A 502,917-nucleotide genomic window follows, 5' to 3' on the forward strand; every position below is an offset into this window, starting at 1 on the left:
TTGATATTGGGAAAACCTTCTGACAGTAATTCCAAGGATCAGAAGAGAAGCATGAATCCTCTGTGTTTATCAATAAGTGAGTTTCAACAGAAGCTGACACATTTTTTATGCAAACATGTCAATGCACAATTTGATGTGTCCAGATGCAATGGCAGTTTGCCACAACCAAAGACAGATTTCAAACAGAATCCAAAAGCAGTACAGTGACCAGGACATGGATTAAATTTGCAGCCTTAAGACAAGCTTGAAACGTGGATTTAGATTACCTACAAATGTCTACTGTCTGTGACAGGCAACTTGAGCCCTCCTAGGAAGGACTGTCTGCTATCTTGTCTCCTCATACCACTGCAAGGGCAGATAAGCACGTAGCCTACCAGGCACAGTTCAGCAGAACACATCCCGCTGAAGGAAGGTGAGATGTATGTATAGTCTCCCTCCCTTCCCACACATTGCCTTAAAAACAATCCCCAAGGAACTCCTGCAGCAAAATGATGGAAACAGAAGGTTTTGCCTTGAATTTGCCACTAAAACTGACCTAAAAGAGAGTGCAGAGGTGATGTTTCACTCCAGGGTCTTTGGCTTTAATCCCAGGGCTTCATCTGGGACTCAGAAGCAGTTTACAATGCCAAGACTTCCAGGCCTTTTGCAATGGAGCCAGAAGCCTTGTGTGCTTGTGAGCTATGGAATTTAAGTTATAGACATTCAAACCTATAGTTACAGCTACAGTGCTGCTGGTGCCAGGGCTGCACCTGGGTGTACACCCTGTGCACTAAGGCATTAGTTCCCTGGGTGGTTCCAGAGCTCTCAGCTAATCTTTGCAGAGGTGAGAGAGGGGACTGATCAGGCAAAGTGATTGCCTGAGTTTCCAGACACCCTCCCAGCAAGGACTTTGTCTAACTCCTTCAGGAGGAATTAGGTGGGAGTCCACGTGGGAATTTTTTGACAGGCCCAGAGATTCTCCCACGCAGTTCCTGCTTTACTTAGATCATTTTATAGACACTATTTGATGTGTCAATATGTTAGCATATAAGATGACAAATCTGCCCATGCTGAGGACTCCGCTAAGAAGTAACGGCTGCAGAACTGACAGACTTACACATTGATGAGCTGCTTCTAAATACTCAGTAGAAATTGTTCCTGAAGTTTCAGAAATGGTCATGCAGAACAGCCTTCTGTACATAGTAAGGACAGATAGGGGATGTTTTGCTCATGGTTTAAGATAATCTGTAGCAGGTCATGTAGGACCCCAACTCAAATGGACTACAGGAACTAAGGAGGATGCTGGTTCAGGAAGTCTCTGATCTGTCAGAAGACACTGTTGCAGGGACCTTCACAATAGCCACTCCATTTGCCATGCGGATAGTGAGCCAAACATCACATCCAAGAGACGTGATTTCCCACGCGAGCATTACCCTAAGCCAAGACCCCAATAAGTTAGGGATTTTCTTAAGGAAATAAACACTCTCCATGAGACAACAGATGTTTCACATTTGTTGTGCAGATGTGCAAGGCTTGAAGCCTTAGAGCTCTACAATTATCCCCATCTAGACCTTCTTGTCCATCACTGCACCAGAGGTTGTGGGAGCCCCGCAAATGTCAGGGAGGGATGAACGCTCAGAGCTGCCAGACTGTCTGCAGAAGGGCACTCAGAAGTCTGTAAGTCTTGGGTCTTTTGGGGCTGGGGATGTCTGGTGTTACAAACCCTGGTGAACATTTGCAGCTATTCAGATCTATGACTGTTCACACTGATTTTGCAACTGCTGCCAACAGTAGGGCAAGAGAGTTTCCTGGCAGTAAATGGAATTGGAATACAGCATTGCATGAACAAAATGTAAAAAAAATATATAAATAAAATAATCCTGTCACCAAACAATGCTAGTTTTCAGTAAGAGGTAGCTGCTACCCTCAGATAGGGCAGGGGAGAGCTGTGAAAGACTATCAGGAGCCCCATATTACATTGCTGATCAACAAGTGGATCTTCATTCTGCAGCACGTGGTGCATTTCCCCATGCAAGACCTTCTCCAGATCTGTGCTCCATGACTCAAACTCCAGTGCCCTGGATTGGTGCTACTGATCACTATGTAAGCTCTTTCATGAGGCTAGAGTTGTTTTTCCAGACTGCTCCCAGCTCTGCTAGTTGTAGTTCCCTGCATTTATTCTATCCCAGCCTTGAAACAACATTAAAGAGTCTGGATAAAAAAACCAAACTCATTCCCACAGGCTCAAAACAGCACTATCTTTAGGAATTTTGTGTTCCCTGGCCAAGCGCACACTCCAATTATACAAGTTTATCACTGTTATCATGAACGCATTTTTACTCTTATATTAAATGTTCATCAATCGTGCTTTTATTGTTGTGTTTTAATAGTGGATTGCTACCCAGAAAAAAAAAGACAAGCACTGCTGTAGGCAACTGGGAAGCAGTCCAGAGCTACCCTCCTGTGTGTTCTTGGTGCTCTATTTCAGAGGCTCACGCTTATTTGTCTCAGTTCAAATCTAGTGAGAAAGTTATTCTGCATTTGCATTAGCACGAAGAAACACATTCTGCTAAACTCACCCCCTTCTCCCTCCTGTGTTTCTTCTCATTATGTGTGGTAGAACCAGCTTCCCAGAGGAAGTGTACTTGGCTAAATAACTGTGGTGACTATCCCACCAGTTGTTAAATACATTATGCAATTTCTATTACTACTCTCATTTTAACAAACTATTTATAATTTATACTATATAAATACTAAATGAAACACCAATACTTCAAAAACCACCCAGCCTTTGAAACTATTTTTCCATTGTGTTTCACACAGTCTAACTAATATTACCTACCAAAAGACCAAAATTCTTATAAAAAGATGCAAAAAATTCACTTTCACGATAATACTAGTTTTAAAAAGGATTCAGTCTATTCCACCCTGACAGAAAATTAGTCAGCATGTTCCATATTAAATATGATTTTTAATTCTTGATTAGATATTAGTTCTGGGTTAGATATTAGTTCTGGGTTAGATATACAAGAATAGATCTGGTTAGTATGTTACCTGTATCAGTGATGTATCAGAAAGCTCCAACACCAAGAGCTTTACATCTAGGTACGCTTTTTGGGCAGAAGCAGTGAGAGCAGTGGCAGCAGTGAGAGGTACATAGAATGGATAGGGTAAGGTAGGTTAGGGGAGGGTAGGGCAGCCTGTGTCCTTATCACATAACTAAGAGTGTGCACAGGATGGAAAAGCTAATGGGGATGTGGTTTGGCAGTACAGGGTGGTGAGGAAGAGATAACATCTAGAGGCCCCTGCATCCTCTGTGACTTCCTCAACTTTTAATTTTACCCTGAATATTGAGAAATGTCATTTTGAGCTCATATCATAATTTCCATTAAAGAAAATGAAAGTACTTTAAAAAGAAATCTGGTATTTTTTTATCTATTAGCAGATAGGGAACTAGAACACAAAATAAGGATTTGTCCATGGCCATGCAGTTCCACACTGGCTTCCAGAGCTTGCAGGCCAGAGCTAATACATGAAAAACATTGACATAAGTCTTTATGTTCACAACCAAAAAACAAATAAAAAAATTTGCTTAAGGAATCTTTCAGGCAGATGGGCAAAGGGCTCAAACATCTGTCCAAGAATGCATTGTGCAACAGGTGGGATTAATAAAGGATGCTTTAATGTCACAGAACCCATCTCACTTAGATTTCAGTGTCAAATACCTTCACAGTTTCTCAAAATGAAATTTAAATCAACTTTGTCTATGATTTGTAAATACAGTGGTTTTACTTCCAATAGAAATATTTGATTTAATGAAGAACTTTGGTCCATTTTACAATCTTAGCAGTGAATGTATCTATTGTGTGTACAGGATCTGCTCCTGTCCTGCCTCACACAACTTCCCTGCCTTGCTTTGGTCTGACCTTACTTTTCTTTCAGGAGATTGCTGCTCATGGAACACTAACTCAGACTGATTACACTAAAATAAGAACACACTTTCAATGTTTCCCTCCTAGACCTGCCTTATAATTTGATCTGGGCAAAGAAGCACATTGTCATTAATTCCCTGAATGTGATGGTTCCCATCTTAATTAACTGTAAGGACTTTGTGTCTTACTTTTAGAGCACAAGAGAAACATCCAAGAATCAAAAATAGTGAGGCTGATTCTCATTTCTCTGAGATCTGTTTTTTCCATTGCCCTCCCTGGACTTCCACCTGATTTACAATGCTGTGAGAACTAGCACAGATATTGTGTGAAGCAAGAGATAGAACTAAGTTGTTGCAGAGCTCAAAAGCGAAGCAAACAAAAAAAATGGCAATGGCACATACACATGCAAAATAATATAACAGTATTATAGAGGACCTGGAGGTGAGCACTATTATTTCTATCATTCCAGCGATACTTCTGTACTCCTCTCTTATTCCTTGGTGGAGCAGGCTTTCTGTACATCACAAGGCATTTCTTGGGAAATCCACTACTTCCCCTCTGATGAGGTCCTGCCCTGCCAAGGAAGGGAGCAAGATCCCAACTGCTGGTTTGCAGCTCACTGCACATTCACAGTGCAGAGCCTGGAGGGGCTGACTAACCTCTCTGCCTTCTCTTGTGATGACAATGAGAAAGCAAGGTGCTTCTGGAGAACACACAACTGGGACATCTCTCCTGCCTGGAGAATCAAGTTGCTGCTCCCATGAGGGCAGGCAGGTAGGGGAGCCTTGCTAAGGTCCTGGAGGAGTCCTAGAGAGCCTTTCTCCTTCGGTAACCAGCAGGACCATGCTGCTTGCCTCCCTTGGGCTGGGGGATGCTCTTGGGAGACCAAATTGTGCTGAAGTCATAGCATGAGCTCAGCATCGTCTCTGCAGGACCATTCTTGGAGAATAGCCTGTTTCCAAATTGCAAACTCCTCTCTTCATTTCCTTTCTGTCCGAGCTCTGTCCGAGCAATCCATTGCTGTTTCTCACCACTGTAACAGGTTGATTTATGGCCCTGGGAATTGCATGGAAAGGGGGAAAATGACCTTAGTTCACCTGTGACAGGGTACAGCTGGAGCTCTAGGCTACAGAAGGAGCAAACTAGCTTTTCTAGCTGAACTACTTTGCACAAAGGAAACAAACACTTCTGGCACCTGCAGAGCAGCCAGCCTCTCTCCTTCTGTTGGCAGCAGGCTGCAGGAACAGATGTCTGGGGACACACGAGCAGTAAATACCACAGGAGACCCCAGAGAAGGAAAAGTCCAAAGACCTTGTGGACAGTGTGTTTCACAGGCACCATGGTAGTAGCGGAGTGGAAGGCAGGACACCTCCAAGTAAGACTTGCAGGAATGCACAAGATTTGACAGGTTGAGAACAAGGGCATGAAGTCTTGCCATGACCCTGTGGGGTCAGGACCACATGGTTGTAATGCACAACATATCTCACCCCTACAACATTAAAAAATCATAGCTTAAGACCAAGAAAGAACAAGATAGTAAAAAATGCTTTTGTTGCTTTGACACCCAAACAGATTAACCTGCTTCTGATGAAAATGAAAAGCAGAGCTGAAACATGTTGGATGATATCTGGGGTTCCACCACCTTTTTCAGTATTTATTATATGTTCAAGAATTGCTGCAATGCAAACCTCTCATCTTGGCATTTAAAACATCTTGGGCTTAGCTTAGGGAGTGGGGGGAGATCGGTATGCAAGAGATAAAAAACCAATTCAAGAAACTGCAGGATCAAAGTTACTTGGAATGAAAAAGTTAAGAAAGTAGTGCACTGAGACAGATCTGCAAAGCAAAAGCAGGATACCAAAACAGGACAAACTCTAGTGTCAACACTATTATATGAACCTTAATTTTCAGAATCTTTTTTAGTTCTTTCATAAAATTGCTTGAAGCCAAGGCAAAACTTTCCAGAGTTTGATCTTGTCTTTCTTTAACTGTATCAGGAAACAGCCCCAGATCTGAGCGCACAAGAAACCTGAACGCTGCCTGACACTCGCTTCTGCATTCACTTGTGCCAGAGCTGTATTTGCAGAAGGGAGATGTTCGTTTGCAGCCTGGCCCATAACTCCCTGGCTGTGGGAACATTTTCTCAGTTTGCCTTGTTAACATGTGACTCAGGTAGGTGCACATACAGATTTCACACAGATACTTCTTTCATGTGCACACAAGTAGGTTCCTGCTTTGAAAAACTGAATGCATAAAGCATTTGCTGGCAAGCAGCTATGCATTCATTTTATTTCTAAATACCATGATGTGTGGAAAAACCTGGATAGCTTCAAACCAGGAAAAGAAAAACAATGCTTTTGTAATTTGGAAAATAAGCCATAATGCAACCTCCAGGTTATGAAGATCTTGGCATTCTTGACATCTTCATAACCCCACCAGCACCAATGAGCAGTGATTGCTGAATGCTGACTTTAAAGCCAACAGGCTCCCTTAACACTGAGGAAGGGTGGATAGCTCATGAGGATTAGGTGGGCTGCCTGCCCTCCACCAGCAATGCCTTTTGGAAGGCATGACCCTGGCCAAGTGAGAAGTCCCCCCCACTGTGCAACAGGGACATCTGCATCAGGGCTGGAGCTTGCCCTGAGGCATCCCATCCTGCATAGACACAGGAGGGGCTACCATGGGGGAATGAATAGTTCAGGCATGTTCCTCAGAAAGGAACTTAAACTTGGCTGCTGAACAGCGTTTGGGATCACTGGAGGAACTGGACTCCTTTCCAGCTCTCTCATTTTTTGTCGGGTTTCCAGCACTGGCCTTCTGACACTGGACTTCCTTCCTGTCTAGATCCGTCTGCTGAGCTGGTCGGTGTCAGGGTAACAAGATGGGAACATCATTATCCAGGCCTGATTTCTTCCAACCTCCATCATCTGAAACATGTTCAAGGATCACAACCCTGTTGTTTCCAATTTAAAGGAATTTCAGCTGAGCTGGCTTTGAGCTATTGTTGTAACACTGATAATGCAAAAAGAAAGAAAAAAAAGACACTAGAAGGGTTTTAACATGTCCCAAAAGCCCTTCAAAAATTACATCTCTGCTACAGAAAAGCACAGACAGTCATAAAGAAGCCACGGCTATAGAAGGGCTCTCTTTTGTCCTTACCTTCTCTGCCTGTGAGGGGAGTGGGAGCTGTGTTCCCTGTGCCACTGCCTGAGTGGTGAGCTTGCATATGTAGCCTTGCAATGATTTTGCTATCAGGAATACAGTTTATTTATATAAGATGTGAACACTGACCTCTTTGCCTGAAAACAGGGGGAAAAACCCCATGAACAGGCAGTGTCCTCATTCTGTCTCCAGTAACCTCTCCAGTAAAGCTGGTTTCTGCATGGTTCTCCTTGTATTTCTGTTCTTGCACGCACGCACAGACCCCAGATCCCTTCACCTTGCTTGGACACCTCAGACATCACTGCTGCCCTTTATGACCTGGACATGTCTCAGTGCTCCTTGTCCCAGGAAGCCATTTCTGTGTTTTCCAATGCAAACTGACTTCTTCCAGGCCACTGAATTGCTTCTTCCATTTAGCCCCTTGACTGTAGCTGAACCCACAGGCCCCTCCAGGTCAACAGCAGCTATTAGCATTATCTTGCCTAACAATTTGTTTATACAATAGACCCTTTCAGAAGGGCAACTGACAGAGAGAGAGACATTTGCTAAGCTTTGTGCTGAAAGTCTTTCTGGTGACTAGAGACTGGAGCTCTAGTACTTCTGATGGAAGTACTGAGTGCTTTGCCAATCCCACCACACATCCCAGCTTCTTTGCAAAGAGTCTCACTGAACACTGCAATTGTAGTGTGAACATTTACAGATAATGTCAGAAACATCATCAGGAAAAGCCTACACCTGAAATTAGGAGATTGCACTCTGCTATGCCTTGGAAACTATTAGGGACCAGCAGCTGACTTTGGAGTAACAGTTTTATTTGTTGCAAACCTGAGCATCCAATAGCTGCAAATCCAATTAAACACCTGTTTTCATCTTCTGTTTCTGCTCCTGCTGGATGAACCTGAATTTCAGAAACTACCCCTGCAGGTGTGACTGGCAGACCTGAGGCAGGGTTGAGGACAGTAATGTTGCCAGGGGTACCAGCAGAGAAGTCTCAAGGCACCTTTTCTTTCTCACCCATAGTTCAGCAGCCAGAAGTTGCTCTTGGGGTACACAAAGACTCAGGGTACACAAACACAATTAAGAGCCTGCACTCCTAGGACAGAGAAGCACAGACATCAGGTATCAATCGCACTGTCTCCAGGAGGGGAGATGATCTGGGACACTGTTTGCCTTGGACCTGTGCCTTAGCATCTCTTATACTATCTTCTTTCTACTTTTATTTTCAAGATTAAAACATCACCTCTCTTTTCTTATAGCTCCAAGGTGGGCAGGAAGAGGGAACAGGAAGCAATGCAGACAGCTATAAAGCCTTTTTTGTACCAGGGACCCATATATCAGGTGCTGGCCTTAGGAAACTTTATTATTTACCTCTGCTGGAACGGGAAAGGAAAATAGCTGGAACAAGCACAGCTCTCGAATACATGCAGTGCAATTGTCTATACAAGGCAGTTCCATGGGAACCCACTGGAGAACCAGACACACTCAGTAAACACGGCCCAAATGCACAGTGTGTGGAAGAAGTGTGAGGCATTAAACATTAACTTTCCTTTCTCTATTACCTTTTCACAACAGGATAGAAACACCTGAATATCTTTTCCTTATGAATTTTCTGCAACTATGTTAAAAAGATACATTCCCATTAGCAGCAGCACTGATTCTTAACTAATTCATAAAGAAGAAACACGAAATAATTGGTAAGAGCCAATTTACCAAACAGAGGTACCTGATATTATAACTTGGCCTGGTCACTTGAGCTTGCAGCTGCACAGAAACGTGAGTGCTACGACAACTGGCGTCGTAACATTCAATTTTTGCAAGCCTGTCCTTTCCCTCCCATCCTTCTCTCACCTACCTGAAGCTGCTGCAACTGAACAAACACATTCATTAGCTATGTTTGGCACCTGGAAACGGTATCTAAAAAAAAAAAAAGCCACCAACCCAAACATCCAGAGTGTTATACATGAGCTACCTAAATCAGCTAGTGAGGAATTAGCTAGAGAAAAGGATGTGTTGCATCTTTCTCCTATGAAGGGATTAGGTGCCTTGTTCAGGTTTAACGGGACATGCTTCTTTTCACTTTGGATTCACAGCCCTGAAAACTTAATTATAGCTTTTCACCTTGCATTAATTAACATGAGAAATGAAGAGACCTCTCTCCAGACTGCTTTTTCTCCACCCACCCATTATCCTTGAATAACCCACTGCCTGTGGATTCCCGCTCTCCCTAGGTGCAGAGTTGCATTCCTTCTGGGAGGAGGGACCTGTGCGCAGCCTGGGCAAGGAGGATTGGGGCCTCCTTCTGCTGTCCTTTGGAAGGAAGGGAACGTGTTCTGTGTAGCTCAGTGTCAGCAGTGTGGTCTGAGAGACTCTACTAAACAAAGGCAAGTTTTTCTGGGGACAATCCCGCATGTAGGTCCAACCCCATGCTGAGGAGGTGAGTACCGAGTTGCCCAGCCCACATTAAGTGGGACATGTGTGAGCACCTGGAAGCAAAACCTTGGCATCAGAAATGAATGGCACCACTTCAGAGAGGAGCAAGATGTTGCATTTAGGGACCCACATGACTCACATGGCCAAAATGATCAGGACTAATAACTTCATGGGCTATCCCAACCTTCCCAAAATGTTGTTCCTATGGTTCAGAACTGCCGGAGTTTTCATTCCAGTTTAGGAAGGAGCCAGAGCTGCTCTGCAAGGAGCAGAAACAAAGGCAGTCCAGAAGGTGCTTCGTGTCTGTCGAGTCACATTGCTATGGGGCAGCACCTCCAGGCCTGCTGAGCACATCTCTAAATAGGCAGTGTGAAAGCTTTGTCCTCTGTGGTGCCTGAGCTGGATCTTTGAGTCCCTTGTCAGGAAAAGCTGCAAAATGAGAAATGTGGACTCCACGGTCCTTTAAAATTCATAATCAAAGGGCATAGAAAACAGCTTCAAAACCTGCAAAAGTATCTGTCACAAGCACTTAACACCTCCATCCCACAAAACCGTGACACAACTTGAATTCTACTTCCATACAGTTGATATTTAACTACCTTTGGGCTACCTATTAGTTTTAATCCACTTTATAGAAAAAAAAATCCCTGAGAATAAAAAAAAAAAGTTGGGTTTCCTTATCTCTTCCCTGCCGCTGGTTTCCTTCAGCTCCTCTCTACACCCCACTGCAGACGGCAGCTGCCGGCTCTCCGGCGGGGCCCTTCCAGCGCTGAGTGCCATCACACCCGCGGCTCAACCCAGGGTGTCCCACGACGCGACCCCGCGGGAGGGGCGGGTCACCCTCGCCCGGCACACCCACCCACCCAGCCACCCACCCAGCCCGCGGGCGGTGCCGGCAGGTGCGCCCGCCCCGGCGCGGCCCCGGGGGGGCGGCCGCGGCTCCTCGCCCCTCCCCGCCGCGGCGGGAGCTCGCCGCCCCCCGGTTGAAGTCCGGGTCCGCCGCGCTGCTCCGCGCCGGGGGTGCCGTCACTCGGCGCTTCCAGCATGCTCCTAAGATGGCGGTAGCGGCGGCGGGCGGCGGCGGGGGCGGCCGGGCGCAGCGCAGCGGCTGGCTGGAAGTTTTGGTGCGGGAGCGCTGGCACAAAGTGCTGGCCAACTTGGGCGGCGAGGCGCTGGTGCTGAGCGGCGAGGAGCGCCCCGACGGCGCGGCCCACAACGGGCTGGGCGGCGATGGGACGGCGTGCCGCGGGGCCGAGGGCGGCGGGGGGGCGGCCGCGGTGCGCACCGCCTTCACGGACCCCCCCGAGCAGGTGCCCGAGGCCGTCTCCAACAAGAAGCGGTGCGTGAAGGTGCTGAAGCAGGAGATGGGCGGGCTGGGCATCAGCATCAAGGGGGGCAAGGAGAACAAGATGCCCATCCTCATCAGCAAGATCTTCAAGGGACTGGCGGCCGACCAGACCCAGGCCCTCTACGTGGGCGATGCCATCCTGGCCGTCAACGGCACGGACCTGCGGGATGCCACTCACGACGAGGCGGTGCAGGCGCTCAAACGGGCCGGCAAGGAGGTGCTGCTGGAAGGTAGGGGAGCGGGGACGGGCCGGCTCAGTGCGCCGCAGAGCGGGAGGCTGTGGGGCGGGTCGGCTCGGCTGCCGAAGGGGCGTCGGAGTCCAGCCGGGGGTTAGGGGGCAATGCCGCGCATCTGCTGCTGCTCCTCCGGGCGTCTTTCCAGCCGGGAGAGCTCACACCCTCTACCCCGCGCCGCGCCGGGACCCCCGACGGCAGGAGTTATGGATGCAGCCCCTCGGGAAGGGGCGAGCGAGGTGCTGGGGAGCCGCACTTGAACTTTCCGCCCTCGTATCCTCCAGCGCAGCCCCCCCAGCCCCGTCCGGGCGCGCCCCGTGGAGCCTCCGCAGTCATGTCTCGTCGCGGCGGCGGGTCGGCTCCCGGGCTCTGAGCTCCTGGTGGGAGCCTACCCGACCTCTGAGCTCCTGGTGGGAGCCTACCCGACCTCCCACTCCCGCCAGGGTGAGGGATCTTCGGGATCTGCCGTCTGGACGTTTTCGCATCTTTCAGCCCGAGAAAGGTGGGGGGAGTTGGGTACCGTGAGAGGAGGGGTTAAAGAAGTAGAAGCCCCCGCTCTCCCCGGCGCTAAGGGAAGGGCTTGAGCGACTTTTCCGTAGTCACCTCGAAACGCCCGACACCTCCCTTTTCTCCAGTTTCGCCTTCCACCACTCCACTCCCGACTAGGAAAATCGGGGCTACAGAGCGGCTTAAATGAAGCTAGTGGTGCCTCACGGACACATCAGCCATCCCTGCAAAGCAGTGCCTTTTCCTTTCGCAAGGGTGACTGAAACAGTTTTGTAAGAAGTAGCCTTAGAAACCGAGCCCAAAGAAAGGCGCAAACGCTGGTGTGCGTGGAGGAGACGTGAAGCGAGTGTGTCCCCCTAGAGCGGGACGGAGCTGGGGAGGGAGTAAGAAAAAGCAGAGCCAGGTTCCCAAGACCGCGAGTTCGTGAGGAGAGAGGCGTGCACAGGCGTTTGATCCCCGTCTCCTCACAAGGACTAATTTACTTGCTCCACCTGAGAGAACGAACAGCTTCAGAAATGCCCTTGGCGCGTGTTTGATAAAGTGATTACATATTTGCCCAGAAGTTCATTTAACCGGAGGTCAATGGCATTTGAAGCATGCTGCTGTGCTGCCTTCCCCTGTGCCATCGCTTTCCTCCTAACCACGGGCACTCCCACCTTACTGTGCCTGTAGTCCTTTCGGTACCGCACCTTTTTTCACGTCTGTCTTTTTGGTGGTTATTCCGAGAAGCGAAGGAGGTGCTGCTGGCGGCTGGGAGGTGCAGCTGAGGATCAGCCCTGAGCAACCAACTATGGCATAAAGTTACAGGAAAAGTTTGAAGGGGAGGGAAGGTGAGAAGATGCATTCTTCAGTAGTGTGTACTGAGAAACTGTTTGGTTGTCCGCGTGATAGTGAAAACTGCCGAGGAGTTAGTGCCCCGTGAGGATTTAGGAAGGCGAGGGCAGTGTCTTCTCTCCCTGTGAGCCCCGCGCTCCCCACGGGACCAAAGCGCATCTCATCCTCCCGCACTGCAGCTGCATCGTTTGCAAAGATACCTGTGAAGTCTTAACACGAACTTCTCTGCGGGGTCTGAATTGAGGCTGTTGCATCTAAATTTTGTCACTGGTTTGTTTATGCAGTTTAAGGGGCTTCCTGGGGTGGAAGCCAGGTAATGTTTGAGCTTTGCTGTGATCTAATGAGTAATGTATATAGTGCTTGCAAGTCTCCCTCCCTCTGTGTAGTGCCTGCAGTAACAGCACCTGAGCACACTGCTGCTGTACGAGTCTTTAAAACACATCAGTTTTCGTCCTGATTAGGAGTGAAGATGAAGCCGTGTCAGTGTGTACTCTTAGCACCCTCCTTCATTCCTTTTGGCATCGTAGCTGTCTCGCATTTCTTTGCTCTGTGAAGGCTAATGTGCCTCAGTAGTTGTTTCCACGATTGATTTTGTAATTTGTAAATCGAGAGCATATTTCAGTAGTCATCCTTATGTAGAATTAAAATATTCTGACACTGAACTCGGTATTTTGTCTTGCCTTTGTCTTGCTATTTCAAACGCTGAGTTGGCTCTGGCATTGTCCTGGGAGGGCTTCTCTCTTCAGCAGGGACCTTACTCTACGTGAAAGTCTTGTGTAAACAGGCAGTTTAAAACAATTCTCTGTGATTTTATTGCCCAATTTGTAGCTCATTCCTAAGTAGCACAATCTAAAATGGTATTTTTATTACTAAAGGAAGGGAAATCCAAAAGTTTTTTTTACCCTTTAAAATACAAGAGGGCAGGACTTCATTGTCCTTTCCTTCCAGTCAATAGGAATTTGCTATTTCCTGACTTCTTAGAGAGTTATATATGGCAAAAAGCAGTCTGCACTGGGGCAGGGCAAGACCTGTGTGCAGCTCCTCTCTAGACTCTTTCTTCAATTTACAGAGCAAAGCCAGCACGTATTTCCAGGGTCAAAATGCAACATTTACATATTTAGGGAGATTCTGAGATTTGCGTGTGACTTTCAGCGCAGGAAAGCCAAATTTACAAAGGCATGGCAAGGTGTGAAGCACAAGAGGCATATTTCCCAGATAGCAGGGCTCTGAGTATTGCCCAATGCATTGTACATTCCTGGAAAGGGTCTTATGGTTGAAGATTTCCTAGAAGTTATTGCAGGGAAGATGTGGTCAGTGTGGCTCAATACCCCCAACATCAGAGTGCCAGAGTCTGCCTGTTATATAGTGTCCTGCCTAAAATCGCTTGCTCAGTGAAATGAGGCATTTACCAGCTCAGCACTAAACTGTAGTCTCTCCTACATTCCTGTGCAGGGAGGAAGGGAGCGGAAAATCCCTCCCCAGACCTATGCACCCTGTATAGGGAGGCAGGGCTGGCATCAGGATGTGTGGTGGGAGGAGGAAGGTCTGCCAAGAGAAGGGATGAGGGAATGCTTAGTTTTAACACCTGCCCCTTTTGCTGCATTGATCTCTGTCTCTGAGCTGGTGGAAACAGATTTGCTGAGGGGTTAGGGCTGGTGTAGCTTCAGTATCGGTGCTGGTGGAGGAGGGGGGGCAGCACAGCTGTAAAGCCCAGTAGGAGAGGTCCTTCTCTAACAAATTTAATAACTGTACTGGGTTGTTCTGACTTCTCATTTTCTATCCCTGAAGGACATCAGTCTGTTGCAGTCTTCACTTGTATAGTCCACCTATTAAGCTGAAGTTCCTTCATATAGGTGTGGTCCGTGGGGTTGGCCAGGAAGGGAAATAACAGGCAATACTGCCATAAGAGGAGCTGTAAGGCAGAAGGGTCAAGAGGAGAGGGAGGTGATGTTGAGGAAGGACTTGAGCCCTTAGAAATGCTACTGTCTCCTTATCTGCAGGGATGGACTGCTTCTGCCTGCAGGTTTAATTTCCTGTGAGCTTTCTGTCACAGCTTGGGCATGGGTGTGGGGGAGCAAAGCAGGCAGAGCGAGCAGGGACTGGTGTTGAGTTTGTCAGCCCTGGGTGGCTTCTCAGGTGTTCAGTACAGCAGGATGGAGCTTCTCACGAGCATTCAGGAGCAGAAAGAATTTCCTGACGTGAGAGACGAGGCAGCCTCCTTGTTAGAGTGCGTATTTGCAGGTGTGGAAGGAAGCTAAAATTACCATGACAGCTATTGTTTGTACATGTAATTTCCCTATGGTTCTGTTAAATTTGGGCTTCTTAAATAAGCACTTTGGAAAATGAAGCAACCCCTCTTGTGCTGTGTAAAGCACATTACATTCAAGTGACTCTCAAGGCACAAAAGGTGTTTGTTTTTATCAAAGCATCCTAGATGAGAGCAGTCCCTTGGCATGCTCTCTAACCAAGCTGGTTGTGCTTTACTTGTATTCTCTATGTGTTTGGTGAAAAAATGAAAAATTGAAGTAGTCTGTGCTGATGTCAGACAGGACCCCTCTGCATGATGCTGTATTGAAATGTGAAGAAAAAACCCACATTAGTGATATTTGTTATCTGTCTGCAGGGTATTTTTTCTTAACTTGTTTAATGTGTGTGGACGAGCTAGTGATGTTCACAGTGGAAGGTATGTAGTGGGAAAAGGAGCATCTTTGTAGAGTTGCTAGAGTTTTTATTGGTTTTCAATGCTTCCCCATTAATGCAATTGCAAGGTCCCTGGAGAAGTGGCTTTGGCAACCTTTTTGGATTCATATAAATTTCCCACAGGGAGGCTACCCCCTGCATAGTGAATTTTAGCATATGGACAGTAGACTATAGTCATCTTCTGTAATCTCTTGGGAGTAATACACAGTTTTAAAGCAATGTAAGAATATGCATGATGCAGTTTGTACTGTGGTAACATGTCTTATTTTCCAGACAATATTTCTGTAAGAATTGTAAGGATTCTCCCCTTCCCACCCTTTTAATTTTTTTTTTTGTTTTTGTTAAACAAAGCAATTCTACCTGTGTGAATTACACATCAAAATAGTATAAAATAGGCATGGGCTGCTTGTTGGCTTTAGTTTTCTGTCTTATCTGTGTTTTTGTGTTTCTTTCAATAGGGACAGCTGGAGATTTCTGAGGGTTAACAAAATACAATATTAATCCAAAAACTGTGTCTCTTGCAAGTACAGAGGAAAAATGAGGCACGGGGCACTTAAAAAATGCCTGTGTGATGTAACTACTTACTACAGTCAGGTCAAGGCTGTAAATCTCAGTGATTGCAAATTGTATCTGTAGTTATTCTTTATACCTTTATACTTTGAGTATAAAGAATGGAGAAAACAGGTTGTTGGTTTTTTTTGTTTGTTTTTAGTGTGTGTTTGGTTTTGTTTGTTTGGGTTTTTATGTGTTTGTTTTGGTTTTTTTTGTTTTTGTTTTTTTTGTGCAGCAAATATGCAGTTAGGTAAATGCTTTGTATTTAGAGGTGATACCACATTTCATAGCCTGTGTGGTTGCTCTTGGCACACATCAGTTTAAAAGTGAAATTGAAAGGGAAAGGAACAGGTAATCTTATTCTCAAGAGTTCCAGGTCTAAGCAATTCCTGAGAATCTCAGTTTTGATTGTTTCAGCTGCTTGCAGCTGATGGGGAAGCTTGAGTGGCAACACTTGATGTGTATTTCATTGATTAGATTAGATTACAGGCTAATTTAGCAGTCCAGACAGCCTGTATCACCTTTCACAGACAAAAATCAGTACATCCTCTTTGCAGTAATTCTCATATGACTCCTCTTTTTCAGTTACTGTAAAGAAAATAAGGCAGTTATGGGCAGCACAATTCCTGGATTTATTTGGACCAAGTGCAGGGTGCCCCATCAACTCACCCACCTTGGAAATCATATACTAAGCCCTAGAGAAGTAACTTACTGCCACCTCCTCAAGGATGCTTAGAAGATTAAATGTCTAGAGATCCGGAATTGAATTGCACATACAGATTATACATGTTAAGTATGATTAGAAAAGAAAAAAACATGCTTTAAAATCCCAGCAGTAATTCCTTTGTGGAAAATTGAATTGAAATCTTGATATAACTCTTTGAAGAATCTTTAAACTGTTAGAGTAAAATGGAAAGCTGAAGGCTTTTGCTATGGTTAATGAAACAGTGTTTGTGGCTTCATTTTGCCATGGCAGGTGCCTTCTCTTTGGAGACAAGTTCTACTCTCCTGAGGAGGCATTTTCACACAGGTGATTGCCAGAGGCACTGGGCTCTCCCCATCACTGCACACTGGGTTTGGGTCAAAAATGATCACTGCATGTCTGTCCCAAGGGAGCTGATGAGGAGTGTCTATAATTCAGTTTGGGTTTGGGACAGATGCTGATCCAAATAGTTTGATAGTTTCTGGTGTAAGCTAGGAAGAATTTTATTTTTACTCTCTTGATCTCACCTTTTTCATAATACGTAATAACTTCTCCTGTTAGTAATGTATCTGTAAATTTGGCTTTAAGTATAGCATCTGCTTTTGTTCATTCAGAGTTTGTAAGTGTTGGAGAGTTTATCACATCTATTTGTAACCTTTTCCAGTAGGCCCTCTAATTCCAGGTTTTAAGAACACATTATTTCCATTCCATTTTTCTAATTTAGATGTCTGATTGTAGGATTATTTTGTAGTTTATTCTGCAAAATTATGTTGCCATGGCTACTTGTTAGAATTGGTACAGCTACTTCAATAGAAGGGAAATTGGAGGAAACAGTAGTTCAAGAGAGCAATAGCATCAGTGAACAAAATGTGATGGGAAAAAAGCTGTACCAGTACTGCATGCGAGACTGGCTTTCCAAGTCTGAAACAATTTTTCAAGCATTTCAGAAAAACAGTTAGTGGAGAAGGGATTGTAGTGGTATTTCTAGAACATGCAAAAAGTCTTTTAACTACTTACTGTGTAGAGTTTGTGAGTAGCCCATAGAACACAGCTTTGCTGGCCTTGACATGGTGGGTGGAGGGGAGATTCTACTCTGTTACCCCCATTGGTGTCACTGCAGTAACTGTAGCTGGTGTGAAGAATGCTTCACTTGGCTCAGCTGTGTCACCTCTCCAGACCCTACGCTATGCTGAGCAGAGAAAAGTACTTATGCTGTCAGCATAAGGTGTTTCTGCTCTGAGGGTCTTTGCCAGGACATCTGTTCTTAGAGCAATCAGGGAGAGCATCGTACTGTTAGGGTGGATTGGGAAAGAGCTAGGACTTGGAATAGGAGGAATAGTCTTGTTTGGGCAGGGACACAAAGCTTGTTGTAGAGATGGGAAGGAACATCAGGGGAGTGGCAGCATTTGGTATGTGCCTTGAGGAGTGTCTCTGCAAGCAGAGAGGGAGTTTAAAGATGTTCAAGGTGAGACATGGCTGATTTGGGCTAGAGAAGTCTGTGAGAAGCTGCAAGATACATAGAAAGTGTAGAGTGCTACTTACCACTCATGCTATGTGTTGGAAGGTGTGTTGTGAGCCTCCTTCGTGCTCTTTAATAAATACCTGTTGGCTATTATTTAACAGGACCAGGCAAGCTGCTCTATGAGACCATGTCTCTGTGCTTTAAAAGATGATTAATGACCTAGCCTTGTGCTCCTGGGAGAGAGAGGATTCATTGAAATTATGGCACCCAACATCTTACAACATCTGAGAGTCCAGCAACACTGAGTAATGAACTAGGATGTCAAAGTTTTTATCTAACTTTGCTTGCAGGAGAAGTTGGGAAAAGACAGAATTGGTTTGTTCACCATCTGCTTAGCTATCAAAACATACTTTTCTTGAGAACGTAAGTTAACAAAGTTGCTTACAAAAGATTTAATCAACTGTGACTAGTTCTTCAGATTGCTTCAACACTAGATAGGGCCTTGCTGTTAGGTTAAGTTTGTTCCTTTGCATAAATTCAATTAAGGGGCATAATTTCCACATAACTCTTTGGCAGACATGAATTTCCGACTGCTGCTACTGCACAAACTTCTCTTACAGTCTGGCTTTAATTTTGTCTGTCTAGAACTTGAACTACTGAACTGGTTATGGATTTCGTTGTGCATATGCTGAGGGCACAACAGAGTCACTGTCAAAGCAGCACATCTGTATTGTAGCTGTTGGGTAAAATTGAATTTTTAATTGTAAGGAAATGAGCCAGAAAAGTAGACGTGGAGAAACTGTCTCTGATTAGAAATGATTAACATACAGCACACTCCTCCTAAAAATGATGTGCAGCTTTTTCACAAACTGTTGGAAGTTGTGCTTGTTGGCACAGTTCTAGAAGTCATCAAAACAAAAGCTGTGGTTATGTTTATTCCTCACTGCTCTGGGATGCTTTCTTCTACAGATGACCTGTATTTGAGCAGTGAGGCTGCTTCAAGGCAGCACACAGGTGAGTAACTTCTGTGTGTGTGCTTCTGTGTAAACAGCTTCTGTTCACTTTAATGGCAGGCTAAAAATGGTAAACTCCTGGTATGGTGTAAGTACCTGAGAAACAGGATCCTTTTTTCAAGTATGAGAAAGTTAGAAATACATCATAACATAAATATAAAATGTAAAAAAATGTTCTTTTTAAAAAGCTGGTAGCAGAATATAAATTCCTTTCTGACAAAGGAGGTACAATTCACCTGATTTGATCCAACACATAACATGACCTCTTGGGAATATTTGTCAGCCTCAGTGCCCTTTCGGGGAAATAGGACCATTAGTTAAGCTTTATGTTCTGTTTGTCATAGGTATATACAGCTGGTGCAGTACCTGTTTGGCTTTTAACATAATCAAGTCGTTATGAGCATGGCAAGCTATACCATGGAAATAATGTATCTCCACTTTTGCCTGAGTTATTTCAATAACTGCTATTTCTGGGATGATTTACCATCCTAACGTGTTTTAACTGCTACTGGCTCTGATTCTGCGAGGAGAGCAAGAGGCAGCTGTGTGAAGATGAAGATACTGGAGAGGTTTAGTGTTATCCAGCATGTGTCTTATGAGGTTGCTTTAAGCTAGTAGTTTTAACTCAGACAGTGAAAGTTTAATCTGTTTATGTGGACTTTAAGCTTTTAGTCCCTGCAAAATAACCTGGAAGGACAGAGCCGGTAGCAGGGCTGGCAGGATGTACTGGCAGATGTGATTTCCCTCATAGCAGGCAGCTTCCCATTGGTCTTACTCTTCCCAGGTAGTAGCCAGAAGGATCTTTCTCTTGCTGATGTGAAACCAAATGAGGTATTTAATTACTGGATGTTCAGAAGTATTTTACAGGAATAAAGTGAGCAGGATTTGACTTCAGTACTTGCTACTTGAATTCTTTTTGAGGTTTTTTTGTTTGATTTATTATTTTGGGAGGGGGTTTGTTTGGTTAGTTTTGGGATTCTTTTTTGAGTTTTTTCTGTTGAGGATGCTGTGGACAGAAAAAAAGACTTCCAAATTACAATTGTTTTCCAAAGAACACGTTACACTTGGTAACTACCTGCACTTTTTAACTTCTTTGTCCTGTCTCATGTGGTGCCAGACTCCTTCATCAGAGATGTGTGGCTGGGATGGAGGAATTCCTACCACATAAGTACTTTGGGCATGGAGACACACACCGGAAGATGTATTTGTATACATACTTCTCTAATTAACAGTCACATCAACAGGCATTTCTTGTTTGGTGCTTGACCTTTATACCTGCTTAGGGCCAACATGGTTGTACCAAATGCTGGGCCTTTGCCAGGTCTGGAGAGGCTGAGCTGATGCCTGTGTTACCCATTGGGTCTCTCTGCTGTGAGGGTGGCATGGTGGGCTGTCCTAGCTCAAGACTGCGTGGAGAGGTTGTGGAGTCTCCCTCACTGGAGATATTCAGGAGCCTTCTGTGGATGCAGTCCTGTGCAGTGTGCTCTAGGAAGACACTGTTTGAGCAGGGAGGTTGGACCAGATGACCCTACTGGTGGTCCTGTCTGACCTTCCCATTCTGGGATTCTGTCATCCTGATTCTGTTCTTCATCCTGGGAAACCTTTTCCAGAGCTGAGGATGTGGCTGGTTGTGAGCTCTGTAATATGAAGTCGGGAAGATGTGCTTACTGCAAGAGAAGGAGAGCAAGCTTCAAGCTGGAATGACTTGGATGATGACAGCAGGCCTTTCATTAAGAGCTCCAAGTGTTATTACTGTGCTCTGTCTAAATTAAACTCATCTAGATTTTAGAAGCTCAGGTAAATGGCCAGTCAGATGGTTAACATAGCCCAAATTCTAGAAGTCCTGAGCACAATGGTGAGGAGAAACACAAGCAACACATAAACCTGCTGACAGGCCTCAAGATCCTGCAAATGCCACAGCTAATATGCTTGAAGGCACTGTTGCTCTCCTGGCTTTTGTTCGGTTTCCTTTGAAGGAGTAGTCAGGTTGGGTTGGGTGGGGTTGCAGGCCGATGCTCTTGTGATGTCTGTAAGACACAGCTCTCATCTGGCTCTGGGGAGGAAATCTGTATTCCTGACTTAAAAAAGGGAAAAAAAAGCCTCTCACAGTAACTTCAGTCTTCTTCAGGTTTGTGGAATACTGGACAAGTGTCAGGCCAAAAAGGCAATGAAAGAAAACCACATTTTAATTCAGGAAGAATGCAAGTGAGAGCAACGAGTTTTAAGAAGTTCCCGGTCCATTCAGTGAATGTGTGTCTGTATAAATAAGTCAGACCTAGGTGATATATGAGAGTAGGTTGGTCATGAAGAAAGCACTGCAGTAACAAACCAGTGGAATTTCCACTTAACTCATTAAAATCAACCCTGAAAGGCTCCATTAAGGAAAGTCATAAATTGAAGTTCTAAGAGATGGCATATAAAACTACCCTGAAACTAAAAATGATCCTCTGTCGGTTTTATGTTTCCCTTTCACTCTGTTATATCTCCTTTAATAAACACGTGGGATAGACTATCAAAAGAGCACCCCTTTGTCCGTGAAGCCTTGAAGAAATAAATAGTGAGTCTGGGCATATTATAAATTACACCCAATAAAAATAAACTGAAATTGATTCTGGACTTTGCCTGTGTGAGGGCTGCATTGCTAGGATCATTCTGTGTTGATCTTGTTTTATATATATTGAACTTTTCTGCTAGGCATACCTTGAAATGTTAGTATTTAATGCTTGATTTTTCGTTCAACTACTGCCAGAGCTTTTCTGTCTGTGTGCATATATAGTATTAAGACCTTAGAGAGGTTTCAAGGTTCACTCTCTTGACAAAACACTGAGGAACAAACATCCTTTGATTTTGGAGGGAAGAGCTGACTTGAAAATACGCAAGTTTCCGTGGGAATCTTTGTGATGTTTTAATTTGAAATAGCATTTTGTATCTAAGAATAAAGAAATTTGCTTTCAAAAGACTGATTTGAACTTGCATTGAAAACCTTTACTAAGTAGAATTTTCTATGTGAAATAGCAGAGAATTACCCAATGTACCATCTCCTCATAGAAAATCTTTGTAATTGCACCACATTAATCGTAGGAAATTTTCATAACCAAAAAGTTTTGAGCAACTCAATGTAGTACTTTTCTCCCTTTTTGTTGAAATACGTATTTAGCTTCAATAAGTGGAGTTTTTTTACAGTTCTTTGGAAACTTTAGATATGATGTTCTCCTTAATCCCTTTGTTCTGTTACTTTTCTATCAATATGCACATTGTATGAAGTGGATAAGGATGTATATTTACTATGAGCCAAGATAGATGTGCTTCCAGTGGAGAAGTCACAAGTGAAATATTATATGAATTCCTGTAAGACATTTACATTTGATCTTTTCAGTTAGTCATAGTTCTGAGGCTATTCTTCCTTGTTTCTGTGAAACTCACAGTGGAAACCTTGAATTCAGAAGGAAATGAGGAAGAAATGTCTCAGGTCTCTAAAATTTGTATAAAATAGCTCTTCTAGGTGTAATTTTAGTATCTCCTCAATGCAGCTGTAAATTAAGTTGTCCCATTACTTTTTTAGCTTTTACTGTATTAAAGACTTTGTATAGAACTCTATGTATGAGGGAATCAAGCGTTCATGAAACCATAAAGGGTAGAAAATCATTTATGTGGGGCAATGTGCAATTTGTTATTTAATTTCTTTATTTTCTCTATTGCATTGACTGATGTTGGTTTAGGAATGCCTTAAAATGTAGCTATTCAATTCCAGAGCTGACCTAGCCCTAGTGTGGGCACCGCTATAAATGCCTATCAGCAGTATTGTGTGGGCACACACATACAGCTTGCGTGCATGTTGTACGTGCATTTGCTCATATCTAAGACAGAAATTGGTTGTTGTTAGTGCTCTGTGGATTAAGTTAATTGTCCTTTGAAAATGGAAAGGTCTTGATTATGGCTGTACTGGAGGAGTCTCTGGGTTGATTCATTTACTGGAATGCTTCACAGGAAGCTGCACCTGCAATTTTTTTGGTTTTTCTCGGGGTCTGGGTGGAGAACACAGCCCGTGGCGTCTGTGTCCACTTGTCTGGGTGTAGCATTGTCAATGTGTAGACGATTCTTCAGCACAAATTTGAGTTTGCTAATACCTTCCTGCCATTACAGTGTGTAATGCCAGACTGACAGTCATCAGAGATACTCTGGGTTTGCAGAGTACACCAAACCCAGAGTCTCTGCCCTGAGCCGACAACACAGTGCTCCTCTTCCCATTGGATTTTTCTGGATATCATTTGCCTCCTTTCTGGCTTCTGACTACATCATTTAGGATTTGAGGCAACACCAGAAAAGGTTTGATGTTTATCAGCCTGATTATGCAGGAAAACCTGCAGTTGTAGCTGAGCAAGTAATTGCATAATCAGAAGGTTGGCTTGCTGACTTTATGCCGGCTGGCTGATTTGTGTATCTGAACACAGGCAAGATCCTTGCTGGGGATGAACAGAGCTTCCGGGCAGGCTCCATCAGCTGCTGATGGCTACCTGGCTAACAGCCAAACCTGATGTTTTTTTTTCCTTATCTCTAAAGAGGTGCAAAGTTGTGACCACAGTTTAAGAGTGATTGAAAAGTGACAAAATGGTATCATCACAAGGAGGTACATAAACTGCAAGTCTGCTGTATTTTGTGTCTGAGTTCTTGGGTGAATTTGGGTTAGCTCAGGAGCCCTGAGGTTTCCAGGCCTGGAATGCAACCAGTTACCTTACGGGATTTTTTTTTTTTTCTTTTAAATATAGGCATCATTAGAAAATATAGTGAGTTGAAACTAAGCTGTAATGTTAAACCTGTAATCACAGCTTTGGAAGAGTGTTGCAATGAAAGCTTTTTCAGTATTACGTAGAGTACCCAGTTAAAGCATAATAACTGATTCTGAAAAGTCAGGAGAGATACAGCTCTGCAGTAATAACTCAATGCCTTTGAACATTATTTCCTTTATAAATGCTAGGATGAAAAAAAAGTGAGTCTGATTCAACAGCGCTTCAGCTGCAGTGCCCCTGGCGTTGACTTGTCTGGGGTTCAGTTCTGGCTAAAGGACCTGTGTGGTGCAGCTTCAGCCCTCTGAACACTCCTGCTTCTGAAGGACACTTGTGTATGAGCCATGGTGGCCAATGAGGCTGGAGAAAAGAGGGCCTGTTAGGTTCAGCTTGCTCTGGAGCAGGATGGGCTTATAGAATTACAGAATTGTGCAGATTGGAAAAGACCCTTAAGATCATTAAGTCCAACTGTTAACCCAGTGCTGCCAAGTCCACCACTAAACCATGTCCCTAAGTGCCATAGCCACACGTCTCCAAGTACCTTCAGGGTCAGTGACTCCACCACTTGCATGGGTAATCTGTTCCAATGCTTGATAACCCTTTCTGTGAAGAAATTTTTCCTAATATCCAGTCTAAACCTCTCCTGGCACAACCCTGTCCTGCTTTGTGTGGTGTGTGTAGACTGAGGTTTAGTGTGTACAGGCTTCTCTGTCTATACCCTCATCCTGTAACTACGTAGGTGAGGATGACCTCTGCATACATAAGCCTTTCACATTGATTTCATTGAAGCTAAGTTTGGGTAAGGCTATGCAAGATGAAGAGCCATGATTTTGTTTTCTTTCTCCTGTGGGCTGCCCGTGCTGACTGTACTATATAAAGCTGCTTGCAGTTGAGTCTGTCCCCGGTCAAGGTAAGGAGAAAGAGTGTTCATGTTTTTATTATCATTTCACCCTCCCTGCCTATTCTGCAACAAAACAAATAAGCAAATGGTAGTGATTACCGAGGAGAGATTACCGAGGAGAGAAGCAGTGTTTTGTAGATCTTAGTTTTTTCTACTGGGAAAAACGTAGCCACGTTTATTTTTTAAGAGTGACGATGTTGAATATACAAATTAAACTCCAATTTACACAGTTGAGATTTCCATGAGCACTTCACACAAGTATTCTCAAAGTGCAATGTTTTTAAATAATGACATTTGCTAAGAACAGTCTTTGGGGAAGTGGGACAACCCTTCTGTTTTTACCCTTCCCCCTTTGACGCCAGCCTGTGTCAGCCAGTGCTGGGAGCCAGGCTGGAGGGCTGTGGCCAGCTCTGAACAGATCAGCCTTTGTGTCCCTAGCACAAACATCCCTCTTCTTTCCGAGGGAATGGGCAAAATGGGTTCTGACCCAGCACGACCAGCTGTTTGTGGCTTGTCGGTCTGCAGGAGAGAGACAAGTGGCTCCTCTGTGTCCCCATTAAAATGCTGCTACAGAGCAAACTGTCAAGCAGGCAGTTAAACAGTTCAAATCTTTACAAGCCAAAGTTTAGTATCAGCCATAAGGTACTTCAGCTGTGTCACAAGACTGCCCAAGTTGCTCTGCAGAGGTTTTCTGCTCTGGTTAGAGGCTTGGAGCTGTGCAGAAGTGCATTGGTGCCCACAGAGGTTGTTTATTTTCTTGGCAACTTAAATCTTCAAGTGTTTAGTGGGAATACCTCATGTGGGAACAACTTAAAAATTACAAAAACCAGTAATAACCTCTGCCATTGTTACTTTGGAAGGTGTACCCTTGTGATATTTAGGAAGAAATCTGGAATGATGTAAAGAGTCTAATTCTGCCCTTTTCATTTGTATGATGTCTTACACTGATACTATTCAAGTGCTTGGTATTTTTACTATTTCTAAGTAAACTCAGACTTAAATTACTTCCCAGGGCCCAAAACCTACTCACCATTTTTCCTGAGCATGGCATAGCTTGCAGCCCCTTTTACCTTTATCAGCAAAGAGGTGGGATGTCTGGGACTGTAGTTTCAGGCTTTGCCAGTGTCACTGGCATGGCTCCTTTGGATTTATCTCAGTAATGAACAGATGAGGAGGAGAAGAGGAAGATGCTTAAAAAGCATCGCTATCCAGAGTGCTGCTCAGCTGCTGCATCAGGAGGGATATCTGCTGCCTGCCCTTGTACCTCAGCCTGGCACGTTGTAAGCTGCTGAGGTTAATCGGGCTCAACCTATCTGTAACAAAATGTGAAGTATTTGCATCACCAGGGCCAATGCTTTTCACACCCTAAGTGCTGTGTAGGGAAAGTGGTCTCATTTCTGTGTTCACTGGTTGTGCTCCAGATCTTTCTGCCTCAGTTAATAGAGCCAGGCTTGGAATGTGAGCAACCGTGAAGCTGAAGCCTACAAAAAAAAATGTGTATATCACCTCCAAATGTCTGTCTTTTTATTTGCAGCAGTGGTGATGGACTGTGAGAAGTGGGCCCAGCTGCTGCCTGCCGGGATAAGGCAGTATTATTAATGTCCAGTAACACTGATTAAACATCAAGTGCTGAAGAAGATTTGTGCTGGAGTCAAAGTCCATTCTTTGTTCCTCTGTCTCCCTTGTTAGAGACTGAACCTTCTCTGCTTCTCTGTGGTTGTGGGCTGGGCTGGGCTTCAGCAAATAAAGCCGAGTGAAAGCTGTCTTTTTAGGCCTGGTTTGGCATGTTCACTTCTGGGTCATGTTTTTTGCTGTAGAGGTAATAACAAAGGGGAAATGGAATGATGATGCCTTGGCCTGTGGGATCCTGGCATGGTCTTCCCTCTGGGGTGGAGGATCTCTGAGCCAGCACAGTGTGAGACTGGATTGTAGCTTGTGTGCTATCATCACCCACTGATGTTTATTATATCCTATGGGGCAGGAGGGAAGATACCCCACTGTACTACAATTGCCAGAGAAGTCTGTCTCCTCAATACTTTCTGACCTTTCTGGGCAGTCAGACTGCAGCCCAGGATTCTAGGTAGACTTTAATTTGGTATCAAGAACTATCATATTAATGGCTTAATTTCTTTTAACAGAGCTTTGAAGGCAATGTCATTCTTTTAGCACTCACAGAGTACAGAAAAGAGCCCTTTACCTCCTAAATTTTTGATGTTCTTGAGTAATTGTGAGATATGCTAACAGGGAATGTGTTTTAATAAGGATGCAGAGCTAGAGACCACGTGAAATGAAATTTTAATTAAGGCTCCCGTCAAGCTGTAAAAAAGCATTTGACTGTTTTGAGGGGTAATATATAGGATACAGTCTTTGCTTTTAAAGAAACATTATCTAATTGCTTTGGGCTTTTGGTTGAAAGGATAAATCATTCTCCCTTTTCCTCCTTTTGTTTATAAAATGGGCTTGCTTGTATCTTTGAATGCTTCCTTTTGCTGTCTTTATACTGTGCTTTTCTACTGATTGGGTAGCGACCTTTGCCACCCCCAAAACCTTAATTTTTAATTCTGAGCAGTAGAGGTAATAGACTGAGAAAGCTGTTTGTGATTTTGGTTTTGTTCTCCCCTTTCTCAGGTGTGTTCAGACCTTTAGAGAGGGTTCCTCTTACATTAGGCATTGAGGCTATGCTGAGCATCCCTGCTCTCAGCATGGGCAGCAGAGAAAGAAACAACCTGAGTGTTCTTGGGCAATGCCATTCTGCTTTCTCACCTACTACAGGGATACTAGCTTGGCTTCCACTTACACCTCTTAGGTGATTAAAGCTATGTGATATAGATTCCCTTATAGTGTTTTTCTAGCTTTTTCAAAGAGTAGAAAGTGCTACATACTTTTGTTGTAAGTAATATTAAAAAAAGTATACTGTTTGAAAATATTACTATGTAAGTGTGTTGTATGTTGGCCTTGGTGAGAGTCTTCAACGAGAAAAGCCCATCCCTTGTGCTGCAGTGCACCTCTTTGTGGTTGCACTGTCTTAACTGCGTGCGATGTCATGCCAGAGGCAGATGATTTTTGACTTACATGGGCTAAATGTATGCCCCAGAAAAGATGTCATCTCAAGTGCTTACCTTTTTCCGTGATGGAATTTACAGAGCAGACTGGAAAGCAGTTGTGTCAGCAGAAGGACTCCAGCACAAGGCAGAAGTGCTGAGGTTGGAGGAAGAACCCAGCAAGATGGTTTTGTCACTGAAGCCAACATGTTGTGAAACTGCAACCTGAGATGATCGGGACTTTCCTGCCCTCCTCCTGGCCTTGGCACCTCATTCCTGAGCTCCTCCACCTGAGCTCTGACAACTGCTCCCGTGTGGCCATGCTGTGTGTTGTGTGTTCTAGGTCTCCAAGTCGGCTCTCTGGGTGGCAGCAAGGTCATGGGAAGCTTGAGTGAGTCATGGGGGGTCCCTTTTGCAGGACAGCTCACATTTAAGACCTGTATAAAGCCACTGTGAAACTGCACCCATCGTGCTGAGGCTTGTCTTGTTATTGTCAACATGCAATGGCCCCAGTGAAACCAACTTCAAACACTCAGTGATGGAACAGGGCCAGGATCTCTCTGAGTGTTGCAAACTGTGCCGCAGTTGAGAAAAAAGCCGCCTTTTTTTTTTGAAGCACTAGACTTCTGAGTGACAACCTTGAATTTTCAGTGTTAGTTGTGTCACCTACAAGTTAAAGTGTGCTTCTTACCTGCTTTGTATTCTGCATATCCCAGCTTTTATATAACCTTGTGTCGCTGTACAAAGGATGGATATAAATCTTTCATACACACTGTCTCCTGGATTGTGTGTGGGAGTGGGAAATTCTGCACAAGTTAAAAGTACCTGTCCTGAACAAAGACTGGGTTGATTTGATAGCAAGAGCAATGATCTTACAGCTGAAGTGAGGAGCAAGAGCTAGAAAATTAGACACCACCCACTCCCTCCGATGGGTGAGAAGGGGGACAGCCGAGTCTTGTGGTGCCCAGGAGCAAAGCACAGACTGAATTGAACCTCTTGAGCTGGGCATATTTAAGTGCTGATTTGCATCAACACAGGAATGGAGACTGAAGTCCAGCAGTTTTACTTGTATATACCTTGCTTAGGAAACAAATGCATCGTATTCATTAATTGGGTTAATGTACCAGTAGTTTCGTGCTGTCACTAGCTATACATATCTTAAAAGCTTCAAATTCAGTATATTCCTGGGCATGCTAAATTTGGTCCACACTGTGCAGCTGGTCACACTTTAAGTGTATGAATCCTGTGGGGTTTTTTGTGTTTTCTTGGAATCTCAGATCTGGATGACTTGTCCTGTGCTATGCCCAGCCAAGCTGTATTTACTGTGCCTTGAGGCCATTTAAATACATTGACTCTCCTACCCATTTCATAGTTGTTTGAGCTGCTTTTTGAGGTCTACAGCCTTTCCAAATGCTCTAGTTTATTTATGTAAATGCTCTAGTTTATTTATGTCAGATTTTTTTACAATACTGTTTCCTTCTGTATTCAGTCCTTGTCCTATTAGTAACAAATTTGATTTTTTTAAACTTGTTGTTTATCACTTCTGTTGTTTATGCCTTCTTACTTTTGAGTCTTGGTGACTCCAGCCTAAGTGTGCTGGTTCTTCTCACCTCCACCAGTATTTTTCTCCATTGCATGCTCTTCCAACATAGCAATTAATCTGGCAATGCTACCCAGAATACCAGGTGTTTGAATGCTTAAAGACTTCCTTTCTTGAAAAAAATATATAAAAAAAAAAAATCAGAAACACCCCCAGAACTGTAAGAAGCTTACCTTCATTAGCTAAGTTAGAAAATTATATAGAGTTCCAAAGATATGAGAAAAAAAGCCACAAAGCACAACAAAAAGAAACCCAGAAAAAAAATGAGATAGCAGGCTTGGAAAGCTCTGAAAGGCTCTTGGGAATTTGACTCACTACTTGGATTGTGCAGGGGGGTAGTGACCATTAGATTTGGTTGCAAGACTGAATGCCTCATGCCCACAGGATGGCTTTTCATGTTCTTATTCAGGAGTTAAAACATATTTCTTAGCATGAGGCTGCTTTACAGGTACAAGCTCTTCCAGGACATTGAGCACTGCAGTGTGGGAAATTGCATTTTTCCATGATCTAAAGACTTCAGTGTGTTGATCTGGGCTTAGTTAATGCACGGTGGAGAACTTGGGGTGTGCTTGCATTGCACTTAAAACTTTTCAAATGGTTGCTGCCATGGCACTGACCTGCTTCCCTCCTCAACTGTGTGTTTCTGACTCTTTGCAAGGCTCAGTTCTTCGTCGGAGTTTCTAGGGGTCTGGTTCAGAGAATTAAACCAGCAGTAAATTGGGGCTGTTGCACTGGCCATGCAGCCCTGAACTGTCCCTTATATGGATACTGATGTTTTTGCAATCAGTTAGGGAGTTGGTTTACCCAGCTGAACATGAGGAGTGTTCCTGTTGTTTCATCAACAGGGTGAGAAAGATTCCCTGCCTGAACATCTCTTCTTATGCCTTTGCTGACTCTGGCCCTGGTACAGTTTCTCCCCCAGTGTATTGCCCACAGCACAGCGGATGGGGTGGCAAACAGTGATTCATGGGTAGGACTGAGAATTTGGTGTGGCACTTCTTAAACCTGTTAGAGAAATCAGGATTACCTGTTTCAGCAGGAGAGCATGTTTTGTGAGCAGCCACTAAACGCAGTGCTTTTGCACACAGCAGCTTTTTTCACATACTTACACATTCTTCTGATTTGGTGTTTTATTTCTTTCCCCTTAACTGATATGTTTTACAATAACGTCAGTTTATCTGAAACTTTCAGATTCTGGGAAAGCACGAGAAACAGTGATTAACTCTTTTTTTGGGAGGTTTTTTGAATTAATAGACATGACTGAAAAGCATTAGCATGGGAAGCTCATGGAAACGCTTTGCTGCCAATAACCCAGATGGCATCTCTCCAAACTCACGGTGTGGGCTGACAGACTGCAATACCTCACATGTCCCTTTCCATGATGTTTTATCGTGGTTTTTGAGGAATGTGCATAAAAGCTTCCCCTCTGGGAGAGGACTGATCTGCATCAGCCCTTTTCTGAGGTTTTGTGTGAAGACACAGCCAACAGTGAGGGCAACAAGCCTGGAGATCAGCCCAGCTACAAGAGTTCCTGGGTTCAGGTTACCTTTCAAACATCCCCACACAGTGTTAGGTCTAGTGCCCATAACAAAGTATGCAGTGGAGGCAGTCAGAAAACCATCAGGGAGCATGAGGTGTAGAGCAGATAAATAGTGGCATTGTGTTGGTTTATCTTAACAGTCAGTACAGTAAAATCACCTTGGTTTTCCCTCCTCTCTCCTTTTCCCAGTCCCCAGTGTCTGGTGTGAGCTGCCAGGGTCCCTTTTGTTTGGAAATGCTGTGGGTTGGTGCCAGTGGCACACGGCACAGGGCGAATGTAGAGGACCAGACTATGTAGTTGTGCTTGATTTTATTTCTGTCATTTTCTTCTATATATGATCATCAAATCTTTCATACTGCATCTCTGCATGTATCCCTACAGTTGTTCTTGCTCTTCCAAGCTCTTTTACATGGCTCTGCAGGCTAATTTCTCTAGACTCTCAAGGTTTGTCTGTCATCTCTCCTTCTCTCTTTAATTTTGCCTTTTTTTTTTCCCTTTAAGCTACCTCTAAGGTGCCTAAGCAGAAATTTTCAATGAAAATCTTTGTCTTTGCTTTCATGAAGTTGCACCCTCCCTGTGACCTGGGCTGACAGAGGTCTGTGCCCTTTCCTGGAGGGGGGCAGACCCAGGTCTCAGCTTTAGTGGAGGCAAAGCCAGGTCTAGGTGCACCTTTCTCAGCTCCTTGAAGAGAATAAAGCTATTGAAAGCTCAGCATTTCAAAACCTATCAGTTTTGGACAAGACAGAGAAGGTGGAAGGATGTGGCATCTTTCTTGCAACAACAAAGGCAGCAAGAGGTACAAAATGTGAACTTGTCTCAAACGTTTTTTTTACTTTATCTTGAAATTAAGCAGGCTGAATCTGGAAAGGAAATAAGACGTTCATCTGCCTTAAGTTATTTTGGCAAAAGGGTGAGCCTTCTTTTTACCAGTAATGTTCCTTGAGGGACAGCATGGACCTCAGAAGCCATGATTGTATATGCCATAGCAATTTGTTGAGCACACTTACCAGATATGCTAATAAATATGTCCAGTATTGAAATCTTTGTAAGTACTGATGTTTACTGCTGTTGATAAAGCTACAAATCTCCTGAAATGGAGATGCAAGTGGAGAGGTGGTAAATGTATGCTTTATACAGAGAAGCATTTCTGAGAAAGTAAAAAACACATCTCCAAATCCAATAAAAATTAGAGATGAGGAGTCATCTGTCACCTAATCCCAGGGACCTGCCAGAGCACAGCAGTGAAGCTAGCAGCCCTCACTTCAGTTCAGGATTTCTGATGATTTAGCTTGAAAATACCGTTCTTAATTTCCGTGACAGAAGAATACTGTTTTACAAATGTTTTCAATTCACACATGAAAATAGATAAATGGAAATTTTTACCATCTATTAAAGCTTCAAAGGAAGTAGTTATGTTTAGTTAATTAGTTTTGCTGTTTAAATATCTACAATCCATCCTTTACTGGCATATAGATTTAGTAAAGAATCCATTACGGAAACGATAGCCTGGGGGTAGTGTGTCTGTCCTGTAAACCCTTTTAGCTGATGGGTATTATGAATGTATGTGAAATGTCAGCTTTGTTCAAATGCAGGAATAAAGAATGCTTTTGTTATGTGCATTCTCTTAATCTGGTGCTTGATCAGAGGTTTTGGCTTCACAAACCAAAGTGGTAGAGAGAGTGAAGAAGTGTGGAAAACAAAAAGGAGCCAAAACATGTTCCTTGCAAAATATTTGAGGCTGATGCCTGTGGAGTTTTGTGGGAAGGACATAAGGTCAGACCAGCACAGCATTGTCTTCATGTGGTCTGTCTGCATCTGTGAAGTATTCTATGAAGTGAGCCTCCATCCATGTCAGTGAGGACCCCACCAATTCTCTGTTTGCCTTTTCTGTCTACTTTTGTGTCTTCTGGGTCACCATTACTTGGATGTTTTTATTCTGGTTCCCTCTCCTTCGTGTCACCCGGTGCAGCGTCATTGCACAAGCTGTCATTGCCTCATCCTCACTCAGACATGATTAAGCATCTGCTGGACTTTGGGCAAGCTGCTTGCACAAATGGGGCTGTTGGCTATGGCTTTATACTCAGAATTTGAACTGCTTAAAACACCTGTTACTTTGGCCCTAAGTGCAATTTGTAGACTCAGTCCATGTTAAAGGACTGGGTCTGTTACAGGCTGGCTGTCCTCTTATTCAGAGCAATGGTATTTTCTGCTGGATTTTTTCCCCTCGAGTGTCTCAGTTGCTGAAAAAAATGGGGAGAATGCCTTCAGCAAAGCAACATATTACAAAGTCGGTATTAACTGAAGGCTCAATTTGTGCATACAGGTGTTTGTGCATTTCTCTGCAAAAGTTTAATGTCTTCAAAGCTGAGCAACAGAAATGTGCTCAGTTTTAAAATCAGCAGTCACTTTCAAAGATGTTGATTTTAATGGGACTAAAGCACATTGGGGGAAAACCAATGATGGAAAATGAAAGCAAGAAATACGGTCTTCAGAAGTTGTTCTGGCAAAGCCTTGCATCGACTCTGTTTTTAGTAATGAAATTAATCTTTCCTAAATGGCAAGGAAAGAAATATTATGGTTCATTTCAATGGGATCTTTAAATATGGTTAGTGTTAATGTACTTAATTTGCTCTAAGAATGATTTTTTTATTACATCATTAGCAGAAGATCAGTTAGATTCCTTTGAATGCACTATGTCTGTAGGAGGTTAAAAATTAAAGAGAGTATATGTGTTTCCTTGAGTCAATCATATATTGTAACCTGATTCAAAGCCTTCTTAAAGTGTTAAGTAGAAAGGAGTCTTTTCATTGACTTCAAGTTTCTTTGGTGAGTCTTCAGAAGAAAAAATAACTTTGACAATTTCATTCTTGTTACAAATATGCAAATTTAATTAATATATGGAATTGGATTTGTGCCTACACATTTTTAAACATTTTGGTTGTTGTTTGGATGGTTAGGAGACAAAGGGTACGTTTAGGTTAGATATTAGAAAAAGGTTCTTTACCCAGAGGGTGCTAGAACGCCAGGGAAAGTGATCACAGGACCAAGCCTGACAGAACTCAAAAAGTGTTTATATGATACTCTCAGGCACGTGATGTGCAGGGCTAGAGGCTGGACTCAATGATCCTTGTGGGTGCCTTCCAACTCAGCATAGTCTGTGATTCTGTGAAATAAGGTTTTACTTGTGTGAAAACATTTGTGTTCCTCAGGTAGGTACCTTTGCTGGTGAACAGGATTTTGTCCACTTTTTTCTTGTGGCTTCCTAATAGACTGTTGGTAGTGGGGCTCCCCATATCCTTGGCAGCTTCAGTGCTCTGAACTTATAACGGAAAGACGTTATAAGACTTTTCCCTTACTTGTGCAGCTCTTAAACTGAAGCAAGTTTTGAACAGTTCCAAGCTTCCTCTATTTACTCAAGAAAAGTTTTTGTGGAAGTAGCCCATTTTATGTGGGACTACTAAGGGTATTGGTATTTCAATCACCATTATGGTGGCTAGGAGAACACTAATGTCAGGGCCAATTTGATTGATTTTGTCAGTACTTTTTCACTACTTGAAGTAACAGAGGCTTATTTAGAGCTGTAGGGGGACTAAGAGAAAAATGTCCTGCCTTGCAATAGTTTTTGATGCTTCTGGGAGATGCGAAGTGTTTTGTTGACCCAGCCCAGCAGACAGACCAGAGATGTATTTCGTCTTGATCTTGTTATTGTGAAGGTACGAGATTACCTCTGAGAGGAGGAGAGCTAGAAAGAAAATTGGTCTTGGGGCTTACTCAGCCAGTCCATCTCCAGCTGAGTCATTTATATTTGTCAGTACAGTGTTGCCTTGGGGATTTTTTTGCACTTGTTAAAAATAAAGACAAACCTCAGGGGGGTGGGGAGTCTGGACAGCATCGCATCAGGGTATGGGAACAGCGTAGGCATTTGGCCTCCTTGCAACATCCTGTTTCCCCAAGTTATCACAGCAAGTCTTTGCTCTTTTTCCAGCCAGGCTTCCTGAGTCCCTACTCTCACCATGCCCTCCCACCTTTAACTCTTTTTCTTCCTACCTTGGCTGGGAAGGAGGAGGACTTGCCTGCTGTGTGTAAGGCTTCTTTTGCGGCTGTTCTGGAGGTGGAGGATGGAGATTGAGGAGCTTGCCTGATGTGAATCCAGAAAATGGTGGCTGGGTCAGGCCACTACCAAAGCATAGGTCCTTGGGGGAAGGGAGATCTGCAACTTTGCTGACTGTTGGCATCACATCTTTCTGGGGACACAGCAGTTGGTGAGCACCCCTGGAGTGCATCAGTGAGGGAAGGCTTCATCTGTGGCCTGGGATGGGTGGTGAGCACACCTCCTGCCACTGGATGCTCTCTGAAGGATTTGTATTGGCAATATGTAGGAAGCACACAGGGCTCCTGCTCAAGAGCAAGCTGCTTTCCAAAGCTGTGGCGAAGATGTCCTTGTCCTGCAGGTCCCCCTGGGCTGGGGCTACCCTTAGATAAACCATATTGTAGGTTTGATTCTGGACATAAACATCCGTAGGAGTATGGCTGGATGCCTGTCACCCCCGGATTCTCTCTTATACTGGCCAGTAAGGTGGTGTTTAGGGGGTGTCATGGTTTAATCACAGCCAGCAACTCGGCCCCACACTGTGCTCACTCACTTATCCCCGTGGGACTGGGTAGGGAACTGGAAAAGTGAGTAAACTCATGGGTTGAGGTGAAGACAGTTGAATAGGTAAAGGAAAAGCCACACATGCAAACAAAGCAAATCAAACCAAGGAATTCATTCACCACTTTCCATGGACAGGCAAGTGTTTGTCCATCCCAAGGAAAGCAGGTCTCCATCATGATTAACGGTGATGTGGGAAGGCAAATGCTAGCATTCCAAACGTCTTACCCTTCCTCCTTCTTCCCCACAGCTTTATATACTGAGGGTGATGCTGTATGGTATGGAATGTCCCTTGGGTCAGTTAGGATCAGCTGTCCCAGCTGTGTCCCCTCACAGCCTCCTCACTGGTGTGGTGGGGCAAGGGCTAGAAAAGACCTTGATGCCGTGTGAACACTGCTCAGCGGTAAAAAACCACCCTTGTGTCATCATCACTGTTTTCAGCACAAATCCAAAACACAGCCCCCACAGCTCCTATGGAGAAAATGAACTCTATTCCAACCAAAACCTCCATGGAGGGGGAAGGTATAAAAATCTGCATGAGGGTGAGGTGCTGCTCCTTCCCTTTGTATCCCCTTCTTCCTCCCTTTGGGCCATTGGCAGCTCGGGACTGCTGGAGCCAGGCATTGTACCCCCCAGCCACTGCATGTCATAGCCACCACCAACCTAACCCCCACGGATTTGTCTGAAGTCTTTTTTTTAAGCTTTGCAATACCCAAAGCTATGCCTTCAATATCTTACAGCAAGCACATGTATTACGTGGGAAAAATACTCTTTTAAGTTGTCTAGATGATAATTTCACAGTATGCTCATTAGTTCTCTAGTAGGAAAAAATAGTGAATGCTTGTTTTCTCTGTCATTTCTGTTATCAAACACTTTTTTTTAACGTGTCCTGGTATATTCAGTCTACTGATATGTCTGGAAGGTGGCACACACTTACAGGCATCCTTTTAATTTTCAATACCTTTTCTTATTTTTCTAAATCCTTGAGATGGGGTGACCAAGAGTGAGTGCTGTGTTGGAGATGTGAGTGTATTGTCAATGTATTTCTATTTTTTGCAGTCCTTGGTTCTGATGTTCTCTGAGCCTTTTCCACTGTCACCTTTAGATTTCTTCACTGAGTTGTAAGAGCTGATGTTAATCTCATCTGTAATCCCTTATGGGAGTATCTTGATGACTGTCCAGATTGGTTTAAAATAACCTTGAAAGACTTTTTGTCTGGCATAGGACTGGGAGACAGATAGCATCTCCATGAAGAACGGAAACACCAGAGTCCCTGGCAGAGGGAAAGCAGGGGGATTAAGAGTTGATGAGTGAATTTAACTGTCTTGTGAAGAGCTACAGCCAAGTCTGTGTGATAGACATGCTAGAAATAATAAACTTTTTTCAGTTCACCCCTGGAATAACTTCAGTGGCCATGGCATAAGGCATATGGGGAGGTTTTATTAGTTCTCTGTGACCCCCTGATGTACTTCTGTCAGTGATTCCCCAGCTCAGCCCTTCTGTCTCTGACCAGATCCTTAAACCCTGATACAGACCCTTTCCCTGGTGATGTAGCAGTGCATTTCTCCTTTTGCTGTATTTGAGCATCTAAATTACACCAAGAGGAAACTTCTCTTGAATTCATTGAGTTGCATGGCACAGTTTCATCCTCTGTGTCTGAATGTCATAAGGGACAAAGATGGAGCTGGAGGGATCTGAGATGAGGTGAAGTCCTTCAGCAGACAAATAGAAACCCTCTGAGTTGGAGGCTAGGTCATGAGGGCTGTTTGCTTTTAAGCCTCCTATAATTTAAGTTTTTTTAATTAATCTACTAATCCAACTGGAGGGAGGAGGAGGAGGAGATATTGGCTGGGAGTTTAAGGGGAGGAGCAGGACAACCTCTATGGGGGCCCAGGTGAAACTGCTCTTTGTTTAATTGGAACAGGATTTTTTCGTATTTTGTCTCTGGATCTTCAATGTCATCCAAGCCAAGAGTGACAGAAATAATGAATTTTGGTAATTAGAATATTTGTGCTGTATCTGTTTATCTTCTTACAAAGAGAAATGTACCAAATGTAATGTCACAGTATATAACTGCATGTTGATATATTTTGATAATTCAGTGTGTACTGTTAGGTAACTTTCTTTGAGAAAGAAAGCAAACTCTAAATTGAAGATTTAACTCTGTAAAACAATGCAGAATAGGATAGAAATATGATGTTCATTAAAATCAAGGCTTCTCACTGCATTAATTGCACTAACCAACCTCTTCCCATCATCTCAGACATTTGAGTGTACTAATCTTTAAGCTTGTGAACAAACTGCACTACTTATTTATTTGCAAGCTCTTACTGGCCTGTAGTGGTTTGTTTCTGTTGTTTGGTAACATCTCTTAACTAATGAGTAAACTCCTTGGAGAGACTCACCAGCTTATCTGTTGACAAACATCTGACCCTGTTTGACAGCATGGCCTGCCCTGGTTGGGTCATGGCATCTGGTGAAGGTTGGGTTGTCGGCACCCAAATACAGGGAGGTGTCTCTTCTTCAAAGTGCCCATAGTCTAAACAAACAATACAGTGAGGGAGAGGAGTAAGGGGAAGTTAAACAGTATGTGCCAACATACTGTGTTTTAGCTCCACAACTTTAGTTTTGTTTTTTTTTAAATCCTCATTTAAAGTAACAGACTTCAGGAGCCCACGTAGCAGCCAGCACTACAGCTGCAGCTTTTAGGGGAGCAGGCAAGGCCATAGGTGATGCAGTGCCCAAAAGCTGGGAGGCAGTCACCCTTCTGCTTCTCTTTGGGCCTCTGCAAGGGCACATCTCTGCCTGCAGTGCCTGGGACGTTGTAGAAGAACCAGATGCTTCCTTTTCTGTTTGAGGTATGTGGGCTTATTACTGGGCAGACCAAATACCAGTGCTGGAATTATCTCTGGCTTGGTTTTTCCTCCTGCTTTTTCCCTTTTTAGTGATTTCAGAGTAATGGTTTGAAAATTGCATCACCTGAAAACAGCCATTTTCCTTGGAAAAATACTGTTGAGAAAAACTTGAAAATAAGCACTCAAATCCCTGCTCCCAGTCTTTCTGCAATTGCAGCAGGTAAATATACTCTTCAGATACATTTTAGGCACTGCGTAAGGTAAAACTCACAGCTCCATTCCACTTACATTTCTGTCTATACCAATCTTTTACTCACAACTGGCAATTAGCATTTTCTTCATGGGAGTTCTGCTGTGCTGGTAACCATGGCTCTTTTGGGAAGGTCTGTCAAAATAAAGATATTTGGGTTCTGAGGATAGTGCATTGCCCCCAGCCTCATTTCCAGAAGGCTTCTTGAGGGTGCATGCAAAGCCCCGTTGAGCAGAAAACTTGGACTCAAAGGTTCTTGAGTGTCTGTACTGGCAAACGGTGCTAATTTGGCTGTCCTAGAAGATGACAACTTTCATCCCAAGAAACTTTCACCCTGTACTGTTATGGTACAGTCTCTAGATTTTTCCCTTTAGCATACTGCAGACTTCCTGTCCCCTAACCTGGGATGTATCCCTGCTCAGTTCTTGGTGTGCCAGCAACCTTGACAAAATTTGGTGGTTTAATAATGAAATTGAGAATACAAAAATAAGGCCTTCCACTTGTGTTTGAAATTCAGTTCATATCAGTAGTGAGTGAATCCTTTTATCTGGCGGTTGTTCCATGACCTTTGCAAATTAATAGCTTCTTTGCTTTCCTTGTAGTTCTCAGCAGATACTTAAGTTACAAGGGATGCTTACTTATGATACTTTTCTGATTTGTCTCAGGATGCTGGCGTGTGTGTTTGGGTTTTCTTTCTTCTCCCTGAAGGATTTCACCTCTTTTGCACTTCTAGATAGAAATTATCATGGAATCTAGTTTTGGGAATGGCTTATCTATACAAGCTGAGCCATAGCGAGGGCTTGCTGAAGTGCTGGTTACATTAGTGGAGAGATACGGTTATTTATTAAAGATTTAAAAGCTAATAAAAAATATCCTGCTGAGTGCAGGAGGGCTGTGGGACAGTACCAAAACCCAGGTCCTAGACTAAGAAGAGCTTAAAGTTATGGTAGAATATGCTGTGCTGATTTAGAGGCAGTTGTGGACTCTGTCAGAGAGGTTTTTTTTTTTTTTTTTTTTTTGGAGGTCCAACAGGACCCCCAGGACCTGTCCAGGGCCACACTGCATTTGAGTCTCTTGCCCTTTTTCCTTCCAGTTGCAGATGTGCAGCTTTTTTCCTGTCTTTTTGAATCCAGATGTTCAGTTCCTCTTCCAGTCCTGTTTGCAGCCTGTCTGCTGCCTATACCAGCTCCTGGCTCCCAGACTGCTCACTGCATTATTTAAAGCAGAGAAAAGCCCTGTTGTCGAAGTATAACAGGTTATGTAAGTGTTTTGAAAATACACCCTCTAGCACTTTAAGTCTTTCAAGTGTTTTTTTAAAAAAAATAAAAATTACAGGCTTGCTGGGTCTTCCTGCCTGGGCTTTTTCTGTATGAAAAGGTAGGTTCCTTGGTTAACATTATGTTCTGGCCTCCCAGAAGGTAAGTGGCTGAGCTCTTTCTGCTGCATTCATATAAAAATATTCATATTCTGCTGCATTTATATAAAAAACCAGGGATCAGATGCTGGCTAACTTGGAAATGAACTACTTAAAACTGGAGTGGATTGACAGATCATAGGCTTTTTAGCATTTTCTTTTTGAAACAAAACTGGAAATATGAAAATTAATAAGAACTAAGTATTCTTTTCTTTTGCCCGTAAAGTTTTGTAGGAAGTTTTTTCCTGGGTGTGGAATTCAAAGTGTAGTTTAATTCAGCCTTGTGGCACAAGAAATGCGTGTTGTATTTCCAACTGAGAGACCTAAGTTTAGGAGCAGACAGACTACTTTAGTACCACCTGCTAATAATAATAATAATAATAATAATAATAATAATAGCCCTTCAAAACTTCTTTAGTCATTTGATTACCTGCTGTGTATTTAATGTTTTATTCATTTCTTATGCACAGTCTTCCTGTCTCAAGTAGATGATTCTACTCATGACTTGGCTGCAGATTAAACTGAGTTGTATTAGGGGATCTTCATCGCTATTTCGTATATAGTCCTAAGGGTTTTCTGTGAGCTGATAATAATAAGCATCAAGCTATCTGTTGAAATGGTCCAATTGCTGCTTGCTGCATTACAGGCATCGTTTTGTTAGCAGTGTGGGGCCAGAATGGCATGATGAACAGTTAATTGCAAAGTCAAAGTGTCTGTGGTAGCCATAGGTTTTCAAAATCCCAGCAAATTTGTAGGTCATAGTGGATGATGAAATGCAGTTGTTAATGTGAGTGAGGGACAAAGAAATCCAGGAGTCATGTGTTGCATGGAGGTCGTGTTTTGCCTGAATCAGCTGGGCACGCTTGTTTCCCCCAGTTTCCTGCTATTCTGCTCAAGCTAATGAGATGTAGGTTCAGAGAAGAACCGTATTTGAATAGATTCATTGCATATTCCGGAAATCTAATGCTGTTAAAATTTCACTTTTACCATATTGCCACCTAATGGTTTTCTACACCTACCATAACCTTTTGTACCTTGAGTACCTCAATAATCTCATATCCCAGGCTGAATTTTTTGTAAGGATTAGTACAGCACGTCCTTGATCCATGGTTCCTGTTCCCTAACAATCTCTACCTCAAATGATTCAGTTGTCCTCCTTGTTCAACTGTCTTGAGGTGAAGATTCATCAAGATGACTGTAATGAAGTTTGATATCGTGAAGAATAAACCAAGAGGTCTCAAGAATTAAAAAGCCAACATTTTACATGTTCTTTATCCTAAAGATGTGGTTTGCTGTTCATATTTGCCTTATATCAAAAGCCTGAGAAGTTTTCTGGAAGACTTTCATGTCTTGGCTGTAAAAGTTTCAAGGAAGGTATTCACTGTGTCTGTTTATTCTGCACATTCTTCTGTATTTCAGTTTTGTCTGAGGGTTGCACTCTCTGACTTGTCAGCATTTAAAATCACATTTCTTTACAGACACAGCTTAAGCAGAGTAAGAATCTAGACTTAGACAGTGATACCTTTGCAGGCCAAAACCAGCTTGGTACTGTTGTGCTGGTATTGTTGGAGCCTCCTGATGAAACAAATGGCAGGGTGTGCAAAAACCAGCAAGTGACTTTCCTGTGGAAGAGGAAACATCCCTATGCTGTTATGAAAAGGAGATTGTGGCCACTACTGACCTGAGTAAGAACTGGATAGGCAGTTTTTGGGTTTTATTTTTTGTTTTGTAGGTGGATGTAGTTGTCATTTTTGCTTCAATGAGCAAATAGTATGACTTGAGCTGATTGATCTATTTAAAGTTTATTCTAAAAATGACTCTCTGGTCTGTTGATCTCTAACAGAGACAACTGAAAGGAAAAAAAAATAAGATCCTGTCACATGCAACCTAAATTTCGTGTGATTCACGACTTGTATTAGATTTTCCTGATGGAAATGAGGTAAAGGACATACTGTCTGCACCTGATTTATACAAACTGATATATACAGTTTATACATTTGACATTCTTCCTGCTTTGGGAGATAGCTTCTAATATTGTCTTTTAATGTTGTTGTCTTGGCAAAATCTTCCAATTTTTTTAAAGAAATAGAATTCTTAACTGATGCTGTCTTGAGATGAAAATACACTGGCATATTTTACTTGGGTCAGTATTATATTAGAAATTACTGTCAAACTGTAGACCTGATACCTTCTGATATACAGGCTTACAGCCTGTATAATTCAACAAAACTTTTGAAAATGTTCAGACCAACTCAAACATTTGTTCTGTCTGTTGTGTTGTTGACCAGAGTTTATTTGGTTTCTTTTGAAGTTTGACTTTTTTTAAAAAGAAATAGTTCTGCAGTTGGAAAGAGAAACATCAGGGACAAATTTAATGGTGCAAGCAATTCAGAAGCATTTCCTGAGCTGTTTTATTGCATCTGGTAATTCTTTGCGTAATCTTCTCTTCAGAAATCTTATCTAACCAATTGTATCCAGGCAACATATTTTAAGCCTTTAATCTTCAAAATCCACAGTGTGTGAAACTTAAAAATTTCCTAAAGAGTTCATTAGTGGTAGAGCTGGATACAAATGCAGACAAAACAGAGGCTCCTCACAGTACTGACCCAGGCTCCAGGTTGGAGCCACGGTCAAAAGCTCCCTGGGCCCTTGGCCAAAATACACAGATCAGCTCTGGTAACAGTGGGAGTGACCATGTGTGTCTGTCTCTACTACTTAACTTAGTTGATGTAGACTTTTTTTCTTCCCCAGTTCTCCTTTCCTGTCTGCGTGCCGAGGAGTTGGGATTTGCCAACACTTGCAGTTCTTAAGGCTTCAAATAGCCGTAGTTGATATTTTTTAATTTTGCAAGTTGAAACAAGGGAAATTCCAGTTCAATATAAGGCAGAAAATCTTCAGAATGTAAGGTCAAACACTGGGACAAGTTGCCCTGTGAGTCTGTTATCGTCGTCCCTGGAGGAATTCAGAACTTGCCTGGGCAAGGCCCTGAGCAGCCGGCTCTTGACTGAGATTGGTCCTACTATGAGCAGGGACTGCACCAGGCATCCTACAGAGGTCCCTTCCAACCTCTACAGCTTTGCAACTTCTGTTCAGCAATTAATGAAATTCTTCTGAAGGCTGGCGAAATGAGCCCAAGATAAGGAAGGTAGATGTAGATTCTTTGTATTCATTTATCATTACTTTCATCAAAAATTGAGCATCTTACTGCCAGTTAAAGAAGGTGTTTTCAAAGAAATATGCATGAAACATAAAGAAGGCAGAAATTGGTAGAAAGCAAAGTTTTTCGTTTGATAATTTGCTGGTAATCACAGAGTACTATTGCAAATATTGAAAAGCTGGGGGAAAAGACTACTTATCTTCCTAGAGGAACCTGTATTTGCTGGCTTTATTCAGCCTTTCCTTGGGATTGTCAGTGTTTCTGTAATTAGGTTCTGTATATCCAGATTATTCTTTATGTCTCTGATTTTGGTAAGCCTGCCCACTGTATGTGCTAGCAAAGCCTGTATCAAGAGGATATTCAAAGTCTTTAATCTTGTAAAGAAGTAGCTTACAAACACATGCCCAAGAATTCCTGCATGCAACAGCAGCATTTCCCTGAAGGCTTCTTTGTTGGTGGCAGCTAAGCTGAGTTCTCCGTTCAACTCTGGCTGTGACAAGATTCTTCATAGAGAAAATTATTTGGTATTTTGTGACCTTCTCTGGGATTAGTGTTTTCTTTCTCTCTGTGTACACAATTTTCACATTATTGTGTTTCAGAATCACAGAATTATCAAGGTCGGAAGAGACTTCAAGATCATCTACTCCAACCACCCATCCAGCACCACCATAATCACCCCTAAACCATATCCCCAAGTGCCACATTCAGATGCCTCTTTAACACAGAGATGGCCACTCCACCATGTCCCTGGGCAACTTTGCTTGTACTATTTGCTGGATTAAAAACTGGCTGAATGGCCAGACCTAGAGCGTGGTGGTGGCTGATGAAGGGTCTAGAAAGTGAGTCCTAAGAGAAGCGTCTGAGGGAGCTTAGAGAAAAAGAGGCTCAGGGAAGGCCTAATCTCTCTCTACAACTATCTAAAAGGAGGTTGTGTCAAGGTGAGTCAGCCTCTTCTCCAGGCAGCTAGCAACAGGACAAGATGAAATGGCCTCAGGTTGTACCAAGGGAAGTTCACGTTGGACTGGAAGAATTTCAGGAAGAATTTCTTCACAAAGAGTGGGTAAGCACTGGAATGGGCTGCCCAGGGAGATGGTGGAGTCACCATCCCTGCATGTCTTCAAGAAATGACTGGACGAGGCACTTAGTGCCGTGGTTTAGTTGGTAGGGTGATATTTGGCCAAAGCTTGGACTCAATGGTCTTGGAGATGTTTTCCAACTTCAGTGATTTGCATCTGTGAGCAAAAAGGCTAAGTGAAACAGAGAGGTTGAATTAATTTTGGTTGAACCTCAGCAGCCCTAATGCATCCTCATAACTAAATCTTGGTCAGCTCTGCTGTTGTCAGCAGGGTTTTCGGAGAGAGCACCAGGAAGGGGTGTGTGTTGTGGTTTAGCCAAGGCATGTAGCTCTCTGTAGGAGATTAACTGTGATCTTGTTTCTATTGTAACCAAGAGACTGTCTCAATAGAGGGTCTGTCTGGGTGCAGAGAGGATTTGCTTCATTGTTGGAACAACTTTTGGCCCCCGAGTGTCTCCCCTGCAGTTACTAAATAAATTCCTTGGAGCTCTGCATTTCTGACCATTATTTTTTTCATCCATCCTTGACTGAGATTCTGGCAGAGAGTTCAGTGCCCTGTTTTTATTGACAGGAAATAAAACAGGTTTTCTATGCAAACTAAAATATATTTCTTCATGCTCTGGTCAGCTTAGACCTCTATATGATTTTGGGTATAGAGTTGGAAAATTTTGGATTATCTTTCGGTTTTATTTATACCTTGCCTGTTTTGAGATTGATTTCCTGTGTATTTTTTTCCCATAGCTTTCAGGAGACTGAGGGGAGACCTCTTTGCAGTCTACAACTTTCTTATGAGGGGAAGGAGGAGGGGCAGGCACTGATCTCTTCTCTGTGGTGACCAGTGACAGGACCTGAGGGAATGGCCTGAAACTGTGTCAGGGGAGGTTTAGAAAAAGATTCTTCATTCAGAGGCTGGTTGGACACTGAACAGGCTCCCCAGGGAAGTGGTCACAGCACCAAGCCTAGCAGAGTTCAAGAAGCATTTGGATGATACTCTCAGGCACATGGTGTGACTCTTGAGGATGGTCCTGTGCAGGACTAGGGCCTGGACTCAATTATCCTTGTGGGTCCCTTCCAACTCAGCATATTCTGTGAATTTCTTACTTGTTAAACACTACATTTGAAAAGTCAAGTTCTGTACTCTCTCCTTCTACATACACTTTTTAGTATTTGGAAATGAAGATCCCAAAGGTAACTATTGCTCAACAGTCCATATTAATGTGCCTTACCTGCAGAAAACAAGTATTGAGAGACCTCAACATATAGCTTTAACTTTTAACTTGCACCTTGAAATTGTGCATATTAGACTGGAAAACATGCAGCCGTGTGAGCCCAGAGAATTAATGTGATGAAGACCTTGGGCACAGTGCCAGTTTTCTTAAGTGGCTGTCCAGAACAAAGGACTCATGTGGACACTGGAGTTTTTCACAGGTTGAGCGAGTTGATTGTGCTTTGGGGGTAGTAGTCGTTATGCTTGAATACCAATTCAGACTAAATGCTGCAATAATGGTGTTCCAGACTAGTGCTTACATTAGAGAAAATTAAGTTATAATAGCTGATATATTTTTGAATATGGAGTAGGTTGGTTCCGTTTCTCCTGTCCAGCTAAGACTAATTACTGTAATTTTACCATAAAAAATGGAATAAGCTGGTAGCTGATTCAGTGATGGAGGTGGGTTTGGAATACAGTTCAGATTTCAGTTGTATAAGTAAAATCTCTTTATTCTTCTAAACAGAAGAAAACATCAAATAGAACACAGGCAATATATTATCTGATTCCTGCAAACTTTTTTTCCTTTATTTTGGTAGTATTAGATTCTGAGTTTAATTCTTCCCTACAGACAATCCTCACAGTTCAGTGCAAACACACGAGTTCATTGGCTTCAGCAGTAAATATCTTCACAGTAATATTGGTGTTAATGGTAAGGCAAGTTAACAGTTGAATTTGCAGGGCTGTGTGTGACTACTCTATGTTTTGACAACTTGGCCTTTAGCATTAGGTCTTGTTCGTTTCCTCGGGAAGCATCACTGGGCAGAGCAGTGGAGTGAAGGCAGTCAGAGGCTGAAAATCTGATACCCACTCATGGGCTGGGGAGACTGCCCAGCGGTTGGGGTTTGCCTGTTCAGCCCTTAGGTTATCAGCTGTAAATAATATATTGCCGGGGCAGCACTTACCATCTTTGATTTGTGAAGACAAAAAAGCAGGACATTTGAAAATCCTTAGGCTCCCATGAGAGATTTCCAAGGAAAAGAAGGCATCTCTGTAGGGGCTGTATGTGACAGGGTGGTTCCTGATCTGTTGAGATGCATATTGAATTGTGTAGTATATTGATTGGTGACAGGGATGTGTAGTTGTGTAAATCTGTATGAAAAAGGATTTATAGTTTATCTTTTGATGGTCAAAACTATTTTAAGTTAATATTTATATTTAGTTTTGTCTCACAGGGATAATTACTTTAAAAGTTTATTCAATTTCACACCTGCTGAGAAAAGTCTTTTTTTAATCATCCATCCCTCACTGTCTGTGCAAGATGCAATCAAAATAAACCTACCCAGAAGAATTCCTGAATGTCTCTGTCCTATCTCTGCATTTCCAAGCTTTGTGTTGGAAACAGGGTAATCCATACCTTTGATTTGGAATAGGTTTGGGAAGGAATGGGGAAAGGAGGGATGGATGGGTTTGAGCTACATCTTTTTTTGAGATCCATTAGTTGGGACTTGCGAAACATAACGAACTTCCTTGCCATCTCTGATTGTAGTTTGCAGTTAAAAGAATAATGTATATGCATGTGATTTGGGTATGGTAATGTAATCAAAAAAACCTTATGGAAACTCCAGAGCACTTAATTTACTCTTATTTTCCTGTCTCCCAAGTCTTTGCAGTACCACTTCAGCATTTAAAAATTATAATTGAATGATATGACCTTGGATTTAAAATACTGGATTTGATACAAAATCAAATAGAGGTTGATCAAGTGAAGTCTCTTGGTCTTCTGTGTAAAGTTCATCCCTCTGAACTTTAGCTAACTGTTTGACAGCTAGCTAAAACGAGATACTTACTCTTCCTGGTTGTTAACAGAGAAAAAGAGGAAACTTGGCAGCTCCAAAAGCTGATTTCTTCCCACTTTACAATAACTGCTACATGAATTGCCCTCTTGAGAGAACTATTTATCTCTGTGAACTATAGAGATTGCCAGTTTCTAACATAGTAATTTTAACTCACTGGATGCCTCCCGTTACGCCCACATTGTTGGCTGTTTTCATTTTGGATTTTAAGTTGTATTAGATCACATTAAAGGCCTTCTCCCCCCAGATTTCTCATTTTTAGTCATTTGATTTTGCTAACTTGATCACCAAGGGAATAGCAGCAGCATGTGTCTACCAAAAGCTAACTGTGCCAAAGCAGCAGAGACAATTAAATCATCTCCTGAAGTCTTGGGAGCTCAGCCAATGCCTGGTTTCTGCTCTACAAGATTTCCTTGTATTTTTCATCTTAAAAGACCAATGTCACCATGCTTGGTTAAGCATGGGGATTGATGATGTTGGTGACTCGAATCCTGAACAGGGCCAGCTGCTGCACGGGATGCTTGTGGTGCCCAGCTAGTGCCATGCCTCTGAACTGAAGGGCACTTCTAGAAAGAAGAGGGTTTATGGTTCAAGCCTCAGTTCTCTACTCAGCTTCCATCCAGGGCTCCATCTGGCCCAATCTGGAGCATTGGGAAGTGGGGATGACTCTTTGTTTATGGGTACTTCTGGCAAGGACTTGATACAAGCTGAAGGCAGCTGTATGTCTTATACCAGGCAGTTTCTTCCCATTGCAAGGGAACAGATTCCTACTCAGAAAAATTGTTATCTGGGGCTTGGACTCTCTCTGTTAATTCTTTGAGGAATCCAATGTTCTGTGCTTTTTGCTGTGTGTGTAATTGGACTTCCTGGTTATTTGCAAAAAACCTGAAGTCTGACAGCCCCAGAATTAATGGAGCCTGGTTTTCAGTGAATCCTGTTTCATGGTTGATTTACTTCTTAATCTAATTAATCAGCTAGAAATATTATAAGACTGTGTGGTGGGAACTATGTCTTGTAAACATTAGAGTCCAGTGGCAAGAGTGACAGTTGTAATATCTTAACAGATGAGAAGTTTTGCTGAACTTTTATCTCTTTACCAAAGAATCTGCAAGGAAAGAAAATATTTCATACCGTTTTCATTCTGTAGCTCTTGTGGTGCCTAAGAAGGGTTTGCCTCTGGTTATTTCCTTTAGCAGGCCACTGATAAAGTCTGTCTGCTCTGCTGTGTTTGATCGCTGTTTCCAAGGAGGTACAATTTATTGTCCAAGGTTTGAGGTGTGTTTTCCTTCCTCGTGCCTCTCCAACTTTCAGAGGGATTGCTTGGACGTCTGTAGTGGTAGCAACCCAAAAGCAAGACAGACTTTTTTTTGTCCTAGGAAACATCAGGATCATATCCCTGCAATGCTGGGCAATGCGGAAGGGAACCTGAGGGGACAGTGCTTTGATTGAAGAGATCAGCATTTAAAGATAATGAGAATTCAGGAGAAGTAAAACAACAACAGAAACCCTTGTGCAATTAAGATGAGAATAAAACAGAGTTTAAAGGTGAGAATAATAGTGAAAGAGGATGAGCAATTGCATAGACTTAGTTTTGTGGAATTACTCAGCCCTGACCTACCTAATTGATTGTAGGGAACAAATTAGACAGTAAAATAGAGCTGATCTCTGTTCTTCTCCTTAGTGGTTACCAGTTGGGGAAGTCCTGTAGGTTTTGTGTCAGACACAGAATACATGCACAAAGGGGTATCCTTAAAAATTAATATAGTGAGGACATCGAAAGCAGAGGATGGTAGGAAAAGGTCGTTAAATTCAATGCCTGTTTGAGGCTGCTGAAGCAAATAGTATATTGTATTGGAGAATATGTAAGGGAAAAAAAATCACTGTATGTGTCTCTGTTTCTGCACTGGTATTTCTGTATCTGAAAGATGACAGGAACAGGCAGCACTGTGTGAGCAGCTGGGGCTTTGCTCTGTGTGTGCTCAGGGCAGTGATCAGGATGGCCTGTGAGCGGGGGCTGCCTCTGCACACACTGCCTTTCCTCCTGCTGGAAGAGCAACTGTGGAATTTAAAGAAAAACAATGGTTCTTTAAAAGTGATAATCCATGCAAAGGAGTCTGCTTTTCATCACAACTTACGCTTGACTTCAGACAGCTGTAGCTACAGCAGAGGTCTGCTCCAGCACAGGGGTGAGGAGGAATGGAGACAGCAGTAAGGGCAACCTGGTCTCTGAGTGCTTGGACCTGCCTTCCTCCCCTCTCCCCTGTGGGTGAAGAGACCCTAGTGCTACAAGAACACTTTAGGAGATTTGTTTACTAAGAAGTGTGGGACCCTTTTTTCACTCAACCATGTTGTTTAAGAGATTCTCCTCTACCACAAAAACTCTGGTCACAAATTTTGAGGTAAATATACACCTGCTCATTCTTGAGTCTCACAGGCAAGTGTTGGCCACACACTCCTGAGCATGTATTTTAAAAACCAATTACTTCTGTTCCCAAGCAAGAAATAGCAGGATCGGGGTGCCACAGGAGTGGGGGATGCATGTCTGGGAGAGGAGCTGTTAATGGCCCTTTGGGTTAGCCTTGCTGGAAAGCGAAACATGACTTAATTGCAGAAGGGTTTCTGTTGTTGTTTTACTTCTCCTGAAGAACTTCTTGAGCTTTCCATCTCCTGAGCACAGCAGGCATCTGCACGATTACTGCGGCATGATGCAAAGAGAAGGGGGGAGAAACTGTTGACTGGGGGATCCTGACAAACATTATTTAAACCGTTTGAGAAGTGCAGCAGATTGACTCCCCAGCCGTCACTGCTGATAATGATGCTCGTAGAGCTTGTCAGCGTTCCAGCTTCACATTTTTATAACCATTTAATTACTGCCTGTATTGAATATAACTGGAATTCACCATTGCAGCTAATGCTCTGGAAGTGCACTGTAGACTGTAGGAAAGTGGAGAATTTCAAGGAGGGTAATGTAATGAGTTTGCTCATCCTGTTAGGTAACATCTCAGTAACAGCCCAAATAACCGTTCTGTTTGTTTTGCATTTGGGTGTTTTTGTTGTTTTTTTTGTTGGGGTTTTTTGAGGATATGCTGTCCTTGATTTGATGAAATTTTCTTTTCCATTAAAATCACAATCCCCTTCTCAAAACTTGGTTTGACTTTATATTACTAAATATGTTTTATCTTCAACTTTCTTCTAGCTCCCCATGCCTGACAGGGGGTGGTGGTGGGCTGTGCCGTGGTCTAACACGGACATCTCATTCCTGTGTTATCCATGGCTTCCCCTCGTGTAGAGCAGTCTGAAAATACTGATGCGTAGAGAATGCTCTGAATATTGTAAAGATATTTTGTCAGGGAGGCAATACTTCTCTGTAATGGTAGATAGGATTCCTGACATGAGCAAGTTGGCATCATTCACCACAGTACAACACGTGGCTCATGGGATGTTTCTGCCCTTGCTGCTGTGCTCTGCCATGGAGACAGAAGCTGCACAGCACAGGGGGTTCTCGCAGCACCTGCCCCAGCACCGGAGACTGCTGGGGTCAGAGGGGCGTTGCAGTCTGGCATCAGCTGCTGCTCCCTGTGTACGCCCTGTGCACAGAGCAAAGGGGGACAGGGCAAGGACAGCCCGGCCTGGCAGCACTGGTTATCTCTGCCTCCTCTTTTCCCTCCTTCCCTTCTTTGCAGAAGAGTTTAGAGGCTGCTGCTGTGAGAGGGAAAGGGTAAAAGGGAAGGTGAGATATTTGGGCAGGAAGGGAGAAGATTGGTACTCCTTGGGATGAGTGAGAGGGGTGTACAGTATGTGCCCGTGGGAGGGAGGCAGGGAAGGGGCTAGTGGATGCTGGCTGAAGGGGAGACTGCTGCTACCAACCAGTTCCTGGCAGAGGAACACATGCAGATTTGGTCCCAGGGGTTGAGGGGTAGGACCACCGTGACCAGGTAACAGCTTCTGGAAAAATGGGGAGCCAGAAATCTCTAGCTGTCTAACAGCACCCAAGCATATGGCTTATGCTGACGAGATGTGTGTATATCTGCAAATATTTGAAATGTCTGTGCATTCCTATATTGGCTTGCATATATAGTTGTTCTGTTGTATATTTGTTGCTGCTGAATTATCGTGTTAACACTTTTGTTGAAGAGGTCTTTCTGGTCATTGATCATTAATGTCACTGGATGCTAAACATAAACCCTATAAACCTCAAAGTGTGAGCCAGGTCTAGTGTTTGTAAGCTAAACCGAGGTGCAGGGATTGTGCTGTCAATCTGGAAAAATCCCATGAGTCTTCTAGTCCTGCCTCTGAAGGTGATGATGATTTGTTCCTTCAGTGGGCTGAAACAAGACGTTGCAATATAAATAGTGTGAAAAACAGTCTTGAGGAAGCTGAAGTGACCTAGAAACACTATTTACTGGCACATACTTCAGAACTGGTCTGCCTTCTTTGCAGTTAATAGGCTTGTACACTCTCTAATCTATCAAGCATTTAATAAGAAAGTTACAGAATAACCTTTGGTTAAACAAAGAGTGTATAAAGCACTCCAGTATTCTCAGCTCCTAACTTGGGATATGTAGTGGGCCATTATTTACTCACCGGAATAAGTTTCTAACACTTCCTGTGGTGGAAGAGGTGTAAATACCACAGGCATAAATTTGTCATCAGCTAGCTTAACATCCTCTCCTAAGTCCTCCTCTTTTTTTCTTATATCCAATAACCAACCAGGCAGATTGGTCTTACGTTCCTCAAAGGTTTTGCTTTAGGCTCTCAATCACCAACTTTATTTCAGCTTCTTACAGCTTCTGGAAGGGGGGAAATTGGAAAAGTGGTCTTTTAAGAGTTGGAGATGAGCCTGGTGTAAATATTGAATGGTTTATCAGTTTCTGACATTTGCTGAAATCTGGGGTTTCAGACCTGTTTTTTTTAAAGGTTAAAAACTGGAGCACAAACCTAGAAAGGCAGTAAGCCCAAAGGTCAGCTTAGTTGAGTGAGTGATCTTTTTAGAAATATCTGTCCATAATATTCTGATGGCCTTTGGTGTACATGATGAGAGAAGAGTCACCCTGACTGTAGGGACACAGATAGGCTGGTGTTTGTGATCTACACTGAGTGAGGCATGGTGTAAGGCTGAAGTCAAAGCTCTTTTCCAGTCATTCCATTTGGGATGTCTCTTGTTGAACTGGAGTTCAACAGCTACTCATGCAGCTACTTGCCAGGGTTAGTTTTCCTCTCACTGCCCATTCTTTCCTTCATAGACTATTCACATCTTCATCTTTGACCCTTGGACCTGACCTCATTCCCACTGAAGATGAATCCAGTGACTTTGGCAGAAGTTATAAGTGGCCTTGAGATCAGAAGCTCTTTAGGGGAGAAACTGCACTTGATACATTTTTTTTTCCCCTCTGTGCCCATCAGTGCTGCTGTTAAAAAGAAAAAAAAAAAGAAAAAAGAAAAAAAAAAAAGAAAAGAAAGCAGCAGCATTGATATAATCTGATTGAGCTCTCTGCAAGTAGCAAGAGAGACCTGCCCTTGAGCTAAATAAAGCAAACAAGCCTCAAACAGATAGTTATCCCTGTTGTGTATCCCCAAGCCTCTGTAAAAGCATAGATGATCTGGATGGGAAAGCTGTGCTTTCAACTCCTCATTTCAAAGGTACTCCCACACTGGAGCATAAAGAAAACCAGTTATGCTAATAGAAGCATACACTTCTTATCCTTTGCTTTCAGTCTGCCTTAGCCTTGGAAGCTTGTTTACTTTTGCAACAGGATTATTCCCAGGTTTTACAGGACATTCATACAAGCAATGTTTTGTTTTGGTTTTTTTTTCCCTTTTGTGGGAATTGACCTGAACATGTGAGGCCAAGACAGAGATTGTGAGGTTTAGCAGAGCTGCAGTTAATCTGTACATGTATTGAGGACTTTCCATTGTATGTGCATCAAGGCACATACAATGCTGGGCGTCCTTGTCTGGCTAGCTGCTCCTAGTTGCTTGAGCTGTCCTCGCTTCAGACAAATGCTTTTGTATCTATATCTGTATCTATATCTAACAGCAGAATTCAAGCAACAACTCCAGTGCGAAAACCTTTTATGCCTGAGGTGGTGCTGAAAGTTGATCTTGATGGATCCCTGCTTGGGAAGCAGCAGTGATAACCACACAGGGAAAAATCTGGCTACTATTAATTGCAAATGCATCCTAGCAACTGTATCACCCTACTCGGATTTCCTTTTCTTCCCCATGTTTTTCCAGTGTTTTTACAAACGGCACCTGCTACTGCTTTCTGCCTTAGAGGGAACACAATACAACTGTAACAACACTGGGAGATACATGCATGATTTTTACCGTGGGCTCTTCTGCCTGCTTATTTCCTTGTCATGTCTCTATTGTCTCTTGTATTTGATTTCTAAGATCTTTGGGAGGGGAACAGCTTTTTTGTTCTGTGTTTGCATAGCATCTGAGGCTGTCATGCCCCGGTTTGTCACTAATCCTGGTAAGTGCTCCAGTAGTACAAATGGCAAATAAATTTGAGATACAAACAAATTAGCATTCTTCTCACCGATTAAACAAATGGTTTTCTCTGTGATGATTTGAACCAGGGTTGCATTTCAATACAGCCCTTTGAAGCTCAGCTTGAAATTGCTAGTTTCTTTTCCAGCCTCTCTTATCAGCTTTCTGTACTAGTTGACCAAAAAGTACTTGGCAGGCAGTTTGCAGACTCTGAAAAACAATAGGTTGTATTGTTTTAACCTGGCTTTGACCTAACCTGGAACAGCCAAATTGGCATTTAGCGTAGTGAGCAAACGCGTTTTGATGTGCCGAGTCAACTGTACTTGCTGAGAGCAGCTGCTGAGAGCAACCTGTGCCTGTCTTGCCCTACAGAGAGGAGGGGGGACCATGCCGGCCCCAGCATCGGCACAGTACCAGGACCGTCTCAGTAATTCTTTGTAATAGGGCTTGAATGAAGCAGGGAATTACTTTACCCTTAAATTGAAGATTAATGTGATTTTTTTCTAGGACAGAAAACATTGCTTGTTTTCTGGAAGGATAAAGTGTCCACTGAAACGGGATTATATTTACATTATTATTGCAGGGTGATCTGTGAAATAGGCTTTCTGTTCCTCAGTAAAGAGCCATGACCCCTCACAGAGTTATCTTTTAAGCTGCATGCTAAACCCACAGGGGCTTATGGCTCAAAGCTAATGGGGATTTAACTTCTCACTGAAAGGAATTTGAAGCCTAACCCTATTTGGATGCTCTTTGCTCTCATTGATTAAATGCCCAGTCCACTGCAAGAAACCTAATAGAATCATAACTGTATAAATTTTCCATCTGAGAAAATGGATGCTGGGAAACTCTATGCAATATTTATTAGAAAAGGAATTTGATCTTAAAAAGACATTTTAAATCAAAATGTCAATTCACGGTTCTATTTTGTTTGTAGAGAAAAAAGAATTTGAATGAAGATGTATTTTTCAGAGCACCTCACAAAATCATTTCATGGAAAAAATCAGGATCTGATTTCAGTATTTTTAGGAGGATTTTTACTGCTTCCCTTGTTCCCTGCGTTCACTAATTCATTTTTTGAGATCCTGTCTGCAGAATAGTTTTAGATTATGCTGTTTAAAGGTACTAAACCTACCCCTCTCCCTAAGTATTTCCTTTCCCCTCAAACTGTGTTATGCGCTTAAGTTCCAGGAGGGAACTTAAGATTCCATCAGGGATCACTGGCATTTTTTAAGATACAGTAACTGTAGCTCCTTGGGGATGAGAATAGAAGAGCTGTCATCTTGGTAAGAACTTTTCACCTCAAAGAGCAGAATATGATGCCATCCATGGTCCTGTGGCAGCACAGTTGGGTTTCAGTCTCAGTCTCTTTGTGTGCTTCAGTTCCGAGAATTTCCTGTGCTCAAAGTGTAGGTGCTTTCTGAATAACTTTTAACTAGTGCTAATGACTAGTGTGCTTGTTCTTTAATTGTTGTAGTTTGTTGTTAGTTTTTTGGTGGCTTATTCCTAGAGAAAACCGTAATCCCTGGGAGGAAAGAGCTCCATTCAAATGGAAGCCAAAGAACTGAGGCACAAGGATGTGGTTAAATGTTTCATTGTCAGTCTCTTTTCATCACCCTTGCTGGATATGCAGTCCTGCTTCCTTCATTCCTTGAAATACAGGGGGTGGTGTCATGTGAGTTCTGTCTCCCTTCTGTGCCTCTGTCTGCTTCAGGTAGTTTTGTCCCATTGATAAGTGTAGAGCCAAACCTCCTTCCAGGTCTGCCACTCTCCTAATGGGTCATCTTGGAAATTACTGTAGGTGGAGCAGAGGGAGTGTGAGACTGTGCTTGGACTTCAGAACCAGGCAAAGGTGGTCTTAAGCGATCGTTATGCCACAAAATTAAATGAAAATAAGAGTTGCTACATTATGCCCACCTCTGATCAGAAACACTCATCCCAGTTCCCCATGATTAGTTTACGGACCTCCTTGGATTTGTGTTTCTTCATCATTGAACTTCAGTAGTGTTCATATTCTTGCCTTCCTGCCTACCTTCTTTCTATACCTCTATGGATTAAAGTATTTATAATCTCTGGCCCATGAATGTTGTGGATATGGCCATTGGTCTGTCCTTTTGGTAAGGGTACAAACTAAATGATTCCAAAAAACAAGGACTTGCATGGTGATCTGATGCCTTTTGGTGCCCAGCCTCAGGAGATACAGCAGGTTCTTCACTGAATGTGTGCCCTGAGTTTGTTCGTCTCAAAACTCTTGGTATTGTCTAGTGAAGAACAGAAAGGATGAACTGAAATTTTGCAAGTGATTGCAGCCCTGGGCTTCAGAGGAAATCCTTGGAATCTTAGGAGGTCTTCCGGGTTTTCCAACAGGGAGAAGACCAGGGGCATTGTGAACCCAGTTTTCACTGACACTGGGATCTCTTCGAGTTGTTCAAAAAGCAAAAGTCATGAAGGGGTAGAAATTAAGTTTAATGCTGAGAACTCTGTCACTGACTTACTGCATGACTTTGAGGAAGGCATTTTAACTTGCCTGTGTCAGTTTAGCCATCTGTAAAACAGGTACAATCATACACAGCATAATAATTTCCCTCTCAGTGAGTGCCATTTTCAGTCTATCCTGTACTACTTAATGATTTGTGTGACTGCTGAAATAACAGCATCCTCTAAAACCATAATATCCTTACGTATTTTTCACATAATCACTAGCGATTGAAATATTTGTTCTGACACTTGAGATTACTCATGTAAATAGAAAAATTATAGCATGCTGGCAATGCCAGACACCTTGAATTCCATCTGAGCATGTGGGTGATTGGAGAGGGATCTATAAATACTAACAGAGGCAGGGAAAGAAGCATGAGCAGCACACAAGAAATTCTGAAACAAGTTATTCCTGAGATGTATGTAAAAGATTTTAAAGTATAATGTAAATTTCGGGTAGGAGATGGCCCTTAGAAATCTAAGTACTAGTTCCACTGAAGGAATGTATTTCACTCCATCTCCCTGCTTTGCATGAAGTCACATTTTTCTGTTGTATTTGAGTAGGGTTACAAGGAGTATGATGACCTACTCCTAATATCGATTGACTAAAACCACTTTGCTTTTTCTCAAAATGTGACTGCTAATTTCCATGTTCAGCTCCCAAAATTGCCAGTTTCAGGTGTTTTCCACTGCCATTATGAATGATCTGCATAGTTCTAATGGTAGAGTTTATGGTGTCATGTAACAGCGTAGCAAATGGACTGTGTAATATTTTACATAAAACTGTAAGTTGGATGGCTACAGCTTGCAGGTTTAGACAGTAGTCCTTTTCTATTTGTAGTTTATTTGATAAGGGACACTTGTGCAGTGTCGCTGCTTCCTGAGTAGTGTTTCTTTTGAGAACAAGCCCCTCAAGATAGCATCAGTGTCTTCTTCTAGATCAAACTGCAAATGTCTCCCTTTTAACCAAATATTGCACTTCCGGGATTTACAGATATGTACAAGCTAAAATTTGTTTTTCACGTTATGAAGAGAGCGATATACCTGCTTTTATTTCAGGGAAGTACATAAAGTTTTTGAAAGATAGATGAATAGCTATGGGACTTTGTCACTAGAATTGATGTACTTATCATTAGTTACGTATCAAACCTCAAAACTGAATACATCCAATTAATTGAAAGAGAAACTTTGAAATTTAAAATAAACTAAATTACTTGAAGGAAACTGTAACACATTCAGTGTGGTAGGTATGTAATGGAGCCCTTATAATGGAAACTATAGAGAAACACCAACTGGAAAGAGTCTACCTTTAATTTAATAGTACTTTACCACTCTGAAATTTTTGTGTACCAGATTACTGACAGCTTGTGACTGCTTTTGATCACTCTATCAGCTCAAGTGCTGATGTCACATATTTAGAGCTTTGATCCAGCCTCCGGTTTCATTGTGATTCTGTCTGACACAAGTTTGTGTCTGTTTAGTTTTCTGTTAATCTGTGTTGAACAGAAATACAAAAAAAATCTCACCAAAGCACTGAAACTCGTCCTGCTTCCTTGAGCATGTGTGCTGTTAACTTGGAATGTGGACTTTATTATGAGACCATGGAAGTGTAACTCAGGAGGGAGCTGAAAGGGGATGGTTAGCAGTGACCAGCTCCAAGTGACCTCAGGAAGAAGTGGGTGGGAAGTGCTGACTGGAGGTGAAGTTTTCAGGCTGTCTGGTATAGGCTGGAGGGGAGTAAGTTGTGTGCTTTACTCATGCTGTGGAGTATAAAACTGTGGCTTTGTTGGAGGAAGGAAAATGGATTAATACTTAGAGGCTTTGCAGTTAACAAAATTGATACGCTGCATAAGATAAGATGATGTATAAAGCCTTCCCTCCCTAGAAAACATTTGTATGCTAAGGAAAGTTGGAAAGGGTTGAAGAAGTGTTTGCTAAAGGGCCTAGGAAATTGGTGGCTGAATCAGCCCACATCATAGGCAAAGTCTCAGGAAAGGAAACGGAGGAAAAGTAGCTGTAGAATTGCTGGTGTTGTACAGAAGCATGGGATGGCCTGGGAATGTAATCTCCAGCTCTACAAGTGCTGGAATGAGAGCAGAAAAGGGAGGTCCCTGGTGCAGGTGGGAAGGAGAAAGCATACGTAGGGGCTGCCCATGGCTCTAATCTGGACTCACACTGAGTTTCCCCCTGCAATTTCTTGACTTCTTAGACATTTTTGATGGTGAATTATGTTTTTTGAAACCTGGTACAGATAACACAGAGTAGCTGGTCACTGTGACCTATTCAGTTATCAAAACCATGAGGTTCCACAAACTGCACCATTGCATGGCTTCCTGAGAGCAGCCCATTTTGCCCCATTTTCTCCTGTTTGATGGGGCAAAAAGCTCAAACTTGAAACCTGATTGCTTACCAGCCACCTTTTGGCACCAATTGCTAAGGTTTTCCTTTCAGGTAAACCTTGTCTTAAATACGTGTTTGTCTCCTGCATCTTTCTGAAATTATTGTTTCAAAACAGTAATTTGTGTTTTCCATATAAAAAGCATAAGTGCAAACACTGAATGTTTTTTAAAAAGGATTTAAGAACAGCCTCTTCCTTACAATTTAGGTCCAAGCTGTCTCTTTAAGAGATGAATACAGAATATACTGAATTCAGTGGAATTACTTTAAAGACAGCAGAAGATGGGAAATTGAGCATAGTCTCACTACAGCATGTGAAATGTCCAAAGCATAAAGGGGATTTGTGTTCTCTTAAGGTGTTTATTTTAACTAATTTGTATTATCTCCCAGAGGTGGAGATCTGATTGTTTGGCAGATCAAGAGGTTTACTATTTCAAATCCCTTTCAGCATGGGAGAAAGGAGATGATGTTAATGGACGTTACTTGTCTGAATGTAACAGCGGATGTTTCTGTAGGAAATGTAGTGGAAACATTCACAAGCAGGATTGTTGGCTGCTTTTTGGTTTATGCCCACATTAAAGCTACTGAAAGGGTCATGTGACATATCTTCATGGATGATCTGATTCATAAACTCTTTTCTTCCAGTATTTGGGTCTTAGTTTTGATGATGGCACTAGCAGCTTGTCTCAATTTTATATCCCATTTTTATACATGTCTTCACTATAGTTGGCTTGGGTTTAGTGGAAATTTGATCTCTTACATAACACCTAGCAGGCAAATGCTGGTGTGGTGGTAGAAGACACTCTGTGCTTTTCCCCTGCAAAGGGGAATTCCTTGATCAACTGTCTTCAAGCAGATTCAGTGATGTTATTCCTTTTATTTTCGTACTGTAAACCTACACATCCTGTCCTCATTCCTCGAGTAACAAAAGAGCTTTCCTCCGGCTTGCTGGCTTCTCTTCAGTGATCTTTGTCTTCCCTCCTAGGAAACAGTTTGAATGTGTCAGAAGAGTCCCAGTTCCTCAGAAAGGCGTCTGGCCAAGAACCTGACCAAGTTGGTCTGTAGTGTTTCTCTCATTAAAAGCTTTCTACTTCCCCCCTCAAAAAAATCATCTGTGAACAGTAACAAAGGATTAATTGTGGAGTCTTGGGACTTGGCAGAAGTGCATATAAATGAAGTGCTTTTTTGGAAGCTACATTGCCTGTCTTGCAGATCAAAAAATATATCCAGAATATTTCAGTGTGTATCAGTGGATTAATTCATTTGATTGCCACTTCCCTTCCTCTTCTCTTTGTGGGGAGGGGCACTCCGGAGATTGGAATTTTAATTGCTTGACCGCAGTTTCATATTAGTGGTGCACCAAAAGGGTATGGATCATTAATTAGGCCTAAATATAAGGATCTCTGATGTTGAGCTATAGCATCAAACAAATGAGTTTAGACAACTCTTGACTAAAATTGCAGTCTATCAGTAAATTGAGTTATAATAATGAAACCATTAAATTTTTCTTCTGAGTTGCTGCATGTTGGTTTCTGTGTTTGCAGAGTACATTCTGGTGGTCTTACAGATATTGGTGGTTCTATATAAATATATACTTAATATTTGTATATATAGCAGGCATATGTATTCTGAAGGCATATACGTATATACATACTTAATCTAGTTATACATAATTCAGAGTTGTTATACAATGGCATGCCTTATTTAATTTTATTAAATGTTTTGGGGTTTAATCCATTAGATAGTTTCATTGGCAATATATAAAAACAGTTTTCTTGATAATTGCTTTCTTTTTCAGTCAGTACCTAAATTTGTGCTGCTATATCCCAAGGACAATCTAGTTTTTGAGTGTAGTAGTCTGAAAACAGAATATTATCCACATTATTACTTTAATGTCCAATAGTGCGTATCATATTTTTTCTGGTTTTAAAACTTGATGATGGAAGTGAATTATAAAACTTCAGTTACACTTTAACTTTGCTGTATCCATGATTCTTGGTGCAGTGTGGAATAGGATTGGTATAAACTTGCTTTTTTCTGTGGATTAAGAAATGGTTAGTGGACAGACAGCAAAATGTAACATGTATAGGGTCACCCTAAATTGCTGTGTATGTAGTAGGGTTACATTGTGATAGGGTGCATTGCTATGAGCAACATGTTCTGCAGTATTTGCATCCAGAATTTAGAAGAAAATAGGAAATAATTGCTCATAAAACTTGTGAGTCATCTGAACAGTGTGTGCCTTATTTCAGCTAAATTCATAAACTGAACTTTGGTTATGGACATGTAATTATGCATGTTGATGAAGCAAATGGAAAACAGTGGCTCTGAAATTTAAATAATAACAAAAAAATTTATAAATGGATCAAGTACTGCCACCTGTTCCACTCCCATATTACATTTGTGCTTTTATGTGTATCCATTCGGGGGCTTTTAAAATATGAAACACATTTCAGTATGCAACAGCCATAAAGTCTGGGCTGTAAAACCCAGCAGAATTCAGCCATGAATCTAGAACTGTGCTTATATTTAGTAGGACATAATTAGTAGGAACTCCATTTTTTTTTTTTTTGACCGAAAACCTATATTCACTTCATTTTGTCATTCTCCTGTAGAATTTCACAGAAAGATGGTGTTTGCAGTTTATCAATATATTAATGGGTCTTTATTCTTGTAGTTTTCTTGGGGCTGAGTAACCATCTCCTGTTGAGAGGTAGTAGAAACTGGATGTCTGGTAGTTCAGAAGCTGAAAGGAATTTTCATAGCATGTTTTTCCTCCAAGTGGTTTTCTTGGCTTTTGCTGTGTTTGAGACTCAGTTTCTGGAAAGAGGGTTGTGCTTCTGCTCTCTCTGCCTGATCCTGCTTCCTCTTTCATGGGGGTTTCTGAAACATTTCAGCTGCCTGCCATGAATTCACTGGTGCGTTGCATGGAAACTTGGCTTCTTGGCACCTGGAAGGGACGGCTCTTTTCTTCTGTCCCATCTCTGGGGAATTAAATTCACATTTTGTGTTCCTGCTTAGGTTTACAGCCAGATTTTTTACTTCAGCTTCCTTCCTCCCCCTGCCCCTCTCTCTTTTCCTTAATTAAAATATGCTAAGGTTGAATGCATATAGCTGCAACTGAAAAAGGATGAAAATAGCACAGATGAAACAGCTACACTATTGAGACCTGCACCTTTATTTAGCACTACATTTGCTGGCATGTCACTGTAACAGGGTTCAAAAACTGACAGGATTACTTTTTTGCAACAGATTAATTGTTAATCTCTAGTTTTAAGGAGAACAAAATTTTGTTTCCAGTCAAACGTGATTTTTACAGCTTCAGCTGTTCCTCCTGTCTGAGTTAATGGCAAAGTCATATTAATTCAGTGTACACAGGAATAGATTCACTACATCTGTGTGTGTTCAGTTTCTCTGCTTAAGAGTACATACATGGGTCTGTGAGTACATCCAAACTGAGATGCCAAGTGCTGAAACCATCTCTCTGACACTGGCTAAAACTGCTTCTTTTCAACACCTTTGAAAATCATGTAATTTATGGATTACCCAAGGATGAGCACTGGTTTTGGGAGTTAAGTGACACAGGTTTGGGTATGTGTCTACAACAAGATTAAAAAAAATCAGTCACAACACTTCTCGTTTTAAATATTTTCTGGAAGCCTCGTGCCAGTTTTTTCCTGAGTAGGGAACAGATTAATTAAAAAAAAATACTCAGAATAGGATGGGACAAAGAAATCAAAACACTAGTGTTGGGTAGGACAGCTTTTCTGATAAATCACAAATGATCCTTCTCACAGAGGAATATTGTGTAACATACCTAAACACAGAAGTCCTTGTAATTGAAGTTAACAAATTTTTTAAAAGGGAGAGAGCAAGCAATGGCAAGATGTGTCCTAAGGTGTTTTAGAGAAAAGATGGCAATAGATGTTAGCAGAGCCTGGGCTCTGGTTTTGCACTAATTTCTCTCTTGGTAAAACTGTTATGAAGTACCTTAAAAATAGTGATACGGACATTATCTCTGGCTTTGACAGAAAATCCTTTGTTGTTCTTGTCCATTCTTCTGAATACTTTTCTTGCTTTCTTTTTGAACTTCAAAACTTCTTCCCTTATTAAACTTCCTTTACCACAATGCCCCTTTGTAATTTACCCTCCTTTTCGTTACTCAGTCCTTCACAGCTTCTTCAGCTGAGCTGACATGGTGATCTGCACCATTTCCTTGAAATGTTCTCTCACAGCGTTTTAGTAACTTCCCCAGATAATTTCACAGTGCTCCTGCTCTTTCAGTTCATGCCACTGCTGTTGAGTCCTGAGTGCAATCAAGTGGCTACAGCCAGTTAGGCAGCCACAGCTGTTTGCAGTGGGGATAGAGACTTAACCAGGGCGCAGAAATGTGAGGTTTTTTCTTGTGAAGGAGAAGGAGACTGTGACTGGCAGATTTGCCAAGCATATGAAAAGCAAACGTAATCTTGAACTATCAAAAGAATTAAAAAACAGAGAAAAATGTTGCAATATTTGCCTGCATAAAGAGAGGAATATGAAGTATATGTGTAAAAGTATGAAGTATATGTGTAAAAGAGGTATTGATTTTTGAATACATTAAGATCGTTTCAGAATCCTACATTCTGTTTTCCTATCCATACTGGAAGAAAGCCTGGAAGAGGCTGAGAAGAGATCTAATCTGACACCTCCACCCTCACAAAAGGCTCAAACTCAATTTTATTTCCCCAAGAGAAGTCTTAAGTGAATTGGTTTTTGTTTACTCCATATATATATATGTACAAGTAGATTAGCTAAAACTGCTTCCCAGCAAGCAGAAGTAGCTGTTGAGATCAGTGGTGTGACACTGACAAGCGTGAACCAGAAGCAAGATGTGAGTTGGCAGCACTGGAAGTATTGCTGGAACATTTTAGATAGGGGAATAATAGGTTCACTGTCACTTGCTTGAATGTCTTTCTTAAAAACTTCCACGTACCTCAGGCAGCTCATGGCTTCTGTACGTAGGAATTGCTTCATGACTATTTACAGGTTGTCTATAGAGATGGGATGGCTCTCCTGGCCTTACACCAGCGGCATGTTCTATTTTGCCTATTCTGTTCTTCCTCCTTATTGCACCACACTGAGACAGGCAGCAGTCAGATCTCCATCTCCTGTATTTGCACAGCTTCCAGTGCTGGCATGCTGGGCGAGCAGAAATCATGAACAGCACTGGGGGTTAACACCAGCTCAGAGAACTCACACGAGGATGCAACTCCTGAATATCCATTTATTTATTGCTTTCCTTTTTTTTTTTTTTTCCATAGTGAAATACATGAGAGAAGCAACCCCCTATGTGAAGAAAGGCTCCCCTGTGTCGGAGATCGGGTGGGAGACGCCGCCCCCCGAGTCCCCCCGCTTGGGCTGTGCCTCTGCTGACCCAATGTCGCAGCTTTCGCTCTCCATCCACAGAGACAAGAAGACAATACCACTCAAGATGTGCTACGTGACACGCAACATGACAGTGTCAGACCCCGAGAACAGGTGAGCTGGGGATTTGCCTGGGGTTGGGATTTTACCTTCGCATTGAGTTGCTGTTGACCTTTACAGCTCTGGGATGGGTGAGCAGGGGCTGGGCAAGGGAAGCAAGCACCGGTTTAGGAAGGGTGGGTGGCGGTGTCTAAGACACGTGGTGCTGGGTTCAGCTTTTGGGTTTGCTAAAGAAACTCTTCAATGTGGTAATCCAACATTTTTATTAGAAATGGAATATCAGGAGTTCATTTTCATCCTGATTAAGTGTCTGCTTTTGAAGGAAAAGACACTGTACACACTAATTGGTTACATCCTCCAGGCTGGCTAGATCTGATTTCACTAAATTGCATTTTCTGTCCTTTTTCTAATGAATATTATTTTAAGAATGGTCTGTTTTGTCCATTCCATTCTGGACATTAAATTCAAGAAGAAGAGAAGAGTTCCACTTAGAAGGCATTAATAGGGAATTTTTGTGACTTCTTGGCTTTTTTTTTTTTTTTTCCTCATAATGTTAAAAATAGGATGAGCTTTTACCAGCCCTTATTTATAACATATGTGGAACAGCTGCACAACACCAGCACACTCCCTGATCCCTGCTCTAACAGCTGCTAATAAAAAAGGGACCAGTCAAGTCAGGGATGCAGACTGACTCTCCATCCAAATAATGGCCTTTTTGTGTGCTGCCTTGCCCAGAAGCTGGGTGTAATGTCTTTGATTCTCAGTACTTATGTATGGGCATAAACAAAAGCTACATTTTCATTTAAGGAGGGGAGCAGAGAACAGAAAGGCATTTGGGAAGAGTGGGTTCCTCTGTAGTCTCCTGCACTGCAATTTCAGAAACTTTATTAATATCTGTGTAATTTTCCATCTTTCTTTTTCATATTTGTCTGACCTTTTAGTTTTTGCCCTCCATGCTTTATTGTTTAGTATTTCTTTACTGTCCTTCTACCCTTCATCTCACCAAGTGGTTACCACCGTAGTCAGTGATAACTGACCACTACAGAAGTGCAATTGTAAAGCAGAAATAACCCTGGCAGTCTCTCTCAGTTTAAATCAAGATGTTTATTGATATTGACCACTTTTTTTCCACATATATCTGTATAGTTTAAGATGTTGAGGTTTGACAGCTGTATCACTTACTTGTCTGAGAGTTTGTCGTTCTCTCTGCCATGGAATGTAGTTTAAAAATACCTGTACAGGTCACACTGTTGGAATCGATACAGTGTAATGATACTTTACACGTGTTGGCTTCATTTTGTCATAATTTTTCCCCTTTTCTTTGTACCATATTGTAGTTTTCAGCTTCTGTCACTCTCCTGGTTCTCAGTTAGGTTTGAGGGCCAGGAGGGCTGACTCAGAGGGACACACACTCATTGCTCATGATACTTCTGCAGTGGAGCTAACTTTTTTGAAGCATGCTAAAAATGTGTGTTCTTAGGTGTTACTAGGAAGTAATGTGTGGGAGAGTCATTTTGCTTGTTATCATGGTTTTCATTTTGTGTTGCTGTCATTTCCTGTGGAAAGATTGACTTCTGGTTGTTACTGTGGTCCAGCACAGTGCGGTCTAAGCTGGATTTTTCCATCAAAGCCCACAGTACCTCGCCATTGTGGCAGTTGTAGTGTAGTAGCAGCACCCCATCGATTACCATCCTCACCAGTTTCAGGGTTTTTTAACAATTCTGAGTACTGGAACTTGTATTTCCCAGGAGAAATGCTATTACAATGCAGCAATCCTTTCCCACTGGAATGCATCCCAAGACAGTAGTCTGATTCCACAAAAATAGTTTTATCTTCATTCACAGCAGAGCGCAAACCATGTCCTTATGTGCTTACAACACTTCTGTTTCATAACCTAGTGACCTGACACACATAGATTTTATAACTGATGGTGTCACTTTGCTGGATGACTTTAGGAGAGCACTGCTGGCAGACTGCCAAAGAATATGCTGGCCATAGAAGGGCTCCTTTGAACTATGACTGAGCTAATTTTCATCTAAGAATAAGCATGGGCATGGAAAGCCTGAGTTTTCCAGTGCAGGTGGAGGATAATGTCATAGCAACGTTGTGGAACCAGCCTGGACTGGTTGGACGTTCAGCATGAGGAGATACCTATGTTAAAAGACCTAAAAGGAAATACTTGCTTGTTGGCAGGGAATTATCTCCAGTTCTTAGAAAGCTGCAGTGAAATGTGGGTTTAATGGGCATGGAGGAGAATGGTTTTTCCCATTAGAGCTGGTGGCCCTGCATAGGATTTCTTCTCTTGGAAGACTCACCCCAGTTAAGAGATTCTTAAGTCTATGTCTAATCTCAGCTGATTTGGTGAGCTTGTTATTTTGGAGCAGGAGTGAAGTTTGGTGGTTCTAGAGCCAGAGGTTCTCAGATGTCTCCTTCAGCTACCCTGCCTGTGGGTTCACTCTGGAGGAAGTAGGGAATTGTCTTTTGTGTCACCTGATTAAAAAAGCTGTAGGGTAACAAGGAGAAGATCCTTAATACAAACTAATGCCATACTTAGTGTGTAGGAATTTTTTATAATAATATAAACATGGCAACAGGAGAAAAGATTCAGAGCTTCTTAGTGTCATTCTCCTCCAAATGCAGGGCCCATTGGAAAAAAATGCTTAAAATAATTGCTACCAAAATCACTTGTTTGCCTGTGTTTTCACTGATAAATGATCTTGGTGGCAGCAGTAAAGTTTAATGTCAGGCCTCACAGAGGAGCATTCCCTCCCAGTGAAGGGACGTGGGAATGGTCATGGATAGTAATACCAATAAGCAGTAAGTCTTACTGAGGTGTAGAAAGCTTTTCATCAATTTCTGGTGATGATATTAAGGAATAGGAGAAAAAAAAATAGGTCTCTGAGGTGAAAGTTTTTCTGTTGGTGCGTTGGGACGTAATACAATACTTCTGTACATGGCATGGGAGACATGACATTCCCTGGAGGAATGAGACCATACTTTGTGGACTAAAAAGATTTTCTGGTCTGCTTTTGAAGTCACCCTGAAATCCTGCTTACACTTTTTTTCAGCCAAACCCAGGATGTGTGGGCCTGATCCTGTCAGCACTTAATGTGCACACATCATGTTTTTCCAGTGTCACGAGTCCAGAGCCGTGTGATCCTTACAGGGAACTTCACCAGGGTCCAGTCTTAGTGATTGAGTTACTCATTGGCCGGATTTGGCCGTCCGATGGGAAAGGTTTGCTTTGGTCTGGAAGCAGGGAAAAATGGGCCAAGACAGATTCCCAGCAGTGTGGTGCCAGCTGTCAGCTGCACACAGTAGCAGCACTGTAGCAAGTACGGCTGCAGCTCACAGACTTCACACCAAGAACACGTGGAGAAACGGATAAGGAACTTTCCTTATCTTTTGTTCATTTCAGGGTTGGACTGGGAATTACAAGAAGGAGGTAAAACTGAGCAGGTGTGTTCTACAAGTGTGTTGAGTTTGCATGGTCAGGTTCTGGTAGCTGGGCAGCTACAGGGGTGGCTTGTGTGAGAAGCTGCTGGAAGCTTCCCCCTTGTCTGACAGAGCCAATGACAGACAACTCCAGGATGGACCCATCGCTGGCCAAAGCCGAGCCAGTCGGGAGTGACAGTAACACCTCTGTCATAACATATTGAAGAAGGGGGGGGAAAGTTACTGCACAGATGTAATTGCAGTCAGAGAGGAGCTGAGTGAGAATCTGAGAAAAACAACTCTGCAGGCACCAAGGTCAGTGAGGAAGGTAGGGCAGGAGGTGCTCCAGGTGCCAGAGCTGAGATTCCCCTGCAGCCCGTTGAGAAGACCATGCTGAGGCAGCAGTGCCCCTGCTGCCCGTAGAGGTCCATGGGAGTACAGACATCCACTTGCAGCCCATGGAGGAACCCACACCAGAGTAGGTGGATGCCTGAGAGATCTGTGAACCCATGGAAACCCATGCTGGAGCAGGAGCCTCCTGGCAGGGACCTGTGGATCTATGGAGAGAGAAGTCCACTCTGGCGCAGGTTTCCTGGTAGGACTTGTGACCCTGTGGGAGCAGCCTGTGCCTGAAGGACTGCATTCCATGGAAGCGTGATCAGCAGTTCACGGAGAACTGTTGCCCATTGGAGAAGTTCATGGAAAACTGTGGAAAGGGAGCAGGGAAAGGTCTCTCTCTGAGCAGCAGTGGAAACAACATGTGGTGACCTGGCCATAACCACCATTCCCCATCTCCCTGCATTGCTGAGGGAAAGGAGGTAGAGCTCAGGAAGAAGGGACTGATGGCAGGAAGGTATTTTTAAGATTTATTTTACTTTTCATTATCCTGCTCTGATTTTGTTTGTAATAAATTCAATTAATATCCCCAAGTTCAAGTCTGTTTTGTCCATGACAGTATTCGGAGAGTGCTCTCTTCTGGTCCTTATCTCGGCTCATGAACCCTTCATTATATTTTCTCTCTGTCCACTGGTGGAAGGGAGTGATAGAGCAGCTTTGGTGGGTGCCTGGTGTTCAGCCAGGGACAGCCCACTACAAGGTGGCTGAGGAACTGGCTGGGATCCATTTGTCCTGGGCTCTGCACACTGAGCTGTGTTTGGGTATTGCATGAGCTTCCCAAGACAACAGGGAGGTGCAGGACAGGACAGACTGTTTGCTCCAAAGGCAACAATAGAGTTAAGCTGCTTCATTATTTTATTTTTTGTTTTTACATTGGCAAATACTGATTCACTGAAAGAAGCAGTTGCAAGATTTATTGCAAAGCTGTCGCTCCCCAAAGTGGTTCCTTTTGGACACATTCTTTTATAAAAAATTTTTTTACATTATTTAATAACATGTCAGTAACAGGGTCAGTGAGATTTAACATTTTGAAATGTAATTGGCATATAAGCATGTAATTTATGCATAGCCCTGTGTGATTCTGAAATGGCATTTCAAAATCTTAAGTAGAAAACAAATTCTGGTAAATTTGCATGTATTAACTTTTGTTACAATAAGACATGAAAACAAAAGTTAAGCTTCTTTTTTAAGGCAAAAACTGAGTTTCAGACAGATTTAATATGACATAGTAGAAACAAGTCCTTCCATCAAAAAACTTAAGTCGTGAATGCTGACAACAAATGTAAGAAGTTTGCCGATGCAACAGAAAGAAAACATCTTGAAGTAAAAGTCAAAAATCTGGGATGCTAGTTTAGGACAGCACTGTTCAAAAATTGACTTCTCAGTCTTTTCTAATGCATTTTTATCTGTGAGTCTGATTATGTGGTTGTAGAGGTGATGTCTGGAGTACTGGTAGAAAGTCTGTGCCTTTTCAGTAAAATTCTACAAAACATGACCACACATAGTTCAGGACCTGCCAACACTCCCAGTTTAGCTGCTGAGACAAAGTACAGCTAATTTTCTGTAAAAGGATTACAAGGCTGGACATGTTCAGACTGGACATTAGGAATCATTTCTGTACTGAGAGGGTGGCCAAACCTCAGAACAGGCTTCCTAGAGATGATGGATGCCCCAAGCCTGTCAGTGTTTAAGAGGCATTTAGACAGTGCTCTTAACAACAGGCTTTAACTTTTGGTCAGCCCTGAACTGGTCAGGCAACTGGACTGGGTGATCACTGTAGGTCCCTTGCAGCTGAACTATTCTGTTCTGTTCTGATTCTTTTCTATTCTGTGAGGGGATGAAAGACCGAGGAGCTCCTGTGTCTCTTCACATTCACACCTATATAACTTAAGGGCAGCTGAGGGAGCAGGGAGGCAAGTAGAAAAGATTCTAGATGTCTTAGTGAAAACATGGTCTGGCTTATGCCTCCACCCTGTTTCCTGCTTGGTAAACAGGACCATACGTTGATGCTGTCAGGTATGAGCAGCTGCTGGTGCACAAAGCAAATGCCGGATCCTCCTCAAAGAGCAGTGTGGTTTAGGTGTGCAGTTTTACAGCCTGGGTTTTTAATTTGCTATTGGGGAAATGGTTTCTATAAGTCATACGCATATGGGGCTTGCAGAGGGCAGAGCACTGCCACAGAGTGACCATAGTACCAGAATGATTTACAGCTGCTCTTGGAGAGCATAGATCACGTTGATCTTGTGTTCTGCCTCTTAAGAGGTAGTTTGATAACACCGGGCACGGTCAATGATACCGGTAGTAGCAAACACAGATGGGGTTAGGTGCTGGGCAAAGGCTGAGACCTGGACCCAGGACTGAGGAGGTGATGGACTGTTTCCATCACTGTGCCGGCACTGCTGCAGCATGCTGAAGCTGTGTCAGTCCTGGGTGGACAGCAGCAGCTCTGTAGGGCTTCCTGGGAAGGTAGAAATTTCCTTTTCCTAGTGGACAGTACAGATTTAGCAGGATTGGGCTCTGGTTTGGGAAACTTGGGTATTTTTTCTGTTACTGTATGTTGTATATGGGCAAGGAAAGATAAAGGACTTAGGAATGCGTGGGGTAGAGCAAAGGTAAAGATATGTAATGGGTACCTTACTAGTATTTAAAAATCCCCGTCCACACCTCCTCAAGGAATTGCTCCTTGTGTTGTTATTGAGCTGCTCTCTGCTCTGAGCTGCTCTCTGGTAGACAAAACCTCTGTGAAGTGGAGAGACCGTACTTAATTCACAGTGGTGTTGTGAGCTACAGCTTGAGATCCTTGAATGAAAGGCACTTAATTATCATTATTGGTACAGACATGTTTTACTATTTGAATATCAATAAGTCCTTTGAAGGAGTTATTGAGCCTGCTACAGTCAAAGTCCTGATTTATATCAGGAATTTTTTTTACTTTTTCTTTTCCTCCTGGTGGGCTGTGTTTATTATCTATTTAGATTACTGTATCAGCAATCCAACAGTAAAGTAAAGCAACTTGAAAGAGTGTAATTCAAATCCAGAAAAGAACAAAAATTACAATAATCAGGATGAAGCTCTGTTTGACTCACCCCTCATCATTAAACCACCCTGTTCTGTGCTGTCGCAGTGTGCACAGTCTGTTTGAGAAGGACATTGTGTTATGTTTTACATCCTTGCCCACAAAGGGTTGTGAATTTAAGGTCAAGATGAACATGGGTTTTTAACCTTAGCTCCCAAATATTTTACTGTATTGGATCCAAATCCACCCTTTGTGTGAAGTTGGATGTCTCTGCTCACAAAATCTACTCTTTATTGGAAGGGATGAACAAGTAGGTGGCATTTGAAATTTATCTACTGTTCTCTCTTAGAAGCTGAGAGACATTAGGTAGTTTGGCTAAAAAGGCATTTGCTGTTTCCCCATGTCCCCTTTAATACCCTGAGGGTAGGAGAGGGAAGAAGTTGGGGTGTGAGGAACAGGAGTGGAGCTGTGGGATAGGCCATGGGGAAGGCATCCTCTTCCTCCTTGATATGTTTCATGGCTGTGGGACCCTCCTTGGTAGCCAGAGTCAATGCATTCAGGGTTAGGGTTGTCAGATGAGAGACCTGTAAGATTTTATTTTCTCTCTTATAACAGAATTTTGGGGCAAATCATTTACTACTGGAATTAATAATTAATGGTTCAATAATTGGGTGTCTGACAGTCCTCTGTCATCTACATTAGCTGCTTTTTGGGCAGCTCTGGATCATACTTGTTTTTGTCTATTTTGTCTGTTTTTTAGAAAGGCCACTGAGATCAGACACCTCTGTAGGATTATACCTTTCATTGAGAGGAATGTTTTTGCCTCTTCTGAGTTCAAATCACCAGCTAAGCTTTTTGGAAGAAGGAAAAAAATCCAGCAGGCAATTTTCTGCAGAACAACCTCCAGGGTATCCAGAGTATACACAAATACATTAACAAACTAGGTTGAACTTTGGATGTTCATTACTTTTTTTTTTACTTTGGGTGTTATCCTTGTTCTGTTAAATCATATTAAAATACCTATATAATGTCCTAAAGATTGCTGTAGTCTCTGGGCAATGGTTTGAGAAGTGTATTGCTGGGGGAATGTGCCAGTATTTGGGGACGCAGTGGAAACCGCTGAGTTTTCCTGAAGGGTGTTTGGTGTACCAGTGTAGAATTGGATAGTTCAGCATGTTGTGACTGATCGCCAATTTGTGCAGGTCCTGGTGAATCTGAGATTAGTTTTGTCTCATTTTCTTGAAGGGGGGGAAAAAAAAAGTCCCATCTTTTCCCCTGACATAATGACAGGGGGCTTTCTGCCTTCCCCAAGAGCAGTGTGAGTGCTGCAGGGCAGGACAGAAGAGAACAAATAGTTCATCATGTTTTTATGTGTGTCTGTATGTAAAGCTATGTAAGTGCTGACATCCAGGTTGCTGCTAAATAATGTTGAAGAGCAGTTTTAAGACCCCTGAGATCTTCCAAACAAAGTAAGTTGATATGCAAGAGTTTCAGTTTCCTGCCATGCTCCCAGTCCCCACAGCCTTTGTATTGACTTGGAGATAGTGACAACCTCAAGACCCTTTATCCTGCCTGGCTGTTGTCCTATGCTCAGTGCTGGGCTTTCCCTTGCTTCTCAGCGGGTCTGCAAATTGGATTTCAGTCTTACAGCTTTGATCTGGCCTGACCTGCCATTAATTAAGAAGCAGGATTTTCAGGTGGTGTATTTAGCGCTGCTCCCTCCTTCACGTTGTGTAGTCACTGGTATGGCAGCAAATTACATCCTCAGCGTGAGCCTTGGGTGGTGGGTTGCCACCATAGGTGCCCCACCTCAGTGTTGGTAGATGCTGACGTTGATCTTTAGTGCTTAGGCTGTGGATACACTGCCATTTTAGTACCCTGCAGTCTCTTCTAGCTTTCTTGCACACCCATTTCTGCTGATGGAAATTCCAGTTTTACTGTAGTAGGAGTTATGGTGAAGTTGTTACTTCTTCTCATCACTTATATACAGCTTTTCCATCAATCCCTGAGTCTGTTCAATGGGAAGATGAGTTCACTGCCGGTAGTGGAAGTCCCTAAGGAATCTGCCAGTATGTTCAGGAGACTGGCTCTCAGGTGGTGCTGCTTCCCACAGCACTCAGAGGCCAGTAATTGATCCAGAGTGAATTTGTGGCTTTGCTGTCTTGGTCGTCTGGCTTCTGTTTTGCTTCACTTGGCAACTAAGCAGTGATCCCTGGGATTCTTGATCATGGAAGCCAAAAAGTAGGTATTTAAAATAATGAGACATGGAGACATGTCCTGCTAGATAAGGTAGACATGCTCTTTCTCTCTTCTAGCAGGACTTTCTCCTGTGACAATTCATCCACAAGGCAGAGTTGACCTATCAGCAGCTCAACTCATTTTTCCTGTTTCCATATCAGTTTTCACCCAGGCTTGTGGATCATGTCCTCTTCTTTGCCCTGGGTCCTACTACAGCACTGCCTAACAGCAACAGTGGCATTCCTTCTCAGAAGACATGTAATTCTTCTCCAAGACCATGATCTCTTACTCATGCAGCAGCATGAGACCCTCCTCATCTCAATTTGAAGGGGTCATTTACCACTATTACCAGCTGCTGTCAGTAGCTCTTTGCTTAGCCCAGATGCAGTTCCAGCTGCAGAAGGTTTGCTTTGCTGCAGATGCTTTGAGATGGCAGAAGATGCTTTGAGATTGGCTTTGCTTCAGGGAAAACATCTGCTTCAGGAAGCTGTGGTCAGTGAGTTGGCCACACCAATCACAACATCTTCTGGCCTTAAAGTTTCCATCTTCCAAAGGTTAAATCAAAGTCCTGCCATGCCTATGAAATAATGCTCTTGTGGTTTTTTGTTTTTTTTTTTTTTTCTCAAATAACTGACCCCAGCTGCACCTTGAAACAGCACTTTTACCATTGTTTGGTACTGAATCCACTGTGAAGAGGACTGGACTGTGTATTCCCGGGTTACCAATACTCAGCACTATTACAAACAGACTATAAAAGAAAAAATCAAGAAAGTAAAAGATAAGAGGTCTTTTGGGCAATGTGGGCTAAGAGTCCTGCTCCTTAACATCCATATACATTTAAAAACTATTCAATTCCTTTTGTACTTGTTTTGGGTGGAGAAGGCAGTGTGCGATGAGCTCTGCAGATCGGTCGGCATCAGCACACAGTGGTGTGAGCAAGTCCATTACAGAAACGAATCCTTTCTTTACTTGCATGTGGCACAACTCCGCTGATGTCCCTTTTAATAAAACCCAGCTGGTGGCAAATAGAAATGAAATCAACTGTGACAGCTTATTACTGATATGTACACCCTCTGGTTGGACATCCCTCTAGTCCGGCTCTCAAGGAACAAATATGTACATCACTCTTAGCACTGTAAGTTGAAAGTCATCAAGTAACTGTGGCAGTGAGGGGACCAAGGGACTTTCACACAGAAAAACTCCATTTGATTACCAGATAACACTCACTTGGTAAAATTGTTTTCAACTCCATTTAGGTTTATCATAGGAATATGCTTCTTCAGAGTATGCCAGGGAATTCATTGTGAGCCTAACAGCCTCTCTGGAATATTTTCCTTGCAGACTAAACCCAAAGTTTTCATTCCTTAATTTTAATGTGTTTTGTTCCTGGTTCATCACCTGATGCTGCATGTGGAATTCTAAAGAACATTAACAGTTTTTAAAAAATTATTTAATAACAAAACCTACAACTATTTAAATATAAATCAGATTGTGTTCCTCTAAGTATCTCCTTTTCCTGGAAAGGTTCCTATTGTTGTACACTCAAAATTAAACAAAATTATTTACCATGGTTTCATGTACCATGAAACAATGATGCAGGAGATGGAGTGAGCAGTTTGGCCTTTGATTAATTTTTAAGTTTGCAGAGTCACTGACAGACTGTTTTATTCCTGGCTATGCCGGTGAAAAATCAAAGTAGCATTGGTGATGGACTCAAATAACTCTGGCTCCAGCTTATCATTAACTTCAAGGGACTTACTCCACACTTTAATCAGTCACTGAATGCATAATCTGACCCAGGAAGAGGTATGAAGTGTAACTCAGTGCCTGATTTGGTGCTGAGCCAATGCTGGTGGGAGAAATGCTTTCAAGAGTTATTTCAAGTTATTTCTTAGATAATGAACACTCCTACAGAAAGAGGCCTTATCAAATGGGGAATGAGTATGGCCTATCAAACGTTCACTTTCAGCTTCTTATGATCCTCTGTAAAGTAAAAAATCTGGATGATGAAGCGAGGGATAGAGTTTTCCTCTTATGTGCCAGGTTAGAGCATTTGGAGACACTGGGTTTTGTGTCACCTCCCTGTTCTGCAGGTGGAGAAGGGGATGCTGGAAACACTCCTTGGCTCAGTGAGACTCTTTGAGAAGGAGAGAGAAAATTACTCTTTTATTATAAGGTTTGCCAAATGATCTCTGAGAAAATGTGATATCATTCATATGCATTGCCAAGCTGGAGAGATGCCGCACATCTTGGCAGTCATCTAGAGCTAACATATAATTCCTTTGGGTTGGTATGGGCTTTATCAGAAACAGCTCCATATGCAGTATTTACATAACTGTGGTGGAGTGTGAGAATAAACACAGCTGTGGCATTGCCCTAAATATTTCAATTCAGTGGGGAATTAAGGGAACTTTATCACTGAACTGCAGATAAACAGAAGTCAGTAAGCAGTGGTCAGTTTAGCCAGGGAACAAATCAGAACTACAATGGCTGGACTGCTGGAAATGTTTTAAGTGCTTCAGTCTTGGAGTTTACTAAGGCCACTGGTATATTTTTGCTTTTCAAAAAGTATGGAAATGCCATCAGTCAGCTGCTATATAGAAAGCATCATCCAAATGGTCTGGTGAATCAAAGCAGCGTAGGCTGAAAGGCAGAAAAGGGAAGAGTTTATAGGGACACAGCACTTTCAGCATCTGATTGCTGTCAGAGCCCATGGGTTTCTGGGAAGATTTTAAGTTTCTTTTAGTATCTCCGTTCCAGTTGACTGTGGAGACAGGAGTCCTGGGTCTTCAGTGGAAATCTGCAAGCTTGGTTTGCCAAAGTTTTCTAGTGTCCTGCTCAGGCAGTTGAGGATTTAGACTGTCATCCTTAAGGTGCGTAAATGAAAGGTGCCCTACCTAGCAGCTTGCACAGGAGCGATGCTTGCAGACATATTTCTGGGGTTGGGAAAGTGCCATGAATAAAAAGATGCAGTTTCAGAGCTGTCAAAGCAGCATTTATTCCTGTTTTGAACTAACTTTTGAGAAGTGTAACATGTATTGTCCAGTCATCCTGTTACTCAGCTCAGGGAACAAGGTAGACTTTCCACGGTTGTTAGTGTATCACCATCAAACTTTGATGACTGACAACCATTCCTCAAAACAGCTCCATTAGAAGTCACCAAGGGTTGGTATTTTAAGAGTTTTTCTTCAAGCATGTCTCGGTATGTGTGTATGCGTATGTATACTAGAATATATACTTTGATATCCCATTTGAACGTGTAGGTATTAGAATATGCATGGTTTGGAACCCTGAAACAGAATTGTTAACAGCTGTCTAAATGTTCATTGTTGTAGGGGACATAACTCTTGTACAAATACTTAAATAGTCACCATGAAAGGAAATACACTTCGATGAAGCAAAATAGTTGTTTGTATGTTAATCCACTTACTTTAAGGAAGAATTTTCAAATTGGAGGTAAGCAAGTTGCCATTTGGAAGCTCTTTCAGATATAGATAATTTATATTTAAACCAAATCCTGCTACAACTCTAACTTGTAAAGAAATCACACAAGTTTGCTGCTGCTCCTTTGCAACTGAAAAAGCAGCACGTTCTTCTCAGTTTTTATAGTCCGTGTTCAGCACTTTGTTTACTGCTTGATGTGCCGTGACTTTGTAGGTGGCAGTTCCCATATAGCAACCACGGGCTGTGTAAAGAGCATTGCTTCGCACCATGCATATGGTGCATTAACATTTTTCAAAACCAGCACATCTGCTGGTTCAAATAATGTTCAAATAATTTTTGTTTTTAAAAGAAGTATTAAAATGGGAGACAGAGTGCTGAAAATCCTGATTGCTACTCCTGGCCTTTTCTGGGTTTTTCACTCTTCCTCTTTTTTTGGTGGTGAAATGGGGATGCTGTCACTGACCTGATCTGTAAAATGCTGTAATATCTCCTGCCAAAAAGTACTCTGTAGATAATAAACAATATTTCACTGATTACCACAGTGTACTTTGAAAATCCAAGCCTGCATAGTTTGTTTTCATTGATGGCTGCCTACAAGAACAAGCTCAAACTCCAGTTCAGATGGCAGTGAGAGAGCAGTATTTCTAATGGAAAGACAGACCAAGTTGCGATAGCTGTGCATGACCATAATAATCAGTGAATACAAATGGCTAAATCATAACCATCAGGGAGATGGTTTTTCTCCCAGTTCAGAAAAAGTGAGAGTGTGATTGGGAACATGCCTGTCTATAAACATAGTTTTCTTATTCACGAGACCAGCATCATCTGACAAGGAATTTTACTTTTGGTACCTAAGTTGAATGTTTGGAGCATCCTGGAGCAACTAAATAAGAACCTTTATCTTCAGACAGTGCTGAGCTGCAGCAGCTTTACTGAGGAATCATGCATTACTGTGCTGGCTTAGCACTTTCTGAAAAATCAGCCCACATTTTAAGCTATCCAGTGATTTAGGACCCTGAACAGTTCAGCTGCTGAGTTTGGAAAATCATGACCTTTTCTATCTTTAGAACAGTGTCTACATGGAGACCTCCCCTTCCCAAAATGGACAAACATGAAACCATGTTTGTCTGAGTCCCAGAGAGCTGTGCAGATAGAGTCACCCTCTGTTCTGGATTCTGCTCTGGTTTAACCAATTAATTAAAACCTCTTAATTGTTAGTTAAGCTCCAAATTGCAGGACTTCGTAATTGCATAACAAATATTTGCATTACAGTACTGTTTTGAACCTCAACCTGAATAAATTCCACTGAACTAATTAATGTTCTGCTGCAGAAAGGAGTCATTGTGTGTCCCAGAGATTGGGCAGCCATACTCAGGACAGAAGTATGTGCTTAGGCTCAGATCCCAGGTCGAATTTGTGAGAGTAACATTCAGGGGAAGTCACTGTACCTTTATAATGAAAAAACCACAAATGTGATACAGAATTGAGTGATGGGCAATGACCAGAGCTTGGTTTTATAATTGCCACATAAAGATAAACAAGACTATTACTTTGTGGGTTATTTAACAAATGTTCAAGTAAAAATGACCCACAAAGCTATAAAGAGCACACAAAGCCCTACTAAATAACTAATAACTTCACTGAGAACAAAGCTGAAATAGCTGTAGCTGCCTGTCAAAGCACTTTTGTTGTTGTTGTTAGCAAAGGTGTTGGCACATGTCCCATAACCACAATGAACAGGATTCGTTTTCCTGAAAACTGTGTTCGTTTGTGCCTTTCAAACCACAGTGGTGGGATAGAAACCCACAGGATGGTCTAGTAGGCATAGTTTTTTTGGAAAAAAAAATCATCTCCTTCCACAGGAAAATCTGTAAAAGATGCCTGCCAGCAGCAGTCATATGATTGTGGTTAGCACTTTCTTGCTGCCACTGTTAGCAGGATCTAAATGGAGCATTGAGCATGCGGTAACTCCTGGAGAAGGCCAGTTGCAGTAGCCTCTGGCTAATGCATAGTGGTGTCACTGAAATCACAGTGCAGTCCTAAGAGAATGTCTCTGTTTGGGATGAGGAGTGGTTTTCATTTATCTCTGGAGGTGTAAAGTAAACACAGTGAAAAAGTCTGATTGTGCCATGATGCCCAGCTAAAGAAGGCAGCCACTTATCCCTGGCTTCTCAGTCACCTGCCATGTGTTTCTGGGTGGCTGCCATGGGAGTGAATGGTGCTGTTGCCTTCATATTTGAAACTCCTATTGATCTGCTGTATATGGGGTTGCATCAGCATTGGCAAATCCCCTTCTCAAGGATTTTATCATAATGCCAGTAGAGACCTGGCTTTAGTTCAGGATCCTACTATATCCAGGTGTTGTAAAGGTAAGTTTTTAGTGCTAGTATCATTCTTTTTAACTCACTGATATCACTAAGAGAGGTAATAAATTTAGCTGCCTAACAGTGTATGAATGAACATAATGTTTCCCCCCCCCCATTTTTCTAGAATTATTGAAGTTCATTCACCTGATGCCAAGCACACCGTGGTGCTCAGGAGTAAGGATTCGGCGACAGCCCAGGCCTGGTTCAATGCCATCCACTCCAGTGTCAATGAGCTCATCCCCAGGGTGATTGCAGAGGTCAGAGACCAGCTGGGTAAAACAGGGATTGCTGGAAGTCGAGAGATTAGGCATCTAGGCTGGCTTGCAGAAAAGGTAATGAAAACTATTCTTATTTTCTTTTCTAAACTCACTATGTCTTGAACTCTGTTCCTGAATTCAGACTTGTCTGGAAGTGGAGAGACTAAATGAGATTCTGGGATTTGATTTAGCTTTCCTTGAAGACCTTTCTTTTCTTAACATGTCAGTTTTTGTGCTTTAAAAACCCCAAACAATTAGAAAACTAGAAGGTCCCTGTAGTCTTTGCTTCTGTATGCCAGTTAGCAAAGACTTTCCTAGGAGAGCGAAAAAAGTGTCATGTCAAGTTCAGGTATGGGACATGAGTCACAAAAACTGACCAGCCCCGAGCTCCCCTGCTCTTATGAGTCACCTCCCTGCTCCCAGCTTGGGAAGTACCCACTTACTTGGTCCATGGTGTACCCCTGTGCTGTGCGTGGCCACGGGAACTGGGTGTGGTCTGGAGTATGAGGTGGCATCCCCATTAAGCCTAGGAGCTTGTTCTTTAATTGTAATCCTGCATTTGAACTGAGCATTGTAGAAGGCTGAGCTTGCAATGGCAACTCTTGTCCATCTTGCAAAGTTTTGAGTATCAAAATGTTTTACACCACAGGGGGAACCTGGTGTTTAGTTCAAAAGTAGTTTGGGATCTGTTGACCTGTGGGAAGACCACCCAATGAATGCAGCAGTATGAAATGATCTGGTTTTAAATCAGTAGTCTCAAAATTTGTTTTAGGCACTGTACCAACTGATAAGTGTGGATTTACTTCAGTAACAGTGTTAGAATTGTGCCTAGAAATAATTCCCATCCAGCTACTGCCTGGGCAGCTGTTCAGAGCATCTGTGCCTCTCCAACTGGAGTGTGTGGAAAAATGGCCCCTATGTACACACTGCCCTTTCAACCCATGCATCCAGGACAGATGTGGAAAACTGACTGCAATTGCCCTGAAAAAAGTTATTGTATGTTTTAACTCAGTTTTGGATTTTGTAGATGAAAAGACTGGAGCCACAGGCACAGGTGCCATATTTCTACCTATTGTCCTTTAAGAAGGCACACCATTAATTGTTAGCAAAACACGGGTCAGTCCACACAACTTGCAGTGACACAAAGATTACAAAACTTTTCAGGCAGATTTTGTATGTTTTCCTGTCCTTCCCTCCAAGCTTGCCAAGTGGGGCTGACAGCACAATTCTGTGGCTTTGTGCTGTAAAAGATGTAAAAATTTTGGGAAATAATTTGGTGTTACAACACCAAAGAATTGGTAAGTAAATTTTAACAGTATTAAACTGTACAATCATGAAATCTTTAATCTTGTTTTCCCTTTTGTTTTTCTATAAACTTATGAAAAGCTGAATGTAAGAGGCTTTTTCTGTTGCAAAATCCTCTCCTCTGAAAGGTTAACTGCTCTGTAGCAGATCATATAGATCTTATAAGTATAATAGTAACAGATCATCTTAAATGGACACATGGCATGCTTCTGGTTTATGAGTTTTCTCTTCTTACTGTTAATACACAATATCCCATTCACATGCTTTTTTCTCCTTTCTTTTTTTTTTTCCTTTATTGACTGAAATCTTATTTCATGTTACTTATTATAGACCATTTCAAGGTCTTGATGAAATTTAATGGTGAAACTTGGTTTGCCTTTATTGGGGTCATGCTGTGGCTCTGTGTATGTTCCAGTGTATTTACAGTGGCTGTCACCAAGAATTAGCCTTGAGAGATTTGCAGTGACACTGTTACTAAAAATCCAGCATGTTTTTCTCACTAAAAGCCCTCCAGAACTGTTCAGTAGTAATGGAATGAGGTCAGAAGTTCCCACCTTCCTCTAATGTTGGAGACCTGTTGAAAAGTAGAGAAAATTCCTACATATGGTAAAAAGCAATGTGACATTTCTTTTCTTTTGTTACTGGACTGTGGGCTGTAAAGCCTGGATTGAAAGAGTGATAGCCTGCAGGGTGGGAGAAGAAGGTGCATATACTGTATATATGAAAACTCTTTATAACTGTTTCAGAGGAGGTGTTCAAGGCAGCTAGAGGAGGTGCTGACCACAGATGCTCCTTGTGTGAAACCTGGGTTTGTCAGCAGGGAGGGATTAAATTCTGCAGGGATTTATGGGAGCACACCATAAATACCAGTGTGGTTGGTTGACCCTGGTGGGACACCAGGAGCCCACCAAAGCTGCTCTACCATTCCCTCTCTTCAGCTGAGTAGGAGAGAGAAAATAAAAGAAAGGCTCGTGAGTTGAAATAAGGTCAGGGAGAAGTCACTCACTGATTGCCATCATGGGCAAAACAGACTCAACTTGGGGAAAAATTAATCTAATTTATTACCAAACAAGCCAGAAAAGGGTAATGAGAAAATAAACCCCAAACTTAAAAATACACCTTCCCCTGCCCAGGGGGGAAGGTGTTTGCCAGACTCAACTGCACATGCGATTTTCTCTACCTTTCTTCCCTCCCTGTGGCACTGGGGCATGGGAATGGGGGTTGTGGTCCTTTCATCTCCTTCCTCCTCAGGGGCAGGACTCCTCACACTCCTCCTCTGCTCTAGCATGGGGTCACAGAATCACAGAATATGCTGAGTTGGAAGGAACCCTCAAGGATCATTGAGTCCAGCTCTTGGCCCTGCACAGGACCATCCCTAAGTCACACCACGTGCCTGAGAGTATCATCTAGGCACTTCTTTAACTCTGTCAGGCTTGGTGCTGGGACCACTTACCTGGGGAGCCTGTTCTAGAACCCAACCACCCTCTGGGTGAAGAACCTCTTTCTAATATCCAACCTAAACTTCTCCTGACACAACTTCAGGCCATTCCCTCTGGTGCTGTCACTGGTCACCACAGAGAAGAGATCAGTGCCTGCCCCTCCTCTTCCCCTCATGAGGAAGTTGTAACTGCAGTGAGGTCTCCCCTCAGTTTCCTCTTCTCCAGGCTGAACAGACCAAGTGACCTCTGCCACTCCTCCCTCTCCAAGGAGACAGTCCTCCATGATCTTCTCCAACATGAGTCCTTCCCATGGGCTGCAGCTCTTCACAAACTGCTCCAGTGTGGATCCCCTGCAGGGTCTCAAATCCTGCCAGCAAATCTGCCCCAGGGTGGGCTCCTCTCTCCATGGGTCCACTGGTCCTGCCACGAGCCTGCTCCAGCATGGGCCTCCCACAGAGTCAAAAAAGCATCTTAGACTGCAACTTTTAAGACAGCTATTATGGCATCATATTATGTTACTGACATAGCATATCCTTACAGTGAATTCTCGGCAAAATGGAATGACTGTTCCTCTGCTTGTTTGGGGAATGCAAAATGTAATCCCATAGATATTTCACTGTAATTTGCTGTGATTACTCTCTGCTTTCATTAAGCTATTTCCTGGTTTGACATTTTTTATATGACTCTGCTCTAAACTTAGCTCTAAACTTCAACCTTCATGATACTACAAAAATAGATTCATTAGGGAGCCTCCCTCAGTGGGTAACGCTGAAATAAGTAGTAGGTTATCTAAGGTACTAAGCAACTGCACGCTAATGGGATTCTACCACCTTAACTGAACTTCCCTGTGAAGACAGCCCTAAATTTGTGGTCTTCAGCCTGAAACATTCATTGTGCAGATCCCTTTCAGGTCCCTGGCTGTGCCCTGGGGTGGGCAGCGAGAGTCCGTCTGCAGGTAAAGCAGAGAGCTCTGCATCACTTTAAGAAAGTAAATGCTCACTGTGGCCTTCTTATAGATAGGAGAAAACAGCCAGAAGCAATCATTAGAGATTCCATATTCCCTCTTTTTATTAAGGAAATAACCTTGTCCTGACCTTGACTTTATGAGGAGGGTTTCTAAAGCTGACCAAGGATTAGGGAGTTGTATTAGTCACCAGCATCCTCAATCTTCTCTGTAACTAAAAGAAATATCACGTACTGGTTTGTAATGAAGTGTGTGCACTCCTCATCACCTTGTATTTCCTGTAGTTGTCTTTTCATTTCAGCAAGACCTGTGCAATAAACAATCATGCAAAGCATGAGGGAACAGTTACGTGTGGATTTTATTATTTCCAGGTCCTGGATTTTTTTTACTGCTCTCTATAAAGATACTTTTAGCACCTAAATATAAAAAAACAAGTTAGTAATGTCATCCAAACTGAGGAGCATTTCCATGTGTGTGTTAATTGTTCCTCTTCTTTCCAGAAATGCTTTCAGTCCTTGTAGAAATGTCTTCTTCAGCTTTCTTTCCCCCAATTTTTTAATACTTCTGTACATCTCATGACTTAATAGAGGAGCTGAAACAGGAATTGCTGCCCTTCTCCTTATGCTTATCAACGTACCACTGAGTACCTTCAGGAGAGTTCGTTGAGGAGCGAATTCTGAGGAGAGCTAAAACACTGAGGAAATGGTAGTTTATTTTATCACTCTCTAACGTCTGCTCCAGTAGACCAAGATATCATTGGCAAAAGCTTTATCTAAATTTTTACCTCTTTAATGCAAACACAAAAAGGTGTTCTGGCAAAAGGGGTTTTGCAAAGGTAGCTTTTGCCAATTCAGCAGTCAGCCACGCAAGCAAAAGCATTCAGGGGCAGCTGAAGCTGTAGCCAGGCGCCAGCTTCAAGCTGGGTCAGTGAAAAAAAAACCCCAAAATAAATGAAACACTGAGCTGTACATCTCTCCCTGTCCTCTCTGCACCAGTGACACTTCAAATGTAGGTTTGGAAGAAGAAGAAAGCACTTCTGCAGCCAGAGACTGTTTTCTTCTCTGGATGTCAAATGTCTTACAGGCAGTGGACTTTTTAAAATTATCTCAAAGCTCCTTTGAGAAACTTAAAAAGAGGAGATGCTGCAAGTTGTCTTTTAGAATGTTAATTTTTGAAGCTACAGAAAAAAAGGCTCTTACGGGCTTTTCTCATTAGATCTTAACCCCAGCACTTGGTTTCTGTTCATGTTGCTCTGCCTGGACAGGGCAAGTGTGTTGCTGCTTCCTCAAATCTGGTGTGGGTTTCAGAGGTAAGAAAAGACCTGATATTGGAGGGGAAATAACCAAAGCAGCACGGTGAACTGGAGTTGTTTTTCAGCTCCTGACACTATCTCCAAAATGAAAAGTGTGTTAATATATTGCAGGCTGTTCCATCTCCTCAAACCTTAGATAACCATATCATTGTGTTCACGCTGAAGTGCGAGGCAATCACAGCAGAGTGATCTTCTCCAGTATCGAGCTGTATGTTGCAGTATTATATTTATCTTCCTGCTCTCACTCTAATTCAGAGGAGTTAGTGATAACAGAAATATTGTGAGACGTGCAAGCTGTCCAAACAAGATTTAGGCAAATGACATGGAAGTGTATTTGAGGTTGTTTTTTCTCCCCAGTGTGAAATGAAAATGTTTCTGTTTTACCATTTCCTTTGAAAGCATGTTCACTGGTTAGCAAAATAAGTAGACAGCAACAGAGCTGCATTGTTATTCTCATCACAGACAAATGAATTTTCAAAGTGAAGATCTTCAGTTTTAAAGTTTTATATAATTTCCAAATTGTAAAAGTGAGCTTAAAATGCCTTTGCATGAGAAACCCACCAGCCCATACATCACATGGTTAAAATATTTTACCATTATTTAACATTATGAATCTGATTTTTTCTGATTTTATTTATATCTATTTATACCTTCCCTTGAAGCACAGCATCTGCTAGGCAGCATTTTAAAAAAGATGGCACAGCCATGTCTGTGGTTGTAGCTGGTTCCCCTTAGCACTGCTAGCTCTTCCATCATGGTGGTGGCAGTGCTGGTAGAAAACTCCTTACTTTTGGAGGTTCACCATTAGCTTTCTGCAGGTTTTATGACAAAGGCAGATCCCAGTGCAAGACAAGTAGTGAGAACGTGTGGCCAGGAGGAGGGGGTCAGGAAGCTGCTGCTTCAGTTAGGCAGCGTGTAACTCCTCCTCTGGGGTGGCTGCCTCGTCAGGCTGCACAGTCTGAACCAGCGGCATTTTCAGGAATAAAATCTAAGTTATACTAATCCCCAGGTCTTTTTTCTGGGCCTGGAAAATACCTGTGCATGTTTAGGCTGAGATTGCAGCGAGCTTTGGGTTGTACTGTTCTCAACCCAGTACAAATCAGTGTATTATTTAACCAGATAAATAACCTGCTAGAAACATGGATATGTGGTGAAAAACTTACTACTGAAGTGCCTAACTTATTTGCAAGTAAATTACACATTCCTATAGTGTGGTCTTCTATGAAATATTTAGTCTCTACAGGGATTTTTTTCCCCTCTCTTCTGTAAATCCCTCTTTTCTTTACTAATGATCTAGGCAGGTTTGGAAATATTACCCAACTATAATGCCCAGGAAGAAGAGCAAGGCAATTTGGCCCTGGCCTTCTGTTAGAAGTTAGAGAGGGATGCAATTTCTCATATTGATAATTTATATCTGGTCATAATCTTAAAATTAATCTGACCGTTTGGAGATGATATATACTTCAAATTGGAAAACCTTGTGTCCTAAATTAGAAATTGCACTTTTAAATAGCAGCTAATGACTTGCTGTGGAGCACCTACATCCAAGTGAAGAATCCTGCTTTTTTCCCATGTCACTTAACCTTGCAGCCTATTAATACCAGAACATATTTGTTTGCTTTGTAAAACACCAGAACAGAGCTCTTAATTACATTAACAGTCTCATTATCTGGGATAACGATCAGCCTGTTCTTAGGAAAGACGTAAACCTGAAATAGCATGAAGAGTAATTTCCTCTTCCAGCTTCAGCAGGGTTTCTCCACAGGCTACTTTTATCAGCAGTGACATCGTTCTCTTCTTGCTTTAGGTGTGTTCGGTAAATGGCTACATTAAGGAAAACTCAGGCTGAAAACAACCTTTTCATTCACTGTACTGTTCTAAAGGCTTTGCCAGTCTTTATCCATAATACACATGCTATTTTTTTGCCATACCAGTGAGTGACAAAGAAATCATAAAATTGAGTCAGGTAAACGTGCTGCAAGGGGTTGGAAAGAACAATAAGTAAATAATGAAGAATTGTAGGAAAATGGTGGTAAATGCATGAAGGACCTAAACTCGAAAGTTTGTATTTCTGCACTACTGTTGACTGTTATAGTGAAGGAAAACCCCTCTATTAGATAATTATGGAGCACAGTTATATAGCAAATGAGCACCCTTGTGCCTTCAGGTGTGAGATTATTCCTGCAAAATTGAGCTGCATTTTAAACTAGGCCCTATCCTCTTGCCCTTCCAATGAGGGCTGCATTAGTTCTGGTTGGATCCCAGCAGAGGTAGTCACACCTTTCCCAAATTCCCTCTGCCTCAGTTGTGATCTAACCATTCTTATAGCTGACTTAAACTTTTTCCATAAAAAACAGTGTATTGTTATCACTGTTCCTGTGAACCCCAGGAATGATGAGAAAGTTCCCTTTTATAGTGATCTCGCCCTGAAGCTTTATTTAACTTCTCCCTTCCTCTGTCAGGAGGAATTCTGAGCCCAAAGATGTGGCTCCTGCTCTGGCAGCTGTGCCTGTGCAGGCAGGGGGACATGAACCACAGGTGGGACCTGTGGTGGCCCATGGCTGTGCTGTGAGAGGGACCTCTGCAGACGTCTGGTCAGCAAACCCAGGGCAGGGTTTGAGAGGGGAAATGATAACGCTGTAGCTTGGATGGAGGAGCGGATGCCAGAAGGAAATGGGGAGTTCAGGGCCTCTTTGGGGTGTGGGAGCTGTTTGCCTTGGTTTCTCCAGCATGATAAGGTGGTGGGACCACGTCCCAGTGTGGTCCAGAGCACATCCTGGTGTGTCCCTGAGCACTGGCTGTTTTAACAGTGTGGCTGCCATGGCATGAATACTTAGCTCTTTCTTCTAGATAACCCAAACTGGAGCTGCTGTCTGGCTGGGTTGGATTTTGCTGGATAAGGTGCTTTCCAGATTTTGGTAGATGAGGAATTTTATTCCTAGATCTTGCTAAATTTTCAGGATGTTGGGTCAGCTCACCTTTTGTGGCTTCACAGGTTTGAAAGTCTGTTTGAACATATTTGCAGTAAAGTTCAGTTGGGAAAAAAAGCAGCAAAGATATAGGTATGATGTGAAGGAAGGCTTTGATCCCCTTCCTTCAGAGCCAGGAAAAGGCTTCCTTTTTTCTCTCAGCCTCTGACAGAAAATATTGCAAGAAAGACAGTGAAGAAATCAGAGACAGTGATGCTCCTTGGTTTTCAAATGTGATTTAAATGCAACATGATCCCCTTAATAAAACATGTGTTGCATAAGGAAGCAGAGACCTCTACTTAACCCAAATCGAGCCCTGCTGTCAGTGGGGAGTAGAGCGTGCCCTTCCAAATTATTTTAAGCACTTAAGTACCAGAACAACTGGTCTACTTCTGCCCCAGTGTGTTTCTGTCTCCTCTCTCTGATGCAAGTGGAGTGTCAGCAGTGGTGGGTCAGGAAAGGGGAGTGCCAGTTCTTGCCCAGCTGTGGGATGCAGGGTGGGAGAAAGCATGAGGTTGAGGAAGGTGTGGAGCTCATCCTGGGCATTTGGAGATGCTGTGGAGTGGTTGTCCAGGGTGAGGAGGCTTCTGTAAGGGCCATGCTTTGGGGGCAAACTCAGCTGAAACAAAGAGCAAGGCAAATGCAGTCTGAGCAAGAGGAAAGCCCTGAGCCTTGACCCCACTGACTGCACTGACCCGAGCAGCCCTGTGGACACCCTTCGGCCCCTACATCCCATGTCACTTGTATGAAACAAGCAGAGTTACTCTTACATCTCCAGGGCTGATGTGCCCTGAGCACATATTGGTGCAATGTGAGGGGTGCTGGGAAACAGTTTTGCAAGAGCTGTGCCCTTGCACTCTGTTTGCTTGTTTGTCTGCATTTCTGTGATTACAGGCTGCATGTAAGAAGCTTGAAAGGAAAGGGATTGTCTATCTTAGAAAATCCTACATTTCCCAAACATTAAGTTCCCATCAAGCTGCATTTTCTCTGTTCAAAGTTACCTTGTTCTCATTTGCTGGTTTTTGTCTCCTGAAGTTAAAAATCATGTTCAGGGGAATGGAGGGGCCCGTTAGGGGTGTGTTGACCTTCAGGCTTTGCCCAATATGAATTCCTCTCACCCCAGTCATCGTTTTGTTTTTTTTCTAGCACAACAATACTCCCATTTCAGCTTTTTGATTAATGGCATGAATAAATAGATCAGAAAGCAGCAGAATAGGCCATAAAAAAAGCCTCTTCTCTCTGCTCTGCAGCCATTCTTTCCCCAGGTCCCTCAGCTGTTCCTCAGGGAAAACTTCTGCCAAAAATGGAGCTATTCTTAGTAAAAATATTCTAATTTAGAAGGAAACATTTGGGGTTTTCCCCTGTCTTTTTGCATAGTATTGCCCCATCCTGCTCACCCACTCAATCAGGTGTGCTGTCTCTACCCACAAGTGCTTTTAGGACAGATGAGCTGGTTAATGTTTGAGGAGTGTTGCAGAAGAGCAGACTGTCACTGCTGGTACAAGTAGAAGAAGTATATGCTGTTTTGCTAAACAACTGTTAACAGAGAAAAATAAACAGATTTTCCAAATATATCTTGAGGAGAAGTCACATTTTCTGTTGGAAAGAAGGATTGACCTTTGGAAGAATAAGAGAGCTTAAAAAAATAGTGAAGAAGGAAAAGTTATATGCATTATAATTTTCAACATGGCAAGACATTCACTCAATGCAAACTCTACAATTCCAGTTCAATTTTTATGCTCAACCTCTGTTTATGTAATAAGTTCCTAGGGCTATTAATACCAACACTTTACCTTATTATCAAATCCTGTAAAAATAAAATTATACCCATAATACCACAACATCCCTTACAAAAATGTGTGATTAGACAATTATATTGCAACACAGCAACTCTGTAGACTGCAGGGAGGTGTTTCTCTTGCAGTCTAATTGTTGTATCAATAGCATTTTCAACACCCTTGGTTACTGGGGAAGAAAGAACATGCTGATACCATATGTAAAATAGCATATTTTGAAGTTCTGATTTCAGGGCCTGACTGTGGCAGAAGTACCTGAGTTATGAGTAAAATCCGTGTAATAACTGTACTTGAAACAAATCCGCAATTGAAAAGGTTTCATGTATCATTCCTCTCCTCTCTCCCACTCTTAAACTAATGATTGTTTTATTTTAGTTATTTTAAGATGGGAAATGTTTTGACAATGGAGTTTTAACTAAAAGAAATAATAGTGCTGATTAAAAACAAAAAATCCATTTATTTCCTTCTCCCAGATTCTTCAGTTCTGAAGATTTATTTCTGCCTGCAGAATTATTCCCTCTGCTTAAATGGACAGTAATTGATAGTGCACATCATGATAATTAGTCTAATGAGTCTCCTAAACCCCAAACCCCACAGCTACCTCCAAGCTCCACATTGTCTTTACTGTAACGTAAATAAAAGCTTTAGGAAAGGACTGAAAAAAAAAATTGATAGTGAGGGAGCCTCCTTACCCTCTCCAAGGGATTTCCTCTACTCATTTTTAATGAGGCCCGTATTAGTTGTCATTTGTACCTTCCCTGATGAATAGTTTGGAAGAAAAGCTTTCTCTGTTCACAGCGAAATTTGTGCCAAGTTGCTGACCTTTGCTTTTGGTGAGACCTCATTTGAGTCTTAGTCCCAAGCCCAAACATATTGTTGGATCAATCGTGTTGATTTTTGGCTCAGATAGCAATGCGCGGGTAATGAGTTGTACTGTGTACACATTAACCTCAGACCTGGCAGAGCTTGTGCCAGGCACAGAGCAAAGATGTGCTGGGGCTGCAGGAAAGACATACAGTGCTGGCATCTTAATAGAAGGAGACAATTAAAAACAGTAGAACAGTATCACAGGTTCATTGCTTGTGGGATGTAGGATTTAATCAACGCTAGAAAAACAAACTGCCTTCTCTCTGTTTGGAAAAAAAAACACCCTCAACACCATAAAAGTGCTTTATGAACTGTGAAATAGAGAGGAAAGCCTGAATGTTTAAACAGTAAGACAATGATTCTACTACCTAAAGGGAACCTACTTCAGGGAACACCTTTGAATGACTTTAGATTTAACCTTGTCAGAGCTTATGATCTATTGACTTTCATGGCATTGCGAGGAATTTGGGAGCATTGATTTTTTTTTTTTTTTAAATTAGTAGATACCTTATTTAGCAATACTTTAGAAAAATTCTCCTTTCTTCACAAGTAAAACTCCTAAGACCAATTGTTGAATTACCACAAACAGCCAGCATCGCTGTTTCTGAGAATTTCAAAAAGTAACATTTCTCTTGAAGGACCAGATTTTTGACCTCATTTTATAATTGTAAATCTAGGGAGAGACAGAATTTTGCTAATGATCCTCATGGAGAGATAGACCACAGTCCCACCGTGCACAATATCCTTCTCCTGACTGTTTTCCTCACTTAAAGTATTAGGAAAGAAAGAAGAGTTGGTCAATTACTACATAAGAAAACATTTTCAGTTTTAGGGTAAGCCCTAAGCAACCAGTTGCAGGGGACAGAGAAATAGAGACAGAATAAATTTGATTTCTACAGATCACACACAATTTTGTGTCCTCCTCTTTGTGCAATGAAAACTGATCAATAAGGCTGAAAGACCGTTACTGCTTCAAATATAAAATCCAGTGAAATCAAATGGAAAAAAACCCAAAGTGCAGAGAGATGCAATCTTTGGTGTTCACATTAGACTTGGATGAAAGATAGGAAACAGATGAAAGGGACAGGGTGGGAAGGGGGATCAGGGAGTAGGAACATCCAAACCAGAATCTTCTAGAAGAGCAAAGTTCTTTAGAGGTATGAGAACCTGCCCCATCCTTGCACTGTTCCTGGTAGAGCTCCCCAAAGATGAAACATTTCTCTGATCTGGAGAGGGTGGTCATGAAAGTAGTGAAGTGGCCTCACACTCACATGAGGCATTGAGAACTTACTCTGTCAGACATACAAGGAATCAGAGAAATTAGGTCACACCTGACCTCATGGAGAAGAGCCTGTTGGAATTATAGTGGATTTTTTCCAACACTAGCATGGCACACAGAAGTCATGAAATTTCAACAGATGTATGGTACACCATCCTTAGTCTTAACCACTCAGTAGTATCCGTGGAAGTCTCTGCAGCTGATTTTAGAGCTGTGCTTGCTGAAATGTTCCATGAAATCACTTTTTTTTCTTTTTTTCTTTTTGGTCTAATAGAGTTACAAAGTATTTTTTTCTTCTAACAGCTTTTTTTCAGAAAAGTCAGACAAGAGCAGTGGAGTCACAGGTGTAACAAGCAATAGAAGTTAAACTTTTTGGTGATGGGAATCAGAAGAGTCATTGCTAAAAGAGGTAGTTCTTAGATGTCAGTCACACTGTTACAAACCGGGAGCCGTTTTGTCAGCAGCTCCAGCAACTTCAGCAAAAGCACAGCCATTCTCACCAGCTCCAACTGCAGGATTGTTGAGGACCGTCTTGGAGACCTAGGAGGATACCCTGGAACACTTTCTTAACTACAGGGATTTCTGCTCCCTCCTTTAGAAGGGCATATTGACTTGTACAGAGTGCCTGTTCAACAGTCAGGGTACAAATAAGGGGTCTGAAGCCAAAGTGCTGTTTCTTTTGGTGTATGTCTGAAGGACTGTGTGGGGGTTTGGGCCTTCTGCTCCCAATGTTGGGAGCTGCTGTTGAAGACAAATGGACCTACCAAAGGTTTTCCTGGGATGTTATTTGGATTCCCTGCGTTTCAGGTGCTCTTACAGTAACAGTAACCCTTCTGGAAGGAAGCACCTGGGTTTTAATCACTGACGACTGTTAACCCACAGAGAAGATTCCCAAACTGTGTGAACACATTGTGTTATTGTTGGAGTTCCTTTTGTTTATACATTTCTACTGAGCAAATGCTGCTGTGCAAACATTCATTTGTTGATCTTGTGCTGAAAATAGTTGCAGACATTGGCCAGAGTAGCTGCCGATGTGTAGTGTGGCTATAGCTGCTTTTTTGTACTTCATGCTGGAAATACCAGTGATGTTTATGGAAATGGCTCTAAAAGGTTCACTTTGAGGAGAAGCCTGCTATGGGAATAGAAGCATACCTATTTGTTTGTAAAATAAAAACTTGTACATTATTATGAAAAGAAGTGTTTTATGGTGTTGTCTCTGGCTTCTTTCACCTTGGGAGATTTACCACCAGTCTCTTCAGGTTGGAGAATGTGTTAAAACTTCATGTTTGAACACACAATACGCATGTATTCATTCCACTTAAAAAATACTTATTATTGATATGTTCTTTGGATCTCTGAATCATAGGATTAAAGAATACATTAACATTCTATCACCTAAAAATTCAAAACAGGGGTTTAAATCTGCTTTGCCAAAACTGCAGGCAGGTATTTACAAGGCAAGGGGAATTGGAAGAAATGGAAGAAGCTGGAAGTATTGCAAAGAGAAGTGTGGAGAGAGGTTGCACAGCTGCATGGGGTAGTGTGAGAACCTTTTACGTGATAGTTTTCTCTGGATGCTCCCTGTTTTTGTGTGTTTTGGGAGAGCTGGCTATTGAGGATAAGCTGACTTGCTGTTGGATTCTTTGCTGTTGCAAGAGTTTGAAACAAGGAAGGGAGCAGCACTGATTGCAGGGTTGAATGTTGTGGTTAATAACATAATAATTACGTTAGTATAAGAGTGCCTAGGTAATAGCCAAACCTGGAATGCCATGGTGTGAGATTACAGCATAAACAGTACCAATAGACTCTGCTCCAAACTATAAACATCTGAGTAGGCAAGGAGAGGAAAGAGGAAACATGGAACCACAAATCAGATGATGTGTCTCTGCTGTGATTTTTGTTCTTGTGGGACATAAGCCAAATGGATGAGTGCAGAAAGATGAATTAGAGCTTGAGAGAAAGGAAGTGTGGGACAGTAACTTTCATAACTCTGTAAGATTAATTCTTCACAGCTGCAAGGAGATCTCAAAGAGAGGAACTTCAGCTTCTCTGTCTTCTTGGCCTTCAGATTGGATAGAGCGGCTGTTTGCACTCATCAAAGGTCACGAATATCATCAGTTGCCATTAGCCTGGACATACCAAATAAGACTTCATTTTCTAGCCCCTTCAAATGGCTTAAAACAGCTGCTTGGATATTTGCAAACACAAGCAGAAGGAATGGGATCACATCCAAGTGAGTGAACAATTCTGAAAAACAGTGACAAGGAGACAAACACTAACTGATAGTGGTTACACACCTGTAGCCCTGTGTGGACATGAAAAGTGGTTCACAGTTTTGGGAACAATAGCATTACAGACCGCTCTGCTAAGAAATGCAGTGTAAGAATACCAATCTCAGAAGTAACACAGACTGCTTTTCTACCAGGGAAGCAAATAACCACCATGTTGCCTTGTGTGAGCCCCAGACGTTATCAGCCTAGTGCCCAGGATTCAGCAGCAGTGAAGGTTAAGTGCATGAGCAGACAGCAACAAATGAACTTTGCTTCTTTCTCTACTCCTTCTATCACTCTGCAGCTCTGCCTCAGCATTCCTCATCACTTGACTGCCCCTTCCTCTGATGTTAGCTGGGTTATCCGAGCATCCCTGCTGTCTGAGGATGTGCTTTTGAGTAAACGGTGCTTTTAAAAGGATGCTAGTTGTATGCATGGAAATGTGGTAATAGCTAGCCTGATTTCCATCTGGCATAATTTAGGAGTAAATCTATTGACGTCAGTAGAATTGAAAGGATATAAATATAATTGAAGTCAGATCCTGTATTTCTAAGGTTAAGCCTAAAAAATGCTGTAACTTACTCTCTCCCCTCTCCACCTTCTTTTCTTTTCTCTTCTCTTTCAATATCTGCCACAAATTTAAATGTCGTAATTGGGATTTCGTCTATTTCTGCCCAGTTTAATCAAGGATCTGTCAGTAGGGAATTTTAGGAGATGCAGAGGTGAAGCCTTGCTGACCCCCTGCCTATCTTTAGAAAACCCCGCTGGCTGCTGGTTCCGAAAAACTGCGGCAGCAGTTGTTCTCTCTTGCCTTGGTCAGTCGTGTCAAGCCGTGTATCTGTAGCTATGTTTAGTTCAGAGCACAGACATGAGGCAGGAATGGAAGCTTTTTGGCAAGCAAAGAACGTGATTTTCAACCCATTCACACGGAATGGTGTTAATTATTAGATTGTTTTCTGACAAATAGTTAATTGTGCCTGACTGTTTTCCATATGGCTAAGAGATAAAAAAGCCTATGAGGACATGTTATTTAAAAATCCAGAAATTTTGGTATGAAACTGCTGGTATGATATCCAATGCAATCCCATTTGCTATACTTCTAAAATGGGTTATGTGAATATTAACATATGACCATGTGATGAAATACAGTTTCTAATTTTCTTTTTGCAGTGTTACTCAACTGGATTACTTAAATTTTTTTATACCAGTATATGTAAGATGTTTAGGCCAGTACAACCTACAGAAGAGATCTCAATTGAAAAGACAAACATTTATCTCTACCTTAGGAATAAAACTGAGAGAAATAATTTGTAAAATTTCCCAGAGACTTCAAGGCAAGTACATTTCTAACACCAAGGGTAGAATTAGGTGTAGTCACTTGGTAATATTCACACGTATTTGTCTTCTTGCAGTTTCCACCTTCTTGTAGGTGCAGAAGTAATAGCAGCTTTGTGATGTTCGTGTTATCCTCAGCCAGTTCATCCTGTAAATGCCTGGCACTTGCTGGCTGGGATGATTTATTAGCCCACAGCAGGAAAGAAACTTCCATTGATCAAATCAGTTGGTTCATGAGATTGTATGTCTGCTGTGCCAAAAATACTTTGGATATGTGATATGTTTGTTAAGAGATCTAAAAAGTCTATTTGCTGTTACCAGGAAGTTCTTAATTTTATTAAATTATGTATTCCAGGTATAGTTCTTAAATCTGAAATCTTAGTTTCCCATTCTAGCCCCAGGTAGATAACCTGTAGCATGCAATCTGGTTATACTAACTTTGGAAATTAACTTTATTTCTCAAAAGTTTTTGTTCTAGAAGAATGTTCATTTCTCAGTAGAATTTTCTGTGAGTAGTTAAATGCTGTAATTACTTAAAAAATATGAAACACTGAGAGTTAGAACCAGATAAAGAGTATTAGCTTTCAGAATTGCATAGCTTATAGCATGTAATTTGCAGATATTTGTAGGGTTTGGGTGTGTAGATTGATGTCCCTAATTGTGTGGGTTTTAGTAATCTGAATAACATGGCACAGCACAAAATCCATTTGTCCCATGTGGCTAATTTAAAGCTCAGCAGAGGTAACTGCCAAGTAGAAGATTCTTTATTTAGATTCCTTGTATGGCTCTGTTAAGTATTCATAGTTTCTATTAACACATGTCCTTCAATATTTGCTATTTTTTTTTGTCATAGATATAGATTAATTGAAGGAGTTGTTGCCATAAGTCCCTGGGCTGTGATCTTGTCAGGTCTTGTAATATAAACGGTATCAGATCTGGGAAAGTGATGCCTCTTGAGAAGTGTCAGCTCACATCCTGACCGTAGGTGCAAACCGTATAGCTTGAATGCTTTTATTTTAGGGATATTTCTTCTACTGCATCTTCTGAAATAAAGAGGCTTTATGAAAGCTGAGCTCTCATTTTTATTGTATGTTCCTAGCCACAGAGAAAAGCTTGAAACTGTGGCATGTCAGCAAAGCAAAAAGGCTTGATGTATCAGCAAGAATTAAAAATGTATTTTAAATACCAAGCAAACCTCAGACGGATTTTCAAGCCCCACTTGACATCCCCAAGGGAGCTTTGGCCGGCTAGAGTTGGTAATGGTGGTTTCCTATTAAAGCTGCCTTGTCAGTTATTTTTGCAACATTAGGTATGTGTGTGTGTTTCTTCATGTACCAGATAGTTAGTGATGACAGCTGTCCAGCAAATCACAGACCAGTGAACTTTCTCTCCTGCATTTTTCCCACTTGCATGTTTCCTCTGTGACCATTGCTCTCCTGAAATTACTTTGGCAGGGTTAGACTAATGACCATCTTAAAACTACATTTAGCTAAAAAAACAGATTTCAGTTTTCTATTAGTCTCCCAAAGCATGTAATGATACCTGAACTCACAGCATCCCCAGGACCACAGTGGCATGTGCTCCAGTAAGGGCAACAATTTCCTAATGGTGAATCTGGTCAAGGACTATGATAGAGTAGCTGGGGATTTCTGTCAGGGAAGGTGTTACAGAACAGTCTAGGCAAATCTTGGGAATGTCCGTCCTCTCCTGAGCAGAGTTAATCTTTCAAGTCATCTAGGAAGTTCCTGGAGTTGTGTGGAAGATAACATCCCGACACAGCTGTTGATGGAGCCAACTTGGGAAGGCACCTCACAGACCTTTTGTTTGGGAACTGGTCGGTGGTGTGATGGCTGGAGGCTGTCCTGGGCACAGCGATCTTGAAATGAGTTTTTGATTTTTGGAGAAGGAGGGGAGTCAGCAGAACTGACACCTTGGGCTTCCAGGGGTGTAGACTTTTGCCTTTCTGGGAGACTGGTTCTTAGAGTCCCACAGGACTGAAGGGCAGAGGGGTCCAGGAAGGCTGGACAGTGTTCCAGGAGCAGCTGTCGCCATGTGCCAAAAGGGATGAAGACCAGCCTGGCTGAATGGGAAGCTTTGTCTGGAACTCAGGAAAAACTGGAGAATTTACGGCCTTTGGGAGAAGTGGCAGTCAACTCAGGAGGACTACCAGCATGTTTTGAGGTTATGCAGGGAGAAAATTGCAAGGGCCAAACCCACGTAGATCTTAATCTGGGTACTGTTGTAAAAGACTGTTGGGGAGCCCAGCTGGTTCTGGGCTCTCAGGAAGCTGAAATCCTGAAGATGGAACTTCTTACACCTGGCAGAGGGTTAACCAGGGACAGTAGGACTGTTAACACAGAGTGGGTTTCCTGTTAGGAATGTCAGCCTATTGTGTTAGGACATGTGGCTGTGTGTCCAATCATGAGTTGTTATGAAGTGCTAAACCAATGCTGTGTGTACATGTGTCACCCCAGAACTGTATAAAGGTAGATGCACTGTTGCAATAAAAAAGCTGGTATCCTGAAACCCATGTCACATCCTGTCTTGACCGCGACAAAAGACAATAAAAAACGTTCCTATAAATACATCAGCAAAAAAAGAAGGGCTAAGGAGAATCTCCAACCTTTATTGGATGTGGGAGGAAGCATAGTGACAAAGGATGACGAAATGGCTCTTTGTCTCATAAGGCCTTTGGTACTTTTGGGTACTGACCTCCTGAATTGAGTTAATGGTTGGAATCAATGATCTTAGAGTTCTTTTCCAACTAAAACAATTCTGTGGTTCCATGATTCTGTCTTCAGCCCTCTTTCTGTAGGCATTTATATTTCTGAACCAGTGATTGGCTTAAGCCTTCTTGGAAGGCAGAAGAGCAATATTCTCAGCTTTTCAGTGGGGCAGGTGGCACTTCTGGTTGGATACGATTTGTCTTCTTTACAGAACCCTTAGAAAAACAACAGATCCTAAATCGAACAGAACTCTCAGAAAAGGCAAAGATTTTAAATTCAGTTTTGTCTTGGTTAAGTAATGAAAGAGAATGAATTGGACATTACATGGAATAGCTGTTCATTTCCTACCTTTACTGGCACCCTAAGATCCACTAATGCATAGATCCACCATGAAGACCTCCTGGATGGTGTCCCAGCTCTCCGTGCTTGTTGCCAAGGTGTAGCAAACCTGTTTGGTGAGCAGAGGTCTCTTGGAGCTCAACTGGGTTTCTGGGGGGGAAAAAAATCATCCTGCCCATCAGAAAATTTTGAATTTGAGAAATTAAAATGGAAATTATGTGTTTAAGTTCCAAGCCCCCTGCCCAGTGCCCCCAAAAGCAGGTATGTTGCTTGAGTATCTTAGATAGCTTGTGGAGGTCTGTTGTGCTGGTGAAGATACAGACTTTCTAGTCATTTTTAAAAAAGGTAATAAAAAAGGTCTCAAATAATTGAATGGCTTTGAAAATGACAACCGGGTAAATAAATAAATAAATAGAAAGACTAATATAGGATTTTTTTGTGATAATTATTTACTTAAGCATCTAAATAAGTAGATTTGGATTTCAAATTGTAACTAATTTTCACCAAATTTTTCAGACATACATGGCTGTTCCACTTTTTTTTTCAAAATTAAACAAAATTATTAAGAATTCTAATTAAATATTTGCTTTTTCAATAAGGCTTTCAAATGTTTCTCAGCAAGTTCAGAATTACAGTTGATGAAGCACAGTGTACAGATTTTAACAGCGTTTTTTGAATATAATACGTTTTTGTGCCAGGCACGTAGTGAATTCGCTCATTTGCTTGAGGTCATTAGTTGTATTTAAGTCTATCAGTATTGCTGAATATTGACGCATGACACACAGACTGAAACAGTATTCTGGAATGTTCTTCAGGCAGCATAATAGCAATGAGAACGAAACATCTTGTTCTCTCTGCATTGCTCCTCTACTGTTTTTCTTCTACCGCTTGTAATTTATTATGACCCTTGAGTAAAGAAGTCAGATCTGTCAGTCTTCAAAAGGTACCGGTCATGCTGGACCATTATATCTGTGGTGGAATATTAGGAAAGACAATTTGATAGAGAAAGGCACAGAACATCTCCTGGGACAGATTTCCGTCACTGTAGTTTTAACGTAGACATTGATGATTACCTGTCCTTCACCAAACAGACACTGTAATAATTTCAAATTGCATTTTTCATGTTTCAGCCATTAAAAACTGCAAACTGCTTTCAAATCAAAAGTCCACCTCCAGCATTCATATTTGATTGGAAGCTGTTGAAAAGTGGGTTTGAGATGATGTTCTGAAATCCACACAGTTTTACTGAAATGAAAGATGACATGTGTATATCTTTTGAGGCAATGGGTATTATTACTCATTTTTCCTATTGTGGTATCCATTTGATCAGCAGAGGTCAGACTCAGTTGTAAATTATAGTCTCTTCCGAGACACCGAGTTGAAACTATGGTGTTTGTACATGGATTCTGCTGCTGTACAATTACTGTTACACCCCAGTGATAGTTATGAGCTCCCTCTAAAAATGCTTCACCTTGGCCTGAACAGAAAACTCTGCTCCCAGCAGAACTCCAGCATATAGTGTATGCCTGAGCACGTATAGCATATAAATAGCATAGTATGTGCATAGCGTATATATGACCTGCAGGTCATAGCAGTGATTAGTGATTGTTCTTGCTATCCTCTGTCTTCCCCACCACAGAGTAACAATATCCATTCTTGAGCAGTTGCACAGGAGATGTGGTACAGCTTCCAAAGCCCCCCATCTGTTGTCGTGCCTCCTACACTCACAGGTATGACCCCTCTTCTTCTGTGGCTGACCCTGATGTGCAAAACAGCTCCACGGACTGAAGTAGAAGATACACAACCATGCTGCTCTCCTTCTTAGGTTTTCTCATGTCAAGTCTGGCTTACTGGAGGAAGGGGACTGTTCCATTTTGAAGGGAAGTACGATGTTTTCCCCACAGTACTAGGTTTACTGTGCTTTGGGGTATAGTGATTATTTTGGAGACAGCACAGCTGCTCAGCTCTCCCAGAATTAAGCTGCATCTTAGAGGTACAGTTTCTCCCACGTTTTAACTTCGCAATTTTTATTTTAAATATACCAGCTTTTTGTTGGTATATTCATGAGACATGTTTCGAAAAGGAAGTTTACAGCCATTCTCACGTACAGCCTGAAGAGCCCAGACACCTCATAAATAAGCTATGCATGAACACACAACAGATTCAAAGGTGTCTGCTAATAGCAGCTTCACTTTTATCCTGACTGTGTGGTGTGAGCATGCTGGAAGAGAGATTGTTGTGTGAAACACAGGTGCTGGAAGGTCTAACAGTTGTTGGCAGGCCATGGAGGTAGGGAGTTGTGATTGCCTCTGCTTTTACAGAGGTTTCTTTCCTTTTGTAGAGCGGTTTTGTGCTCACCTCCACTCTTCAGCCTTTCCGTTCATTTGTTCAATCAGTATAACTGATTAGAAAATCCTGAGGTTAATGGTCTTTCCTTTCCTTTTGTCCTCCTTCCCCTGTGCCTCTTTTGTAAGCAGTACTAAAACTGTGACCTCTTCCTGAACAGGTTTGTTCCCAGTCAAGCTTTCTTTGAAGGTCAGCTGAACTTTAGCTGTCCACTATCTCTTGATGAGCCTCGGCGGTCAGTGAAGCTGGGCTGTGCTGACCTTCCTCTGTGTCTGACTCGCCTTCTGTTTCTGTCCTGGTGAATTACAGGTTGGGCAGGTCTTCCTTGCCACAGCCCGTGAGTGATGAAATGTCCTCTTCCCTTTCCTGCTCTCCCTGGCAATTTCTGAGAAGCAGTAAAAATGGGGGGTGGAGGGGGGGGTGGGGAAGAGAGAGAGAGAAGAAAAAAGCACCATATGGGTTTTTCTACAGAAGTCTTTAAGTTCAACCCTGGATCTTTTCAGGAGTAGACCTTTGCTATTTGCAAAGCCTTGTTATCAAGAAGTACCGTGACTCTAATTTCAGACAGTGCTCTCTTGGTCTGAAGATTCTGCTATAGAAGAAAATGTGTTTTACCTGGGAAGCACCAGCATACTTCCTAAAACACAATAGTCACCTTCTCTAGGATGAAAAGCAATCAGCACCTTAACAAATGGTGTGGAGCTTTTGCCATCTCCTGTGCATACTGCTTGTTTGTTCTTCCCTGGAAAGACTCCTAACATTATCAGACAGTTAGAGTCTCCTGTCTCACTGCAAAATAGCTCATACTTATGGACCTTCAAATCCCAACTTCATGCATAGCAAAAGGATCATGGGTCATGGTAGAGATTTCTAAAATAGATGTATTACCATTTTGTCCGTTTTTGAGTCCCCTGGAATTGGATTTCTGTGTTTTTAGTTAACCAGTTTCTGTGGATTTAAAAATTTTCTCATGTTGTTGCATAATATATTTTTACGTAAAGTGAATAAAGTTTATATGATGCTGGGTTTTTCACTCCCATATATTCCTTATCTTTGGCAAAGGAAATGCAGTGTGCTAGTATCAAGTCAGAAGGATCAAGGGTGTACATCTTAGACAGCTCTAGAGGATTTAAGGTTCAAGGTAACTACAAATCATCCTGCAAACCCTCAAGCACAATAAGTATTTTATATGACTACTGCATTCATACTGACTCAACATCCATGCATGAAAAACTGCATGTGTACAGAATAATTAGACAACCAACTTCAACTCAGGGCCAGCATAAATGATGACACTCTGATCCAAATCTGGACTTCTTCCACTTTTTCTGTTGTTTTGTAGACTCACTTAGAATAATATCGGTTGAAAGGAGTACTTGGGCTTCAACCTCCCTGCTCTAAGCAGAGCCAACCAGACCAGGTTGCTTAGGGCTTTGCCTGGTCATGTGAGCATCTCAAGGGGTGGCTATTTCACAGTCTGTCCCAGTATTCGACCACCAGGACACACTGAAAAAGTTTCTCTGAATATCAAATCAAACTTCCCCTTGCTTCAATTTGTGTATAATGAACATCATCCTGTCACTCTGCACCTCCGAGAAGAATTCTCTGTAGCATGGGAGACATGCAGCCCTCCAGGCTTGTTTTCCAAGGGCCTAGTCTAAATCAAAAGAGTTACTAGAAAAGATGGAGAAAAGACAAGGCAGAAAGAATTGCGTCTCGTCATTATCACCTGGGGAGTCTTTCTGCTGTGCCTTCTGCAACCAGACTTGTCTATCTCGCATTGGCCTTTTTAGCCATCAGCGCGCTTGTAGCAAGCATGGGTAGAGCCCTTCTCAACTCTTCGTTTGCAAAGCCTAGCCATGATGACTAGAAAAGCTCCAGCTGACTTCACCAAACTCTGGAACAAACTTTTACTGCAAAACTGGGATCAGGCATTCTTATGGCTACAGGAAAGGTCTCAGATCGCCTGCCATTCCTGCTTGGGTGAGTCCAGAGTATTCAGGTGCTTCTCTTGCATTTATAGGTATTTGGATGTGAGCCAGAGCTCTTTGAAAATCCCATTAGTCTGGAGAGTCAGGACACTGACTTGAAAATATTGCTGTGTTGATGTGGTTGACTGTGTTAAGTTTGAGAAAAGTTGGCTTGTGTCCTGTCATTCTGAAGGGTATTCAGAAGGAGTTCAGACTTGAACAGACTTGTCTTGAGGAATGGCTATCTTGTCCATGTTCAGCAGTGCTCGTAACTGAGGCTGTCAGTGCATCCCTGGGCTCTGCTCAGGATCGCACAAGGATTGGATCTGCGTGGTCCCTGCTGTGGTTCCCACTGGATCTGTGTGGCTCTGGCTGCTTGCATAGCAGTGGTACTGTGGCCAAGCGTGTGCATCACTCACTTGCTGCTCACTGCTTACAGGAGGCAAATATTGTACCCTTTGGGGGATTTTCATGTGTGCATTGACTCTGATCCCTATCTGATAATGGCACAAGCCACCTTTGAGCCATCATTGAGGTCAGAGAGAGAGGAAAACAAAACCAGACACATTTTCATTAGCTTTTTTTTTTTCTTTTTCCCTAAACACTGTGAATATTATTTCCTGTTTAAAACTACAAAGTTTAGCAGCAAAACACATCTCATCTGCATGTGGTGTGGGAGATGTTGATATCCCCTGCCTACGGCTGTCACTTACACCCACTCCTGCATTGCAAATTGCCTCCCATCAAATGAGCTCACAGAAATACCAGTGTTGTGGCATATGCTGGGGTTTGCAGGATGTATTTCTGCATCCCTGCTGTTCATCTTGCAAAAATCCTTTTCAGTCCCAGCTGTTATTTTCAGGAACTGCCAAGTAGCTTTCTGTAAATTAATCAAATTTATTCTGAACATGGATGTAACCCTTCATCAAAAGACAATGAAAAGGCAAGAAATACATAGCAGAACATATCCCAGCCTGTGTCAAAGCTGGCTTGTCAGCACAGAGAGATTTTAAATAAAGGAGGAGGGAAAGTAGCAAAAAAATTCTCTCTTGGTTGCTCTTCCTGTGCTCTGTGTAAGGGGATAGTGTAGGTCTGGAATTTGGGAGGAGGTGATGGAAAAGGGGGTTAAACAAACCACTCACTAAAAACATAAACTTGCTACCTTTACAGTGTCTCTGAAAAGACACATTTTGGACACTTGCTGCAGTGGAGTCTGCTGGCAGTTTATAATTTGTTTACTAAACAAGGAATGTAATTGAAATGTCCCTTTTGAGGTAATGAAAATATAAAACAGCTTTTCAGAGCAGACCAAGGCCTCTAATTTAATTATCTGTGAGCCTCATAGATTCTTTCATCCATGCCTGGCAGCCTGAAGTAGATGAATAACTGAAATTTAGAGAAAAACCTTTTGAAAAGGAGACCTGGCAGATGAAAGAGCAGAGGGCCAAACAGTTTGTAAAAGGATTTAACTCCACTGAGATGCCCATTGTCTTTATGGCAACAAATTATATGTAAAAACTGTTAAATGTTTGGAATTGTGATCCTCATTGAAGGGGACAAGGGTCCCCATCGCTGCAGGCAAAGCAAACCGGCTTCTCTGAAATACTGTTTGCTGTGTATCAGAGGAGTTATTCTTTATAGGGGTACATTGTGAGCAGTGGCCTTAAGCACGTGAGCAGTTACCAGAAAACAAGCAGGAGCAGTCCTACAGGTGGCACTGAGCTTGTGTCATCGTGTGCAGTCAGTCCTTCACACACAGATCTGGCCCTAAAGCAAAGCCTGGAGCAAAGCTGCCCCACCTCTGCAAAGGCTTCCAGAGGCAGCCACAGCTGCTCTGCTCGGTGGGGCCTGGTGTGTCCTAACCCTGCGTGAGCCGCCCGCTCTCTGCATCGGAGCACGTTTGCTCCTGTGTCAGCCAAAGGCCGAGGGCCAGGTCTCCATGTAGCTGTTTGAAATACAGCAGCTGTTCTTGCACACTTTTTGTCCGCCTCCACATCTACATCTGTTCCTGCCGTGCGTGTTACAGCAGCACTTGACACCCCAGCAGAGATGGCAGTGTCCATATGGAAACACACAACATTTAGACTGACTTTGCAGAGGAAATGTGTGGCTGAGCAAGTTGTGGACACAGGTCTCCTCTGGAGTCATTCCAGGCCCAGCCATCATGTTGTTACACACCAAAAAATTAGATTTCATTTCTGCCATACGTGGAATATTTTCTGAATTTGGAAAGGTAAATCAGAAGTGCATATGGGAAAAAGTGACGTTTCCACTTAATGGGGTGAGTAAATGAGGAGCAAAGAGGTTTGGAGTAGCAAAAAGGATTCTTCGTTGCACTTGGGTTTTTTCTTAGAATATGTTCTCCCTTTGCAGGTTGGTGCTTGAAGACTTTGATCTAGAGGCACAGTGTGTCTAGGAAAGAAAGAAAACAAGTTTGCTTCTGGTATAAACATTTACAGCTTCATTGACTTGAAGTGGAATTTCTTCTGGGAATATAAGCAGTGACCTCAGTGACACAGGGAGAGGGAACACTGGTACTTGTTGCTTAGAGGTACTTGAAGAGTGCCCGGAACACCAGCAAAATATTTGCTGATTCATTTTTTTTTGGAGAACTGATTTTTCTTTTCTGTAGTTCATCTAGATTTGACCTAACAATTTTGACTTTGAAAAAGAGTTGAGTCTGAAAAGATTTTTAGAGTGGATGGTGATTTTATTTGTCTGCAACACAGATGAATGCACTTTGAATTGTACATGTGCAAATGGGAACTGGGACAAAGAAACTGTAGTGTAAGTTCCAGAATTCTGCAAAATTCTGGCAAAGAAGCTGCCCCTAATCATTATCTAAAACAATGTCTCTAATATGCATCTCAGATGATACTTAAATTTATTCTTACAGAAGTATTTCACATTATCTTTATGGTATGTCAGATTTTAAAACCTTTAACACTTGAACAAATCCTTCACTTAGCTGCCCATAAGCAGTATGTGTCTTTGCTTTTGTTTTGTAATTTGCTATTATACTAATGCTTGGTATGACACTTGCTTGATCTGGATTAATTTCCCATGCTGATTTGTGCTGAATGTGCCCTGTAGGCTAATGGTATATTTGCAGCCTCTCTTCTTCTTTTGTAAATTCTGCTATTACCATTTACGGGACAGCGTGTTCTCTTTGACACCTCCCCGAAGTGCCAACTGCCTGTTGAACAGCACAGCATCAGCTGTTACAGCCTGATCCAAACCCCATCAAAATAAGGGAACAATAATGCAATTCAAGGTTTTTTAAGGAAAGGCAGTATCTTTTATTAGATCAGCTGTTACAGTTGGAAAAAAAACAGACAGGCTTTCAGGCACACAAATCCTTCTTCAGGTCTGAAATAGCAGCAGTATTGCTTACACCAGCATTCCTCATCAGTGAGGCAGCTATGGTCCCAGCAAGGTTTAAAAAATGTGTTTAAAAGTGTGTGTGTATTGCGTGGCCCTTCTCATTGGGGAGGGCTTCATAGCAGGGCACAGGCAAACAGAATTCTCCTCCTCTCCCCTTCCCACTACACACCCTACAAACACGGGATACATATTAGAAGGAGAAGTAATGTAAGGTCACTTATTCTTGAGAAAGAAATCTTCAATACCTTATGCCCAAGCCACATTTTCTCCACAATCACCCTGCTGTGGGGAAGAACTGGAGCAAAGCTGTGGGATTCACTGTGCAGGTGGTAACCTCAGGATACACACTGAAAATTCTGTCTCCTAATGTTTACAGCTGTCCAGCAAATAGTTGTGGGACCAGCTGAAAAAAGGAGTTTTGGGCTCTTTCTTGTGGTTGCATTACAGGGAACAGTGTTTGCCAAAGTTTCTGCAGTCATAGTTGACTGACCAGCCGCTTGATAGCAAAGCTTGTGATTGAAAATACTACATAGGCAGGGTGGTTCTGCAGAAAAACTGTGAGCAGCTTCCCATAGTCTTTGGACTATGGGAGTGTTATGTTAACTGTAACACTCATTTCTGTATTCCCGTGGTAGGAACTAGGGTGTTAACTGTAGTTAATAGCTGTGGCATTAGGAAACTGAGGATGCTTTTTGCTCATGTGAATATTTCCATAGTACATGGGTTCTGAGAACTCTGGATTTTGCATTCTTTCTGGAGTGTCTTAATAGGTGTGTAAATTATTTGGCTTCTCTATTCAACCCTATTTGAAAATGAAAGTTTGTGTTTTAAGAAACTGTCACCACAAGAAAATTGTAAATAAGTATTGAGGTTTCTGAAGGAATTGAAGAGATTTGAATTTCAATTATGTTGATGACTTTAAGTTGATTCCTGACCAGACAATGGGCAAGTAATGCTGCAAACAGGAATATGATTATTGGAAAAGCATCATTCAGAGGGAAAAATACATCTTGAAAATGTCTTAGTTTAAGATCTGCTTTGGGCATTGGTGTTCTGGTATGAAGTTACCTTATATCAATCTTGAAAGCCCTTAAAAGTTTAAAAATTTATGGGACCCTGTCTTTGTATAAAATACACGTTTCAAATGTGGTTCTCAATCTGAATCCGTCACGTAAAGCACATCGTACTTAAGGATCTGAATTACCATTCCTGGCTGTGCCAGTCCCAGTCTGCCCAAACTTTGATCCCTTTTGTATGTTTCTCCACCCAATGTGCTCAGTGACACGTGCCCATGGCAAGTAGGCTGGCATAAACCATGAGCCCACACAGACAACTGCTTCTGTATCTCAGGGAGGGTGTAAACGGAGGAGTCGTGTAGACAACCAGATTCTCTGGTGAATCTCAGAATTTGTTTCATTCCCTTTAGTACCCAGCCGAGATGTTTGAGTTTGAAAGCATGGCTGTGTTACTGTGGACTGGGGCTTCTTTTTCTTTATGTTTACCAAATGGAAAATGATTAATGTGTCTGTGAAAGAGCTTCGTTCTTACTTGAAACTAAGACCCTTTCATATTCTCATCTATTTTAAGACTCTTCTATGCTGCCAGGGCAGAATAAGTAGAAACCAAGATCCAAACTTGGTTCCCATAGCAGTAATTGTGCAGCCATGTGGACTATCACACATCTAACCTGCAAAATATAATTCCACATCTGGATTCTGCAGCGAGTAAAGGGCTCTGATGTCTCAGTCTTTAGACATCTTCGATGGACAGGTTTGAAATGCGGAGCAGATCCATCACTGAGTCAATGCTTGAGATCATCCCCATGTTTAGGTTGGATCTCTTTAGTGCTAGGTACTTGTAAAATTGGAAGAATGGTATGAAAGGAGAAGCAATGCAAACATGAACTGCTGAGGAAAAAAGATCTTCTCCCAAACTACTGGTTTTTACTACCTGTCACTCTTTAATAGTGATGATTTTGCAGCTTTTTTCCACTCATGAAAATACAAACAGCAGCAGCAATGTCCAACATTCAGATTAATGTACCAGCTACACATGAATGGTGAACATTATAAATATACATTTAACATCCTTTCTTGCATACCACAGCTAAATAACAGCCAGCTCCACCTCAGTGTTCTTCCACTACTGCATGGAGTAACCCATAGTAAGTGAAGGCTGGAAATGGCAGTGCTAATGGGAGCAGCAGATGACATTGCACTTTACTCCATCTGTGCTGCATCTGGTTATAAATCCAAGTGGAAGATGTCAAAAAGCCAAAGAAATCAAACTCTCTTTTGTTCATTTTCTCACCCAGGACTCATCATGTTCCTTTGGTCAGGCTTTGCATGCTTTGTTTCTTGTTCTTTCACAGAGGCTTTTCTCTTTTTCAGGTGCCAGGAGACAACGAGAAGCGCTGGAAACCGGTGTTAGTGGTTTTGACAGAGAAAGACCTCTTAATATATGAGAGCATGCCCCGGATGAAGGAAGCTTGGTTCAGCCCTCTGCACACCTACCCCCTGCTAGCCACCAGGTACCTGTGCCTTTTTATTATGACCACTTCAAGAGCAGTGGGAACAGCTGAGCCAGCCAGGAACAGATAGAGCTGGTGCACAGCTGTATTTCCCACTTGAAATGTTGTGGTTTGAGAAGCGGGTTCTTCAGTGGGCCCATGTGCTGAGCTTAACTCCTCTCTTCTCCTCCATTTCAAGTTCTGGCCGAGGCTGATTGCCAGAAGTACATCAGGATTATGGATGTGACCACTTGGCCTGGATATGGAGGCAGGAGTGCTGAAAAAGCTGAGAGCTTGATCTCCTGAGATTTCTGTCTCGGTGTGCAGACCTTAGGGCTTGGCAGAAGCACTTTGATTTCAAGCTGTTCCTCCAGACTGAACGAGTGAAATTGGCCCTAAGTTGAACGTGCTGGTGTGGCAGTTCTGCACCAGCGGTATGGGGTTTTTCAGGGTTGCTCATGTAATGGAGACACTTTAGCACAACTTCTCTTCCTGTTCTAACAGGTTAATTCCTGGCTTTTTTTAGCTTAAAATGGTATGCTTTGAAGACACATTCTTGAATTGAGGTTGGAAGTAACTATTTGCATTATTTCAAAGGTATCCATCAACACTAATTCAGAGGGAGCTTTCCTGTGGTCATCTTTATGCAGTGGAAACTATCTGTGCTTCTTGATGTGAATCTTAATCACGTTTCTCTGCCAGTATAGTCAAAGGGCTTGAGAAAGAGCTCTTGTTCCATTGTTTTGGCCTTGCTACAGGCCTCTATTATACCATTTTCAATGAGTTCTCATTCAGAAGGGCTGGTTGCACATGGCCAAAAGCAGAGAGTCTCTCACTGCACTCTCATTAGTTAATTTTTGTTCTCTGTCTCTTAGTTGTCTCCTCAGATGAACTGAGGCTTTGCTACTTAGTCATCATATTAAAAAAATAAAATGGAACTCAGTGAGTTACAGTGATGGTTGTTTATCCCAGTCTACCTACCCATGATGGAGTTTCCAGACTTCCTGGGAATCCAGCTTCTGACTCACTCTTTGTTACTGTAACATGAGGCAAGAGACACAAGCTTTGCAGCTTGCAGCCTACTGCACGGTGTGGTGATGAATGTTGACAACTCCAGGTGACAAGTCCCAGTGAAAACTGGGTAGTGTTGGAGCTAGAGGCTGTGTCCAGGTGTATCACTAAGCCTTACAATTTGAGAAGCAAGAGTACCCCAGCAGAAGATGATGCATTTCCTCCCCACTGTTTCGGGGTTTCATTTGTATATGGACTCAAGTCCTCCTTAAAGTGTCTGGAGATCCTGTAGTACATCCTGTCCCTTCCTGCCCAACTCTTTGGTGCGTACTGCCAGCCCTCATCATCAGTGACCTCCAGTTTACTGCATCCAGCAATCTAAGTCCTTGTCTTGGAGGGCCTGTTAGTTGATTATTTTTCCTCAAGAGGTCACATTTGATAACAGACCGGATTGCCTTGGGTGGGGATAGTCATCTCCCTGCACAATGGGATACCTGCCTGAGTGGAGAAACCTGATTTTTGGGATGGAGAGGAATGAGAACTTGTACAGCACATGTGTCAGGCTGATGAAGGGTCTTTGCAGGCTGGGGAAATTGTGTGTAAGAAAACCAGGATGTGGTTCAGAAAGGAAAAGTGTAAGGTTCAGTGCTGGGGAATAATCAGCTGCACCATTGTGGGGTGGAATATGAGTGACAAAGTAGTTGCTCTACCAGGAAGCACCTGGACAGTGTGGCAGAACTGCTTAAATCTAAGGTATTATGTTTTTGAGAGGGGATAATAAAGACAATTATCTTGGGTTATAGTAGAAGTGTTGCATGTTGGGCAGATGTAATAATCATATCCAACTAGAGACCATGAGTAAAGCCTCTGGTGACACAGCACCTTTATGTGAGGCACTGCACTTCCAAATGGTGTCAGTTAACTGTGGAAGGTCTAGGAGAAATCATTGCAACTATATAAAAACACTTTCAGTAGGGGAATTCTTAAGAAATCTTAGTTGTTTAATCTAGAGAAGTCCATGGAAAACAAGTCGATAGTTTTCAGGCATGAGGATGAGACACAAGTAGGACAGGGGAACATCTTCTCTACATCCCTCCTGGATACAACAGGACATCGTTGACTGCATTTGTGGCAGGGGAGGTTCAGAGCAGGTCCTGGGGAAAAACTTGGTGTGCAGGTGATGTACTGGATTAGATTCCCTAAGAAAGGTGTACAGTCCTCATCACTGGGGACTTTGAAGGATGGGTGACACGGGAGCGTGTCAGTACAGTTAGCCCTGCTCTGTGAAGGGGGATTTGCTGGGTGACCTCCCGAGAACCATTCCAGCCTCATTTCTGTGATTTCTTACTAATGTCACTGTGAATTCAACACTCAGGTAAAAAGACAGCAGCTGTACAGAAGCTGGCATTCAGAATGGTGTCACAGTGTGATAAATACATACAAATACATGAATCCTCAAGGTGAGCAGATTACATAAATGGACAGACTACCTAAATTATTACACCTACTGTTTTGGATGATCCTGATTAAAACCCTGCAGGGTCCTGCTTTTTATGACTTGTCACACTGAGTGCAGTTATACCAGAAAAATAGGGAGGGTTTGCTGTTGGTATTGACTGCTGTGTTCGTTCTCGGCCAGTGATTACCATCCTCGTGACAAGGCTTTTAATCCCCTCTGTGCATTGATCAGTGCAATTTAGAACTTTTCACCTGGAAAGTTTGCAGAGTCCATGTTGTAATCTTGGCTGCTCCCATCTTTCAGATTTTTATGAGTCCTTGGAAAAACATTTTTGCTTAGCTAATGCATATTTGAAAAGCTGCTGAAACTGGAAAACTTCAGTGCCAGATACTGTACAGAGTCATGCTTAATCTACCCAAGACATAATGAGCAGAGAAAATTGGAAAGTGGTAGAAGGATTACAATCTTCTTACAGTCCTTTAACAGCGGAATTTCAACATGCCCTTTTTGTTTGTTGATAAGTTTGCCTTCAACCTCTGGATGCTATTAAGACCTAAAAATATTTTCCAGTCAGTCTTTTCCAGCTTTGTGTGGAATATAAGTAATAGCTCAAATAAAACTGAGATCAGATTTAAGTTGTTCCTTTAAATCTCTGCACCAGGAGGCACAGAAGCTGGCACACGGCCCTGACTCCAAGGACCTTTTTGTCATAATCTCTGTTTCAGTGTTTCCTTACGCCTGAATAACAGTGCCTCCCTCTAGCATGGGAATGGGGCTTAAGTAATTACATCTTATATGTTTGCAATCAAATTCCGTTATCTATCATAGCCAGATATGAAATGAAAGGGAAAAAAGTGCAGTCCATTTTGGGCTCTGATTAAAGATCAGGTAAATCGCTTTTGTGTGCAGCTGAGGTCTGTAACCAGAAATTATTAAAGCAGTTTGATAGCTAATGACATGAAAAGTTGGGGAAGGAGTTTGGGCACTGATTAGTTATCTGGCCAAGCAGGCAAAGGGACAGGCAGAGAGCATTGGGTTTCCTGAGAACCCTGAGGTGTATGAGGTGTCCTGCAAATTCTCTGTTTGTCTTCCTGAGTCAGTGAGGGTGGTTGTGGCTCCCTCCATGCAGATGAATTGAGAGCATGTGCATAGGTTTCCAAAGAGCACAGCCATTCCAGAGCAGGTTTCAAATGCTAAGTCAGGGTGACATAAGAAAGATCAGTGATAGTAATCTTTCTGTCACTATCACAGCAGAGCCGCATGAGTGTCAATGCACTTGTAGCATGGTCATGCAGCTGAAGGCTTCCTTTGAATGTCAGTGCTGGTTTCACTGTCCTTTCTGAAGAGGCCTCTAGAATTGGCTGTTGCACTACACTGTTGAAGCTCTTTCCATAGCATTAGGAGGAGAAGCAGGTCCCAGTGCATCTCACCCTGCACCAGCACTTCATGTTGGACCCTACCCATTGTGCTATCACATATTTGCAACAAATAATGCTGAAAAAGGCCCCCAGAACGTAGAGAGACAAGGGAGAAATGAGAGAATATTAGAAGGAGAAATGAGAGAAGATTAGAAGTGTCTCCCGGGCTCCCTGGAGCGTGCCAGGAGTGGCATTCACAGCCGCTCCAGTTCCTGGCTCTGTGCGGAGATTCGGTCTCCGCAGCCTTCTCCTGCCCTCTCGCGGCTCTCGCTGTGCCGGGAGGAGCGATCAGTGCTCAGTGATGGGAGGCAGGGGCGAGGGGAAGCCTTCTGTGAGGTTTCTGAGGATATTTTTTGCCTTTAAAGGTATTTTTGTGGTCTTTAGGATAAAATATCTTCTCTGTAAACGAAACTTCTCACACGAATGAAACTTTATTAAAGCTTGGGAATCCTTTGATCTGTGCCCAAATACATCAGTACTGACACCTGGTACATAAATGCTGTCGAATTTTACCCTGCGTGTTTGTCTAGTTCATGTTTAAGTGAATGACTTTCCAAAGCACTCTGTGTAGGGGTTTTTAAATACTGAGACTCAATTGAGAGGGGATAGTAAGAGAAGGCAGACAAGAATAAATGTTCATGTTGGTTGTGTCCACATACTTTAATTTCTAAAGTACATCTTCATTCTGTCCATGTGCTGTAAAACCTACAATGCCAGTGGTATGGATAAAGCATGAAGGTACGGGGGTGGTTTTTAGAGGAAATAAACCATTGGTATCACCTGTTTGTCTTGCATTCAGTGTTGTAATATGAGGAAACAATTTTTAGCACAGCTAAAGTGCTACATCCAAGAGAAGGAATGGCCCAGGGAAAAGCTGGAATAGTTTTATTTGTACTGACAAATGTGATGTGATTTTCCAGGCTTCTTTCCCACAGCCCGACAGCAGAAGGCAGCATGAAAGTGGTGGCCATGCCTGTGACTGGGTGACTGGCTGGGGACAGGCAGCAAGCAGATGTCACTAGAGATTTCAATTCCTTGGCTCCTGCCTGAATTATCAAGATGCAGCTTCTGCTCAGAGCTTGCACCCTCTCATGCCAGATGAACAGGAATTCGAGTTATTGGGTTGTTTGCTTGCGACTCACTCGGCAATTACAAAATCTGCCCAGAGTGCACTTAGGAGGTCCTGAGTATCAAAGCTGAGTGGGGCATTAACTCAGCCCTTCCAGAGGGCAAACAGCCCTGCTAGCCTGCCCAGACAGAGGGCAGGGCAGCTCTTACCAGGATACTCTGCATTTTGCTTCCCAGGAGTTCCTGGGACCATAAAATCAGGGGGGATGCTCAAAATCCAAAGAAAGAACCTGAGCATGAAAAAATCTTGCAAAGCCTCCAGCAGGGTATGAAAAAGGGACACATCTGTTCGGCACCGTGTGCATCCCAAATGCCAGCACAGACCGTCAGGGAACTGGGGAGAATTCCAGATACCCTGTGATTAGTGTTTCAGCAACTGAAAAGCTAAAGTTGTGCTTTGCTTGTTCTTTCTTTTCTGTTTTTTTTCCTATTAAAACATCCCTGTTTGATATGTAGGCATACTCCTACAGTGTCAGATAACAGGCAGCTATTCTTGTAGGTGGAAAACAGTAATTTGAGGGTAAATTATCATTCAGTAGATGATTAGTATAATCTAATGTTTTATCCTTCAGCACAAGTGTTCAACTACCATGTTACTTTATAGTGTCATAGGAAGTGTATTGTTTGCCTATAGAAAGGAAAACAGGAGACACAAGACAGAAAAAAGCTTTTTAGGAGAATTTAATTTTGTGATTGCCTCAGAGGGTTAGTCTCTGAATCTCAAAGAGTGATGAGCTCCTCTGGTTTATTCTTTTCAGAAGAATCAGTGTTGTGTGTCTGAGTGAATTCTATATTGACTGTCTACACTTCTGCAGGAAATAAAAACACAACACAAAAGGGCAGTCTTACAGAAAAATTAATAATTATGAAGTATTGATTTTCTTCCTCAAAACTATTCTGTGTGATTTGTGTTTGCCCAGATGAACAAACCTTTCCTGGTCACAGGAGATCAGCCGGGCAAAAAAATGTTAATTGCAGACAAATGTAAGAGAATTTCCGATTTTAAGTAGCTGCAACGTTTTGCATTTTACAGGTTTCTTATGGGAAAAGTAAGTACAAGACAGTACTTGGCATCTGCATATTTTACATATGCATATACGTACACATATTTTATTCAACAGTATTTATCATTGAATTTGTCTGCGTATGTTTAAGGTTTAGGGCAAATGTTGCTTCACAGTGAAAGATTTATTCAGCTGCCTCCTCTGAGTGAGCACTTGTATCTGTGGACCAAACTCAATCATGACAGACCAGTCTGTGATTTCTCTCTGTTTCTCACCCAAAGGGGTGTTTTGTACAATTCATAAGAAAATTTTGGGACTCCGTGTCATCACCTGCGTGTCCACGTGCTTCTGTGCTCACTGCCTTGGACCTTCACTTTTCTGAGTGAATACAGAGGAGATGTGAGTTCCCATGCTCCCAACCATGTGCATTTAGGAATGTGCAGAGCAGAGCTGTGCACAGGTGGGGATTTTGGGATTTTTGGCTCTGTGTCATTGGTAGAATTCCCTGATGTGTATGAAATCCAATTGCAGGTTGGTTCATTCTGGCCCAGGAAAAGGCTCACCACAGTCAGGGATGGATTTGTCGTTTGCAACCCGTACCGGCACAAGGCAAGGGATTGAAACCCACCTGTTCAGGACGGAGACCAGTCGGGACCTGTCGCTGTGGACGAGGAGTGTGGTGCAGGGCTGCCACAATTCCGCGGAGCTCATCACGGAAATCACCACATGTGAGTAACACCCGCAGTGCTGTCCCCACACCCTGCCCGTGACACTCCTGGCAGTTGGGGCTCCTCCTGCTTGATGTGAGTTGTTTAAAATTGGGCACGTTTAGGGTTCTTTGTGTTTAAAATACTGTCCCCTTGGTTTCTGAGCCAGTCCCAGCTGGTGTGGTACCTGTGGTACCTGTGGCCAGTCACTGTGGTGCTGACTTCTGGTTTTGTTTTCAGCATGCTGTTTTAGACAAAAATCTGTAAGTCAGCCTTGTAGGCCTTCATGTCACAGAGGAGTGATGGTCAGAGGTTTGTTTAGAAACCACAAAAACCAGCATTTTTCTGAGATTCAGGAGACTCCTGCAAGCCAGGCAGGAGTTTCTCCTGCAGAGGGAGGAGGCAGAGGAGGACTGGTACATTCACAAGCATGAATTGGTCATTTCTTCACCCAGCTCTGCACACTTGAGTTAAAAAAAAAAAAGAAAACAACCAAAAAACCACCAAAACCAAAAACAAAACCCAACCAACCAACCAAAAAACAAAACCAACAAACCAGCCCAATAGCTACATTTTGATGGGTAGTCATTTCCCTCCCTGAACATTCCCTGTCATTTCTCAGCACTTCTGTACATACAGAATCGACTGGAATAAAAGTAATCAGCTGCAGATGCTCTGGAGCGATGCCCTGTCTGGCCAGGTATCTGCTGGCCTGGGGTGGCTCTGTGGTTTTGAGGCTGTGCCTTTTTCCTGAGTGCCCCCAGGATCTGCAGTCCTTTCCCCGCTCACTCTACAGCTGGCAGGGCTGTTAATGTTGAACATTATCTCCACTCGTTTCCTAAAAATGTGAGAGCAGGAGCCAAAGCACAAATCCACCCTCAACAGGGAGCAGTTCTGATTTCTTGAAGCATCAAGAAGCATCTTGAAGCAGCCACGTGCTGCTGAGCACAGGGATACCTGCCCGTAGGCCCCAACCCTGTCCTCCCAGGGAGCTCAGGCTGCTCTGGGAGTGCCCCTGACATGGAAACCAACCAGAGTGCTCAGGGGGACACGTCCATCTCCTCAGCACAGTGACATGGATGCCGTTCTTTCCAAAAGCAGAAGGAGACCATCAGCCCTTTCTTCTATCACGGTGCTTTTATCTCAGTGCCAATGACCTTTCTTGGCAGAATTGTTCACAGGAAAGTGATAGAATGGAGAACTCGGGATGTGAACACCAAAACTCTTCCTTGTTTTATTTGGATCATGGCCTCTGTGTCTGAGCTGAGAGGAAGATGCAGACTTTCTGCTGCAGTAGCTGTTATATACAATCATTTGGGCCCTTTTTCAATTACCATGACACTAATGAGGACTCAGGAGTGCCTTCATCTTTGCCAAAATACTTCAGGGAAACCCTTTACAGCCTTTAATTTCCTCATGGATTGTGCACCACATTTATTGATTTTGGCTGTGTCTGTCAGGCACAAGAAGAAGGGTAGCTGTGACTTTGTCAAGGTTTGGAGGGAGGAAACACCAGTCTAAGCCTTCTTAAATTTCAGTGCATTGGTTTTTTTGTCAGCAGGTAGGTATTTTCTGCAACATGAAGAATGAAGCAAGTAACTGAAAGGATGACATCAGTCCTGCTACTGCTGAGCACTGTTTCAGTCTGTGGTGTTTACACCATAACTTTGCTTGGACCTTGCACAGCAGGATTTCTGTTGTTTTTCCAAGTCTGCAGGTTGATAGTTAGAGGTTGACAGACCATGATTAGCCCAGTTTCAGGAAAGGTTAGTTTTCCACAAGATAGTGTTGAGATCAAATGCCAAATGCAGGTAATCTGCAGCCAGATGGAATGTGCTGCTTTTATGAAGGTTCCAGACTAAAATTTTGATTTCTTCTGCAGCTTGCACATACAAAAGCCAGGAGTGCCGCCTGACCATCCATTACGAACATGGATTCTCTCTTACAACTGAACCACAAGATGGTGCCTTCTCCAAGAAAATTGCACAGTATCCCTACGAAAAACTGAAAATGTCATCAGATGATGGGATAAGGATGCTTTATTTAGACTTTGGAGGAAAAGATGGAGAAATTGTAAGTACTACATTCAGAAAAGGGATGCATGTTACCATCTCTTTGGTGGTCCTAAAGGCTCTAGGGGTGGAAAAGCACTAACGAAAGTTGGACTAGATGATCACTGTAGGTCCCTTCCAACTGAAATACTTCATTCTGTTCTGTTCTATTCTAACAGTTGGCCAGTGCCAGGTTCCAGTACCAGTATTTAGATGCTGTGCTTTCTAGTACAGCATGACAATCTGGTTATAGAAGGAGATGAACTAAAGACAGTTAAAATCATAAAACCATGCAAAGAGGGATGGAAGATTTGTCACATTCAAGAACAAGTTGTACGTCTAAATAGCCAGATACTAGAATTTTTGTATGTATCCACTTCACTTTTTAAATCATCAAGGGTGAAAGAACTTGAGAATGAGATCTTATTAATTCTAATGTACACTCAGGGACTTCATGTTATGACAACAAGCTGTGTTTTAGACATTTTTGAACATGTAGTTTCTGAAAAAAATTATTAAGGCTACAGATATTGTGCAAAATTGTCTGCTTAGGCCTCTAAGCTGTCACAGTGCCTAAATGCAAGGCACATATTCCAGTTAGCAGTTTAAATATCATAATTTGTAAACGTGGTCTTCCCTCACAAATTTTTCCAGCAGTTCCTGAGCACGTTGGGCGCTTAATTCTTCACTTAATTTTCGTTAACATACAACTTTGCAAACTGCTTATTGTCCGGCTTTCAGAAGGGAGTTTGTTACGAGCTCTCAGTAAAGTTGATACATGGCAGGTGGAAAGGCAAATTTGTTTTCCTTTGATGTGACCTGTTGTTGAACCTGCTGTCCACACTGACAAGCCTGTCATGCTTAGCAAGAGTGTGGTGAGATCATCTGAACCATGACCGGGGGAAAAAAAAGACTCAGTACAGTGTCGCTGCTGGCTGTGAGAACAGAGTAGCAACTCTGCAGCCCCAGCTGAAGGTGCTTCAGCTGTGAACAACAGCAGATGCCCTGGGTATGAGACAGTGCAGTCCCACCACCATCACTGGTCAGAAACAGAGCCTGAAAAGATGGGAGGGGTTGAGCCTCTTGGAAAACTGCTTGCAGCATCTGACTCAGTTTTCTGCTGCTCACCCAGGTGGATGCAAGGCCAGAGGCATCAGGATCTCATCTGCTCTCAAGATGCTTATTACTTACTTTTAATAACCTACATATTTGCAGCTGTATGCAGAAGCAAAGCAGTATGTTGTAGAGAAGGGTTGTTATTAATAGAAACCTGTTCAAAATACCAGACAGCAGTTCATCAAGTACCTCATAAATGATTCCTTCTTGGAGCTATAATCTAATTTAATAATTCTCAATTTGCTTTTTTTTCTGTACTTTCAGCAACTGGACCTCCATTCCTGTCCAAAACCAATTGTTTTCATCATTCATTCCTTCCTGTCAGCAAAGATCACGAGACTGGGCTTGGTGGCATAAGTGGGATCCATCTGTTTCTTCAAAGAGAGATGGAGCAACCATGCTCATCTGAAGTACAGTCAACAGCAGGAACCCGTCCCAGCTAGCAGCAGACACCAGCCTGGGGTTCAGGACTGGGCCTTGGTCATTTCTGCAGTCTTCCAAGGCCCAGGTTTCATTTTGCTCAGCTAAAGAGATGGCATGACAAGGAAAATGGGGGATTTCATTGTAAATAATGAGATTTTAAAATCCCATATGAGACCATGAAAGTGTGTACTACCATACGTGTAAATGTTTCAGAATCATAAATTGTGCCTATTTCAATGTATTTGTTTATATAGAATAAGTAAAGGGCTAAGCAGACAAGAGCATGTTGGCTGTAATGCAAGCTCAGGATTGGCTGAGGAGAAGTTCTCCAAACAAGATTGTCCCACCACCCAAAAGTAAAAGATTCTTTTGGTTGTAACCTGTGCACCACTTACAGAAGATTTTTCTTTTGGAGCTCTGTCAGAACCTGTGCATTCAAATACTCACCTTTGGTTGGACTCTCTGAAGCAATACAGCTGTGGTCAGGGAACTGGAGGGCCCCTGCCAAAGGGAATTTCAGATTAAACAATAAAGACGTGCCACATGTACATTCCCTAGCAATGGAGCCAAAAAGACCAGCTCTAGGATGTATCGAGAGCCAGCTGTCAGTGGGCACAGGTAGGACTGTCCTGTGTTAATGAACATTAGGGATGCATGTTTATAGTGACTTCCCAGAATAGCTTAATGAGTTTGTTATATGTGATCCCCAGCCCAGGTAAAAGGTACCTGAATCCATGCTGAAGCGTGATGATGGAAGCTTCTGCCAGTGTATTTCCATGGCAGTTTTCCAAAACTGGCCATGCTAAGCTTCCTGTCCTATGTCTACTGTGTCACCCCCTCTGCTCAGACGAGGCTGGTGGTGTGGTCTTCATAGAAGAACAAATGCAGTGAAGGAGGAGGACTTGATTGTATGAGAGTTTTCAGAAAAGTTACTGAAGCAGCTCCACACCAGTGAGGAAGAACGCACCGAGGGAGGGAACATGAGCTGTGCTTCTTAACATGGAGCTGCTCCTACGGGCACGACTTGGCAAGTCCAGATTTCTTGCTGGTGAAATGTAAGACATTCACCTCCATGTCCCTGACTTACTAGTTCCTGTTTTGCACCCCAACTTACTGCTTCAAGTCAAAGCATGCAATTCACTGAGTTTGAGCCTTGTTCAGTTACCTTGAGCAGCACAAAGCAGGCAGGAAGGCTGACCTTCCTCATCAGAGATAATGCACACACATCTTGCACCTGGGAGTAACAGAAATAGGAAGAAGCGGAACAGGGATGGCACTTATGTTGCTCTTCCTTTGTAAACAGAACTGCTTCACACAGGGGTGGGGTTTTGTCTGCTTTTAGAGTTTTGCCCTAAATTCACACTTTGAAGGACATGTACAGGAAGTAATAAATCCAAAGTTTGCAGGCGTTCGGTTGTCATGTTACAGCATTTCCTTTATTCCTGAGAAAGCACATAAATACCAACTTAGCATCACTTGGCTGGCAAAGAGGAAAATTAAAAACACAGTTTGGCTCCATGTTGTTTTTAAGCTGAGTTTGAGAGTTAAGTGTAAGTCATGCTGTTTATTCACAGCATAAGAATTAGTTTCATTGTGGTTTCCATAGGTATCTTAATCATCAAAACTAATTAAAAAATTAGGATGATAGGCTGAATTCATAAATGCAGAAAACAGTCATTGAAGAACAGCTAAATGCCCCTTTGGAAGAGTAGCCCCTCTGCCAGCACCTCTCACCACTCACCACCACACCTGGGAGGGGATTCACCTCGCTACGAACTTTGTTTTTACTGTCACGGTACTTGCACCTAAAAATTAATTCCTCATGTAAATTCACAAGGTAGGAGGTAATGTTACATAACCTATCAGTAATTTCCAGATGGACATTTCTCATTCATTGACCACTGCCATTCACACAACTTTCTGTGGGCAGTTACTTGTCCTCCTTTGGCTCGGAGGCTTCTGGAAGAGCACCTGAGAAGCTGAGAGCGGTCGGTACGTGCGGGGACGGGCCCTTGGGTAGGAACTCGCGTCGTGATCAAATGAACTGGTACCAAGTTATGTCGATTTTGAAACAGGGATGGTTTAAAAAAGCGATTCAGAACATTTTGATCACTGTTCCAAAGTATGACTTAAAAATTTGGACGTGGGCTCCTATAAAAATTCCAGAGGTTAAAGTGAAAACTTGCATTCTGTGGGGTAGGTTAAACACATCTGTAAACTATACTGCACTATTTCCTTACTCCTTTAACAATTAAAAATCACTGGAATGTTATCCTTAACACGTATGTGCATTGTAAATATTACAAATTCCTGTATTAGTACCAACAATTAAATGACACAAAATGATGTAATCTAAGGTGCTCAGTACTATATGAAGTCTAAGTGAATAACTAAGCAGTTTGCAAAGAAGATTCATATATATTTATAGAAAAAATAAATGATAATTACAGATGCTATTTCTTCATTTTCAGATTTTGAACTGATTCATATTTGGATGGGATAGACAAATTAAATATGGACCTACTCCACATTTATAAGAGTATAGTGAATATTTATATTTTAGAGGAAAAGAATATATTTAATAAAGTCATTTATTGGATTTTTGTGAGGTGAGCTTACTTTGTACCCAGACAAACTATTTGAAAGGCTGTTCTTTGGTTTTGGGATGGGGAAAAATACATTTAAACTTCAGTTCTTTTGTTTAGTTCCATTACTTGATAGAACTGTTCATTGCATTGATGGAACAACTTTTAAAAACTTAAACCCTGAAAGCTCACAGGGATATTCCAGGGCAGGTCATTCAGACTCCTGTGCTGAAGTTGCAGTGCTTTCTCTGTTGTTTATACTGCACTAGGCAGTTACAGAAGTCATAATAAAAAAATTTCTGCTGAAGCTTCTGCATTCAAAGACTGAGATCAACATGTGCCTTGTTTCTCTTATGAACAGTTTATAGAAAAAAAGATGGTTTCCTTCCCTTTAATTCTTAATTTAGTTTCCCAAATAGAAAACCTAATGGAAAATTTAGGCCTGTTCTTTCAGTCTGATCTGAGGTATAACAGACCAGCCTCATGGAAATCCAAAGAAGGAATATTCCAGAGCCTCACTCTTTTCACAAAATACTGACTGTAAATTGAACAGTCAGATCAGAAAGGTTGTATAGCAGTTTCACCATTAGAAAGATCTGGATATGTATTGGAACATCAATGTCATTGGAAAAATGTGATATAAAGTGTTTGTTAAAAACAAACAAAAAAAGGAAAATAAAGCTGATCTGATTGTGTTCAGGGAAGCATACGGGTGTTTCCTAACAGTTCTGCTCTTCAAATGGAACGAGCATCTCACTTAAGGTATTTATAAATCAGAACACAGCTCTTCATGTGCTACCAGGTAAATCACTACCATGAACATCATTCGAATTGGTCTTTTGCAAATAACAAAACAAGTGTTTTCTCTCTGCAGAATATCAGTATTCCTTCTTCCCACAGGACATGGGAGCACACTCCATCCAGCTCTTTGCATTTGGAAGCACAGCTGCTCAACCTCAGCCTCAGTAGAGGTTGATCTGATTCCATCTAGAAGAGTTCTCAGTGTCCTGTTACCCCTATTTAAAAGTTAATTGGGAGTTTCTTTTTCTTCAGTGGAAGCAAAATCAGAGCCTAAACAAATGATGTGCTCCAGATCATTAGACTATCACTGATTTCTAAATTTATCTTACTTTCCATAGAAGTCAAACTGGCAGGTTTATAACTTGATGTTTACTGAGGCTATTTACTAGATAGAAAGATCATTAATACAGTGTGTGTGTATATATATATAAAATATTCCATAATAATATAATAATAAATAACGGCCAGTCTTCGCGAGCGAAGATCCGGGGAAGGTCTTTACACCTTCCAGCCTGCGCATTGGAATTTTTAGGTGAGACACAGTGTGCGCGGAACTGAGCCCACCCTTTAATCCTAAGGTTCATCTGCCGGGGCCAAGCGAGCTTGGACGGTGGCAGCGAGGTCCTCAGGACGTAGGTGGGTTGCCTTTAAGGGCTAACGAGCCCCACCTGCCCGGGAGTGGCCCTGACCGGGAATCGAACCCGGGTCTCGGCGGTGACAGCGCCGCACCTTTACCACTAGACCACCAGGGGCTCCGCATAATAATATAGACACACTATTATTGTGTATAGTATTACTATAAAGTAATTGAGAATTGTATCTAAAATGGACACTTTTGAATTCAGTGATGATTTTGATTTTAAAGAGCAGATATTAATAATATGCTAGCAAACTTGTGAGAAACTGAGCCTGCTTGATATAAATGGACCCCTCGATTAACCAGGCCAAAAGTTTAATTTAAAACATGAGGGGGAAAACATTTTAACACAGGTGATGACCTTTTTCCCCACATGGGATTAACTTTTTTTCCTTCATCAGAATTTCTGTGCTTATGTAAATAATGGGAAGCATTAGAAAACAAATTTAGAAGACAAATCTCAAGGGAGAACTGTGAATTTGGAAAAGGAAGTTTGTGAATTTGAACAAGCATTTGTACCCAAGCTGAGTTCTGTGGGAGCCCAGTGATATTTATCAATATATATAGCAAATGCTATAATACTACAAGCATTTTTATCACCAAGGAATTGCAACCACACCAGTGTTGTCTTACCCCAGTCCTGTGGGTAATACAAGCACATAAAATGGATGGATTATGTGCTTATAATACATAATGTTATTATATTATGCTATGTTATGTTATGTGCTTATTCTATAGTATGGATAGATTATGGGTAAACTATAAATGTGTAGTAGTGATTATGACTTACATCCTGATTTGCAGAAACATGAAAGCAAGCACCCAGAGGATTCATAGGGCAAACTGGATTTTGGGTTCAGCAGCCCCAAACAAGAAAATAATCTGAAGTTCAGAGGCAAAAGGTGATGTTCTGTTCTGCATCACCTAATTTGCAACACATCAGCTGAGTGGGAACTCTTGGTGTGGGGTTTCTGAACTACAGCAGAGGTAACATCATTTGGTGTAGTGTTGTTACAGAAGGCCAGGCCAAATTATTTTGCATGGTTTTTATAGGTTAAGTGCTTGGACAAGGGCAATTACACAGTTCAGATGGGGCCCAGTAATAAACCAGCAACCACTTACCCTAAGAAACCACCAAGATAAAGAGCAAATGAGACACAAGCAGCAGTGTATTAGTTCAGGACTGGGAATCATGCAAACAAACAATACATCAAAATGCTTATGTCTCCCTAACTGCTTTCCTGCTTATTATTTCAGGCCAGCCTTTGAGTCTGCAGAATTAATTAAAACAATAACCGTCAGGCTCTACTTGAAGTAGAATAAAACTAGTTCAGGACTATTAATTACTTTTCTGAAAGGTGTTTTCTTTGCTTATGGCAGCTAGCCTCAAGGATTTTATGAAATGTAGTTCCTGTACTTTTGCTTATCGACTTAGGCATAATTTATTAACTACAAAGTTTTTGTAATTACACATATATAAACCTCTCAAAATTAAGTAGAAAATACAACTTTCAGTGGCTTGCTTTAGTATTCAGACAAAAGTATTGGCATTCAGGCTGAAGAGATAAGGCTATAATTTAACAGCTTTTCTCTCTCTGTTTGGAATTAGAGACTTCCTTTATTCACTAAAAGATGTTAAGATGAATGTCTTGTTTGATTCTTGTTTTCTGTGCTGAATGCAAAGAAATGTGAGCCATACACAGTAATCATTACACTGGAGCAATTTCAGGCATGCACTTATCAAATCATTATTTAAGTATCTCTCTTCATTGCATTTCTATTTCACCAGGATTTTGGGGATGTGTGGCATTCTGCAGACAAATGAAATAAGTAGTTATGTTTGTCCTGGGCTAAGATGCACATGGTACTCACTAGAGCCCTCTGTCATAGCAGGACAACTACAGAGCTCTCCTATTGCAGCTCAGAGTGTAGTTAAACCAAGTACACACTCCCTAGAAAAGGTCTTGTAGAGTTCAGGAGAACACTAAACAGAGAGACAAAGGAACAGAAGAGTTAAACACAAGATCTTGTTAGACACAAAAAACCTCCTGAGGGCTCAGCTTTACATGAAATAGAATTAAGCAAAGAATAATGCCACAAAATCAGGAAGGCTTTTTAGAGAATGCATAGATTTTACAGTATTAAGTCTAACCTCCACATGGTTTATTCATTTACTTTTTCATAACATTAGATTTCATTTATATTTGTATTGCTTAATCCATTTTCGTGCCAGGGGAATATAGCAAACAATAGCACTGCTTCTCTATCAATCATGTTAGTTTATATGATGAATAGGAAATCCTTATACTGAAAGCTGTAAAATCTGTTTGTTTTGGTAGGAACTCCTCATCTCAATACTAACTTGAATAATTACATTAGGACAAGCCAGGTACACGCCTGAGACTTCAGCAAACTGAGGCTGAATTTAGTCTTTTACTGTACTTGCAACACATGCAACAGGTAAAAATTCTTTCCATCACATTTCAGCACAGCTTGCCAGCTCCTTCCCAGCTCTCACCATCATCATTACTGCTTTCACTTTGATTTTCTTCTCCTCCAGGACATGAAATCTCAGACCTCTCTTAAGATTTTTTTCTAAGGAGTTTTAGAAAGAACATGCTGGAAATTATACCAGAAATTCAGCTTGTAAAGTGATCCTTCCTTTAATGGGACCTTGCATCAAGTTTCAAAAGACATTCTTTTTTTCTTTATACTACAACACAGAGATAATTGTGACTTGAATTCTGATTACGTTTGCTTTCACCTGCAGAGTAGAAACTGCTCTTAATTAGTGTACAAAATGTTAATGGCCAGTGCTGTAAACAGCTGTTTATACAACAGTGAGCTGTAATAAATAGAGTGGAGGTCTTCACACAGAAAGGTAAAACAAAGAAGCTCTTATCAAAATTAAATCTGTTGGGGTTTTTATTCACATAAAAAACATACATACTGGTTGAAAAACATACAAAGCTTTATCAAACCAAGTTAAGCTATATTCCTTTAAACAAACATAATAAATATGCATATAAAATAAAACCTTTTTTTAATTTGAATAAAAAAAAATAATTAAAACTTCCAGTATAAAAAGTTTCAAATCTTGCTACTGTGCTTGAAGAACGAGTCTATATAATTACACTGAGCAGCGGTGTGCAGATCTGTGTGTGTGCCTTAGGCAGTACAACGCTGTCCTTACAGTCAGAAGTGCTCTGTCCCCGCAGTTCCTGGGAAGGTGTGAATTGGATCCACACAGTACCTCTATTTGCCAGTCTTCTCCAAAACCCATTCAATCACCTGGGCAAATAAATGAGAAAGCAAACAATTTTCGTAACTCCAGGTCTTGAAAGTAACTTAATAATATCTCACACATTTTATCAATTCTTTATCACCACCTTTATCATCATCTGTGTGGTATTTACTAGACAGTAGAAGAAAGAATAAAAGATACTTTGTGCACTGCTGTATTAACCACCTTTGTTACTGCTGCTTTCCAAGCAGGGTAGATGTTCAGACCACTGATTAGTCCTTGGCAATTATAGTTTACATAAGGAAATTTCAAAATATTCTCCAATACAGGGAGCAGTGAGCAGCTTAGGAGAACACCAATTTTAATGCCTCTTTAGCAAATAGCAAACATACACAAAACTACCTGTTTTTTCCCCAGGCAAAGATGGTGGTGAGCAGCAGTGTATCAGCACAATAGCCCAGTTCAACACTGAACGTCACAACCTTTGTAGTTTTTGAGTTCACAAGGGAGCAAGTACAGAACACAGCAAATACTGCTCTCATAGAATAAATTCTGCAGGGATCTAGCAGTTTTCCTGGAGACTTTTGGTTTTATTACTTAACTATGCCAGTTCAAATTCCTCCATTTAATTTTTGATTTTGAAAAATGTACTGTAATTATGTATGACACTTTTTTTTTTCATTCATGGAGTCACTTCAGTGTATTTTTCAGAATCTTAATTTACTTAATTTCTTACTTAATTTCTGGAGGGGTATTTACTTCTATGATTTACTCTGTTCTGCTGTTCACATAAGTCCCACTTTACACACAAATAAACTCATCTGATATCCCTTGTGCTTAGTTATTCCCAAGCTTAAAATTACTAATTTTCATTGCTTCTTTTAAGAAGTTTATTTCCTTTTATAGATCCCTCTTATTACTTCCTAACCTTTGAAAAGAAATGTTATTTACTTCAACACAAGAAAAGAACAATTCCCTAATGATCCAGGCTTCCCTCTAATGAAGAAAAATCTCGTCTCTCATTTTTTTGTTTCAGTGATGTAGAAACATTTCTTGTCTTCATTTCCATTTCTCACTGTGGCACATCATATAGGGAGCTATAACTAGAATACCATCCAAATCCTGAATATATGCAACTGGAAATTCTGCCACGGGACTGCTGATTGAGGAGAAGTTTCTGTGAAATCAGAATGAAACAAGACCCACAGCCAAGGGAGAGTGTTCTTCACTGAAGTATTCTCTTTGTCTCTCAAAGCTGTGGACTAAACCATCCTACAACCAAGTTTCCACAGCAACATTTAGCCTTGGCTGGTTACAGAAACAAACAAATGGCCTTACCTGTTTAGCATTGCTATTTGCTGTTTTCTTCATTTCATCAAGAAGTCCTCTAGAAGTTTTAAGATCCTAAATATGAAACAAAAAGCCACAGGAATCAGCACACTCATATAGTGGCTCTAAGTTGTGTTACATAACCCCAATGATCAGGGTGGTGTTACACTTTCATCACCTTGTTCTGAGCAACAGAAGAATTATTTGACTTTGGTTTTTTTTAATGGTAAAAGGAAGTAATTTACATTTATTCCAGTGGGTTGCAGCTTTCCTTACAGTAGTCCAACCCTAATACTCAAGTGTGTGATTGAGCCTTCCTAACGTTCTGCCCTTCTCCAGAATTTTTTTTTCCTAAATGATATCCAATATTCTGACAGTTTTGATTGAAATCTCATTTCTATATAAACATGAAAATCAGCTGTGAGCTTACACTGCAGTGCAGAGTTCTGGCAAAGAACAGAGATGAGGACATTTGAAAAGAAAATCAGTGCAAGAAAGGAAAAACCTAGAATGGCTGGTCTGTTTTGCAGTCCAATTAATTAGTCCAACCTCATCTACTCTTTTAAACAAAGCAAGAACAAAACTTCTGCTAAAGAGGAAGAAAATTAATTTACTACTTGTCTCCCAAGGAAAACAATAGCCATGATATGAAATATGCAGCATGCAAAAGGATTCAAAGAAAGGTCTCCCACAGACTTGGGGTTGCAACACAATTCAGGAGAACAAAATCCTGTGACATCTCTCTAGATCAGCTTTCCAAATGACAGGATCACTGCAGGATTCCTCCTTTTGCTCTTCTACTTGGAATGGAACCATGAACCCATCTGATCTGCCCTACTCACTCATCCCTACATGCAGCCCTTCTGAGTTTGGATTAGGAGATCTTCCATCTTCCATATTTCAGTGAGATCCTGGGAGCACTTACAGAATGACTGTGTTCCAGGTTGTGAAATGTGTTCCAATTACTTAGGAAGTTGGTGCTTATCAGCAAGATGTTCCGATTGTCCATGTAAGCAATCAGCCCTGTTCAAATGCAACTTCATTTAGCTTAAACCACCTTTACTAAACTCAGTTCACCTGTAGATGTAGGCTAAACACATGCAAATGAGCAGGAACAGCAGCTCAGCTTGTGAGCAATAGCTACTGTAATTTAACTTGATTTTGTGCCCAGACCAAGTAACATGGCTTAAGCATTGACTCACAAAGTCTTAGATATTGTGGAAAGAATTCTCATCTCCTTCTAAAAATTAGGTTGATGCAATTCTACAGGGTGCTGCCAAGCCAGTATGTGTTAGATAGCTGTGCACATTTACAATGACTTCTGTGAGCATCTCAGGGAACTAGAATTTCTGAGTCAATTCTGTAAGCTGCTTACTGAGCCAACAGCCTCAGAACAAGGGAGAAGCCGAGCTGTCACAGCCACAGCTGTGAGATAGCTACAACAGCTAAGGAAGCAATGAAGTATGACCTGACTGAACAGATCCATACTTTAAGGTGTTATCTCACATAAAAGAGAACTGCTTTGTAAGGTTTAAAAACAAATAAGACACCACCAAAATATATAGTAAAACTATGTTCTGCATTGGACAACAAGTCTAAAGGTTTATCCACATATTCTACACAGTACTAACCCATTGGGAAATATTGTCTTAATCAAGTCTGAAAATCCTGCAGTCTATCTTGAGTTTTATTCAGGAACAGACTTAACTAAGAACAAAGAACTGTAAGAGCGTGTCTTCTAGTTACCTTTAGGTAGAACTTTGATATCTCAAACAGACGCTGGCTGCATGATGCAAAGCACTTGTGATCCTCTGCAATTCCATGTTTCTGAAGAGTCTTAGCAACCACCTCCTTCAGCATCTTGGAAACAGTAGAAACACACTCAAAAGTTCATCTCAATTACTGACAAGAAAAATTGTCCAATGGGAGTAAAAAAACTCCCAGAATAGAAAACTTGATCTTTTTCTTGCCTCTTTCCTCAATCCATTGCCCCAACGCCATCAACCCACTGACCAAATCTGAGCAGAGTTATTTAACAATCTATTTCCATTCCCTTAATCTAAAAAAATTAATTAAATGCTTACATGTCAAAGCAATGTAAAGGATCATCAAATATTCACATGGAGCTTGGAAGACAGAAATCAATACTGGCTTGGGTTTTTTTCCTCCAAAATAATATATATAACCAGATAACTTTTTGTTATACTGATATTTTCTTTTTTGATGCATCCATATTAAACAAAAAAAAAATTCTAATTCAGGCACCAAAGTCACATTGGAAAATTTCCTCTGACATTTTTTGTATCAGAGATGTTTAAACTTTACTGTAGGTCTGAATGAGTCACACCAACTTATGCTTACTTGGGCAACCCCAACTTGCCACTGACAGTACATCAGCATTCTTGCTGTGTCCTCTGTGCCCTGGGATTAATTTACAGTCAGTATCATGCCAGAAACAGTTTTGTGTACTGTATTTTAAAAATGGCATTCCTGATATATATAGCTATTAAGTAAACATTATTGCACAAAAATATTTATTAATGGACATGTAAAATTATTGGAGTATCTTTTTATTCTCAGAACAGTCTGTTCTTCCACAATTGCTTGGACCCTTCCAGCACAGGTATTTCTTTGGTGCCTTTAGGTTTTATAGTAATCTTCTACATTTCATAACTCCACTGATATTCATTCCCACCTTTTTTATTCCTAGTTGTTATCTCTCTCAGCCTGAATTCCCTAGGCATGATAAAATACTTCTTTAAGTACTTTTTCATGCCTTGCTTCTGCAGCACTCTCCTCAGTGCCTTCACGATTCACTTATACAAATGAACAGAATGAAACACAATGAAATAACAAAGAGAAATGAAGACAGTTCACTTTGAGTTAAAAAATGTAAAAAATCAAGTCTCATGGAAAGAAGTTAAGCAACATGCTTCTTCACTAAGCAAACAACTTAGACCTTTACCCTTGTATGCTTCTGGGATCTCGATTCCTTCGCTGGCTTTGAGGTCTCAGGTTGGGTAGCATTTGCACGACTGGCTGAGCCAGCCTTAGTGGTCACCTGGGGGGGTTGGCCTGGCTGTCTCAGGGGCATCACAGCTACAGCAGCTGATCTTTCAGAGCACCTCCTCGTTACTGCACTACTTCCACTGGCCTGAGAGAGGAGGGAATCTGTACTCTCAGATTTGGTTAGCCTAGAAGGAAGTAAAACAAAGAGATAAAGAACTTTCAGATTTTTTACTGACTCTTTTGGTGCCACTGTTTCTACTGGAGGGGCTGCTGCTTTAAAGAAAGAAGTGTGCATTCTTGCAAACAGCATCTGAAAAGAGCAGACAAGAACAGAGGATTCTATTATGTAACATTTTTTGTATTAGAAGAACACTCTACTGACTGGATTGGTCTCTGATACACAGACCCATTACACCTCTGATTAAAAAACTCCAGAAACAAACTGAAGAAACAAAGAAAATAAAACTCTTTGGAAGAAGGGGTAGTTTTGCATATGGACTCTTCATCTGGACAGCCAGGAAGAACAGTGTTTGCTGGCCTCCAGTCTTAGGATAAGAAAACTTCTTGAAACCACCTCATTTCTTTTGGTCCTACAGGAATGTCAGAACTCATCTTTAACAATGGGAAGTTGGGCATTATAGTTCTCTGGGAACGTTGTAATCCTTGATCATTCAACTGTAAGAGTGCTAGTTATTCCAAAACTAATTCATGAAATGTTAGATACAACCACATCTTCTTTTCTAACTATTCAGAGTAAGTTGCAAAAGATACGAATTATTCCTAAAATCATACCTCTGTTAAAGGCTTGGTGTGATTAGACTGCAAAGGGTATCAGACTGGAAGGAAGGAAGAAGTGGAGTGTTACAGTAAAATGGGCGTTCAGAAATAGTGTTACATAGCAGTTATTTTTCATCGACACAAAGACTTTGCATCTTCAGAGTGAGGACAAGGTACAAAGGAAAATCTTTAAAACCAAACTTCCAGAAAAGACTTTAATAAACAAGGCTGACAATAAGATTGAATTTTGGTAGGTCATCTTATGCCAGCAGTCCTTTGGATTAGCAATTCAATTATTCTGTTTGTACAGTACTTGGCTTTCTAAACCTCTGGTTGTTTATTTGTACTGCAGCAGCACTGACAGTTTCAGTCCTAGATGAGGCTATCTGTCATCTTTTCAAAGGCACTTGAGACTCTGCAAGATACAACCCCAGATCTCTTAAATAAAAGGTGCCTGTGCCACATGGTTTTTGATTAATCTAATGCTATCAATGAGAGGTCACACCTGAGAAAAAAAATGAACCCACAGAAGAGGATTAAACAACTAGAACATTTGTCTAGATAGCTTCACTGAAACATTTCGAGATGAAAGAAAAGATGCAGTTCACAAGAGACAGCTAAAATATTTCATGCTAAAGATTCATTTTATTCAGTGCATTACCTTTTCTTGGGATAAAAGCAATCCAAGTCTTTTGATCTGCGTTTTAGCCTTGATGTTTCTGTTTTGAATTCGCTTTGTAAAGACTCTCCATCAGGGACACTTCCAGGCTCTGACAAGACTGCGGGAGATGGGAGAGGACTCAAGACAACTGGCACAGGGCAGCACTCCTTGGTGCAGGTAGTCTGAGTTTCATAGCGAATGAGACGAGTTTGAAGTTCAGCGTATCCCACATCTCTCTCTAAGGCTCTTCTGTTGTCTAGACAATATCTGAAATTGAAATTGGTGAGAAACCGGTGAGAGGAAGTGTCTTCTTTATTACAATCAGAAAAACTTACTTTTGACAATCATGTGAACTGCAAAACTTTGTTTTTCATTTGAACTGGTGTATTGTTCTGAAAGATACCTTATAACAGCCCAGTAAATTAACACATGCCTTATGGATTTAGCTGTATTTAAGTCCAACTCCAACAAAGAAGCTGAATCACATATTCTTTGCAAGTCTTTACCCCGTGGTCTTACAAATAAAGATGTCCATAGACATTAGCAGAATTTTTTCCTTGAACAAAAACTGTTTGCTAACTGCACCTTTGAAATGAAACCTTTAGCTTTGTCCCAGATAAACACTGCTGTATGAGAGATTCACATTTTTAAATGCCAAAAATACAAAAAAGTGCTACTGAAAAAGCACAAGTTTCCTATAGACTACAATGAATAAGCAGTTTAATCAATGAAATCAACAGAACAAATTGCATTGAATACAGTGGAGTTGAAAGATACCAATGAGGACTTTTAACTCTAACTCAGTGAAACCTTCCTAAGAGATTAGAACAATACAAAACCCATCTTTAACTTTTCTCTGGTGTAAATGATTTCCAAGATTCCTTGGAAGAGCCTAGTGTTTCATCACCCAGAAACTTACATTACCTCTGCTGGGGAAAGGTAACAGTATTGTCCAGTATCATTTCATCCTTTTTGTTATAAAGCATTCTGACCAGTGTGAGCTCAGCCCACCCTCCAAACTGCTCAGCAATGTTTCCCACTCTTAGGAACTCTAGACACATTCTTTACTTTTGTCTCTTAACATGAAGTCATGTTAAATTGCTAGATCTGATTTTTCTACTTTCTTCAGAGTATCTTCATATTCAGGGAAAAATTCACTTTTCAATAATAACTCACAGTTGAGTCCATTTCTACAGCTGAGTAAGACTTTCCACTAGAAATAAATTCATTATCTGATAAGAGAGTAAGTTTTCTTAACTTAAAAATTTCCAGGTATTTAATTTTCCTTATTATATTCTCAGTCCCCTGAGTAGTCACATCCCCTATAAAGATAGAAGATCTATTTAACTTTGCAATTTTAAATTGCCATTTTACTCACTGCTTTAATGGCAATTACTTTTTCTTTGCAACACAGGATTCAAGTGTCTGGCACATGTTCATTACACCAGAAATTTGACTTAATCATCAATAGGAACAGCCTCACAGGTCCTGGTCTGCATGGGGGACTTCAACCACCCCAATACCTGTTGGAGGGACAACACAGCAGGGCACAGGCAGTCTGGGAGGTTCCTGGAATGAGCTGGTAACTTCCTTCTCTGAGGGAGGTGAGGTGCTCTGCTGGACCTTGTTCCCTCCCACCAAACAAGAAGGAGCTGGTGGGGAACATGAAGCTCAAGGGCAGCCTTGGCTACAGTGACCATTAAATAGTGGAGTTTTAGACCCTCAGGGCAGCAAGGAGGGCACACAGCAAGCTCACTACCCTGGACTCCAGGAAATCAGACTTTGGCCTCTTCACAGATCTCCTTGGTAGAGTATCATGGGATAAAGTCTCCAGATGAAGAGGAGCCCAAGAGAAATGGTGAATATTCAAGGAGCACCTTCTCCAAGCTCAGGAGTGACTTATTTATTCTAGCATTTCTGTATGTCTTCCCTCTTCTCCTCAGTGTCAATATTTGTATTTTTCTAAACTATTTTTAGATAGTGACAGTATATGACAAAGCTCTGACAAGTAACTATTTCTGGCTGGCTGGGACTAAACACAGTTGTAATCATATTGATCCTTCTGAACATTCTTACCACTACCACTTTCCTGCTGGAGTTGTTCTCAGGTTCCCTGAACACACAGGTAGTGTCACAGCAGGTCTCATAAACCTTGTGACTGTTCTAGAAGTGTCTACAAGTAGATATTAAAGTAGGAGCTATGTATGTACTTCACTCATGTGCTGCCCCAGGAATTTGATATCTCCTAATGAACTCTATTTCCCTTGACACTTTTAGTTCTGAATTAAAATTTTCAGAGACACTGAGAATAGCTACAACAGCACAGCTTAGAAAAAAAAACTTAAACGTTTTTACATTACCATCAGGGCAGGAGTGTTGCAATTTAAACCAGTGACTAAAATAAAGGTAAGAAAGTGAGAGCTGGCACATGCAAAGTTGTTCCAGCAAAGGAAAAGGATACATGAAATTTTCCATAATTAACACACATGTTGCTTGAAACATTTCCAATTATACCTAGACTGGAAACTAAAAAATAACTCTGGGGAAAGAAGCCAGGAAACTTACTCAAGTCCATGATAATGGCATCCAGCTGCTTTTTCAAAAGGCAAACCTCTGAGTTTCCGAGGACTAAGCTCTGGTGTCAAAATAAATGCGTTTTCACTGAAAAAAAGACAAATACAGATCTGTTTTAACAAGCTACATTCAGGATAAATTACACTTCCAAAAATCAGAAACAAATGACACGGTATAGGAAGACTAAATCAGCATGTCGGCTTTGGCAAAGCCTCTGAGGTAAAGCATCAATGGAAAATTAAATCTTTATTTAAGTGAGAATGTAAATCAACTCACTAATTCTTACTGAGCTATTAGTATTACAGAAGCTCTTGGACATTTCAACCAGTTAAGGTCACAGCTCCAAATAGTTTATCAATAAACCCAGGTAAATACCATTCCATTTCACAAAGGGACACCTGAGTAGTAGAATGGACTGAAAGGAACTGGGAACTGACCTCCCATTTCTCAATCCAGCACTACTGGCAGTGAATTCCTTCCCTTTAGCTTCAAGTTGTTGTCTCACCTAACAGTCACCCTTCCCAGACTTCATAACTAACCACTTGTCTCCTGTGATATTTCAATTCCAGCTAGAAACTCTCGACAACTAAATCAAATGAATGCATTTGTTTGAAAGTATTTCAACAGAATAAGCCATAGCAAGACAGACAAAAAGCATTTGCTGCCAGATCCCAGCTTACCCTGTCACATCCCATTTATCTGTAAAAAAGGCAAGAGATGAAAGCAAGATGTAGGAGTATCTGAAACTTACACATTGCTTCAAACTTTATTCACACAGACTGTCTCTGCACCATTTACCACTGTAAAAATTATCTGGGAAAAACATCTAGGAAAGATGTGATACTGAATCTAGCAGGATGGTAATTTAGAAAGTCTGTCAGCCAAAACTGTAATCTATCAAACGTCTATTTAAACTCAAAGATGTAAAACAAGTGAGCATCCCTTTAATTCATCAGTCTCTCTCAAAATCTCTTAATTCCTTCTGTTGGTCTAACTAACAACTCCGTAGAAGATTCTCAATCTTCATTGGATATTTTCTAACTTGCTTGAATTCTCTGCTCAGAACATCTTTAGGCTAGTTTCAAAACTCCTGTAAGTATTTTACCCACGTCTCAAAAATCCTACAGAAAATCCAAAATATTACAGAACCTTTCCCTCTCAGAAGCACTCTTATTACATATAATGAAGTCTGAAAAGAGATCGAGGGCTGTATCAAATAAGTCCACTATAGATTCTATTATTCAACATTAAAAAGGTCAACAAACATAACTCTAGTGACTGCAAAGATTGTCTTGCCTTACCTAGAAGTCTGTAACACACTGCACAAATAATACAGGCAAACACTATCTGACTCTTACACAGTTTGGCCTTAACTCTTACAGATGTTCAGATCCAGAAAATTACTCCATTAACTCCATGTATCAACCTTCCTGCTGCAAAAGCACTGGTGGATGCACTAATACTTACCAGCAGACACACTAAGGATGAACACTTGTGAAACCACCAGAGTAAATAAGCTTCCTTTAAGGAGCACTTCATCACATAAAAATATAGATAGGAATTCTGGGCCAGTATGACAGGAGATGAGCACAGTAAAACAGGCTCAGCTATTGCTTTTCTACACTTCAGTTTTCTTCCCACCTAGACTCCCCTCCACTGAAAGAAATCATACCAATAAAATTAAAGTTCTGCCACAGTATTTCTGCTTGGATAGGAATACTGTTTTGGAAAGGGACACATTTCAGCAGCTTGACAGGAGTCCACCAGCACACTCTTGCACCTCAGGTGATTATTTTGTTATTTAAATGCATAGGACCAACATCATAATCTCCAGCCATTTCAGATCCTGGAAGAATTAAATAGTAAGACTGGCAGGTATGTGATGCAAGGATGTTGCAAGTTATAAACTCATATCCAGGTAGACCATTCTGTGACTCTCATTCAGTCCTTATTTATACTCCCCTCCATCAGCTCTGAGTATGATCTGCTTTAATATGCTGGATTCTTACCGCTTGGGAATTTGTAGAGGCTGAAGATCACCAACTGGTAGCCCTTCTGGTGTGAAATACTTCAGTAATTCTTTAGCATCGAGCAGTGTCAGTGACTCCCGCTGGCTGTCCTTATGCCCCAGCAACTGCTCAGATGAATGTGCAAACAGAGAAACTCTGAAAAAAGGGAAAAACAAAAAAAAGACCAATCTAAGATTTTTTTTTTCTTTTCTTTAGTAATCTTATGGTATTAAAAAAAAAATTAAATAACTGATAGTCTGGAGCAACTGAACTATTGCCAAAGTAAACCGAACAAGCTTGCTCCTTGAGAACATTCACACAAATGTTCATGATAAAGTATATTTGATGCAAATTCTCTACCATCCTACTAAATAAAGTAATTTCTTCAAGAATTTAGAACCCTAAAGTCACTACTGCATGCAAACTTCCACTCTTTACTGTCTTCAATCAAGTTTAGCACAGTTCTCTCTCTTCTAGTGTTAAGCAATATGCTGTATACTGATAGAGGATAAGAAAGATAATAATTCAGAATACAATCAAATAAACATTGACTATGAAACAGAAAGGTCCTTCAGGAAGGTTTTCAGAAGCTAATTAGAAGGAAGAACTGTACCTGTCTGAGAAAGAAAAGCCATTAACAACAATAAAAACCACAAAAAAGCAGAGATCTAATGTGAGAATTCCTCACATGCAGAACTCCAATCTAAGCCATGGCCAACTATGGTATTTTAAAGAGAGAAATGGGATGGCAGTGATTAAGAAAAAAGACAGTTGGACAACTGGCTCTAAAGGTCTGTCAGCAACAACAGTAAGACCAGCAAAGACCATGAAGTCTTATATAAAGTGAGAACTAAACTTAAATCAATAGGCTGTATTAAGTGACAAAAACATCTACAGGTTTCACTTGAACAGCGCTGAAGGAAAAAGATAACTAAATATAAATTTCAAACACAAAACCAATAGGATCTTCAACTTTAAAATTACTTGAGACATGACTTAAGTACTGATTATCTCGGAAATATGAGGAGATTAGGAAGACATTGTACATGCTGACAAAAACTGCTAAATTATCTCTATTATTTAGGGCATGCTGGGAGAAAGAAAAGCTTCTATGTGTTCTTCTGCCTTGGCTACTATTTTCTAGAAGTGCCATTTGGGTAATTTCGTTTTGGAACTATACTATTTTAAGCTAAATTTCACTTGCATTTAGTCAATAAAAATCAAAACAATACTACTTTAAATACTCAGAAAATACACCTTTGGAAATTGAGACAGAAAATTAGTTTTAGCCTTAAGCAATATTTTCTTTGAAAGATTATCCATATATTTGAAAACAGTTTACACAATGGTTATCAAAATTTGAAGTTCCCCTACAGTAATGTTCAATGGCCTCTATGAAGAAAATCTCTAGTATTTCATTATTACCTCGTTTTTTGTTTGTTTTTCTCAAAGTTTTCCAAATTCTGCAGAACATGCCTTTCTGGCCATTCCAATGGATTTGTCTCCACTAGATCAGGCTCTGCAAGAAATATATGGTAGATAACCCTTAATAAGTAATCTTATTGTTTAAAGAAATATATATGTATAAACCCATATATATGTATATTAAAAATATATATATATATATATATATATGGGTTTATACATATATGTTTATATTTTTATATATTTTTTTGTATATATAAAATATATATACACACACACACATTCCTTTATATATAGATATTCCTTAATGCATATATATAAATTATGTAAATAAAAGGAAAATCTGTCTGATGATGTCATCAGAAACGTTTTCTGCACAAATTTTGAGAAGGAGAAGAAAGGAAATAGGTAAGGCAAAGGTCATTTCAGTGTGCAAAAAAAACCCTAGAAAGCTACTTTACTTTTCCTTCCATGTTTTCCTCTTTTGGTAAAAAGACTTTACTTCTTTTAGTAACAAATTGACGACCAGTAGGAAGAAACATCAAAAGAGTTAAGTAAGCAGGGTATTTGCTAAATAACAATACTCACCACAAGTCACAGTGCATGACATAGTTTTATTGGAAACCTTCTGTAGATCAGGGTTAGGAAGATTAGAGTTGCACAGGTCCAAAAAACATTCTCTTGTAAGTTTTAATAAAATTTTGAACTCATCGGCAGAAATAACTGGAGGCTTCTTGGTCAATTCCTTTCTCTCTATAAAAGGAAAAAGAAAAGGTGCTGCACCTGCGAAATAACAAAGAACAACTGGACCCTGCTAAAACCTAACTAAACAAGAAAATCTCCACCCAAAACCAATAACACAAGTAAGTTACCTTGACACTTATTATTGTACCCTTTAGCAAGACATGGGTGGTTTATTCCACAGACAAGTGAAAAAACCTCACAGTGAGAACACCTGAAGTCACATATGAATCCCATTTTTACAGTCCTTTAATTTCTGTATCAATGCATTTCTGAGTAAATCCATGTTTGGATTCCCCAGAGACAAACATCTGGACTCGTGGAGCCTAAATGTGAAAGCTGCAGTCTGCAGGGCCTCCCACCCACCTATTTTTGCTGCTGTTGCAGGAGTGTGGCCTCAGTGTAACTGAGAGCCTGTTCTGGTCTCTTTGGTCAGAATATCAAGGGCCAGGTGATTGTGGTATGATTAAGGATGATCAGGCACTCCCAACTGCTCCTATTCAGTCTTCATCCTAATGGAAATGGATGATCCACTCAAAACTAAAACCCAAGCTCTAAAGCAGCCCCAAGCTCAGGGCTGAAGCTGGAATCTGAGAATGACTGCAAGCTAGCAGGGGGCAGGGGGTGGAAGACAAGACTATTAGCAAGAATCTTATTTTCTTTAAGCTGCTATTCTGTTAATGATACTTAAATTATCTTCACAGAATGCCATTTTCTATAAGCCAGCCAATCTCTCAGAAGCATTTTTGGTTTTAATTGAGTCTCTTAGAGCAATGGACTTGGATGGAAAAAATTAGGACATTCAAATGTACTTCTCTACAAAGTCATGAAAATCTTTATGCTTCATGATAAGTCTAACAAATATCCAATGCATGTTTTTACTCTGCTGTTGAAGACTTTTGCAATAAAGAATAACATTTTTAAAACTCTGAAAAAATCAAAACCAGAATTCTTATTTTTACAGAAGGCATGTCCAGCAGTAAAGGTTTTTGGGAAATCATCACAGAATTACCACAGAATTATTCCAAAACTATGCTCAAACATTCAGAGTATTAGTGTAACAAGCAGCCACCAACCTTAATTCAGTGTTCTCTTTTTCATTATCTAACACACAATCATGGACATACTACAAAGTTTCTTTTTAAACCTTCACTACTTCTTCACAAAGTGATCAACTCACTTCAGTTTTGTTAGGTGAGCCATCACATTCAGTTTGACATACAAGGCTTTTAAATACTTTTAATGAGAATTACCAGTGCTTTCCCCATTACTTACTGAGATATTCCTTCAAGGCACACACTTGGAGATGAGACAGTTTAGTTTCTCTCTGTACAATCTGCTCTCCACAGAAGCGTGGCAGTGACTGGATAAAGTCAGCAATACAAAAGCCTGTACCGATTATAAGTTTTTATTAAGAATCTCTCTTAGGACTTTGGAGTAATTACATCTTCATAAAAACATAAACATAGCACACATAGAAATTTCATATTAAAAGGAAACAACCAGACTTTCATATATGGCTAATCATTAAAAAAAACCCAAACAAACCAATTACAATTGAACACCAGGATAACTTGGAAGAGGTGCCTGACTAGTATTTTTGAATTTCTGTATTAAACCAATATGACAACAGAGTAACTTGACTAACACTTAAAGAACGTAAAAAGATCCTAAGTTTGATACCAAGAAAGGAAAGTTTTCTCCCAACATATGGTCAAGGACTTTCAGTTCTCTGACACTGTACTAATGGGATTTTAATTAGGATAAATGGCAAGTAGTTAGTCATATCACACACTGATTTATTTCAATAATAAGGAATTAAGCAGATAAGATGCAGGTCACTGTGCTCTTTGTCAGTGTTATTGAAACAAATACAGGAATTAGTAGAGTTAACTAGTATGTGTAGTTGTACCAGGACAACTATTATAAGATAAATGCCTACATACACACTCTGGAGCAGCTATGATACAAGAGCTAGCTCATACCCTGACCGCTCTGCAGTAACGTGGACATTGCAAAGTAACTGAAGGTGATCATGAAACTCAACTTGACTGCTGGAGCTGCAGTTTTTATTGTAAATCATCAGTGAAATAGGATTTTCAACAGATACTTAGCTAGTTTTCTGGCATGAGATGGTCAGTCTTAACACCAACAATACATACTTTTTAAACTTTAAGTTTTCATGAATTTGATTTGCACTAATACTACCTGGATGTCCCTGGACAATAAACAATTTTCAACTACTCTCAATTATGAGAAATATTTGATTTAAAGACAGTCTTGATTTAAAAATATGGTAGCTCCTATTATATATTTTATGAATTTGACAAAATATTGCTAATAGACACATTCATACAAAAAGTAATATTTTTCCTTGTTTTCTCCATTTTAATGCTGACTGGAATGAATAAAAGGAACATATGAAAATGAGCAGCATTTGTCTGCATTCAGATATTCTTAAATAAACAAGCAATTACTCTTACTTGACTCTGTTTCTTCTGCTCTTGTCTTTAGCCTTCCATTTACTGCAGCAAGAGTGGCCATACCATTGATCTGGCCAGCTGAATGAATCAGGGTTGCTTTACATCCTCCAGAGCCGTTGCCTTGTAGCAGGAAATAATATCGGCAAGATTCTCCTTTCAGTTCAACTTCTGGAACTTTACAAACATCAGGATATAACTGTGAAACACCCTCAGGAAAGCAGCTTTAAAACAAGCTATAAGTCACCATCAAAATGCTTTCACTTGCTCTCTCCTGTTCTGTGAGAAATCTCACATCTTTTGAGCAGGAACTGTAACTACAGGTGATATTTACCCCCTGTAAAGCTACAAACTGAAGAGCATGCAAAATAAATGAACTGCAGCAGCAAAGCTGAGCTGGACTACACTGCTGGCTTAAAGCCAGCACATTATCAACACCCAACTCCTGTGACCGTCAGGAGGGCCAGCTTCCTAATGCAGACTACAAAGTACACCTGGAAACTCCAACCACCACCCGGAGAAGTTCTTTAACCAGCAAAGTTACATTTCCACCATGAAACAATGAAGAGAAGCTTCTGTTCTGCTAGGTAAAAAAAAGGCCTTTTTGCATATATGCATTGAAATAATGTAAGTGTTCACTGGAAGAACATACAACTGTAGAAGAAAAGGAAATGCTGTACACTCTTCCCAAGGACACTGCATTATTCATTAATAGAAGCTTTATTCCTTACTTTACCCTTGAGCATTGCTTGGGTGAGAGATAAAGATGTTCTGTATTTTAACACTGGCATGTAGTCTGCAGTTTTGAAAGTAAATTAATGTGGGACTTGACAGAAAAAGTGAAAGGATGGGTTTGCTATCTTTTTAGACAGAAAACATTTTACAGCACCTTGGTAGATGGAGCAATTGAGAGAATGAATACTTCTTGATGTACTAAGTTTTAAAAGTCAAATAATTTTATACTTGCAATAGTGTCTCAATAATTAATGTAACAGAAGCTTAATATTTATTAGCATTATGCATTTTTGTTAGTAACAAATATAAAATATTCCAGTGTTTCTTGAAAATTTTAAGTTGGAAGCAGAAGAAAAGAGAAGGGCAAACCCTGCTACCTTAATATATAAATCCAGAGAAAGAAAATAAAACAATAAAGTGAAAAAGATTCCAGAAACATTTTCACTAGTGTCCCATTCCCCCAGTAATTTGAAATATTTTCCTTTTCTGTTTTATCTTGGCATCTCAAAGCTGATTCCTCACAGGTAAGCTTTTATTTTTCACTTGAATCTTAGCATTTGAGAACTACCAATTTCAAGAATTACACTTTCCCAGAGATGAAAGAGATTAAGGATTCACAAATGCTTAGTACAGTCAGATTAGTAGTAGCCACTAAAAAATCAACAGTTTTCAACTAAACAAGCAAATGTGTTTAAACGGTCATGTTTCTTCTCCTACTCTAAATTTTATTCAAGAGGCCTAACAAGAACCTATTGTGTGTTACTGATCATATTATACTTAATACTTGTACAAAACCCTTCCACTGGAGCACAGGACAAAGATACTGCAGACACTGGGGATCTCACACTCTTTGACTGCATCAGTAGTATCTCTCCAATAAATATCAATGCTGCTGCAATATATGTATATATGATCTATCTCACAACCTCTCTACCACTTCCAAACATGCAGAGATAATTTTAAATCTATATACTTCCAGCATCCATTCCATAATTAAAGCTTCTTGCCCTGTTATACAGCTCTTCCTCATTCCTCTCAGGTTTTTCCTACCCCTAGAGCTGAAAGAACATCAGTCTGCCAGCCACCCTCACCTGCATACTTGTTGACAAAAGCTATCTTCAGCTGGCAGCAAAAACAGTCAGTCTTAAACGAGAAGGAAAGTACCTCACTGAAGCATTCTGGAATTCCATCTGCAGAAGCAAACCTCTATGCCCACGGATTTTACAATCACCTTACAAAGTTGTGTGAAAGCTGGATCTCAGCTGACAGACAGGACACAAAAGTGTTTTAAAGGAGATGCATTGTTTCGCCAAAGTTTGTCACAATGTTATTATCCATTTTTTCCTATATTATCCATTTTTTCCTCTAAGTTTGCATAGCTGAACTTGCATTCACCACAGCCTTTTGTGTCAATGAATACGACAATCACTGACCTAATTTCACTGAAGATAAAACGAGAATCCCAAATGGAAAGAAAAAACTCCCCACATACATATATAGATACAGCCACAACAAAATATACCTACCAGTAATGACCTTGGGTTTCCTGGCCATATATTCCTTCCATTTCTTGGTACTCAGCTGGGCAGGAGATGGGATCACTACACTGCTTACATTACATGGCAGTGTAAATAAAGCTCCCACCTAAATAAAGAGAGCAAGTACAACCCATGCAATATTACTGAAACCTGCTTTACATTTCATTCTTGAGCTACTGATTTGGCATTATTTCAAATGTACTTCACTTGATGAAAAACATCTTAAAACATCTGTAATTCACATCAATCAAAATGGAATTTTGAAAAATTATGTCTGCATTTGACACAGAAGCTGGAAAAATTCTATTTACTTCTTGGTCCGGTTGAGAGATCATTAACTGCTGAATTTCTATTTTATAGATAAAAAGGTATTTATTACCTCTTACAAGTCTTTCAGTATTCTGGCTACAAACACTACTGTAGAGTAGTATCCAGAATGAGAAGAGAATTCAAAGATATTAGTTGGCAGCAGCAACTCTGCATTCCTTTGAAAAAAAATTTTGTTGTTTTTTTTTTTTTTTCTCCTTTGTACATATTACCCTTTTCCATTAATCAGATTCTGGACTATGTTTATGTCTCTATATAGATTCCAGGCCAATTAGCACAGAAAAAATGCACGTGTATTAGAATACTCAAGCAATAAAGCAATGCTATTACAGCTATCAGAAAAGCCTACAAATGTGCAATATTTCCAGTAGCAGACTGAAAAAAAATCCCTATGAGAAATTTTTATCTTCAAAATACATTCAATTCAACATGTACAGACTCTAAAAAGAAACCTGACAATCTGTTTTGACTGTTCTGGCTTCTTCTTAAAAAAAAACTATTAGAAAAGCAAGCTCTTAGATTGTAAAAGATGTTTGACCAAATGTTCAGTATCCTTAAGTAAAATGAAAATCACCTGGGATTTTTACCAATATAAAACCATTCTAGAAGATATTTTTGGTACAGCACTAGAAAAAGGATTTTTTCCTTTTCTGGCTAAGCATAATGGAGAACGGAGAGGCAGGGCAGAAAAAAAGTCACTAAACACCCAAATAATAAACTGAAATGAAACATACAGCTTGATAATGAGATACCATCTCCACAGCAAATAAAGAACATAAGTTATTAAGAATAACTCTACCAGCATTTTAACATTGCAGGTTTTGTTTTGATTGGCATAGATTTATTTTATAAACATTAAAAACTTTCCTAAACAAACATGTATCACCTTTTATGTAAAGGTGATATGCAGGAAAAACATCTTCAGACCAATACTGTGGCTATGAATAATCACACTATCATTCCAAGGCAAAGCAGGGAGGGGGAAAATAGGATTATAAATGTTTCATGAACTTTTTTTATCCAAAATCAGAATGTAAAAGCGGAATATGCACACGTAAAATAAAAAAGCTTACCACTTCAGAGTACCTAGATACATTTTGTAGGCTGCCTACATGCCTTTTTAGCCTTTTGCTAAAAAAAACAATAGTTCAACTATGATAGCACAGAAATTATGTCAGAACATGATTAAAAGCTGCAAAATGTTTTAGCAGATTAAAACTTAGCTAAGGTAAGGAGAAAAACACCTTTAAAAGCTCTATTTGCTTTAGAGCTAAATATTGAAGAGGCTTACACAGAGACTAGGTTTAATAATATTATCCCTGTATCTTTTATATAGGCAATATACATACTTCCATTTTTCTGTTATATGTAAATAAAAACAAGTTTTTACCTTCCCAGAGAGAAAAGAAATCTGGTCCAAAAGCAGCATAGATGTTTCCTTCTTTCTTGACAGGCTCCTGAACGGAACAGTTTAAGGAATCTCATCTTCACAAAGAACTCTGCATCTTGATTTTGCAAATCAAGTTCAAAGGCCTGCGAGTGTTTCATTCTTGATACAACAGTATCACAAAACATACAAACTCACCACAAATACTGACATATTCAGAATCCTGGCAGACTTACACATCCTAACCTACTATTGTTACACCAAGACTAGTACCAAAAGTACATACATTTAAAACCAATAGTAATACACCTTGAGATCTCGGCAGCAAACACACGAGAGAAAACTGCTCTGCTACATCTTGCCACAGATTTTGCCCCTGCACAATAAAACCATGATTTGTGGGCAAGCGTTCCTACCTTGGGAAGCATGCTACATTCATTAATTAGTAAGGCCTGAGGGTTTTTAAACTTACACAGAAAAAAACATTTCTCTATTCTTTTCCCACAAATCCCATGCACATCAACAGACAAATGATAGGTGTGATATTACCAAGACTATCTGGTTACTGTTAGGATAATTTAAATTTCAAAATTAAAAAATCCAGTTATGAAGAATCACTGACTATTTTGGCAGGCTAGAATGAAACGAGCCCTTGCAATCCCCATCTCTCTGTTGCTTGCACAGGTAGATTCCGATTGTTTTTTTTCTGCTATAGACAATTATCAGTAGAAGTGTAGATCCTTAAAAAAAAGGATACAGCTCAAATTCCAGATCTGATATAAAAATGGAAGGTAGATCAGAGAGCACCACCATCTGTAAAAATTCCAGGGCAGGACCATAGTAATGAAAAACCTGAAAAGACAGCAAATCAAAAAACCTGTAACACAATGTATGATGTTGCCTCAGTACAACTTTCTCAAGTGTTCTGCTGGTGGCATTTGCCTTGCAGATAATGTCTGTAAGAGGTATAAAAGATATAAAGGAATAGAAAATCAATTCACAATATTATACTAAACATAATTATATAAAAACCAAGGCAGGTATTTAATTTTGTTTAATAAAGCTTACTTCCTAGAATGTGCATGAAATGAGTTCTAACTCTTATCCAAAGAAAAATAAGATCTGCCAGGAACAGACAAATGCAATCCAAAATGTACATATTTTAACAACGAAACAGCAAATTCATAATTGATACCAATTTTTATAAACACTCATTTTTGTGTTCATCAACAGATATGATCATGGAGTTCCTGTCAACTATCTACTTCCAGTAGAAAACATGAAAAAGCAACAGTGTAAAAAAAAACCCCAACCCCCCAAACTTTTAAAATTAAGTGGAAAAGGTTAAATAAATTGATACAGAATTCATAATTTAGATATTTTGAGTATTAAGACTGAATAAAGCCACAATTTCTACTTGAAAAAAATCTTGGTATTGTATTCCTAAGAAAAACAAATGTAATTTTGAGAACTCACATGAACAAAAGAAGCATTCCTCATTCTTATCCAATCATCACTTTTGTGTTTAACTTTCAGTTCTGACTAGAGTTTCCCCAGTTACTAATTTTCTCAGAAAAGTAAAACAGATGAATTCTAGAATTCACAGAAAAATCAAGAATAATACTTGCTTCTGGCAAAGCATCAGTATTCCTCGATTGCTGCTCTTTTTTACCGGCAAGGCAAGAACTTAAATGTGCAGTGCTGAATGTCTTTGCTGAAGTGCTTTTTATACAAAACTCTGGGAAGTCAACTCCTGATCCAAACTGGGGGGAAAAAAAGACAATAAATGTGTCAAAAAAAAGAGATAAAAATTATTTCTCTTCAGTCACTTAGATGTGTTATTATTTTTAACAATTAGTATTATATTTGTTTCCATCGGATCTGTTTTCAGTCCGCTGAAACGTGAGATGTGCACTTGGAACAATGACTTACGGTTATATGATAATGATTTGTGATAGATACAAAACAATAATTTTGAACAATAAGTTCTACAACAAATATTTCAGAGGAGAGCATCTGGATTTCAAGTTCAAATTTTGATGCATTAATCTCATTTATCCTTTCATCATGCTAAAAAAGCAAGTTATTCCACCACCCTCCCAGATACACTGCACATTAGTTCTCTGAATTACATTGTCAAACCCAAATTTGGCTTAAAGCATAAAATGCACTGTACAATACACATTCTAAATGAGAACCATAGATGCTTTAAAAATTACCACAGCTGAAGAAAGTTATTTTACCTTTCTTTCCCATATCTGAATCTTTCCTCTCCAGAGTTCTTTTGTATCAATAATATTCATGATATCATCTGAAGACACAAAGTCTGCTGATAGATAGTCTGCAATCTTTTGCCAGCTACTGCAAAAATATGGAATTAATCTTACTGACTTTAGTATTACAAACTACCATGAAGAAATCAAATAAGATTGGCCACGGCAAGCTGCAGGCAGACCATAGTAAGGGTGGGGGCTGGAAAGCTGCAGCAAAGGCAGGTAGCCATCACTGGGGCTATCACTGGTCCCTCTACATGGTTTGTAGTTAACCCTCTAAGCAGAGTAAATATGACTGCGGCACAAGCATTACCCAAATTCAACAAGAGAGAGAACAGTCAGTATCTGTGGGTTCTAGGGGCACTCTGTCTTCTAAGTGAAATCAGCACCATCAGCAGAACAGGAAGAATAAGTGAGGTGGCTTTCACCAGAGATGCTCTGTGCCTAAATGGCCTCGTTTTACATAAAAGGTAGCAGAAGCATTTATTCAGGCAAAAGCTGATTCCACAGGATGATACCAATGAGCACTGAGATCAAGTGCTCCTGGAAGTCACTGCAGGAAGTTTATCATCCTCCACATACCTCAGAATACTATGGGTAATAAAGACCAAACATTCAACTTTTAAATTTTCAACAGTTTTAGTAATTTTGGATTAAGCTTCTATGAAGCTTACTTGAATCTTCACATTCTATGATGCAAACAAATTCTATGAAGCCAACTTGAATCTTTTGGGCATGGAGGGGAGGGGAAGTGGAGGTAACTTTGCCAAGTTATTCAGTATCCACACAATCATTCACTGTGTCGGGGAAAAAAGCCCAAACCACTGTGATTTATCTTGGGTTTTTTATGTCAATTAGAGGAGGACAGTAAGGAAACTACTAGACTTCATTTCATCTTGAATTAATAGCCTTGGTGTCTCTTCAGAAGCATACAGGAAGTAATTGAGCATTTATAATCCTTTTTCAGAAGGGACAAATCAGACACTCTATTTTTCCTCCCTGAAATGTAATATCAAAGGTAATTAAGGTAATGTAAAATTTTAAGTAAAATCAGCAGGGGTATGGATTAATTTAAAAACCTGGAAAACTACAATCAACATACAGGTTATTATGCAGCATAGGACAACAACGTGAAAACACTGTATGCACACTAAAGCCAATAGGGAAGAGAAAATATTTTACCTTTTCCTCCCAGAGAAAACAAGAAGTTCAGAGGACTTGCTTTTTTGCCTGCTCCTGTTTAGGGCATGTATTTACAATAAATCAGCACGAGTAATTCCTGCCCTCATACAGTAATAAACTAATCTATGTATTTTCAAAGTAACCATGTAGAATACTCAAGACGCTGTTTTTATTTTAAACCACTGACCTATGCTATCACAAAACAGGAGTGACCTTGTTTACAGCCCTGAAATAAATGCCATACCCTCTAGCATCATTTGCTGCAATAGTGATCTGTGCAGAGTGCCATTCTCTCAGGTGTTTCAAGGCACCAATAGCAGGTAAGCAGTCTTTCAACTTGGGTCCATCTCGTTCAACAGCCTGTAGTATTACATCAACCATTGCTCTGCCTATAAAAACAGTTATAGATGACTCAAAGTACCATGACTCAGTAAATTATTCAATCATTTAAAGATAGAAAAGTTCTGATTATCACTGATTGCATCAAAATGGGCTAAAATATCAGCTTCAAGTAACTTTGGTAAGATCTTAAACACTTTCCACGCATTTTTAGCTCATCTCTTGCTGCTCCTCTTAGAATCATAGAAATAACTGGGTTGGAAGAGACCTTCGAGATCATCAAGTCCAATCCTTGATCCAACCCCACTGTGATTACTAGATCATTAGATGAACACAAAACATTTTGCCATTCCCTCAGTGACAGTGGTTCTATACCTTTCTCATTTCCCTCCTTTTAGCACTCTAATCTGCTATTTCTCATAGCACTGAGAGGCCACACCTCAAATCCTGTGTCCAGCTGGGCCCCTCAGTTCAGGAAGGACATTGAGGTGCTGGAGCGAGTCCAGAGACGGGCAATGAAGCTGTTGAAGAGCCTGGAGCACAAGTCCTACAAGGAGCAGCTGAGGGAGCTGGGGTTCTTTAGCCTAGAGGAGGCTCAGAGGAGACTTGCTCACTGTCTGCAACTACCTGAAAGGAGGTTGTAGCCAGGGGGCACTTGGCACTAGGCAACTTCTCCCAGGCAACTACTGACAGGACAAGAGGACGTAGTCTTAAGCTGTAGCAGGGAAGGTTTAAGTTGGACATTGGGAAGAATTTCTTCACAGAGAAGGTGATTAGATATTGGAATGGACTGTCCATGGAGGTGGTAAAGTCACCATCCCTGGAGGTGTTTAAGGAAAGACTGGACATGGCTCTTAGTGACATGGTCTAGTTGACAAGGTGGTGTTTACTCAAAGGTTAGACTCGATGATCTCAGAGGTCTTTTCCAACCTTAATGATTCTATGATTCTCATTCTTCCTACATTCCTTTGCTATCCCAAATCAACCACTGCAACATCATGTAACCCCAACCTGCAAGGTGATACTTATCTCCAGTTTGCAAAGTCTAAATCCAACAGTTCTGATATATTTTCCTTCTCAGTTTCTTGACTCCCTCCCACAAGCAGTCAGCTGGCAACTCAGATGTAAGCCTGAAAACAACATCTTCCTTCATTTTCATAAAAAACTTCCTGATGAGTTTTATGTTGCTTACTGTCTATTACTACTTTGATGTCATTTCAGGTGGAAAAAATAATTATATAAATATCCACCTTAAGCTCTACTGAAAGAGAGCCCTCCAAAGAAACAAGCAGCAAACTAGTCCATAAGCTGATTTGCAATGCCAACCATGCTCAAGTACTTTAACTACCTACAAGAGCTTAATTCAGCTAACAAACTAACATCCTCTGAACTTTTTGACTGTGATTTTACCACATGAGTTTTTAGAGTAATAACTAAAAAGATAATCTCCAGTGAGATCGCTTTTTTAAAGAGAGATTACCTGGGGCAGGCAGTTTATCAGCTAACTGATGCAGACTTTCAGCAGCTTCATCATAGATACTGAAAATGAAGAGCAACATGGTTAGAAACAAAATATAAACAAAGTCATTTAGAAACGAAAAGGTACAACAAATGAGGACTACCTGATGTAAGTATCTTACATCTTTAAAACTCTGCACAAACATATACCTAGGCAATGAGAAATACTTATCTCTTCTTCTACTGAAGCAGAAGTAAGCTTAATGACATCAAAATAATCTGCAGTAAAACTGGAAGTAGGATTCAAGATGGATTAGCAAGTAATTTCTTTTGGTATATACAGATGTCAGCTGTTAGGAAACTGTTCAGTTATCCTATAAAAATCATTTGTAACTAAAAATATTAAAGCTATGTTAAACAAAATAGAATTATTTTCAGTAGTAAGGGATTACTAGTTAACAGAGTTAACTGTTACTTTGGTAGTTACTTTCACTTGTTAAATTTTCTTGATTCCCTTGGGTTATTACTGTTGAATGTCAGATCACTACACTTGCAATAAAAATATTAATATGAGTACTCAGTCAGAGACAGCGACTCCTGACTGTTATTGTCATCTTCTTCAAAGTTTTGTATGGCTCCCAGGTATTCATCAATGCTTGTTTGGAGAGAGTCTTCAATTTTCTGTGTGTCAACATTTATCTCCTCCCAGTCAGAACTGCAATACTAACCAAACAAAAAGACTTCATTAGGCAAAAAGAATTTTGAACCTCACAGTTTTAACTTGCTCTACACACAGGCAGACAGTTAGGGAACTTATATTCTGAAAAAAAAGTGTATCTTACCTGATAATAACCACATATAATATGACTTGCAAAATACCATTTCTTTGCCCCTGGAATACCAGCCACTGAACATGCTGCAAAGAGATAAAACAATTATTTAAAATAATAGATCCACTACAATCTATTCTTCCTGCTATAATGAACATCTCTGTTGAAAGACTTTCTGTAAGTCATTTAATGTGCCACAATGACTTGAGTTCTACTTTCCTTTGGCATTGTAATTAAGTTCTAAACATATTAAGATGTAGGTAAGTGTTTTGGCAAGTGTCTAACTATTACCAACCTCCTCACTGTTAATAAGGGAGAAGATCTTTTACCTTTTCTCTCTTCTGGGTTATATTGCTTTCTATTGGCAGGATTTGCAACATATCTGAACTAAATCACACCTTTCATAAATATGGTTCACAGAGTTCACAAAACGAGATACTCTCTCAACATTTCTACACAATAAAAAGCACAGAAGTTGAAAACAGCTCAACATTCACATCTTCATAAATTTTAAGAGCTTATAGCGGTTTCCCCACACAAATCCCAATAATACAACATCTGTGACAAGATAAGCTTTTAAAAGCTCAACACCAGACATCCAAAACAAGTGAAGAGCTAAGAAAGCATTTATCTAACAACACAAACCAAAACCACAAACACCTGACCCCTAAAAGTACTAAAGCAGATCTTCAGAAATCTACTTTAAGATTATAAAATTACTTAATAAATACTCATGGATTAAGGTTCTGAATTGTTACCCAACAGACAAATATTTCTCATGTCCAATCTATCTAATCTCCTAACACCTTAGCTGCTGAATTGTCATCAATTCTCCACAGAAAAAGGAGCAGCAGGAGCAGTCCCACACCACTGCATTTGGGTTTAGTTTCATTTCTGACTTGTTTCCCCTCGATCATAAGACGTGCCAAGGTCAATTCCTAGTGATGTTTACCTTACTGTCCATTGCTATATTTACCTGGGAATGCGCTCAAATCTGTGTTTATAGATGCATTACAGCTTTCTTTCAGGAACTGATACATGTCTGCAGCAGTCCCAGCTGGGAAAAAAAAAAGTTTTTTTTAAAAAATTACTGAATCGTGGAAGTTAAAATTTACATTCCTGGAGATACAGCATAAAGTTCATTGTAATATTAGAAGTTCTTGTTTGATTTTTTTTAAAATTTATTTATGAAAGAGAACTATCAAGCAGATTTACAGGAGTTTTAAAAAGGCAAATTTTGCAAAATTCTCATTTAAGTCCTGGTCCTGAACCGCACCGCGGAGTTACATGGCAGTGTCGAAGCTTCTGCAGGTTAAGGTTACTGTGAAACTAAAGTGGGGTTCAAGGAAGCAGGATCCAGGAGGGTTTAAGGAAGCAGGATGCAGGAGGGTTTAAGGAGGCAGGATCCAGGAGGGTTTAAGGAGGGGGGCCGCCCGGCCGAGCCCCCGCTCAGCGCGCCCGGCCGAGCCCCGCGGCCCCATCCCCGACCCCGCGGCCGTACCTGGTCCGGGCCCGCCCGCGGCCCTGCGCTCTGCCCAGCTCAGCAGCAGCACGTAGCGGTCCATGGCCGGGCCGGCCGGGCCGGGGCCGCTCCGAAGGTCCCGCGCTGCCGCCCGGGCACCGCCCCTCACAGGCAGCGCTTCCGCTTCCCGCGGGCGCGGCGGGCCCGGCGCTCCCGGCCCTGGCGCGGGGGGATGGCGAGTTACACCAAGGCCGCCCAGGTGAGCCGGGGCGTTCGGAACCCGGGGCCCTGAGGGAGCGGGTCAGCGGGCCCCGGTGTGGGTGCTGAGGGCTCCCCTGGCAGGAGCCGCCGTGTAGAGGGACAGGGATCCCCGCAGCGGCCCGAGAGCTGCCTGGGGGAGCTGTGCCCTTCACCGGGAGGGAAGGGGACGCTGGGCATTGAATATCCTGCAGCGATGTTACACTTCGAGTAGCGATAATGGGGGCTTCCAGCAGGAGATCTGCATTTTTGAAACAAAACCGTCAGGGCCTGTGACCTTTCAGTGGTGTTACACATGTGCATCGCTCTGTATCGTGGTGCGCCGTCCCTTTAAAGGTTATTTGAAGGGGGTGTCGCTGGATTTAAATTTCTTCCAGTGTTTCTGAGTGTAAAAGGAGTGTTGATCTAATTAAAGAAGCTAGGTTATGGTAGTGTGAGCTTTTGCTGTGTTAAGTACTGCCTCTTTCTCTTCAGCAATGGGCCACTTTTGCCAAAGCCTGGTACCTCCTCGATGCGACGATGCAGCCCCCAGGAAAAATAGCAGCTGCGACTGTACTCAGACTTGAAGGCAGACATAAACCTATTTATCATGCACTAAGTGAGTGTTGCAGTGGTTGGAAGCAAATTCGCTTTCTTTCACTTGTATGTTTATTCCAATTTCAGTTTTAAAATCCAGCCTGATATAAAAGGTTAAATTTTTCAATTGTTTGTAAATTATAAATTAATTAGTTTTCTTTCTCATCTTTTTCCATCGTGCCCCTCTACAATTTTATGTTGTTTCTTTACCAATGCATATCAAGCATGTTATGCATTTATAATTTATTTTAAGTAGCTGAATTACAGTGGGTTGTGCTTTCATTTTTTAAAAAATCTCAAAACGTTTAATTGCAGTGATTTTAGAAGTAGAGGTTTAATTCACAGTGCGTTTAATGAAACACTGATGTGATTCTTCATTAGATTTTCTCAGTGCTACCATCTCAGTACACACAGCACCACAGTCTTGGAGTGCTTCTTCATTCTGAATAAGGTGTAGAGAAGTTCTGTCTTCATGAGGCAGTGGGCACAAACTGAAACACAGAAGGTTCCCTCTGAACATCAGGAAACATACTTTAATATGAGAGAGATTGGAAGTGGTTGCCCAAGAGGTTGTGGAGTCTCCGTCCTTGGAGATTTTCAAAAAATCCCCTGCTTTGAGCAGGTAAATCAGATGTCATGACCTTCAGAGGTCCCTTCCTGCCTCAGACGCTCTGTGATGATCAGGCTGAAACCTTTCAACAATAATTATGGGAGACGTAATCATTGTTGAAAGATACCTTCTTAATACCTACCGTAAATAAAACAAGCATTTTGCTTTTCCAGAGGTTAGAAGATTCAGCAGTAACAATGTGTCTGTGATATTGTTCGTTACTTAGAGTACCGTGGTGCCTGTCTCTCAGGGATAAGCACTTTGTAAATCGTAAAAGGTTGATCCGTCATTCTGCTGGTACAGCATTTCCTTTAACACCGTGCAGATTTTTCAAGAGGCATTACCAAAACATAAAGGAAATCTTGAAGTTTGCTCGTACATGTGAAATGTACATATTAAAATTATACTCTGTTTCATTATAGAACGTAGGATTTGTAATGGTCTAAAGAGGTTTTAAACACTGGAGTTCTGCTGCTGCAAATCTTGTGGTATCCACAAGGTGTCGCTGGAGACTTAAGGCTGTCTGAAAAACAAAGCAGATGCTGAGAGGAAGCTTTTGGTTTTCCTGTGGGAAAAGATCTTTGACACTTCTGTGTCCATGAAGTTATAAAGTTCTGGAAAGTCATTTCACGGATAACTGTATTTGGCTTGAAGTATTGTATAAATCAGTACTAAATGCACTACACATGAGACTGACATTGAGAGGTAACTACTACTGAGACATTTGATATTCCCTTGGAGAGGAAAGTATGCAAAGATTTGTGGTTGATGTACTTAACACTTTTTTTTTTTTTTTCTGAACTAACAGATCTTTTAGTGTTTTTGAGGTAACAATTGCTTAGACAGAATAAAATTGTGGGGATGTTTTGGTTGCTTTGTTTTTAATTTGGTGTCCATGTTGTTAATTCGGTGTTCATGCAAGTGGAAAACTGTTGGCAAAAATTTCTTTAGATGAGCTTATTCTGTCATCTTCCCATCAAAGAAAACCCAAAAAGGCACAAAGTCCAGTGTCCATTTCCTGATATTTATGTAGACACACAGTATTTTTAGAGCTCAACTGTCAGTGAAGATGTTTAAATTGCTTTAAAAGAACACAAGAATAAAAAATTGTAAAAAACTTGAATAAGGTGTGAAGCTTGCATTAATTAATTATGTGCTCCTGTAAAAAATGCATGCTCAATTTAAGCCCTGCTTTGTACAGCTGCTTTGTTACCTACTCAAAAATGTTTTAATCAAGTGAGTCTCTTCAAATCCTTGTGTTCTAATATGGTGATGCAAGTGAGAGTGACCTCTGGACACATAGTGTTCCAACTGATTGAACGTGTGGTTATAGCTTATACAGCTGTTCAAGATCAGTACTTCTGAAATGAAAAACTACATCTTTTCTCATATCTTTATGTTATTTTTGAGATAGTTTGGGTTTTATTAGCACTTTATTCGTATGGAAGATCTAGTAAAATAACTGTTTCTGGCAGGGTGATAGATTATAGACTTTGCATTTAAAAAACTTCTGATATTAAACTTGCTGATATAACTCTAAACATGTGTATGTGCTGTAACATTCACTTCTGCTTGATTGATGAAAATGTGGGGTTTTTCCCAACAGAGCTATTGGGGGTTTTTTATGGCTTTTCTCCCTCATCCCTCCCCCTTCTCTGAACCCAATATTTTTGTTTCTTGTACATATTTAGCCCTAGAGTGTAATTATTTAATAGAATTATTTTATTTACGCAAAATGTTCAGTCCTTCAGTAAACCTAATAACTGTTTTTTGAAATAAAACAAATATTTAGGATCATTTGGAACTAACCTTTTTTTTCCCTGTTTTTTTTTTATAGGTGCATATGCAGCATAATGTGTTAAACAGAATAATACACTTGCCTCTAAGCCAGATTTCCAGATCTTAGCTGAATAATTGCAGTGACTTAATTATGAAGTCTGGTGGTATTTTACTTCTCACCTGCCTTCTAACCTGACAGTACTAATAAATACCGTAATTAAGTTGGTATTTAAGTGTTGATTTGTATGGTGTGACTCAAAAAGCTCAGATCTTTAAATTTCAGCTTTATAAAATGCGTATTTATGTGCTACTACAGATGTATCACACACATAATAGTTGTTATTTTGGTTAATTTTCCCAGTGGTTCTCTTTAATGTTTTCCACTTATTTCTGAACCTTGTAGATGACTGTGGAGATCATGTTGTCATAATAAATACAAGACATATTGCCTTCTCTGGTAACAAATGGGAGCAGAAAGTATATTCTTCACATACTGGGTAAGATTTATAGTAAATAATCAAATGAGCTTGTGATAAATTTGGTGTCATATTTTCTTGATAACAAAAGTCTTTTTATAGCATATTGGTTCAAAAGGGAATTCCTGTGTATGATTTTGGTGGTTTTTTGTTTTTGTTTGCATGTGTTACAATCTTTAAAATGATGCCAGCCTTTTTCTTCTTTTTTTTTTTTTTTAATCCACAATGTATAGTTGTTAGGGAAATAATTTAACTCAAAAGGAGTTAGAACACTTGAATAACTAAACAGATTTGTTGAACCAGGTTGTGTCTTATATGAACCTCTGGACCCAGTGATCTGGACTATTCCATTTACTGCGTAATAAGATATTTCTATTGACACTACATTTTTATTTAATATATAAATATAAATAAAATTCATCAGAGGATGAAAAAAATTGGAAAAACTAGTAAAAAATGAAATGTTCTTATGGTATACTGATGTACACTACATTGCTGCATACACTAGTGTACAATATATTATTCTGGCAGACGTAACTTGTTTACAGATGGGAGTGAAATAATCAACTACAGACAGGGTGGCAATGATCCCTTCAGTGCTCCTACTTTATACAATGACAGTACTGTTGGTAATAAACTCTAAGTGTCAAAATATATCCAGTTGGGAGATGTATAACTCATATTGAAAAAGGTTATTTTGCTGGTGCTAATGTTGCAGTCCTGAAATTTCTTTGCTGAATTGCTGAGAAATTCTTGTTCAGAGTTGATGGAAATTAATGTGTGATTTTTTTTCCTCTACTCCCCCTATGACTTCTTAAAATTTTCACTAAAACTTATATGTAAGTTGAAGCACTTGCATAAGAATGGTAGAGTTAAAACTACCACTTAATTCCATGCAGCCCTGTGGACATCTTAGTGATACTGAGCTTATTTTCATTTCACTTAGGCTGATATCTAATAATGTAGTTAAATCAAAATGAAACCCAGCTTTACCTGAATTCCATGTAATTTCTTACTCCACTCTATCATTCATTTAAAGCTTATGCATAAATCTGAATTAGTGCAGTTTCAACATATCCCATGGACTTTAGGCAAATGGATCCATTGCAATAAAAGTGAAATTTTATTACTGTAGATATGCCAAGTCTTGCTAGGTTTATTTAAAATAGTAAGAAAATAATAAACACTATTCAGTATGGGTGTTTCATATGTCATCCACAGACTGCTTCTGAGTCTTGATCATCTGGAAATATTTCCGAGTTTTGCATATCTTACTCCCATTATAACTGTTATTGTGTACTTAATAAGCAGTCTTAAAGACATCTATGTGCTTGTGAAGCACAGCCTTTTAATACTCAAGTGAATAAATAAGAAAGTACAAATGGTGTTAAACTTGGATAGTTGACAGGATGGAATCTTTCAAATAAAATACAGTTTGGTTTTTTTTTGAGGGCTTATAATACCATTACACTGTTGTTCAAGATGTAGTGATGCTTGTGTTAATGTTGTGCTTGAGCATGTAGAACTCAGCTTGTATGTTTGTTCTGTTTTTCTAGTTATCCTGGTGGTTTCAAACAAGTGACAGCAACTCAGCTCCATTTGAAGGATCCAACTGCTGTAAGTGTTTACCCTTCTTCCCTTCCATTTGTGAAGCTGGTTTGTTTTCAGTTAATTAATTCCCCTAAACAAATGGGATCAGTTACCTGCATCTCTAAAGCTGAATTACAAACATTTGGCTGGTCATTCTTAAAAGCTTGACTTGTGACAGCCATTTTTGTAAACAACATGTTTTTGGGGTTAGATTGTAATTTGTATTTTCATCCTTCTTCCATGTTGTCCAAAGGAGCAAATCAAGCTCATTTGCTTCACTAATTTTCCACTTACCCACTTGCTTTTAGTTTCAAAGGCCTGACCTTTCTCACAAGTGAACTGCCTCAAATTTGACTTTGTTAAGCTTCAGCTTAACAACTCTACTGCTTTTTTAAAACCCAGCAGGAATAATGCTAATCTTAAAAATGTTAGAAAGAGCACCTGCCTGTTCTTCCCAGTAAAATTCAACTGTAGGTTTTGTTAATTGATGATGTCTTTTTAAATCTTTTCTGCAATGCTGTATGTTCGTGGTCTGTGAAAGAACTGGAAATGGTGATTACACTGAATGTAAACTTCTTTACTAACTGTCTGTGTTGGACTGTTATAAATCCTGAATATCAGTGTCATGTGTTTGTACTGATTAAAAAAGTGAGGAAGATATGAACAGTTTGGAACATTGACTTACACAGTTATGAAATTACTTTTCCTAAGGTGTTTAATGGTCAGCATGGGAGTACTGGATAAGTACTAATGTTTCAGAACATGATTTGAGGCCCACAAAGATTAATAGATGTTTATGTTTAATTTTGACTTTGAAATGCTTTCATTTGAGTCACCTTTATAAAATATGAAGGGGATTCTTCCTTTTCCTAGAGAAATTTTATCTGCAAAATTTTTGGGTTTTGTCAGTTGTTTTTTATCAATGATTTAGAAATCCTGGTTTGTCCCAAGACTGTCTTATTCAAGATATTGTGAAAGTACTCAGTAAAAAAGTAATTCACCATATGAATTTGCCTGGTTTTTGTTTTTACTGCTTTAGTTTCTGTATCCTACAGTTCAATATTATGTTCTGTACAGAATTTTTTTCAAAACAACTTAAATGCTTTTGTGAACAGCCTCTAAGATAGTTGTAATTCCTTTGGGAATTACTGGTAGTTCCATGTCTAAAATGGATTCTTCAACCCATTTAATTTGAGCTTCAGGCAGATGCTGTGCACTGGGAGGCAGTGTAACACAACTTGTTTGTTAGGGCATGAGGACTAGAGGTTCTATAAATTACCTTCTGGCATTCGTTCTGAAATAGCTCTTTTCTTGCCAGACTCATAGATGAATTTCTCTGCAAACAGGAGGATTAGATGCATTGCCAAAAACTAAGGCATGTTGGACAGAGGCTCAGCAAATGGTGATGTGGCTCAAGTCTTGGTCTAATTTAGTGAGAGACGCTATTTTTTTAACAGAATTGTGGAGAGTCCTCAGCAGTTAACTCTATCGTTCTATTTAAGATGAAGCATTCAGATGTCCCTCTCATAAAGATATCTCAGATGTGTTTTTGTCATAATTAGTAGCAGTGAATAGTAATTTGGCAAGATATGCTCTGTATGTGTAGCTGTTGTAGGTCTTGACTTGCAAGAGATTTTATGGCTAGAAACATTTATTTACTAGTTGAATTGTTTTGGTGTGAAATACATTGGGATATGAGAAAGATGGAAATTGTGATGGTATTCTATTAACATGTTTTATTTTTGGAACTAACTTTTAAAACCTGAAAATGTACTGCTGCAAAGAGAACAATGCCTAGCCTATGTAAGATATAGATCTTGAAATCATGATGCATAGTTAATGTGGAGGTTTCTCTAAATCACTGTATTTCACTTCTTTTCTCTTTTAATCATTTTACTCATGTTAAATTCAATTCCTGGGAAGCCAATGGAATTGGATAGGTCGTAGGAAGCAGACTGTATCTTCCTGTGGCATCAAAGTCTGCATTCTGTAAAGTGTTACAGGCTACTGCTTTTTCTTTGCGTTTGGACTTAATGACTCCTGCTCGTCCTGGTAGTGCTTCATTAGATGAGTCAACATTGGTTTTGAAATAGTGCTCTTACAGAAATTAAGGCAGTAAATTAATGGAGGAGACTACTTCCAACGAAAAGGATGTTGTAAACTTGCTACATAGAGATTTTGCAATGGATATGCCTTATTTTCAGTTTATATGAGTCTCCAAGAGTGTGTGTATATAGTAGGACTGTAATACTGCTTAGCATTGTCTTCACTTACGTTTATCTGCATTCAAACATACAAATCCCCAAGATAAATATTTTTCTATTACAGTTTTGTTTCTAGTATACAGAGAGACTGTTTTTAGGAAAAGCTGGTTCACAGCTAATAGCTAATTAAAAAGATTATAATGAGTAATTTGATGCAAAATGCTGTAGTTTATGCTCACATGGGGGGCTGAAAAGTCATAAGTATAGTTGTCAGAATTTAGGCAAGCTTACTGTAGTATCATCCTTGATCATTTCTGATTTCTTCATAAGGTACCAACATGGGATGATGATCTGATATTTTCACTTAATGGAAGTTGACCTCATTATATCTATCCTACTGACTTTGAAGTTTTATAGTCCTTGCAGGTGGTAGGTAGTGTTTCAAAAGGATTTGTGCTGAATTTGAATGATACATGTGCTTTTTTTCATAGGGACATAGGATGTTTCAAATTGAAGAGAACACCAGGAAATCTCTAGTCCAATCTCCTACTCAAAGCAGTGCCAGCTATTAGGTCACATAACACTGCTGGAGATTTATCCAGACAGGTCTTGAAAGCCTTCCATTTGTAATCCATGATATTTCTTCTTTGTTGAAAAGAATAAAAAACCCAATCTGTCCAGTCATAAACGTTTAATCTCAAATGTATAATTTTGTCTCTGAGATTGGCAAAATATTACTTTTTTTTCCAGTGCTAAGTTTCTTTTATGTTAATATGGGGCAGTGAATACAAAAAGAGGTCTGCATAGTTCAAGTTTTGTATGGAGCTTAAAGTTCTGTGTTCACTGTGCCAAGTTCTTCAGCACTTCAGAAAAATTTGGTTTTATGGAAGGGTAAAAATTAGTGTGTTGACAAAAAAGATATGAAAAGTAAATAGTCTAACACATTTTTACCTTTAATACCTGTGAGTTAAATTGGGAGGCATGAAAAAGGGAGTATCTGTGAATCTGTTTAAAATTTCTAGTATTTTCACTTGTCTGCTCTTCCGGAGAATAGCAGAGCATAGCTGTGGTCTGTTGGAGTTGGCTGGGCTACTTTAGGAAGTGCTTATTGAAAAAAAAAAACAAACTTCTTCACATTTCAGCCTTTTATTTCTCTGACTTAGTTTTAGTGTAAACTCTTGGACCACTCATTTGCAAGAGTATTAAATATGTTCTTTAGGTGCACCCTAACTGTTGGCTGTAGTTTGAAACAGCCACTCTGTTCTTCAGTTAATTTAATACTAATATTCTGTATGGTAGGAATAACCCCTTAGAAGGTTATTAGGAAGCATTAGTTTCCATTGGAGGTTGCTAAGAAAAATCTGATTGAAAGATATGGTGCATTTTCTTTGGCAATAGTCTCTTGAAAATAAAGGAAACATATAAACCCTTTGATGTGAGATGCAGCAGTTTGGAAATCACAGAAGTTTGGGGTTTTCTTGTTTGTTTTTGATAAAACTAGCAGAAGTTTTGTTTAGCTGGAAAACCACTGATAGGCATAGGACCAGCATTTTCAAAATTAGGCTACTAAGTACTTGATACAGAAAGACTAAAAGATGTACTTCTAAATCTCAGATTTGAGGGGGAACAAAGATTACTTGAAAAAAACTTTCTGGGAAAATATTACAGCTCTTCATTAAAATGCCTGCAACATATGTTGACAGATGTAATCTGTAGAACCAGCTAGTAAATCTGTCAAAACAAAGTTTTCAAGCAGGTTTTGTTCTAATTCTGATTTGAAAGGTAAGCAAGATTTGGCTTAATTTTTTTCTTTCCTTCTTTCCCCCCTCGCCCCCCGCATCAGAAACTCATCCCCAAAAAAAAGAAAAAGAAGAAATTACCTTTGTCTAAGACCAAGTGTTTAGTGAGAGGATTGACCTTTGCAGTATTCAGAGGCTGTATCGCCTCTGACAGAGAAACAATGGGCATTCATTGTTCAGAATGAATGTTACCTGATAGGGAAGATTATTAAGTGAAGCAGCAGAGCTCTGTGGAAATGTGCTGGGAGGGAGCCTCCGGGGGTGTCAGGGTTCTAGTTTGTTCAGCTGCTGGCACTGATTGGAAGGGGCTTAAAATGTTCTAATTCTCCTTTTGAATGCCTTTTAGCAACTGCTTGCACGTATAGACTTGCCATTGTATCTGTGTAATAATGGTCTTTTGAAGAAAAGCTCAGACAGAAAACACAGTTAAATCTTGCTGTTGGTATTTGAGAACGTATTTTCTTTGCATCAGTAAAGGACAGTCGATGCAATAATAACCTACATGCTAAAAGCCAGTTACTGAAACATTAGATGTAGTAGGGTTTTCTTTTATTGCTGTGGAGTAATGTTTTTTAATTAAGCAGAGCAAAATTTCAAAGTCTGGCTTAGCATGCCTGCAGAAGTTAGTTTGGCATGGGGAAGAGAATATTGTTATGGAAAATGTTATTTTGAAACCTCTAGGTGATCTGAATAAGTCTTAGAGCTGACTTGGTCTTTTGCTTCACAGTACACAAAAATAAATACTTCTATTAAAAAAGTCTTAATCTGTTCCTTGTTTGAATATGAGAGTTAGTATATTAATTTAAAGAAAACATTAAACTTCTATGTTTTTAAGTGCTGAACGGTAGTGGAAGCCAAATTGCATACAGTGAAAGTTTAATTTGTCTGTGACCAAATGATTCTTATGGCAGCTTTGAGTGCATTCACTGTTGCTGTACTACTTGTACAACTGTCAGAGCTAGAAAGGTGAAGTTCTTTATATGGTTTTATAACATGTGGTGAAAAGAACAATATTGTATACAGAACAGAAAACCACAGACTGGTAGAAGGAAGATGCAGTATCAAATTGTACCTTTGAGAAACTGGTGTATCTCCTGAAGTTCTTCTAGGCTTTTTTTGGTATGCCTTGTAATTAATCACTTTGTTTTCTCTGGAGCACTGTGTCTTTCCCATGTTCTAGAGTTGCTTCCTGTTGATTATTGGACTTAATTCAGCTCTTACGGTAGACTTTCTCCTGGAAATTCAGCCAATTATTTTGTGCTTCTGAGTACCAGGAGTGGTACTGCTCTGTTGATTTTCATCTTTAAAGTATGTTTTATCTGGCAAAGAATCTTTCTCAGAACTTGTTCTCCATCAGCCATAGTCTGCAAGTTGCACGTAAACCAAAGCTTGTTGCAAAAATTGAAATGTTTAAGGCTTGCAGTGTTTCAAATAAATACATTTTAATTTATTTATACTCATAAAATGTAGTAACATGCAGTAAGGGACTGAAAGGGCAAGAGTTTTAATAGAGCTGCCTTCAGATTCCTTTCCTTCAAATTAGCCCTTTATATTGGAAACTAAAAGCATAATGTCATGTAACTTATTAAGAGCATGTCTATGCTGTGAGTATATAAATTAGCAAACTTGGGAAGAAGGGTATTGCAATATTCAAGATGACAACTGTAATTAGAGCCAATAGGAATTTTGTAACTCAAAGGAAAGTGGGGCAGACAGCATTCCAGTAGTATAAAAATCTCCAAATAATAATGCAGTGGTGTCTGTATACACCTGAAGGTAGATGTCTTTACCTGATGGAGAAAGTATGGTCTTTAGGAGTGACTATTTATGAGCATGTGGAATTTTACACATTACTAGTACTAAAGATACAGGACTGGGGAAGGAGGCAGTAGGAATCCATACACAACTATAAAATAAAATGTTTAACTGTGCTAGTTAGTTTTAAACTGAGATCAAGGTTGCATTGAACCTGTGGGTAGGCAGACCTCTTTGCCAGTCTGAAATCCCACAAAAATCACTGGGTTTTATAACTTTCATATAAAATTAAACTCTAGTTACTTTAATAGTTCAAAGTAAAAATAATCACATAGAGAACAATAATACTTGTCTTTTATTAGAAGTATATTACAAGCATATAGAAAGATCTGTTGTTGTTATTGTTAATTCCTGAAAGAAACAACACATTCTGATGTGTGTTTTCAGGGAGCACTGAATCTGGGTTTGAGGTTTGCATGAGTTCAGTAGCAGACTTTTTCTTGTAATTCCATACTTTTTTATTTAGGGTTGGTGTATTTTTAATAAAATTTGAGCATGTTCACGTAACATGAGAGCCCTTGCTTACCTAACACCCTGAAAGTATTGCTGGTTTTGTCTGGCTTTTCTGTGACACAACCTTACTCTAGGTGCAAAAGCAGTTTGTACAACCTCAGTTAGGCCTGTGCTTTAGTGGCTTCTTTGACTTGTCATCACACCAGTCAGAGAGAGGTTCTGGCTGTAGGCAGAATTTTGGGCAAGGACTTGGATGTAAACTTGGTCTTTCCAGGAGTTGGGTTTGAATTTGTCTTGGCTCATAGAAGAGTCTTTGAGGCAGAAGTTACAGTGAAGGAAGTCAGTAGTTTTTCATCAGTAGTTTTCCATCACTGCCTTCTGTGTCCTGGCTCCCTGTATGGTCCTCTGTTCCGTGGCAGGACTAACGACCTTGCAGTAAATCAAAGTCCTGGCTGCATCCAAAGCAGCGTGGCCATCAGGGTGAAGGAGGTCATTCTCCCCCTCTACTCTGCCCTTGTGAGACCCCACCTGGAGGCCTGTGTCCAGCTCTGGGGCACCCAGCACAGGAAAGACATGGACCTGTTGGAGCAGGTCCAGAGGAGGGCCACAGGGATAAGAGGGATGTAACACCTCTCCTATGAGGAAAGGCTGAGAGAGTTGGAGTTGTTCAACCTAGAGAAGGGAGGACTCTGGGGAGACTTTATTGTGACCTTTCAGTATGTAACAGCACCTATAAGAAAGATGGGGACAGATTTTTTATCAAGGCCTGTAGTGACAGAACAAGGAGTGATGTTTTTAAACTGAAAGAAATTTAAATTTATATTCGACATATAGAAGAAATTTTTTAGTGTAAGAGTGGTGAGAAAGTGAAACAGCTGTCCCAGAGAAGTTGTGAGTGCCCCATCCCTGGAAGTGTTCAAGGTCAGGTTGGATGGGGCTTTTACCAACCTGGTCTAGTGGAAGATTTCCCTGCTTGATTGCAGGTATTGGGCTAATTGACCTTCAGAACCTTCCAAACCAACCCGTTCTATGGCTCCATGATTTGCCTGGCAGTCAAAAATGGTTTGTGCTTCATGTGAGCATGATTTTTCTGTGCAAGGTCTTGTGGTTATGAACTTCTTGCATGTGTAAGAGGGCAGGGAAAGGCAAACAAGTTCCTGAACAGCAGGGAGATTGGCAGATGTACCACAGCATGCTTTGGATCATGCTTACTGCATTTAGCATACTTACCTACAGAAACCATTATTGAGTGTATGATTATCTGTGATCATTCATTATCCATTAGCATTCTTCAAACCCTGTTTTGATGTAAGTCTGTCACAACCTGAGGTTGTCAGTGCTGCAGTGACTGTACACAATATATTTCTGCATTGTTAAAACTTGAGCATATAAAATCAGTCATTGTTTACAGAGTGGATTTTTTTTTAATAGGCACATTTTTACTACTGAACTGTTCTCTTTGTAATGTGGCTAGAAAAATCAGAACATATCCACCAGTCAGAAGTATTTTCAACCAGAACAGACCAGCTGTTCTACCAGCAGGTTCGTTTCAACAGGTGTCTGTGCCACATGCTGCAGAGAAGGATCAAAAACCAGACATGAACTTAATGTTCATTAAAGTGTTTTTAAGTCTCTTTTCGTTGGGCTGAAATAATGAAATAACCAGCTCTGTGTATCTGTAGGTCAAAGGACCATGTATGTACAGTTTAGTCTAAGAAGTTAGCACTGGTTCTATCAGAGTTTGAAGTTAAAAGTAATTTTTTAGGTAAAAAAATTCCCACAGTTAGGCAATGTGTTGTGATGTGTCTGGGTTTGTTGGTTTAGATCTTACATATTTTGATCTTTCATTTGCTATAGGGAAAAATGCTGGATAGAAAGGAAAATAAGTGTACAAAATGAAAATTACTATTGGTAAGAGGGCTTTTAACGTCTGTGTATTTTTTTGTATTGTTATCGTGTTTCACTTGATTGTCAGCATTCAGTGAAGTAAAACAGGGAAGGTTCATTTTCTGTCTTCATCCTGTCTTTGTCTAAGCCCATGGTGTATACTGACCTAAATAAACTGCAGTTTGCTCTACAAGCATGAATAGTTTTATCCCTAAAAAGCATTAGTTTTCATCTTTGGTTTTTAATAGATGCATATTAATTTTTATTAAAGAAGGTATCAACACTATGGATTATTCTGCCTGACCTATTTCTTCTGTCATCTTGATTTATTGTATTTGTCCATGGATCTGTGGTACTGGCTGCATAACACCTGAAAATCTGTCTTAACTATGTGGTTGCAGCTGGGAACTCAGTGATTGTCTCTAAAATTTCAATTGAGTTCCTTTACTTAATTTTATAAAAAGAAGTAACTTTGTTCGATACACTTTCCAAAACGTGCAGATGCTTGGGAGGTTGGTTTGTGCTTTGTGCCCTACACTTCAGTGTGTCTTATTGACATGAGCTTAACCTTTCACTAAGTGTGCCTGGGTAGTTTCTGATTTAGAGATAGTTTATGTCCAGGTGGCTTGGAGCACACATTTTACTTACAGAATTTCACGTAGGTCTACCCCTAAATGCCTTGCTGTCCTTTGTAAAGCTCTTTGTGTCTCCTGCAGTTGTGTGCCTTGTTTTACGTGTACAAATGTTCCCCTTCTGGGTGAATTCCATAACAATGTGTTTTGTATTTAAATTAGAGGCATCTGTACTAGAGTCCAAGAGAAAATCTTGTTGAACTTTGTTTACTTTTCACTGAGCATCATTTAGTGTAGATGTACAAATACTATTCATTCCTGATGCTCAGAAGTGAGATTGTTCATCTGGAACTAATCAATTATAAATATACATATATATAGTATGTTCATAATGGAGTGTGTTGATATGTCAGCTTTGCTTAAGATACAAAACATTAATTATAAAGCAGTTTCAAACACAGCAAATTACACTGTTTAACTAGTTGCCAGGAACACTTGGAAAATGTGTTAGAGCCTATTTTATTTTTTTCCTTAGTAATGTGTGTATATATATGTGCAATGCAGTATGGAGTTACCACAAGCTTCTCAGTTCTTTTTGAAGTTGAATGATCATATGCAATCAGCCACAATGCTAAATATAGCTCTTAACTTTCTAAGCTGAAGTTTTCTAGATGGCTGTTAGAGTAACTGTTTATATGATGGGGAGTAAGTATTTCTTTTTTTAACATTAAGTCTAGAGTACCTGCTGAATGTGGTGCCAGAGTTCTTCAGCATGGAAGAGGATGACTGGAAAAAGGTTCAGTGCCTAATGAAAAGGACAAGAGGGAAACACAGCTTACCTTTTTCATGTTATCTGTAACCTGTCTGATTATTTGTTACCATGTTATCTTTCCACAGATTGTTAAACTGACTGTTTATAGAATGCTTCCAAAAAACCTTCTGAGAAGAACTCTGATGCAGAGGCTACACCTGTTCGCAGAGGATGTGAGTAGTCTTGCAGTTACATTTTCATTCATGTGGGATTTGGAGGTGAAGAGGGAGTGTTAGTAATAGCACTTGTGTCATAAGCAGGTAAATGAAAATGATTCAAGCTGATTTTTTTAATATATCTATATGTAGTTGAAATGTTGATGCTTTTTTCTTTATTATTTCACAAAACTGTGAGATCCATGATATGTGTGAGATTGTCGTCCATATTTAGTTCAAACACTTAGTATGAAGAATGCAGTAGTGTTGACAAATTTTGGTCTGTTTTTGGGGGGAGTGGTGTTGGTTTTTAAACAATCAGATAGTTAAGAGTGTTCTCACCTGCCTCAGGTTATTCCAGAAGATATACAGAAGAACCTTCTACAAGAGATTCCTCAGCCACGTGCAGTCCCCAAGAGGTTAGATGAATATACACCAGAAGAAATTGCTGCCTTTCCAAGGGTTTGGACTCCGTAAGTATCTTAGATTTTTTTTTTTTTCAAGGACACTTTGAGTGAATATGTGTTATATAGCCTCTCACATTATTAGTAAGAAAAAAAAGCAATGATTTTTCTGTTTATGTCATCTCTTTTTGGAAAGAGGACATCATTAAAACAAGGAACAGTGGTTGCTAAGTTTTTTGTATTTCTGGCCTTTGTTTTAATGAGAAAAGCTTTACTTGAAATCATGTTTTCAACTTTTTACTTCATCAAAATGAGTTGAGTAAAAAACTTCATGACCCGATTTGAGCTGTATGTGCTCTATAATGCATAACTCTGGCTTTCAAAAGCTTATTAAAATCAGTTGTTCTTAGGCTTCTCATTCTGTATGAAACTAAAACAAAGTCTGTGTGTCAGTTGTGTGTAATCAAGGCACTGTGTTACAGTCTGTGTTGAAGGGAAGAAAATCCAGTAAATGCTTTAAATCCTCTTCAAGGCTGAAACAGGGTCATTGGGTTTGACATTTTCTAACCTGTGTCAGTTATACAAATTGTTAAGTTTGCTTTATCCTCACTACTGGATGGAGTTGAAGGTGCTGATATGTCCTGGTTCCTATGAGATTTCAGTGAATTAGCCCTGAAGAAATTTAGACTCTGCACCAATGACCAGAATTGTCCAGTACATTAGAGTAAGGCTGATAAGCCTCTCCTGTCATATGGCACGTTATAGTTTTGTATAACTGTTTTTAATACTAAAACTTATAAAGACTCTCTCATGATAATTTAGCACTGAATGGGGAGCTGGCACGTAGCTTAGGTAACTGATTGGGAGTATTTGTATTGTCCAAGGAAATGGTGTTACGTTGCCAGAGCTTTTGAAATGCACTTCTTTGTCCCCCTGCACTGCCATAGTCTTGGTTGAGTTCATGTCCTTAGCACTGGGACACCTTAATTGTGTTGACTCGTAGGTGTGTGTGGCAGAGGACAAGTAAACTTGATGCCATCTAATTTAGTTATTGCTGTCAAACTAAGTTCCCTAATATCTTCATCTTAGCATTGAGAAGGCTACTTCAGCATGTTGATCCTTGAGGAAAATCAGCAGACAAACACTACTGAAGCTAGAATTCCCCTCCTGTCATTTCTTGGAACCATTCCCTCTGGAGGGATTCAAAGCACAGGGGAAATAATCATTCCCTTTTTTTTTATTTCTCTCCTGTACAGTCTCATCCAGACTGATTGCTGGTAACTGCTATCTGTACACAATCTTTTTACTCTGTGCCAATTGTGGAGGTTGGGGAATGCTGCTGCCTTAGAAACTCTGCAGCTGCAGCAGATTTGGAGGCTTTCAGCTCAGGGGATCATAGTGCTTCTCCTGTGGGAGGGCTGGGGAGCTCAAGTGGGTAATCTGATGAGAAGAACCAGAGGAATAGGCACACCTGAGAGGAGAGGAATGAAATAGTGGGTCTAAAATGAGTGTGAGAGAATGCCAGAGAGAGTTAGTGGGGTCTAGGTCGGGTAGAGAAAAACAGAGGGGAATTTGGGAGAATTTTAATGCTCTTGAGTGGAGAGACTGGGCCAGAATTTTCCCTTCAGTCAGCTATTCCATCTAGAGCCACTTCTAAAGGCAGGAAGGCATATCTAACACTGCTGCCATACCTTTGTTGCACTGGACTTTAGTCCTACCTTCTTTTCTGTGCTCAGGAACTGGTAAGACCTGGCAGAGAGGTAAGAGTGAAGATGGTTATCTACTGTCTCTCCCCCAGCCGCAGGGCTCATCACTGTTGTAATTTCAGGTTTCTTGTTCTGGCCTGCAGTCACACCATTGTGAATCTCAGATACTAGTGTCAGATAGCTACATTTTAATTTAGCCTTCAACTCACTTTTTTTAGCAGTTTTGATGTTGGGAAGAGTTTCCAATTTGAAATAATGAGAAAAATAACAATGCTTTTCCTGTCTGAGGGAGTAAGTGTATTGTGATTCTCTAGCATTCAGAGTACTATGTGGGGGAATTGTAGCTGTCAGTGTTGCCAGCAGGAGTGTCTAAGAATAGACAGCTTTGCACCAAACTCACTAGAAGAAAGGCTGTATGAGTGTCTAGCTGTAACAGACTCTGTGTTCTGAACTTTTTGACTGTGTGAACCCATGGAACAAGTAGTTTTTACATTATTCCTTTGAAAGACTGTAGAAGTGACAAAGATTGAAGTATTTACATATTCTTTTTAGGGGCATATAACAAAAACATTCTTCTAAAAACGAGTCAAAAAAGAAGACATATTTGTTCAACAAACCAAAGAGTTAAAATATCATTGTATAAATCTGATAATTTGAGATGTACCAAAAAAACAACTACCTGACATTACTTCAGAAGAGAAAATGTGAAGGGAACATGAGTTATTTTTTGGAAATCCAAGTATTGCAGAAACACACGTGTATCTCAGAATGAAAAACTGACTCTCTGTTTGGGTTCCTCATCATTTTATTCTTTCCAGCTGACAGGATGCCCAGAGAGGTTTTAGAATCTCCAGCCATGGAGATGTTTTGAACTCACTGCGCGGTTCCTGAGCAACCTGATGTAATGTTGAAGTTAGTCCCGCTTTGAGTGTGGTCCTTTCAGATGCAGATTTTTCTATGGTTCTTTATGTATGATGAAAGTAAACAAACACAGATAGCAAAATAGATTAGTATTTTAATAAATTGTGTTAAAAAACCCCAGTGCACAGGTTGCTAGTAGTGTTGGTCCTGTTTGGCTTTTCCTTGGGCTATTGTTTGTTATTCTGTTCTAGGATCTTAGTTCCCTGTGTGAGAACAAACACATGGTGCTAAAATGAGTAGCCTGTTCATGTCCTCTGTGTCCTGCATTCTGCATTTGGGATGTAAAAAGCCTTGTAGACTTGGGTATGTGAGCTTCTGCAGAACCCATAGATAGCTTTCAAGCAGTAAGAGTAATCTTTGCAATAAACCAGAAAATGAAGGATGAAGAAAAGCTATACTCATTTTTTTTCTTTAGATGATTTTAATAATTCTTCTTGCCTTATGTGACTTTTGTTTTTAATTATTACTTATCTTCCATGAAGTTCTGAGCCTGGTGACCACCTTGTTTAACAAAGGGTAGAGGTTCAAAAAGGAGCTAAATACCTCTGAGAGTGATTTAAAAAAGGAGGAATTATAAGGTAACAGTGTTTATGGTTCATCTTCTTTCTACAGAAAAAAATAGTTGATATTAGCCTTTTAAAATAACTATGCTTTAATGAAAAAGTTCAGTTGAAAAGCATAGCTTGCTTAAAGGTATGTAAGGCTATAAATATAGGTAAACACAATTATAACTAGAAATTAATCTTTAAGGTTTTACATTAAAACTTACACCCAAGAAATGTACCTCACCATATGTAAAACAGCCATAAGATAGATAATAGGGAATTAATGTAAATAACAGAATTTATATGAGAAATTACTAGTACTAGGAGGAAAATACATTTTTCTCTTTCATGTGAAATAATAATGTGAATCATTTTCATTTGGAATGTGAAGACAAGATGGTCAATGCTGCTAACACTCTCATTGGACTTTTAACCTATATTTTATATCTAAATGTCTTGCTGTAGATATGTTTTTAAAGGCTGTTTTGCTGGTAATTGGAGACTGACCCACCACAGAGAAATATGCAATATCCATGTGGAACTCTAAAACAGAGAAAGTTTTTAAGGAAAGCACAGGTCTGGTGTGGAAACCCAGCAAATCATTTGGTGTCCAGAGTGGAGAGCATTCCCATCGCCCCTCCTTCCACCACAGCAGAGTTCATAATGGGGCATCAAGGGGGATCCTGTTCCATGAAAGTGGAGACTTAAATGTCAGAATATTTCTAGTCAGAGAGACTTTCTTTGAGCATTCTTTCCTTTTACCCATAATGGGAACCAACCGACTTTCCAACTTGTGCAGAGGTTCCTACTTAGATCCTCCATGGAGAGGTCTGAAGTTTAGTGTGGTGGAAAATCATGTAGATACACGAAAGTTAAATTATGTCTTTTCCAGACATACTTCGAGGGGGAAAAGATCAGAAACTGGTTTCTCTGACAAAGTTTGATTTTGTACTATGAATGAAACCTTTATTTCAAGAGTGTTTGAAGTTTCAGATTGTATGGCTTTTAAATGAGTTTTAAATAGAAATCATCACAGAATTTACCAGTCACATATGACTAAGCAAACAATTCTGTTCCGTAAAAGCAAGGGCACATCAGATTCATGGGGGAATTTTCCTGTTACATACCATTTTAAAGTTGTTTTACTGTCTGGGTATATATATATGTTTTGAGACAGTTTTAAAGTCAGGAAATTGTTTTTCAAGAAGTATTTAAATAAGAATGTTACCAGATATATGGAACAGCAGCTCTGTGTTGGTCCAGTGAGGTGGATGCATTCCTGAGAGTTTCCCTTAAGAAAGCAGAGCCATCTGATTTGAAGGAGCGTGCTCAGGGTGGTGCTGCCGAATACTGAGCTCCTGTTCCACTGCCAGCCCTCCTGGGAACTCCCCTCGGGCCAGACAGCCCCTCCCTTGGCCTTTCAAGGGGCGGGGGGAAGTTCTTGAACGCTTTTGATGGTTTTAAAATTTGATGTATTGTAAACTCTGAAATCTGGTTCAAGAAAACCAAACACCTTTTTAGTGTTTATTTTTCTGAGCAACTTGCCTGATTTCCACCCCCGTCTGTACACCCTGTTTTGGGGCAGCGCTTGCAGAACCTGGTCTGAAGCTGTAATTTTGTTTCAGCCGAGCAGCATGGGCTGGGCAGGGTCCCAAAACTGACACTGCATGTCATCCCCACGCCATGGCACACAGATTGCTGGTGATTCATCAGCAACACTCCATGGCTTTGAAAGCAGAGAATCAGAAGGAAGGAAAGTTTGTAGGTGATGAAACACAAGCATGTTGGATGCCTGTGAACTGCAGATGGCTCTGATAATGCTTGTGCACATTCTGTGCTAAAGGTAACTTTTACTTCCAGTTCCACCCTGCTTTTGTGTCCTTAAAACCAGCCTTGCCAGACTCAGCCGAACAGAAGCCAACTGTCATGCTCCCAGCAAACAAATTTGTGGGCCTTGGTAAACAGAAGGGCTTTTGGATTTAGAGATCCTCTCAGACACAGCTGCCCTTTGTGTTTGTTTTCTTACAAGAGCTGCAGGAATAGTTGTCTTGCACAATTCTACAATTTCTAGTGTAAATTCCTATTTTTAGTTACCCGCATTACTTCTGGGAAGGAGTAGCAGAGCTGAAGAAGCCAGGGATATGCTGGTTATGTGGCTGAAATGGTGTTATAAACAGTACTTTTTATATATGCAAGATGCTGACAGGGTTTTTTATGAGTTTTTTTTACCTGTTAATGTTTTCAGATAACTTCACAAGGAGCCAACACCAAAAGACACCTCACATTATACTGCATAAAGAAATTATATTTCTTTATATTACAGGATATTTCCAGTGATATACTGTGTTTACAAATTATAACTTGCAGTTATTACTAAGTTTATAAAATGCTTTTTTTCCTACAATGAATTATAAAATAAATAAAGGGAAACTTGTGGGATTGGTTACTCTAGTTATATGGAGAAGTGCAGAGGGAAAGCCATAAAGATCTCCTCCAAAGATTGGAAGGTCTCGAGCTATATTTATAAGGACCACCTTGAGTCTATTTATTAGCCTTTAAAAAATCGGTACTAAAGTAGGTATTTCTCCAGTCTTTTTCTTAATTCCTGCTTAGTTGTAGAATGTGTCTGCAGCTTTTTGGGGTTTGAATTCCATGTGCCTCGCATGGTAATATTTGGTTCTTATTTTGGGCTGGAGAACAAGTAGTACCCAGAACTTGGGTGCTCATCTTCTCTCATAAAGCAGGGCTGGCATGTATGAGTGCTGAGAGAAGAGGTGGCCAACACAAACTTCTGTAAAAGACTGGAGCCAGTCTTACTTTTTCCTAAAAACAAACTATAAACCAAGAGGAAACCCTCCTGCCAGTACAGCCCAGTTCTGTTCCAATGTACTCTTCGAGGAATCCCTCTGGAAGTTCATTTTTTGTGGCTTTTTTGGTTCTCATTAGGAATTATATTTGCTAACTGGATATCATTAACCCCCAGTAAAATCTAGGAACTATCACTGGTGACTTTTTTTAATAGTAAGGGCATAAAAACATCCTGGGATTTTGTGTAGCATTTTGTTTAACAGGAGATTTGAAGGTAACCAAGTCTCACACTTCAGACTACCAGAGCTGGATCTAAATTCCTGTGGACAAAAAGCCACACAGATACTTAAGAAGCAAATTTCTCTGGCCTACATGAGGTTTTAACTGCAGGCAGCAACTGGACACTAATTGAGAAGGGTCAGGAGCTCAATCATCTTAACAATCCAACAAATTCCTGTTTAGACTGTTTAGCCGATTGAAATTAATTCCTGGCTTTTCTCTGGCATACCTGAAACACGTCAGTGCTGCTGATTCCCATACCCTTTACCTGGGGGCAGCTGACATTCTATCTAAAACCAGAATTGAAGGTCAGAGATAATAAATGGGTAACTGGGGCCTTTACTTGAGCTGTCTGAAGAGGTTCCCAAAAACAAAATTCTAAAGCTGCTTTTCCCTTCCCTTAAAATCTGTTGTTGGATCTCGTATCTGAGAGTAGAACCTAAATTAATGGGAATTTGACAAGCAGTAGGAAAATGGTTGTAAATGATACTGTTGAACTACTTGCCCAGATGAAATTAGAGTTAGATTATTTTTTAATTGCTCTTTTATAAATGTCTAGATTTCCTTTTTTTCATTTGTGGTGCTGACAGCAAGTCTGGAAAATATTTCACCATTTCTTCACCCAGTTCTCTGTTTATTTGAAGAATAACGTAATGCTTTCTCCAAAGCCAAGTGTGCAATGCTGTTCTTTCTACAGTCTTACAGTTTTTAGCAGAATATATCACTTAAAAAGAAATCTTTCATTTGCAGAAAGCATCATCATACCAAGATGAAATTTACATGTGCTTTGCGTTGATTTAATTTAAATCATTTTCCAGACAGAAATCATGTAATGCAGGTCAAAATCTGGGAATTACAGTAATTTTCAAACATCTTAGATCAGTTTTGCATAATTTGTTTTTACAGAAACTGGGTTGTAACCACTTTATTTTAAATTCTAATAAGCCATTCTTAATTTCACTAAGAGTACCTAAATGCACATAGCATTGGTTTAGGTAACTTGACTTAAGGACACTTCTTAAAAGTTTAAGCAAGTGCTAGTTTTATGTAGAAAAAAAAAACAAAAAAAAAACAAAACCAAAATAAGCTGCAGCTGAGGACCACAAAAGATAAATCTGAAGTGTTTGTGCAGCAGAGGGTTAGTCAGAGGGTTAGTAGCTGTCCTGTCATAGCAGTATCATCTTTTCTTACTCTATTTTGTTACAAAATGGAGCTTCTGTAACTGTGGTTTATTTTCCAAGGAAAATTAGTTACACTTGTAGAAATGTTTTATAGCCAAGATAATAGCCTGCATGAGAACTACACCAACATGGAAAAGGCTCTTGTGCCCCAAGCAGAGCAGATTCATGGTTTAGGATAGGCCACGGTGTTTACTGGAAATTTAATGATAGTTTAAATCTCGTTAGCTGTTTCACTGATTATTTTACCAGAGGCACAGAGCTACCCTGGGGTTGTAGGTACACCTTGAATAGAAAAACGATTCTTCTCCCCCCCAGCTCCAAACTGTTGATATTTGAGTACAACCACATAATTTGGTTTTACAGAGAATGACAACCATGTCTAATCCTTGGTTTTTGATTTACTAGTGTGGTTAGTGAAAAAGATGAAATGTATTCAGAAATGCCCTTTAGCTATAGTGCACTTATCTAATACCTATTGACTTTGGCTCAGCTTGCGAAGTGTACCTAAAAAATATATTTATTTCTTTTGTGTCAGAGTTTACAGTAAATTTTGGCTCTATGTTGAAGTTTGTCCATAAGAAGGAGTCTTAAGATAACTCAAAATTTCATAGTTTATTCATAAATTAACCCTAAAATGTGTGCCAGATGGACCACAAATTTCATGCTGTGTGTACTGTGCATGAGTTTTATACAAAAACTAATTATTTGGAACCCTTTATTATGAGAAAAGCTAAAACCCACCTACTGCCCTTAATAAGGGGATATGAAGGATAAGTGATAGAACAATCCTGTGTAAGCAAATGACTGTCATCAGTTAGCAATAATTCCACATTCGGGTGATTGTGATTTCCATAATTACGAAGAAGAGCATTGCAGTAATACAGATCCAGCGTGCCTCCTACCTCAGAGTAATTGGATCAAACAGTGACTGAGGGCTAAATACTAAGTGGCATGATCAGTCCACAAAATCTTTTCACTATTTGGTCTTCCATTTCTGTTATCTCTTTGAAACTCTCTTAAATAAGACATTTATGAGCCAGGATATCACTGGTTAACTACTTTAAAAAATTAGGAGTAGTTTAGAAGTACTTTAACACCAATTAAACTATATTTTTTGTGTGTTTTAGTTTTTCAGCCAAGGTTGGAAAGATTTTATCCTTGTTTCTTAAAATTGTGGAAATTTGTGTAAGAAAATCACAGAGAACTTCTGTAAAACTACACTGAAGACTCCTTCAGTTGTTTGGGGAACTCTCACTGTTCAGCAGGAAACAGGGGGGGGAAAGTGAAAGAAAAAAAAAATGGAAAAAAAGCTATCATAGCAGCCAGGGACCTAAAACCCTCTGGCATGAGTTACTCTTAAAACATTTTGATAACTGCGAGTTAAGACTGATACTTTTTTGGGTTTGTTTTTGATGGATAACCCTTGCAAATGAGAAGCCTACCAGACAAAAACTTTTCAGGTAACAGCATTGTGCAGGCTGTGAATGGAAGGGATGGATGTGCCTTTCATACAGGATGTTTATTAATTTTTAGGGGGGTTTAATGCATCTGGAGTGGTTTCTGTCATTCATGGAAGCAGTAATATCTTAACAGAATTCTGTCCTTTTCAACTTTTGCTCTTGTACCACTGCTCTCATGTCTATCAGTTTATTAGCGTGGGGCATTACTTAGCCCTAAGGCACTGACCCTTTGCAGTGCTGAAGCACAAGGGTAGATCTTTTCTGAACATTCTTTGTCAAGGCTGGTGAGATTGCAGAAAGTCCAGGGAACCCCAGCTCTCTGGGTCACGTTCTCCAATGGTGAGATAATTGCCCACAGGTGAAGAGAAAAATGCAATTTGAGATCTTCAAAGCTTCTACCCCAGGTGTGCATTGCCGAGTCAAGAGCAGGTATTGACAGGTCATTCACTCCTGCAGCACTGACAGTCCTATTCCTCAGCAGAGGCAGCTTTGAAAACATCAGTTAGCAGTCATCAATGCAGGCTTGTAACCACACAAATGGCTGCAGTTAACTCCGTGAAATTTGACTTTATACAACTTGTTTTGAAGAGTATTGGACAATACAACATAACAACACAGCAGTGTGGGTAGGGATTGTTTATGACTGTCCAGGGGGCTTGAGTTTGAAAGAAGGTAGGGTCATGTTATCAAGTGCTATTTATCAGCAGCATGTGGTTGAAGAAACTAGGCAGCTGTGTAACTTCTTTTGGAAGAAGAAGGAAGGACAAGGTCTACCATAAATTATATGGTAGAAGATATATAGCTAATCCCAGTGCATTTAGAAGCTCTAAAAAACAGAGTAATTTGGGTTAAGATATGGAGCTTTGAAGAGGTATTCTGAGTTCTTAAAAATTAAGAGAAAATATTTTTAAAGGATTGTCTGGATAGTAAGATAACTGCTTTACATATAAAATAGACACTGTCATATATTACTCTAAAGCCTTAAGCTTATCATTTCTTTGAGGTAAGTAATGCTATTTTTCACCTGTCCGCTGTAAGGACTGTATTATAAGGTGTTCTCTTGCTTACCTAGAAATAAGATGGTGAAGTTGTCCTGTATATTTTTGAAATCAGGTTAGTTGCAGTGTAACACAGACTGTTGATCCCTCAGATTTGGCATTCACAGAGTAACACACGCACATATACACCCCTTATTTTATTTTTTCTGAGGCTGTTTTACCTCCACAAAACATTGCTAGGCAAAGGGAAACATCATTGCTGGAATGTGCTGACAAGAATTTAATAAAGATGGAGCTGTGCAGCAAGTCTGTTCAGAGTTGATGGAAATAAATATTCACTCCAGGAGTTGAAAGTTGAGCATATCTAACTATTGGAAAAGGTCTCTGTCCTGTCCACTTTGATAGGAAAAATACCCTTGGAAGAGGACATTTCACATCACACTGAAAAGAATATTGAATGTTCTGTGGAGTGGGGGGTCCCATTGTAGTTGCAATTATACAAGTAGGTCTTTCTGTGCTGTTTCTGTTTGCCCTCTGAGATATTCAAAGGCTGAGGTCATAGCTTCACAAGCATTTTTTCCAGCAAAAAGGCTGAGTTTTAAATATCATCCATCACTTTTCCCGCCTTTCCATTCTGCTTGTGTGGCAACAGAATGAAGGATCAAGGAACTGACCTAGATTAAAGATCAGCTTGTTTTATGCAAATCCTTCTTGGCCACAAGGGCACACTGCTGGTTTATGGACAGCTTGTTTTCCACCGGCACCCCAGTAACTTTGGGGACCACTAAGACTTTTGTTTTCCATGGCAAAAATGGATCCTATGAACTGGTCATATGTGCAGGTTTATCTCTTATAAAATTCAGTGACTGTGGATTGTCAGGATTTTACATCACCTGTATTTGTCTTCTGATAGCTGTGAGTATGGGTAAAAGTTGGGAGAATTTACAGAATCACAGAGTTGTTACGGTTGGAGATCATCCAGTCCAACCCCCTTGCCAAGGCAGGGTCACCCAAAGCAGGGGACACAGGAACACATCCAGGTGGGTTTTGAATGTCTCCAGAGAGGGAGACTCCATGACCTCCCTGGGCAGCATTAAGGGATTTCAAAGCTGTAATCAGAGCACAGGACCAGCTCTTTGGTTCCTTTTACTTAGTGGTAACATTTGTTAAGAGAGAAGCACTGACAGGCCTGGTGTAATGAACAGGATGTTAATTTAATTTTCTGAGTATTTTACCTAGAATTCGCTGAACTGTGTCTTAATGCTCTTTATGTGGGGTATAAAAATGTAAGTGGGATATTTTTACGTTTTGGTGGCAGACATCTGCTGCAGAGACTAATGTTGCATATTTTCAGTGAACCCATAATACTTTGCCTTTCAGCACAGATTTCACATTCGCTGCCTATTTCCCCTTGCCCTGGAGTCTGCTGTCAATATACAGCAAAGTGGGTTTTTTTCCCCCAAGAATGTTACTCTAAAAAAATAAAAAAGAGAGAGAAGCAGCTCTGTGAAGTCTTGCCTTTGGGTGAATTTCTGAACTGTCTCTTCTAGAAGATAGCATTTCCTTTGTTCCAAATGCATAAACTCAGGGCTTTGTTGAGGAAGGGCAGAAGCACTGCCATCGAAGAACACTCTTGCATGGATTTATGTAATTTATCAATGAGCAGTTTATCCATTGGTGTTCACAAGTAGTTTATAATTCTCTCTGAGTAGACAAGGTTTTTGTGGGTTCATACTCTTTGTCTGACAAAGTGCCTATAACACTTTTGCCAAAGACAGAGTTTTTCAAGGCTTAGCTTTCCTAGTGCCAAGGACTCTTCAAAAGCAGTCCAAAAGCCAAGTACCAGTGCGCATAAAAGCCTACTGTGGCAATAGAAAGGGCTTTAAAAACTTTTGTATTTGTTCACACAAGTGTTTCAGTGCAGAAAATCCTGCCTTTAAGCTTCATTAACTTTGTAAGACTACAAACTAAGAGTCCAGTGTTTCATGCATTTAACTTTTAAGACAATGGACACTAAAGTTGAAATGCAGATTACAAGCACGAAAGAAAAAAATGGATTTTCACCCCAGAACAAAGTACTGTGGGACCCATAGTTCTGCAGCACTCAGGCATAATCCTAGAGTGAAGTTTTAAGTGAGCTATTCATAGAAAAATGCAAAATCGTTTGAGCAACACACAAGAGGATGAATTGGCCTATGAAAAACCAGATGATAACTGTAAATTGGAAGACAAGGATGTCTTTGCCATACTGCGTTGCCTAAAATCTTTCAGCACTGCCCAGCCATCTAGGATGGATGCAGTGATAAAACTTTTAAGTGATTGCTGATAGTTTTTCAAGATCCTGCACTCTTACTACTCCACCAACAGTCTGATACAATGAAATACCTATTCTGGTGTGCGTGGGTGAGATCTAAGTAACAAAATGTGGAAGGGCTGAGGATTGAACTAAATGATCTTTAAGATTCCTTCCAACCCAAACCATTCTGTGATTCTATGAATATGTGCAAGTAGTGAAATCCTGGATTCTATGAAGTGTTTCTTGACCTTCCTGTGTGTACCAGCCATCAAGCACTGAGTATATTCACATCTAACATTAAGTACCTAAACAACATATACGGTGCTTTCAGCAGTTCTGTCTTGCACAAATGCTACAAGTTCAAGTGTTAAGACAGAATAGGGCATTTAAATGGGAAACAAAGAAGCTTTGTGATTCATCACAGCATGAACACTAACTCTTCTTTATGTTGTTCTGTGAAATTCATACAATCATCAAATTTTATACGATACACTTGAAATAGCACAGACTGAATTCCAGAGTTGCTTTCACATAAGAACCTACAGGCTCATACAAGAATTGTGTGAATGACTTTGAAATTTGCTTGAGAAATTCTAGAACAGCAACACATGACTAATTAAGTATTGGATTTCTGTATGGCATCCCTACAGCCATGTAAACTCTTAGTCTCCAGTAAGCCCCTGCTTCCATAGCTGTCTGCCTTTCATTTCTATTGATGAACAAAATTAATGATTAAATTTACCACCTTTGTAAATTTAACTTGGTTACTGTTGTGGCTTGCAGATTTTCCTGTATTCCAGAATTTTTCATTCAATTTCACAGCAAATCCTCTGGCCCTGTGTCCCTTTCCATGTCTACAAAACCTTTTTTATTACCTCCCTTGTTCAGTCCTAGTGAGACACAGTCACCCTGCCTGCTCAGATTAATGGATGAGGGAAGCAGTGAGGAGGGTGGGTGCTGTATTTACACCAGGCTGTGGGGATGTGGGTGTGGTGCTGCGAGGAGCAGCCTGTCCGTGCTGTGGACACACTGTGTGTCCTGGGCACCTCAGAGACCATCAGCCTGCACTGGGGGGTTTTCGGAAGCCACTGGGCAGAGCCCAGGACGTGCAGCTTCTTTCCAGGATGTGTTAGGGATGTAGATGTCCATCTAGCCTTCAAACTCAGCGTCCTAAACAACATGAGTTGGTCTGAGTCATGTAGGTTCAGGAAGAATGTGGTTCCTACAGCCAGTGGATGTGTGGCACGCAGGGCAGTGACATGTGCCTGAGTAGGAGGCATTACAAACAGCAGTATGCTGTTTTTCACATTTGTTTGTCATCCAAGCAAAGGGGATTGCAGAACCTTTAAGATTCAAAGTAGGGTTGTTTTTTTAAATCATTGGTTTTAACTGTCCCAGGAGCGTGTTGGTGGACTGTGTTCTTAACTTAAAACTTGCCATCTTATGCGGAGATTGTTCAGTTTTTAAAAGTGAAGACAAATTAGTACCAGTGTTTAAAACACTGTGAGATTGCACTCAGTTCAAGATGCTTTTTGTTTTGCTTAGGAAAGTAGGAGTGGCTCGTAAGAAACAGCTTGACCAGCTAGTCCTGATGTCTGTAAATTCTGAGAGGTCTTACGAAATTTCTTTAATTTGTTCTTTTTTGTTTAATCCAGAAAATATTCTTTGTCAAAGATCTTCAAGCACCAGAATAAGGAAATAAAATTAGACCTGGCTGCTACTGCAGCCTTGAAACAAAGTCACTGTAGTGCCCACACATTTCTTAAAACACTTTTTATTTTTTTTTTCCAGACCTAAAGATTTTCGATGGAAGTAATAGCAATAAATGGAGAAGAAGTGCCATCAGGACTGTCTCTCCTCCATGAAAGAAAAGTCTTCTAACTTGGAAGCATCTGTGCATCTCAGTCAACTCTTCTATACTGAATGTTTCTGACGGCTGTTAGCAAACTTGATTTGGCAAGATTATGAAAATTACTGTATTTGAAACAGATAAAAATAGGTATTACCTTGTTAATATCACCTGTACTGCATTGTATGATCTGGTATTTAGTTACATTTGGTTTGGTACTATTATTAAAGAATTTATACCTTTTTAATGAATATTTGCATCTCACAGAAACAGTACATTGATTACTAAAATGAAGTATCTCACTTGGAAAATTGCAAAACTTGAATTCCGTGCAGCAAGAACATAATTTTGGTCACCAGCCATGGTTTTTCATCCTCAAGCTTTGACCCGGCATAGTGATGATTTCACTAAAGAGCTTGTTGAAATAACAGGCACTAAAGGCGGAGTACAGGGAGATACTCCTCCTTTTCATCCCCCCTTAAGCACAAATCTGATTTTGATTCAAGTCACAGGAACAGGCCTTACTTCTTTAAACAACGTGTTACAGAACAAAGCAGCAACATTTTATTATGAAGACCAAGTGAGGAAACTGAAGTGTTGAATGATGCAAAAAAGTCTTAAAAATTACTTTGCTTTTGCATGCTACTTCCCTGAAATTCCTTACTGCTTTTCTGCATGGAAGACCCTCAAGCCAAATCTGTTATGTAAATAAGTGAAGCACCTGTTGTTTTCGGTGTTGTGGAAGACGCTGATACGTTAACCTACAAGATTTGACCACCTTTGGGGAGGAGAATTTGAGTTTTCTACATTTGCTTTATACAAGCATCATATGGGAAGGAAAATGTTGGTTTATTTATAATCATATTTCATTATTCCATCATATCGTGGAATAATGGTTTGGTATCAGGCATTTCCTTGGCATTCAGGTGGGCTTATGCCAGGAAACGTTCCTACCCAGTGAATATGCAGCCTGCATTTCCAAGTCAGTAACATTTTGTTAACAAGTGAATGTATTTTTAAAAGCACTAGGTTGCAGTAAATGCTCTTTTCTGTCTAAGGACACAGTACAGAGGGTTTACTGGTAAGATCTGGGTTGGCATCAGCTGTTCGTCATGTGCTGAATACTCCAGTCAGCAACTTCAATTTCTCAGGTGGTGTGGAAAATATACAAGATACTCTTGATTCTTCAGAGACTGGAATTTGGAGGAAATCTTAATTGTCTGTTACTTTTTTTGGCACACATACAAATCCCGAAAAATATTTTTATAATTTGGTAGTGCCCACTTAGTTAGTTACTTTTTAGTGAGTTACTTAGGTAGGTAGTTAGTTACTTTTTATTACCAAGGTATGCCCAGCAAGTGACTGTATGACCAGTGATACCAGAAGCATTCTGGTCAGTGGGGTGCCAGTAAATGGCATTTTAGATATAAATTAACAGGAGGCTCAAAGTCTTTCTGAGACAACACAGGCAGAATTGGCCTGAAGGCTGATTTTCCATCAGTGACTTCCTCAGTCACTTCCACAGGACCTGCAGGTCACCACGTCTTGGGGAACACTCCAGACGGTGTCAGTACAACACATGGGTGGGAGTGTGCCAGCCAGGGAGGGCACAGGGAGTTCACATTTGGGGTAAATTAATGTGTGTGTTCACAGCCAAGTGCCAGCAGGGCAATTAATCCTGTGGCACAGGCATTACCTGTATTTAGTTGTAATAATATCTTTCTGAATGTTTGCTGTGTGTGCCAGGCTCTCCCTGCTCGCGTGCACAGAGAGCTGTGCTCACTTGGGGCCTCCGTGCTCTGTAAACCAAGACTGAGCTGCTGAAGGATAAAGTCCATCAACTGCATGATAGTTTTCTACCACATTCTACTTTAAATGCAAGTGCACATAAGGAAATGACATTGAGCTCACATTCCATCACCTCTTATCACCATTCTCCAAGAAAGTAGTGGGAAGTTAGGGATGAAAGAAATTATGGGAAAACAGAAGCACAGCCTACAAAGGTATCCACCCCCAGCCAGAGCTTTCCCATGGTTAGTCACGGTACAAATGGTGTGTGTTACTAATGAGGTTGAATTCTAGGTGAGATAATTGGAGATTACACAGTAAGTACCTGTTGATCTTGCTCCTGGTGAACTAAGGGAGCTGCCGGTGGTGACCAGAGGTGAAATCTGACAGGTTTTTCTTAATTGAGAACTGACAGACCTCCCCAGGCAGGGATGAGCAGGAAGACAGCCTTGGGATGCACAGACCAGTCTCTCCATCTCTGTATAAGCCTGAATTAGAAGCGTCCCACACCTATGCTTTCAACTTAAATGGACATTTTGAGCTAAATCTTGCTTTGATGCTTAGTCTCCAGTGCTGCTCAAAGCTGTTTATTGAGTCACTTCATAGCTTATCTTGTTTATTTGTAGATAAAGAATTGCTCTGTGCTCAGGTGATTGGGTTGGCATTTTTCCTTCCTCTCCTCATTAGCTGATCCAAGTTGCCATCCCAGCTACACCTGCCAGTCTTTTGACTTTGGCATGTCAATATGTGAATCTCACCTCCACAGATGGTACAACCAGCTCATCTCACAGTTACTCTCTACATTTGTCCATATATAATTTTAAAAATAAGGCTAAACAATGTTTATACTAAGTGCCTACACCCTTTAAAATAAAACTGTTGCCCAAAAGTGTTGAAAAAGGGGAATGTATTTCCTTCTCATTGCAATCTGTCCCCTAATCTAATGCAGCTGTTCAGAGTTAAAAATCAAATGAATACAGAATTACCGTACAAAAGCCTGCCACTTTTATTTGCATACAAAACAGAAATGAAAGAGGTTCACAATAAATTATCAGTGTGCTCCCACAGAACATTCTTGTGTATTTATATCATGTGAGTTAAAAAAACCCCAGTCTGTTAATGTATGAATTCTTTGCAAAAGGGTTAATATGCTGGCTTCAAGGAAACCTGATTATGATTGTTTTCCAGTGATTTTAGTCGGGTTACTCTGCTAGTAAAGCAATTAATCCAAAACCAACAGAACATAATCAACTAGGAAAAAACTGATAACAAAACATTAACTTTTCTGGATGGTTCTACGTATCCCAACTCGCTGGACGCATGTTTTTATACAGTTTGAATAGTGAACGGAACAGTACTCCAAAGAAAGATCTACAAGTGACCTTTCATCATCATCTAGCACCAACCAACTAACAACTAAGCTTCTGGCATGCAAGATAATTACCATTATTTGTTGTGTCAACCAGTCATGTACACTTTTTTCTCCTTTAACATAAGAGCCTGTAAACATCTTCCATGACAGGTGAGGCACCTGGACAAAAGGCCAAACAGATGCACATCAAATGTTTCCCTTTTTCAGACAGTTCACTGAGAGGGTTTTTTTCCATTTGCCTTTGTGCGTGCTGGAGTCTTGGCGCTCCTTTTGGCTATCCTCCTTGCGAAGTGACTGATTCCTGGGGATCTCAGTTCAACGGCTTCCATCTCTTCTTGGACAGGAGTAAATTCTGGTTGAGCAAGATGAGGTGATGGATAGGACTGGGAGTATGGGGATGGTAAGGGGTAGGACCCGTGAACTATGTACGGCTGTTGCTCACCATCATAAAGGTCCTCAGGGTCATAGATTTGGTAGGAGTTATGTGGCAACTGCACTACTGGGATGTCTTGATCAGTTGGTTCACCGTATCCACCTTAACCCACCACCACCAAGAGTATTCATACGGTTAACACAGGAGAAGGGGAGTAGAAAATTAAAGCATTCATTAGGAAATTGACATTTTATATATAGATATATTTCTGTATCATGTGTGAGTATATATATATAATCTTTAAATACACATCTTTTATTCACATAAAGGAACAATGAAAACATTTAACAAAATTAATAAGCTGGAGCAATTGGAAACCCACCAACAGACAGCCAAGTTAGTTGGAAACCACCACCAGAATTTGTCAAATGTCCAGTTGTAATACTGTGCTCATTATACACTGCACACTCTCCCTGCTTTAGCTTATTCCAATTGTGGGCTAGAATACATGATTAATAGGCAAAAATGGGTCAGCCAATAATTTTTAGCAGTGCCAGGAAGCCAAGTGCATGTACAGCAGCTGTAAGTTCATTAGTGGTAGTCAATATCGTTGCTGGAAAGCACAGAGCAGTTCAGCATCCATCTCTGACCTTCAGCCCAATGAGACCTGAACCAGAATGAGCCTTTCACCTTCTGGATTGGTAGCCATTGTAAGGGATTGGGCCTTAAAACAGGAAATGAACAACGGGGAGGGGAAGTGAGGAGAAAAGGATAGGAAGAGACGACAACAAAAACATTCAGGTAAGTAAAACATACAAATCAGCTCAAGGCAGATTAAACTGTAAACATCAGACAAATATGCTTTATGTGTAACATCTGTAGGGACTAGTGCTTTACTAATAAATTTCAGTTTTAGGTTGGGTGGCATAATTGTTGGTAACTGTGTTAACTTCCTCCCATGGCCTCTCCGTCCTATAACGAGAGGGGGAAGTAGGATACAGAGAAGATGTAGAAAGAATAATTTTTCCAGATGGCTTCACTGGTTAATGATGGACACGTGCATCCTTGTGCCAGGTTACACTATTATGGTTTTAGTAAGGGTCATGCTCTCATGCCACTCAGATGCACACGGAAGGGGAAGGTTCAGCAACACAACTGAGAAACTACAAATGTAAAAACTCTGCTGTCACAAACATTACATGATGGGGTTCAACACACAGACCGCTGAGATGGAGCAGGCTCGTACAACTACATAAACACGTACAGGACAAAACCCACTAGGCAGGATGTGTTTTACGGGCCGGGATCAGATGGTGGACTTCCTTTGGTCACTGTGCTGGGGTCACCTTCTCTTTGTGCTGCAGTCCCACAAAGTACAGCCACACTGGACATGCAGGTTTTTAGGGAGCTGCCACATTTTAGCACAGGGTTCACCGGTAGCCTCCATCTTACTTTGGCTGTTAAAAAATGCCACCCTCGCCTGTGCAGACGGCAGCTGCCCCAGCTCCTGACTACTCACCTCCCATGCCATAACCAGCGCAGGAGGACGGATCACAGTACCCAGGGGGACCAGAAGGGCCCTGTGAGCCTGGGGGTCCCATGTGACCGGCAGGACCTCGTGGGCCTGGTGATCCTGGTGGTCCCGGGCTGCCAGTTCGACTTTCTCCTGGAGGTCCTGCATGGAAAGCGGGAGATGAAACATCTGAGTAGTGTCTTTCATGAAAGCAGGGATTTGAGGCCACTTTCCTTGGCCTGGAAAACATGGCACTGAGTGTGCTACAAACACTTCCAGGAGACAGCCTGAGGAGAGCAGTTGGGCATCCTGGCTCTGACTCCCCTGGGCAAGCTGAGGGAAAGACTGCAGCCTCTGGCAAGGAAGGCAAAGCAGCAGCCCAAGAGGAGACCCGCTCCCGATGAGCTTCCTTCTCTGGCCGCTGCTTCACCTTCCTTGCCAGACACAGCTTTTAGCCAGAAATTTATACTAAAGTAAATGTTTCACCAAGCATCAAACTTCCAGAAAGGCAGTTTCATGGGGGAGGGACAGCCCTGGATGCTTGCACAACTCTTGATTTCCCCCACTCCCTTTCCATATAGTTTCTGGGTAATGCTGTGCCTTGATACCAGTGCTCTCATGGCCAGAATATCCTAATTAAGTCAATGCAATTTTACTCCTGTAAACAGGACCTGGATATCACTCCTCAGCTTTTTCAGGAGCTAAATATAAATCCCTGTGATTAATGTGTTTAATTACTATACATTTCTATGTCAACTCACACTTAGCTATGACCTTGAGTCAATGAGAAAACAAATGCAATTAGTCCAGACTACTTTCTTCCCCTTCCAGAACCCATATCTAAAGAAAATACTTTAAAAAAATTAAAAAGTTGGGTTTGGAGACGCAGTTTATTATAGGGAAAAGGAAACCACTCGTGTGACTGACGGCACCATCATGTGGCACATCACATCATATTACATAATAAGAAGATTATTGACAGTTAAGGTGCCTGAACTGCTGACTCTTCTGCTGCTTAAGCCTTAGAAGTGAAAGACGGGGCCAATCTGAGCTGCTTTGCAGTTGGGTCAGAGTGGTCTAATCCAGATGCTTCAAATATAACTTTACCTATAGATCCTGGTGGGCCTCGGGGTCCTTGTGTTCCAACACCTGGATTGCCTTTCTCTCCTTTCTCACCTGGTAAACCTAAGGAAATAGTATTTGGTCACACTTTGATCAGAAGTGCGGGCAGTGTTTATTACTTAACCAGGATTATAGTTCCATATGTTATTTTTCATCTAAAACCAGATGGCAGAGAAGGAAGGAGGTGAAAATTAAAAATTATTTGCTTCTTTTTCCATCCCTTCCCTGACAACCTCTCAAGGGAAACGTCATTCCTGGGGTCTTAAACATTCCTGCTGCCATGGTGGTTTCATCGAGGTGGTATGCAGAGGCATCGGCCAGTTTCCAGGCTGCACTTCCCGCTGGAAAGCTGCCTCTGGTCTGTAGCAAGGTACAACAACTGTTAAGTCAGAAGGATCCTGAAAGCCTCAAAGCTGTTTATAAATTACTGTGTGGCCCCAAAAAGTCAAATTTTTAATGCTACAGCCAATTTTTCTTCAAACATTCACCCACTAAAGAGTGGTTCAGCAAAAGATGGTTCTAAACACACATGGTGAGTGGGTTATGGTAGAACCTTGCTGAAACACAAGGAAAGGAGTTTCATCAAAGTCTGTCCCCCACAAATAAAGCCCAATCTAAGTGTTCCCCAGTCATGAAACTCTGATGTTCCAACATGCACAGCCAGTGAGTTGTGTTCCTGCACTTGCTCACGGCACTTAATTTCTATCCTTGGGTCCAATCCATGGAGATCACAAATCTAGCAATTCAGAGAAGGCACTGCCTTCTTCCAGTTTTCCATCTCCTTCTGTGCTACCACTGTGGCATTCTACAAAAACACTTTCTATATGCAGCCATCACAATAAGCGGTGTCAAACTATAGTAGGTGTCAAAACCATAAATTCCAGACCCTGAGTTTCCACTGATGACTTGGAAACTCTCATAAAGTCTGTGTTTGATTTGGATAGTTCAAAGACACCAAATCCAGGCTGGTTTGTGGGACTTCCCCCCATTTTCCAGACCTCCCTCACAGCACTGGTAATTGCTCTCCCTGCTTCACAGCTTCACCAGTTTCAGAGTCAAAGCCAATGCAGGGCACCTTCATCAACACAAACCAGAGAGAAAACAGCTACTGCCCTGAAAGGAGCAGTATCTATAATTTCAGCTGATTCCTTCTTTCCCCTCTGCTCAGGTAACTGCTACCCTGTAGGGCAAAGCAGCTGGAGAATACCTCATTTTTGCAAGGAGTCATAGAAGAGGTTTTTTATCTTCATGAGCTAATTTCTGATGGAAACAACTAAGTAAATACAAAGTCTAAGTGGGGAAAAAACCGCAATTAAAACCCATCACATGGCACAGAATTGCTCACATTAAGTTTATCAAATAAGAGTCTGCTGAACTGCAGGGGATTCAGTGTTTGCTGAGGAGTTCTGGGTCTTCTATGGAACAGGAGGGCAACATACCGTGTGACCCAGCCAGGTGGAAACCACAGGCCACTCCTCTGCGAACAGTAACTCCAAAATGAGCACAAAATTTTCAACCAAATCATGATGAGTTCTTTGTCTTACCTCTACAAGGCTCTCTGCCACTGTCCTAGCACTGTTAAGGTATTTCTTGTTTGCCTTTTATGCCTTTTATTTCCTTCAATTGTAGAATTTTTGGGGGAGGGGTGTTTTTTTCCAGATACCTAAAATTTGTTTAGCCCTGGCTTGCTTTAAACATCTGTTGCAATGATCTCCTTGTGCTGCAGGCCTTGTAACAAGGTGAATGTATCCAAATTATCTCTGACTACACAAGACCTGTAAGGAATGGCTTGCCATTTGCAGAAGGCAGAGTCTGTATGTGTGAATTGCCTTTTTTTTTTTTTTAATAAGACTGGCCCATGACAACCCTCTGGAATCTACATAGATGTTCATTACAAGGACCACTGCTTATCCTACTGTATGATAACATTACTTGGTCACATCAAAGACAATGGCCACAATGATTTCAAATCACAGCCTTCCATGCACTCAGTTACAGTTCTTAACACACACAAAACCACATACCCACACGTGATGTTCACAGAATAAAATGGCAGTAAGAAATGCTAAACAAGGAACAAATCTACTCAGGCTAAGAATAAAATGTTCCTTCTGGAACAAGTGATGAAGCTCTTGGGCAGGACAAACCTTCTTTGAAATCACATAGATATCAAGATAAGCACATACTGAAGGTCAAGATAAAAGTCTATCTTAGGTTTCTTTAATTTTCAATAGAGTTTACCCAAGTTAAAGAGAACATAAACACTGAAGCAAGAATATCCTATTCCTAAGGCAAAATGCTCAAGAGTTAAAACTCAAGAACTCTATGGGCTTCCCTAATGGACTTAACAGACTCACAGACCTCTTGGCTTGCTCCTAATAAATGACAGAACATTCAAAATTCACCAAAGTCACCTTTGCTGTCACTAGAACATGGCTTACAGAAAGCCAACCAGACAAACCATCACTCCCCATATGTGTTTACTGCAATGATTAATCACCCTCAGGGATGAAAGCAGGTATCAAAGCTTGTCATTGAGCCTTCAGATCCCACAAACTGCTTTTTAATTTGTGCACTGGACATATTTCAGCAATACCTTCAAATTGTCTCTCCCCCTTCCCATTAAACACATTTTCATGTCTCTCGTCCAAAATAAGCAATGTCTTTGGTTTAGCCCCGTGGAGATCACAAGCAACTGAAATCAATTATTTCCAACGCTCCTCTAAAGATAATTCTGATAGCATCAGTTATGAAAAACACAGCCAAGCTCATGAACACATTCTCTAGCAAAGAAAATTAAATTTCCATGGTTTCTGCACCAAAAGGAAATCTCAGGTATTGCTTATCTGATTTTGTCTTTAAGAGAATACTGGCCTGTAAGGAGAACTGCAATCCTCCTGAGAGAAGAATATTTCAATTAAGAAAAATTAAGCTGCTAACAAAAATATCCACTTTTAAAGATGTTCAGCTGTGACCATAGTGTATAATAACAGAGAGTTGTGATTTTTTTTCTTTTTTAATCCAGATGAAGCTAAAATGGGAAATAAAAATATTTAATTGACTCAACTGGCAAAAGTTCCATTTAATTCCACTGGAATTTTGCCATCACAGCTGTAAACATGTGTCTTTTGATAAGACACGTTTAACTGCCTCTTTCATATGAAGCCAGGAAGTAAATACAGATCAAACTGTGCTTGAGAACAGTGACTTTCCCAGTGACAGCCTAGGTATTTATTGTACTTTAATCATAGTGGGATGGGGTGAGTAGCCATAAGTTTTATGCGTCACTTCAGGGCACATAAGAGCCAAAGTCCACCCAGCAGTAAAAGAACTGCACTTTCACAGCCTCTGAAAGCTAAAAGGACCTCAGAATAATTTTTACTAGGGCTTTTCCATTTTGCTGAATCTTTGGGGCTTTTATATTATTTTGCAGTTTCAATTAGTTCCTGGGCACTCAAAAGCCAGACACTAGCTGTTTAAGTCCCAGTTCATGAACATAAAATCAAAACAAAAGATATCTGAACCAGCTGAAATGAAACTAGAAACCAGTGCTGTGAACTAGTTAAAACAGAGATTAAAATAGAAATTAAAATAGAGATGAGTTGATGGGAATAATTAGTGTTCGGGTTTGGGGTTTTATGTATTTATGCAAATAAGTAAGAGAGCAAAATTCTGGTAGTTTATCTGGGAGTATGTACTGTAGGGGCCTGGTAATACAATGTGGCCTCTCAGCTGGCAACAGACACTGAGAACTGAATCTGTCAGGAGAAATGACTTGTCCTTTCTCCCTGAGGTGGTCTTTCTTGGAAGGACCAGCTCGGTGCTTTATTAGTGAGAGAACACATCCAAGAATGGACATCCTGAACCTAGAAGTTCAAGTGGAGGTTTCAAACAGAGCTCCAAAACACTCTCTCAATCCCAGTCTCTTTCCAAAACATCTGATTAATGCTTGGCAGACTGACAAAGTAAACAAGGAAGAAGCAGCTATTGGCCACACAAGTTAGCAGGGAAGTTCACTGGTGTCTCTCACAGCTGACATTTTCCAGTAAAGTTCTCTCTGGAAAGCAGCTTGTGGGACTGGTCAGAAATCGTGCACCAAAGTGCCCCTTTCTTACAGGCTGGGATTGAACAGGTGGTAGCAGGAGAGGTGAGCAGGAAGAAACATCTATCCTCCTGTCCCACCTTTTCTCTTCCCACTCTACCAACACCTTGCCACTCAGCTCAGAGCAGTAACACATTCTTGCAGCAATCCCAATAATCTGAGGGGAAAAAAAGCAACACTACTAAAGAAGCAGGTGTTATTTTCTTCTAATGCCTATGACTTCTCAGAGTACTCTGCAGGAGTGCATTTTCTGAACTTAAAGGTGGAGCCTGACTTTCAGAGTTGCTGATCTGGCACTGGTCTTGAACATTAAATTGACTTCATATACAACCAAAATGCTGATGACATCAGTGAAAAGAAACACATTGTTCATAAAGAATTCCAAATGGCTGGCTGGAGATCTTCAGGACAGGACTATACATTGTGTTTGCCAAACAAGTTAAATGCTTCAGAACACACCAAGGGACTCCACTTACTCTCTTTAGTTATGGGAAATTTTAAAACCCTTCCATCCAGAAGCAGAGTAATTTTAGTCTGCTCCTCCCCTGTATGGTATGTAATTAGGAATCAAGTGATAATTGAGAATGCACGAAAAACTTCCAGTCATTCTCCACAAGTATGAATCTGGTTACAATAATTTTTAATTTTCATTTTTGCATTTTGGGGTTAGCTTAAAGAAATTCCTTAGAAACAGATTCTGAAATATCCCAAAGTTCTGTAGCAAAAGGTATCTTCCTGTTAAATGAAGTGCTGCTATATCAAGCACACATCAGAATAAAGATTCTGTTGCTTCTGAAGAAATGAAATCCCCAAGGACTAATAAATTATGCTATACTTTTGCCTACTTTCTGAAGGAGCTCCTTCCTCTTTCTTCCAGATTCTGGTTAAGGCTCCAGTTACATGAACATCCTAAAATCCCATTTTCACTCCAAATAAACCAGTCAATTATTTTGTCTCTTAAGTTTACACATGTATTCTTGATTCTTGAAACAATCTCATTTTAAGCTCTAAGTATTGTAAAACACTCCCAACATCTGGCATCACATTTCACGAAAATCTGCAGAGCTCTGGCTGGCTGGTTGTAATTCTGAAGAATGCTTGAACAGAACTTTCTTTCTAATTATGAAACTCCCCACAAGCACCACCTGCCAAAATCAGTCCCTTCTAACATCACTTATTTATATAGAGAAGAAAAGAGTAATAAATACTCTTTTCAATGTGTTTTACCTTTTCTGTACTCACTCTATTGCCAATGCTGCTTCTCAGACATTATCAGCAATGGGTTAACCCACACATCCTGTTTCATTTAAATGACTGTATCTAATCACTCTGTGATTTCATAGTAGTACAACATTTGTGTCTGGGCCTCAGCACAACAAATACAATAGAAAATCCTGGGCAGGTATCCTTTTTTGTAGTCTGGTATTGTGGGTCTTCCATTCCCAAAGTCCTAGCTTAAACAATCTATTCCCAAGAAGCCATTTGATATATGCTAGTATTGGTGTAGAAGTAAGTACCCTGAAATCTGCATTCAGTCTCTCCAGGTCACCCTTTTTAAAGTCAGTTCCTCACTTGCTTTCTTTTCCAATCTTCTTTTCTACTTGTCTCATTCCTCCTTCTTCCTGGACAGTGTCTGGATTTTGCTCATCTGGAGCAGGCAGGCATGACTGAGGGGCCAATACCTGAAACCTTGACTCTTTTTTTTTTTTTTTTCCAAAAAATAATTGGAATTACAGTCTTGAGGGCAAGACTCACAAGTTTACTCAAAGACTTTCTTTTCAAAATAATGTTTTAACTGTGAGCATCACGGCTCCTGTGAACTGGAACTATTAAGCTCCTGAACTGAACTGTTCCTAAAGTGCACAGTCTTCATAGCAATTAATTTTTAAATTTAATTTTAGATCTAATTAATTAATTTAAATTATTTTTAGATCTACTCAGTATTACCTCTGTGACATTAGTGTTACTCTGGGACACCAAGATTGCCAGGGTTGCACAGAGAGAGAGTAAATCAAACATGGAGCTTGTTTCTTTATTAGACAATCCTGGTGGAGGAAAGGAGAAGGGGATCTAGCCTACACATAATACAGAAGAGAATTCTTATAAATGTTAAGTGTATTACTTCTCTCTGACCTCACAATTTCCTCTTTTTGATCTTCTCAACCCCACATAAACCAGGAATTTTCTTCTTTTTCTTATCAACCTTGCTCCATTCAGACAACTGTGAGCCAGAAATTTCTAGACTGACACATTTCACGTTATCAGAAAAGCTCGATCTTTCCCCAGCATGCACCTGTCAGTTTTGCATTTGACCTTCTTCAGTAGCTCCTTTGCTGATACATTTAGAGATTCAGCTCACTTCAGAGTCCTGCTAACATGAAAGCATGATGTGATGGGATGTGCACGATTAGGTCCCACCAATCTTCAGCAGTTTAAACATTAAACCTCTGTCTGATCCTGCCAAATCACACTCAGCAAAGCCTCCATGACCTTCATGACAGAGAGTCTACAAAGCTTTTCATTATGGTCTGCATTAAACTCACTGACCAACCTCGTGAGAAAACTGCTGCTTTCAGATTTAGACAGGAGACAAAAGCCATCAGAATGTCTCAGGAAAGGGAGGTATAATTTTGTATGTGTGAAGTATGAAGCCCACCTCTTTCTCCTGGTCTTCCAGGTTGACCAGGGCTTCCTGGAAACCCTTGCATGCCCGGTGATCCTTGTTCACCCTGTGGCCCTGGAGCTCCTGGCCGACCTGGCTCACCAGGAGGTCCTGCGATGGTTCGTGTTGAGACAGACTGGCTCGGAATCTGGTTCAGAATTGAGTTATATCTTGCCATATGACCTGTCAGGAAAAAAAAAGTTGCAATTTTCAAGTTGCAGTGGAAAATCTGGTTCAGCAAAGCTTGAACAGAGCATTGGCAGGTTCTCAAGGCTGTGGTCTGTCATGCTTTGATATTATGTGCATGAAGTTGTGTGCTTGTTGGTGGAGAAATAGTGGTTTAGGAAGTACACAGAAAATGGGAAAACTATTGTGTGGAATTTTATTTCTTTACTTTGGTAAGGGTTTGGGATTTTTTTGCATTTTATGTCTATAAAAATTTAAAAATGTTACAGCAGAAGCTTCTGTATACTATAATAGATTGGAGACTTCTGGTTTTTCTTAGATGGCTGATGCTAATCAGCTCCACTTGGCCATAAATCCAGTTGAACATAAATCTAATTGGAACATAAATCCTGACTGTCTAGCCTAAAACAAACAGATCCCCTTAGATACTTCGAAAAGCATCGCATTTTTAAGTAATGGTGGCAGGAAAAGATCCATTCTGGAGATAGAAACATGTGAACTATGGAGGTACTTGCCCTGGATGAGCTGTTCACACACTTGACGAGCAACAGCACGAACCATTGCTTGGGATTGGAGGTCACCCTGGATAACAACAACAGCGGTGTCATAAAACAATTTGTTGCATCAGTTCTGTGTTGAAAGCTCTTAGAGCAATGAAAGACATTTATCATTGCTGAGAGATATATCCTCACATATGAGGGAAAAAGGCCAAAGAAACATTGGGATTTTGCTGGTTCCCATTACTGTTTTTAGCCAGTAAGCCAAGGTCTGAGAAGATAACCCTAATGAGAGATTTGGAGACATGCTCGATGCCTCATACTTCTCACCTTCAAAATATGAATGTAGCTATATATAAGACCAAGTCTGGAAAAGAAGGAAAGTTTTCTTGATGCAAAGAGAAAACTATTGTGCCTGTAAACACAGAGAAACATAAACTGCTGGAAAAAGCTTTTCATGAGAGAAGGCAGACAGGAAAAAGCATGTCTAATGTGAACATGGACTTACCCGCTCACCCCTTTCACCCTTAGCTCCAGGAGGACCCTATGAAAAGATTCAATACCAAAACTTAGTTCTCATTTTGCTCTGCTCAAAATTTTCAACACCTAAACATGGTCTTTCTTGCAGATTCCCAGTAAAGGGAGAAAAAAATAAATGATAAACAGTTTCAGTAATGTAACATTAACGAATACACTTCCATTTCAATACTCAACAAAATGTTCACCTCTGGTTATTACATGGGAACAGTTACTTTCTGATGTGTTTGTCACACAGTGAATTCACTTGTTTAAAATGGCAGCAAGGGCAGACATGCATTTCACATGGCTGAAATTGGTCTAATTACGACAAAATAGGATTTGTGGCATTTACTGCACTGAGACTCTTCATCCACTATGAACAGCATCAGCAAAGGGGTTAAACTGCACAGAAAATTAAGAATGACATTAAAGATAATATAATACTGTAATGATGGCAAGGACTACTATGCATTGGAACAAGTTGATTAGTGCATTTATAACTTCACTAATGGCAGTTTTTTAGGGTAGCAAGGATTACATGAAGAAACTGTGCAGAACTGGGCATTAGGTTATTATCTTTGCTTATATATTATCAGTCAATTTAATTTCATTTCCACTTAACCAAATAAAAATGCTTGCATTGGCCTAAATCTCCAAACCAAACTGGATTTTGAAAAAAAAAAATTCTAGTCTACAAATAGAATCAGAAATACATACTGTCCCATTCTCATGTCTTTAAAAATTAAATAGAACATTTACTGTGATATATGGAAAAAAATTGAGCAGGTTTTCTAATTAACCAAGTAGTCAAATATGTAGTTTAAATATGAATACATAATATTACCTGAACTACTAGAGAGAAAAAAAGAGGTCCACTATAAATATTGTCTTTTATATAATTTACACACTCATTTCATAGTTGTATTTCTTTCTTCCAGTCAAACTGTTTTGTTCTGGGTTGTTTTGGTAATAATAAAAAATAATATCTTAAAGACAAATTTAATATTGGAGTTTCCTAATACTAATTTTAAGTCTAGAAAATGTAATTTTCCACTCAAAGAAACTGATATTTATAATATTTATAATAATAATTTTATAATAATTTATAATAATAATCTAGAAAAAGCCCTGGTCATTAGTCATTTGTTCTGATGCAAACAGAGAGTAACCACAAAAGCCAGGGGTTTTTTTCATGCAATATTTTCACAGTTTGAAAATCAGAATAATATTTTGGAAAAAAATCAGATTAATAAAAATGGCATACTTGAATTTCCTGAGAGTTGCTAGAAGTGTAAATGAAAGAAAGGAGAAAGTAACCACATAAAGACGACAAATTCACATCGTTATGTTTTTAAGTTCTGTGTTTTGTGTTTTGACTCTATAATCCCTATATTCCAAACACTGTATGTAAGATCAACAAATAAATTTAGTTAGAAAGAATGAACAAAGAAAGACCCATATGATGTTTCATTTAGCCATTAACTGCAAACAGATCATGAGCTATAAATATTGAGGAGTTCTGTCAAACAGTGAAGCCAAGATCAGAAACCAGCTAATACACAACAGCACATAAAGAAATATTGACTAATTTTACTCACAGGAGCTCCGACATCACCTTGTGGTCCCTGGCTTCCTGGAACACCTGGAACACCTGGAGCACCAGGTATGCCCTACATGGAAAAAGAGAAAGAAAACAGTGGTGATGACAGTCAATATCCGTGAATCCCGGAGAGAAAAAGTGCACAAAGCAGCCAGCACACAATCAGTTCCATCAGTCAAAGACTGGAGATGCCGAGAGAGAGGACTGAGAGGTACATGCTGCAGGAAAAAAGCACCAAAAGCACAGCTCTGAGAAAAGCACTTGAGAAAAATAACTTGGGTTGCTTTCTGGAACAGGAAGGAATTGCTGAACCACTAAATCCTGTGATGTTAAAACTGTGTTCAAGGGGCATGACTTGGAATGTTCTTTGTAAAAACCACAGGATGGCTTGGAGAATACTCAATACCATCAGCAGCTTCACCTAACATTTTACAACTATCCAGAAGGCATTAACTTTGCCCAGCTGCCCTAGCTGGGAAGGCTGACACTGATTCTGAAGGCAACATACACCTTGCTTTGAAGGCTGAATGTGGACTCTGCTGTCTTCCGTGATTACTCTATCAGAGCACCTGCACTCATCTCCAGCCTCCAGACCAAGCAAAATGTAGCATTTCCCTTCAACTAACAGTCTTAACTGGAATTTTTTACAAAAAGAAAGTCTTGTTTGAAATGTTAAGAACCTTCATTCCCTCTATATAGTGCAGCTACTTGCCTAAGAACAAGCTATCAATCTATTGACAGAATAACCGGCTCTCCTTCCCATGGGAGACGTTTTTTCTGGAGCTAAGTAAGAGTGGAAAGAAATGACACTGGACAAGCAGCTATCTGCCAACTCTGTGCGTCATGAGAAAATTAACTTCCCTTGGCCTTGGTCTATCCACTGTAGTCTAGATAACAGTGTGACCTATAATCCCCCCAAATCCTGCTGACTTTTACAGTAACGAATTCCATGGGCAATTCTCACCATTGGGCCAGGAGGTCCTTGTGGGCCTGTGGGTCCATCTTTGCCAGGAAGGCCCTATAAAAGAGAAATAAAGGCAATTTTGTCAGCTTCTTATATGTACTTCATGAATCTGTTCTGTTTCATCTAAATTATATTATTTACTTTTTGTTCTTGGGTTTTGTTTTGCTTGGTTCGTTTGGTTTTTGTTTGGAGAGGTTTTTGTTGGGTTTGTTTATTTTTGATTAATAAATGGTGGTAGTGGTTTCTTAGAAAAAAATTTCCCTTATTTGCCCTGGGGAGGGTTTATTTCTGAAAAGAAATATAGTGTCAGCAATATTAAAAAAAAAAAAATCCAGCTAGTCTCACAATACTTTTGAAATAAGAAGTAATGCAAAATTCTTCATACTGGCCATTTTCACCTCTGAGTGAATTTCACTTAGAGCGCTTCTGTGGTGAGATAAATGAGAGATAGATTTGCTGTCAATCCTCTCTACCACAAGGTCACGTTTCTACATCTGTTCTCACTGGTTGCAACTCTTCACAGTCCCACTGATGAAGTGCTGAAAGATGGCAACCGAGAGTCGATCTCTCTGCCCAGCAATACTGTACATATGCACTAACTATCACTGAGGTCCTGATTCAGGAAGCACCGGGAATGCTCATGTGGTTTACATTATGAACATGCCTCAGAGCTTCCAGAAATGGGAGCCAAAAACTAAAGATAACTTGGAAACTGGAAAGCAAGTAAATCAGGAAAAAAAAAAAAGACTGACCAGATGTAGAGGAAAATACACTATTAATAAAGTATTCTTGCAAATTAACCAATATGCACACTTTGTATCCCTACACCATAAAGCGTGGGTTTCAGACCAGCCTGGTGATAAGGCAATTCTTTAATTACTACAGCACCTAAAAATGAAAACTACGGTCTTGTCTCTGGTTCAAGACCACTTTGAAAGGCAGTTTAAGCTGGAAAGTGTTTGGTTTCTTGCTGAAAGGTTTGAAAGTGTTTATGCTGACACATACAGTAAAGAACAGTCCTCAGTATCTCAAAGAGCTTTTCTGGTTTGTACTTTTTCTGAATCTTTATTTCTGACACAGTTTTAGTAATGACTCCAGCATGAACTACTAGTTTTATGCTTTTCATAATTCAGAAACTATTATTCAAATCTGCAATCATATGGCATAAAAAACTGGCTGGGGAATATTATCTGCCATGTACCTGGAAAGGTTTTTTAAAATTCCACCAGAAGGGTGTTTTGATGATAAAATAAGCCACATAGTCAATTCACATTATGTCATCTATGCATCCTTAGACTTGATAAGGAAATACTTTCCCATTTCACAGTGTAGCCAGATGGTTCCTGAAGCTGCAAGGACCGAAGCAGCTCCCCTATCACAGTAAGAACCAAAGCAACTATTAAGAGCTAAGTGGCATTGAAATAAAGACAGTAGTAGTATCTCTATTACAGAAGTTTTAAGACATATACAGAAAAAGGTTGCAAGCCTAGCTCAAATACGTTTGCAAAGGAAAGTGTGTTCAGACTCCAAAACTGGTATTCCTAAAGGAAACAGAGAATGGTACAAGGAAGGAACTTTGAAATGCATTGAAAAATATAAAATAGGGTTTCTAATATTCTCTGGCAGAAGCATTTAGTTATGAACAATGTTTTGAAACATTCAATGATAGGTATTCATATTTTTACAATAACATGTAAGTCCCTAAAGGTAATGCAAGCTAGGCTTCTTTTTCTAACAATAAAACCTTCAGGAAGACTGATACCTTCATATTTACAAGCATGTTTGACTTTTTAAAGCAAAGATGTAAAATCTGCATTTATTTTTGACCAGTTCTAAAGCAGGATAAAAACTGGTTGAACTCTTTTAAGGGCTTAATTTATCTATGAGTAGGGAAATATAGAGCTTTCCACTGACTTCCAGGATCTAGAGTGGATTCCCACAAACTTCTAAAGAAAAATAATGCTGTAGGTCCCTCCCTTCCCCCATCCGAGTCAAAGAGTAGAATTAACAGTATGATCAAAATTACATTTTCTTGGAATATATTTCACAATGTCTTTATCCTGAGCAGTGTTTTTACTGTTGGCTGCTCAAGAATCACTTCCTGTCCATTCTCCTAAGGTTTATTTCTCTTGGCATTGTGTCTTGTATTGCCCACAGAAGATCACCTTCTACTGTATTTGCTAGATGTGAAAACTGCTATATATAAATGAAGTCAAAGTGAAGCCTGATTCAAGAAGGAGGATGGCAACACTTATTCTCTCATGCAGGTAAAGACTAAAGATACTTGTTTGTGTTGCCAGCAGGGTTTGAAGATGATGTTACTCAGACCATCTCATGGCCAGAATGGATCTGACACTCATTCTGAACTTGTGAGTAGTGCACAGAGATTAGTGAGTACCAGGAAATTGGCAGGGAGACTGGGAATGTATTTCTTCTGGCTCTTTCTCTCATTATTTTTGGTGTGTGTAATGTAGAAGAAAACAGAGCACTGTGAGAATTCACAAAGATGTATTCTGAGTACTGAAGCCTTAAAGATATTATTTAATCTCCCAGTTATTGAATTCTCCTCCTTGCTTAACCATCTCTATTCCAAGGGGAATGACTAGAGGAATTACATAGCACAACAGCACTTTCTCTTGGATAGAAATGACTCTGTACAGAGTCACTGAATCTCCCCCATGTAGCTGCATGTCCAAGACCAGGATGGCACAGATTTTCATGTGTGACCTAGGATGTAGATCCTAAAATCAAGATGTATATTATTTTGGAAAGTTAGCTCAGATCAAGACATACTTTGCTAATGGTATGAAAAAAAAAGTTATGGAGAAACAGTTTAACTCAGACAGGATTTTTATAAGGGATTTTATTCACCAACATACAAATGGCATCATATAAAATCTCAAGTCTACTGAAGTCAGAACTGCTGCTGACACCATTATAAACTCCTGAGCTTTCAGTAGCCTGGGATTTGTTGGTGGACTGGTGGAGAGGTGAGTTTTCCAGGACTAGATACTGGCAAAAACTTAACTGAAGCTACTGAGCCCAAGATTGAAAGAGTTTCCTGTACAGCCTTTTAAAAAAACCTTGCAGCCTGGGACCATGACTGCCTGACCCAGAAAAAGCAGAATGTGTCCCATGTGCAGTTCAAGCTCTGTCTTTCAACATGAAATGCTTGGGAGTGTTTGTGGAGAAACACGATCTGTTCTTTTTAGTAAAACCTCTCTATACGGGTAGCTTTGGGGCAGTAAGAGAGGACACCAAAGAACCACAGCTCCAGCTACATAATAAAAATAAGTAATTTTCAATTTTTTAAAATTGTTTATGACACTCTTTTATATATTATGGAAGCGGATAAGAGGGGAGGGGACTGTTCCTCATGTGGAGTCTGAGATGTAGATTTAAACCAGTTACCAGACAGGAATAAAATATTATCATGTATATTCAGAATGTTTGCCTTATTATCAGAAAATGCATTTTTTTACTCTGATTCAAGCTTCACAGAGTACTTTTATTACATCCCACTTTTCTTCAAAGAGGGTATGTCATTATGAGAGTGATCATTGTATGAATTCACAAAACTTACAGGGAAGATGTTCTATTTCTTGATGAGGTACTAAAATGCAAGAAAAAGCAAATAAACCAGGGACTAAAAAAGCAGAAGTCCAGAAATACAAAAAGAAACTTTACAGACCAAGTGTTCAATTACAATATTAAGAAAGGAAAAAACAAACCCTTTTCTCGACTGATTTCAAAAATAAAACCATAAAGTATGAACACTAGAAATCAAAATCAAAAAAGGAAGGAAAAAGAACTGTAAAAGTGAAGTGATTCCAACTACCAGCAACTGGAAGGAAAAATCTTAATTCCAGGATTTCATGAGTCTAATACCACATTATACCCAGTTCAGCAAAGTTCTCAGAGATCTCCTAATAAATACCACTCCCATGCATATCTCCCATTAAAATCACTGTGATTTAGCCATCTGTTTAAGGACTTCACAGCAGTGGTATCACTAAAATATTTAAATGATCAATAAATACTAAAGAGGAAGTGATAGCTAAGCTAAGAATAAGATAGGAAATCTCATTCTAGTAGTGTAATAGTTGCAAAACAGCTTGGCATCTTGGCTAACAGGAGGAAGCCCAACAAAAGAAACATTATACAAAAAGGCAATTTACTTCTCAGGAATTTTCCAGTTCCCCTTTGCTGCTGCAGTTATGCCCTTCAAAACTGTGCCTTCCTCAAGCACTGGGTCTTCAAAGAGACTGCGGTGAAATAATTGGTTTGAATCTTCACCCATTAAAAGCAATTTTATGTTGCCATAACTCCACAGGAATCAAATGAGTTACAACACCATAAAATTAGTATAACATAATTATTTGTTGCCATAGAAATAATTACTGCCGGACAACATTGCAGAAGGATCGCACAGAGACAACAACAGACCTAATTTTATGAGCTCTAGGCTGTTCATCCAGCTCCTGTGATTAACAGCAGAAGAAAGGGAACACACATGAACAAAGCATTATTACCATATCTATAAAAACCAGCAATTTATGTAATTGCCCTACCTTTTTATAGACAACACTGGGGTATTCTACAGAATAAGCACCACATGACCTTCCCAGGCTGTATCAAAAGCCGTTGTTGCATTAGCCCTCCTCGGTTTTTCTCTGGAATACCATCTCTCTGCAACAACATGCTGACTCCCACATGGAGGAAAACCAGACCACTTCTGAACTGCTGACTGACATCAAGGCCTGTCTGAGGGCATCCACTGCTAAATATAAAGTCAGCTGCAGAATAACATAAAACCAAGTTTCCCTGAACTGCAAACCCCTCGACGTCCCTCATGATCAGGAAGGTAGAGGGAGGAGGCACATACAATTCACATGTATAGCATTTAGCACCAGGTCACCTCAACCTGTCCATGACCAAAATCAGACAGAACATGGCAAAAATCCAAATGTTCATCAGGCTCCAGGTCTTTATTAACCTGGAGATGAACAGGTGACACCAAGCTTGGGGAATTTAGGGGGAAATATGCCAACACAGCCAAAAAGAAGACATTAAAAACATGCAAAAACAGAAGAAGACATCACAGTATTATAAAGTAGAAAAAAAGAATTTATATACCTTCATATTTCACCACAACTTAATTGAAAATTAGAAGGCTATTCATCCAATTAGTTTATTCATCTGATGATAATGTGTAAACCTTTATCTTAAGAAAATTATTTTCTTGATTTTTAGAGAAAAAAGTTTATCTATGTATCATCCAAATTCTGCAGTAACTGTAGTGGATTTACTTCTAGGCATAAAGATATGCCAATGTTTAAATTCATAATAGTGAGTTCTAATACATGTTTTGCTAAAGTGGTGGGGTTTTTTACAACAAGGTCTCAAGCTAATGCCAGAAAATCAAAGAAGGTCCAGATTTCTCTGAAGTTCAAGTTACACTAACATACCCAAAGAAAAGGATCATGAATATGTAAATCTTGTTCAAATGAAACTGGAAAGTCATATTTAATAATGAACTTCTGCTGTAGACAGAAACTTAGTACTATGCTAACAATAACTTTCCTGTGTCTGACTAATAATGAAACAGAAGTCTCTGTAAGGAGACAAGGAGAAGGACGTTTATATTTAACTGCACAAATGAATATGAATTGGTTTTTTATTGGTTCCTAGATAGACTGTAAGGATCTTCAGTTGAATAAGGCTGAGTAAATTCTGGTATTGTTCTTCACCTTCACCTTTTCCTCCTGTCAACAGTTTCTACAGGTATTGTTCTAAATTCTAATATTGAATTTCCTCGTAGTTGTCTCTGTTACCCATTAATTAGCTAGAAAGCTAACTTATATCATTGCATTGAATTGCATACTAATTATGTGCCATTTAACAACCACCTAATTTTAAACATATAAGCAAAGAGACTAATTAGCAGTGCTGAACAGAAGAGGCATCTACTTCTATGAAATGCGTTAAGCACAGCCATCGTGGATGGTTCCCATCACTAGTCTAGTATTTCTCAACCCTCATCTAGAAGATGGAAGAATATCCACCCTGCCTCTGCCTGCTGTGCTGACTGGCACAGAAATATGGTCTCCAGAAATTATAAAGGTGACATAAATTATGATGTATCAAGCACATAATGGAAAACATACCCATTGTAGAACAGAAATAAACCACATGTAAAACATATTAATTTTACCTTACCCTTTGACCTTGAGCTCCATCTCTTCCGGGTGAACCTGATGCTCCCGGGACACCCTAAGAGTGATCAAGGGAGAGCAAGTTGAGTTCCAATTAACAGAATCCCACTAAATCATTTTCCAGTGAAACTGTGTGACGTGCTTTTGGATAAGTGTTTTGGATAAATGGAACTAGGTTCAATAATGGGTGAGGCGATGAAAGATTCAATAAAGAAGGTATTTCTGTGAAATGAGATGGGTAAACAGACATTGTTAAAATGCACAGGCTCTGAGTCTACAGAGACCTGATTTCAGTGTTAAACAAGAAAATAACTAATTCCTCAAGCCCCAGATGAACTGGTCACTGCACACCAGCATACCCTGGATTCCTTCACTTTCTAAAGGTCTGTTCAATTCACCCCAACACAACATTTCTCAGTGGTTTGGAATATGTGCCCTCAACTCGCAGTGATGTCAATTCAACACTCAAACTTAGTAAGAGGCAGGTTAGACAATAACTTAGGAAATACCTGCAGGCCAGGAAAACCGAGATCTCCCTTCTCTCCCTTTTCACCTGGTGGCCCCTGCAAATTAAGAATCACACACAGTAAACCAAATATATGGTTACTTTTCTATTTTTAATAGTTCTTTTCATTTTCTTCTGAAAAAAAAATAACCAAGCAACCAATAAAAAACCCGACTATTTTTCCTAGTGAAAGCACACACACAGACTCTTGTTTACAAAACTGCAAATGACAAATTTTAAAATATAGAAAAAAAAAAGAACACCCAAAACCAAACAAACAAACAAACAAAGGTAGCTATTTTCTTTTCTCTTCACAAGAATCTGTTTCACTTCAGGCCTCAGAAGAATTTCCTACAATGATGAAACCTAAGGGTTTTCTACAGAAAATAGACATGTTTCTACATTACCTATGCATGACAAAAAATATATTTTTCTCGATAATTAACTTTAATTAAATTTTATACAGAAACAATTTCTCTAAGAAATAATTATTCTTATAATTAAAGTATTCTGTATTATTCTCTGATGACAGCATCATCAAGAATATACAGTTTTGGTAAATCATTATATTGTACAGCAGTACCATACAGTACCATATAGTACCATAAAAAGAAGAAAGTGTATTAAAAATAGTGAATTTGAAAAAATCTAGCAGAAAAAGATGTGCATCTACTACATTTCAAGGCTTGTGTGTACCCATCTACAGATGTACCTGTGTTCATCTGTATGAACTGATTACTGAGTACATGAAACAAGGTAAGTGCTACCAATGTTTCTACCAATGTTTCTTTATGATGAAATTCTGTGACTTATTTCACAACAGCATTGCAATCTCCAGGCCTAATCACCTCCTCTGATGACAGATTTTGTAACGTAATGAACATTATTAGTTAATTTGGGCAGAGAATATGGTGTTCTTGCTTGGGTATACCTTCAAGTTAGAACTGATCTGCAATGAGCAATACCCCAACCAGAAAAAGATAAAATATTAACACTTCAGTTTGGTGCCATGTTACAACCCCTACTGCAATTTTTTTTCACTTGTCTCCAGGCTTGGATGCTAATATCGAGGTCATATTGAACCTGTGATCAAATACTTTCAGCTAAAAGTTCAGATTCAAATAAAAACAATCAGAAATGAACCCATGTTCAGTACAGGTCAAACGTCTGTGATTTCACCTCAAATATTGAAATTCAGATTCTGATCACAACAACAAAAGCTATTCCAGTCTAATCTAAGATATTTGCTGTTTAAAACATCACAGGAAAGAAGCCTATTGATTTTTTAAGTCTCACTGGAAGCCCTTGAATAGAAAGTCCACTGGGTCCTTGTGGTCCTGGAGGTCCTTGTGGTCCAGGAACACCAATTTCACCTCGAGGTCCATCTGGTCCCTAAAGTAGCACAGGACATAAGTTAAACTCTTATCATATGGACAAAGGCAGCTTCTGTTTGAAGAATTAAATACCAATAGACTCAGAAACATCTGAAATATGAATTAATATGTGGCTGAGCAGTTAGGGTTCAATTTAAAATTGTCTGGGTCCTTTATAAATACTAAAAAAAAAAAAGATTATTTATGCTGCAAAAGCTGAATTCTGAATTTTATATTTTATCAAGGAACAAACAGGACAGGCAAGTGTTATGAAAAGAGCCACACCAAACTCCAGTGGCATTTCACTATGCTTTTTCCTCAACAACACCAGAGACAATCTGGAATTAATTTCAAGGCTTACATGCAACAGAGATGAAGCAAGACCCTGTACATCTATCAAATGTAGAGTGCTGTACAAAGTACCTTTGGACCTGGATCACCACGATGACCTTTGGCACCTCTGACACCTGGACCACCCTGTGAAGCAAAAAGCACAGCACTCAATGAAAACCAAAACTCTCAAAAATGAAATCCAGAGAAGCCCAAGCAGTTTTTTCCTGTTCCTGAATCAGCATTCAAGAATCAGTAAATATCCTGTTGCTATCCCTCCACTGGGGTAATTAAACTGAGAACATACTTAAGTATGGCCATACACAGAAACAGATTTAAACACAGATGTGACTGCTTTCTAGAGCCAAGAATGCACACCACGTAAGCATCAAAATAACACTGAAAGCTACAATACGGATGGAAATGTGGCCACGGGTTCCCTTCCAGTTGCTGAAACCTCCTGCACATATGTCTGTTCTCACCAAAATGAGTTTCCAGGAGGCCAAGAGCATTCTAGCTTGCATCAGAAACAGTGTGGCCGGCAGGACGAGGGCAGTGATCATCCCCCTGTATTTGGCACTGATGAGGCTGCACCTCAAATCCTGTGTTCAGTTCTGGGCCCCTCACTACAAGGTCATTGAGGGACTGAAGTGGGTCCAGAAAAGGGCAATGGAGCTGGTGGAGGGTCTGGAGCACAAGCCTTATGAGGAGCAGCTGAGGGAGCTGGGGTTGTTTAGCCTGGAGAAAAGGAGGCTCAGGGGGCACCTTATCACTCTCTGCCTGAAAGGAGGTTGTAGCCAGGTGAGGGTCAGTCCCAGGTAACCAGTGACAGAGCAAGAGGAAATGGCCTCAAGTTGCACCAGGGGAGGTTTAGACTGGATATCAGGAAAAATTTCTTCATGGAAAGGGTTGTGAAGAATTGGAACAGACTGTCCAAGGAAGTGCTGGAGTCACCACCCCTGGGGGTACTGTAAAGATGTGTAGATGTGGCACTTGGGGAAGTGGTTTAGTGGTGGACTTGGCAGTGCTGGGTTAATGGCTGGACTCCCACATATTAAGGGTCTTTTCCAACCTAAACAGTTCTAAAATTTTTTTATTCTAATGGCTTGGAAATATTGTTCAGCAAGGACAACGCCAGAATCTACTAGATCTACCATGGTTTAATTTAGAGCTACTCTTAGGTAAAATGCTCTTTTGGCCATTTTTCTCTTTTTTGCTTTCTTCAGTAATGCTTACATCTGTTCATAATTTATTAACCAACTGTTGCCTTTTTTATTAGTATCATCTGAGACACTGGAGTAGCATATATCTATGGATGGCTGCCATGAACGTGTTTTGAGAAATATGTTGCATGTGCTTTCTGTTCTAGGACAGCATAAATGTTTTTTTCACTTTTTTTCATATTAATCTCCCTCTTCTCCCACCTGAGCATATTGCTTAACCTACTGGAATATGAGCTCTACAGATATTCTGCCCTTCTTTGTACTCAAAAAGGATCTTGTACAACTACACACCATAACTGAATAGCATTCTATAGAGGCTACAATGAGTACTTCACAAAAAGAAGAGCAGTTAAAGACACAAAAATATGTAGTATCTATGAGACTTTAAACAGGAATGCAAATAACAGAAATGTCTGGAAATATTAGAGCACTCTTGCTTTTCAATAAAGGTATCATGACATGGTCTTCGTATGTGTGATCACAGAGCAGTTTCCCACTGCCCCTTTCAGCTTCCTCAAGTCTTACTGCTTTTATCCCACAGGTCTATGGTCACAACCCATTCCACCATAGCCAGCTCCCACTCTTAAAATCTCATCCCATGCTCTCCCTGGAACCACATCTCAATTGCCAGTTCCAAAATTCCAGACACTTGTATTTCTACATTCCAGCCGAGTAGCTTCCTCTGTCCTTTCTCTTGCCTCTGCCTTTCTCCTGAGAATACTCTCCAAGATTAAACATTCCTCAGCACAATAACCACAACTTTTTAACATAAACAAAACCACAGAGTTGTCTCCCATTTTGTTCTCAGAAACCAACTGCATTTTTACTAAGAATATATAGTTAAAACCAGCCTGATGCTGAGACATTAAATCATACGCTTTCAGATCCCTGCTGAAGTTGATACATTTATCCATGTGCCGAACCCAGCAACCTCTGCTTGGTAAAAGTACAAGTTCCAGAAGAGCATTTATTTAAGATGAAAACATCAGAATAGCCCCCTTCAGTTTTCTCATCAACTTATTTTGGTAGTTATTTCCCAGCACTACTAAGCTTGTGTGACTAATTTCAAATTTTTCGTTTCTTCTGCCACTTCTTCTAGCCAAAAATTCCTGTTATGCCTTTTTCCCTTATTTTGAATAACTTCTTAATAGCCAGTGCTTTCCCCCAGAAACAGCCTTAATCAACTGTTATCAAGACAACTCCTTATTCCTTTTTAATAGTCAAAGCCTGTAAAGCACTGAAAGCTATTTCTTGTAATTAAACTTTTGAAATCCTCCAATATTTTTGTTTATTCCACCTTCTTCGGTTCTGCAGCACTCCTTAGAAATGCAGGCATGGGTTTTGTGCAATATCTTATTTTTACTTTGTGTCGGGAATTTCAGACAGCAGGATCAAATTCTGGCAAAGATGAAGCCATAAAAACAGTGTCCCATCATGAAAACTGCCAGTTAACATTAACTCTAAACAACACTTTGTCTTACCCAAAATGACCTGCTTCCTAAAAGCCTAGAAAATCTTCCCAGGGTTACTATCCCAAACAAATGGAAGCCTTTTCTTTGGAGTCTCTTTAGCCTAATGTCTAAAACTGGCTACATGGTAGAATCCTGATCTCTTAAACAGAAAACTCCTTGGCTTAGAGAAAAGTCACATGATGTTTTAACAACTTGGAGCACTATTGACCAGACATAGCACATGTGACTTTCTGACTTTTGGTTGGCACAGAGATGAATGCTGACTTTATTCTTTTGCTCTGCTTTTTCTTAGGCCTCGTACTACTTTTTTTTTCCCAGAGCTATGCCATCTAACTGTCTGGCAAAAAAGCATCACTTCAACAGACTGAGTTCCAAAATCACACACTTGCCTGCCTTGGCAGTGATTTTTCTGCTTGATTTTAAGCCTCCTCTTGCATGGCACTATGCTATTCTAAATATTGTTAATCTTAAATGTAATATATAGAAGTACATTATTTTACTGCTGTGTTAAATCTTAGCAATTCCTGATTCATTTATCTTTTGAACTATAGCAGTACACATCCTTCCAGTCAAATAATTTTAAGTTTTCATTTTACTGTGAAATGTAGTCCAACTACTCAATTTCAGTGGCATTTTTATGTGAATTATCTGTCTTTGTCAAAGAACACAAATTGGATGCTAAGATACAAAAATTAAAACTTTAATCCACACTTGATTTATAACCTATATTTAAATAGGGGAACAGAACAATTTCTCCTTGTTCAAGACACACATTTTCAGTGAATTTTTCTCCTGAGTTCCTTCTCAGGTTTTTGTTAACAGAGCTTGAAGAACCCTTCTTGCAGAAAGACTAACCTCTGAGTTGTTAGCAGGAAAAATGCCTGCTAGGATCAACAATATGAACGTCCTGTGTGCAATTTAATTTTGCTGTTAAACATGTATCTCATGTAATTAGTGTACTTTAACATTTTCAGAAACATTTTCCTTTGCATTCTTCACATGCTCTTTCATTTCAAAACATGCTCTTGAAGGACACAGGACTCAGTATGAGCAGAGAAACACACAGTTCAAACTTTTCACAAGAGAGCCTCATCTCAAACTAACTTAGCAGGCAGCCCTAAGATGCCAATCAGAGTTAACAACCTAGCTGTAAAGAAAGAAACCACATGATCATTCTATCCCAGTTAGGATTCTTGTTAGACCAAACCACTGTAAACAGAGGCTGCAACTTTTCTAAATTGATAAAAATCGGGGATGTGAGATTGAGTTCTCAAAATTTAGTGACATGTATCGCCATGTCTTATACACTGAGTTTCCACAAGTTTCCAAGAAAGGAGATTTATTCCATATTTCAAAAATACTACACTGAGATGGAAGGAAAGTGAAATAACTGGCTTCTAGAAGAGACTATCTAGTTCCACTGGTTATGCAAGGAATATATACACACTTAACATTTACACAGTAAACACTTAATGACTGCTATTAAAAGAACATCAGAAAGTAAAGGCAAAAGTTGTGCCAGTATGCATTTCATCATTCACTGGAAAGCTGGAAAAAATTTTAATTGAGCTTTCACCAAAAGCAGATCATTTCATCCTCTCTTCCCTTCAGGGCTTTTGGGTACCTCTCTGCCTCTAGGAGGTCTCAGAAGAACCTACACTTTCAGTTGTGCTTTCCAATCAACGATGTACTTAGGTAGGGCTTTTAAGACAGAAAAGTCTTCTTTCATCACATACCATACAAGTGGCATTGTCATACCCTATGTCTTTAATTCATAAGAATGCTGTAAACTAAGCATTTCAAAAGGTAAACTCCAAACTACATTGAATACACATATATTACAGGAGACATAAAGCAGGTAATTATGAAAATAAATGGTACTAACTACGACATATTTACTAATGCTACAGACAGGCAATAGGGTTCAAGGTCTGAAGAATACCACAACTGCTTCAGGTCGTGATTAAATCATTAAAAATTTTTGACTGACTGACTGACTGTGTAGAAGGTTTTTTACAGCCTAATACTTGGCATCTTTGCTATAAATTGAATGTAATTCTGTCTCTTCACCAACACTTAAAATCCTAATTTAATCTTATTAGTTTTATAATGGCACTATATTCACATGTTTTGGAATAAAGGTGGCCAGTGGAATATTTAGTACAGTTTACTAAAAACCCGAATAAAACCTTACCGGTGGTCCAGGAGGTCCAAGAGGACCCTTATTGGCTTCTGAACAGGAACAAGCATGAGGAAGGGCAGGGCAGTTTTCCTCATCTCTCTAGGGAAAAATCAAAATAGGAGAAGAATGATATCAAAAACTTCAGAAGTTAGGGATTTTATGAATCTAAGACAAAGTACTGTGTGGATGCCTCAAAAGCACCTACTTGATTTAGAAACATATATGTCATTGACTTTCAGTAGGCCAGATAATCCAAGCAGACTTGGGCTTGTTTTGAAAACACTTAGCCATGCATTTCAATTAAAACATTTACTCAATAAAGGGGAAAGTAAAAGGTGAATTCTACAGTTATTGAAAGAGGTTTCTTACCAAGCCAGGAAGTTCACAGCATTTGTCTCGATTGGCCCATGAGGTAGCACAAACAATGTCAAACATCTGTAACTGCAGCTGTTTTAAAACAAGGGTGATGTACAAAATGACTGTTAGGTGTAAGAGCAGTGCAGAACGGAACTATCAGCAAGCAAAGCTACCTTGATTTAAGCACTCAAATTAGACAGAGGAGAGGCTACTGACTTTGAGCAGCAAGCCACAAATACCTCACTTAAGTGGCAAATCCACTGCTTTTACCAAATGTGTGTTCTAACCAAGTCATCTGAACTACCAGACATTACGTGAATTGAGCTAACTGTTCAAGGTTAATTGCTGCACTCGTTGGATTAGCCCCCACTCCTTGATTAAATTTCTGATTTTGCACACTGTTGCCTCCCAATACTTTTTATATAGCAAAGGAGGCATCAAGAGTCAAGCAAAAGAGAGATCAGCTTCTCAAAACTGAGTAATTCCTCTTAACTCACTGGTCTGCTGATCTGATTTTATCTGGGACAAGGTCTCCTATAGCCTATTACTTACACTGGAGCTGAGCCACAGATAATATTTATATTTTTCTCCAGTTTAATTTTACTTTAGAATATGCCCTCTCCTATCCTTATTATCCCCAGGCCAACAATAGTTTAATGATGGTGAAAACCTTGTTCAACACATGACTAACACTGGGCAGAAAATTCCCATCACAGGTCTGGGAATATGGTTTAGACAAGATTTTAATCTACAAGAACACACACATTTGCTAAAAATAGTGGCTGCTAGATACTCAGAAACAATATACTAAATAGGGCTCAATGGTAAAACCAATTGTCTCCTTTACAGCCTTGACTGAATAAAGTGGTCTAGAGAGATGAAGCTTCTGTTACTATTTCTATTCTTTTTCCATGCCTTGTTTATGTGCATATTGAATAGAGAGAGGAATGGAACAGAACATCCCATTAAATTAACCCCACATGCTAAAAAATTGGAGGAGCTGCTAGAGATAGAACTCTATTTGGTTTTGCTCCCATTATTATTTTCAGTGGCATTATTTTAAGACCAGAAGAGAGGAATGAATTTAAAGATTTCTTAAAACCGTATTGCTTTTAAATCTGTTTAAATGAACTACATATGTGCACCTCTGGTTTTGTCTCATTCTTTTTCTTATATAGGTCAATTACTGTATTTTGAATAAAGGCACACTTTCACATAAAGAGACATTCTCCTCACCTTACAGCAGATTAGGTGGTTTGCAGATTTGCTGTACTACTGATGCAGACCCACACCAGCTGGCTCCATGCTGAACACCTCAGACAGCTGAAGTGCAGTATGAAGGCAGCTTTTGGACCCTTGGTTTGGGTTCACAGAGATCCACCCTGAGTCCAGCCAGTCTGTGCCCCTGCCTGGGTCAAATGCAAGCTGGCTTCGTGTGGAGCCACTTGAGATGCCTCCCTCTTTGCTGTACATCCCTAAGCTACCCACTCCAGGAGGACTCCTTAGCCTGTGACCATGCATGAACACACTGCTCTGGGGTTCAGAATGACCCTGGGCATTCTGCATGATACTGCACTTAAGCAAAGAAGACATCCCAGAAAAGGGTGCAGCGACACCTGAGCTGGCTGTGCAGAAAGCAGCCTGGGTTCAGAAGTTTCCATCCCAAGCTATTCTGTTCTCCTGAACAATGGAAGGCTGACAGTACTGGCTCAAATTATACAGTCCCACACAAGCGTGTATATGCATTCATTTTCTCTGGACTAGACAATCCAGAGATCCATAGAGATAAAATATGTTGTTGTAAATTAAAGAGCAAACAGACGTTTCCTGAATTGCTCTATTCACTAACCAAATGTTGAATGACACAGTATTCTTATTTTAAAGTATTATGTGGGTTGTTCTGACTAAAGCTAAATAATAAAACAAAGCTTGCTTTGCTACTGTTAAACATTTATTTATAATTCCCTGTATTCATAGTGATTTTGCTTTCTAAATATCCAGCCCTCCAGGCAGAATCAGTAATATGAGATGGAAAAGTCTACCTGTCATCATCTAACAAAGCTACAGCTCTGCAAAGATTTTTCAACAGCAGACCACATTAGGCATTACTTTTTTAACAATATAGATACATGGAAGCAAAAAAGATAAATTTAAAAGAGGAGGAAATATCAATAAAGTTTGGGAAATGCAAATAAACAATCTTTTAAAGCTGGACTTTTCATTAAATCTCACTGAAGGAATAAAAAGCATCACTTGCTGCATGTCAGTCAGGTTTCATTGCTCTGGATAGCTGGAATGTTTAATCCAGAAAATCCTCACTATTCAAGGATGTTAGAAGAGTTAGGCACCTTTAGTCTAATGCTCTTTTTGCCTTATCTATTTCTGCCTGTTCATTTTACTGCTGCACACCATATGCATAATTGGGAAGAAAACTGGTACAATTACATTCCTTCAAAATTGGAATGTTTGGCAACATTCAGGTGATTGCACTATATTGATTCGATTAAAAAATACACTGAAAACATTCTGGCAATGCTAAACATGTGAATACAGTTAGAACAAAACATCCACAATCTTATTCCAAAATAACTGCCTGCATGTTTTTGTTTTATGTAATAAGCATCTCTAAAACTGAGAAGTCTACTTGTTGTGAGAAGAACCTCTATCCTACCTCCTACTAGAGTCCTTTGATGTCCTTCAATTTTTGGAGTAGGAAACCAACTCATTTGTGCCTTAAAAGTGACTATTCACACAAGTCCTACTCAACATGAATAAATTGTGCAGAATGGAGACTTTAAAAATGGTATTTGGGTGCTTTCTTGATCAGCTTGTAATTTGGTATATGTGGTAATACCCAAAGACAGCTGAACACCACTATAAAGAATTTTTATCCTCAGCTACATATTTTTAGTTTTACATGAGTTTTACAGTTCATTTGAACAAAATCAAATTTTTCAGTGAGTGGGCAGTCTGACTTTTCTTTTATAGATTCTTAGGTTCTAACAAAAGACACCATTTCTTTCCACTTCTTTACAAAGCCTTCTCTAATTCCAAGATTTCCTAAGTCTGCCCTTTTCTGTTTCTATTGGAATGTGACTACAAGGGTTTCTCTATGTAATTGTCTTTACAGGCTTCACATAATAATTATCCATAAGTTTGAAGGTTAAAAGCACTTTTTTTTTTTTTTCCAGAGATATACTCTGAAGGCTTATTTTTTACTAAACAAGAGTATTTTCATATTAATATATGACAAGCAAATACATTTTTGAAACCTCATTCCTATTCAAATCAAGCCTTGAGTTCAAGGTTCATATGCTCTGCTAACCTCCTTCTAGGGTCAGGAAAGTTCAAAGAAAATTAGCGAACAGTATCACACAACAAAAAAGTCAAAAAACCCCAAACAAATCTTCTTTAAGACATACTGAAACAAAATGGAAAGACTCCCATTGGTTGTCATGTGAACAGAATAATCAACTACTGCTTCTAGGAGAACAATTTCAGAGGAATGAACGAGTACTTAACCTTTGGGGGGAGATCTTTCACATTAAAATTTTTTTATATTATAAAACAGCTAGATATGCTAAGATGAGAGCTTTTGTTTTTAGGGACCGTCTGTGCCAAACCAGTTCAGTTATTTAATTGAACAGACACTGAGCTAGGGGACAGAGCTCAGAGGACAGAGAGTATAAGGGGATAAGAGACATGAGGAATAGTTGTCACTCAAAACAAAGTTTAAATGATTCCAGGCAAAGCAGTTATATGTTGTATTACTCTATGTAATGAAATCTGGAACACAAGTCATATCTGAATGTATCAACTGTGTTCACATATAACATTTGAACAACGATGATTCTTGTGATTTCATTTATTAAAACAATCAAAAATTGATTTTGCCCAACGTGATAACCATTGCAGACTTCTGCAGAATTTCTGAAATGCTGGAACTTTACTATTTAAAATATGAGTTCACTTGGCTTCAAATTAAAACTAACTGCAAATATCCCAAGCAGTTTTCTTTAGGATATTTTAAATGTTTTAAAGAATTATTATTGTTCTACTCACTGGTGCAGAGTTGTCTCTTGGTCCTCTGGATCTCACCATTCTCCCCAGCACTTCTATGCCATCAGAACTAATATTTCCTGCTGCATTAATGGTCTTCTCACTCACTTGCTTGCAGTCAATAATTATCTTGGCTGTAGTTTTGCTGATAACCACATGCAGCTAAGCAAAAGAAAAGATGCTTTAACATACAAAGGAGCATGTGGGATATATGTGTTCCTTCCTGGGAAAAGGGGAGCCTTTTTTGAAATGAGCTCCTAACTCCATGTTTGATAATGAAACTCATACAATCATCCATACCAAATAACCTACATGACCTCTAGAGGTCCCTTCCAACCTGAATTATTAGTCTTTGATTCTAATATGTTTAAGGAATTTAGTTAATTTTTCTGCTTATGGAATATCTGCATACAAATTGTCAATTTACAGAATTGATTCAGTAAGAAAATCATTTATCCCCAACAAAAGATCTACACAATGTTCATATACAACTCATATCCCATAGAAGTTTTGATTTATGTGGTCAGTAATAATTCCTGGATCTTGTATGATCCTGCTCTCAAGCACTAGATTTCACCAATGCATCCTTTATAGCCAGCCACTTGCATGAGCCAAAACTAAGCAGTAAAATTGAGTTTGTAAATTTTACATTAACCATGCAGCAGAACCTGTCCTAGTGAGGTTTTTACACTGAAAAAATCAAATCACACCAAGTGCAGTACAGAAAAGCAGAACTACAGTGACCAAGTTCCTTCCTTCTGCCTTGATCACACCCAGTGGTCCCTTTTGAGGAGCAAAGCCACTCCCAGCAGAGAGAAGTTGTTACAGTTGTCATGTCATGAGCAATCTCTCAGTTAAACAAAGGAAAAAACAATCTGGGGATGGGTTAGGGTAGGAGGAGACCAGATGAATTGCTGGTAGAAATGTAGTATCTTCCCTATACTAGTACATTACAATGAGATAGAAGTCCAAGGTGAATGACATGAAGGAGTCCTGCTGTGCTCCAGGCTCAGCTGTAACTAAATAACTGAAAAGTTACTATAAATCTGCCTTGCTTGCGCCTTTCAAATGTGTTTGCAAAAATCATCATTCAAACATCAGAAAAATGCTTAAGAGGAGAATTTCCTAGAGCCTCATATATTCCTCCAAACCACCAATTAAAAGAGTCAGAATTGTACACCAGCTCTTATCTACCTTCCCTTTCTTGCTCCATTGACTGAAAAGGAAGCACAGAAAAGCTAAGCTCTGTAAATACTATCCCTTAATTGTTTTGGAAAGATACAAACATCAGGAATAAAAGCGAACAACAAAAGCACCTTCACAACAAATATGTGCTACAATCCCAACAAAACCTGCTTTCAGAAAGAACATTACAAGTCTTCTAACAGCCAAGAAAAGTTAAGTATGGCATAGCCCTTAATATATGTTCAAAAATTATAACTGATGAAAAAAGGATAATTTTTTTTCTAAATTTTTTTATTTTGAATGACCCTGAGAAACCAAATATTAAAAGCCAATGCCAATTTATTTCTAAATTACTTTTCAAGGCAAACTCTAAAATACAGGCACAAGGCATGAGATGAAAACTGAACACATCATCTTCATGATAAAAACTATGATTTGCTTAATGCTAATCCAATATTGCAAAGAGACTTATGATAGCAAGGTACAGGATGCAAAATACACTTCTTTTGGCACCAGTTGACCTCATGAAAGATGATTTCAAAACATGAAAAACTCCCAAAACTTTATTCAGAGCGGGGTTTTTTCCCTATTACAATTACTAACCTTATGAAAACTCCCATAAAACATCTTCCTTATTTCAGGACCTTCAAAAGTCACAGTCTGAAAATCTCCTTTGTAGTCATAGTTAAAGAAAGTCAGAGTTTTACCACCATCTGTGTGAGACAGAAGTTAAGGGCTCTGTGTTAAAGAAAAGGCCTGATACAAGATTTGGAAGAGTCAATTTTGTGTCTAATGAAGCAGACCAAAGATGGCAGCTCAAATGACAATAAAACAGAATCATAAGCGATAAACTGACCTGGAAGTAACAAGTTTTATCAGAGCAATGCTCTCTCCTGGTTTGACAGGAAGGACTGGCCAGTAGTTGTTTGTCTATCTCACCCATGTCTACCTGGTCCTACTCTCCCACTAATTTTCTGTGGCACTTGCATAAGAAAAACACATCCTCAAGCCAGCTAAATGCTTAATTCCCACCATACTGGCAGCTAAGAAGAACAGCTATCAGAGTATCTTCATCTTTTCAACAGTAAATATGGAAACCCTGCAAATTATAAACTCTGGTTTACAATTGTGGAAGTCAAATCAAGCAGAAATGATGAGCCATCAAGAGTTCATGACTGTACGTCTGCTATCCACCAGACTGGACACTGCCTCTGTGTGTACCGTTCTTCGGGTACCACTGCCATATATCAAGATAGATTCAAGTAGAATCAGAGTCAGAACACTGGAAATTTTAAAAGCAAATCAGTACCTCACATCAAGTTACATCTAGTACAGCACTTTGGATTTCAGTATCGTTCGCCCCAGTTTAAAGCAGTTAACTCAAAATTTGACTCTAACTCCAAATTAAACTCAGTTAAAATAAGTCTAAAACTCAAGAACTAGAGACTACCACCTTCCAGGTTCAGGTAGTTTTTCTTGCAGCAGATTGAAACATTGACAATAATAAATCTAGACACAGAATGAATCATTTGTACAGTTAAAGTCATTAATAAAACACAAAATACGTACTATCTAAAATAACTCCAACCAGGGGTTCATATCCTTCATTTAAAATCTCCCAAAGAGCAAAGGGCTCCTGAGGTGTGTCAGGGAGTATACGAAAGAGAAACGTGATGGTGTAATCAGAAGGGAGACCTTCAGGATGCAAATACCTGTAAGAGAAATAACGTCCTTTAAACCAAAATAACATTAAATCTGGAGATTTACTCATCAGATGTTCACTTGACATGCTTTTTATTACTCTATATATTTCTTCAGAAATCAAGACTGAGAAGTGATATGAATAAGTGTTTACAAAATCTACTCAACTTGACAACTACTAAAAGAATACTTATGACGAAAGAAGTTATCGTTTCCCTTAAAATTTACAAAATTGTCCTTAATTATTAACATTTTTTTAATTTGAAGATGAAATCAGAGGTCAGTTGGAAATAAAGATAAAATAAATAATATTAAAAGCTTTTAAAAAACAGTAGCCACTCTCAAGACCTTTGCACTTGTCTGATTCAACAGACAATGAAAACAGAAATTGCTTGGAAGACCGATCTGAATAGACATGTCCTTTGTCATTAAACCATTACAAATGGATTAAAATTAGGAGTGACAGACTGTTATAGGAAGCGTTACAAAATACAGGGAACAGAGTTTATAAATTTCAAAGCCAATACATAAGAAAGTGAAGTCAAACCAGATCACATACAGAAATACAATCTGGTTTCCTAGAATATTTGCAGAAGAGAGAAGAAATTTATGTTATAACAGAAGTATGTTATTTTATGTCATTTCCAAAAATTTGTTATTTAGTACTTCCAAATTAATTTAATCTTTTCTTGTCAAATCCCAAAGTGGAACATTTGGACAAGTTTCTGAAACAACTGACTGTATTTTAAAATGTTAATTAGTCTGATTCCTTAAAATCATAGTAAAGTGATCTGAAGAAAGCCTGAAGAAGTTATTTAATTAATTTCTTTTCTCTAAATATATCCCATTCCTTCTAAAGTGCTTCTGGCACATATAAGATATGTAGATACAATTCATGCTGAAAAGGAGTCAAATTGATATATAATCAATATATTCTGCACAGTGTCAGCAGATGATCAAATGTGATATTACACTGCCCACTTTGCATAGAGAAAGAGAGAGAAGTCAAAAGGTAAAAGAAAAAAACCCTTACAGTGTGTCCATTGTACAAGAATGAAAGACAATTCAGTAAGCAGGGTGGGTCAAACACAAGGTTTGGGGATTCAGAGCTCAAAAAGGAGAGTAACATTAATGACATTCAGTGCATAAATGAGACGACAAAGGCAAGTGGTATTATTCAGACGTACCTGTAGATCATCAAGAGAAAGGTGTTCTCTGAACCATGAAAAGGAGTGAAAGCCTATGAAGCAGTAAAACTGGGCTGGGGTGGCAGCTAGAGAATAGCATATAAATGCAGCAGATCCAATTAGAAAGAAGCAGAAAGGGAAAAAGAAGTGAGAAATGCTAATCCCTTGTCATCTCAGTCCATCCAGGCCCAGGGGGAAACAAAACACGAAGAATATGAAACAGCCCCAAGAGCTCCAACTGGGACACAACAGGATAATCACGTAAACAGACTGATATGATATCTAATATAAACCTTCATTGAAATTTCCCACCGTTTTTCTTTCTGATTTATCTAAGCTAAAGAACACTTGTTAGACCTTCCCATGTGTAATCCATCAGAGCCACTGCTTTTCTCTGGTGCCACATAATACGAAGTGGGCGACTGGACTGAGAGGAACGAAACACAACATACACACTGTTCACAGAAACAACAAAGAGTTTCCATCACTTCCTCTTTGATCAATTACTGTAAAAGTTCAATGGGAGGATTCCTCATTGCCTCCTCCATAACTCTCCCATGATACAGTCCTTGTGACTGAAATATGTCCCTCCTCCCAGGAAGGTACTGGATGGAGTTCACACAGACTCACTTCAGCAAAAGGGGATAATCTTCCTTTGTAACCAATGAATGGACATAATACACTGTAATAAAAGTGACCAAGAACAGCTAAAGCAGGTTCTCATCCTGACCCCACTTCAAAGACATTCTGAACTCCATGAGACTTCAGCCTGCATTCCAGAGGCATCTTTCACAAAGTACTACACACTGGAATCTGCCTAGACCTACGCCTGCATGAAAATGGTGGGTGCTACACTGGCACAAGCCTGAAACTGGCTCATGTGGAAAATCCAGAATAGCCAGTGGGCTTACCTACTGTTACCTACAATCGCTGTTTTTGAATGAAACTGATTGAGGGCTCAGGACACCAAACATTCTTCCTATTCATCAGTATAACAGAGATGTACACTAGTGCCTCTGCTCTTCTGACTTAAAAATACTAGTCCCTGAAATGAATAACTGTGATTATATGTTAATACATACTTGGTAGGCTGTGACACCAGGGCATCCTTGTGCAGTCTGTAGCATGGGTAAACGTTAAATGTACCAGGTTCCATTGAAACCCCTTCCACAGCGGCAAACTCCTTTTCAACCAAACCAAACATTTCCATCATTTTAAATCCTGGAAGGTATCAAAACATGTATTTTAATAATTTAAATTAATACTGCATTACAGTAAACAAAAAAAGACAAAGCCAAGTGTATCACAGAGTTTCATTCACCAACTGTTTAATACCTGTTAGCATGAGGGGAAATTTATTGCCTCATATTGTGAAAATCACATAATGAAAATGATTCCATAAATCAGAAACAAAAATTAACACAAAAATACTGTACCTGCAAAATTATTGCCATCTTTAACTACCAATGGGCAGGCTGGAAAAGAAGAAAAGATACATATAAGGATACAAGAGATGTCCTGCTGTGTCAGAACAATGATTCACTCAGCCCAATACCAAGCACTCCATCCCCAACAGCAGCAAAAGGAGATGTTTAGGAAGGGCATGCAAACATGGCCACCTGGCCACTCCATTCACTTGACCTCCTCAGGGTCCACAAGAATTCTAGCAAAGATATTAAGAAGTACATTCCTATGTGTTCCATATAATACCCTATTATGGATTTCTCATCCATTAATTTGTCTAATCCTTCTAAGAAATTGCCTTCACAACCTCTTCAAAAAAGTCAAATTTGTTGGAAAAAGGTAACAAATTCACTGCCTGCTGCATAGAAAAAGAAAGTATGTCTTATGTCGGGTTTTAACCAACTGTTTCCTAATTCTCCTTTTGTGAGCTTCACCAGCCTAATCCCATCTCAGGTTCAATTATTAGAGCTGACACTCTCTGTACCTTTTCTAACTCCATAGTAGCTTTCATGAGCAAGAGAGACCAGAATTGCACCCAGTCCTTAAGATGTGTACACACATTTTAAATAGTTGTAAGTCTGATTTATATTTTTCTTTTGCCAGGGAAGAGCACACACTAATCTCCTTCAGAAAAGGTGCCCTGGAAAATCAATAAGCCTCGAAGCACCATGTCAACCAAATACAGCACCTCAGGATACTTGTATTTAAAAATCACTTTTAGAATACAAGCACAAGTGACTAATAAATGCTACTGTTGAGTATTCTCATGTTCACTATTCTCTCTATGGTCAAAATCTCAGAATTGATGGTTCACAAGCAACACTTTTTGTGCTTACTAGCTCTGATAATTCAGTCGCATGATAATTCACAGCCCTGTGTACAAGACCTCCTCACAATCACAAATTAACAGCTGTACACTGCCTGGTTTATACACAAGGAAATATATTGTGGGCACACAACTAAAAGCATATGAATTATTGACCCCTAACCATTAGGTGCTGATCTAGAATGTATTTCTGTTAATTTTCATAAAGATATTGAAATGGCTTTTATGCAGATTTCAGACTCTGGGTGTGTTTTATGCTTTTCCTTAGGGTACAACTCAGCTACCTTCTCTTATAATACAAACGTGAACAACTGGCTCTCCATTGATAAATTAACCATGTGACTTGAGTAATAATGAATGTAGCTAACTCTTACAGAGAGTTAAAGTAGCCTAAAAAAACAAAATATAAAAATAAAAAAATTAAAATATAATATAAAAAAACCACCTTAACTGTGTTTGACATCTGAAGTAAATTTTGATAACCAATGGCTGCATTCTGGATTTACAGCAAACAACCATTAATTAATTTGAAGTCCCAACACCTTCATTTCCTTAATCGTTTATGGAAATAACATTAGAATTATAACATCAGCAGTAAATGATATTAAAAATATCAAGAATATCTCATAACAGAAAATTATCAGTTATAACCCCCCCAGTATTTAGCAGTTATTTTAGAAGCAAACAGAAATCAAAGTGGCTAACTTGCTGATGCAGTTTCACAAACAAAAGTGATCAGCTCATCTTCAATCTTTGTGAAGGCATCAAAGTCATCCACAAAGAAGACATGTCTTTCACTGGGCTTGCTGCCAATATTCACTAACTCTGAATAGTCGGCATCAGCTACTCCAATAGCAAAAAAGCTGAAACCTGTAAAACAGAAAAGAACACTCGTGTGAGACATTCATTTAGAGAGTGGAAATACAATATGAACACAACTGTATTTGCACTGGGTCCTTTCCTGATTAAATACAAAAGTGGACATTTTATTATTATCCTATAGCACAAGAAAATTCACTTATGTAATCTAAATTAAAGCTAATACATTCTCTGTGAAATATTTCTTCTGGCTATTTATGCTTAATTAGTTAAATAAAGTTAAACCTTAAGCATTTGCTTATGACTATTCAGCAGTTTAAAGTTTTAGCATATGTTTAAACGCTTTCCTACACAAAAATATCCATGTATCAAGTATATGATAAATACAAAGCAGAGAAATTAATTTCCTGTAGGTCCTCTGTAGATTTTTTTCTGTCCCATACATTAATACATATAATATTTCAAGCCACTGCTGCCTCAGGAGTGAACACTGAAATAAATGCATTCTCATTTCATCAGCAACTTAACTGCATTGGTTGAATCTGTTCTATATATTCAGCATGAATATATTTCGAAATTTGAGCCTGACTTCAAAGATTTAAATGAAATGGAAATTGTATCCTATATGTTTCAGGAGCAGCAAAATAGCTAAAAGTTTTTCAACATTTTCCTTTCAATAAAAGGTGAAGGAAAAAAAAAACCTCTCTACATCGGGCTGAATCTATTTAATGGACATACTGTTCTCATATGGCTCAGTCCCAAATTTACTCCAGTCAAGCAATATTATCTTTAAGTTTGACTGAAGCCTAGGGGCATTCATCACCTTCTGCAGAGCTTTTAGCATAACAAAACTTTGACCTAATAAATTACAACAATATCTTCATGTCTCATCCAAGATCAGCACCTCTTCATGCCAGTCACTCTCAAATACACAAGTCAGTACCTGCTCCAACCTATCTGCAGCCTCCCAAGAGGAAAATGGAGAGGGCAACTCATCTGCCAAGGTGACACATCCCACTCAGCACCTGAACCCTCACAATACACCACCTCCTCTCAATGTTGTTGCCAGTCTAATAATTAATATAAGCAACTGCAAGACTTACCTGAGAGCTGAACTATTTTTGTTCAGCTTAGACATGACTCCCATTTATTCACAAATACAGGGTTTTCTTGGCTGCTACTTAAAACAAGTTGTGCAAACTCTACTATTTTATAATATGCTTTATTTATGAAGGCACTACACTCAGCATCTAGCAACACAACAAGTAGGCAGCCAAGCTGGACGATCACACTGGGTTTCAGGAATCAGTGATATACACTGGGAACTTCACAGCTCTCAAAGTTAAAAGCAAATAAAAAGCACAACTGTAATTTCGTCTTAGGTTGCTTCACATTAATAGGCAGATTGGTTTTTCTTCCAACCTTTAGTTTTGTTCCATGTGGCACACCGTGGCCTTTGGGTTTTGACACAAATCTCTCCAGCAATTAAATACTTAGACCCACAACACGGTGTGTTGTGAGCTGCTTAAAGCTCTAAAATAGGTACTTTGAAAAAAATTCCTAAACTTAATTAGTGTAACAGTAAAAGAACACATGAAAATTTTAAAGGACCTCTTGTATAGAAAACAAAATAGTTCAGTTTGCTTGTAACCACAAGACTACATTTTATAGATGAGAATCCAGATTCTCAGGATCATATTCCCCAAATTCTTCACCCTGGGATCAATTCCATTGACTATCACGTGATTTTAGCACTGCTGCCAAAATTAAAAATAATGCCATTAATCACCAAATATATCCAGAATCTAACCATATCCTAGCGTTATTCTGTCTTTCTCAGGAACTGCTGTTTTCTTTAAATTTGAAAATCTTCCTGGAGGAAAAGTTAATGTTTATCTCATGCCCACACACAGATTCAATTAAAGAGGAAAAAAAAAGGACATGTGAGTAGTTCTTAAAAATGCACATTTTACCATCTAGTTGCATTTCTCTGGAGACTTTGTTCACGTCATCCTGCGATCGCCCATCAGTAATGACAACCAAAACCTTTGGAATGCCCCTTCTCATGCCTGCCTCTCCAGTAAACAAGACTTCTCTTGCATGTTTAATGGCTTTGCCTGAAACACAAAAATTGACAACATACTTACACTGAATATAAATACAATTTCTAATGGTTTCTCATAACTATCTTCTCGTATCTTCTCAGATTTATGTTAGACATAAATAAAAAGAAAAATCTGCTGGGCCCTGGGTAGTCTGTCAATTAGTGCATTCTGTAGTTATTAAAGTCAAGATTTAGAAAAGTTTAATTTTGACTCTAACCTTTGAAAATTTGATGGCTTCAGCCATCCATTTTTCAATCCAGAAGGTGAAGATCAAGAATATGAAATGTGTGGGTGTCCTGGTGTCAGCTGGGATAAAGTTATATTTTTTCTTAGTCAGTGGTACAGTGCTGTGTTTTGGATTCAGTGTAAGGACAATGTTGATAACACAAGGATGTATTGCTTGTGGCTGAGCAGTGCTTACCCTGAGTCAAAGCCTTTTCAGTGAGGCCTCTATCAGTGAGGAGCTGCACCAGAAGACTGGGGGAGAGCATGTCCAGGGCAGCTGACCTGAACTGGCCAAAAGGATATTCCACACCATAAAACATCATGCCCAGTATATAAACTGGGGGAGTTGGCCAGGAGGGGACAATCACTGCTCAGATGGGCTGGCCATCAGCCAGTGGTTGGTGAGCAACTGTACTGGGCATCACTTGGTTTTCTTGGGTTTCTTTTCTCTCTCTCTTTTTATCTCCCTTTTCATTACTATTATCATTATATTTTACCTTATTTCAATTATTAAACTGTTCCACAGGTTTTAACCTCTTCTGATTCTGCCCCCATCCCACCAGGGAGAAGGGTGGGGAGTGGGTGAGCACTGTGTGGTGTTCAGCTGCTGGCTGGGTTAGAGATAACAAAACCTTCCTTTTCTGGATTGTAGGGCACAGTCCACGTAACAACTGAGAGTGCCATTGTAGTACATGAAAAACGTGTTATTTTGATAATACTGAGACTGGATGCAATGCAACAGCTGCAAGAAATTTCTGTGCAGCCTGAGAATACTAAAGCGTATGGTTTCCAACTAAAACAAATTTTAACCCTTTCAGCACTCATCTTCAATTTCTGCACATCAGAAAGCTATCCTAAGGGATTAATTAAAATGCAACCTCATTCAGTTAACAGACATTTTCCCCCAACCCAGTCTTAAACATCCCACTGAGGCTTAACCGTCCTGGCTTATAACCAGGCCCTCCAGTCTGTCCAGTTTTCGACACGCTCTGTGAGCTCCCTCCCACTTTTCTATCCATTTACCAAGTTGACTTTGTATTACTCCCCATTACACCTTCCACTGTCCCCAAAGTCATTTTCTTTTGCCCAGCTGCCTCTCTCTCTGCCTCCCTGATCCTTGCCATCACTGTTGGTCAGTGGGGTGAACATGCAGCAGGGTGAAGGGGCTGAAGGGTGTAAACTACAGATTGCAAAGACTTTTCTAATTTCAATGCCCAACCTTTCATCTCCAGTGAAGACATACCATGTTCTCACTATTTTTGCAGTGGTTAATTAAACCACTTAGCTAATGGGAAAGAAATACCACACAGAGAGCAGCAGGGAGAAAATCTGCCTCACAGTCATGACTTTTCTCACCTGTTTTTGTATTTCCTCCTTTGTAGGCTATTCGCTGAATAGCTTCAAGAAGAGTCTCTTTTGTTTTGTATGCATTCAATTTAAATTCTGTCCTGGGATCATCACTAAACTGAATTATTGCCACCTGTGCACACAGAAGATGTTCATTACAAAACCACCACCCAGTGCATAAGCAAAAAGTGAATCTGAGCATTTAAAACAAGGATTTATCTTGTAACTTTGCTTCATCCTTCAACTGAAGCCAGATTTTTTTTTTCTCTTTAAGAAAGCTTTCACTAAATAAAGTTTGATTTTACTCCCTGAAACCTTGGCAACCGTCTAACACTTTCTGGTTTCATTTTGCAGCAAACAGGATGAGAAAAGTAATACCCGCTTTGGCAAAGCACTCTCAATCAAGCCCCAAAGCAAAATCCTGGTTACAGCTGCTCACACATGTACAGTTATTCATACACAGAACTGCAGGGACTTTATCCAGTCTCCACAAATCAATAGCTGCACTTCAGTAACTCAAGCTAGGGAGCAAGACTGAGGCAAGTAATAGAAAGAACAATTCAAGAACATATTCTGAAATATTGCCTCTCTCAAATACAATGCTACGTGAGTTCAGATTCTGTGTTTCAATGCTACACACTAAACCCCTACAACTCACAAAGCATACACTGAATTTCATGTTCTATAAATGGTGCTTCTGATTTAAAAGGAGCTACTACGCTTAAGCTTGTGCCTAAGTTTCTGAAGCACCGTGAACTATATTCTTGGAAAATAACTGTATAGGAAACAGTAAAAACTAAGTATTCTTCAGGGTTTGGAAAAGTTAAAATTAATTTTCCAATGCAATCCCAAACCACGTATTATACAGGTAACACAACAGTAATATATTTGACAATAATTTGTTCTGGAGCAGATTCAAACATCTCTCTGAACAAATACATAAATAGAACAATCATTGTAAACACTATGGTTTATTTCAAGCACTGTAGACTCTGTAGAGCATGTGATTTTAAATAAAAGAATCTTTACTTTTCCCTATTAGTGCCATTTTTAGCTTATTTAGAAATCAACTCCATAGTGAGTACCAATATCAAAAGCATTAACACAGCATAATTGTCATTGGAATGATTTAGAGGAGACTGAAATTATACCTAGCCTTCATGCTCCCAAAATTAATATCACAAAATTTATCATATGCTGTGCATAAAAAGATATTGAAAAAAATATACTGTCCTTAAACAGTTTATACTTTCACAAGATTTGTGAAATTATATCAGTTACTTTTTGATTCACTTCACTTCTAGTGTTTTTCTAAAATAACCTGCCAAGTCCATTCACCCTCCCATCTCTCTACATTTGATTACCTGTGTTCCATCAGGACCAATCTTATCCAAAGCTCCAACAGTGCTATATAAAAAGCTTATTATTTTATTGAAATTGTCATCTCCAATACTCCATGACCCATCCACCAGGAATGCCAGGTCAGCTTTGGCTGCTTTGCACACTGAGAAAGAAAAGCAAGAATTTTTGAATTAGAGCAATGCCTCAACTCCTCAAAAAATCTCATAAATCACTTAAGAAAATGCAATTGTCATGAAAAGCCCATGTTTAATGTTAGTTAATAATGCTTTAGCAAACAGACCTGCTGGCATTGACTGCAGTGCAGGTGTAGAACCAGCTGAGCTCTGCAAGGGGTGAATTGTCTGCACTGACAGATCCTATCACAGAATACACTTCAAGGCCATGGTGGTTCTTTAGAGTCTGGCTAGCCATTTTTATTTTTATTTAGCTTTTTAAGTAAACTCACACATGAACTTATACTGTGCCACACTCCTACTGTGAGACAGAAAGCAAGATTAGAGAATCTTGACTATGGAAGTTCGCAGAGAGACACTAATGCATTCAAAAAGTTACCCTAAATTCTGTAGTATCTAATGCACTTCAACTGCACTATGTAGGAGCAATGCAGGTTTCACTCAGCTCAGTGTTGTTGTAGCAAATGCATTTTTAAGATCCGCTCCCCACAGGTCTAAAATACTGTCAGAAGCAGAAAAACATTGCACTGACACCTTAAAATTGCTATAAATTCACACATGCAGCACTTACCCTCTTTCGCAGGCGGGATTGTAGGTGGGGGAGGTGGTGTTGAAGGTGTTGTTGGTGGTTGAGTTGGAAATGGTACTGGAGAATAAAAAGAAGGAATATTCAAGCATGCTTAAAAGCCCAATATGTTCTATCTATAATAAACCTAGCATTTTCTACTCATCTCCACATTTAAAATTCATTTTCTCTACTCCACTGGTTATGCAATTGGAGATAAATATAGGTGAGTGTGTGCAAGTAATGTCCTCCTCTTCTGACCACCCAAGAAAGGATACTACTACTACAAAACAATTAATGACTGCATTTCAATGTGAATGAAACAATGATACAGCTGAACTATTACTGGAACTGCCCCTTTTTAATGAAGTGTCTCCAGTGTAGCAGACCATGTGACAGCCCTATTTTTGACCTAGAATGCATAATTCATTTTTTAAAATATCAGCGTCCTTTCCTTTTCTGATCACAACCAGTCCTCAGTAACAGAAGATAGGTGTCTACACACCCTGGAAGGAAGAAGGTATTAGTCCTGCAATCCAAAATACAGTGTAAAAGCAAGCCAGTGCCTGCACTCAGAGCAGATCACAGACTGTCCTTTTCAAGATTTTTCTGAATTTGGTGAAAGACCTTGTTATGCTTCCAGTTAGAAACACAGCTCCAACCACAACTCTACAGGACTGTGGCTTTGTTGCCTGCACCAACTTCTACTAAAGTTATTATACAGAGTTTCTGAAAACGTCCTTCACTCTTCTCCTGGAAATCAACTTTGGATGACAACCTTGCAGAGACCAAGCTGAATATCCAATCACTGACTGACAGCTTTGCTGACTGCAAGAGCTCTATTTAGTGCCTTTCAATACAGCCCAGCTGAATTCTCAGAGATAACATGCACATGTGTTGATTTCCACAACTCTATGTAAGGAAAAGCTTCTGCTTTTGTTCAAGGGCATTTTTTCCATTTTTATGCAATGCATTCAGCATAAGAAGCCGCAGGTGACAGAATATCAGTCCTTCAAGTAAGACTAAACTTGTTATTCACTGTAACACGTAAATTACATTTATAAACAACTGACAGAGTTAGATATGACAATCTGAGAGAAGGCATTTGCAAAACATTAGCTCAAACAGGATTCATTATGAGCCTTGTGTCCACATCCAAGTGGACTCCCGCTGCAACTGATGGGGATTTTCCCACTGGCTTCAATAAGATAGAGGGCTAAGACTGAAACACCTACAAGGAACCAATGCACAGGACATTCATGGTCACAGCAACCCAGGAACAGACCCATTTAGAAAGGGTCATGACTGCTGTAAGGGGACTTGAAAGGCTGCTCTCAGCACCAGAGAGGTACAGGTCACCCTGAAGACTTTCTTTCTTTGAAGAGTTTCTGTCTGAGGTGATACAATAATTTGTCTGCATCACAAACCACCTTTTGCAGATGGACATGTAGGCCAAGGTGTGTTCTTCCTCATGCTTCCTAACTCCCTCAACTGCAGAACACCCTAAATGCATTCCCCAAAAAAGCTGGAGAAGCTTGGCTTGTTCCTCAGTGCCCTGAGAATGAGCCCTGGAAAACTGAGAAGTGGAGTCATGCACCTGTGCAAGTTTTTCCTCTGTGAAACCAGAAGTGTGGGAGGAAAGGAAGAAAAGTATAAACGTGACCTATCCCAAGAGAAAGGTAGCAGCACTGTGGTGTACAGCAATACAGTATGAGAAGAAAGGTACCACTGAGACTGGAAACAGGCTCAAAGAAAGAGGATGTTGAAATATTCATTCTGTTATTCCTGTACTTTGTTTTGCAGTATTTTGAACTCATAGGAGCAAGATATTGCCTTCATGAATAGTTGTGACGTAGGTTTTTTTGTTTGTTAGTCATGTGTTACTGAGAATAATAATAAAAAAGGTTGGTTGGTTTGTTTTAAAATACTTAAGTAGTTAGGTATCAACATCCCATTTAGTTGTAAATTATTCAAACACTGGTAAAATTTTATTAAATAACAAGAGCTGCACAGCACATAAAACCTTCTCTGTTTACTTCATTTTTCTGTATTTTTTCCCTGAAGTCACAGATATTCAGAGTATCCCCTAGTGGGACTTTTTATGAAGAAAGCTAAACTCTCCCTGTTTCATTCTCATTAAGAAGTACAATACAGTTGGTGAATGTGACTACACAAGTAATTCACAGCAGTGGGGTAAGAATCCTGCACCTCTGTGGAGGAGTCATAATGTAATTGAAAAATTAAAAGCTCAGCTAAAGGACGCTGTGGGAATGGCACATCTGTGGGCAAAGGGCAGAACACGAGAAGCAATAAAGCATTATCCCTGCTGGCTGAACTCTGTTTTACTCACATGTTGTCTCCATGATGCTTACAGCAGGGCCCTCGATCTCCTGAAGCTGTGTATGGACACTGATCTTATACTCAGTTCCAGGCATCAGCTCAAAGAAACAATGTCTAGGTGTCCCTCCACCAAGATTTACTTCTCGCTTTCTTCCATCTGGAATTACAAAAGAAACCATTAAAATATTTGTTTTACTGTTTTAATGAATAATGTAGTTTAAATCCTAAAGAAGAAGGGGACATGACAGCAGATGAAGGGCAAGTGGTTGACATAAATTAATAAACTACATGCTGCCTTATTTGTAGAAATTCACCTCTGCGCAGAGGTCCCTGTAAAATTTAATTCTTCATATTAAAAAGGAGCTGAGAAACATCTTCAAGAAAAAAAAGACCCTGCACTGAAGTTAATAAAAACCACTAACACTGCCATCAATGGGCTTTGAATCTGGTCCTAAATTATTATTCTAATGAGGAATTGTTGCTTTATGTAATTCTATGGCAACCTTTGTCAATGCCTCTGGTTTTCAGAGTCTGTAATGTGCTTAGTAATTGCATGAGAGACTGAACAAGATATTGTATTCCACTAGTAACCACTTAACGAGATGGTTAAGGAATAGTGTTTACAGGGTCCCAAAATTAATTCTGCTTAATTCTGAATTGGAAAGCATGTTGTCAGTGGAAAAAGCCAGGGTACTGGAAATAGAATAAGGCATGTTTTATTAATAAGAAAAAATTTAGCACAGTTCAAAATCTGTAGCAGAAAGAAGTGAAACACAAGCAACTGATCTCATATTTTACAGTGAATATACAAAAAATGCCAAACAGTCCTTCATTGCCAAGGAGAAAACACCTGATGTTTATCAGATGTTACACTAGTACAATAATAACTGATCACTCCCTGAATGAGACACACACCCAATTTGACAATCAAATCCCATCATGATAGATGCTAATAAGGAACATTTGTTCACACTCTCCCTCGTTCTGCTCACATTTAGGTGCTTTTGGCTCAGTTAAAACAATTCTGGCAGTTCTATATGAAGAAAGCAGAATGTTGGCAAGCTCCCAGGCCAGAGGGAAGTCTGTGCTGTCTTGTGCCAGCCAAGGTCTCTGTTGTCTGAAGAGCTTGTCTGTATTCCAGACCTTCAAACAAACCCTACTGCCATCCACTTGCCATGCCACAGAAAGGCCATTACTTTTTTGCCACCAAATCAGTGTTATTTTTCATGGTACCTTTAATACATGCCAATAAGTGGCCCTTCTCTCAAGTTATCCAAAGTTTTAAATTTATCATCACTCAATTTATCACTGATGTCCCCTAGGGATAAGAGAGGTAGTCTGCACTAATAGTGACATCCCCTTAATGTCTTCTGGCTACACCTGAGAATAACTGAGATGGAAGAGGCTGCAATCTACCCTCCACAAAGTCAGTGACAAAAGCATCAAGACACCTTGTGCAGCTACATAAAAACATGTCATGTTTGCCCAGATGAGTAACATTACTACAAGCTAAAATGAACAATCAACAGAAGGAGAACAGACAAAACTGGACGTTGTTCTGACTCTGTGAGCATGCTCTGGTTTCATTTAGTGCTTTCCTTACCCTTCTACCCTCCTCTCCTGTCCATCTTAATCCTACAGAGCTGTTGCTGATGGTTTATTTACAAACCTAGATGTATTCGGTTCATCCTTTATCCACCTTCTGCTCCTCACACCAGTGAAAACCTCAGACGATCATCTATCTTCTACTGATAGATGAAAGTGCCTTCCATAAAAAGCACAAGTTATCAACAGCTGTTTGATGTAAAAGGATAGGAATGCTACTTTTACTCCTGAAAGTTTCAGTGTGTACACAACTCTCTTCTTCATTTCCAGTATTTCAGGAGTCAGTCTACAGGTCTGACTGCACACAATTCCTTAGCTCTGCAATTCAGATCTCTGCATTGGGCTGTAGCTGATTATCAAATTATTTAGTAACTTACCCACAAGTGACTCTATAACTACCCTGTATGCAGTAGCATGTCTGTGGAGCTGCCACTGAGCACACAGACTAGTCATGCGGACTTGATAGGAATCCAGATTTGTCACACCCAGGTACACTGAAAATTAAATACAAAAAAATTAGATTTAGGTCTCTAATATACATACAAGAAAAAAATGATAAAATAACTATAGTGAAACACATATGCCAATTCATTTTTAACAAATAATTTCCGTAAGTGCTTAAAAACAGTCAAGAAAATCCAAGACAGAATTTTAAAAAAGTTTGGAACTTTAGTTTACTTAGTTAAGACTAAATAATGAACACTGCTAAAAAATTCAGTTCCTAAAAATAAGTATAAAAGTATCATGATAGCATCAGCGTTTCTGTCAAAATTCAATTTTAAATTGAGCTTTAGATACATATAGACCAAATAATATTATAGATATGGAGCTAGAAAAAATAGATTAGATAGACTTTTCATTAAGGAAATTTACATCTACTTTTAGGCAAATATATTTTTGGCTGATAAATAATACCTACTTTATGACCTCTGTCTTGATAATATCTAGCAGATAATTTTAAAGTCTGATATAGCTGCATAGAAAGAAGGACTTTCATTTCAGGAAAATTATTTTTACACAACTGAAAGAGTCTTCCCTGTGAAAATTTCTTCAGGGAGCTGCACAAACTCATATTTATAACAAAAAGCAGCCTGTAGAGATCTGAACAGCATGAAATCATTCTTACAGGTTTTAGCTACGCCTGTTAGGGCATCACTGAAGCCTGTTGAGTATGAAGCAAATACTTTAACGCTGTACTCTGTTCCACTGAAGAGATTTAGAATGAGAATGGTATTAATATCATCCCCTACAAAGGTCTCCAACGCAGGACCAGGAACTGCAAAAAGTGAAATAAATTAGAAAATCATTTTTTCATCCACTGAATCAGATACATCCAAAAATAGTGCTCCTAAAGCTACTGCTATTTTTTTGCCCCTGTTTTTTATCATACACAAAAACAAAGACATTCTCCTCAATCCTTGCATGGATAGAAAATGCAAACACACTTGGGAAATTCAGCAGTGGGATTCATTAAGGCAGAGCTAGACACTGGCATCTGTTAAGACCCTTTTGTTCTGCTTCACCCAGTTACTACTGCTCTAAATAGGCAGCCAAAGATCTCCTCAGTCTGATGGTGTGCCAGGAGCAACAGGGGGGACAGCAGATGCCAGCCAGCAATACAGTCCCTCGGGGGTTCTTATACAACAGCATCATTTAATGTTGTGCAAAAATGATAATGAAAATAGAAAAGAATAAAACTTTCCCAAATCAGAACAGCAAACAGCTCCTTTGTCATCTCCCCTAGTTGTTCTGGATGCACTTCAGAAGCCAGGCTGCAGTATTGTCTTTGGACAGTGTTTTAGTCCCTTAACAGTCACACATTTGTGTTTTGTTCTCAATAGAGGACCCTGTTTTCCTAAAGAAATCTGGGGGAGTTTGGCTGCCTTGTCTAGTTGCAATGTGCAGGTAGGCAAAGGATGCAGCACACACAAAACGGACAATGAATAAAATGTCAAGTGTTTGGGAAGAAACAAAAACTTGGTATTGTGAGGGGAAGGAAGTTGAAGAATAGGAGAAAACAGGAGAGAGGAACAGGAAGAGAGCAAAGATAGTCTTTGAAATAAATAGTCATGGTAAACCGACATAAAAGGAAAGACTGAAAGAGTTGGGATTGATCAGCCTTAAGATGGGAAGATATTAGGAAAGACACTTCCACAGTGACAGTAGTAAAAAACTAGAAGAGATGCATAGAGCAGTTTTAAAATCTCCATCCCTGGAGATATTACAAACTCCACTGGATAAGGTTCAGCAACACCTGTTCCAAGCTGGCCCCGTTTTGTTCAGGGAGTTGGACCAGATGATCTCTAGAGATCTCCTCCAACCTGCATCATTCTGTGACTATGAAACTTTCATATTCAAAACTCACGACGCCTGAGTAAATGGCACTTTCAAGGCTGTAACTGTAACTGGGAGATTTAAGTACAAAATTCAGTAAAAGGTGACATCAAGACCTTGTACAGTCAGAAGCAACCACAAAAAAGATCAGTTTAAAAACTTACTGTTGATAGGTTTGTAGACAACTCTGTAACCCATTGTTGTTGATGGTGGGGCATCCCAACTGATGCGTAATCTGTTGTACCACTCATCTGAGACACGTAAATTTCTAGGAGCAGACAGGGGTACTAAAAGGAAACCAAACTGGGCTTTTACAAGTTTATCTCACACAAGCACATACAGAAAAATCAACACATGGAAAAAAAAATGTGATATCCAATACTCTCAGATTTACAGATAAAATTACCATGATGAAACCTTTGATCAAATTCCTCCTCTGAATTCCATCAATGGATTAATTATGAACTTTGATCAACAATGATTTTTTAAATTAATTACAAACTTTGTCAGTACATTTTTTTGAAAAAGTTTATCTTACTTTTTTTTCCTAAAAACATAAGATAATTATATACTGCATAGTTTCTTCCAATTTAAGTGCACTAAAGTTTTTAATGCATAAATCATGCTCTTTTAAACACTTAATCGTATCAAATGGAATCAAAGGAATCATTTACAAGTGATTTAAGTCTATGCACAAATAGCACTTCAATTTAGGCAGAAATCATGTAAATTAGGAGAATAATTCAATAAAACTATACTATCGTGACTAGTAGTGCACAATGAGATGATTTTTTTTTCAATATCCAAAAGAGAGGAAACTAAAACTACATCTGAATAATCTTTTGGTACTTGGTCAGAACTCTAGAAATAATGCAATCACTTTTATAAGAACTTTGGCAGCATTTCTAATGACCTTTAGGAAGTAATGTTCTCACACAAAAGAAAATCTAGCAGTACAATGGTTGGTTTGATATCATCTCAGCAGGCACTGTTTATTTTCTGTATCAGTTCACTTGTCCTTCGTGAGTTAGTTATCAAGGGGTTACCAGCTTTTTTATTCAAAAGGTTTCTATAAACTCAGAGTATTTCAATATAAAATACAACTTGCTAGTTAGAAGAAACCCACTGTTTATAAATCAATCAACTGAGATTTATATAAAGTTCAAGTCCTGTGAGTCATAAGCCCACATTTATACTAAAATACATTACCTACAGCCAAGGGAAAAAGGCCACAAGAGTAAGCCTTTCTTCATGCATATCCTGCCCAAAGATAGGCAGAAAGTTTGTACTTACGAGTTTTGCCAGGAGCTGAGACACTGACTCCTTCCCCATCAGCATAGATGGGAGTTATGGTAACTTTGTATTCTGTATCAGGCAGCAGAGGGTGAAGCAGAAGAGTGTTTTGTCTCCCAGGCACCATCACCTGAAGGGTCAGAAAAAGCAGAAACAACCAAACTTAAAGACGGAGTCAGAAACCTTTTTTATCTTACATCATCTCTGACACTTCATTCCACTAGCATTGCTGTATAGCTTGCATTTTCAAATATTCTTGATGCTCTACAGTAAAATAAAATAATTACATGATCCACCCTTTTAACAGATCTTCCACTGTACCCAAACAGAATAAAAAAGAGAATGTGCCTGTGGGATAACACCATTTCATATTAAACCTAGGAGCCACTACAGCTACATAAACCATTGATATTACATGGATAGTTAGTACTTCAACACTTTTACTGTACAGACAAAATACATCTTCTATTTTTGTTTATTCTGTGACATTTCTAGATTTTCTGAAGCTATGTGCATTAATAAAGGTTGATTGTTATGTTCTTTGGAGACAGAAAATTCTCCTTCCCTGGAAGGAAGGAAAATCAATTCATGAGATTGGGAAGCACTGAACTGAACAAGCAGGAATAAAACATGTTTGTCTCATCTGCATCTGGTCCGGGAACAAGCAAATGAAGGCAAATATTTAGGAGAGAAAGTAGGAGTACATCCCACAAGTACAAGAGGATCTCAAACTGCTGTGAAACATGGAAGATCTGCAACAGAAGTCCAACCAGAAAACCTGCTAGAAGTAGAGAAGCTGTAGAAATTTCTCCAGGTAGTTTTTGGTGTTCTAGAGTAAATGTTTTAACTCACTGAATTAAGCACAGTAAAAGGTTTCCCCATAAGCAGCTACTTCTAAAACTCTTCGATAGATTATTGTATTTAGCCAGAGCTGCAAAAACCAGTGTCACAATAGTGGTGGTAGGGATGCCAAGCAAAGCCTTGCAATCGCTTAAATTGTCAGTAAAATTTTAATCTCAGAAAGACTCCAAACCCTGAGTGGGAGCCACCTGAGTGGGAGCACATGGAGTGGCCATGGTAAAAAAAGAGAAACTAGTCCTATGTTTCCTGCACGGACACCTGTGCTCTGAAGTGATGCTGCTGGAAGTGACAGTGAATTCACAGTGAAGTGTGAATCTCCCCCCTGAGCCAGCAACGGCACATATTTGGCAAGAAGTTGAGAGAACCTTAAGCCCATTAATCTCAGGGGGGAAAAGCAGTTTATAAAAGTATTCTGCTGTTTCAAAGAAGACTGATGCATGTGATGATGGCAAAGTTTTGAAGCATATGCACAAGACTAGAAAGGTCCCTCCAGTTTCAACACTCCAGGATACATTCAAACTATTTCTAATTTTGGCAAGTGATACAAAGAAGAAAATTTATCTAGTACACACAGGTGTTGAGATTTGTCAAAGAGTGCTTCATTCTTTGATCAAAACTGGACTTAAACCATCTAAATACATGTGCATAAAAGATTCCTATGTCCCTCTTCCATACATACACTCAAAACATACAAACCAAGTTTCTGAATAAAAGCCCCAACTTTTTTGCTTTTTTAGGGAAGAGGATGCAAGCACTGAGAACTCTCTCCTTTCCACATGTGCATATCAGAGACCTCCTACAGACCAATACAGTTTTCAGCAGTGAGAAACATTTCTGGCTTTAAAGAAGAGAAAAAACGTGATCTTTCCAGTATGTACAACACACCCAAGAACATACATCCAATTTAGGGCTTGACCTTTCTTGTATTCTATTACATTTTCTAGTCTCTGATTTTCAGCCAATTGCATCAAGAATTATAAAACTTATTAATATTTTTATGGAAAGGGAGGAGTAACTGAAACTTAAATCACTGAAGCCAGAGCCAAAAAACTTAAGCATTCACCACAGAACCGTCACGCTATAGTACATTTAAGCCCAAATTCCACAAAACCTTTGGGTTCTGCTTAAAATATGTACTTAAATATATAAGCAGTCCCCTAAAAACTAAACATCTGTGTTGTTTCATTGGCATCTGTGTTGCACCTCTCAGGTGCTTGAAGCCACATGATAAAAATACATTCCTTCCATTTAAAGTGTGCTTAATTTTAAGTATAATCTTACATAATTCCTTATTCAGTAAAGTATTTAGGCACATGATTAATTTCAAAGATGAAACGGCGTTAATCTGTTTGCTGAATGGTGACCAAAGATAATAAGACTTGAGAGTGTACTTACAATTAAATATTTTGTAGAATTAGAGCCAAGTACCTACCCAATCGTACAGTTATACAATTTTCTTTAATGAGGTTTTGAATCAGCTCTAATATCCTTCTGATAGCTACAATTTAAATACTTTTCCTTAATTTAATTAAGGTTTAATTTAATTTTAAAATAATAGTAATTGAATTCTGAAACAGAGTGATATTTATACCATCCAACTGAACTCAAGAGCTGAAACAGTAAATCTGAGATCTGAATGTCAGAAATTTTGGGTTACTCTCAGAAGAACAGTACAATTTGTGCCATTACACTGTGCAAGTTTTCCACTATATTATATACTATACTAACATACAGTCAAGGTAAATTCATACAGCATGTTTCCCAGTCCAAAGGGACACCACTACATTGAAAACTCATTTTCAGATTACAGTTGAAAGATGGCTAAAGAGTAAGTTTCCAGCAGAGTCTCATAAAGGATGAATGAAACCAAAATGTAAAAAACTGATTCATATTTTCCTAGAAAAAAGATACTCAACTAACTCCTTTTAGCATTTTTATTGATATATTCAGATATGGGGTTAAAATGTCAGCTGCTAGACATCAAAAAGAATAGCCCATATTTTGGTATAACTGTTCTATAAACAGAAGTGAGTTCACAAGGCAGACACTTCAGGAAGGAGAAAAATTGCTGAAGGAAAACAAATATTACTTAGGACTGCCCTGTACAAACATTTAAGAGTCATTTAAACACAATCTCAAGACAGAAGGTGGCCTAGGAATCAAAAATAAAATTAAACATAAAATGATAAAAACCCAAACTTGGATAAATTAAAAAAAAACACAGGAAAAAGAGGACAGCCAGCCTGTCTTTTAACTGTGACTTCATTAAACATCTGTGTGACTGGGCCCCAATCTTTGGCTGCTGTTGCCTGCAGTGCAGCAGGTGCTGTACAATTAAAACTCTGCAGTTCAATCTCACAGTAATACCAAGCACAGATCCTTTAATAATTGCAACAAAAGTGTCATATAAGAAGAGATCATGTCTTAGCAATTACTAAGCAAGCTTATGAAGGCAATTACAAAAGCCATACAGACCATTCTTACCGCTTCCTCAGAACGGTCACCCTTCGCAGTGAGATAGGTCACTCTGAACTGCTGGACACTGTAATCTGAAATGTCCCACGTCACCCTCAGACTTGAAGTTGTTTCATCATCTATAACAAGATTCTTGATTCCTGTTCGAAAAACTAAGTCAAAAAATATTTACTTAATATTTTCTCAACTCTGGTTTTATATTTGAATTAATTTAGGTACTGTGCTAATTATCACCAAGTGGCTGCAAGCTCTGCTGAAGTCATGGTGGGTCTGCAGGTCCATCATGGGGCAAACCCATATAGTTCAGTCATACCTGGGCTCAACAACATAACAACTGTAAGCACTTATTAAAATAATAGTTCCTTCTATTGATGCCTTAGGCAACACTATACTGCCATTAACATATATTATCCCATCTGCTTTGTTTATCTTACTCGGCTTATGGAGCTTTCGAATAATCAAAACTACAATGCTACAGATGATAAATAATCCAGAAACACTGTTCTTTAAAGGTCAGCCTAATTCCAGGGAAAAGAAACAGAACACCCAAAACTAAACAAAATTCCGAAGAGTTTCCAAGCTCATATTTATAAAGGGAAAGATAAATTCTAGCTTAATTTTCCAAATTAGTCTCTGTACTCCTATGTAATACCACTGGTATCATTCAGAGCCCCTAAACTGTGTGATGGGTTGGCTCCTCATCCACACGTGGCAGGTGCAGGAAGTCACCCACACAAAGAAGGGTGGTGCAGGAGAAGTGGTGTCCCTTCCCATCAGGAACTGGGGTTATCAGCTCCTCAGCAGCACCCCAGCTCTCTGCCCCCAGACCTGGTGGTGCCTGTGGGGAGCCTCAGTGCTGTGCCTTCAGCATTTAAACTGCTGGCAGCTGCTCTGCTTACCTGCTGTGGTGGGCTCCGAAGTTGTGGCACTGGTGGTAGTCACCGTGGAGGGCACTGTGGTGGAACTTGCAACTGAAAAACACGACTCAGATCACTAACAATTCAACAAGACATGGAAGTCACACTTTTGTTTCTAACTATGACAATGAAACTATTTGCTCACACATACAAGTATCCCACATGCTTCAGGCATTTCAGAGACTACAAAGGAATTATTCATTTAGCTTACTTTAGGCCCATATATTTGCAGGATTAGCACTTATATCTACAGATGAGGCATAATTATAAACCGTATAATTAAATAACAATGCATATATTTTCCCAGATTTTTGGCTGAACTGTGCATAATGACTTCCACTTTGACCATTTGTTAAGGTTGTCAGATTAATTAAATTGAAAGCTTTTTAAGAGTGCTTTATTTCTGTCCAAGTAAAAAACAGAAAGTACACTCAGCAACACTGGGCAATATTAGCATTTCAATGGGTAAGGACTCTTGCTTAAGAGAAGGTTCAAGATTAAGCCTGCTATTAAGTTACTAAAAATGAAATAAATTTTTGAACTTATACATAAGAAATACAGCTGTTTACTGAACCAAGTCATTACCCACAAAAAGAGACTAGAACAATCTTCCTGAAATACTGGCCACTGTTTTGATTATAAACCATAAAATACACTGTAAATGACTGTCAAGTTTTATCTTTGCTACTGTCATGTTAAATGTCACAGGATGCCTGTGTAAGCTGTTTTGGGCCATTATTTAAGGCAAGAGTGAATTCACCACTAGTGAGTATAAATTACATAAACAAAGAAAGGTTATACTGAAAATTCCAAATATCTTAAGTGAATTTCCTGTAAATTATTTACTTTAAGACATTTAACACACATCCCTTCCAAAATCTGATAGATCTTCTCGTAAGGAACCTTGTTCAAAGACTAAATATTGAAATATTGAAATGAAGAATATCTTCCCAGATCCAAAGGTTATTAATACCACAGCTCAGACAGAGAGCCAAACCACCATTTTGATTCAAAGCCATCTCCACACAATAGTAAACAAGAAAAGCAAAAAATACAGTCAGCAAAGCCCTGGTGCTAAACCACCACATTCTTCAATATTGAAGCTACCCAAAGATGAACCATATTTTATATATAAGCTATAGGCATCAAATCTAAGTCACTTTAACATCTTTTAAAATTACAGTTAAGAGTTTCTCTTACATGTAGCTCCAAGAACAGCAACAACTTCACTCTCAGTTTCATCATCAAAAACTGCCAGCAAAGAAACTTCATATTCTGTGTCGGGCAACAAACCCTCTATAATGTGACTGTTTGCATCTCCATTTATGACAACCTAAGTAACAAAGTAAGATTAAAGAAAATCAGTTCTGCGTTTGATTAATTTACATTAATTGACTAAAATGAAAGAAGAAAAATTAATTCTCCTTTAAAATAAATTATATCTACACTCAGATCTGCCCAAAAAATGTATTAGCCATATTGAAATAAAAAGTATCATCACAGAATACATCTGGAAAAAAAGCAACTTAAGAATATTTTAAATGTGTAGTCTCATGCTTTCACCCACAACTAACTAATTGCTAAAGCTGAACATATGCTTTTTTTTTGTTTGAAAAATTACTACAATTCAAAACATTTATCAATTAAAGCAACGTAACAAGGTAGATTAACTTTCATTCGCATTTATACTATTCAAGCCAAATGTATTCAGCACCTCCACAGCCCTACAAAATGCTGTTTCTATACCAGAACTGTAATCCCAGTTATGATTCCACACTTCTGAATGCAACTGGAAAGAATATCTGCTGCAGACTTGGGGATTAGAAGAGATGTGCTGATGAGAAGTTTGCTATATGCTGTGAATTATTAAATAGTAATTTTCCTTATTTCATACTTTGCACATGTGAATCTTCTGCTGCTGTCAATGTTAACTGTACACAGAAGGTCTCACTTCAGATTTTTTTGTGTTTCATTTATTTTCTTGCAAGATATCAACAGATGGGGAGGAGCTGGAGCAGAAGGGACTATCAAGCAGAGTGCTTTAGGAGCCTGAGCAGTAATTCTGGCAAAATGGGGTGACCAGTTTTGGGAATAGGTTTTAGGTTATGCAGACAGATACTACAATAAAACAGCCTTTTTCTAGGTTACACTGACAAGTTTCTAAAGGTGGTCACTGTATACACAACATCCAAGTTAGATTTATAATTGAAATCAAAAAATAGATACATGCTGCAATCCACTGTAGTGGTTAGCAGAAACAGTGAACCCCACTTCATTCTTTTAACTACCACAGGAGATTTCCTCAGTTGGTCCTGGGGAAAAGGGACCCATAACACAATTCAGTGCGACTTCAGAAAGTCTGAACTCAAATATAGAAAACAAAAGCAGAAAGAAATTACTTGGGGCCATGCCTTCTACAACTATCAAGTAGTGAATCAGGCATCCCATGCTGCACATTTTCTGGCACAGATTTTCTTGGGAAAATTTCAGGAACAAGCTTTGAGTGAAATTAGCTGTATACTAAGTAGATACAAGTAATGCCTTGCTTTTCAACTCCCTAGAGCCTCTAGTTGCATATCAAATATTTATAAACTATCTATACATTGTTACTGTCTCACATGTAACTTTGGTATACTTTCTGAAGCATCACTCTTCACTCCCTGCCAATGTAGCCCACAAAAAACCATTACAAAGTGCTGAACTTTCAAGTGGGCAGGACAAAACCCAGAAACAAGCACACAAGTATAACAGCAGGCATTCTCTACTGTAAAGGTCACTCTTAAATTTATTCTGGTTTTTTAGAGCTAACACCCCACTGAACCCTCCTAACCCATCAGCAGTGTGGGTGAAGTGAGCTGAGAGGTGTGTAATTCACCACCACCCCCTGACCCCACTCAGCTAATTGGCAAGTTGGGTCTTGGACTAAAGGCAGAGGGAGTGCATGTTGTTTCTCTGCATGACTGATCACTTAGCTGGGAAAGAAGCTTAAAGAGGCAACAGCCTGGAGGTATTGTGCTATCCTAGACCTGACCCCATTAGAGAGGTCATGCAAGGAGAACAAGAAAGCAGCTTGGGTATTTTTAATATTTCAACGTGTTAAAATATTAGGGCTTCCAGCAGTTCATAGTGAATACAATGAACAAGTGGAACCTTGTTCAAATATTTCTTGATAATTTATTCTCACACTCAAAGAACACAGATACCTTGAACTTCACTTTAAAAAGCACATGGCTTAAAGGGGTTCACTGGCAGCTACTCACTGGAACTTAAATAGAAACAAATCAGTTCATCTACTGTAGAAGAAAGTGCTGGAGAACGACCTATGTCCACTCACTCATCTGCCAACTCCTTTTCCCTGCTCAATCCTCTAATTTCTTTCTTGCATGAATACCTCTTACTAGGTGAAAGGGAGGAAAGAATTAGGCTAAGCTAAATTTACAGAAAAAAATGACACATAATCTAAGCTAAGTCGACTGCGTTCTGCCCCAGTGGATTACAAAACAATGCATGAAACCTAGGGCCAGGTGGGAAATGTCATCTTTCCCCTTAAGTTCTGTACCCAGATAAACAGTTTGCAGATGTGGCCTCTTCGCACACTGTTGATGCCAAGAGAGCAAGATGTATGAGAGTCATTAAAGACTGAGAAGTACAGAAGAAGCCAAAATGATGAGTAAATAAATAAAGGGAAAGAGGAAATTAAGCAGACTATGAAAATTTGGGAAAGTGAGAGAAAGTGTCTGTCTTTTTCTACTTGGAAAAAGATAATAAAAAAGGAAAAGCTAAAGGGATGAAAAATCATTTAAAAATTCCATCTGATGAAAAGGGCACTATGGACAACACATGCAAGGGCTTAAAGCAAAAGATATAGCGGGGGGGGGTGGTGGAAGAGACTGTAAAGAGGAATAAAGGAACAATATAATAAATTTATTGTGTGTAAAATTTTCCCTTTGTAACATTATGTAACTAAGGCTTCACAGGTAATTTTACTGTGGCAAGCACATTAGACAAATTTTGAGCTTTATGCTACTCTGACTCAGCTACTGCCATCATTTCTACAGCAAAGTGAAGAACATGAACTGAAGTGACATCAAACATCAGTGCTAGTTCTGTGGCAGTTGGCATGTTACAGGTAAGACTGATTATTCACAAAACATCTCTTCTTTCCTCACTTCCTCTTCAAAACAAAACTGTAATATTAGTTTGATTTTTGTTTAGAGAGCTTTGCAACAGGGCAGATTTCTCTGTAAATCAATTGGTCATATTTAAATGGCAAAAGTTGCAGCACAGCTGTCATTAGAATGCAATTCTCTCTTCTTTTTCACCCCCTCAGAAAGTCAAGGCAATTTACCTCTTCAGATTCCCCCCCATCCAAAGGAATCCATGCTAATCTGTAAAAAGCAATATTTGATGAGGTGGGCTTCCAGCTGACCCTAAAACTATCTGTTGATGCTTCATCAATTTCCAAATGCTGGGGAGCTGGAACTCTTTCTGCAAAATATTAGACAAAAGAAAAGTGAGAGTAAGTTATTCTCTGAGACTTCCACAGATGGCAATGTCAGGCACATACCATTTTACCTGCAGTTTGTTAAAAAGAGTATAAAATGAGAGGTAGACAACAAAGGCACTACAGAATTCTTTGCACACTTACTTGTACTTAGGGAAGTGGGTCTGTAGTTTGGGAAGGGGAGTAGACTCTACCTATTCTAACTGGACAAGATTCCTTGTCCTCTGCCCACTGATGGAGTTGCATTCAACCCTCAGCCCCTCTCCTTTGCTCAGAGCAATACACACCATGCTCTTTCCTTCTATCCCACAGCGAAGTCCCAACTTCTGCCCTTTCCGGACTCTGTGTCCACTTCCATTTGCACTCTGCATGTCAGTATCACCCTCTTGTTCCACCATATCTTGTTCCTTCCTCTTCCACCTCATCTTTCTCCTTTCCTCCTCAAAGTGTTTCTCTTCCCCTTGTTATGTTGGAAAGCATTAATATGTGCCATTGGCTGCTTGTTTAATGCAGAACTTTAGTTACAGAAACTACAGCTATGCTAAACAACCTACAGGAACCTTAAATGCCTTATATTTTCTCCTGTAGATGTAGTTCATCTGCATGTATATAAAGTTCTACCCTTTAGTGCCTAAACAGTTCACTGGTTAAACATATGCAAAACTCATCAAACTTCAGCTGGAGATACAAATGCCATCACATTGAATAATGCTTCAGAATGCTGTGAAGATGTTTTCATGATATCAGGAGATTACTCATGTGAGTAAAGAGAAAATTGGCTCCACAGTAAGAGAGCAAAGAAGCCAAAAACACCAATGAAAATAACAGAAAGTATTCCATATATCTGAATTCACAGCCAGAGACACTTGCTGTAACTAATCTTACTTTCCAATAACGTAAGAGAGTATAAAATTTCTTCTTGGAAAGCCTTCAAAAGCTCAGCAATACTTACTTGTGGTAAAGCTGCCAGTAAGTGGTTCAGATTGTCCTTCATCATACAGGGAGAAAATAGCCACAGTATACTCTGTAAGGGGTGCCAGACTTTTCAGAGTATGGGTTGAAACACGACCAACTTCCACCTAGAGAAAGCATAACTTGCAATAGATATTGATCATACAATACATTATCAGTGTCTGAAATTCTGCTGCGTAATAATCATACGGAAAGAGAACGTCATGTAATTAGTAGAGAAATTCTGTGAAACTGTGAGCAAGTATAAACTCAGGGCCATAAGGGCTAACAAAATCAGTTAAAACAGACAAACTACAGAAAAGGGACATTTTGCTTATGACAAATGTGGAAAAGGAGAATTCAGGTTTGGTAAGCCTAACTCTAGCTAGCATCAGCACTGATGACTTTTTGAGCTCTTAAATCCAATCCCTCATCATGGACAAACATTGCATAAACCTTTATGTTTAACATTTGCCAAGAGATAAGATGACAGTTTCACCTGGTCTCTCTCCAGGATGCAGTTAAATGACTTTGCCAGGGACATAAAATTCAAAGCTGTACGAACAGCTTATCAGTTCAGCTACTCAGTGTCACGGTAACTCAGGGGAAATGCTACCAATGCAGAGCAAACACAAAAATGCCACCTGCTATTTGAACAGACAGAAGGGAGCATTATAAAGCATAACTGTCGTGAGCCTGAGATGTTCAAATACCACTGTGAGGAGTACAGTCAGGCATTCTATCTATATTAAGAGTAATCAATAGGAAGAGGTCGAATGATTTCTAATTTAAATTTCAAGGGACTTAGAAGAAAGAAAAGACACAAAACATTGCACTGGTATGCTCCCTTCTGAAGTTGGCAACAGTTTCTTCAGGTTCAATCCAAATATGCCATCTTTTATAGATGAAAGGTCAGATATGTCCCAAACAAAACATAATCACAGATAACTTCTATTAAATTTTTTTTTTTTTTTGAAGGGCTAAGTTATCCATGACAACTTATTTTGTAAGGGATATGGACTGTTTTCATAATCAAACCCACATACTGCAACCTTTTTTTTTTAATTTCTGGGGGTTTTTTTTCAGATTTCTGTATTAATCATTCCATTACAATTTTCATTTTATCACAGAATTTATTCTGCTAAAACACCTTCACTAACAAGGCATAACTAAATACTGCATAAGTAAATTATTAAATGCAAGAGTGTAAGTTAGAACAGCTTAGTATCAACTCAGCACTCTGTTCAAGCCAAATCCTGTGTCTAGGAAGAGACTTTTCAATATATAATTAGAGCAAAAAATATTAAGGAAATGTGATGACACCTTCAGTCTTTTTGAATAAGCTTGAATCCATGACATATGATTTATCAAAAGGCTTATTATCTGAACTGAACCAAGAATAAGTATTTGCATACCATACATTTAGTCAAGATCATGCTTGTACAGACCACTGTTCACTTGAGTAGTTTCCTTCAGTAGTGCCCCAGCAAATGACTGTTCTGATATGTAAGAAGTTCAGAGTACTGTCCCCCACAAAAACATATCCAATACCAACAAAGTTTTGCACCAAGTTGTAGAATTCTCAAGCAAATATTTTTTTACAACTTGCAAGCTTGTAGCTTTTGTTTATAAACATTACCCTTAACAATTACAGAAGTTTGGGGAAGTTCGAGATTGGTTAAGGAAAAAGAGGTGCTAATAATTTACCTCATTGGTTTCTGTTCCATCTGTTTTAACATACATGATGCGATAGCCATTTACATTTTTGGAAGCAGGATCCCATGTTAGCTTAGCACTATTGTGTCCAACGTCAGAAAATCTCAAATTTGCCGGAGGACTTAGAGGCACTTGAAAAGAAAAGAGATAAAACCATGAAAGTGTTTCCAAGTTTTAGCTGTGTCTTGAAAATAAATAATGCATTTTCCATTCAAAAATTTTTATCACTAATATTTCTATTAAAAGACCTACACCAACAGAGATATAAAAGTACTTAAAGACAGGTAAAATGGCTTAGCTCTTTATTGGTATAGAACTTTTAGTTTTGCTAAATGCATCTTGATTAATACTGAAAAGCAAAGAAATTATGCTATTCATTGCATATTGTTCATTGTTGTTCATTGCAGATATCATAGCAAGACCTAGCCTACACAAAGCTTGCAACAAATTTGTGTATGTATTTTTGAATCAATTTAATTCCACTAGATCTTTATCCTATATGCATTTTTCATGTGTATCCCAGCAAAAATATCTCATGACCACAGTATTTTGGCAAAAAACTTTCTGAATCCTAAAAGTCCCTGACATAAAGGTAAGTTTGTCCAAAAAGTATAACTAGCTCAGAAGACTTCCAAACATGCTATTGTTTTACCTTTACTTGATCTTTTCTCTTTTATTACAGAAAGAAACTGTTTCCTAACAGCAACCTCAGTTAAAGCCATATTTATATACTATTTATTCCTTGACTGTCGTGAGCTGAAGGAAAATGAGGTCATGCAAGAGAAAGTCTCAGATTTCATCCACTTTTCTGTCACACCACAGAAAGCAATTTGTGCTGTCTGTTACTCTCAGCAGTAGGTTCTGTATTAGCCCAACATCTGCTACTTTCCCCTGAATTGTGAAACCTCTCCCTATCCATCCTGCCTTCACACACACACTCCTCTCCAATCCATGTGGACAGATAAATATCAGCACTTCAGAAGCTGCTTCCCTCACACAAGAGCACATGGGAAAAAGCACAGATTTTAAAACCCTCATATATTATGTGGGATCTTTAGTCATATACCAGTTCAGAATCTGCAACCAGCTGAGGAACAGTCAAGTCAACTTGGCTCTGAGAAGAGAGAAGACGGGAACACGCTGGAATTGTACTAAATGGGTTTGCCACACATTCTGGCATTCAGTATATTCCTCTGAGGCTAGTGAAGGGAGTATCACGTGCTGGCTTTCCTTTCTACTTTCTGTCAGTCGTGGAATGCATTTCACTCCACCATCCAGGTCATACAGCAAAATGCTTCAGTCTCAGCTCTTTTTTGGAACCAAACTCCTGACAACACTGCTCTCAACCAGACAGGCAGTCCTGATTCCAGACTTACGTGATATTTACAGTGAGCCTTGGATGAATCCTGGCCCCAAAATGAAACTACATCCCAGAAGGAGCTTGATGAGCATGTCTCTGTTTGGCATGGAGAAAGGTTTTGCTACAGTAACCAAGATGATACAGTGTGTAGCATATTATTTACTAAATACAGATTATCAGATACTACACCTAATACTGCAGCAAATTTGGCAGATCACTCTTAAGGCAGATATATGCTCCAGAAGAAAATACTAAGAAGCCTATTCAGTAGTTGTAAGCCAGAAATAATCACTGAAAGAAAAAGACAGGAAAAAAAAATGAAAAAAAAAAAGTAGCTTAAATCAGAATATGGACAGGGAAGATATTACTGTTGAACACTGATAGGTGTGATGTGTGATCACCAACAGCTTTCCTCCTCCCAGACTGTCTCTCTGCCTGATCCATCAAAGCCTGTTAGCAGAGAGCTTATTTGAATAGCTGTATATGAAAGAATCAATCGTCTTTCATACTGCAGTGCTAAAGACCAGAGATGGCTGCATTGTGTCAGTCTAGAAATAAATGAAGGTTGCAGAGTAGTTAGGATTTCTTTTTTATTTTGGTCTAATAGCAGCAGCAATGATGATGGGCTGACTAACATATGTTACTAGCTTCTGTGATCAGACAGTGGCCAGGAAATCTCAGTTTGTGCCAAAGTATCTGGAATTTGTATGTAATCTTCCATCCAATGTGTTAATCAGGTTTAGTGCTGTGCAGCCTCCAAGACCATATGGTATGAAGTGAATTCAGGTTGGCACAGTCATAAACTACATAAACTACTGTTTAGGAGAAATGAAAACCAGATATTGGGCAGATATTGACCAAAAGGCAGAGTGGGCGGTACAGACATGGGGGAGGGGGTGTGAGACAAGGAGTGAGACACAAAGAGGGAGAAAATGACAGAGCCAAAAATTTGATCTTCCAACTGTTGGGAATCTTCTACTCTCATTTCACGTCCACAAACATGCCCAGGTTGCAGTACTTCACTATCGGCACTTGACTGTCTACAAATGTCCTCCTAGAGAAGACCCAGCGAACACCACTTCTAGAGCTCCTTCCCCTGTTGCTTACTGACCTTGCAAGCAATTGCTCTGGGCTTTCCTTTCCTTAGTGTTCGCATGCCCAAACTTCTCTCACCTATTAAACGCAAGTCACTTTCACACTGCCCGAGTCACTCATGCCAGGAGCACAAACCAAGAGGATGCTCTCACTCCCCTGCTGGGAGCAATAGAGATGTCACTGAATGCAGTCCCAGAAATAGCCCAGCAGCAGCACAATCACTTATTTTCAAATCCTTTGTCTTCCAAATGCTGAGGCTGTTTAGGGAGTTGACATACAGTGCTGTGTACAGATTGCAGAGGACAGAATTCAGCTGGAAAACTTGTTACTGCTTATTAAAAACACAGTGTCTATCATGAGTGCACAGGCATTTTCCAACCCTTTACCAGATGTTGGGCAGCAGGGGTTGGACAGAAATCTCCTCTTTGCTTCTGTTCTGTCTGTACTGCTACTGAGCCAGAGCAATGACTTTCTCCATCTGAGCAGGCTCCCCCATACACCTGGTTCTCTAGCTACAGGAGGCTAAACAGAGCAATCTCAATTTAGAGCCAGTCAATTTAGAGGTATGTGATGACCTTCATTCACCTTCATCAAGTTTGGAAAACTGTCAATAATTCCACCAAGATCAGCATGGGCATCCATGGTACCGCTACCAACAAGAGAGACAAGTTCATAGTCCTGTTGCAAAATCAAGCTGTTTTGTAGAAATCCTCAGCCTCTGTAAATTAAGCATTCACTCTGAGAAACTGAAGTACAGTTAAGAGCCCAGTGGACTATTCAAATCAGATTTTAAAATCAAATGCCTGGTCTAATAAGTTCAGAGACTGTTTGGAAGGTTTATTAACACTGAACTGAATACAGATATGTGCTACCTACGTGTAGTTTCTTGTCCTGTAAGGGGATCACTGGCTTCTTCTCCAAACATGGCATAAACTGTGACTGTATATTCTGTATTTGGCAATAGTCCATCCAGTTCAAGATCTGTTGAGGCCTCCCCAATTTTTATCTAAAAACCCCATAAAAAAAGACACATTATTTCTGAAATAGTTTATAATAGGGAAGAATACTAATTACACACCTGAAATAAGATATGTTGATCAAATGCTCTGCCAAGTGTTTGTCTGATGCTGTGTCTGCAGTACTTTGCTCAAGATTTTGGGATATTGCACAATAATCAAAAGATCAAAATGGTCAAAAAGCCAAAAGCCAACACATAGGTAAGAGGGCTTTAAAAGTCACTACTCATACTAGCAATAACAAAATATTCCTCTCCAGAGCAAGCAGCTACTAAGGCCTTTTCATTCTCAGCTACACTTCGTTTCATCTTCGGTCACAGATCTGAAAATCACACGAAATCACTGGAGGAGCTGATTTCCATTCCCATTGAGGCTCAGATTTGTTGCTGTTAAAGGCATTTATCATTTTCCTCCTCCACCTTTCAGAGAGAGCCACATGGACTGACTATATTTATTTCTCTGGGGTAAAGCTCAGGCCTCCTGAACCAGCTAGTTCTCAAGGAGGCCCCATTTTTAACAGAATAAAGTGCGCATAGCCACTCATTTAGCAGACAGCACAAGTCTATACCAGCTTTCAGTAGCTTCCTGCACTCTCCACAAGCTGACTTGCCCCTGCACGCTTTTGAGTGTTTTTGTTTGAATGCAGATGTTGTACCTAACCTTTATTATACATATAGAAAATTGAGCATAAAAACTTTTAAATCCTAGACCAGCAGTTCCATTGGAACTATGCTAGCAACTTTTCTAAAAAGTCTATTTGCTTTACTTTTTAGTGACAAAAGACTAGACTTTACCCTGTCCCACCTTCTTTTCCTTTTAAAAAATGTGTTCTAAAATAATTTCGATGGAAAGCATTATTTTCAAATTTAAAAGTAAAAGTAGAACAGAACTAAAAGAAAAACAATGAGGGTCAGACCTACAAATGGTATTTACATTTAAAGGCCCTGATGAGAACAAAGGCTAAAGTTCATATTCTTCAGATAGCACACTTAGAAAGTATCTTGAGTTTTACTTTTTTTTATTTCCTTTGAGTGCTAAGTTTTATGCAATGATAAAGTATCACCTCATACATAATTTCAAGAGTCACTAAAATTCAGTTGAAGTCGTTACATTTTTATGACAATGACATATAAAAATAACCAACTGGCAATTGCACTTTATCTGCAGCCTGTAACACATACAGTACTTGATGCAGTCATGGAAAAAAACTGCAAAGTATTTGCCAATCAAGTTGGAGGTTAAAGGACACGTACTAGTTTATTCTTTAAAAGACTGATTTTTTTAAATAACTGCTATACAAATGAAAGCTCAATACATCACCTCCTTCTCATCTGCTGCCAATCCTTCCGTGAGGGGAGCATATAGGATCATGTAACCTGTGGCACCCGCTACTCCATTCCACTTCACTCTCATGCTGCTCTGCGACACATCGTACAATTGCAGATCCGAGGCCATTGGCAAGGCGACTACAGCGGAACAAGAGACAGGCAATTCAGTTGCCTCACTTGAACAACCAGCTATTATTCAAACAGTTTATTTTGCCCCAGGAAACACAAAGGAATACAGCTATCTCCATGCATGGAAGTACTGTGTGCATGCTACAACTACAAAGAGATGACTGGTTCATAAAAGATTGCAGAATTAGAGAAACAAGGAGATTATGACCTAAACCAATTCTAATGCCAGGGAAGAGCTCTGCCTTACAAAGCATTTCAGCTATTTGTCCTAAATGGCTCTGAATACTTCCAGTAGGAGGATTTCTGTTCTTTGAGCACCAAATTGCTCTGTTCTGATCTCATTCTTCCTTCTCCCTGATCTGCAGGAGGATTACCAATCGCTGTTGAAGAATATGCAGAGTTGCTATTAGGAACCAGTAGCATTTTTAAGGGATGGCTCTTGCTAGGAATAGTTCCCAAGCCAGAGCATGGGTGTGACAGCCACGAGGTACAAAACCCTGGAGAAAATCCTGGATAAGCACATTGCATGTCAAAATATTTAGACTATTAACTGTTGCGTGTTTAAGGCCTGGACTGTCCAAACTGGATCCTAGGCCTGTGTCAGTGGGATAATGCAAATATGGGCAAGATCATCCATTGCAAATCATGGTGAATAATAACCTGGCAAGTGAGAGCAGCCTGAGTGGAATTCAACCAATATTAGGAGGTTTACTTGTGAATTTAAGGCACTGATACCAGAACATAGCACCAGTCTGGGTTTCTGAATATTTCTTTGCATTTCTATAACTTGCACTCCCCTGTTGTCCTCACTTTCTTTCTCTCACAAAATAACATCCCAAGCTCTCTTAAGTGCTGTTACACCATTTACAGATCCAATCAAAATATCCAGTCACTGGAGAGATATGAGGGAACTTTGACTTCTCCTCTGGAACTTCTACACTGGGATAGTCCCTAAAATGACTGAAAAGGTCTGCAAAACACAGAAGGCTATTGCTAACTGGTATCAAGCCTTTAATATTAGGAACTCAGACTATAACAGGCTGGATGTTAAGCTGCTATAAAGCTCTGCTTTGCATATTTCTGAAGAATCTGATCTGCAAACAAAGACTAAGCAGTGAATTCTAACTACAATCACAGAGTTTCACTAATCTCCTTGTCCAAACAAAAACTGCATCCTGTCTAGCTGATTTCTCCAAGAAATAGTTTATCCAAGCTCTAACAGAGTTCTTAACTTCACATATTCAAAACTTTCTTTTTGAGGTTGTTCACTCAGTCTGTTATTCAGGTCTGTAAATGGTGGCAGAAGTTCAACCCAGGCCTCTCTTTAGGTTTCTGCTTCCAGGTGACCCATCTACACTTCCAAACCTTTTATAACCTACCTCCATCCTATTTAAGTCCCTGTTCTTCTGTTCATTTATATTCCCATAAATTCCCACAATTCCTCTCATTACAGGGAGAAACTATCCATGAATATTTTCAAATGTACTTCAGATTCCTTGCTCAGAGCTCCGTTCAGACCTCTGGTACCTACAGCAAGAAACTACATGTTGAGATATCCTGAAGGTACTTTGTTCCACATTGTCTCATTCCTACTCAAGCTGCCCCAGAATCAGAGAGAGAGTATCCATCCCCTGTTCTTTTCCTTATTTTGATTCTAAAATTCTGTAAGAAAAATATCCCCTAACTTGTGCCTTGTATTTTATCTCTCAATAGGAACTGGTAGATACTCTGGCAATATATATATAATAGTTAACGAAGAGGTGACTGGAAATAAAAGGTGGTATTTTCTAATGGAATTTTTAGCTGAGGAGTTTGTTATCTCAAATATGAATATATAGTAAATAATGCTGGTTTAGAATTTATCCCTGTTACTGGAATAAATTAAACCAGGTAAAAATATATTTGCAGCAAAATTAATATGTGAATGCATTTCATATTTATTTCAAGTTAGAAGCAACAATTAAAGTCACAAAACATTCTAATTATCTGTACATTATGCATATACATACATCTGTTTAGATTCACATACCTGTAAACCATTTTCAATGTTCTATATGAACAAATGCAATCAGTGACTACTTTCATCTGTCAGTATCTCACACAAAGGAAGGAATGTAAAGCACAATTTTCCATAATTCTCCATTAGGATAGTAAAAATACTTTAAAATTGTAGATATTTTAGCATGTGGAGTGATTAACACTTGCACATGTCAGACTATTACTTCCAACACACTATCAAAGACAGATGTATAAATTGCTTGATGCTGCATGACCTTGGGGTGCGATCTGATTGCATCTCAGAAAGCCAGCAGGGCTGGGCTCTGTCAGAACTTGACTCTGTGACTTCAAAGGAATACCAGGTGCAATACAAAACAATCCTGTTGGCTCAGGATGTGACTGCTCCCTCTGCCTCAATAAATTAAACAGGTCCTAACATTGCGTTGTGGGGTATTAATATGGCTGGAGATGACATTTTGGCAGACTGAGACCAATTGAGAAATCTCAAATAATTTTATATTATTATGTTTTATTTTCAGATTGCGAAGATCAGCACTGACACAGAAGCAAATAACCATTTAGGATGAAAGTCACCTCTGGAGATGATCTGGTCTAAATAACTTTCCTGTTCAGTCGGGGTCAGCTAAAGCAGGTTGCTCAGAGCCTTGTCCAGTTGGGTTTTAAGTATCTCCAGAGATGCAGATTCCACAACCATTCTGGACAACCTATTCCATTGTTTGACCACCATCACAATAAAACTGTGTATTCTCCTGTTCAGATTCAATTTCATGGGTTTTTAATTTGTGCTCATTGGCTCTTGTCCTATCAGTGGGCACCACTGAGAAGCATCTGGCTCACTCTTCTTCATTTCCTTGCATCAGGAATTTTGATATATTGGTGAAATCACTTGAGCCTTCTCTTCTCCAAACTGAACAGTCCATCTGTCTCAGACTCTTCTCTTACAAAAGATGTGCCTATCCCTTAATCATTGTGGCCTTTCACTGGAGTCACTACAGTAAGTCCACATCTCTTGCACTGGAGAACTCAGCACAAGACCCAGCATCCAGCTATGCCGCCTCAGTGCTGAGCAGAGGGCAAGAATCACCTCCCCCAGCCTGCTGACAATCATTCTCTAATTAAAATGATTCATTGTCATTTTCAATCATAATGCAGGAGGCTCTTGGCCTTCGTGACAGGGGTGCTTTGCTGGTTTGCAACTTGTTGTTTAACTGAAGCCCAGCCCTTCTCTGAAGAGCTGCCTTCCAGCTGGTCATCCCTCAGTGTGTACTGACATATGGGGTTGTTGCTCCCCAGAGCAGGACTCTGCACTTCCCTTTCTTGAACCACATAAGATTAAACTTGCTTTCCTCTTCACATCACTTGCCAGATTCATCTCCAAGTTGGCCTTGGCTTTCCTAAACTTACCCCTGCGAGATCAGACAGCAACTCTATATTTCTGGGTCATCTGCCTATTCTTCCATCTCTTATAAACTTCCTTTTATGTCTGAGCTCTGTTAAGAGTTTCTTGATTATCCATGTTGGTCTCCAGTCACCTTTGCCTGATTACCTGCTTGTCAGTAGGGACCTTTCTTGACCTTGCAGGATGTGATCTTTGGGTATCAAGCTGCTCATCTGGATCCCTCTTCTCTCCAGGGCCACATCCCTTCAGATTCTTCCCAGAAAATCTCTGAAGACACTAAAGACTGCTATCCTGAAATCCAGAATTGTGGTCCTCCTTTTTAAACTCCTCTCTCCTCTCAGAATCCTGAATTCCACCACCTCACGGTCATTACATTCAAGGCTACTTGTGACTTTAACATCCTCCTCCCCACATCAGTTCTTCCTTGTTTCTAAGTACCAGCCACAGCAGAGCACCTTCCCTTGCAGGTATCTTGACCAATTGTGTCAGGAAGTTGTTGTCAAAGCATTGTAGAAGTCTTCTAGATTGCTTTAGCCCTACTGTGCTGATCTTCCAGCAGATATCACCTACTGATACATCACATATGGACTTCCTGTCTCCTAGTCTGAACTATGAAGTTCTTCTTTACTTCCATTCCTAGTATCTGTAATGCTTTCTAAAAAAAGTAACTGCATTTTGTATACAAATACCCAAAACTAAAAATGTAATAAGTCTTACAATATCCCAAGTCACCATTTTACAAACAGAAAATAACTGAATCATTGATAAAGAAACGAATAAAAATCTTCGAAAATCTTTGGGAATCACATGCAGGTATTTCTGGTCCCACCTAATCCTCCCCTCACAAGATCATCTTCAGCCACAAACCTATTTCATACAGTTTGGCTCCACACCCAAAGTACAGGAATGTTCCAATATTAGGGTTCAATACAATTGACTTCAAAATTCAGGTCAGAGATAAAAACTTTCTCAATGTTTAAATATTCACAGAGAATTTGGACTTAGGAACTTAGCCCAGAACTAATCAAAACTAAAATTAATTTAAGGCACATGCACTAAAATAAGCTAAATGGAAAAAAATTCCCTTCTGTATTTCTTTTTCAAAGAGACTAACACTTACACAGTTTGACTAAATGCAGACAGTCCAGTCTGCAACAAAGGTGCTAAAGATACTCACGTGTAGTTTCCGTTCCACGGAGGCCCTCACTGGCAGCATTTGAGTATATGGCAAATACAGCTATCTGGTATTCAGTTAAAGACATCAGGTTTTTCAGAACTGCTGTTGATACACTTCCATCTACCACAACCTGTTTAAAAGAAAATTTAACTAAATATGCATAAAGCAAACTAACTACATTACCCTCAAATCAATCAATCTGTCTTCCAGGTAATTTTTACACTGGCATCTACAAATCAACATATTGAAATATAGTAAAGTGTCTGAAAAAACCAGCAACAACATTCATAATCAAGATGTTTAGCTGGTATAAGTTGCCATTTAGTACAAAGGAATAGCTTAGATACAGTGTATGGCATACAGTTTAAGAGTATATATGTGGCACTTTTGATATAATATCATAAATATTCCTTAGTACTACATACATACACACACAGAGTACTTCAAATTGACATTAATACATATCCATGCTAAACAAGTTCCTAGTAAAAAGGAGAAAAAGGAGACAAAAATATAACCTTAGTTCAATCCCTTTGCTCTTTGCCATTCCATTCAATTTTATAAGTTGTCAGCCAAAGCCAGGGCTTGTTCCACTGCATTTTTCCCCATCTCCAAAATGGTCAAGTCCCACTCAAATAATCACCTCTCTCCAAATTTTGAATGACAAATTTTAAGTGTCCCAAAATGTACACCCATAGCATATTCTTTTACGAATCATTATTTTCTTAGAACTGAAAATCTGGCTTGCTGTTCTTGTAAACGGATGGGTGCAGGGGGAGTCTACAGAACTGGTTCAGTTCTGTGGTTTCTTCTCAGTGTAAGAAAAACGCAGGTATTTCACCCCGCCCCCTGAAAGTGCTTATTTTTACACTTTACTCCTTTACTTTACATTGTAAACAAAAAAGCAGCCTGGCTACCTAACCTTCGTCACCATCCACTGTGATCCTTTCTGTAGTGGGCTTCAGAGTCCACACAGGGAATTTCAGGGCAGATTTAAAGTAAGACCATGGATCTCCTGGGTTAGTTGCTGCTGTTGCATTAAAAATTTCTGGGAAGCTTTTCCTCCTATTACCTCTTCTGGTGGTCCTCCTCGAGTGGGATAGTACACAACCCTGTATTTTTCCACTTTGCCTGGCGCGTGGGTCCAGCTAACCCGGAATCCTCTCGCTGTCACCTCTGATGTGACCAGATCCGAAGGAGCCCCAAGTGAAGCAATTGTGCCTAGGTTAGAGACAACACAATTTTTTAAATTATTTTGTTTGTTGTATTTGCTGAAGCTCTAAAGATCATTCCTCATCAGTAGTGTGGCTACTACACACTTAGATTATTTTCAAGGAAACAAATAAGTAATAATGAGTACTGCACATGGAGTTTCACTGGGACTAAGCTTCCCCGGTCTTTCATAAACCTTTATATGAAAAAGACAAAATACAAAACTAAGCCTTCCTGTCCTTCCTCACATCACTTTCTCAAGACCCTTCTTTCTGGTTTGTTTTTGTTGTTTGGTTTTTTTTTTTTGTTCCAGGTTGCTTTCTTCCCAGTCATGAAAAACATACAAGTACATATATGATCTTGTATCTCCTGTGCTCCTCTGAGGATGGAAGCTGATATTTTGTCTGTCAGCCAACTGAAGAGATGCAGTGAACAGTCATCTTCTCTCGCAATCATTCCTTTCCACAAAGATGTTTCATCTCTCTATGGTTTTTTCATCCTCTCCCTCCCAATTTCCCAACTGACTACTCCCTCTACAAGACAGTTAATATTCTGTATTTCTTCCAATTTCCAGGTCAATAAAAGAGGAAAAAGATGGAATGAAGCCCTACTAACACACACTTCTTCATAGCACAGGTAGAAATATCTGTGACAGACTTCCTTACTGATATATATTACCAGTTTACTGAAAAATCACTCAGCATTTCTCTGATATTAAGGAACCAGAAACCAAGAATACAAACAAAATCCACTGAAGCCTTTCAGAAAGAATTTCCTCAGGTAGAACTGTTTCTCTGGCAAATTGCAACATTTTTCCATAGCCATTTTTTTTGTTCAGAAAAGCAAAAAACAACTGTAGCCAGTGGAAGTGTTTTGATAGAAAAAAAAATTTCTTTACCACCATCTTTTCTTGTGTGCTGAAATATATTTTTGTGTGTGTGTTAAAAGAGAAAAAAGGCTGTCATCAGGAAGGGACAAAGCAATCTAAACAGTTGAAACTTCTGAAAACTTATGAGATAATAAAAACAGTAAGTTAGGAGATGGAAAGCACAGCACAAATGTAACAATTCCATGTGCAGCTGTTAAACTAATTTATCCCCAAGTCTGTGTATAATAAAAAGAATTTCCTTACTGACCACTTGGAAATAGTTACAGCAGAATGAATACATATTTTTGTATTTTTGGGTATTACCAAATACCATAATATTTACCACTATCAAAGACAGAGAACAAAACATCACAGATATCAAAGCAAGAATAAAACATACCTAGGAAGGTAACTTCCCTGACAATGTACCTTCTTGCAAGTAAAAGAATATAGAGCACAACTCAAGTGCCAGAAGCCAGCCCAGAACTTAGACTTGTAGCCCTAAGTTCATCAGAAGTTACATTCTTATACATTACATTATATTATACATTTTGTTTCTTATTCACCTTTGATTTCCTTTTCCTGTTCCTCTACTCGTGAGCACACTGTTCTGGTAAGACCTTCAACAATGGTATGCATGAAGTTAAAGTCAGCCACATTGTAGACGTGTGTGCTGTCAGGTTCAGAAGCAATCTCTTTAAGCTCATTTATATCTGCATTCTTTACACCTTTTATCAGAAAGAAAAATGAAAATATTCGCAATGAAAAAGAAAAACTCTTGTACACAGAGGGATTGATAAAAAATTACTAATATCCAGTTCTATTCATTTTAATGACCAACTGCAGATTGTTCTATTGTTAAGATCTTAATTCAAGACTTTCATTTCTGCCAGCACAAGTGGCATCTTTTCAGATGTCTCCTGACAATGTATTATCTGTATATACTGCTAAATTCCAATTATAGTAGCAATGAATTGGAGAACATATTAAAATATATAAATTAATGATATACTTACTGGATACAGACAGAAAAGAAACAATTCTTTAAATTGGAGAGCAACAGATACAAATACACCAGAGTATAAAAGGACACAATATATAGATATGGCAGAACACACACCAATAGCGAACAGCTCAATGCCAGCATCTCTGAGGTTTTTAGCAGGAGGGATAACATCATCTTGGGACTTCCCATCAGTGATCAGTATCCCAATTTTAGATACTCCAGGTCTTGCACCTGCTTCAGGCTTAAAGCTGTTTTCCAAAATGTAAGTTAAGGCAAGACCTAAAAAGGAAAATATTTTAAAAGACTTTAAGAGGTGAAAACATCCCTTAAGTTTGTGAATATCACAGTGTTTGTTTTTCCACTCAATTTAAAAATTGAGAAACCTTTTGATGAAGAATAAATATAAAAGAAGAATTTATTTACTGAAAGATTAAATTCCAACAAGGAGCCTAAACTACAGAGAAGATGACATTTATTTTTAATAGTCAGTTGATCAATCAATGTACTTTAATCTGGCTATGGAAACCTAAACTGATCTTCCTGAAAATGCATCATTTTTTTCTTGCTCTACCAAGCTAGAACAGAAGGTCCCTCTTATTCTACCTATGTTGATTACATGAAATCACATGCTCTCAATAGCTTAGTAAACCCCCATGATACAATCTTAACTTTTGTTTGTTTGTTTGTTCTTTCTGATTTAAAAGCTGAAGAAGAGCTTTATTTAAACTTAGGAAGAATCTGATTTTAATAAATGCTAATTATTTAAAGGGAAAGAAGAGCAACTCCAGGACGAACTTACATGTCACAATGAACTCCTATCTGAAAACTCTCATAAGTCTCCAGCAGCAAAGGTTCCTAACTCACTTTCTTCTAACATCCACATAAAATAATCATGGTAATTTACTACTTTCTACCACACAGTAATTTCATTCCTAGAATCACAGTAGAGTCTTTCTGCCCTTTGTCCCACTGCAATCATTCCTTCTACCAAAAGAAAGGCTGTTGCACATTCTTTCTCCCCTTTCCTATCCACTGGAAAAAAAAAAAAAAAAAAAAAGGAAGACAGCAATTTACTTAAAGCCATGTCTGGGACTTTGGTTATATCATTCCCCTGGCAAGACAGCCAACATTACTGACTGCTGCTTTGATGACACTGGAATTGTACTCAGAGACTGTCAGGCATCCCCCCTTTGTCCATCACTAATTGTCTCTGGGGCTTAAGTGCTCGAACTACTCAAAGGTCAATGGAAATCTAAAAGCCCCAGGTGGTCATTTGAAAGGTTAGTATTGCTAGTTGTCAGATATTAAAACAACATTCTTTCCTTCTCCAGAATAAAGCTCTGTGCATGAACATTATGAATGGATTTTACATTTTCTTCCTAGCAGGTAAAAGATTTTACTTCCAGGACAGAAAGTTTATGTACACTTTGTATTATGAGACCCTATCCTGATATCCAATAAAGCCAATGGACAAGCACTTAGAAAAGACTTAAAGGACACTGGATAAAGCCATTAGCAAGCTGCAAAACCCCTGTCCTTTTTACCCCTCATAATAAGCACTAACTTCTTAGTCTCTGCAGCAGAAGACATTTTTAATAAAAGGAAAAAGCTAAAACATACACTGTACCTGTTAATGTATTCCCTCCCTTATATGGGAGATTACGGACTGCATCCAAAACAGCATCCTTTGTGCCATAGGCATTCAAATGCCATTCAATTCGGGGATCACCACTGTACTGTGCAAGACCTAAAGAACCAGAAATTAAGGTAATCCACTGAACAACAGAGTGGGGTTTTTTTGAAGTATCTACACTTTATCTACTTGATTACCAACACCTTACTGTAAGTAGCTCTGCTACTACAGTAGAAAAACTTCAGTGGTTGACAACAAAATTAGTATGTTATGGGTGACAACTCCTCAATTAATTTTCAAAGCATTTTGCTCAAGTAATAAGTAAATGAAAAGCAAACAAGCACACAACTTCTTCAGAGTTTAACAGCTCAAGACTATTTTTTTTAAAAATAATAATTTTACTTTATACATTTTTGAACAGTAGCGGATCACAAATATAACATTTGAGCCAGTTTAAATCAAAAGAAAAGCCATCCACTGGCACATTCTGCCTCTGAAAATTAAACTGCAAGGATTTGAGCTAATGCTGACTGAAGTCAGTAAGACTGCTTCCACTGTTTTTATTCTTCCACTGACGCTGCATTAGCATTTACCTAAGTTGAGGATCACAGTAAACTGTGAGGAACACAAACATTCCAGCAGCGTTACTCTTACGATAGCAGTGCTAGTTCCAGATGAGGATGAATCTCGCAAAAAAAAGTACCATTAAGCTGTTAACTATCCTGAAATGATAACATTTTTATGTTGGTAAGAAGGATTAGGGAAAAACTATGGCACCTCACCTACTCTTGTTTTCTCAGATCCCACATTGAAAGCGGAAACCAGGTTTTCCAGGAACAGTCGAACAAGCCTGAAATTGAATCTGCCAATACTCCAAGAACCATCTACTAGTATCACAATATCTGCAATTGCTGGAGTTTTACAGGTAAACAGGCTTCCTGTAAATCATTAAAATTAAAACAATATTATTAATTCAACAATAAAATCATAACTCAATAAATAATTGTCTTCTTCCTCCCACTAAGCTTAATAATTAAAGCTTTCTTCCATGGCACAAGTGAGAAATAAGCAAAATTACTAAATGTGTTTGTTCTATATTCAGTAATAGAACAGTCTGGCCATTATCTGCTTCCATTCTTTCATTAAGGTGTTCAAAATTACTGTTGGGAGACCCAAGAAAATAAATCTTCCTTCTAAAAATAAAATACTTGAGAAAGAAAAAAATTAACTGCAATAGAACACAACCAAACCAGCAGTTCATTTTCATTCCCAGTGTACATATACAATTTCAGTCCCAGTACACAGTTCATGACACAACCTTAGGCACAGAGAATGCACAGAGAGCTACCTATAGATGCAGACATCCAAAACAGTTATCAAGGCCCCTTTTACAGTCAACATGGAAAACCAGGTGTTTCTATACATCTCAGCAGCTCTGTAGAAAACCATCAGCTGCCACTGTAGACTTGTAAAGTTAGAAGTGAATCTCACCCCTGGGAGTCTAGAGCAAAACTGGAGGTCAGTTGAATCTCTTGTATTACACCTAAGCAGGAGGCACTCAATATAGCAGAGGTAAAATGCAAAGACCTCAGATTCAAATTCACAGTCTCTAGGAGAATGAGCACCACATGAAGCTTTAGCCTTACAGATATATGTAAAACACAAACAAACAAACAAACAAACAAAAACAAAAAAAAAAAACACAGAAAAGATTTGATGAGAATTAGCAGAGATGCATGTTAATGGTCTCTAAGGTTTAACAAACCAATAGGGAAATCAGAGGAAATGGAAGTAGAGATTAGACACAAATTGTACGATAAAACAACTGAGAAGCCTAAACAGAAGTGCCAGTTTGAGAAAATGACAGGAAGAGAAGTAAGAGAACAGAAAAGGTTTCCACAACCTCACACATGATCGCCATATTCAACAGAAGTGTTTATGTGACTGTAAAAGTAAAGTTGCTGAAACAGTGGACTCACATCCTAGGGAAGGAAAGCAAAGGAATGATGTTACACAGGTATAACAAAAAAGAGTTTGAAGTACAAATATAGCAAACTCCCCAACAGACTGACTATAGAATAAGTATGGAAGTAGGAAAGCCAAAGCAAAGTAGGTTAGTAAAAAAGGTCATTATGAACCATTTAGGGTCATGTATCATGGTCCTGAATACAGTAAAAAACAAATACAGATTAATGAAGTATGCTGCAGCCCAACTTTGATCATCATTTCTGTCAGGATCCACTTCATAAAATTAGATCACAAAGAATACCAACACCTAACATGGTACTAACAGGAATCACCAAGTACACTGCTAGAAATGATCTTGAGCAGAGATATTCAGCAAATAAAAGAAATAATTCAGTAAGAAATTATCCAAGAGGTGCTTGCATTAGCTCACAAGAATCTCTCCTGTTACAGAGGGAATAAACCACATGGCTAGCAACTGAAAATTCTGACACCATATTATTAATGACAATCTTTTCATTAAATACAAAACGACAGTCTCACAAGCGAAAACAATCTGATGTGCAGAAGGTCTTCAATTGGTAATAATTAACAGTTAGACTCAAACTGTAGTGTAAATCCACTGAGCATTAAATCTAGTCCATAAAGTTACAGTTAATGTCTTAAACATGTACTACAAATGTTTTTAAGAAGAACAGGGAACATTTCCTACGTGCAGCTAGCAGTGCAGAATAAGTTCTAAACACATGACAAAAATTCCACTTACAAAGATGCCAAACTAAATATTTTATTTTAGTTTTTACAGTACAAGACAACACTATTTGAATTGGCAACACATTTTAATGTATCAACACTGGGGAACATTTAGTAATCATCAGAAAAATGATCTTAAATTGGAAGATAAATCCAATGGAGGTCCAAATCTTTATGTCACTGAAATCAACAGGAAAATTTCCCTTGATTTCAGTGGGACTGGAATCTGTTTTGTGATTTAACAGGAACCTACTGGTCATTGCAAAATTAATGTTTTAAATACCTTCGCCAAATAAACTTCCTGTTAATCAGTCTGCATTACTCGCAGTACATGAACATGTGGTTCAGTTGTGCCATTCTCCCACTGGCCATGATGAGCATCGCCAGCTTCAAAAGAGCTGCTGGCAAAGTAAAAGGCTGCTCAACACCAGGAAGAATGAAAGCACTGGACCTCTGATTCACATCCAAGCAGCTGTACTACAGCACAGATGTACCTTTTCAGTATTATCCCAGCAGTTTAATCACATAGTCCAGTGAGAATAACAGGATTTGTGTGGCTGTATTTTCCTTCTCTACTTCTAAAATCATATGCTGGATATGAAACCCGGTTATTACCCTGGGTCTTAATCATTTCATATCAACAGGTTTTGCCTATAAGGCTTCTTTAATCCTGTAGTGATGGCTTTGCGAATAAAAGCTTTTATTGTTTTTTCTAAATCCATTCAGTTAGGCAAAATCCGAAGAATAAAGAAAACAATAACGACATTCCTTTCAATATTTTATTTCCACATCATCAGATCAGAGCAAATAGTATAATGCAATTATTTTTTTGTTAAAGAAACGTGTGGTTTGATCCAAGATTGTACTGCAAGGTCACAGTGTGAAAATTTGATTCGTTCTTCGTAGGTGGGAGATACTTGTTGAATCTTTTCTGCATAAAACATTTAGGTTTTGTTACTTCTGTACACCCACTATTTGCTTATGTTTTCTCCTTGTTGTACTTAAAAGAATTGTAGAAAGTTCCCTAAAACGGAATAAACAACAGTGAGATATTAAACAGAATAACACACTGATAGAAATCTTTACAACCTGATAGGAATTCAAGCACCATGACATTCTAGTTTATAAATTTAGTCTAAAAGACACTGTGTAGCAAATGATTTCTGCACCCCACTGGGATTAGCCAGTTTCCATTACCAGTTCTTGCACATGTCTTTTTCAATGATCTCTCCATATAACCATACATAGTCATGAATTCCTGGAGAGTCTGAGGAGAATTTTGAACATTTCAACTATCTACACATAACTTTAACAGGCAATTTCCCCAACAATCCTTCTTAAAGGAGGATGACAGGAGAGCATTCCATATAATAAAGCTTTCAACAGTCAGTGTTTTAGTCCACTAAAGTTTCAATAGCGTGATCAGCTTATGCTTTTACTCAGTCACCAAGAAATGAGCAGTGAGAAAGAAGGTCCCACTTGCCTCTGAATTATACAGTACTCACCACTTTCAAGAGCAGGACGGGAGGGAAGAGACCAGGTATTACCCAATTTTGCATAGTGCTCCCTAATGTTATTTAGAAAGCATTATTATACTTCAAGTGCTGCACTCCACAACAAACAACAACATAGCCTGTGGTTTTTAGGTAAGCAAACATAACAGAATTGCACATATCACAAAGTTAGAACAAGAGCTTATATATTTTACAACAGCAGCTGCCTTCAGTGCATCCACCTACACTTGGTGGAGAATTTTTATGGGGAGAAAGTAAATTAATGGACTTTCTATAACAAATATACAATCTTCCTAGCATTACTTGGCAGAAGGAACTTGCCACTCTGCCAGGAAGCTAACTGAGGAGGCAGGGACTTGGTCTGCTCCTTTCTGCTTGTCACAGATGAAGGAATAGGCTCAAAATTTCACCTTCAAAGGCACCAGCATACAACTAAAGGCTACCAGTAATGTTTTATGGCAAGGTATTGGCACAAAACCTACTTCAGTATTACCAAATATCATATCATCATCAAGAATTTTTGTTCCCTTTTTTTGAGGGAAATCTTTCAAAGAATAGCCAGCATTGAAGGAGCTTTACATCTACCAAATTAAGTTTCTTGCTTTTGATTCCTCAAGCCCCAGGCACTAAAGGTGATGTTTGTGCTTGCACTTCCAATATGCAAGTGCTACAGCACTATCAAGACCATGTCAAAATCTGGCTGAGAGTGAAGCCAATGATGGCAATGCTGAAAAAAAGATCCAGCTAGAATTTCCTAGGATAGAGAGGGAGAGTTATTGGAGCCTGCAAAATGTAACTCTTGAGACATCCTATTGAAGGGAATGGAGTGCAGTGAGGCCTGGGAGGGGCTCTGGCAGGGCAGGGGCTGCTCAGAGCACAGCAGGGTCTGCAGGCTTCTGGAAACACTGACCACCTCTCGGTGGCTGCATTTTCTACCCGTGGCTGTTCCTTCACACACATGTTCAGTGAGCAAGTGAGCAACGGTAAAAAGCTAAAGTCTGACCAAAAAAAACTGCAAGCCTTACTTAGACAGAAATACAAAGCTATGATTTTTAAACTACAGTAGTGGCTCTTTGACTCTTGGAGTTAATACAACTACTCTTTCAAAGTTCCTTGGAAGTCAAAGGGAGAAGCAGCAAATACAGGCACTGCTACATGGGAGGACTCAGTGCCTCAGACAAACCAGTTCCATTTGCATTCAGACTTGATACGTTTTGCAGAAACACATTTGATATTTTGCCTCCCCTTGGTATGAAACTCTGTTCTCATTTTCAAGAGCCAAAACACACACTTCTGCTAGAAGAAGTTAAGACTATAATTCTTTCTGAGTCTGCAATATGTTGTTTCCTTTCTTACTCCCTGTCACAGTGGAAAAGTCAAATAATATATGTGGAAGAGAGGAAGAAAGTTCAAGTAGAGGTCAGTAATAATACAGTATGAATAGAAGACTCGTTCATGGCATAACAAAGCACAAAAGCAAGATGCTTGTTGACAGAAGCAAGTGAAAAATACCTTGTGAATAAAGCATGAATAACAGAGAACAGCCAGTCCTCCACAGTGATTGACAGCACCACAGCTGAGCAGAAGCACCACTGAGGACAAGGGCAACATAAGTCTACATCAGCAAAATGTCACTTCTTTTTTTAAAAAAAGGGGTTAAAAAAAAATAGAGGAACGTGAGGCAGTGTTCAGCTCCAGAATTCAGTAACTCACTAGTCCACGCTCCTGACACTGATATTACTGCAGTGTGCTGGTGATATCATCATTGCACTTGGACCTCAGTTTAACACATCCCATATGTCAGGTCATGGACCAGACAGTTCCATACAACATAACTGCTGTTCTTTGAACTAGATCCAACCATAGCCTGAATTTGAAGGACTCAAATGCTGGAACATCATTAGGCTGAAAGAGCAGCCCAACAAGGTTAGAAGTTTGTCCATGCTCCCTAGGAAAAAAAAAATAAATTAAGCAGCCAGCCCTTTCCCATGGAACTTATTCTGTTCCAGGAAACCAATAGAGGCCAACTGGTATGCCTACAAATTTGTTATTTGGAGGAGCTGGAATATTAAGACTTACCGAATCTGTTGTATCTAATCACGTCATATTTGACTGTAGTTCAATAATTTTGCTTCTTTCAAAAAGTACACAGCAGTAACTAAATACTATTTAAAGTGTACCTTCTGAATTTAAAGCCAAAAAAACAATTAAAGCAATAGCTGACAACACATTAATTACCTGCATATACTGGTGATAATTCTCAAGAGTGAGAGAAGAAAGCATACAGCCATTTTCTATACACATTTACATGCACACTCAATGACAGCTGTACTTCTGAAGTAATCACTGGTTTAGAAAAACTTTCAGGACTTTCTTCCTAAATCTGAACTTTTTAATTTGCTTGAAAGACAAAATAAATATAGAAGGTAACTATGAAAGAGAGTGCTGATCTTTTCTTGCAGACCACTGTTGATTGATAGCACTGAAACACCTGATGTCTGCAGTAGCTTACTGAATAGCAACACTAAACACTCTTGGTCTGTGCACCTAGATAGAAAAACATGTTTTAAAATCCCTCTGCACTTAAACTGAGAGTTGAAAACACTGGTTTTACTTTCTCTTCCAAAGGGCAATGTGTCAACACAGAACAAAGCACACTGCTGGTCTTGCCTGAAACTGAAGTTCAACATGGCAAGATGCCGTGTCCATTTATCCACGACTCGCACTGAAGATGATCTGTGACCCTCCTGTAAAGTAAACGAAACCTAAGAAACTCTCCTGCAGATTACAGTGATCATTCTCTACTTGTCTTTCCTCTCACTTCTGCATCTGAGTACATGTTTTAAATGAAACAGCTGTCCTAAAGTCTACATTACTTTTCAAGATGGAAAACTATAATTTTTTTATTAATAAGGTCATACTTATTCACCCTTACTATGTAACAAATATGCCAGGATTTAAAAGGCTTAGTTCTCCCTTTGCTTTAGGGAAGTATGAAATCCCTGACACAGTTTTCTCTGGTTATCTAGAAGACAGTTAATCAGGGCACTTCAGACAAAACTGGTACTCAGATATCCTAACATTAATTAGGTTGTACATATAAATCCCTCTAAACCATGACAAAAAGCTGGCCTGTGTCTGAGCTTTTAACACAACAGGTAAAGTAATGGAAAAGAGCCCGCTGAGAGAACAAGCTGCATACTTATAGGAGTCAGTAGCACAATTAAAAACTAGCTGAAGTGAACTGCTACAGCACTATTAAGTTACAGCTCATTATTTCAGCTCTAGGTACACAGGACATTCTGGCCAGTGTGTCTAGAAACAAAAAGGATGGTGCAATACAGTTACAGTGCAGAAGAATTCAAGAGCCTATATTACCTTGAAGCATTCTTGAAATAATATTTTCATAATGTAACCAGTGTATATATGCCTGCATAAATACAAACATGTGGTGATCTTTAGAAGCGTCACTAATTTGGGGTGTCACGTGTCAATCCACAAAACTCCAGGATGCCATTCATGCCCTCTTGAATGTAGCAATTCTTCCATTCTCTAATTAGCAGAGATGTCTAAGTGACCACCTTGACATATTCTGTGATTCTGTTTATTAAAGTACCCATCTGCTACCACCTCCTCAAAGCTTTTTTTCAGTCTTCCTTCAAGGCTGCCATACAAATTTTAAAAAGTGGTTGGAGGTTCAATTTGTTACTATGTGGCTTCAGTTTCAAAGAGGTACTGTCTTACATCAGAGAAGCATCACTCACGATATACTGAGATGTTTGCCTAGAATATACATAGTCCTGAGCAAGCCTACAGACTTCCAGTTATGAGAATTCATGCTGCCAGATGATGAACTGTAAAGGAATGTCTCAGCAGGGTAATTATGAAAGTGTTTCAATAATGAAACATGTCAACATGGACCCTGAATCTGACTTAAGGGAACATCTCTTGCTGCCAGCAGAATCCAGCCATGCCAGCACAGATGCTCAAGAGTTAATGACTTGAAGAAATGAAAAGCAGTCTGAAGATAATGAAAGACCAAAAGACCATTCATTCACCTGAGTTTCTATTAATCCATCATTCAAGGATGTGAATAGCAGTCTCCCACTTCAACTAAGAACAGATTGCACAAAAAAAGGTCAGTGCCTTAGGAAAAGCTACCAAAGAAAAAAAGAGCCCAGACAGGTTTTCATTTAGTAATGGTTCAGATTTACCAAGCATTATATGGATTTACTGTGCAGAGATATGAGAAGAAACATAACTCAAGGATTATGAACCTGAGGATAAGTACCTTTTAACTCAGCAACTGTGAACCTGAGTAGTTCTGGTATCAGGAGGTGGATCACTTTATGACAAAAATCAAATTTGCATTTAGGTCCCAGATAGGCTGCTTCTTTTTCTGCTCAGAGAGTAGAGAGAGAGCTGTAAAGTTGCTTTCTTTTTCCAAACTACAGATTCTCTAGATATCTATGTCAACACTGTGTTTACTCTTCAGTGAAGCAGATGCATTCAAGGAGAGTTCTTAAAAAGGGACAGGGGACAGGGAGGGACACTGTGTGTAACAGGCAATCTGTCCAATCTCCAGCTTCTGCCTGGCCTGGAACACTTCTGAGAGGCAATAGACAACCACAACCACTCTTATGACATTAAAATACTGACAGATAGAAGAAAAGCAGTTCCTCCTACAGAAAGGAAGAGCCAGGAGATAAGTAAAAGGAATCCCTGGTTAACAATGGAAACTGGCCATCATTTCTAATGTCAAGCTTTCTATTTCTGGAAGAAAGCAAGGGTTTGTCATCTGGCGTATACATAACAACCTTCCATTTAATACTCACTCTGAAACTAGGCTAAGGTAAATAAATAAAATTTAACTCAATTTTACACATATCCAGAATAGACAAGGTAGCTACAAAACATATAGGAGACCCTTCTTATGTTGAAATCAACTCCTTGCTCCAAATCTCTCTCACTGTTCTTCTCGCTTCCCTGGCATCACTTCAATCAGGGATTCCTTCTGTCGGGATCAAAGTGCACAACTCAAAGTGAACCCTTTCCCAATTTCAACTTTCATAGCAACTTTCAGGTCTTCATTTTCAAGCTTGCTTTCTCTCAAAAGTATATTTTTCTCTTATTCGGATTATTTCAACACACTTGCAAATAAACTAATGGCCATTTAGTTTGGCCAGATGGCAGATGTAAATGCTGCAATCTCTAAATGTAGCTTGCTTGGTTTTCTCCAAAGCAACTAACAAATGTCAGCAAGGGAAAAGCACGTAAGAATTCTGTCCATGTCAGTGCTGATACTTCCCATCAGGTTTTTCAGTCGTGGGAGGCATGAAGGAGTCTTCCAAATTACCCTGGTCAGGTCCAGAAGTATTGCCATTGCAGAATGAAATCCAAGTCACAAGTCAAAGGACAAAAAAGCTATTTCCTCCAGAGAAATTCTTATGATGAATTGATAGAATAAGCATTGATCATCCACAGCACAATGAGCTAAAACTTTCTGGACAGTAAAGGGGAGTTTACCCGAGAGTTTCTTGGAACAGAATCCTTCTGTAAGTCCTCCAGTGACTAACAAGGAATTTCTAATATACAAAGCTCTGCATGGCAGCTCACAGTTTTATAAACTAGCTTGGAAAATTAAAGGATGCCTCTCATCAAATTCTACCTTCTGAGAAGTACAGAAACCAGAATGACTTATATGCAGTATCCTAAATGCATATATCAAAAGAAGCAAGGGTACATTCTGACAAGTCTACTTCACCTCCTGTTTTTAACAGATATTTGCATCACCTGAAGTTGAGAGAGAAGATGACATCCATGAGGAGTCACACAGAAGAATGGAAAGCCATCACAACACTTGGCACAAGTTAAAAAATTGGCACAAGTTAAAATCACTGTCAAAAAACCCCCATGCTTTAACATGGATGAGGGCCTGCTGACAGGATTGCTGGGCAGGTTCTACATGGAGCCCAGTGCAGAGATCTTTTAGCACACATCAGAATGGTGATCTGGCCAGCAGTGAAACCACTGAAACCACTGTCTGCAGGCATTTCAGTCACAGCCCTATTGCCTAAGATCAGGTGGTTAAGCACTGCTTTCACTAGTGAAAGCTGAGAAAGTCATCATGAATCCTCTGCTTGGGCTAATATTGGGCAGAACAAAGCCAAGTGAGTCCAAAGCCAAAGAGGAAGATAAAGGGCCCAGTGGCTGTTAGTAGTACTTGCTTGGCCAAGCCCTGTGCTTCATCACCCCAGACCTACTGGGACCATGTGCTTAGTCTTGCTATTGGTTGGGAATTGGACAAAATGAGATCTAAAAAACTATTTCTGAGCTAAGCACCTTCAGAGTGGTCAGAGGGGCATGGTGAGGGGAGCATTATTATAAATGCTTGCCAAAGCCTTGTGGTGATCCAGAATGTTCAAAGAACACTGCAGCATTGTCCAAGCATTCCCCAGTCTTCTCAAGGGAGGTGTGAGGATCTTAGGCCACCCCCTCTAAAGAAGTACAGAGGATAGATTCATTTCTATGTTCATATTTCTTTTAATTGATTAGTAAATGCTACAACAAGCAGGTATACACCACACACTCAAGCTGCTTACAATCAGGTCAAAGAACCACGTGTCACTGCATGCCACACAGTGCTGGAAGACCAGTTTTTGGTAAAGACTAGAAAAATATTTGTCAAGATGGTAAGCAGAGAACTGAAAATTAAACTGAAAAGAAAAACAAGTCCTGAACTGACAGCCTACACAGAGCATGTGCCCTCAGCTGAGAGGCAGTTATGACAGCAAACGTGCATCCTGTTTCATACGTGACAAGGCAATGCATCCACATACCCCCTACAGACACTGCAAAGATGAAATATTCAAGAATCAGTACTATGTATATACATCTTTTAGGGAAATGTAGACAGCAGCCTACCACTGAGACAAATGCAATCGGTAATTCTAAACGTCACTATAATTTCTGATGCAGACTTTAATCTACAAATGTCCAAAAATGAAACCTATCATATAGAAATACTCCACAATGCTTAAAGAACTTAACATATCTCCAAGTAGGAAATGCATTTGTTCCTATTCTGCAGCATCAAGAACGTGATGCTAAAGACTACTGGTGAGGGTTATATCTACACTTTGTAATGCAGGATAAGGTAGAACACCTTGAGCTAGCTAGTTCTGAGCAGGCTAGCATGTTCACCAGGGAGAGTGCTGTACTGAACAACAGAGCTGCAGTGCTCCCAGTTTTGAATTAAATGTGGTTGCATCCAGCTCGAGCAACCCTTCAATACGATATTGCACTGCACTGGAACAGAAGAAAACAAAAGGCAAACAAAAACTTTGTGTTTGCCTCTTGTGAGAGTCCAGCACAGACACAGAAACTAAACTGTAATTACACAGTCTCATCAGGCTGGTATCTTCCAAGATCCACAACTCATTTTTATAACTTGTACTCACATTTTGATAACTTGAACTTACTTCATAACATGGTCTGTTCATGGTTCAGACTGTTGGGGATTACTGCTCAAGGGGTAACGAGACATGGGTACAGGAACAAGTATCCAGGGGTTGAACAAGATCTATTATGAGATATTTAGGGAAGGAAACAAAAGCATTGAAAGGGAGGGATCAAGGTAGTTTGAGGAAGAACACGAATGGGAAAATAGGAAGATAAAGGGGCCAGTGGCTGGTTAGTAGTACTTGCTTGGCCAAGCCCTGTGCTTCATCACCCCAGACCTATTGGGACCATGTGCTTAGTCTTGCTATTGGTTGGGGATGGGACAACCCTGCACACTCCTACTGGGCTAAAGGGTTCAGTGGTCCCAACGCAAGACAAATAAGAAATAGAACTAAAAGTAGAAGAACCAAGTACTTTCCAAAAACTTTGCTTTTATCCTCCCATTGCAGACTCAGATGAATTTGCAAGGGCTGAGAAGACAAGGACTGTTTGGGAAGGACAGATTGGCACTAAGGAAAAATGCCCACACAGCATAGTTAGGATTTCTTTTTTCTGCAGCTCGTAATCAAGAGCTAAAGTGCCCTCCAGAAAGCTCAAGAAAACACTGCTAGTAAGTCAAATTATAGGTTGTGTAAAGACATAGTTAATGAGTTCCATAGCCAAGGAGTTCAGCAAGTAATAAAAAAAATAGAAAAATGTCATGACTAAAACCAACATTTGCAGTTACATTAGCCAGGATGAAGTGAGTTAAACTATGAAACACTGCCAATGGAGCAGAAGTTCAGAAGGTATTCATTCCTGTAGCTTAGTCAAATAACTCACAGCACTCATTTCACACTGTCTAGTAACACTGAAGCATCTGACATTAACTAATCAAACAAGTTAATAAATTAGATAATTAGTGTTTTCTCCTGAATAGTATCTTAATATACCTCTCTCTGGATTTCTTCTACTCTGCTTAAGTAGTTCCATTCAACAGCTCCAAGGCGAATGTCAAAGCTTATTTGCATCAAAGGCAATAGGAGTGTTAGAAGAAGAAAGCAAATCATTGGATCTTTTAAGCTTACTGCACCTCTCATTTCTATCACTATCCAAAGACTGATTCAACCTTCACTGCAAGAATTATTATAGTAGAAACCTCAGAAACCATGTATTAGAAAGACAAAAAAAAATGAAAAACTATCTCACTGCAAAACAAAATAACTTTGGATCTGTCTACATGGCTTTCACAGGGAGCTGAGGACTCCATCTATTTTCTACACATAGATTAGGAAGCTAAAAACTAGGATCCCAGGAAAAACTACAAAAGATCCAGCACTGAAGAGACATTGTTTCTGCAAGATTCAGAGCACTGGCAGATCATACTCACCTGAAATAAACTGCAGGTTACTTATTCCTACTTAGCAGTATCACATGACAGATGGTTTCAGGTGTCTTTCCAGGACACTTTATGATACTAAGTGCTGAAAGTGCTAAAAACTTGACATTTAGTACAATATCACCAAAATCTCTTCTCTGTACATCACTGAGTAGTGAAGAAAACAGTGAGGACAGTGGAACCACCATGTGTCAGAGGGAACTCTGACAGAAAGAGCAGCCATTCTTCATAATAACTTTTATGTGTGTGTATATCTATGTGCACAATAATATAATAATGATAATGTACCACTAGTAGTGTTAAATTCACTAAAGATCCCTAATAATATTAAATTCTTTCAAAGGAAACATTTGTTTACCCTTACAGGTAATTTTTATCTCTTCCTCAAAAAAATTTTATATTTAAATTAATATACAAATGCAGGAATATCGATCAAGACACATGAAGTCAACTATTCACTGTTTTTAATGTCAGTTCAGATTATATTACCTACATATTGAGTATACCTTGAGTATTGTGTTCAGTTCTGGGCCCGTCAGTTCAGGAAAGACATTCATGTCCTGGAGTAGGTCCAGAGAAGAGCAACCAGTCTGGTGAAGGGACCTGAGCACAAGTCCTATGAGGAGAGGCTGAGGGAGCTGGGGTTGTTTAGTCTGGAGAAGAGGAGGCTCAGGGGTGACCTCATCCCTCTCTACAACTACCTGAGAGGAGGTTGTAGCCAGGTGGGGGTTGGTCTCTTCTCCCAGGCAATCAGCAATAGGACAAGAGGGCACAGGCTTAAGCTCTGCCAGGGGAGGTTTAGGTTGGTTATTAGGAAGAAATTCTTCGCAGAGAGAGTGATCAGGCACTGGAATGGCCTGCCCAGAGAGGTGGTGGATTCACCGTCCCTGGAGGTTTTTAAGACGAGGCTGGATGTGGCACTGAGTGCCATGATCTAGTAATCACAGTGGGGTTGGATCAAGGGTTGGACTTGATGATCTCGAAGGTCTCTTCCAACCCAGTTAATTCTATGATTCTATACAGATTATGAAACCTGGCATCTGCACCTTGCTATTATACTTTGTGGCAGCCAATGAGCATTACACAGCTCATTGTACAGAGCCTCTGCTTTTCTGTCTGTAAGGCCCACTATGATTTCCACCCTGTTTTCCACTCACCCAGTGCCTCATTTTTTCCATCGACAAGTTATCCTTTCTATTCTTATGGCCCAACATATTAGCTAAAAATTCACTTTCCTAAATTTCTACCTGCCTGTTTCAGTCTTCTGCAATGAGAAACTCAGATCTAGTATTGTCAATTGATTTCTGTTAGACCTTTCTCTATATTCCTTTTGGGAAGGGAACTGAGGGGCAATACCCATTTTCTCAGATCTTCCAGTTGGCTCCGCACTGGCCCAGAAAGCTCGGGTAATGTTCTGCCAATTTGGCTCCTGGCACACAGTAAAGGGGACTCCATCAGAGCATCTGAGGGATTAAAAAAGCTACAGTTCTCCCAGGCTTTTTAACTCTGCCACAAATCATTAGATTTTTATAGGAATCAGTGAAAAAAAATCACACCTACCCCTAATGGACATTCCTCCAGGGATGAAACATGATTTTCAGGAGGGAAGACTGAATGAATCACCATGTTCTGTGCTGACCTCCTTAACAAGTCACACTTACTGTATGAATACATTACATGTGCTTTAAAATGAGAACATAACTGTAACATTGTGATACATAAATCACAATCTTTTATGGGAGCTTATTTCTCATTGTTTTAATAGTCTGTAGCCTGTTAAAGGTTTATCCTGACAACACCTGATTCAGAAGAGAAATCTGGTCCCCAAATTCTCTGTGCTGTCCTAAATCATCTCGATTTGAGATTCGCACAAGGGAATTTCCAAAGAGGATAGGTTAAAGACAGTGTAAAAGCTTTACTCTAGTAAAGCACTAATAGACCATCTCTGGTATTGGGTGTTTGTAGCCAGGTTTGGCAGGAGGGAGGCTGCAGAGGTGGCCTTTTCGGAGAAGCAGCCAAGTGTCCCTGGACAGCCAGTGGCACCTCTGGAAAAAAGACACTGAAGAAAGGAGAGAAAAAATCAGGCAAAAAGAGGAGGAAGGGGGCAAAAAAAGGAGTGAGAAACAAAAGATGGAACCTCAAGGTCAGGGAAAGGAGTGCTCCATGGCAGAGCAGATATTCCCTGCAGCCTGTGGATGACATACATTGGAGAAGAAAGGTCTGAGACGAAAGAAGTGGCAGAGAGAAACCACTACATCCCGCTCATAACCCCAAAACTCCCCTTTTGTACCACTTGCTTTCTCTCTGAAGAGACTTGGACTGAGTATAACTTGCAGTGATAACAAGGGAGGAGGAGAGGAGTCTGCAGGGAGGTCAAGCTGAGCCTGGGAAAATGGGGAGGAAAGCTGTTGTTTTAATATTTGTCTTTTTTGTTTCCCACTACTCGCATTAGCAATTTTTTTAACTGGCAATAAACAAAGTAAATCTTCCCCCACTTGACTCTGTTTGTCTACCATGGTAATTGGTAAGCAGTCTCCCTGTCTTTATCTCAGTCCATGAACTTTTTCATTCCTGTTCTTCCTCTCTTCTCTCCAATCCTGTTGGGGAGAGGAGTGAGCAAGCAGCTAGGTGGGATTTTTGGCTGCTAGCCTAGGATAAGCCACCACACCTCTCAACTAAAAACCCCTAAAAATCAAATCAACAAGCACAAAGATAAAACTGGCCCTCAGTGTTTTGTTGTTTTTATTGAAATGGGTAGCTACACCCAGTTCAGATACATGGAGAAATATCCTGCAGAAAAGAGATACAGTCACATATTTGCCACAGGATATAGTCAAAACACTGTGATTCTCCCCTCCCCAAAGGGATTTGATTAGAGAATCACTCAAAGCAGCTCTCTGAGAAACTGTAAAACATCTGAGAAGGCACAGAATGTATTAACCCCTGTCATTGTACAGAAAGGAGCTTTGTACATGAGGGAGCTGGCAAAGTGCCAGGGTACAAGTACTCAAATATCAGTGCGTGCTGAAAGAAGCTGCATCTGGGAGCTTTTTCTCAACACAGGGAAAGAGAGAAGGCTTCTGACATTATTAATATGAGTGTACCTAGCAGCGATAATAAATCACCAAGCTGAAAAATGACAGGTTCTGAAAAATACAGAAAGGAGGTTTAAGACTTGAAAGTGGTTGCGCAGAAGAACTACAGAAAATTTCTGGAAATCAAGTATAAAGTGAGTATTTGATGGATAAATGTTAGACATTAAGGTTGAATTAATTTGGCACCATGACATTACTGGATATACACCAGAGGTTTGCTTGCGATAAGAGCATAGTACTTGGAGCAGGAAAGGAGTACATCTTTTCAAACCACTTGAATGGGTAGGACAGAATAGGTGGAAAATTTTAATCTAGGCTACTGAATCGGCTGGAAAAATTACTAGCAAGCCATACAAGCCGCTGACAGCATTCCATAAAGACAGACAAAACTCTAATACAATCTTGTGTCTTCAAGAATTAAAGAAGGAGGTAAATTTTGGAGTTCAGGAGAAGGCATGCACACCTCCCAGCATGGCAGAGCCTCAGGTGAAAATTGCGTAATCAATCCTCCAAAGCAAAGATGAAAATAAAAGTGAGATGCTTTGGAAACATCTAGAATCATTAACACAGATAACCATCTTGCATTTCTTAGCAAAGAGCTGGCTTCGAGGAACAGAAGGGTTATGGTGAAATCTTATTCCATTTGAAATTGAAAGAGAAATTTCTGGGCTTTATTGTGTGACCCTGAAGAAAGAATATTAGCTAGTATTCATAAACAAGAAGCTTATACAATTATGTGCCTTTTGTGCCTTTCAGGAAAATCAGTAGCGATACATGAGTTACCATAATACACAAGCTGGAGGTTGTATTATTGACAGCTCACATGCTTTCTCATACACACTGACAAGTATATTGCTGTGCTTCATTAATTTCATCCCAAAACAGTGATTCCAGATTTTCTGGCCAACTAAATGCCAAATCTGTCCTAATACTCCTGCTGGAGAATTTTGTCACATAATTCTCCATATGCAGGAGAATGACACTTGCCTTTCTAAGGCTGGCAAAGACACTCTAGTTTCTTCTTACATAAGTATCCTTCTGTAACAACTGGGGCAGTTGTTCACAGAAGATACCACCTTACATCAAAATTTGACACTAATAAGTGAAGAAATAGGGTTTTGCTACTCTTTCACTCAAGGCAAGAGCAGAAGCCACAACCACTGATAATAGCAATCTGGACAAGAGCTGTTTTCAATTCTTTTTATGGACAAAGATTGCTCTTGTTTACAGGTAAGATATTATATCAGTCCTAAGAGGAGTGACTGAGGGAGCTGGGGTTGTTTAGCCTGGAGAAAAAGAAGCTCAGAGGGGACACCTTATTGCTCTCTACAACTACCTGAAAGAAGGTTGCAGTGAGGTAGGGGTCGGCCTCTTCTCCCAGAGGACAAGTTATAGGACAAGGGGAAATGGCCTCAAGTTGCACTAGGGGAGGTTCAGGTTGGATATTACGAAAAACTTCTTCAGGAAAGAGAGGTTAAGCACTGGAATAGGCTTCCCAGGAAGTGGTACAGTCACCATTTCTGGAAGCATTCAAAAAACAAGTAGACATGGCACTTTGTGAGATGGTTTAGTGGGCATGGTGGTATTAGAACGAAGGCTGGACTTAATGATCTTGCAGGTCTTTTCCAACCTTAATGATTCTATGATTCTGATAACTTCTTTTGTGCTGTTAACTCCCATGGTCTTAGCAACTGGATCAAGGATACAAACACAGCCACAGAATGTATCAGGGTTGCTATTAAATCCATCAAATTTAGCCATACATTAAATTGTTATGAAACCAATTAACTGCTAGCCTTAATTCATTTGGTCATATTCAAATCATTTCCTGTCAAACATCTGCAGAGGATGAAGTTATTCTTCATGGTTTTCCCATAAAATTTGGCACTTACTTATTTAATCCATTTCTTTCACAGACTCTTCCTTATTTCTTTGATCCAATTTCAATATGACGTGTCTTTATATATTAAACTAGGAAGGGTTTGATAACATTACTCTGAGTATCAGTTCTGAGTTCACTTCTAACCCAGCTACACATTTTTTGCTGATGCTGTTATTTTTGCACAATGTTTTTGCTTGGAATCTCACCCAACTCCCACTGAAGTCATTCACTTGGAATCTCCATCACTTTGAATAATCATTATACTGCATAAAGGGAAGAAATATGCAATAGCTAGACTGTAGGAAAAGGGTCCATTACTTTACAATAAAATATAGCTGTGTTGGGAATAGGGCTAAGCAAATTCAAGAATTCAAAAAAAATAACAATGTTTTTTCTTTCTGGTCAGGTTTGCTGATCAAGAAGTTTGTAGGTTTTGTCATTGTTTCAAATTTATACCCCAGTCTTCTAGTAAAACCTGCTACAGTAAGGCAATAGCTTTTCACAAGAGTTGGATGGGGATGTATTTTGCTCTGATACAAACTGCCCTGATACAACAGAAGTTCAGATGCGTAAAAAGTTGTGCATGGAGGAGGAAAGTGACTGAGCTAAAGACTTCACAAGTAAACAAAAATCCTAAAAAGGGAGAGACTGCAGATCCAATCTCCTCTTGCCAATTTTTGCCCCTACTCCATGAAAAAGCATAAATCCTCTCCCACAGTCTGGCAGACACTTTCCTCTGTCTGCATTTAATCAACATTTTCCTATTACAGGCCCAATTTTCCCTCCTTCAACTTTTATCGCTTGTCCTTCATTAAGAAAGCAAATCACATTTTCCTTCTTAAGTTTCTTCCAACTCAGTTTTCCTCCAGACATGATGTAGGAAAGATCACCTATATCCACTACCCCATCATCTAGCAGGTATAACTTGTCTCTTTAAGTGTTGCAAACTCTAGCTAACATTTTTCCCAGTCTACTCAATGGAATTCAAGGGTGCTTTGGCTTGAGAAATGCTATATGGAAACAAACTTTCAAAGTGCTAATAAATAAAACATGACACAGCTATGTGTGGTAAGAATAAAAACCCACTGAAGTGAGAAAAATTTGCATGGGCTTCAAGAAGCTTTGGGTGAAGCCTTTGATACTTGCATTACTGGAGACAGAGCCAAAAGGGAAGGGGGAAAATGGCATCCTTGAAACTGTCCAGTTCATTCACAGAGACTCTGTTTAGGCTCATACCAAGCTCTTCTCTGTGCTCGTTCTGTACATCATAAATAATCACTGAAGGGAATAATTACTGTTGAGGTTACTTCATAAAGAAGAAGCTATTTGAATTTTAGAAAAACAGGAAATAGAGCTGTGTATTAAGCTTGAACTAGATTTTCATCCATACTAGACAAAATCATGGCAAGCAATATCACATTTCACCAGAAGATTGGCTCCTTGCAACTAGACAAAATTAACTCCTTTTTTTCCCCCTCTCAAATTGTTTCAAATCTTTTCAGATATATATATAACCAGCATTAGGATGGTTATCAAGTTATTATATGCCTAATTATACAATAGTATCAATTTGACTTTAGGTGGGAATCAATACTGCAAGACTGTCTTACAGCCAAGAAGATATGAAGTCATTATTACATACACACACACACACAATTCTTTCACTCCTCAAAGTGTACCCAGGGGGGAAGTACAGGCAAATAGGATTTTAATAATTTTTGTCTATTCATGGTGGTATTAGTACTTACTTTATAAAGTGGTAAAGCAAAACACAGAACTAAAAGCAAAATTCTGTTATAGCAACTCTCCAATATTCCTGAAAATACTGATTTTTCCTTTCTGTTTAATTTAACCCTGGGAACCAGATTTAAAGTATGACTTGCAGAAAATCTCTACAATGGCCAAGTTAAATAAAGAAGCTGATTATTGCAGGAATATCACATCAGTCATATGTGTTATGATCTGACCTTCTGGAGCTGGTTTACTCGCATTTGTTTTTTCTGGATCCTTCACCTTGGGTTTATTTGTTTCTTTTCTTCTCTCTATATCTTTAACTGAAAAGCAAGAGGGAAAAATAATCAATGAATCTAGAAACAATGCAGTTAGAATAGTGCCATTTTCTTCTTGCAGATCAAGTAGTTGCACAAAACTTCTTAAGATACGCTTAGGTAACAAGTGACTGTTTCTGGGTTTTCCCTCCCTCCCTTTGGATTTATTACTTTTATGGATTGTTCCCCATCCTATCATCATTGAAGTTCTCAGAAGTGACTCTCCTCACACAGCAGAGTCCAAATAGTGACATCAGCACCTAAGCCCATGCAGACAAGCTCCCACACTGGAAATATAGTCCAAAAAATTGGCAAAGCTAGCTGGGGAAAGTCCAGCATTGCAGAGTTCCACTCCAAGTCAACACAAAAGCACATAAACCAGCTGTTACACTATCCTCTTCACAGAATCAGCTTAGATCCCATGCCCAAATCTGTGTTCAGGGCACCAAATACTCCCATGAGTGCAAGATTCCTCCAAAGCTGAGACTTCAACAGTTTCCTGTCCCACAAGTGGGTGGGATACCTCCCTTACTATGTCTCAAATCTCTCACAACAGCCAAGCAGAAATCAGCTTGGTTAGCAAGTCCTACTATTACACTGGTAGCCACTATTACTCTACTAACAGTCTGAAGGGTTCTGGCAAAATCATTGCTAAAGTCACATATTTGGAAAAAAACCCAAAACAACCCCTTCCAGAATTTCCTATGTTTCTAGAATGCTAATTTGTATCCACACTCCAGCTGCCTACAATGGCCTGAAAGAGTTTGAAACAATGAACTGGAGAGTATCTTTAATAGAAAATAAAATTCTACTCCAATTACACTCTTTAGTGTGACTGATATTCATCCAAGCAGGCACTGAGCCTTAGCCAGGACCAAAGCCCCTCTGTGCTACATCATTCAAAAAATGAATGTGAGAAGGCGAAAAAGGATTATCTGTCTCTTGACTATATATAGAGAGAGACAGTATCAGCACTCTGTTGTACATTAGTGGGGCCAAAGTGAAATGGATTTCACTAATTTACCCAACACTATATGGAGTACCTGAATCAACCAGGAGTGCTCCAAGTTCCAATCCAAAATACAAGCACAAGACTAAGATCTCAGGAAGACAGCAAGCCACCAAACATCTCAGTGTGATCTTCTCAGTGTGATAATCCTTTGCAGAACCCCCAGTCCTCACACTCCAAGTACAGAGGCAAGAACAACACCTCTTCTTACTAACACAGCACGTGTACCTGAGCATCACCTCTGTCTTTAGCAAATGATTGCAAAACTGATACAAATCAAATTCAGGTCCACAAGCTTGCTGAGGAGACCTTGGTTAGCTGGGTTACAGATACCAGGTCTTTGTCAGAAGTCTGGGTTTAATCCTTAACTGAACAAGACCCTGACTAAAATAAGAGAGGTGAAATAACCAGAATAAACTCAGTCAAAAAGGATGCTGTTGCTGAGCCTTCTAAGAGCATTCCTTTGAGACAAGGTTAAGAGCAAGCTGAGGAGATGCTTGATGGCCTCCTCTAATGCTAGTGCTATTGAGGGGCAAGGCTCCAGAGAAATAGTATAAAAGGCTGAAAATGCTCAAAGGAAACAAATTGGTCACATCCTGAGAGAGATTTCTGGATTTGGGAACTGTCAAATTATAACCACATAGAAAGAAGAGACAAGAAGACAACAGTTTTACTCAAATATTTACACAGACAAAAAAATTTAGTGCATGTTTTTACATCTGCATTTTTCAAAGGAAAAAAATCCCCATTGATCTTATTTAATTAAATACTCTGTACTAGAATAAGAATGTATACCTGGTTATATTAAGAGAAACATTCTTTTAACAATAAAATTTTATTATAGGCTTGAGAACTCTTTGTACGTCACTTACAACCCAGCAGCATTAAAACCATACTTCCAATGCTCCAAACCAGATGATACTCTCAAAGCTTTTTACATGTTTGACCTTTTTTCATCTCAACAATTAGTGGCCATGTGTCAGAAAAGAGGGACAAAACCCTGTAATACAGGGTAACAAAAAAAGAAGTATTTGTATATATGCTGTATCTGGTTTTACTCATGCAAGGCATCATATTGTTAAATGAAACTCCAGCCTTATTAAGTACTACATGTTTTCACCAGCAGCAAAGAGAGTATACTAAACAGAGCACAACCCCATATTCTTAAATCAAGCTGCCAGCTCTACTATTCCTAAAGAGTAAAGGTCATTTAAAAAGCAGCCACACTTAGTATTACAGATTTTGCTGTAGCTTTCCATGGGCTTCTCTTTAATGCTAAAGTAATCTGTGGTTTTGTGGGTTTCTTAAATAGGACAGACCTTAAGGTACTAAACAAACAATTGTAGTGATGAAAAGCTAGAAAGAGACACCACATCAAGCAGTCAGCGTATTTCATCTTGTGCTGGTTTTAAGAGAAAGGAGATTTAGCAGTGACAGTGAGAAATGTTCAGTGTCAAGGGAATTCAGTAGGCTTTCAACTGTACTCCTACACTGTCACGTTTCTGTCTTTATGGACATGTTTGACATGAAGATCAAGATAAATTAGCTAAGACATATATATATATATATATCACTATGATATAGCCATTAAGATTCAGTCTTGGTCAGATAAAAAAGTAAATTTGTAAACATATCTGACAGTTGAAGACCAGTAAAAATTCAGCCTTTCAAAGTACTGAACTAGCAACTACTTGCCAATTGGCACAGCTATAACAACGTTTTAATAAAAAGGAAATTTTTTAAGTATCAGAATATAGCACTTCCCTTCTTTTCACTCAGTGAAGATTCTTTCCACAAGATAACAGCTAGTTTCCTAATGGAATGAGAAGGAAAGAGATACCAATCCAATGGAAATAAAGCCCAGTGCAAGAATATCCTAGACAATCAATTCAGGCCTCCACTTGTATTTGTACCAATTAAAATCTGTGGCTTTTAATTAGTCTTCTACCACAGCAGAAACTGCTTTTCCATTATCCCCTTTGTGTCAGACTTGTTACCATTTCAAAAGTTACACTAAACATCTGCACTAAATAAACACTAAATTCTGCATGTAAGGCACAAAGAGACACATACTTCTGAACTGGCCTTGTGCTGGCTTACTCTCCTTGTCTTCATTGAATGCAATGATCTGAAGAGCATAGTTTTGATCTGGAATGAGACCTTGAATAATTGCTTTGGTTGCAGTGTTTTGAAGAATTAATTGATTTGTTTTTCCACCTGTAATAGAGAAGACAAAAAAAAAATCCCACAAATATATAACTTTGTTTGCTTTTCTTATAGCAGAGCAAATGTAATAACTTAAAAACACCTCAAGCTCTACCATGACCCAAGCATTCCCATTTTTGGGACTATCCATACAGTCAGACCAGAGACCATCCCAAACAAGCAAGAAGTCAGGCAGTCTAACCACTTTTCTTACATAGAAACACTCTAAGATCAATCAATCAGACTTTATATCTGCACCTCATGAAACAGCCCCAGTGTCCAGCAAAGATATTATGAAATATTGTACAAAAAGTTGGCATATTTGGTAACATCATACCCATGCTCTGTGATTGGCTGCCACTTCCAACCCCATCATACCCATGTCATCTCTGAATACTCTCTTAGACAATTTCTTTGGGCAAGGAAATTCTCATATATAAATACAAATATTAAACATTTCTCTGTACATTTATAAAGATTGCATAGAAATATAGGCATTTTAGCCTTATGTTAAAACTTGTTTCCATATTTAATTTTAAATTCAAATATACAGAAGTAGGACCACTACAGCCCTATAAAAAGTAGCCACTTTGTTGTCTATCTTTTCAACTTTTCATTCAAAAAAATTTTTAAAGGCTGCTTGTTTTTTTATTTATTTTGATCTTTTCTGGAGAGCTCACTATGGGATAATGGCCAGGGAGATCCACCTCAAAATTCTGACTGAATTAGGGTTCCAATGCTTTCCCTTGAGTACTTCCTAGACTTCCTTACACCCCACTGGAAGAAAGGTAAAGACAGATCAGTCACAATGAAGCGTAACTAGCATTCACCCACTTCTGCCACCTTAAGCATTTGATTCACATTTTCTATGCCTGTGACCACCCCTTAGTGAAATCAATCTGTCTGTTCTGTTGACCAGCTGGTCAACTCCATTATCCAAAGCTTGCTCACTGTTTCTTAGCCCTTAGGGAATGACACTGGCCTCTAAAAAGTTTTAATCCTTAGGAAGACAGTCCTTTCACCTTCAAAAAGAACATACAGACTTTTACCTGAACTCGGAGTGACAAGAAGCTTATATCCAGTGAATTGCCCTTTGGGGGCTTTCCAAGAGATCTGTACACTGTCAGGGCTCACTACATTATATCTCAGTCTTGTTGGTGGGGACACTGCAAGTTTGGAAAGAAAACAATATTTTAAATTCAAATAAAAACTAACTACTAACTTTAAAACAAACAAAAATTAACACATATAGGAAGACAACACAAAATTTTAATGATAAAGGATGCAAGTTATTTAAAATGTCACATACATCAGTTTATTAGTTTGTAAAATGACATCCCCAGGTGCACTACTTCCCTCAGACAGACCTTTTATTTATCTCTTCACAAAAACAAACTAAAAACCTAATAGCAGAAGACAGAAAGAAAAACCATGTTAGATGTTAAGACTCTAGTTTAGCAAGCAAAGCTGGTAATAAAAATGCTCTTTGTTAATATATGGGAATTAAAATTGCTCTCCTTGCTTACAATGGCAATTTGCATGACCTGGACTCCTTCACCTCTCATTACCATGGGCATTTACCCACATTTAATGTCGCTCAGGGCCAAATTTTCAAATCCATGTGAAGAGAGAATAATCAAGAGAAAAGACAGGCACGCACAAGGCAGAGGGAACATCAGCTGCCCAATTTGCAAACCTGGCTTAAGCAGCACAAGGACTTGCAGCTGCAAGCACTGCTTCAGTCTTATGAAGCCTAGCAAGCATGCACAGGCAAGTCAAGATTTAGACCAGGGCAACCTGGATGGTGAGCAAATCTGGCTTCTATTTATATTGTGCCATCACCTAGGTTTCAAACTGAAGCAGCAGGTGAAATGAATGAAAGTATGAAATGATTGAGAAAGAGGTGATATATCAGTGAAGAAACCCACACAAGAACAAATGCAAAAACCTCGCCACATTGCTACCGTAATATCAGCAACTTTGTGCCTCTGCACAGAAACTAGATTTTCATGGCCTCACATCCCTCTGCTCAGTCAAGCTCCACTGATGCTGGACAACACTCCACATAACATTTCTGCTCTACTTCAGGGAGGCACATCCCTCCTTCACTGAACAACTGCAGCAGAGCTGCTAGCAGTGCAGCCTGTGGTATCCAAGGCTGTCAATAAGGGGAAATCATCATTTGAATAGGGTTTCGCTCAAAAAGAACAAACTGATCTACAGGGAGAGGCAGCCAGCTTCCCAGAGGCTGAACTACAGAAAGGGCTAGAAAATCTTAAAACACCCCCATCAACCTTATTGCTCCTTTTCCTGGTGTCTTCACGGCACCCTGAACTTTCTCCTTCATTTTTCAAACCCTTGGTGTCTCTGCCACTACCACCCTTTAGGTTTCTGTTAGTAAGTCCAAGAAATAGGGGAAATCTGAAGCAGAGAAGTGCCAGTTTCTTTTCCCCAGTGCTAAGACAGCTCTTAATTGACTATGCTTATGCCCACCATTTGTTGGTCCATTAGATACAATAAACCAACAGTTCTCATTATACTTCTGAGATTTAAGGCACATGGATTACAGCACATGGAGCATCTGAGTCAAGAGGCAAAGTGTGCTAGCCAACAGTCTCTGGCCTCTCCTTTTGACCTGCTACAGCCAATGCAGCTCTGGCACCAGCAGCAGCCAAAGACCTGTCCTGAACTGATTACTTTTTCCTACATGCTACTTTTTCCAACAGCTTGGGGGAAGAAAGAAGGAAAGAGGCAGGCTGTAGTTTTTTGAGATTTGGAGGTGTGTGTTTTTTCATGCCATCTACCATTAAATACATTTTGGATCTCCAAAGTAAAAATCTGGAGATTTAATACAAGAGATGCATTCTCTTGCATCAGCCTCTCGTTCCATAGACCAAAGGCAGGTTCTGCAGTTCTCTGCCTTGAGCGACTTAACACCAGAACACAGAAAAGAGAGTAGTACTTAAGTACCAAGAGTAGCTTAGTAACACCTCCACCTCTCAGAGAGTTTAGAGAACAAGCTCAAGAAGAGAGACAAGGGGACAGAAACAGCAGGCAGCACACCAAATCCACACTCAAAACTGTTCTGATTTGCAGCACTGGGCTTACACCCAACCTGTGCATGTCCTCAGTTGCTGGACACAATCTCATCAAACCTTGTCTTCAGTCTGCCTGTCACCTCCCTGAAGTTTAGACAAAAAGAGGCTGCAGGCAAAAGTGCAGGAATTGCTGCAAATGCAACATCAGTTCTTTGAAAATTTGGCCCTCGTATTGCAAAATGTTTTGCTGGGCAGGTTTCTGCAAGAACATTCAGCATGCTGTAATTGTAAAAAAAATAAATGACAGAGACTATGGCAAAAAGGTTTTAAAGCCAAGCAGACTGTAATTACGGATTACAGCTCTTATTTCATTCTTAAGATTCATTGTGTCTTTGAGCTATACATAAATCACAATAAATTTGGGCTGAATGAACCAAGAGTGACAAATCATACCTAGAAGTTTATAATTCTGCAATTCCTTTTATTATTTATTTTGTCTAAGGATTAACAAATAAACTTTTAAACAGTGACTGTATGCAAGTGTGAAAATGCTGCAGATTTTACTAGGATTAAGTGATAAATTTGTATGGGGATTAAGAGGCAGAGCAGAGAGCAACAAGGTAACACCAAAGATTGACAAAAACCAACAATCATCTCTCAGAATTTCAGAGTTCATTTTCTCTGCCATCTTCTTCCTTCCCCGTCATTCCTTTCCATTCTACTTTCAACTGGGCAGTTTACGAAAGCACTTTCTAACAAAGAAGCATAGTCCTGGCCTAAGTGCTATTAGCCATCACCAAACCAGGTAAACTTTTTGAGCCCCTAAAAAAGAATCACAGATCTTACAAGCAAAGAAGGACACAATCACCAGAAGTTTTTTTTGTTTACTACAGAGTTACAACATGAAAGACTAGAAAAGTTGTGCCAGAATAGTCTTTACACAACTGGTCAATTTTCACTGGATATTTTTGGTATCAAAGGTAGCAGTGCAGGGGAATAGACCTTCCCACACAGCAATTAACCATAAGAAAGAAAATAATTATTCACTAGACAGACAATCAACTGTGTCTTAGTTGTGCAAAGACTAACGTTCTGGCATGGAGAAGTACATATAGCTAAGGAAGTTAAAAATCTAACACTCGAACAGACAACAAAATATTGATGGGAATTACTACACATTCACCAACCTGAAGAGGATATCTTTATTTCTTTGGACCTTTATTGTCTGTGGAACAAAATCTCACTTCTTGCAGAAAGGGAACAAAATTAATCCAAGCTGAGTCAGTTAACTGATAGAAATCAGTAGCTAGATCTTGTTAAGTGGTTGTACAGGAATGCAAAAGAGAATGGCCTTCAGCAGCATTAGAGCAGTCACCCAAAAGAAAACTGACAAGTTCAAGGCTTTGGTTTATGCCACCAGATAAATTACCACTCCAAACACATAACTCTTATGGACAACTAGGGAAAGAATGTTTTCAACTATTCAGTATCTTAATGAAAAGGAAAAATACCATAAATCACCTGTGTATAGTTCTCCAAGACATCCAATAGTCTAAGAGTAGACACTAACTAAACCTTATGGCTTCCAATTTACTTTTGCCATAAGAATTGAACAAGTTAATAAGCACTACAATTACTTAGCAATTACAGTAGTAACACATGAAAGTTATTGCTACACAAAGAAAAGTTTCCATCTTTAAATACATTTGCACTCAAAACAAGTTACTTTATGAATGAATGAAAAATTCTGAAGTATTTTTCTTGCCCAGCTCTATTTTTGTGTATATAAGCTCTATTTGTGTCTATATAAGAACATAAGTAGACAAAAGCTGTTATTTATACATTATACTGAATGGGGAAGAAACAGCAGTGCTGAAAAAATAATTGTTGTTGAGTAAAAACTGAATGGCGCTATGTGGTTTATTTAAGTCATTCGGGCAATAAATAAGATAGAACCACTTGGCTCAGCCAAAGGAATAAGTTGTAGCTTCAGGCATGTTGGCTTCAGTCTCTGAAACATATTCTCCTTTCCAAGAAGTCACATGACACACCTTTACCTGAGCACTTTTGCCAAAGGAAGGAAACACAAGCTGGAACTAATACCAGCTCTTCCTACACCTTGGCAGAGCTTACAGTTTCTTAAAACAGAAAAACAATTAGTGCTGTATTAAATTGCAAATAGTTAGCCAGCTGCATGAAGAGCTTATTGCAAGGAGTGGCAACCTTGAAAAAAGGAAGGATTTGAGAAACATCTTATTACTTCAAGTGTAACAAGAAATACTTTTTTTCTGTGAACATAGAATAGAGACTTCATAGCACTTCATTCAATAAAATAACAGTCATGTTGGGCCAAGGCTTTAGTCCACTTAGCTTAGTATCACGTGCTGACAGCATTCCACAGCTGATGCTTGCTGAAAGAGTGGAAGAACAAGGGCAGTATTGTTCTTTACTCATCAAGTACACCAACTCTAGCTTCTGCTAGTGTGATTACTGTGGAAAAAAGCCTCTCTCTGACCTTCATTTCATTGCATTAGTAGTTGGAGAATTTTTTTCCCCTTACACATAACTGACTAAATCAAAGTTTAAATAACAACAAGAAACAAAAGCAAAACAAAAGAAAAAAAATCAGTGGAGAAGAGTATAGTTTTCCAAGATCAAGAAAATTCGCAAAACTTTGTGGAGATGGATCTCAACCCCCAATCCTGTTTTGTAAATCTTAACCATATGTATTTGGACTGAAGTATAGAGAAAGGACTAACCATATGCTTTGCTTTATTGGCTCATTAAGTCACAAACATTCTGGACCTCATTTCTGACCAGAACAACTGATGCACTGAACATTGGGATCATATTTTCTTCATTCACCTCACATCGCCGACATCAAATATTACAGCTTACACGTGTCCCTAAGTTCTGGGAGAGGCTCGTAAAGTGCTCACAGATTCCCAAACATCCAGGATGGTATGCTTACCCAGCCCTTCAGTGCCACGAAGACTGGACAATGCTACTTGCATTTTACCAGAACTTTGAAAGCCTCACGTTGCCAATAGTCTCCGAATGTGCTCATGAATAATGCATTACACAAAACACTTTAAAAGAGCCCCAGGATCAAATTCTGCTCCCAGTTATGCCCATACAGTCTCATACCAAAGGGATTTCACAAATATAAATTTGAGAGAAACGTCTTTCTTTAGAAATCACAAAAACTCATTGGCATTCTTCCCCCCTCCTTCCCCAAGCAATAGGATAAATTTTCTCTAGAAGTCAAGCCACTGTCAATACAATCCAACAAGTACATAAGCCTCACAATCCCAGCAATATCCTTTAATACTCACAAAGGATTTTTTTAAAAAGCTGCAGAAGTAGTCTGTGACATTTAGCAGATCTATGCAATATGGAATGATAAGTGTTACCACAGCTACTGTTCCAACAAAGAAAAAAAATATATTCCATACAAGCTTAATATCATAGCTGATCCTTCAAACCTTCTTGATTACATAGAGCACAGTCACAGCAATTTCTGATCAGTACTTTTATATAAACTGCAGTAAAAAAATGTTGTGGATAACTCATTTCAACAGACACAAATTTGCACAAATATTTATGCAATTTGAGATAGTAGGTTCAAAGAGCACACACAGACGTAATTCTACTCCTCCCTGCCCCCCCCCTCCCCCAAGATCAGCAGCAAAACTCCTGCTTCATTTCAGTAGTACTGGATTCAAACCCTACTAAGAGGAAAGTAACATTTGCATTTGGAATAAAAACCTCTATTTCTGCACATCAGAGTGAAAAGCTCCACCTTCTTATTTATGACTTACCTTGGCCCTGGGCATCACTGATGAAGAAAGCTGTGACAGCTAGAAAAGCCAAGAGGAAACACCTCTGTATCTCATACCGACAAAGCATCTTCTTCCTCTCAATACACACAGTATCAGCAGGTCTGAAAACACATAGACCAAAAAGACTTACTGCAAAGATAAGGCATCCACTCTAATGAAAATTCTGGGCAAAATTTGGATTCCATTTAAAAGAAAAAAAAAAAAAGGTAATTTATCACTGACATCAGTGGAGCCAAAATTTCCAGGCAGTAATTATAACCAAAGAATATTTTATCTGAAAGGGACAAAGAACTGCACTTGGGCTTCTCAATGGTTCTGAAAACTTGGCCCAGATAAAAGAGGAACAGTATATTCCTTGCTAAGTATACACAAGTATTGGAAATTGAGTATGTTATGCATAATAAAGTACAACATGTACTTTACAAGCCAGTGTTGCAGCACCTTATCAAGATACCTGTGGCAAAGAACTCTGAAGCTTGTAAAAAAAGGCAGAACTTTGTTCTGAAGGAACACAAGTCTACTTGTGTCCTACTGTCTACTCATTTTCCTTTTCCTATCTTATTCAACTTACTGTGTGCTCTCTGTTGTACTACCTGCACTTACAGGAGGTAATATCACGGTCAAAACCATTTGCTCAAACTTGATTACTCAGTGTACTCCTAGGTGAACTAGCTGGGTTACAGGAAGCACAACTGGTGCTAAAGAGTAAGTTCTAGAAAGGGTAATTTATCTGTTCACAAAATATACCCTAAGAACAGCACCAATTTCATCATCTGAATCTGGCCCTTAACACTTCCCAGTACAGTTATTCCAGATACACAGACGTATCTCTCAAGATACATCAACATGTTCCCAACATCATACTTTTATCTATCACCTAACTTTAATGCACCAGTTTTAGTTGATTTTCTGGGCCAAGAAGAAGATTTTTTGCTGCCCTCTCCTGTTAGAATTCTACAGGAGAATCAAATTAAGATAATAATAGTAGATTTCCTGCTGTAAAAGAGACAGCATTTGAAGGTTTATGGGTAAATTTGGGTAAATTTTGGGTTATGTATTTTTGTGTTGCAGATTCCTCCCATTTACCTCCCATGTCATTTTCTCTAATATGCCCAACATACTATCATCATATTTGCCTTCCATGTTTTCCTTCACTTCAACCACCATCTAACATAAAAAGCAGACTGAAGCACCTCAACCATTATTAAACAGTTAAGATGATAAAAGCTACATTTCTTTCTCAAGTATTTACAATCTGCCATAGTTATCCCAGGACTTGGTAGGTCACACATCCCAGTCATTAATGCTTGATATAATTCCTAGAAATATATAGGGGGTTTATGCATTGTAAATTACATCTCCACAGAAGGTTATCGAAATTTTAGCTAAAGTACCAACAAATTTCACATTACTTAAACATACATTTTGAATCAATCTCTTACAGTACAAATCTCTCAAGACAGAGGCAAGTAGCTAGATCTGATAACAAAGATGTGTACAAGAGACTTATGTATTGGTATGCCCAGTTTTAGGGCACATCATCCAGACACAGTTCTGAAGCATGAGTAAAGTGCCCAGGCTTCCTACTATATGAACCAAAGAGTCAGACACCCAAGGACCACAGTCAGTAGACAGTTGCCTACTGACAGGCACTGGGAAGAATGAAGAGAGTCTTAAAATAGTCTGAAATCCATCTGTTGAGTATCTCACATTGGGTATTTATTCTTCTCCCTTCACTCAGAATAAACCTGGATCAAATAAATATTAACCCTTCAAAGAACAGAATACACCTCATTCTTCAACGCAGTCACCACTAATGATGTGGGGACTTCTTTCCATCTAATAACCCAGACATTAAAATATTCACTCACAGTGGTGGTTTAATTTCCCATCTGCTAGATTTGATATAAACCCTCCTCCCAAATAAGAGCTATAAATACTACCTGACCAGTAATCCTACGTAGAAACATTCGCCGCTGCTGCTTTTAGAGAGCAGCCGTTGTGCAGAGAAGTAAGATTTATTGGGACAGACAGAACTGGTGCTGGATCAACTAGGCACAAGTTCACCTCTGCAATGATCTGCACATAAGGGTCACTCAATCACGAAAGGCAACCACCCGTCTGCAGCCACCTTGTGGCTGACATTGGCTGGCACTAAAAACAAATATCCTGTTCCTCGTGCTTTGTATATATATATATATGTCACCTTTCTACTGAAAAGTATTTTGTATATATATATATGTCACCTTTCTACTGAAAAGTATTTGGTAAATCATTTATCTGTCAGAACAGCGCTGGGAGCAGAGACCAAACTCCCCCAAGCCAAGAGCCCTGCCACAAGGTGAGCCTCCCGGCCCGCGAGCTCGCAGCTCCACTCCCAGCTGGGCTCCAGGACGCCTGCCTGGGATCAGGGCACCTTCTCCCGAGGCAACAACCTGCCCTCGAGAGCTCCCAGCCGCGACAAACGCCGCACACATCCTTCCGAGCTACCCTGGCTGCGGACGCGCAACCAGCCCAGGGGAGGAGGCTGAGCCGCCTCCACACAGCCCGGGCTCCCCTCCCCAGGGCGAGCAGGTTAGTCTGGGTTTGGTTTTTTATTTCCACTCTGGGTGCCTCATTACGGATGGGCGCGGGAACAGCCACACGTTCCTGACCGCGTCCCGCTGAGCCAAAGTCACAGCACGACCTGCTCCGGCCCCCAGGGGACGGACGGCGGAGGGGCCGGGGCGAGGCGGAGCCCCCACCGTGCCACGATCCGCCCGCCGCCCCAGGGTGGCCCAGCCCCGACCGAGGGGGGCGGCCAGGGAATCGAGAGCTCCTGCACCCGCCTCCCTTCAGGGCGCTCCCCACCACCGGCACCCACCGGTGTGAAAACGAACCCACCCCAGCCCAGGTGAAGGGAGGGACAGCGGGGAGCTCGTGGTCGAAGAATGGGTTCCGTGAGACCCAGGGGCTGTGGGCAGGGGGAACCGAGCTCGCCGTCCCGGGCATCCCCCGGTGGGATAACATTCCGCTCGGGCACGGGGTGAGCGAAGCTGGGGCAGAGCGACCTGTCCCGACGCGCCGCGGCAGCGAGGGAGGCAGGCAGGCAGGATGCACCCGCGGCGGGACCCGCCAGACCCTTCATCACAGCACCACTGAGACTGCTTGGGGTTTTTTTTTAGTTATTCTTTTTAAACCTAAGGCCTTTATAGAAGTTTCTAAGGGGATTCCCCGCCCAAGCCCAGGCTCGCCACTTTCCACCTCTCCATCTCCTCCTCCCTCACCCCATTCTCCCCCCGGGCTCCGCTCCCGCCGCCGCCGGGATGGCCGGGCAGGTGGGCGGGAAGCGTTCCCGTTCCTGCCCCGACCCCAGCCCGCCTCCCCCAGGCCCCGAGGGAGTGGAAGCGGAGCTCACACCGACCTGTGCGGGCATCGGCCGCGGAGCCGCCGGCGGGAGCGGCCGCTCGTTCTCAGCGGGGCTGCGGGAGAGCCGCTTCCCTCCCCGCTGTCCGCTCCGCATCCGATAAGGCGAAAGGAGAGCGAAAGGAGGCGGGCAATTATAGAGCAGAAGGTGGAAAGAAGGGGGGGCAGAGGCACGAGCGATGCCTGAGATCCCACCCTCCGCCCCCGATCCCGACCCCGCGGCGGGGGCGCGGCCAGGTGCGCGGGAGGCAGGGCCGGGGGGGCGCGGGCAGCGTTCCACGGGCAGGTGCTGGGCTTGCCAGTGCCCCTCGTCTTCTGCGTTTGTTACCTGTTAACTCATTTTCCTCTCCCCGAAGTTCCTCATTCACTTCGTTTATAAATGATTTAGAAGGTGCCTACTCTGCAGTACGCCTTGGAATGCAAGTATCCCCCCACGCCAGCTATTGAGATGTGTGGATTAGTGATTCATCAGGGAAATATTTATATTAAAGTGTTCCAGCACTTGTCTGGCTTAGTATAAACCTTGATTAAAAGTGTTGTAGTACATTTGTGCATTTTTTGCCACATGCATAGACACTGCAGTGGTACATGGAATTGCAGAATATATATTCCTGTAGAAATATGAGTTACCCTGTGGTATACCCTACTGAATTTACAATCAAGGCTACTACTCATGAAGTTTGTAAATCCCAAGAATTTAGGAGGTGAATGAAAATATTCATTACAACATGCCTGGTCATCTGTATAAAATTACAAATGAAACCAACGAAGGACTGCAGTTAAGAAACAGGCGTAGGTGACACAGAGATGCGCATCCTTTCTTAATATAAACAGGAGCCCCTCCTAGGGAAGGAGAAGGCAGTAAGTCTCAGAGAGATGACTTTGACTAACTGTAAACCAGGACCTTCAGCTGCTGAGTAGGATTCCCAATCCCGTGGATTCTTGTCCAAATTCATAGCGCACAGGTATCTTTCCACTGAAACTGCAGAAGTGTTTGACCTTCAAAGAAACTTTTCAAGTCCAGTTTTTTTCTATAGCAAAGGTTCAAAAGCATTCATAGATCTAAAAAGCATCTACCAAATTCCTAGTACCTGTCATCTGCAGTTATTCCACTGCACTGCCAGTTGTGTGCAGTGGCCAACAATCATACCAGTCAAGTAGAGTAGCTTCCAAGATAACACTTCCTCTGAAGTAATAAGATATGCAGCTCATTGATGCTAAATGTGATACAATTTGTACCTTTTCAGTCCCCAATTTATGTATTTAGCTTAACTATAATTTCCAGAAAACCAGGAAATAGATCATAGAATCATGGAATATACTGAGCTGGAATGGACTTGATCATCAAGTCCAACTCTTAGGCCTGCACAGGACCATTCCAAGAATTGCCATGTGCCTGAAAGCATTGTCCAAACACTTCTTGAACTCTGACAGGCTTGGTGCTGTGACCACTTCCTTGAGGAGCCTGTTCCAGTGACCAACCACCCACTGGGTGACAAACCTTTTCCTGATATCCAACCTATCCAAGCCCTGACAACACTTTAAGCCATTCCCTTGGGTTCTGTCACTGGTCATCACAGAGAAGAGATCAGTGCCTGCCCCTCCTCTTCCTCTCATGGGGATGTTGAAGACTGCAATGAGGTGTCCCCTCAGTCTCCTTTTCTCCAGGCTGAACAAACCAAGTGACCTCAGCTGCTCCTCATATGGCTTACCCTCCAGACCCCTCATCATCCTTGTGGCCCTCCTTTGGACACTCTTTAGTAGCTAAATGTCTTTTTTTATATTGTGGTGCCCAAAACTTCACACAATATTCAAGATGAGGCAGTGCAGAGCAGAGCGGGACAATCCTCCCCCTTGACCATCTGGTGATGCTTTACCTGATGCCCCCCATGACACGGTTGGCCCTCCTGGTGCCAGGGCACTGCTGACTCATATTCAACTTGCCATCAACCAGGACTACCAGGTCCCTTTCTGCAGTGCTGCTCTCCAGCCTCTCATTCCCTACACACAACCAGGGTTGCCCCATTTCAGGTGTAGAATCCAGCACTTACCCTTGTTAAACTTCTGTGGTTGATGATTGCCCAGCCCTCTAATTTATCAAGATCTCTCTGCAGAGCCTCTCTGCCCTCAAGGGATTCAGCAGCTCCTCCCAATTTTGTGTTGTTGGCAAAACTTAGTATTCCTTCGAGTCCTGCCGGGGTCCAGGCCATTAATGAAGATCTTAAAGAGAATTGGGATAAGGATGGAGCCCTGTGGAACCCCACTAGAGACAGGACACCATCCTGATGTCACCCTATTCACTATAACTCTTTGTGTCTGACATGTGAGCCAGTTGCTCACTCATCCTGTAACACGGTTATCCAGCTGTGTGCTGGACTTTTTTGTCCAGCAGGATCCTGTGAGAGACACAGCATCAAAAAAGTACAAACATATTACATTTACAGGCTTCCCTTGATGCAATCCCCTTGAAGATTCGGTAAATGTAGAGGTAAATCCATGACTGCTGGGTGGCTCATGTATGTCAGGGTAGGACAAGGAAAAGCCTGCCAAAGGGAACGTCCAACTCCCTCTCTTTATCTTTCTTTTTTTTTTTTTTTCCTCCCTCCTCAGATTTTCAATGTGGTATCTGAAGTCCACGAGCACCATCCTGTGGCTGCAGCTAGTCAGAGTACTGTGACAACAGTAAAAGGTCCTGAGGATCCCAGTGACAGGTAAATAGATTCTCTCAATGTAGTCTTCAAATGACTTTACACTTTAATTTTTAATTACCTGTTTGCATCAGAACTGAAAATAATATTCTAAGTTTATGTAAAGTGTGTACTTTCAAGGGAAAGATGGCCAATTTTATTAATATCAGTTTATTTTCCTGATTTACAGTGCTAGTTTTACAGTATTTGACCACTTTTAGAGTTAATGATGCTTATTACTGCCAAGTTTACTAAACTTTCTCTGGAAGGCACCTTTAACATCCTTATGTAATTCCAAGGAAGAGCTCACATTGTTCATAAGTTAAAGGCATTCCTTGAAAGAGTTTGTATAAGGTGAACATCGGGAAATAGAGTAAGATCATAATACACTTAATATTAATGTACAAATGATTTACCACTGTTTCCTTCTTGGGTTATGTAAAAAGAATAAAATAAAACAAAACCCAAAAAAACCCACCACACTGATTTTTAAGAATAAATTTACTGAATAAGAATTGGCCTCATGAATTTACCTTCCACTGCTTTGAGTCAGCCAAACCTCAGTGATTTCAAAAGAACAACAACAATTTACAGCCACCACATTTTTAAAGTATTCACATCAGCAAGATATGGATCATCCTTTGCTTGGCTAGTATAGATTCCACAAAATTTCTATAAATAGGATTACATGGCAATGATATTGAAAATGCAGCTGGGAACAATTCCACTGATCCAACACAAGAACAGAATTAGTGCAGGCTCGTGACCACAAAGTGAGTTGGCTGCATATGTAACGGTGTGATGGACCATCCACAGCAGTTCTTGTGTGAACTGAACAGAAACCAAAATAATAGATCGTTTTGGTGGCTGTGGGGCAGAATTGCATTGCAATTTTTTTTTTTTAATATCTTCTACTTTTTTGGGATATACTTGGAATATTTCTGCGACTTTTTTGATATACTAATGAATGCAATATATGCTATTTTTCACAGGACTTGGGAAATGAGAATATCAAGTTTGGGGGATATTTTCAAATGGCAAATATCTAAAAACTAATCAGAATCTTTTAATCTTTTATTAAAATGATGTGTTTAAAGATGACTAGTATTTTTAACTCCTAAACTAAAATATCTTAGAAAGAGATGTACACTTTTAAGTTCCCCTTTCTTCCCCAGCATTCAAAAACTCCAGTCACATTCAAAGCTTTTGACTATGGAACATCTATTTGAATCACTCAAACTAGTCCCTAGGCAAAACAACAATTCATAGATTTTTTTTTTCTGCTATTAAAGAAACTAAAGAACACAAGACAGAGGTAATACTTGAGTTGATACATAGCTGTCTTTTACATTTTGTAAATATTATTAAATATAGTGGAACATACAATGCTCCTTGAAAAGTGTTTTGCCAAGATCAGTCTGTCAACACTTGCAGTAATTAGGTGATCTATGAAGTCATGCACTAAGAGACCAGAGAAGGACTTAAAACTGTATTCTGCTCAAATAAAAAATAGAGAAAAAATATTTTAATTGTGATCCACTTCTCTAACATATTAGTCATGCATACTTACTTTTTAACTTTTCTCTTTATTAGTTAAGACAATTTCACAGTTATTTTCTGATATAAATATGCATTGAAAATCTAAAAATGGTAGCTATTTTTTGTGAAATATTTTTTCTAGTGGTTTTCTTTGTGCTGCAGCTATTTCTCTGATATCAATCCCACAAATGTGACTTTTTACGTCTCTGTTTTTAGGCAGGGACTGTCAGAATAATCCAGCTTTACTTCATTATTGTTTGACATGTCTGATGAGTCATTTTCATTTCCTTGATACTTTTTGGATTTCAGTGCTGTCAGCACTTTAGTGAGCTGCTAGGTTTATTCATCTGAAGCTTATTACACATAATGAGGTAAGTGAAAGGTATGCATAAGAAACCAGATTGATGCCACGACCATTGAAGTGTAACTATTCATGTTTAGGGTTGGTCTTACTCCTCCAAACATGCAGGAAAGAGAGCAAAACTGGGCAAAGGGAGCACAGGGAGATGAAAAAAACCCCAAATATTACTCAGTCATACATTTTTCTGTTCTCTTCTCAGTAGGAGGGTTCCAGAGGATAATGGGAAGAATGACAAGGTTAGTGTTTTGTAAAGTTAGTTTTTCATTCTGCAGTCAAATTAGATCTCTTCAGATTTGTGAGGTGTGATTGATCTATCCTGTGTTTATACTTCATCATCTGAGCTAGTTTCTGAGCTCTTTTCTGGCCAGTGCTGAGGAACAAACATGGCTATACGAGCCTGGCAACATGGCCAGGAGCTACTTTCCTCCTTCTTAGCCTCTGATATCTGCAGCTTATCCAGATCCATTTGGGGAGGGGGTCCAGTCGCATGTTAAAGTCTGTGAGCAGCAGGGAGTCTGAGTTCAGCTTGCTGAGAAACTGAAGGTGCTGATTCCTGCACCCACAGCCTCCTCACAGCTGAGCCCCGGAGAAGGGATGTCATCCTCTCTGATGTGTCTGTGTGCTCACAGGGCAGGAGCCCCTCTTACCTCACTGCACACGGAGGGCTCGTGTGTGCTCCTTCTCCCTCAGGATGCAAGGAGGATTTTCCTGGTCTGTTTCTGGGCAGTGTTCTGGACCCATAAGCATTATGTGGGATCACAGAATCTTTGGAAGGCACCTCTGGAGAACATCTAACCCAACTCCACCCTGTTCAAGGAGGGTCAGCTAGAGCAGGTTGACCAGGGCTAAGCTGAGTTATGTGTATCTCCAAGAATGGAGACTCCACAGCTTCTCTGGGTGACCAACTCCAGTGTTTGACCACTTTCACAATGAAGGGAAAAAAAATTGCCAAAACACAAATGTTTTCTTGCACCCAGCTGGAATTTACGGTGTTTCAATTTGTATCCATTGCCTTTCACCCTGTTGCTTGGTACAAGGAGAAGAGTCTGGCACTCTCTCCATTCCCTCCCATCAGTTTTTTATTTATCCATATGTGTAAGATCTCCCTGAGTCTTCTCTTTATGAAAGATGCTCCAAGCCCCTAACAATCTTCATAGTCTTTCACTGGACTCACTTCAGTACTTGACCCAGCATCCAGATGCAGTCTTGCAGTCTTGCCAGGATTGAGTAGAGGGGAAAAAACACCTCCCTCAACCTTCTGTCAGTGCTCTTCCCCGTGCAGGCCATGAGGCTGTTTGTCTTCTTTGCTGTAAGGGCACATTCCTGGCTCATCAGCAGCTGAGTGTCCACCACCCCAGGGCCTTTTCTGCAAAGTCACTCAGCCACCGGTTTGTACTGCTGTCTGAGGTTATTCCTCCCTGAGGGCAGGAGCTTGCAGATCCTTTTGTGGATCTTCGTGAGGTTCCTATTTTGCTATTTCTCCTGCTGAGGGTGCTCCGAATGGTATCAGAACCTTCTGATGCATCAGACTCTCCTCCCAAGTTTTTTGCTATCTGCAAACTGGTTCAAGGGGCATTCTCCACCATTAACCAGTCAGGTAATGAAAAGTCAAAACAGTATTGGGGCCAGTATCAACCCCTGGGGTACATCTCCAGTGACTGACCTCCAGTTGGACTTCATGCTGTTGATCAGAACACTTTGAGCCCAGACATTCAGCTGGTTTTCAGTTCACCTCACTGTCCACTTATCTAGCCCATGCCTCATCAGTGTCTCTAGGAGGAAGTTATGGGAAAAAGCATTACTAAAGATAAATATATTGCAGTCAAAATGCAAAACCTGTGATCACTGCTCCCATTTGCTCCCAGGCTACATGCTGAGACTTCCTCGGCCGTCCCGAGAGAGAGCACTGCATTTGGTGGGCAGGTCCTGGGACACTGCCAGCATGGAGGTAGGGTGCCCTGAGAAAAGAGGAAAGGCCATACTTTGTGATGTTTGGATCTACCAGCCCCTGATAATAGGTAGGTACAAATACAACATTCGCCTGGCGAGAGTTGTCACTGGAGTACGCTGCAGCACAGGGTAAGTTGCAGCCCACCAGTGGTACAGTGTAGCACAGGGAGGGAAGGATTCCCCCATTTTTACTGAATAAGTAAAAGAGCTACAGATTCTGGCTGGCTGTGCAAGAAGTAATTTTCTTTGGAATGAAATCCTGGCTGAAATGAATATTTAAACCCAGTAAGTGCTGGAAGCTATACCATGGTGGTCTCTGTAATAAATACCATGAGTAATGAATGCTAGAGATGTCTGGAACAAGAAAGAATTCTTTTCCAAATAGCACATATCTTAAGCTATTACCTAAAAGAAGCAGAGTTTCTTGTCCATTTCCTACTGAGCTTCTGCTCTGAGCTCCTACCCTGCACATCCTTGAACACTATAATTACACACCTCTGGTCTGCCTCAATCTACTTTAAGCAGTTCTCCAGTACACGTGTAACATGAGGAACAAGACTGATTAAGTGCTATTCAATTGATCATTGACAGCATCTACAGTCTTTCCATCTTGTAGATTACTGAAAAATTAAATTTTCCATTTTTCTAATTCACAATTTTTAGAAAAGCGTGTCTGTTCATTAGACTCTGAAAAATAATTAAGATTTGTCCTAGAATATTATCAGATGACAACACATAGGATTTTTATGCCACTGAATAAACATCCAGACAACTCTCTCCTTTAGATAGTACTTCATATTGCTCACAAATTTTATTCATCTAAACTGTTTCCTTTGTTCAGTTTTAAGCAGCCTGATTCTCTTTGCTGCTTTTGTTTTAAAGGATTTGAAGGGGATGATGAAATTTAGAGGTGGGTACTTTGTTCCCCTACACATTTTTAAGTATTACAGTTGGAATTTTCAGGAATTGACTTAGTTTTCCAATATTTGTTTAAGCATATGTTAAACATATAAAGTTAGCTTTCCATGAATAAAATACTGAATTGACCTTAGCAGAAATTTTATGAAAGAGAAATGGTGCTGTGATTTGTATTTGCCAAATAAAAGGCATAAAAAAATTGTAAAAAAATTTTTGTAAAAATTTTTTGTAAAAAATTGTAGCCTGTGTTTCAGAGTAATAAAAATGTGAATCAAGAAAACCAAGAGAAATATTAATATTTTTATTTGCTGCAATCACCTCAATAAAATTACCCCCACTCAAATATTCACTGAAGAAACTAAGTATGCCTTCCATGTTTATATTTCAGGGGCATTTACTGTCAGTACTTTTGCCAATAAAGACCAATACTAAAAATCAGTATACTGGAAATCTCACTTGATAAGGTATGAGAAGAAGAATTTACAGCAGTTAGAAACATTTTTTTTCAGCCGTGAAGCAATAACAGAGGGGGGCAGTCTTGGACAAACATCTCTTCTGTGTATTCTCAAACCTCTATCTTTTGAGTTTCTGAAGATCCAAATTCAAGTACTGTGCTAAAACACAATACTTTGGTCTACATTGTAAGAGTCAAGAAATTATCAGCTGTAAAGGGCAGTATTACTCTGCTTCTGTGCAGAAGGGTTCCACTCAGCCAAAGCCAGCTCATATGAAACTCCTCCGTGGAGAAAAAGGTGTTACCATGGGATGGACTGTGGTGCTGCTCAGGGTTACTGCTGCAGCCATAGAGTGGTACCTGCAGTGCAAGAATATGTGTGACCATCGTCAATGAGCTGTCCCTATGACTCAGGTTGGCATTTGGTTTGCCAAGAGTTGCTGTGATAAAGAGAAGGAGGCTGTTCTGGTTCTGCCCCGCATCTGTTGCAGAATTAGCTCTGCGTTGCATGTGCACCCAGGAAGTGCTCGGAAACTTCCCACTGAACATGATTTAAGCACCTTAAATATAAAGCAAAAAAATTACAGGAAATTACACAGGAGGAAAGCAAGTGTATAAACTAGCCTTAAACAAATAGCCGGCAGTAATTATGCTCCAGAGTGATTGATCTGATAACTTAAAGAATTATAGGCTATTGTGACAAAGAATGAGAAAGCGGAAAAAAGGAGAGGCAGTAGTTTACAACCACAAAAAGCAGATAACATCTCAAAAGCTTTTTGAGTTAGACCTTTTTTTCTTTTCCTTCCCTCACTCTCAACACTCAGATGCTGTATTTTATGCTATTGTAAAACTTTATGCATCATCTAGATCTTGCCCTGAACATCACCTCAATTATTTTTTTCACAAAACTCAGGTAAGAAAAGGACATTTGGCACCACTCCATCCATGACTCTACACCATTTTCTAGTATTTGTTTATTAAACTGTAGTGACTGACTTCTCACCTCAGGCTTCTTGACCTAGTACTGTAATCCCCATGTCATTGGTTTTTTTACTGTTTCCTTTATATTTTTTTATATTTGGACTCTATTGTAATCTTTAATTTACTGGTGGCAACCTTCATAAATTCTAGTTTAAATGTTCTTGTAATATTGGCACTGGGCACAGTAAAGTTCTTTGTCTTACAGTGCACAGAAAAAAGTTTATCTGTGACTTCTTTAAATTAACACAGTGCTTAAGGTCAGACAGGTTACAAGGCTGATGAAAATAATGTCTTGTTTCTTACACAGTGTTTCTTACAGCATAATCGTCAGAGATAATGATGGAATAGTACATGTTCTTCACTATCTTACAGAATCAAAATCTCTGTTCTGAAGTTTGCAGTCTTGCAAGAATAGCCAAAACATCTACTTTAGACCCCTGAGCATTTCACAATGTTGTTGTTGGTAATAATAAAAATATTAGTTAATCATAAATCTATTATTGTTGCTATTGTTCAGCACTTGGAAAGGAGTTTCTGCTGTTTGGTCAGTCAGCCAATCTGTCCCTTCAAATAGCAAGGTTTGACCTGGAGAATTAGTCCTTAGAATCTGGAAGCTCTGACTGCTTTTGCACTGAGAAGGGAGCGTGTGAGTCCTTGTAGTAACAGACCGTATGTTCATATTGCTTTTGCATATGCTGTTTTGTTAGAGCTAATATTAGCCTGTGGAAGAGACTGAGTATACAAACAATTAGACAGCAGTTCAACTATATCAAGATGCATCACAATCCCATTTTATCCTGTGCGATTTTTTCCCCCCAAGCCAGTTGAAGGAATACCGTACCTTCCTGTCTCACATCTAGCACAGGTAGCTCTCCGTGGGCTAGTCAGACTATTCTGTGATTGATACTAATCTTTCAAAGGCTCCCCCTGTCGTCTTGCCTGCACTCTGTCAATGTTCAGGCTACCAACCTGGAAAGTCTGGGAAGCTGAACAGAAGAGTGGGGTTTTGGACAGTGGGCCTTCCTCAGTAAAATAATTCTGCATGTGACCTAAAATATGCAAACTGTAGAATCATACAATAGGGACTTGAATCTTTGCACTGATAAAAGCAACCTGGTTGGAGTTTCACTGTGTTCCATTAAAATCAAGAGCAAAATTCACTGGTGGGGAGAAGGGAGAATAGGATCAGCTTATTTCAGAGTGAGCTATAAGCATCTTTGAAATTCTGTAATCTTCAGGCTCAGCTCTCATACACAGGAGCTCTCCTCGAGCAGTTCTCCACCAGGTGATGCAGAAGCATCCAGATGTCTGTCCATGAACTGCTTCTGTACTGTATCAGAGAAAGAGGAACAGGCAGTAAAGAGGCATTTTGTTACTGGCATCAGTTGTGAAGCATAAAGGTACATTCCCTAAAATCATGTTTCTGCCCTTCTCTACAGTCTGAAGTTCATTTTCCTTGCATTATATCTGCTGACATTTTTAAAAATTTCTGTATTTACTGTCTGTACACTAAAAAAAAAAAGAAATAATTGGGGAAAAGAGTGAAGAACAGCTTTGTTTCTCCATTGTGTTACATTCTTGCTACATTTTATCTTCCAAAAAAAAATCCATCTATGGCCATTTGCCATGTTCAGAAAGTATTACATTCATAAGACAAGTAAGTTCAGATTGCTATGTTCATTTTCAAAAATTTTCCTCATGAAACTTGTAAAATCTCTCATAGGGTATAAAATTTTCTCAGCAGAGGAACACCATAATAATGCAGTGCTGTGGCTTTTTTCTGGGTTCACAGGTGAGAGCCTCGCGTGCCACACAGAAAGTGGCCCATTAAAACAAGTGCCTGACTTGGTGCATTAGTGATGCTGAATCACTACCTCATGTATCAGTGTGTATTGGCACCAGGATAATCCACTCTGGTTTTTGTTGACTTTTTTTTTCTAGAGCGATTTATGGAACCATCTTAGTCAAATCTGTGTTTCTATGTTTAATAACATTTCTTTTTAAACGAAGGCTGCATTTAGTGGTCAAGCCCAGTTCAGATTTACAAAATAAATTCCTAAATATGAGTTGTCTTATCTTTCTGCTGTTAAAATCAACCTGCCAGTAAGAAGCCAGATTGTAATTTTGCTTCTAATCTTATAGTCAGGTGGCATTTTTGTACATTTAGTGGAATTATTCCTGATTTTCGAGTGAGTAAATAAAACAGAAGCTCACCATAAATATTTATAATCACTATTGTTATTTGCCTAACTGCATTCTCAAACAATTTTCAGCACTATTTGTTAAACTAGTGTTAATTTTCTTCATTTGCTTAGTGAGTGTGTAAGATTTCTGGGACTTAACGAATAATGTCAGTTAAAAAATTAGAATTATTAATGAAAGTAACATTAAACACCTGAACATTTCATAATTTGCAGTCTTTTTGCGAGAGTGAAACCCACATTTTACAGTTGTCATAGTTCAAAAGATGTTAACCTGTCATATTTACTTACAAATTCCCACTTATGTTATTGTACTGAAAATACTGTATGAGCCGTAGCAATACTCATGATTTAGCTATGAAGTTATTCCTTTGCAAAGGCTTCCCGGTGTTGCTTTCAGCGACAGGCAGGAATGTGCCGGACAAATCGAGCCCAGAACTGAACATGCTGCTGAGGGTGTTTTGTACAACTGCCTTCTCTACAAACCACAGGTTGTTCTTGTGGCTTCGCTTGGGTAAACACGGCTCTGGCTGCGCCGGGCGGTTGCGCAAGGCAGCGCGAGGTTTGGCCTCCACATCCTCCCACACGTTCCACAGCGCCCGGGGAGCGGGGCCTGATCCAGCCCTCGGCAAGCTCAGCTGGCAGCCTGTGGAGCTTGGCACTGGGGCTTGCTGCAGAGGGAGCCTCCCACCAGGAGAGGCCGGGAGGAAGCGGAGTTTGGAGAGGAGCTTGAAGGGGACTGTGGAGCTGAGGAACTCGCAGGTTGACTGCACGTGTCACCTGGCACACTGGTGACAAGAGTCTGCAAAAACTGGACGTACAAGGTTGCAAATAATGAATTTATGGCTATGGAAGATTCAAAATGCATAAATGGAAATATTTTTCTACACACATGGAGTCTATGAGTTGCAGTCAATACAGGGGATTGGTGTCTTTTGGTTGACAGGGGTGTGCCTTGCTTCCCCTCTGAAGGGTTTGCAGTCTTGCAGGCTGCAAACTGGCCAAAGTCTTAAGAGACTGGGTTTCAGCTCTGCTCCTCTGCAGGCTTCCATGATGGCCTTCGATATCCAGGTCAGCCATGTGGATTTTATGTTGGAGCTCATCTGGTGGCACTTGGAGACTGGTGGATGTGGGAATGGGGGACCCTGAGAATGTGCTGTAAAGCCGTGAAGAACATGAACATGATTTACACCATAAGCCAGCTAGTAAGGCTACCATTACAGCACGTTAGGTAACTGGTGGTGAAATCTTCAATGCCCTCTAAATACCTGTGGGGGTTAACAGGTATTTTTTAATGAATTTATTTTTATGTCTGCACCTAAATTATTTTAAAATTTCACTTTGAATTCCTTATTTGTTTTTGGACACTGCCTTTGCCCTCTGCTGCTACAGGGGGTGAGTGAAAGTCACCTTGCACCAAGGGCTGAGATGTCAAACACTGAGATGGGACTGACTGTGGTGTAAGACACATAGTAGTGAGGGCCATCACTGAAGTGTGTGGGCAGCATATAAATACCTCAAGACACCCAAGAGCTACAATACCTGCTATATTGCAACCAGTGCAATAAACTCAGATTTATGTGGAAATACTCAGCTGCTTCTGCCTCTGTTCTCATCTGCTGTGACTGTTGTAGCTGCTACTCCTTCTTACGATCCCATTTCCCTAATGGGAGCAGTTGCTGCCTTGCTGTGTCTCCTTGGGTGAAATTATTGCTTTTCATGACAGCTTAAAGAGACTAACACCCAAGAAGCAGGAAACATGCAGAAAGTAATTATATATGATCATTTATATATGCAGATTAGAGCTCAGCTGACAAATGGCTCTGGTCCCCTTGACTGGCAATAGACAATTCAGAAACAAAGAGATCTTTGGCTGAGAGGCCACTTTGCATCTTGATCAAAAGCACAAGAGGAAAGGAAAAGGAGACACATTTGGGACATTTAATATTATTAGCACATCATCACAGTCAGTTCTGCGTGATACAAGTGTGCAACAACTCCTCAGAGAATTGGCTGGACAGTCAGGATGTTCTTTTCCATCAACAGTGCTAATTGAATGTACAGCTGGGTCACTCCAAAAAATTACCAGCAGTGAAACAATTGAATCGGCTGAATTTAAGTGGTGGTTATTAGGGATGCCATTCAGTTGTTCATACCTAGGTGTCTAATGCAATTTGAAGTATCCTACAGTATTTAAGACATCCTCTGGGACTCAGTCTTTAGATGTGATTTTGAGGGGTCAGGGGCTTCCCTGAAGGTCCTCTCTGCTGCATAAGAATGTCTCAAATGCCCTAAAAGCATCTTCGATGGTACTTGACATTTATGTGTATGCCACAGAACGAAGCCCCTGGTTTCTGAGCTCAGATTCCAATTAGATAAGTAGAAGTGGATGCCATCACCCTGCTGTGATGTTTTTTCAGACTATCTGCAGTTCTGGGAAAAGAGCACTGCAGTAACCCACGTTCCAAAGGTCATCTTTGCAATCACAAGCCCATTGTTAGGAGCTAAACATGATAACTACTGGAAAAAGGTGTCATCAAAGAGCCTTTAAAATGTGGACAATTTGATTCCAATCATAAATTTTTTATTCCTGTACTATATGACTTCCTGAAGCTCTGCCCATTAAGACAGCATTGTTTTTGGCAAAAGAAAGTCATCAGTTAGAGTTAAGATAAATGTTTTTCGTGCCTTCATCTTCCAAATTACAATATTTCTGAACCAGAAGAGATGATTTTTTTAATTCTCTAAATACGTAGGAGATAAGGTCAAGGGGATTTCTATTTAAATGGTCTCTGGAACTGAATATGGATGCTGCTATAAGGAAGGTGAATCAATAACCCCCAGAAAAAAATCTTTTAGGAGAATGAACAATAATACAATCATGTACAATGGACATGAAACAAAATTTGAAAAGTGTAATGCACATTTTATCTTAAAAATGAAATATTTAAGAGAGTAACAGCACTGTTTTGTAACCACATCTTTTAAGCATATTTTGTAATAGATTATTTGCCTGATGGAGTGTAATAGAACATGAAACATTGAATTCTTTAATATTCAACAGGATCTTGTTTATTCTGGCAAAACAAACTAAGCACACACACTTCCCATCTGTAGTAACAAACAAAAGGGTGCAGTAAGTCATCTTCAAAAAGCAGTTGAGCTGAAAACACAAAACAAGGCAGGCAACAGGAAAATCTAACATTAAGATCTTAAATGCAATAATGTTTCTTCCTTTCCAAGGTAACCCATAAAAGCTAGTGCATTTCATCTGCAATTTTTAAATGAGTTTTGAGAAAATCTTATCATGTTTCCAGAAATGCTTTGCAGGCTGTTAGGGCACTTTGAGAACTGAAATTAAATGGATTCCTGATCCTGCAACCTCCTAAACACTTCTTCTGAGTGTAATCACTTAAAATTTCCCAGGCTTTGCTCAACATCACGCTTAATTAAACTTTTGCTAATAAACATGAAGAGCTTAATTTAGCCTCATTGATGGACTCCACTGACAAAGCAGTTGTTCAGTCAAGCCTGCATGTGTATTTATTTTTAGTTGATACAGACAGTGGTTGCACATGTATATAAATATTTTATAAATAGAAGATATGAAAAAAGTTTTAATTACCTCATAAAGTAAATTAAAATTTTTTCTTTAGAGGATGTGTTTCCTTTGAGAAGTTTGTTACATTTGAAACTGAGATATTTCACAAACAAATGTATACCTTTGCTATATTCTTATGTAGTGCATTTTATACTTGAATGTTCTTAAATGCAAAAGCATTAATTACAACTTTGTTCTTATTGAGAAGACAGGGTTAAGAACATCAGTTGTAAATTTACTCATAAAAGTACAACGTATTTTTTCTTCCAGTGATTCTATTAAGAAACTTAACAGGACATTATGAGAGTGTCCCATCCCTGGCACTGTTCAAGGCTGGGCACTAAGAAACCTGGTGCAGTGGAAGGTTTCCCTGCCCATGGCACGGGTCCCAGTCAATGGCAAGTTGAATATGAGTCAGCAGTGCCCTGGCAGCCAGGAGGGCCAACTGTGTCCTGGGGAGCATCAGGTAAAGCATCACCAGCTGGTCAAGGGAGGGGATTGTCCTACTCTGCTCTGCACTGGGGCCTCACCTTGAATATTGTGGCAATTTTGGGCACTGCAATATAACAAAGATATTAAGCTGTTAAACAGTGTCCAAAGGAGGGCAGCGAAGATGGTGAAGGGCCTTGAGGGGAAGCCGTGTGAGGAGCGGCAGAGGACACTTGTTCTGTTCAGCCTGGAAAGGAGGAGACTGAGGAGAGACTTCATTGCAGTTACAACTTCCTCATGAGGGGAAGAGGAGGGGCAGGCACTGATCTCTTCTCTGTGATGACCCAAGGGAATGGCCTGAAGTTGTGTCAGGGCAGGTTTAGGCTGGATGTTAGAAAAAGGTTCTTCCCCCAGAGGTGGTTGGTCACTGGAACAGGCTCCCCAGGGAAGTGGTCACAGCACCAAGCCTGACAGAGTTCAAGAAGCATTTGGATGATACTCTCAGGTACATGGTGTGACTCTTGGGGATGGTCCTGTGCAGGGTCAGGAGTTGGACCCAATGGGCTCCTTCCAACTTGGCATATTCTGTGATTCTGTGAACTAAATGATCTTTAAGGTCCCTCCCTTCCAACCCAAACTATTCTATTTTCTCTGACAGAAACTTTCCGTACTACACTCCATCACTGCACCTGCAGAATGCATGCTTTTCTGGGGGCTAAATTCACATTGCTTCTACTTTAAAATTATTAACAAGAATCTTAATAGAAGCTAACTTTTTTTGGGTTTGCTTTTTTTTTAAATAAAGGTTTTACATACTATGCATTTTCCAGCTACATAATGATAGGCATCATACAGAAGGTTTTGCTGAGGTAATGTTTTCACAGGGAGGCTCAGAGGAGGTTTTCCTGAGAATTGCAGGTAAGAACAAGTATTCCCTGAGTCATGCTTGGGTATAAAGAAAAGCACGATTTCTGTTCATCACACATTCCACCAGAAACATAAGGGGGAAAAGAAACATTTCTTCAGGAGCACTTCTTAATTGTATAGATGGAGGAATTAACTGGGTTTCTGTTTAATAAAATAAACTCTAAAACCTGAAGGGGAAAGCACAAAACGGAACTGTTAAAGTCTCCAGTCATTTACAGTCAGCAGTGTAGATATGAGTTTATGTGGGTCTAAGCCCAGCTATGGTTGGGAGGCTGTACTCCAGCCCACATGTGATGGAGGGAAGTCTCTGGTAGCTTATCAAGAAGGCCAAAAAAACCCCCATTCTTTGGAGGTCCCTCATCTTTTCTCTCATAATCTGAGAAAGTCCATGAAAATTATGGCCCATACTGTGTTATGAATCATATGCAGGTTTGTTATGAATAGATGTGGTGGCATTTTTTTATATTATTTCTATTCCACCATTATGATAACTTGGCCTTATTTTGTTCTCTTACCTCAAGGCTTTGTTTATGTGTGAGTTAATATTTGATAGTAAAGCAGCAGCCAGTTCACCCATCTTCCTGAAATCTTAGGCTTGATAAATAAGCACTACTAACTTATGAAAAACTAATGATTGTCATTATAATAAAGAGACACTCAAAAACAGACTAGTAAAAATACCAAAAAAAGCAGGGTCATCAAGATCTTCCAGAACCAATTTTTTGAGCTGGAAGCAGAAAGCAGGACCATTACTAACTATGTGGCAAAAGAAATAGAAGAATGGGAAAGAAAATGATATATATCTGTAAATCACTGGTAGAGGCAAAGTCTGTCCTTTAGACCAGTGTCCAAAGCACTGACTGTCCTTTAGACCAGTGTTTCCTAGTTTGGCCTGCTTGGGTGCATGCAGCAGGATCTCTGTACCATGGCCTAGTGACCATCTTGTAGAATGTTCTCTGGGTCTAAGTGCCTTAGGAACAGAAGTGGGAAGTTGCAAATAAAAAGAGAATTTTCCTCTGCAAATTAACTGCAAATTCTGGAAAGAAATTATTATTTGACAAGGCCATACAAAAAACAAGAGGCAACTGTTGTACTCCAAGCTCAGCAAGAGCTACTTTGACACAGGATACCTATGGGTATGTGGCAGCATTTTCGTATAAGAGGCATTGCAATGATTTGCACTTCCTAGAGTACAGTGTCTGCTTCAAACATGCTCTTAAAGCTAAACATCTAATTTCAAGTGTGTGTTTATGAAATTTGAGTTTCAACAGTACTGGAAATTCACAGCTCCCATGGCCAATATGAGAATGGATACCTAACTGCAAAACAACAGCCAATTTTTCTAGAGGACATTGAATTTGACAGTTACAGCTATTCCCTTCTGAATATTTCTGAGTTTTCTGCAGAATTGCAAGTACAAAGACTTAGTAACTAAACATGAAACACTGCCTTTATAGTATAAATTAGTTGTATCACTGACTCCTCTGACATTCTTAAATTCCCTCTTACATTAATGGTTCCTTTTAAAAATTATAAATATTTATGTAGAAGTTTGTAGAAAAATTTAATGGTTTAAATCACTCAACCTCTCTGGAACATTCATGATATTTTTATCTGCACTATGTGTATACAAAGGGAATTATTGCATTGGCAGTTACGATTTCTGGTTTTATAAGTAACACATGTAAGTGAAAAATATAAGTTACATCACTCACCAGATAAAGAAAGGCAAATTCAAAAAGGGTGGTTTATGGAAACCTTTAATGGCAGTTTCATTGTAAAAGGTTAGAAGTTCTCTCAGTTTGTTTGAAGAGTGGTGTGGTCTAGCTGTACTTACACATGTGACATACACATGCCTTTTTACTTACACAAATGGTTTAATTCTAATTATACACTGGGAAGAAAATACTCATAATTGCAACAATTGATTTCTCAGTCTGTCTTGCATTACGCAGACATTTCTGCAAAACATATTGTCTCACTTTTCCTGTCTCTAAAATTAGAATACTTATTTAGCAAAATTAACATTTAAAATTAGTATTTAATCCCAAGTATTATCTAAAATTTGTAGAGTATTATCCCATAATTTGATAATTCTCTTTCCATCCATAGGGAAAAGAAAGTCTCCATGCATCAAGGCTGTCAGCGCAGAAGTCAGTTGTCCTTATTCTTCCTAATCCTCAGACTCTTCTCTTTGGCTATGTCTGTGTTAGTACATAAAATCAGGATTATTCTCTGGTCCTAAGGCCAAGAAAAAGCCTGTGCACACCACCACCCCTGTGCCCAAATTCGTGTCTCATGTTATTCTCTGAACTACACTGGGGCAATTTTCAAGACCTAGACTGTGCTAGGGGACCTCCTGACCATTAAACCACTAACTGTGGGACAGTATTTGACCCATTCCTAGCACTCTGTGCTTATCAGTGAGCATATAACCAAAAAACAAAATAAAAACACCAAGAGAAGCAGTCCTGCTGCATGACTTCTTCCTCCCAAACCTTTTCCTGAAGGTAACCTCATAGAAAGAGGGTATAGTAGGACAGACCCCTGGTATTTCAGATGTTGCCATGACACCACCATGTCTTTTCTGAAAATTTTATTTTCAGCTTCTGTGGAGACCTAAAATGCAGAGAATTAAATTCTGATACACCTGAAGTGGTTTATTTCATCATTTCATGAATGAAATGCCTTCCATGGGATGAGCTGTGGAAATAGTAGTGTTCAATGTTATACATACGGTATTTGATCTTGATGAAGATAATAAATATACCATATCTTGTAGGAAATATAGCAGAAGAAAAATATGAGAAATATTGCCCTGATTTAATGCTCCAATTATCTTAACTGCTACTTGAATTTAATTAAATATTATATTGCTTGAAGATGTTTCATAAATGAATTGCAAATGTACACGTGGAGAGAGGTGGCACTAATCTGTATTATTAAAGCTTAAGGATTTATTAGAGGGTCTACAAGATCTATAGTAACCAAAAATGTGATCACGTAACAGAGTAAGACTTACAGAAATGCCTGTCTTTTTAATGAAGCTATTACTGCTGATGCCAGGTTTTTTTCCTTTTCTGGTTTCTTGCTTCAGTCCACACTGTGATATTCATGCATCTCTTGAAATGCCTCCCTTCTGTGAATAATCTTACATTTCCCCTGGCACTTTGCAGGGAGCAAGGTGCTCTGTTATATTCAAAATTCTGTGCCCTCTGAAGTGCATGAGAGTTTGACACTGACTCCTGTGGGACGTCTCGCAGCATATGCAGCACCGTGTGCAGACAAACCGCAACTTAATTGGAAATGATACATCACACAGCTTGTTTACTTTGCATCCTCTTTTCAAAAATACAAAATTTAATTGCAGAGATAATTTGAATACCTTTGTCACATTGAAGAGGGAAAGAATTAATTAAAATCCGGATTGCCAATCAAGTTGAGAACACCATATGGAAATCCCCATTAAAAGCAGGCAAGTAGCCGTGCTCAAATTGTGATAGAGACTAATGTATTTTGCAAATCAAGATGCCATCTTCAATCTGTAACATAGTGAAATGCACAGATTTTTCCCTGCCCCCATTCCCACTCCTTTTGCTCCAGTCTAAAGTGCACTCTGTAATGCATTATTAAGCCCAGTTCTGACCCAGTTTCTTAATTATCTGTAAGCTACAGAGAACTTGTAGCAGAATATTAACTAAGGCAAGAGATGTAATACAGAAGAATCCACAATGGCATTAGAGAGAATCATTAGCATTTTGCTAAGAAAATCCTTCTCATTTTAATATTTGACTTAGCCTAACATGCAGAATTTATATTTTAAAGGGGTACAAAGTATATATCACCCAAGCCACCGAAACAACCCTGGGGAGGGGAAAAAAAAAAAAGCATTCCTGGATTCACAAAATAAAAAACTTGTAGCATACTGAAACATTTCTGGAATTATTTTTTCCAACTGTTCCAAGTGGATACCATCGACAGTGGTTACGATCTCATGTAACATTATGTGCCCCACTGTTTATTTTAGATGAACTGCAGAAGATAATCTGGTATGGGTTACAAAATTTTCTGGGGTACAGTTGGGATAAACAACTGTCATGGTAGATGACAGTGTAAACAAATCTTCCAAACAGCCTTGTGCCTGGTTAATATCAAGTCAGCAGGTGCAGTTTCATACCTCTCTGCACTGCTGCGCATTAGTGGAATATGAGAAGTTTTCATGGGGAAAAATCAACCACAGATACACTGTTATCAGGAACACAGAACACAGGGACTTCTACCCACAAAGCTGCAGGCACGTGTGATTTTGAAGACCTGCTGTATCTCTGATGTAAAAGTGTTTGAGTAAAAAACATACTGGAAGAGCAATTTATTTAGTGAGAACAATTTTTAATACAAAACATATTTCAACATTATTTGAGGAAAAAATACTTTCCCCACCCCATAACTGAACGATTTGTGGTATGCGCATACAGAAAGTCAAGCTTTAATTGTAAAATTTAGACAGTAGAGAAAGTCTGCAAAATACATTTATAATTTTGTGGAGAAGAATGTATTTATTCCATTCAAAGATCAAAGAAAACCCATGCAGTCCCCTTGTCATTGAGCTGAGGAGTCATCTAACTGCAGAATATGAAACTTGTATAAATGGGTTTTTTTAATCAATGAAAAACCCTACTGTTTGAAAAGGAGTAAGAGTCAGTTAAATACAATGTTTTATTAGTAAAAGTGTCAAATGCAGCTCATGGGGCAAGTTGGTTCTTTGCAAAACATCAGATGATTGGAAAGTGCTAACAAGCTTAATGTACATTCAAGTACGTTGCTTCAATTTGAAGTGTACTTATGCTAGTGGAGCATGTGGATGTATCATTCCTAAAGCTAACACTGTGAATTCCCCACTGCAACCTGCCAAATATTCTTCTTTTAGGAATAAAGGTGTCCAAAATTTCTCCAAAGTGATGAACAGCAAGCCTGAGGCACCTTTCATTTACAGATACGGAAAAAAACCTCAAAATCAGTATCTTATACTCAAGAACCTAAACCAGTGTTTAAATCTTCTAAGTAAGCATTGAAACCAAAAGACCAATTTTCAAAGGCAGATTTTGTAAAAGTACCACACGTTTTTCCATTTTCTTTCTAGACTAACCCATGTATTCAGTTAGGCCTGAACATTCAGGCCAGAGTATCATCTACAGAGCACAGACACCTTTTTTTCATGCATTTGCAGTTCAATTGTGTTTGATTGCAATCAAGCCAGCATTTAGTCAACTGTCCCTTGGCCTAAGGAGAGAGCAACTGTGACTGCACATGCTCCAGGGACAAAGTTGGACACCAGGACAATGCTTACCAGTGTAAATATGCCATGCAAACCATCTGTGACATACTGACCCCACCGTGTTGGGCTTTTTCACCTCCTGAAGTGCTCTGATCCAGTGGTGGACTATGAGGAAATATGCACAACCTCTTAGGTTGGAAACCACTCTGACTGACGCAGACATGGCTGGACATACAATCTAAAGGCCTTAATCTTGTTTCTGTCAGGCAAAAAGAAATCTGTAGTGAAAATATGCTGGTATCTGTTGTTCACATCTTAGCATAATCATCAGTGCTATTATTGTTAAATGAAAGAGAGTCCTCTTCCCAAAAGCAAAATCATCTATGTAGACAAAGCAACATCCTGCTGCCTTGTGTCATGTCACTTCATGGTTGTCACCATTTCTCTCACAAAAATATCCAGTAAGAGGGCTTTTTGCCTTCTCAGGCCTCCATTTCTTCCATCACTTCCATCACAATTGTTCGAGGGCCAGTCAGGATGAGGTTGCTCACTGTCCTGTAATCCACATGGAGAACATTGAGGCCGTTGACAGATACAACAAACTGGCAAACCTGAGGAGAAAGAAAGCAGCAAAACCAGTTAGGCATTAGAGGGTTTTTTTGTTAGATTATTTACACAGATGTACTATTAACTCTTGATCAGGCAAACCCTCCAGAACTCTTCATAGCATCTCATTCAGCACTCTTAAAAACCCCACATTTCTTAGAATTAGTCTGGCAAGTTAATTTTCCATAATTTCTTTTGAAATGTCACTGCAAGTTTCAAATCCGTGCAATTCTGATGTCCTACATCAATAATTTTTCTTACAAAAAGGAGATTTCTCTTCTTATAACAATGATATTTTATTATATCAATGGTGGGTTGCCAACAGTATGGGACATCCAGCTCTGGGGACCCAGCACAGCAAAGGATATCGAGCTGTTGGAGTGACTCCAGAGGAGAGCTACCAAGATGATTAGAGGGATGGAGGACATCTCCTATGAGGAAAGGCTGAGAGAATTGAATTTGTTCAGCCTGGAAAAAAGAAGGTTTCAGCATGACCTAATTGTAGACTTTCAGTACCTGAAGGGAGCCTACAAGAAAGTGAAGACTACAAGGGCATATAGGGGGAATGGAAATTGAAAGAGAGTAGATCAGATTAGATATTAGGAAAAAATTCTTTACTGTGAGGGTGGTGAGGGCACTGGATCAGGTTGCCCAGAGAAGTTGTGGATGTGCCCTCCCTGGAAGTTTGGAAGGTTAGACTGGATGGAGCCCTGAGCAATCTGACCTAGTGAAAGGTGTCTCTGTCCACAGCAGAGGACACATATTTAAGGTCCCTTCCAACCCAGGCCATTTTATGATTCTATTGAAGGCAGCTCTGGCTATTACAATCTGTTGTCCTTAATTTGTCTTGAACATTCTCTTAGAAAACATTTTTGTCAACTCTTGGTAGTCACATTAAAAATATGCATCATGTTTCCAGGCTTAGGGCAAAGTCTGGACTTATTACTTCACTAGATCAAAGCATCCAAATGCTAGGAAATAATATCATGGAAGATGAAGTCAGTACTAGGAGAGATTAAAATGTCACTGCCATGTGACTGGTTTCAGTTTCCTTCAGCAACTATGGTTTATTAATTATTTTCAAATATGCTAATTTTTTTGGTAAAAGCTGTAACAAATTCAAACACTGGAAGTTTTGTATTATCGTAGGCCATTTTCAATTTAAAAATGCTTGACAGAAATACTCTGATCAACATCAATGCATATCTTAAAAGAGTTAATCAGAGAAAAAGTCACATCAATGTTGTAAAAAAGTGCAGGAAAAGAAAGACAATATTGATTCCTCAAAGACATTAAGCCTTCTCTGTATCTAATCATATTATAGAGTTTGTTAAAAAGGTCAAAAATGTGTGGTGTCTAGATCTGTGTTTTTAATGATAAAAATATGGAGCCTAAAGGAACAATAATATCATCCTGATGTTTCAATGAAAACAAGAAGGTTTTCTTACTCATACGTCACCTTGTCTGTAAGAAAGAAGCTGTGAAGCAAATAACACTAGAAATTTTCATGCTTTATTTTATACAGACAGGCTGGACTGATGGGTCAAGGCCAATTTTATCAGGTTCAACAAGGCCAAGTGCCAGGTCCTGCACCTCGGTCACAACAACACCCTGCAGTGCCACAGCCTTGGGGAACATTGGCTGGAACACTGCCCGATGGAAAAGGACCTGGGGGTGGTGGTTGGCAGCAGCTGAACATGAGCCAGCAGCATGCCCAGGTGGCTAAGAAGGCCAATGGCATTCTGGCCTGGACCAGAAACAGTGTGGCCAGCAGGACCAGGGAAGTGATCGGCACTGGTGAGGTCACACCCCATATACTGTGTCCAGTCCTGGACCCCTCACTTCAAGAAAGACATTGAGTGGCTGGAGCGTGTCCAGAGAAGGGGAACAGAGATGGTGAAGGGTGTGGAGCACAAGTCTGGAGAGGAGAAGCTGAGGGAGCTGGGATTATTTAGCCTGGACAAAAGGAGGTTCAGGAGAGACCTTATCACTCCCTACAACTACCCGAAAGGAAGTTGTAACAAAGTGGGGTCAGTCTCTTCTCCCAGATAACAAGTGACAGGACAAGAGGAAATGGCCTCAAATTGCACCAGGGGAGGGTCAGTGCCATGATCTAGTTGACTTGGCAGTGTTAGGTCATAGGTTGGACTCGATGATCTCAGAGGTCTTTTCCAACCTAATTGGTTCTGTAATATTAAATGAAATTTCTCTACTGAAATGGTCAGACATTGGAACAGGTTGCCAAGGAAGTGGCGGAATCACCATCCTGCAAGTGTGAAAAAAAGCCCATGTGGATGTGCACTTGGGAACACAGTTTAGTGGTGAACATGGCAGTGTTAGGCTAATGGTTGGACTCTTCGCTATTAAACCAACCAGTCTTTTCCAATTTAACAATTCTATGAGTCTATGATTTTTTACCCTTCCCATTTAGGCAGAAACACGACACAGAAACGGATAGAGGAGAGGTGGGAAGCAGCTCTGGTGTCCTTCAGTGCTAGCTCTAAAATAGATTTTCTTACATGTGAAGTCATTTAACTTTTGTGCATCAACCACCTTCCCTCTCAAGTAAAATGTGCAGTGAAACTCAATTCATATTTGTGCAAAATGGACAGAATGTAGCTATCAATGTTCCATTTAAGGAAAATTATAGAGGAAGCAAAGCCAATGCAAAAATGTAACATTTCATCCAAAATGTCACAAACTATTTTAATCTCTTTTCCTTAGAGCAGGAGCAGTGGCCCCTGAAGGGAGGGCAGGCCTCTCTCTAGCACCTTACTCCCTATCCTCTGAACTCCTCTGCAGAGCTGAATATCCTGGAAGTCAGCCTTCCTGGTAGCCTAAAGGATCATCAAAGTATGGCAACCAGCAATATCACTGAGCCAACTCCCATGGCAGTATGGATGTATCTTTCCTCTATATGAATATTTCTGCTGCAAATAGCATTGGGAAATTGGTTCACATTTTGCATGCAGACAAAGACTTCTAAATGTAAGTATTTTTGTTGAAAAGGTAACCCCTCATCCTCTGCAGTGTGCTTCAATTACTATTTAAGTGGCACGTCTATTTAGTTTAAAAATGCAGATTATTGCTGCATCTGTAGGTCTCAACTTCCAGTGGTATTTCCTAAAGCTTTCTATGGCTTTCCAAGATTGTATCAAGTTTTACTGAATTATAGCTCTGGCTTCAGAATAATACTTGGGTTGATTTAAAACAGACCTGAAGAAACAACATTGTCTCTTCTGGCTTAATGCAATTTTTGGAAGTTGAAAGGCTGATGTTTGTTTTACTGCTGCATATTCTCAGACTTCTTGAGTTACTGGAATCCCAATGCATGGGATTCGTGTTTGGCCAGGGACAGGCATGCAAGTGTGCGATGGATAAATCTGCACGCTGGATCATGTCAGGGGCATTCAGGGGCCTCCGGGGAACATCCCTGGCAGAGGAACTGACTTTCCAGACCAGCCACCCAGCCATACCAGGGCTGCTACAGCGTGAATGTGGATAGTACAGGCTTGACAGTAGTGTGAACAGCAATCTGGATGCCAAAGAGTGAATTTCTTACGCAGCAGACAAGAGTTGACATGTCTGTGTTCCCAATGTGTTTGTTTTACTGCTTGCCCTTGGCAGTACTATTAACCAGCAATGCTGAGAACAGTCCCCTTCATCCCGTCCTTTGCACTGGATCCAAAGGGCTCATTAGTTTCGTCATTTCCACTGGAGAGCATTAAATGCAAGAAGTGCACCCAAGCCAGATGAGAAGAGAAATGCAGAGAGGAGAAATGCACTCAGAGAAGAGTGCAGTCCTGTCCTAAAATTGTATGAAAAGACCCATGAGGAACAGGAAATTGTAATGAAGGTCCAGCCAGCCTGGGAGCAGAAAGCTGTCTTCCTAGTAATCGCTTGACCAGTGCTCCCGAGGACTGAGTCTCTGCAAATTCCAGATCTGGTGCCCTCAGGGATAAAGAAATACAGAGACATTTGCTGTGTCCTCCAGTCCTAAGGAGGGGAAGGAGGTTTACATAGTCCTGAGTCCTTCATTTTGCTGAGTGCCCTTGACTCACCCAGTTTTCTTCTCCCCACCCTGATTTCCCATCCAGCACAACATCCAGAAAGGTGAAATAAAATGCAGTGCTGCTTTGTGCATTTTGGCCATCATCAACCCTGCCCCAAAACAGCCCACCTCCTGCATTGCTCTACTGGTGGAACTGGAAAACAGTGAGAGCAAGTGAGAACCCACAAACCAGCCCTGACTGAGTAGATCAATGCTCCTATTATTATCTCAGGAGTTTTCTTAAGGCAACTGGTTTACAGAATCACAATGATTTAATGTTACATTTATAAAAACACATTTCAAAAAGCTGTAAGTGCTCAGCTCGTAGCTACAGCTGTTAAGGGCTTTGTAACTATAAACATGTAAAATATTTCTGTTTGTTTCCACACATCAGTAACTATAATAGATGATAAACCACAGTTAAAAAAGCCTCAAAGAACCTTTTATTGCTCATTTCCTCATAGCTCTCCAAGGAGCTGACAGGAGATAAGCATCCCTTTTTATCCCTTAGACTTCAAGAAATGATACAGCCCAGAATAAATTCCAACCATTTTGTTGGTCAGGATGTGGCAACCTAGAAACCACAGAACTAATAACAGTTAAATAAAGTAACACTCAAATGAAAAATCCTCCCTTAATTGATTTCAAATATTTAAGTGTTACAGCAATAAACATTTATTGTTGAGTATTTCAATTTCCCACCATGGGAAACAGCAGCCCACGGAAGCAAGGATAGAAGAAAAAGCACCTCTGTCCTTCTGTGGGTTTTCCATGGCACAAAAAGAAGGTTTAAACAAATCCAGGTGTTTCCATAAAAAGGTAAACTTCAAGTTTGGGCTTACATTTGAACAGAAAGGATCTGGAAACCTGTTGTTTAAGGAAGATAGCAAAGATCTGTCATGCCATTTATTATTGGACTGAAGACGGCAAGAAGAGGCGAGAATAATCAGTTACCGCAATGTTTACTGGCCAAAATCAGGATTGTGCTGTACTTGGAGCTGCACAACCCTTCCTCCCCCTCACTGGTAATTGCTCTTTCCTCCACAGCAAGCCTTGGCTGCCTGCCTCTCCCCAGCCTTGCCAAGCTGCCCTGCAGATGTACATCCACACCCCTTGATTTTCCTGCCGGGAGAACTGCCCGCTGGCCAAACCAAAGCCCCGCTCCCTCGCAGGGAGCTGCCTGCACCAGGGCTGGACAGCTGAGCCGGTGTTTTTCAGGAGCTGGGATGAGGATAACTGCAGGATGCTTCTAAGGGATGTTGGAGACTGGCTGCACGCATGGGTGTGGAATTGTGCAATTACCTTAAAGCCAAGTATTAAATAAAAACATTGCATACCTGTCACTAATTCTTAGTTAGTTCTGCCTCAGGATGACCTTAATATTTATGAATGCAACAGGAATGTTCTTGGAGAATAGGCAGTTAGCCTGGATCCTTGGATATTCAGGCATTGTTTGTGCTTTAGGCACTGTAGGCTTTAGTTGCCTCTCCCTATGGGGCCAGGCCTTGCTTGCTGGACTTCTTTGAATTAACTATATTTAAAAATCCTATTAAAATCGCCTTTCTTTTTCTAGGCACACTTTTTAGAAGGGTGTCGTGAAAGATTATGAAGAGCTGGAAATTCCCACTGTAGAGTTTGGCTCAAGAGAAAATTGCAAAGTTCTTTGGGACAGCCCTAAAAATCATTTAAATTTACAGATGCAATGAGCCCAACCATTCATCATGGGTTATGAAGGAAGTAACAGCCACGCACAGTCAACAGATAATGTATCTTAAAAGAGTAGAATAAGGCCACGATTACATGCCCACTTTATTTTGAAAAAAAAAAAAAAAAAAAGAGAAGCTTAAGGTGAAGAGAAACACAACTGGCAGGAGGCAGCATGGCTGGAGGTGTCTGAGGAACTTCCCTTTCCACAGCAGCAGATGTGTGCACCCCACTCCAGTGGCTGGGGGTTAAGGCTCTAATTCTCAGTGGATTTAGCATTTATATTTCAGTGCCAGGATTTTTTTTTTTTGTTAACTTCACTTTAGGAAAGAGAATATAAACACTGCTACAAATGGAGATCAAATAGGTACCAAAGAAATCAGTGTTACTAAATACAATGTAGGCTTGAAATTCTTGAATGCAAAGCTAGATTAAGCAATGACACAGTAAAGATAGTGGCAAAAATGCTGTTTTTCAGCAGCAGTGATATTTTACACAATTATCTAGGCAGTAATGGGAACATTCAGAATCTAAGACTGCAAAGCACAAAGTCTGCCAGTACACTCAACTTTTCTCCTCCAACAGCACCAAGGTCAACCAAATGGAAAGGTTTCACAGGCTATTTGGTACTGATAGCTGCTCTGGTATCAGCAATTAACAGCAAAGAGATGCTGAAAACACTGCCACCAATTAATTTCAATTGATGATGTGAATATTACTGTACACGTGGCAACTGTATGAAGGAAAATATTAAAAAACACTGCACTAATCTTTCACTTAGGAGCAACCACGATTTCACTCCTGGACTCTGTGTGGATCTGAAGCAGATTTCTAGCAGCTGACAGCTTAAACTAGGGCCATGTCCTACTGCAAGGCCTTTGAGACCAGGGTATTTCATTAGCACATTGCACAGAAAGAAGCAGTAGTTGAGAAAGCTGTGTTTGAATCAAGGCTGGCTCAGTCATCCACTATGAGACAGACTGGATTTAACCCTTTGCTCTGTTCATGGTTTGTATGTACACTGACTTACATACACTTATTGGATAGTTTAGGACATGCTTCCTTGACTATTATTTCTTCTTATCATCTGGTGTGATGACAAAGTCACACAGAAAATTTTAACTTTAAGGCAAACCATTCCCAAAATACATGGAGAAATGTACGGGTTTCTTTTCAGTCTTCTTTTTAAACCTTATTAGCATCAAATAGAAATGACAAATTCAGGAAAATGTAGGAGTTATTTTCAACCTTGGAAAGTTCTTCAGCAATTTTCCTAAGAACTAAAATAAAAGTTTCTAAGTATAACTTCTTTCAGAGCTGGCTAAAGAAAAGTGTGTTTTGACAATTTTACAGAATAAAATTCATACCAGAATTGACAATCTAATTATTTCAAAAAGTATAGCCCAACTTTAATATTTTTGCTTTTCTTCATGATAATGCAAAATTAAAATGAAATCCATTACAGATCCAGCCTGCTTACATTTCTTTTATGCAGACATCCTCAACAGTTATAAATAAATGCTTTTTTCATGTCCTACTAATCCTGCAGGGACAAGGATCAGCTGGCCAGTCTGAGTAGCTCAAACTTATAATTGTTTCATTATGATATTCTGAAACTCACTGAGATCTTCCAGAGGAAAGTTCTCCCCAAGTGGTTAGCAAACCAATCTGTTTCTTATGTGTAATCTGCATGAGAGACCTTGAGAACCTGATTTATATTAAATATCAGGCCATGCTGTCAGTAAGAACCCTTCCTTATGGGCACCTGTGAAATCAGGGCTGGAGGAATTACATTTTGCAATCGCCAGTGACCTGGCGGTGTCTTCAGCAGGATACCAAACAAATCAAACTTTTCACTCTTTATAGATACTTCTAAAAACTCTGGGCCAGTTCTAAAATGGAAAACTTACTGGTTGGTTCCTGTGGTATGGCCACAGTTCTCACCTGGGAAGGTTACTGAACTCCTGAAACGTGAAGGGAAAAACAAACAAAAAAAAGGAAATATAGTCTTTGCCACAGCTTGTTTAAAGAGGCAATATCTCTGCTTTGGCTTTTCTTGTCTTGCTGACAGACTTCAGCAAAATTTGGACAAGGCTTAGGTGCTACAAGAACGTAGTATCTGAAACACAGCTTTCCAACTTTCAGCAAGAAGGGACATCCAAGTTTCCAAAGTTTTAAAAGAAGAGGTATCCTTCCAATGGGATCCTTCCTTCCCTCCTGGCATTCCCCTTGCTCCTCTGCAGATGCTGGGAACCACTGCTCCCACTCCCACCTCCGGAGCACCATTGCACTCTCAAGCAAACAGATGGAAATCAAGGCATCTTTTTTTTTAATCTAATTTAAATATGAGGGAATTGAGAAATGAGTGAAGCTAAAACCTCCCATTTAAGGTTCTTATTTTGTCACAGCAGAACAAAAAATTATGCTGTTTGTGCATTTTATTGCAGTTACCAATTAGAAAGGGAGCTATTTACAAGTCGGTAACTATGCAGGTTTGCCCTGCCAGTTGTTAGATAAATCTCCCTTTAATAAATCTTCCAAGCCAATTACTACAACATCACCCTCTACCTCAAACACCACACCATTGATTTGTACATAAAATCCTTAAGTGACAACATCAGAGAATGAGGTTTCCCTCTCCTCAGGGTGTAAAAACCTAATTTTACTTTTAAAAGAAACATGGAAAGAAAAGGTTTGCTTATTAAAAGCTGGATCTGTAATCTGATCTGGGACCTCACAGCCCTTTCTACCAGTAAAAAGGGATATGCTCAGCCTGAATTGCCAAGAAGCCTGTGGATCCGGATACCAAACCTCCTTCAAAGGGGAGGAAGGTTAATAGCAGGACTTGGTGCCTGTGGTCCCAAGAGGTGCTCCTGTCCCTTTGTGCTGGCTCTGGGAACACTGCGCCAAAGTCAGGCACTGCTCCCTTTTCATCTTGTGCCAGCAAAAATAAATAAATGAAAGGACCTGTCTCCAGGCAAAATAAGTTCCTTGTTGTGCCTGACATGGATGAAGGAAGGAGGGAATAGATACATATCTGGTTGGAGGCAAAGGGAAAGAGGGAGATGAAAAGGAGGTGAAGATAGAATCAACACTCCTGGCAGCAGCTTACACTTAGATCAGTAAACTTCAGCTTAAGTTTTCAGATAACTTAAAGTCTCAGTGAAATCAGTGGCAAGATGGATGTTACGGTAGCAGCAACAAGCACAGAGAAATCTGGGGCAGGAGAACTATGATGGAGGAGAAGAGGGCACAGGGCTCAGACTCTTCTTTTACATACTTAGACACAAAACCTGCAGTCGTGCTGATACAGGGGATCTTCTATTTTAATAGGTCGCCCACAGCCATAAAACAGAGGAATCTCCATGCTCAGCAAACAGCCCAGGCCATGAAGATGCTGAATGTGCTGCCACAGAAAAGCCCAAGACCCAAGACTAACCTTCCACATAAAAGCAAACACAGGCAGCAGTGAAGTATTTGCTCCCACTCTTCTAAGCTTTACATTGTCACATTGGAATGAGGAAAAGAGATGAAAATCAGAGGTCCTAAAAGCTATGTTTCCAGTTAGATTTTTATCTTTGGGTGGGTTTTTTTTTTTTAAAGAATTCGTGCAATCTTGATAGGATTAGTAAAGCAAAGCTGGAACCTCACAATTCACAACCTACTGCATGTCGCCGGAAGGTTAAAAAATCATACAATGGCCTTTCCTACATAACTGAGGTAACTGGATGGAACAGAATAAATTACAGCTGTGTGTTCAGCTCTGTAAATATCTCTAGCAAAAGTGCAATTGGCTGTAGAATGGGTGGTGTGGGAGTAGGCAAGTATCCAGGTATTGCATAAACACAGGATTTTTTCTCTCAAGGGGTGAATTTCTTCAGTCTTTGCACCAGTGTGAAGCTGGCCCACTGTTCCATCAGCACACTACAACACACAGCACAGAAAATCATCTCCATTTACAGAATTACAAAAATAAGTGCATCAGTGCATCATTCTTGTGTTCCATCTTGGTCTGTGACTGCAGTCTGCTCTGGACAGTTTGACTGAGCAAGGCTTCATCACATATTTTCATTACATGCACTTATTATGTACTTCTTTTGTTTTCAAAAAAGAGTCCGAATTTTTTATAGTATTCCAAACAAGCTGGTTTACAATGGAAAAAAAATATCAGGAATTAAACAACATAAACTAAAAACTATATAATAAAAAACAAGGCATCAAATAAATTAGTATTTGTTTTATAACACAGTAAGTCACATAATATAAAAAGTTGTAGATTCTCAATGGCCTCACTGTTGGTTCAGACAGTCTCTCCCTCCCTCCCTTCCCACTGATGGGAATCAATGGGAATTTCAGTCCTTTCTCTTCACCAGGAAGAGAATAAAACCACTGCCATGCAAAAGCCACAAACAGAGTGGACAAATTAGAGGGGGAAAAGAGCCGACCTAGGAGCCCATGAGAACAACTCTTGTTTTGGAGCGTGAGGCTTTTGGGCTGCACACAGCTCTCAGCTCTGCAAGCAGCAGAGTCTCCCTGACTGATCAGTCAGACAAACGCTGACACAGCAAACTGGAATTACTCATGAAGGTAAATTAACACTATCTGTAGATATATGGAGACTAATAACATAAGGACCTAATACCCTGAAATGCAAACCTTCCATAAATGTGGAATGGGGAAATATAGGTCACTGCTTTCCATGGACCTAATTGGGAATTGGTGTGTAAAATCACTGACTTAATGTGAGTCCCAGCGAGAAATACCCACAGGTAAAGCTGAGCCAGGCTGGGCCACATCAGGAAAGCAAACCAGTGACTGCATGTCTAACTTTATAAGCATTTTTATTGTATACTGCAATTTGATACCTACCACAGAACAGCTCTGAAAATGTTAAATAACTCAAATGGCTAAAGATTGCTCTGGGTGAAATACTGCATCAGAGTCAAAAGAACATAGAGTCTAAGCTTAGAAATAATGTCTTTTTATGCTTGGGTTGACCTTTTGGTGTCCTCTTTTTTTTTTAAATTTCTTTTTTTTTTTTTTAATATTTCTGATGTATCTATAACTAAACTAGAATTGCCAAAATAAAAACACACATAATGAATAAAGCATTTTAAAACTATATATCAGTTTACTTACATGGTCAAATATAATTATGCTAAATTAACCAAATGCAGTGCCCTCAAGGCCCATATTGGGTAAAAACAGTCCCTAAGACAGTCCAAACAAGGGAGTTACAAGGGCAGACAGACTCATGCAGGGCACCCTCAGCACCCTCCGTTATCCAGCCTGTCATGAGCAGGAATGGTCTGCGCCATTTGAGACAAACAGCTGCTCTCTGTTTGCACAGACAAAAGTGCAATTGTTTTTTCATGTGTTTGGCTAGCTAAACAGATCCTTGGCTTTAATGCAACATGCTTCCCGAATCACTTGCTTATATCATGAAAGGAAGCCACTTTGTGTCTCGAGCAACAACAAGGGAAGAGATGGGGAAGTGCAGGGAAGGATCTGTAGAGCAGCAGCTGGGGAGCAGCAGCATCCTTGAAGTGCTTGGGGCTGAGAGCTGAGATAGCCATGATCCTGTGAACCCAACAGAATCTGAGGAACACTTCAAGGCTTCAAGTGAAACGGATATTGCAACTAAACCTAATAATACAAAATGCTTTTCATCCTCAATCGAGAGCAAAAGCAGTTGAGAATGACAGCATTTTGCTGTACTGGGCTCTAACTGTATGTCTTTTTTGGAGACGCTTAGGATAACCTCTCTTAAGATTTCAGCCATTCTGCAGGTCAGTTTTTCAGATGACAGTACTCTCTTTGGTGAGCCTGGACTACCTGTGACTGACCTGCAATAGCCTACAACAGCTTGAGCTTGGGCAAAATCCCAGCTGTTCTGGCAGGCACCACCATTCAATGGGCTACAGACCACACTGGAATTTGGAAGTTGTATCAAAACACAAGCACAGCCCTGTTTTACTGTGCAGCTGAAACCAGTGCTGCTGCCTCTCTTTCTGAATAGCTACAGCTGTAAGACTCCAGAAACAATCAAGAAAGAACTTCCATAAAGACAAGGTGTTCAGATGTCTGGGTTATCCTGCCATAAAACACCACTCACTTGAAAAGAATTTTTAAAACTATCATTTATTAAAATAATATGACTTAATTTTAAAAATCCACTGACTGCCGATTATGAACCTGCAGGCAATATTTTTTTGGATTTGTGTTTGCTATTGATGAAAAGGAGCCAATATACAGACGCCAGTATAGTGGGTCACTTGTTGCCCAACAGCATTTTAGGTGACTGGTCTACAAGCAAGTTCAACTCTAATGTCAACTATGCTGCTGTGAATGCAGAAAAAAGAGCGCTGAGATATTATGAAACTTTCTGTATTCACATAATGTTTCAGTTGTTGAAAAAAAAAAAAAGACATTTTATTGCCCTGTAAAACTCTCTCTGTTAAAAGACTCTTTAGGAAAAATCACAAAATCATTGGAAACCTAATACTGCTCTGCAGGCCAAAATTTGGGTCTGGGATAAGCAAGTAAAACCTCACTAAACCTGTGTCTTGTAAGTTTACAGGTGAAAAGAAAAGAAGCTTCACTGTAAAGGGGAAATTTAGACTCAAAAAGTTGAACTCACTTGTTTAATAGTTCACCTAGGAATCCTCACTGCCTTAATTCCTTTCTCTATAGTGAATAACATAGATCCTGTTTTCAGGACTGACAATCATTAAAAGAATTTTTCTGTTTCTTTTGTGTGTGCAGTTTTCAGTTGCCATCCTGCTGGCGTGACATTTGCGCACTGTGCTGCCCGACTGCATAGGAGGGGCTCTTTCCCCTTATACCTTAGTGGGTGACTTTTCACATGTCAAGTTTTGATTTCTTTATCATAGAACAGTCCCAGATAGTCACAGCAAGCAACCTGATCCCTAGTCCAATATAAAGCTGGCTGATTTTTCAGTCAATTTTATGTCCACTAGCTGAGAAGAACAGAGGCTGATGGTCCACTGAAACAAGTGCTGTCCCAGACCCCATCTACTTGGTGGTGTCTGTGCGCTCCAAAGCACCTGTACAAGGGTGGGGTTCACTTAACCTTCCAAAACAATAGAAGTTCTGCAGCCTCAGAAGAGATGTCTTAAAACAAACTAAACCTTATAAAACTCTGTGGGGAAAGAAGCAAGACAAATCAAGGAAACAAGCAGAAAAAAAATGGATATCCATCAAAAAAAGTAGGAATGTAGGATGAAATTCTGACATGTCAGAAAATGACAGAAATTTCTAAAGAACTAAAATGTCACACTTAGCCTAATGATTTATTAGTGGAAAATGGAGCAAAGCAGGAGAGAATTTTGGTAAAGATCAGCAGAGACTGCAATATGAAAGCATTGGAAGCAAAGTCTCTGTCCACAGAGCAGTTGCCACCTGGGCAGAGATGGCAGGGTCATGTCACAAAGAAAGTATCTGACCTTAATACAAATACAAATTTCAGGAGGGGGAGGAGGATGGCTTAGAAGGAGGACGGTTGTACAAACTGAAGTTTGAAACTTTTTGGAGCTTGGTGTAACATTGCTGCACGGGAGTCAGTGGATCCAGTCTGCAAGTTCTCTGCTCTGAGACTGGAAAACCTGGACCTTGTGCTGTGAACGATGGCCCCACAAGAAAACAAGGAAACTTTAGAAAACCTAGAGTTTTTTTCATTTGTAGAGGTACCAAAGCAGATCTACTCATCAAATGTTTTGATTAAGTTTGTTAACAAGTCAGATTTGCTGGCATTTTCCATCTCTTTAAATCCAAACTACTTCACAATAATGCTTATGTATTCTGGTGGGAAATGGTCAGTGTTGTACAGAGGGTTTGTGATAGGATAAAGATGAGAATCCAAATCCAAATTGTGACTTCATTGTGGCCACCATGTGGCAGGTTGACCAGCAGCACAGTGGTACAGGGTCTCTAAGACAGTGTCCTGACACTCACACAGGTCCAACAATGGTAAGGCTTCCACCACAGAAGAGGAATAAAATGGACTGAGTAGTAGCTGGTGTAGTGAAAGGGGCAGAAGAGAGACATCCAATCCTGGACTGGGATTCCCAATGCTGAGGAGAAAGGAGGACTGATGAGAAAAAAATTCAATTATTCCAATCAACCTAAGGACACTGTGCTAATGCAAAGGATGATCAAGGATGTAACGACTCTGTTGTTGCACTTGTAGTAGTGTATAGCAAAGGCAAAGGAGAGCTTTTCCAAAACTTGTCTCCTGTGGCAAGTTCTGGCAGTGACACACACTGCAGCTCTCAAAACCATGTTTTCCTTCACTTAGAGAAGCCTCTAGCTTGGTGAGAGCGCTGAATTCACAAAACTCCCAGACAAGAGGAGATGGGTGCTGTGCAGTTTTCTGCCAAGTACTTATAGAACCATGTTACTATGATAATTTTGATGGCACTAATCCCAGTATAGTTAGATAACATGGTTTTAGGGTAGGTCCGACCTACTTAAAAGTGGAAACAAGATTCACGCTAAAAATTTGGGAACTACTCATTGAATTTAATTAAATACACACACCGGGAATGGAAAATCTGGGATGGTTACAGAGGCATCACCAGCAAATCCCCTGAGCAAATGACAACCACAGACCAAAAGGAGAAGGCAGACAAAGAGCAGGGACACCCAGGCACTGATTCCATCACTGACTGGAAAGCAGAGTGACTGATGTAAATGCTGATAAACAATTGTCCAGGACAACTAACCACTAACCCATTTTTCATGTTGATGGCAGAGCTGAGTATTTTCACATTCACAAATATTCGATCTCTTCCAAATTCTGTTGAATCATTATCCTACTAACAGCCTAACTAAATTTATCTTTAGAGCATTTTTGAAAGATTTCTACAATCAAATAAATAATTGAAAAAAATAATCCAAACTGTTCACCATTATGTTCTTACTACCCTCTTAGCACATCCTAGTGTGACAACCACCCTTCTTGAGAATGACTTAAACGATGTTCAAGGCTAATGGCTATCCTACTCACTGTCTCCAATGTCTGTGATGGATAGTAGGACATAAAATAGGAGGTCCTGGTTACTGCTGCATGAAGTGAAAGACAGAGGTAAAATGTCTTTGAATTTTCTTTGGTTTTGCAAACCCAGAGTTGATTTTATGGTAAAATACCAAATCTGATTGCTTAAAATTAGATTTTTCTAAAGTGATAGATGCTTGAATACAGCTTCCATGCTTCTGTGGAGGAGAATGGACCTTTATGTTACAGTTTATAACTAAATACTATCAGAAAATGAGGCAGTCACTTACAGAGACATGTTTGAAACTTACATACACATTTATATTGAAGCCCTACAGTAGAGGCATTCATCGCACACAGTGCTATGCACATTTAGCTCTGCTGTTCTCTATTTATGGACAAGCTATGAAAGCAGTTTGTCAGCAACTTTTTCTGAGTGTTCAAATTACCAAATACATTCATTCTGAACTCAGTCTAATGTAATTATCAAATTCGGCAGCAAGCTGATAGCACAGCTAAAGGAAAATCCCAACCTGCCTCAGTGTTTTCATGCTGTAATTGAAAACAGATGGCAACTCGTGTAATTTATGCTTTTCTACAGTCAGTAACATGTTGGTATAAGATAAGAATTCTAAGACTGAATTGCATCTGCTTCAACAACACCATATGCTAGTGCACAGTATAAATATTTATCCAAACCTATTTCATCTCATTTAAAGCTCAGTCCCATGAAAAAGTGAAAGTACCCTTCAGATTCCTTCAATTAGCACTGAAGCATCTCCCCAGTACTTCAAAGGGGCAGAGGCCCAGCACCAAACACAGAGGTATCTTCCCTTTCCTAAACTTCATGGAGAGGGTTAAATGGAGGCATGCATATTGTGCCTTATTTATACAATATTAATCCCAGCCTTTAAGCTCCCAGTAAGCTGCCTGTAGGAGTTTCAAGGAAGTTTCTCACTTACAATAGCCATGCTTCCCTACTTTTCCCACTATAATGTAAAACACTGGAAACTGGCCACAGCCATAAATGGGATATTTTTCCTGGGGGAATATTTTTTTTCTAAAACTATTTTCAGCCTGATTTATCTTGCTTGTCAAAAAGTTAAGCAATCACCATGTTTGACTGCAAATCACCGTGTTTGATCCAGCAAAGACCATGGAATGTGTTTTGTGTTTCTCTGCAGCATGGAATATGTTCATCCTCATGAGAATCTCACAGTTCAAATTTCTTCCAAGGAACCAAAGACATTGGTGATTCCTCTGACCTCACATGGTTTGGGGTTGTTTTCCTCCCACTTGACGCTTACAACACATACCTTTTAATCTTTTATGTTACAAGACTGTAATATTTGGTTATTGTGGCAGTACTTGTACTCTTGGAATAATCAGATGGTACCTGAGTTCCTTAGGCTGCAGGGAGACTGGGCCTGATGACCTTGATGAACTGACATCAATCAACTACTTGAGACAGTGGAAACCCAATTACACTTGAGATCAGGCTCTTATTCCACTAGTGAAATCACTTGAGAAACTGGACCTGAAATAATCATTTGTGAATGTAGATGACGATGGCACAGGCAAAAAATTTATGAAGCTGATCTCCTCACTGAGCCAGCTTTTAAAGACCAGGAGAGCAGAACTATGCTGAAAAAGCTCCATACCATAGTCCCCAAGCACAGCTCTAAACAAAAGGGGTTGGTGCAAGTGACTGTATGTGGTCCTTTAAACCCTCTGGTGCTGACTGAAATGAAGAACTAGAACAGGCTAGAAAAACTTGAGTGGTCATTGGCAATTTATATGATACAAGGACCTTAAGTATAACAGCTATAATACTAATTTGCTCAAAATCAGTTTAAGGAATCAGATCCTCAAAGGTCTGAGTAGGGCACTGACTTCTCCAGACAGTGGGAAAATCAGCAAAATGAGTGATTATTTTGTGACTCTCAGAAGCCTCACACTAAGCTAGGTCTGCTCATTTTGTCACACTTTGTCACAGTGATGTCATACTAAAACTTGTGATGCCTAATTTAAGTCACAAGTTAGAAGTCTTGCATAACTTCTCAAAGAATACTTTCACCTTAAAAATGGAAATGAACTTACAGAATAAAACACTGAAAAAAAGGGAAAAAGAGTTTTCCTGACAACAACTGGCAGTATTTAGCAGTATCATCTGCAAAGAACCAAATTTTGCAGCCAGTCAATACTGAATATTAAAGGAACCTGGGAACTTCAAAATCCTGCTGTTCCTGTCTGCCACTGCTGAGGACAGCAGACAGCTAAACAGAGTTGCAAATAACTGAGAAGTACCATTGCAACACTGACTCCTTTCATAGCCCCAAGTTGCCTCCAGCTCCCACTTGTTAATGTGCTTACAGCAACCACTCTCTTCACAGTGCTGTCACAAGCTTCAACACTTCAACAAACCAGGCCAAAAGTACTTTAATAAAGCTAATTGACAAGTTATTTATTGCATTATTTGCTCAGCTTCATACCTGAAACCTCAGACTGCAAACTGCAATCCTATTTACCAGCCCCAGAAGACCTAAAGCCAAAAAACGTAACACCCTCTCACACATCTTCAGCAGACCGTGCTCGTAAGGATTTTCTCAGAAATAAATGGTCTGAAAATTCCCTCAGAAGAGGATGTCACGTATGGTGGCCACGGGGCCCCGCCGAGGTGCACGTGTGCGATGGAGCGCTGTGACTGCCAAGCTCCGTGCCCACCGCGCAGCCGCTGCGTGTGGGCAGAGCTCCGGCCCAAGCTCGCTGAGATTTCCACCCAGACTCCCAATTCACAGCACTTTGGACCCAGCCAAGGTCAAACTGAAAGCAAGCCACCACAAAGTCCTGCAGGTAGGCTGAGCCTGTAATGTTTACTGATTTCTGTAATACATGGTAGAATTTTAACCACACAAACTGAGGTCCTACAATGGGATTGCAGCCAGCAGTCCTCCCTCAACAGTAGGTCTGGCATAATGCAAAGACAGGAAAATAGTGGTCTCCAAAAGAGGTAAGTGCAAAATCACAAGCTTTACAAATAAAGACACTTCCAAAAACAACTACAGTGGATGCATCTCCTTAGGAGGAAAATCCCTGCTGTTACTGCCAAGAACTTTTCTACAAACTGCAACACCAAGTCTTGGCTCTTCTTCAAATTCTTGCCCTTTTCATCATAGCCAACTTTCCTTGTTAGTGCTTCTTTGGTGTAGCACTCTTTTTGCAGTCAAAAGCCTCTTGCACCAGCCCACAAGAAGTTACTGTGCCCAACAGCCTATTTTCAAAGTGCCCTTCCTGCAGCTTCCACACAGAGGAAGGTTTAATTTCAAGGACCTGTCATCTAAAGCCTGTCATGCGATTCCTTTACATTTGCCAGATTGAGGAGTTCGGTAAACAGATGGATTAAGTGACATAGATTTTTTAAAATTTCAGATACTGCACTGTGATTTACATACTTATTGCCATGGGAACATCACAACAAAAGCCCTTATTTTCATAGAAAAACACAATTTCTTCACTAGGCTAAAGGTATTCAGAATTTCCAAAAATGGGGCACCAATTTCGGTGTCTAAACAAAGGCTCATCTAACATATGGATATAAATTTTTATGTGCAATTCTGCTCTGAAAAATGATTTTATATAAAGATAACAGCTTCAAAAATAATCAGATCTGCCCTTTGTGTAAATTCAAGGTAATACATGCCAGTTTTACAATACTTTTTGCTCCCCTCAGAACAGCGGGCTATTTTGCATTCTCATGTCTTGAATGGTTCAAGCAGACCTCTGTACCCCACTGGATTACATATATGACACCACAGTGTTGTTTCTGCAAGTCAGGTTTCAGAATAGTTCTACCTTACTGCTAGTTGCTATATTCAAAGAACAAATGATGCTGTAAAATACTAAACCCCCAAGTTCAGGATCTAGAAGATACACACGAATAAATTAATTATTTTTAAATTTAGGTCCTTTAAATTCAAGGCAGGATTACTATTTGAAAATTATACTCTTCATACAAAAAAATGTAAATATATATTATATTTAGGCATTGTATAAAACTAATAAAAAAATTCCAGCTCCCTCAGGATTCATGAGGGTGCTGCATGCACCAACAGGTTCTGCTGCTGCCATTCCCTGTCCCAGGGCTTTTTCGTGCCCGTACTCAAAAAGCAGAAAATGTTTCAAAGGCAGTATGTTCTTGCAAGTTTCATTTAACAAAAAAAAAAAACCAACCAAAAACATCAGCTAGAGAGGAGAAACCCCTGTAGTGCATTTGTTAAGGACGGTGCCATGGCCGGTCTGGCACCGTGTGGCGGGCAGGATGCACATCCCTGGAGTCGTGGCAGCACGTGCTGCCTCCAGCTCAGTGGGTGTGAATATATGGGTGAGGCAGCTGGGGTGAGTGTGATGGGAAAGGAAGATGAATTAGAAGGCTGGACAAAACTTGTGGCAAACTAGGATGCATGTGGAATACACATGAAACTTTCATCTGTGTTGCTGCCATAGAATAAAACATGACATAAACTGATAATTTAGTCTTTCTGTCTGGCCCAGCCTGGACACTGGATCAGGTGTAGCAGCGAGTTTCCCTTTCTTGCTTTTACCTGTACCTGATGTAATGCTTTGCTTTTATTTTTTGCACTGTATAGGGCAGAGGTTAATTCACAGATATATGTGGGATGTGATCCAAACTTGCAGGTAAGTCAATGGGCTCTGCATTAGCACTGCAAAAGCCTTCACATGGAATGTGTATTTATTGATTCTTAAATCATGTATGAAACTATTTGAACTCTTTATGAAATGTGAAATTATCGTCCATCCTTCTTTCCAAAATTTCTTGAATCTTAACTATGTACAGTGAACAATGGGCTATGCTTGCTTCACTTTCACTAGGTGTGTCTGACTTTGCCTCTTCTTATATAGGCAAAGTCCAGAAGCTGCATACTAGCAACCACGTAACTTGCAAAGTAAAAAGGATGCTAAAATTGTGCAGAGTTGAAAAAACACGAAAATAAAATTAAAAAAATCAACCAAAAAAACCAAAACACCACCACCACCAAAACCAGCCAACCAGCTGAAAAAAACCCACCCCAAAAAGAGAAAGGGTCAAGAAGGAAACTTGGAAAGGATAAATAAGTTTCATGTGAAAAAGGGACTTCAAGAAGCTCAAGGACAGAATGGGTTGAAAGGCAGCAGAACTCACTGTGCACAAATGCCTGAAACTGAGACAAAGGCACTCAACACTGGAAACAAAAGCACCTCTCCCTCCCCCAGTACAGGCAGCCCAGACCTTCACTGAGCACGAGAAATTCCCCTGGGAAGTCATTTCATTTTGAAAACCCACCTTCATCCCAGCTGCAGCTGCTGGCCCACTGGGGTCCACAGCCTGGATGTGGCAGGGCTTGCTCCCCCGCACCACAAAGCCCCAGCCCACTGCGTCCCCAACGATCTGGAAGGAGAAAAGAAGGGCATGATAACCTTCAAGCAGCTCCATGAAATTCAGGGGGGCAACATATAAACAGTCCAAGATGTAATTTCAACATCTCTATACTTCCAACACATAGTAGAGGACATTGCCTACAGGCTGCTACGTCACTCATGGGAAAGTCTCTACCCAAATTATTCTTCTTGCTTTTAATGAATTTTTTTTTGTTGAACTAGGAGGCTGTAAAAAGAAATGTTTCCAATGACTAAGTTCAAAAATGTCTTTACAGAAAGGCTCTAAAAGCATACATGAGTCAAATTTCTGTCACACCATGCAGAAAGAGCCTGGTAGAAAACTTCATTTTGGGTAGGTGATCCACTCCTGCAGAGCACAAAGTATTACCAGGAGCACAAAGTCTAGATGAGTTTGTATAATACAAATGTTATTGGCTTTATGTAATTTTACACTCCTTTTAAGTCAGCAGTACCACACTGGCATAAAGACAGGATAAACAAGTGCAGAATCAGACCTGAAATGTGTGGAAGTACTGATAACGGAATTTGGGATTTTAAAGTACAAACCTCAGCAAATGCAAATAAGCTCTAATTATCCCATCAGAAATCGTGTTTGGATTGCCTTATGCATACAGCATGCAGAAAATACAGAAAAATAGTGGAGACATACCGTGAAAGTTTTCCTCACATATGGGGCTCCAGGCATTAAGAGCTCATCAGCAGTCACGGGTCTCTTTAATACTGTGGAGGTACAGAAATGAATATTAAATATAACCATTCCTCTGGAGTTTCTCCTAAAAAATAAGATACGGTGTTGGGATACAAATCTTTTTGGTCCCATCCCAGATATGCTTTCAGTTCTTGCAGACTGGCTTGAAAGTAATAAGGGAACAAAGAAAAGCCTGCAGAATGAGTAAAAATGATGAGATCTTTGGAAAATCGGGGCATTTAGCCAACAGACTCTGTTATCTGCAATTAAAATCCCCTAAACATTATCACAAACATCAAACGTGGCTTTTCCTGTGTCCAGTGTTGAAACTTTCCTGGTATTGAGCAGCGATTCTTCCCAGCTTGCTGTGTGCTTGTTGGGTGCTCTCTGCTATTTCATCTGAGTCGAGTTTGAATCACAGACTTAAGTAACAAGAAAATCCTGGTTGTGTCAGCAATTATCTCAAGAGATTTCTGCAGTTGTAGGCACAGACCTGTAACTCAGTCTTGCCCAGGGACAGACTAGGTAACCTATAGCTGAAATTTTATATGAAAGGAAATACCAGTAAGTTTACACAGGTGAATCCCCATTGCTTTGATATGTAATGGGATAACTTTCCTCTCAACAAAGTAAATTTAAAGTTCTGACAAATCAAATCAATACCATTTTTTATCTGTCTATAAATGCTCCACAAGACAAAGGATGACATAAAGATATATACTGTTGATCCTACTGGCCAGCTTCACCCTTAAAATTATGGCTGTTTTCTTTTAGTGATAAATAATTTTGCTGATGTCTATCTTTTTAGTCACAGGTGCGATACAGATGGTATTTGAAAACATTCTTGATTTTCTTAGTGGCATGCATGGGAGCAGGGAGAATTCTAGCATACAAACCAATACCTTTTTTTTTTTTTTTAATTTTCCCGTGGATTTTGACAAACTGTCATTTAGCCAGTATTGCACATTGCAGAGCATGTCTGGTCAACGTAAAAAAACCTGAATGATTGTGCTCATTTGATAAGTCAGAATCAGGTAAATCATCCATGCAGGTCTCCCTTATGTGCCTCCCTTCATTATAACTTCAGAATTTTTTTTTTGTTTGATAACTGTTTTTCTACATGATTGGTCAAGTCACGACCTGGGTGTTTTTGAAGTGTTTGCCTGCAAGAGAACTCATCCTACAATAAATATACCTTGTGTTTATTAGCACATAGTGCAGAGATACATTCTGTGTCTGGATAGCAGGAAACTATCTGTGAACAAAATCTCTTTATAGTCCAGCAGAGGATTAAAAATTCCTCGTAACATTTACATCTGACAGCCTTATGTTAACCTATGAGAGCTGACGTGTGGATTTGTACTTGCGCTATGGGAGAAATAACCCTTTACTGCCAGTAATTGTATAAAGATCAGTCTGTTTATAAACCCATTGCTGTCTTCTTTCAAATATGAGTCTGTTAAAGCTATTCAGAGTTTGAAAATGAGTCCTAAGGGAAAATTTCTTTTAAAAAAATTGAAGAATTTATGCAAGGGCAACATCAGCCTATCCTTTTTCTTCCAGTGTTGTGCAATCAGCTGCATTAAAATAAACTTGTTCTCACTACTCATGGGTTGACACTTCATATAAAATCAGAACCATAAATGAACTGAATAGTTGGCATACTTGAGATAACATACACATCTAGGGACAGTGCCTGAATGCTGTTTTATCTGTCCCAGAAAATTCTCCAGGATGTAATTAATGTGCTGGGGACAAAGAGCTCCCCATGCAAAACCTACCAGAGCATTTCTGGGCAAATATAGCTGAGACATTCTGCCAAAACATGACACTGTGGCACTCTTCACACAGGGGCAAGCTCCTTCCCTGTAAGGATAAGCATACTGGAAGGTGATGCTGAATGCCCAACAGCAAAATACTCCGAGGATGCGATGACCACTAGCACTGACAGCAATTCCAGGTCTGCTGTAGGGAGTTATGGCTTCTGAGCATACTCTCCTACTGAGTCCTTTCAATTATTTTAATTCAGAGCCTCATACTGAACTCCCAGCAGAGGCTAAGGAGAGGGAAGGAAATGTGCCAAAAGGAGAGAGAAGGAAAATATCCCTGTAACTAGGTTTCCCTTTTTGATGGCCACTCTGCACAGCAGGAATGAAATGCACTTTAGTTCACTCCTCTCCGGAGTGAATGGTCAATGTTTAGAACAGCATTCATCTAGTGCTTGAGGCACTCCCTAGTAATCACTTCAAATGCCAGCACCCCTCTGAAAGCAAAGATTACACACATCCACTGAAGCCCTACCCCATTGCACAGTACTCCCCACAGCACCAGCAAAGACATGAACAAATTTGAAATAACAAGGAGCTCAAAGGGCAGAAGGGATCCTGCTTTGAAATTTGTGACTGTTTCTGAAGGAAACAGAGAGGCTGAAACAATATCTTGGTCTGTTTTCCTCTTCCCAGATGTACAGTAAGAAACAATTTTAAGTGAATTGTGGAAGAATGGGTGTGTTTAACCTTCCGGCTGGGATAGGAAATCCTTTCAAAAGGAAAATAAGCTTCAACACTACTTTTACCTTCCAAAACAGACCAATGTAAAACTCAAACAAAAACACTGAAATGGTCCCTGACAGGCTGAAATAATGCTGCCTCTCTTCTTTTTTTAGAGGCTTCTGCTTTCTCAGTGGTGTTATTTCAGAGCAGCTCAAGCAGTCACTGGATAGTTAAATGCTCCTCTGACTTGCACCTAAGGAATGTCTCTAGGAGGAGATTTGAATTGGTTCAGAGCTTGGCAATGAAGAGGCAAATCTAGGCCTCTGACTGCATGAGATAAATTGCAGCTAAGAGATAAATTAAAGTTCAAACCACAATTATGGACTTGACAGATGTAACTGGAGGCAGACGTCTGGCTTGTGTTCAGCAGGACTTCAGGCTAGAAGATGACAATAGTCCCCTCTGGCCTACAAAACCTGTGACAATGTAAATTTTTATGCATTCTTGAAAACATAAGCTTAGGTGTGATGCTGGGCATTCTTCACCTTCTCCCCAAACAGATGTCTGAACTCTGGCTCCTGCCCATTGCAAGTGATCTTGGTGCTCACCAGATTTGGGGTTGCAGAGCACGGGGGGACTGCTGCTGAGTGTTGGGCTGCTGCTGAAATACCCACTGCTGCCACAGCTGCTCATGCTGCTCCTTCGCACCGCCGACACGATCTTTATCTCCTTGGTGGGACTCACTACAAACAGAGAGAGAATACAGAGAGAAAGGGAACTGGTATCAGTTATTAAACTATTTCCCTGGTTTCTCTGAAACAGCAGCAACAACACAAGCTTTCACCGACAGCACTGGGAAGGGCTAGTGTGTCCTACATAGTTAGAAGAGTCACTGCATGAGTGTAATGCTGTAGCTAACAGGATGGCTGAACTGCTCCCCTTGCAGTGTCTTCTAAGAGGCATTGCAATGTAGGGAACTAAGTTTTCCAGTTTTCCTTCTTTCAGTTCTTACTAGATATTGCTGTACATAATGCTGCAGGGCCCCTTCCCCTCTCTTTAACTCTTCTGGAAAACTCCAAATAAAATGTATAACAAATTACTTTGGGCTTGGGGAATTTTACCCAGTTCTGGTTGTTCATGGACACAAAATTTTGACCAGCATCTGAAATACTATTGATACAGATATACTCCAGGGACTTAAAGATTTGGTAGATTGAGGGAATGGACAATCCCTATGAGCAGGGACATATAACACCAGCCCTGCTCTTTTTTTTTTGAACACTGACAGGAGTCACCTGAGAGAAAACTGGTGTGTTTTCTGTTGTCGTGGTTCTGTTTGCGCAGGCAGAACGGGCTGTCATGGCTTTCAGGCATCAAGCGGGATTTCTCAGTGAGGAGCTCCATTAATCGCCGCCGGCGGCGAAAGTTCATTCTGCACTGATAGAGCAAGTTGCTGTCCATGAAATGGTGCTTGTTGGACACTAAGAAAAGAAATGGATAGAAAGTGTATGCCTGGTAGGATTGAAATCAGAGCATATCTATCTGCAACATGTGCACTACAGGCCTTGTTGTAAGCAATCAACATTCAGAGCTCTCCTCTTCCCCTCTGCAAACTCAGAAAGAGGAGGAAGGTGGGGAGCTTCACACAGGTGGCTTCAATATACACACTTTTATAGCAACAATAACAAAGTAGGAATTGTAGTTGCCAGTGCTGAGAGGAATCTTTTACACTACCTTGATTAATGACACACACTTCTTATTGTCAAGTGGAAACAGAAGTACTTTATCTCCCTGTGACCAGCTGAATAATGGTGCACCCCCACACGTGCTTTCTCTGTGTGCTGTTTGGTGCTACCGGACAATAAACACCAAACTTAGCACTTTACGTTGATTTTTGTGTGAATTCATCAGTATTAGGGCAGCTCCTGGGAGCTCTTTCCAACGACCTTGTTCAAAGCTATAGGGCAGCAAAAAATCAAGACCTGTGTATTTCCTCTTGTCTTGTTCACCACAGACATCATGTCCCAGACATTTCCTGCAGGCCACTTCCCCCTTCACATGGATACACGAGGTTTGGGAACAGGCACCTGGCCAAAAATCATTTCTTACATAATGAACAAAAGTCTTAATTGCAACCTGTTTTGGCACCGAGAGCAAATCCCAGGCTGCTGCTGTCAGAGCAAGAGCACCGAGCCTACCCACAGAGTGCAGCATTGCCATAATGTCTGCGTGTTCGCTGCCACTGATGCTGCATCTTCACAGCGATATAAAACACAGCAGTTGTGGATGGACCTCTGGTGCCAGGTCCTGAAAGTGCTCTGACTCCTGCAGGGTTTGGCCCCAGGAAAGCCCTCTGGAGTACCCCCTGCATTAGTACTGTAGCATCTTAAATAGCTGCAGTAGGTGTTTGGGCAGCATTTTCTCCATCTTCACGTAACTTCTCTGATCATGTAACACAGAAATATTTTCCTACAGTTGACCTTTTCCATGAAGGATCTAGATTTTGGATTTATCTAGTTTATAAATTGCATTTCTTCCAATACTGGATCATAAGAACTGGTGGGCTATAGGTAATTGTATGTAAAGTGTAAAAAACAACATAGATATGCACTGAAGTCAGTCAAACCTATTAAGTACATGATTTACTCATCTGGCCTCCTACTGCAGATACTGAACTTCTGCCTTGCTCTTTGAACTTCTGCCTTGCTCTTTGCTCTGCCCAACACACAAGGTCCAAAGGCAGCAGAGTCCAAGGCGCTACACAGGACTCAGAGCCTAGAGCCCTACTGGCTTGTTTTCCTTTCATCCTCACCCCCAACACAGTCTTTCCTGCTCTCATCCCTTGTTAACACCACCCTGTGTCTCAGATTGCTCTCCATGGGCCCCACAGAATGACACCACACACATGACAACCTTGCGTGGCTGTCTGACATAAACTGCCAGAATGTCACTTGATGCCTGTGAGCTGAAGAAATAACCTCAGAGAGGAAAAAGTCCAGTCACATTCTCCAGGGATACCAAGTCACCCAGACAATATGGAAGACTCCAGTCTTCTAAATGGATGCAGAAACTGCCATATGAGGTCAGACCATTTACCCACTGTGCAAAGAAGCATGTCTGTTGCCTGTCTGGATCACTGTCAGAGAGTCCACTGTCTGTACAAATGGACTTCTGCCTCTGGGACATAAGGAATAATCAGGACACAGGAACTTTCTGAACTGCACATGCTTGTGCCCAAACTGCCACACAGCCCATCTGCCCAGAGTCCTGCAGCATGGCACAGGCTGTAAGGCATCCCTTAGGGTTCTGAAATGCTATATTTTTCCATTAAGAAAACAGAAAGGTCAGCCAAGCTGCGATTTCTCAAGTACCATCTACACAAAAGACCCCTGTCACCTAGATCATCGAAGATGTTTGGAAGAGCCAGTGCCACTTGGCTTTTGTCTGCTTCACTTTAGTGCTGAAACTGTTGTGTCTCCAGGTCAGCCACAGGCATCCTCCATAAGCAAAATGGCTTTGCTAGGTCCCATTTCACACTGGAAGCAGTTTGTTACTGTGTCCTGACACGTTAATCATTGCAGGCACACGCTGCTGCTGTGCTCTCCATTTTGGATAGGTATAGCATGCAATACCATTAAACAGTGCTTATTAACAATCACTATTTTTGAAGAAGGCAAATAGAGGAGGAAAGATTTGGAGATTTGCCTACATCCCCAGAAGGATTTGCTATCAGAGGCAGAGTAAGTACAGAGGTGTTCACAGTCTCATTTTAGGATCACTGACATAATAAGTAAAAGTAGCAATATTTAGCAATATCCTACCATGTTATTAGGATAACTGAATTTAAATACCAAAAAAAATCCCTTTTTTTTTTGAGGCCATCTTAATCTTAAAAAGACAAATTCTACTTATTCAGCACTACTGCAATTCATAATATTAAATGAAAGAATTACTGTGGCCAGCCATTTGCAATATAAGAAATATCAGTATAGTTTCTTATTCAAGTTAAATATTATGACACTATGGTTTTTAACTAACATTACGCTGTTGTTTGTATAATTAACTGAAGTGCTCTGAGAGTCCTCAGAAATTACGATAATCAGAGATCAACACACACTCGTGCTGCAGACACTACAAAACGTTCTGAAATTCAGGAATCACTGACCATGAACTAGATAATGTAAACATTTTTATGTCAAGATAGTGAACATATTTTAGAATAACAATACTTGTTTTGACTGAAATATTGTAATATTTATATACTTAAAATAACAAAGCTTAGGTTTTCCATTGAAGTAATTAATCTCTGCTGTATCTGTTTTAGTCCAAGAAAGGCTAAAGTTTTATACAATAAATGAATGCAAGTGGAAAAGGTAAGACCAGTCACTGTGTGTTGGAGAATATTTTTATATGCTTTACATAGCAAAGGGTTTGCAGCCAGAATGCTTATGACAAGTAGCCTTAGTACAGAATCCAGAGTGCTCATTGACTTTCATAGTTTAATTCCTCATTTCTAAGGATAGTTCACATTTCATTTGAGACTGATAGAGCATCCTTAGTTTGAGCAAATAACGTGTTTGTAGCACCATGTAACTTTTTGCATATATAAGAAGAAGCTGGAAATACAGACAGGAGTAGTATAGCCTCCTTCTGCATATATCATCAAATAAAGTCTCTCACCAAAATTATTACTGTGCCCCTCAAGGTTTTTTTTTTTTAGTCATCTGACTTATTCTTGATTTGTAATGAAATGTCCAGGCTGTGATTCTGACTAAGGATGAGTGTTTCTGGAAGGGCGTGGAAAAAGGGATTTCCAGACCGTGGGTCAGAAGAAAGCGGTTGAGGAGGGGGCAGCAGACATAGATGATTGCTGCCTCTGAAGCTCTCCTCAGGTGCAGAAGCTGACTTTCAGCAGGAGCCAGGAGAAGCTGCACATGCCCTTGTCCTTGATAAATCACAATTATGTGAGTGCCAGAAGCAGAGCACACACAGAAGATTGGTTTTATTACGCTCAGTAGTTGCCAGGTGAGAAGTGCAGATGCAGGCATGGGTGCTCAGCTCAACCACTTCAGCAGCCTACGGTTTGCTGCAAGCAGCACGTAATAGTGGGAGTCAAAAACTTTTCCAAACTGATGGCAGAATGCTGAGAGGGTTGCACAGACTTGCTCAAGAGGGGGTTTCTTTAAAGGTGCTTTAGAGGTTGTTACCTCTGGGTGTTGACTCAGAGGCAGTACAGATAAACTTGTGGCAGCTGACAAGGCTTTTGCTCCAGGTATCTGTACCTCTCCTGGAAGCTGCTGCCCCCAGATAGGGATTGACATAACTACTCCTGAATTAGTTCACTGCTCTTCATAGTACAGCATAGAAAAACAAACTGCCACACATTTCAATTTGTCTTAAACAATCCTGACCAGTGTCAGGACCTGTATTTGTACATTATGAGGGTGATGCAAAGAGCAAGGTGGGGTTTCTCGTTCCAGGTTAATTCACTGCTGTTCATGTGGCAACATGTCCATGTTACAATGTGCACCCTTATGCAATAGAAAGAAATGTACCAAGGAGACTAAAGTAAAACTGTGGTGTCGGGCAACCTCCAAAATCATAAAAGTGCACAGGAGCATTTATGGTCCTGGAGGGAAAGGCACCAACACTAACTCACAGTCACTGAGATCAAACTTTGGAGGTACTGTCACAGCCCACCAGTCTAATCTCCCACATTCACACAGACCACAAAATTTCTCCCAGAAAAAGTGTTAAAAACTATCTTTAAACCTTACAAAAAGTTTAGTTTATTTGTACCTTATAGCAGCCTGTAATGATCACTTTACTCTTCCCCTTATTTATTCCCCCTTCAATTACTTTCCCTGACAGGCAATAATGATTTTACTCAAGGCTGAATTTGTTCAACTGTAGCTGCTAATCCCTGGATTTTGTCACACCTTCATCAGAAAGTTACATAAGATCTGGTCCTAAATCTTTGCAAAGAAGTCTGTGAAGAGATGAAGACAACTCTAAAACATATTTTTTATCAACTGAATAAATAACACTCCTTAAATTCTGACCTTTTTTTTAGCACTTGAGTTCTCTTCAAAATTTCTTTATCTTTCCTAAAAGTCCACTTACCAGAACTGCATGCCCAGTTACAACCTCACTCCCCTTCTATTACTTGCTGTTGCCCTATTTGTACATCTCAGGCTCACAGTTACAACTGTAATGCACACATAGCATAAAATGGGAAAAATTTGTGTCCTGTATATCCTCTTTTGCCGTATAGCACTGCTTCACAGCAACAAGTAGAGCCTATATTCTCATTTCCTGGGTGTATTGCCTTCTAGTAATACCCTTAATTACACAAAAGTACATCTATTTTGGGGTAATGACCATTTAATTAATAGAGTTTACTGTTTCATCTGTCCCTAGAGTTTGAAAATTTCACTGGCAAGAATTTTATCTGGTCATTCCCCATTTACATTACTGTTAAGACAAGAAATATCACAATATTTATTTTGGATTTTCTCTGATCGGGAACACTTAATGTTGCAGTTTTGGTGCTTCTTGTGCCCGGCTGCTTCACAGTTTCTGTTCAGATACATAAAATATAAATAGCAACATCCATGCAAATCTTCTTTCAGCTTCTGATTCTGACATAAAATCCCAGGATCTGCTTGTAGCTCAAACAGCCTTTCCCACTTTTTTTCAAGGAGGCTGATGCACAGCAGAGATAGAAATATTAGCTTTACATTGATTTCATAGAACTGAAGAGGCTTTAGAAAGTACAAAAGCCTATTTTAATAAATGGTATGACTCATGCCTTAAAAATCAGGCCATTTTCATAACTGGCTTTTCCCCTAAATCCCTCCCACCACTTCAATTCCCCATGACTTTTAGCGCTGATAATCTGTGTACATCTCCACCGCGGTGATTAATGCTTTCTACCAGCTGAAAGCTGCAGTCCCCAGCAGGCCACATTCAGTGATGCACTCCAGCTGCTCTGCACGTCCCCAGAAACAACACTGTCACCAAGCAAGCTTGTGGTGTGGCTGGAGCTGGGAAAAGGCTGTTCCATGTCAAGGGAGCAGTGGGAAGGAGATCAAAGTTCCCCAAGGAGCCAGATGAGCAGCTTTTCTCAAGAGAGCAGAGGACATGTTGAAGTGTATGCCTGTTTGTTTGTGTGAGAGTGTGCTTGTGCCGGGGTTAAGAGGAAGAGGTTATAAAAGCATGAGCACACTGTATCGAGTTTTCAGCATGAATATATCATATCTTTCCCCATTTAAAGACAAAAGCAGCACTAAACTCTTTCCAGTAGTGCACAACACATATTCAAGCCTTTTGCTCCACAAGGTAGCAGACCCAGTCTATTCAGAAGTACACTTTATTCTTTTAATGAGGTAGTTTCCTCTATTAAAATTATGTGAAATCCAGTCTGAAGCTGCAGGAGATTATTTTGGACTTTCACTACTACTGGCTGCAATAGTCTGCACTTTCATATAGCAAGTCATAGATGACCATACCAGTTTTGACATCTGGAGTGGCAGGATATTGCCCCAGAAGAGTTGATGTCATACCAAAAACAAATGCAAGATGATGAGACATACACTGGAGGGCTGCAGGTTCTTACAAGGGGCTGCTGGGTTATCTGTATGAGGGCACTGCCTCAGCTGCTCCCACCAGAATCCAAAGTTGCCCAGGGAAGGGTCTGACTCCCACTCCGTGTCATTTTGCTTCCTTGTTCCCTTCTCCAAAGCAGAACCAGTGTTTAAAAGGGAAGGAAACAAATCAACATTATAATATACTAGTTCCTTTAAAAAATGCCTCTGTGCCTCTCTCAGCACCCAGTTTGCTGAGCCTGTCTCTTCTGTGCCTCAGGCCTTTGGCCAGCCCAGTTTTGGTCCCTTGCCAGAGAAACGGTGGAAGTCTGTGTCCGCTTTGCTTCCAGAGGGTGATGGGGAGTCCATGGACTTGGAAAACACTGACCAGCTGCCTAGACCTGCCCGGGTGACTGCGTGGCTTTCAGCCAGCCCCGACCCGGCTCCATATCCCTACCTCTGCCACAAAAGCCTCCCACTCCTGCACCGTCCCTCATCCACTCCTGCCTTGCACGGACACACATGGGGCTGGAGGAGAGTCACTGGCACTTTATTTGCCACTGGACAATGCTTTTTCCATTCCTCTCAAAGCCTTCCTGTTTTTCTGCTAATCTGGCACAGCAAATGCATTTTAATAATGGCACCTATTCAGATTAGTTTCCTTTTTACGAACAGATGAATTCCACCTGCTTGGAGCTCCCACAAATCCAGGGAGAGAGACTACAGATGTTCAGTGAGCACAGGGCCCTGAGTCTTGGATTCCCGGCACCATATGAACACAATACTTGCATTTCCACCTTTTATGAATGTTTGTATGCTACAGAGACTGTAGGTAAGCTCACCTCTGAATGTATTCAACTGGCATGGTAAACTTTCAGCAGTGCAGCTGTACTAAATCGTATGTTTTCTCATTTGGATTGCAAGGAATTCACTTTGAATAGACAATGGATCTAAGTTTGAGTTACTCTTGTTTCCACCAATCCTCTAATACAAAACTGCAAGGCAGATCCTGGCCCTGAAATACAAAATCCGGAGAGCTGTTCCAGCTCATCCTAGTAAGGGTGAAGCCAGTAAGTATGTCCAGAAATAAGTAGGTCCTGGAACTGTAAGTGGGCCCAGAAAAAAAAACATTGTGCTATAATTGGGGAACCACGTTCTCTGAGCTGTTTCAATGAACTGTGGTATATTCACATAGTGCAAAAAAGTCCAGACAACTTTTGTAATGTCTTTAAAGCATTGAGATTACAATAGAAAACCATGAAAAGTTCCTTGGGAACTGAAATTCAGAGTATCCCACTCTTACTAAAGTGGTATGTTCTGCTCAGTGCATTAACATTTTATTCTGGCTGCCTCAAAATAGCTACATATATAATTGTTTCTATATACGTTTTGTCTTTCCAGTCAGTTTGCCACATATTTGCAGTCGATTTTCAAATACACATTACCTACTCTAGCATGAAAATCCAGTGTTGAATCACATGCATTTCAGCAGTCTTTTCAGTGTGTATATGAGGATTTATCATCTTTAATTTAGCAAGTTTACAGAACATAGCCAACAGCTTTTCTTTGCTTCCAAATAAAGTATGGAAAGTATAGTCTGTGGCAAGGAAAGCAGAAGATGAAAAGGCCCATCTGGGTATCTTTTTTTTTTTTGTTGCAGCTGTTAAAAACTGAAACCCATTCTCTGTCAGAAAAATAGAATTCAGTAGTTAATAGGAAAAGAAGTCTTCATATGTTATTTACATAAAACATAGAGCATGTGGCTCTTTCAAAAACAAAACCCATTCCTGCTGTAGATAAAGACAACTGCAAGAAGGGCACAATAAGCTGGCATACAAAGAAGCTGGGAGATTATAAAATTACATACGAAATTCTTATTCTTTGACTTTCCTACAAGGGCAAAATCATAAAAAATACACAAAGTGGTCTCCAAATTTAGCACAAGCAGCTGAATTACTGTGGGTGAGGTTACTGTTCTTATGTCTGGGAACTGCCAGGGAAGAACTGCCACACAAACAACTGAGTGATTCTGCATGGTGTCAGCACAGGAGGAACTGGGCATATAATAAAAACAAAGTTCTGTTGCAGGACTTCAAAGACCAACTGAAGGCTTTTGATTTACTGAGATGAACCAAGGCATCACCTGTAAAAGTGTGTTGTTTTATCATTTGCAGCACAATGAAATCTTGGATGTATCCAACAGCTGATATGATTCAGGTGTTAGATCTATCAGAAAAATTATATTAAAAAATAAATGTGTTAATTTTGGAGGAGAAAACCTATAACAAATTAAGTCAAGGATTTATGGTATGGTTCAATGACACTTATAAATTGCTACATGCAGTTGGTATTTCCAAGAAAGGGGTTCCAAAGAGAAATCTTGAATTAAGGAAGAGGCAGTATTTCACCTATGTGGCAAGTTTTCACTTACAAAGTATGAAGTATCAGCAGTTGGACATCTAAGGTAAATATCACAGCACATAGTTCATTATTTACAGCAATTACAGAAAAGAGGGAAAGCTTTTTGACAAAAGCAAGAGAAATAATACTTTGTTTAATCTACTTCCACAATTATAACAAACTTTCAACTGCATCATGTGTCTTGATACTTAAAACCAAATGCACTGATCATCTTCATAAGGAAAATGCTGCTGTATAAAGGTACAGAGTCCTTGAAAACAATAGGGAAAATTAAATATATGTATAAGACTTCTCTGCAGAGACAGGGAGATAGAATGTGTCAATAATTACTGTTCTCACTAAGTCACTACAAAGTGTTTGTTTTCATCTCTGAAAGTAATTTGCTGATAAAAGATTAACTCTTGAGAGATGATAAGCACCTGCTTCTGAGCTAAGCCAGCAGAACATGTGTCTGACTTGAACACACCAGGTCTGGCCAAGTGCAATTAACTCAATAAAATAAAGTTTAGATGTTTTAGAGGAGGGTGGGGGCAGAAGATACTGATATCATGCCTAAGACATCTTACTGCATATTTACTATCTGTTAAACTCCAGATTTTAAGCCATCAGCTGCCCAGAATGGTTACATTTTATTTAAGACTTTTTAAAAGCCTTTTGGTTCATTAAAACCTCGAATTTGCATCCGGAGAAAGAGTCACACACTCTTCTCTACGAGAAATTCTTTTATCCTAGTGAGAAAAATAAGATATTTTGGCAAAAGGTTTTACAGGAGTAAAATACAACCAAGTAAAAATATTTCACTAAAACACTCAGCACGAAGACGAATTCCACTGAAAACACCTATTGCAAATAATCAATATACCAGCTTTAATAAAGCACAATCCATTGGCTTTAAGTTACCCACAAGAGAGGGAGAAGAGCAGAAGAAGAAAACAGATTAAAAAGGTAAAGAATGAGAGAAGAAAGAGAGGTGAGAAAGGAAAGGAAAAATGGTTCCTGACAAGATTCGGTGACTCAGATGGTGCAGGCAGCAGGAGGAAAGAGAGAGCAAGAAAAGGAAAAATGGTTACCGACAAGATCTGATGATTCACATGGTTCAGGTTGCAGGAGAGAAGAGAGAGCGAGCTCAGGTGGAGTCTCATGCGTTTATACAGTTTAGTTTTCCCTCCCAGGCAGAATAGCCGGTCAGTGCCTTCCAGGCCAGGGTGAGATGTGCTGTAGCCAGTCACAGGCTGCAGAGGTGAGGTGTGAGCGGCTACCAGGCAGGTCTGCCTTGACTGACAGCCTGGCTACAGGGCCTTCAGTGATGCCATGTGCTCTCAGCAGGCCTTACGTGACAAGGCAGACTTTACTATGAACCTGCAGGTCTAGGCCCAGTCCTTACCCACAGACACACACACCCTCACAGTGCGTTGGTTCCGACCCACTGCAATAACTCAGTGACATTTGCATCCAATATCTCACACTACCATTATAAAATCCTAGCACTGATAAAATCATATAATCCTTCAGGTTGGAAAAGACTTCTAAGATCATCAAGCCCAACCATTAACTCAGCGCTGTCAAGTCCACCACTAAACCATGTCCCTAATTGTGACATCAACACATCTCTTAAATACCTCCAGTGAGTGGAGGGGTAGTGACTCCAGCACTTCCCTGGGTAGACTGTTCTAATGCTTGATGACCCTTTATATGAAGGAATTTTTTCCAATATCCAACCTAAACTTCCCCATGTGCAATCTGAGGCCTTTTCCTCTTGCCCTGTTGCTTGTTATCTGGGAGAACAGGTCGATCCCCACCTGGCTACAACCTCCTTCCAGGCAGTTGTAGAGATTGATAAGGTCCCCCCTGAGCCTCTAAGCTGAACACTCCCAGCTCCCTCAGCTGCTCCTCATCAAACTTGTGCTACAGACTCTTCACCAGCTCCATTGCCCTTTTCTGGACACACTTTGGCACCTCAATACCCATTTTGTAGTGAGGGGGCTGGAACTGAACACACAATTTGAGGTGCAGCCTCACCACTGCCCACGTCCTGCTGGTCACGCTATTTTTGATCCAAGACAGGATGCCACTGGCTTTCTTGGCCACCTGGGCACACTGCTGGCTCATGTTCAGTCGCTGTTGACCAGCACCCACAGGTGCTTTTCCCCAGGCAGCTTTCCAGCCACTGTTCCCCCAGCCTGTAGCACTGCCTGGGGTTGTTGTGAGCCAAGTGCAGGAGCTGGCACTTGGCCTTGTTGAACCTCATACCACTGGCCTCAGCCCATTGATCCAGCCTGTCCAGATCCCTTTGCAGAGTCTTCCTACCCTCCATCAGATCAACACTCCCAACCAACTTAACGTCATCTGTGAACTCCCTGATGCTGCCTTTGATACCTGTGTCCAGATCACCGATAAAGTTCTTAAACAGGACTGGCCCCAATACTGAGCCCTGGGGAAGACTCTGGGCTTGGCCATCCGGCCAGCTTTCTACCTACTGGAAAGTGCATACACCCACACAATGGGAACACAGTTTCCCCAGGAGAGTGCTGTGGGAAACACTGTCAAAGGCTTTACTGAAGTCTAGGTGGACTGCATATGTCAAAGATAGCTGCTAGCCTATCATCTCCAAAAGAGACTTTTTTGGGAAAGCAAAGCCTTTCAAGAACTCATGACATCTATTCTGTTGGTCTGAGCCTTGGAATCTGCATCCCAAACCCTCAGAGTAGAGTGAACAGCCATGCAGAAAACTTCATGCTGAACCATGCTGTGGTCACTGTGGAGGGAAGGTGCTGAGGGATGTCAGGAGGGAAATACGACCAACCACATGGACTTGAGGGTCAGCAGCAGCTTGGGAAAACATCAAAGCAAAAGAGCCAGAATGGCTTGGTCTGATCTACCCTGGAGCTGGCAGAGAACTTCCTTCTCCTCTTGCTGCCTGTGAATTTTGACCATAGTAGCTAATTTGTCCCACCGTTTCCATAAGAAGAAGAACTAAGACAGATCCAGCCTCCTGAAAGAAAGTTTTATCTGTTAATATTACCAAGTTCTACATACCTCACCATACTAGAAATGGGCTTTTCCACAGCTAAGAAATGCGTTCTGTGCACCTTTTGTCCCTGCCCTTACTGGATGTGCATCACCTTGTGTAAAATTCTTCCCACCGCCTTTATTCCTATATTCTGGATGAAGGCTGTCAGTGTTCACAAAAGCAGAGTAAACTACTGGCAATTACACTGCCAACACAAGCCTTCAAGAAATGTACAGTGTACAATTCCCTGGTACTTATATTTTTTTTTATTCCGTATTAGCTGAGGGTACCAGTCCATAGGAAAGGACATCTGGGCCCTATTTGCAAAAATGGTGGTTTGTGGGTTACAATTTGTGTGTGCCAGTGGGATTTTGAAAGGAAGCAATTCAGCACTTAAACACATTTCATCGTTTTCATATATGGCAAAGGAAATACATGAATACATGTAGTTACAAAGGCCCAAAGAGATCAGGAAGATTATTTTTAAACTGAAACATTTCACACTTTTACAGCATTTACACAATTCCTCTTAAACCACTGTTTTCCTTTTTAAAATTATCATCAGTGTTTGCTTCCTGTGCAAAACCTGTTTTGTGTCTGACCAATTAAGGTGAAGATAAATGTGTCAGGAAGCTGTTTTGAATACAGTGCCTCAGCTGCAGAATACAACTTCTCTGAGTAATTGAAATGAAAGTCAGCATCAGTAAAAACAAATTGCATAATTCAGTTGTGGCTGGAAAATTACTATTGAGATTGGCAACTTGATGCAACTATTTCTATTACTTTCCATTGCATTAGGTAGAGTAATAAATACTTCATAAGAATAATACAGCAAGCTTATTTTATTCCATATTGTAGATATCAAACAATACTGCTAGCAAAATATTGCCTTTAGGGCAGGAAATGTTTTATTCTCCACTCCTGTTCAGTCAAGAGTCTTTCTGCTGATTCTGCCAACAAGGATGCCAATTAGTGTCAAGTAACATTTTGGTACTACTGATGAGAGACAAAACAAAGGAAGCATAGTATGGTGAAATCAATTTACTGTATTAAGAGACAGAAAGATATCTGTCTTGTTTTTAAATTGGATTTAGAACTCAGTAAGATGGGTGGGAGGGTGTTGGGGAGAGAATACCACCCCTGCCGTTTCACAGTTTATACGCCTAATTCTGTACTGGGAGTTTTCATTTTGAGCTCCCTTTTTAGAGGCAGCCAGCATTACATGAACCTTCAAAACACATAGATCGTATCCAGTTGCTAAGGTGAACCCCAAACCAGCTCTGTGTTAATTTTGCTAGTACTTTCATCAATATTCCTAACATTATCTAGACAAATTGATTCAGTGAAATCCAGAGAAGAATGAAATCTCCTGTTTAGGAGTGTGCACAAAGCATGTCCACTCATAAAGATAAATCTCAAGGACATAATTTGATTTTATTTTTCTTTCTCTCAAATCAGTGTGAAAATCCCCACTGAGTTACCTTAGTCCCAACAAAAGCTGAGCGAGGAAGATGACAGTGCCTTGGAGTGATAACCTGCTATTGACAAGTGAGAAGGCCACTTCCTCAGCAATCAACCAATTACCAGAGCTGTGCCTTTACTTCATGAGTTTCAAATCTCTTTCTAACAGCGTGCTTTGCACATGCTCTTGATTACTAGAAGAGGATAAATCTGCAGAACTGGCAAAGATTTCAGTAGCAAAGTAAACCCAGCTTTGCACCAAATGCCAAGTCCTGACTTTATTTCCTCTGCAAAAATATAAATATCAGTGTAAATCTCTCTTTTCTCTTTGTTTGTGTTCGTTTGTTTGTGGTTTTGGTGTTTGGGGGGTTTAGGATTTTTTTGGGGGGGGGGCCAGGGAGGGGTTTGGGTTTTGTTTGGTTGGTTGGTTGGTTTGTTTTTAAGGAAAGTTTACCACGTATGTCATATGTCATATACAGAAAATGCTCAGGTAAAAATAGGAGTGAAATCATTGCTGCTGTGAAGAGGAGGGGTGGCATACCTTTCCTGTCCATCAAGCTCCAAGCAGCTGGCATCCTATAAATCATAGGAAGCGCAGAAGTAATTATAGAACTGGAAGCTGATTACTGTAAATATTCAGAAGTAGCTCCTAGTAATTGCAAGTTAATGTGAGCCTGATTACAATCATGACAGAACTGTGCATTAAAACTAGGTTCTCTCACAAAGTAACAAGCAACCTAGCCAACCTAGCACCTTTTATACTAACAACCTGTTAATATTGTCAATTTTTTGTTCTCTGTCAGAATTAGGGTTGATGTGACAACACTCAGAACACCAGGATCTGATTACTTTCCCATTGGGAACTAAACAATGTAGCTTCTGCCAGCTTGTTCTGTCATCTCCTGGCCACCCCTTCATTGCTCCCAGAGGCACTGCAACACATTTATGGTGGGAAATGCCTGGTCACAGCAGAGCAACTTTCACTGAGAGATGATGCCAACATGTAAAATGGGGTTTAGTGTCAGGGGTGTTCATGTCTTCGCCCTTGGGAAAGAGAAAACTCTGTCTCCTCCACCCTTAACAGAAGGAGCTCCTTGAGGAAGATGCATCCACCAGACACATTGTACTGATCCATGAACAAATATTTGATTCCTGCCTCAAAGAAGTTATATGGGCAGGACAAACACAGTAACACTTCAACCAAAAAATACCCTCTTTCTTGCACAGACATACTAGAACAACTCCACCACATGACCAAGAGGGAAAGTTGCTTTTCTGGCATTAGATTGTGCTCTGCTCCTGTCTTCAAACAGGGAAATATACAGAACCTCACATTTTTATTCTGCATAGAGAAGTTAGCTTATTTATGGTTCTAATCCCTATTTGATCCTTACAAAGCTATTTACCTCAATTATAAATAATGCTGATAGCAAGTTCTACAAGTTAATTACAACAAATATAGAACTGATTTTCATCCACATCTTTATGTGGACCTTACACACATCTTATACAATCTCAAATTCTAGCTGTATTCTTCACTTGAGGCAGAATTTTATGAATTAGTACAATGAGCTTTCGAAAAATCCACCCTTTTACTAAATAAAGTTACCTAGACTCCTATCTGAACTCATTTAGAACTTAAGCAGACTATGATCGAGAAGACAAGGGCCTCTCCAGTTGATTTGACCAGAAGAAAGTGCTACAGTAAATGTAGCTTTTACTACTCGGCAGTAAATGTCTCACCGTGTTGAATAATCCCATGCTCCAAAAGCCTGCGGCCGAGCTGCTCTGCTTCAGTCCGTGTCGTGGCCTCTCCTTCCTGGATCAGCCAGTCAAGGAATTCTGACGCTACAAATGTCCGTTCATACTTGACTCCTTCCTCTTCCCTGGCTTGCAGGAGGGTATTTTCAGAACTCATCAGCCTGGTATTGAGGGGGAAAAATTGGTAGGGAAAACAGTTCTTCAGAAAAGCAATATAAGATGTATTCTGGCAAATCTCACTGATACTAAGCAAACATATATGAAGTTTTCACTGACTTACTAAATCTTTCCTCAAGCTACCAATTTAAACTTACAAAGTGAATTATAATTGCTTAGTCAAAAAATTTAGGCTTTATATCCCTGTGTGAAGTCACTGTTTTCTTGTGTTTTCACATAAAAGAAAATTAGATTTTTAAGTTTCACATGTCCCCTGGTTAGTCCTTTAGGTTCTTTAAAAGTTACTGTATAATCAACTTTGAAAAAAAATTATCTTAAAAACACCAGAATGAGACTAATGTGTTCAAAGCTTCCTAATTAATATTTACTTAGCAGGACTATGCCCTGAAGTCATTTAGGTGAATTTGAAAACTCTCCCCATAAGCTCTAAAATAGCTGCAGAAAAAATTCAAGAGGAGGAAAAAAGGTAGTTCTGTGGTTTGGGTGGCTGATAAATATTGCGTGTTCAACATTTACGTGCAGCTGCAGTCAGTGAGCTACACACCTGAACACATTTTAACATCTGAGGCTCAGAGTCCCTGTGCCTCAGCTGGCTCTGTGTAACACCAGAGTTCAGAGGAACACCATGAGATGTCTCTAAATCCCCCAACAATTGGCATGTGCATAGCTGAAGGATATACTAATAAAACTCTTCTCTATTCAAGTGATCTGTGCAAATGACACAATATTAAAAAAAAAGGAAGAAAAAAGCTTCAATATTTTGTTAATACAAAAGTCAGGTTGAAAGTTTGAAAGAGAAGACAGTTTGAAAGAAAAAATTATAATTGTTTCCTTTTAACACAGAATTCCCCTTTTTTTTTGTTTTGTTGGGAGACTGAGCACCATAGCATCCTTAGTTACTAATCTGATTTTTCTTCATAATTATTTTACTTATTATAGGCTAATAACAAGACTAGTGGTAAGACTTTCAGAGTAACAGCTCAAAAATGGAATGGTTATTTTTTCCATGTAAGACTAATAGGTCCCCTCCCTTCACCAAATATTTTGAAATTCATTATCATGGCTAGGCTTTGCGAACAAAGATTTGAGAAGGGCTTGAAATTAAGGGCACAACTAAAGCACAACAAACATATTCTGGAAGAGCTTAATCTTTGACCTTCTGATAAAGGAACTGAAATTCATGTAAATCCATACATGGGCCATCTGCTTCTTAAACTGCCAGCATGTCCAAGAGATTACAGAATATAACTTCATCTCCTTTGGGAAGCATCAGAAAAATCTGTGCCATAGGAAAACAGAGAAGTTTCATTTAAAGTTACAGTGAATAGGTTTGACAGGATCCAGGATCTGTTATTTCACCTGAAATATTTCTTCTCTTGACTTTAACGAGCATGAAGCCTGAATGAACTGGATCTGACCACCAGGTAGCAGATCATCAAACCAGGCAAGGCTGCTCAGCCACAGCTATTTGTCAGTGGCAGCACAATGAGCAGATCTTTTAGATGTTGATGTGTCATTGCCAGTAGCTCTGAACTGAGTAAGAACTAAGAAAGTCAAAATTAGCTGAAGTCAGGGATGAGATCAAATGCAAGAGTATGACCCACAGGGAACAAGGTACAGACTCCAGCACCCTTGCAGACTTTATTCTTTTTTTTAACATTTTGATTTACAAGCATCTGCATGCAAGGCAACATTTTGTCCCACACTAAGCATATCTAATGCAGAACTCTCCAAGAGACTATCTTTAAATGTCTTGTTCACCAGGCTTTTTCCCTCCCAGAAAAAAAATGCAAACCCAAAGCTTGTGTCTTTTTGTACCATCTGCTGCATGGTTACCCAGAACTGGTTACCCAGGCTCTGCAGGCAGCAAATAAAAAAATCCTTAGGATTATGTTAATTGTTCTTTGATGAGTCTATAATTAGTTGACCAGCTCACTGAAGACTCAGATAGAGAGGTCCTTGAAAAAGCAATGCTAATTTTTAGAGCTTTACAGACACACAAAAGAAATCTGGAAAAATATCAAATGGAAAAAAACCTCAGTTTGACATTTCACACCCTTCTGCATGTGCCCAGAATAGCGCTGCAAAGGATTTGGACTTGTGAGCAAACAGACACAACAAATTGCCAGTTTAACAAACCCAGACACAGCAATCCATAGACTTACATTGCTCACTGAAGGAAATGTCCATGACTGTCAACAAAGCTGTACCAATTTACATCAGTCAAAAACCTGGCCTTTCATTAGCCAGAGTTGGAAACTGCCTCTTTCTCTTCCATTTTTCCCTTGTTTCAAGAAAACATGAGGCTATTCATGTCAAAACATATTACTTGCTAAAACTGGTGTTATCCTACACTTGAATGTATTTAGCCAAACACTGAAATTCAAACTCCTTTCAGAAGAAATCTTTAATCTTGTTTTATCAAAATAACTGCAACAGAGGATGTGACTTAACCACTGATGAGTTAAAATGAAAGTGATTCGAAGAATAGAGTCTCAAAATTATCTGAAATATTTCCTGAAATTAAAACCATAAATCTGCACTTCTTTCTCTGTGAAATCTGGTTGAAAAATCTCAGTTGATGTCAGCATCATGAAATGACTTATAGCTCCTAAACCCTAAACTGCACCGGAAACAACATCTTGTGTGCCCGACCAAAACCTACTGAGAACTGTAAATATAAAAATAGGATGACTGCACGTTTTTGTTTTTTTGGTTTTTTTTTTAAAAGCTATGAAATGTCTGTGCTGGAGTTATTCAAGATTTGCAGGGAGGGTTTTGCTGAACAGGAAACATGTTTATCTCATTCAATCTATCTGGTCAGTCCTGTAGAGCTTGAAAACTGATACAGATCTCAGACTTAATAAACTATTCAACCATTTCAGACACGACTGTAGGAAATCCAGTGGGTTTCATGTCTAGTTATAAACTTGAACCTCCAAACATGTTCACAGAAAGGATTACCAAAGTTTGCAATGATGTGTAGGGAGTCTGAACTAATTTATGATTTTCAGGGCAAATGAAGGGACAATACAATCAGAGACTGATTTAAAATCTTCTAGTCACATGGGTACAGCCAGCGAAGACATCCACAGCAGCTGAAGGTGGTAATGGCACAAGAAAGGAGAATCCAGGTTACGAGGAGCTTTGTGGTCATGCAGAAGAGAGCCAGGAGAACCAGGGAGTGGGAGCTCCTCAGCACTGGGACAGTCCTTATGATCCCATGTCCCAGAGCAGAGAACAAGGCATTTACCCAGAACAACTGTGTGAATGCAGGGAACATGCCTAATGCATCCGTTCCTCTTCCCATGCAACAACCTTCTGATCCTCCTAAAGCATTTTGTTCATTTTACCCACTGAGGGTTCAAATCTGCATGGGTTGGTATTGGGTCACGTGTCTGCAATTTTGGCAAGCACAAACTACACTGGCTTCTGAACACAGTGGTACTCCAGCCCTAACACAGCGAGTGGAGAAGAAATAGTATTGTAACGTCTATCTAAAACTAGCAAAGCCTAGTGAAAGTCAGCAACATCTACAAAATTAGACACAGATTTTCCAAATGTGTTGGATTCAGGCAGATTTCCTTTGGTATAGTTGCATTTCTCTTGCAATTAGGCCCACGGGCATTTTGATAAACAAGCTGAATATGCTGGTGACTTCACGTTTGTGCATGAGTATTTTCCTCCAGTTGTTGCCATTTAGTAATTATTTTAATTGCACTGAATTAATATTTTCTTTCTCAGCATTATCAGCAAACTGATATAACCTATATATTACACATCCACACATTTCATCGCAGAACTCTTTCTGTAGTCTGACTTTCAGGGCTAGATTTTGAGTTTCAAATTTATCCAATGAAACTGTGAAAGTATTGTTAATAAGTGTGCATGGACGAGGGAACTAAATAAAATCTGAAATCTCTGCACACTGGATTTGCTAAAATAAACAAAGTGAAGCCCAGATAGGCTGGGTATGCCTTCTTATCTCCCATGAATATAAAATATTTCCAATGATCCATGGAGAATTTTGATTAGCTTTGACTGTTTTTGAAATGCCAGGCATTTTTAATCTATGCTATATTTAGCACTCAAGAATGGTTTTAAAAGTTTCTGAACCCTTCAGATACGTTGCCTAGGAGCAGCCACCTCGTGAGGATGCTGCTATATTTAGATACAGGTGCTGCTTTTGGCATTAACTCCTTTTCTGAGATGGGAACAATCTCTACAGTTAGGAACAATTTTCTGCTAGCACCATGTTGGACAAACTGGACAATAGACATGGGTTTGGGGATAGTTCCCCATGCAGAGAAATGGTGATGGAAGCAGACACTGGTAGAACAGAGTTCTTTGTGTCATGGCTCTTTTCATGCAGAAGGCTGAAATCAGCCTCACCAACAAAAAATTATTTTTCTCATGGAAGAATTGAAATAGAAACATAGAAAAAAAACCCCCAGTGTAGACAGTCTAATCAGCTTTTTATAGTACAGGTCAGGCTTGTAGGCAATGCATGTTACAGAGTCTAAAGGAGCAAATGCTGTGCTTAGTAAGGCATACAAGACTTTGGAGGAGGCTGATTCAATCCATCTGTTCCAGTGCCTCGAACAGAGGATTTTTTTCAGTGGTGCATTTTTTTACCTCTTATACAATTTATTATTTTTTCACTTTAAATAGTCACAGTCACTGTGTCTCAGGAAATTTTATATGATAGGTGCAGCAAAAGGAGTGGCATTTACAACTGTTTGTTTATATTTTGGTTTCACTGTTCTTTCACCAAACTGATCTTCACGGGTAGCTAACCTTGAAAATAATATTTATTATCAGCTCTTAAACTTGGGAGTTTCCTAAGTGCTTTCTTTCAAGAGGTAAACAAATTTTCTCAGTGAGAAAACACAGCATCTCTCCTGGCTGCTGCAGGCTTCTGCTCCAAGCAAGCGGGAGAGTGGGTGGTATTCAGTCTAGAGCAGTACTTCAAGTTTTTGGTAAATAACACATCACAACTTTTGCATTAATTTGTAGCATATGCCAACAGGCATTTTATTCTCTCTGCTTGAAAGTCAAAATCTCTACATCCTGAATAAAAATGTCATTAATTATGTATTAGGAAGTATGGTTAAGCTACCTAGTTATTTGATGGAAGTAATCCAGTGGGATATTCAGTATCTAGGCATAATAATCTGTTTCAAGTCATAATTAGATTGTCTTAGTTGGGGGGTTTTTTTGAAACTACTTTTAATATCACTTTTCTGATGTTGAAACTTTGTATACTGGAACACTAAAGATTAATTTCACTTATGATTTAAAATCATACCTCTTTTTGAAGCTGTAGATATGGTGTCTACACAGATAAGTAGCTGCTTGCTCCATGCATTTTGATGTACTAATGCTATAGGAATTATGATTACGCTTTTACGTGACAAATCATCCTTTAGTAATTATTTTTACAGAATAGATTTCAACGTACTTTTCATACAGTCTTTGTCCTCTCATGAACACCTTCACCTCGTTGTCCAGCGGAAACGTCCCGTCGTCTTTTCTGAAGCGGTAGAACAGTTTGGCATCCTTGAATTCTTTATGCTCATCACAGACTGAAACATAATTCAATTAAAAAAAAAAAAAAACACATACATGTTAAGGAGTTGAGGATCCATTTACCAGGTACCGCTGCTGAACTTCAAAGCAAGCACATATAGAGTCTAACCCCTATATTTCTGAGCACACAACTTTGCTCAGTTCTAATAACCAATGAAAGGCTGGAGAAAACTTTCAGACAGGTAACCAAATTTCAAGATGAGGGAGATAAGTGTCCATCAGATTTGTGAGTATTGCTGCAAAAATAAAGAACAAAAAAGCATCCTTCCGCTACATACCCAAAACACCTTTTGCTGAAAACAGTCTGTTGGCTTGTTTGTTTAAAAGACCACCAGAGTAGAACGCCCAGTAATTTAAGGTTTGTCAAACTTCTTAAAGTTATTAGTATCAATTAGCAATGCTGTAGGAAACCTGAGACTCGCTATAGAAACAGCTAAAATCAAAGCCTTCTCCCTCTTCAACTGGTCTCAGCTGCTCTGCCATGCCAGCTAGCAAATGGTAGGTATAATAAGGAGACACTGGGAAATGCCAGATTAGGTTTGCTGCCAAATCAGCAGCTGATGATGAGTACATGGGGTACATTGTGCACAACAGAAGTAGAGTCTGGTACCCCTTTCACTTGATAGGGGAGCTGAAGGGGTGCTCTGAGCATCCTGAAGAACCTGATTATACCTCCCTGAATTTACCTACCCTAGCTCACTTTCTAAACTACTTTATTAGAGTGTAATACACGAAAATTTTCAAGAGACACCTGTTCCATGTGTAATATACACACATACATATATATGAAATTCATGTGGAAGCTACAATGTGCAATTGGATTCTGTGCTAGAAAACACTTTGAGGTTGTCAGAGCTTTAAATAAGCATTCAGCAATAAAGCCTCTATTGCTCAATTAAATTAAGTCACTCAGGCATCCACGCAACTCTTCACTGACATTTTCTCAATAGAGGATTAAGTAGTCAGATTTGAATACCCTATAATTACTTTATTCTTTAACTATCTACCATGAGTTCCAGTTTCCATAACTACATAGAATTTTCATTTAATAGCCAAGCAGAAGCTGAAGAAGTGGCAGTCATTCAATATGTGCATTTCTGACTCTAATTAAGGTGTTGTTAATGTACTGCAGATAGCAGCAGTATGTGCTGTATTGCACATACAATGACTTCTGCATGAAGTCAACATTTGTCTGTTCACAGTCGCTCAGTTTTCTCTTAAAAAAAGAAACAAATGGTACATTTGACTTCTTGATATGGGTAATACTATAGACTTGAAATCGAGGCCTTGGGTCTTCTTTGCTTGTGTGCTTCCCAGCCTTTCTGTGCCCCAAAAGGCAACTAAATGCTACCATTGAATTGGAAGTCTCCTTTTCATCGGCATAAATTGTTATTCAAGAAGCTGAAAGGAACAGATCTCAAATAGACAACAAGTTTAGGAGAAAATTAATCAGGGTACAGCCAGCCTGCTAACTTCTTGCAGCTGTACCAGCACTAATGTTTGTGCAGCTGGTGTGAGGGACAGGGCCAGGGAACTAATCCACGTGAGAAAAATGATCTTTTTTTTTTGCTGGTTGATTTTTCAGATGGGTTTTTCAGCTGGAGAACTGTGCTCTTAGGAGCAGGGAAGTGAGGGCAGCAGGGAGAGGGGGGGCACAATCCAGCTGGGGCTGCTCTGGAGGCAGGGAAGCAGCATCACAGTCTCCAGTAACTTACCCTGCTGCCTTGGGTCACTCCACACCTCTTCAGCCTCTCATGTTCTTCAGGGCACAGGGGACCTTGCACAGCAGCACAATCCAAGGGAGGTGCTCCATTTCTGGCAGGGAAAGGATCCTACCTGTCCTATACTTGGTTGAAGAGCAGCAGTGGGATTTCCCTTTGTTTCACAAGCACTCAATAAAATTTAGCTTAGAACTTTTAAGCAGCTGATATTGCACTCACCATGGTGGATAATGCTGTGATCCAGTAATTTCTGCACCAGTTTAATGGCTGTCTCTCTGTCAGAGGCCTCTTTGTGGTCAATCAGCCAGTCGATCAGCTCTTTGGCAACAAAGCAATTAGGGTACGTTTTGAGGTGGTGTCGCCGATCTTTAATGACCTTTTCTTCATGCAGTCGGAGCCTGGGGGTCAAATCACCTTGTGAGTATCATTTGCAAAGAGCCTTTGCAACGAGAAAGACTGGGATAAGAGTGGAGAAGCAGCACCCAAGCCATGCTCAAAGGATGGGCTTTGAAGCTGTTGGGTAGAAGTGACCTTGCCACATCTCCACTGCTGGCATCTCACAACCAGGAAACCCACAGCAACCATTTGTTACAACTTTAAACCCCATAATTGGAAAAACTTGTTTTCTGCTCAGTGGAAAAGTGTAAAAACTGAAGAACAGAACAGCATACTAAATCCATTAAAATACTTCCTGTAGGCCACTTAAACTGGCAATAATTTGGAATTATTTTCCCACATTATCTCTAATACATTCCATGTTACTCCTTTATTTTACAGTATCACTGCTGTAGATTCTTTTTTATCTCATTCATTTTTTCAGCTGTAGTTTCTCCCTTGGTTGAGTAACTGCATTTTGCCTCCAGCTGCACAACAAGCATAGCATTTATGATTTAAAATTCAGGTGTGAAGCTGTTCCAACACAATGCTATCTATCATTAAAAAGCTGCCTCCTACTTCAAATCAAGGAGAACTGATTTTTCACTCGAGGACCTGTTGGCGAATGCTCTCTAGCTGCAAAATCTCCCTCATCATCTTGAAAGCAAGTGGGTTGGCTGTTTTTGAGATGTTTGGGTCAGAATGCAAGATCCTGATTAGAGTAATACCTTGTTAATAAAGGTTCAGGGGATCTGCATCTTTATTTTTAGTCTCTTTTTTTTTTTTCTAAATAAACAAAATAAGCAACATTACCAATAAATTAATGGATAGAGGTTTCTAAAGTTTTTTTGAAGTTTTATGCTTTATTGTTCCATTTTAATGAATTGTATCAGAAAATCTTTTTTGTAGTGGCATGCCTATACCCCAGTTCTGAGGAAAGCACAGAAAACACATTGCTTGGGCTCCTGTCACAAACAGAAACATTGCTGGTCATTTCCAAGTGGCCAGGATCCTACCTTGTAAACACTCTCACTGACTTCAAAGGGCCCTGAGTAATGCTACAATAATAGTAGGGGGTACAAGGGCGATAACACAGAAGAGTGTTAACATGAGCCTCCAGAAGCACAGAGCAATTTTCCTCATGTGATTCCTGTATGAAATGTGATTCCAGTATGAAACAATTAATTTCTCTTAGGATCAAAAGAAGGGAAAATATTTGGCTGAAATCAGTGAAGAAAATAGTTATCATGGTATTAGACAAGGCTTATGTAGGCATCTACCTAAAAATAGTAGCAAAGCAATGTTTCTGTTCTGCAGCATTTAGCCTTGAACTACACTGGAATGGCCAGTCTGTGAAGTTAATTCAAAACCAGCTTTGCAAACATCATTTAAAAAATCTAAGAGTTTTATATTAAAAATACTGATAAATCAGATTAGTATTCTGTAAAGAAATGCTGGTAAATATCCCACGCATTGTGAAATTCTCTGAGCTAAAATATCTTTGCTTATAGCATATTTTCCAGATGTGCTCTAACAGCTGTTGCCATGCTCAGAAAGAAAAGCCAACACAGTTTTAATTATAGAACATGCAATTATCAGTATGTCTGATGGAGCTTCACAATTAAAATACATTCCAGGTTCTGTTAATGTTCATCCAGTCTTATGTCACACAATAATCTGCAAGAACAAAATTAGAAAAAGAGTGTATAATACATATGCAGACAGCTCAACCCAGCTTTCAGACAGCAGTGTAAGTCTAAATGGCTGCAGTTCATCTGATACAAGAGGGAAAGCCCCTTCTTTGTCCACATGTTGCACAGGAGTGTGACAGGACTGGTCTGGCATTCCACAAACATGTCAGGAGTCAAGAGCCCCAGAAATGAGCATTTAGGTCTTAAATTCTGACTGCAGGCTTTCCTGCAGTTGGTCGGCTTATAAATATTTCAATTTCTCTGTCATGTCAAAAGACGTAAGTTCCCACTACAATCTTTTTCCTCACTCAGAGCATTCACAGAGTCTCTGTATATGCCTTTTTGCCTATACTCATAAAACTCATAGAAATTTCACAATCTTAATTACTTCCACCCACTTGCTAAAGTGGATCCAAATTTGCTAAGAGGTGATAAAATCATTAAGTCAATGAGAGCATGACCACATAAGCCTCAAGAAACCTTAGAAAACAAATTTATTTTACAATTTCCAAATGGATGTGGGAACCTTTGCTGCAGTCTATACCAATTGTATTCATACTGAATTATGTCCATGCTAATTTATTTGGAATAAAGAATGGAAGGGGAATTCAGGTTTTCTCCTTGGTGATGTATGCTGTTCTCTCTGTCAAGCCTCTCTCACCTTTACAAACCTGCTAAAAATCAAACTACACGGAGGAGAAGTAGCTCAGTAAATTGGCATTGTATCCAGTGTAAACTACAAATACAGAAGCCTGAGGTAAAGTTACTGAGCATATATTGCAGTACAAAAATCAAAAGTTTAGGCAAAAAATTCAAAAAATGTGTCTGCGTTCATAAGTATTTATCAGGAAACAAATCAAATGGGTTAAAAAGGAATAAAACGCATCAGTGAATGCAATTAAACTGGAGCCAATGCCCACATGAAGTGGTAAATTCTTTATCCCTTGGCACTGGGAAACAGGTTTCTCACTCCAAGTCCTTGATGTTTTCTCTTTAAGTAAGGTTAATCACCCTTCGTCAGCGAGTCTACATGATGACTGGAAAAGACCTAACATCAAACAGATTTCTCTCACTAGAAAAAGTTTTTCTCAAGAGCTGATTAGGAGAATTAGCTGACTGACAAACCCTGACCAGTTTGAGAAGGGGTAAAAGAGAGAGGGCAAATAACAAGGGGTGATGGGGAGACACCTTGACAAAGCCTTTGAAAAGTTGACCCTTTTTGTACAACTTAATAGCTGAACACCAGAAAATGATCTTGTGTACACCAGTACGTCATCCATACATAATTCCATGCATTAGTCAAGACTACCTGCCAGATTTTGCACGTGGGGCCACAGTCTGCCCTACTTGGAGAAAACAATGTGACATCAAAAGCATTTGAGCAATTGCCTGTGAACTATAACAGGCACATGCAACCCTTTAATATTTACAAACTGATATCCATGACTCTTACTCATGCTTACAACAAATAAAGACAGGCTGTATTTGCAACCATGCATGCCAGAACAGCTTCCTGGGGGCTTGTGCAAACAGGAGCTGCTCCTAAATAACAATATGTAGGGACTCCTGCTCCAAATAGAAGTGCCTTTCTCCTATGTAACGGGATAACGTGGAGGACTGATTTGCAGCTAAGTGTGTTCAGAGCTATCTGGAACGATGCTATTTGTTGAGAGGCATTTTCATAGAATCATAGAAACACAGAATCAGCTGGGTTGGAAAGGACCTCTGAGATCATCAAGTCCAACCCCTGATTCCACTACCACTGTGGTTACTAGACCATAGCACTAAGTGCCACATCCAGTATCACTTTGGTAACTGTAAGAAAAGTCAAGATAATGGAAAAATCTAAATCTTTGCCTAGAAATTAAGGATCAGGCACTAACCTGGGACAAAACTGCTCTTGCAGCTACATGAAACTCGCATTTTGTTTCCAACCAACAGGGACATTTTTATTTCCACCAGGGACATTATGCATTTTGAAGTTTCTTGTATCTTTTTCTGGACCAATGGATAAGGACTTATGAGACAGGGCCTGCACAAGAAGTTAGCTTTCCTTTTAAACCCAGGCAAGGCCAGCCTGCTGGATAAAGACAGTAATTATTATCATTAACTGGACCATGCTCCAAATATCTCACCCAGCTATTTCCCTTTATTAAGTCTAGTAGTTTGTGCTTGGCTAACCTAGATCTTCCAAAGCAGTATCCAATCCTGATTTCTATGCATGAAAAAAAACTAAAAACCTCCTATTCTTCTTGGTAATTTCCTGAATAGTTTATCTGCCGTTTCCTAGTACATCCTATATAGTCCCTCCCTACATTTATCCTAGCAAGGCTCAGGAACAACGTGCAGAGAACAGGTTGGTCCCTGACACTCTAAATAGATAACATGGTATGAAGACTTTCATATGGAGCTCCACTCATTCACCTCTTTTAACATTCCTGAAACAATCATACACACACATAAAGATGCATATATCATAGAACTGTAGAACAGTTTCGATTGTGTTTTGGTTGTGGCCTTTAAAGGTCATCTGGTCCAATCCCCCTGCAATGAGCAGAGACATCTTCCAATGTATTAATTGCTCAGAGCCCCCGTACCCTAAACATGAATGTTTCCAGGGATGGGGCATCTATCACCCCCTGGGCACCTTGTTCCAGTATTTCACCACCTTCATCACAAAAAATTTCTTCCTTATATCTAATATGAATCTACCATTTTTTAATTTAAATCATTACCCCTACTGTACTGCAACAGGTCCTACTAAAAAGCTGGTCCACATCTTTCTTCTAAGCACCCTTTAAGTATTGGAAGGCCACAATAAGGTCTTCCTGGAGCCTCTCTTCCCCAGGCTGTTTTTCTGTTTTCACAAGAAGTGCTCTGTCCCTCTAATCACCTTCGTGGCCCTTCTCTGGACTGACCCCAACAGGTCGACGTCTTTCCTGTGCTGAGGACCCCAGAGCTGGACACAGTACTCCAGGTGGGGCCTCAACAGAGCAGAGGGCTGGATCCCCTCCCTCGACCTGCTGACCACACTGCTTTTGATGCAGCCCAGAATACAATTGGCTTTCTGGGCTGCAATCGCACATTACAGAGTCACAGAATCACAGAATACGACAAGTTGGAAGGGACCCACAAGGATTATGGAGTCCAACCCTTAGTCCTGCACAGGACCATCCCCAAGAGTCACATCATTATCACATCATGTCCATCTTTTCATCTGCCATCACCCCAAGTCCTTCTCAGCAGGGCTGCTCTTGATTTGTCCATCCCACAGCCTATACTGATATAGCAGGGGTTGCCCTGACCCAGGCACACGCCTTGCACTTGGCCTTGTTGAACCTTATTAGGTTCCCATGGACCCACTTCTCAAGCTTATCCAAGTGCCTCTGGATGGCATTTTGTCCCTCAGATGTGTCATTCACTCCTCTCAGCTTGGTATCATCTGCAAACTTCCTGAGGGTGCGCTTGATACCACTGCCTGTGTCACTGATGATGATAATAAACTCTGCTGATCTCCGTATGGACCCCTGAGGAACACCACCAGTGTCCATATGGATGTAGAGCCAGTGACTGCTACCCTCTGGATGTGACCATCCAACAAACTCCTCATCAGCTGAACAGTCCATCAAATCCCTCTCTCCAATTCAGAGAGAAGAATGTTGTGATGGACTGTGTTAAAGGCCCTAAAAAAGTCCAGATAAATGACATCTGAAGCCCTTCCCCCGTCCACTGATGTAGTTATTCCATCACAGAAGGCCACCAGGTTGGTCAATCGAGACTTGCCCTTGGTGAAGACAAGCAACATACATATGGCTTGGTTTCAAAGTGTGAATAAATATGTGTATGTGTGCATACATATATATATATATGATATATAGAAATAAATCATATATATGCAAATTTTATATTTTATTATAATATTTTGCAATATGTAATCATCTATATTATATGTCATATATATATCATCTGTATCACAGAATACATAATTTAGAACCATTTTTTTTTTTATGGAAGGACAAAACACCAGTGAAGAGATAATTTAAAATGGAAATTCCTAGCAGAATTTATTAACTATTGAACAATACACGCTGATGTTGTAATTGGTCATGGCACGTAGCACCTCCTGCCTCAGAGTGCTCAACTGCTGCTGATGAGTTCCAGCATGCTCATGGGTTACTGCTGTGTTACACTTTGGTTTCAGTGACTATCCTAGATCAAGCACTGCCAGTCAGCATTCACTGAACTACTACAATTCTATCAAATTCTATAAACTCTGAATAAAACTGTATCATATCCCTGGAAAATTAACAGTGCTATACAAGGAGGCAAAGCAGTGCAAGTGGTTTCTGCCTCAAATTCTTTCACAAGTTTCATGTATTTGGAACTTCTGCAAGAGAAGGATTTACTTATTTCCAAGAAAAGCAAGTCACAACATCCTTAGGGACAAACATATACTGGCAGAAACAGTATCTTCACAAAGATGAGGACAATTCATGGTGGCTAAAAACATGGGGTTTTCACACCTCTTCTCAAGGGTTATCACAGGTGTGCCACTGGTAGGTAGAATTGCCCCTTTCTGCTGGAAACAGAAGAGTTTTGCATCTGCCCAGAGGTCATAAAGTTCTGCTGTTTTCTGAACATAAACATATGATCTGTCTACAGCACAGTAGACAGGCATCTTACTAAAACATGGCATTTTCCAAAGTGTCTCAGTGACTCAGAAGCATAAGTCCCATCAAAATTTAAACCCCACACGTCAGTTGCAGACCCAATTAATTATAAAATAAATGAGCATAAGGCAGCATTTGTGTATATATACACACCCAGGAAAATACAGAACTACTTGAAATATCCTTTACACTAAACTTTTGCCACTGCACTGTCAGCAAAAAAATAAAATAGGTCATGAGGATATGAACTTTTTACGCAGAGGCGATCGTGAAGGTACTCTGTGAATGTAGTGTGTGTTGCTGGGACAAGCATTTCCAGCTGGGCTTGCCAAGTCTCAGATGAAGTGTCAGCATTTCATTGCTGAATGTTCCTCTTTCTATTTATGCTTCAGCTCTGCAATCACTTAGTTCTGTTACTTGATATTCACAGGAGCTAGAATACCCTTTAAAACATGGGGTCGTACTGGAAATAGGATGAAAATATTTCTGTGTCAGTAGCTGCAGCAGAGAAGGAATTTTAACATCTCAAATGGGGTTAGAGAGGGTGTCTTCAAAGCAGCTCCTGATATCAGTTCTCATCACTGTGTTTATCTCCACTTTTCTGCCCACAGCCATGTTGTCAGTGGGAAGAGATGCCAGAACACAGAGCCAGATAGAGAGACTTCAGGTAAACCATCACTGGGTGCACTGCAGAGGAAATCCTAAAGCTTTCAGAGAAGTGGTGGTTCCCCAGTGCTGCTGTGGCTTTAAATAAAACACTGTGGCTGCCTCTTTAATGAGGTTTTTCTTTCATGCGTTCAGAAGGTACTAAGCATGCACAGGGACATCCCCAGCACTCATAACATTTTACTAACACTGTAAGGGATCAAAGCAAACTCTGGGGAACAAACACAGCCATGGTTCAGGGTCTGGAATGAAATCAAAATGATGTCTCTTGGAGACACTCTTTCAGCCCACAAATTCAGCCCAGAAATTCAGAGCCACAGGCTCCCTTTCAGTACTTCAGACTGAAGAGGAAATTATATCTGTTTGTTTGTATCAATCTGTCATAAAACTAGAGACTCCTTGCAAAACCAACGGAAGCTGTGAAGTGGCTAATCCCCCTGCCTGCCAAGCCATTTCACTTGCATTTCACTTTTAAGTAAAATGTGTACAAACATGAATAATACATCTATTTGCCTATGCCCTTGAACCTTGAGAGCTTCTGTGTTGCTGGAAAGCATAAAACCACGTTTTACAAAGAGGAAAACACAGAATACCTGCCCCTAGTCATAAGGAAAGTGGAAGTCTGCCTGTCTCACTCCAGCTGTTTGCTTTCTGGGCTGAAGCTGTCAGAACTCAGCAACTCGCAGTTCCCCTTCTCTACAGAGAAGCCAAATATTAATTGTGCTTCTCACTCACGCGTGGATGAGCTGGGATGCACTATGGGATGCATGTATGCAGGTCTGAGTCTATGTGATACTACTGTGTGGATCCCCAAAAGAACTGATGGACTTTCCACTGAAGAGCAAGCCATCTTTGCTCATATCCATCAATTATGTTTTCTCCACATTAATTTTCTGTGTCTCCATTGCAAGGATATTCCTAGGCTTACTAAATCAATAATAATTTTCTCAAGGATGCCTTCCCAAATCTAAAGTGAAGACTTCTACAGTAAACCAGTAACATTTCAAAGTGCAGACCAGAAACCATAGGAGAATTGTTGCTATAGACATCCCTTGACCCGATTAACATGGTAGCCATAAGACCAGCACCTCTTGTAGACTTATGCTAAAATACCTCTCAAAAAATTAATTATTCTGTGGATAGCAAACTCAGGAAGGAGTAGTGTTATCTCAGTAACATGGGTGGAAGAGGAGAACATTCCTTTGAAATGCTAAGTGGGCTAAACAGGGCAAATACAGGTCAAAGAGCACAAGCCCTACTGCTACAGCTACTGCTGCCAGCGCTGCCATTCAGGAACTTAGAGAGACAGACTGGGATCTGGGGAATAGGATGCTGAATTACAGTTCTGCATCACTGGAATCAGGAAGAGACGCTGCAGTAAGGACACAAGGGGCTGTGAGTAGCAGAAAGCCCTGCTGTGTGAAAACTCCTCTCTTGGATGCACCTTGCACCCCCAGGAGGTAGGGAAGCCAAAAGAAGCTACAGGCTGACGTCCCTTACACAGCAAGGCTGACTTCTCTTTTACACCTACCCAGAGGGAAAAGCTGAGTATGACCTTGGTCACTCGCAGTGCATGCAGCAAGTTTCAGACAGCCTGAGAAACAAGGAGGTCTTTTCACCCACCCATCTCTCAGCACATCTGGGAAGAGCAAACCTGTAATGCCCAGAGCACTGCAGCACTGAACAGGTCTGCAGAGCAAACAGTAAAAGGGGGTGTTATCTGCCAGAGATAACCCAAGAAATCCATGGGAGAAGTGAAATCAGTCAAGTGCCTAATCTCAAGTGCAGTTTGGTATTTCTCCCACCCTGTCAATAAGTGACAAATAGTTTTGCTGGGACATTATATGGCTTTGGGCAACCTCTGAGCTCAAAGTCCTTCCAGGCATGGCTGCTCTCAACCTGAGAGGCACATATGTGCAGGAGATCTTCTCCCTGATATTTTATGCTTCTCAGAGGAGCACCAACTGTTTGGACTTCTTTCAGCAGTCCTTGGCAACCCTGCTTAAAGCAAGTAAAAAAGATCTGCCTTCATCATTAATAATGCTTCATGCTGCAGTAACATCCCAACTGCTTTTACCAAGTGTTTTCCATCTCTACACAAAACTCTTATCCAAATGCTGTGCTGTGTAATTGTGAATGTCATCAAGCACAGAGAGCCAGTACCTGATAGGTAATAAAAGGAGTAATAAAATACTTAGTGTTATGTACTATTGTCAACAAACCTGATTTTATATTGAGGCTAAGGCTCAAAGACTTTTTACTCATTTTCCACAAATACGCAGATTCAGATTAAAATGAATGTAGAGGTAATACTATTTCAATATACAGTAGGCTGTATTAAAACTGTCAAACTTTGTTTATCTCTTTCCAATCTATATTAATATCTTCATTTTCTTCATGTTTAGTATAACTGCATTACTGGAATTTATTTTTATTTGGAAGGAAGCTGTGATAGTAAGTGGGAAAGCAGTCACTAAAAAAAGGCAGTCTGTACTGAATTTCTTTAAAAAAAAAAAATCTTAACAGTATTTTGGCACTGATTCATGGTTTTTTACCTCCTACAGCTGGCATTACCATAATATGCAGGATGTTACACTGACAGAAGACATGATGCAAGAAAGTTCTTTTCACTGTCTCCCAAAATTCGCTGAAATCCAGTCGTTGACCACAAAAGTGCAAAATAAAACTGGGACTGATTCAAATTTTTAGACACTTAAAGTAAGTGTTCCATTTGACTGGAATACCTAGAGGTGATTAAACTGTGCATAAATAGAAATAGAGGAACAGGTAAGACTATAAAATTTAAGGCTCTGCACGAACAACAAAATGCTTTGCTGAAAACTGGGAACTCAGAGGCTGAAAGCAACAGTGTCAGAAATAGCTGAATATGCTGTAGTGAAACTTGCACTGGCTGGCTGAAAACAGGCAGAGACCATACAAAAACCAAAGTCAACCTTAAGTTGTATTAACTGAGATGTTTCCAGAAATAATGGGAAATCCAGTTGTTCATGTCATTGTATATGATACTACAGAACACCATCTAAATACTGTGTTTTGTTTATGCCATGTCATTCAAGAACAATAAGCTCAAATAGACGCAATGATGTAGCTTACAATGATGATTGTTACTTATGACAAACTTAAATGACTTTCAGAGAACTGTAATAATATACTGAAGGATTAAGTGTTATAATATTCTGCAGAAAACCTTCAAGTCTCATGTTTTATAGTTACATGATTTTACACTGCTATCTGCAAACAACCTTGGGAGTACTACAGGAAGGAAGAGAACCACAGGCTGGCCTTTGAATGCACCACACCAGGACTCACAGCCTTTCTAAAGTCCTGGTTCATGTCAGCTGCAAAAAAGAAAAGTTCAAATGCTGCCTATACTAAGACATTTGCTGTTTACATTAAAGCTTTTATTAAAAGTACATATGCAGGTATACATTCTTTGTGTGTTTGCCAAAGCTCAGGAGCTATAGGTATAACGAGAAATGTCCACATTTGGGAGCATGCTTCCTTGCTTTTGCCATGGAGTGTTCCTTGTTTTTCTTTTTTACTGTGCACACATGCAATAGTCCTTACGTGGATGACTGGAAGGACAGGGATTAACTGGTGGCTTTCCTGCCTCCACATGCAACATCCACTCATCCTGTTGAGATCCAGATCACCAGGTTTGCAGGAACCTCCAGCCTCTAATCTGAGATCTTGTGAAGCTACCATAAAGAACCTGTCTACCTAGTCATAGTCACCTTGGTCTTTTTAGCCTGGAATTTGTCTAATTTTATATAGTAGCATATGATTTTATTTTATTTATTGAAATAATATAGATTATGCAATTATTAAAATAAAAAAATCAAAATAGAATAATAGAAGCCTAAATAGGATGATGTTACAGGCTTTGGGAGTTTCCTTAAATTGCCTTGTTTACTTCAGAAAAATGTTGCTTTGAGAGTAAAATATAAGCCAGTATGACCTTCACAGTCAGCTGGAGGCAACAAATCAGTGTAATCCTAATTAACATTCTGCTCATTTACACTTGTTCTTCTTAAAGAGAATCCTGTAATATCCAATTAGGTTTCACTGCAAATGCCAAACAAAAAAGAAGACATAAATTACCATCTAGAGATGCAAAAATGAAAAATGTCTTGGAAATCTATTGATTGCCCCATACTACACTGAATGAGTTCCAAATGCATCTATGCAAATGGTAACAATGATTTTACTCAACAATTTTGCAACACAACACTACTGTATTCATTTTTTAAACACAGAAAGGATTCCTTTCTGACAGAAGTATTTTAATGACAAAACCCCAACCTATCAACTTTAAATCTCTTTCTTTATCTAGGTCATACAAACAAGCAACATGAAGAATTATGGCATATGAATTTAAGGGGATTATGTAATAGCATGAAGTTGCTCACTGCCTAAATTCTGGTAGGCTAATGAAGAACTTTATCATTAAGGAAAATGTATTAATAAAAATCCTAGTTAAATACTAATTCTATTTTGAAGATTTTCCTTTTGCAAAAATATAGCCTGGGGATGGTTCTGTTTGATTAGCTCAGCATTTTTCTACATCTCATATATGGCATATACACAGCTGTGCCATAATCACTCTTTATGAACAGTTCCTTCTGTCAGGATGCTATCAAGGATCTTGTCTTGTTTGATTAGGCCTTGTCAAATGCTCACAAGTAGATAAGCTTTGAAAAGATAAATATTACAGAAGCAATCTTCCTCTGCTCTTAAGATTAAATGAACAATTTCCTTTAAAATAATAAATAAATCCACAAGGACCCAAAGAAATTCTGTTGCTTCACTGAACATCTTGCTCCCATTGCTGGGCATGTGTTTGCCATTTCTCTTTTTAGGCAAAATTCTCTCTCCAACATTCAGAAAGGTCAGTGAACAGGTATTTATGTGCTCTGACAATAAATTCAAATTGTGACTTCTTACTGCTTTAATAACTCAGAACATGCACCCTGACCCTTATTCATCAAGTAGTGGCGTCAGCTTTACGTACGCATCAGCCTCAGTAGAATGCTGCTGGATTTAGATTACAACAATATGTTTATGTTTACAACATACTCCAAACTTTGTCTCGGGTCTCAACTTGAATCCAAAACGTATGTTGCACAGACAGTTGGAGATAGGTTTTAGATGGGTAACAGGACAAGAGGAGCTGAGTGGTTCAGACTCAGATATTCACCTATCATGGTTATAAATGGCCCAACACTGTGTGTTAATCCAATTCATTTACTCAAGACAAGCCCTGACATCACTTGTCCTCAAGAAAGGCAGGATCTGTAGGAGCCTGGCTATGGTTGCTCTTCAGATGGTTTCAACAAGCACAGGTGGGCAGGCAGACCACAGGTGCTTCTTGTTGGAGCTGCCCAGCCACAGGGATACCAGAGCACGTGCCAAGGTTTAGTCCATTATTCACCCTGACTTTCAAAGCACAGTACAGTGCTAATTAGGTCTTAATTTGAACATAACCAAAATGAGTTTAACGAATGCTGAACTACAGAATCACAGAATCACAGAAATGTTTATTTTGGAAAATGTTTTTAAGACCATCAAGTCCAACCCTCAACCCAGCACTGCCAAGTCCGTTATTAAACCATGTCCCCAAGTGCCACATCTACACGTCTTTTAAATAGCTCCAGCAGTGGTGACTTCACTACTTCCTTGAGTAGCCCATTCCAATGCTTGACAACAATTTCCTTGAAGAAATTTTTCCTAATATCCAATCGAAACCTCCTCTGGTACACCTTGAAGCCATTTCATCTTGCCCTGTCACTTGTTACTTGGGAGAAAAGACTGACATTCACCTGGCTACAACCTCCTTTCAGGTAGTTGTAGACAGTGATAAGGTGCCCCCTGAGCCTCCCCTTCTCCAGGACAAACAACTCTAGCTCCCTCAGCCTCTCCTCATAGGACTTGTGCTCCAGACCCTTTACCAGCTTTGCTGCCCTTTCCTGGACATGCTCCAGCACCTCAATGTGCTTCTTGTAGTGAGGGGCCCAAAACTCGACACAGAATTTGGGCCTCACCAGTGCCGAGTACAGGAGGGCAACCACTTCCCTGCTCCTGCTGTTTCTGACACAGGCCAGGATGCCCTTGGACTTCTTGGCACACTGCTGGCTCATGTTCAGCTGGCTGTCGACCAGCACCCCCAAGTCCTTCTCCAACGGGCAGTTTTCCAGCCACTCATTTCCAAGCCTGTAGCACTGCATGGGGTTGTTGTGACCAGAATGCAGGACCTGGCACTTGGGCCGTGTTGTTCCTTCTAAAATTGGCCTTGGCCCACTGATCCAGCCTGATCAAATCCCTCTATAGACCTCTCCTACCCTCCGGCAGATCAACACTCCTGCCCAACTTGGTATCATCTGCAAACGGACTAAGGGTGCCCTCTATCCCCTTGTCCAGATTGTCAATAGAGATTTACATGATTTCAGTCCATGTAAGTAAGCTGTGCATATATGAACTGCTGAAACTGCAAAAGGTTTTGGGCCACTGAAGACATGAAACCATTGATCAACATCTTTTTGTGCCTTTTTCTACAGGTTTGTCATTCTCTGAGGTGAAATACTGATATTTTACATAAAGAGATGTGCTGTGTACAGTTTTTAGCCTGCAAGCAAAATTTCACAATTTCCAGTCCACTGGAACTTTTCCTTAGCAACTATATGTTAAAATAAAATTTTCATTCCATGTTTATTGTGCTTCTCCTAAGCAGTTTATGCAACCCCTTTTTCTTTCTCCTATGGCCCAATAATGTGTTTCCCAAGAATACTGTTGTTACTGGCCTCATGTAAACTCAGATATTCCATATTCATCAGTAAAGAAAGCAACACAGAGTACAAACATATTTCATGTGAAATTATTTAGAATATGCTGTTTCAGCTGGTGTTGATTTACAGACTCAACAACAAAAAAAAGTCACATGAAGTTCTTAATATATTAGATTGGAGCAGCTCTAGCCCCTCTGTAACCCAAAAAAGTAAATGCAAGCAATTATCTTCCAACAACCTGTGTTTGATTCCTTACAACAGGATCAAAGTACAGCACTTGGAAAACCCACCACTTCATAGAAAATTTAAATGACTGGATTTTCCCCCATTAAGAAATATTTTTGAAGGACCTAGGCATTGCAACATTGCGATAAAGCACAGTAGCATACAGAGAAAGCAAAAATCCCATTGTTTTGTGCATGTTTAAAGAAATATTATTAACAAGGTGGAATAATGGTTGGGTACATGCTTGATTTAATCATGCCTTTGCAAGGGAATGTATCTCATTACATTCCAAATGGATTACAGGATGAGACATGACACTCCAAGGGAGGAAAGTGTTAACAGTTCAAACACTTTCTTCCCCCTCAACACATGACTGAAAGTCCTCTTTCCACAGAAGGAGCTGCAGGACCATGCACAGGAACCTGTGCACACAAATGAACTCCAAAAGTGGTCCCTTTGTGCACAGTGTGAGAGGATCTGAGAGGGCTCAATCCATCTGTAGCAACACTGTGCAGGCAGTGAGAACAGAGGAGCAGGTGGCTGGCCCTGAGATTACTGTTCCTCGTGTAATGCCAACACTACACAGCCAGCAGGATTTCTGGCACTGTGACCTACTGGCCTTCCAGCACGTACTACTCTGTATAATGTCTCCAATCTTTTCTCTGTTCTTATCCTTCAGGGACTGATATAAACCTACCATGTCCTAGCCATGTGGACTTTGGTTTCTGTGCCCCAAGTTCTTAAGAAATGAACCTTGAAAAGCCATCTTGGTGGTTGGAAGAGTTGTAATGTTGGCATCTCACGAATATCACATTGGGGTAAAATCCTGGCCTAAATTAAGACAGTGAGGTCAAGGGAGTCAGGTTGTCACCTTCAAATCTTCCTAAAAACCTGAGCTGAAATAGAGAGTTTTCTAAAGTTCTTAGGCATTCATTTGGACATGGATACATTTCTCACCCTTAAATCTGCTTGAAAAGCTGGACAATGTAAGAACAAGGAGTGGTACAAACTAACTTAGCTGATTTTGCACTGCAGTAGTTAAGATGCATTCTTAGAAGTCCTGCCACCGGTTCCACTGACCAGATAATAATACCTGATTATCAGCCAGTAACAAAAAAGCTGATAATATCAGCCACCATAGCTTAAAGAAGACATCACACTATGCCTTCATGAAATACTCAGTTGGAAGGGATCTCTAGAATTCATCTGGTCCAACCTATACTGAAAGCATATCCAGTTAGTACCAGTTGCTCAGGGTCATGTCCAGGCAAGATTTTGATATTTCAGAGCTTCTCTGGGCCCCTATTCCGATTTTTTATTTACCCTTATGGTGAATAATTCTTTCCAAATATCTAATTAGAAAGTCCCTTGCAAATTTTGACTATTGCCTCTTGTACCATCACTGTGCACCTCAGAAAAGACTCTCCTTTTGGCTACACCTTCTCATTTTAGTAGTTGCAACCAGCAGTAAGATCCCCCCAAGATCCCCCCCAAGCCTTTTCTTCTCTAGGTTGAGCAGACCCAGCCCTCAGAGTTTCCTTGTACATCACTTGCTCCAGCCCAACCCTACCCTGAGAGCCAGCCTTTCTTGGGTCTTGCTTCTTGCATGAAGACACCTTTTTCCTGTCTATTTTAGAGAGTTGTATTATTTTGCATAAATTAAAGATAAATAAATAAATCTTATTAAAATCAGCATCTAATAAACTTTGCTTTATTTCTTCTGTTTGGTGGGCTTTTGAGAACACCCTTTCATTGCCTCATCTAACTAGACATGCATAGTATGATACCAATGGCTCCTATTCTTCTGATCACAGAGATATACTTATTAACCTCATTTAACCTCATGCATTTCTGCCATTTCCTAAAGGGACTGAAAGGTTTGAGTTTGTCCAAATGCTTTAAGTTTTGAAAATACTTTAATTGGCCAAGACAAGTCTTTAGGCTTCTAGGCCCAAATCACTCTCAAAATGGTATTTGTACAATCTCTTTTGGGATTTGTACATGATAATGCTACTTTGAGCTTCTTCCCATCACAATCTCCCTCTGTCTGCACTGACCAAGCAGCAATTTAGCAGTTTAAGCTAGGAGTTACTCTTTCTATATCTTAGTAAAAATAAATTGATTTCAGCTAGAGGAAAGTATAAGTTAATTACATCCTGAGCATCAGGAAACAACAGCTTTCTATTATATCACCCTGATTTCTAAGCTGTTTGAATAATTAAATGCTAGTGTAAAAAAGGATGTATGATTATCAAGACATGGATCTTTTCTGAAAAATATGAAAGGAAATTTTTCTACCACTGACAATCAGCACTATAAATAACACTTAGCTAATATCTTTTCAGAATTCATTTCCATTATTTGCAATCCTAACTCTGAGTGATGTGTGGCTGTGTGTTGTTAGATTCTCCTTCCAAAGAGGATTTGTGTAAATAAATGTTGGACTCTGATTCCTCTAGATAAGCACTCACAAATTTAGATTCCTGTGAATATTTAGTAATACTCCCTGGAGTTAAATTAAAAATAATTGTTTTTACTAACCATATTGTAATCATATCTTGCATTTGGTTTGCCTCTTGAATCAGAGCTGAGACTGGCTTGTGAAAACACAAAAGAACACACAGGCTTGCTTTAAGAAGCCCCAGTGCTTTGAAGACGTGAGCCACAATGTGAAGAGCAACGGATATGACACACAAAAATTTCTTTTCAACTGCCAATAAACTCATTTGGGCTGATATGCAGGAAAGTGGTGCAGACACAGAGCCAGCGGGTTGTACAACAGCTCAGCTGAACACTAATGGAAACACTACGGAAAACAGCACTTAGTGTGAGAAGCAAGGGAAAAAACCCACACAAACCTCCACAATGTCAAGTCAAAGGCTACTGTGCTAAATGGCCTCTGTGTTACCAGGGGTGGGACAACCTTCCGAAACCAGGTACAGTATATAAGGCTTGTAAAGGATAAATATGACAATGCTGTTTATCAGCAGAACAACTTTGGTCTCTGCAGATTCCTCACACAATGCCCCTTCCTGGACAGCTATACCTCTCCCCCAGAACAAGTTCTGTTCCACTCTCTCCTTCCCTATTATTTTCTGCCTCAAGGCTTCTTCTATGCACTGTCCTAGACAAACATCATCTTGGAGAGATGGTTGCCACAGCTCTTGATCAGAACAACAGTGTTCATCTCCCTGATTCCTTCTACTGCCTCTTCCTCTTCAGTCATATCAAATGCAGGATTACTGTACTTTTACTTTCAAGCTCCCATCTTTGCTATCACCATCTCTTAGGTATGTTGGCTTTTGCTCTAACCAGCCATTTAGTTACAATTTTGTAATCTGATTTTTTATCTTCAAGTGAGCATCTCTGTGCTTGCTGCCTTAATACAGGAGGCACCCTCACCCAAACAGCCACAGGGCTGTCTGGATGGAGTCACCCAAATCCCACCCAGCATTGCTACGATCTCTACCAAACACCTGACACGTAAACGAGGGTCGGGCAGGGGAAGAATTGATGAAAGGGGTGAGAAGGGGCTCCTGGACTGGCAGAGCTGTACTTCAGTATCAGAAATTGATTCCCTGAGAAGCCAATCTCACTGTGGGGTCCTCCAGTGAAAGGTGAGGTCTGTGGAGCTCCCCATCCCCTGACCCCAGGACAGCTGACCTTACCCCTGACATTGCCATTGGTGCTGGTTTGACACAACAATAACCTGTCTGAGCTCCCCAGACTGTTCACCATGCGCCAGGACACTGAACCAGCCAAGCAGCAGGATCCCCACTCTGAAGGAATTGGGCTGCTCTTTCTGCAGCAGCAGCCAGACACATCAGCTCAACAGCACTGTAAAACCCACAGCATGCCCTACCCCTGAGGTAGGTCAAAAAACTCTCATCTCTCTGCAAACTCCTGTGACACAGTTGTGGTAGCTCAGGTACTCACCTACACAATTGCAAGGAAATGGGGAATTACAGCCTTGTTATGTGAAAACCCACTTCTGTGTTTGCTCAGAATTAGCAAGCCCAACCAGGAACACTTTATAATTATTCCAAAGTTCATCTTTGAGATCTGACTGCATTTACTGGATTGAAGCACTGCTAAGACACAAACTATTAAGACTATAAAAGGCTGATAATTAGGTTGAGGTTGAATTCTGAAGTAGTGCTGTCACATTGGTAGCACTGGGATATGCTGGTCATATGAATTACACAGTAAAAATTTCAAAACATATGAAATGTCAGGATTTGTACCTCCCTTCATGCACAGTTCCATGATAAGAGTGCAGAAGTAAAGGTAAAAACGATGAAAAAGAAAAAGCCTTGGCAAATTGCAAACTTATTTTCTGTTCCTCTCAGGTAACAACATGTGTGTTGGGCAACTAAACTCAACATGATTTTTAGAGTCTGCCTTCTACCGGAGTCTGAAATTTTTAAATGGGAATCCAGCAAATTAATCTCTGGAGGGATGGTCAAGCAAACCCAGCAGCGAGTTTGCTGCCACTGTTCCCATCTCCCTGTCCTTGACATGTGTTTCTGCTGGCTCCTTCACCCCAGTGCTGGCACTGGTCTGACTTCACGCTGAACCCGTTTAGAAAGTTAAATTTTTCTTATTTGGCTTCAGCTGCTTCAGTTCCCTGAACTTGTGATCCCAGACGAACACCAGTGCGAAGTGCAAGGGAAGAGATAAGAGCGGGGCAGAGGCAGCCTGCAGTTGGATCTGCTGTATCAGTAAACCACAGCCGTAAACTGTATGTGTTTCAGTGACATGGGGGAAGCCGGCACCCACTTCTCCCCCTGTACTTCTTCAGAGAAAGCTTTTATGTGGTCATGTGGTAAATTGGTTTGTAAAACTGACCCAACTGAAATACCAGCCTTCCAAAAGCCCTGCTGATCACTCCCCCAGTGCAGGTCACCACATAGTCATGGGTCCAGAGGTGGTTAAGCCAGTCCAGTGAGGGAAAGGACAGGAGTGGGAATCAGGAGGCAGAAACACCTACTTAATTACATTGGTTTATATATTAAAATTATTTTAAATATATGTTTTAAATGTCCTGATCTTAAGAAAAAAAAACAACAGCCCATGATTAACACATGAAGTGCATCCTTCCCTCGACAAATGCCAATGGTTCTGCTGAGACCTGAAGTTTCTATCTTTATTAACATTTAGAGCTTCAACACAGTTCTTCAAGGACCAGCTGCATGAACCAAACCCGATTAGTTCTTGCTTCTTCCCCAACCTTTCATCCCCTCTGCCAGTTCTTCATCAGTTTACCCTCTTCTCACATAGGTATATTTTGGGGAGGTGACTGGCCTTGAACATAGAGAAGAAGTATCTTTGAGTTAGCAAAAAGACTCCCCCAGGTCTGCTCTGCCAGGATGACAGAGGCAAGAGAGTTAATAGAACCACAATACAAGGGTTATGAAAATAAAAAGCAGAAAGTCAGGAGAGCCTGAAGCCTCAGGAGGTAACGTCTCTGAGAGCAGACCCTAAGCCCAGAGCTACCACCAAGCCTGCAGTCAGTGCCTAGACACTTAGTGATGGGATGAAGAAGCCTGTAATCAGGAACTTAAACGGACTGCAGATAGGCTAATTGCTGCTGTGACAACATCTTTCACTTAAGTTCTACATCACAGAAAGCACTGAAATTCTGTGAGCTTTACACTTCAAAAAGCACTGGAGTCTACAGATATAAGAAATACTTCAACTAAAATAAGATGTACTGATTCCTCCCTAGTCCCTGCCCATCTATCCAATAATAAAAGCTGTTTGACCTTCCTCCTGGCTTCAGTCTGCTCTTTCACTTTGGAGGGGGACTGTGACTTTGGAGGGAGAAAAGTGCAGATCCTTTCCTGAACACAGTATCCAGAGCGCCCTACCCATCCCTGTACACACAGTATCCTTTCTGCATCTCCACACTTGGGAGTTATTCTTCTCTGTGCTTTCCGTGCCACTCTTGGGCTCAGTGCCTGACCTCTCAGACCAGAAATCCCAATCCTGACAGTCCCACTTTGGCAGCTTCACACAGATCATCTCTCACCATCCACAACCCACCACTGCTGCAAGAAACCACTACTGACTTCAGCCAAGATTTACGTTGCTTTACGTTGCTTCTTCAGAGCATACAGTGGCTACCCCTGTTGGGACCTGATAAATAGCTCAGATTCCAAGGCGTTATTGCTACACAAATAGTAAATAACAGTGGCAAGTGATAGGAGGACTTCTCTGTCATGGTGCCAGCCTAAGGCCACTGCTCCCACAGAAGCAAGGATCATGGAGTAAATGCAAACCTAGACTGATTCTGGCACATTCATTCTGCCTTCCCTGCATGACCATCAACATGGAAACAAGCTTCTTTCACTTCTTCATAGGCAGCTACTCTAACATAAAATAAGTAAAAATTATTCTTGCATGTGCTACACACACCAGCTTGCCTTGCATTGCATCTTCATTTCTAGAAATGTTGAATAGCCATAATTTTACTGAAGAACATGAGAAATTGAGATTCCTGTTCCAGGAATCATATATATACATGGGACTTGTCATTACGAATCAGTACAAATAGGTAAGATTGAAACACATGAAAGGGTGCATCAGGTATCAAAGATTCCAGAAAAAAACAACATATAAATTTCAGAAACACATGCTTTTTATAAAATGATAATAATTTATACTAATTAAAATATATAATTGAAAGTATTGTGATAGGGTAGAGTTAGTTGCTTGATTTCAGAGCAATTCATTTTGAAGCTTTACCAATCTTCCCTTTGAAATCTTTTCTTTCAGTGTATCACTGATGGAACCTCACAGAGAAGATTGCCAATTTTTTGGTTGCTTGAGTTTGGAAAACAAATTGATGAAGATGAGATTATTTGAACAGAGAATTCCGGAGCACTCTATTCCACAAAAATCTGATCATATAGTCTCCTGTGTTCTATCCACCCTGAAGAAGTCAGCAGAAAAGGGCTTTCTCAAGTGAGACAACTGAAAATTACTTTTTCTAGGGCTAGTTCTCAACCCAATCAGTATCTCTTGGCTAAGGGAAATGCAATCAGTGGTAAAGGACTAAGGACGTTGCAAGAAAAAGATGCATGGGGTAGAAAAACATATCATCCCCTGAGATGGAAGTACAATATTGGGTTGGCCCAGGCAGATTATAAAATCTCATCCTAATGAATTCTGTCTCTTCAAATGTCATAAACACTTGTTTAATAGCTAAAGATCCGTCAGGAGCTGACGAGAAGAAGTGACTTCTAGACAACTGAATATCTCAAATCCTTATGTTCCTTTTAGAGTCTAAACTTACACTAGAGTGTTAACACACTTTCAAACACAGTGATAGCATTTAATAAATTATGTAACTATACAGTTTATATAATTCTATATCATAGTAATACTTTATTACTGAGGGTCTTTTGACATTGTTGCTCTAGAAACTATTATGTGCCCTGGGCTCTTTGAACCTTAGAGTGCCAATGAACTTTCAATCCTACCACCATGAAAATAAGTTGACTATTTATTGCTCAGAGGAAGAAAAAAAGTTATGGACTGTAGGTCCATGACTCTGAAAGTTATGCACTCCATTTTGTCTTCTTAAAGTGATAATGTTCCCGTGAAAACTGGTTTTGTCTTACAGCTTCAAAATTTGTAGCTGTTTACCAAGTAAAACCTCATTTGTAAGACAAAACTCATGAAACAAACTCTGATAAAAAGGTAAACAAATTTTTGTTGAATCATATCTTGCCCTTTCTCTCTTTTGAAAGAAAGAAAAATCTCTAAGAAACATGCTTCATATTTCCTCAAGCAGAAATAAGACCATGATGAATTAGAACTATTCCGCCAAAACCACTGGCTCATCTAACAAGTCTCATCATTATTTACTCAACTATTTAACAGACGTGTGAATTGGGAAAGGTGTTGCTTTTCGTGAAAGCTGGTGATAAAGAGTCTGCAGAGACATTAAGTGTCATTCAAGTTACACATACTACAGAGAACTGCACTATATATACAATGGCAATTTCTGATTTACAAAAAAAAAAATAAAAGGAAAAAATAGGCATTGTTTCAATATTGCTGTTTGGTCAACTGAAAGCTGAAGACCCCTGAATTACTAGGCATATTTTCTGTAAGAAATATAGCTCCTGGGAGATATATGACATTTTGGTGAAAAGCTGGCATCAAGAAACAAAAGAAAAATTAGCAGACAAGGAAGATTTCAGACACCCTTAACTTGTAAGACAAGCAGCCAGCATGTATATCAAAACATGCCCACTGAAACTGCTTTTGGTTGCCAGAGGGCAAGATCAGCTCTAATCAAGTTAATACTCAAACCCAGTGAGAGATAATACTTTAATCCTTCTGCCAAACAGCACTGAAACGGCCACAACCTGTTGCCTTCAACCAGGAGGGAAATGAGCTTGGAATTGCTCTGCCTCTGATAAAATTCTTATCAGCTTCAGTAGTGCCGTTTTATGTTCTCGTTATTAAGCTTCCAACAATGACTATCCAAAGCACTAAGGATGTGACACCTTTCTTCAGGCACTCCCAGCAAGGCCAAGGAAGCCCAGGGACATTCATTTCCCAGGGTTGTACCAGGCAGGGATTTGCAGGCAGGGATGTAGTAGGATGGAGGCTTCAAAGGGCTCTCCCTGTTCCAAGGAAGCTGAAAGCCCCATGATGCTCTCAAGCACAGCTCACAGTTCCTCCAGGAGACAGTTCCATACTCATCACTTCAGCCTCCTCAAAAGAGAGTGCACCACTGAGCAACTATAGGGTCTCTGAATCTGCAGCAGAACAGAGGAAAAGCTGGGGTTTTGGGTGGTTGGAGCTGTTAGGCAGCCAGAGCCCTGGCAGTTTGTCCTTACAGGGCTATCAGTGCCTGCAAAGCCCGCAGCCTGATCATGCCCACCCTGGCTCTCGCCTTGCTCTTCCTACTTTCTGCATGGCAGCAGAAACTGCCAAAGGATCTGTTCTGATATGTCACACTGATAATTTAGAGAGACCCAAACTTCAGACGTCCTCGCTTTAAAAATTATGTTTCTATTAACCAAAGGTAGAGTTAGACATTTGCTCAGACAGCTGCTGGGTATATTGGATGTAAAAATTTACCATGTTAGCTGAAATATACCTCAAGATCCTGTTTCTTTCTCCATAAATCATGTCCCCCATGGACCAGTATTTCAATCATAGCTTATGCCAGCAGCCAGCCTCCTGGGTGCCAGCTGACAGAGCACACATCTGGGCAGAGCTCCTGACCTCGCAAAGGCGAAACACACATCACGAGAAACCGAGGGACAGGAGCAAGGAGAAGGAAAAACCTCTTTGTCCTCTTCCTCTCCTTCCCCTAACCAATGTGCACTTGCCTGGGGAGGAGAAGGGGACACAGGGCTTCCATCCCACCACCAGCAGTGCCAGTGTGCAAAGCTAGGCTTGCCAAGGTGAGCCTCAAACAGCTTTAGCCCTCACTGCATCGAGTCCCTGCCAGAGAGGGACAGATGTGCAACAGGCCACAGGAACGAGAGCTATGAGGCAACGCATGAGGCTGGGGCGAGACGGGCAGCAGGAACCTTGTAAGGAATTCAAATTAAGCAGCTCTGGTAAGTCTTTAGACACACGTGTTGTTTGGTCTAGTACAAGAGTGCTTTAAATATCTATATTTGGTTGGGTTTGTGTAGCACCATGCTCACAGTTTCATTTTACACTTTTACTCCAAAGTTATGTGTTCATCCTGCAGTATGCAACACTTGCTCACATGCACTTTCACCCAAATACACACATAATCACCTGTCTGTCTGCATCATTCCCGCTGGGGGCTAATCTTGCAGTTGTAAGCATCACTAAGAATAGAGTACAGTGTGTTTCCTTGAGTGCATGTGTGTGCTGGCTTTCTATCACCTGTTTGCCTGCCCCAAAGGCTGCTGATATAGCCTATCTTTGATCCTGAAAACCTGCCACATTTTCATTTTACACTTATCTTGGACAGTAAAAGGAAAACTTCTTAGTGGGGCTGGCTAAAACTTGTCTGCTGGTCAGTTTTCTATCACTTATTTTGTGGCTTTTGTTGTCTGAGAACTGAAGAAAACTAACTCTTTGCATAGACTGTCCCAACAGAGAAACAGAACAAAGTTAATAAAAAACTGGGAGAAGATAAGACAATTTTTACAATACAGTTCCACCTCACCCAACAGCTCACTGATAGGCAAATGGGAGATTTTACCTCTTCTCTACCACATCCTGTTCTTGTTCCTGGCTCCACATTCCCACCATCTATCTTCTGGGGGTTCTGGAAGCCAGCAGATCAGAAGACTAACCTACCCACCTGATTACCACACTGGATCTGCTTTTAAGAAGTGCAAGAAGTACATGAGCAGGCACAAGGGAAGAGATGGGGCTACACTGCTAGGGAGTAGGAAAAGGAGTGGATCCTCCCATTCAGCAGTAGCCAGACATTATGCACACTGACTTGATCATGTATCCACAGTCCCAGCACATTTAGGCCACGTCTTACAGATTCGCAAAGGAATGTCCATAGGTAACCTCACAGGATGGGGAATAATTGTTCTGTATCTGCAGATCACTCTGCCCAAAAAGAACACCATGTTTCATGACCTTAATAAATAAAATGTCAAATACCATCCTTGATTGCAATACTAATGAGCTGATTCTAGGACCCAGATTGATTGATGTTTCCTCAGTCTTCTCCCCAGGGAAAGATTGCAAAACTTTGGCTCTTACATTTAACTATGAGGTATTCAGAAAGATTAATATGAACTCAATGAAAATTTTGTATTAGCCTTAAATCTTCAACTTCTAGGAAGAGCAGGATTCTTATTTGGCACTTGGATGAAAAACTTTGCACCAACTCCACCACGCAGAGCCTGTGCCAGTGCACTCTTATCACCCTAGGTTTCACTTCAGGCAACTTTGAAGCCGAATCTCGAGCTTGGAGCACACACTGGTGTGTACCGGAGCCAGAGCAGCAAACAACACTTACTTCCCAACCATGGGCATCACAAGCTGTCAGTGCTCCTCACCTCACTGAATGCAACAGTAACAGTGTCTGCACTAGCAGCAATGATGGCACCTCCCAAATCAAGGAACATTTCTATCACTTTGCAGTGTTTGTCAGGCATTTGAGCAAAAAGATTAAAAAAAATAAGAGCAAAAAGGTAAAAAATATTCAAGCAAAAACTACGAGGAAAATATTTTTTACAATCTCCTTCTAGTTAATCATACAACATATTATAATGAGAATTTTCTTCCTCAATCACAAGATGTTTCATCACCAAACTGAAAGCACTAAAACTTATTTTTCTCATCTCTAGTGTATGGGTACAGTCGGCACACTAAATACATCACATAAGTTAAAAATTAACTGAGTCAGGCATTTTTGTTCAAGGTTCCAGTGCCGCACACAACTCCACTCACAAAGCACTGTTAATTACTGCTGGCACTGACAGTAGGGATCCCCTTCCATCTGCTGGGACCAGCTGATCCAAAATAAAAACAAGCCCTCGGAGTAAGGCGCAGCGCTGCGGGGTCAGCGCCCGGTGCCGCTGCCAGCGCCGATCCGCACCGGGGCTGTGCGGGAGCGGTGCCCTACGCTCGGCTGGGCTCCCCGTGGGGTGCTCAGACACTTTATCGCGTATGGTTTCTTCGGGGGTTTTAATCTTTAAAGACGCCACACTCCTTCTGCATCGCTTGATGCCTTTAGTGACGCAGCAGCCTCTCCCTAGCCACCTCCCGTTCCACGCAGGGGAGCAAAGGTGCCCGCGGCAGAAGCCCCCCGGGCGGTGCTTCACCTCCCCTGGGCTCACAGCACTGGCTGCGGCCCCCTCCTCCTCCTCGCTGCTGGAAACGGGGCCGGAGCCCGAGGATGTGATGGAAGCAGGGCAGGTGCTCCGGTGCAAGGAAAGCCCGCGGGCACAGACCCGCGCCCTCCGACCCGCAATCCCCCTTCGTCAGCCTCGCCGTCAGCGGTGCTGCTGCTGACCCCGGGTACGCGTCCCCGGCAAAGCGGGAGGAAGGCACCGCTTACCGGAGCTGCTCGCCGGTGAGCAGGACCTCGGCCATGTGCTCCAGCTCCGCCGCTTTCTGCTGCATGCTGCTCATGCCCTCCTCCATCGCCGCCGGCCTGCGGGCACAGCACCGCCGGGTGAGGGGGGACCGGGGACCCGCCGCCCCCCGGCCGCGCCGCCCCCGCCGGCAGCCCCGGGGCTGCTCCCGCCCGGCCCCGGCGGCCGCAGAGCTCGTCCAGGGCTGGGAGGCAGCGGCTGCCACCCCCGCCGCTTCGGCTCACCTGAGCGGGTCAGGTCACTTTTCCCCTCGGCAGGCTCGGATCCCTCCCGCCGCTTCCCGTGTTATTGTGTCACTGGCAGGCGGAGAAACACATGGCTGCAGCCGCCGCAGCCGGGCTCGCCGAGGCAGCAGCGTCCCCCCCCGGCTGTCACACGGCAGGGTCGGCGCTGCCCCCGCGGGAAGGGGCCGGATCCCCGCCGGGGGCTGCGAGACAGGCGGCTGCTGCCGCGCCGCTCCCTCCTCTCCAGCCCGGCCGGGGAGGCAGGAGGCGGCTGGAGGCACAGCGCTCCCCGCCCGTGGTTCCCTTCCCGCGGGTGCAAAGTCCCCGGGCCTCCCTGTGGCACGGGGCTGCCGGGAGCACGGGCTACGCGGAGGGGCAGCGCTCGGGAGAAGCCGAGCCGGCTACGCGGGCGGAGATGCCGCTGCCGCCCGCCCAGGTACTGCGGGATGCGCCTTGGCAGTGACCCTTAGAGATGCAGCACGGGGCGGGTCGCAGAAAAGGAGCTGGTAATCTAGGGTTTCACCCTCAAAAACTGCTACTGCCCTCCTCCTGTCTGCAGTTCTGCTTATCCGCTACCCAGGGGTTATTTTCAGACCCTGGTCCCCTGCCCACCTCAACTCTTTGTCTCCGAGTGACAGAGGATGCAGAATTCTTGAGGGTAGAGGAACATTTAGTCTTGGCAATGGTAAGTAAATTGCAAGGTCATGAACACTGTCAATATTTTTGATGGGTTAAAAAAAACCCTGTCTTTTTAAAAAAATCAAGAGGAACCATCTTCTGCAGTGGTCCAACCATGGTTTTCATACACAAACACATGCAATACATTGATTGTCTACTCATTGCCTTTATTTCTGCCTGCACATACTGTGTGTGCATGGAAATTGCATCTGCTGAAGTATTTGCAATACTGTCATAGATTTAGGACCAAAACTATAATTTTACAACCACAAGAGGAACTAAGAGGGAATCAGGTGAACCTGGTAGTAACCAGGCTACAGACAATGAGAAAAAGGCGATTCTCTGCACAACCCATAGTAGACTTGTGGTATTTATTACCAAAGGGGTAATAGATGTAAAAGAATGGACTTGGAATAAAGGAAAAAATACTTGGAAAACAAATCTACAGAGGGTTACTAAGCAGACAGCAGCCACATTCAGCTCAGGAAATTCTCTGTTCTAAAAATATTTGCCTCACAAGGCAAACACTTGTGTGACACATCATATATGCTTTCCCTGCTCTTCCTTAAGCATCTGTTTATACATACTGAGATCAATTCAGGACTAGATGGACCTCTGTTTCAATCCAGTGGAGTCCCTTTAATGAGCACCTTCGTGGGTCTCAAAGATACATGGATGGCGAAGGGGGAAAAACACAATCTGCCTTTGTTTCATTTGTGGAATGGGCCAGGGAGAGAGGACACGAAGGACTACACCTTGAGATTACTTTTTGTGAATTTGGAAGACATGCATTTAATCTGAATTCTTGCAGACACCCTCTAATTCCACTCATACTACAAATATACAATGTACAGATTCACAGAGCTGGAAGTAAAAAGGGAATTGAAACAACCATCTCATCTGACCTTATCTTTAGCACAAAGAATGCACACAGTAATTTTTATCAAGCACTTTATCACATGACTGAAGGAAAGACCAATTTCTTGTGAATGTACAATTGCAAACCATTTCTGGGGAAGTCCTTGGCTCTATCACCCGGGTTTGGCTAATTTCAGCCATTCACTGCCGCTGAAAGGAGATACACCGTTCTTCTAGGCTCTGGCAGCACAATCTGCAATGTGTCTTATGCTAGTTTTCCCACTTTTAGGACCTCTTCTTGCTGCAATTCAATTCACTAAACAGGCAGAAGCATACCAGAAGTGGAGAATTTCTTCTGAGCCAGTGAGCAGAGCTGGGTAGATGGTCATAAGGTGCAACAAGTGCCAGAGCTGACACCAAGGTGGAGTGGACCTTGGCAGCTTGAAACAGGAACAAAAGAGGTGGAAGGGGGAGAAGAAGCTGTCTTTGTGAGGTGACAAGGTATCATGACAAGGTGTTTGTAGAACTCAGCCTGAAATCTATATCTTTCCTTGCAGTCTTGCAACCTGGAAAATGTAGGCCAGTGCAATTTCCTGCACTGAATTATTTAATGATTATAGACAACCATGTTGACCTTTGCACACTGATATCCCATTTTTAATCTGTTCCATAACATCACACTGAAATTTTTTACAGTTATCCTGAGAGGAGGGAATTGGGTATCAGTCATTTCAAACCCGGTGTCACCCCAAAAAATGGTTAATTAACATAACCTTGAAGGATCACGTTTCAGTCAAGAGCCAGTAAAAAGCTACACAAAATAACCTGATAGAATGTTTGTATCTTGTTTTTACCTTAGCATGGCTGAAGTTAAGTGAGATGAAGGTAGCTAGCCAACAGTTGGCATTCCTTATCCAAAAACATGACAGATCTTTGAGCTGGAGTCCTGGGACACTTCAAAACTCATCCTCCACAACTTCAAGAGAGTAACAAAAGCAACATAGGTCTGGAGAGTTGGTACCACAGGTATGAGGAGAAGCTCAAGTGTCTTCCAATGACTTGAAGATGCTAGAGGCTCTCTGGCATGCAGTGAGGTATAAAGCACACTCGAACCACCAAGGACAAAATGCCCTGTGGAACATCATGCATGAATAGGCACATTGTACCAGAGTACTGGGTTTAGAAAACATGTTAGCAAATTGTATAAACTTTCTTATCTCATTTAGTAAATGCCCAAGTGGTGAAACACTATATGTTTACATTGTGAAATAAGAATATTGCTTTCACTGCTTTAAAGACTATTGCATCTGTGGCCTACATGTTGACTCGATAAATTAACCCAAGATTTGCTAAATCAATTATCTAGTCTCACTACTAAATTTTCTGTGAGCTTATTTTAACACAAGACATCCACATGGAAGAATTACCAATATTCATGTGTATACTTCTTATTTCTCCTACAGTCTTGTTCCTGGCTCCCATATAAGGTTGTTTGTCTTTCCCTTGCTGGGATAACCAAGGCCTTTTAAACAGGAAAAGGACAGATGAAAAAGATGGTGAAGCACTTCAGGGACAAAAGGCATTAGCAGGTGAGCTGTTCAATGGGTTAACAGCTTTGTTTTTGCTAACATGTTTTGTATAAGAGACAGCATTATGTAAACATCAAATTTTAAAATACCTGGTCCTTCTCTTTACTGAGTAAGACAAATACAAAATGGTGTTCGGCTTTTAAGTTGACCTTTCATTTAAGTAGCTCTTGCAACACTCGTGGAAAATTAGTGTGGAGGGTTTTTTTCTATATTCCCATGCTTATTTGCAAAGAGAACTCACTTGCCTTTGTGTTTCAATTGGCTGACTTCCTTAGCACTAGAGGCCTGACAAGGGGAACCATAGGCACTACCAGGTATTGTCCAATCTCCCCTCCTCTTTTCAGGCTATGGACAAAAGTGTTTCCCATTCATGCCAATGCACAGATAACATTCATTTCTGCTCTAAGTTTGAACAATTTAAGTTGTCTGCTAGGAACTGGTCAGAAGAATCAGTGCTTGTGTGATTCAAAGCACTGAATGCATCTGGCCAAGCTAATTTTAGTCTTGTGATAAACCACAGGAAAAGTTAGTAAGTTTTTAAAAAAAAAAATGGTATGTTTTAAACTTCTCTTTTTCTATTATAGCATCCAGGTTCCTGCAAAAGCCACCATGGTGAGATAACGGGAGGAATTTTTCAAAGTCTGTCCAACTTTTCAGCAGACTCATATCTGTTTAGATTCTTACATTTCATGTGTCACTGACCTGGTAGTTGTTATAATAGTGAGTTGAATTGCAGAGAAAAAGGCATTTTGATCCTGAGATATGCAGAGACAATCTGAAAGGGGCCTTCTAAGCCTGTCCTTCTGCAGCTTTTCCATTTTGCATTAAATGTTCAGGCACTCACTAGGACAGACAGAGAGAGCAAGATTCCTGTGTAGACTGACAGCTAAAGCACAACTAGGAGATGGGTACATGTTTTAGTGCTTGCTCCTGTGAACAGATAAATATTTTATAGAAACAAGCAGCTTCAATAAGATGAAAGATCAGAAATTCACATCAGATCAGTAACCCAAATAATTCCAGTTGATATTATGCTCTTTTAAAACCAGCACGTTGCACTACCCAATGCCCTTTGTTCTATCCATGATGCCATTTGTTCTATCCACTCAAGTTCCCCTACTTTAACACATCTGGAATATTTTCTAATTCCTCTTATTTTGTATATTCATTTGTTTTGCAATAATTTCTAATTTTGAGCATCAGAAAAATATTTACGTGTCAAAAAGCACCTGTAAACCTGTCTGAAGCCTCAGATTTATCTTTGAACATTTTATGTATATTTCCAGTAGTTCTTTTATTTGTTTGTTTGCAATCAACCAATAGCAGTTATGAACTCATTCAGTCAAACTTACGTCTACATCGTTATGTTTCGTCCAGGTTGTAGTCCTGGAATGGTGTAGTATCCAGCTTCATGCATGGACTGGGAGGTGTGAGTCAGCTGGGAAGTGTGACTAAGACCTGAAAAGGAACAGATTTCTAAACCCCTTCTCAAGTGTGAACATATTCTAGCTGTGGCAAAAGCCAGGTTCTTAAGCTGTGCCCCAGCCATATCTGTGTTAATGCACTCTGATGTGTGGTTGCAAGATCTAAAAAAAAGTTTGCTTAAACCACTGTGGCTTGAACTGAGGGTTTGACACTGAGTCATGATCAGCCCTGAACACTTAGGTTTGGGGTATTTTTCTCCTTTGGGAGGCAACATCTAAGAGCTGAGATTCAGTCTAAGATACCTCGTTGTCTTACTTGTCCTTTGCTATCTATTCCTGCTTCTCAGCCCAAGTTTCTGTTGACTATTGCTCTTTCCACAGTGCCCATGATGGAGCACACTCTGCCTTAGGTGATCTGGCTCTTCCGTTTCCTGGGGTGAGCAGCACAGCCAGGGTTTGGGGTAGGTGGTGGGTGCAGGAACGCAGCGTGCATGAGTCTGGCGATGTGTGGTTCTGGTGGCAGGAACACATGCAGTTTGACAGATGCCAAACAGCTGCTTTTATGAGGCACAGAATCATAGTACTGACATACACTGACGAGGCTTTTAATAAAAGAAAGATAGTCTTTGTCAACCAGTAGGCTCCAAAGCAGAGGTTTCAGTCTCTCTCCTTAACCACATCCCATCCTGTCATCAGGTGAGGCTGTGCAGCACACAGAGACATCCCGTGGCTGAGAAACACCCACTGCTCCTCTGGCTGACAGACCTGTCTGGGGCACATTGCCACGGTGCCACCATTTCTGTGAGACATTGGAAACACTACAAACCAATGGCATCACTCAGTTCCACTGGGAAATCACCACCAGCAGCTACTCTGGCTCGCCCAGCTCTTGTCTGCTCATGTCTGCATAAAGAACTGCTCACAGTAGATTTGTGTTTAATTGCTCTGCCACCCTGTGGTCCTTTCAAGAATTTAAGTATGAAAATGCTTATTAGAAAATAGTCGTGAATTGATGAAGAAAGAAAAAGACTGTTAAATTAAGCTAATGGTAATTTTATAAGGGAATAACCTTTAGACAATACAATCTTTGCACACAATTAAAAACACAAACATACTTGACTCCATCATTATTTTCCCTTCACAATGAACACCAAAAATAACTACCCAATGTAGCAAAATGAAAAATTAAAGTCAGTAAAACACTGGATAATTCAATATTCTCTTCTGCATTTAACTGTTTGTCTGGGACCTCCTGGATTCCCAAAATATTTGTAGATCTCTTAGAGTGCTGAAGTAAGGAGATAAACTCAGTAGAACATGATTCAGAAGAACACACAAATCAGAATCTGCACTGTGCTGAGATATAGCAAAATGATTGGCTATTACCAGTCCATTTATTGAACCAAAGAGAAGGTATTTTTAGTGCTATTGAGAACCTGAATTCTTCATGGAGAAAGAGTTCTGCTGCAGCTCTGCATCAGGGAAACTGGATGCCAAAGGAACTGTTGGAAGGAGGCACCAACAGACAGAACTGGGATGAAGCAGAAACATACAAAGGTTTTCTCATAAGAACATAAGAACAAATTTGGGTTTCTTGAAATAGAGAACCTGGTAGCTATTGCCAAGGGTTGAACTATAGTGAGAACACTTCAGCAGAAAAAAATCATCACAAAATCAATCTGTAGTTGTTGTGTCCAAGAAGAAAATTTCACAAAAGTTTATTTGCCCAGGGAAGAGGGGTGAAATGAGGATAAAAAGGTACAGGAAAGACCAGCAAAGAAAAAAAGCATTGGAGAGAAAAACATCCCACTGAGAACATAAGTAGGACTTGAGCTGAAGGAAACAGAGGGAAAGAAGCTTGAACAGCAGCAACAAAGCCAGGCTGAGGTAGGAGGCAGAAGGAATAAATTGTCTTTGTGATGTCCCTCAGAGCTTCTCCCCTCTGTATTACACTGGTTTTACAATGAGACGCTGCCTGTCTCCACAGCAACTGTCAGAGAGACAAGACCTTCCCTCCCTCTCTGCACTGACTCCTCTCCCTGCAGAGGAGCCCTCCAAATTGTCACTCTCCTATGACATCAATACAAAAAACTCACCTGGATGCACCTCAGAAGACCCACTTACTGCATGTGCCCACCATGGAGTAGGATTCAGCTACACCTGTGCTTCTTCTATAACCCAGGTAGGCAGACCCCAGCACCCAGTCCTCCAGGAACGGAACTTGCTTAGAATTTTTAATTAAAGCTTTCTAAGTTTTTTTCATTGTCTTTGACGTTTCTCTCACTCAAATTATTAAATCTGGGAGGAAAACTCATTTAGCTCATAAAGAGGGGCCTCAAGGGCAGCATCTCCCCTCATGCCTCACACAGCATCTCTTCTGAAGCAGTTTGCGATGAGAACAGCCTCATCACCCACTTACCAAACAATTTCCCAAGAAAAGGCAATTCTGTTTAGGTAAGGTCCACTCCAAAACTGAAGACCCAATCTCCAACACTTAGATGGGAGAAGATGGGAGGATAAGGATCTCTCCTAATCGTACAGGCAGTGAATTTATGTTTCTGAGTCAAGCGTGATTGCAGATCTGAGAGGCCAAAACATCCAGTGAATGGAAAGTTACTTCTGTTGTCCCATTTATAACTCACCATATGATTTCAAGTTGTTCAGCGTCTCAAGACATTGGTACCCCTTGTGATATACTCACTACTACTCATTGCTCACAGAGGTGTAAGAAAAAAATTCCAGCTACTCATTGACACAGTGATTATAATAGAAAAATGAATGGCCTCATGACAAACTATAGTATTTAGCAGCAGGAGAAAAAAAAATACAGATGGTTAGGATCTTCACAGCAAATTATCAAAAATATAATAGATGTGGGATCATTAATGCTTTAGGCATAGGCCCTATGAAAGGGGTAGATGGAAATCTTCAGACCAAAATATTTCCTGCAGAGATGTCTGCAGAGTTTTTTCCACTTTCATGTCAGGTTGAAAGTTTGGGGCTAAAAAGGGCATGAGATTAGAAGGGCTCCCAGTTATACTGGGGAGTAGGATGGGAAGGGTATAGCCTGCTCATCTAACATTTCAGCACTGGGAGGAAAGTTGAGAAAGACAAAATCGAGATGAAGGGGTAATCACTGGATGATTACAGCCTGAGATCTCATTTGTCATGACTGAGAGTAAGAACAGAAGGCTCTACAAGCAGAAACAAGAGAAACAACTGGAATATAACAGAATCAGATACTTGTTCTGCAGTTCATAGTTCATTCCAGCATTACGTTTGTTGGACAGAATTTTTATTATGTGTTCATTTGTATTGTTGTTGGGGTTTTTTTTCCCTATGTAAGACTTCTGCTCCTTTTGTTATATGAGCCTTTCCTGTATTGGCTCCTTCCCATTGAGGTTTTCATCCTGCTATTTTTCACTGTCATTTCCCTGCACCAATCTACTCCTTCATTGTATTCTCTTCACAATTAGAATACTTGATGCATCTTGGGATTTTTTTAATATTTTGCATAATATGGCTATGGTTCTCATATTAATTCGATAAGTCTATTTATTTTTCTTTAGAGTCATACAGAAAGTATAGGTATGTAGTTTGCTGGGATATGTTTATAATGCATATCCTAGCAAAGCCTCAAAAATAGTAATAGATTAATTAAAAAAAAATCCAGTTTCTGAAGTTAATACTGTGCAGATAATAGCTAATCAATAAGTGAAATGATGTGATAACTTGTCAGATGACACATACTGATATTTAGGATGTCACTATTAATAAGATGTCCAGATTGAGCCTTGAAAATAGCCTTGAAAAAAAGCACTCCACACAGTATTTTAAAAACTACGTTTAATTGCATATATCTCATGTAACTCCTATATATTAATGGTAACACTGTTTTAAATAATTTTAGCAGTAGGTGTTTAATGTGATTAAAGTTTAGGGCCCACAGTAAAATATTGCTGTTAATTCTGCCAACTAACAAAATCAGCTGAGTCTGAATCACAGGTTTTGTTGTGGTAGAAGCACTCTGGAGATATATCCAGAAAATGATTTTCATGATGTACTCATGCATGAAATAACATGACCGCCTGACATATACTCTAAATCTAAAAGGAACCACGTCACTGTAATTAATACATTCTTGAAAAAAATGTCCTGCTCTTTCATGGCAATTAGAAGAGACATCATAGCACCTTTCCACCCACTGCACCAGTGTTTACACTATGAGGACATGCTGTTTAGCCACGAGTGTCCTGTCTGACTAGCTGAGAATAGGAGAAGCCACAACTGCAGGCTGGGTACTCGCTTGTTCAGGTTTACCCCACCTTTCATGAAATCAGTGTGGTATGACCGATACATGGCTTTGTTTGCAGTTACACATGCAGTCCTTGCAGAGAAATAACACAACAATGAAACAGGTATCTAAACAATAGTTATTTCATAAACATTGGGCATCTGGGTTCTTGCTTGTCACAGCTGTGTACAGTGAAATTCTCAAAGTCATTTTCACACTGTTGATTGTGTTTATGCTCTGGCTATTTTGGTATATGCTTTCCAGCTTTGTGGTTGAGTGTTTCTTCTCCAGTATTTCCAGGCCAGCACCAGTTTTTTGTCACTGAGATACTCCAAGCTGTTATATAGTTTACACAAATATTTGGGTTTGGTTACAGCTGTTTATTTTCTCCTGATTTGAATATAACTGTTTTGCATACCCCTGTTGGCCTGTTAAGACTGACAAGACAGCCTTATCGGAGGTAGCAAGGAGCTATCTGGTTATTCTACTAATTGGCTGAAATTTTCCATGTTTGAGTCTTGGACTCGTTAGCTCCTGTTATGTGGTGCTTTTCTGGCTGATATCATCAGATATGACAGTTTTACTGGGGTATGGAAATACAAATGAATCAAGGCCTGGAACATAGATCATGTAAGCCACTGATTTGCTGTTTTACCTTTCATTAAAAAAAAAAAAAAAAAAAAAAAAAAGTTAAAAAAATTAAAGTATGTCTGACTTAATAACCAACTACAAGGAGAGCAGAGCAGAAGAGTGTGTGCTTTGGTGATTTAGGGGATCTGAATTTATTTAGGGTCTTTCGCCATGACTGAAACCTGAGCATTGTGATTAACAGAGACAAGCTCATCTCACCTTCATGAATTTGTCTGATCATTTTGACTTTCATCACATCTCACAAGTTCCACAATGTGTTCCACAGAAAGGTTTTCTCTCCTGTTATCCATTATTTTCTGTTCATTTGAGCAGTATTCCCCAGTTCTTACACTTGAGACAGACTAGACAATCATTATTCAAGATAGCTGTGAACCATTGATTTATACAATGGCATAATGATATTTTCTGTTTTGTTTTCTTTTCTGTTTCTTGTTTTACTAGGAAGGAAATGTAACACATTCACTGTAGACAGTTATTCTCCCACTGTCTGACAGGAATCTGTGATGTGCTGAAAGAGCATTCAGAGCTTTAACCTCAGTCACAGCTACAGCTCCAACAGTCACCTCCTGTATTGAAACTCAACAAGCACATCCAATGGCAGGTATTTCTAAACAATGTGAAACAGTCATTTAATGAGTGAAAATGTGACACACATGCTAATTTTAAATATTGCAGATGGCATTCCAGCTGAAAAAAGAAATCCTTGGACTAAGGTTTGCGAGGCTTTAATCAATAATTTCCTAGAACTGTAACTGTGAATTGTGTAATTATCACCAGGCTGATAATGTGTTTGGGTATTCAACTTTGGCACTGTGCCAGTTTTTCCAGTACTGGCTTTGTCATTGTTTTTATTTTCCCAGCTACCTCTGCTGTGCTTTGAAGGGCATCCTTAAGTTTCTAAGGTGCACATCTTTGTCATTTAAACACCCCACTTCATGTAGCCCAATTTTCTTGATACATTTTACTTTAGTGCTCCCAAGCACTGGAATTGAAATGACACCTGGGAAGTCATCTTCCTAACACTCCTAATGACCACAGCCTGACAATGCTAACGTGCACTGTTGCATGTTATGTTATCTCCTGGCTCATTGTGTTATGTTTTAGTTGTGGAGCTTTGGAGTTATTTGAACTTCCTTTCTTTGATTTGTCACAGCTGCCCTTCATTTATTTAGCTGTTCACATCCTTGATGTTTGAGTCCTGGGAAACATTATACAGGGCCAAGAACTTCAAAGGCAAGATTATAATAATCCTCAACAATCCTTTTTTTGTTTCACTACCTTCTCTCAACATTAGTCAACTACATTCCGCTAACACTAATTTCCATTAACATTTATCAATTGAAAAACTACACCACATCTTATCTTGGTTGAGACTTGACTTCATTCCTACCTCCCATCCCCAGCCCAGCTGAGGATCCAGGCTATTTAGTGGTTCAGTCTATTCTCCCTTGTACTGAGAGGTGCACACCTCCCAGCTGTCCACTCACGGCAGCTTCTTAGAACCTCAAATGTGCACCTGAGCAGACTGATTGCAGCTGGTGATTAGTTACGTTGGGATGGCTGAATTAACTGCTCTTTCAACTCTTGCTTCCATTCTCCTAACAGGTGAGTTTCCCCCTGCTCCTGAACCCTGAAAGTTTCAGCCACTAGAGCAGCTCAAAGTGAAACAGAACTCATTTATGCTACAGCAACTCCAGAGTAAATAAAAGTCCCACAGTATCAGTATAAAACAATTTCAGGATCCTACCAAACTCCCTTGACATAACATGCACTTCCTTATAAATTGACAGCAACATGGATGGTTCAGCATCTCCTCATTTTCTCCTCAATTCAAACTCATTAAATGATTCATCCATGTTTCAAGAAAGCAACTTCAAGTTCATAGAGAAACCAGTTTTTGTCAGTTAGATCATTGGTCTAAAACATTTTCAGTGAAACTAGAAGCATATACCAGCAATAGCAGCAGTTTCCTGAGAAATGAGACATATCTAGATTTATGTTCACGTTTTTGCTGGTAGAGCAGTTGGATTCTGACTCTCAGAATGGATTAGAGCTGCGTTCCTCTAAGTAGGGGCTTCAATATATCATCCAGATACTGATCTTCACCGAACTTCTAGGTAATTTACCTGCCAATTTGGCGTGAACTTGAACAGCAACTTCGAGGGTGAAGCAAGGGACAGGCAGAGAAAGATGGTAGACAGCACAAGCAGAACAAGACTATACATTTCAGTTCCTAAGGAAACAGTAGAAAAAGCATCTTCAACCAGAACTACTAGAATAAACAAAACTGATTGGGAAAATTAACAACTAGGACAAATGTTCCTGAGCACAGATCAATGCCAACTCCTGAATAACATCCAGTGATTTAATTCCTATTGGGTTTCTGTTAAATAGCAGAGCTCTTAAGATACAATCTCCATTAACTCATGCCTTGGATGATGTTCCTTGGCTATATCAGAATCTCTCTTTTTATTTTGCAGAATGAAAAGGAGAAAGAAGAAACAGGCATGCAAGGTCACTGGAAAATGGCACAAATTAAGGTATAAATTAAACACAGCACAATTAAGCTGCTATTTAAACAGTTAGTAACTGAGTGAGCATTTACTTGGTAGAAAATGATTTTCTGGTTTACTTTAGAGGTGTTCAGGAAGAGATTTATATTTAAGCAAAATATAAATCTTGAATAAGGCTGTACACATATCAGGTTGTGCCTACACATTAGTAAAAACTAGCCAATGTTAGAGTGCCTTTGGTTTCCTGTGTACACAATGACTGTATTTCCACTTTCAGGTAACTGAAATTAAACATGAAAACATGATAGATAGCTGAGTCTTTGAAGAAGCCCCTGCACATGTGACAGAGGTAACTGCCTAATAACTTTAAAGTTTTCTCCAAGGCCAATTGCCTTGCTGGCACCACTCAGGCAAAGGACATTCTAAAGGCAGAGGATGCCTGATGCAGTCACATATAGGAACAGTTGGTCTCTGCTGGGCTGGGTACAGAACCGAGCCAGCTCCATTCTACTGGCTCCTGCTTCTGGTTCCCACAGAAAAGAGGTACGACCTCCTCATCTAGGTCATTTGTTACAGGCTTATACCAAGCACAGAGGGACTCTGCAAGTGGATATACACAACTTCGGAGTGCAGAGTTAGCTAATGCACACAGCAGACAGCTGGGACTAACATACTGCTAGGCTGAGTGTTAATATGCCCTGCAGCAAAAGTCAGTGCATGTTGGGGGAGCCAGTTCCTGACAAGGCAGGGAAGAGGCATCCTGTGCTGCTCATGTTAGAAGACTGACTCCCAGTGCTGCTGAGCCATTGTCTTCTGAGTCTCTGCTTTTGTTTTCTTCTTATGGTTTAAGGACGTCAATCGACTTCCTCTTTAATCTCTGAGCTGCAGACTATTTCCATTGCAATAACTGTGCACGCCTGTGGTTTCCACTCATCTCTGTCATGGCTTTAGCCAAGCACTTCTTCATAGCTTCCTCTGGCAGAAGGAGCCCAGATCATTCAGGCCACAGCAGGAAGCTCAGCTGAGCCCTGAGTCATAGGGAGATGAACCTCTCTGTGGAAGCCCTTTCCTAAAGGATCATGTGTGGGTGAGAGCCTGCAGATACTTGCCCCCAGTCAGACTGTCCTCACAGCTGTCAGGACAGAGCTGGGGTGGGTGATGCTGATGAATGGCAGCTGCCTCACCCAGTACCTTCCCATCCACAGCCAGGCCCCATCGGGGTAGCTCAGATGCTCAGTCTCCCTCTCTCCACACTTGCTGTCACGCTCTGGTGTTGAAGAAAAACATCGAGGGTGCCACAGCAACACTCCAGGCTTGGGGCAGAGTGGCTGGAAGCCTGATGAGTGGAAAAGGGTCAACAGTGGCTGAATATGAGCCAGCCCAGGTGGCCGAGAAGGCCAATAGCATCCTGGCTTGGATCAGGAATAGTGAGGTCCAGGGCAGGGATCATCCCCTTGTACTCAGCACTGGTGAAGCCACACCTCAAATTCTGTGTCCAGTTCTGGCCCTATCACTCCAAGAAGGACATTGAGGGGCTGGAGCATGTCCATAGAAAGGGAACGGAGCTGGTGAAGGGGCTGGAGTGCAAGTCTGATGAGGAACAGCTGAGGGAGCTGGGGGTATTTATCCTGAAGGAAAGGAGGCTCGTGCGAGACCTCGAGGATAGGGGAGACTTTATCATTCTTCAGCTGCTTGAAAGGAGGTTGTAGCAAAGGGGGGGTCAGTCTCTTCTGCCAAGTAACAAGTGACAGGACAAGAGGAAATGCCCTTAAGTTGCACCAGGGTAGGTTTTGATTGGATATTGGGAAAAATGTCTTCGTAAAAAGAGTGGTCAAGCATTGGAACAGGCTACCCAGGGAAGTGGTCAAACTGCCACCACTGGAAGTATTTTAAAGATATGTAATGTGGCACTTAGAAACATGATTTAGTGGGGGGCTTGGCAGTGCTGGGTTAAGGGTCGGACTTCATGATCTTAGAGGTCTTTGCTGTATTTCGTGGTTTTATTTTACTTAGTGCATTTTGTAGATTTTTTTTGCCAATTGCATCTTAACGGCCTATCGAGAGATTTAATTGCAGCACGGCCGGGTTTCTGCGCAGCCGGACGGGAATTGGGGGATTTTACCCCCGCTCGGAGTCGGCGGAGGAGGAGCAGACAGGAGCGCATCCCCTCAGCGCCCGCCCGCGCCGCTCCCGCACGCCGCCAACCGCAGCATCAACGAGCGTGCGCGCGCCGCCGGCGCCCGCCCGGGCGGGGCGGAGATGGCGGGAATGGCGGCGCTGGCGCGGCCCGGCCCGGCCGCCGTGTCCGAGCGGAGCCGCGCCGAGGTGGACGCCACCCTGCAGACGGCCAAGCTGAACCCGGCGGAGCTGCTGCCGGCCGTGCACTGCCTCAGCTTCGGCCCCCAGGCCAGCGCCGGCGACTGCTGCCTGCTGCAGCTGGAGCCGGGGCTGTGCGCCGAGCTGGAGGCGGGGCGCAGGTACGGGGGCGGGGGGCGGTGCCTGCTTCGGGCCGGGGGACTGCCCTCACGCGTGGGTTTGTCCAGACTTCTGCTCCTCTTGTGGGGTTTGCGTAACTGTCCCTTAAATCTGTCTCAGCTGCACTGGAAACTAAAGCTATTAACATCTACAAGACTCTTTTCTTTTCTCCTCTTCCTCTTCTCCCCTCTCCCTGTCCCCTTACGGAAAAATATATGCTGTGGAGCTTTCCAGCCAAAACTCAAGATGCTGGAACAGGGTTAGGTCATGGCACCAAGTTCAAGAAAAATTTGGACAACGCTCTCAGGCACATGGTGTGATTCTTGGGGCTGTCCTGTGCAGGGCCAGGAGCTGGGACTTGATCCTTGTGGGTCCCATCCAACTCGGGATATTCTGTGATCAGACGTCTGAGTATAGGAGATTGTTTTAAAGTAGTATAAGAATTTAGACAACTCAATTCCAATTAAACATTGATAAATTTATTAAGCAAGCGATAATAAAGCAAAGACAGCGCTGGGTGGTCTGGAGGGCAAGTGCCGTGCCCGAGACACACACCACCATGTAGTAAATGTCCCCTTTTTATACATTTTCAAGTCCCGAGTTTTGAATGCGATTGCTTTATGACTTGAGTTCGTGGCTTGTTGTTGAGTGGTCATCTGGGATTTGTCAGAGATAAAAGCTGCAGTTCTTATCAGCTGTAAATTTTACCCATACTGATACTTGTTTGTTTAGCAAGATGTCTGCAATTATTTTTACTGACACTTGCTTGATTAGCAAGTTGTCTGTGAAACTTATCTTGTTTAATTACAACAAAAAGTTTCTGACTCCCTCATACACATAAGGTTTTATGAACAAAGTTAAGATGAAAAACCCGGATTTAGAGAAGAGATTATGTCTCTAGCAGAATCATGCTGACTTTGAGATTTTCCTACTGGAGGTCTCGAGGTGTGATGGATGGCACAGTGCCTGCAAGATGGACAAGCTGGCAGGGAAGGATGTACAGCATTAACACAGGAATGTGGTAGGATGGTTGTAGGACATCAAACTCTGGACCAAGAACAGATAATAGACAAGGTTTTGATACTGTTTTAAATTTCTTCCTTCACTGCAATGCCAGTGACATAAGAAAAATGTTTATAATGATACAATATGAGAACTCCCTCTAAAGAAGGTAGTTCTCTGAGATGAATGTTAGTGAGCCCATTCCTATTTAGTGATAATATTGATAAAGTGTCATTGGTTAGAGGCCTGAATCATACAGCTGAGCTTTGTTCATGCATGCTGAAGGGTGATCAAAATATAAAGCAATAACACAAGATTGTAGCCTTAGATGCTTACTAGCTAATTTTTAGATAGAATTAGGATAGAGCCTTGCTTGCTTATGCTAACTCACAGACAGGATATAGTTAATTTTATAATGAAGACTTTAGCGGGAACAGAAAACCTTAGAGTTTAGATAAGGGGCTTTGAAGCTCATGATGAAAGAGACCTTGAAGGTTGATAAAGAGAGGGTCCTGGTGAAGACACCAGTTTTGAGTTAATTGGACAGTGCCAACTCAGCAATTCTTAGCAGAGGTAAAGAGTTCAAGCTGAGGAAGACTTCTTACTTCATCCAAAAGACCCCCAAAGACCCCCAGAAGAAAACCCCAAGGGGGTGTTCCAAGGTGGAGTTATAGGAGCGGTGTATGTTAATGATTCTCCTCCCGCTTTTCTGGAATTTGCTGACACAGCTAATGCATATGTAGCACAACTAATGCATATATAACATTATACTGCATAAAAGGAGCTGAACAAAGGCAAGGGGTGTGCGTGATTGGAGGAATTATCCCCCACGCACCCAGCGCTGTGAATAAACATATCTGCTTCACTACTCTTTGCGAGTTTTGGGGTTTGTTCCCGCAAGTCAGTGCAAGCTTAGGGAAGTGAGAGGAGCAGTTGATTAAGTTGAATCTGAGCACTTAATTTAGTGTAGGCTGGGAGGAACTCAATGTTCCCATGTTGTGGTCCTGCCTTGGTATTATCACGTCCTCACGAAGAATCTCTACTTAATCAAGTGTGTGAGCTGAAGAGGGGGAGTTGCATTGTCTCTTTGTCCTGAAATGTTCTAGAAGATGATTTTCTTTCCTGCTTGGAATTATTTGCAAGAAAATACATATGTTTTTGGAGAGGAAATTATCTGAAGGGCACTGCACCATAGACACAATTTTTGTTTGCCTTCTTTTTTCACAATGGACCAGTTTCAATCCTCATTAAAGAAAACTCCAGTTGTAATCTAGTTTCTAAGATTAATGAAATAGTTCAGGCATTAACCATCACTTAATCAGTGTTTTATGGGGGTTGTGTGAATAGGCATGTGAGGAGGTTTGACTGTGATCTGCATAAAAACTTTGAATGCTTGTCTTTTTGACTTTTCCCACACTGAAATGAGAGGAAAAAACACGGTCAATTAGATTAATTGACAATTGCACCTTTATATTTTGGTGTACTGTGACTGCTGCCACCAACCAGAACTTTTGTTTATAAATTCTTTACAAATGTATAAATATGAAAAAATATCAGACAAGTTTAATAGGTGTTCCTCTTGAAATAGAGTTAAAAATAAATCTTTTTTTCTTCTTTTTTTTTCCCCCAGCCTAGTTATCCGTGGTGAAAAGGATGAACAAGCAGTGTTGTGCAGCAAAGATAAAACTTACGACATGAAAATAGCAGATACCTCAAATATGCTGCTGTTTATTCCTGGTTGCAAAACTCCAGAGCAGTTGAATGCAGATCCAGCATCTTGTAATGTTATTCATTCACAGGTATGTCTTTCTGGGGTTTTGTTTGTTTGCTTTAATTCTCTACTTTCTTAATTTATAATTCTTGTATTTTATCCATGTGTGAAACCCAGCTGGGATTCACTCCCTGAACACAGGCTTGTAATGCCATCTTAAATGCCTTGTGATATTGCTATAGCTGCAGGCTGACACTGCAGGAGGACATGAGTTCTGTTGGTTCTTTGTACATTGAACAGCTCCAGGTGGATGTCTTTATATAAATATGCTTTATACACAAAGGCATGATTTCCTGTTTGCATGCAGAGATGAGTTGTTACCTTTGTCTTATGCACTGTGAACATATTTTTATCAATCACCAGTGAATGTTTATTTTTTATTGCCTGTGGTAAATTTTTTTATTGAAAACATTACAATGATTGTTTTGTCTTCAAACTAATTACTCTATCAATAGATTCTTGTTTTCAGTGACTAGATTTACACTTTCTGCTGATAATTTTTGGTAAGCAGCTTTGAATCCAGATGGAATATTTAAAAGTTTTAAGAGTTTCTGTTTTTTCTTGTAGATTGCTGGTTTCTCCAAAAACTATTGGGAATTAAGGAGATGTCGACCAAAACTGAAGAAACTAAGGAAGCTTTTAATGGAAGATCCATATGAAGGGCCTAGTATTCAGAAAGATGAGACTTTGACATTTTCAAAGGTAAATCAGCTAAGTAAATTGCTTTCTTTTAATTGGTAATGAGCAAATTCAGGTGAAGATACATTCTTAACTAGAAAAATGCCTTTCCTCACATGATTCACAGTGCTCCTCTGAGTTAATTTTTTTAAACCTAAACAAGCTGGTAAGTGTTAACACTTCCACTGAGTACATAGATAAGCAGCCTTTTTATTAGTAAAAAGAGGAGAAAAGGAAGGACACAGAAAGAGACTGGGGATTTCCCTCTTCATTTGGGAAGCTTCTTGGAAGACAGTCTTCAGGACCTTTTCTAAATTTCTTGAGAGTTATGTGACTACTAAGGTATAATGCAACCTTTCCTTCTTTGGCAACTTTGGCACATATATGATATGTTATGTATGAGATCAGAGCACACCCATGTGCAAGTCACTTGCCAATCAGTAATTTATGATGACAAGGAGAAGCAGGGAGTTGAAGGAGAATGATATAAAGCAGGATGATATAAAGCAGAGAATGGGACTGACACTACAAGAAGGGAAAACACAGAGAAAATCCTGTTTTGCTGCCCTTTTATGTTTCCAGGCAGTTCAGTTTAGGGTCTAAGGAGTAATGGAGAGATCTGGACTGTGGGGCATATGATATCAGATAAAAGGCTGATAAAAATTGTGGGGTTTTGTTAGTTTGGTTAGTTTTCCTTTTGATTTTAAAAACACAAAGGCTTGCTCCAAAGTATTTTATGCTGAGGCTTGATTGAAGCTGACCCAACAAGTTACCTGTGTGAGATTGGATCTGCAAACATAGATGTTACTTTTCTCCCTTGGAGAGACAGGCTGCCTCTCTCTTCCTGGGTGATTAACAGACTGATTTCTGATCAGTTTCATAATCTTACCCCCAGAACTGCCTTTGCCACCTACTCTGATCTAGGCATAGAGGGACATACAGCAAAATGAGGGATGGCAGAGGTAGAAGGGCTTAAGTTGTCCAGAAATTATAAGCATTGGCATAGGCTAGCAACACAACAAAATGTCATATGCAATAATATTTATTCATAATATTGAATGAATGTTATAAAAGCATGTCAGTGTCTCCCACACATTAGTGCCTACTGTGAGAACTGACCACCATTTATTTTGAAGGAGAATGTATTTCCTCTATGAGCTCGCTCGATACAACTAGATGTATCAGATACGTGTAGATGAATCTCACCTTGTCACTGATGAAACTCTAAATGAATCTGAAACCTCTCCAGGGGAAAGGTCTTTCCTATGGGACTAATTCTCACTGGAATCCCAAACAATATGTGTGTAGTAAAGATTTCCACTGTGTTATTTGCTTACACTTAATATTTTTCATGTACTGGCAACTAATAAACCACCTTTAATCTGTTTGAAAAAAAGTTATTCTATTTTGGTGGTTTCCTGTAACCTCCTCATGGTTTTCAGGGCTGTATCATACACAGAGAACCCCAGCAAAAGAGCCATAAGGAACTATGAGACTGTGTGGAAGCCTGTTGCATAGTGATGTGATTTAGCAAACTACAGGAAAACTTATAAATAGACTAGTACTGAATTTTATCGTGAAATGACAAGGCATACTCAGGTGATCACAGTCTGAATAAGGATAAGAAACATACTAAACACGTTATCTGGAAAGTGCTGGTGTGGACATGATGCAAGTCAATCCATTCCATTTTATGTTTGCAAGGATGATGGAGCTGATAAAAGCATCAGAGCTGAGAGCAGTGATGTCTTCAAAAAAGCTGTTAGGAGTGCTAGCCAGACCCCAAAGCAGGGAAAATGCCAAGGTCTCCTGTGCAAGGCATCTGAATGGCATCATCTAACTTACAAACACACATATTGATTTGGGGATGTTTTTAATCTCAATTGCTAGTAGTGTTTCTTTAAGTATTATATAATAAGGTTGTCCTTTGCTGACATACTGATGGGAGCTTGTCCTGATGATATTTAGACAAACTGTCTAATAAGAATGGCATAGCAGGAAGAGGAGACCTTTCTATATTTATTAAATGCCTTTTTAACGTGTGGATGTTCCAAACATAGTGTTGGTTTGTTCTATTTGTGTTCTCATAGATCTCAAGTACTCAATACAATACTTTTCCTTCTGATAGGAAATAAACTGTAATCAACAGAACTTTAACATTAGAGTGGATTAAATAGGCTGTAAGGTGAATAAAAGAATTGATGAAGTCTTATTTCTGATGGATTGAAGGCTGGTATTTCCTCCATTGACTTTACTCTTCATGATACTTTCTGTTCCTACCATGTCTTTACCACAGTATCCACAGCACCTTCCCATCTCACCTCATAACTGTATAAGGAGCTGTATGTACTGTAGCTGGGTCTGTGCTTCATGGCTGCTAATTGGATAGCAGACACCAAAAGTGATAAGTGATTTTTGTTTTGCCTTTTCTTTGAATCTCACAGGTTAATATGTGTGATTTTAGGAAAGCCAGAATACATTAACTTTTCATTCTTGCTGGGATACTTTACTTACGATGTCCACGTGTGCTAATTTGTCATCCTGGGAGTACAGGATGTACTTATGTCTGGCACAAAAACTTTCCTGTAGTTGGACTGGCTTATATTGCATAACCCTTTGAGAAAATGTTGTAAGTTATAGTAGAAGCTTCAGAGAGTGTGGTAAACCTTAGAAAATTCAGACTCTGAGGAAAACCACCTATGTTAAGTCTTTCCTTCATTATAGCTTACAATGCATTTAGCATGCTTGCTGAAGCAAAGAAGGACTAATGATAACCTGTTTTATTTCCTTCTTTTTTTCCCTTGTTGCAGTATACAACAGAAGATTTGTTAAGTCTGATTCAAGCAAGTGAAGAAGAAATACTCCATCACTTGCAGGTTATAGATGCCTGCAAAATTGAAGGTAGTCATCTCTGAAGAATATTATTGCCTATGAGGAAAGAACCCTGCTATTGTTCCCAAAATACATGACTCCTGTTTCTAAGGCTCATTCCACATCCTTGTCTTTCAAGGTGCAAGTTACTTCGAAGTTCTAAGATCTGCTTCCATAGTTCTTTGTCTTCCAGTGCTATGGAGCTGATCAAAAGAATAAAGCTAAGCAGGCACTGCCAGTCTGTCTCTTCCTTCTTTGCTGCTACAAACACTGGCATCAGAGTATCCCACCCATGAATATTTTTTTGGCTGGTTGCCCTCTTCATGAATGAGTGGGTACTGCTTTTTGCAGTTCTAGAGGCAAAAATAGCTGATCCTTACCTAACTCCAGTCTTTTCGTAGTCCTTTCTTCCTCCCAGACTGGGTTTATCTCAGTGTCTTCCTACCATGTGAGGCAAAACCTGAGCAAGTGCCTCACCTTGGGACAGGTCCTACTCATCCTTTACCTGGCCATGCCCAAACCCTGGGACATCAGGTGACAGCAGTCCTGGAGTCATAGACTGAAACAGGGCAGAACTGAGCTCGGAAGGTTATCAGGTCCAAACTCCTGCTTTAGAACAGAGCCAGCTTGTAGCTGGAGGCTGAGGGCCTTGGCTGATTGAGTTCTGAGCATTTTTAAGAATGGAGATTGCACACCCTCTGTCAGGCTGTTCTGGTGTTTGACTATCTACAAGGGGGAAAAAATTCTACTAACCAGCTGGGATTTCCCTTGTTACCTCACATCCCATCACTGTGCACCACTAGGAATAATTCTGCTCCATCATCTCCGTACCCCATCCCATTATGTAAACAAAGATCTCAGAGCTGACTTCCCTTGTCAGTGACACCTGCACAGCACCATTGTACCACAGCTGTGCTTTGTCACATCTGGATTGTTGTGGACTTACCTGGACCTGAACTGTTGCTTTGCAGTGCCAGTGCAGCCAGTTCTGTTTGTGCAGTTCTATGCCTCTACTAATTAGTAGTTTCTCCAGGTCTGATCCACCTTGGGATAGGATTTGTAGTGTCTGTGGCAGTTAATCTACATGAAGAGTTATGAATAATTGAGATGATTAAATGTCATTCTCCTTTACATTTGTTCTTATTATTTAGTTCTATTCCTCACTTTTAATCCCTAAAAAGACAGAATGTTGCTGCTGTACTTTGTAAAGGTGTGACCTAAATGTCCAGATTCTGTAGTGTATCTTAATGGGAATAGAATTAAGGTGTTAATGTTTTCCTTCTAACAGTGTTTTGTGCTGTTCTGTTCGGCAGGATATTGGAGAATTCTAGAATTCAACTATGAGATGAAACTCTTGGATCATGTGACTCAGCTGATAGACTCAGAGTCCTGGTCTTTAAATAAGGTTCCTTTACGTACCTGTCTGGAAGAACTTGGATCTCTAGAACCCAGGTAAGCAATTCTTTTTAGTACTTAAAATTGCCTACATTCATTATTAACTATTATTAATACAATATTTATTAACTGTTTATTATGATTATAGTCTTGTGAATCTAGATTCCAGTTACCATGGTGTTAATGTTACATTTCTTTTGCCTCTGAAAGTATACAAGAGCATTAGTAGTTTAGACAGGTAGGTTAGTAAACTGATTCTAGTGTCTACTGGTAGTATTTCCAATTCATTCAATAGTAGATACATTACTGCTGAAGTGTAAATGATGGAACTAGCATGTAATTAAGCTGTAAATGGCCGACCATCTTGAAATGCCTGTTCTGAACTATAGCTAGCCAGAAATGCGTAGTTTACCTGTTGCAAACTGTCTGAGATGGGGGTATGTTTTCTGGTGTAATACTAAATTCAGAATATAAAACTTGAAGTCATGAAGTAATTCAAGATTACCATTCAAACAAATTCTTAAGTTTACAATATGTAGCATTTTCCATTCATTTGGCATTTGACTCAAAATGAGATCTTGCTTTTGTGCCTGCAGTTAGGCTGTAATTTTATGCCAGAGTTCTAGAAAAATGCCTACTATTCAGTGAGGGTAATTAACTGCCAAATTTTTGACTTGCATCCTAGAATCATTTGGGTTGGTAAAAGACATGACGATCATTGAGTCCAACCCTTAACCCAGCACTGCCAAATCCACCACTTAACCATCTCCCTAAGTGCCACATCTTACACAGGTTTTAAATACCTCCAGGGATAGTGACTCCAGCACTTCCCTGGACAGCCAGTTCCAGTGCTTGACAACCCTTTCTATGAAGAAATTCTTCTTATATCCAATCTAAACCTCCCTTGGTACAACCTGAGGCCATTTCCTCTTGTCCTGTCACTTGTTACTTGGGAGAAGAGACCAACACCCACCTGACTACAACTTCCTTTCAGGGAGTTGCAGAGAGTGATATGGTCTCCCCTGAACCTCCTCTTTGCCAGGCTGAACAACCCCAGTTTCCTCATCCGCTCCTGCAAGACTTCTGTTCCAGACCCTTCCCCAGCCCCGTTGCCCTTCTCTTATTTTTTCCCCTATACCTATTCCTTCATCATCTTCTTGGTAACTGTTTTTGTGACATCCTAATGAACCATGTTAAACTTGATTTCCGATTATTTATTTTTCCAGAGAGATGATAGAACACATTCTTTTAAGCTATGGGAGGAAATATGTTGATGATGGTAAGTTTGTGAAAGCTTGCATAGTTTAACTTTGCATAAAGGAAATACTTATTAAAGAGGAAATGCAGATTTTGTGAGGATGGCCCAAACAAATGAGTTTACTACAGTGCCAGTAAAAGGAGGGAGAAAACCGAGCTAAAAATCAGTACAGTTGTTAAAGGCAGTTTCATATGAAAGGTGACTATTAAAGTGTACAAGATAATAGTGAAAAATTGGGAAATAAGAGGTACTGGAAGTGATTTATTAGGTGTCTACAAGCCTTAATTTTGTGACTAAAGACAGATCACTAGTAAAATTTAGATGGCATGTCTCTTTGGATACCCTAGGAGGTCTCAGATATTTAGGCAACTAATTGTGCTGTTGTGAACAGTCAGTGGCATGAATTCAACTTGCCTAAGTAGGGATCTGCTTTTGGTCCCTTGAACTGCACCACAAGATCCACTGATTGTATTCATTAAATTTCCACTGCCCATCTCACACACAGACATAATATTGAAGTGCCTTACTCTCAGTCTCAGTTCTTCCCCACAGTGGCTTTCATCTCACCATTGGCTTGAGTTGCACTCAACCTTAAAGGACATAGGAAAGTAGTTGGAGTGGCAACAGACTGTCATCTTGATATATTTAAACAGGTTGCACAAGTTGCACAAGGGACAAGCCTGAATTACAGGAAGTCTGTGACTGAAAAAATGGAAGGACGTGTTTATACCTGATTTTGTTCAGAGAATTTTAGTCAAGGCAGTGTGAGAGAAAATGAGTCTCATTATTCCCTTCATCATCTCAATGAAATGAAAATTTTGTTCATTGTTCAACCACAGACAGCAAATGCTTTAATACAAGCTATTCAGAAATAGGAATGAAAGCTGTAGGAGAAACAGTGTACTGTGTAAGGGGAAAAGATGAAGGGCAAATACACTTATTGATAGGAATTAATACTGGAGCTGGGACAGTGCTGCTCCATTCTGCATAATTTGTTCTTGAGAATGACAGGATACCATCATTTATCCAAAGTAGTACCAAGTCAGATTACTTCATGAGAAAAAGAAGGAAGAGGATACTTGGTTTACAGCAGACTGTAAAACAAAATGGAAATACAAGACTGTTTTCTTTTATCAAAACCAGGAACCCAAGATATAAAATATTTTTTGTTTCTCAACAGGGGAGGTTTACTTTGAAATGCGTGAAGATAAAATATGTAGAGCTGTAGCACAAATGCTTTTGCAAAATGCAGTGAAATTCAATCTGTCAGAATTTCAAGAAGTCTGGCAACAAAGTGTCCCTGAAGGGATGACAACAAGGCTTGATCAGCTTAAGGTAAACACATAAAGAAGGATGATTTTTTCATGGATAGACTGTAACTGATGACTTGTGTCATACATAGAGTTTATCCATTACAGAATGTTGATTGTGCTGTTTCTGTCAGTATTTGAGTTAAAGTACATTTTATGATATCCTTTATGAGCACCAGTAGTCTGGAATCATCATAATTCATGTTTCTGTAACTCTGGCATGTTTCACTCTTTGAAGAAAAGTTGCAGCTGTGCAGTTACTACTTGTACATGTAACTGGAACAGAGGCTGAAGCTGTTGTTGTAGTGACAACCAGTAGAGTGGCAAGCACTGTGGGAATCCTTTGCTCAAAGGAGGCAGACAAAGCTTGGAACTCAATGGATTCCCCCCTCCTTCTTGTCATAAAGGAAATTACAAATATTGCCTGTAAAATGGCTGTTTTATGTTATTTCTTCACTTCGGATCTGGTAGTGCACTTCTGGGAGGCTTTGGATGTGCAAAGAGCAACTTGTATGGAACACTGACAGAAAGAAGGAAGTTTCTTTTGTCTTTACATTTTCTCTCTTATGCTGATCTACAGGGCTTGGCTCTTGTGGATAAAAGCTCAAGACCAGAGACCATCTTTCTGCTAAAAGTAGAAGACTTACCTGAAGACAATCAGGAAAGATTCAACAGCTTATTCAGAATACGGGAAAAGTGGACAGAAGTGGATATTACCCCTTATATACAGTAAGGACGTATTTCCTTTTATTAAAATATAATTAGCATTATAGTCTTCCCTTTTTGCACTGCTGGCTTCTGATGAACTGTCTGACTCAAATACTATACTTTGCTTTTAAAATGAATATGAATTCTATATGAATAAAATACCTCTGACGTCGATAGCTCTATTTGCTGGGTTTAAATGTGTGTAAAAAGCTCAGTCTACTGGATTGAGATGGGTGATAATGTGTAGTTTTGCCTAACGTAGTTTTGCTTAAATGTCAAGCAAAGTTCTAAAATTTAAATTTTTAAAGCATTATGTGACAGTTACAGTAGTTCATTTTTCTTTTCTCCTAATATCCTAATCCAGTTTATTGCTATGGTTACAAGTATTTCTTGGGTTCATTTTATCTGTTTGATCATATCTCTAATACCAGCATCATCTGCTTTGTTTTCTCCACAGAGACTTGTGTGCAGAGAAGCAGACTGTTGGTGCTCTCCTGACAAAATACGCTCGCTCCTCGATGCTGAATGGTGTTAAAGTTTATAATTCCAGAAGACCCATCTCATAACAAGTTCTGTTTTATGAACTGAGGATACTGAAGGGAGTAACAGTGAACGCTGCTTGTTCCTGCCTTCTGGGGCAAGTAATTGCCAACCAGTGTTGTACAGTGTACTGGAGTTAGAGCCACTGAGCTTCTTGAATGAGTCCTGTTCTCTGCTCAGCTAAGTAGAATGTGAGGGCACTTGTGTCTTCTGAGGAACTACAAGTTCAGCTCACCTTCCTTTGCCCACCAACTTCTTTTTCCTTTGTGTCTAGTTAAGCCTGGAGTCAAGCTACTTCTTGAATACACTTTCATCTGTCTATTCAGAAGCTAAAATCTGACATGAATATCTAAAACCTTGATAATAATTCAGTCAATTGAATTGATCTGAACAGGAAAAGGGAAGTTTAGTCTTTTGCCCATTAGTGACCATTCTTAAAGATGTCATTGATGTTAGTGAATAGTGCAGACCTTGAGAAGCTCATGAACAAATCATTCCTGATTGAGACTACACTGTTCTTAATTTTGAAAGGTGGCTCTTTTTATGGTCATGTCCATGAATACCATTAGAAAAAGCTCTTGACATTTTAACACTTGGCAGAATGGCTTTTTAAATATTACAAAAACTGCAAATTGCACTGAAGTGTGAATATAAGAAAGAGCAGTTGGACATTCATTACGTTATGAGCTTCCTATAAGTTGTCATTAAAACGTAGCTGAGGTAAAACTAGTGCTTTACAGAAGACTACCTGTGCTTTTAAAAGAGAACTTACAAAACTTTGTACAGTTATTTTGTATTTTTAAAAAAATTTTGTTCTGGCAAATAATTGCACAAAGAAAATTTTGCCTTGAAAACTTACAGTGGAATATTATTCTGTGTAGAGTAATGAAACAGGAGTTTTTTATATTGCCATGAAGTGATGTCCCTGACATTGAAATTTTGTAGTCATTAAAAAGGATTGTTTGTGTGTCAGTGAGCTGGAGTTTAATGTTAGACAGTCTTCAGATTTATTATTTAAACTTAACAGTTGTAGGTTATTTGATACAAAAAGCATTTGCTGCATCGAACTCAGATGTCGGGTATGAAAAACCTTGGAACTGCCAACATTCCAGCTGTAGGGTGAGTGGGGAGGGGAAAGAAACTGTAAATCAAATGTAACTCTTAAGATGGATATGTGCATACTTGGAATTTTGTTACAGATAAAAAGCTGAATAAAAACTATTTCCTAAGCTCTGTTTATTGCTGCCCAGCGCTGCAGGGTTCCCCGTGCTCCACAGTGTTGGTGCAGGGCTGTGGTGTTTGACTTAGGAGGGCTCCCTTGCCGGGAAGAACTGCCTTGTTCCCTGTCCTGGTTCCAACAGCTGTGGGCTTCCAAAAGCACCAGAAAGTTCCCTCTTGGAGATCAATGATAATATCAATGTAAAAGCCTTGAAAATTCTTTTCCATTGCATCACAGGAGGTTCCGGCACAGTTGATAGTTTTCTAGTCTGTGGTCCCAGTGTATATTTACATAGAAAACCTGACATCAGTAGGGGTTGGTTTGTGAAACAAGTAAGAAATAAAATTGTATCTGGGGCACGAAGTTTAGGTTGGATATTAGGAAGAAATTTTTTATGCCGTAATCAGACAGTGGAATGGGCTGCCTAGGGAAGTGGTGGATTCACCATCCCTGGAGGTTTTTAAGATGAGACTGGATGTGGCACTGAGTGCCATGGTCTGGTAACCACGGCAGCGTTGGATCAAGGGTTGGACTTGATGATCTCAGAGGTCTTTTCCAACCCGGTTGATTCTGTGATTCTGTTTCATGAAAAGTGCTGTACTACAGCACATCACAGTGTTCCTGATTGTTACATTGGGCATTCAGCATGAAATGACGCTTTCAAAACACCATCAGCTTCTTTGATGCAAGCATTTACTTAAAATAAATGAACTTATCTCGTGTCCTCCCGATACTAAAAGTAGAGACCCCGGTGGGCTGTCAAGGAGGGGGCCGTTTTGTGGCGGTGTGCCGCGATCCCAGCCGCGTTCCCGAATTAAATCCGGTGTCGTTCCCAGCCGGGGGCCGATCCCGCCTTCCCGCGGCGCCGCCGCCCCTCCCCCTTCCCGCCGCAACGAGGCCCCGCCCCCGGGGGCGCGCGCGAGCCGCGGCCCCCGCGCGCCTGCGCACGGGGACAGGGCCCGGCGTCGTTCGCGGGTGTTGGATTATTTTTGGGGGTTATTTCCTTGTTGTGGTTTTTTTTTTTTCCCTCTGGCCGTAGCTGCGTCGTCCTTCTGTAAAAAGCAACCCTCCAAAAGACTTTCCCAGCCCTAAAGCAGTAGAGCTCCGTCAGTCGGTCCGTGACCCCTCACCCGCCGGGGTCGGAGGTGACGGCCAAGATGGCGGCGGCTGCTGAGGCGCCGCTGCGGCGGCCGCGCTGCTGAGGGAGAGACCCGCGGGCCGACCCTGCCCCGGCCCGGCCCGGCGCCACACGGCCCACCCGGCTCCCGCGCCGCTCTCCCGCTCTCCGCGGCCGGCGCTGCCGCAGCCGGCGCTCCCGGCAGCGCGCACCCCGGTGCCATCCCGATTCCGTAGCTCCCGCCGAGCCGGTCGGTTTGCTCAGTTCCTGCGGAGAGGAAGCGCCTCTGGATCCTTAGCGGACCCCCTGCGGCAGCAGGGCTGCGTGTGCAGACACAGAAGGTCATGTACAGACACTGATTGTTGTTGGAGGTGTAACGATGGTGCTCAGTCGAGCTGGGGATTCCTGACTGCTGGGGGTCACGGATCTGCTGAGGAGATGAATGGTCAAACACGACGCGACTCGGGGAAAAGTCGAAGGACCCACTGAGCGAGGATGGTGTCGGTGCCAGTCTGACAATCAGCAGTGTGTGTTGAGCGCTGCGGTTCAGGATGAATAGGAAGAAAGGAGACAAAGGATTTGAGAGCCCAAGACCATATAAATTATAAGTATCCATTTTTTTTTTAAGTTGCTGTACTTGAAAGTAGTGCACACTGAAACAGGCCGATCAGTAATGATTTATCTGAGAGGGTTGGAGCTATTGTTTGTGTTCCTGCATTCAGAAAACGTGTGTTGCTGGTGTATGTTTTATTGTATAAATGGACTTACCTGTGGAGTGAGTCTGTCAACCATGCAGTCTCATCTTTTGAAGATGTTCACATTTTGCTCTTCAAACTTTGGAGATTTTCCACACAGCGTCAGTACTACAGACCATACTACCATATTCTATTCTTATTGCTATGTCAAATCCTTTCCACTTAAGGTTTTTTTTATGTATAAAAAATAATATTTGCCTTTGCAGCAAGCAGCTTTGTTAAGCAAATTGTCATTTTTACACACTCACTATTTTGTTTGTAACCAAGCTGCAAAGCAGTTGGTGGTGGATTCCAGTCCATCTTTATATATTTCTCTCTATACCCCCTTGAATCCTTTATAAATCTGTAACGCAAATGTATTTCTAAATAGAATCATTCTTATATACAATTAAATGTAGGTAATGTCTGAATTGGTTTTTAGGTGTTACTCTCTTGTAGGAATTTTTGTCATACTTGAGCTCAACTGAAGCAATATCACTTTTTAATGTACAGGGTACATGAGGATGTGCATATAATGTGTGATGTGTCATAAAAGTTGAATTATTACAAGGTTGTATCTTGACTCATGAATTGCACTACCTTAATACCAGTCTTGATCAGTATGTAACCATTATTTTAAATAATAAATTCTTACTGCATGTTCATTGTAGAAGCACATGCTTCATCTTTTAATGTATAATACCTGCTTACATAAATTGTGTGTGAGAGTCAACTCACCAGATAAATTTTCTGCAGGTCTCTGATTGCAGTGGCCACATGCCATTTCTGATACTGCACGTCACTGCAGTGTTAGGCCTTGGCACTCTGGCATTAGTACTGCTTTATTTTTGCATAGAGATAAATGATGTTCAAAAATGATGTTGGTATCTTCTGTAATCTTCCTAGCAATACTCACATTGGTGTGATACTATGTTTGATTTTATTAGAACTTTCTTGGCCTTGTGTGCAACTTTTATTCATTATTTGGTTTAGACCACGTAAGCAATTTAGACAACCATTAATTCTTCTTGCATAAGTATATTCTATTTGCAGTATTTATCTATATGTACATATATCCTGTATAGCTCTCTATTTTGTTTTTAAACTGAGTTCAAGTATCATTTTAAATGCTGGCATTTATGCAAAACTTTACTTATTTTAAATTTTTCTTTTTTTCCAGTACAACTCACCAGGTAGTTTGTATCAACAACATAAATTTTCAGAGAAAGTCTGTTGTAGTAAGTATTTCTTAATAAAATGTGAAAGTAGAAATTAAAAGTCTGGGTTTTATTCATGCTTTTAGAGGAAACAACTGCACACACAAGCTAATTATGACTTGTTCAGCTTCTTCATACGTTATATTTTCAAATCTGATGCCTTGACATGCATCAAATAAAATACCTTCTAACTGAGAACACTTTAATCTCTGTACAAAAAAGCTGTCTAAATGAAGACCACTGCATTGCAAGTAATATTACAGAGCAGTTTACGGTTCAAAATTGACGTTCGCACAGTATTGGCTGATCTTAGAGATAGGCTTATAGAGTTTTTTAGCCTATATGTGAGTTCACTGGGCCCTTGAAGAGACTGATTATTCCAGGCCTAAAGTCACGGAGGGTCTTTGTGAATTTAGATATCTGCTTGAATGGATTCTGCTTAAGTTTTAGAAATTTTCTCAAGCTCAGATACCAAAACCTAAATCATAGTGATGAAAAACATAGTGATGCAAATAACTTGAAATCTAGTCAGTAGAGGCAAATTATTTCCAGTAAAAGAAACATGATTGTTCATTCATATTCAGTTTGTTTTGTTTTGTTTTGTTTATTTCACAGGTGGGAAAATTTACCTCTTAAATAGCAGGAAAGACAATCTACATGTCTAAAAGGGCAAACCAGTCTCCTTTTAAAATAAATACCTTTCTACCAATGATTTTGTTTGAATTGTGCTAATAAGAATTCTTTTATATCTCCCTATTTTGTGAGTTGGTGAAGATTTTACAGAAGGTTTTGTTTTGTGTTTTCATAGGGTTATGTGGAGCTGACAATATTTCCCACGGTTGCAAACCTGAACAGAATCAAGCTGAACAGCAAACAGTGCCGGATTTACAGGGTCAGAGTCAACGATTTAGAAGCAGCTTTCATCTATAATGATCCAACGCTGGAAGTTTGTCACCATGAGTCAAAACAGTAAGTGGTGTGTTTAAAATTCTGCAGGTATAGGATTTTCTGTTGCTCTTAAGCATGACCTGTTTTATTTTACTCTCAAGTTTTACCTTGTAGTTTTCTTATGGTGACTTTTAGTATAGTGACCTAATTTTGGGGAAGTATTCTGGCAATAATTTTTCTTCTTTAGAATTTCTTTTACTAACATAGCTTTGTATGGTTTTGTAAAAGAATCAAACACTTCTTTAAAAAGTACTTTATAGGGAAAACGTCGTTGGATTTGAACTATTTGGTTGTGACAGATACTCTGTATTCCTTTGTTCATCACTTATGCAAGAGCTTCAATAATTCAGATTGCAAATAGAGTATTCATTTATGTGGGACACTGGGTTGGTTATCAGAGCTATGAAATTTTCCTTTGAGTCCTGATACTGAACCACTCGAGTCTATTAGTTCTGTAATTCTATTTGGTTTGTGACTTGATATTTTTGTTGTTGTTGCTATTGGTCGTTATGTCAAAAATTCAGAATCCTCATTGGAGGGATTCTAAATTGTTATGAAGTGCTAGAAGTAAAGCTTTGACCTTTCCTATGGAATCAAACTTCCATTATTTCTTGTTCCAGATAAGAGTATAAGTCTAGCAAGTTACCTTAACTCACTTTGAAATTTGAAAAAAAAGTTTCAAATTTATTTACCATCTGATATGGAAGAGCAAATTTAAAAACCTGAATCATCCCACATGTTTTGGGGAACTAATATGGGAAGGGACTTCAGTAAAAATTTTTATCTCTTTGATTTTTTGTAAGAGAAGCATGATGGGCAAATGTTTTCCCTAAGTATTCTCTTTGATTTACTGAAACTTATGTTCATGTTCTCAGACCTCCTTTTGGTTGAATTTACAATTTGCTGACGTGCTAAAGAACTTGTGGTGAGAGTGTTGTACATATTAACAGCAGTTGATATGAAATCACAGAGACCTCTAGGTTGGAAGGGACTCACTGACACCCAGTGCAACTCACCTGCTCGCACAGGGTCAGCTAGAGCAGGTTGCACAGGGCTGTGTCCAGTTGGGTTTTGAGTATTTTCAGGGGTGGAATCCCTGCAGTCTCTCCAGGCAACCTGCTCCAGTGTTGATGACCCTCACAGTAAAAAGCATTTTCTTGTTTCCTGGTAGAGTTTCATGTATTTTAACTTGTGTCCACTGACAGGGCCAGAGGCAGTGGGCACAAACTGAAACACAGGAGTTTCCCTCTGAACATCAGGAAACACTTCTTTACTGTGAGGGTGACTGAGCACTGGCACAATTTACCCAGAGAGAATGTGGGGTCTCCATCCTTGGAAATGCTCACAAGTCATCTGGACATGCTCCTGAGGTGCAGGGCTGTAGGTGGCCCTGCTTGAGCTGAGGGGTTGGACCAGATGAGCCCCGGAGGTTCCAACCTCAGCCATTCTGTGATTCAGTAGTAACTGGAATCCTGCATAACTTCTGGAAGATGTGAGAAGGGAGCAGCATTTAAAATGATCAGAATGAGCATTCCATTATGTTAAGAAAGGGATTGGGAGAGATAATTCTATAATTTTGTGCAGAAAGTTGAGTTTTTCTGTTCAAACTATTTGAACTTAATAGAAAATCTTTGTATTTCGTAACTCCTGTGTTATTCATAGTTATGAAAGACAGGGGTCACCAAATATTCATAACAAAAATTAGTATGCCTCTTTCTGTATCTCAGAAGTCAAAGGCAACATAGGGTACAAACTATTAGATGAAACATGTATTTTTCCATTGAAATTGGGTAATTAAATACAGCATCTCTGCTCTTAAGTCAGGATTGCAAACAGAAATGCTAGAAATCTAAAAACTCTCCAGAAGTAGGATCTCAAAAAAAAATCATCAGTGGGTTTTCTCTGCCCTTCATTACAAAGAACTGCTTCTAGGAACAGCAGTGGTTTGTAGTAGTCTTTAATCATCTGGTGAGCTCTTCCAAGTTCTCATTTGTTATGGCAAGTTTAGTGATGATGTCCTTCCTGCCCTTGCAGCTGAACTAGGCTACAGCAGTTACTTTGAACAGGACACAGATTAGACATGATGTTTTGCCTCTGATGTTGCAGAGACAGTTACCTTTTGCACGGTTTTCCTCAGTAGTCTGTTTAATTAGTAAATGTAAAGTTAAGATGTTTCTTGGTAACCTGTTTGTTTAAAATAATTTGTTTTCAATCTTTACTTTTTCCTTGTGTGTGTAGCAAGTATAAGTTCAAGTTACAAGATTTTATATACAAGCATTTTCTTCTTTTTTTTAATAATGCTTTTAGTCCCTTAGATGAATGCATAAAATCATTAAAGTGCATAAAAATCATAGAAGTGTTAAAGTTGGAAAAGACCTCTGAGATCATCAAGTCCAGCTGTCAAGCCAGCACACCACCATATTCACCATTAAACCATGTTCCACGTCCACATGTTTCTGAACACTTCCAGGGATGGTGACTCCACCACTTCTCTGGATGGTCTGTTCCAATGCTTTACTACCCTTTCTTTGAAGACATTTTTTCTTAATATCTAATCTGGGGCATAAGTATGTAGAAAAGACAATTTAATGTACCCTTTTCTACTTTTCATCAAAGTTAAGATAATTTAAAGACTTCTTAGTCCCTTGTTTAGAACCAGAACTCCATTAAAAATGGAAGAGTCTGTATGGAGTGAAGATTAGAAGACTTGCTACAGTATCCCTTACTTGAGAGATTATGTTTGCTGATTGGATGCGAAAGTTAACAGAAATGGTTTATTGCTTATGTTGTGCAAATTTTGACGTGCAAAAAAATATAGTTAAAAAGGGTGGAGAAACTGGAGATTAAAAAGACCTTTATCTGTGCAATTGTTTCTGCCTCACAATATTCTTTGCTACTTCTTGGGTGAGATGTCAGACCATCTATGTGTTCTGAATTTAAATATTCAGCATGTTTTCAGTTCAAATAATACTTCCAGGTTTTATCATCTATTGCTGCAAAAATCATTGACACGTGGTCTCCGTCGTTTCACATATTCTGTGTTGCAGGAGGTGAAGCAATTTTTTTCAGTCTTGTATGTTGTCCCTTTTGAATATCCCTCCCTAAAAAGGTAATTAAAAATCGCTAAAATTTGTAGGAAACATTAGAAACTGTTAATTAGTGCATTAGGTATATTTTCAGCTTTGATACCATTGCCAGTTTATCTGTCAGTCCCAAACCACAGTTTCAGGTAATAAGTGAATGAAGTTTTAGCGGCTTATCTAGAAATAAAGTCAAACTTCCATCTTGTAGTTTCCTTTGAGGGCTTCAGGACAGTATGGCTTTTTATATCAGAATAGAGGGATGAACTCAGATAAGGCAGTCACTTCCTCCCTGACTGAGCGAACACCTGAGTAGTGCTGTAAGGTATGACAATGTTCACACTGCTTTCCCATGTGTACACAAGGTGGCAGAGAATCCCATTTTTGCTTGTACTTTTCAGGAAGAGTTTGAAATCTTGCCAAGACTGAAAACAGTGTTGAAGAATGTCTCTTCAGGTCATGTTTTAGGGCTGCTATTTTTGAGCTGTCTCTGTCCTACTTATCTTCTTTCTTTTCCTTGTAATTTGTTACTTTCTTGATTCTGTCAATATAAAGGAAGCAGAATTGTTTTTTCTGGGCTATAATATGTAGAAATCCTACAGTGTGTGCTTTAATACTGAGACAACTGCTTGTATCTCGGCCCTATTTATTTAAAACTGGCAAGATCTGTTTTTTCTTAATCTTATGGGTGAGATTGTAAACTGTTAAATAGGTACAGCAAAAGTTCAGAGTTTTGATGTAGTGGTTTGATCTGTGGTAAGTGAAGTTTGTGATGATCCTGCTGGTGCCTGGTTATGTGCTTCGCATGTTTGTGGGGTAACTAGGATGCCAGGCTGAGAAGCTACTGCATTTTGTTGTTACTTCTATGTAAAGGAAGCTGTGTTTTTGCATAGCTAGCTAATGTGTACGTAATGTGTTCCTGTGCATTGCATGTTCATTTGCCTTTTTTCTAGCTGGAAGCCTGTAGTTTTTAAAGATAAAAAATATGAAGATGTTTTTATATTATTGGTCTTCACTGCTGCTTTAGTTACAAGCAGCAGTAAGCTGTGATAGAGCACAATGTGGTAGCCTTCAGGGCATGTCTCTCTTGCAGTATTGTTCTTCTGAGAAGTCAGTGATCAAGCCTTTAGCCTTTGCACAAAACAGAAAAATTTCTGGTGGACTGAGTATGTGCTGCTTTACTGCAGTAAGTAGCCTTCATTTCCACTGCTTGGATGCCTGTAAAATTGTAAATTCATTGTAGACTTCGTGAGAAATAAATGAAGTGTACTGGTTCTGGCCAGGACAGGGTTAATTTTTGCAGTAGCTGGAAGGGGTTGTGGCGGAAACCACCTCACATCATTTTCCAGGGATGGGTGAAGGACTTACTGCTGGGTCAGTGCTGATGTAGCAGGGTATTGTGTTTGTGCCTCCAATTCTTCTCTCCAGCCAACCGAAGGGGAAGGGGGAAGTGATCGGTTGGGACATGGTTTGGAGTGTTTCTGTGGGAACAATAAATCGGGGAATACCATTCCTGAAACACAACAGCCTTATGTGGTGCCTAATGTTGGGCACGGAGAGTTGAGATAACAAGAGGTCTATGTGGAGTGGGTTGGAAACAAATTTATCTAAGGGTTTGTTGTATCAGGTAGGGAGCCACTGGGCACAATGTTGCTTGGTCTGTTCATGTTGGTGAGGTTCCTAACCCTGTATATGTTTCTATATATGCACTATTTGCCCACCATGGTGCTCTTTTTCAGAGCGGGAGAGGGATCAGGATTGCTCTGTTTTTGTGTTGTGTGATACCAGCTTATGACAGGATAACACCAAGGGCAGTGAGGGCCATTTGGGATGTGTATTCAGTGTTGTTCTCCTACCCTTACCTCAGGCGCTGCCTTTGGGAGTCCATTAATAACTGTAACCAATCCGTGGGGAGAGAGAACGGGGGAGGAGAATTTTTTTCCCCAGCTTTTCACTCCCTTTTTCTCCTTCAGGCCTGTTACTACAGCTTTTGACAATTTTGATTTCCTTTGGATATTAAGGAAAGCAGACCAACAGGCACTGTGGCCACTCCAACTGCAGCTGAGCCAGAGGAACAACCTGTGCTGGTAGCAGTCACCCCTACACAGAAGAAGGAATTCATGACAAAATGAGTTTGCTTAGTGAGGGATAAAGAGGAAGCAAGGCCCTCAGAACAAGAGGAAGAGGCAGTGCCAGAGATAATCAGCTGATCACTATCCCCAGGTGAGCTGTGAGAAAAGATATTAGCTGCCAGTGGGGTGAACCTCTGGTGACCTGGTTGCTCCAGTGCTGGGATATCACGGCCTACAATATGAAACTAGATGGTACTGAAGCCAAGCAACTGAGATCCCTGTCGCAGGATGTGGGCATTGACAAGGAGACTGGGAAGAGGACAGAAACTCAGCCTCTGGAGGCAACTCCTGCCAAGCATGAGGGAAAGACATTCTCTCAAGGATGATCTAGTACAGCACATCACAGCCATAAGAGTATAAGGCTTTAGTTGACACCAGCACACAATGCACCCTGATGCCATGAAGATATGTAGGGGCAGAATCCATCTCTACTTTTGGAGTGACAGGGCGATCCCAACAGCTGACTGTATTGGAAGCTGAAGTGAGCCTGACTGGGAATGAATGGTAAAACCACCCCATTGTGATTGGCCCACAGGCCCGGTGCATCCTTGGCGTAGATTACCTCAGGACAGAGGAAGTTAGAGAGCTGAATACCTTGCCTGGTCTCTAGAGGACCCTTCTGCTGTGGGACTGCCGAGGGTCAAAGAACAACAGATACTGGTTGCTACCATAGTAGTACACTGTCAACAACACACGAACCAGGACTCTGTGACCCCCATGCGTGAGATAATTTGTGAACTGGAGAGCCAGGGAGTGGTCAGCAAGACTCTCCTGCCTTTTAACAGTCATATATGGCCAGTGTGTAAGTCCAGTGCAGAGTGGAGACTGACAGGAGACTATCATGGCCTGAACAAAGTCCACCACCACAGAGTGCTGCTGTGCTGGACATGCTGGAACCTCAGTACGAACTGGAGTCCAGGGCAGCAAAGTCGTGCCACCATCAATGCTGCCAGTGTGTTCTTCTGCATTCCTTCAGCAGCAGAGCAGTTTAACAGTTTGCCTTTACTTGGAGGGGAGTGTAGTACACCTGGAACTGACTGCCCAGAGGGTAGAAACACAGCCCCACTATTTGTCATGGACTGGTGCAGACTGCCCTGGGAAAGGGTGAGGCTCCAGTACACTTGCAGTACATTGGTGACGTCTTTGTATGGGGCAACACAGCAGAAGAAGTTTTTGAGAAAGGGAAGAAGAGAATCCAGATCCTCCTGGAAGCTGATTTTGCCACAAAACAAAGTAAAGTCAAGGGACCTGCCCGGGAAATTCAGATTTTAGGAGTAAAATGGCAAGATGGATGTTGCCAGATTCTAATGGACATGGTTAACAAAATAGCATCTATGTCCCCACTGAGCAGTGAGAAGGAAACACAGGCTTTCCTAGATGCTGTGGGTTTTTGGAGAATGCATATTCCAGATTACAGTGAGGTTGTAAACCCTCTCTATCAAGTAACCTGGAAGAAGAATGATGTAAGTGGGGCCCTGAACAACAACAAGCTTTTGAACAAATTAAACAGTAGATTGTTCATGTAGTAGCCCTTGGGCCAGTCAGGACAGAACAGGATGTGAAGAAGTGCTGTACACTGCAGCCAGGGACTGCTGGTGTTCTGGAGCTGGGGATACAACAGATCTGAGGCCTGTTACATCCCAACTGCAAAAGAGGTCCTGGTTTGAGCTGCTTCAGAAGTAATTGGCACTGAGGCACAGCTGCTTCTGGCACCTTAACTGTAAGTGCTAGGCTGGATGTTCAAAGGGAAAGTCCTTTCCACACATCATACCAGAGATGCTATGGTGGAGTAAGATCACGCTGGTCACACAGCGAGCTAGAATAGGAAACCTCAATCACCCCAGGATCTTGGAAGTCATCACAAAGTAACCTGAAGATGAAAATTTCGGACTACCATCAGAGGAGGAAAAGGTGACACACAATGAGGAGACCCTACCATGTAATCAGCTACCAGAAAATGAAAAGTGACATGCTCTTTACTCATATTTCTTGCTGTATTGTAGCTCTACATCCAAAATGAGAAGCTGCCATATGGAGTCCTAGATGGCAGGTCGCAGAAGCTGTTGGGAGACAAGGAGGATCAAGTCAGGTTTCAGAGATGAAAGCTGTCCAGCTGGCTTTAGGTATTTCTGAACAAGCAAAATGGCCAGTGCTCTACCTCTTCGATGACCTATGGATGGTAGCAAATGCTCTGTGGGGGTGGCTGGACTGATGGAAAAAGGCCAATTGGCATTGCAGAGGGAAACCCATCTGGGCTGCTGAACTGTGGCAAGACATTGTTGCCCAGGTAGAGGAGTTGGCTGTAAAAGTACATCTTGTAGACACACACATACCCAAGAGTTGGGCTGCAGTCTGTAAGGCTGAATTGTATAACGCTGATTGTTCAATGGCACTGCCACTGTATGCCAGAACTACTGTGGACAATGAGTATGTGCTCCACATACACCAGTCCAAGCTCCTGGTGCACCGTGCAACCAGCCGACAGCACTCCAGCCCTCCTGCCCTGGAAGACATCTAGGATGGACAGAACCCACAGTCATGGACTGAATGAGCTCACCAGACGTCTTGGGGGATGGCCATTGGCTATGGAAGTGATACCTGTGCTTGGGTATGCATATATATGTGTGTGTATATCCATATACACATACACAGGTATAGTAGGAAGGTGTAGGATTTGGGGACAACGTAGATGGTATAAAATAAGGGGTGGGTAATGTCCTAGTTCTGGCCAGGACAGGGTTAAGTTTTGCAGTGGCCAGGACCTGGAGGTTATTCTGTACCACCTCAGTCATTTTCCAGGGATGGGGAAAGGCTCACGGGGCAGAGGGAGCAGTTGGGTATTTTTGGAGGTTTTCTGTGGGGTGAGCATTAATGTGTGAATTGTTCACCTCTCTCCCTGTACACTCTGTTGTTTGTATTGTGGCTTTTACTGTTCCTTGTCTTACTTCATTGCTGTTTCCAGTAAATTGTTCTTGTCTCAGCCTGGGTTCTTTACCTTTTGTACCTCCAGTTCTTCTCTCCTGCCCACCCCAGGGGAAGGGGGAGTGATTGAGTGGTGCTTGGTTTGGAGTGTTGCACTAGGAACACTAAATTGGGGAATACTATTCCTAAACCATGACACAAAGGTGTAGAGAACTTTTGAAAAAAGAGAGGACAAAGTCCTTAAGCTTGGGCAGGAATGAAAAGTAGGTTTTTCAGTGTGCTAAAGGTTCAAATCATTGCCTTATTAATAAATTACATATATGTGTACATACCTATTTAAAATATGCTATATATATATGACATATATGCTATATCATATATATGTTCCAATATCAAGTGCTAATTCTATCTGGGAAACAAAGTAAAATAGTAAATGAATTACAGGTAATGAAGAGTAATGAATTGCTTGTAGATCAAAGAACTTACTTTGCCAAGTTGATGTTAAGTACTGTAAGAAGACAGTGCTTTATAGACAACATGTTTAGCACATATGTTTGTAGTGGTGCAGGTAATAGTGAGAAATGCTGTAGAAAGCTGACATGGAGCTCTTTGGAATCAGTTAGTAGCATTAAAAAATAAGCCTCTACAGAATCCCTTCTTTACAAATTGCATGCACTTGGGGTGTAATTAACAGTGTTTGGGGTGAATTCTGATAATAAAATGTATCCTACCAGGAAGAAAACATGAATGGCCTATTTGTTTTTCCTTTTCAATCTACACTTACAATCAGGAAAATTTATTATTGTTCCTTGGGCTGTCAGTTTTGGCTTGTGTTTTTGTTAAAATGGCCATATCCAGTTTATGGAGAATAGTTCAACCTATGAAAAAATTAATCTGTGGTACTAAGCCTTTCATAGATTCCTTTCACAATGAATCACCCATTTGAATTAGAGCACTTCACAAAAATAGAAATATCAGAATAGACTGTTTTCCACAAAATATTAAAGTCTGTGGAGTCTACCTGTTTTGCTGTAAAATCATAACCTTTTCCTGTCTGTGAACTCACTGATGTTTGAAGTATAGCCACAAGCTCATCACAATGCTCAAACTTGGAACAAATTCTCACTGATGTATTGGAAAGGGATCCCCTATGAAAAATAGTAATTTTTCAGAACCAATTTAGATTAAAATTTAAAACTTTCAGACTTTACAGTCTAAAAGAATGTTACTGTTGTTTGCTGTTGCTAGTTTTTTTAATTACTAATATAGTTCTTAGTTGTGCAGTCTTCTTTTAAATAGAGTTTTTCCAGTGGTATTTGTTTGCCTTTCTGCCATTTGAAGATGGATTAAAACAACATTGGCTAGGGTGTTTCTTTGAGCCCTCAGTATGACAGATCAGGGAGGTAAACCAACTGAAAGTTGTCTGAAAAGAAAGAAAAAGACTCTTTTTCCATTTGGCACTGTGAGCTGGATCCCCCCAGGGTCAGGTGAACAGTAGTCTCCTTAGTGAGGGAGGGAGCAGGAATGAGTGACTGAGACTGGGAGACAGCACATCAGCTGGAGTTTAAGTGGGTTTGAATTGTTCTGGAGCCATAGCTGAAGTTATAGTATATTCCAGTGTACAAATTCAAACTTTTGCATTTAAAACTTGTTGGTGTTAGATCCTATCTATAGGTACACTTCATCTGTGAAAAAGGGAAAAAAATTATTAAAACTTGAGATTTGGGTGTTTCTCTGCTCAAATGGTCCCATTTACTATTCATGTCTGATTTTCAGAAGCTTCCAAGTGAAGTAGACAAGTTTACTGCTCCTGATATTCTCAGTCCTGGTAGTGGTGCCAGGGAATTTGTGCACTGTTATTGCCAAAGATGAAGAACTACATGAAAATATGTTCTCAATATATTTCAGTGTTTTAGCAAAGTTTTTTATATGTGGAAGACTAAGACTATTAAGCGTCGTGTTTGACATAGCTAGACTTACAGAATGATGCTGGCATGGTTAATTACACTTCATTCTTCCAAATAAGGTACTGTAATTTGGGTTGATTTCTCTGTGGGTGGTGAATAGAGAATTGTTAGATCAAAGCAAAATCCTGAAATGAGATCATGTCTACTTTGTGTGGACTTCAGATTCCATGGAAGGCGGAGTCCCCAGCCGAGAGTTAATTTACTCCATTGTGGTATAGCAATGTTGCACCTGGGTCAGGGCAACCCCCAGTATCAGTACAGGCTGGGGTATGAAGGGATTGCAGGCAACCCTGTGGAGAAAGACCTTTGGGGTGCTGGGGGATGAGGGGCTCAATATGAGCCATCATGGTGCACTCACAACCTAAAAGGCAACCCTGTCCTGGGCTGCCTCACTGGCACATGGGCAGCAGGGTGAGAGAGGTGATTCTACCCCTCCCCTCAGCTCTGGTGAGAGCCCACCTGGAGTGCTGCATCCAGCTCTGGGATCATCAGCACAGGGAGGACAGGGACCTGTTAGAGCAGTGGGCAGGGGGAAGGGAAAAATTCCTACCTAATTTCTAGGAACCAGTAAAACCATGACATAGCTTGACGTCAGTGCCTGGCAAGGTTATGGAGCAGATCATCCTGAGTGCAATCACACAGCACCTACAGGATGGACAAGGGATCAGACCCAGCCAGCACAAGTTTAGGAAGATCTGACCAACCTGATCTCCTTTCATGATCAGGTGACCCACCTGGTGGATGAAGGGAAGGCTGTGAATGTGTCTGTCTGGACTTGAGCAAAGCCTTTGACACCATCTCCCACAGCATACTCCTGGAAAAGCTGGCAGCCCACGGCTTGGACAGGGGCACTCTGTGCTGGGTTAAGAACTGGCTGGAGGGCCGGGCCCAGAGAGTGCTGGTGAACGGGGCTGCATCCAGCTGGCGGCCGGTCACTGTGGTGTCCCCCAGGGATTAGTGTTGGACCAGTCCTGTTTAACATCATAATTGATGATGTGGGTGAGGGGATTGAGTTTAACAAAGTTGCTAAACTCAAGGCTAAACTGGAAGGCAGGAGGGCTGTGCAGAGGGACCTGGACAAGCTGGAGAGATGGTCTAATTCCAGTGTTGGGGAATAATCCAAGTGCCAGGTCATGCACTTTGGCCACAACCCCCTGAAGGCTGGGGACAGAGTGGCTGGAGAGCAGCCAGGCAGAAAGGGACCTGGCAATTTGAATGGACAGGAAGCTGAACACGAACCAGCAGTGTGCCCAGGTGGCCAAGGTGGCCAATGGCAGGAACAGTGTGGCCAGCAGGAGCAGGGCAGTGATCCTTCCCCTGTACTCAGCGCTGGTGAGGCCACACCTTGAGTATTGTGTTCAGTTCTGGGCCCCTCAGTTCAGGAAGGATATTGAGGTGCTGGGGCAGGTCCAGAGAAGAGCAACCAGGCTGGTGAAGGGACTTGAACACAAGTCCTATGAAGAGAGGCTGAGAGAGCTGAGGTTGTTTAGTCTGGAGAAGAGGAGGCTCAGGGGAGACCTCATCACCCTCTACAACTCCCTGAAAGGAGGTTGTAGCCAGGTGGGGGTCGGTCTCTTCTGCCAGGCAACCAGCAGTAAGACAAGAAGGCATGGTCCTAAGCTCTGACGTGGGAGACTTAGGTTGGATATTAGGAAGAAATTCTTTAGAGAGAGCGCAATCAGGCATTGGAATGGGTTACCCAGGGAGGTGGTGGATTCACCATCCCTGGAGGTTTTTAAGATGAGACTGGATGTGGCCCTTAGTGCCATAGTCAGTAACCACAGTGGTAGTGGATCAGGGATTGGACTTGATGATCTCAGAGGTGCTTTCCAACCTGGCTGATTCTATGATTCTGTGATTTCTGTGTTTGTGTATTAAGGCCAAAACTCTAACCTGTAGTAGTTTATGTGATATTTACAAGTGCATAAAAAACTCCTCTTCCTATCCATCAAACTAAGGGAGGAAAAATACCAATGCCAAGCTAAAATCTTACTACATTTAGAAAAGGAACATAAGAGCAAAACTGCAATATATGAGGAAGCAGATCTTCAAGACAGATCTTTAGGAAAAAGTTACAAACTTAACTCAAAATTAAAAAACCCAGAATTTAAAATTTCTAACCTAATAAATATAAGTATTACTCTTATTGGCTAGAAAAGAACACTGAGCATTTCTCACTTAATTTATTGGGGATTATTGCTGCTTAAGTCTTTTTGATCATGGATCACTTCTACAAGAGCCACATTTTAAGTTCTGGTTGTTGAAATCTAAGCTTTACTCCTTTTCTCTTCTTTAAAAACAAAACAAAACACGTGGTTGAACATACACCTTGAAATTCAGTATAGAAATTGTATATCTGCCAAAGTTGTTTTTTGTGGTTCAGCACAACTGCACTTTAAGAATTAACTGGGTATTTCTGACAGGAGGAATCTCAACTATTTTTCCAATGCCTATGCTGCTGCAGTCAGTGCTGTGGACCCAGATGCTGGAAATGGAGAACTCTGCATTAAGGTTCCCTCGGAGCTGTGGAAACATGTTGATGGTAAGGAGACCATACTGAAAACTTAATTTAAGATGCCATAGAGTTCTTAGCTACAAGTTTGCATGGGAGGATGGTAGATTTAAATAAGTAGAAGTAGTGTTACATTATTTTATGAAATTTTGGTTACTGTTTCCTTTTTCATCACCTGTATCTTTCCACTTGAAGTATGAAAAAATACCTTCACACTTCTTGGTAATATGGAGAAATGGTAGCAAGATTTCTTAACACTCTTTACAAACATACTCTTGGGTGGTCATGACCCCAGAAGAATATCTGAGGAAGTGGGAATAATGGAGTATATTGGGTTCTAAATTGTGATTTTGGGGTTACTCACAATATATATGATCCAACAGAGAAAATAATTTACACGGATATAGCTATATCCATCTTCATACAAAGCTATATCAATTTTATCCCACCTCACTTTGAAGAATGGTCATTTTAAAATTGATTTGGTAGTGAAAATAGACTGCTTTATAAACTGGCATACTAGATCTTGGGGTAAGCAACTGTTTGAATAAATTACCCTCTGGTGTTGACTGTTTTCTTAGTGGATCTTATTAGTTTCTTGTATAATTTTCTTACATGGCTTAATCAGTTTTTCCCATGGATTTGTGAGACTTGTGAGAAAATAATAACAACTGAATCATGAAGCTGACTCACACAGTGTTATCAGATGCAGCTTAATGGGAAAGACATCTTTGTTTCTTTTAATTTTTGTCTAAGTTCCTGTTGCCTTATTTGCAAGCCTAGAAAGGAAAATATTCAAGCTTGTATAATTTCACTTTTCAAATTTGAATGCCAAAATATGGTGAGACTTGTGGGATAAATTTCAGTGTATGCTTGAATTTCTTTTCTTGCCAGCCTATTCATAGGTGAAATTTCTGTGAAACTAAACCAAAGCAAAGACACTTAAGTTACAGGAAAAGTGTTAGCTATAATAAGAGGTTTTAAGCAACTGCAAATGACAATAATATGTCTTTTAAGAATGTGCCTTCTACATGCAGTTTTTGTAGAACATTATTTCAGCAAGGTACAAAGGAGATCATGGTTAGGGTGTAAAGATGCTTTACTGTTGGGAAATTGGAAGATTAAACGTAGCTCCGATTGCAGCTTTTATTAATTAATAAAGATTCCTATAAATTCATATCCTGTAAGTTATGCTTAGGAGGTCTCAGGTTTTAAGCTTTTGAGCTGTACTTTTTAAGAGGACTCAGAAGTCCAGGAGAATGAAGTGAACACATAGTCTTGAAAGACCAAGAGTCCAAAACTGAATTACTGTTCTGAAATAACTTTCATGTAAGTTGCATATATTTACTCCAGTTTTGGTCTTTGTGCTGCAGAGTTAAAAGTGCTGAAGGTGCATATAAACTTTTCTCTGGACCAGCCGAAGGGAGGCCTTCATTTTGTGGTACCCAACATGGAGGGCAACATGGCAGAAAGAGGGGCTCATGTCTTTTCATGTGGTTATCAGAACTCTACAAGGTAAGAAAACTGTCTTTGAATGTTAGACTGTATTTCCTATTTAGTGTAGGAAATACAAATAATTTCCTTGAATTCTTCTAAGTTTGAAAAATTCTAGAACTTAATTTGTGCTTGAAAGGATCTTACCAATGTGAAGTAGCATCTAATGGCTAGTAATTAGGATTTCTGGTCTTTATAGCTCAGCAGGAGATAATGTCAAAAAAACTCATAAAGCTTTATTAAGTTAATGTATTGTAGGAGTCAGTATGTCAACATTCATATATTCTTAAAGTATTTAGGAATATAGTTTGGAACTTGAGAGAAAAATCACGTGGGAAAAAGAGTTAAGTAGAATTATTAACCATTTTTCCCCCCAATTTTAACTTTCCCAGATTTTGGTTTCCTTGTGTTGATTCATATTCTGAGTTGTGTACCTGGAAGCTTGAATATACTGTAGATGCTGCAATGGTGGCTGTTTCAAACGGAGATTTGGTGGAAACTGTGTACACCCACGATATGAGAAAGAAGACTTTTCATTACATGCTGACTATTCCAACTGCAGCTTCTAACATCTCCTTGGCAATAGGACCTTTTGAAATCCTTGTTGATCCATACATGCATGAGGTAATAATCTTCATCATAGAGGTCTCCTTTTTATTTTTTTAAAGAATTACTGACTTTTATGTTGCAACCAGTATAAATCGGTCAAATGAGGATATGTCTAGATCAACCTCCATTAGTACAGTTATATGATAAAGCTTGTCTAGTAATGCTTGTATTTAAGTTTATGTCCAAAATAAAGCCTTTGAATGAATAATAATTCTGTTTCTGTCTGAATTTATGGGATGAATTTAGTTGGAGTTGCATTTTTTCTGTTATGTAATATGCTTTATGTATTTGAATATATTTGTAGGCCTTCTGACAAATTCTCCTGTGTTTTGTAGGTGACTCACTTTTGCTTACCACAACTTCTCCCGTTGCTCAAACACACCACATCATACCTTCATGAGGTGTTTGAATTTTATGAGGAGATTCTTACCTGCCGCTACCCATACTCCTGTTTCAAGACTGTTTTCATAGACGAAGCTTATGTTGAAGTAGCTGCTTATGCATCCATGAGTATTTTCAGGTTAGTTATGAGAAAATGGCACCACAGGCCTAGAAGCTCTAGATCCAAACCTGTTGAGAAATATCTGAAAGTCTAGTTATTTTTGTAGCCTGAGTTTTGGGCTCTCTAGTTTGAAAAGGCTCGTTTTTGTTGGCATTACAAGCTTTTAACACCATTGCCATTTTTATCTGTTTTAAAGAGGTTAGATTTGTATTTACTTTAAGAAAAAACTGGCAGCGATTTTCCTTCTGAATTAGAAATGCCATGCATAAAATATTTAATCTCAAATTAAGTGCAGAAGTTTGATTGTGTTTTACTTTTCTTCAGCTGGAATAGGATATCAGGAATCCAAGAGAGTTTCACCAGTTACACTGTTTAGCCTCTACACAGAGATTGTATATGGATGTATATACTGACCTCCTGTATAGCAGGAGATCTGCCTGATTTATAAGATTATTTTAAAAAAGGTGTTACTGTCTCACTGGAAAAACAGTGAATGAATTATTTGATTTATTTTGGCTTTTAAAGCAGGGTCTCTTGTGTTTCTTTGGAGCTGGTGCTCATGTTGTGTTATTTTCTTTTTATGGGGGTCCAGCACAAATCTCTTGCACAGCGCAATGATTATAGATGAAACTCCACTGACAAGGAGGTGCTTAGCACAGGCCCTGGCCCAGCAGTTCTTTGGATGTTTCATATCCAGAATGTCCTGGTAAGTATTTTACCATACTATTCTCTAGAAAATGGGAAAAATCTAGGAAGCTAAAATTTTAATTTGCATATCACATTTTATCAGCAAAATAAGCAACACTCAAATTGTAGAAGAAAGGAAGAAAAAGGAAACAAAGTAATAAAACCAGCTCAATAAATGAAAATCCGTTTGTTGTTGTTGTTTGAAAGGAGAATGTGAGAGATAAAAGTTGCAAAGGCTGTAGAGATAGGATATGCCTTCTTGAATGTTGTAGTGTGCTTTGGCACTTGGACATTTTAGAAGGGAGACTCTTCTACATCATCAGTAAATTTCTGTCAGATTTTCTGGGTGAAGAAGTGTAGCCTGCATAGGAAGTACTTACAGAACACAGAACTAATAAATTAAGAAGTTGTTCAGGGAAGACAATGCAGAAATTAGCGTCAAACAGGAAAATTCCTGCTAAGGCAGCTATAACTTCATTGCTCAGAAAATTTCCTCAGCTGGTTCTTGCAGTTATGGTCAGTATTTATTTTGAAACCTTTTGCATACACTTCTTATACTGGGGACAATTAGCCCATTACTTTTTTTCCTTACAAAAGTGTATGTCCCGGAGTATCCTTATCTTAAAAAAAGGAAATCAAAATGTTCTTAAATTGGTGTTCATTCTATAATAATTTCTCTTGCCCTTCTTTATTCGTAGCCTACTTCCATGGTGAAGACAATTTTTTATGTTTTTCATGGTTCCCTTTTTATATGTTCTTGTTTTATTCGCTTCATCGTACCCTGTGTATCATTCTTCTGTTTACAATTCTAGTTCTTGTTGTAGTTTTTGTCCATATTTTTCTCTCTTAGAATCACAGATGTGTTTAAATGGGTGTCCACCAAATTGTGATAGGTATTTTGTTTACTTGCTGTCCAAATCTTCTGCATTGAGATGGTTATCAAGAACTTAAGATCGTATAGATTAGCAGTTGCTTTAGCTTTAGTATCCATTTCCACCCATTTATTATTACTATTTCGGCTAAAATAGTTTGGGTTTATATTTTAATCTGGATTTCTGTGGTAAAAGTTCAGTTTTCACTGACTTTTCAGTTTCATTGGTCCCATCCAGGTGCCAAGATCCATAAATTGGTTCACAGCTCATCAGACTCCTATTGACTTAGAGAAGTTACATAACCTGTTAAATATTGTGACTATTTTTGAGCTGGTCAAAAATACCGTCCCCTACAAAATATCTTCTGAAATTATATATTTCATGCATCTTTCTTATAGGTCAGATGAATGGGTGCTAAAGGGAATTTCTGGTTACATTTATGGCCTTTGGATGAAAAAAACCTTTGGTGTTAATGAGTATCGCCACTGGATTAAACAGGTAACATCATAATAGTTTTCTATACCTTTTAGATGTTTTGCATTGAAGAAGATACAGTATAAAACCAGAATATAAAACAGCTTTTCATTGCAATCTAAAGACATGTTTAGTAGTGATAAAACATAGAGCTAAAATATCTTTACCACTTTCTGCAAGGAAATCCCCCAAACATAGGAACCAGAACACATTTTTCTGACTGCCATATGAATAATGAATAATAATTTTCATTGTCTCTCTGTGCAATTAGTTTTCCTCTTTTTGTTTGGACTTGTACACCAAAAAAAAAGGTCAAAAAAGGTGTTACTTTTTGAATACATAGAATGTAGAATTCATAAGGATATGTATTTGATGAATTCATTATACTGTGGTGGCCATCTGTGTAGCTCAGAAAGGCTCCAGTATTAGCTTGGATCAGTAGTGGACCAGGTAACTTTTAATATCATTGGAGTGCTAGATGAAATAATGAAACAGTAAAAAATTCCTGTTGAATGGATTTCTTGACTTGGAAAAGAAATTTCTGTCTATAGCTTACATTTCCAAATGTAATGCTCTGACACAGATACTTTCCAGTGATAGAAGCAGTGACTCCTCATCGTTTGCCAGTAGCATTCATTCATAGAAAGATGTGCATCTTCTTCTTCTCATCACATTCTCTTCCTCTTCCTATTCCAAAAAAGTAAATTCCTAACCCCATGGGCTCCATTAACATCCCGTACTCCCATGGGGACCCAATACCATATCCTTGTCTGCCTACTGTTCCTTCAGCTCCCCGGTCGTGTGCTGTGTGTGCTGAAGGTGTGGGTGCTGCAGGGAACAGCCCGGCTGTCTGAAGGTCTGTTGCAGAGTTCACTGCTGTGTTGTCCCCCTGGAGTTGCTAAGGATGTCCACATAGAACTGAGAGGTGCTACTGTCACAGCCTCCTGTTCTGCCCTTCCTTCTTGGAATGTGTTACCAGTGTATGAAAGTGTGTCAGTTTATATGAATCAATGAATATCAATACATATCAACATTCGAAAATTCTTTAATTAACACTGGGTTACGGACAGACATCGGTTTACGCTGATTGGATTCATGGTAATGAATCATGGTAATGACTGTTGAGTGACAGTGAGCCCATGCAAACATCCGGCCTTAAAGTGTGCTTGTTAACATGGGCACAGCATCACACAAATTCAGATTCACGTTCCTGTGCAGAGCTTGAGCCAGATGTGTGTGTGTATATATATATATATTCATAGTTAAATATTTAATTTTACTTATGTATATTATATACATACATACATATACGTATGGGGAGGCTGTAGTTGCTCTCTGCTGCAAGGAAATGCTGATCACTTTTATTCCTTTTGGTTAGAGACAACTTATTTATTGAATAATAATACTTTTTAGCTAAAATGTAGTTCAGTATTGTTGTGGGTTGACCCACTGTCCAGACCCAGAATAAGTATTAACTGCTAATTTCTACTGGTTTATTATTGTTTGTTGTGCAAGGAACACCTCTGATTTTAAAATATTCTCTCTCTTTGTAAATAAGGTTAATTAGGAGGTATGGCTTGAACAATGATAATAAAAGCTTTCTTGTCTTCTTTAAATAATTGGTTTTGAATTATGCTTACTTAAGTATGTTGTTCTTCTTAGGAGTTAGATCAAATAGTGGCATACGAACTGAAGACTGGTGGAGTTTTACTGCATCCAATATTCGGAGGAGGAAAAGAGAAAGACAAGTATGTTTATTTAAGCTGCAAGTCATTGCAGGGTATGTTTTCATGGGACCATTAATATATGCCTTGGGTGTGTTGTGTAGCACAAAGCCAAAGGCTGAAGATCTTGAGCTGCCCAAGGCATGTATTACCAGTCTCATAAAGCACATCTTGAGAATATTGTAATAACTGTGGTTTTATTTGTCTTTCTTTAAATCTCAAAAGGACTTAATTATAATGAATGTTTTTAATGCTGTTATGAAACTGCTTTTTAGTAAGAGGATAAGAGAGAAGATGATTCCAGAATTTTGACCTGAGCTATTTCTGGAGAGGGTAGTAGTTTTCAGGCTTTTTAGAATATCCTCAGCTTTCTGTTTCTTTGCTCTGTTTTCTTTCCATTCTTAAATATCACCTTTTAATCTTACACTGAGATTTCTTAATATATTTGGGGGAAAAAAGTACTAGATCAGTGTACTGTAAAGAACTGTTGGTTTCCAGTGTGAACAGGCTGGGTTTGTATTTTCCCAGTAACTGTAGCTTCAGTATTTTTAGTTTAAAATTATTCCCCTTACCTCTATTGTAATACTCCAATACTACTACCCACTGAGTAATATGAACCACTGGAGGTAGAAAAATATTACTAGATGTCAGATCAGTAAAGTTTATCTGGGTTTCAGTGACAAGCTTTTGCTTTTGTTGCATAAATTGATCTAGTTATGACATAGCCTCACAAGGACTTGCTCTTTTTAAACTCACGAGCAGCATGTGCAAAACTGTGAGGTTGAGCCTGTGGAGGTATGGGAGAATATGTGATTTTCTTGTCTTTACTGCAGCAGAAGCCCCTGTTTGTGAAAATACAACCAAAATGTATATAACAGTGGTTCTCTTGCATTTGATTGTATGCAAATCCAAATTTTGTTAATTTAAAATTAAAAACTCTGAATTTAGAACTGAATGAATTATAAAAATCACTCATTTCAAATTTGAATGAGCATTTTTTTTTTTTTGATATATGAAGAAAGTGTTTTCTGAAGTCAGAAATAGGACGTGTTGTCCTATTTCACCTGAGCCAGTTGAACCCTCAGCAATGACCATGTTCTCTGGCTGTTGACAATCACAGATGCAGCTTGTATGTGCATGCCAAGCTGTTACACAGTTTTGTTTGTCTGCTCATGATGGATTTTGATTTAGTTTACTGTTCTTTCTTTTATGCAGACCAAGGACCTGGATGCTTGTGTTACACATACATCCGAAAAGCAAATTATAGTTAGCAATGGTCATTTTATGGTATGCTGTTGCTTATGATGTCTTTTTTAAATGAAAATTTGGAAAATAAGGTCTTGGCAGACTTTTTAATTGGCAGCATTACAATTCAGCAGCATACTCACCTATACAGAGAAACTAAATTCACAGTAATAGGATCAGGTGAAACTAGAAATAAGGAACACTTATTTAAAAAAAGGAAAGTCACTAAAATCAAAGTCACTTTGTAACTGTTAATTTTATTAATTTCATCATATTTATTCTAGAATTGCTTACAAATAATTGACAAAATCTTGTCCTGACGCTCATAAATGTGTTTCCTCTATGTGATGTACTACTGGACACTGTGTTTCTACAGTTACTTTACTACTGCACTGTATTACAGCTTGGTCGTAATAACCACAACATCACTTAAATATAAATTACAACTTGCAAAGTTCCCTTGTATGTAAATTAAGTATATGTTCCTGACTCTGGTAGATGATTTGTATTTAGGGGAAGTATTTTCACAATGATGTCTACAGCATTTTTTCTCCAACATATTCTATGCATTTCTTTGTTCTTTTTGTTATGATACAGTTTTCTGCCAAACATGTTTGTGGTACAGCAGTTCTAACTAATAATAATATGAAGAAAATTTGCATTAATTAATTATCTTTTTCAACTAAATTAGAAGTAGAATATGGTAATAAATCATCAAAGAGAAAAAAACCTCACCTTCTTTCAGACACATGAATTAATTTCTATGCAAAACGGGTTCTTCCTGTTTATGTCTGGTGTAACAAAGACACTGCTCTCCAGAGCCCTTGTTCTAAAAGACAAAATCCCAGACCTTGAGCAAATGAAGGAAAGGAAGCTGCAGGTTAACTGCTGTATGGATGAAAGCTTCAGAGCAAAGCTTTGTGGGTTACCTTTTCCTTTCGTGTTCTCCTCTCTCAGACTTTGGTTCTATTCAGTTTTGATTGTGCTGGTACCACCCTACTATAAAAACTAAAAAGTTGAAGAAATGTATACAGATATATTTCATGTGAAAGAAACTTATTAACAGGTTTACATTGAATGCTGGGAGTGTGTTCAAGAGCATGATCATTATAAATTTCCTTGGAAGTGTCGGTTCAGTTTCCACTTTGACAAAGGTTCTAGGTCCATATTGCTAATTTTAATTCTCATTTGGTGCCAATTCAATAAAAGTTTTAGAAGTATAATGATTGAAGAAAAGTATTATCTGAAGAAATGTACTAATACTGAATGAACTACAGAATATAACTGTTAAATGCAAAGTTGCCTCAGTTTGTTTTGCTGTTAAATAATGTAACCAGTACCAAAATCAATCAACACTTGGTAAAATTAAGGCCAAGAATGTGGGTCCTGGCTTGGTTGTAATTTGCAAGAAAAGAATTTTACCAGAGTCAATCAGCTGTATAATTTGAAGCTGGATAAATAGTTTTTATACTGAGACCAAATTATTATATAATGTCTGAGCCACAACCTCAGTTTCCTCCTTGATTTTCAGTTCTTTGATTGTTGTTAAACCTTCCCTACCTCAGAATAGAGAACTATCCAAAAGAACAGGAGAACTGTGATAAAGAGAACTTGCTTATCAACTAGAAACAGCAAGGAGTAAACCTATATACTTCTTTTTCATATAGTTACTGTACCTAAGGAGGGCTTAGATTAGGGCTTAGTACTTGCTTAGATTTAGAAATACTTTTCTTTTTGTATCTTAAGATTTTTAAACAGATATTCATGAGCAAGTAAAGGGAGTCTCCCAGTGAATAGAAAGATGGGAAAAATATTAAGGTACTGCAGCTACCTTGGGTTTTGTCATCTGAAATCTTAAGGGCTGCAGAGGAGCTAAGTGCTGGTCCTGTCCTGCTAGAGTACTTGCTGCAATATGTCTTTCAACTGCATGGAAAGATTGGTTGAAGTTAAAATGCTTTGTTTAATAGGTCTTTAAAAGTTTGGGAGAGCAGTCTCTTCCTGAGGTAGCTGGCATGAAAGATCAGGCTTACAGCACTTACCTTTGATCGTTACAATCTGTAAATCATTTCATTCTCTATTGCTGTGCCTTCTAAAACCTTTGGGCAGTTCTGGTGTCTGGTTCATCTGGAAATGGTTTAGTTAGATTATCTATAAGTGACAATCACAGGGGAAGAATCCAGTCGAGCTGAGAAATTTCAAGTTGCTGGCATTTCAATGTTGCAATGGCCAATTTCTAATTAACCACCAACCAGCATAAAATAAATCTGGATTTCCACTTCTTAAGAAGCTGGCCTGACATGGTGTGGGTACAGTTTCTTCAGATGTTTGTTATTCATTCATGGAAAACTGAAATGTTCTGTGAAAAAAAAAATTGAAGAAAAAACATAGCACAACGACATGGAGTTGCCACAGACTTGGTTCCTCAATAAAATTAAGTCAGACTTTTAATTACTTGTTCTTCTCAAGAGAAGTAGCCTCCTTGAAAGGAGGCAAAAAAAGTCTTATTTTTCTCCAGTATTATGTATTACAGTTACTTTTTTACTTTGAAACTGGACCATAAGTCAGAATACTTGTGTTCTGAAATGTAAAACTTGGTGGAGAAAATTAATTTTGAAGCTCATAAAAATTAAGTCTTTTGGTGCTTTATTGTTGTACGGCCACTAAGGCTATCGAGAAATCAGTTCTGTTTCTTAAAGTTTCAGGGTTTTCACCATTTTTGTCTTCTGATATGGAATGAACTTAAACCATTCAAAATATTTTGCTTATAGTCATGAAGGGTATATGTGAAGGAACACCACAGATAATTCAAGTTATGGAAACAGTGTGGTAGCTGTAATGTGATGCTCTGCCTAGTCTTTCTTGCAATATCTGATTTAGAGGATATCAAGTTTGCAGAAGTATTGAAAGATAAAGTTGCTAACTAAAATAAGGATAAAGCAGTTGCTTTGGCTCATCACATGAAAGTCTGCTGTGAATTGTAAAACTCTTACTTTTCTTTAATTGCAACAGTTATTTATTTAAATCCAGAATATTTTCTATATACAGTCACTCTTAAAAGGGAAGTGGAGCAGGAAGAACGTTGATTCATTAGTAATTTCCAGAAAGTCACAGATTCTTTGCTCAGTTTGTTAGTGCTACCACTCTCTTTACAGCGGGTATTGTTGCCATTAGTCTCCAACCAGTACTTGCTGGATCCCGGATCCTGAACACCCTTGTCACCTCTCTGTACAAGTGAGTGGCCATTGCAAGCATTCCACTATTTATAACTAAAGCTGCATAAGAGATCTTGACATATTGTTGGTACAACTCTAAGCTTTGTGCTAGGTCCGTTTTAACTTTCATTCAGTAAAATGCCAAATAGAGAGCTGTTTTCTTTTTTTTTTTCAGCCCTGCGTCACATTTACATTTTTCTATCAAACACCCTCATACACTGTCCTGGGAGTATTACACCATGTTCCAGTGTAAAGCACATCTTGTTATGAGACTGATTGAGAACAGAATTAGCATGGAGTTCATGTTACAGGTAGGTATTTAAATGATTGTGCAGAATGTAGAAAGCTTTTTGTCTTTAATTGCATTTCTAATCATTAAATGGAGTTTAGAGAAGAACAAAACAGGTCATCATAGGACTCCATTTGTAGTTTCAGTTTTAGGAGGACTGAATGAACATGAAATGTAGGTCATTTGTGCTAGGGTAAGGTTAGCTATTACTCTGATGCATATCCTATAATACTTTTTATATATTGCATGTGCTCTTTAATCTTAGGGTATTTCTTTGGTTTGGGTTGTTGTGATCGGTTGTCAAAACTGAGAGCCCTAGCTGATGTAGCTGTGAGCTAATCTCATGAAATTATAAGTAATGAAAGTAATGAGAATCCAGCTTCTGCTCTTTCCACTATATAAAACTATCAGTACTGGATGGAACATAGAAATTTAGATCAGAAGAAGCAATTGAATAGAAGATTGTAATTTTATTCTGAAAGGCTAAACTTGTGCAGAACTGTAGTTTCTCTCCTTTGCTAAATACCTTTTGTGACATGCCTTACAAAAGATAGGGTGCAACAAATACCCAGTCAGAAATGGAATGATATTTTCATATCAAATTCAGGTTTTGAGAGGGGCTTTAGTTTTTTTCATTGTTGTTTTGGGTTTTTTTTTAAAGAAAACATGTGTGTTGTAGAGCTGTTGTAAGTAGTTGTCAGGTTGAAAACGCAGCAGAGAACCTGATGAATATTTTATTTCTGAAAAGGGAGATAATGATCTGTTTTACTGTAGATAATTTTTGAAAGTTGATGGATTTTTAATGGATTTTATGTATGCATATATATACGTAACTTTGAGAAAGATATTTGAGACTGCAAATCACAATTTCTATTTTAGTTGCAATTCAACTGCAACTAAACATAAAAGCTTATTTTATATATTGAAATATTTAGGGAAAGTAATAACTTTTTATCATTTTAGGTTTTCAACAAGTTGTTGAGTCTGGCCAGCACTGCTTCATCTCAGAAGTTCCAGTCACACATGTGGAGTCAGATGTTGGTTTCCACATCTGGGTTTTTGAAATCTATCTCAAATGTCTCAGGAAAAGACATCCAACCTTTAATAAAGCAGTGGGTGTATCCTTTTTATTCTTGGTCTGGATTGTTAATATGGGGAACGAGTTTGGTTTTGTAATTGGCACTATTAAAGGAATGTGGAGGAAGGTATGAAACAGTTTGGTACATTATTCTGTGAATTAGATGTATATGTGACTCACAGGTTCACAATCTTTTCATCATCCTTTGGGCTGTGCTGGCTTTTTTTGCATGTTCTTTACCAGAAGGGATTTCATTAGTTTAAGTTTTACTTTGAAAGAAGCACAAGAACTCTGCAGGAATTTAAGGCCAAGTTATACTAAAGGGATTCCAGAGGACACTGCCCATAGAAATATGCTGAAGTCTGACATGGAAAATGCTATAGTCTGGTGCATTTTAATATGTGATTTCCAGTAAATCCCCATGAAATAAGTAACCTAAAGCACAGACTGATAGTTTACAATACACTTTAATAGCTTGGTAGCTGGTGTTAATATTACAATTTCAGGTAAAATAAACCTCTGTGTGTTGACTCGTCAAATTTCAGTGATATTAGGCAAGAAATAGGATTTCTTATTTTGGATTGATATGAGGGTACATTTGAATTTGCTCCATTTAACAGGTTTAATTGTTAGTTTTATTTAATGTGACTGCAGGCTGGAATCGTACATGACCTGCAGCAAAAACATACCATACTGTTCTAACAGTCAACAACAGTAGGTATTTATATTTAGACATTATTTATCTGAGCGGACTTAACAATGCTCATGCATCTCAATATCTAACTAAAAAGCACTGTATAATTGATATTTATAGAGTAATATGGGAAGTTAGCACTTTATTTGCATTGGAAGTTATTCGTAAAGTATAAATACACATTATTCTAATTTCCATATTTGAGGAAAATACAAGTTCTGTATGTACATATATTCCCACTGCGGCTATACCTAAATGTCAGCATTACTATCTGAGCAGGGTGAATCTAAACTACATCTGTTCTGTAAACAAAGAAGAATTGTAATTCTTGGATTTGGGGATTTTTCAGCTTCTATTGACTTTGGCCCCAAGGCTTATCCTGTTAACTGTACCTTGCATTTAATCCTATGATTGCAACCTCCCCACTGTGCTTGAAACAGTTACACCTGTGACAATAGATTTTCCACCCTAAGACCACAGCAGGTCTTTATGTTGTTTTAGAGGAGATGTTCTTAACTAGCTTTTTCTTATGCTCTTAATGAGGGCTGTGTTGATACTGAGTTTAAACCTTGTGCTGAAGAAACCACTAAAAATGCCTTAAACTGTACCTGATGTCAAGCACATTCATGTTGTATCCTCTCATGAATATATGAACTCATATACACACCCCCATGTGAAAGCTCACATGACCCAGTTTGAAAAATTGAAATAAAATAACTGAGTTAAATGTAATGTGGGTAGAAAACAGAAACTGATGTCTACATTTTCCCTTTGGTGTCATTTAACTAAAATATATAGTAGAACAAACCATATTGAAATTACTGAAGTCTTACTCAACTACTTTCTCTGAGAGCATATCAAGGACATTGGATGTGGTGGAGTCCAGTATAGTTTTTCATAATTAATTTTTTCTTACTGGTAATTTTCACTGTATTTCAGTTTTTCTCCATAAGAGAGGATACTGGAATTAAAGAACTGTTTAAAATAAATAAATTTAAAAAAACCCACAAAGAAACATCAAAACTTCAAAAATCTTGAAAAATTCATGAATGAACATGTTTTCATTTCCTGATTTTATTGGGATGGGAAATTCTAGGAATAAAAAAACATAAAGCAAGTGTAAAGAATTGAGAATTATGTTTGTTTATAACTACTGCACTGTGCACTAGAGTTCCTATACTGCTTATTAGGGATCAGAGTGGAGTGGTAAAATTTTATGGCAGCTTTGCATTTAATAGAAAACGGAATGTATTGGAATTGGAAATAAAACAAGACTATACATCTCCTGGGACTCAGAAATACGTGGTAAGGTCCATTTTCCATATTTTACCTACACGTACAAGTTTAATATATACATTAACAAGCATAATTTAATGTTAATAACAAAATCTTGTGAACTTGAAGGGTCCACTCAAAGTGACAGTGCAAGAACTTGATGGCTCGTTCAACCATACATTGCAGATTGAAGAAAACAGTCTTAAACATGATATACCTTGCCATTCTAAAAGCAGAAGGTAAGAACTAAAGTACAAACTACAAGGATTTTTAGTATGGATATATGCAAACAGACAGTGCATTTGATCATAAGTATAGGGTTTTTTGAATGTTTGTGTTTATATTTTCTTAATCTTACTAAATAAGATTTACCTGTAAGTGGAGAAAATAGAATTTCTTACTGTTTAAGGACAGAAAGAAACCTTATATTTTATATACAGTTCTTAATTATAAGTAATTTTGTAAATGTTTTTATAAAGAGATTGTTTATATAGAATGAGTTGAATGAAAACTAAATAATGAAGTTATTCAAAATGCCTTTGAATGGGAATCACAAATAAGGAGAAGACAAATGTAGGCCAGAGGAGTGCCTCAAGGGAACATCCAGGGAAGAAGCACTTGCAGAGTGTTCTCTTGAGTGCCAGCGCTGTTCAGTAAAACTAGTGAGCAAGAAAAGTGACATACTTCCCAAATAGATTCTCTCAGTTTTCTAATGCATTTTCATAGCTACTTTGAATTCTGCTTCTCAGAGTTGTACCTTTGTGTGTATCTGTAAAAATGGTAGGAGTAGAAATTATAGAAATGGATGCACAGCTCAAATTTATGAATACTTTTTCCTGGACAGAGCACTATTTTTTGGTGTGGGGAAATACAGAGTACTTTTGCAGGCTTATGCTCCATTTATAAACTTTTATTTGCTGGTCTGGTAAGTAATATTTTTTTGCCTATTTTCTCTATTTTAATAGAAATAAGAAGAAAAAGATTCCATTGATGAATGGAGAAGAGGTGGACATGGACCTTTCTGCTATGGAGTAAGTTAGCTTGTTGGAGTTTCTCAGTGTGAGTCTGAGTCATGTTCCCCTTGTCTAAAGCATGCTATTTTGAAGAATTGGATAACAATCTTGTACTTCATTATATGACTGGCAGATTTCAAGACTGTACCACATTTCTGTTTCTTCTTTGAGACTTTTCTTCTGTAGCTGAGGAAATGCTGGCAAAGTGTAAAAAGTGTTGGTTAACCACTATAATAATTTTTTATAAAAAATCTTGCGTATGGTAAGGTGATAAAATAAATTACTTGATTCTTACACATTTCCAACGATGCCTTTCAGCTGACTTTTTGGTAAAATGTAAATAAGAATTTGCTCAAAACAAAGTAAGGACAATTTTTGTTGGACCTCGATGAGGGCCATTTAACTGCCCTAAGACAGACAAGGTTCTGAAATCTATGGTTAATTACAGAATAATCCTTTTAGATTAAAAATAATGATGAAGTGCTTCATACTGAAATTCACACTGGCATTACTTTCAGTTGGAACTGTTAAGCTCTTTGGACGCAAATTGTTACTCAATGTAAATACCTGCCTTAGCCTCCCTGAGTTGGAGCCAGTAGTGCCTTCAAAAACAATTAAGGTATTGGTACCTTGTTTTCTGGCTGAGGGAAGTAAATAATCTGCTCTTGAAAACCAGTGGTGTCTCTTTGAAGAAGGGAAGATAGCTTGTCACTTTAAAAGTGTTGGAAATTCTCATAAATTTAACCTCATCTAATATATGATGAGAAAAAATTTTATAAGGGGTATTTACGTTGAGCAAGTTATTGCTACCATTTCTGTAGGACAGTCGACATATAAATAGTCTTTTAATTATATTGAAGTATAATTAACATAAATATTTGTGAGGGTTTTTTTATCAGTTATGTTCAGGTCACTGTTGCTTTAGACTGAGATGAGACTTCAATGATCTTAGAGTGACCTTTGAACTGGTATATGACTTACACTTTACCTGATAACCTTCTAATCTGTGATGCAGTCATTCTGTTGTCCAGTTCGGACTCCTCTGCTCCAAAAATATAATATAAATTCTTTTTTATTCATCTAAATCCCATGTATACACTTTTTCACTGTTCTTTCTTCTCTAGCTACTATCTTGATGGTAATTCTAGGTATTCTACAGATATATAAAGACATACACCTCATATTTATAATGATGCTCTTTTCACCATTCCAAACTCTCCTAATTCCGCGTCAGTATTTTAATGTAACTTTTGTGTGGGAAAATAGATAAGAGAATTTATTGCATCGTTTGTGCTTGTTGTTCCCATAAATTACTTCTGCAGTCATGGTACCATGTGAATACTAAAGTATAAAATGCTTGTTTGGATGGAATACAACTGAGTCATTTTATCTGTAGGTTAACTTTAATCCTGTCTATTGATACTTTCACTTTTATCATCATTTGCATGATTACCCTTGTTAGCTTTCAACATCATAGCATGTGTGTGGTTGTAAAGCACTTTCACATCTATTGATTAAAAAAAATTGGATGTTTACCATCAGATTTTCTTTCTGGAATTTTTTTTTTGACAGTCTTAACCTTTAGAAGGTGATAAAGTGCTTCTCATTTATAGCATCTGAGAAAGTAGAATTGAATATACTGAGATTACACAGTAGTTTAGCATAAACACAGATCTGTAGGTTAAAAATACTAAAGCACTGTGTTCACTTTGATGTATTAGAGGTTTGGACAGATTGCCCTGGCAGGCTATAGAATCCTAGAAGCAGGAGACTTTCAAACGTCCCCTCTAACCTAGATTTTTTTATGGTTCTTTGAATCTAAATACTTTACAAATAACTCATATCAAGTTAGAACTTGATCTTTGGCATTTCTATAGTCTTGAAATTTTGTAAGCTATTAATGTTTCTCATGTCTGTCTTAGTGCTGATTCCCCCTTGCTCTGGATAAGAATAGACCCCGATATGTCAGTACTGAGGAAGGTAGAATTTGAGCAGTCAGATTTCATGTGGCAGTATCAGCTTCGATATGAGAGAGATGTGGTTGCACAAGAAGAAGCCATTCTGGCATTGGAAAAGTTCCCTACTCCAGCCTCTCGTCTTGCACTGACCGATATCCTAGAACAGGAACAGTGTTTCTACCGGGTGAGAATGATGGCCTGCTTCTGCCTTGCAAAGGTGAGGTTGTCTGGGTGGGAGTAAGGGAAGAAATCCATTAGGCTTTGTAAATGTTTGAAAATGGGTCAAAACTCATCACAGTTCTTAAAATGGTTTGATATTTAGCCTCGTAAATGTATTTGCCAAGTATTTTTAACAGGACTGATTTGAAAGGAAAGCTGTATTATTTTAGTCTGTAAATGGAGACTGCATAAGGCTTTCATAATTGTCAAAATTGAGATGTCAGACATGAAAACCACAAGGGATTTTTCCAGATTTCATTAAGTGGCAGAAATAAAAGACTTTTGTTTAATTTTTTTTCAGGACCAAAGTATATTTTTTATTATTTTACAGGGAAGTTCCTTGGCCAATTTTTTGAGAAGTCTGAAGTGCTGAAATTCATCTTTGCTAATATGAATTCACATTGATGCTCTATATCGTTTCAGATTGACTAGGGTCACAAAACAAGCATCAAATTGGGCTACAATTAAATATTAAAAGCCAAATAATTGCCTTGAAAAGGGAAGATCTATTTTTGTTAGACACAAAATTACCATTAAGAATGAAAATTAGAAAGCCTCATAAAACTGGATGATAAAACAGAAGAACAAGAGTTTCTGAAAAGGCATGTTGATGACATACTTAAATGGACGTGAAGACATATTTATTGACAGTTTGAGAGTTCAGATTATTGGCATCTTTCTGCTATATTCCTGTTGGGAATAATTCAGTACCTGTATAGAAATAAGTCCTTAGGCCATATTTTAAAAACCAAAATCCAAGAAGTGTTTTTGACAAAGTATTTTGATATTATGAAGCACTGATGTAAAACTGCCAGTGTATGTGCTGGTATTGGTGCTGCCAGTATCTGACTTAAAGTATGTGCTTTTTGTAATAAATTCACTTGGAATATCAAAGAGTGTATATCCCACAATGTGATAGTTACCAAAACCATCACACACAGATAAATATTTAAAGAACAGTTGCTAAAACATTTAAGTGCAATAGTTTTTTCTGTCTTTACTTTGAATTCTTAGGCAATTGGGCTGCAGATAATCATTATTGGTTTTGTTCAATTATAATTGTATGGAAAATCTTGGGTCTATGGATAAGGTGGTTGATTTACAGAAAGGAGGATTATAAGGCAAGCAGAAAGTATGGCTGTGACACTGAATCAAGGTGAAGGAGCATGGCAGAACAGAGTTGTGCATATGTTTATGTAAGTTTCCTAGGAGGAAATGTGTAATAGATTCTGTTACTGATTCCAACATCAGAGCATTAGCAGGAATAGCTTCCTGTTGTCATCAGTTGTGTTTCTTTTCTCAGCTTGTAAATATTCAGGATTTGTATTCTTTATAGAAGAAAAAAACAAGTTCCTCATGTTTATTTGGGGGGGAGGGTTCTTTTTAGTTGATTTGCAGTTTGTAGCTGCAAATCAGCAGCACTTCAGTCTCACAGCCATAGAGTATCCAGGTGACACATTAAATCCTCATCCATAAAGAAATAAAGAGATATATGTGTACGTGTGCACACACACACACTGTGCAGAGTCCTTCACAGCAAATAACAAATACAGAGAAAGGAGAAAATAACGTCACAATATTAATTCCTAGGAGTATTGCAGGTTGATTTGCCAGTTTGAATCCATTGCAGTTTTGGGGATACACAATAAAGTAAAAAAGGAACACTACCATCAGAAACTTTTCTCTCCCAAACACTGAGGAGTTTCAAAGCTGTGCATGACAGTTACATCTTAGTGCACTTTTTTATGCTGTACTGAATTAAATGATGCAGAAATGGAGTGTACCTGCTGCCTTTTCAAGAAGAAATAATGCAAGACAGGAAGGCAAACTACTTGCATTATTGTTCAGAGAATGTGCAGATATATTTAATTCAGTGTGTAACATATCAGTAGAGTAAGTAGAAAAATTGAATTCTGTCAATAAAAGGAAATTCAAATGAATCAGAGCACATGATAGGACCAAAAAATTCTGAAAAGATGATGATTTCTGTATTATTGATTAAACTTGAAAATACTGTTGTTCATCTGCAGATTTTGCAAAATGAAATGCTTAAAATAAGTTAATATTTTAAAATGTACACCCAGATATTAATGGAATAGTGAATATCTTGTAAACATAGTAAACATAGGTATTTTGGGGATTGGATTTTATTTGACACTACTACATAAATTTCCTGTTTGCAGTTTTTAAGTTCTTCATCATGGTTTCTAAGCAGTCTCTGGGATTAAGCTTCCTCTGCAGGAAGAGTCATTGTAGCTTACAGAAAAAGCTGTACGTGCATCTTTAATTTGAACACTTCAGTTATTGCAAAGGGAACATCGAGTCTGACTGCAGTATTTTCCCTCTCTGACTTTCCTTTGAAGCCTGACTTAGTGGGAAAATGGTTTTCAGTAATAAAGCACCCATCTTACACAAGAGCAATGGTGAGACAGATTGGTGCCCATATTGAGATAGCCTCTTGCTTTTCTTTCACTTACTGTGTATGCAATAGCTGTTGAAACAAGCTAAATAATTCAGACGGAAATAATCAAATTCATTTATTTCTATGTGAGAACAGATTTTTTTCTTAGCTTTTGGTGGGTCTGTAACAATGGAAATTCCTACCACACTGTAGGGTGCATTGGTGCCATTTGTTTGTGCTCACACATCAGGCACATTAACCATCAGCAGGCACAGGTGTTCTTGTCTGCAGACTTTCAGTGTTCCATGCAACAAACGTAGAAAACTCAGGATGCTGGGAAGGCACAAAAAGCAGTTTTGTCTTTGTGGAACCAAAGCAGTTCTCAGTGCACAGTCTTTATTAGTAAATTACAATTAAAGTTAGAGGGGACTGCCTTGCCTTTCACTTTAGGGGTGGTCTTTTATTCTTAGGGTGGCTGAGGCCTATTTTGAAGTCTAGGCTGAGGTTACTGGCAGGGTAAATTTGGGAAGTTGGTATTGCAAAATACTCTTCCATCACTGGCTTCCGTAGAGTCAGAAAACTTGGCTTAGTAAACACAGGATTTTCATCTAAAATATATGAAAGAGAAAATAATTAAGAACAGAAGTTTATCATGGAAAGATAATTAGTTGCAGACGTCTTCCAAGTGGAACAATTTTCATAAAATTTACCTTTAATGTGGAGAGGATATATTGGGACTGACAGTGAAAACTTAGCTAATATAAGATAATACAATGATGAAAATAAGTATCTATTTAAAGGAGAGAATGTTCTTGGCAATTATCCTTTTTGATTATGGGAAATGTGTATTTTTCTACAGCCAAACTAAACTTGCAGTGGTCATGTTAATATGATTTCCCTTCCCCCCTGCTTATTCAGATTGCAAATTCCATGGTAAGTACGTGGACAGGACCACCAGCCATGAAGTCACTCTTTACCCGAATGTTTTGTTGTAAGACTTGTCCAAACATTGTGAAGACCAACAACTTCATGAACTTTCAAAGCTACTTTCTGCAAAAGGTAAAATTTATTTTTCTCAATGAATGTTTTAAAAGAATTGTCAAAATAGGAAAATGTTCCTACAGTTGACAGTTACAGGAACCTGGATAGCACAATCCTGCTTTACCACTTCAATAAAATCCAAAGTAACTAATTCTTTCTCATATGGCTTCTGTTTGTTCCATCTTAGCAAAAAAAAACAATTAAAAAATTTTTAACATTTTTCTTCTGAGTAGCTGAAGTTAAACTAACAGTTTCTTCAGAATAATGGAGTGCATAAAATAATTATTTACAATTATTTGTGAGCTCATTCTTAAATAGCACTGTAAAGAAACTACTAATTTTATCTTTTAGGTGAATTCAGCACTGCCTTTTTTCTTTAATAGCAGTTATAATCTCGTAAATCTTAAATTGGTGGTCTTTTTAGTCCAAGGCACTGTATAATCCTTCTTGCCCTCTTCTCTCTGTTGTCGACATCATGTATTGTAGCAGCTTATTTTGGTGTTAGCACAGGGTTTTTTACTGGAACCTATAGTTTTTGGTTGTGTAGTGGATAACAAAATTAATTACAATGGTTTTCTCTTAAGATTCACTTTATAATTATTGTGTGATCGACTTCTTATTTCATAGATTTCATATCACTGATTATACAGAAAACTCAAATTTTATTTTTTGACTCTGTCCAAAACTGTTTTACCCTTCTCACATCTCTTTCCTGGACCTTCTCTTGCATTTTTCTTTTTGTCACTGCTCATTCTTTACCACTAAATCTTACACTCTTGTCCCTTTTTAATCCCATGTCCCAAATTTGTAAATCTAGAGTAAGATTCCTAAATCTATGTTGAGTGGATCCTAGAGATCTGCTTAGCTCATTTTAAAATAAATACCTGATCAGAGTAATACCCATCTGGGTAATAATTCTTGAGGCTTCACTGACCCTGTTGGTTCTCTACATCTCAATGGTACTGGAAGCTTAGATGTCATGTTCATATGAAAGCACCCAAATTCAGTGTCTGTCTCAGAGTTAATTCCATCATCGTTTTCTGTCTTTCATTGGTTTTCATTACCTTTTTAATGGTGTTTTGACTTGACAGTCTGTACTTGGATATACATTTTTCTTTTTGCGACTAATTATTGAGAAATAACTGCATACTTTATTTGATCTGAAAATTAGATAGCGTGTGGTAAGTCTTTCAAAAGTTATTTAAGTACAACTTTTCAGAGATTTGCGTTTGTTAATTTGTTAATCGCTGATTTTCAGGGTGTAACTGTCATTTCACTAATGTAAGAATAATGCTATTATTAATTTCATTACACAGACTATGCCTGTTGCCATGGCCCTTCTGAGGGATGTTCACAATCTCTGTCCTAAGGAGGTTTTAATGTTTATTTTGGATTTGATCAAGTATAATGATAACAGGAAGAATAAGGTAAAGAATGTGTTTATTTTAATCTGTTACTTTTTTTTGCTGTTGTTGAAAAAGTCTTAGTTAATGAACTGCATGATGTTTTATGGCACAACATAAAATATGTGGTTAGGAGAGTTGATGGAAAGGTGATACGCTAAACTAAACAGTAAATGTTACAGAATGTTCTCTAGCTGACATTTCTATGGAGGCATTTTTTGGATGTTTCAAAGCTCTTTGTGCTTGTTGACTTTCTAAGGACTTGCCTGTCTTCATTTCCACACATACTTTTCTTGCTTTACTGTTTTTCATTCAAAAGACTCATGTGTTTTGAGAAGATGTGCATGAGACGAACACGTAGCACTAGTTGTTTTTTTTTTCACCTAGAGAGGAGTATTTGAAAGAGCAAGGAAAGGAAATCTTTTTTTAACAATATACAAGACTGTGGGATTCTGAGTTCTGAATGTCAGCTCTAGCTCACAGAACTGGATTTTTTTCGTCTAGTTAAGTCACAGGTGAAACCTGGGTTAATACTGTTCCATCGCTACACTGAAGCATCTGAGTTTGAAATGTTATCATCCAAAGTTCCTCCTCACAGACCACTTCTGAAGGATGATTATATGACCTCTAATATCCTGAGATGATAAAAAATTCCATCTCCCTAGCTAGTGGAATTGTAGAACCATTAGGATAATCAACCATCTAGCATAATCTTCCCAATGACGTATCCAAATTTGAGTGGAACTAATCTGATGTGTTCGATGCCTCACTTTTTCTTGTGTGTAGAAACACATGCTATAACTAAACACTTGTTGCTTATTACTGAAATAAGAGGATGATGGAGGGTGGAGAGGCAGAGTTAGACACATGAACGCAAGCACCGGTAGTCACAGAAAGGGGTGAGTTGTGCTGACATCTCTCCACCATTAAAGGAGTGATTGGGCCCTACTTTTCAACCAGTACCTTCCACATGTGTTTGACATCTACTGGATCTGCAGATGTTGGGTTTGTTTAGAATGAAGTAGCTAATATTCAAATCCAGTACTTCTTTCTGCTTTTTATAAATTTTATTTTTGCACTTTTTGCTGCTTACTAACACAACCAACAGATGCAAAAGCCAGCATAATGGAAAGGGTCAAACTATGAGCCCAGGTAAGAGGGGTAAATGAAGAAGCAAGATTTTCCTAGCTAAGCAGCAGCGAGCTCATTAGTTCACTTCAGAATCTTATGAATTTGCAGGCTGGATAAACTGTATGATTTTCTGAGGTGCTAAGCACCCACTAACCTTTGTACTAAATACAGAAATAGACAGGTAGGTTTAGATGCTCACATTTCAAAGAATGGCTTCATATGTGGAAGATTTTCAATGCCTGATCTTACCACTTTTATAAAACAATGTATTAACATTAATATGCTTTTATTGCAGAGTGAAGATTAAAGATTACTAGTATGTCTGCTTGCTCAATCACTCTCAAATCCATTTTCAGAACGATTTCATTCCTGTTTTGCTTTCTTATGCAGTTTCTCACACGGGTTTTGTTTTAAGATCTTGTTCTAGGAGAGGGCTTAAGCATCTCTTAGCTTTGAAAGAATATATATTGTTATATTTGCATGTGTTGTGTTGTTTTTGTCTAGTTTTCAGACAACTACTACCGTGCCGAGCTCATTGATGCCCTAGCCAACTCTGTGACTCCTGCAGTCAGTGTGAACAACGAAGTTCGAACGTTGGATAACTTAAATCCTGATGTACGACTTATTCTTGAGGAAATTACCCGTTTCCTAAATATGGAGAAGCTTCTTCCCAGTTACAGGCATACCATTACAGTCAGGTATGGTTTAGTGATGCTGATTTTCTTGGGGTTTATGTACCCTTCTGTAATTAGCTTTTGAGATTTTAGCTTGTATGTCCTAATTTTAAATGTCAAATTCTTTCCAGTTTTCAAAAGCTGATAGTGCAGATTTGTCTCAATTGCTTTACTTTTCAACATTCATTTCTGTCAGTGTAGCCTTTTAATAGCAGTCACAAGTTGATCATACCTAGGCCTCTTTAAGAAGAGCATTTATGAAAGTTTTGTAAAGTGTAGCCTTTACAAAAACTGTAGAGAACACAACATCATCTGAGCTGTGTTTTCTCTGAGTTAGTGCAGCTCTACTGAAACTAAACAATGAATTTGACATGGTAAAGAATTTTGTTTGTGTGAGGTAATAAGAGCTGTGTGTTCATGTTGTAACATGTAACATGTGAACATGGATAACATAATTCTGGAAAAATTGCAGTACTCGATGTTGAGAAAGTAGTTTTATTTTTCTGGGCTGGTGTTCCATAAACCTGTTGTACATTTTGTGTTTTTACCACATCTAGCTGTTTAAAAGCTATCCGAGTGCTTCAGAAGAACGGTCACGTCCCAAGTGACCCTGCTCTCTTCAAGTCGTATGCAGAATACGGGCACTTCGTCGATGTCCGAATAGCAGCACTGGAGGCTGTTGTTGATTACACAAAAGGTACTTTCTTCCGAGTATTTTGGCACTTTGTAACAATTCTCGACAAATGTAATGCTTACCTCATGAATATCATGTTTAAATAATGTCCTTCAGAAGAGCTTGTGTGATGTCAGGTATATTGATAAGAAGCTGAGATTTCTGTTAATGCTTTGTCCTAGCAAATACAAGTTTTATGAAAATGTGCTGAGCATTGCTTTTTAGTGTTTTGCAAATTGAATCAGATACCTAAGTTTTGAAATAATGAGTGGATGGCACAATGGGTCCTGGTAAGGGGATTTGGTAATTTCTTTTTAAAACTTCATTTTCAGTGACTTTGATTCAATTGATTTCAGCCATAATGACTCGTCAAAGTTCTTGGTTTTGCTTTACCTTCTTCCTAATATCATTATTTTGCTTTCTGCGTGCATCTTTTGGTTATAAATTTTAGAAACTGAGATTATTATAGTGATTTTCTGGCTGATTCTGCTTTGCCATTCCTTATACATAGCTTATGTTTGTGAGATGTTTACATTCTTTTAATATTGCCTTTATCTTGGTTGACTGCTGCAAGTCCATGAAACAAAACCCTGGGTAGTTTCTTACATGCTTGTTGAAGTTGAAACCCAATCCTGACAGATTTTTTATTATTTGCATTTCATAAAGTTAATTTAGTATTATATTGTCCTTTCCATTTCTTTGGGGTTAGTCTTTGTTCAGCAGATTTGTAACACTTCTTGTGTTAAAAGGTTTAGCCCTATCAAAGTGGTCAAATCTTTCACTTCTTCCTCTGAGAGCAGACTGGTGAATTCAGATTTCTAATTAATCTGTGTCAGATTTCATGGTTTTATTTTGTCTTCTGAGTAATGGAGAGTTACCTTTGCTAGGGTTGCATGAATAATTGTTTTCTTCTTTTTTTTAAGGACTGTAATACTTTGAAATTACTCCTGTCATTCTATCCAAAGACTTCTCAAGCTAGATAGGCAGTGGGAGGTTTTAAGGCAATTGAAGTCTTTGAGTGAACACATCTGGTGGAATTCAGGAGTACACTTAGAGACTGAAACCAGGCTGTCATACAGAAAAGCTGGTAACTTAAGGGAGGGTCTGCACTGAGCATTGCTCCCAGGCTCTGTCCTGTAATCAAGACAGATTACAAGACAGATCCAATGGTATCCAGGCATTCTGTATCCATAACCCACTGCATAATAGACCATTTGGTGACCCTGTGAGTGATACACAGCTAGAATTCAGAACTGTGCTGGTGTTTTGCATCTCTCTGTTAGACTGCTTGCTTTATTCTTCCCTTAATATAGTGTTAGTGGAAAGATTGCTGGAGAATGGAAAGCTTACTCATCATCTTTCTTGCTTTAGAATAGTCTCCTCAGTAATTCATCCCACCCTTTGGAAAGACGAACTGATAGAAATAATGTTTTCCCATTAAAATCTTGACCTTTTATGGATCATATTTATATTTAATAACTGGCTTGGGTAAGAAGTGTACTACAAAGTAATACATCTTTAAAACAGCTGATCAAATGGGGTGGTGTATAAGCAAGATAATAGGGTAAGATGTTTGAAATACCCTACAGAAAGCTAAAACTTGAATGGTAAAAAGTAGTAGAAAGATTACTTGAAGAAATCAGTGGTAGAGCAGAACTGAGCTCACTGTGAGAGCTGAAAATGATAGACCAGAATACTTCTGTACCTAACTGCCCTGCTCCTTGCCAGCAGCCTTTTCTCTGATGCAGAGGTAGCAGATGCAAATATCTATCTGCTATGAAGTCACTACAGTTCACCACAGAGCCTGCTGTCTAGCTGGTCATCACTGTCATTTCTCAAATACAATCTTCCAGCACTGAACACAGTAACCATAGAGGAGTTAGCAGTGCTTGTCTCGCAGAGCCCTAAACCTGACTTTGGAGGGAGAAATGGTTGGCCATCTATTGCCAAGAGATCTGAGTCTCATTGTTCCCAGCTACCTGGTTTCCACTTCATGGATGCAAACCCGCAGTTATCAAATGCCTGTTGCTTGTGCCAAAGCTTGCTTTTAACAGTTCTAGTAAAGGAAGATGACAGATTTTGTAATTTCCACAAAAAGGAAAGTCTGTGTTTTCTGGGTGGAACTCTCAGGGCAGGAATAGCAGTGCCTTTTTTAAGTTACTTGAAAAGAAATAATTTCGCCATGGAAGTGAATAAGTTGTTTTCTTTGCTGTTAATAGTGAGGTTTTTTTGAGACATGGTAACTTTGTAAAATGCTTGAGGCAGCATATAAGGGCTTGGACAATTGATCTAAACTGGCTTGAAGTGAACAGGGTTTATTAACTTTTTTAAGTTAGCTTCTGAGAGTTATATGACTAATAGCAGTTATTTGTATAGAACAAAGCAGTTGCATGTTTAAAAGAGATAACAAAAAACTATTCTAAATAAATATCCATTATCAAATCTCATGAACGTTAAAGTTTAACATCTCAGAGATGCTCTGCTGTAATTGAGAACTGATACACCATCTCTTGTAATTAAAAAAAGAAAATCTCAAGAGGATTTTTATTGCAAAAAGCAATCCCTTGTTTCTACGTCCACCAGAAGTGTGAAAACCTACACATCTTTCTTTTCCCACAGTCTTCTCCTAGACAGACTGCCAAGCTACAGACAAGATGGGTGGTCAGTGCCATGGGGAGGAAATCAGGTTTTGGGCCACACTCAGAGAATGGTGATCAGTGGTTTTTACTGAGGCTGGCAGCCTGTCACAAGTGCCTCAGGGAACATCTTCAGAAATTACATGGACAGCAACATTCAAAGCAGCTTCACTGAGTTTTTGTTGTTGACACCAAAGTGGGAGATGAAGAGGACATGTGAGAAGGGAGAGACATGGACAGGCTGGAAGAGCAGGCGAGCGAGAACTGTGTGGAGTTTAAAAAGTGCAGGGTCCTGCACCTGAGACAACATAGCAAAGAGCCCAGAACAGGCCATGATCTGTGTGCCTGGGGAGCAGCATCGCTGAAAGGGACCTGGGGGTCCTGCTGGACAACAAGCTGACCCCGAGTCAGCAGTGTGCTGCTGCAGCAGAGCAGACCCTGGGCTGCATCTGCAGGGGCAGTACTAGCAGAGACAGAGATGTGAACATCCCCCTCTAGTACTCAGTCTGTACTTGGGTAGTGTGTATAGTTGTGTCCCCCACACTTCAAGAAAGATGTGAACGAGCTGGGGACTGTCCATAGAGGGGCCATGAAGGTGGATCACAGGGCTGGAGAACCTGCTCTGTGAGGAAAGACTGAAGGAATTAGGTCTTTTTCTTCCTGGAGAAGGCTCAGGGGACTTCATCACAATACTGCAGTACTTAAAGGGCAGCTACGAAGTGGGTGGAGTATCTCTCTCTCCTCCACGTGGAAAAGGAGAAGGATTAACAAGTACAAGTTGCACCAAGAGAGGTTTCATCTTGATGTAAGAAAAAAAATTTTTTACAGTGACAACAGTCAGGGGCACAACCTCCCCTGGGATGTGGTGAAGTCCCCATCACTGGAGGTTTTCAAGATGCACTTGGACAGAGTGCTGGATAATCAGGCTCCCTGTCCCATGAAAGGTTTGAACAGATGATCTTCTGAGGTCTCTTCCAAAGCAGGCTGGTGTATGGCTCTCCAGGCTAATAAGATTTTTTTCTGCCCAAGGTCAGGTTTAATTTGTCATTGCTCTCCGAATTGTTTCATAGTTCTTGTATAAATTTGAAGAACAGGTTAAATGCATTAGTAGCAAAGCTTTGGAAGCCTAGCAACCTTAGTTTACGCTGTAAGGCAAATAGCAGGGAAGACTTACTTTATTTCAAGTAGAAACAAGTTTAAAATGCAAAAGAAGGTATTTTATTCTTTAATCACAAAAGTATGGTGCCTCCTGGTTTTGTAATCCAGTACTCTAAGCCTAAAGGATACATCTCCCAGACTTCCTATTTTCTAATCAATGAAACATTATGTTATCAGTCAAAGGAATTGTGATTTGCTAATGATTGTGACCGAGTGTTTGCCATGTTGCAATTCTTTGCTGTGTAGTAATACAATATTGTTTTTGTTACATGCAAAACAACTTTTGCATGCAGTGTTCTAGCTGCCTTCTGTCCCAAGCCAGGAAAAGCAGCTGTGCCTGGAGCTGAGTACAGGCAGTCAGTAATCCCTTAAAATGCCTTCTAGACATAGCTTTTCAGAGATGTCTCCTGAGGTTTAAGGCAAATCTGAGTTCTGGTCTGTATGGCTACAAATTTGCCCTGGCATCATCCAAAACTGTGTAGCCATGCTCTAAATGGTGCATGGTGTGAGCTAATACTTCCTGCCTCTAAACAGGGCTTATGGGTGCCTCACCAGTGTAACCGGTTTTGTTTGGGTTGGACTGTAGGAAGAGCGGTGCTGACTTGCAAACGGCCTGCACAAGACACTTCAGCCAGCTTCTGAGCAATATTACAGTGGAGGTGCCTTCTCCCAGCCCAGAAAGAGATCTTATGTTCTAGTTGTCCAAAGTATTTTTAAAACTTGTAATAGAACTAAAGTGCTGATTCTTATGTTATAAATAAATGCTTCTTGTGTTAAAAGCAACTTAACCTAGTGAATTAACAAAAAAATAATAGGTATTAGAATTGGTTGGACCAAAGAAGTTACATTTAAAAATCATTGGCTGAAAACTGACTGAAATCAGGGTGGAAAGTTGAACTGAGATATTTAGAATTAAAAATACAGTAGACTAGGGGAAGAAAGAAATACATTGTTAGGACCACAAAATGGAAAGCAACAGAAATGTTCTTGGACCTACCTATACAGTAATGATTAATACACCCTCTTTATTGTTTTGAAGACATGAGAAGAGAATACTATTGTAAAAATCTTACAGTTATGCACCTGAGAAAAAGATATTCTTTCATTGTTTTGTGTGATCAGTGATGATATCCCATGTTATTTCCTATTTTGCAATGTTACTCCGATAATCAAAGGAATTTTGTGATGTAACTTACATTTTAAACTAACAGGCTGACTTTGTTTCCAACGGTGTCAAGCAGCAATTTTCTAGAAGCATGTGCTGATAGGTTTCAAAATCCATTTTAGTTGCAAGGTATACTGATTTAAAAAACTAGGCTGGTAAAGAGAGTATGATTGTAGTTCTGTTCATGCCCTGTAGTATACCTCTTTCTATCCTATTTAAAGATAATAATCTTTCACAGATTTCTTTGTGTGTGAATTGTATATTCCTTATTCCCTACAGAAAAATTATACTTCTGATTGTTCAAAGGATATTTGAATGTGCTCCTTTTAGGAAGCACATAATGTCAAGATGATCCTTTACTCTGATTTTCCCAATCAATGCTTATGCAAATAGTCAGCTTGGTTGCTATTGAACAATTTAGGCACATAGGAATTTCATAAATGTTTCTATTTCAGTGTAGACTAAACCACTTCTTACTTTGAATTTGCACTATAATAAATGAAATTCCTCTTTAGTTGCAGTGATTCAAACTGTTTGTGTGCTAACTTAGGAACTCATGATTGTCTTATCAAAATCCTTCTAGTTTATATATATATTTATAGGCATTTTATTTTATTTTTCTTTGCAGTTGATAGGAGCTATGAAGAATTACAGTGGCTGCTTACTATGGTTCAGAATGATCCTGTACCCTACATAAGGTTAGTGAGTTAATAAAGAGCCAGTATTTTTACTAATGCTGAAACTACTAAATAAATTCTTGGCCTGGAATCACTAGAATAGATCAGATGCTTAACTTAAGACTTCTCCAAAACACTATTTTTTCTTCTTGTTGTTTTATGTTAATTGAAATGCGTTTTGATGTTTCAACAGTTCCTATCTCAAAAATTAGTATACTCTATTCTTACTCTGCATTATATTATTGTTGTCTTTTATGTACTATCCTGAAGGCAGAAGTCTGAATTTAGATGTTATTTCATCATCATAAAGATGTTGCATATGGCAAAAAAGACTTTGTGATATTTAGAAAGGACAGAGGTTGAGACATAGTGCACACAATATTTGGACAGCAAGGGGTGTAAAGCAATTGTTAGACTGTAGATGGGGTGAAAGGATCATGTGAAAATATGGTGTAATTCTAATATTGGCTGTTTTAACTTCGTTTTCACACAAGTGATTGAATGTTTTAACATGTTTGTTATAAACCTGTGAACACCAAGGTTCGTAATAACTGTTGTTCCCCAACACTTTCTTATGACCACCATTAAAGTACTGAGTTTCAAAGATAAATAATATTACTTTTGCTCTGTCTCTATAGGCGATTTCTTACAAAGATCATAGCTGCAAGATTGTTTTATTTCTGTCATTCTTGTTAATGAAAGTGAATACAGTTAGACTCACTAGAGGAAGTTTAGCTTCAGTCTAGGAAGGAGACTGAATTTAATTTGTATCCTTTTAAAGAAGAGTTTAAATTTTCAGTTGAGTGCAATATATTAGCCTCTTCTAATAGAAAATGGAAAAAAAATATCTGCAAGGGTCTTCTTGTTTCAAATGTGCAAGACAGCAGGGGGAAAGCTGGCTGTGCAGAGAAAAATCATTAAAATAATAAGTAATGGAACAAAGAATTATTTGTTAAATGTTTTCAAGGCCAAATTTTGAAGAAAGAAAGTGGAGAAAAATGTATCTACTTTCAGCACAGTGTGTAAATATTGTAAGCAAACATGGTAAGTGAAGAACCTTTATACACCAGTGTAACTTGAGAGGTGGCAGTGTTTCTTTCCAGGAAAATGTTCAACTCACTGGTTTTGGTCCTGCCATTTTGCATCAGTCATAAACATTTAAAGTTATTTAAAAATTCTTTGGTGCCAGTATGTAAGGAGTTTATTTACCGGTGTTGCCTCTTCTTTGTAATTACCAAGTCAGTGTGCAAGAAAAGATCATTACTAAACAGAAGAGCATAATGTAGCCTACAACAGTTAACAGTTGTGTCTAATAACATCCTGCTGCTTTGCACCTTACTTTTATTTTTAAGTTATATTGCTGATGGTAAATCTGTGTCAGTGCATATTGTGGACAGAAGGAAGAGCTAAATGCATAAAACATTGATTAAAAATTTGGAAGAAATCCTGTAGTTGAATAAGTTTGTGAGAATATTTCAAACTGAATAGACTTGGTATTCTTAATGTATTTCTTTTGGTTTTAATAGAAATTGGTTTTTTCTATTTCTTTAAGGCATAAGATTTTGGATATGCTGACTAAGAATCCACCTTTTACCAAGAACATGGAGTCCCCTTTATGTAATGAAGCTTTGGTAGATCAACTTTGGAAACTGATGAATTCAGGTTGGGGTTTTTTGGTTGTTTTGTTGTTTTGGATTTTTGTGGTAAGGTCTTTTGGAATAAGTGTTAAAGACATGCTTCAGAATATGGCAAGAGCTCTCTTAGTTTCAGTAGTTAGAAAGTGAAAATTTAGTCTCAGAGGTTAAATATCACGTATGTACTTCCAGAACATTCTTATTGACACAGGGTACTAAACCTTGTTTTTCATTCTTTTGTCTGCTGATGCAGTGTGCTTGGATGTACTCCTGCACAGAATGATTCTTTTAATCAGATGTTCAAAGCAAATGTGTCCTGAAATAATGGTGTCTGTGTTACCTTTTTCTATGTAGTTTGCTTTAGATTAGATGGTCTTTCTTTGTCCTCTTTTACTAAACTCTTAGAGAACACGAGAGGATAGCATTGGTATAGCTAATTTAAATGAGATTTTTAGAAGTGCACTATAAACTAAGACTCAATTTGCCTTGTATAATTAGGAAACATCTTAATGAGAGAAAGGCTTGCATCTTTACCATTGACGTGTTTTTTGTTACTGAAGCAGTTCTATCCAGTCCTGACAAATTGACCTTTAACATCTGGCACATTACTACATAGATTACATATAAACATTTATATAGCTTTTTTTATGTCCTTGAAGGCTTTCTGTTTTCTGTGTGTCATTATTTTTAGTGTTTAAAAGTTTACAGCTACACTCCAGGGAGAGTGAAGTGGGGAGACTACTAGCAGTTCAGTTTCATAGGATTTGCCAAGTGTCAGGCACAGAAAATAAACAATTTTGATGTTCCCATCAGAGAGTTTGTTTTTGCTTTTTCGTGAGAGAAGAGTGTGTGCAGTGTTACAGCCATTACCTCTTTTTGCAAGTAACAAATAGGGTATACTTTCTTAGTATGAATTCATGGGGCTTTAAACACTTCAATTTCTGTACCTCAAGATGATGTAATGTTTCAATTTATTTTATGTAAGGGATAACTGTAGCATTCCAGGGTGCCTTGAAAAAAAAAAACACTTGTTAATCTGTGACAAGTTAGTAGCCAGGTTTCAAGCTACATGATTCTAGAAGCCTGAGTTGTTTTTATTTAACATAAACACATGCAATAGAAAGAAGGCTCTGGTTGATATATGTAATCTTTTCTTTTTTTCTATGTTAATCTGCATTAAATTGATACTGCTTACAAGTGCCAAAGATTGCAAAGAAATTCATTGACCATTTCTATTTAAGCTTAGCTGTTCCACTGGAGAAGGAAAGAGATTCATCATGTCATTTTAAATGTAGTAAAGAAACTAAGCAAATTATTTGTTGTTAAGGTATGACAGTAGTTTTTAAATTAATATTTGTGAATGCGTCATTCTCTGGGAGTATTTCAGTGTTATAAATGTCCAGATTAATATTCAAATTACTCTCATTTGTAACTGAGTAAGTATAACTGGTAATTTGTAACTGGTAAGGATAAGCTAAGCTTACTCAACACAGTTTAGCCTCATAAAACTACTATTTACAGGGATAGATCTTGTAATTTTATTTTGTGCTAAGTCTTACACAGCCACATTAACATGGCAGTTGGCACATCTGTGTCTTGTTTACCAGATATAGCTCAATTCCTCCTGGGGAACAATATGTTCAATAAACTTGCAATCACTTAAGACTGGGCTGAGTTAACACCAGAATCACTGTATTTGCAGCGTTGCACCAGATGTTACATGTCCTTCTGTTGTGATTGGTGCCAAACGTGCTTTGACTATCTGTGTATGATGATATAAAAGCAGTACACAGTTTGCAGTGGAAAATAATAAAAAAACCCCAAAGCATTGCTTTGTGCAGTAAGAATACATGTCTCCAGTATAAATAAAAATTAAAATACTGGGTATCCAGTGAAGTACATGACATGGTAGTGATATCAAAAAACGTGCTTCTGCATTTCTCTGTCATTGCAGTTTCCAGAGGGTGTAGATCTCAGCCATGCTTACAGTTTCTGCTGTATTTCATGGAATACATAAGCAAATGCAACCAAATCCATTGATACAAGAAGCCAGTGTGGTAATAAAATGGTCTATTTAATTGTCCAATAGAAAAACTTAAGGCACAACTTGAAAAATAAATTCTTATGGGTGTAGTTATTTTTCTTTTATTTTTCATTATGTTATTATAGCACTTCCCAGACTTGTTCTACTAAACATGTCTGACTTATAACCCAAGCAACTTAAAGCCTTCCTTTTAAACAGGATGTGGCAGGTGAGTTAGAGCCAAGAAGCAGGAATAATGAAGTGTATCTTAAGCACAGAAAATGTCATGCTTTGGTAGCCCCAGATCACTTAAACTGTTTTATTTATGGAAAAGCAGAAGATTGTATCTCTGTATTAACAACAATCTCTTTGGGATTTTAGGAACTTCACATGACTGGAGATTACGATGTGGTGCTGTGGACCTCTATTTCACACTTTTTGGCCTCAGCAGACCTTCTTGTTTACCGTTACCAGAGCTTGGGCTTGTTCTTAATCTGAAGGAAAAGAAGGCTGTACTTAATCCAACGATTATCCCTGAATCAGTTGCAAATAATCAGGAACCTGTGAATAGTACTAACAATCATGGACAGTCAGTAGGATTTCAGAACACCGTAAGCACAAACCACCACTTCCCATCAGCTGCCTCCAAGTCCTTGCTTTGGTTGCTGATTTAATTTTGTACTGTGTTCAAGCTTCTCATGCTTTACCTAAGCTGCCTTTTTATCTTATATCTTTTTATATTTATTCTATCCACTTGAAAAGCTGGCATATACCATCTTTTTTCACATTTTAAAACTTTTTTGCATAGCATATACAAGCTTTTTACTTGATTTTTTTTCTAGTTTCATCATTTCTGTTCTTTACAAGACTTTACTTTTTGTGTATTGCTTATGAGACATGAAGTGCTTCACAGAAATGTTTGATGCTGTAATGAAAACTTTTTTTATTAGACCAGGAATATTTATTATAGGCAAGTTATGCAATTTTCCAAAACAAAACCATTTATCAGTAAATTTATTACATCTTAAAATACATAGATAAACTGGTTTTTAAGCAACTTTAAGAGATGTGAAAGTTGGAACTTTAATAAATTGAACGCATTTGAATCTGACTGCTCAGTACTGTGCTCTGAAGGACTTGTAACAATTTCTGAAACATGGCATACATTCAACTTGATATCTTTCTGGATCTGGAGTATTCAGTCCTAACACATAATACATTGTGCAGTTGCAAAATAGATTTTATAAGCAATTAAGTTCATTCTTTCCTTAAGAATAACTGCCAGTGCTGCAAGATGGAGTATTGTTGTTGGACATATTTAATTATGAGGGGAAAAAAATCAACAGACATGGAAATAATGAGTGATTTTTCTTAACAGTTTCAAAAATTGCATTTGATTGAAACTGTTCAGGGATAGATCCTGAAAGAGAATGTGAACATGTGATTAGCATGTCTGGAACTCTTTCCATTCCTTTGAATGGGATAGTTTACTGTTACTTTATCAGTCCCATAGTTAATGTCTAAATAGTTTTTATTGAAAAGTATACTGAGAGTACTAATTAACAGCACCCTGCAGGCCCTTTCCAGCAGGGGGAGAAAATGCTGGTAGAGTCAGATATCATTAGAGCTCTCCTGCATATTTACAGAACACAGAGTAAGTCCTAATTTGCTATGCATAATCTTTAGAATTAAATAGCAGGAGGCATTTTGTTGGCAGATTTTTAGACTGCAGTTCAGTGAACACCCAAACTTTTTTTGGAGCCAGACTATCAAAGGATTTCCTCTTAACTCTTCTTTTCCTATACTGTTCTCTCCTTTGTGCTGGCATAGTAGCTGTTGCTGCATAGTGAGCTGGATCAGGGGAGGATCTGGTTGAGCAGTACCTTTTTATGAACAGATATTTCAGGTTCCTGGTCTGGTTCATCACGTAGTTATAAAAGTGCTTGTGGCACCCCAGGACAAAACCATGTGAGGAAGAGGCTGTTTCTTTTAGCAGCAGTACTGGCTTGGACTAGTGTAAAATATAACTCTAGTATGAGCCTCAATTTACACTTCATCCCTCGTATCTTCTCCTGTGCCTCACCTCCATTCCCCTACCCCTTACTTTAAGTTTACTGTTCCCACTGTAACAGCCCCAAAATTCAGGGAACTGATTTTCCTTGTTAAAACGAAAATCACAAACAAAGACTTCCTCTCATAGCAGACAAAGTTTGTCCAAAATGTTTCACCATAGCAGTGTATTGGCCTAAATAATAGCAAAGAAAAGAAGGAAATATGTATTTGAGGGGGAAAAAAAGAATAAATAGGTGATAGAATTTATCAGCTTAACTAGATTCTTTAGACGTAATCTGAGAGCATAAATGTGTTAAAGTCAGTATTGATAGCCTTGTGATGCTGAATTTGCTGAGAGTGGTAAAAGTTACCTGCTCCATAAAATAGAATTTGAGTTGTTCAGGGCAAGGGTTTGTGGGCCTAGAGTGCCCTTTGTAGGATAGAGGAAGAGCAGTTCAGTGGAGGAGCATATGCTCTTGAGAGTCTGTGATATATATGCCTTTTATCTAGGTTGTAGTGAGCTTTTAATATGTTCACTTCTGTGGATACTTTATTTTCCCTTCTGTATTTTGTGTATTGGACTTGTTGGAATACCTGTCTCCTGTTTCCATGACTATATCTATAACTTAGTAGGCTCTTCTATTTTTCTATTTTTTTACCTTGATATTTTTTATAATCTAAGCAGTAATTACAAAATAATTCTTTTTAATAAATATTGTTGTAAAATAAAAAAAAAAACTATAAGTACACATTATGATTTGTACTCAGTAAAGTAAGAGTTAGCTTTTATAACTAACTAAAAGAAGATTTAGCTAAATCCCATGAGTAGATCAGAGGCTGTCATAGTTTTTCAACTGAGATTTGGCGTAAGGAGAGTCCACGAGGCACAGATTTATAGAAAGGCTATTCAGAGGCAGCAAATGTTGTTGCACACCAACAGTACCATGATTGTGAGAAGCAACAGAAAAGATGCCAATGCTAGATATGCAGAGGGAGCAGGGATAGAAGTAAAGAGAAACTAGTTTGTAGGAGTGCTTGGCACAAATCCATACAGGGTTTTAGAAAATACTTTTTGCCAGTACTACAGGGAAAACTTTGTTCAAATCACCCATTTTACTCAGAAGATTTTTCAGCTATCAGGTCTCTTTCTCTGAAACATGGATCTTGCTATCTTCTAATTTTGGTCTTTTAATGCTGCTTCAGGAGGATGATCATCTTATTAAGGAAACAGCATCCAGCATTTCTGGTCATCAGCAGGGGGTGAAGAGGAAGGCTGATATGCCACTCGGGTCTCCATTGGAGCCAGGGCAAATACTAGAGAAGAATGAAGACAGTAAAGTCAAACTCAAAATCAGAGTAAGAAATGGAAATTCAACTTGCACAATATGTAGGGTGTTCAGAATAACAGCAGTGGCGTCTGCTGACTTCCCTTGAAGCTGTGTTCAAACAAAAGACATGCTGTGTATGTGTGTACAGCAGCTGTTACGCTTACTTTGGCAAAATCATTTCCTATCAGATTCTTTATTGGCTGGATAGAACTAAAGTTGACAGATAATGCTCTTGTTCACACAGCTTCACAGTAAATTAGAAAGAAGAAAACTCACTGACCCTTTTTACCTTTATTGAATTATTATTCCTTTGCAGTGGTAGATATCACTTCCTTTCCCTCTCACCCCCAGTTTACCTCAAAAATTAAATATTTTAAGTTCTATTTAGTGATGTTTTTATGAGTTATTAGCATCTGCTTATTTTTTTTCCTGGTATCTTAGTTCTCAAACTCTCAAGAGGAGGAGGAAATTGATATGGACACAGTTCATGACAGCCAAGCCTTTATTTACCATCATTTGAATATGCTGGAGAGACCATCCACACCAGGTACGAGTAACTTTATCGACAAAATTATTTTATGGTTTTTTAACTATTTCAGTTGTGGAGTGGTTTTTGCTGCTCCTTATTTCTATACATATGGTGTTGGTAAGTGTTAAATATTATCAAAATTCCAGGAAGTGTATAAAGAACATTTCTTTACCTTCCAGCATATGTATAGATAACTGTATACGTGTGTATTTTCTCACATATCTAAGTAAGACAAGTATATATCATGCTTATAAAAGTGAAAAGCTAAGGAATGAATAAAAGAACACAAAGTTGAAGTAGAACCCCATATGCAATTAGATAAAACTTCTTTTGCCATTGGTGTCTTTTTTAAAAAGTAATAATTTTGGAGATTAAAAAAAATAGCAAGACTCTTCAGGTAAAAAAATCTCAAATATTAATGATTTATGATTTAACATTAGCAGTTAAAAAACATACAAGCCTCAAATATACTTAAAAAGGCTTTTCAAAGTTGAAAAGATGGCATCTATGAGTAAAATGGTTTCATTTCCAGCTCTTCCTTTCTTTTACTACATCTTAGTATCTTTTTTCATAGAATACTTGACAAAATTATTATCAAAGCATCGTGATTCTTAGAAACCTTAAGGCAGGCTGAACTTCACCGATGAACTTTCACCTTCTTTACTTATCTGTCAGTAGAAATGAAATTCTGTGGGCAGTCTCATTTTCTCAAAATATTTTAGCCACCTTTCTAAAGTTTAGTTCTAAAATGTTTCAGTGGAGCTGAGGTAATGTGATGATGTACCAAGCATTCTGAGAGATCTTCAGTACAGATCAGAGCAAGGTTTTAGAGTTGCAGTACTGCACTGTGTAAAAGTGAAGTTTTTGGCTTTAGAATTCAGCATAATTACCCTGTTCCCTGATTTTCTGTTTTTATCCAGTGAGTGCCTAATGTAAAACAGAAGTAGACCTTAGCAGCAGGATGTGGGGTGTTGGTTCCATCCTGAGGGCCCTAAGTTCTAAGCTATGCTGACAGGTGACCTCATCTGCTTTCTCTGTGACCTGGCAATTTAGTGGCCCCATTTAAGAGAAGGGCTTGGTGGATGCTCCTGCTCTGAGAATCCTGCTGAGGCTGGTGCCTTAGTGGTTGCCAGCAGTGTGGAATCTGTAGGCTTATGTTCCTTTAGGGCCTAGGACTTAACATTTTTCCTTCCTTGGCAGATGCTCCAACCACTACGGGGGTTTGGTTGTTTCTTTTTTTTTTTTTTTTAAATACAGGTAACTGTTGTCACTGCTCAGCTAAGCAATTAAGTTCATGTGGGGACATTAAAACACAGGGAGGTCGGGTTTCTGTATTCCAGATGGCGTCCAGTTAATGACATGTGCCTGTACAGCCGGCTCCACCAGGATGGCTTCGCTGTTACAGATGTAGAGTAGCAAAACTCACAACTTTTTGCCAGATTTCAACAGAGTAAGGGGGCAGGCTGCATATAGGTTGCTCTCATGAACTTAGGAGCCTATATCTGCACAACCTTTACTTTGAACCTCAGAGCTGCTTTGAATTTTGTTCTCAGTGCTATGGTCAACCATCACAGTTTCTGTTACGGCAGAGAATGACGCATCCAGAGCAAGCAACTGCAAAGCTGATCCACTGAGGATTAGTATTTATAACTCTTACATGATATTTTGCAACAATTTTTTTACTAGATTTACACATTCTACGGAATATCAAGTCATAAACAAAACTCTGCCAAAGGCTTCACAAACAGGACTTACGGGACTCTTTGTATGCCAGCTCTGTGCTCCAGGACTGTTGCAGATTAAGTTTGCACTAGAGGTCAGAAAGGGTAAAGTCTGACCAAGAGTCAGAGTAAATGGCCAGTTGACTGCTGCTTTTGTAGACCTACAGCAGACAAAAGCTACTTCAAGTTTCACTTGTGTGCTGAATGACCTTCTCACCTCTGCTGTTTAGATATTCAGCACACTGGAATACATTTTCTTTCCTAGATAATAAATGAGACAAATTCCGGCTTTTGCAACAGAATTCATTTAAGCTTTGAAAAGAATTATTTTGAAACACTTCAGTTTATTTTATTCTTTGTTTTTTTTGTTTGGATAGTTAGAAACAGTTCCACTTCACATAATCTTTGCTTCTAAAATTTCACCTTTGCTTCTAAAATTTTTATTCATGCCATTTTTCTTAGAAGCAGAGATGTATGATTTTCAGACTGAATAAATAAAGATAGTTCAATCTTTAGGAAATGGTATACTTCTGAGGAGAAACAGATGGGAAAAAATAAAAGTATACATAAATAATTTTTTTCACATATATAGGAGTGTTTTGTTTTACAAGGGAGTTGCAGATAATGTTTCCTGAGGGCCTTTGAGGTTTTGCAGCAATGACGGAGGGTGGGTGCAATTCAGTGAGTGATTATTGTGAAATAGATTGACAACAGGTTCAGAAATGGTCTCAGTATCTTAGTAAATCTGTAAGATGTTGTATCTGCCTCAGTTCTGTGACTCGTACTTGGAAGGAGTGAGCTCTTAGTCCTTCTGCAGTTTTCCTCCCACAGCTGTGGGTTATGTCCCCACATGTCACATGAAGTGTTAGGTCATCAGCCAAACACAGCCTGTGAACAGCAGCTGCCAGGAGGAAGTTCATGCTGGGTCTGAGTCCTGCTATATCTGTGGTTTTTTGTTGGGTTGTTGTTTTGGGTTTTTTTACTCCCCACAGCACCCTAAATGATAATTTGGATTTGTTCAAGTTGATGTAACGCCTGTAAAGCCAGGATAATATTGTTTTCCCGTAAAAGTTTGTGGGTTTTTTTTAATGCATGCTTCTGCCTATGGATGTGAAAAGTTAGGATTGAGACAATAAAGAACTCTTGTAATACAACTCTTGGTGCATTACAGGTTTTAGTGATGTAATTACAGCACCTTTCCTGGTTCATATAGAAAATAAATGTTTTAAATCCTACTAAAGCATCCTGACTGTGATAATAGAACTGTGGACTCTGGTAGTTATAAGGGAATCTAAGCATTTTTTCAAGAAATTATTAAAACAAACAAAACATCAGTTGTGAACTGTCTGAAGAAGCTATTGTGCTGATTACTCATCTGCCCTAAGGACTAGAAGCTTGGTAGCCTCCTTTGAGCCTCCAGAGCTGTGCAAGGTCATGTTTCTAATGTGAGAACAGATTTTTTTTTTGCTACTAAGTCATCAAGAATAGTAGGAATGCTCCCTATTCTTAAATCCTAAGATCAAAAGAATTTCAAGATCAGATTTTGTGTAAGCAGCAGATTTAAACTCTCAGACTGTAAGGTGACTTGTCATGTGTTGTTGACTTCAGTGAAATCAGATAAAGATACACTTCTTTACTTCAATATTTCACTAATTTGAAAGTACAGTACATCAGAATTAACCTTTAAAAGGTTTTGCTGTATCTGTCAGTGGCTATTGGTTGACCTGGTCTTTTCTGCTTCCAGAATAAATGCTTGGCTACAGTCTGCACGATCTGCCAGTGAAGTTACATGTCATTATGGCTCATCACTGATAAACACTTTATAATTAGACTTTCCTAACTAGTTTTGATGGATTGAAAGTTGACAAAAAGCAGTATCCAATGTTCTCTTTGTGCATTGGCAGTCCTTTTTCTGATCACATTCAGAGGCTGTGGGCTTCAAGGACACATCCTGAGCATTCAGACTCAGATCAAACAAATTCTTTGGCCATTCTGTTAATACTTTTGTAGTTTTCCAGGATAATCAAATTGGAAATTTCCGCTGCTGACCTTGTAGGTTGCTCTGTTTACTATGTAGATGTACATGAAACTTTGGAGGTCTAGGCCACACACATACATGTTGATTGGATTGTGGGTTTGTTTATCGCAGTTACTGTCTACACTTTCAGGAAATGATGATTTATCTGGACTGACTCTTTTCTGGAACAGTTGAAACTGGACGTACTGCACATGCTGCAGTAAAATTAGGGGTAAAGTACTGTAGTTATTACATTTAACGAGTACATTTCCAACAGCAGATCTGAGCCTGGGGTGCCAGTCACTGCATTTTGAATGTGGATGCAGCAGTAAATAGAAATGCAGTAGTAAATAGAAATCCAGTCTGAACTGTGTAGGAAGCCCCGTCCTGCAGCTCTGCAGTTCCCCAAGTTAGCTGTAAGCACACCAGTTCATCAAAGTTCAACCATTAGTGGTTCTCTGCCAAAAAGGGCTATGGAGACATCAGCACACAGACGAATATATCAATGAACACTTCTTGGATATGAGGGCACCACTGACAATGATGAATTTTTGCTTTACTGTCTAAGGAGGTTACAGCTATTCTGTTAGAATACCTTTTAATAACACATAATATTAGTACAGTATCTGTTTTATAGTAGCCCTTACACATATGTTGACTTTATTACCCAAGATATAACTGTTTCCAGAATGGTAGCTCATAGGCTCTGAGGTTCTGTAGATAATTTTGCTTCACTGAAATGGTGTGTATTAATTGTACACTTCACAATGAAGGGTGTTTTCCAGTGCTTTATCCTAAAGTAAAGAAAGCAGCTTTAATAGAAACACAAGCACTGCAGATAGTGACAGCGTAAGTGAGAATTGCATCAGTGCATGGCTGCAGTGTGTCAACTACATGATTTAATAAAAGCAACATAATATTGTAGCTGTGACTGTCTCTGAAAAAACAACTGATCACTCTGAAACCCAGAAGATGGATAAGGATAGCAAATTTTCAAGTGGACTATCTGAAACTGTTAGAGGCATAGAGTATTCTGAATTGGCTTGCTGATTTAAGTGTTCTTTTTTTCTAAAATAGGGATTTCACTAGAATTATTACAATATTAAAGTAAATGTAGTAAAAATAACACCACAGTTAAGCTATTATTTTAATGTAAGTACAAGGCAATATAGTTGTTAAATGAAAGTCAAATGAAGAAATTAATAAAGTGATTACCAGTTAAAAGTATATTTTAGTTAAATCACCAGCTTGCCTATTCAATACTTTAGGTATACCTTTGGTACATGTATAAGGAATTGTCTGTCTGGTTATAGATCCCACTAAAAAATGAAATCAAATGAATCTGTAGAGTGGAAGTAGTTAAAATGTTTATGTTGGAGCCAAACTATGTGATTTGCTTAGCACATCCTCGGAAGACTTCTGGGTGTTGTTGTTTTTTTTTAACTAGACCCTTACTTCTTACCCTCAAAATTTAAAGTTTCTCCCATGGACCTTAAAAGAGCACTCTCCTAGAAAGAAAATTGATATCTTTTTCAGAGATGTATAATTTGAAAATTCGGCTGCTTTAGACAAATTACAAGACACATTCTGGAAACTTGAAATCATTTATGCTTGGTAACTTTTTCTTTGTGCTTTGTTGATGATTTAACAGATGCATAAACACAGCATGAAATTAAAAAACAGTGTGTCTTGGATGTTTCCAGGGTAACGCTTACAAGAAAAGAAAAATAAGGAAAAGCAGGATAATTTTGAATAGTTTTTATGATTTTTTCCATTCTTTAAGTGTTGTCTCTTGAGAGAAAATTCTAGCCAGAGCTGCAATTCAACTACTAGGCAAAGGGAGTGCATTATCTTTCTCGTTGGTAAGCTTTCTTTGAGTTCTGGGAGGGGCACATAAGTGTTTGTGTGCTTGTGCTCATGTCCTTTCTTCCCAGAGCTGGTTGGTGTCAAGTTCAGGCACCAGCCCGTCCTCAGCCAAAACACTGGACCTGTGGGCTCAGCCTTTGCTATGATTTGTGAACTTGGTTTCTCCCTCTCTGACGTTCGAATAAATCCGGGTGCAAATGGGGTTGTTTCAAACAAGGTCATTTCAATTTGTAAAAATCCTGTATAAGCTGTTTTACATTGACTGTCCATGCAAAGAAACAGAGGCTGTAAGTATGTGGTGTCCCACCCTCTTTACACAGCATGAGAAACATAGGAGAGACTGTATGAAAGATCTTATGAAAGCTTACTGGCATGTTAAAGCCTCAAGTTACATTTTTTCAAGTTTTTAAGGTTCAATAACAAAATAAGAGTAAATCGGTAAAACACTCTATCCAACAATATACTTCAATGTTAATGCACCCATAAGTCTTAAGAAGAGAAGAAACTTACTTAAATAATTGAACAGGATGTTGTAATTATCTAACAGCAATTTGTATTATGACAGAAAATGTTACTTTAAAACTTACCAGGGTCTAAATCCCTTTTATTCTAAAACTAAGATAAGAGATCTGTGTTCTCATATTTTATTCTCTCTCACAACGTCCACAGCATTTGTACTGGTCCCTGTGACAAATTGTACACAAATTTCTGATCTTTGTGCTATTGGATTGTCATTAATCCTGTCTAATTTTAAACACCTACCCAGCTAGCTGGAACACCACAAAGCCAATAATTACACTGGAATCTCCACATCCTAAACAGAAGGAGATCCAAGTGGATAGACACATGTATGTGCATTTTCTTCCAAGGAATGCTACTAACCACTTCAGAAGCAAGCTCCTGTGCTCACCCTCCACTTATTGTGTGTTTCTGTGATTTGAGAAACCCAGGTTCCAGTCCTGCTCCCTGTGCCAGGAAGAAATGGGTTCCCTGAAGGGAGTGCTCTGTGCCTCCTTGCAAAAGTCCTGCTGCTCCTGTTGATATAAGGATGATAATATTGCCCTGTAAAGCAACTTCTGTTTAGCCTTGATTTCCTTAACTATGTTCGGCATGCTCCTGACATGAGCTTTAAGTAGATGCTAATTAAAAGGAAGAAAAAAAAGTGATCTGCAGTTTTAACAGTGAATTTTATGGATACAATTCTGTAACATTTTCTATAGAGCTTTTATATGTCTGTCCATTTTAACACACAACCAAGTTCAGTAGTTTGTGCTCAATCTCTTGGAGTCATCATCCAGGATCAGAATATTTGATTCCTGGTTTCAAAGCACTCTTTAACAGTAGGGGGAGGTTTTCCAGGTAGCTGTTATTTTTGCATTTTAAAAAACCCAACAGATTAGAGTCATCATTGACCTCTGTGAAGAAATTGTATGTATACTCAGTGCTGGCTCAATAGAAGTAGATTTTTGTAATGACATTCTTTCATTTCTTACTGACATCTGTGCCATATTACCAGTATTGACTGTCTGATTACCAGTTACTGACTTAAGTGTCAGTAACCCTTGAGTTGCAGTTGGATCCCATTTCTCCCCTTCCCAAAGAATTTCCTGCCTCTCCAGGTGGTCACCACCACTCCTTCAGTCCTGTTGGCTTGAACTACAGTTGAATTTGCTCCGTATCTTACTCCAGTCAATTGTGTTTAACTGCTTTAAGTAATATTTTTTTTAATGTTTAAAAATAAGTCACCTGAAAAAAGTAACAAGTTGATAATACAGACTGTTACCTTAGCAGAGCTGGTAGTTCAGTAAACTGCAGGAAACTTGCACAAGTTGCAGGTCATGCAACAGAGTCAGGAGGGTCCGTTTGGTTGCGTCTTCCATCTTCCATCTTCCTCCATATTCACTAGTGCTTGACATTCTGCTACATCATCCCTGCAGACTTAGGCCACTGTCCTTTTACCAGTTCTATTGGGTTAAACTTTTTAAAGCTTAGAGGCTTAGCTTTGGTTTGAGGTTCTTACAAATGTAGTGTCTGGACTTACACGTTTATTTTCCATATAAAAATAACTCCACAGTTTGGAACTAATGTGGCTGTGAAGTTTGAAGAGTTTTTGTCATGTGTGTGGGTTTTTTCTTTTAAGTTGACTTGGTTTTGCCTTGTGTATTTTAATGTATCTTGTGCCTGTGGCTTGACAACACGTGAGAATGTTTTCTGTATTTTGCATGATCTTTTGTACATTTTCTGTGGATGAACACCGACCGATGTTCTTCAGGCTCTTTGCCATGACCTTTATTTCTGCCTTACTAGGAGCTCTGCTTGTGTCACTGTCACAGTTTACCTTTAACTACTGTAGTCCATTTTAATGGTGTCAAATACTGCCTGCTTTGGTTTTCTGAGGTACAGCCTCCACCCTTTCCTTTTCTAGTGGCTTGAGTCAGATATGCCCCTTTTCCCACCATTTTGTGTTCTGTTTCATAGCTACTTTTGCATCCTTGCAGCTGAGAAATAAAGTTCTCTTGACTAGAAGCTGATTGCTTTACATGAATGAGCTCAGGTTACAGAGATAGGTTTAGATACAGGTAGGAATTCCTTAAAAGAAAAAATATAATTGCAAATAGTTACACTGTGAAGCAGTCTTGTATCTTTTTCCATCAAATGCTGTATACTTGCACGCTGTCTGCGTTGTCAAAAAAGTTGAATTCAACAAGTAGAAGTTGGAATCGCTGTGTATATCTTTGCATTGATGACATGAGCTTACTGCTGCAGAGTTTTCGGATTAAATAAGAATTAAAGCTTTTTTAAATACTTGTATATTAGAGATTTTAAGTTTATAGGAAACTATTGTACTCTAGACTCCTTCATCACCTCAGCATAATTTTATTTTGCACCATATTCACGTCTTGTGGTTAAGACCAAACATTTTTCTAGAAAGACATAATTTTGCTGTTTTAGAATTCAAGCAATAGAGATGTCACCATGTCCCATAGTAAGTCACTGATTATCCTCACTGTAAAAACATTTTGTGTGTCTATTCTGACTTCTAAATACTTCATACAAATGTAGAGTTTGTTTTTTCCAGACATATTTAAAAACAAACAAACAATACCCAGAACAGCTGTACCAACTAGAAACTTTCCTATAGATGTGCTTGATTAAATCAATCCTTAATGTTTTGGGTAAGGCTAAAAAGAAATTGTTCTCAGTACTTGTTTGTCATACAAAGGTTATCAGGAAGCTTATATAACTTGGGAGTTTCTTAGCTCTTTACAGTTCCTAATTGTCTGGGATACTTTTATGCTGTTGAGGAAGGAAGGACTATCTCTGTAAAAATTGTCAGCAGTACAGGAACTTAAATGGCACGTTCAGAGCCTTCAAAACCAGAAAGCTAATGGTACAAGTATCATAACAGATCTTGTGTTAGCATGTTTAAATGATAATGTAGGCTTTATCTAATAATTCAGAATTTCTTAGCTTTGGAAACAGTGCAAGTTAAACATTTACTAATCCCACTATATCCATTCCTTTAGGTAAAGAACAATCTTCGGGAGAGATAAACATGCACCCTGTCTCAGCAGCTCCACTCTCTGTGTTTAGTAAAGAATCAAACTCCTCAAAACACAGCGATCACCACCACCATCACCACCATGAGCACAAGAAAAAGAAGAAGAAACACAAGCATAAGCATAAGCATAAACATAAACATGATACTAAAGAAAAGGAGAAGGATCCCTTTGCTTTCTCTAACAGTCCAGCCAGTGCACGATCAGTCCGTTCCCCGTCACTTTCAGACTGATATCGGTGGCTTCTCTGGAGTTCAACTTGCAATATTCTTGGAGTACTTAGAAGGATGTATATAACTATAGCTTCTATCTTTTTTTATGGAACTAAGAATAAGTGAATTGCCTTAGCAATTCAGAACCTCTGCCACCTTTGAAGCCTTCTATTTGCATATGTGGTTGTTGAAATCTGATTCAAAAAATATGGTTTATGATTCTGACTCATTTTGTATTTCACTGTTCTCCACACCTCCCACTCTTTTTTCCATTTTAAACAAAGAAAATGGCTCTTTATGTAAGGGCCCCATGTCCACTGGCAACCCCCTGCACATCACGCTGACCATGTGTATTGCCAGAATCAATTATGGTTTAATCCTTTGAAGAATGTTAGAGGCAGAGTATGTTTTAAGCCGAAGCCAATTGCCAGGCCTTTGGTGACGGGCTGTTTCCAGAGCAGTATTGTATGACCTCCTCAGAAGACAGGGATTTTCTGTAGTCTTCAGCTGAGCTGTTTCTTGCTTTAACCATTGCAAAGTAATGTCAGACTTTTAAAAGAACAGTATATATAACATTTGCATTTTTCAGATTAATAAAACTCTTGAAAAATCCCAAGCTGCTTTTAAGCTGATGGTATTTATTATGGACATGAGCCTTTGAATATGATGAAGTTCTGCAATTGTTTTTGGAATTTTAGCAAAATGCATAATGCATGTTTTGTCCTGTAATCAGGCTTTTAAAAACCCAATAAAGTTTACAAATTATTTTCACAGAGGCAGAATTTTTTCTTCAAGCTTGACATTCGAATATACTTTTGAAAGATGGTTTTGCTAAAATTTAAAAATAATTTTGAAAAGCTTAAAAATTAAAATACTGAAAAATACATATTTCTTCCTGCTGAGGGGTGGTTTACTTGGAAGCATTCTATATGGTCAGCTCATGAATCCACTGGAGAAATACATCAGTAGATTAAACTAGGTCTGGGATTTGAAATGATGAAATGGTGAAATTTAAATTTTTTTAACTGTGTTTTATGCAGTGTACTATTTACACCTAGGAAATGTTTTATTTAAAAAATTAATTTTTTAGATGTTTTAACAATAGAGAAAAATAACTGCCACTTTTAATCTGTTTCCTTTATATGTATGTAGAAGTTACCTGTAGAATAAGAACATGATAGGCTCAGGTATTTTGTAATATGTATATACTTATTTTATTATTCAGACACCACATCCCTTTAATAATGCATGGATAGTTGTGCTAATTGTTGCACTTGGACACGTGTTAAGGGATGTTTGGGCTGGATTCAGACATGATGGCAGCCTCTCCCCATCTGCTGCTGTGCCATGTCCAGGGAAGCCCACTTTTTGTTTCCTCCTGGCAACCACTGCAAGCTTAGGTGAGCTAAAGGTGCGAGAGGAAACCCAAGCACTGTAGAACGAGGTACTGAGCCTGTTGTGGGCAGCTCAGCATAGCACCCCTGGTGAGGCAGCGAGTGGTCATGTGAGCACCGTGAACTGTGAATCACAGGCAGAGTCTGGGAGGCTGCAGTAACAGCTCGATGGAAATACTTTGAGGTATTTTTCCCTTGGCTAAGGAGTGATGTATCACAGTGCCAAGGGTGTTTGTGGGAGACCTGGGCTAATAAGCAATGAAAGCTGGCATTGTTTAGGAGAGTGACGGCAGATGCATTTATGTTTTAAAAATGAGGTCATGGATAATTTAGGCTGGTGTAGTTTCTACTTTTGGAGACATCGATATACACTCTGAGGCTGAGGGAAAATGTATTGTTCAGTGATACAGGCACAGAACTGAGGCAGAACTGTAACGTGAGAATCAAGGATTGTCAAGGAATTCTGCCATCATATATTCTGCTTTATGGCTTTAAGTGAACTATTGGATATATGCTATGGAAATATGGCAAGGATACTGCCAATAGAAAATTGGAACTGGGGGGAAATCTAAAAAAGCTTTTTCCAGTGCAGTTTCTGAGGTTATGTCATGTTCCTGGTTCAAAATATTGGTTCAAATACATTAATGTGATGGAATACAAAGTTTGAGGTCTGCAGGTGGCGCAACATGGAGAGGCAATGTTCACAAGCTGATAGATGTGCTCAGAAGTCAGAATAATTCAGCAGATTGCACAGGTGATTCAACAGCAGCAAACTGAAATTCAGTACAAATGAATGTGAAATACTGAACTCCAGGGAAAATGAAGTGCCTGAAAGCAGACCTTTCCCCCATCTTGTAAGAGATGCAGTGAGAAAAAAATAGCATCTGGTCGCACACAGGTGAGCAGTTTGATATTACTGCAAAAGTAAAACTCATTTAAGGATTAAGAGGAATTTTTTTTGTGTAAGAGTTGAAAATAATTATTATATCAAGCACCAGTGATTGAGGGCAAGATATTTTAAGAAATAGGTGGGCAAATGGAAGGAAGATAACATTGTGTATAAGAAAATAAATAAAGGGAACTGAGTATTCCTGGTCTAGAATAAAAGAAGACCAAGGAAGGAACTCGCCCTTCTCATACCTAAAATATTGCTACAATGAAAAATGTTTATCAATTGTTCTTGATCCTGTGGGAAGGGAGGGATTAGCTTTATTCACAAGGAAAAATATTTTTATTGAATGTTGAGGTGAAAAACATTCTAACACGCACCTAATGATGATGTGAAAACTCATTTCTTGTAGGCTTTTAAGCAGCAGATTGTCTGGAGGGGATGTTTATGGGATGCTTCACCCTGCCACAGTGCAGGGTGGTTTCTTTGTCAGTGAAGTTTCTGCGGTGACTCCCTGGACGTGCCCGGCCCTTGTGGAAGGTTTTGAAAGTGGAGGTCTTTGCCTGCCAAAGATCTCACCGATGGCAGGTTAGCCTGGGCTTCTCTTCTGATGAAAAATTGATGACTATTTCAAAGTTACAACCTGACACTGATTCGAGTTAAAACTTGGTATTTGGACAGTGGATTAAGCTCTTTATCCTCTTCACCTTCGTTGCCTGTAACCTGTGCAGTTGCTTTTGGTCTGGGTTCTGATTTTTGGTTAAAACTTCTGCTTTATATATTCACTCAACTTTAAACACAAGGAAAAGTATTGTGTTTAAGTGGTGTATTAACTAAATACTGGAAGAATGTACATTTCACGCATAAAGTAGAAATTAATGTTGTTGAAAATGCACAAAGCAGTCAAAGTCTGGAGAATTTATTTTGGTATCTCAACTTTTAACCTGAATTCATTCATTATGTTCAATATAAACATTATAATACACATAAGTGTAGGGCAAATATGTAATATTAAAATATCTGTATGCATTTTTAATGCAGACTTTTCCTTTATCTTGGGTTTTTTCTTTATTTCTCAGTACAATTATAGGATAAAATGTCCACAAATCAACTACTGGATCTCTTAGATTTGTAGGCATTGCTTCATTTTCCAATGACAATATAGCTTTTCTTCTTAGGTGTCCCAATAAGCACATGTTTCAGCTTTTGTCAGTCAGTACTAGGCCTTGTCCCAGTGCCGTGGAGGGAGGGACAGCAGGACGCAACTTTGTTGAGTTCTTGGGTGAGCTCATAACATCTTTCTGTCATAAACTGTCCTGTCCCCTAAAGCACTCCAGCTGGCATTAGGACTCGTATCATTGATAACAAGGTGTCTTACAACTGTTTAGCTTTTGGGGATAGAAAAGCTGTTTAGTTTTAGTTGATTTCATATTCATAGAAATATGATAATTATTGTAAATTCCAATATATTTTTAGTCTTTATTTTCAGTTCCTTATGATAATTTATTCACAGAAACTTAAGAACCCAGTTTTTAATGGAGCATCAGTATTACACAGGGGCTCTTAAAATACACAAGGTAAGTAGAAGTGCTTTTGATGAGATTTAATTACTTCTGTGTGTTTACATTTTTATATAGGCATTAAAATATATATTCTTAAAATATATGTTTACTTCCTGATTTTATAATTTTAAATGGCAATGAGTATTTGCATATGAAATAAGTCATGGCAGCTAGGTCTGCATTATTCCAAAGTCATCTGATACTATAAATACAGTTTTTCTAAACACATTTCCAAGGTTTTCTTTTATTATTATTCTTTTTGTCTTGATAAATCTACAGTGTTAGCTCTGTAGCAATCTTTGTTGATGTAGATGAGTCAGGATTTCATTTGAAAGACTCTTGTATTTTGTTGAAAAATACTTCAGCTGGTATGGTGCTTAGGATGTGGTCACCATCATAAAGTGACAGAACAACTGAAAGCATATTTACCTGGATTTTCTTAATTTCTGAGTGAAAGTGAATTGGTGTGGGTATGTTTTAGGCTGATCTAGCAGCTTGTCTCTGCTGCAGCAAGCAGCTGTTTTTCCCCCAGCAGCTCCTGACCACATAGTCCCACGTAGGATTATTTTGCTGACTGGGATCTTCTGTGGCCCAATACAGCTCTCTAACCTGTGAATAAAATTGGGGTAATTCTTGCAGCATTAGGGATCGGAAACTTTTGGGCAGTTTGAGTAGGCAGCAAGGCTGATGCCCAGCTTGTGGAGCCAAGGGTGGAGTGGGAAGAGGGAGGGAGGGAGGCATGAGTGGGAACAAAACCCTCTTTGGCAGCAGCAGCCGATTCATTTGGCTCGGCTGCTCCTTGTGACTTTGCTCCGAGAAAACAATACAATAGGGAGAATTGAAGTTTTCACATCTGTGCCTCTTTGGGAGTCTTAATTTTGTTGTGAATTGGTTGAGTGATTGTTTTGATTCAGATTCATTTTGGAAATTTTGAAGAGCTGGAGTGAGATGAACTTATGTGACTGGCAGTTTTTTCTTTCTTGTTTTAAAAGAAAAATGGTTTCAACCATAAAGGACAAAAGAAACTCACTTCAAAAATTACCCAAATGTCATTTCAGGTTAAATAGAGTTTTGTGAATTATTTTTAGTCTTTTTTAATTTATTACTGTTATTCTTGTTTGTTATATTTTACTTTTATCCACAGAATTCAGTTTCACAAGGGTGTTAATACAAAGCATTTAATTCTGAAAATGCATTTTTCCTTTTCTGAATGTTCCTGTATTGTATAAATAAATCGTACTATAAAGTCTAAGTAAAAGCTATTTGAATTCATGTCAGTAACCCTGTTTGTCGTGGGAGCTGGAACCCTCGTGCCAGGCCTTGGGGTGTCTGCCTGGGTGTGGCTTCCCCGGGGGACCCAACAGAACACTGAGAGCATGGAAAGGAGCCGTGGTTTTCCTTCAGCACCCAGCTACAGCTTGTGTGGAGGCAGTCATGGACCTGTTTTGTCTTACACATCTGGCTCTGCTGAACTTCTAGTAACTTATTTTGCTAAATCTTTCAAGTTTTAAATGCCTTAAACTTTGGCACTATACAGAAGTCTTTGGTCTTTCCATGGCTCATCTCCCACACAGGAGCTGAACTGAAGTGTAAGGGGAAGAAGGTTTCTTAGACATTTTGGAACTTTTTGAGTACAGCTTTTCAAGCTGATATGGCAGTCATGGAAGTTACTGACAATGCATTATTGTTTTGCTAGTTTTAGTCACTTAATTCCTAATTTTTCTGTAGAGTGAAAAACTAGACATAGGGAGGAAAGAAGAGGAGGGACTGGGATGGTCACTTGGAGAGATTAAAGGTATCACATCAGCTCTTGTCACTCACCTTCCTAAGGCAGTCTCTGCTGCTTTTAGTTATTATGGAGCTGTCTCTGTCTTCACTTGTTTTCCTCTACTATTTCTTTACCTCCAAGTCTTCTTCCAGTTTGTAGATGTCCAAGCTTCAAGGAAGACAAATCACTCAAAGACATCCACTAAAGCAGAGGGTTTAAGCTGCTTACGAGCAGATTGATACCCCACTTGAGGTTTGAGGCTCTTGTCATGGTCTTTCATGGTCTCTTCCCATCTCTGTAGCCAGCAGGCTGCTACAGCTTCATTTTCTGCTCTCTGACAACCAGGTACAGACATTGTCACCTATGGACATTTTACAGTTCCAGAGCCTGTGCAAACATCTTTCTTGTGTTTGGAGCAGTTTGTATAAAAAATATTTCCACATCTCAAATGTCATTTTACAGTGTTGGAATTCATATGTTTGTTATTGAGTACTTGTTTTCAAAATTTCAAAATACTGAACACTTTCTGTTGCTTTTGAGAGTCAGATTTTTACAAAGAGACATTTGTTTTTGTAGCACTGAAAATCTTCCAGGTGCTCAATAAAACACTCAGCACTTACAAACTAGGGCAAGACACAGAGGAGGAGAGAGAACAAAGCCTTTTCTCTACATATCTTCTTGGAAGAGAAATGCAATTATGCTGTAGAAGAACTGATAAAGGACTTCAAGGAATTGCTTATTGACTACTGCTATGATGAAGAGATCTGAAAACCTCAGAGTAAAATAGCGTGGAAAGGGCAGCTGAAAACAGCGCTCTCATTTCAATAAAAGTTATACAATTTAATTGGAGACAAATGCATTTGTATAATGAAAACAAGACAGTTGTAATGTATATAACATACAACAGCTGCTTAATTTGTGACCATTGTCCTTTAGTGTTGTATTCCTCAGTAGAGAACGTAGCAAAAGCTCCATTTCTTTTTCAGGGTCAAGCCCTGTATTGTGACTGAATATCCATCATCTTCCTGAAACTAGCAGCTTGGGGTTTCGCTTTTGATTTTCCTTTAATGATTTATATTTTCAGGAATAGAGAAAGCTTCTAAATGTGTGGTTTACAGTTGTTTTCCCAAAATCAAATATATTTTAAACCTGATTTACCTTTTCTGTAATAACGCATATGATGTGTACTTGGGCTGCACAGAAACACCGTCGGGGATTGGCCTTTGAGCTCTGTTTTGATCAATATGTATTTCTGGTTATGGTTTTGAGTTGAGCCAATGACTTGTACCTTTCCCTAGAGTCTGAGTCAATTTTGGGCAATCAGTGTCACCATTTGAAGCAGATATTACAAGGCCACTGAGCTTCCTTCCAGCTTCCTCAGTTTGCCACTTTTTCTCATTCATCTGCCTTTCTTGTGCTTAAATATGATGGAGGCTTCACCCGAGGATGATGGGAGGATTCAGTCTGAGCAGATTTTCAGGCTGGGATGATCCTACTCCACATGCTGAGCTCCTGAAGCAACTCCTGACAATTACTCATCTGCTACAGAAAAAGGGGGAAGGTGTAAATCTTAGAGTGTTTTTTGGAAACTCATATTTAAAGTAAAGCTGAATTAGTATAAGGCATCCATACTGTTAAAAAAAGCTCCAAGTGCTGAGTTTTTGTATGTCTAATGCTTAAGATTCTTGGGACTTTAACATTCATTGGAGGGACATGACTATCCCAGCTTTTTGCATCCTACTATAATTAAGAATTTTTTTAGTTTCTTTTTGCATCTGCAGCATTCCTCTCTGTAAAGACAACATCCATCTCTTATTTCAAATTACTGCTCAGGTCCTCTATTTGCATACAAATTACTTCTCTGCCCTTTAAGGGGGGCAGAATAAAGTAGAGAAGAAGCACTTGACATCATCTGAGCTACAGTCGTAACTGCCAGGGCTTTTTCTCTGGCCTGCATTCTGCATCCTGACTGAGCTGTTCATCAGCCACGTCTGCTGTTTAAATAACCTGTTCTGGACAGTCCATGTGACTGCATGTGCTGCACCAGCACCTTCCCAAGCAGAGGAAGGGGGACAGACTAGAAGGTGAACTGTTGTGTATCTCTCATGAACTGAATACACTTTACAGACAAGGGCCACCTCTCACCCCATCAGCCCCATCCCACTGCTTTTGTGTCTCCCCTTTTCCTTCACTCCATTTTCTTTTTGGTTACTATTTTTTTACATTTCTACAGCCTCAGACAGGAGCTGTTCAGGATGTCAAAGTTTCAAACCTCATTGGGATGAAGAGTAGATGGCAGTACTTTTATGCATAGGACGTCAGTACTTGCCACCAAATAGGCTTTCATGCCCTTGAGACAATTACAGAGATGGCTAAAATTGCATATGTATGTGTGCAGGTAAGGGCACTCTGGTAATTAGTCTACACCCAAAACTTGTTTTACTTTTTCAGAGGCTTTGACTTCTCTAGTGATTTATACAGCCAGGGTGGGTGGCATTCTGCCCTTGGCACAGCTCTGGGGTGGTGGAGCACACTGGGGAGATGTGCCACTGCCTGGCACGTCTCTGTTTTCTGGGCTGAGGGTTATGCTCGTGCTCCAGCAGCAATCACAGACTTGTTTGATCAAAATGAAGGCAGCAATTTACCTCCAAATGCTGCTCATGTCCAGCACCATGTTCACAGGCCGGCCTGTGAACAGGCAGCTGAGCAGCATTTTCAGCTCAGACAAAAATAGGTTTTGTTTAGGAGTGGGTATTTTTTCTTTTTAGAAGGCTAGTCTTCTGTTAAACATATTAAACATGTGAAGTTGACCTAATCATTTACTATGTCCCTTCCATTCAGAGACTGTAGATTTTTTTTATATAAAATTTGTTCTGAATGATTGCAGGATTTCTATATAAATTGACTTTATATGGCACTGACTGTGTCTCTCTGAGTTAATAATGCTAATACTAAGGTTTGAATCTGAAATACAGCAAAATCTTAGTAAAGCACAGGGAAATGAGAGGCCCCATTGTGAGCCAATGACCTCTGTGAAGGAATGAACATGTCAGCACTGTAAAGGAGATACACTTAATAGCTTTTTACAATGGATGCTTGTATACGATACACATCAGTGTACTGTGAAGTGGCTTGTTATGATAAGACTATAATATAGAACTTTTCTGTTGAATGGTTCTCTCTTCCTACTTCTTGGGAAATATTTGTTCAAATAAATACATGGGTTAGTGAGGCAACAGATAGTTATTTGTCTCTCAAGTGTGAGTAATGTAATATGAACAAGCATTAATGACCTAACTCCTTAACTGAACAGGAGATCCTTATTTTTCTTACACGCTAGCTTATTTCTTAATATTTTGGAATCCACTGCTCAGTGTGAGTTGTGTGTTCCCAGGGGAGCTGAGTGCAAGTTACAAGCTTTGGATTAACTCTCAGTTTTGCTCAACTTTTCTATCTCTTGCACTCTCTCTGGGGCTTCTTCAACTCAGTGGCTGGCAACTATGTGTATCTGCTCCCTGAATCATCCACTAACATCTGCCTGAAATAATGAAAGACTCACATTTTTCAGTGGACATGACAGGTAGAACCGGCCAAACCATTCACGTGATTTAGAAGTCCCTGCCCAATCTCCAGAAGAGACTCCAGCATGGCAAAATCAAAGCCCTGTGAATTTCTGTGAGTTTTCACTTTGATACACAGCTGAAGCAGTTCACATAATCGCTCCCCCAGGGCAGCGTTAGCAGAAGAGAATGGGCACTCTGGTTTCAGCCATTCCAGAGTGAAGTCTGGGTGAATCAAATATGAAATAAAAACTTAAGCTAACCCAGGGGGTGAGAGAGCTAAGCAAATGGATGAAGAACTGGAAAAAGAAATCAATGACAGAGCATAAAGTCAAAGGAAGATCTGAGGGGCAACAGCACCAATGAAGAAAAGCTGGGCATCAAGGGAAAATGAGCAAAGATGACTAGACAAAGTAATTTAGAACCACAGTCCAGTAGGTTGTAGCCAGAGGTTTAGGAGTCTCAGTGCTCCTGGGAAACAGGTTTCATATCCATTTGCTTAAAATACAGGTTTTATTCCTCTGTAGGTATCAGTTACCAAAAGGATGGCAGTCTACAACAGCTGTATTTGCCGGTCTCTTACCTCATGTGAACCTGATGTGTTCCAGTGCTGCTGCTGAACCATTAGAGAGACAGCACATCACCAGCACACTAGGAATTGCTCTTCTTCAAATTCAGTCTTTTAAAATAAAATTAAAACAAAACAAAAATATTCTCCTTGGGGAATATGAATAAGGTCCATCTGAGTGGACATAAGACCATCTGGGCAACCTTATGCAGTGCCTTGGCATTTAAGCATGATGAGACGATCTCAGAGCAGTGTGTTGACTGGGGAGTGGGACTGCAGGAGAAATCAGGTCATGCTCAGATCAGCTCAGTCTTGTTCTGGAGCATGAATCCTGTTTCTGTGTCTCCATAGAGAGAATCATTATGAGATGCTGCCAGGTCATGTCAGCTATAATTTTCAGAAAAGGTCATTTTTTAGAGTCTCTGTTCAGCACTCAGCTTGAAATGCTCAGCTCTGATTACGAGAACTTCTGAGACTTGATGGCTTCGTCTGGACATAACAGGGGTCTGTGCTGCACACATCCAGTACAGCCAGTCTCTAGTAGTGCCTATTACAGACTGTGGTAGTAGTGCTATATAATGCTATAAATTCCTGAAGTGGGGATTCTTGAAGTCTTAAGGCAGGCTCTTAAAATTAGTGGAAATAGTTTGTTAATGTCCTTGTGCCTTGTCTGCAAATGGTAATAATGCTGCCTTTACCTCAAAGGAGTGCTGTCAAAATATTTTGGAAACTGCTTGGACACCACTGCAAGGGCATTTCTTGATCATCTTGTCCAGAGGTAAGCTTTGAATGGTGCTCCATAAGACAGAAGTCAGGAATTTGTATGCAGTGACTGCACTGAGCTGCTGTGTTGCTGTTGGTATCACTGGCAACGCCTGAAGATTCAGCTGGTCCTGCAGCTCTGCAGTGTGCAAACAGCAGCGGGGTGGTCTATGCCCCTTTCTTCTTAGCAGCATTCAGCACTGTGAAGTGGATGTGTCTGACAACAAGCTGCCTCGGCACTTCTGGTCTGGAACGTCTCCCTGCCTTGGTTTGCAGTGTGGTGTTGGTGTGGGGAAGCAGATGGAGCAAGGGTGCTGTCAGAACATCTGGCTTGTTGAGGTGGTTGGTGTTGTTTGAAACACAGTTCTGCAGCATCAGGGACCTGTGCAGAAAGCACCTGAATAAACAGGACACACCCAATCCAGAGCAACAGAGATTAAACAGTATCTTGCCAGAGGACAAACTGAGTGGCAGTGGGAATCTATCCTAGTTTGAGTGATTTGGAGTACATTTTGCGTGATATATTTTGCACTTAGGTGATGATGCTGATACCCTAAGAGCATGCTAAAGCTGGTTGTTGCAGAGATATGAATATGCTAAAACGTGAGGGAGAATTGTTGTCCTATATTTGGTGTCTTCTGCGACGTAGAAGTGGTTGCTGATCAGGTTCTCAGTAGCACAGAAGCACAAAACCAGCTGGGAGCTCTTCTGCATTAGGTAAGAGGTTGTCCCTCAGCCATGCTTCAGGTTCCCTTCAGCCTTGTGCTGCGTGTTGAACACCATGTGGTTTCTCAGTACTGATCACTATTTGCATTTGACAAGCGACCTTGGAGCTGAGTTGAAATACAATTCAAGTCAGTGGCTACTTGCCATCCCTTGTTATATCAGCCTGCTCTAAGGTCAGTGAAAAACTTTAGATGGACTTCTGGTGAATATAATTGGTTTTCTCTTCGGACAGCATTCCAAATTTAGCACATCCTCTCTGAAGCTTAGCAAAGCACTTTCCTGGAGCTGCATCAAACCCCTGTGCTCAGTGTTTAAAGCTCAGTGTTAATGCCTGTTAGAGATGATGTTGTAACAGTTAGAAACTCCTGTCACACTTTGAGTGATGGTTTTGTTTTCTTGAAATCTCTCTGAGCATCTTGGAGATGTCAAATTTTGGAATCAAACGCTGATTTTAATGCAGGAATGTTCCCCATGAGCCCTGATGTTTTATCCAAAAATCCCAACCTTTGTATACAGTTGTTGCTGTTGATCTCCAGTCTAGGGGATTGTTTCAAATTCCCCCCAAGTTTGGTGTTACCAAGAAAAGCTCACATCTTTTTGCAGCTAATCAGAAAGAAGGGCATTAGGAGATCATCTGAGTTTGCAGACACTGAAGGAACCCTTGATTAGTGCCTCTTGAGCTGAAGATTTCTAAAGTGCTTTTGTGTATTATATTCCTTTTCCTGGAGGGACGCTGAATCCCTCTCTTGACAAAATGAGACATCCCTTTTCTGCTTCTCTCCGTTCTGCACAGTTCATGCTCTCCAGGGATGGGAGGGGTTCCTTCAATGAAATACAAACAAAGAAATCAAGATTCAGTTGCTACATAGAGAATAGCAATTAGCATTTTCATTGCTTAAAACTCTTTATGTGTTTTAACCCTCTAATTCTTATTTTCCAGGTGAGGAAATTGATTTAGTTCAGTATTCCCCAGAAAGCCCTGGGTAACCCTGTCACTGAAACACAGAATTTCTTTGTGTCATAAAAAGAGCATGAGCTGGGGAGCCAGCAAATGCCAGCTCCTGGATTGTTTCCTCAAACAATCATAGTGGATATGGATTCAGTCAGGGAACTTCTTGGTTTTGTCATGACGTGTGAACTCAGCCATCACACTGTTGCACCTCCAGCTCAGAAGTATTTTGATGGACGTGAATTTTTGATATAAAGTTCATATCCAAGTTGCTTTGTGGCACCATGTGGAGGGTGAGATTTAGCGTCAGGTAAAGCAAGGACTCCCTGCTCTGAATGAACAGCCCAGCTGTGTGTTACTGTTGGGCCTGTTGCTAATGTTATTTCTGATGAGGCATGTTTACTTACTTTCACCATGACTGTCCGGAAATCCCATGGCAAGGAACGTCAGAACATTTGCCAAATCACTACTTCACCCATCAAGCTGATTGTTTTGTGTTATTCGGTCTGGTTCACATTAAGGGTTTGCTCCATCACTGCCTTTGCTCTTTTGGGGTATATTGATTACTTGTGGTGGGGTTTATAATAAACAGCCCTTTTTGAGAGATTACTCTCCCCTTCTCTCCCTGAGCTTGTGGCATGTTAGTAAATAAAGAACTAATCTTTTTTAGTTCAGACACAGTCTGTCTAAGGCAGTTCATCCAAAGGAATCAAAAGCAAATACCGTCCACTGGTTGATTGTTATTATAATGTCTTTTGCAAAGCAAACAAGAAAGAAACAGCCTACCTATAAAATGGAAGGAATGTAATAAAACTGAAAGGGTCTTAATGTCTTCTCCCGACAGGTATCTTATTTTTCCATACATCAAACCTCTGCAAGAATGAGAAGTCCTGCAGCTGAGGGAGGCCAGTGCTGCCTGAGAGCCAACTGGCTGCATGCAGGGAAAGTTTGGCAGCCTGGGGGTCTGTCTGGCATTGGGGATGCACACAGCCCAGCCCCCCCAGTGCCAGCAAAACTGGGGGGCTGAAGTCTCTCCAGAGGGTTTCTCCAGAGCACAAGAGGAGATTTGATTGATAAAGATAGACCTGAAAGGCTGTCTCAGATCTGCTGTCTGCAGTGGACAGAGGGGGCCTTTCACAGTCTGGGTTTGGAAGCCTGGAGTAATCCCTAGCCTCTGATTTAACAATTTCATCTGACATCCAGCCTCAGATGAATGGCAAAAGCATAAGCAATCAGAGAGAGTAGATTTGCTTTGCAAGAGAGAGGCAACACTCTTAGAACCCTCTGGAAGTTATATTATTGCTCTTATTTATTTGCACAGTTCCACATTGATCCTGCTGATTTTACCTAATGGTAAAGAATGAGCTGAATTAATAGGGGGTGAAACTGCTGAAAAGTACATGCTCCAATAATTAGTTTTAAAAATGGATTACTTGGTTTATTTCTGCTATGCATTTGTTGCATTTATACCTAAATTTGCTTTTTATTGTGCTTCAAGAGTTCCAGAGTGTCTTGCAGGTAGCTTGAAAGCGAAACAAGATAGGGTTGTGCTCTGTAAGGACTTTAAAAAGGAGGAAGGCACCTTGAAAAGTTGTCTTTTAAAGCATATCTGTGCTTAATTTTACTTTTTAAATTTGCATTGGTCCCCTGCAAGGTGGGAGAGGACTGACAGTTCAAACAGCAAAATTCTACTTCAGTAGTAATTATATGTTTTCTGAAGGTGCTACCTTGTAAAAGATAAAATGTGTTTTTTTCAGAATGACATTTATATGCTAAAACTTCTGTGGAAATTATTGTCAGTGAGGCAAGAAGAGAAAGTGGAAGAAGAACAGGCGCTGTCACCTGCTAATTTGGGCCAGGCTTCCCTAGGCTTGTTCTATGAAATGCCTCTCTCTGAGGTGATGGATTTACAGTGGGATGATAACAAGAGGCATAGCAAGTGAAGCCTGGAGGTGTTTTCATCTTTTGAGCCAAAAGGGGTGGTAAGACTCATCACTGGTCCTGAGAAAAATGGACCTGGAGGGATGGAGTTACTGAACTTAGAGATGAACCAGAGAAATTTAACCTGAAATTGGGCTGTGATGAAGAGTTTTTAGAGTTTTCTAAGTCAGCTCAACAGCTTTTCATTAATGCGGTCTGACATATATGCTTATTTCAATACTGTGATCCATAACAGCAAACTTCAAATGGAAATAAAAACTCAGCTGAACACAACTTGGCAAGATGCAGTGGTGTCTGAGTTGTATGTGCTCTTTTGGCTACACAAAGAAGTTACAACAACTTAAACTGGAAATGCTCAAAGCCCTAATGAAAGGTTTCATATCTGAAAAGTGGAGAAAGATTATGCTCTGAGCGTATGCCAGAAAACAAGAGGGAGGAGCTGACACCACGTTAGCTGGATTTGAGCTTTTGTTAGCTGAGAAAAAGGCCTGAGGAAAAAAGTGCATCTCTGTAACAGGAAATTGTATTGCTTAGACAATCTACAGGCACAATGGCTGTGTTGTGCCATTCCCTGGCATGCATGTGATGGAAGTAGCTGAGAGCTGTCAAGAAATACAATGCTAAGAGACGGCATATAAAAAAAATAGAGATGTTCAGCTCTCACCTGCCCCAGACCTCTTCCTTGCCATTCCCTTGCAAGCACATTGCCTCTGTCTGTTCCAGTCTCACAGACCCTGCCCTGTGCATGTGGACTGCCAGAAAAACAAAACCAAACCAAACTAACACCTCCCCCCCCGCAAAAAAAAAGGCTTTGTTCAGTAAAAGGTGCCTAAGCAAGTGATCATCAGCTTAAATTCACTGTATAGATCCTTGTCTCTGCTGGGACGTTTTGGAATCCTGTTGAAAATAAATTGACAGAAGTAGTATTGATGGTAAGAGATCCTGCAAGAACTAAAGCAAAACCTCAGGACATGCAAATAAATATCCTTTTCTTGGTATTCCTATACAGTTACTTGCTGCTGCTTGTGAGCAACATGGTGCAGCTAAGAAATTTGATCTTATTCCTTACTCTTCACAGGGATGGGAAAGGATACAGTGCATTGACTTGCCTCCTTCATTTAGGCTGCCATTCTGTACTATTTCATCTCATCATCCATCTAATTAAATATGCAAACACTTATTATAAATTATAGCCTATCAGTGGGAAAATTCAGTTGCAGATAAGTCTCAAAATTTGCTGCTGTAAATCTTGATGCAGTGGCTCGTTGACGTGTGGTTAAAACACAGCCGTAAATCTCTTTGTGAAACATGTGGTCGGGAAGGAAACACACAGGGCTTTTTCATCACAGCAGCTATAAGGAAAAGGCTCAGAGCTCCTTGCTGCTGCTAACCCAATCCCACTGGTGTCCAAAGTAATTAACAGATCCCTGTTTTTATACCAATGCTGGAAAGTGATAAAAAGAAACAATCAAGTTGCTTTAACCTTGATTCCTGTCACTGAGAAGTTCAAACTCCCACAAGAGCCTTCAGATGTTTTCACTTGAGTTCAAGTTAAACATTGAAAAGTTTGTAGTTCCCACCCCCACTTTTTGATCTGGAGTGTGATGTAATTAAACTGTTTACATCTTTACCTTAAAAGTAGGTGTATAGCTAATGTACCAGCTTTGAAACACGTTTAGGTGCTGCTAAAAATCTGTCCAGGTGCAAAAATTGCCAGTGTTTTCAGAAAATCTACACTAAAATATTTTCTTATATTTTTTTGTATTGTAAAATGCAGACAAAAAGGAGAATGTGCATGGAGATATGCACCAGGAAGAATATATGGAGCTGTGTCTGTCTCTTCACTTATTTGGATATGATTCTACAATTAGTTCATACAGGACTGCTGAATTTCTGGGAATTCCTGAGCATCAGCCCAGAGGCTCACCTTGATCTGGTGAGTCATCTTGCTAAATAACAGAAATCCAACCAAAAGCTGGGGGGAAAAAAAGGAGTCTGTGCCTTTTGGGGACCTAAATTAAATCTCCTGGGAGCCAAGTGGGAGCCATAGGTGGTACACGGAGGGGCAGTGGTACCAGCTGGGGGCTGCCAGCCTCCAGACCTGCTGGGCTGGGGGTTAGACCCTGCTCTTGGGAACCAGTGGGGATCAAACCCCATGAGAGTTTAAGCACTTGGTGCCCAGCACTCAGCGGTATTTAGCAAAAGGCAAGTCCATCTTGTAAAGGACAACAGCACAAAGCTGTGAGCTGGAGGCAGCCGTGACGCAGTGGATTTTGTGAGGAGGTTTGGAAGAGAAAGCCAACATGTTTGGGCACTACAAGTGGGAGGCTGTTCCCTGCATGCAGTGAGGGGACACAGCTATATGAAAGGAGGCATTAATCAGGAGCGGGGCTGCAGCACCGGTTCAAGAAAGCGGTTTGGTGCTCGCTTGCATCCTTTCCATTCCATCAAAGCCCGAGCACTTCATTGAATAAAGGCATATGGGACTAATAAAGCAGATTTAAGTAGATGGAGTCCAGGTGGCAAAAAGGTATAATGGGAAGTGACTTATGGGAAAATGTTGCATTCAAAACTCTTCTGTTGGTTTAGGTGACCCTGTAAATCCAGACCCTGCTTTTAGTCAATGGGACTACTCATGAGAGCTAAATTGCTTATGTTGCAGGATTGAGCCTACTGAAAGGAAGACTTTTCAAGGAGGTCCAAATAAATGTTCTAACTCATGCTTATAGTGTTCTTGTTTTTTAGCACGAGCCCAGTTGTGAACACAGGCAACCAATTTGCTGTAATTTGTATATTTAGTTGGCATGTGTTTACAGAGGGGAGATCTGGATTTATTTTAAAGAGGTACTTTGCCCCTGGTTTCTGTATCCTTACCTTAATCCTTTTCCACAAAAGAAGCTCAAACAAAACCCCGATACTCTCCCTCCCCCCACTTGAAGGAAAACTTGAAAGCAAACCCTTCACAGTGTACCTTTCATATGCACATAGTACCTTGCAGTGAAATAAGAAACAGCAGAGGAGCTGTGCTATAACCATAACAGAATGTGCAAGCAAAAAACAAGCCTTCAGTAAAATACTACTCCGTTAGATCTTAATAGCAGGAAAAATGTCCCTTAGAAATAAATCCTCAACATGATTCTCCTATGAAAGAGAACCCTTCCACGTTGAAACCAAATGTTCAAAAGCTCTGTGCTTTGTTGTATTAATACCCATAATTTATTCTTCTTAGAAAATATCCCTCAGAGGCTGTTAGAACACTCAGTGTGGTACATCATAATAAAAACAACTTAGAAGACAAAAACATTAGAATGAAAACAAAGCTCTGAAAGCTTTAGTGAATAAAGCCATGCAGGGGGGTCTGGAAAAAGGACACAGATGTTGTGAGGAATCAAAACCAGAAGATAACTTGCAAGCAGAAATATAAACCAAGCTTTGCAAACAAACTGGAGTCATTTTAGAATTCTCAAATAGTTGTCTGTAAAATTCATTTGTGCAGCCCAAAAAGCTTCACTGCACAGCCTTTCCTCTCTGCAGCATCCAAAGCTGAACAAGCCAGTCTGCTGTTAGGTTTTTTCCCAGGATCAAGCATATTTCAGTGCAGGAGCAACTGTCACTGTGATTGATACCTTCTCAGTCTAGCACTCGTAAGGCCCTAACACATGTTGCAGTTGGGCTTGTAGCTTCCTCTCACAATGGATTTTCCTTGGGCTTCACACAAAATGCAAAGATGAGTGCTTCAATCACTTGAAGTAGTTTTTATACCCCAACTGGAGACAATAAGACATAAGAATTATTATTATTATTATTATTATTTTCTAAAAAAGGTGACCAATTTCCCCAACCCCCAAAAGATCGAGATGTTTATATACTTTGGAGGTTCAACTTTCTTTTCAGGAAGATGAGAATCCAAGCACTACAGTAACGGTGGCCAACCCTCTGATCTTGAATTGGAAACACTGCATGAACAACTCCAGTCATGCCATGGCTGTTGAACCAACAGTTGTTTGCTGGCACAGCAGCTGGTGGATGGTCGTAATTTCTCATCATGCATCAAAGGCTGGTCCTGGTGTATCACCTGCAAATCCACAGGTATGTCCAACCAGTGTCCTGTAGTAGGACCCCTTGGAATTCATCAGTCCTTCCTCTGTAAGCCTTTTCTGGAGCTTCTTGACTTCTCAGGGGTATGTTGGCTGTATTTGTGGCTGCTGTTTATTGGCTGCTCACCTATGGATCAGTGTTAGCATCTGGTGCATTACTCTCTGGTGAAAAGGTTTGTGGGGAGTGTGTAATTATCATATTATTCTTTATTTAACCTTCATAACCCTATTCCTAGTGGAATATCTCATGTCAGGCCTTTATAGTCAGGTTTCAACAGTGGATTTTCTGTAGCAGATGAGAGCAGCCTTGAAACTTGTTGTGTTCCCTTCTTTAGGGATTTTATCAACTTGTTCCCTAGTTACAATTTGTGAGGTACTGTTTCTTTTAAGAAATTTGTACATCTGGTTCGGGATGTAGAATTTGACATAATTTGTATATATTGTACCAGACTAGGAACTGCAAAATTCGGTGAAGCTGCATTAAAGAGATATTTGGGATAGGGCATAGGGATTGTCTTTGGGCAAGAAAACCAGTAGAAGAGAAGGATAGGAGATATAGAAAGCAATGTTTTGGTGATAACAAAAGTAGATAAAGGAGCCATTATGTCAACCCTCAAGCCAAGAGGAGGATCTTGTTTGATGCTGGTAACGCTCTGTTCTCCCTGTGGCCCTTTTCTGGCCTTATCCAGGACTTGGAGTGCCCCTCATGAGGGTCAGAGTGATAAAGCTATAAGCTATCTCAGCTACTTTATGCTCTCTCCAGGGAAACCTTCAGCTCATGCAGAGCCTTTTCATGTTGTTCAGGGAGAACTAAGCTTTAGTTTGTGATCTTTATGATTCTTCACATATCCACACTTCATCTCCCAGTACACTTATACCCCCAACTACTGTTTATGGCCATTTCTCTTCCATCCCAAGCTCCCTGTGGCAGATACTCTCAGGGAGGTGGATCCTGCTGGTGCAGGTTTGTAAAGCTGTGCTATTTTATAACTGGTCATAGCCTGGTATAGTGTGGTTAACAGAGCTCAGGAGAGGAAGATTAATCTTTTGACAGATGATCTTTCAAAGCTCTGGGTCTGATGACTTTTCCAAGTGAAGATACGTTTTTGCACAAACAGAGAATAAAGGACATCATAACATCTCCCCTGATGGGAAAAGTCTGGTGGAAATAAAACAACATTTCATTACATGAAAAATGCAGTTTAACAGAAATGCTAAACTTCTGGACTTCGAGCAAAGTTGTTAGGCAGCTGCAATGCTGTAAATGAAGGGTTAAGAACAAGAAAATGTGGCCGTAGCAAAGTCACAGATACAAGACCACATAATCCATTCAGATTGCAGGAGGAGTAACTCCAGCCATGCCTAGAAGGTTGCTGGACAAAGTATGTTTTTTCCATTAGCTCAGCTCGTGCAATTATGCTTGTACAGAATTACATATTTCAGTGCAGTTCTGGCCACAGAAGCTGTTTCTTCATGCTCAGACCTGTTTGCAGGAGGTGGAACTAAGCTGGGTCATTGGAGCAGCAGAGAAACTCCTAATGAAGCGAAACCACATGAGGCTGTACTTTGCAGGGGGTGGACGGTTGGATTAGGCAGCGTATTAAGTAATCCCCCAGGATATTTTTCAACTGTAATTCACACTCAATGATCAAATATGGAACAGATTAACAGGAGGAGCTGTATATTTCTTGTAAGTCACAATCTTCTTTTATTCATGACTATCTGAAGTGCAGGTTTTTTTGAAGCACTGTTTTTCATGGTTGGTTTTAGTACTGTACTTCTTGTGGCATATTTAACTGCCAGTATAATTTTCTGATTAATTTATTTTCATCAATATTGTTTAAAAATGAGTGCAAAAAGTGCAGGGATTAAAAGGAGTTATGTTCAAAAAGTCTTTATTTCTAGCAGGCTGGGACATCTACAAACACAGCTTTTAAAAATAGGATCCTAATGTCCAGCCCTGCCCTGCCTTGTTGCTGCCTAAAGCCAAGTCCAGAAAGCAGATCCATCACCTCTAATCACAACTCACTGAGGATGAGCTGCAGGGAGAAGATGTTTGATATTTTCACAAGGGCAT

General features: G+C 39.9%; 7 protein-coding genes across 17 annotated transcripts; 4 read left to right on the top strand and 3 right to left on the bottom strand.

The window, feature by feature from the left end:
• The first annotated feature begins 10,484 nt into the window (after positions 1-10,484).
• SNTB1 (syntrophin beta 1) lies at positions 10,485-120,891 on the top strand. The gene is made up of 7 exons (XM_050319207.1): positions 10,485-11,081; positions 63,851-64,067; positions 79,033-79,240; positions 107,857-107,996; positions 114,527-114,723; positions 116,585-116,775; positions 118,134-120,891. Exons 1-7 carry the CDS (start codon positions 10,559-10,561, stop codon positions 118,224-118,226), a joined length of 1,569 nt encoding a protein of 522 aa, XP_050175164.1. The 5' UTR covers positions 10,485-10,558; the 3' UTR covers positions 118,227-120,891.
• A 3,252-nt stretch (positions 120,892-124,143) lies between these two features.
• MTBP (MDM2 binding protein) lies at positions 124,144-152,252 on the bottom strand. Its single transcript, XM_050318407.1, has 22 exons — positions 152,135-152,252; positions 151,610-151,690; positions 150,646-150,719; positions 150,381-150,526; positions 149,826-149,884; positions 148,251-148,395; positions 146,795-146,912; positions 146,180-146,314; positions 145,309-145,403; positions 144,555-144,621; positions 142,826-142,943; positions 140,568-140,741; positions 139,360-139,473; positions 137,932-138,096; positions 137,344-137,437; positions 135,919-136,074; positions 133,901-133,996; positions 131,336-131,602; positions 129,854-130,082; positions 128,635-128,748; positions 126,898-126,963; positions 124,144-125,606 (listed from the first exon to the last, which is right to left on the bottom strand). Exons 1-22 carry the CDS (start codon positions 152,196-152,198, stop codon positions 125,571-125,573), a joined length of 2,613 nt encoding a protein of 870 aa, XP_050174364.1. The 5' UTR covers positions 152,199-152,252; the 3' UTR covers positions 124,144-125,570.
• Positions 152,253-152,274: 22 nt separating this feature from the next.
• On the top strand, positions 152,275-181,778 carry MRPL13 (mitochondrial ribosomal protein L13). The gene is made up of 7 exons (XM_050321844.1): positions 152,275-152,354; positions 152,828-152,951; positions 155,722-155,815; positions 157,351-157,411; positions 167,012-167,098; positions 167,432-167,553; positions 181,470-181,778. The coding sequence occupies exons 1-7, from the start codon at positions 152,328-152,330 to the stop codon at positions 181,492-181,494; spliced, it is 540 nt and encodes a 179-aa protein (XP_050177801.1). The 5' UTR covers positions 152,275-152,327; the 3' UTR covers positions 181,495-181,778.
• Positions 181,779-182,514: 736 nt separating this feature from the next.
• COL14A1 (collagen type XIV alpha 1 chain) lies at positions 182,515-295,870 on the bottom strand. 9 transcript variants are annotated; one of them, XM_050320113.1, is made up of 49 exons: positions 295,732-295,870; positions 292,308-292,429; positions 286,498-286,614; positions 285,317-285,460; positions 282,154-282,240; positions 262,921-263,076; positions 262,133-262,252; positions 260,620-260,784; positions 260,066-260,227; positions 258,492-258,640; positions 257,420-257,549; positions 252,688-252,833; positions 251,228-251,357; positions 247,888-248,027; positions 246,182-246,308; positions 245,074-245,213; positions 241,926-242,058; positions 240,708-240,779; positions 239,818-239,960; positions 236,473-236,602; positions 235,344-235,466; positions 233,972-234,121; positions 233,223-233,339; positions 231,251-231,397; positions 228,907-228,981; positions 228,165-228,304; positions 226,810-226,933; positions 225,097-225,240; positions 223,010-223,174; positions 221,451-221,489; positions 221,097-221,235; positions 218,696-218,838; positions 217,730-217,839; positions 215,945-216,103; positions 211,895-211,972; positions 211,538-211,624; positions 206,742-206,795; positions 206,242-206,337; positions 204,950-205,003; positions 204,445-204,498; positions 198,226-198,279; positions 197,260-197,331; positions 195,651-195,686; positions 195,161-195,227; positions 194,454-194,642; positions 187,681-187,758; positions 186,580-186,735; positions 185,130-185,222; positions 182,515-185,039 (listed from the first exon to the last, which is right to left on the bottom strand). In XM_050320113.1, the coding sequence occupies exons 2-49, from the start codon at positions 292,393-292,395 to the stop codon at positions 184,900-184,902; spliced, it is 5,562 nt and encodes a 1,853-aa protein (XP_050176070.1). In that variant the 5' UTR covers positions 292,396-292,429; positions 295,732-295,870; the 3' UTR covers positions 182,515-184,899. The 9 variants fall into 9 exon arrangements, 8 of the variants coding, with proteins under 8 accessions (XP_050176070.1, XP_050176150.1, XP_050175984.1 ...); XM_050320193.1 differs by having other exon boundaries at positions 182,515-185,018; positions 239,809-239,960; XM_050320027.1 differs by having other exon boundaries at positions 239,809-239,960.
• A 20,275-nt stretch (positions 295,871-316,145) lies between these two features.
• DEPTOR (DEP domain containing MTOR interacting protein) lies at positions 316,146-391,768 on the bottom strand. The gene is made up of 10 exons (XM_050321590.1): positions 391,516-391,768; positions 391,255-391,350; positions 365,016-365,194; positions 362,948-363,071; positions 357,292-357,470; positions 342,366-342,551; positions 341,679-341,813; positions 338,540-338,610; positions 337,775-337,879; positions 316,146-317,667 (listed from the first exon to the last, which is right to left on the bottom strand). The coding sequence occupies exons 2-10, from the start codon at positions 391,338-391,340 to the stop codon at positions 317,539-317,541; spliced, it is 1,194 nt and encodes a 397-aa protein (XP_050177547.1). The 5' UTR covers positions 391,341-391,350; positions 391,516-391,768; the 3' UTR covers positions 316,146-317,538.
• Positions 391,769-405,767: 13,999 nt separating this feature from the next.
• On the top strand, positions 405,768-418,763 carry DSCC1 (DNA replication and sister chromatid cohesion 1). The gene is made up of 9 exons (XM_050321720.1): positions 405,768-405,999; positions 408,630-408,798; positions 409,338-409,472; positions 412,259-412,349; positions 413,633-413,771; positions 414,941-414,993; positions 416,153-416,307; positions 416,863-417,011; positions 417,448-418,763. Exons 1-9 carry the CDS (start codon positions 405,782-405,784, stop codon positions 417,554-417,556), a joined length of 1,218 nt encoding a protein of 405 aa, XP_050177677.1. The 5' UTR covers positions 405,768-405,781; the 3' UTR covers positions 417,557-418,763.
• Positions 418,764-420,109: 1,346 nt separating this feature from the next.
• TAF2 (TATA-box binding protein associated factor 2) lies at positions 420,110-483,399 on the top strand. Of its 3 annotated transcripts, none has more exons than XM_050320588.1 (26): positions 420,110-420,470; positions 421,784-421,838; positions 422,626-422,786; positions 435,293-435,408; positions 436,752-436,893; positions 437,265-437,496; positions 437,817-438,001; positions 438,576-438,689; positions 439,941-440,040; positions 441,679-441,764; positions 446,373-446,508; positions 447,450-447,604; positions 449,449-449,563; positions 449,663-449,772; positions 450,499-450,564; positions 452,469-452,721; positions 456,043-456,183; positions 457,482-457,592; positions 459,204-459,397; positions 459,931-460,070; positions 465,634-465,703; positions 467,235-467,344; positions 469,721-469,950; positions 472,595-472,747; positions 473,161-473,266; positions 482,380-483,399. In XM_050320588.1, the coding sequence occupies exons 1-26, from the start codon at positions 420,418-420,420 to the stop codon at positions 482,643-482,645; spliced, it is 3,600 nt and encodes a 1,199-aa protein (XP_050176545.1). In that variant the 5' UTR covers positions 420,110-420,417; the 3' UTR covers positions 482,646-483,399. The 3 variants fall into 3 exon arrangements, with proteins under 3 accessions (XP_050176545.1, XP_050176474.1, XP_050176625.1); XM_050320517.1 differs by having other exon boundaries at positions 420,126-420,470; positions 435,290-435,408; XM_050320668.1 differs by lacking the exon at positions 472,595-472,747 and having other exon boundaries at positions 420,131-420,470; positions 435,290-435,408.
• Positions 483,400-502,917: the final 19,518 nt, after the last annotated feature.

Source organism: Myiozetetes cayanensis, unplaced genomic scaffold (assembly GCF_022539395.1).
Source record: "Myiozetetes cayanensis isolate MyiCay16 unplaced genomic scaffold, myiCay2020 scf1, whole genome shotgun sequence".
NCBI lineage: Eukaryota > Metazoa > Chordata > Aves > Passeriformes > Tyrannidae > Myiozetetes > Myiozetetes cayanensis.

Excerpts from the sequence above, each read along its gene's own strand:
- MTBP (XM_050318407.1), bottom strand. The coding sequence starts at position 152,198 with ATGGACCGCTACGTGCTGCTGCTGAGCTGGGCAGAGCGCAGGGCCGCG. Across the intron at positions 146,315-146,794 it reads TTCAGATATGGGAAAGAAAG|TTTGGATCAGGAGTTGACTT; the intron begins GTAAAATAACTT and ends TTTTCCCCCCAG. Across the intron at positions 140,742-142,825 it reads GAAACCCAAGGTCATTACTG|TTCCAGAAGTTGAACTGAAA; the intron begins GTAGGTATATTT and ends ATGTTTGTAAAG.
- DEPTOR (XM_050321590.1), bottom strand. The coding sequence starts at position 391,340 with ATGGAGGAGGGCATGAGCAGCATGCAGCAGAAAGCGGCGGAGCTGGAG. Across the intron at positions 363,072-365,015 it reads TCACAGCATTATCCACCATG|TCTGTGATGAGCATAAAGAA; the intron begins GTGAGTGCAATA and ends ATTATGTTTCAG. Across the intron at positions 337,880-338,539 it reads ATGTGAGGAAAACTTTCACG|ATCGTTGGGGACGCAGTGGG; the intron begins GTATGTCTCCAC and ends TTCTCCTTCCAG.
- DSCC1 (XM_050321720.1), top strand. The coding sequence starts at position 405,782 with ATGGCGGGAATGGCGGCGCTGGCGCGGCCCGGCCCGGCCGCCGTGTCC. Across the intron at positions 412,350-413,632 it reads AGATGCCTGCAAAATTGAAG|GATATTGGAGAATTCTAGAA; the intron begins GTAGTCATCTCT and ends TCTGTTCGGCAG. Across the intron at positions 416,308-416,862 it reads CAAGGCTTGATCAGCTTAAG|GGCTTGGCTCTTGTGGATAA; the intron begins GTAAACACATAA and ends GCTGATCTACAG.
- COL14A1 (XM_050319766.1), bottom strand. The coding sequence starts at position 292,395 with ATGCTTTGTCGGTATGAGATACAGAGGTGTTTCCTCTTGGCTTTTCTA. Across the intron at positions 258,641-260,065 it reads ACAGGAAAAGGAAATCAAAG|GCACAATTGCTTCACTTGGG; the intron begins GTGAATAAGAAA and ends TCTCTAACCTAG. Across the intron at positions 194,643-195,160 it reads GTGTGAACAGCTCATCCAGG|GTCATATGGCAAGATATAAC; the intron begins GCAAGTACCTCC and ends TTTTCCTGACAG.
- SNTB1 (XM_050319207.1), top strand. The coding sequence starts at position 10,559 with ATGGCGGTAGCGGCGGCGGGCGGCGGCGGGGGCGGCCGGGCGCAGCGC. Across the intron at positions 79,241-107,856 it reads TAGGCTGGCTTGCAGAAAAG|GTGCCAGGAGACAACGAGAA; the intron begins GTAATGAAAACT and ends TCTCTTTTTCAG. Across the intron at positions 114,724-116,584 it reads CATCACGGAAATCACCACAT|CTTGCACATACAAAAGCCAG; the intron begins GTGAGTAACACC and ends TTTCTTCTGCAG.
- MRPL13 (XM_050321844.1), top strand. The coding sequence starts at position 152,328 with ATGGCGAGTTACACCAAGGCCGCCCAG. Across the intron at positions 152,355-152,827 it reads GTTACACCAAGGCCGCCCAG|CAATGGGCCACTTTTGCCAA; the intron begins GTGAGCCGGGGC and ends CTTTCTCTTCAG. Across the intron at positions 155,816-157,350 it reads GTATATTCTTCACATACTGG|TTATCCTGGTGGTTTCAAAC; the intron begins GTAAGATTTATA and ends CTGTTTTTCTAG.
- TAF2 (XM_050320517.1), top strand. The coding sequence starts at position 420,418 with ATGAATAGGAAGAAAGGAGACAAAGGATTTGAGAGCCCAAGACCATAT. Across the intron at positions 440,041-441,678 it reads ATCGCCACTGGATTAAACAG|GAGTTAGATCAAATAGTGGC; the intron begins GTAACATCATAA and ends TGTTCTTCTTAG. Across the intron at positions 456,184-457,481 it reads AAAGCTACTTTCTGCAAAAG|ACTATGCCTGTTGCCATGGC; the intron begins GTAAAATTTATT and ends TTCATTACACAG.